The sequence below is a fragment of the Stenella coeruleoalba genome, assembly GCF_951394435.1.
Source record: "Stenella coeruleoalba genome assembly, chromosome: 2".
NCBI classification, from domain to species: Eukaryota; Metazoa; Chordata; class Mammalia; order Artiodactyla; family Delphinidae; genus Stenella; species Stenella coeruleoalba.
The window spans coordinates 12,612,589-13,189,304 of NC_137147.1; the positions used below are offsets into that span (position 1 = coordinate 12,612,589).

Below are 576,716 nucleotides of genomic sequence, written 5' to 3' on the forward strand. Positions count from 1 at the left end.
ACCGGATCCTCAGGTCCAGTCAGGTGCTTCATATCTGCCACATCTGGAGGGTTTCTAAGCTTTGTAGGTTCAATATGGGATACCAGAAAGTAGAGTGAGAAAACTGTCTACATGCTGCTCCCCCTCACAGAATTTCCTTCCCAGTTGTGAACTCAAGGTGTGTGTGTGTGTGCCTTCCCAACATCCTTCTTGAGAACAGTGGCAACACATCCACTTCAGCCATGGATGGCTGCCTTCTGAGAGTATGAACTTCACACTCTGTGACTCTGTTGGTCTCTGCAGCTACAGAGAGTCCCTTAAAGTTCCTGGATCTATACCACACATGAAGGTTCTGACAGGGTCAAAAACAGAATCAAGATGTTGGTAATGTCATTTTGGATTTTTTGAAAGAAGTTCTTTCTTCTCTGAGTATACATCTGAGTGTTTTGATAGAGCCCATTAAAAGGGAGTGTGAGGTGGTGAGCCTCTGGAGTTTCCCAATTCTCACAAATCCAAAGGTGAGGAGATCCCAGCTCACGGTGCACGGATAACGGGGTCATTAAGTCCTGAGGGCTAACACCGAGCAAGGCCCTCCGCCTGCCACTTTGCTCCAGACCCCCACGCTAAGGATAAGACCACGTAGCAAGGTGCCATGCCATGGACACAGGCCCACAAGATAATGGGGTGAGCAGGGACCCCCATTCTAGCACCAGGTACAAGCAAGCCTGGTGAAAGGCCGTTCCTAAGGGGAACAAACCTATTTTCAAGCTTTTTCCTCTATTACTCTTCCCAGCCTTAGCAGAAACCTGGCTTTCTCCTGGATACCTTCCCCTTCCCAGCCCTGTCATGGACAGGCCCACCCTCCCTACTTGTACATCTCTCAGGGCAGGAGGGAGCAGGGATGTTTCCCTCGATTCCAGCAGCTACCTACAGAGCCCTGTCCACTATCTCACTCCTCTTCAGCAGGTGCCTCCTTTGACTCCAAGCCATCCTCTAGTGTCGCTGCCGAATCAGTTAAGCCCCGCCCACCCATTTGATTTGGCACTTTCAGCTGATTTATAATTTTCCTTCCTACCTTCCTACCTTATCCAGCATCATCACTACTTTTGAAAAGTTGCCGTTGTTTCAAAACTCCAACTTGCTCTTACTTACCATCCTCTACTTTAATGCTTGTACATTAGATGCACACTGCAAAAGTGGTTCTACATTATAATCACCTGGGGAGTTACCAAAAAAAAAAAACAACCTGAAGTCGAGGCCCTGCCTCAGACCAATTAATTCATACTTTTCAGAGATGGAAATATTTATTTTTTACGTATCCCAGGTGATTCTAATGTGCAGCCAAGGTTGAGAAGTGGTTTCTACTCATCTATGTGAGCTCCAGCTTCTGGACTCCACCCTGTTCCCCCAGGCTAGCAGTTTATTGCTGGCTTCACTGCCCTCTCACCCTGCTTGGGCCCCAGGGTCACTGATTTCAACCAGGTTGTTGCCCAACTGCCAACCTCCAAACCTGAGGGGGAGTGTAAATTGTTAGAGAAAAGACATTTAACTCTCCTGATTCAGGCTTTCAGACACTACCTGCGCCCCCAGTGCTAGTCAGCAATCATCTAAGCTGGCTCACAATACACAATATTTATTTTCCACAGTGACTGTTCCAAACTGTTTCCACTATCCTCAGACCCCAAATCCACCTCATCCCAGCTCCTTTGTCCCTCAGCACAGAGCTTGAATCTCTGAAGTAAGCTCTTTGCCACATGTGTGCACAACTGTGTGGTTTTTAACTATCTACAAGTGGTATCAGCTCATAGGGCCTATTCCTGCTTTACTGAGATATACCCACAATTAGCTAGTCTTTTTATACCTACTCTTTAAGTGTAGGTTTCCTACTTTCTCTCATTCACTTTTCATTCATTCAACAAACATTTACTGAAAGCCCATTCTGGGCTAGAGCCAATGCTAGATGCCAGGGATACTGAGATGAGATAACCAACATACCCTCAAGTCTATAAGCTGGTCCATGCCTGCCACCAGCCCCTCTTCCCACTCTCCTGCCACAGTGAAGGACTTGGGGCCTCTTCCCATCAAAGGCAAACCTCACAGAGAGCTCAGGCTCCCAGCCCTGCCCACTTTTTCAGAGACTGTCTTCATTGGTTCTCCAACCTCTCCCCCATCACCATCCCATCACCATCCAAACAAGTTCCAGTACTCCTCATCTTAAAAAACAACTGAATAGAAAATTACCATTAGAATACCACAGTCATAACTATTGTAGGCAAGACCCACCAAATGATGCTAAAACCAGTGGGCGGAAGTTTAAAGAGAAACTGAATATTTGCAGAGTCTAAAAGTATCTCACACACCCTCCCAATATTTATTAATTACAGTGGGAAAATAATTTTAGAGAAACCTGGCAAACACCGCCTTAACCAAGTGTTCAAGGTTGACATCCCAAGTAATAAGCATATAAACTTCTTGTACCCGATACGATGAATTGACAGAGCATGTTACCTCTATGGTACTCTTGCCCCAAAATGTGTAACCTCAATTTAATCATAAACAAAACATCAGACGAACCCAAAGCAATGGGTATTCTACAAAAATACTTGACCAGTACTTTTCAAAAGAGTTAAGGTCATGAAAAGCAAGGAAAGACTAAGGAACTGCTACAAATTGGAGAAGACTGAAGAGCCACGGCCACTAAATGTAATGCAGGAAAATGGACTGGATTCTGGCACATAGAAATTGGAATCTCACATAACCTTCATGGGTCACGGTATACTCTTCTTTTCATTCTTTTTCAACCATTTAAAAATACAGAGACCATTTTTATGAAACAAGTGGCGAAATCTGTAGTCTGTCGTTTATTTAAGAATATTGTACTGATGCTAATTTCTCAGTTTTGATGATTGAACTTGGTATGTAACACATTAACCTCAGGAAAAGCTGGGTGGAGGGTGTGTGGAAACTCTATACTGTTTTTGCAACTTATCTGCAATTTAAAAATTATCTGAAAGTAAAAAGTAGAAAAAAAAAACCAACACCTCCCTGGATCCCTTCAGCTAAGGCATTTCTTTATTTTCATTCAGAGGCTAACTCCTTGAAAAACATGTTCATGTTCACTGTTTCTACTCCTTCACCTCTCATTTGCTCTACCAAAATTGCCTAGGAAATCGTCACCAGTGGCACTCAAGTTGGCAAATGTATGGGAACTTTCCCAGATTTCATCTCATGTGACCTCTCAGGGCATGTAACCCAGCTGACCACTCCCTCCTTCTTGAAACACTTTGGCTTCCAAGATACAAAACTCTCTGGGTTTTCCTCCTGCGCTTCCAGCTCCCCCTTCTCATTCCAGCATCTCAATGTTGAAATTCCTAGAGTGCAGTCCTGGGCTCCTCTTCTCTTCCTTCTGCACATTCTCTCCCCTGGTAATCTTATTCATAACTCCGGCCTCAAATACTGTATGTGCCGGTGGTTCCTAAATTTATATCTCTACCCTAGACCTCCCTGCAGAGTTCCAGACTCATATAACCACATAGCTACTTAATATTGGCATTGAATGTCTCAAAATTAAACTCTTGATATTCTCTCTATGTGCTCTTCCTTTAATTCAGCCCCTCATTACACAGTACCACCTTCCTCTTTCCTCCACACAGTTGTACCTGCTAGAAACTTTGGTGTTGTTCCAGACACCCCTTTTATCCTCGCCCATGACATCAATCCTTCATGAAGTCCAAAATATATATCTAGACACCATCCTTTTCTTTTCCATATCTACAATGCCTGCTATCATCTTTTGCCCAAACTGCTGTGATAACCTCCTAACTGGTCTCCCTGTATCCTTTCTTGCTCCCTCCAGCCCAGTCTCCAAACACTAAGTACAGTACCTTTTGAAAATAGTACCCCAATTCTATCATTCTCCCATCTCAATTCCTTCCATTGCTTCTGACTTCACACAGGAAAAACTCCCTAGTTACTAACAGGCTTATCACAAACTGCACGATTGGGTCTCTGTCTGCCTCCCTCACCTCATCTCTTGCTTACTGTGTTATGGCCCCATTTGCTTTCTCTCTCAGTCCCTAACATACAATAGGCTGTTTGCCTGTCTCAGGACTTTGCATCTGCATCTTCCTAGAATTTTCTCGCCCCAGCAATTCACTTGTGAAATTGTCAGGGGAGACTGGATTCTGCTTTGGTAGCAAACAACCCCAACATGTTTGTAGCTTATGCCTATAAAGATTTATTTATTGCTCACATCTCAGTCTGAAGGAGGTCAGGGTGGCTCTTCTTCAAGTGGAGATGCAGGGTTTCAGGGTGCATCTAAAATTGTGGCATGCCCACATTCAACATGTGGCCTTTGTAGGTGCTGTGGAAAGAGAAGAGAGCGTGAGTGATATGCGTGCGGCCAGGCCTGGAAATGGCACACATTGCATGTGCCCACACCCCGTTGGCCAGATCACAGTCACATGACCCTGGCCTAACTGCAAAGGAAAAAATAATGTACTTTTCCTGTGTGTCCAGGAAGAGGAAATGAGATTGGTGAGCGTCAGGCCAATCTCTGCCACATCCTGGTTAAAATCTACTCATGTTTAAAGAATTACCTTAAATAAGACTTCCTTATAAAGGCCCTCAAGCTCCTCTAACCTAAATTAGGCCCCCCTGATATATTCTATTGCAGCACCCTATAATTTTCCTTTACAACATGATCACAATGGAAAGTTTACATTCTTTTATGTGATTATTTAATACTGATTTCCATTTCAAGACTGTATGCTCTACAAGAGCAAGGATTGCATCTGTTTTGCTCCCCTGCGTCCTAGTATCCATCATAGTACTTGGTTCATAACTGGCATAAAAGTTGTTGAGTGAACAAATGAACATTGCACACAGTCATTTCCTGGCTCCAAACAGCACACTACTTGTGGAGGAGAAAGACAAGTAGGCAGTCATGGTTTAGTGGGATGAATATTCCAGGCAGGTAAGCCCAGGGAGCTGAAGCAGCCTGAAGCAGCTGCTGAGGCTTCTCTGCTTTCTTTTCCATGGCAGTCTAACCCAGGAGTCTGCAAACTATGGCCTGCAGGCCAAATCTGTTTTCCTGCCTGTTTTTTTAATGGCCCAAGAGCTAAGAATCATTTTTATACTTTTAAATGTTTGAAAAGAATTAAAAGAATGTATCATCACGCGAAACCTGTGTTAAATTTAATTACAATGTCCATAAATAAAGTTTTATTGGAACACAGCCGTATCGGTTAGTTTACTTATTGTTTAGGGCTACTTTCACACTACAATAGCAGAGGTGAATAGCTGTGAAAGAGACCACATGGCCTGCAAAGCCTAAAATAACTATTTACTATTTGGCTCTTTGAAAAACAGTTTGCTGACCTCCTGATCTAATCCCTGCTTGGTTTAAAAGTTCACTTCTATGTGAATTATATCCAAGTGTCCATCTTTAATCCCCTCCTTTTCCCATTCTCATGGGAAGCTCCCATAAGTTCTATCCTTGCAAAAGTATTCTTGCTGTGCCATCTTTCCCCTCTTCCCTTCAGTCCATCTTCTCACTATAACCGAAGCTAACTTCCAAGAGAACAGCTTTGATATCGTAGCTATTCTTTGAGGCTCCCCATCCTGTACTAAATAAAATCTGCACTGCTTAGCATTGTGGTCAGGTTCTTCATTATCTTATGGAATCTTACCTTTTTAGCTGTGTCTCTTATGTCATACTTCCATCCAGCCTTATCAATCACTTAACCTACCCTTGCCTTCTCCACTTCCAGGCCTAGCTCAGTTACTATCTCTGTATCTGCTGCTGGTATTTCTATCTCACCCATCCTTTTAAGCTGGTTATCTCAAATGCCTCCTTGCCCTAAAAGCCTTCCCCAGCTCCTCTACCGAGAATAATTATTGCCATCTGTACAGTTCTCTTAACAGTTTGTACGACTGTATTATTTCGAATTCTGCTTTACAGTTTCCTATGTATTTCACAGATCGTCTGTTTCTCGTGTTCTATTGAAAGTTGCTTAGGGGCAGGGATTGTATTCTATTTTATTAATCACTGTAGCCTTTTGGTGCCTAGGATGCGTCTTGTCCAAAATGGAAATGTTTATCCTTTGCAAAAGTCCTCATGGTGAGCCGGAATTTTTGAAACGTCTAAGAACTACCCGTACTTAAGCACGAACTCCACTTAACTTTGTTTAGGACTCACTAGGGCGAGTAACACCTTTTTAAGACACGCTGCCGTCCAGCTGGTCACACACCTGTGGATCGCTGCCAGGGACCATCAGGTACGTCTGCAAACACGTGCGTGAGAAGTGCTTTCTTCTAAGCTCCTCCTCTGTCCACGGTGACTGGCGGACCAAACGTTCCAATCAGCTCTCACCGCCTCTTTCGGCAATAGCCAATCACAGATCCCGAGCGCCTCCTGACTACTAGACACTGTTTACTAACAGATCGAAGCTGGGGAATGAGGGGTGTGACCGTTCTGGGAATGTCTGGGACGGGAACGTTCTGACTGCGCGTGCGCACCAGCGGAGACGGGCGGGGCAGAACTCCTGTCTCACCAATCGGAGCGGTCGCGCTCCTCCCTCTCCTGCCACTCCGCCAAGCAACAACAATTCGAGGAGAGGGGCGGGGCGGTTCGTGACGCGTCAGAGACGACTGTCCAATGGGAGCCGGCGCTGACAGATGCGCGCGCCCTCTGCCCAATAAGCGATGGCAGCTCGAATGGCTGTGGCTACCTTGCTGGCTGTGGGCGGAGCAGCTTGACGGAGGAGGCGGTGAAGCAGAGGGCGGTTTGGTTGCGCGGTACTAGCGGTGCCCGCCGAAGGGGGAGGAGGCGGAGGAGCTAGCCGTGCGGCCAGAGCGGGAAAGCTACTCGTCTCGGCGTCCGAGTTCTGGAGCCGCCGCACCTCGGCTCCTGGGGCTGCAGCGGGAGCTGTGAGGGCCCGGGCGTCCGCTGTCTCCCGGGTCCCCTCGGAGGACCCCGCGGGATCGGGAAAGGGAGAAGATGGAGGAGGAGGGCGGCAGCGGCGGTGGCGGCGCCACAGACACCAGCAGGGACGGCGGCGCCGGGGGAGAGCAGCTCCTCACTGTCAAGCACGAGCTGCGGACGGGTGAGCGACCCCGCCCTCTGCCGGCCGGACTGGGCGTGGGGGCGCGCCCTGAGGGCACGCAGGGGTCTGCTCGGGCTGGGGTCACGGGGCCGTGCCGAGGGCGCGGGGGGCGGGCCCTGGGCGGGGCCTCCCGGACGGGGCGGGAGCCCGGGGGTCCCGGGAGGTGGGGGCGCGCCCGAGGGGAGCTGGCGGAAAGTTTTCCCCAGCCCGGGAATGAGCGGCGGGCGCGGGGCGTTAGGGCCCGCGGAGCAGCCCACAGCTGTCTGTTGGCACTGACTCTGAGGATGTCTTCGCGCCCCCTTCCCGCACAGGTGCCACATCTGTCACTGCATCCTGTCTAGGGTGAAAGGTGCGCCTTCCTCAGTGTAGGGTGAACGACGCTTAGTTTTGGAGCATGACTCACTTCTCCGCTGCTCTGCTTCCGTAGAGGGGTCCCTAAGGTGCTGCGGTCCTGTGCAAGATGAAAGGGTGGCTTTCCCCCGGCCTTTTCAGCAGTCCAGTCTCTAGTGATATAAAGAGGGATCGCGGGCTCAGGGACTGAGTGCCTTTATTTGCAATCATCATGAAATACTATACTTGGCCTTAAATTTCTTTCAAAGGTCTCTTGAGAAGAAGGCTCAGTAAATTTGAAGCTGTAGGTAAAAGCGGCTAACTATACAGCTTAAGCGCTCACGTTCTGATGTTTGCGATCACTAGAGTCGTCCCAGGCTTTATACTTGTTACGTTATTCGTTATGGGTTGTTCATTTTGGAAAATGCTTATTCGGACTAATCAGTATAGGTTGGGTTTATATATGTGGAGCCCAGTCTCCTATTAGAGATCCTTTTGCACTTCTGAACAGATAATACATTTTAATGAATTGTTCATTATTACTATTAAATGTTCTTGTGTTTATTAAGGCTTTTGATTCAGCTTCTTTGGCATATTGGGATATTCTTTTATTGTGGAGACACAGAGCTTAAATAGCAGGTTTCAAGTGCGTGCCTTGAAACAACCACCTTGTTAACTGTTTGGAACAGATTGCAAAGTTAGATCTGTCACCTGTTCTTTTATTTTTTTGTTATTGCTGGTTAGCGTTACACTGAGTGCCAGTGTGGTGACTTAATTTAAGAGGGATGTCAAATGCATGCTTACTTATTTCAACATTTTTAAACATTGGCTTAAAATCTTTTTTTTTGGTCATTGTGAATTTGTTATATATCTTGAGCCAGTTACTCCATAATTTTTTGGAGTTCCTAATGTAACCTGTGTATGTTTGGCTGGTTTGATTTTTCTCTCTCAATTTAATAGACAACTGATGTTTTCAAAGGGTTATTCAATGATTTATTCAGTAAACATTTATTCAGTATTAATATCTGATTTTTGCCAGGCTCAGTGTCAGGTGTTTTCTGGTGTGGAAATTTTGAATTTCTTTTTCTTTTCTTACATAATGATTCACTGATTTATGTATGTAGACTCGTTCTGTACAGCAAAAGCTACTTGAAATCATATGCTCGTCAGCAGTTGACAGTGGTGCAGCAAGCAGATTTTTGCTAAATGACCAAGGAGCAACCTACTTTATTAGTAGTCAACCAACTGCTCAGTTTCTGGATTTTGCAAACAATACTAGTTTTTCAAAATTTTTTTACAATGCTAGTTTTGTAGAAAACAATGAGAACTGCTTTATTTCCCCTTCTCTACTCTGTGAATCATCAGCTTCAAGCTTGCATTTTAGAAATTTTTCTGATGGATGGTGAGATTATACTGAATTCATTAGTACTGTTAACTGTCAAAGGAAATGAACAGTCACTTTGATTTATTGCTGAACGCTGGAACAACTGACCGGATATAGTGGTCAAAAACACTGTTAAAATATAGCTTGAAAGATTCTCTCATCTTCAGCCAACTGGGCCCCTGTCAGCACATGATGCTATAATAGGCACCAAAGTAATTTGATCTGATGTGGTCCCTTGCTTCTCAAAATGTGGACAAGCATATAGTCATATCAAGTCAGCAGCTGGCGATTGCCCGTTTGTGCTCAACATTGTATTGTCTGCTGTAGGATGAGTGAAGAGGCAACAAGTTACATATAAGAACATGGAAAGTGTTCCAATAGTGTAGACCAAGTAGCATGGCATCCCTGGACATGAAATTGGAAGACCTGGTTCCAAATCCCAGCTCTGCCAGTTACTAGCTATGTAGACTTGGGCAAGTCAATTCAACTCTTTCACACTCACTTCTCTCATCTACCGAGTGTGAAAATTGAATGAGACTGTTGGTTTGGTTGGCACAGATTAGGCGCTCAGGAGATGTTGGTTGCATGCAAATCTGAAGATCACAAGAGTAAGGGATTGATTAGATCAGTTAAACATTTCTTGACACTTTCTGTTTTCTAGGCTAAATGGTACTGATGATACAAAAAAATGAGAAAATTTCTTGCCCTCTGATGGTAGGGGAGGAGGCCATGTAAACCAGTAATTAGGATATATTGTCATAATGTAATAATAGAAGGATATACAGAGTATAAAGTTAGCAAAGAAGAGGTTTAGGACTTCTAGGTTTCAAATCTAACTCTGTTGAACCACAGCAACAAAAAAGAGGGGGTACTATTGGAAGGGTTATCTTATTCATTTATTCAATAAGTATTTCATTACCTCTTATGTACTGAGTTCTGTTTTATATGCTGGGGTTACAAGACACGTGTGGTCTTCCCACTGAAAGGACTGAGTTGCATCAGGAATCCCTGGAACCAGAGACTGATGCTGTCTGTACTCTCTCCATCTTGAATCTTTGCTTCTTTGCTTGTCTCTATGTGATGGCTTCATTCCTCTCCACTGCTGTTCACCTTTTTCCACGTGGGAAGGAACATGGCTATTGACAGACCCCAAGTTTTATATCTTACAGCTCTCGGTACCAGAGAGACACTGCCTTTTTATCAGCTTCAGGTACAAAAATATTAGCGAAGGACTTTATTAGCCTGGCTTTGGTAAGGTGCCTACTTTTGGATTGTTCAACTAAGGCCAGGGAATAGGATCATGTTCTACTAACATGACAGCTACTATGGTGAACATATGGATGGGGGGGGGGAAACTAAACTCTTAGAAGAGGAAGGGTTGCTGGGAAGACATTTCCTTAGATATCTGTCATTAGGAGAGAGAGCCTAACACTGAGGAGAGGGTCAAGGAAGGGGTATTAGTTACCTATTGCTGTGCAACAAATTATGCCAAAACTTAGTGGCCTAAAGCAACATGATTTCTGTGGGTCAGGAATTCAGGAGTTGCTTAGCCTGATGGTTCTAACTCAGGGTCTCTCATGAGGTTTTAGTCACGATGTTGGCCACGACTGCATTCACCTGAAGACTTGTCTGGGGCAGGAGGTTCCCTTCCAAGACAGCTCACTCACATGTTGTTGGCAGGATGCTTCAGTTCCTTGCTATGTGGACCTCTCCATAGGGCTGCTTGAATGTCCTCATGACATGACAGCTGGCTCCCCCAGAACAAGTGATTGGATGGGGAAGCTGCAATGTCTTTTTTTGTTAAACAGCTTTTTTGAGATATAATTTACATACCATAAAATCCACTTGTTTTAAGTGTACAATTCAATAAATTTTATAGTTACACAACCATCACCACAATCTAATTTTAGAACTTTCCATCACCCTAAAAAGAAACGTCTTACCCATTTATATCGGTCACTCCACATTCCCACAACCCATCCCCAACCCTAGGCAACTGCTAATTCTACTTTCTGTGTATTTGCCTAGGGACATTTCTTATTATGGAACTTTATAATATGTGCTCTTTTATCACTGGCTTCTTTTACTAAACATAGTATTTTCAAGATTCATCCATTTGTAATGTGTGTAAGCACTTCATTTTTTAAATTGACAGGTAATATTTCATTGTGTGGTTGTACTGTATTTTATCCATTCATCATTTGATTGACATTTGGGTTGTTTCAACCTTTTGGTTGTTGTGAATAATGCTGCTATGTACATTTGTGTACAAGTTTCTGCATGGACCTATGTTTTCATTTGTCTTGGGTACATATTAAGAGTAAAATTATTGGATCACGTGGTAAGTCTATGTTTAACTTAAGTTTTCCAAAGTGACTTCACTGCTTTACAGTTCTAGTAGCAAGGGCTCCAGTTCCTCCATATCCTCGCCATCACTTGTTATTTTAGGTCTTTTTGCTTATAGCCATTCCTAGTGAGTATGAAGTGGTATCTCACTGTAGTTTTGATTTGTGTTTCCTAATGACTAATGATGTTGGGCATCTTTTCATGTACTCATGGGCCATTTGTATATGTTTGGAGAAATGTCTATACAGATCCTTTGCCCACTTTTTAATTGGTTAATTTGTCTTTTTTATTATTGAGATATGAGTTATGTATTGTAAATACAGATCCCTTAGATCTGTATTTAGATACATGGTTTACAAATATTTTCTCCCATAAAGTGGATTATCTTTTATTTTTTCCTCAGTGATAACCTTAGAAGCACTATAGTCTTTAATTTTGATGAAGTCCAATTTTTTTCTTTTCTTTCTCTTACTTTTGGTATTGTATCTAAGAAATCATTGACTAATTCAAGGTCACAAAGATTTTATATCTGTTTCCTTCTAAGGGTTGTATGATTTTAGCTGTTACATTTAGGTTTTTGCTTCATTTGTTGAAAGGCTATTCTTTTTCCATTTTGTTTTCTCAGCACTCTTGTCAAAAATCAATTGACTATAGATGTATGGATTTAGTTTTGGACTCTCAATTCAATTCCACTGATTTTTGTGTCTGTCCTTATGCCATCACCACACTGTTTTGACTACTGTAACTTTTTAGTAAGTTTTGATATTGGGAATTGTGAGTCTTCCAGCCTTGTTCTTCTTTTTCAAAATTGTTTTGGCTATTTTGGATCCCTTGAATTTCCACATGAATTTTAGAATTAGCTTGTCAACATTTCTGCAAAGAAGCCAACTATGATTCTGGTAGGGATTACATTAAATCTGTAGATCAGTTTTGGGAGTGTTGCCATCTTAACATATTAAATCTTGTGATTTATGAACATGGAATATTTTTCCATTAATTTAGATCTTCTTTCATTTCTTTCAACATTTTGTAGTTTTCAGACTATATGTTTATACTTCTTTTGTTAAATTTATTCCTAAATATTTTATTCTTTTTGCTGCTATTGTAAAATAATTATTTTCTTAGTTTAATTTTTGGATCATTCACTAAAAGTATATAGAGATATAACTTATTTTTGTATATTAATCTTGTATCCTGCAACCTTGCCTAACTAGTATATTAGTTCTAATGTTTTCTTATTGGATGTCTTACAAGATCACGTCATCTGCAAATAGAGATAGTTTTACTTCTTTCCAATGTGTATGCCTTTTATTTAGTTTTCTTGCTTAATTGTCTTGGCTAGAACCTTCAGCACAGTATTCAATAGAATTGGTGAAAGCACACATCCTTGTCTTATTCCTGATCTTAGCGGGGGAAAGCTTTAGTCTTTCACCATTAAGTATGAAGTTAGCTGTGGGTTTTTCGTAGATACCCTTTATTAGATTGAGGAAATTCTCTTCCTAATTTGTTTGGGTGTTTTTAATCATGAAAAGGCATCGGATTTTTATTTGCATTTAGGGAGATGATCACGTGGTTTTTTTGTTTGTTTTTATTGATGAGGTGTATTACATTAATTAATTTTGGAGTGTTAAGCCAAACTTGTATTCCTGGGATAAATCCCTCTTGGTAATGTGTATAATTCTTTTTATACACCATGCTGGATTCAGTTTGCTAGTGTTTTGTAGAGGATTTCTGTGTCTATATTCATAAGAGGTATTTGTCTCTAGTTTTGTTTTTCTGTGATGTCTCCGTCTGGTTTCCCCAAAATACGCTTGATTGATTTCTGCCTCCAATTAAAGATCGTACATATTTGATTGCTGTCATCCATACTTAGGGTCTTCTAAGTAAAGGCTAACAGAGGTTGAGGGTGGATTATATTTCTGGCTCTGCCCCAAACTTGCTGTGTGACTTGAGATAAATCATTTCGCCTTTCTGAGCCTAAGTTTACTGATCCATAAAGTAAAGGTGTTGGACTGAGTTATATCCAAAGTACTTACCAGCATTAAGTTGGTCTTCAATGGAACTTCTATGGAAATCTTGGTATAGACAAAAGTCAGAAGTGCTGATTTACTTTAAAAGATAATTCTGTTTTGCCAGAGGATTCATGATTGAATCCCATTGAAAAAGAATTCCCTGATACTCTTTGAATATGATTCCATTTATAATGATTTTATTTATACGTAACTTTTTAGGAACATAATGATTATCTACAAAAAGACACAGAAAAATTTCAGTGACAATCTTAGTTATCTGTGAGAACAATGCAGCTCTCCTTTTTATATTATACATGTATAAATATATTTTGTGTTTGTACTTTTCCCTTTTTTTCACACTTTCCTCACCTTGAGAAGAGTAGGCAGAACTTGTGCTCTATCTTTAGCTTTATAGGATACATTGGATGGTCAAAATATAAATAGGTTTTTGATAGTACCCTATCTTAATTCTGTAGAGCCTAGACTTATAAGAAAATCTCTTATTTCTACCATGAGTTTTAGAGATTAAGAAAATGATCTAGGACTTCCCTGGTGGCGCAGTGGTTAAAAATCTGCCTGCCCATGCAGGGGACACAGGTTCGAGCCCTGGTCTGGGAAGATCCCACATGCCGTGGAGCAACTAAGCCCGCGAGCCACAACTCCTGAGCCTGCACTCTTGAGCCTGTGAGCCACAACTACTGAGCCCACGTGACACAACTACTGAAGCCTGTGTGCCTAGAGCCCGTGCTCCGCAACAAGAGAAGCCCACGCGCAGCAAGAAAGATCCAACGCAGCCAAAAATAAATAAATTAATTAATTTAAAAAAGAAAAGAAAATGATATATTTGGGCAAAGTAGGTGGCATCTCAGCCCTTAAATCAAGGGGGATTCAAGTATATTTTGTGTTTGCAGTCTATAACGGGGGCGGGGGTTGCTGGTGGGAAGCTTCTCAGGTGACAAGTCGACTGTTGTATCAGACCCAACATTAACCTGTACTGCAAAGCAAGAAAAAAATCATGAAATCTCAGCTTCCTGGAGACATAAGTGATCTGATGGGCAGGATTGAATTCTTACCCTGAAAAAGAAGATAATGCTTGGTGAAAATTCCTCTAGGGAAAATCTAGCATAATAGCATCATGTGTTGACTGAAGCTTCACAATTAAATACACTGTTGAGAGATGTCAATCCCAAAATGCTGTGGGAGGGAGGGGTTGTCACAGTTTTCTCCTTTGAGCTCCTGTAATGATTTACAGATCTTGGTGCACCTCAGTGGTATGAGCACTCCTACATTCCTCTTGTTTTTCAGGGAAGATGAATAGGGTCTAAAATAGAATCTTGCCCTCATTTTGTTTGTCTCTAGCAGTGCCCCCATGGGTTCAGCTATATCGGTTCCTCCAAAAAGTCAAGGAAGTTCTCTGGACTTTATACCTTCCTAAAGTTGTGAGTGAGCTGGCTAGTTCACTTTTTTTTTTTTTTTTTTAGTACCCAGTAGGCACACTGCCCTGTGACTGCAGAGAGAATAGGGAGTTAAAGTTCCCGATTTTTGACACAGTACTTGGTATTGCAGTTTTATTTATTTCACACTCAAGTTTTTGTGGCAGTGTGCTTCTTTTTATATAACTAGTGCGTTCCTGACAAAACATTGTGTAAATAATATTTTTGTATATCAAATTATTTGGAATAAAGAAGGTGAACTTGGTACTTAAAAGAATCCTATGATTAACTCTTGAAATAAAAAAACTTTTGATTAAGTTTTCCATTTGTGGCTTTACTGTTATTATGTAAATTGGGCCTTACATTGTTATTTTTCTGACACATCATTACAATTTGTAAATTGCAGGTAGCTGCAAACAGGTAAATAGAGTCTTGTGTGGTAGGCTGAAAAATGCACCTCCTCTCCCCAAGATGTCCATGTCCTAACCTGTAAATGCTTCTGTACGTGGCAAAGAGACCTTGCAGATGTGATTAAGGATGGGGAGTTATCCAGGTGGGTCCAATGTAATCACAGGGTCCTTATGAGAGGGAGGTCGGCAGGTCAGAGAGAAGGTGTTGTGAGAATGGAAATAGAGGGAGAGAAGATGCAACAGTGGCATCAGAGATTGGACTGAAGCCGTTACTGGAAGGGGGCCATGAGCCAAGGCACGTGAGCAGGCTCTAGACGGTGAAGAAAAGATAGTCCCCTGGAGTGTCCAAAAGGAATGCAGCTCTACTGTCACTTGATTTTAGCTCCTTAAGACCTGGTTTGAGACTTATGATCTCTAGAACTATAATAAGACAGATTTATGTTGTTCATAAACCATGAAGTTTATGTAATTTTTTACAGCAGCAATAGGGAGCTAACACATCTTGCTTAAGATTGGATGAACCACGAGATAATTTTGCCTCAGGCTTGGGTAACTGAATAGGATAACAATATGAAGCAGTTAGTCATTTAGACAACTATTTAGTAGAAAATGGTAACAAATGTCATTCTTAGTAGAAGTAGAATGATGTCGTCTCTAGGGAATCCCCAAGAAGACATTCCTTTCTGATCTTAGTACCAAGTCTAGCTGAGCTGCTTTGACCAGCTCTTCTGTTTTTCATAGGAATGCTGTGAAGTGGATCCCTGGAGCAGACCTCTTTTATCAAGTTGGTGGCTAGAATGCTTCACATCTCAAGCCTACACCACATAAAATTGTGGTCTGGCATGCATCTTGAGCCTCTTCCTGGTGTCATTTTCTGTCCCTAATCTTTCTTCTTATTTTTCTTTCTTCTTTTCTTATGCTTTAGTTATTTTGCCTTAAGTCTTTTCTGGGCCAAGACAGGAATTAGGTAAATATATAATTAAATGCATTTATATACAAACACATAGATACAAACCATGAGTAAGATGGACAATATGGAAAGATATTTGACTTTCTACCCAGTATTTTGCTTCTTAAATAAAATCTTTGTTGTGATGTTCGTGCTATTTTTATATTTCTTCTAAAAAGAAAAAAAAGTGAGGTCTCTGATTAATTAATACCATTTTAGAGTTTTTTAAAAATACATAATGAGAAATCAATAAAATCAAGGCATACTTTTAAAAAGAAATTTTATTGGCAGGATGGTGGAAGTCATACACAGGGCTGTCTTTGTACCAGGCAGTTTTCTACATTAGTGGAATATCCCATCATTAATAGGAAAATTCAGTCAACTGAAGTACTCTGTCCTCAAACCACTTCGGTACTGGAGTGGAATTATATGTTTTTCCTAAAGGAAAAACTATTTAAAATACATAATAAGGATAATGTTGCACTTCATATCTAAATGAATGGTGTTGCATTAAGAGGGCATGAACACTTAGCAGTAGATTTGCATTAACCCTTTCCCATGAAGTTGCCCATTTTTCCTTTATACCACTGTCCTTTGTTTGTAAGGAAACATCATAATTAGGGCTAGAGTAGGACAAATCTAATGGGCACACACAAATCAAACTTGTAACTTTGACATAATTTTGTCATGTATAAGTTGGGCAAAGCAGCCACGGTTTTATTCATCCATTAAGGATTTGTTGACACTGTGTGCCTGGCACCATAGCAGATGCTGGGTTTTAGCAGGGAACAAATTAGACATGGCTTCTACCTTCATTGAACTATACCTAAGAGAAGGACCTTAAATACATAATCATGCAACTAACCATATGATTGCAATTGTGATAAACGGTGAAGAAGTACAGGTTCTGTGAGAGAGTCTAACAGGGTGGCCGGGCCTCAGGGGATGGGTGAGGGAAGTGGGAATGTTCAAGCTGAGGCCCTGGCTATCATGGGGTGAAGAGTAGGGGGGGAGCTTAAGCATTTCTGACAAAGGAAGTAACACAGATGGCCCTGAAGTGGGAAATGGCTTGGCACACTGGGGTTACTGGAAGAAAGGTCTCTGTGGCTTGAGCATCGTGTCCAAGCAGGAAAGTCACAGGAAACGGGGCTGAGAAGGTAGCCAGGGCTGTTCGTGCAGGGTTCTGTAGGTGATGATGAGGCATTCAGGCGTTATCCTGAGTGCAGTGTGAAGCTGTTGAAGGATTTTTCAGAGATTAGTTTTGTACTGTAAAAAATGACTCCCTTGCTGTGAGGAGGATGGAAGGAAAGATTGTCTGAAGGGAGACCAGTTAGGAGGCTATTGCTGAAGTTCAGATGGAATATACAAGTTTGGATTGGGTAACAATTAGAGATTAAGAATCATGAATATACTTGAGATATATTTAGGAGACAGAATCAGCAGAACTTGGTGTGGTAGTGATATGGGATTTTCGAGCTGGAACAAACATATGTTTGAAGGTACCATTTGTTCAAATGGTGTATTAATTTTCAGTGGCCGCATAACAGATCACCACAAACTTAGCGGCTTGTAATAGCACCCATTTATCAGCTCACAATTTGGTAAGTTAAAATTTTCCATGGCATGGCTGAAATTAATATGGTAGCCAGACACAGTGCTTGTCTGGAGGCTCTGGGTGAAAGTCCACTTCTAAGCTCATTGCTGTAGTTGCCAGATTTGTGTTCCTGTAGTCATTGGTCTGAGGTCTCAGTTTCCTTGATGGCTGTCGGCCAGGGGCCTTTGTCAGCTGGTAGAGGCCGTCTGCATTCCTTCTCATTTGGCCCCTCCATCTTCAGGCATCAAAGGTGTGTCACATGCTTCCCGTGCTTTGACTCTCTGACTTCCAGATCTTCTCTGGGCTTCATGTGATTAGATCAGACTACTTAGACAATCTTCCCATCGTGAGGTCAACTGAGTTGGGACCTTAATTACATCTGCAACAAAATCCCTTTATCCTAAGAGTGATATTTCATCATATTCAGTCACTGAAGGGAAGGAGGTCATGCAAAGGGTCATTGGGGTCATCTTAGAATTCTGCCTTAGAACTCACAGATGGTGAACCAGGGGAGTTGCATTTGGAGTGGGCGGAAAAGATAGGACCCAGTTGTATACAGGTCAAGTTTTGAGATACCTTTGACATATTCTAATGGACACATATGGTAATAGTAATCATGGTAATGAAACCTTGCTATGTGCTACAAAGGATCAATCAATAGGTGCTTTTATCAACTCGCTTAATCCACACAATCACTTATGAAGTAAGTACTGTTATTATTATTCTAATTTTACAGATGGGGGAAACTGTAAAGGTCACCAACTTGCACAGGATCACCCCGGAAGTAAGTAGAAGGACTAGTTTTGAAGCCCAAGTGGTCTGGCCCCCAGGCTCATCTAAACTATTGTGCTTTCATTCATCAGTGGGACATGGGTCTGGAGCTCAGAAAAGATGTCTGGGCTGCAGGTAGAAATTCTAGCATCACTGGCATTTAGATGACTTTAAAGCCCAGGTGTAGAGAGATCATCTTATGAGAAATTGTCAAATGGAAAAAGGAAGAGGACTCAGAACTGGGCCCTGAAAACTCCAAAATGTAGAGGACGGATCAGAAAGGAGTTGCTGAGAAAGAATACAGAGGAGGAACAGCCAGAAAAAAACCCAGAAGAAAACCTAGAAAAGTTGTGGTGTTGGGGAAGGCAAGGAGGAAAAAGTGCTTCAAAGGTTATGTGTCAGATTTGACTGAGCAGGTAATGACCTTATCAAGGGCAATTTTAGTGGAGATTTGGTGGGAGAGGCCAGATTGGAATGGGTTGAGGAGTGGATGCAAGTGAAAACTTTTGAGAGGCTTGGTTCCGACTTAACCAGAGGGGAATGTGTGGTTCAGGGGGAGGGTTACTTTTTGTTATTTTAAGATGAGTGATGCTAGAACACATTTAGTGTGAATCCATTACAGAGAAAGAAAGAGAGGGAGAAACAGAAAGAGATACTGAAAATACAAAACAAGAGGGGATAGCTGAGAGGATCAAGGTCCCTGAGAAGGGGGACATGGGGATCGGAGGGCGGCAATTGGCCTCTGCTAGGAGAAGGCCCATTGCTTCTATTATGATAAGGGAAGAGGGGGCGGATACAGGTGCATTTGTAGATTTGGTGGCAGGAAGATAACAGGAGTTTTGAGCACCTGGATTTTTTGTTTCTTCTTTGAATTGTGAAGAAAGGCAATTCTTTATTCAAGAAGAGAAAAATAGCTTCATTGTTTTAAAACAGTGTTATTCTGGCCTTTAAAATTTTTTTAGATAAAGAAAAACACAAAAAGTTGACACAGAATTCAATAATTAATTAATTAATTAATTAATTTTGGCTGCACCGGGTCTTAGTTGCGGCACGTGGGATCTTTGTTGCAGCATGCATGCAGGATCTAGTTCCCCGACCAGGGATTGAACCCCGGACCCCTGCACTGGGAGCACGGAGTCTTATCCACTGGACCACCAGGGAAGTCATGACACAGAATTCACGTACTATAAGATGAAATTTTATGGTAGAATGTTGTAGAACAACGTACAGAAAGAGGTTTTCAGGCATAGCCATTAAAATGCTTCCGTGCTTTCCACAGAGGTCATTCCCTGAACATGTTCTCTGGATCATGCCAAAACTCTTAGTAAGCATAATGTTCTTTTTCTTCTTTTTGAAGTGTTTTATATTTAGTTCAGTTCTTCTTCCTAGTTAAATTTATTTGGTACATGTATTGGAAAAAAAAGCCTGGTTGTTATTGCTTTATAAACATTTCTTATTGACTCAGTTTTCATATTGGCTCAATCATGTAATTGCAGAATCAATTGGATAAGTAAACACTGCTGTTTATACACCAAAAGTACAGTGAGTCTTAAGGGCAAGTGACCCCAGCAATAAGAGAAAAAGTGGGCAGCGTTGTTTTAAAGTACACAGATATTAAATATAACTTTGTTCTGCCTCCAGCAGAATGTTGTCCAGAGACATGGTTTGAGGCCCAACCACAAATCTAAACAGCTTCAGAATAGCTTACCACAGCGCAGTTAAAAGGAAACTAATGTGCTAGCCACTTAGCTTAGTTTCAAGGTCTCACGTAGTCCTCAGGATGGGGCTAACTGGACCCTGCAGACGGGTTAAAGATTTTAGATTTCAGAGTTGTATATGTGCTGTCAGTACAATGCTGGACACCCCCAAATGAGAGTTTATCTGGTAAAGTGTTTTATAAATTATTTCTCCCTGACAAAAAGGGAAAAAAGAACTGAAATAGCAGAGAAAGATTTTTTTCTCACTGCATACAATTGTCACCTTTTGACTGAAACTAAATTAGTCCAAGATGCTTATGTTTTTGCAGTGTTCAGTAAGAAAATGCAAGGTTTTACAAGAAAAGTTATTTTACAACTTCATTGGTTTGGTCCCAGTAAATTAGATGCTAACTACGTATTTCCTAGTTGGTATGTGAAGAACAAATCCAGGCATGTTAAATGAAGATGATTGAGTCATATTGTGCTCTCACACCTCTTTTTGAAATCTTCAGAGAACTCACTCTATTTTTTCCCCTCTTTCCCTGATCCTCAGGCTCCTCTTCCCACAAACACAGTTGAACCATCTTGTTAACAACAAAAAAAATCCTCCGTGGCTCTCTAGTTTTTGCTATCATTCCCTTTCCCACCAGATGTTGAGAGAGCAGTTTATACCAGCTGTTTCTGCTTCTTTATCTTCTGTTCACTCTGATGTGCTGTACCATCAGGCTTCCAACTCAATCTCCCCACCAAAAGTGTTCTCTCTAAAGTTACTAATGTCTCCCGGTTCTCATAATCTGGTGGAAATGTCTCTGCTTAATCTTACTGAACCCCTTTAGAGTGGTTGGCGCTTGAGCATGGGCTCTGCCCTTCCTTTACCCAGTGATACTGTGCTCTTCCTCCTGGCTCTGCTCTGTCGCTGACTGCCCCACCTCCCTCTTTCACTGGTCTCCATCCCTCTGCTTGTCTCTTACATACTGGTAGTCTGTTGTCAGCCCTCTTTTCCTCTAACTCTGCATATACTCTTCCTGGGAAATCAAATATCATGGCTTGGACTACCATCCAAGGCTCTATTTTCAGCTTAGGTCTCTTTCTTGAGTTCCTTATCAGTTACGCCCAACTGCCTACTGAATGTAAGACATCTGGGTAGCCTTCAGGAACCGCATACTCTCATGTTGAAGGGTACTTTTTCCTCCAACTTTGCAGGTTTTAATCCTGCCGGAACCCTAGCTACCATGACCAGCTTGCGGGATCTTGGTTCCCAGGCTGGAGGTCAGGCCCGAGCTCCTGTGGTGGGAGCTCTGAGTCCAAAACGCTAACAGAGAACCTCAGACCCCAGGGACTATTAATTGGAGTGAGGCCTCCCAGAGACCCTAATTTCAGCACCAAGACCTGGCTCTATCCAACTTCCTGCAAACACCAGTGCTGGACGCCTCAGGCAAAACAACCAGTAAGACAGGAATACAGCCCCACCCATCAAGAAAAAAAAAAAATGACAAAAAAATATGTTACAGACGAAGGAGCGAGGTAAAAACCTACAAGACCAAATAAATGAAGATGAAATAGGCAACCTACCTGAAAAAGAATTCAGAGTAATGATAGTAAAGATGATCCAAAATCTTGGAAACAGAATAGAGAAAATACAAGAAACATTTAACAAGGATCTAGGTGAACTAAAGAGCAAACAAACAGTTATGAACAACAGAATAACTGAAATTAAAAATACTCTAGAAGGAATCAATAGCAGAATCACTGAGGCAGAAGAATGGATAAGTGAGCTGGGAGGTAAAATGGTAGAAATAACTGCCAGGGAGCAGGATAAAGAAAAAAGAATGAAAAGAATTGAGGACAGTCTCAGAGACCTCTGGGACAACATTAAACGCACCAACATTCGAATTATAGGGGTCCCAGAAGAGAAAAAGAAAGGGTCTGAGGAAATATTTGAAGAGATTATAGTTGAAAACTTCCCTAACATGGAAAAGGAAATAGTCAGTCAAGTCCAGGAAGTGCAGAGAGTCCCATACAGGATAAACCCGAAGAGAAACATGCCGAGACACATACTAATAAAACTATCAAAAATTAAATACAAAGAGAAAAATATTAAAAGCATCAAGGGAAAAGCAACAAATAACATACAAGGGAATCCCCATAAGGATAACAGCTGATCTTTCAGCAGAAACTCTGCAAGCCAGAAGGGAGTGGCAGGATATATGTAAAGTGATGAAAGGGAAAAACCTACAACCAAGATTACTCTACCCAACAAGGATCTCATTCAGATTCTACAGAGAGATTAAAACCTTTACAGACAAGCAAAAGTTAAGAGAATTCAGCACCACCAAATGAGCTTTACAACAAATGCTAAAGGAACTTCTCTAGGCAGGAAACACAAGAGAAGGAAAAGACCTACAATAACAAATCCAAAACAATTAAGAAAATGGTAATAGGAACATACATATTGATAATTACCTTAAATGTAAATGGATTAAATGCTCCAACCAAAAGACATAGACTGGGGCTTCCCTGGTGGTGCAGTGGTTGAGAGTCCGCCTGCCGATGCAGGGGACGCGGGTTCGTGCCCTGGTCCGGGAGGATCCCACATACCGCGGAGCGGCTGGACCTGTGAGCCATGGCCGCTGAGCCTGCGCGTCCGGAGCCTGTGCTCCACAATGGGAGAGGCCCGCGTACCGCCAAAAAAAAAAAAACAAAACCCAAAGGACATAGACTGGCTGAATGGATACAAAAACAAGACCGGTATATATGCTGTCTACAAGAGACCCACTTCAGACCTAGGGACACATACAGACTGAAAGTGAGCGGATGGAAAAAGATATTCCATGGAAATGGAAATCAAAAGAAAGCTGGAGTAGCAATTCTCGTATCAGACGAAATAGACTTTAAAATAAAGACTATTAGAAGAGAGAAAGAAGGACACTACATAATGATCAAGGGATTGATCCAAGAAGAAGGTATAACAATTATAAATATATATGCACCCAACATAGGAGCACCTCAATGCATAAGGCAAATGTTAACAGCCATAAAAGGGGAAATCGACAGTAACACCATAATAGTAGGGGACTTTAACACCCCACTTTCACCAATGGACAGATCATCCAAAATGAATATAAATAAGGAAACACAAGCTTTAAATGATACATTAAACAAGATGGACTTAATTGATATTTATAGGACATTCCATCCAAAAACAACAGAACACGCTTTCTTCTCAAGTGCTTATGGAACATTCTCCAGGATAAACCATATCTTGGGTCACAAATCAAGCCTTGGTAAATTTAAGAAGATTGAAATCGTATCAACTATCTTTTCTGGCCACAACGCTATGAGACTAGATACCAATTACAGGGAAAAAAAAAAAAACTGTAAAAAATACAAACACATGGAGGCTAAACAGTACGCTACTAAATAACCAAGAGGTAAAAGAGGAAATCAAAAAATACTTAGAAACAAAAGACAATGAAAACACAATGACCCAAAACCTATGGGATGCAGCAAAAGCAGTTCTGAGAGGGAAGTTTATACAATACAATCCTACCTCAAGAAACAAGAAAAATCTCAAATAACCTAACCTTACACCTAAAGCAATTAGAGAAAGAAGAACAAAAACCCCAGAGTTAGCAGAAGGAAAGAAATCATAAAGATCAGATCAGAAGTAAATGAAAAAGAAATGAAGGAAACAATAGCAAAGATAAATAAAACTAAAAGCATGTTCTTTGAGAAGATAAACAAAATTGATAAACCATTATCCAGACTCATCAAGAAAAAAAGGGGAAGACTCAAATCAACAGAATGAGAAATGAAAAAGGAAAAGTAACAACTGACACTGCAGAAATACAAAGGATCATGAGAGATTACTACAAGCAGCTATTTGCCAATAAAATGGACAACCTGGAAGAAATGGACAAATTATTAGAAAAGCACAACCTTCTGAGACTGAACTAGGAAGAAATAGAAAATATAAATAGACCAATCACGAACACTGAAATTGAAAATGTGATTAAAAATCTTCCAACAAACAAAAGCCCAGGACCAGATGGCTTCACAGGCAAATTCTATCAAGCATTTAGAGAAGAGCTAACACCTATCCTCAAACTCTTCCAAAATATAGCAGAGGGAGGAACACTCCCAAACTCATTCCATGAGGCCACCATCACCATGATACCAAAACCAGACAAAGATGTCACACACACAAAAATAACTACATGCCAGTATCACTGATAAACATAGATGCAGAACTCCTTGACAACATACTAGCAAACAGAATCCAATAGCACATTAAAGGGATCGTACACCATGATCAAGTGGAGTTTATCCCAGGAATGCAAGGATTCTTCAACATATGCAAATCAATCAATGTGATACACCATATTAACAAATTGAAGGATAAAAACCATACGATAATCTCAATAGATGCAGAAAAAGCTTTTGACAAAATTCAACACCCATTTATGGTAAAAACTCTCCAGAAAGTGGGCATAGAGGGAACCTACCTCAACATAATAAAGGTCATATATGACAAACCCACAGCCAACATTGTTCTCAGTGGTGAAAAACTGAAACCATTCCCTCTAAGATCAGGAACAGGACAAGGTTGCCCACTCTCACCACTGTTACTCAACATAGTTTTGGAAGTTTTAGCCACAGCAATCAGAGAAGAAAAAGAAAGAAAAGGAATACAAATTGGGAAAGAAGAAGTAAAACTGTCACTGTTTGCAGATGACATGATAGTATACATAGAGAATCCTAAAGATGCTACCAGAAAACTACTAGAACTATTCAATGAATTTGGTAGAGTAGCAGGATGCAAAATTAATGTACAGAAATCTCTTGCATTCCTATACACTAATGATAAAAAATCTGAAAGAGAAATTAAGGAAACACTCCCATTCACCATTGCAACAAAAAGAATAAAATACCTAGGAATAAACCTACCTACAGAGACAGAAGACCTGTATACAGAAAACTATAAGACACTGATGAAAGAAATTAAAGACGATACAAACAGATGGAGAGATATACCATGTTCTTGGGTTGGAAGAATCAACATTGTGAAAATGACTATACTACCCAAAGCAACCTACAGATTCAATGCAATCCCTATCAAACTACCAATTGCATTTTTCACAGAACTGGAACAAAAAATTTCACAATTTGTGTGGAAACACAAAAGACCCCAAATAGCCAAAGCAATCTTGAGAAAGAAAAACGGAGCTGGAGGAATCAGGCTCCTGGACTTCAGACTATACTACAAAGCTATAGTAATCAAGACAGTATGATACTGGCACAAAAACAGAAATATAGATCAATGGAACAGGATAGAAAGCCCAGAGATAAACCCACGCACCTATGGTCACCTTATCTTTGATAAAGGAGGCAAGAGTATACAATGGATAAAAGACATCCACTTCAATAAGTGGTGCTGGGAAAACTGTACAGCTACATGTAAAAGAATGAAATTAGAACACTTCCTAATGCCATACACAAAAATAAACTCAAAATGGATTAAAGACCTAAATGTAAGGCCAGACACTATCACACTCTTAGAGGAAAGCATAGGCAGAACACTCTATGACATAAATCACAGCAAGATCCTTTTTGACCCACCTCCTAGAGAAATGGAAATAAAAACAAAAATAAACAAATGGGACCTAATGAAACTTCAAAGCTTTTGCACAGCAAAGGAAACCATAAACAAGACGAAAAGACAGCCCTCAGAATGGGAGAAAATATTTGCAAATGAAGCAACTGACAAAGGATTGATCTCCAAAATATACAAGCAGCTCATACAGCTGAATATTAAAAAAACAACGCAATCCAAAAATGGGCAGAAGACCTAAATAGACATTTCCCCAAAGAAGATATACAGACTGCCAACAAACACATGAAAGGATGCTCAACATCACTAATCATTAGAGAAATGCAAATCAAAACCACAATGAGGTATCCCCTCATACTGGTCAGAAAGGCCATCATCAAAAAATCTACAAATGATAAATGCTGGAGAGGGTGTGGAGAAGAGGGAACCCTCTTGCACTCTTGGTGGGAATGTAAATTGATAAAGCCACTATGGAGAACAGTATGGAGGTTCCTTAAAAAACTAAAAATAGGACTACCATACGACCCAGCAATCCCACTACTGGGCATATACCCTGAGAAAACCATAATTCAAAAAGAGTCATGTACCACAATGTTCATTGCAGCTCTATTTACAATAGCCAAGACATGGAAGCAACCTAAGTGTCAATTGACAGGTGAATGGATAAAGAAGATGTGGCACATATATACAATGGAATATTATTCAGCCATAAAAAGAAACGAAATTGAGTTATTTGTAGTGAGGTGGATGGAGCTAGAGTCTGTCATACAGAGTGAAGTAAGTCAGAAAGAGAAAAACAAATATCGTATGCTAACACATATATATGGAATCAAAAAAAAATGGTTCTGATGAGCCTAAGGGCAGGACAGGAATAAAGACGCAGACGTAGAGAATGGACTTGAGGGCACGTGGAGGGGGAAGTGTAAGCTGGGACAAAGTGAGAGTAGCATTGATGTATACACACTACCAAATGTAAAACAGATAGCTAGTGGGAAGCAGCCGCCTAGCACAGGGAGATCAGCCTGTGACCACCTAGAGGGCTGGGATAGGGAGGGTGGGAGGGAGATGCAAGAGGGAAGAGAGATGGGGGTATATGTATGCGTATGGCTGATTCACTTTGTTATACAGCAGAAACTAACACAACATTGTAAAGCAATTATACTCCAATAAAGATGTTAAAAAAAAAGTATATGGGAGGATTGTGTAGGTTATATGCAAATACTACACCGTTTTATTTAAGGGGCTTGAGCATCCTCAGATGATTTTGGTGGAGGAAAAGGCTCCTGGAACCAATTCCCCTGTGAACACCAAGGGACGACTCTAAATGTTTCTCTGTATTGATCCTAAAGTGGAGAATTCTGAGAGTCATCCCGTAAGTTCCTCAAAAGGTCCACATTAGATTGAGTTGATAATGCATCCTTGTATTGGCTTTTTCTTTTTCTCTCTTTCACTCTCCTGAGTTCTTCCTCACTCCTTCTCACTGGGATTACCTTCCAAATAAACCGCTCGCACGTGAGTCCCGGCTAAGAACTACTAGAACTGCAGTATCTAAAGTGGCTCTAGAAAGCATACCTTGGACGGGACATTGGAGTGGATCACCTACGGGTGAGACTGCAACAAAGACACATTGCTGGCAGTAGTGGGGGGTGAGAACCTCGGCATGTGTGACAGAACAGTTACTAAGACCCCCACTGCAGGGCATGGGGATTGGGACTAGCCCCGCATGGAAGGTTAGTTTTGGGTTATGCCATGGCTCTGGGACTTGAGTGGTATGGTAATTGGAAAGACTGAAGTTGACTGACCTATTTCACCTTTGGAAACCTTGAAAACAAGAAAATGGCAGACTTAGATCAGCTAGTCATCAATGCAGGGCACGCTGGGAAAAGAGGGCCTCTGTGGCAGCATTTGAGAAGCGCCTCATCGCCTGCAGCCATAGGACAGATGATGCTAAAAAAGGAGGCCCAGGATTTTGTCCTAAGGGCGGTAGAGCTCTATACCTTCTTTGGGTTTGTCTATACTGTGTCAGTTGAGCTACACTGGAATTCCATTTCCCTGAACTCCCTTCTGGGCTCTGGACATTTTGTGGGAGATTTAAAGGCGGAAGCGAAGCAGCAGCCGTATTTCTTTTACATATGAAGGTTGGTACTAGACTCCCACACATTGTTGTTGATCCGCTGTGTCATACTGTTGGTGTAGAGCTTTAGCTAGGCCTCAGCTCTGGCCAGGCTTGCAGCTCCTTTAGCTCCTGTTGGATCACCTCCATCAGCTTCTTAGAATCCTGGGCCAGCGTGCGGAGCTTTTCGGCAGTTACCTGCATCATCAGAGTTGGAGGCACATAGGTAGTGAGAGACAGACATGGGTTCTTATTTGGTTTCATGGGTTCCAGATTGTCTTTGGGATTCCAGTTTCTCTTTGCTCCGTTCCACCTCTTATCCATCTTTCGTTTCCAACTGTCTGCCCTGATGTCTTCAGGCTCGGCTCTAGACGCAGAAGCAACAGTCTTACATAGACTGTTTACCTCCGATACCTGTGTGAGGTCAAACCGCTATATGTTACTCATTCTGTATGGTTCATAGTGGTTCTGCCTCCCCTATACACTCTTGATAGGTATTCAGGGCGAAAGTCAGTGCCCCAATGAGTAGGACCCTAAGATCTTATATGGGACCATCCGGGTGGATAAGCCTGAGAACCTTGAACCCCTGAATTTCCCTGAATCCTCTGGACAGGCAGAGTCAATGCCTTGTTAGAAGAGAACAGCCTTCTCTTGTTTGGAGACCATGCAAAGATCCCACTGAGGTGGATGCCTCTCGAGATGATGCACGTTCTCCTTAGAATATGTCCCATCCCTTACCTCTGTTGCCTCCAGAACAATAACTAGACGCAATCTCAGCATAATCTAATCAGGGAGAAGATACTCAGGCAAATAATTCCAGGTCCTGGCTAATATCTACTGATAGGAACAGGAGGAGCATGCAGGGGGCTTGGGGCGGGGTGGATCTTGAAGGTATTGGACCAGGAGTGGCAGAATAATAAGACTGGACAGGGGAGAATTTATTAATATAGGACCACTATTCATAACTCAGGATTTAATACCCTGGTAACCTCCTCCTTATATACTGCTGGGATGGTTTCTTGAAGCTTGGACATGAATATGACCTACAGTACAGTAAATATGCAAGAACTGCGTTGGCAGAGTATTTAGGTGAAGTCTCAAGAGGATATTAGAGTGGATTTATCATGTGAGACTGGAGAACACACTTTCAGACCATGTTCCTTAGGAGGGTCCAAAGAAAACATCTCATTCTCTAAGGTAATACAGAATGCACTGTTGAAGGGAGACTGGCTGAGGCTGATAGGAGATGCTTTCATGGAACTGGGCTCCCCAGTATCCACAGAAATGATGGGGTTGTGGAATAACAGAGGCCACATCGTGTTCCTTACCATCAGGGGCAAGGTGGATGTCATTACCGTCATGGGCCAGAGTGGCATTCAAGGTGCCCTGACCCACCGAGCTCTGGGGTGATGGCTAATAGGTCATGGGGCCAGAAAGATGGACCACCAACCAGGATGTTACTTGTCTTGTATGATTTAGACCTTAATCTCTGATGGATCTTAGCCTTCAGTTGCCTTGCCTTTGTTGGACTGTCGTTGCTGCAGATGCCTCTTGAGCATTGTTCACTAGGTCAGAAGTAACAAGAAAAATCCTAGTAAAGCCCTTGAGTTCAAGATAAGTTCCTCACTGTCACTATTAAGTAGTAGCAACATTAGTTCATCCTTTAAGACTCAATGACCAATTGGGAGATTGGGGTTGACATATATACACTAATATGTATAAAATACATAACTGGGCTTCCCTGGTGGCGCAGTGGTTGAGAGTCCGCCTGCCGATGCAGGGGACACGGGTTCGTGCCCCGGTCCGGGAAGATCCCACATGCCGCGGAGCAGCTGGGCCCGTGAGCCATGGCTGCTGAGCCTGCACGTCCGGAGCCTGTGCTCCGCAACGGGAGAGGCCACAACAGTTAGAGGCCCGTGTACTGCAAAAAATTAAATATATAAATAAAAAATAAAATACATAACTAATAAGAACCTGCTGTATCAAAAAATAAAATACAATAACAAAGTAAAACAAAAAAAGACTTAATGACAGATTTATTTATTTTCCAGCTTTATTGAGATATAACTGACATATAACATTGTGTAAGTTTAAGGTGTACAGTGCTGATTTGATACATGTATATTCAATGACTGATTTACATTTAATGGAAGCAGGAGGGGATCTGAGCTGCACTCTATAAGTTGCCTCTGAAGCACCACCTCACATCATCTTCATACTCTTCCATGCAGGCCTTGACTCACTTTGCCCGACAGTGTCTTACCTCAAGTGTACTCACTTTTCCTCAAGTATACATCTTTTCCTTTCTGCTCCAGGGCTTCTCCAAGGTCCACCCAGCAGGAGATACAGATAGGAGGGCACAGAGGCTTGTTCAGCCTGGAAGTGCCTGGAAGTTAATGCTCCCCCTAGGGCAGCCCTTAACCAGAGGGGGCAGGAGCCAGTGGAGAAATGCTTTTCCCTGTCTTTGCACAGACAGATCTAAGAGCTTTCCAATCATTCCTCAGAGAGTCTTGGCAAGATTGAGCTCCAGTTGCCCAGAGCAGTGAGCATCTCAATAAGCTACACTTGTATTGACTCCAGCTCCTTTCCAGTTTCAGCCTCCTTGGTCCTTCTCTTTCCAAAGAATTTACCTATTTACAGGTCCTTTTCTGATTCTCTGCTTTTGGGAGGAACTCAGGCTCAGACAGGTACAGTTGTTGTTGTTGTGTGTGTATGTGTCTGTCCATCCATCCATCCATCTGCCTACCTACTGTTCATGCATCCATCCACCCACCCACCCACCGAATCACAGATTACAAACAAGGGGCTTAGAGTGGTAAAAATAATTGCTCACCACAGCTTTAGTAAATGGTAGAACTTGAGTTCTAAACTGAGTTCATCTGAATCCAACACAGGTTCTCTTCTTCCTTGATTATACTGCCTCTCCACCTTTGAAGGTGAAATCAATAGGCCTTAGGTAGCTTGTCTGTCAAAGTCCTCAGTGAGCTGGCCCTACCTGCCAGCCCATAGGGGTTGTTGAGAGTTCTGTAGTCTACAAGTTGTGCCATGAATGTGCCCATCCCTTTGTCAATAAGTTCCTGTCCTTTTCCTGGGATTCATTGTTGGGGGATGCACCCCTCACAGTCTATTTGAAAAATGTCTGTGTACTTTCGTTTCTGTTTCTTTTCTGAGTTCAGTCAACTCTTGTTTCCTTTCTTCCTTTTTTGGTTGTTGTTTGTTTGCTCACTTCTGTTCTTAGTTTTCGTATTTCTGCTTCAGGACTGTTTTTGTTTTGCTTTGCTTTTTTTCCATGTTTCAAATGCTTGTGTGAAGATTTTTAATTCAGTTAGGAGTGTTGTGTTACTGTTTTCTTCAGCTTTGTGGCTTTTCTTTTGGAAGGGGACGGGTTTATCAGCTGAAATGCTTTTATTAGCATTTTCTGTTTTTTTTTAACAGTAGTTTTCTGTGTCTGTGGCCTGCTTTTTGCTTTCTTGCATCTGTTCATTCCCTTCTTAGAGAATTCCATGGCACCCTCCTCTGTGCTTTTTGGATGGTGTTAAGGGAGTGGGTGGGATAGCTCTTGTTTCTCTTTTGTTTCTGTGGGATCCTTAATTTCCCCCCTCTTGTCCCCTTTCCCTTCACTGCCCTGTTTCCAAGGGTGCCTCCCCGTCTCTGTCTGGTTTGCACTCAGAAGCTGTGCTTCCCTGGTTTCTGTCGATCCCACTGACTCTCAAGCCTCTTTCCTAGCCAGCACTTTAAAGTACTGAGTCCCGACCTGCGTGGAGTATTTTGGCTTTTGCTGTTGGACCCTCTCTGGGGATGACTTTTGTCTTTTTTTGTCTAAGCCCTGGGTGCCCCTCTATTCTTTTTCAGTGGCTCTTATGTGTCCCTCCCTGTCTCTAAACCTGCAGACTTGCTGTGGGGTTGGTGGGAACTCTATCGAATTTGGTTTGTTTTTCAATTACAGGTCTTTTAAAGGTTGTCCCCTGGTGCTGCTGAAGGCATGGGTCATATGTGGTTTTAAATCCTCTTTGTTGGTTTTATGGTGTTGTGTTTTTTGTTTGTTTGTGTGTCTTTTTTTGTTTGTTTTTGAGGGTGAATGAGATTTGAAATCCGACAGCTATCATTATCCCCCCAGCCCAGAAGTTTCTCTGTACTTTTAAAGACTCAGCTCAAACTTTACCATCTTCTTTTCTCTGAAGTCTTCCCTGATAGTTTTCCAGTTTCCGTGCTCAGATATTTGCTACTTCCTTGTGTTCCTAACTCCTTTTACCTCTCTTTAATTACATGTGTTATATTGCATTGTAGTTATATACTTGTGTGTCTCCCCATCAAATTGTGACTGTCTCCAGCAAACCACACATTTCTTTTTTGTGATACATAGTGGTACCCACTAATTGGATTAATTTACTTAGAATGGAAACACAGTCAGTAGGTGAATGTCACCTCTGTCCACTATGAATAATGTGCATACTTTTGGATCATATTGATCTTCAGTTTTAAAAGAAGATAAGTAAGTAGAAAATTTGAATAATGATCAGGTTTATATTATAATAATACTAAAGTTTAAGGTAATAAGGTTACCACTTTCTCCCACAGAGCTTATAATGTTGATTAATTTTTGAAAATTGAAATGTCTTTCATAAATACTTTTTCTAATATTGCTGAATAGTTAAAAGTCTGGAATCTGAAATGATTCATGGTTTCTTTTTTTAAAAAGAGTATCTGTGAAAAGATTCTGCAAAATTTTTTTTAATGGATCATTTTAATTCTCTACCTTTTTGATATACAAGATGTATTTTATGCGCCGTGTGGCTTAAATTCCACATACCTATGGAAAAGACAAATTTGATTCTTAAATGTACAGTACTGAATTCACCTGATTGATTTTGGGAACAGGAGTGTCAAAATCCATCTTCTGCTCAGTTATTGCTACTTTTTAGCACCCTGCAAATATCTGGCTTGTGCTTTGTTTTGTATCTGGTTTTGAAATAAAGAATTTGACAGTATGGGTGTATATCCTTAAGGAAACTGGGTAGGTGAAAATGAAGACCCCTTACCTGATAATTATTAAGTATTCTATTGATAACAATTTGTTCTTTTTTCTTGCCTAACTTTTCAGAACATAAACATTTTTAAAGTGAGGGCTGTTTCTTCTCAGACCAAGGGATCCATTTAACCCATTTGTTATTTATAATAACTGCATTTGGTATTGTGGGCCATGATTATTAGATGCAAAAATCAAATAAGATTTTAAAGATTAAATAAGAGATCTGTAGGACTTCAGTGTAGATTTAAAAAAAAAAAGATTTCATCCAGAATTCCCTGTAGGCAGCAGGCATTAGTCAACATAGTACTGCATCAGTTCACTAATGTACAGGTCAGAAGGGAAACTTGTCTCTATAAATGAATTTGTTCAGAAAATAGATTTGTTAGTTTTTTATATTCTGAAACTAAAAAGGAAAAAGACAAAGGGAACGGGATGGATAGTCATCTGATATTTGTGTGCCATAAGGAATAGGCGTTCTTTTCAATAATTTTTTTTAAATTTTATTTTTATTTTATTAATTAATTTATTTTTTTTGCTGTGTTGCGTCTTCGTTTCTGTGCGAGGGCTTTCTCTAGTTGTGGCAAGCGGGGGCCACTCTTCATCGTGGTGCGCAGGCCTCTCACTGTCGTGGCCTCTCTTGTTGCGGAGCACAGGCTCCAGATGCGCAGGCTTAGTAGTTGTGGCTCACGGGCCTAGTTGCTCCGTGGCATGTGGGATCCTCCCAGACCAGGGCTTGAACCCGTGTCCCCTGCATTAGCAGGCAGATTCTCAACCACTGTGCCACCAGGGAAGCCCCTTCAATAATGTTTTAATTGAAAGATCGTTTTCTTTAGTTCTACTGTGTGATTTTTTTTTACCTGTACTAGTCTATATTTTGACTATATATTTGCTCTTTTCAAAAGAAATGCGAAGCAAGCCACATGGATCTAGAACTGTGGAGTAATTTCTTTGGAAACATTTTAGTTTCAGGTGGACATTGCGAGAAGACATTTGACCCTGCTATTTTTAGCAATGTCCCCTGTAAGCCATTCAAAAGATTGTGAACAAACCACTCTGATCTTTTGAGGCAGGACCTGAGACTGCCTGTACTTTTACTCAATTATGATTACTATTAGTAGTAGTATAATTCAGGTGGTGCTTTACCTGTGCATTCTCATTAAATCATCAACTACCCTGTACAGGAGTGCTGTTACTGTCTTTGTGTCACAGACGAAGAGGAGACTAAGGTTAAAGGTTTTGCTCTAGTTCACACACCTTGCAAGTGGCAAAACTGGGTGTGAACCTAGATATTTGCACTGCAGAAACTGTGCCCTGCCTAATCCTTTTTTCACGACTGATTTTTCACCCTGCCTGAGAAGAACATACCTTGATTTATTCATTTATGTATTTCACATCGGGGGTGGTGTTAAGGACAAGGGGTGGTGAGGAGCGAGGGTGGCGAGCCAAGGAAGAAAAGCGAATGTTTTTGGGTTTTTTTTAGGAATTGTCAGTTACTTTAGTTTTTTGTTTTTAAAGAGGTCATTTTTAAAAGCATGGATCTTTTCTGATATGTGCAGAGAACAGACATCCATTAACCTACCAACTACTGCTATCTAATCTTAACATTTTGTGATGTTGGGTTCATATCTGTTTTCCAAGAAATTGTTACTAATTCAGTTGAAGCCTCATGTATCCTTCTTGATGTCATCTCCCCTTTGTCTTTCTTTCCAAAAGTAACCATTACCCTGAATGTAGTTTTTGCATCGCAATTATGTTTTTATACTTTTACGACATAAGTATATGTACATAAATTACAGTACATAATAATACTTTGCATGTCTTTCTCTTTACATAAATGACATCACATGATATACACATCTTTAATGTATATCCTTATTATTCGTATTATATTATCCAGATAATTAGATCCTTATTATCCGTATTACATATATTCTTCATTGCTACCATTACAAGTGAGAGTTGTTTGTATGGACATCTGTAACTTTTATTAATTTATTTTGATTGCTCTATGGTATTCCACTGAATGATTATATCATACTTTCTTTATTCATTGTCCTGTTAATGGGCATTTAGGGTTTTAATTTTTTACTGTCTTGTTTACTGTGGCATTGTTTATGTGTCCACATGCATATGTGCAAGAGTTTCTCCATAGCAGCGGTCCCCAACCTTTTTGGCACCAGGGACTGGTTTCGTGGAAGACAGTTTTTGCACGGTCGGGGGCGGGGATGGTTCAGGCGGCGATGCGAGCAACGGGCAGTGATGGGGAACGGCAGATGAAGCTTCGCTCGCTTGCCCGCCGCTCACCTCCTGCTGCGCCGCCCGGTTCCTAACAGGACGCGGACTGGTACCAGTCCACGGCCCAAGGGTTGGGGGACCCCTGCTCTATAGTGTATACCTAGGAATAGAATCACTGAGTTGTGGGTATGCACAGCTTTAATTTTATTCAGTATCGTCAAGCTGCTTTCCAAGTTGATTGTGCCAGTTCATATTCCCACTGACAGGACACGAGGGTTCATTTTACGTTGTCAACTCTTGGTTTTAAATTTTTAAACTGATTTGATGGGGTAAAGTAATCTTTTTGGATTATCATTTCCCTGAATGCTGATAGGTTTAATAGAATTCTTGAAAAAAATAAATAAAAATGAGGCAAAACCAAAAAAAATTAGATTTCTTGACCATTTACTTTCCCTCTTTTGTGAAATTGTCCTATCATTTGCCCCCTTACTTAAAATTATTATTTTTTTAAATTGGATTGTTTTTCTCTGTTTAAAGGAGTGCTTTATGCTGCATTTCTTGTGATTACATACCCTGTGTCCCTAACTTCTTAAACAGAATATTTTGGTTATAATTTAACCTTTTTTAAAATGACCGTGAACAACATTTATTGTGCTGTGTTTTGACAGCAATGCTGAAGGTATGTGAGATTATTGGTGTTCTCATACTCAATGCCTTAGACTGCTGTGCCTTTTATAGTTACTGTTTACTTTTATAGTACTTTCTTTTTCTTCCCATGTTTCTTTTCTTCTCTTGTTTCCCTTCTTGATGCTTTCAACGCATTTCATTGCTTTTCTGCTGTCTGATTTTAGTTAAAATTATCTGGTTGAGGCTCTGAGAATTATGTTGTCTTTCGGGAAGTGAAGGTGCTGTGATGAGCTACTTTCCTCAAATCTGAGAGGGCTCTCTGAGGTCTGTTCCAGCTGGGGGCTTGTATTTAAACTCTGGGTGGCTGTATTTCCTGAACAGTGGCCTCCAGATTAGTGTGAGCATTGCTGTACCCTATCAGAAGTGATGATAAGCTTTGGAGACCAGCATGTATTATTGTAAGTCAACATGAAAATTATCTTTTAGAATTCCAAATTAGAACTTTCCAAAGTAAATTTTCTTCTCTTTTGGGTTTCTGAGTGTTGTTAGAGCAGAATTGAAATCTTTCTAATGTTTCTGTGTTGGGTTGGGCCTCTACTGTGCTTAACATTGCTTGTTGAGTTTTTATCTTCCCGTTGGCTGATCTGAAATGTTTTTATTCCCCTATTGCTTTGGATTTCTCATTGGCATTAACGTTCTCTGGGGACAGGGATTCTGTCTTTTCTTCACATTTGCATCTAATCACCCAGAATAGTTTCTGGAACATGACAGATACTCCGATATTTGAGAACATGTACAGTGGAGTGAATTCCACCTTCCTTATTTTTTGTAACAAAACTGGACTTAGTTGACTTAAAAGATTTATATTTGTTTCAGTCACTTTCTATCTCAAATTATCTGCATCATTTTCTGTCTTTTCTGTTTTTTTTTTACTGTGGTTAAGGATGAGTCTGGTCCAAAGTGTATTCTATGTAGTTAAAAAAATTATTTAAACTATGGAATACACTAAAAAAATATATAAAATATATGTAAAGTACCATGAATAATGCAACAGTTGTCCAAGAATCTATCACCTAGTTTATGAAAAAGAATATTCCTTTTGAAGTACCTTAGAGACCATTCCCCAATTCCACCCTTCCTTTTAGGAGGGGTAATCATTATCTTGATTTTTGTGTTAATCATTCTCTTGCTTTCTGTAGTTTTATCATATATGTAGATCTCTAAACAATGTAAACATAAAATCCTGCTGTATGCATTCTCTGCAACTTGAGTGTGTTCACCTGGCCTTTTGTTCTTGAATTGATCTGTTATTGCATGTAGGTATATTTCATTCATTTTTATGGCTTTAAACTATTGCATGTATAAAGAATACAATTATTCATTCTACTGTCAATGAACACTTGAGTTGATTTCTTTTTCCTATTAAAAGCATTATCGCTATGAGCATTTTTTTGTTACATTTTTCCTGGTACATAGGTATAAGAGTTTCTTTAAGCTATATACCTGGAAGTCAAATACTATAATACTGATTTTTTTCAAAATTGTTGTATTAATTTATACTCTTATCAGCAATGTATAGGTAATCTATTTGTTCTTCATTCTGCCCAGCAGTTTTTGTCAGACTTAAAAAAAAAATCTTTGGCAGTATGGGAAGTGTGAATCTTACTGTGGTCTATTGTGATTTTAAATTTACATTTCCCTCATTACTAATGAGGTTGAACATTTTTCATAAGTTTATTGGCTTTTTAGATTTCTTTTTCTATGAAGTGCTTGTTTGTGTCTTTTGCCTGATTTTCTGTTGGGTAGTTTACCTTTCTTTACTTTTATGTAGGAGTTCTTTATGAATATGAATTCTGGACAGTAATCCTTTGCCAGGTATATATATATTTATATATACACAAATATATATAATTTAGATATACATAAATATATATAACAAATACAATACAGTCTCCAAGGTGACAAACCTGGTAAATTATGTGGTTGTGATTTGAAACTAGGTCTTTGAGCTCAGAAGCACTTGCTTTCCTTGAAAATTCTCTGTACCTTCCCTGCACATTTGCTGTGCTATGTCTTTTTTTTCTTATCTTTTCTTTTTTTTTTTTAAAATTGAAGTATAGTTGATTTACAATACTGTGTTAGTTTCAGGTATACAGCATAGTGATTCAGTAATTTTTGCAGATTATATTCCATTATAGGTTACTACAAGGTGCTGGGTATAATTCCCTGTGCTCTAAGGTATATCCTTGTTGCTTATCTATTTTATACATAGTAGTTTTTACCTGTTAATCCCATGCCCACCCTTAATTTGTCCTTTCTCCCTTACCTCTCTCCTTAGGTAACCACAAGTTTGTTTTCTATATCTGTGAGTCTGTTTCTGGGTTGTTAGTTTTTTTTGTGGTATTTCTTTAATATGGAATGTACATTTTTGTTAAAACTCCCTCAGTTCTGCGGGGCCCATAGAAGTCAGGAGAAGCCTTCCCTCATGTTTCAGCTGGGTGTGATCTCTCCTTCCTCTGACTTCTCCACATTTTGGCAGTAGTGCATTTTATTTGGTATTATAGTTGTTTATTGGTAATGTTTACTCTATTAGATAGTAAGCTTTCGGGGAGCTGTTTTCTTCATCTTTGTTCCCCAGTGCCTATCATGATAATGATTGGCATGAGAAAACTGGTTCCCAGGGCCTATTATAATAACTGGTAAGAGAAGACCCAACTACAGTGGTTTAAATAAATCGGATTTAAATTTTAAAAAACCCTACATAACAAGGGGTCTGGAGTCAGGTAGCCCATGCCAAGAATCCAGGCTCTTTGTGTCTTTCTGCTCTGCTGACCTCAGTATGTGACTTATGTCCTCAGTGTTGACTACTGATGTTGACTATCCACATTCAGATAGGAATATGGGGCAAGAGGAAAACACTTTCAGTTTGTGAGGTGTTTTCTTCCTATGTAGGATTTGAAATCCTCTTCTTTTTTGTATGTTTTGGTTTTGGCCATACGGCGGCATGTGGCCATCCTTCTGCAAGGGAGGCTGTGAAATTGAATATTTATTCCCAACCTCTCAAGACAAGGAAGATGGTGGTTGAGAGTGGTGGTATGCGGACCAGCATATAGTATCTGCCACAGAGAGGACTCCACGAGTATTCTGTATTTTAAAATTTTTATCAAAAATAATCCATGTAGATACTTAGTCAAATAGCACTATAAAACGAAATCAGCAGCTGCTGACCCTTATCTGCCATTCCATTTCTGGATTCTGCTTTCTTCGGATACTGTCTACCAATTTAAAATGACATTTTACAGCTCTTGGGTCATCAATTTTAGACCTCCTTTATTTCTTTGCTCATCTATATATATATATATATATATTTTTTTTTTTTTTTTTTTTTTTTTTTTTTTTCTCCCGGTACGCGGGCCTCTCACTGCTGTGGCCTCTCCCGTTGTGGAGCACAGGCTCCGGACTTGCAGGCCCAGCGGACATGGCTCACAGGCCCAGCCGCTCTGCGGCACGTGGGATCCTCCCGGACCAGGGCACGAACCCGCGTCCCCTGCATCGGCAGGCGGACCCCCAACCACTGCGCCACCAGGGAAGCCCTTTGCTCATCTATTTTAATGAAGTTGTATTACAATTCTGGTTGAATCCATATTCAATCTTTAATGGCTATGTAAACATCCATAGCTGAGCCAAGTATATTATGTTTTTGTTTCCTTCCTTGTATAAATTTTTTGTTTTTCCTGGAGTTAAATTACCCCAGTCGCTCCATTTATTTACTTTTCTTTGAGTCTCTAAGTGTTCCTACTTGTTTTAGCAGCTCTGTTAATTACTTTCCTGTATGGTTTTCTGTAGTTGAGATAACCTATGAGTGCTACTTTTTTCCAGAAGACATTCCTTCTGGAACCCTCTGTCCTCTTCCATCTGGATTGTTTACTCTCAGCTACTCTGTAACTGTCTTCATGGGACTTTCCTTCAGCTATCATCTTGAGCATGATGTGCTTAGTCCATTTTTCTAGATCTTGTGGCTTTATCTTAAAGATTTTTTGGATCTTAAAGTGTCTTGATTATATTCTCATATGTGTGATAGGTTTCTTGTTCGCCTTATTGTTTGGGAGAATCTTTTTTTTTGGAAGACTAGGATATAGGAAGGTCTTTACCCTCTTGAAATTGGAAGTCAATAAATGATTTCTGTTCAGTGAATTACAGCAACAGTTAATGTATATTGTGCACTTACTATCTATGTGGCATCATTCCAAGTGATGTAGTACGTTCATTATCTTATTTAATCTGTACAATATCTGGTTTGGGTCAAACACTGCCTTTCCTAAGAATTTTTAATATTTTAACTCTTTGTATCCCCACAGCAAATCCTATAAGGCCGGTACTACTAATACCCTCACTTTACAGATGAAGGTACAGAGGTACAGAGAGAGGGGTTAGACAGCTTGTCTGAGAATGCACAGCTAGTAAATGGTGCCTGGATTCTAACCTACATAGTGAAATTCTAGGCCACTGCTGTTCTAGACAGCTCTATACAGTGCCTATATGTAATTAGAACTGGTTAGATATTTGTGGAATAAACATTTTAAAGTATACTCTGGGTTTTATTTTTTTAATTAAGATGGTATTTTTATAGATATACTTTTTGGCTTAGCTGTTGACTACTTCTATCCTTTTCCTTTGTGAAATCTTAATAGTTTTTATTCTCCCATTATTTTCAGAGTCAATTTCAATATCATAAATGAAGCTAGCTTAGTAAAGTGGAAAGCTACTTTTTAAAAGCTAGTATGCTTTCATCCACATTTTAATAGTTATAGAAAATGGAAGGCAATAATAAAGCAAATAATGGGAAAGCAAAACTGAATCTTTTATGTCATTTCCCATGAGGAACCTATGGGTGTTCAACTTTTTATTCTTGTAATATTCCTTTAAAATTCCCTTTTACAGACACACAACAAAGAGCAAACAAGTCTTTTTTGTGGTTAATCTTTCACTATGGATGTCCTTGAATTTTTTTTTTTTAATGGTTATACTTATCAGTGTACTATTGTTCAGATACTATAGCTACTTTAAAACTTGCCTTGTTAGGGCTTCCCTTGTGGCACAGTGGTTGAGGGTCCGCCGCAACGGGAGAGGCCACAACAGTGAGAGGCCCGCATACCACAAAAAAAAACAAAAACAAACTTGCCTTTTTACTTTGCAGGTGTATAGGCCAAATTAGAGAACGACGATAAATACAAATTAAATAAATACCTTACTTTGTGTTTACTACCCTTTTGGATATGCTGATGTATTAGTGCTAAGTAAGCAGATAATTAATAACATCTGAATATATATTTACATAAACATCTGAGTATATAAACGTAAGCCTATTTGTGCATATGTTCATTGTTCCCTTTATTAAAATCCATGCAAATTCTATTCATTAGGGTATTATGGATACAGTCATCTTCCATAATTGAAAGTTGGCAATAGCTTGCTTTGGCCACAGCTAACTTGTTTTCTGGGAACTCTAATTAAGGCATTTTAGTTTCCGTCACTTGGCCAACTAAAATATTACATATATTTGACAGGTCTTATTTGGATTTACTACATGTCATTTAAATTTCATTAGAACATGATTTCTTTGATTTTGATACAACCTAAATAGTTTTCACATGCTAAGAAGTACATTTCCTTATTTCAGTTAACGGAAATATTTAGGAATATTTCAGGTTTAAGATGAAGCTTCTATTATACAGATTTCTGGTTCTCCTGTGGCACAAGGTAGGTCCATTTGTGCTTGGGCAGAGTCATTTGGCTGGTTCTGGACAACGAAATTGGTTAGAGGTTACGTGTAAGACTTCAGGGCTGGTGCGTTGAATTGCCAGTGTGACACCCTTCAGAGATTTTATTCCCACTGCTTCATCATCTCTCAGTACTCTAGATGGCGGCTTCTCTGTGATCCTGGGTATCATAGTGAAGAAGACATGGAACAGAACCCTAGGTAACCCGTGATGGACATGTAGAGTAAGTGAGAAATAAGTGGTTGTTTTAAGCCACTGGGGTAATATGTTGCTGTAATATAATGTAGATGATTCTGAGCAATACTTACTGTAGGGAAAGCCTTGTATGAGGCCTCTCTGAAATTTTTAAGGCTATGAAGCTGCAAATAATCCACGATTTTTTCAGAGAAAAGGGGTAGTGGCATTTAGCTTTGCGTTAAGGATCAGGCAGAGCTGAGCTTGGAGGGTTTTAAACTTCTGTGACATCCTCTAAGACAGTGATCCCCAACCTTTTTAGCACCAGGGACCGGTTTCGTGGAAGACAGTTTTTCCGTGGATGGGCAGGGGGATGGTTCAGGTGGTCATGAGCGCGATGAAGAGCGGCCGATGAAGCTTCGCTCGCTGGCCCGCCGCTCACCTCCTGCTGTGCGGCCTCGTTCCGAACAGGCCACGGACCGCTACTGGTCCGTGGCCCAGGGTTTGGGGACCCCTGCTCTAAGAGACTCACAGACCTAGCTTGAAACTTTGTTTGCCTTGAGGATTTTTTGTTGTTTTTTTGAAACTCCAGAAATGATACTTTAACAATGAACGAGGATACATATTCCAGGTCTGGTAATGACAGTTGGGCTGATTCTAAATCTCCATATACCCTCCCCCACCCCGCCACCCCTCAGAAAACCCCGTATCGATGAGCTCAAATCAAACCACCTGTGACCCATAACTTCAGCTTTGCTGAGAGATGGAGAATACCATAATCTTCAGGTGACGTCTAAGTAGGGAAGGAGAAGAGCAGCAAGTTCCAGTGGAGCTCTTGTTGCAGCAATCCTATGGGGGCATAGAGTGGGAGCGGGTAGTCTTAAGAGACTCTTGAAAAAAGAAGAGAGAGGCACAGAACACTTAGACAAAACACAGGCCAAAGTCAGCCTCAAAAGAGAACGTGTCAACAGCATGTGCCAAAATACTGATTCCCATCTTGGGACTTGGTGGCTCCCAGCTTTGGCTAAGGGAAAGAAGGGCTTGAAAGTGGGCAGGATCAGAAGTGGCAGCGTTAAAGAAGCATCACTTCTACAGGAGAATAAATATGGAAGGGGTGGGCACCTTGGGAATGTGGCCAGTGAAGAGAAAAAAAGAAAAGGAGAAAATTACAGATCTTGCAGAAATAAAAGTTACCCACAGTCCCGCCCCATCATCCCTGAAACAAAGTGAACCTCACTAAACTGATAGGACCCTCTTATACTAGGAAGCTTGTATCCGAAATACTCAGGAACAGAAAAAAAATGTAATATAAAACTGCTGTAAAAAGAAAACAAAATACAAATCAAACATTCCAGGTGGTGCAAAGTCTCCCCTAAATTATGCAGAAGAAAAGCAGGAATGCAATACTTCTAACCAAATAAATATCTTTAGAAAAGCAGTAGGTGATGTTGAAAAAAACCTCTTGAATCAGAGATTCAAAAACTAAGAAAGAAATGGACAAAAAACGAAGAAGGAAATGCAGTGAGAGTTGATTGAATTCAGGGGGAAAAAATGAAGGAAAAGACAATCATATCAGAAATGAAGGCTAAATAACAAAGTCCTCAAGGAAGAATAGAGTCAAGTGAAAATTTAATAAGAGGCATTAAAGAAAACCAGGGAAACAAAATTTTTAAAGTTAGATACAGAAAGAAAAAGAGGCCAGAGAGAAAGTAGTTGAAGTGCAAGACAAAGTTGTAACATGTGTAACTGGATTTCTTAAAGAAGGAAAATAAACTATCAAAGGAATGTAATTCCAAAAATAAAAGAAGACTTGAGTCTACACATTGAAATGGGTAGTGGGAAAAATCAATAATGATATAATGATCAGCTCTGAGACATATCCCAGTGATACTATTAGACTTTAAAGATACATTCTCAGCGCTTCAGGCCAAAAGATGAAATAAATTGTACAATAGTAGGACAATTAGCTGACATCAGACTTCTCAAAAGCGACATCAAGGCAACACTGGAGCAACTTTTTAAAAAAAAAAAAACATAAGGAAAGAAAGTGCACATCAAGAATTATATTCGTCTTCAAGATTAAAGCTATAGAAAAGTTTTGAGGATTCAAGAACTCAGAGAATACCTTACACAAGTAGTCTTCCTGAGGAATATGATGGACAATGGGTTTCATCCAAACAGACTGGGGAAAAGCGCTGACGATGAACACTTAGTATTTAGTTAGAGAGCTGATACTGAAACAAAGTTGGGGGCCACAGATAGAGGAACATTTTGTAAGCCTTAAATTATATTGGTGATATAACTATTTGTAAGTTGTATTGCATAAGTAGGCTTAGACCATAGGTATGTGTACGTGTTTGTTCCCAATTTTAGATTTATTTTCAGTTTTACTTGAGGTCACAGCAAAAATCTAGTTCTTTGAGATGTAGAATGCAGGAGCAGAACTAAGAAACAACGCACACCATGTAAACATTTTCAAATCCAAGCATAAAAGGTGGTGGGAAGGAGGTATGGCACCTGACTCCTCAAATTGCTCAGCCTCTTTTTCTGCTTCAGCTGCTACCAGGTATCCTCTAGTTGCTGACATTCTGATGTTTCTTGGGTAGACACAGGGAGGTGAGCACACAGGTTGTTTGATGAGAGGTGGCTTAGTGAGAGCATGGCACATTATCTAGAGACATGGAGGTTATTGATGTACTTCACATTCCGTTGGTTCAACATTGTAATATTTGGGTTTCATCATTCATAGTTAGATCATTACTGTTGTACTTATCATATTCTTATTTTTCTGGGTGAGTTGACCATATGCTTTTTGGTTCATTTATGGTGACTTAAACCAGTAAATAAGAAATAAGATCAAATAATTTCACATACAAATAATTCTTTCATTAGGAAATTGTAAGCAAATGGTTATACACCAGCTGAATGAAGAATGCCTTATGATGTTTTGAAACACACATATAACATATGGGTATGACATAAGCCTTGTATACAGTGTAAGTCCATACACAGCATAAGTATTTGTATAGCAGATTTAATATATATAAAATGATATAAACATGCATTTCCTAGCTTTGTTCATGAAAGAGCCTAGAAGGCAAGATATTCCAGTAGCAGTGAACACACCTGGCACCCAGATCTTGGTTTCTAATATCATTTCCCATTAAAAGGAATCAAGGCTACTTAAGAGAAAGCAAGGAAGTGCTTAAAAAAGAAAGAAAAGAAAATGAAGGAGTCATGTCAGAAGGACGGAGAAGCCAGCTTGAAGCTGCTTTCACTGACCAAATATGGGTCAATTTGTGCATCAAAATAATTAAGGGCAAGAATGAATTTTAAGTCATTGGAAAAATAGCCATCTATGAATAGTCTGGTGATAGATAGGAAGAAGGGAGGATTCTTCTCAGTACAGTGCTGACTGATGAACATGGAAGGAGTGGAAAAGTTGGAAAATTATTATTTTGTAATCATTGTAGTAAAGACTGGTTCAGGCAAGACTCATCAATGCATGCTAAATTTAGGTGCAGGAGTTTGATGAGGAATAGGGTACTTTAATGGCCCTGATTAGTACCTATATAAAGGAGAAACTGGACAGCACCTTGACTAAGTGATCAAAAAAGAACGTCACCAGTGAGGAACAGACTGACATTGTATGCTTCTGGTTGTGTTACCCTGAGAAGCACACATAATTTGAGTAGTATTCTAGCTGGTCATGCATAACTTGAATCATGAGGAAATTTTAGTCAAACTGAAAATTCTATTTAAACAAACACATCTATTCTTCAAAGAAAGTCGGTTACAAAAGACAAAGGTTGAGGATGTCTTTGAGATTAAACAAGATTAAGGAGACATGATAAAATAAATGCAATATGTGATTCTATACTGGACTTGATATGCAAGAAAAAAAATGCTAATAAAGGATGTATTAGTCAGGGTTCTCCAAAAAAACAGAACCAATAGGATGTATATAAATATAGAAGGAGATTTAGCATAAGGAATTGGCTCATGTGATGTGGAGGCTAGCAAATCTAAAATCTACCGGGTAGGCCGACAGGCTTGAAACCCAGAAGAGCCAATGTTCCAACTCCAGTTGAAGGCAGTGTGCTGGAGAATTCTCTCTTCTTTGTGGGAGGCTGGTCTTTTGTTCTATTCAGGCTTTCAACTCATTGAATAAGGCCCACCCACATTATGGAGGACAATCTGCTTTACTCAAAGTCCATAGATTTAAGTGTTAATCAAAAACATCATCATAGAAACACCCAGAATAATGTTTGAATGATCAGATATCTGGGCACATATATGCATCTCCTTAAACCTTACTTAATCTCCAAATAAAGACAATAATAAGGTCATACTTCCAGCTAACATTTTACAACTATCTTGTGTACAATGGAAAACACAATAACCCTCTCCTCAGAGGAGGCTTCAAAGTCCTTGAGTGATGTTTACCCTTCTCCTTGGTATCCAGTAACTTAAATACTATGAAATAAATTTAATACATTATATGTTACATGATAAGGGGATAAGAGAGGGAAGAGAATAAAGATACTTGTTTTACACACACACACACACACACACACACACACATTACTAATAAGATAACAAGGGAGAAATTCTCATGACAATTACAGTCTTCATGGCTGTAGCTGGTCACATGGTCTCTTCACCACTGACCTTCAGGAATGTCCCAGAAAAGAGCTGTAGTGTTGTAACTATCTGTATTGGGCAGAACCATCTGTAAACCAGGCCTGAGTCTTGTCTTTTCTGTCTCCTGATCTTAGGGAACTGCCCATGAGGCCACAGATGCAGGCTGGGAGAGAGGAGGCGGTGTGGCAGGAGTGGGGACTGCAGGCATTTGGGCCACTTCTTCAGGGAACATATTTGTGCCTTCAGCGCCTGCTCAGTCCCAGTCTCATGTACGTCACTTCTGTTTGATGATGGAGTGTTGCTGTGCCTTCACATTTATGGAGGGCAAAGTACACCAACTTAAATATTAATCTTACCCCATAACACCATCATAGAAATACTCAGAATGGTGTTTGACCAAATATCTGGGCGCTCTGTGGTCCAGCCAAGTTGACACATAAAATTAGCCATCACAAAGTACATCAAACAACTGACAAATCAGAATAGGGACCATAGATTAAAGTATTTTATCAATAGTGAAGTTTCTGAATTTGATACCTATACTGAGGTTACTTAAGAGAATTTTTAGGAAAAACACACTGAAATACTAAGGTGTAAGGACGCATGATGTGTGCGAACTACTCTGAATTAAATCAGAAAAAAATAAGTAACGTGTGTGTGTATGAGTGTATGAATAAGACAGGAAACAAATGTGGCAGAATGTTAAAAATTGGTGATTATAAATATGAACATTGTCTATTTTTGAAGCTTTGGATTTTGAACTCATTTTAAAATAAAATAAAAAATTTAAATGTTCAGGAAGCATTATAAAAACAATTGTGTTTAAGAGGCACAAATGATCTGTACCTTTTTACATGGCAGCATAATTTTGCTCATACCCTTGTCATGATCGCTCAACTTGGCTTCAGGGGAATGGGTTACACACTTCACCTTTGAAATAAGAAAAGGAGGGGCCACAGGGGAGCATGTTGCTATAGAGTTCTAGTGCCTGTAAGTCCCTCTGGAGCACTCCTGGACCTCTTTCTTCTAAATCACAGAATTGGGGTTGGAGCACGGCTGTGTTGAAGAGAACACAGTTGAAACTGAAATAGAGGAGGGATGGGCCAAGACAGGATGAGCTAAGTTTCTTTGGTTTCCAGTGTGCATGGCATAAATTAGGTAGTTCATCATGAATTAAAATTAACATTTTTTAAAAGTGGGATTATTCTTGAAAAACGAACTCTGCAGAAGCCCTGTGAAAGTTTATAGCTGTAAGCACAGATTATTGCAAACCGATGTTTGATTCAAGGCTGCTACACTTAAGTGCTAATAGAAACCAAATTGGCACTATCAGCAGCATGTAGCCTGGAAACCAGAAAAAGGAAAGGGTGTTGATAAAGTACTTTCTCACAGTAGAATTAATTGTAGAGGTGACAATAGAATTGCAGTGGAAAAGTGAGGTTATGACTTAGGAGGAACAAAGTGCTGCTGTATTTTCTTACATCAAATTGAAATCTGATCCTTGGGAATATTACTTGTGACTATTAAAAACTATGTTATATCTTGCATGGAAGATATAATTTAAAATATATCAACAAATACCAAAATAATTTTGGTAGCACTTTGGAAGCTGGAATGTTTGCCTTGCTGTCATGGTTTAAGTTTTTGTCATTTACAAGATATCTAGTTTTTTGCTTGCCAGAATACTGAAGCATGTCTCGTATGGTAAATGAAGGTAGAGCGAAACTTAAGAATAAGGAAAGCCTGCTGAGTGTAAATAACGAGGTTCTATTTGTCTAATCTAGATTTAGGTTCGAGGCATGATTGTCTTTAAACTGTCAGACAGTCAGTGATTTATAAACTAACACTAAGGGAACTAGCTTTTGAAAACAAGTCTTCTAAAAATTTCTGTGCAGTCATTTTGATGTGCTATATTGTTCTCTAAATTATCTGTTACTTCACCTTATTGTGTGTGTTAAGTCACATGACATGGCCAGGCAATGAAATATTGAATTGACTGTTCTTTTAAAGCTGTATCTTGTAAAATGATTGTGAATTTTTTTAATAATCCGACTACAGTAAAATTTTTATTGTCCATTGGCCATCTTCAATTGGAAGCTCCACAGACATTTCACATACTTATTTTTTAATTCATAAAATGTATGTTAACCAAACTTATACATACACACACTCACAAAGCTGCATGTTAAGTAGTGATGTGCGGTTAAAGCACATGCTCTTCCAGCAAGGACAGAAAAACTTCTAACACTTAAGAATAATGCATTCATAAACAAATAGCCTATTTCTATACAATTTAAGAACAAGGTACTTAGATGATGTAGTATAAGATGTATCAAAAATGTGTGCATTTTGAAAAATGCCTTAGAAGCTTTATATTGCTGTTTAGAAATATGGGACTTTTCTAAAAAGTAAGCATTAACTTTGATAAGTAAATACATTTGTGCAAAACAATAACCAAAAAAGCATTAAGAAAATCCATGTTGAATCTGAAAGTTTCTTCTCTATAATATTCATGTTTAAACATATTTTCATGATTCTTACTTTATGACCCTAATGTTTTTAAATTGAGGTATAATTTACATACAATAAAATTTGCTCTTCTTGGTATACATTTCTGGGTTTTGACAACTGAATATGGATCATGTGCACCATTTTGAAAATTGATCATTTTTATTTATTTTATTTATTTATTTTTGGCTGTGTTGGGTCTTAGCTGCTGCGCACGGGCTTTCTCCAGCTGCAGTGAGCAGGGGCTGGCTACTCTGTTGCGGTGCGTGTGCCTCTCATTGCGGTGGCCTCTCCCCTTGCAGAGCACGGGCTCCAGGTGCGCGGGCCTCAGCAGTTGTGGCACAAGGGCTCAGTAGTTGTGACTCACGGGCTCCAGAGCACAGGCTCGGTAGTTGTGGCGCACGGGGCTCAGTTGCTCCACGGCATGTGGGATTCTCCTGGGACCAGGGATCGAACCCGTGTCCCCTGCATTGGCAGGCGGATTCCCAACCACTGCGCCACCAGGGAAGTCCTGAAAATTGATCTTAACTTACGTTTTACTCCGAGTGCTGTATGATCTCATGGTCGCTTAAGGATTATCAATTTGAATTTTAAAGATTGCACAATAGCTATTTTAGTAATTTCAGTGTTTTCACTTTGTGCTTAGTAGTATTGGTGAATAACATATTGAGGAATTTACTTTTTCCCCTCTTTCCCTAGTTCCAGTGCCTTAGTGTAGTCTTTATCGTTTCTGTCCTTGACTATTGCATCAACCTGTGTGTTGGTTTTGCCGCCTTCCATGTGATTCCTTTATAATTCATCTCACCCACTGCTGCTGCTGCTCTTTCTAAGGTACAGAACTGTATCTTAATCTTCTGCTTAAAATCTTTCATTGGCTCCCCATCGCCTTTATAACAAAATACATGCTTTTTAAACTTAGGGTCTTCCATGAATTGGTTCCTGCCTTGTGTCTTTTTTTTAAAAAATTTTTTGCGGTTCGCGGGCCTCTCACCGTTGTGGCCTCTCCCGTTGCGGAGCACAGGCTCCGGACACGCAGGCTCAGCGGCCATGGCTCACGGGCCCAGCCGCTCCGCGGCATGTGGGATCCTCCCGGACCGGGGCACGAACCCGCGTCCCATGCATCGGCAGGCGGACTCTCAACCACTGCGCCACCAGGGAAGCCCCCTTGTGTCTTAATGGGCCTTCTTTCTCCTTCCTTTGCCTGCATTTGCCCATCTGTTCTCTTTGCAGATTCCCAGATGTGCCATGTTCTCTGTCTTCTTGGTAAGCTTCTGTGTGCTGTCCATCAGTGTCCGACTTCCCCAAACCTTCAGTTGAGGGGAGATGCTCTCGCGTGCTCCTCTGGCACCCTTCCTACCTCTTACCGCTCTGCTAGTGCTGGCGCCCTGGGCTGCTTCACCGGCCTGAGTGCCTCCTCTGGACCCTGTGCTGCTTGACATCAGAGAGTATGTCTGCTTGCCAGGGCTTTTGCACAGTATTGTCTACAAGTAAGCATTCAGAATGTTTCTTCAGTTAGTGGACTATATATGTATCAATATATGTAGGGCATGATGACTACATAAAACCTACAAAATAAGTAAGGAGAAGAAAAATGTATTATCACTGCAGTGGGCACCAGAATTCCTGTATGGCGGTAACTGCCACGGAGGCATCGCCTTGTTGTCAGGCTGTGTTAGGGGTGTGAGTCCGAATATTAGCTGGGACTGAGAGGTCCAAAGTGGAGGAAGCTGGACTTCCCTGGTGGCGCAGTGGTTAAGAATCCACCTGCCAATGCAGGGGACACGGGTTCAAGCCTTGGTTCGGGAAGATCCCACATGCCGTTGAGCAACTAAGCCTGTGCACCGCAACTGCTGAGCCTGTGCTCGAGAGCCCTCGAGCCACAGCTACTGCGCCCGTGTGCCGCAACTACTGAAGCCCATGCACCTAGAGTCCATACTCTGCAACAAGAGAAGCCAGTGCAATTAGAAGCCTGCACACCACAACAAAGAGCAGCCCCTGCTCGCCGCAACTAGAGAGAGCCCACATGCAGCAACGAAGACCCAATGCAGCCAAAAATAAATAAATTAATTTAAAAAAACACCACCAACAACAACAAAACAAAGTGGAGGAAGTTGCTTGGCAGGAAACAAGGGGACAGATTTGTTGGTTTTGTTCCTAATGAGGAAGGAGAGAGAAAAGAGGAAAAAAGTCAGAAAAAGGATGTGAGGCCAGGTAATAGGTGAGATAAAGACCTCACCTGAGGATGGAGGATGGAGAAAGATTAAAGATGTTCCCACTTCCAGTTTCCTTTATAGTGTTGCCATGCTTGCTGCCCCTCTGCCTTTCTCCAGAAATCTTCACTCAAGTCTTTTGTGCTAAGGAATGCTTTTTGCATGTGTTTGGGTTTTGCCTTTGTCTTTTGTAGAACTCAAAGAAGGACCCAAGTCTTGTTTGGGTGGGTGCAGCACAGAACAGAGATGATCCTGAGTACCTCAGAGGGAGCTGAGGATTACCACTTAGGACTTGATGGAAACCATGGGAGAGGAGAGGCTTTCGACTTGCAAGGAGACAAGGAGAGGCCTTGTCTCTGCAGGATTTGAGTCCATCAGTCTGGATTCTAAGGAGCTGGCAAGACCCAGCTGATAACTAGGATACATCCACAACAGGAAAAGACTGGACATGAACACAAAATGAGAGTAGCTAGTATTAGGATGGTGGGGTTACAGTTGACCCCATCCCTGAGACTTTCTCTGTTACAGGTCATAATAAAAGAAAAGTTTTAAAAAGAGGAAAATGTCCACAATGTTGTGATGTGATCTTTTTCACACTGGCACTTGGAAATTAGAGGTTAATGTTGATTTCTTTACTATTGAAGGTGCTGGAAAGGGGAAGGTGAAACTAATTATTGAGGAATAGGGAATTTGGGCTGGGACTAAAACTCCTTACTTTACCAAAAACAGGAACTTTCTCATTAACTCATTAGGCCTTGTTTCTCTCTCTCTCTTTTTTTTAAATTGATGAGTTAACGTCTTAAAGGGGGAAAAGAATCGGTTAAGTACCTGAAAATTGGCAAGGTTTTGTGTAGACATTGTTTAAGTTTTAGCAGTTGATAGTATTCTGTAGATCATAGATTTATAATAAATTATGGCTTCATTATTTCAGTTTCAGCTGCAGCAGGCTATAAGATTCTCTACTTCCTATTGCATTCACAACTAAGTCTCACAATGTTGCTTTTTATAATTGTTCTTTTCTTCTGAAACGAAAAATAGTCAGAAAACCATTGACAGGGTCACGGTGTACCACTGCTGTGTCTTGTATGTATTGCTGTTAATTAAGTGTTCCTTGTTGGTGGCAAATAGGATTCAGTGTTGGATCATTATGCTATTTGTGTTTTCTCTTCATGCATATAGTTCTACTTATAATCACAAAAGACTGATGTAAACCCCAACGACACTTTACCAACTTACAGTGGGCAATGCAAATCAACAAGTACATGAAACATCTGTTTGCTTGATTAGTGCATTTTTCTTTTTGGGTAAGGGTATCAAGTGAAAATTGGGTTGCTTGGTAAGCAAGGAATTAGAAAAAAAAGGGAGTTGGCTGTGTATTCTAATAGCTAAAGACAGAAAGGCTCAGGAGCATGATACAGCTATCTCCAGGATAGGGGTGTTCCTACCTAGGGAACCTGGTGTGTGAAGCTGTTGATTAGGTTGTTCCCAGGAAAGTGCTAGAAACACACTGCCCAATTTGACATTCTGTTTTTTAGTTTTCATTTTGTCCAGTCTGTCTTTTGTTGTGCATTCTTTAAATATTTTAGTTCTTTTGATTAGGATATTTCAAATCCTTCTACCCTGCTTTACAGTGATTTTTCTTAGACCTCACTTCAGCCTCTGTTGTATATTTTAGCCAGGCTGATTTCTGAGGCATTTTACTCCTGTTTCAATGCACTGCTTCTCTGGCAGTCCCTTCAGAGACCATTTGTGTCCATTAGAAAGGCTATATATGATCTGTTTTTTCAACCTTAACACCTTGACCTACCCTTATCCTTCTCTCGGTCCTTTAATCCTTTTGTCCAAGATCCTATTATTTATCACTTTCTGAAGGATCTGCTCCCTTAGAAACCATCCCTCCGACCTCCACTGTTTCCAGCCTTTCCCTTATAACCTTTTTTTTTTTTTTTTTTTTTTTTTTTTTGCGGTATGCGGGCCTCTCACTGCTGTGGCCTCTCCCGCTGCGGAGCACAGGCTCCGGCCGCGCAGGCTCAGCGGCCATGGCTCACGGGCCCGGCCGCTCCGCGGCACGTGGGATCCTCCCGGACCGGGGCACAAACCCGCGTCCCCTGCATCGGCAGGCGGACTCCCAACCACTGCGCCACCAGGGAAGCCCTCCCTTATTCCCTTTGTTCATCTCACTCATCTGCCTTCTAAGTTGGAAAAAAGTTTCATATGATTCTTTCCCATTTCCTCTATTCCTTCCCTTTATATGCCCATTTCTTGAACAAAATCATCTGTACCCATTGCTTTTAAGGATATTATTTTGTTTCTCCATCCCCACCTTTGCACCCTGACCTCACTGCGTAGATTTGAGGCTCAGGTTTTGTGTATTCATACAACTACAATTCAGGAACAGCCAAATGGAAGGGATTCGTAGGGCGGGGTGTTTGGAGTGAGGGAGGTGGTGGGAACTGTGGAACTTTCTTCGCCTCTTAGGAAGCACCACCATCCCAGCACCTCTATGTGTGCGCCAGCCCAGAACCTCTCTGAACCCCAAGTCCTGTTGTTCAGGGGTTTTTATGGAGGTTTCTTTACGAGGCATGATAGATTGAATAATGGCCAATGGTGATTAACTCCATCTCCAACCCCTGTTCTCTCCCCAGAGGTGGGAGGAAGGAGGGCAAGAGGGTGGGGCTGAAAGTCTTTGGTTTGTAGCAACCAGCCCCCATCCTGAAGCTGTCTAGCAGCCCCCATCCTGAAGCTGTCTAGCAGCTCCCAGCCACCAGTCATCTCATTAGCTTACAAGAGACTCTTACCACTCTGGAGATTCCTAAGCTTTTAGGACTGAGACCAGATATATATATTTATCATTGTCTGCAGTGTGACTTCGTTGATGATCAATTTTTTATTGACATTCTGTCTTTCCTTGGATTCTATACATTGTTAGTTTTCTAACCATTTCTCTGGCTCTTTTTCTTCTTGCATCCTAACTGCTGGTCATCATCAAGACTTGCCCTTCTTTTTGTGGTCTCCTGAAGGGTTTTCTTCTGAAAGCTTTAGCCATTGCCCCCTTCTAATAACCTTGTGCATTGTAGGGGAGGAAAAAAAATACTTTTTTCTCTACCCTTCTACATTCTCAACCTGGATCCCTATGACAAAAGGCAGATTAATGAGAGAAAAGTATGTAAATTTATTTCATGTTAGTTTTGTGTTACATGGGAGGCTTCATAAGGAAATAAAGACCTGGAGTAATGGTTAAACCCGAGCTTTTTAATATTAGGTTTGATGAAGAATGGAGCGTCATGGGAAAAGGGTATGGGTAGTAAACTGGGGGAAACTTAGCAAGTCCTGTTTCTTCAGATTCCCCTCTGTGTCCCCTGTCTTCAAAAATAAGGATGCTCCTTTCCTCTGAATATAGGGAGGGCCCCTTGCACATGAGGGGTTTGTGACATGCTTCAGGGGAAGGTCAGAAAGTCCTTCTTGCATGTGCTGTTTCTCAAGTTACTTCAGCTTAAGATATTCAGTATGCCAAGGTACTGTCTTTTAGGGTAGCATGTCCTGATCCCCATCAGCCTGCTATCTCTGCAGAACTTTAGTTCCTTCTCTAGAATTGCCCACACTACAGCCCTTTGGGGATGTCATGCCATCGCTTCAAAATCAGTGTTGAAACCCCAAAACTTCCCCTTTCAACTTTCCCTTTTAACTTCCCCTTTCAACAAAATTCTGTTAGTAACACTACCATTCACCAGACTTTCATTTCTTTTTTTTTCTTTTTTTTTTTTTTTGCGGTACACGGGCCTCTCCCGTTGCGGAGCAGAGGCTCCGGACGCGCAGGCCCAGCGGCCATGGCTCACGGGCCTAGCCGCTCCGCGGCATGTGGGATCTTCCCGGACCGGGGCACGAACCTGTGTCCCCTACATCGGCAGGCGGACTCTCAACTACTGCGCCACCAGGGAAGCCCAGACTTTCACTTCTTGTACTTTAGATATGGGGTCAATGGGGGAAAATGGAACAGACGTTCAGTTAGTTTATCTTTGAAAGTGGGGACCCTGTCCTGTTTGCTTTTGCAGTCTCAGCATCCAAGTCAGGTGTTCAGTGACTGTTTCTTGAACTGAGTATTTCAGTGATTCTTAAGTTCATTATTTTCTCTTCCTTCTAGTTTCTACTTGGACCAGATCCTCATTAGCGCACATCTAGTTTATTGCAGTAACCTCCCCAGCTTTTAGTATTAGTCTTTCCTTGCTTCTGTCTGCATGGCACACTACTGCCAGGGTAATTTTCCTAAAACCTTACCTTCATCTTGTCAAGAGCCATTATTGCTTATGGATTCAATTAAAGCTAATTAGTCTGGCAGCCCAGGTTTGGAATCATCTCATTTCATGTACCTATTTTATGTAATATTTTTACTGTTTTCCCCACATTTTTCTTATAGCTAAAGAGAACAGTCCACTTATTCTCTGCTACCAAAATACTTATTCCTACTTTGCTCTTGCTCCACCTCTTCTTCTGGTCCAGAATTTCCCAGCCATTCTGTCATCTTTGCCAGTTTCAATCCTGTGCTTGTTAGCAAAAGACCTAACACTTAGTTCAGGTGTTAGTAGGCACTGGTAAATGTTTCTTAAATGAGTGAATGAGAACCAGTATTCTCAATGAGGTTGTCTGATAACTTCACATGATAGTGATATTCCCCTTAATGTCCACAGACTCCATAAGTTTTTCTATTAAATTACATTTTCACAGCTTATTGCAAATTTAATACGTAGTTAATTCATTGAATAAAATCTGGTATATGAGTGCCTTAGTCATATACCAAGAAACCTACTTGAAATGACTTCAGAAGCATTATTCTCTTTATTTCTACTTAAGAGCTTTTAAATTAAGCCTTTTCTTAGCTTTAACATAAGTGAATCATTGGATCTAATGAAATGATTTCAGCACATGCTCTGTGCAATTACATTTGTACAGCTTAGCAGAAACTATGGCAACAGAATAGAAAATGTGTTGTTACTGATTGTTTTCCTCCATAAGAGTGGGAAGTTCCAAGTTAAATATCTCACAACCTAAAAAAAAAAATTATAGATAATGTGTGTTACAAATTATGTTTGGTAATAGAATTGCCTAGAAAGTTGGGATAAGAAGCCATTTAGCAATCATATGTTTATGGCTAAGATCTTAGAAAAATATGCCGAGGATTAACAATAGTTATCTTTCAGTGGTGGGACTATGGGAGATTTTCAAGGTCTACTTTAGGCCTGTTTATATTGTCTGTCTTCTTAAACTGTGAACCTGGATTATTTTATGATAAAAAACAAACAGAAAAGCTATTTAAATTTGGGAGAAAAGACAATTATCTTTTTTGTCTAAATTTATTATTTTAAGAGTTATGTCAGTCATAGTTTCCCACAGTGCACATAACCATATTAATATTATAAGAGGAGCTGAAGGAATCCAGTTATAGTATAAAGAACCAAGTATTTTATATTTGTTGTATAATATAAGATTTTTCCTTTAAGAACTGTTAATCAGCTGTTTTCTAAAGGGAGTCATTTAAATATTGAAATTTATTAGAGTTTTGGCAAACATATTTTTTGAAATCCATTGACTTCTTATAAAGGGCTTAGTTAAATTCAGTCTTAAAAGTGATTTCCTAACTAGGGAGTATACATTATAAGATAATAACACTAATCCAGAAGGGAAGGATTTTCAATGGGATATTTCCTAATATATATTCTTTTAATTTGGGTATAGTTGTTTTACAGTGTTGTGTTAGTTTCTACTGTACAGCGAAGTGAATCGGCCATACGTATACATATATCCCCTCTTTTTTGGATTCCTTCCCATTTAGGTCACCACAGAGCACTAAGTAGAGTTCCCTGTGCTGTACAGCAGGTTCTCATTAGTTATCTATTTTATACATATCAGTGTATATATGTCAGTCCGAATCTCGCAATTCATCTCACCCTGCCTTTCCCCCCTTGGTGTCCATACGTTTGTTCTCTACATCTGTGTCTCTTTCTGCCTTGCAAACAGGTTCATCTCTACCATTTTTCTAGATTCCACATATATATGTTAATATAAAATATTTGTTTTTCTCTTTCTGTATGAGGAAAGGCAATGGACATGAGTACAGGCCTATTTCTTTTTCTTTTCTTTTTTTTTAATTAAAAAATTTATTTATTTATTTATTTTTGGCTGCATTTGGTCTTCGTTGCTGCGCGCGGGCTTTCTCTAGTTGCGGCGAGCGGGGGCTACTCTTTGTTGCAGTGCGTGGGCTTCTCATTGCGGTGGCTTCTTGTGTTGCAGAGCATGGGCTCTAGGCACGCAGGCTTCAGTAGCTGTGGTGCGTGGGCTCAGTAGTTGTGGCGCATGGGCTTAGCTGTTCCGCAGCATGTGGGATCTTCCCGAACCAGGGCTCAAACCCATGTCCCCTGCATTGACAGGCGGATTCTTAACCACTGTGCCACCAGGGAAGCCCCAGGCCTACTTCTGGTACAGTCTGGTCCCAGGCATCCAGGTAGCTCCAAACCATCTAATCAGCACATCATTTTGGACTTTACCAAGGCATGTGAATGACTCAGAAATACAGCTTTCTGTAAGTGGCTGATGTTTATTGCACTTCAGGGATGAAATAAAGTGTGTAAATATTTTAAGTCTTGTTCTAATAAATGTTAGTAGTGTTGCTGGGAAGTTTGAGCTCTTGCTCTTAGGTTAACAATTTAATTAAGAGAAATGTAGTTTATTTTTAGACTTTCATGTTCAAAGACTTCTAATTACAATGAAAGATAATAATAGAGAAATGAGAACCATTTCGACTCCTAGACTCACACGCTTGAATATATGTTTGTCATTGCTTGGATTCTGTATAACATCGTATTTACCATGTGCTTTTATGTGTCTTTTCATTAACACAATGAAAAAAATCTTTTAGGGCTTCCCTGGTGGTGCAGTGGTTGAGAGTCCGCCTGCTGATGCAGGGGACATGGGTTCGTGCCCCGGTCTGGGAAGATCCCACATGCCGCGGAGCGGCTAGGCCCGTGAGCCATGGCCGCTGGGCCTGCGTGTCCGGAACCTGTGCTCTGCAACGGGAGATGCCACAACAGTGAAAGGCCTGTGTACCGCAAAAAAAAAACAAAAAAAAACAAACAAAAAAAACCCTTTTAATTAACAAATACTCCCCCATGCCTAAATATGATAGAGCTTCCTAAAGATTTGCTTCAATATGTGTGATCACTTAACTTTGTCTAACAGATATTATGTAAAAGAAAGAATCATATGACTATTAAGTTCAAGATCCTTGAGATGGGCCTATGTCATATCACCTTTAAAATTTTATTTGCTCTTTGAAGTTAACTTCCTAGGGCAGTAGTTGAAGTGAAAAGCAGAAACTACTATTATAATGTTGACTGTAGGAAGACTTTTGCTTCTTGTAATGTCAGAATAAGACCCCCTACTGGAGAATTACTTTGCAGAAAACAACTATAAAAACTGAACTTAATAGAAAAAGCAATGTTTAAGGTACTTGAGAGTGAACAGAAGCAGATAGACTCTTATGGGGAGTACACAGTTGTAGGAGGGGAGGAAGGAATCATTGCCTTTTCACTAATTTTAGTTTCTGGGTAAGTACAGGCCATATTCTTTGGACTCTGGTAAAAAAAACAATAGTCTCTCTGGTCAGAGAAACTGGAAAACTAAAGTCATAGAACCTTGGCTGCTGAAGATAGTGAAGGAATTCCAGAAGGAGAAGAGCCTTAGAAGAAGGAGAGTCCTCAAATTTTGTGTACAAAATTTGTACATACATCTCTGACTGACTTCTGAACCATGTATGAGTACAACAGACTTAGAACTCAGCTAAATACGAAAGAAATCTGAACTGGCCTAGAGCTGCCTTCTAAGAAACAGATTTGTAATTCAAGTCAAGCCAGGCCAAGCCAAGATATTTGCCTGCTAAAACAAAAGAAACAACTCTTGTTGGAGAAAGAATAACAATGTAGAATTTTTACAATTAACATTTAAGGGTTAATGTTAAGGGTACAATCCAAAATTACCCTAAGTATGAAGAATCAAGAAAATGTAATATATCCCAGGAGGAAATAAAAACAACTGAATCCCAGCCTGAGATGAATGAGATATTGGCAATAGCAGACAAGAATTTTAAAGCAGCTCTTACAGTATCCTCAATGAAATAAAACGACATACTTTCAGTGAGTGAAAAAATAAAAAAATCTTATCAGATAAATAGAAACAGTGAAAAAGAACCACATGGAAGTTCTAGAAATGAAAAATACAATATTTGAAATTTAAAAATCCACTGGACGGATTAAAAGTTGAATAGAGATGCCAGAAGGAAAAGTAAGTGAACTTGAAGATGGAACAATGGAAATCAACTAATGTGAAGAACAGAGAGAAAGCATATTAGAAAAAAATGAATAGGGTATCAGGGACCTCTTCGGTAGTATCAAACAATCCAACATACATGCAATTGGAATCTAAGAAGGTGAGGAGAGAGAATGGGATAGAACAAATATTTGAAAAATTAAGGCAAAAATTCCCCAAATTTGATGAAAAACAGAAATTTACAGATATAAGATACTCAATGAATGCCAGGATGAATGAACCCAAAGAAGTCCACATCAAGACACATCATGGCTGGAAGCAACCTAAATGTCCATTGACAGAGGAATGGATAAAGAAGATGTGGTACATATATACAATGAAGTATTACTCCGCCATAAAAAAGAATGAAATAATGCCATTTGCAGTAACATGGACCTCTAGATAGTCATACTGAGTGAAGTAAGTCAGACAGAGGGACAAATATCATATGATATCACTTATATGTGGAACCTTAAAAAACGGTACAAATGAACTTATTTACAAAACACAAATAGAGTTACAGATGTAGAAAACAATCTTATGGTTATCGGGGGGAAGGGGGGAGGGATAAAAATGGAAGATTGGGATTGACATATACACACTACTATACATAAAATAGATAACTAATAAGGACCTACTGTATAGCACAGGGAACTCTACTCAGTACTTGGTAATGACCTATATGGGAAAGGAATCTAAAAAAGAGTGGATATGTGTATATGTGGAACTGATTCACTTTGAGGTACAGCAAAAAGTAACACAGCATCGTAAATCAACTATACTCCAATAAAAATTTTAAAAAGAAAAGAAAAAAAAAAAGACACATCATGGCAAAACCGTTGAAAGCCGAAGATAAAGAGCAATGTTGAAAGCAGTAAGAGAAAAATAACACATTTCAGACAGAAGAGCAATAATCCACGTAATGACTGACCTTATGTCATAAACCAAGAGGGTGGAAGGACATGTTTAAAGTGCTGAAAGAAAGGAGAAAAAAAAGCCTGGATATTTTCCTTTGATTCTATATCAAAGGAAAATATCCTTTAAGAGTGAAGATGATTCTGGAATTAGACAGTGGTGACGATAGCACAACCTTGTGAACATACTAAAAAATATTGAATTATATACTTTAAAAGGATGAATTTATGGTATGTTAATTATATCTCAATAAAAAAATTAGATAAAGGTAAAAGAATGACTCTTTAAGATAAAACTCAGAAAATTCATCACCCATAATACAGAAATGTCAAAGGATATTCTTCAAGGTTGAAGAAAAGTGATACCAGATAGAGTTTTGGATCCTTGGAAAAGAAAGACCATCAGAAATGATAAGTATCTGGAGAAGTGCAAAAGTCTGTCTCTCTCTTTCTTCTTTATTTCTTTATAAAATGTATCATATAAGCAAAACTCATAATATTGTCTGTGAAGTTTATAACATATGTAGAAGATGTTATAAATCCCATATAATGTGTGATGGCTGTACCGGGAAGGATGATTGCAAGGTTTCTATATTTTATGTGAAATGGTACTTTTTTTAACTGTAAGAGGACTGTGAATAGAGATGTATATTGTACTCCTTAGAGCGACAACTACACAAATAATGCAGAGAAGTAGAGCTAAATTATGAGTGTGAAAATTGAAATTAAATTCTTAAAAACATTCAAGTATTTTTTTCACAAGTCAGGAAAGTAGGAACATGGGACCAAACAACAGAAATGGTAGACCCAAATCCAACCATACCAATAATTATATTAGATTGTTAATAGGTTAAACTATTAATCTAGTAGTTTAGATGAAAATAATTGTTTATAATTAAACACTCTAGACAAAATCCTAGCAGGGTTTCTTGCATAGAAATTGAAAACCTAATTCTAAAATTTATAACAAAACACAAGACAATCTTGAAAAAGAAGATCAAGATGGGAGGATTTATATTACCTGATTTCAAGACTTATGATAACCAAGGCAGTGAGCTGCTGGCATGAGGCTACACATAGACCATTGGTACAGAAAAGAGAGTTCTGAAATAAACCCATACTTATATGGTCAATTGATTTTTGACAAATGAGCCAGCATAAATCAATGGTAAAAAAAATAGAGGGTTTCTTTCTTTTTTTTTTTTTGTTAAATGGTATTTGAACAACTAGATACCTGTATGAGAAAAAAAAGAACCTTGATCCTTACCTCACATTATACAAGAAAGTTAACTCAAATTGGATCATAGACTTAAATGTAAGAACTAAAACTACTAAATTTCTAGAAGAACATTTTTGCAAATATCTTTGTGACATTGGGTATCCAATGATTTCTTAGAATCCAAAAAGCATAGACTGTAAAAATAAATTAATGGACTTCATCAAAATTTTTAAAATTTGCTTTTAAAAAGACAAAATTAAGAAAATAAAAAGCCAAGCTATAGAATGGAGAATACATTTGCAAAACATATGTCTGCCAAAATACTTTTATTTAAAATATGTGAAGAACTCTTAAAACTCAGCAGTGAAGACACAAACAACGCTATAAAAAAATGGAGAAAAGATTTGAACAGACAATTCCCACACACACAAAAATACAAATGACTAATAGACCCATGAAAAGATGTTCAACATATCATCAAGAAAATGCAAATTAAAAGCACATTGAGAATGTAGAAAATTTGAAAGAATCAACAACAACAAAAACCCCTCCTGAAACTAATAAGAGATTACAGCTTTATTACAGTTTTAAGACACAAGATTGATAACCAAAAGTCAATCACTTCCCTACCTACCAGCAATGAACAAGTGGAACTTGAAATTAAAAACACAGTGCCATTTAAATTTGCACACCCCCCCCCCAAATGAAATACTTAGGTATAAATCTAACAAAATATGTACAAGATCTATATGAGGAAACTACAAAACTCTGTTGAAGGATACTAAAGAAGAACTAAATAAACGGAGAGATATTCCATGTTCATGGATAGAAAGACTCAATATTGTTGAGATGTCAGTTCTTCCCAACTCGGTCTACAGATTTGATCTACAGATTCAATGCAGTCCCAATCAAATCCAAGTATATTATTTTGTGAGGATCAATAAACTGATTCTAAAGTTTACATGGTTAGGCAGAAGACCCAGAATAGCCAACACAATATTAAAGGAGAAGAACCGTCAGGAGACTGACACTACCCACTACTTTTAGACTTACTATCAAGCTATAGTAATTAAGAAAGTGTGTTATTGAGGACAGAATAGACAGGAACAGGCTGGAGAGCCCAGAAATAGACCTATATAAATATAGTCAAGTGATTTTTGACGAAGAATATAGTGGAACAAAGATAGTCTTTTCAACAAATGATGCTGGAACAACTGGACATCTACATGCAAAATATTGAATCTAGGCACAGACCTTACATCCTTCACAAAAATTAACTCAAAGTATATTACAGACCTAAATAAAACATAAAACTATAGGTCCTAGAAGATAACATAGAGAAAGCCTAGATGACCTTGGGTATGGTGATAACTTTTTAGGTACACCACCAAAGGCATGATCCATGAAAGAAAGAATTGATAAGCTGGACTTTATCAAAATTACTAAAATTCAAAAATTCTGCTCTGCAAAAGACAATGTCAAGAGACTGAGAAGACAAGTCACGTACTGGAAGAAAATATTTACAAAAGACGTTGTCTGATAAGTGACTTGTCCAGAATATACAAAGACCTCTTAAAACTCAACAATAAGAAAATAAACAACTTGATTGAAAAAACTGGGCCAATAACTTTGGCAGACACCTCACCAACAAAAATACACAGATGGCAAATGAGCATATGAAAAGATATTCCACGTCATATGTTATCAAGGAAATGCCAATTAAAACAACAGTGGGATACCATTACACAACTATTAGAATGGCCAAAATTCAGAACACTGATAAAACCAAATGTTAGTGAGGATGTAGAGCAACTGGAACTCTCATTTACTGTTGGTGCAAACGCAGAGTTGATATAGCCACTTTGGAAGACGGTTTGGTAGTTACTTATAAAACTAAATGTACTCTTACAATATGACCCAGCAGTTGTGCTCTTTCATATTTACCCAAAGGAGTTGAAGACTCGTGTCCACACAAAAACCTGCGCAGAGGATTTTTAGGGCAGTAACTGCTCTGAATGATATAAATACTACAATGGTGGATTCATTTGTCCAAACCCATAGAATGTACAACACCAAGAGTGAACCCTAATGTAAGCTATGAACTTTGGGTAAAAAACCCTATTGCATCTGCTTGGGCCCCAACTGAGGTTAAGACAAGACAGAGTAAAGCAAAGGAGTACATTTTGTCAAGCTTGATCTTTGGTCCCTTACCCCAGAGTGAATCATTGACCTGGTGAGCTGCACTGGGCCACAGGGGCCCTTTGCCCTAAGCAGATACTACTCTCTAAGCTTGTTCACTGGAATCTAACCATTCTTAGTCAAGGAAAGGCCAGGAAAGATAAATTCTTGGAGAAACTCGAGGTGGATAAAGTGTGTTTTTATAAGCCTAGGGCTAAACTCTTTTCAAGCCCAGAATTCCTAGGACCTGGGGCTTAAGGTATGAGGGAGGGAAGACCCTCTCCCAAGCTCTACCTTAACTCACCAGCCACCTGGTAACAATCTTGATAGAAAAGCAATACAAAGAGTAAATAAACCCGTCCACAGCTAAGGCCAAGAGAGGAGATTCCAAAGAGTACATACCTTAAGAAAGCAGAGCTAACCTCCTCCTCCTGGGGAAACATTTACCACTGTGACGACTCCTTCCCCAAATACCGAAGGCATCAGTGCTGTTCATCTTGAGCTCTGCCAATTCCTTCTCCCCAGGATTGGAGGTTGGGGAAGCCTTGAGCTCCCTTTGCAGACAAAGTGTTAATTTATGTCAGAAACCAAATAACAGAGGTAGTAGATTATGAGCAGAAGCAGGCCTTCACAGATGATATGAACAATCTTTGTGAACGATCAGGCTTTCCAGGATGGTATGCTTTGTAGAACCAAGTGTAATTAATCTGTGGCCTCTTTTAATTTCCTCTGAGAATAATTCTATGGTTAGTGTAGAAAGGCTGAAGTGTCTGTGTATCAAAAGATAGTTCCTTATCTTCCTAGTCCAGCTGCAAGTATAGATATGGGAGAAATAGTATTTGGACAATGCTTTTGGAAAGCTGGGCCTATACACATCTCATAGTAAATAAAAGATGGCTCCTAACAGCGAGAAACAGGATTGATAATTTGTAACATTTGACTCTTTAATAATGTCTTAAACTGCAAAAATCTTGCACAGTAAAATAACAGAATTTAACATTCAATTAGAGCCAAATCATTATTTCAAAAGTGATGGTTTCCTGTGAGCCTCACTTTTACTATAGCCTGCTTGACATACTACAGGAGGATATGCTGTTGTGTGTTTACTTTAAGATACTACCTATGTTTCTGGTATTCGTTTTAGATTTATATTGAAGCCAGTGTGAGCTTGAGGCAGGGCCATGTACACTAATTTGTTCCCACTATGAAATTATGCATGAATAGTCAAACTCTTAGGAACTGAAAGTAGAATGGTGGTTCCCAGGAGCTTGGAAGAGAGGGAAAAGAGGAATGGTTCAATGGAGTTTGTTTTGCAAGGTGAAAAAATTCTAGAGATCTGTTGTAAACAAGGTACCTATAGTTAACACTACTGTATTGATGCTTAAAAATGGTTAAGATGGTAAATTTTGTGTTATGTGTTTTTAACCACAATTAAAAATATTTTTTAAAGTTATGTTTAGTTAAATCAGAAAGACACTGAAATTACTTATCCCTCTGAAACTTTTAACTTTAGAAGTTCTTAGTTGGGTCTAATTTTCATAAAATTGTAGTCCCAAAGCATTAATTTATTTACAAACACTAATAATATTATTGGAACACAGCAAACACTGTGTGAATTAAGCTCATACAATCCTCATCACAACCCAATGAGGTATTATTTTATTATGTGCCATTTTATTATGAACATTTTCAAATGTAATACAGAGAATTTGAAAGAGTTGTATGCTGACTATCCTTACACTCACTATCCAGATGCTGCAGTTAACATTTTGTTGTATTTTCTTTATCACATATCTGTCCATATCTATATGTGTCCATCAATCCATCTTTTTATTCAGTTGGCCAAAAAATGCCTTCAGTTTTTAAGCAAAAATAAAAGACACATTTTTCATTTTCACCAAGAACTTTATTGAACAACATATTCACCCTCTTGTTCCACTACCTTCTGCCATTTTTCAGGCAACTTCATAATTCCATCTTCCCAAAACGTTTTATCTTTTTGAGCAAGGAACTGTTCCAGATGCTTTTTACAGTCTTCCAGGGAATTGAAATTTTTCCCATTAAGAGAATTTTGTAAAGACCAAAATAAATGGAAATCCGAAGGTGCAATGTCTGGTGAATACTGTGGATGAATCAGAACCTCCCAGCCAAGCTGTAACAGTTTTTGCCTGATCATCAAAGAAACACGTGGTCTTGCATTATCCTGATGGAAGATTATGCATTTTCTGTTGACTAATTCTGGACGCTTTTTGTCGAGTGCCACTTTCAGTTGGTCTAATTGGGAGCAGTACTTGTTGGAATTAATCGTTTGGTTTTCCAGAAGGAGCCCATAATAGAGGACTCCCTTCCAATCCCATCATATACACAACATCACCTTCTTTGGATGAAGACCGGCCTTTGGTGTGGTTTGTGGTGGTTCATTTCACTTGCCCCACGATCTCTTCCGTTCCACATTATTATACAGTATCCACTTTTCATTGCCCATCACAATTGTTTTAAAAACGGAACGTTTTCATTACATTTAAGTAGAGAATCACATGCGGAAATACGGTCAAGAAGGTTTTTTTCACTTAACTTATGTGGAACCCAAACATCAAAGCGATGAATATAACCAGGCTGGTGCAAATGGTTTTCAGTGCTCAGTTTGGATATTTTGAGTGTGTTGGCTGTCTCCCACATGCTATAATGTTGACTGTTCTCAGTCAATGTCTCAATTTGATCCTTACCAATTTCAACTGGTCTACCCAACCGTGGAGCATCATCCAGCGAGAAATCTCCAGCACGAAACTTCACAAACAACTTTTGACACGTTTGACCATTCACAGCACCTTCTCCATACACTGCACAAATCTTTTTTGTGTGTTTCAGTTGCGTTTTTACCTTTCTTGAAATAATAAAGCATAATATGCTGAAAATGTTGCTTTTTTCTTCCATCTTCAGTATTAAAATGGCTACACAAAAATTCACCAATTTTAATGTCTTTTTTAAATGCACGCTGATATGACAGCTGTCACATTCAATCTAACAAAACTGTTTTGAATGAAGTTAAAGACAACTAAGTGCTACTAGAGCCATCTTGCGGAAAAAAACGAACAAACCTCTCGGCCAACCCAATAAAAATACATTTCAAAGTAAATTGTAGACACCAATATGCTTTGAGGGTAGGAATTTTTATTATCCCCATTTTACACTCCAGGGATATGAAACACAGAGAAATTAAGTAATTTGTTCAAGGTCACAGAGCTTTTAAATGGTAGAACTAGGATTTGGACCAAGCCTTTCTTAATCATGTCTTTCTTATCACAGAATGCTGGTTCATACCATATGAATAGGTTATTACCATAAAAAGTAATTCGTGGTCCAATAAATATGTCAAATATAAGTATCACAATCTTGAAGATCCACATGCATATTTTTATGGTGCAGGATCTGTGAGGTTCAGTGTTAAAGAAACTTGTTAAACCTTGTTTAAGCTATTTCCAAATTTATTCAACCAGAGCACTCTTTCCCCACCTTCCCCCCAAACATAACACCTATTAACACTTCATAGGATAGGATCAGAATTCATTGGAGTATGCTCTTGAAAATGCTCATTTATAAGGTATCCTAATTTTGTTTATTTACTACAGAATATGTCTTTGAAGAGTTTATATTTTTAAACATAGTCCTAGAATTTTAGAGCTGGCAGAGATCTTAGAATTCACTGAGACCAGTGCTTTCACCTCAAAGATGAGGGAACTGAGATGCAGGGTGGTCAGGTAATCAGTTCAGGCTACATCATGTTCAAGTGCTTGGTGACAGAAATGGGAGTGGAGTCCAGCCTAGAGCCTGGGAATGGCATTTATAATCAGTAAATATTTGTTTGAATAAATGAATGCATCTTCTAAATCTGTCCAGTTTTCTCTCTACTACATATCTATCTACATGTTAGAATTTGTGTTCATTTTCAGATTATCTGGTCAGTAGAGTCTTTATTTATTTATTTATTTATTTGAGTTATGCGGGCCTCTCACTGTTATGGCCTCAGCTGCTCCGCAACATGTGGGATCTTCCCGGACCGGGGCACGAACCCGTGTCCCTTGCATCGGCAGGCAGACTCTCAACCACTGTGCCACCAGGGAAGCCCCAAGAGTCTTTATTTTTAAAGACTTTAGACTTTTAGACTTTTAGAGAGTCTTTATTTTGATAAAGTAGAGCACTTTATTTTTATGTTAACCTTTGATACAAATGTTATATAGTTACTAAATTCTAAAAAAAGTTTTATTGTGGGACTTCCCTGGTGGCCCAGTGGGTAAGACTCTGCGCTGCCAATGCAGGGGGCTCGGGTTCCATCCCTGGTCAGGGAACGAGATCCTGCATGCATGCCGCAACTAAGAGTTTGCATGCCGCAACTAAGAAGTCTGCATACCACAACTAAGAGTCGACATGCTGCAACGAAGATCCCACGTGCTGCAACTAAGACCCGGTGCAGCCCCCCCAAAAAAAGTTTTTTTAAAAAACCCCACAAAAACAAATCAGTAATTTAAAAAATTTTTTTAAATAAAAAACATTTTATCATAATATGTAACATACAGAAAATTACACAGAACATAGCTGTACATTTTAACGAATAATTATAAAGTGAATCCTGGTTTAACCACCCAACTCAAGAAATAAAACACTGCTGGTACCTCAGAAGCCCTTGTGGGCCCCCTCCTATTGCTGATGCCCTTAATTATTTATTTTTTCTCTTTCTTTTTTAGCTAATTTAACAGGACATGCAGAGAAGGTGGGGATTGAAAATTTCGAGCTCCTAAAGGTCCTAGGAACTGGAGGTAAGTCTTAATTCTTTTTTTTTTTTTTTCCAGGAAAAAAAAGTACTTGATATCCTTATGACAAAGGATTGATATCCCCAATACAGAAATCAGTTAATCTTTAAAAAGCATAAGGAATCCAATAGGAGAACTAAGAATGTGAACAAAGCATTCATAGAAGAAATACAAAAGGCAAAATTTAAAGGAATTGGTAAAGAAATACAAAAAAGGAATTGGTAAGGATCAAGAAAAACCAATCTCTCTTACCCTGCTGTTGGGAATGTAAATTAATTCAGTTTTTACACAGGACACGATATTTTTAAAAAAACCACTAACATTTATGGAGAGCTTGTTACTTGCCAAGTACTCTGTGAAGTGCTTTATACTGATTGATTCAGTCAATCCTCGCTCAACTTTATTGATAGTCCATGCTCATCATTTTTAATAATGAAAAATTCAAGACTCTTTGGAAACCTAATGGCATGAATTTGGTTAAATGAACATGCATCTATATGTTCTGTTATCTGTACAATAGGATTGAAATGATCTGTATTTACTAACATTTTTGAAAGATCTCCATAACGTAATAAATTTGAGAAAAGACTATAGAAGAGAATGTACAATATACCATTTCATAGTATAAAAATTGTGTGAATAAATGTCTACATGTAAATATACAGAAAAATCTCTGATCTGTGCACCAAAATGATAACCGTGTGGCTGTCCCTGGGTGGTGAGCTGTTAGATGATCTTGATATTCTGCTTTATACTTCCTTGTGCCTTCTCAATTTTTGCTATCACTGTTCTCGCTGCTCTGAAGTCAGGAACTCATGGGCATATGACTTGTGCAGGTGCAGAGATCCCTGCACTAGAAGAGCCTCATGTTTGGTTTAATGCTCTGCTTTCACTGTTCTGAAATTCTAAATAATTCATGAACAAGGCACCCCACATTTTCATTTTGCATTGAGCCTGCCAATTATGTGGCTGGTCTTGTCAGCATATAAATTTGTCTAATCAGAATCCCAGAAAGAGCCAATAGAGTGGGGAGAAGTCCTATCCAAAGAGATAATAGCTGAGAATTTTCTAGGATTGATTAAGCATATAAATTTGCAGATCTAGGAAACAGAAAATCCCAAGCAGACAAGTATAAAGAAATTATTACCTAGATACATCAGAGAAACTGATGAACATCAGAGACAGAGAAATACCCTAAAAACAACCAGAGAGAAAAGGCATATTTATAGAGGAATAATGAGTAGATTAACAAATGATTTTTCAACAGCAAGCATGAATGCCATAGGAGAGTGGAAGAATATCTACAAAATGCCCAGAAAAAATAACTGTCAGTTTAGAATTGCAAACCCAGCCAAACTGTTTTCCAAAAGTGAGGGCAAAATAGACATTTTCAGACACACAAAAGCTAGTGTGTTTTCCACCAGTACATCCTCACTAAAAGAATTTCTAAAGGATATAATTTTAGGGAGAAGGAAAGTGATCTCAGGAGAGATTCTAGGATGAAAAAAGTGTTGGTGAATAAAGAAGATCTAAACAATATTGACTGTGTAAAACCATAGTCGAAATGTCTAATTTGTGGGGTTAAAAAAAGAAAATTGAAATATTGGACAAAAATAGCACATAATTTGGGCGTTGATAGGAATTTAGTGGTCTGAGGTAGTGTTCCTCAAATTTTAACATGCACGTGAATCTTGAAATGTGTAAAAGACCAAATTGATTGAAAAAAGAATAGAAAACCTGAATAGTCCTGTAATTCTTTTTTTAATTAATTAATTTTTTTTTGGCTGTGTTGGGTCTTTGTTGCTGCGTGCTACCTTTTCTCTGGTTGTGGCGAGCGGGGGTTACCCTTCATTGCGCTGTGTGGGCTTCTCATTGCAGTGGCTTCTCTTGTTGTGGAGCATGGACTCTAGGCACGCGGGCTTCAGTAGTTGCAGCACATGGGCTCAGTACTTGTGGCTCGCGGGCTCAGTAGTTGTGGCTCGCGGGCTCTTGAGCGCAGTCTCAGTAGTTGTGGCGCACAGGCTTAGTTGCTCCACGGCATGTGGGATCTTCCTGGGCTAGGGCTCAAACCCGTGTCCCCTGCACTAGCAGGGAGATTCTTAACCATTGTGCCACCAGGGAAGCCCAGTCCTATAATTCTTAAAGAAATTGGTCAGTAAGTAAAAATCTTCCTGCTAGGAAAACACTTGGTACAGTTTCAAAAATGAATTTTGCCAAACATTCAAGGCATAGATAATTCTAATCTTCCACAAATTCTTTCAGAGGACAGAAAAAGTGGAATTATTTCTTCCAACTCATTGTATAAGGCTAGTATAACCTTGATTCCAAAAACACACAGAGTATGAGGAAGAAAAATTACAGGTCAGTTAAAAATTCTTTTAATTAAAAAACATTTTAAATTTAATATCAGATTTATAAGACAAACCTTGTATGTGTTTTCTTTCAACATATATAACACTTTGTCTCATTATTTACCTCAACTTTTTCAGTGGCTCTATCATAGGCAGATCTTTAAGATAATTCTGCAAAGGTGAGAAAAGAGTTTACCAGTAATGCTTTACTTGCATTTTCATTTCATGCTTCTTCCTGTAACTGGTCTCTTGTTAGCCATGGATATTGCTTTTCCTTTTCGTCAGCTGACAGTTTCTTGCTCTTATGAGAAGATGGAATAACTAAGAAGTGTCATTGTAGGTGTTTCTGTATTTAAAATCACAGTTTTGATGACTAAATGGAGTAGGTGGAAACTTTTATTATGAATATAATAAAATCTCAATTTTTATTCAAAAATTTCAGTTTCATTACCTTTTTAAGCTAATTTTTTCCAGAACTACTTAGGATAATAGAAAAGCCTCATCAGATGTCTTTATGTGTCATGTCAGGCTTTCTTTGGAAGTGAAACTGAGAACTCTTCTGATGATTTAAGTTTTATGTATTTTGAACCAGAAAAAATGCTATTCATCCAATATCTTGAAGACTTTGTAGAATATTGGAAAATGAAAGATTTACTTTTTGATCTCATACTTAAATACATGTAATATTCATGAAAAAATCTCTCTTTTACTCAGAGTATTGATTTATATCTTTTCAGCTATCTTGTTTCTTTTGATCTATTGCTAATCTTGTTAATTAGTTTCCTGAGCTAGAAACTTGGAAATAATTTTTGATCCTTCTCTATTTTGACTTTTTTTCTTGTTTCTCACAAAATCCTATAATTTTTCTTTCAAAATGACCCTTGGCTTTACCTTTTCTGTTCTTAGTGCCATGGCTCATGTTACCTTATACATGGATTGTTGTTAAGGTTTTCAAAATTGGTCTTTTTGCAAGTTCTCTCTTCCATTTTATGCATTTTATACATATTCTGTTATAAATAATATGCAGCCTCATTAAAATTCAACATTATCATGCTATTCTCCTGTTTCAGAACTTATAGTGCTTTCTTCCTAGTTATTATTCAAGTCCAAATTCTTGCCTTACTTTCAGGCTTAGCTCTGTATTTTTTCTCCAGTTACCCCAATATTCCACCTACTTACTAGTCTGGTTGATTTTCTTTTACTCCCCTATAATAATGTGTACTTTCCCATCCTCTGAGGCCCTGCCTTATCTTGTTCCCCTACCTTAGTTCTCCTTCTCTTTTCCACCTATCCGAATCTTTCTGAATTGCTTCATTCTCTGAATTGTGGCACTGAAAGTCCTTGGTAGAGAAATGGCAGTGAGTGGTTCTCTGAATCTTCCTTCACATCTGCTATATTTTTCCTCTAGATTGTGAACTCTTAAGATCATCCTTATATATGTTTCCAACCCTATTTCCCTCCTCCCTCCCCATAGCCCATAACAGTATGAAGTATAATAATAGTCTAACAAGTATATAATTCATGCTTTTGTCTCTAGTGTTGTTCTTGAGGTTGATACTCCCAAATTCAGGAAGTATCTTTGGTTCATCTTTTAGAATTATTTTGTCATGATGAAATTTTGTTGCTTATGGGAGTAATGATTCTTTCTAATTTCTCTCCTTTTCTGCTGCCTTCCTTTTAACGATTTTGCTTTCTTTGAGACATCTGTCTAAGTAGAGAAGAAAGTCTTTAAATGTACCCATTGTGTGCATTACTCGTAATTCTGATGCTTAATGAAGTGGAACATGTATTCTCTTTGAATTTTCTTTATTCCTCATACTAGATCTGTACTTCAGAGATTTTTTGTCATTATGGCAAAAAAGATAAATTTTGTCCTGTAACTGTAAAGGGTGCAGCTGAGTTGATTTTTCTCTTCTAATTTTGGTGCATTCATAGTTGTGACGTACTTGGATATCAAGGATGACTTAGAAGACTCAGGTTTGAATCTTGACATCATCATTGCCTACTGGTGTTCCTTGGGTAAATCGCATGAACTGTGTGAGCCTAAGTGCCTATTAGCCTAAGTTAATAGTACCTATCTCACAATGTTGTGATAATATCAATGAGATAATCAATATGAATTGCCAATTGCTAAGTAACCATCAGTTGCGGTTATTTATTCAACAGGGAACTCCACTTTAAAGCTGCACCCTAAATTAGAAAAACAAAATTATTTAGGACTTATTAAGGATAGATTATTAGTTCTTTCTTTTCTTTTTTTTTTTTTTTTGCGGTACGCGGGCCTCTCACTGTTGTGGCCTCTCCTGTTGCGGAGCACAGGCTCCGGACGCGCAGGCTCAGCGGCCATGGCTCACGGGCCCAGCCGCTCTGCGGCATGTGGGATCTTCCCGGACCGGGGCGTGAACCCGCGTCCCCTGCATCAGCAGGCGGACTCTCAACCACTGCGCCACCAGGGAAACCCTATTAGTTCTTTCATGTAGTCACTTTGTTAGCATATCTGGGAGAAATTTCAACTAAAGTTATATTTCTAATAAAAATCTAACAAATATTTCATAAGTGATGTTAGTTGAAATTTTATTAGCATTTCTAAAAAGTGGATTTGTATATTACCTTCAAAATAACATGTCAAATGAAGACTGTGTTTCTTTCTTTGTTTTCTTCTCTTAACTACTCAAACATTTTAGGTTCTGAACAACCTTTTGTATGTTAGGTTAACAGTCTTATGCTAAAATATGCATAAAATGAGTAATAAAACATTTAGATTGCCTGACATATGGTAAATGCGATATAAATTTTACCTATTTATATATCTGAAAGGGAAAGAAGGCCACCTTCTAAAAGAGCTAGTATAATGCATTACCAATGTCTCAGATTAGCTTGATACATAAGTGATAGTCATTTCTTAACAAATATTTTATTGTAAAGCCTAAAATATGTCCAGCAATAAATAGGGACATGCAACTACCAAAAGATCTTCCGGGTTTCAGGCTGTTCCTTCCTAATCTGTTCTCCATACTACAACCAGAGTGATCTTTCTTAAGTATAAGTTTGATCATGTCACTTCTCTATTTAAAACCTTTCACTTCATTCCCATTGCTCTTGGGATTCATTCATTCACATGTTTTATTAAGAGGCAAGTACTGTTTGGGTGCTGAGGAAAGAGTGGTGAGCATTTTAAAAAAGGATATATTACATACAAACTTGAAAATTGAATAATATGGCCTTCATTTAATGTTTATTTCTGGGTTTATGAAATCTTCAAATGAGTGCTGGCAGAGTAGAGAGATTCAAAAGGCCTTGCCTCCCATAATGTCTATTGAGCAGCAACCATTTGTGTTTTCCTCAGTCCCTGGTGCCCTTGTAAGAAGGTTACTTTTTCTTTATCCTGTGGATTTTTATTTTTTTGTTTTTATTTTTGGCTGGGGATCGGGGGATGGTCATGTAATCAGCAGGAGATGCTGCAAGCTGTTCTGTGGAAATACTATCCAGTAGGAGAGATTATTATTGGGTTGTTTACCCCAGCCTAAGTGCCATCCTTGAAATGTTAACTCTGATAGGTCTTTGCTCCTTGGTCCCAGACTCTGTGAAAATCATCCCCAACAAGACAGCCTTTTAAAATATGTACGTATGTATTTTTTTACCGCAGACTTTTCAGAAACATATCTTATCTGTTAAATAAGACACGTTTCTTTTTCTGGGTAATTTGCCACTAGATGGTGCTAGGAATTGCACTAGGCAGCTTAAAGACACAGCTACTTTTTGGCCCTATGATCAAAGGGAAAAAAACTTTGGTTGAGGCATATAAAGACTGTTTTAAACAGTATTATGACTTAGTCATCGTTTGTCATTTGGTGTTTGCTTAGGTGTTTGGAAAGTATCCCTATTAAAATAGTACTTTTAAAAGCCTGTATTCACTAAATTGTCAAAATTGTCATTCAAAAAAGTTTATAATTTTGCATCTGTGTGTACCCACTATACCTTCTGCTTCAGTGTAAGCCTACAGTGTTTAAGGAAATCTTAGAGGTCAAATGTTTGTGATGTTTTATACCACAATCAAAAGGCGATTCCATTTGAACATGTTGGTTGACACTGTCTGCCTAGTATAAGTACAATTTGACTTATTCCTGATGCTGTTGTAGGTCACATTTGCTAGAAGCAGAGCCTGGGACAAGGATTTGGGCACGCTTGATTTATTGCAGGAATGCTCTCAGGAGAGAGTGAGGGGAGTAGCAAGGACAGAGGAAGAGCCTAAGCAGCACGTGGTCTAAGCTGGGGTTTTGGTTCAGCCTGAACCCTGGGAAGTTTTGGAGCAAGAGTGAGGAGGCACGCCTTTTGTACTCAAATAGCTTGTTGGTTGAGATATAAACAGAATGATTATGAATGTGCTTCTTGGTCCTTATTTCCTTGTTTTCCCGTATTTTCCTTTTAGTAAGGTCCTCTGGTAATCACATTCCATGGGTAGTCAATTCAAGTCTAGACCTCACAGTGGGACATGGTTCCTTTTGTGGCTTTTTCTTCTTTCCTGATGGACCGGAATCTCCGGTTTTCAAGTCATCTGGGACCAGGGATAAGAAATGCCATATGGATTACGTGGGTCATCCATGTGGAGATAGTCAGGAGTCGGCTGCGGCCACATACATACGTGCAGTTATTAGCTGGACTAATGCATGTACTGTCTTAGTGCTTTCTCCGAAATTAAAAAGTGCTGATCTAGAAGATATTATACAATTAGTCTGTAATTATTCAAGCTAATACAGTATGCATAAATGGAATCCATAGATAATCATTCCTGTAACTATTTTTTATTTTCAGCCTTCTCACATATTAAGTCCTTTTTTTAGATGCTAACACCATCCGTGAGAAAATGCACTGGTTTCGTGGTCCTAATTTCAGCTGCACAATGGTTTTTGACCATTCAAAGTAATTAAGAAAATGAGTCAAATGGCCCTGGTTAGTTTAAGAACTTAAACTGGATTACTTCTAGAATCCTGGCACTTTTATTAAGTCTCTTCCAGATCCTCGGTGTTATATATCTTCTAGAGAGGATATAACTGTTTATACCTAAAACAAATGGCCTACCTCAGTCTCTTTCATAAAAATTACCACCTATGATTTCATGTGCTTTTACTGTGTCTCTTGTTTGCCTTTAGCATCTGTGTATTTAATCAAGCATGTTTTGGGTTCACAGCTTTTCCTTGTATGTTAGAAGAATAGTCTGTTTTAATCAGTCTACCTTTCTTAATCTTAGACATTTTGTTTTTATGATGTTACAAATCTTGGCAATGGGCTAACTTTAAAAATGGTTGTATTAAATGGCTCAAATTCTGTTTTTATTTTACTTTATTTATTTATTAAAATTTTTTTTAACATCTTTATTGGAGTATAATTGCTTTACAATGTTGTGTTAGTTGCTGCTGTGTAGCAGAGTGAATCAGCTATATGTATACATATATCCCCATATCTCCTCCCTCTTGCGTCTCCCTCCCACCCTCCCTATCCTACCCCTCTAGGTGGACACAAAGCACCGAGCTGATCTCCCTGTGTTCTGTGGCTGCTTCCCACTAGCTATCTATTTTACATTTGGTATTGTATATATGTCCATAACACTCTCTCACTTTTTATTTTAAAATTATGTTGAAATACTTAGTTCTATAGTTATGTGGAGTTTTTTTTAGTATTTGGAATTTAGTGTGCAATTAAGATATCTATTCTATAAAAGAATTTAGGAATCAGTGCTTCTGTTTGATAAATATGTAAAATCAAGTGCATTTTACTTTCAACATTTAAAATTTGCCAACTTTCAAAAAGAGATTTAAGGGTGTTTTCAAAGATAGAAAAAAGGATAAGGAATCAAAAAAAAAGAGAGAAAACAAAAACAGATGAAAACAGAGCAAAAGCAAAGATAATAGGAAAGTGAAATAGATGTTATAGACATCTGGGCTGACATAGTCACTGCAATTGAGTCCTGAATTTAACCCTGAGTTTACTAGGAGGTGGGTATAAAGGGAAAGTTCTTTGGCCTACATAATTTGTATTTTTTTTAAAAAGGAAAGGCATATAAATTCATCTAGAGCAGTAGCTTTCAAGCTTTTTTGACTATTACCCATAGGACAAAATAGGTACATTTTTGTATTGCTTTTCAGTATGTGTATTTATGTATGTGTATAGACGCGCAGTCACATACACACACTTTTTTTCCACTAACATTTCTGTAGTGTCTGTTATCTGCCAGGCCCTCCTCTGGATCCTTACATTAATTTATTTAATCCCCAAACTGTATGATGTTAAGAACTATTACTGTCCCTAATGAGGAAATTGAGACACAGTTGTGTTTCCTGTTCTGCCCAGGGTTACAGTACAGTTACTAAATAGCGTATCTAGGGTTCAAAGCCAGGCAGTCAGGCACCAGAGTCTATGTTCTTAGCCATTGCTCTGTACTGCCGTCTTTTTTTCCTCTGTCATGTGCTTAGACTTGTTTACATTCACATATACCTACACATGTGTGTGTGTATAAAGGGGGGACAGAAGTTTCATGAAACACGTTTAGTATATTCAGTTCTTTTTTAGTATTTTAGTTTCCAAATGCTGGTTGGACCCACTAAATTGATATTATCATCCACTAATGGGTCACAGCCCACGGTTTGAAAAAAACTGGTCTAGAGAGACTTTTAACAAGTGCTGAAGTTATCAAATGGCTCCTTTATTGTGGTCAGTAAATAAGATCATGAGACTAGCATCTTTGATAAAGGATATGAAGATATTATTGAAAAAAACATAATTTTATTGTATATAGTCTCTTTAAAAAGTGGCACACAGAAGATTAAACCTCAATTCACTAAAGTGTGTGTCTGAATAGAACTTATCTACTACTTTGGTCCAAGTGAGGTGATTTCTGTCCATCTGTCTTAACACAGGGTAGATTTTAGAGAATTACTGGGATGGACAGTAATGTTTCTTTTCAGCTCTGAGGTCTAATTTATCAGATATTTCAGATGAGTCTTTAGAAGTACCAGATTATGGTCAGTCAGGTTTCACCATTGAACCCCTTGAGTGTTTGCTTTTTGTGTACTGTTTGTGCTGTGGTAATACTGAAATGAAGCTGCTCTTCTGAGAACCCTTTCAGTGATGGTGGTTTTCCTGGGGCTTGACATATACTGCCCTGGCATTACTTACCATGTATGTTTGGCTGGCCTATTAACAAGGGTACCAATTTCCAAGGGCAGGACAAGTGAAATGTAGAGTTCCAAGAGAGTATTTCTTGTTTGGTTCCATTTCTGACCCTGCTGACTTGGGCTGAATGAAGTTCTACAGGGAAAGATGGAGGGGAAGGCAGGTGAATTGATTGTCAGTGTTCATGTCACATGTGGAAAGGTAAAAATCTTTCCTCAAATTAAATTATCTATGAGAGAGGGATGTGGCCAGGCACTGTAATCAGTTCTTATGTAGTTGTGGCAGGTTACAAAGCAGTGGCCAGATACAGATGTCACCATGTTAAGATATTTTCCTTTTCTACAGTGGTGGCAGCTAAGTTTCCTGAGCTCACTTTCACCAGGGAGTGTTGTCAGGAATCATATTTAATACCCAAATTAAAGGTGATTACTTCATGAAAGCCCATTGTTCCTTCTCCAAAGGGAAAGAGTGGGTGAGCTATATAGCTCTGTACTGCAGATTTGCACTGTTAGTTTCTTTTCCTAAAGACCCACCTTCAACTTTAGATCAGAATTGTCAACTGAGAAGAGGGTATTTGGCTATATGCTACAGAGCTCTTTCTTTGTTTGCTATCTTGTTTATTTTTTTATGCGTTCAACATTATTTGAGTTTCTACAGTGTGCCAACTCTAGAATTTGCTAATGATACAAAGTGAGTAAAACTGGACATAGTCCCTGGTTTTGTGGAATTTACAGTCCTGTGGAAGCTACACAATGAGGCAATCACACAAGTAAATGAAAACTCATGTTTCTGACAATTTCTATGACAGGGTGTTATGAGAGTATAAAATTAGAGGAACTGTGCTAGTCTGAGAAGTCAGGAAAGGCTGTATGTCTGAAGGAGTGAGAAAATGAGATGGTGAGAGGTGGAGAGAGGTAGGTAGAAGCCAGATAATTTAGGTTATATTAAGGATTCTTTTTATCTTAAGAGTAATGGGAAATCAGGTATTTTGAGTGAGAAGGGTTATATTTTTATCAACAATTTAGATGACAACACAAAAGGTATGTTTACCAGATTGAGGATGAAAACAAGCTGAGAGGCAGAGCTAGTATGGTTGGTGGTCAAGTCACTCTTTAACAAGATTCTGATTTAACAAGTCAGACAGAGAAAGGGAAATATCGTATGATATTGCTTATATGCGGAATCTAAAAAGAAATGATACAGATGAACTTATTTACAAAACAGAAACAGACTCACAGACTTAGAAAACGAACTTATGGTTACCAGGGGAAGGGTTGGGGGAAGGGGTAGTTAGGGGGTTTGGGATTAAGATGTACACACTGCTATACTTAAAATGGATAACCAACAAGGACCTACTGTATAGCACAGAGAACTGTGCTCAATATTATGTAACAACCTAAATGGGAAAAGAATTTGAAAAAGAATAGCTACATGTATATGTATAACTGAATGACTTTGCTGTACACCTGAAACTATTGTTAATCAACTCTACCCCAATATCAAAGAAAAAGGTAAAGAAAAAAGATTCCCTTATTCTGGAAGGGTGAGAGAGGGATGAATTCCAGCACCACTGAATATGATCCTTTAGGTAGTGGAGTCTGTCACATATGACATGACTGGTACTTGTGGCTAATCAGAAAAAGTTGGTTAAACTGGAATATCATTTTAAAAGGATATATAAATATGTACTTTGGACATACTACTTTTCACTTAAAATATATAAATATATATTCACTTTGCGTGTAGGCACAAGACTCTGAGAGTAAGTTCTTAAATAACGGTTTGTTTTGCATAAACCGCACTTGTAATGCATCAACTAAAATTAAGTTTCCAATTCCTTAAAATGGAGTGAGAACCAGACACATTTGAAGTGATCTGGATACAGAATCCTTTTAGATTTTCACAATTTTTTCCCCTAGCCTTTTATAGTTGTTTTACCCACACCTAATTTTTCAACAGTTCTTTTTTCTTAAGCGTCTTGCCTTTATGTAGTTCTTTCAAAGCTTTTAACCTCATTTTTCTCTTTTCTTTCACATTTACATTTCAGTGGCTTATGTAATATATAGTTAAATTATATAAGAATAACGTATACAACAGGCACACACAAGTAAGGCAACGAGTATCAGTGACTGGTGTGAAGCAGACAGCCGAACGGCGTGGGGACAGCAGTCAGTGCACGTATGAACTGGTTATAGGCATCAGTGTGCAGTGCAGTGTTTTATAACCGGAAGGGGAGTACCAGTTAGTGTTGGGAGTGGTCTAAGTGGAAGTCACAAGAGAGTTTCTGCCATACTTTTTTTAAAGCAGTAGTTTGAGTACAGTAATTTATGCTACAAGGTTGGATTGAACACAAAGTGTGGCATGGCTGGTTAAGCAGAGTGTACAATGTATAGGGTTGTAAGCAGCATTAATACAAGTTTGAGTGACAGAAAACAGTGCTCGCAGTGGTGGAGCATTTGGGTCCCAATGGGAGCAGCGTGTCCTGGATAAGCACTCTACCGAAGGAATTAATCCAGAGGCCTTCTAGTTCTTAACCCTTTTCTCCAGAATAATGCATGTAAACATAGACAGATTTTCCTTGCTTTTAATTATATGGCATTGTAAATCGATTGCTTTTATAGACAGACTGTAAGAATACTTTTTGAACAAATTGATCTCATCATTTTCATGCCAAGATAAAGGCTACTTCCTAAAATTTTTTTTAATGAATTCAGACTTTACAAATAAAGTGAAAAAAATCAGTTTAATTATGCTCAAAATAAGTTTAAGCAAGAAGGCTGCTTTTTGTTTAGCTTGAAAAAGTAGTTGATATCGTGCAGTGGCTTATGATGTGGCAGCATGAATGTCATCTTGTTTTAAAACCATCAGTCCGTTTTAATTTTTCTGTTATGACAACACGTGCTTAAAAACCTGATTCATAATGATCATTGTGGCCAATGGAATAAGAGTCACACCTGTGGAAAAGCAAACTGAGACCTAGTCCAAGGGAACTAGACATTTCCCCTTGACACTGCGTTTAGTTCATTTTACATGATTTCCTTTATCATCAAACCATTGAGACCATTGGCAACATTGTGCTGTGTCAGGTAGACTAGGATTCTAAATCCACATTTCAGTTTAAACAGAAATGACCTTTGTAAGGTATCTGTAGTTTGCCCCCCAACCTATGGAATTCTTCCTCCAGCTTTGGAAAAGTTTACATGGTTGTCTGGATCCAGTCCTCTCTTTGAAACGGCTGCTATAACCTGCAGCTGTAAGAGCACACAGGTTATCGGTAACATCCAGAACAGTGTCTGTTGGGCCCTGAATTGAAAGATTTACCTCATTCATATGGTCGTAGGTGTCTGTCAAGTTAAGTCAGGAATTAATCCTTCTTGTCATTTATTTTTAGAGTTTACTTTCCCTCAATCTGTTAAGTAGAACTTCTACCTCAAGTCCCATCAAGCGCTGCTAGCCTTGTCCTCTGGGAAACCAGTGAACTCCACGCCCTCTTCTGCTCCCATTTCTTGACAGAGTATCTTGGAAAGGCCCTGGCTCTGGAGAAATTGATAAGGTCAGAGCAGTACACACAGCTTCTGTGAAGGTTGCTGGGAGTGCGTCTGAAGTCATTGCGTGTTGATGCTGCAATTAGAGTTATGCTGAAGCCTGAAGCTTGGTCGCTTTACCTAAGCAGCAAATCCCAGCTGTGTTGCTAAACATCCATTTTAGGGGCTCCATCTGAGCAGGAAGTACGACTGTTTACCTTTTTCGGCCAAAAGAGTTTCCACCATTAGTAGCTTTTGCAGTTTCCAAAAGGTGCTTTCAAAATAGGAATTCTTTAACAACATCAGCACACAGTGAACGAAAGCCAGGAGTTGGCTTCACAACAAGATAGTCATTCATCTCATTACAGACTAAAAGGAAATAATATTGCCACCAAGTTCAGTTGCAGTGGCCCCTCTTAAAATACTGGAAAACGTGTAGGCGGTTCTGGACTGGATGGCACTCCTCAACAGAAGGACTCCTTCACGTTCTCCCTCTGTACTAATCTGCAAACCAGCTCAATCAGAGAAGGTGGCTTCTTCAGGGTCTCTCCAGCACTGAATGTGTTTTCTTCCCCTTTTGCAATGTGATAAGCAGCCTTATGGGTGCTTCAAAAAACGCTGTTTGGAGGCAAACTCTGTTTCATTAAGCAGCCTACTTGTAAGTAAGATCCTGTTTATCTGAAATATCTGTTGCTTGGAACATTGTGAGGCACTCCTTGAAGTTTATTGTCGTAAGCATCTATTGGCATGTACCATGTGATAGAAGTACCATAGCTTTAATTAATCATGGAAATTATAAAAGTAAAATCAAAAGATTTGTGAGCTTCATCATACTTTTTCCCCCGACATTTTACTGATAGATAAAAATAATGGTAAAGGCAGGATATGTAGTCTTTAGCTCATATTATTGGAAAACTTCTGGATATCATCACATGGCAGGAGGATGACTGTTTATTATTTGACTGTACAGTGTATAACGTGGCATTAAGGATGATTTTATATTATTTGCCCACATACATTAGCGTCCTTTGCTACCTTACATTTATTTGGAGTGATATATGACGTTTTTAAGGTAATAGGAAAGAAATCAAAGAAAAAGTATTTACAAACTCACGGAACACATATAGGGCACCTCCTAGTGGTACAAAGTCTTAAAGTCATTTACTTTTAGATTGGTTTAGGGAATAATAACATTTTGCTTGGATGAGATGGCATAATAGTATTTTTAAATATTTTACAAATTATCTTAGAAAAGAAGAGTAATATTATTTTTTGTAAGTCCAGAAGGTATAGAAGGGATAATGGATGAATATTGTAGGAAGGCCTGTTCCCACTCAAGGTAAGGCGTATTTTTTGAATATTTAGATCACCCCATCAATAAAATGGGCGACTTTATGAAACCTCCTCTACTTGGAAGTAGTAGTACTGTGTCTTTTCCACCATTAGAACACGTAACCTGTATTGTGACTTCTTTTTAATGTCTGGTTCCTAATTTCTTTGCCTGTGAGGTCATTCACTTTAGGAAGGCAGCTAGCTGGAGTACTACTCAGAGTGTGGGCTCAGGAGTCAGGCCACATGGGCAAGTATGGCCTTGGGCAAGGGACCCAGTTCCTTTACGCTCCAGTTTCTTCACCTGTAAAGTGGAGGTCATCCTCACCTCCTCGTAGGGATGTGAGAAGAATCAAATGAAGTAATCCAACTCTGAAGTGCCTGACAGGTACTCAGCTGTTAGATGCTAACACCCTGCGGTCCATCTGCCACATTGGTCAGCACCTGGACTGAAAGACACACGTGAGCACTGGGAAGAAGCTCATAGCCATCTTTCCATGACGTTGTAGAAAGATTTTCTTTGTTGGAGAAGATAGATGGATAACATAATTTCTAAGGACCACAGCACTCTGGAGATAGGAATCTCAGAACAGGAATCTAGAGCAGGTGCCATGTGTGTAGGGAACACAAAAGCCCCGTACTTACAGAGGACTTGACTTTCTTCTGGGTTTTTATAGTGCCTTACTCCATGGAAGGTATAGTACTCTGCTTTAGAATATTCTCTAGCTTCATTTCACTGCTTTTGAATAGATTAACTTTTTTCATTTGTATACTTAGGTTAATTTGTTAGGTTCTAAAAGCTGTCATTTGCTTTTTTGGTTCACTTCTGCCTTACTAAACTCTCAATCTATAATTGTTTTATTTACACAAACCTTTTATGAACTTTTTACTGTATCCCAGAATGTGTTCAGCATGTTTACGGTGTTGGTTTTATTAAAATCCAGAACATCCAATTTCTAGTACCGAAGAAGAATCTCTCTTATTTAAAGAAAAAATTCATTTATGGTTAAGCGTGTGGTCCCTGGAATCACACTGCTTTCATCTGAATCAGCTCTGTCACTTTTTACCCAAGTCTTCTGGCCGCTTCCTTAAGTATTCTGAATCTGCTTCCTCATCTGCAGAATGGAATTACTGAAAGTACCAACTTCACTGGCTGTTCTGAGGAGTGAGTGAATCACTGTGTGGAGTATATTTAGCACGGAGACTGCATCGCCAAGTCCTTGAGGAATGTTGTTTCTCTCCCTCCTCAGGAGCACCACCGCCGTTCTTTGTCTGTTGTACATCTTGGGTCGGCACTCATTTACTTCCTGAAGTACTAAACCAAATAACAGCCAAGATACAAGAGCCCTTCCCTTAAAGCTCTCTTGGTCTAGTGGCTGGATTAGAATAGGATTTTGTGCTAAATACTGTCGAGGTGTGCGCAGGGTCTACGGAAGCACCAGACTGGGTCAGAACTCAGACCAACTCCAGAATGGTCTGATGAATGCACTTAACTTCAAAAGTGGGACTGGGCTCAACCATCCCAGGAGGTGTTTGCATTTTGAGAAGAGAAGAGCCTTTATACCTTGTAGGGATGAATTGGGGGCCTACCCCTTCCCTCTCAGGGTTTTTGCCTGCCTTCCCCTTCCTCCTTCATCCCACCTCTTCGTGCCCTCTTCCCACTTCCCTAGGGAAATAAACGCGGGTACCTGCTCTGGGCACAGTATCCATGTGGCCCCAATGCCTCACCTAGGGTAGTGGCACTCCACACAGGATTTGCCCAACTGAGCCCTCACTTAGGGAGAATGTGGCGAGGTTGACCCACTAACCTGTGAATTACTGCCCAGAGATGTAAAGGGGCTTCTGTTGGTACTGCTTGCAATTTAGGGTCTTTTAATGTCTTTCACATCTGAAGATCTCTTTTGTTTATATAATGTCAGCTTATGTTGCTTTAGACTTTTTTAATAAGTATAGAGGAGTACTTGAGGTACTTAATTTATATGTGTGTATGAGATTTTTTGTTTTTTGAGATTCTTAACTATTTTCATTTGTTTACAACAGCAGCAAAACCTAGTGGTTAATTGACCATAATAAGAGCTAGTTTCCTACAGCTAAAAATACTGAGGAGAGAATAACAGTAAAAGAGTGAAAGCATAACTTTGTCATCAGTGATTAGATATGTAAATATTGAGGCCTAGACCTAGAAATATGTCTGACATAAAATTGAAGAAATATAGCAAAGAACTATTGGAAACAGCACTAAGGATACGTTTTCATTCAAAGAGTGTTCCTTTGTGCAATGTAACTTTCAACTTGACTAAATTACCACTCTGCCTGTGTAGCCTTTTAACTCTTTTTCTCTTTTCTTTTCATTTTCAGCTTATGGAAAAGTGTTTCTAGTTCGTAAAATAAGTGGTCATGATGCTGGAAAGCTGTATGCCATGAAAGTTTTGAAAAAGGCAACAATAGTTCAAAAGGCCAAAACCACCGAGCACACAAGGACAGAACGACAGGTCCTAGAGCACATCAGGCAGTCGCCGTTTTTGGTGACATTGCACTACGCTTTCCAGACAGAAACCAAACTTCATCTCATTTTAGGTAAGTGTCAGTTCTCATCAGACTTTTGACATTTTACGAAAACTTGGGTCTTGTGCCGTAATGCACTCAAAAGGAAGCATACTTCAGACTTAGAAGAAATGAAATCTTTTGACTTTCATTCCTCTCTCAGTGGTGGCATTTCCTTGAACATCATGAATTGCTCTGGATTTGGGACCTCCCGTCCTGAAGGAATTTGTGTACTTCTCTTCCACACTCCTTTATTAATCTTAGAACACTTGAGTCATTTGGGTGGCTGCTTCCCTGGGTGGTGTCTTCCATTCAGATGTGCTGAGCTGAGTGGGAAAGTGGGCCACAATTCCTAGTAACGTACAAGTTTGGGCCAACAAGGGATATTTATGGAAATCAGTAATTAGGAAAAAGAAAAAAGAAAAGATTTCTATTCTTAGAGATGCTTTGTTTTTCTGGTGATAAACCTGCTTTTCATGGAGATACCCACTAATCAGTCAGCCCTTTGCTCACTCCCGTTTCTCCCCACAGACACTTTCTGAATCCTTTCCTTTCTCAGAGTTGGACCATTGTATATGGACTTTGGAAATGTCCTCTGTGCATATTTCCAGATTTCTTTGCAGAAAAGTTGTACCATTTTCTATTCCTACATGGCAGTACTTAGAGTATTATACTCTTCCATCATAGACTATTTCTTCTGTTATAGTTTTAGTCCCGTTCTTTTGAGAATTTGCACTTATGTATTATAATCCCCTGTTATTGATCTCTTCTGTGAATTAGATGAGGTAGAATTTCACACAGTGCTCTGTGAGCATTAGCTGTTTCTTGAGTGCCTTCAGTGTGCCAGCACCACACTAGGTGTTACCCACAGTATCACTGACCCCTACAACACTGCCAGAGTCCTCTCATTAGTGATGTTGAAGGTTCTGGAAGCTGCATTTCCTGCAGTCACGTATCTTGTATAAGCTTGAGAATAAAGATTGGAACTCAGATCTGACTCATTTCAAAGTCTGCCCAACAGTGCTCCTGTTTTCTTTGATTACTAGTGGTATTTGGCAACTTTATCGAATGCTCTCATTTTGAAAATTATACTTTTATTAGTGATGCCTAAAATTGCATTCACTTTTTGAGTCATGAAGTTACACTTTAGGCCTATCTTGCAGTGCTTACCGTCAACTAACCATCCCAAATCTTTCATACACAGGCCACAGTCTCTCCCGTCCTGTCAGAGTCTCCACTAATGTTATCATCTGCCTGTTGTTTCAGGCCTTCATTCTGCCCCCGTGTGTATCTGCTCAGCTGTTATTTACTGATTTTTAAATATAATTCCTTCTGTATTTTTACCCAGTAGGTTGTAGGGGACATAAGATCGTAGTAGCCAGAAGTAGTAAGAACCCAAACTCCTGGCCTCTGCATCACCACACCACAGCTTCTCTCTCTTCTCTCTTTTTTCTGTTTTCTGACCATAACTGGACTCAATCTTTTAAAAATTGTTTATTGTAATAGTATAGTTTATAAATAATATTGGGTTGGCCAAAAGGTTCAGTGAATACGTTGTTCATTAAAGTTCTTGGTGAAAATAAAAAATGTGTCTTTCATTTTTACTTAAAAACTGAAGGAACCTTTTGGCCAGCCTGATATTTTTAACTTAAAAGTAGATGAGTGAAATATGTTGGATCTGATTAAAAAACAAATAGTCCTTGATAATGTTGCTTTTTTTGTTGTTGGCTCTTCATTACTTTTGCTGTTTGTCAGTGACCCACAAATAAATAAATACAAACCAAGATAAGAAAACCCATCTCTTGTGCCAGCTCACGAGTAGAATGTAGACAGTGAACTCGTTCCATTGTTTGGCAGTGCGTTTAGAAAGCATGCCCTCTGCCTCCTCTCCATGTGGATATGTTTACTGTCATTCTCTTTGTTGCATGTCTGTAGTTGTCATTTGACTTTTTTTTGGGGGGGCCATACCGCGTGGCATGTGGAATCTTAGTTCCCCGACCAGGGATTGAACCTGTGCTCCCTGCGGTGGAAGCGTGGAGTCTTAACCACCACTGCACCGCCAGGGAAGTCCTTATTTGACTTTAAAGACAAAACTTTTGAGAAATCTTCAACAGGACATTACTATAAACTGTTTTTATCGTTCCATTATTTGTTTGCAGTGCTTAGAACTCACGCTAGGTCAGTTCTCCAAGTACTGTCTCAGTCTGCTAGGGCCGCCATAACAAAATATCACAGGCTGGGTGGCTTAAACAACAGAAATTTCTTTTTTCTCAGTTCTGGCACCTGGAAGTCTAAACTCAAGTGCCAGCAGGGTTGGTTTCCTCTGAGGGCCATAAGGAAAAGGTCTGTCCCAGGGCTCTCTCCTCTGCTTGCAGAGGGCCCCCCACTTGCTGCCTTTTCACATGGTCCTCCCTCTGTACATTCACACCCCTGGTGTCCCTTTTTGTGTTCAAATTTTCTCTTCTTGTAAGGACAGGAATCAGATTGGATTAGAGCCTACCCTAATGGCCTCATTTTAATAACTTAATTATCTCTTCAAAGGCCTTGATTCCAAATACAGTCACATTCTGAGGTGTTGGGGGTTAAGATTTCAATATATGAATTTGGGGGAGACAGTTTCAGCCCATAACTGTCTTTAAAGGCTTATTGATTAACTTACTTTATCTAGTTTTGGGGTACTGTTAGAGGTTAATAGCAAGAATTTACAAGTCAAGCTTTTCAGGGATCCAGCTGACCTTCTGCTCTGATGAATAAGTAAACACAATAGACCTTTTTAAAAACATATTTTTAACAACTGCCTTATTACTACAAAAGCATATATATGCATATAGAAGCTATAGGAAAACAAAAAAAGAAGAGAAAACATATATTTTCACTACCCAGAGTTTACCTCATTATACATATATTTCTCTGTTATTACCTAGTGTATCCTTCTAGATCTTTTTGTCTGTGTGTCTGCATGCATGTATGTTTCATCAAAGTGAAATTGTCCTGTACATAGGATTTGTAACCAGCTTTTTTTTCTTAAATTTTATTTCATTTATTTTTTTATACAGCAGGTCCTTATTAGTCATCAATTTTATACACATCAGTGTGTACATGTCAATCCCAATCGCCCAATTCATCACACCACCACCCGCACCCCCCGCCACTTCCCCCCTTGGTGTCCATACGTTTGTTCTCTACATCTGTGTCTCTATTTTTGCCCTGCAAACCAGTTCATCTGTGCCATTTTTGTAGGTTCCACATATATGTGTTAATATACGATATTTGTTTTTCTATTTCTGACTTACTTCACTCTGTATGACGGTCTCTAGATTCATCCACGTCTCTACAAATGACCCAATATCGTTCCTTTTTATGACTGAGTAATATTCCATTGTATATATGTACCACATCTTCTTTATCCATTTGTCTGTCGATGCACATTTAGGTTGCTTCCGTGACCTGGCTATTGTAAATAGCGCAGCAATGAACATTGGGGTGCCTGTGTCTTTCTGAATTATGGTTTTCTCTGGGTATATGCCCAGTAGTGGGATTGCTGGGTAGTATGGTAATTCTATTTTTTAGTTTTTTAAGGAACCTTCATACTTTTCTCCGCAGTGGCTGTTATCAATTTACATTCCCACCAACCGTGCAAGAGTGTTCCCTTTTCTCCACACCCTCTCCAGCATTTGTTGTTTGTAGATTTTCTGATGATGGCCATTCTAACTGGTGTGAGATAATACCTCATTGTAGTTTTGATTTGCATTTCTCTAATAATTAGTGATGTTGAGCAGCTTGTCATGTGCTTCTTGGCCATCTGTATGTCCTCTTTGGAGACATGTCTATTTAGGTCTTCTGCCCATTTTTTGATTGGGTTGTTTGTTTTTTTAATATTGAGCTGCATGAGCTGTTTATATATTTTAGAGATTAATCCTTTGTCCGTTGATTCATTTGCAAATATTTTTGCCATTCTGAGAGTTGTCTTTTCGTCTTATTTGTAGTTTCCTTTGCTTTGCAAAAGCTTTTAAGTTTCATTAGATCCCATTTGTTTATTTTTATTTCCGTTACTCTAGGAGATGGATCAAAAAAGATCTTGCTGTGATTTATGTCAAAGAGTGTTCTTCCTATGTTTTCCTCTAAGAGTTTTACAGTGTCTGGTCTTACATTTAGGTCTCTAATCCATTTTGAGTTTATTTTTATGTATGGTATTGAGGAGTGTTCTAATTTCATTCTTTTACATGTAGCTGTACAGTTTTCCCAGCACCACTTATTGAAGAGACTGTCTTTTCTCCATTGTATATCCTTGCCTCCTTTGTCATAGATTAGTTGACCATAGGTGTGTGAGTTTATCTCTGGGCTTTCTATCCTGTTCCATTGATCTATATTTCTGTTTTTGTGCCAGTACCATGTTGTCTTGATTACTGTAGCTTTGTAGTGTGGTCTGAAGTCAGGGAGTCTGATTCTTCCAGCTTTGTTGTTTTCCCTCAAGACGGCTTTGGCTATTCGGGGTCTTTTGTGTCTCCATACAAATTTTAAGATTTTTTGTTCTAGTTCTGTAAAAAGTGCCATTGATAATTTGATAGGGATTGCATTGAATCTGTAGATTGCTTTGGGTAGTATAGTCATTTTCACAGTATTGATTCTTCCAATCCAAGAACATGGTATATCTCTCCATCTGTTTGTATCGTCTTTAATTTCTTTTAACAGTGTCTTATAGTTTTCTGCCTACAGGTCTTTTGTCTCTCTAGGTAGGTTTATTCCTAGGTATTTTATTCTTTTTTGTTGCAGTGGTAAATGAGAGTGTTTCCTTAATTTCTCTTTCAGATTTTTCATCATTAGTGTATAGGAATGCAAGATATTTCTGTGCATTAATTTTGTATCCTGCAACTTTACCAAATTCATTGATTAGCTCTAGTAGTTTTCTGGTGGCATCTTTAGGATTCTCTATGTATAGTATCATGTCATCTGCAAACAGTGACAGTTTTACTTCTTCTTTTCCAATTTGTATTCCTTTCATTTCTTTTTCTTCTGTGATTGCCGTGGCTAGGACTTCCAAAACTATGTTGAATAATAGTGGCAAGAGTGAACATCCTTGTCTTGTTCCCGATGTTAGAGGAAATGCTTTCAGTTTTTCACCATTGAGAATGATGTTTGCTGTGCGTTTGTCATATATGGCCTTTATTATGCTGAGGTAGTTTCCCTCTATGCCCACTTTCTGGCGAGTTTTTATCATAAATGGGTGTTGAATTTTGTCAAAAGCTTTTTCTGCATCTAAAACCAGATGATCATATGGTTTTTATTTTTCAGTTTGTTAATATGGTGTATCACATTGATTGATTTGCATATATTGAAGAATCCTTGCATCCCTGGGATAAATCCCACTTGATCATAGTGTATAATCCTTTTAATGTGTTGTTGGCTTCTGTTTGCTAGGATTTTGTTGAGGATTTTTGCATCTATATTCATCAGTGATATTGGTCTGTAATTTTCTTTTTTTGTAGTATCTTTGTCTGGTTTTGGTATCAGGGTCATGGTGACCTCATAGAATGAGTATGGGAATGTTCCTACCTCTGCAATTTTTTGGAAGAGTTTGAAAAGGATGGGTGTTAGCTCTTCTCTGAATGTTTGATAGAATTCACCTGTGAAGCCATCTGGTCCTGGACTTTTGTTTGTTGGAAGATTTTTAATCACAGTTTCAATTTCATTACTTGTGATTGGTCTGTTCATATTTTCTATTTCTTCCTGGTTCAGTATTGGAAGGTTATACCTTTCTAAGAATTTGTCCGTTTCTTCCAGGTTGTCCATTTTATTGGCATAGAGTTGCTTGTAGTAGTCTTTTAGGATGCTTTGTATTTCTGCAGTGTCTGTTGTAACTTCTCCTTTTTCATTTCTAATTCTGTTGATTTGAGTCCTCTCCCTCTTTTTCTTGATGAGTCTGGCTAATGGTTTATCAGTTTTGTTTATCTTCTCAAAGAACCAGCTTTTAGGTTTATTGATCTTTGCTATTGTTTTCTTTGTTTCTATTTCATTTATTTCTGCTCTGATCTTTATGATTTCTCTCCTTCTGCTAACTTTGGGTTTTGTTTGCTCTTCTTTCTCTAGTTCGTTTAGGTGTAAGATTAGAGCATTTATTTGAGATTTTTCTTGTTTCTTGAGATAGGCTTGTATAGCTGTAAACTTCCCTCTTAGAACTGCTTTTACTGCATCCCATAGGTTTTGGATCGTCGTGTTTTCATTTTCATTTGTCTCTAAGTATTTTTTGGTTTCTTCTTTGATTTCTTCAGTGATCTCTTGGTTATTTAGTAACGTATTGTTTAGCCTCCATGTGTTTGTGTTTTTTACGTTTTTTTCCCTGTAACTGATTTCTAATCTCATAGCATTGTGGTCAGAAAAGATGCTTGATATGATTTCAATTTTCTTAAATTTACTGAGGCTTGATTTGTGACCCAAGATGTGACCTATCCTGGAGAATGTTCCGTGCGCACTTGAGAAGAAAGTGTAATCTGCTGTGTTTGGATGGAATGTCCTATAAATATTGATTAAATCTATCTGGTCTGTTGTGTCATTTAAAGCTTGTGTTTCCTTGTTAATATTCTGTCTGGATGATCTGTCCATCGGTGTAAGTGAGGTGTTAAGGTCCCCCACTATCATTGTGTTACTGTCGCTTTCCTCTTTTATAGCTGTTGGCAGTTGCCTTATGTATTGAGGTGCTCCTATGCTGGGTGCATATATATTTATAATTGTCATATCTTCTTCTTGGACTGATCCCTTGATCATTATGTAGTGTCCTTCCTTGTCTCTTGTAACGTTCTTTATTTTAAAGTCTATTTTATCTGATATGAGTATTACTACTGCAGCTTTCTTTTGATTTCCATTTGCATGGAATATCTTTTTCCATCCCCTCACTTTCAGTCTGAATGTGTTCCTAGGTCTGAAGTGGGTGTCTTGTAGACAGCATACATATGGGTCTTGTTTTTTTTATCCATTCAGCAAGCCTGTGTCTTTTGCTTGGAGCATTTAATCCATTCACGTTTAAGGTAATTATCGATATGCATGCTCCTATTACCATTTTCTTAATTGTTTTGGGTTTGTTTTTGTAGGTCCTTTTCTTCTCTTGTGTTTCCCACTTAGAGAAGTTCCTTTAGCACTTGTAGAGCTGGTTTGGTGGTGCTGAGTTCTCTTAGCTTTTGCTTGTCTGTAAAGGTTTTGATTTCTCCATCGAATCTGAATGAGATCCTTGCCAGGTAGAGTAATCTTGGTTGTAGATTCTTCCCTTTCATCACTTTAAGTATATCATGCCACTCCCTTCTGGCTTGTAGAGTTTCTGCTGAGAAATCAGCTATTAACCTTATGGGAGTTCCCTTATATGTTATTTGTCATTTTTCCTTTGCTGCTTTTAATAATTTTTCTTTGTCTTTAATTTTTGCCAATTTGATTACTGTGTGTCTTGGCGTGTTTCTCCTTGGGTTTATCCTGTATGGGACTCTCTGTGCTTCCTGGATGTGGGTGGCTATTTCCTTTCCCATGTTAGGGAATTTTTCGGCTATAATCTCTTCAAATATTTTCTTGGGTCCTTTCTCTCTCTCTTCTCCTTCTGGGACCCCTATAATGTGAATGTTGTTGCGTTTAATGTTGTCCCAGAGGTCTCTTAGGCTGTCTTCATTTCTTTTCATTCTTTTTTCTTTATCCTGTTCCGCAGCAGTGAATTCCACCATTCTGTCTTGCAGGTCACTTATCCGTTCTTCTGCCTCAGTTATTCTGCTATTCATTCCTTCTAGTGTATTTTTCATTTCAGTTATTGTGTTGTTCATCTCTGTTTGCTTGTTCTTTAATTCTTCTAGATCTTTGTTAAACATTTCTTGCATCTTCTCGATCTTTGCCTCCGTTCTTTTTCCGAGGTCCTGGATCATCTTCGCTATCATTATTCTGAATTCTTTTTCTGGAAGGTTGCCTATCTCCACTTCATGTAGTTATTTTTCTGGGGTTTTATCTTGTTCCTTCAAGTGGTACATAGCCCTCAGCCTTTTCATCTTGTCTGTCTTTCTGTGAATGTGGTTTTTGTTCCACAGGCTGCAGGATTGTAGTTCTTCTTAACAGCTTTTTTTTTCGTTTTCTTTCAGTCAATGATGTCCACCTTTCCTGGTTAATAAATTTTCATTTCATTTAATATTCAGTGATACACATTTACTGCTGCATAATGAACCACTCTAAAATTTCGTTGCTTAAACAATGATTTATTTTCTCATGATTCTCTGGGTTGGCTGGGCAGATCTCTCATGGTTTTATGGGTTGGCTGGCTTGCTCATGTGGCTGTAAGCTGGAGAGCTGGCTGGGCTTGAGGGCTAATGTGGTTTCATTCTTGTGTCTGAAAGTTGGTGCTGCTGTTGGTTGGGGCACCTCTTTTCTTCTTCACATGGCCTCTCATCCTCCCAGTGCAGTAGTAGATCAGCTTCTTCACATCATGGCAGTCTCAGGGCAGCTCATGAAGACAGCCAGGAAGGCAAACATAGAGGCCGCAAGGCCTTATGAGGCCAGGCTCTGGAACTTACATAGCTTCACTTCTTTCTTTCTTTTTTTTTTGAGGCATGCATATGACAAATTTTTTATTTCAAAGTCTCAAATTTTGACCAGCATAGCACCACTGACACAGGTGCCCTGATAGAACTTTATGATTTGGTCACTGGAAATGATTATGCCAAGGTATAATTAAGGCTAACCGATCAAAATCCAGGTACGCAATACCAGTTAAAATTCAGGTAGAAACTACCAATTGTAGGAACCCTGGGACTGGTTTTCCAGGGAACCACTGAATTATTTTTTAAGTCCACAGCATGTATAAGGACACTGGCCCACAGGCTTGCTTCTCACATGTAGAAACTGACTGACTAAGAGGTAGATGAGAGATTCCAGATTCCACTTAGCAGTGGAGAGGCAGGACTCCAGCTGCTGTGTCAGGGCCCCTAAAGAAGTCCACCTGAACTGGAGCTCAGGTAAGGGGGCAACTTCCTGGAACCTCCTCCTCAAGGTGGAAGGGGAGGAGGGCTGCCACTGCTCTCCTGGTACCACCGATTCCTCTTCCCCAGCCAGGCAGGGCCTCTCTCGTTCTCCACACTGACCCACCTGCCTCCCAGGGTTAATCTCACAAGTCACTTGTCCCCACAGAGGGGTGGATGTGGAGCCTCCTCACATCAAGTCAGAACATGACTGCTGGGCTTCCTTGGTGGCGCAGTGGTTGAGAGTCCGCCTGCCGATGCAGGGGACACAGGTTCGTGCCTCGGTCCGGGAAGATCCCACATGCCACGGAGCGGCTGGGCCCATGAGCCATGGCCGCTGAGCCTGCGTGTCCAGAGCCTGTGCTCCACAATGGGAGAGGCTGCAACAGTGAGAGGCCCGCATACCACAAAAAATAAAAATAAAAAAGTAACATGACTGCTAAAAATTCGCCACACACAGCTGAACTTCACAGTTGAGCCCATAGCCTCCAACCATCTCCCCCACATCTGCTGAAAGGAGAGGAATCGGAGGTTTCCCTTTTGGTTTTCCTCCCTGGAAATCAGTTCATAGGAGATGCTAAGCAATGAACATTATGAGTTTATCCACAGACAGATGTGTAACTGCACACACTAGACTAAGAGGAGAAAACACACACTGATTACCTTTCTAAACACAAGAACTGAAGGATTTGGCTCAATTATGCGCAATGACTTGTGTCTCTAAAAAAGCCGTATGAAAACTGAACTCATGTTCATGCATGAATTAAACCGACTTCATGAGCGCTATAGAGACACATTAACCTGTGCTGTTCCCCTGCAAGCTCGCGAGCCAGGGCTCAGCCTAACAGGTCCTGCCAAAAGCCCCTATGAGCCTTACTTCTAACACGAGACCAACCCAGATTTAGTGAGTAGGGAAATAGACTTCACTTCTTTTCACGTTTTTTTTTTAAGATTTTTTTTAATGAATTTATTTATTTTTGGCTGCGTTGGGTCTTTGTTGCTGCACACGGGCTTTCTCTAGTTGCAGTGAGCAGGGGCCCCTCTTCATTGCAGTGCACAGGCTTCTCATTGCAGTGGCTTCTCTTGTTGTGGAGCATGGGCTCTAGGCACGCGGGCTTCAGTAGTTGTGGTGCACAGCCTCAGTAGCTGTGGTGCGCAGGCTTCAGTAGTTATGGCATATGGGCTCTAGGTGTGCGGGCTTCAGTAGTTGTGGCGCACAGACTCAGTAGTCGTGCCTTGTGGGCTCTAGAGCGCAGGCTCAGGAGTTGTGGTGCATGGGCTTAGTTGCTCCGCGGCATGTGGGATCTTCCCAGACCAGGGCTCGAACCTGTGTCCCCTGCATTGGCAGGCGAATTCTTAACCACTGTGCCACCAGGGAAGCCCCTAAGATTTTCTTAATTGAAATATAATGGACATACAACATTATATTAGTTTCAGGTAAACAACGTAATGAATTGATACCTGTATATATTGCAGAATGATCCCCACAGTAAGTCTCTTAACATCCATCACACAGTTAACAGAACTTTTTTGGTTGTGATGAGAACTTTGAAGGTTTACTCTCTTAGGGCCTTTCACATATGCAATCCAGTAGTATTAACTGTAGTCGCCATGCTGTACATTACATCCCCATAACTTATTTATTTTAGAGATAGAAGTTTATACCTTTTGGCTCCCTGCACCCATTTTGCCTATCCCCTCCAATCCCTCACCTCTGTCAGCCACCAGTCTACTCTCTAGCTATGAGCTTGATTTGTTTGCTTCTTTGTTTTAGATTCCACATAAAGTGAGATCATATGGTATTTGTCTTTCTCTGTCTGACTGATCTCACTTAGCATAATGCCCTCCAGGTTCATCCATAGTGTCGTAAATGGCAAGATTTCATTCTTCTTTATGGCTGAATGATATTCCATTTTACATATATATAGAAATACACACGTGCACACACACAGCATTTTCTTTATTCAGTCATTCACTCATTAATGGATACTTAGGTTGTTTCCATATTTTGCCTATCATAAATAATGCTGCAGTGAACATGGGGATGCATATATTTTTTCAAGTTAGTATTTTTGTTTTCTTCAGATAAATACCCAGGAGTGGAATTTCTGGATTATATGGTTGCTGTATTTTTAATTTTTTGAGGAAGCTCCATACTGTTTTCCATAGGGGCTGCACCAGTTTACATTCCCACCAACAGTGCCAAGGGTTCTCTTTTCTCCACACCCTCGATAGACTTCACTTCTTTTTTTTTTTTTTTTTTTTTTGCGCGGTACGCGGGCCTCTCACTGCTGTGGCCTCTCCCGTTGCAGAGCACAGGCTCCGGACGTGCAGGCTCAGCGGCCATGGCTCACGGGCCCAGCCGCTCCGCGGCATGTGGGATCTTCCCAGACCGGGGCACAAACCCGTGTCCCTTGCATTGGCAGGTGGACTCTCAACCACTGCGCCACCAGGGAAACCCGACTTCACTTCTTAATGAGGCGACTGCAAAGAATTTGTGGCCATCTACCACACAAGTTCATGTTGACATTTCACTCATTGTCCCATAATATCCTTTACAGCTGATTTGTCCAAACCAGGAACACTCACTTGGTTGTTATGTCCTTGAAGTCTCTTAATCTGGAACATTCCCTTTTTTATATCCTTGGTTTATTGGTCTGAAAAAATATCTTGTAGTATCTTTAGGTTATTCCTCTGCTAAATTCCAGTATTTGGGAAATTAGAGCTAAAGTCTTTACAGATTGACATTAAATATCTTAGGTAAAACACACCATAGGTGATGTTGCATATTTCATATTGTATCATATCAAGAGGAACCTATTAACTGGTTGTTAGTAATGCTAAGGCAATTACAGAGATGACAGTCTGATACATTTATAATGGAGTTATGTTTTTTTCCTTAGAAGTGAAAATAATCTCTGTGATGTTTTGACACTTTATGGTTTTAACATTTAACACTTCATAATTCTTTTTTTTTAAAGCAACTGTTTCATCATGAGTTGCAAAATGGTGATTTTTCTAAATCTGTCATTTCTTCTATATTTATTAGTTGTCATTCTTCTGAAGAGTATGGTTTTCTCTCATCCACTGTAACGTTTTGGTTTCCCTGAGATGCAGTTTCTAATGGAAAGGCAAGATGCAGTCCCTTTAATTGTCAATATTCAAAGTTAGAATGGTGATTTTTCTAAATCTGTCATTTCTTCTATATTTATTAGTTGTCATTCTTCTGAAGAGTATGGTTTTCTCTCATCCACTGTAATGTTTTGGTTTCCCTGAGATGCAGTTTCTAATGGAAAGGCAAGACGCAGTCCCTTTAATTGTCAATATTCAAAGTTAGAAGTCAAATGGTGCTGTATTTCAGGGTCCCTGATAATCAGCTGTCTTCAGTCATAACCAGAAGTAGCCTGCTCTAGGTATTGATACTATTCTGACCTTTCTTTTTTTCACTTAACAGTGTATCCTAGCATTTACTCTGTATCAGTTCATAAAGATCTTCCCCATTCTTTTTTATCCCTGCATAGTATTACATTCTATTCCATAGCATACTTAACCAGTTCCCTAGGACTGGATCCTTGGGTTGTTTCCAGTCTTTTATTTTGATGATTCAGGGTACAACTTGTACATGTCGTTTCCCACTTGCATAGGGAAAAACTGTAGGCTTGATTCCTGGAAGGAGATTGCTCGATGTATATTTTGCCATCTGTAATTTTGCATATACTTTTTCATAGGGGTTGTACCATTTTACACTCCCACCAGCATTGTATTAGAGTATCTGTTTCTCCACAGAGCATATTCTCAAGCTTCTGAATATTTGCCTGTCTCATAGATGAGGTGGTGTCTCAGTGTAGAGTTAATCTGCATTTTTTAAGTGAGGTTGAACATCTTTTTCATATGTTTAAGGGGGTCATTTGTCTTTTTCTGAGAATTGTCTGTTTGTACCCTTTGCCCATTTTTTCTTCTCAATTTTCTAGGAGCTCTTTGAGAGATTAAACATTTGTGATATACATAGTAAATATTTCTATTTTCCATTTGTCCTGACTTTATGATGTTTTTACCATGTAAAATTTTTAAATTTTTGTATAGTAGAATTTATTTAAAAACTATCTTCATGGCTTATGGATTTTAAGTCATAGTTAGAAAGATCTCCTCAACTCCTGTGGTTATAAAGGAGTTCACCGATGTGTTTTTCAGTACTTGGATGGTTTTATTTTTTGCGTGGAGAACATCTACATGGATGTTTACTCCTCCCAACACCATGGAGTAAAAAGTCCAACTTTACACTGACTCGCGGTTCTGCTTTTTTCATATTTTAAATTCTCATATATGTTCAGGTCTGCTTACTGACTGACTGACAGACCTGTTTGGTTGGTTGAACCATATGCCATTACCATACTGTTTTAGTTTATCAAAGTTTTACAATATGTTTTAATACCTGGCCAGGCTAGACCCCTTTTATCTTTCATTTCTCTTATTTTTCAGAGCTTTTGGGGGCCCATCATGTTGGTTTATTTTCAACATGAACTTTAGAATCAAATTGCCTGGTTTTGGGGGGAGAAACTTGTTAGGGTGTTTTTAGTGCAATTGTTTTATATTTTTTAAAAAATGTAGGGAGAATTGACATTTTTATGATTTGGGTTTTTCCTGTTCAAGAACATGGTATGTCTTCTCATATGTTGAACTCTTCCTCTGAGACCTTCAGGAGTTTTTTTTATCATTTTCTTCCTACCCACATTTCTTAAGTTAATCTTAGATATTCAATCATCTGTTGATGTTAGTAGGGTCTTCTTTCCAACCATATCTTCTAGAGGAGAGCTGTTAATTTTTGTACGTTCATTTATCTCTTGCTGTCTTACTGCATTTTCCTACCTTCCCGTGAGTGCTTGTGTCCTGCCCTCTTCTTTCTCAGCCTGCTCACCGCGTGCTGTTTGGTGGGTGTGGGTTTTCTTAGGCTCTAAGTTTTGCTGAAGGAGTAGGTTGTGGAGGTTTACAGTCATTCTTGCTGTTCTTTAAGATGCTTCGGGAGCAGACTTGGAGATTCAGGTCTAGGCTGCCATGGCGCTGCTACCAGGATTCGTGGCTCACTGGGGATTTCTTCAGGCTGCTCCTTTGGTATAAACTGCTTCCTTAGCACAGGCTTCTCCACATGATAAGATCATTGTCGTGTTGGTATTACTTTGACAGATGCCTACCTTTGACATTTGCCAGATACGGAACGTAGCATTTCTCTCAGCACTGAGTACGGATGATTGTTTCCCACAGTATTCTTTGTTTAGGTGTAATTGCCTTCCACCCATTTGTGTTGTTTCTGCTATCCTCTAAATCAGGGGTCAGCGGCAGTGGACTAGATTTTGTCTCTGGACTGTAATTTGTTGACCCCTGAAGTAAATTCATCTGTTATAAGTCACATCTATGTTTTTTTCTTTTAATTCTACATTATTAATATCTTTTTAGGCTTTGTTTTAATTTATATCTAATGGCATCATATAGATTTGGTGGGTTTTCTCCTTTATATTGTTTTAGCCTTTCCAAATCTTATAACACGGAGACCATACCTCTTTTTATCACTTTTTCTGTACCTCTCTCTGCATGCTTACAACAAGAAATATAAAAATATTTTCATCTATTCTCTCTCTCGCTCTTAAAACTCGTATTCATTTCAACTGTCAGTGGGAAGGAATGCTACGTAGGAAATAATCTATAAAAAACAATTTTTCTTTTGGTGTTCTCTGATGTCTGTTAGTAGTAATTTTGTCAAAACACCAGCTGATCTTTGTGTAAACTGTTAGATTAATCAGAATTCACAAGACACTAAAGAAGCAAATCACAAAGGTATTTATAAAGGTGATGCCAAGGAGCATTCTCAATAATGAATGCCACCCCTGCCTTGTAGATAGTTCTGTCATCATGAATCATCCTTTCAACATGAGCTAAAAGGTATTTAAGACATTAAAGTTTCACTTTCGAGTATTAGTTTCATCTCAAAAATTGCAGAGGTGAGGATACTTGCTGAGATGGTAACAATTAGAATCGTTCATGATCCATTGCATTCTACAGTGTAGAGCAAAACAGACAGTGACCGAAGGAGCTTCCTCACTTCGAAGTAAATATGACTAATTCACAGCACTGGTAAATAGATATGTCTTTGTCAGAACTTTGTAATGATTCTGATGCCCTGGAATGCATTTGCAAGAGGTGCCATTCGAAGGTTGAGCTAAAACCAGAAAAAGTGAGATGACTCTGGCGTGACATTAAAAAGAAATTACGTTCAGGTATGTGTGGTCCATCACATTAAGACTGCACTTGAGACACCAGACAGGGAGCAATCAAGCACGATTTAGGTGGTCTGGAGGAGGAAGAGTAGGTGGAAGTGAGGACCAGAATATGTGGGATTGATGTACATGAAGTGTCTCCGAAGGAACGGAAAATTTTGTAGGAAAAAAAAAAATAAGACCAAGGAACAGGGCATGGTTGGGGATGGGTGGGTACTGAAAGATGGGGGAAATATGGGATAATGGCAGTTAGCTCTTTGGAAGCTGCCACTGTAAGAAGAAATATGAAGCAGAGAAATTCTAAAGAGAATTTGAGATCAAAAGGCTAGAGGACGAGAGGTCAGTCAGAACATTACTAGATAGAAGTAGGTGTTTGGAGAGTGAAAGCGGAACAGAGACTCTTTCTTTGAAAGTAGGAGATGTAGGTTTTAGCCCTTCTTTCTGTCAGTTAACTCGGCTACTTCCTCTCCTACCAGCAGATTTCTGTGAGATTGCATGAACAAGACATAGCCTAAAAAGCTGGCCAGATCCTTACATGGTTATCCTTTTGCATCCTCAGTGGAAAACAGAGCTATCAGGAAGTTTCTGTAGTTCTCAGTAATACTCTAAGGCTTATGGAACTCAGTATCTCCAGTGGATTTCAGTTTCTCCATCTGTTAATAGAAGCACGTAAACTACAAACAGTAGAGAGGTTTCTGGGTTCAACATTAAGTCAAGTCAAATGTGTAGAGGTCTTGAGCAGCTGAAACTGTCCTCTACCAACTAACAATGTATGTTTCTTCTCGACACAGTGAATTCTTTCCGTGTTCTTAATGCTCTAATAGCGTGGCTTCTTAACAGTGATGTTAATAGTGTGAATAGAAAAAATTGTTGCAAATACTTACAGGTGACTTTGAACACCTAATTTTTTTTTGTTTTGAAATGTAAATTAAATAATATGTACTTTAAAAGTAATAATTTTGATTGAAAGCAGATGCTGTTTGCCCTAATGTTAATCCCATGAGGTACATTTTTTCTAGTCTTCTTGAGATATAATTGACATGTAACATTATATTAGTTTAAGGTACCCAACATAATGATTTGATATATGTATATATTGTGAAATGATCACTGCAATAAGTTAACATCCTTCACCTCACATAGTTACATTTTTTTTCTTGTGATGAGAACTTTTAAGATCTACTCTCTTAGCAGCTTTCATAATACAGTATCATTAATGATAGCCCCATGAGATATTGTCAGAACTATATTAAAAGTTTTGTCTTAGGGAGTTTCTAGAATCCTGGAAATTTTGTGGTGATCTTCAGTTCAAGTTCTTAAAGTTAATTCACTGTTTAAAAAAATAAACTTACTAGTTCAAAGGCTACTTCTCTCTCCTCCAGTTTCTACCCATCTTCCTATACACACAGAGAGACAGACAGACAGACACACACACACACACACACACACACACACACACACACACACATATGCTATCCTATATCCAAGAAGAAATGTTATTGAGGGTGGGGCAACCTTACAACAACAAAACAAAATCTACTTGCTGTTGTTAAGTATCTGTGTCAATTAAGTGTCATTGAAATGAGACATAAATTACGTCCCTAATATGAAAAAAGTTTGACCTAAATTAATGTCATTCTAGTAAGATAGAGAAAAAGAACTTTTTTCAAAAGGAAACAATAAAGAATCTGGCATTTTAACAGTGCAATTTTAAATTATTTTCTAAAGGACATATTAATGTGTCAAAGTACTAGAATTATTGCACATTGGTAGAAGTCTTGAGCTTTCTAACTTGTTACTTCTCTAGACATAAACTTCAGCCAAACTTTTGGTGAAGCCTTTTTCCCACAGTCCATGGGCCTAATAATGAGCTACTTAGAAGCACAGGAGTCTTGCAGAACTTGAAAGGAGAGGAATAAATGATGGCTCATCTAAGAGATAATATATGGCTTCAGATTCTTCAAGTTCATTTTGTAAGTTTCTTGGAGGACTCTTGGGCTATTGGCCCTTTGATACAACAAGTGAACTGCATCAAGATATTGTCAGTTGTAGAACTCTTCATTCATGCTACAAATTCTTGCCTGTTTACTATGTGCCAGGTGCTTGGATAAGAGTAGCAAACAACCTAGACAAGATTCTTGTCCTCCGGGCCTTATAATCTAAAAGGGGAACAGACATTAAACAAATTAGTACACAATTAAGGAATAACCCTTGAAGTAAGTAGTTGGAAGGAAATGCAGAGGTTACTAGTGAAAAGACCTAAGTCTATTCTGGGTTATTAGGGAAGACCGTCCAGAGAAGTGACATTTGAAGTGTAACTTAAGAGGAAAAATAGAAGTTAGAGGAGCAACAGGGGGGGATACGGATGAACATTGCAGACACAAGGCTTCACCCAGCATCTGTGATAGCCTAAAGACAGGAAGGTAAATATGAATATAGTGTAGTAAAGGCGGCCACGCAGGGCCTTTAGATTTGAGAGTCAAATGAACTTGGATTTAAATTCCAGCTTCATCAATTAATAACTGTGTGATCTTGAGTAAGTCACTTGGTTACAAGCATGATCTACAAGTTACTAGTGTATCCATTAGCCTTTTCTGCATAATAAACGACCTCAAATTAAGTGGCTTTAACACAACCACTGGGGGAGACTCACTTTGGGCTGGACCCACAGGGATGATTCTTGTGCTGTGCTCTTCCTGAAATATTCTTTCTCTTGGTTTGCAAAGTGCAGCTGAAAAGTCAAGAAACATGAGGACTGCAAAGTATCCATTTACTTTAGTAACATGAGGTTGTTTTAAAACCTTAGACTATACTGGTGTTATGGGGGTGGAAGTGGAACAGCCCTGTGTTTAGGAGTGAATAGAGGCTGTGGTAGGCAGACTAACAGCCACCCAAGGATGCTGACATTCTCATCCTCAGGACTTGTGAGCATGTTGGGTTACATGACAAACAAATTAAGGGAATTAAAGTTGCAGATAGAATTAAAGTTGTTAGTCAGCTGGCCTTAAAATAGGGAGATCATCCTGGATTCCCTGGGGGGGCCCATAAAAGTGGAAGAGGAAGGCAGAAGAGGAGAGTCAGATGGAGATATGCCTACAGAAGAGGTTAGAGTGATGCAGTGTGGGAAGTGACTCAGCTGCCACTGCTGGCTTAGAAGATGCAGGAAGAGGCCATGAGCCAAGGAATGTGGGCAGCCTCTTGAAGCTGGAAAAGGCAGGAAACAGACTTTCCCCTAAAACTTCCAGAATAAGTGCAGCTCTGCTGACACCTTGATTTTGGCCCAGTGACACCCACACCAGACTTCTAATCTACAACATAAAATAATAAACTTGTCTTGTTTTAAGCCACCAAATCTGTAGTAATTTGTTACAGCAGCAATAGGAAGTGAACGGAGAGTAAGTAAGGAGAGTCAGATCAGACATGTAGAGCACTCTTTAAAGAACTTTTGCCGTGAAAGGAAGAAGAGAAGAGAAGATGGGACATACGGGATTTAGGGAGGATGGTCGTGTTTTAAAGTGGGAGAGATTTTGTGACTTTGAATTTTCACATTATTTGTGTGATTTCTGTGTTATTTTTATGCTTCTTAGAAACACAACATCAGAGTGCTTCATCTGGCACTCCAACTACTGTCACATAAAAATCTTTAAAAGCAATTTATTTGCATTTGAATAAAACCCAGATATCTCTGCAATTTTAACATATGAGGATTGCACTAAAATATCAGTTATTTAAGAAAATTTCTCTTTTGCTTAATACCGACTAAAACTAATTAGACCCTGTAGTACTGTAGAAATATATATTAAACATTTATAACCGTCGAAATTATGCTTACATTGAGAGAATAGGTAAGTCAGGACACCATAAGTTTGAATTTTATTTTAAAACCATTATAATTAAACATGTCATTATTTTTCAGTTCTATAAATTGTAACTGATGTCTGTAAATAATAACAGTAATCAATAATCAGTTTTAGATAAAGGCTTACTGTATGTTTGGCCCAAGTTTAACTCTGAATAGCTCATTTAATCACCATGACAATCTTATGTGTGAGTCGGAATTATTTATATTCCTATTTTATGGATATAGAGTATAAGCCATTCTACATATAAAGAAGATCATTTAGCAACTACAAATGAATTGAGATATAATCTTTTTCATATAGGAAGTTCCTTTTAGTTTAATCAAGGAACCAGTAGTCTATACAAGCCTCATATGAGGTATTCCATTGTATGGACTGTAAATAAGTCTCAGCATAATTTTAAGTTGATAAATGTTTTTTCGTAAGAGTCACATTGATGAAATGTGCCTCACAGCTCCTGAGAGCATATCATATTTATTCACTTGTTTATTTATAATTATTGTCACAAAGGTGTACTATTGATGGTCCCCTTCTCTTCTTCAGTTATGAACAGAATGAATCTTAAGACTTATTCCAAACGTTTCTAAGAGGGGAAGAGATCAGAATTTAAGAGATATGTTCATCAGGAAATGTGTTCTTGCTATGTTATTACCCGTTTCCTTTTCCTTTTCCCCTTCTTTTTTGCTGCCCATTGGTCTATCTGAATTGCAGTTTTTAGCTATTATAATATTTAACTATTTCTTTCTACTTTTACTGTTAATAAACTTGAGATGAAAAATCTCCTATATGGCTGCAGCAGCCAGTAGGCAGAGTATCGCATGTTTATTCAATTCATGCAACTGATATTAGTGGATACTTTGTATTTGCTAGTGTCAGACCCTGTACCTGGCGGAGAGAAAATTGCTCTGGGACTTTCATCTGCCTCATCGGTGCCAGATTTCAACTTTGTTTTCTGACAGCATACATTTCAATGAGCTTTTAGACTAAAAGGTAAAACATGTCATTAGAGAAGTATGAATCTATTTGTGGACTACACTCTCTATAAAGCTGAACTTTGTGTCTACTATTTTAGAAGCTTTGGAGGTTTTTTTAAAAAATGTCTTTAGGAATTTTAAAATTATTCTTCCCCTGCTTAAACCTCATTCTTTCCCTTATCTTCCTCTTCTAACCCCTTCCATTGTGCTCGGTGGATAACCCCGTGTGCACAAGCACCCTAAATCTTAACCGAGTGTGCCTTATTCATCTTAAGTAAAACCTCCTGTCCTTGGAGGATGGCACTTACCCAGCAGCCCTTTTACAGAGGGGCTGCTGGATAGGTCCCGTTGCTCCATCCTACTCTTGTGCTCAACAAAGTAATGGTAGTTAAACATCATTTAAAAGTCATTTCCCATCAGAGCTTCATTTGTGAAGGCACTTTTTTCCAACTCCCTAACCTCAATCCTGTACTTAACTGACTCCTGGGACACGTGCTTGCCTTTTCCAGTGACTTATTCAGGCCTAGCTTCCCTTTCGTCCAGTTTCCCTCCATCCCCTTCCACAATTTTAGCAGCTGTATTGATAACCATGCCAACACCATGTCAAGCCACCTTGACTTGTGATGTTTTAACCTTTACTTCACTGTAGCCATTCATAAGCCTAGCCACACATTGGGCCTTGTCACTAAAACCAGTCACACGTCTAAGACCTCTAATCAACTTTCTTCTTTGACCGTGATCTTCTCTTTTTCTCCTTTCTCACACTCCCTGGGCCTGTTCTTCAATCCTCATTGACCCTGCCTTCCCTCGAGTCTTTCCTGCCCCTTTCCCCGCACCATCTTTGGGTTCCACGTGCCTCTTTACTGGCCTGGCATCTGCCTGGTCTGGCACACGAGAACCACTTGCCCTGTTAACCTTCCTTCTCGCCTGACATGGCAGTTGCTTTGATTACTCTCTAAACTTTTTTTCCAGTACCAGCTTTCTAAGCTTTTCTCATATGTCTCCAAAATGTGTCAGCTGGGTCTGGTCTGAAATTCATGCTGATAGTCTCAACAGAATTTCACAGAGGTTAGCAGACATTTTACCCCTCTCTCCTGAGTGGCATGTGACTTTTGCTAACCTCTTACAACTTCTCAGCCCTGCAGCCTTATCAGCGTCGTCTTCCCTGTCTGAGGTGCCCACTTGTCCTACTGCCACTGAAAGTCTATCAAATCTCTCCGGCTGCTGCAAACTCTCAGATTTTCTCCCCCGCTTCTTTCTTCTGCATCTTCAAAATTTCTGTGTCCAATTTGAAATGCCTATCAAATTGGTAGAAATTAAAGATAATGATAATATCAAGAGTTGGTGAGAACTTTTTCTAAGGCATCCATTCACTGTTAGTGGGGAATATACATGACCTTTTGGAGGAAGGTACCTGTAAACATTGGCAGCAGTTAATAAAATTAATATGTACGTATGTTGTGACTTAGGGTCAGAGTCTAAACAGCCATGATATCCGATGCATATGTGATCATAAACCAGATCCTTGGCTGGGGGAGAGTAGCTACAAAAAGCATTAGTGGGGCAAATGACAAACTTTGAATAGAGAGTATAGATTAGATAATAGTATTTTTATCATAAAGTTTCTGATATTGATAATTGTACTGTGGTTGTATGAAAGGGCATTCGTTTTTTAGTATTTGCACACTGAAAGACATAGGAGCTTGATGTCTCCAACTTTTTCTCAGTTGGCTCAGGGGAATTACACAGAGAATACTAAGCCAATGAAGCAAAATATAAACAATTGGTGAATTTGCATACTGGTTATATGGGAATTACTTGTGCTGTTCTTGCGAATACTTTTTGTATGTTTGAAATTGTATCAAGATATTAAAAAAAAACCCATAGGTAAGGTATTATGATCTAGGAAAAGCTTTTTAAATAGGGCCCAGATACAATGGACAATTTTCACCAGCCTTCCTTGACTAAGGCTATAATTCCAAGTTTTATACCACTATCCCTTATCATGTAAGCCTATGGAACAAGATTAGAGTATAATTTTTCCAAAACAGTGTTATCCAAGTTTGTAGCTTTGTCTGAAGTCATTATAGTAAATAATGAGAAAGGTGTAAAGATGACATTTATTGTCCTGTATGTATTATTTCTCACAACTGAACATATGATGAGATTTGGACTGCAGGCAATTTGAGGTTCTACTCTCTGGCAAGAACCTAGAATGTAGCTCTTTGTGGTCAAATTCAGAGCCATCTGCTTTAACAGGAGGTGGGTTAAGATGAGAACTGCAGGGCAAGGCCAAGTACTTTTTTGGAGAAAACAGCCCTGGGCCCTCTCCTACAAGATATAAATTGACTTTCTTAAGTTCTCTGTCAGAAATATGTCAGCAATAATCTTAGGTTAGCACATTCTCAAAAAAGATGGAGACCCATTGTTTACTGTGGACATTAAAAAGAAATCTTAGTACAGCCCCCTAGGAATGTCTCCTGAGTACTGTGACATTCTGATGAGCCCTCCAAAACTTGATTAAGAAAAGCATGTAAAAAAGAGAAACTTTATGACCAAATATATAGAATTATTGGCTCTAAGCCTTTCAGATATTTGAAGGTCAGGATAGTTGATTTTAAGACAGTTTTTCTGACAGTAACTAGCAATACCAGTTGCCCAGTGGGGCTGCTCCTGATAAATGATAGTAAAAACCATACCAGGAGGGGAAAAAGGGCAACCTATATAGCATTTTAAAAAATCACTGTTTTAGAGTCAGACTGCCCATGTTCATAATCCTTATTCTCTCACTTAACAGATACGCAACTCTGGATAATTTTTTTAACCTCTCTGGGTTTCACTGTTTTCTAGAGATTACCTGTTTTCTCTGGGGATTATACTATTATTTTAATAGCACCAACTTCGTAGCATTGTTTATGAGGATCAAATTTGTTATCATATCCAAATAGAACAGGCACATAGAAAGTGCCCAATATCTCTAGTTGTTATTTCTTTGTCTAGTCTTAAAAGCAGTGAGCTGTGATGAAATACAGATTTTAAAGGAAGGCAGCCAAAACCCTGTTTTATTTTACATCGCTTAGTTCTTATCTGCCAGGAGCCCTTTCCCACTTACCGTGACTAACCTGGGTTACTAAGATGCTGCTTCTACACAAACGGCGGTAGCCAGGAGTGTAAACTGAGCCAACACCACTTAGTCCATTTTCGTTGTATGTCCACAGAGGCAAAAAGCCTCAGGAATATCAGTAAAAACTGGATATTCTCATGCTGTTTCTTATCATGAAGAGAATAAAAGCCGTTGGCACTGGCTTAAAAAAAAACCCTCACGCTTGCAGTTTGTTGAGAAAGAAATTGACAAAAACCTGAGAAATCTAATTTCTAGAATTCTAATGAATCCATAATTTTGACAGGAAAGTATTCAGGGTAGATGAGTTGGCATGGACCAAGGCCCACCAGGCAGAGTAGATCTTAAATAATTCTCGTAGTAGACAGTTTCCACTCACGTGCTTTATTCCATCTGAACTTTTAAATAAGTCTTTTTTATGGAGAAATGTAATTTATGCCCAGTGGGAAAGGGGTGGGATGGGGGGTAGGGGAAAGTGGATGTTCCATGAGTTATAAAACTGAGAAGACTCTTCCTCTCAGATGTTAGTAATGATCTGGGTTTTCACTGATGTCTTTGACCATATTCGTGCCACTGCTAACTCTATCCCGGAATCTGCCTGCATTCTTGATTCCAGTGTTCTCTTTCAAGAGAGTAAAAATTTTATATCAATAATTCAACTCAAATTGAATAATATCCCTGTAGTCTTTTCTAAATTTTGTTTTATTTGTTATGTCACTGCCTGGCTAAGTTGTTTTTAGTTTCAAGGCCAAGCCCTAACTGTCCCCTAACAGAGTTGCTAGCTCTCTGGATAAATACAGAGGTGTAAAGAGACCAGAAATGCAGTTCCAGCACATCCTCAGTAGGCAGAGATTTTGTTAACAATGAAAACTTCATGTTCCATTTCACTTTTTAAAGCTCTGAACCTCACTAGTCCAGCTCTAAATACAGTAAGCTCCAGGACAGCTATGCCAAGCAAGGCCGGAAGTCAGGGAGAAGCGATCTAAATGCTCAGGAGAAATGGTGCTGGGTGCGTACGCTGTGATGATGAAGTTAATGGTGCTGGCGAGCTGTAAGATGCTACTCTCAGATGTTTCCCATGTGCTGGCAGTCCGCATTCATTGGTTTGTTTGTAAATAAACTTCATAGGCACTTTTCCATTCAGATTTTTAATGCTGTCTTTTGAGTGATGTTCTGAAAACTTTTTTGGCTTGTAACTCCTTGGAAAATCTGATAAAAGCTGTGGACCCTCTCTTGTCAGTAGAATGCACACATGCTTACATATACTTGAGAAAATTGTGCATAATTTCAAGGAATTTATATGCAACCTCCTCTTAATGATCTAACTGGCCTTAAGAAATTTATCTTCCTTTTCCTAAAAGATTTCCAGAGGGCTCTTTTTTACCTTTTAACAGTCTTAGAATAATAATTCAAGATGGTGATGATGATGATGATAACTACCATTTATTGAGCTTTTACTATTTGTTAGACACTGTGCATTCCTCGTTTCCAAAGGTGAACTCTGGATCATCCCTTCCAGATTTGTCCTTCCTGCAGCCTTCCCCATCTCAGGTAACACCAATTCCATCTCTTCATGTGCTCAGGTAGGGCTGGGTCCTTACCACCACCAAGCTGTCACCTTTCTCCTAGGCTCCATCATCTCTCCTTGTTTACTGCAAGTGATCTCCCTACTTTCCCTCTTGAAAGTTAACACAGCAGCCAGAGTCATTGATCCTGTTAAAATGGAAGTCTTATCATACCACTGTTGTACTCAATCTTCCAGAGGCTTCTTATTTCATTCAGAGTAAAATCTGAAATCCTTACAACGGCCAGAAACCTCTGTGCTCTCCCGCTCCAGGGGCCACAAGAAAAAATAAAGAGAACCAAAAATGGTAAATAGGAAGGCTAATATGACAAACTCTAAATATGTACTTGCTCTCTTTTCTTTCAGCCTCTTTGAAAGACATAAATCTATATAAGGTAATAATTATAATGTGTTGTTGGATTTGTTAACATAGTTATACTATGTATAACAATAATAGCTCAAAAGGGAGGAAGAAAGAATAGAGCTATGTAGGAGAAATGTTTCTATATATCACTGGAATTAAGTTGGTATAAATCTGAAACTGTGATAATGTGTGTATGGTAAGCCATAGAGCAACCACTAAGAAAATAACTAAAAAAAGTGAAATTCATTAAAGAAATTAAAATGTTACACTAGAAAATATTTACTTAATGAAAAAGAAAGAAGTAAGGAGGAATAGAGGAACAAATAAAGATAGGAAATATGTAGAAAACAAAGAAGTAAAATAGCAAGACATAAGTCCAACTATATCAATAATAACATTAAATGTGAATGGATTAATCAGTACAATCAAAAGACAGAGATTGTCAGACGGGGGAAAGATTCAACTATATACTGTTTACAGGAGATACACTGTATATTCAAAGGTACAAACAGGTTAAAAAGAAAAAGGATAGGAAAAGATAAATCATGCAAACGGCAACCACAAGAAAGCAGGAGCGGCTATACTAATATCAGACAAAATATACTTAACAAAAACGTATACTAGAGATAAAAATGGATACTTCATGATGGTAAAAGATTCTATGTTTATGGATTGAAAGTCTTTATATTACTAAGATGGCAATACTCCCCAAATTGATCTATAGATTTAACAGACCTCTCTCAAAATCCCAGCTTATTTTTTATGGAAATTGACAAAGTCATCCTAAAATTGTATGGAAAACTCAAGGAACTTTAGAATAGCTAAAACAATTTTGAAAAGGAAGAATTAAGTTGGAAGACTCACACTTTTAAAACTTACTACAAAGCTACAATAATCAAGAAGTGTGGCACTGGAATAAAGATAGACATATAGATAATAGATTAGAATTGAGAGTCCAGAAATAAACCCTTACATTTACTGTCAATTGATTTTTTGACAAGGGTGCCAATGAGGAAAGAACAGTCTTTTTAACTAATGGTGCTGGAACAGCTGGATAACCATATGCAAAAGTAGGAAATCGGGCCCATAACTCAAAACATACACAAAACTTAACTCAAAATGGATCAAAGATGAAAAGTAAGAACTAAACCTATAAATTTCTTAGAAGAAAACATAGGGGTAAATTTTTGTGAACTTGGTTTTGGCAGTAATTTCTTAAATGTGACATCAAAAGCACAAGCAACTGGGCTTCCCTGGTGGCGCAGTGGTTAAGAATCTGCCTGCCAATGCAGGGGACACGGGTTCAAGCCCTGGTCTGGCAAGATCCCACATGCCGCGCGCAGCTAAGCCCGTGCGCCACAACTACTGAGCCTGTGCTCTAGAGCCCACGAGCCACAAGTACTGAAGCCTGCACACTTAGAGCCTGTGTTCCGCAACAAGAGAAGCCACCACAATGAGAAGCCCGTGCACCGCAATGAAGAGTAGCCCCCGCTCACCGCAACTAGAGAAAGCCTGCGCACAGACGAAGACCCAACTCAGCCAAAATATAAATAAATGAATAAATAAATAAATTTAAAAAAAAAAGCACAAGCAACTAAAGGAGAAACATAAATTGGGATTTCTGCGGGGGGAGTGTGTGAAAATATTTTAAAATTGAATGTGGTGATGGCTGCACAACTCTGAATATACTAAAAACCATTGAATTTTACACTTCAAATTGGTGAATTTCATGGTATGTGAATTATATTGTGAGGAAAAAACCAAAAGGGGCAAAAAAGAAAAAACCCTTAATAGACGTTTCACAAAAGAAGATACAGAAATGTCCAATAAGGCACAGAAAGATACTAAATACCATTATTATTCAGGAAAATGCAAATTAAAACCATAACGAGATACCACTACATACCAAACAAAACAACTAGAATTATAACAAGTGAGGGTTCTAGGTACTTATCTTACAGAGATTCCCACTAACCTCATATCCCTGCTATTGATAGAACTTACCCTGTAACACCACTCCAGGTATCGCAGCTCCTGCTGTTACAGTCCTTTGGCAGCCTATATATCTACCTTACCAATGTTGACAGCTTGGACCACTGGATAGAGTTGGCTGTTCAGCTTATAAAGTGTGCAACCCTGTACCTACAAATAAAGCATGTTTATTTTATGAATGTCAAGTCTGCACCTTGGGCTGTTGGTCTATTGTACAAGTAGGAAGCAGGTGACGATGTTGTTTTAGGTTTGTCTTCTTAGGTTTGTAGTTAATTTTTCTTAGTCTCCCCAGTAAATGCAAACAAAACACTTTCTATGTTTCAAGAAACAATAATCTATAGTAGTTCTGATTTCCATTTTATAGATAAAGAACTAACACTGAGAGAGACTTTATTTGCTCAAGACAGGACACAGTGGAGCCATTGTCTAGCTCAGGTTTATTGATTATAAAGCCCAGGTTCTTTGGATTATATCAAGTTGCCTCAAAGACAGGAGTACATTGGGTTATTTTTTTTTTTTACAACTCACTTGCCTTTGAGTTTCAGAGTGATTTTTTTTTTTAAAGATGAATAGATTGATCATGACTTTAAAAAGCTCAGAGTTTAGCAGAGAAAGGAAGTATGCAAATAGACATTTTCAGTGCAGCAATATAATTGCAGTGGTATAAGTTTTTAATAAACACAGGGGGTAACATAAAAGGAAGTGATCAACTCTGCTGGAGTGGTTATTGAAAATGAGATCATTAAGTAGGACATTCAAGGGTGTGTAGGAGTTTGTCAGTTGGTCAACTGACCTCTGAATGCCTATTTCTGTACCATGACTAACTATGGAAACCATATGCATAAACATCAGTATTAGATTTAAATAAGTGACTACTTAAAGGTAGAAAAAATTCACTGTTAGTTTGCAGGAATGCTGTGTTCCTTTACACCTTTTTAATAATTAGCTTTGTGTTAAGATATAATTAAAACCCTTGGCAAAATACGAAAGTCTTAAAAGGGCCGTGCTTTTTGCTGGCATGTGCTTTGCAAAATACTTTGCAAAACAACCAGCTTTTAGAGTTCTTTCATTCTGTTGCATCAGCTGTTTGGAATTTGAAAAACGGTCAAGATAAAAATTTGTGAGTTAATGAAGATTTTGCTTTGGTCTTTTATCAAATTGCGGTAAATTTGACAAATGAATATACTTGGGATACATGCTTTTCAGATTTTTTTTAGGAGAAAAGCTTTAATCTATAGCTGTGACTGTTTTCTAGGTGTACATTGTTTCTCACACACAAATGTTGTGTAAGATAGTAATGGTTAGTTTCTGATGAAACTATTATCAGTTTATCGATAAATGTCTTAGAGCCTATTATGAACACAGTTGTGGCTTATTCAGCTCCTAATTTATGTCTCACTGTAGCTTTTTTCTCTCTTATTTCATTATTCCTCTTGGGATAAAATGGGCAAATTGAAAGGCAAATGGGAATCATTTAGTTTCAGGTGTTTTGGTTCAGCCCTGTTGTGCTACTTCTACTTTCGAGTTCTGTGGAACCATATGAAGGCTACCTGCTGCCTAATAGACATTTTTAGAAGGGCTCTCCATAGAAAATTCTGGAAAATAGGGAATCTGCTTAAAAATAGTGACCGGCCACTACTACAAAGGAAAGGCTGGGAGTTTTGTTTTGTTGTTTTCATTTTTTAGTTATTATGGTGGTTGATGTTTTGGTACTTTACAGCAAGTTAAGAAGTGTATGGTCATGGCAGAGGTTTCTGATATGCTGGATTTGGGAAAATTATTTTAAAATATGCAGATTTCATGTAATAGTTTTAAGAGTAATACTCTATGCAAATTCATTTGATTGTGGTTTAGGGTAGTCATTAACTTATGGAACTGTATTTATATGAATTTAGTAATATATTCTATATGAAACTATATACTAAGAATTGTACAAAAATAATGTATTAAAATCAATGCCTTATGGTTAATCCAAAGTGGTTAAAAGGAAATATTTCCTTTAGTTTATGTATACAAGTCAAAGACAGAAAAAATATATTTCATTTTTAGATTATATAAATGGTGGAGAACTTTTTACTCATCTTTCTCAAAGAGAGCGTTTCACAGAGCATGAGGTGCAGATCTATGTTGGAGAGATCGTGCTTGCCCTCGAACATCTCCACAAGGTAAGAGATGCTTAACCTTTGGGATTTCCTTTTTGTAAAAATCTAGTAACTGAGGTAATGATGGAGCTAAAAGAGCTAATGCGTTTACATGTCACTGTCTTGGTGGAGATTGTGGAAGCACACTCATAGACCATTACCAATTTTTTCAATTTCATTGTTCCCTTTGTAAAAGTCTAATTTCCTTTTATAGTTTCTGGGTTGCAGATTAAAAAGGTAGAACCTGAGCATTTTTTTGGTTTTGTTCATGAAAAATTCTGATGCTTATTACAAAGTATCATTAGAATAAAGGATTTTCATTCTTAAAATAACCTTTAAGATGAACCCACAAGTCATAATATGTATTTCCTTAATTGTGACTTACTCCACTGCAAACTCTGCCTGTGCATCTTCGGAGTATGTTTCCCAATTAGCTTGGAATATTTGAAAGAAGCACTTACCTATGCTACCCAGCTATCCCCCTCTCCCACTCTCGCTTTCTTTTCCATTTGGTTCACCCCTAAGGTCCTCTCTTGCTCCCCCTCCCTCCCTCCTGCTCCGTTGCCTTCATGTGGCATGAACTCAGTTACTCAACTTTTTCAGTGGAATTCATATATGTATGTGATGCTGTTTGAACTCTATAAAATCGGTTTAAACTTTTAAAAAATATTACTTCAGATACTATTAATCTTGATCCAAGAAATTTTGACTAAAAATATTTTTTTAATGAGGAAGCATTACTGTAGAAGCAAACAGTCATTATGTAGACTAGGCTTGTGTGTATTTCCAAGAAATAGAAAGTACTAGAATAATTCTTATCAAAGTTGTGTGAGACCATAGGAGGATGACTCGAGTTGCTAAATTCAGATGATATAGGTACATCATAAAGCTGCTGTTTTTCTTCGTTATATATTCAGATGCTACACTAGATTACAGATTAAAAAAAGATGGAAGTGCTGATTATGGAGCATAAAAAAGAATGGAGAGAAATGAAGGAAAAAGGATGACATTTTCAAAGGGGCAGGGAGATGAGAATTGCAGGATGGTGGTAACGGGTGGGAGAGGCTGTGAGAAAAGATGATGAGAAGATATAAGAAGGAAGGCATCAAGAAATGGGTAGATCTAGCCCAGAACAGGAACACAACTGGGCAGGTAGAGGGAGACAGGGTTCAGAAGAGGAATTCTAAGGAGAGTGAATGAAGAAACGTCTAAGAACAGGAGGGAAGCAGAGAAGGCTCTGGGGCGCAGGGCTGCAGTGCCATGGAGTGAAAGGAAGGGGAGTGTAAGGTGGGAGCTGAACTGAAGTGATAGGAACAGGCATCTGTATTCCTTCTGATAGAATTGGTGGTGTGGGGATGAACTTTATGCCTATGGTTATTTTTGTGGGGTATAAAGTAGTTAGGACATTTTTATACACGAGCCAAATTGGGCCAGGGAATAGGCTGAAAAGCTTTGTTTTATGCTTAGGGGAATCAGATGTAATTTTTATAATATAAAAACGATGGTGGAAATCACCATAAACACCAGAGTAAACACAAACAAAATACAAAGCTCTGACAGGTAAGCTAGTAAATTCAGTTTTTGGTTAGTATGAAAACTGTTAATTCATGAAAACTGAAAATTCATGAACATTCATTATTATTAAAACAGGGTAATCAGAAACACAGAGGTAGAGAACATGATGAGAACAAGATATAAATGTAATTGATATAAAGGGAAATATATCGCAGATTAGATCTTAGCTAAATTTCTCTTAATCTGACTACCTAAAAAGATAAATACAAAGAGATATAACACAAAGCTAATAATGATAATCTTGATATAGCTACTAACACTGAGTTTCTCAGGAAGAGACAAAAACGGGGAGTTTACTTGGAAGTGATGAGGTAAAGCAGGTAGTAAATGACTTATTCCAAAAATCTTTTCCAAAGAGGTTGTTAAAAAAAAAGTCATACTGGTTGTTAGGTGCTTGTAAGGCTTCAAGTCAAATGTCTAACGGACTGTGCATTTACAATATATAATAATGTTTTAAAATATGAAAAAAAAACCCACTGAGGTTCTTGGAAGAAAATTGCCTAGTGTTTTTCCTTGTGTAATTTTTTGTTTCAATTTTAAGAAAGCATCAAGAATCTTATTTTTCATATACTTAGTGTTGAGGAAAGCAGTGTTTCTAAGTTTAAAAACATTTAATTCGGGCTGACATAACATGGAACGTGGAATTCATGCATATCAAGTACTTCTTATATAACTTGGGTAGATTCATTTATGTCATAGAGCTGAAGTGTTTTACTATAAAACTTACATACAAAACAAAATAGAAGGATATTTAAATATCTAATTGATTTACATTGCTTATTTAGAACTAAAGATCAACTAAAATTAACCTGTGATCTTCAGTCTTCATGTTTAGGAGTGTATTATTCAACAAGCCTTTATTAATTACCTGTTTGACATATGACACTGTGCTAGATACTAGGTAAATGCATAAAAAGTGAAAAAACAGAGTTTGGATATGGTTATATCAAGAAGAACAGGAAGTACCTAGAAAATATCAATTACTTTTATGTAAGTACGATGTAAATATAGATGCTATAGGAATAAAAACAAAGAAATGACCAGTGTGGGAAGTGGTTACTCAGGAAAGCCTTCTGAAGCCATTACAGGTGATGGACATGAATTGGCTAAGAAAGCACCTGAAGATCATCTGGAGTGAGGATGAAATCCATCAAGAACAGTGACCCAGGAAGAAGCAGTAGTCAAAGTAGACCCAACAGAAGCTAGTCCGACAGGAATGTACCCTCATTATATGGAGCATGAAGACATGGTTGCAGAGGGAACCCAGCAGATAAACCCTGAGATGGAGGAATTTAGATTTGCCCCGACCTGTGACTAAGAGCCGTCATAGCACCCTGAGCAGGAGAATGCCTTTTTTTGGTTTGTTTTTAAGGTAGATAAGAAAGACTTTTCTAATTCATTTTTTGGAAATTGTTATTTTAATATGCATATTTGTTTGTTTTTACAGTTGGGGATTATATACCGTGACATTAAGCTTGAGAATATTCTACTTGATTCTAATGGCCATGTGGTGCTGACAGATTTTGGTCTGAGTAAGGAGTTTGTGGCTGATGAAGTGAGTATTATATTTTAATTTGAAGTTAGTAAAACAGAATGTAAACAATGATGAAAAATGAGCTATAGAATGAGCGTTTAATGGGATAGTACTAAACAGATTATGGATTTTTGTACAAGTTTGCCCAGAGGAATATCTTGACATGGATAACTGTAAAGTTTTTAGTTTAAAATTACCATGGAACCATCCTGCTAGAATTCCAGTAATCCTTTTACGGATATAACAGAGTTCCCCAGTTAAAAACAAAACAAAATTATGCATTTAACTTTCTCCATAAAATATAACTGAAATTTTAAAATAACGCTTTGGGCCTTTTAGGAAAATCGTGGCTTAGATAATAGCCAGTAAAGAATTACAAAACAAAGCACATACAGTTTACATTATAATTACAAGGTAGGACATGTCATGATGGCTCTTTGAACTCACTTGACAAGAATAGCAAGGATCTACTAGACCTAATTTTTTAATAAACTTGCTGTTTTTTTGCCCATACAAACTAAAATGTAATAGCTAATGTACAGATTTTAAATATGAAGGACTTTGCGTTTTCAGCATTGATTAAAATTTGTTTATTGTTAAAGATTTATTTAATAACATTTAAAATTGTACATTTATTAGTTGTAATTAGATACTATTTATGTAGCAGTTGTAATAAAAAGTACATTTTTACACTGCTAGTTTTTCAAGACAACTAAGTAATTTGAATGCCAGTTCCTTTCTATCCAAGAAATTACTGTTATAGTATACAGAATCACAGTTAAATTTTTGTAATAAAGGACTTCTTTACCGTAATTTGGGTTCCAAATTAGGTGTATCTATTTCTGATTGTTGGCTTTTTAGAATATTGCCAAAGCAGTCCTAGGTGAGTTAGATAAGTACTAAAATTATGAAAACAAAGGATCCCAATTTTTTCTCATATCTGTATTCAATCACTTATCAATAAATATTTATTGACCACTTCTACTATGCTAGATATTGGATAATACAGTGACAAAAGGGAAACGGTCTCTGCCTTCATGAACCTGAGGGTTTAACAATATGTTGATTATCTTTGATAGAAAAATCATAGTTATGAAAAAGATGAGATGAATTTTTGAGGATTTTTCTTCAAAGTTTGATTTTTCAAACTTTGTTAAAAATTTTAGTGGCAACTTGAAAAATGTGACAGCTGAAATATGTTGATGGTTGTTTCCTCACTAAACCCTACTACAAGTATAAGTAAAGGCGTAAAATAGGCATATACTCAAAAGGGAGAGAGGAAAACAGCAACCAGATTCTGGAAGATGGACAGCAGAAATACTAGTTGTAACCGATGTAACACTCCTGAAAGAGCTGAATCCTAAGCCAGTAACATGAGAATCGCCAAAGCAGGCTAATTTGCACCGCTGACCCCCAGAAAGGCTCAGGAATTGGGGGCACCAGGCATCGCTCAAAGCAAGAGTGCAGGACACAAGAGGATTAGTTGGAAGTCTATATAAGAAACAGGTACCCCCCAGATCTCAGATATACACTATCCCCGTAGGAAACCTTGCCTTTCTGACCCTCATGGAAAGCTGACAAGGTTAAATAGACAGAACTGTGGATTCAGGGACAAGGGGCACGGTTGAGGGAGAGGACACCGTCAAAGCTAGGGGGTGGCGTGAAGATTGCCACACTACATTGTGGAACTGCCATGGCCTCTTGCTGCCCCTTCCTTCTGAGAACGGTGGCTTCCTAGACAAGACCTGGGAGGATTCCTCTCTGAGAACTGAGAAAGAAATCTACAGATGCTGTCGGCTAGTGGTTTTGCCAGTGAACTGGCCCAGCCAGATCTCCCTGCAGTGATGCCTGCGGCTTAGCAAGCCCAGCCTATGCCGGAGAAGCACATTTGTGATGATGTCACAATTTCTCTTGATATTTTGATTTCATTGTATTTCAATATCATTAGTTTGCTCTGTCCTACAATATATGTAAAAACGTTATTCTGAGAAGGGGTCTATCGGCTTCAACAGACAGTCAAAGGACCCTTGGCATGTAAAGATGGAGGACTCCCCCTGCATAGAGAGAGTTGGTGATCACTTTTTTCTCTCCCCGTGGAGCCGCACGTACATTTACTCATTCACTTCATCAGTATTTGTTGAGAGACTTCTATCTGCTGGACATTAGGCTAGGTTCTGGTGATACTACAATGAAAGAATCAGTTCGTGAATCCTGTATTTCTGGACATGTGTGGCTCATCATTTGGCAGTAGGCAGAAACAGACTTTGGCACTGAGGAAGAGCAAAATGTTTGAAACCAAAGCAAGAGGTAAACAAAAATCAAACGTGATCAGAATTGTTGGGTTTTAATACAGTAATACAAATTGGTCAGAACTGCTGGGTTACTGAATCAGCTGCGTCACTTCTCACAAGAGAGACTTGTGTTTTCTGCTGGTCAATTCAACAGCTATTCCTCAAGGGAATGAGGGGAATTCTTGTCGGATGCCACAGTTTTGGAGCAATTGGTTATTTAGGTGCAAAAATGAAACAATGGGATTCAATCTGAAGTGGAGAAGTAATTTATAGATTCCCTTATTCACAACGCAACCTAGCTGCATTTCATGTAATTATGTGTTATAGTCATGTGTTATTAAGCCTTACAGTTTCATCTGTCTTCTCCCCTCAGACTACCAGCTCATTCTTCCTCTTAGCTGAAGAGGACATACTGGCTTGCTAGGCTTCAGGTTTAACTCTTAGGGCTCAAGTAGGGACTCTCCTTTTCTGAGTCCCCTAAAACTTGATCTAATGGTCCTTTGCTCCCCCCTTATTCCACCTGGCATCCGCTTAGCAAGTGTCCCTGCCTAGACCTATTGCACCTCAAAAATATTCCCATCCAACAATTTCTGTTTTGATTAGCTAGCATTCTTTTTTGGTTTCCCATGTCAGCCTGACTTATATCATTTCTTGGAATGAGCTTCTTTTTTGTCTATTCCTACGCTACCTCCTTCGTTTTCAGCTTAAACTTCACTTTGAGGAGTTTCCTCCCTGGTTTCCAGTTTATATAGGGAGATTATACATCTCTACCTCTATCTGTAACTTACCCCTCTTCTTTTCTACCTCTTCTTCTTCTGCTTGGACGCTTTCTGTCACCATTTAAGCAAGCCTAGTCTCTCCCATCTTAAGTGTTTAAAAATGGAGAGATGAGTGGATGAATGGACTGACTGATGAACAGCAAACAATCTCAGAATCCCCTATTCCCTTCTAGTTGTTGTCCTATGTTCTCCTTTGTCAGTATTTGTCTGTGCAGTCTATTACCCACAGGTCACTCACCCCTTAATCTACTCCAGTGTGGCTTGCACCTCCTACCAACTGACTGAACCTGTTCTTGCCAAGGCCACTATTGACCTCCATTTTAGGTTTTTTAATTTTATTTATTTTTGGCTGTGTTGGGTCTTTGTTGCTGCACGCGGGCTCCCTCTAGTATGGCGAGCGGGGGCTACTCTTTGTTGTGGTGTGTGGGCTTCTCACCACGGTGGCCTCTCTTGTTGCGGAGCACAGGCTCTACGTGCGCCAGCTTCAGTAGCTGTGGCACGTGGGCTCAGTAGTTGTGATGCACAGCCTCAGTAGTTGTGGCGCACGGGCTTAGTTGCTCCGCGCGGGCTTAGTTGCTCCGTGGCATGTGGGATCCCCCCGGACCAGGGCTCGAACCCGTGTCGCCTGCATTGGCAGGGGCATTCCTAACCACTGCGCCACCAGGGAAGTCCCTATTTTAGGTATTTTTGAGCCCTCACCTTACTTGACTACCTAGTGGTGTTGAACTGGAAATTGCGTCTCACCCTGGCTTCCGTGACGCCGTGCTCCCCTGCCTTTCCTTCTCTCTCTCGCTGTCTTTTGCGGGCTCTTTCTCTTCTACCTGAGGGTTCCTCACAGTTCAGTCCTAGGTACTCTACTCTTTTTATGCTTGCACTCTCTCCCTGTACGCTGGTGATTCCCAAATATACTTGGCCAACCCTGACCGCTCCTCTGGGCTCCAGACCCAGACATGCCCCGAGTGTGTCTCCCCTTGACTCTCTCATACATCACACAAGCCCAGCATTTCCAAACCTGAATTAATATTCCCCCACCCAAATCTGCTTTTTCAGGTTATCACAGTTTTGTGTATTACAAATTCTGCTCTCATTTGATCTGAGAAATATTTCTATTTAATTTTCAGGAATTACTTTTTAGACATGTTTGAAGTTTCTACTCATGGTGTACTACTCATCTCTCTGTATATTTGTTAATAATTCAGCAAATGTTTATTGAGTACCTACTATGTGCCAGGTATTGTACTAGACCCTAGAAATATGGTGGTGAAAGAAACAAATTCCTTGCCCTCATGAGCCTAGATTTTAGAAGTATTCATCATTACCTCATATAATTATTTCTAGATTGTAATTTGCTAAACTAAATTGTATACTGGATAAAATTGATTTATTTTAGAAACCTTAACAATCTTTTATATGATAATGAGCACTATACAAATTTGATACTTTTACTGATATGTTCTTTTCTTAACCACATAATTTCACAAATCCCTTGTAATTCTGAGAATAAAAGAAGACATTTCTAAATATCTGCACACTGATATATGTTTTTCATAAGGTTTTTTGAGAATACAGTTCAGCAAACATTTGTTGAGTTCTTACTGTGAGTCAGTCTGCTAGGTATTGGATATATGGTTTTAACATTGAAGACTTTAAAGGCATTTTTCTAAAAAGGGCATCTGTTCTTGTTTATAAGAAAATAATGTCAAAGTGATACATTCATGTGTTATTAATTACCCTATACTTAACTATAGTATATGTATTCTGTGTTTTCATAATTTAACATTGAGCATTTGAAAAAATTCACAACAGGTTATTAACATGAATCCTCAGGTAGATAAATAAAAGTAGAAGAAAAATAACATCCCAACATTTAAAACAGAGGTAGCTAAGTTAATTATAACTCACTGACATGGTAGCTGTACTTAAAAGGAAAAGGCCTGTGCATTTTTCTTTCCAGAAAATAGAAAAATGCAATCTTTGCTCCGTTCAGATAATGTTATTCATTAATTAATTCTTTGAACATAGAAGAGGCATTTTAGTGTAGTGGAAAGAACACATATTGAAGTTAGAGGATCTTTTTCGGTTCTCCACTTCCTGGCTGTGTGACACTGGGCAAGTCACTTAGTCATTAACCCCTCTCAGTCTTGGTTTCTTCATCTGTAAAATAATATTTGTCATATCGAATTTATATAATTTTCATATGGATGCAATGAGTTAATGCTCATGAAAGTACTTTTTTAAAGTGTAAAGCACAATGTAAATATCAGTTTCCACTGGAAGAGGTACTATTCAGATTTCAGATGACTATGAGTAAAATTAAAACATACAAATGAGAATCTTAAGTTATTCTCCCATAATTTTCTTATTTGTAGGAAAGTTTTAAATTACATCTTTGTCTAATAAATGCCTAGTTTTTAAGGATTCTGCTGTTACAGTGTGCATGTCTCAAGATGCCTAGGTGAGGTTCAGGATCCATAAAGAGTGTGTTTGCATGAGGAGTCCGACAAGCCAACTGTCTAAGGCAGCTTTTTAGTTTCGTCCATCTCCCTTCCTGATGGATCCGTAGTGACTGACATCTATTCACGATTCTGTTCATTTGCATGTGCTCCTGAAGAGCCTGTTAAGTCTGTCAGTAAGTCCTATCAGTCATTTGCCAAAATCATGACTCTGGGATAATTCTAGTTATTTTAAGGTAAATATTGAGATGGAAGTGCTGGGAAAGTAGGAGACCTAGAAACCAGTCAGAGGGTTCTTCTGTGGCCCCTGTTTTTCCTCTACTCAAACAATATTACACAATATTCAGTTACTAATACCTACGCTTTAGCCATTTGTAAAGGTTTTGTCCACCAGATATCAGAGCAGATCCCCTGCCCTTGGACAGGAGGAGGGGGAGGGAGGCAGAGATGGCTTTGTCCTCAGGCGCCTCACAGATCCTTTTATAACTTTTCTTATGGGAGAAATTATTGGCTCAGGTAAGATTTATTCATATACTATTTCTTATCTTAAGGCAGGCTGAGTGCACAAGTTCAGTGGGCAGGTTTTATGTAAATTATGTCACAGGGCTAGTGGGGACAACTTTTGAATTGAGATTCTTTTCAGAGAAACTTCTACTGTAGATTCCATTTGTTCAAATTATGTTAAATATACTTTTAATTTACTTGAAAACAATATTTAGCCATCATATTCTATATTAATATAGGATATATTAATCTATAAACAATATATAAACCTATAAATAGATTATTTTAATCTATTTTCTAAGTGTCAGGGACTTTCAAACCCATAAGGGGAATTTAGCAAGAGACACCCTGGAATACTAACATTGCATAAATGTGATTAATAAATGTTTATACTTTCCAAATTTCTTTTTAAATGTTTTATATTATACAATATTTCAAATGTAATAAAAATACAGCAAATGATATAGCAGAATCTGTGCACCACTATTCACATATACAGTTATGGACAATTTGTGGTTTTTTTCCCATTCATTCAGCAAATATTGAGAGAACATCTACTGTGATCCAGGCACTGTTCTATCTAGGTGTTGGAATCCAGCAATTAACAAAATAGACAAAAATTTCCCCCCTAGGCAGATAATAACAAATAAACAAGTAAAATATGTATGGACTATGTTAGATAATGGTAATTGACACAAAGACAAGTACAGGAGGAAAGAGAGATAGGAAGTAGCAGGGTGAGAGCAGCTTGGACCTTTAAATCAGGTGATCAGGAAAGGCTTCACTAAGAAGGTGACAGTTGAGTCAAGACTTGGAGAGAGCATGAGCCATATCAATATCCAGGAAAGAGATTTCTAGGTCGAGGGATCAGCCAGTGTTGAGGCCCTCGGGTGGGAATATGCCTGGGCTGTTTGTGAACAAAAAGGAGGTAAGTGTGGGTGTGTAGAGTGAGTGAGGATAGAGTAGTGGGAAAGAAGGATGTGGAGGTGGTCATCTGGAGGAAGGACTGTGCAGATCGTGCAGGGCATGGGAGACCACTGTAAGGACTATGGGTCCTCCGTGTGAAACGGGAGCCACTGGAGAGCTTTACGTAGAAGATGACAAGGCCTGAGTTATCTAAAAAGATTCTGTTTGCCAAGCATGATGGTCCTGTAGTGGGACAAATCTGGAAACTTGGAGACCAGTTAGGAAGCTGTTGCATTAACCGCAACAAGAGATGGCATTGATTTAGACCATGGGGTAGCAGAGGAGGTTGGAAGACGTAGTCAGATTTTAGATATATTTTGACATTAGCGCTAATGAAATTTCCTGATGGCTTGAATATAGGGTGTGAGAGAACAAGAGGAATCAACAGTAGCTCCAAGGTTTGGGGCCAGAACAGCTGGAGGGATGAAGTTGCTGTCAACTAATATGCCGATGGGGAGGTTTTGGGTGGCTGGAGGAGTGCAGTTGAACCAGTTGAGTCTGAGATGTCTGTTAGACATACAGAGATGTTTAATAGGCAGTAGGATATATAAATGTGGAATTTGGGAGAGAAGTCTCATCTAGAGATAGGAATTTGGAATTTGCCAATATATAAGTAGTATTTAAAATCATGAAAATGAATGAGAATACCAACAGAGTTAAGTATAGATAGAAAAGAAAAAACGACAAAGGTATAAACTCTAGTTATTCCAACATTAAGAGAGTCAAGAGAGGAAGATAAACCAGCAAAGGAGACTGAGAAAAAGGGATGAGGAGGTTGGGAAGAAAACAGGCAAGTGTGTTGTCCCCGGAAGCTAAGTGAAGAAGTGTTTCAGGGATGAAAAATGATCAACTATATCAAATACTGTTGTTAGGTCAAGTAAGACACAGACTGAAAATTGAGCATTGGCTCAATTTAAACCTAAGAAGAGAGAGACTGGGGATAGATATATTGTCAGCCACAAATATAGAAAAAATGGTTTTCTTAAAACCACATTTAGCAGCACAGGTGCAGGCAAAGAGTGGATGGTGGATTGAATTTAATCTTGTTTTAGTATCCTTACTTTATATATTACATCCATAAACAATATATACTGTTAGCTTGTGTTTCTAAAATGTACATAAATGGCATATTATATTGCAGATTGTTTTTTATTTGACTTATTTTTAAAATTTATTCAAGCTGATAAATAGGAATCTGTTTCATTCATTTTTGCTGCTCTATAATATTCTTTTATATGAATTATCTAGTTTATTTATCCATTCTGCTTCTGAGGTACATTGGTTTCTTGTTTTCTCTATCACAGTGTTGCAATTTTTTTCTGATGTTATTGGTTTGTTGGAGTTCTTTAAATATTCCAGCTACCCATCCTTGATAATTATGCACTTTGTGAATTTCTTTTTTAGATCTTTTACTTGTCTTTAATGTGATTAATGGTGTTTTTGCCATTATCAGATTTGACATTTTAATATAATCAAATTTACCGCTCTTAAGATTTATATTCTTTGAATCTTTAAAAAAATTTTAAATTGTGGCAAAATACACATAATGTAAAAATTATCATCTTAATCATTTTTAAGTGTACAGTTCAGTAGTGTTAACTGTATTCACATTTTTTATGCAACAGATCTCTAGAACTTTTTCATCTTGCAAAACTAAACTCTGTACCCATTGAACAACAACACCCCATCTTCCCCTCCTCCTAGCCCCTGGCAACCACCATTCCTCTTTCTGTTTCTATGAGTTTGACTATTTTAGATACCTAATATACGTGGAATCATGCAGGATTTATCTTTTTGTGACTACTTACTTCAGTTAGGATAATGTCCTCAGTGTTTATCCATGTTGTGGCATGAGACAGGATTTCCATCTTTTTATAAGACTGAATAATATTTCATTGTATGTATGTACCACATTTTGTTTATCCATTCATCCACTGATGGACACTTGAGTTGCTTTTACTTATTGGCTGTTGTGAATAATGCTGCAGTGAACGTGAGTGTACAAGTATCTCTTTGAGGTCATTCTTTCAATTCTTTTGCATATATGCCCAGAAGTGGAATTGCTGGATCATGTGACAATTCTATTTTTAATTTTTTGAGGAACCTTCATACTGTTTTCCATAGAAGCTGCACCATTTTACATTCCCATTAACAGAGCACAAGTGTTCCAATTTCTCCACATCCTCACCTATACTTGTTATTTCTGCTTTTTTGATTGTGGCCCTCCTAATGAGCATGAAGTGATATCTCATAGTTTTAATTTGCATTTCTGTAATGACTAGTGATGTTGAGTCATCTTTTTATATGCTTATTAGCCATTTGTATACCATCTTTGGACGAATGTGTATTGAAGTCCTTTGCCTATTTTTTAATCAAATTTATTTGCTTTTTTGTTGTTGAGTTGTAGGAGTTCTTTATATATTCTGGATATTAACCCCCTATCAGATATATGGTTTGCAAACTTTTTCTCCCATTCTGTAGGTTGTCTTTTTACTTTGCTTGTTTCCTTTGATGCAAGGAAGTTTTAATTTTTTTTTTTTTTTTTTTTTTTTTTTGCGTTACGTGGGCTTCTCACTGTTGTGGCCTCTCCCGGAGCACAGGCTCTGGACGCGCAGGCTCAGTGGCCATGGCTCACGGGCCTAGCCGCTCCACGGCATGTGGGATCTTCCCAGACCGGGGCACGAACCCGTGTCCCCTGCATCGGCAGGTGGACTCTCAACCACTGCGTCACCAGGGAAGCCCGGAAGTTTTAAATTTTAATGTCGACCCATTTGTCTGTTTTTGCTTTTGTTGCTGTGCTTTTGGTGTCAGACCCAAGAAATCACTGCCAAATCCAGCGTCATGAAGCTTTCCCCCTATGTTTTCTTCTAGTAGTTTTATAGTTTTAGGTTTTACATTTAGATCTTCAGTTCACTTTGAGTTAATTTTTGTATTTGGGGTAAGGTAAGATCCAACTTTATTTTTGTGTGTGTATGAATATTCAGTTTTCTCAGCATCATTCGTTGAAGAGCCTGTCCTTTCCCCATTGGCACCCTTGTCAAAGATCATTTGACCATGTGCATAAAGATTTATTTCTGAGCTCTTTACTCTGTTCCATTGGTCTGTATGTTTGTCTTTATTTAAGTCAAAAATGTTCTGATTGCTGTAGTTTTGTAATACGTTTTGAAATCAGGAAGTGTGAGACCTCCAACTTTGTTCTTCTTTTTCAAGATTGTTTTGGCTATTAAGGGTCCTTTGAGATTCCATATGCATTTTAAGATTTTTTTTCTATTTGTACAAAAAGGTTATTGGGATTTTGATAGGGATTATGTTGACTCTCTAGATCACTTTGGGTAGTGTGGACGTTTTAACAATATTGTCTTCTAGTCCATGAGCATGGGGTGTCTTTCCATTTATTTGTGTCTTTTTAAATTTCTTTCATAATATTTTGTAATTTTTGGGGGGGGGGGGCGCGGGCCTCTCATTGTTGTGGCCTCTCCCATCGCGGAGCAACAGGCTCCAGATGCGCAGGCTCAGCGGCCATGGCTCACGGGCACAGCGGCTCTGCGGCATGTGGGATCTTCCTGGACCAGGGCACGAACCCGTGTCCCCTGCATCGGCAGGCAGACTCTCAACCACTGCTCCACCAGGGAAGCCCAATATTTTGTAATTTTAATTCTCCAAGTCTTTTGACCCCTTGGTCAAGTTAACTTCTAAGTATTTTATTATTTTTGATGCTTATTTTAAATGGGATTTTCCCCCCTTAATTTCCTTTTGGTATTGTTCATTGTTAGTGTATAGAAACATAACTAATTTTTTTTAATTAATTTTATTTATTTATTTTTGGCTGCGTTGGGTCTTCATTGCTGCGCACGGGCTTTCTCTAGTTGCGGTGAGCGGGGGCTACTCTTCGTTGCGGTACACGTGCTTCACATTGTGGTGGCTTCTCTTGTTGCAGAGCATGCGCTCTAGGCGTGCAGGCTTCAGTAGTTGTGGTGCACGGGCTTAGTTGCTCCACGGCATGTGGGATCTTCCGGGACCAGGGCTCGAACCCTTGTCCCCTGCATTGGCAGGCAGATTCTTAACCACTGCACCAGCAGGGAAGTTCCATAACTAATTTTTGCATGTTAATTTTGTATCTTGTAATATTGCTGGTTCTCTTATTAGTTCTAACGAGTTTTTTGTGTGTGAAATCTTTAGGGTTTTTTACATATAAGATCATATTATCTGCAAGCAGACATAATCTTACTTCTTCCTTTCCGATTCGGATGTCTTTTATTTCTTTTTCTTGCCTAACTGCTCTGGGTAAGACATTCAGCGCTATGTTGAATAGAAATGGTGAGAGGGCGCATCCTTACCTTGTTACTCATCTGAGAGGAAAGCTTTCAGTTTTTCACCATTGAGTATGATGTTTGCTGTGGGCTTTTCATACCTGGTTTTGTTATGTTGAGGTAGTTTCATTCTATTCCTAGCTTGTTGTTAAGTGCTTTCTTTTATCATGAAAAGGTATTGAATTTTGTCAAATGCTTTTTCTGTATCAGTTGAGATGATCATGTGGTTTTTGTCCTTCATTCTGTTAATGTGGTGTATTACATTGATTTTTTTGAATCTTGAACCGTTCTTTCATTCCAAGATCTCACTTGGTCATGGTGTATAATCCTTTTTATGTGCTGTTGAATTCAGTTTGCTAGCATTTTTTTTTGGAAGAAAAATTAAGTCTTATTTATGTTTAAAACCAAACCACTAGGAAAATATATCACAGTCTTGAAATAGCAAACAGACAGGCTATATTATCATTTCAAGTAATAAGTTGGTAAAAACACAACGAGGTCCTTGATAAAATGATAAGGTGCCAGAACTGGGGCGAGAACAACGCATGTCGCAAAAGTGGTATTTGGTAATGAAGGGCTGTCCCGTTTTTTTGCTCTAAAGGAGTTACAGCTTGCCCCTGAGTTGCTTTCTTTTTCTCCTCTGACCTTCGTGTTGCCAAGGGATCGTTTCAACAGAGCTCTGTTATTACAGGGGGCAAAGTAAGCAATACTGGGTTTAGGCTTTCATTCTATTTTGTTTTATGAAAACCAGATTTTTCCAAAGCCAGTACTTCATAACTCTCTTAATTAAGCAGCTAACATTCCCTTTCGCTGTTCATTCCTGAATACTAGCATATAGCACAGTCAAAATCCCCTTTCCCTTCAAGGGTGAGTGTCACTGCAAGATTGTCTTGTCTCTCTGCTGACTCTGCTGCCGACAGCCTCAGGGCTCATCATGGCTGCCAGTTAGAGGGAAGGTTCGGTTCCCCTACCAGTGTGATAGCGCTTCTTACATTTTGCAGCATCTCCAGGCTGAAAGATGTAATGTGTGAGAATTTTAAGAAATGCGCATCCACATCTTGATGGCCAGAAAGAACCCTTTCAAAGTTTTTATCCAAACTACCTCTCCCAACTCTACATCTTTAAAGTAACTTCATGCCCTTGTATATAAAACAAAACTGGGCTTCCCTGGTGGCACAGTGGTTGAGAGTTCGCCTGCCGATGCAGGGGACACGGGTTTGTGCCCCGGTCTGGGAAGATCCCACATGCCACGGAGCGGCTGGGCCCGTGAGCCATGGCCGCTGAGCCTGCGCGTCCGGAGCCTGTGCTCCGCAACAGGAGAGGCCACAGCAGTGAGAGGCCCACGTACCGCAAAAAAACAAAAACAACAAAAAACAAAACCAAGCAAAACAAATCCCCAGAAGCCCCCTTTCCCCTTCTAAATTAGTGACCTCCTGGATTTTGTTTTATTTCCAGTTTATGGAAAATGTTGTAGCAATCCTTCTGGCAAACAGGAGTCTGGCAACAAATAGAAACACCTCTCCTCACACTCCACCAGATCATAAGCAGGTCAGATGAACCTGCCAGCCTGTTGGTATCTGTGTACTAAGAGAATGTGGTACCTTGGAGGGCTCTGGTTTGCTACAAGGGAGACTCCCTGTTGCCAGGATAAGCCCTGGCCACATGAAATTCAGGCTCACAAAAACTCTCCTGTGCTATCTCTGACCCAAATTTTAGCACCAGGTTTTTTCAGTTTCTAGGATTCAAACACAAAGGAACCAGTGTCCAGAGGCAAGTGACATAGGCCTTAAACTTGCTGCCATCCTTAATTTCCTCATTCATAAACTTTCCTTAGAAAACCCAAATCCCCATTCCTCTTTTAAATAGATTCCTTCCTTCAGCCCCAATGGCCAATAGCAGACATCTGTTTCTCAGTGGATGAGAGAGACTCCTTCATCTTCTTGGTCATGGTTGGGATGAGGTTCATGTGGTCATCCACACACGTGGTCACGCAACTCTCCAGCTGCCGCTTCACCTGAAGCTCTTTACTCCCTGCATCTATTGAATCTTTGGCTTTGTTGTTGCAATGGATGGTGCACCCGGCCAGGTGGTCCTGGAACTTCTCCAACTCACTGGTCACCAGGGCCTGGGCTTGAGCCAGAGGTGCATGGCAGTGCTCAATGCACTGGTGCACTTGCTGCATGGACACCTGGCTGTCCTCACAACAGCCGGCGCTGCACCGGAACATAAGGCCCTGAATCTTCCAGATGTTCTCTCTCCAGACTCTTCACCTTAGAGTCCACCGCCTCCTACACCCAGAGCTGCTACAGCTCCACCATGGCCACCCCATGCTGCTCCCCACGGTGCCGGCGCCCACATGGACTCCCGCGCAGGAGCCCACTCCCAGTTTGCTAGCATTTTGCTGAGGACTTTTACATCAGTTTTCATCAAGAATATTGGGCTGTATTTTCTTTTCTTGTAGTATCTTTCCCTGGCTTTGGTATCAGGGTAATGTTGGTCTCATAAAATTAGTTTGGAAGTGTTCTCTTCAGTTTTTTAGGGAAAGTTTGAGGAGGAATGGTCCTACTACTTCTTTAAATGTTTTTTAAGAATGTCCAGTAAGCCATTTATCTGGTCCTGGCCTTTTCTTTGTTGGGAGATTTCTGATTACTAATTCAGTGTCCTTACTGATGAAGAGTCTGTTCAAATTTTCTATTCATGATTCAGTCCTGGTAGATTGTATGTTTCTAGGAATTTATCCATTCGAAATTATTCAATTTGTTGGTATATAATTTAGTTTCTTGTCAGGTCTTCTCTTTAATTTCTGATTTTAGTTGAATCTTCTCTCTCTTTTTCTTAATCTAGCCAAGAGTTTGTCAGTTTTGTTTATCTTTTCAAAAATCTAAGTTTTGCTAATTTTTTTCTGTTGTTCTGTTTTCTGTTTCATTTATTTCTGCTTCAATCTTTATCATTTCTTTCCTTCTGCTAACTTTTGGTTTAGTTTATTCTTCTTTTTCTAGTTCCTTGAGGTGTAAAGTTAAGTTGTTGATTTCTTTGAATCTTTTAAAATGAAATCCATTCCTGTCTCAATGAACTAAGATATTCTCTTTTGTTTTCTTTTTGAAATTAGCATATTGAAATCTTTAATTTATTAGGAATTAATTTATATGTATGTGTGAGGTGGGGATCTTATTTTTTTCTCTTTTTATATAGATAACCCAGTTGACTGAACTATTCATTGAATAGTCAGTTAATCCCTTCCCTACCGATGTGAAAAGCAACTTTGTCATATGCCAAATTCCTATGCATGCTTGTGAGTCTACTTCTAGGCTCTTCATTCAATTCCTTTTGTCGCCTTGCCTCTCCCTGAGTCAAAATTGAAAAATCTGAAGGGCCATAGCCTTACGGTATGTCTTTAATCTGGAAAGGTGAGATGTTTCCCCTCTTCACTTTTTTTTTTGCCGTACGCGGGCCTCTCAGTGTTGTGGCCTCTCCCGTTGCGGAGCACAGGCTCCGGATGCACAGGCTCAGCGGCCATGGCTCACGGGCCCAGCCACTCCATGGCATGCGGGATCCTCCCGGACCGGGGCACGAACCCGTGTCCCCTGCATCGGCAGGCGGACTCTCAACCACTGCGCCACCAGGGAAGCCCTCCCCTCTTCACTCTTATCCTGTCATTCTCTCCTTATTTCCCCTGACCTTCCTCCTGCCTCTTCACTGTCTTTGCTATTCTTGGTCTTTTGTTCCTCATTGTGTATTGAATTTATAAATTAATTTGGAGAAAACTGTGATCTTTGGATATTGAATCTAACAACACAAATTTGCATAAATATTCATATTTTCCCATTTATTTCCTTGTCTTTTATGTCTTTCAATAATATTATCTAATTTTTGTAATGATTTATACATATATTATTAGATTTATTTCTATTAACTTATTTTGTTCCTATTGACAAAAATTAGAATATCTGTTTTTCTTGGCAAAGCATAGGAATGTTGTTGATCTTGTACATAGCAATATTGGTGAATTCATATTAGTTCCACTAATTTGCAGGTTCACTTGGATTTTTTATGTAGATGACTATATTAAAAGAAAAATCAGAACTAGTATTTGTAAGTAATGATGGCTTTGTATCTTTTTGATTCTCATACTTTTTATTTTGTGTGTATTTGGGGATGTGTGGTTTGGTTTGGTTTTGTTGCTCTGTCTACTAAGTTTTATATGTATATATCCTTGCTTTTTACTTTAAGGCCATGTGTTTTAGGTTTTAGCCATTTAGTATGGTATCTGCTCTAGGTTTTTGATAGATAAATTATATTCTTAGTATATTGATATGAGGAAATTCTTATGGTTTTTTCTTTAATCACCTAGTGGTGTGTGTTACATTAATAGGTTTTTTCTTTTTCAATGTTAAGCCATCTTTCAATTCTTGGAATAAACTTTACTTTCTGTGACATATATTTTTAATATATTGCTGGATTTTGTTTGGTAATATTTTATTTAAGATTTTATTGTCTAAGTTGACCTGTAATTTTCCTTTCTAATATTGTATTTGTCTGATTTTGGCATCATGATTATACTAACATCATGAAAGTAATTTGGAATAGTTTATATAAGATAGTTCCTCTGAAGGTTTCCTCTGAATGCACTTCTAGCTATCAGCGTGTATTTTTTTCTTTTTTTTCCCTTCTAGGTGCATATGAGTGGCTTTTCAAATACTGATTTAATTTTTAAAAAATATTTATAGTTATATGCAGGTTTTGAATTTTTTCTTGAGTCAGTGTTGGTAAGTTATGTTTTTATAGAAAATGTTATGTTTTTGTTTTTAAATTCTTTGGCATCATATTATTCATAGAAGTGCTTTAGTTTTTAATCTGTATTGTAACTGTAGTAATGTTTCCTTTTAAATGACTAATATTGCTGATTTGTAACTTTCCTCCTCTTTTCTTGCTCAATTTGCTAGAGATTCTCCATTTTATTAGTCTTTTTCCAGAAACAGCTTTTACCAAGCCTCTCAATTTTTCTATTTCTTTGATGATCTTCCTTTATTACTTCATTCCTTTTACTTTCTGTTAGTTTCTTTTGTATTCTTTTATTAAACTTTTGAGTTGGACATCCAGCTCACTAATATTTAATCATTCTTTTTTTAATAAAACTGAATTTCTAAGAACAGCTTTAGATGTATCTCGCAAGTTATAATATATAACATTTTTACTGTTATTTATTGTGGTTTTTTACCTTGGGCCATGAATTATTTAAAAATGGGTTCTTAAGTTTTCATGTATATAGGATTTTTGAGCTACCTTTTTGTAAATGTTTAGTTTTATTGGTTTCTGTTTGGACAAGAAAACATATATGGTTTTATTTCTGTGGTTTTTGAGATTTGCTTTGTGACCTGTTATTTGGTTAACTTTTGTAAATGTGCCATGAATACTTGAAAAGACTGTATAGTCATTCTCTAACTGTTAGATATCAAGTTTTATATATTTTCGTGAACATCATGCATATCTTCCATAGCTTCACCAATTATTTTCCTGCTTGATCAGTCAGTTATAAAAGAGGTATGTTAAAGTGCCCACTATGATTGCGGATTTGTCCGTTTCTTCTTGGAAATCTCACCATTTTTGCTTTAGGTGGTTTAAGATTCTTCAAAAATATTTGATTGTGTTAGTCTTGGAATAGTGTTATTTTCTAGTGAAATGTTCCTTTTATTATTATGTAGTGACCCTGCTTAATTTTAATAATTTTTTTTGCCTTAAAGTTCATTTTCCTGCTATTAATAAAGATATTCCAGCTTTCTGTTGGTTAATGCTGGTCTGATATATCTTTTTCTATCTCTTTACTTTCAATATTTCTTTGTTATTATGTTTTAGGTGTGCCTTTTGTAAATAACATATAACTGGATTTTGTTTTTGATCCAGAGAGTTTCTATCTTTTAACTGGTGAGTTAAATCTGTATATTATGACTGCTGATATAGTTTTATTTATTTCTCATATCTTGCTGTGTGTTTCTCTTTATCATAATTTCTCTTTGCTTTTTTCCCCTTCTTTCCTCTCTTCTATTTAAATGATTAAGATTTCTTTATTTCATTTTTCCAGTTGTCTAGAAGTTATATATATTCTATATCTGTTCTTTGAGTGGTTATTACCCTGAAATTTTTAACTTATGCAGGCATACCTTGGAGTTATTGTGGGTTCAGTTTCAGACCGCCACAGTAAAGCAAGTCACATGAACTTTTTGGTTTCCCAGTGCATATAAAGGTTATGTCTATGCTAAACTGCAGTCTATTAAGTATGCTATAAATAGCATTATGTCTTAAAAAAAGTGCATACCTTAATTTAAAAATACTTTATTGCTAAAAATGCTAACCACCACCTGAGCCTTTAGTGAATCATAATCTTTTAGCTGGTGGAGGATCCTGCCTCCATGTTGGTGGCTGCTGACTGATCAGGGTGGTGGTTGCTGAAGGTTGGGCTCATTGTGGCCATTTCTTAAAATAAGACAACAATGAAGTTTGTCGCATCAGTTGACTCTTCATTTTACAAATGATTTCTCTGTAGCATGCAATGCTGTCTGGTAGCATTTTACCCAGAATAGAACTTTCAAAACTGGAAACCTCTTAAATCCTGACACTGCTTGATAAACTAAATTTATGTAACATTCTAAATCCTTTATTGTCATTTCAACAATATTCACAGCATCTTCACCAAGAGTAGATTTCATCTCAAGAAACCACTTTCTTTGCTCATCCCTAAGAAGCAGCTCGCCATCTGTTAAAATATTATCATAAAATTGCAGCAATTCAGTCACATCTTCAGGCTCCACTTCTAATTCTAATTCTTTTGCTTTTTCTACCATATCTGCAGATACTTCCTCCACTGAAGTCTTGAACCCCTCAAAGTCCCCCCAGGAGAGTTGGAATCAACTTTTTTCAAACTCCCGTTAATGTTGGTATTTTAACCACTTCCCATGAATCACAGATGTTCTCAATGGCACCTAGAATGGTGAATCCTTTCCAGAAAAGTTTCAGTTTACTTTGCCCAGATCCATCAAAGGAATCACTTGTCTATGGCACCTATAGCCTTAAATGTATTTCTTAAATAATAAGGCTTGAAAGTTGAAATTACTCCTTGATCCATGGGCTGCAGAATGTATTAGCAGGCATGAAAATGACATTAAACTCATTGTATATCTCCATCAGAGCTGTTGGATGACAAGGTGCGTGGTCAATGAGCAGTAATATTTTGAAAGGAATCTTATTTTCTGAGCAATAGATCTTAAAACAGTAGGCTTAAAATATTCTATAAACCATGTTATAAACAGATGTGCTGTCATCTAGGCTTTGTTGTTTCATTTAAAGAGCACAGGCAGAGTAGATTTAGCATAATACTTAATGGTCCTAGGATTTTCAGAATGGTAAATGAGCACTGGCTTCAACTTAAAGTCACCAAATGCATTAGCCCCTAACAAGAGAGTCAGCCTATCCTTTGAAGCTTTGATGCCAGGCACTGACTTCTCCTCTCCAGCTAGAAAAGTCCTAGGTGGCATCTTCTTCCAGTAGAAGGCTGTTTTGTCTACATTGCAAATCTGTTGTTTAGTGTAGCCACCTTCATTCATTACCTTAGCTAGATCTTCTGGATACCTTGCTGCAACTTTTATGTCAGCACCTGCTGCTTCACCTTGCACTTTTATGTTACGCAGACAGCTTCTTTTCCTTAAACCTCCTGAGCCAACCTTTGCTAGCTTCACCGTTGCAGCTTCCTCGTCTCTCTCAGGACTTCATAGACTTGAAGAGAGTTGGGGCCTTGCTCTGGATTAGGCTTTGACTTGAGAGAATGTTGTAGCTGGTTTGATCTATCCAGACTACTAAAACTTTCTCCATATCAGCAATAAGGCTATCTCGCTTTCTTATCGTTCATGTGTTCACTGGAGCAGCACTTTTAATTTCCTTCAAGAACTTTTCCTTTGCATTCACAGTTTGGCTAACTGTTTGGTGCAAGAGACCTACCTTTTGGCCTTCTTGGCTTTTGACAAGCCTTTCTCTCTAAGCTTAGTCATTTTTAGTTTTTGATTTAAAGTGAGAGCTGTGTGACTCTTCCTTTCACTTGAACACATAAGGGTCATTGTAGGGTTATTAATTGGCCTAATTTCTATATTGTTGTGTCTCAGGGAATAGGGGAGCCCGAGGAAAGGGAGAGATGGGGGAACAGCCAGTTGGTCTCAGATCACATACAACATTTATCGATTTAAGTTTGCTGTCTTATATGGGCCCAGTTCATGGCACCCCAAAACAATTACAATAGTAACATCAAAGATTACTGATCACAGGTTAGCACAACAAATATAATAATAATGAAAAAGTTGGAAATATTGCGAGAATTACCAAACTATAACACAGAGACAAGAAGTGAGCAAATGCTATTGGAAAAAATGGTGCCAATAGACTTGCTCGTCACAGGGTTGCCACAATCTTCAATTTGTAAAAAGCACAGTATCTGTGAAACACAGATAAACACACAATAAAGCAAAGCACAGTAAAACGAAGTATGCCTGTACCCCGACTTAACAGAGTCTAAAATTAACAATTATGTCTATGATTGTCATGACCACTACAAGAACATTAGAATGTTTTAGCTTCAGTTATCCATCTCGTTTTATATGTTATTGTTACTTATTATTTTAGTCCCATCTTGTGTTATATTTCCCAGATTGATTATGTGTAATTATTATTTTCATTTTATAAATTCAAAACTTGTTTAGATTTTCTCACATGTTTACCTGTTTTCTCTGCTCACTACTGCTTTTTACATCTTACTCTTTTCTTGTGAGTTCAGTTTATTTCTGAAGTGCATCCTTTAGATGTCTTTTTAAACAAGGATCAATGAATAGTAAACTCTATCTTTGTCTTAAAATGCCTTTATGTTGCCTTGCATATTCAGTGATAATTTAGTGATATTAGTGATAATATGAACATACCTAGGAATGGACTAGGTTTTTGTCTTTGGTATCTTTTTATTGTAAAATAAAACACAAAAACAAAATGAAAGTATGGCTTAGTGAGTTATTACTATAAAGCAAACACTCTTATAACCACCACTCAAGTTAAAAAATAGAAATTTGCTACCCATGGGTATATTTTTATTTAGTCTGCTTGGGACTCTCGCAACATTCAGGATAATTATCTCAAATATGTCTTATACTTCACAGATTCTCTTTAGTTGTGTCTAATCTGTTTAGTCTGCCTATTTTTATTGTATTTTTTCATTTATACAGTTCTATTGTATTCTTTTTCATATCTTTCTAGTTTTTTCTATGCTGCTATATTGTTTTATGGATATTTTCCTTTCTTTATGTCTTTCATCTTTTACAACATACTAGGCCTTTTCTAGATTGCTCTTCTAGTATTTCAAGTAATTCTTCTGTTTTATTTGCACAGTATAGTTCACTAATTTGTAATTTTGAGACTCCAGTGCTTTATCTGTGTGAATCCTGAGGCAGCTAAGTAGTGGGAATTCCTCTGGTTCTGTCATATGTTCCAGAGTGTCACCATGTTGGACCAGATTTTCTCACTTTCCCATACTATGGAGGAAAGAGTAAATTTAGGTCCCAAATCTACAAGAGCCACAAGCCTAGGGATTTGATTCCACAAGAGGAACATTTATTTGTTTGTTTTTAAATCTAGGGCTCAGACAGAAACAAACCTGGGCTACTGGGTGAATTTATTTTTTCTAGACTTTGCTTTCACTGAGGGTTCAGCTTCCTTAGATTCCAAGGTTTACACAAGAGTAGTAATTCCAGTCCACCTCTTTAGAGCCGAGGGCCTCATCTTTTGTCCTTATAAAAGTATTGAAATTCAAGCTTCTGGATTGCTAGGATCTGAAACAACTTCCCTTCCTTTCCTTTGTGCTTCCGCGGCCCAGGTCCTATGGGTACCTCTGGTTTTCAGCATCCTCTTTGTGGCTGCCACCTAGGGATTCTCCTTTCTGTCTTGGGAGCATAGACTTGGATGATTAGCAATGCAATATTTCTTCTTAAAAATCTAACATTTGGATATTTGTTGTGAGATTTGTCAAAATTGAGATGGGAAAAAATACAGAATGGGGGAATAAAAATTTCTTTGGTAATTTTACATTTAACTCACAAATTTATCTATATATCATAAGCAGATAAGATCAAGATAAAACATTGGCAAATAAAAGCTAGGCATGAATTAATCTCGTGTTTATTGAGAAATGCCTGAGGGTTTGGCAGTTGAGTTCCTATTTGGATTCTTCCTTAGAAGGAAACCAGTTTTTTGTCCAGTGTTACCTGTTCTTTCTCTCTAAGGCACAGTGAAGCCTCCTTGATCAGCTGATACTTAAAACACAAGAATACTCCGTATTATGTGCCAGGATGGTGCACACACTGCTTTTACTATTTTCACATTCAATTAAATTCTCCTTCACAATCTTTTAACACTGTAGTGTTTAATAAGTAATGTAGCTTATAAAATAGTATGGACTTAACTGCAAAATTGGCTGATTGCCTGTCTCCTTGAGAAAAATATTAATTTTTAATAAACAATAATCATAATAGAGTTTAGCTATGCTAGCCTAGCCTTTTTATATCATAGTTCATAACCTATTACCTTGAAATCTTTTTTGTCCCCACCAGAGACCTTCCCCTATCATACTTCATCAGTTTGTCTTCTGGGTACAATTATTTGAAAGGCATTCTGCATACATTCTAGATCAGTGGTCCCCAACCCCCGGGCCCCTGACGGGTACCTGTCCGCTGCCTGTTAGGAATTGGGCCACACGGCAGGAGGTGAGTGGCGAGTGAGCAAAACTTCATCTGCCACTCCCCATTGCTTGCATTGCTGCCTGAGCCATCCCCCCATTCCCCCCCTTCCCCTGGTCCATGGAAAAATTGTCTTCCGTGAAATCGGTCCCTGGTGCCAAAAAGGTTGGGGACCGCTGCTCTAGATAACATGAATCTTCCTAGGCTGATAAACACAAATTCAAAAGTTAAAATTGGGGCTATTTTTTACAATAGAAGATATAAACTCTTAGGAAATTGAGACTGACACACTAAAAGTTAGAATTCGGAGGGAGTAACACTTCCATTTGGGGCAGAGGAAGAGGAAGCAGATACAGAATTGCAAGAGGCTAAAATGGCAGTGTTTTAAAATAACAGAGAGACTTAAGAAATACTTTGTCTTTGTTTACTATTATTTCTCAGGGATTGGAACTTCCCAACACTTAAGCTTAATTTTGCTGATTCTTGGAATTTTTATAAATTAAATAATTATCTCAATTATTTATTAATGTAGACACTACCTATGTCCCTCCCTCCTCCCCCCCAAAAAACAGAGAAGCTAAAGTGAATTTTAAAAAAGCTCAGAAATCACACGGAGAAGGTAGAAGAAATATCTTTGAGGACTTAATGTGGTTCTGAGCTTCCTGTATGTCAAGACAATGGAGAACTGAACTACATTGTTGCATAATTCTCATTGTCAGATAAAGAAAAAAAAGAGACAGGGAAAGTGGTGGTGACTATCAGATCTTTCCCACAGTAATCAATAAGATCCATATGTTTCTTACTGGTTTTACACTAAACTTATGAATATCTAGTATTTTGAAGAAGAGAGTGTGGATTTTCATGACTTTCAAGTTGTAAAATTTAAGCATTGTCACATACTTAAAAGAAAATATGCATTATTCCAAAGTGGCTTGTAACACAGATATGCCTATAAATAGAAATGAAAATTTGTATGTACTAAAAAGTCTAGTTTTCTAAATAAATAAAAATCTAGAGAAGCAATAAATCAAAACTTGTGATCTTTTTACTCATAAACCATTTTGGAGAATTATTTTTATTTTCTTTCAATATATCTAAACTTGATTTAGGATATGTTTTAAAGGTATCTTTTAAGATGAGATCAAATGACACAGACATAGAAAAGAAACTTATGGTTACCAAAGGGGAAAGGGGGAGGAGGGATAAATTTGGAAGTTGGGGTTAACAGATACATACTACTGTACGTAAAATAGATAAACTACAAGGACCTACTATATAGCACAGGGATCTGTATTCAATATCTTGTAATAACCATTATAATGGAAAAGAACCTAAAAAAGAATATATATATGTATATATGTATAACCAAATCACTTTGCTGTATACCTGAAACATTGTGAATCAACTATACTTCAATAAATTAATTAATTTTAACTAGAACAGTTGACTGGAATTCACAAAGAAAGATGAGATCAAATGATAAATACTATGACTTAGCAATTTTTCTGTGTTTCTTTATGTCAGCTATATAATGATTTTTGCTTAATATCCTATAAAGGGCTATTGCATAATAAATAGTGTATTAACTACAAACACTACATATTTAGTTATATGAAGCTTGGGAATTTTTTTTTTTAGCTTTTCAAACTATGACCAGGCTTTACTTCATACACATTCTTTTTTCTTTGTTTTGTTTTGTTTTTGATATATATATATACTTTTTTTTTAATTGGAGTATAATTGCTTTACAATTTGTGTTAGTTTCTGCTGTAGAACAAAGTGAATCAGCTATATGTATACATACATCCCCTCCCTCTGGAGCCTCCCTCCCACTCCCCCTATCCCACTAAAAAGTAATTTTGGAGTATTTCTTTTTTAATAATTCAGTGAAGAAATGAATGCTTCCTAAGCATTCACGTATTTTTTTCAATCTAAACATGTCTAACAAAATGTTTAAAATTATTCATTACTTTTTATATGCAAATTTATATGAAATCAATTTTATTTAGCCTTAATCGTTCCAGTAGTTTGATACAAAATTAGCATTTGGTACTGAAGTGATGAAGCAGAGAGATAATGACATTTGATATATGGTTTATCATAGCTGTTCAATGAGATTATTCTGCCAGATAACAAGAAAGAAAATTTTCTACAGATCTAAGCATAACTGGATTATTTCTTTTACTTTCTAGGGGAACAGTAATCTTTCAATATATATATAGTATATAAAAAGAAAGAAGTGAGTCATAAACCATATTAATTTTATTTTTCTTTATATAAAATTATATGTTTATATAAAATTATTGAGCTGTATATATCATAAATAAGTAGTTTTAATACATTTGTTATCACAGGGTTTAAATAAATTCATTACATTCATTATCTGTGGGCTGAACTTTCAGCCAATAAAACTAGGGACTTCTACCACTTCTGTAACATTGCTAGGGTAGTGTCCTTTATGTTTAAAGCTGGTAAATAAGAATGCTTATTTTTCTTGAAACCTTGCTGGTAGAAGAAGAATCAAGTGTAAATTGAAAAGCTTCCTCTAAAATAGTTTTGTAAAATATTTTAATGGCACCAAAGTGCCTTTAAAATTTTAGATATAGCCATATGAATGTACATTGTTAAAGAAGAATTATTTTTCCCCTGTTTAATATATCTGCATAACAATTCATATATTTTTTTCTCCTTATTACATTGAGATATGACACAGTTGGTCATTTTTTTAATTACGTAATTTTTTAAGATTAATTTTAAGGCTGATATATTAAATTAGCCCTTTTTAATGTTCTACAAAAGAGAAACAACTGTCTTTAAGAGGCAGTATTTTTTTTAAAAGACAGTTCTGCTCATCATCACTTAAACCCACCATCGGCAGTGCCAAACTTAAACATGATGGTAAGATTGGAAAAATTCTTTTCATCCGTTTTCATCTTTGGGTTCCCTGTTTCCCTTCTTAGCATTTGATCTTCCTTTCTCCTTCAGGTTTCCCAATGTTTTCCCAATCTTGCCGATCTGGAAATAAAGTCATTCATACTACTAGGACTATTGGCACTTACAAGAACAGTTAAAGAAATCAGTGATTGAAATATATACACACACAGAAAAAAAGAAGAGCGAATGAGTGGATTCATTAATGGATGGATGGATGGTCGGACGGACGGACGGATGGATGATAGTAGAGTTTCAGGGCTTAAAAAGTTTACCCGTTTACCTCATACTGTATAGGTGTGTATATATAGGTCTGCCTGGTGAGAAGAAGGTCTGTCAAGTAGCTTCTGCCACTACTTTGCTACTGTGGTGTATCTCACCAGTGCCGTGTAGTATTAACTCTCTCTTCTTGTCACTTGTCATACGAGCTTAAAATCGAATCCCTTTTTCTTTGTTTGATTGTTTGTTTAAGGCTGAAAGAGCATATTCCTTTTGTGGAACTATTGAATACATGGCACCAGATATTGTCAGAGGGGGAGATTCAGGACATGACAAGGTATGTTCTATTTTTGACACTTCCTGATATATTGCTATAAAATGTATATTAAGAATCCTAGTTTAGCACTTGTGTTTGTTTTTGTTTAATTTGTGGACAAAGACTTCTAGACAGGTGCACAAATAAATCCTCTTTTGCAACCCAGAGCTCATTGTTCAGTATGAGTTTTGATACAGATAAGAAGGAACATGATACCTAAGAGAGTCAAGTGATGGGGGTGTATTGATAAACATAAAGATTGCTTCCAGGACTATAGAACTGATAATTTCCCTCATATTTTAAATTATCAGCTGTATTGATTTAGTACTCTAATTTTAACGTTGACATGAAACAAAGATGGCTTCTTTTTTTAGGCTTTTATCTTGAACAGAGTGTCTGGATAATTTTAAAAGGTATTGGCATATCCCAATGATCTGTACTGTTCTAGGGTGTGATGGCTTAGGAGTGAATATGATTTGAACCTAATACATTTTTAGAGGGTGTCAAATTCAGAACCAGGCAGATCCATCTCCTGACCCTAAACATGGTCCTAAAGTAAATCGCTTGAGGAAATTGGATCCCAAAGATTACAGGTGGGGAATTTTGAAGTGTGTCCATATTTCATTGGAGATCAAAGAAGCCTAACTAAAAGAATTGTGGGCTGACTCACATGATAACTTCTTTTTGAAAGGGCTGTTTTATCTTGAAGATTATGAGTTTGGAGGAACTAAGGTGATTGGCAGTGGAAAGAATCAGAACATGTGAAATTCCTTAAAAATTTATTGACTTAAATAACTTTGTCTGTGTTACACATAATAAAAAAAAATCCTTTACAAAAAAAAAGAAAAACAGAATCTTAGTTAATAACCTAGGCCCTCTTTTTGGTGTTATCTTCATTTTTTTAACCTTTCCTTTGCTTTGTATACACGAACATATTATGATATCTAGTGTTTTGGAGGAAAAAAGATAATGGAAAGGTCAGGACATTCTAGATTTCCCTTTTTTCAGGTTTTGTTGATGAGGATAATATTTTGTTTTATAGAATAATACTCTTGTTAAAGGAAATCTCAAAATCGACTAATTCTTCAAATAATAATTTTTATTTTATTTCCGTTAAAAGTATCACGTCTTGGGCTTCCCTGGTGGCGCAATGGTTGAGAGTCCGCCTGCCGATGCAGGGGACACGGGTTCGTTCCCGGGTCTGGGAAGATCCCACATGCCGCGGAGCGGCTAGGCCCGTGAGCCATGGCCGCTGAGCCTGCGCGTCCGGAGCCTGTGCTCCGCAACGGGAGAGGCCACAACACTGAGAGGCCCGCGTACCGCAAAAAAAAAAAAAAAAAAAAAAAAAGTATCATGTCTTGAGCAAAGCATCCGTTGTAACCCTGTTTAAAACAGAAATCACCCTTTGTCTGTTGTATGTGACCTGGCCTTTTAGGACACACCTGGGCCACAGTACAATGCAGAGGTGTCATGAATGCAAAAACAGTGCACATTGTCCCCATTGGAGTCATGCTGAATGACTATGGACAGTGCTTATTGGCATTATTGATTTTTGCTAGAGAAACATATGGAAACTATTTCACCTTCAGTCAATAATTTGCTTTGTAAGAGATCCTTAAAAAGGGAGTCTCTCATATTTTCTTATTCTTAATTTTTGCTTTTAACTTTGTAGTGATATTGGAAACTTTGTTGATTACCTCTTCAACAGAAAAAAACCATTGTGACAATCCTTGGAGAAAGAAAACAGTTCTGCATTCAAGATAGTCTAAGTTTGTTTTCCTAAGCCTTCTAAAAAACTCAGTCTTTTCCCTCCTCACTTCCCTTTGTATGTGCAAAATGAAGACTGTAGATGAGGCTTTCTAAGTAGTTATAAAATCGAGGTCACATATTTTTTCTTCTTGTATTAAAGGGTACAGATTTGTTCAGTTCTTTCTTAACACTTTTGCTTTATTAATAACGTTCTCCAAATAAGGAATTCTGACTATTTTTTGCTCCTCATCTCCCCATCTTCCTCATCCCCTTTCAAAATCTCACACATACAGTAGGAATATCTTTTTTTTTTTTTTGGCTGCGTCGGGTCTTAGTTGTGGCATGCGGGATATTCGTTGAGGCACGTGGGATCATTTGTTGCGGCGCGGGCTCTTCATTGTGGCGCACGGGCTTCTCTCTAGTTGTGGCGTGTGGGGGTTTTTTTTCCTCTCTCTAGTTGTGGTGCAGGCTCCAGAGTGCATGGGCTCTGTAGTTTGCAGCACGCGAGCTCAGTAGTTGTGGCACATGGGCTTAGTTGCCCTGTGGCATGTGGGATCTTAGTTCCCTGACCAGGGATTGAACCCACATCCCCCTGCATTGGAAGGCGGACTCTTCACCACTGGACCACCAGGAAAGTCCCCAGTAGGAATATCTTAACAGTGGAGAATCGGTGGTCTCCTTGCTAATGACTAATCATGCATTTATGAGCCCTTAGGAGTTCTTCAAGTTTGTGTGGTATTGGTTTCAGTCCATGACTAGGAATCTGATTATAGATCTGTATTAATTTACAAGCATGGTTCAAATCCAACGTTCTAAGGGTCCTGACTCAGCTGGCAGTAAAGCTGCTTGTATAAATAAAAGAATTGAATTACTGATTTAGTTTCTATGTTATTGTTATGTATTTTCTTTAAAATAACTCTAGGCTCACAAACTACATCATCTCTCTGAAATCTTGGCTCTGAAATTTGGAAGCAGAGAGTTTAAAATTTTAGCACCAGTTAATTTCTCATTGCTGTAAGCTCATATATCCAACAATTATTGAAATCTTGATTTGCCTAATTGTAAAGGAACTAATTTTCAATATATCAAGATTCTTTAAATTCTGTATAATTTGCTACGCTCTCAGTTCAGGTAACTGCTTTTATAAATTGTTTTCCAACGTAGATCACATTTTATTTTATATTATTTTCAGTCTTTCCATACCTCCCAGAAAGTGAAGACTGCTAGATTTATGTGATTGGTTGCATAAGAGGAATTGATATAGGTGGTTATGAAAAAATAACATCTTTTGATGGGATTTTTTTCATTTTTGTTCTTTGGCTTTAAGAAATTTCATATTTATTGGAGCTGAATAGTTAATAAAAATGCTGATTGGTACATTTTTCCCCCTATCCTAAGTCCAAAGATTTTACTTACTTAAAATTTTTTAAATGTATTTAAAATTTAAAAATTTTTTGGGGGTAGGGAGGGATGGGTTGGGAGTTTGGGGTTAGCAGATGCAAATTGCTATATATAGAATGGATAAACAACAAGGTCCTACTGTATAGCACAGGGAACTATATTTAATATCCTGTGATAAACCAAATGGAAAAGAATATTAAAAAATTTATATATATATATATATATATCTGAATCACTTTGCTGTATAGCAGAAATTAACATAACATTGTAAGTCAACCATACTTTAATTAAAAAAATTTTTTTTTTAATTAGCCTAAGTAAAACCATTACTAGTTTAGGAAATAATTGAAACACTTATAGCAATAGAAACACTTGATTGACTTCTCTATGTTTAAATTCTGAGGATACCTGAATATTTGTCCTCTCAATGTCTTTTTTGCATGTGCTAATTTAATACTCCTTGCACAGGAAGCTGTGCACAAAATCTTTTTGTCAAAATATTGTCAAATATATAGATTTATTTTGTTCATTTTTCTTTTTATATAAAATACAATTAATATTCTAGAAAATGAAATTACTGTTGTCTTATAGGCAGTTGACTGGTGGAGTTTAGGTGTTCTAATGTATGAATTACTAACTGGAGCATCTCCTTTCACTGTTGATGGAGAGAAGAATTCCCAAGCTGAGATATCTAGGTAAGACCTAACAAAATAAAATAAGTGTATTGTTTTCTCAAAGGAACTGATCAAACTTCTGCAATTGGGCTGATAGAAAAAATACTTTTTTTTAATGGGGTAGACAAAAACGATGTGTAAGTGGTACATTTCCAATTATATTCCTGTAAGATATAGATATATAACCTTTATATTTCTTTATATTTTATATGCCCAATTAGATCTTAATTTTCGTAGATAGTGTCGTAATTTTTGTGTGCTCCAAAGTACTTAGCATATCGTCTTAACCTAATGTTTATTTGATGGATACTTTTTTCCCACTGTATACATAATGGAATTTCTTTGTGACTTTAACATAAAGAAACAGTAGTGATATTTTTCAAATCATGGATATAGGCTCAATAGAAACAAATACCATAAAGTCACCCTCTTGTAGGTTATCATAGCACCGTTTTGTTCCTTTCCTTCATAGCAGTTATCACAATTGCAGTGTTACATTTTTGTTTGTAATTATTTGATTAACGTCTGTCTGTCCCACTAGACTGTGAGCTCTGTGAGAGCCAGGGGCCCGTCTGGCTTTGATCCTCAGCACTGTACGCTTAGATGCCGGCACAGTGCTTACCGTGCAGAATTCAGTGAATGTTCTTGGAATGAAATGAGTTAATGAACAAATAAACAAAGTGTGATAAAACATTGTACTAATTACTAGTTATGTTTTTGTCCTGTTTTTACTTGAATTTTATAACTTTGAGAACAGATTTGACATTAAAAATTAAAAATTGAGACTTCCACTTCTTACCAAGATGGAATAACAGGGACCGGATTTACTTTCCTGCCTGAAACAATTTTTTAAGTGGGCAAAATATATGAAACCACAGTGTGGAAGACATTGAACATCTAGCAATGAAGCACAGTGAACCCTGAGAGACGGGAAATAAATGAGGTGAGCCCTATGATTGCCCAGCTTACTGCCTTGAGAGAGTATCCAGGCTGCAGTACAGGGAGGGGAAACACAAGTGGAGCTGAGATGGAAATGACCCAGGAAAGCCGGGGAAGCTGGAGTTTGCAGGGCAGAGTGTTGGAGAGGAGAAAGCTGCAGAGAGAGAGTGAAGTTCAGAGCTTTGCCGAAGGTACCCCTCAAATACTATTCAGTTAAGTAGTGATAAGCGCCATGTGTGATGGAACTACTCAGTATAGCTAAGATGTTATTTCTCTCCAAATTGATCTATAGATTCAGCACAATTAGAATCCCAGCAGGCTTTTTTTTTTTTTAGTAGAAATTGACACCCTGGGTCTAAATGCCTAGGATCTGGGTCTAAATGCATAGGATAGGCAAATCACCTTTGAAACAGCAGACCAACGGGGATTTGAAGACTCACAAGCTGCAACAATTAAGACACTGTGGTGTTTGTATCAAAATACACAACTCATCAGTGAAATAGAATAGAGAGTGCAGAAATAGAACCACACAGGTATAGGTAGCTGATTTTTTTTTTTTTTTTTTTTACAAAGGTGCAGAGTCAGTTTGGTGGAGGAAAGATAGTTTTTCAACAAATGATTCTGGAACCATTGGCTATCATATGGAAAAAAATGAACTTCAATAAACACTTCACTCTATAGAAAAATTTTAAATGGATCATAGACCTAAAATGTAAATCTTAAAATTATAAAATTTCTGGAAGAAAACATGAAGGAAAATCTTTGTGCCCTTGCGTTAGGCAAACATTTCTTAGATAAGACACAAAAAGTGCAATCTGTAAAAAGCAAACTGATAAATTGAACTTCATCCAAATTAGATACTTCTGCTCTTCGAAAGAAACTGTTCAGAGAATGGAAAGACAAGGCGCGGACTGGGGTAAAATTACAAATTATGTCTGATAAAAGACTGGTATCCAGAATATATAAAGAACACTCAAAACTCAAGGAAAAAAAAACTCTCCATTTTTTAAAAGGGGCAAAAGATTTGAACAGACAGTTCACCAAAGAAGATCTGTGGGTGGCAAATGAGCACATAAAAAGATGATCGACAACATCATTAGTCTTTAGGGAAATGCAAACCAAACAATGATGAGATAGCACTATATACTCCCTGGAATGGCTAAAAATAAAGTGACTGACTATATTAGGGTTCTCCAGGGAAACAGAACCAATAGGATATATACACACACATATATAAAAGGAGATCTAGTATAAGGAATCAGCTTACACAACTATGACAGCTAAGAAGTCCCACAATTGGAAGCCGTGGTGCAATTCCAGTCCAAGTCCGAAGGCCTCCGAACCAGAGCTGCCCCTGGTGCAAATCCCAGTCCAAGGGGAGAGGACCAGTGTCCCAGGTTGAGCAGGCAGGCAGTAAGGGACTGAACCCTCCCTTCCTCTGCTTCTCTTTCTATTCAGGCCCCCAAGGGATTGGCTGGTGCCCACCCACATTGGGGAGGGGATTCAAATGCTAATCTCATCCAGAAACACCCTCACAGACACACCCAGAAATAATGGTTAACCTCAGCCTGTGTCCCAGTCATGTGACACTTGAAGTTAACCATTACAAGTCCCGCCCCTGTCACCTTGGCAGCCATTTGCATCTCCTTAAACTGTACTTGATCTCCAGATAAAGACAATAACGTGGTCATTCCACCCAACATGATACAGCTATCCCAACAACCCACTAACCCTTCCCCAGAAGAGGACATAAGGTCCTTGAGTGGTGTAGCAATATCCGCTCTTCTCCTTGAAATCCCATAACTTAAAGACTATGGTATAAGTTTAAAATACTTAACTACCATGGTTGATACAAAGTCAACACATCTTATCTAATATGATGAAGGAATAAGGGAGGAAAGGAAACAAATATATAATTTATACACACACTTATTCATAGCGAAGTAAGGAGGAAATACACATGGCAGTCACAGTCCTCGTTTCTATAACTGGTTACGGGGTCATAGCTGGTCTTTGTAACTGCCTTCTTCCACTACCCACTTTGTATTCCCTTTGCCTTCAACAAGTACCTCAGCTCGTGGGGTGATCCAAACCTTCATTCACAAAGAATGTGGGCCATTAATAGTCCTGACTAGATTGCATTGTAGTTTTCAACTGACCTTCGTCACAGGTTCTAGTCATGCTCATAGACCCTCTAGGGCATCTCCTGTACTCCAGACAGTCTTCCTTACTTCCACTGTGGAATAGTAGTCCAACTTCCCTTGACAGTAAGGATCATTCTCCCCAGCCAGTGTCTCAACTCCTTTTGCCTGTTGATTCAGAGGCCTGAGCAACCCAAAGTGGCTGGGTGGCAATCTTAATTTCCAGTTCAGTGGAATCACTGTTTCGTGTCTTGGAGGAAGCATCATTCCCCCTGGAACTAAGACCTTTAGGCTAGCAGAGCATAAAGTCATGCAAACAGAAAGCAAAAATTTTGCTAGTGGGTCACGACGGGTAGTAGTAAGTGGTGCCACTCCCATGTCTACCCCTTGATTTCTGGACCTGTGAATCCTGGCTATGGGAGAAACAGCACCATATATTGGATGTTGATTCAGAGCGTTTCAGCCTTCTGGAGAAACTTGCCGCCCTAGCTTGTGCTGTAACTGAGTCTTCGAAAGATCATTCCACCATGATATCAAGCCAGCTTCAGAATGGTGGGGAACATGGTAAGACCAGTGAATTCCATGAGCATGGTCCGTTGCTGCACTTCTTTTGCTGTGACGTGAGTTCCTTCATCAGAAACAGTGGTGCTGTGTGGAATACCATGACAGTGCTTAAGGAAGTTTGGCAGTTTGGGCAGAAATATTGCATGTAGGAAAAGCGATCCGTATCCATAGTAAGTGTCTTTTCCAATTAGAGTGAAACTCTGTCCCTTCTGTCATGTAAACAATCCATTGTAATCAACCTGCCACCATAGCTGGCTGATCACCCTGGGGATTGGTGCCGTAGTGGGCACTCAGTATTGGTCTCCACTGCTGGCAGACTGGGCACTTGGTGGTGGCTGAAGCCAGGTCAACCTTGGTGAGTAGAAACCCATGTTGCTGAGTCCATGCGTAAGCTCCATCCCTGCCCCCATGGCCACCTTGCTCATGAGCCCACTGGGTGATGACGGGTGAATGGAGAGAGGCAGATTGGTATCCACAAAACAGATCAGCCTATCCATTTGACTGTTAAAATCCTCCTCTGTTCAGGTCACCCTTTGGTGAGCGTTCACATAGGACACAAATGTCTTCACATTTTTGCCCATTCAGAGGGGTCTGTCCACATACCTCGTCCCCAAATATCTTTGTCAACCAGATTTCCTTGTCAGCAGCTTTCCCATCATGTTCCTTCCAAATCCCTGACCATCCAGCCAAACCATTGGCCACAGCCCATTAATTAGTATAACATTGCTTGGTCCAAGCAAAGTGAACAACTAGGTGCACTGCTCAGAGCTCTGCCCACCGGGAAGATCTGCTTGCACCTTTGCATATCATGCAAAACCGTCTGTAAACCAAGCCTGAGCCTCCTCTTCCTCTATCAGCTAAGGTAGGGGACTCCCCATGAGGCCGTAGATGCCGGCTGGGAGACAGAAGGCAGTGTGGCAGGAGCGGGGACATGGGCACTTAGGCCACTTCTTCACGTACGTATTTGTGCCTTCAGCGCCTGCTCAGCCCAGTCCTGTGTATGTCACTTCCATTTGATGATGGAGCATTGCTGTGCACTGCCAACTCTACGGCCTGATGGATCAGATAAATGGGCATCTCAGGTTGCGTGTAACTTGGGGGCCCATAGTTAAATGTTCAGTCTTTGCTAAGGCCAAGTAGCAGATGAAAAGCTTTCTCAAAAGGGGGGTCGTTATCCTCAGAAGATGGCAGGGTTTTGCTCCAAGATCTTAAGGGCCTGTGCTTCAGTTCGCCTCTAGGAGCTGCCAGTCTCCAAACAGCATCCCTGTCTGCCACTTCCAGCGCCTCTGATCTGCTGGATCAGATGAACCCAGTGGCGGAGCAGCTTGCACAGCAGCCTGGACCTGGTGCAGAACCTTCTCTTGTTCTGGACCCCACTCAACAGCAGCTTTTCGGGTCACTTGGTAAATGGGTCGGAGTAACACACCCAAATGAGGAATATGTTGCCTCTCAAATCCAGAGGCCCACTGGGCATTGTGCCTCGGTAGGAGGCACCAGCTGCAACAACTTCTCCTTCACCTTGGAAGAGATATCTTGATATGCCCTATACCACTGGACTCCTAGGAATCCACTAGAGGCCCCTGAGTTTTAGTCAGATTTATTTCCCACCCTCTGACACACAAATGTCTTACCAATAAGTCTAGAGTAGTTGCTACTTCTTGCTCGCCAGGTCCAATCAGCATAAAGTCATCAATGTAATGGACCAGCATGATTATCTATGAAGAAGAAAGGCGATCAAGAACTTTGTGAACTGAACAATGACACAGGGCTGGAGAACAGATAACCCCTGAGGTAGGACTGTGAGGGTACACTGCTGGCCTTGCTAGCTGAAAGGAACTCTTTTTGGTGGGCCTTATGGACAGGGCTGGAGAAAAAGGGCTGCATTCCAGGTACCAGAGCTTCTATTAACTTGCTTAAGCAATGAAACCACAACTGGTACGGCAGCTGTAATTGGAGTCACCCCCTGGTTAAATTTACAATCATGCACTGTCATTCTTCAAGAGCCGTCCATCTTCTGCACAGGCTAGTTAGGCGAGTTCAATGGGGATGTGGTGGGAATCACCAATCCTGCATCTTTCAAGTCCTTGCTGGTGGCACTAATTTCGGCAATCCCCCAGGAAGTCAGTCTTGCTTTTTGATTTACTATTTTCCTAGGTAGAGGCAGTTCTAATGGCTTCCACTTGGCCTTTCCCACCAGAATTGCCCACACTCCACAGGTCAGGGAACCAATGTGGGGGTTCTGCCAGCTGCCAGGTATCTCTGTTCCAATTATGCATTCTTGACCTGGGACAGTAACCACAGGATGGGGTCAGGGACCCACTGAATCCACTGTGAGATGGACCTGAGCTAAAACTCCATTAATTACTGGACCTCTGTAAGCCCCTACTCTGGCTCATGGGCCACAGTAATGTTTTGGGTCTCCTGGAATTAGTGTCAATTCAGAACCAGTGACCAGTAGTGTCTGAAAGGTCTGATGATTTCCTTTCCCCAATGTACAGTTACTCTGGTAAAAGGCCGTGGGTCCCTCTGGGGAAGGCTGGGAGGAAGGTTAACAGTACAAATTCTCAGGGTCCTTCCTCAAGGTGACCCACCATCCCCTTTATTCAAGAGGTTGTGGGTATATAAACTGGCTCAAGTGTGGGAATTGATTGAGGGACAGTTGATTGGGGGGAGGGCAGGAAAGATGACAAAGGGACACAGTGGAACTTTGGAGGGCATTGGGTATGTCCATTATCTTGATTGTGGGGATGGTTTCACAGGTGTATATATATATGTCAGAATTTATCAAGTTGTACACTTTATATGGTGAGTTTATTGTATAATACATCAATTTTACTTCAATAAAACTGCTAAATTTTTTTTAGAATGTACCTTTTACAGGACATATTAGGAAGTAAATAATTTCCCACTATTACAGCTTATTTAATTTTGAAGCTAAGTGATCAGAAATATTTCTTGTTAAAATCAAATTTAAATCATGCCTATTATTAAAATTCTAAACATGACTTTGCTTATTCTAAATGTGCTTTTTGACAGTTTGAAAATGCCTCAGAATTGTAGGAAACCTTGCCCATAGTCTTTTGAGAATTCGGGTCCCCTTGCAGGGTCACACCTGTCATGGTGACAAATGAAAGGGCAGACTTAACCTGACAACATTAAATAGTGGCTCCTCTGACTAATTCCCTCTTTCTGATTCCACATACACAAGCAATCTTCTTTTTACAGTTTTCCATTCCACCACAGGTCTGCCTGTAGAGAGACAGTATATTGCTGATCATAACGGCAGGAAAATTCTGAACCAAAAGATGTTCAAATTTAAATTGCTTTGATTGCCTTTAGATAAATGAGTTGGCATTCTGGTTTTAGCAAGAGAAAGAGAGCCTGAATCAGATTGTCTAAAATCTTAAAACTAGAGCAGATTTCTCAAGAATTTAAATAGGATTCTTTCCCTTTGATCAATTAATTATTCACTTTGTCATGTTGTTAATAATTTTGCTTAAAGCTTGGTGTTAACCTATGATTCCATGGTTTTTTTGTTTTGTTTTGTTTTCTTGAAATTTACTAACAGTGTAATAGCTGAATTATCCCACATTACTTTTGCCTTTCAAGATAATCATTCTGATTGTCTTTCCTGGTGTAAAATCTTTTACAGTCTGTTCTTTATAAAATATGCACCATTCAGAAAAATGTATCATTACCTTGTCCCCAAATGTCTTAAATAACCAGGACTTTTTCTGATCATTGAATTCTTCCATTCCTTAATTATCGTGATCTCCCCTGAACTCTGCATACTTTCTATAGAGTTTATTTGAGATGCATCAGAATAATATATTATCCAAGTTATCTGTTTGCCTGTTGTTGTCTACAGGTAGCCTAAAATCAGGAAAAATACGTTTTCTCTGCTTATCAAATTTTAAAATATGGTAAGAATTTAGGATGAGAGGAGAACTTTCTCCATGGTGCAAGAATCCCTTTATCAGTGTCCCTGACGGTCCTCTCCTTTCTGTCTGAGTGCCATCAGTAAACAGATAACACTGTTGTGTAAGGTATTTTCAAGGAAGCCCCTTCCATCAGAATTTCTCCTCCCGTAAAACAAGCTGAAATTAGTTTCCTCTAACCTCTGCACGTCAGTTCTGGTCAGGAACTAAAGAACAGAGTAGTTCTGTGGTTTCTTCCAGACATTGCTTTAGGTGTCTGAAGATAGTTTTATCTAGGGTAAACCTTTCTAGTTCTCTTAACTGTTCATGTGAAATGATTTCTAGATTCGTCATTCCTCGGTACCATTCTGAACAAACATCAAATTGTGAACATTATAGATTTGAATGATAGCTCTTTAGCTTTTCTGTGAGTCTGTTTCTTATTTTTATTTCACGTATGTAGCATGTGCTTTTCGTACACATATGTTTCCCACTAGCTTTTACTGCCTCTGTGTAGAGCTTCCTCTTTCAGGGTATGTGTTACTGCCACACAGGAAGGTGTCCCCTCAGCCACTGGTATTGCTAGCAGTTTTTCTGCCTTCCCTTCAAGAAGGAAGCTTTTTCTTGCCTGGGGCTGTGTAAACCAGGATAATTAGATTTACCCTCACCTGGGCATCAGGACGTAGAGGTTCTGATTGCAGCTCCTCCATCATCTCGGCAGGGTTGTTTCTGTCTCACTTTCTCTGCCTTGGAAATTTACAAAGTACTTGCCAAGAGATGTTTATTTGGTATTTCATTATCCATCAATAAAGTCTACTTTACTATTGTGTTTCATAGTGCCATCCTAAACATAATGTTATATAAATTCAGGTCTAAGTGTTATAAAAATAATGGTTTAAACAGAGCTGTAGGTGTTGTTTAGGTAGGGGGTTGGCAAACTATGGCCTGCAGGCCAAATCCATTCTGCTGCCTGTTATTGTGTAGCCTGTGAGCTAAGAATGGTTTTTACGTTCTTAAGTGGTTGAAAAACTCAAAAGGTGACCAATATTTTGTGACGTGTGAAAATTAGATGAAATTTAAATTTCGGTGTCCATCAGTTATGTTTTATTAGAACACAGAGTACTCATCCATTTACCTATCACGTCTGGCTGCTTTCATGCTGCAGCAACAACACTGAATAGTTGCCCCAAAGACCATATAGCTTCCAAAGCCTGAAGAATGTATTGTCTGGCCTTGTATTAGTTACCCATTATCCATTGCTCAGTAACAAATGAGCTCAAAACTTAGTGGCCTAAGACAACATACATTTATTATCTCAGCGTTTCTGTAGATCAGGAATCTGGGCACAGCTTAGCTAAGTCCTCCACTTCAAGGTCACTCACAGGCTGCAGTCAAGGTGTTGGCTGGGCTTTCAGTATCTCAAGGATCAACCGGGAAAGGATTTGCTTCGAAGCGCATGTGGTTGTTGGCAGGATTCAGTTCCTCTGGGTTGTTGGACTGAGAGCCTCAGTTCCTTGCTGGCTGTTGGCTGAAGACCACCCTCACTTCCTTGCTGTGTGGGCCTTTCCAACATGGCAACTTCTTCATCGAAGCATGCAAGCTGGGAAGGCAATAGAGAGAGTCTGCTAGGAAGATGGAATGTTTTGTAACCTAATCATGAAAGTGGCATTCTCTCATCTTTGCTGAATAATATTGGTTATAAGAAAGTCACTAGGTCCGGGCAACACGAGGCTGTGAATACAAGGAGACAGTGATCATTGGGCAGCTTAGAAATCTGCCTACCATGGCCCTTTTACAAAAAAGTTTGCTGACCCCTGGTTTAGGTAAGAATTTATTTGTCCTCGCAACGAGTGTTTCTCTTTAAGTAATTATTTTAAAACATTGATTTTGTGTGATGTGCTAATTTAGTCTTCTAAGTGCAAAATCAAAAAACAGTAATTCTGTTGTATTTTTGTTTTATCCATGTTAATTATTCAGTAACATATTGAATTAGCCCATTTGTATCATTTTACATTTTCTGTTTATTGATGTCTTGCTTTCAGAGTTATGTATAGAATAACAACAAGTATCATTATTTCTTATGCTAAGAAGAGATCAAATTTATTTCTTTCCTTGGCTTTCTTATTCTTCTTATGTCTTTATGATGAAATATTTTTGTCAGCATATTTTATAAAGCCTTCTTAATTCCCCATAGGCAATTTGTTTTTTTCTTTTCTTCTCTCTAGGTATTTTTGTATCCAATAGCAGTATCTATATTTCCCAGGTGTTTTTTGACTCGTTACCCCAAATCTATTAATGTGTTTGTCACAAGAGCTATTCCTCTACCTGTTATTTAACAGGATACAATTACAGCAGCTTCAGACCGGAGTCCAGTGATGGGAGAGGAGCAGGGCGAAAATGACCCATCCCTTGGCACCATAATCCTCAGCTTTCCATCTTCCCTCTTATCCTCCTTTTCACTCCTGCTTCCCTTGCATAACACGTGGGGGGGAGGGCCAAATGGTACTGAATTACTAATTTGCCTCTGAAGCACTCCCTGGGTGGGGAGAGGGTTTGGAGCCCTTCATAAAACATAGGGCTGATCATTCCCGCCGTGGAGAGGGCCCCTCAGAGACGCCATCAGAGTGGTTGCCATTTCCTGAGCTTCCCCTCCACCTCCTGCTTCACTGCCACCTCTGATTACCGCCCCAGCCGGTTCTCCACTGCTCCCATCCACCTGGAGGCTCAAAGGTCAGCCTCGCAGCTACTGGAAAAGGCCGTGGAAAGAAGAGTTAGCCTCTGCATTCACAAATCCGCCATCTCTTTTGGTCTGCGGCGTGATCTGCTGTTCCTTACATGCCGTGGTTCTCCAGGGCCTCCCGGGAGGGCGCCCCATCCTTCAGGATGAGCATCTTGGCTCCATACTCTGGCTCTTGTTCTCTGCCTGGGCTCCTTTCCATTCAGCAATCTCTTTGAAATTCCGTGTGTTCCACTCTGCTCTTGACCCCCGACACGGCCTTAGTTTGTTGTCACATGCAGCCACTTGGTCCGCAGGAAGCCCCAAGGCCCTCTCCTATCTCTGTCATCTTGCCCTGTTAGGAAGGGCACTCTAACACAGATAATGGAGTGGGTGGAGAAGTACCAGCTTGGAGAGCATCGTCTGGGCCACAGAAAAGAGTGTAGTAAGGAGGAGGGCCTGGGAAGAGGTCTGCCGGTAAAGCCCTGGTGAGTGAAATGGGATCCCAGCTTTAGCCTAAGCCGGGCCCACCTCTGAGATTAAGACGCGTTCAGGCACGTCTGATAAACCAGTCTAGTAGACCCATCAGTAATCTAACTGTGCGGGCGTCGAAGGGAGAGGAGCCCAGGTAGACCAGCTGAGTTCACAGAGGCCTTAGCCATTGAGCGGGGAAGGACGATTCTAGGTTTCATCTGTCACTTTTAGGGAGGAGATGCTATAAGTTGAAAAGAAAAGGAATTTAGCCCAAATCTTTACAAGATCACGCACACATCTTTGGTTCCTCTAACCTCATGAGAAACAGGTATTTTCTCCCTTCGACTTCTCAGGTGGGTGGCTTCTCAGGCAGTGGGGGTCGGAGGCCTTGTTAGAGACCTGGGGGAAAGACGAAACAAGATGCTGTAGGAGAGCGTGAAGAGGAGTGTTCATAGCTCACAGAAGACATGCCCTGGGGACTCCCAGGAATTACTGGATGAGACTTCGAGTGGAGTCGCACGCTCTGCAAAAGCCAGTAGGGGTACCAGCCAAAGAATCTCATCTCATTATTCTTAATCACCCAGTGGATGTGGCCTCAGGAAGCACAGGTTAGGTGGATCTGGATCAGGAAAGAGCTCAGTGTCATGCAGAGGGAAGTGACCGCATGGGACCTTCCTCCCTGGGCAGCCAGTCTCGTGGCTCAGAGAAGGGGCGCTCCTGTGGAGTAGGCAGGCTAAGGGCCCCGCTGTGTGCCAACCTCTGTGCCCAAAGTCACCCACATCATGGCCTTGAATCCTTACAACCCTGAAAATGAGGTAGCAGCATGTGCTGTCCTATAGACAAGGAAGCTAAGCTTCAGTTACCTAAAGATTCAGAGCTACAGGGAGGTGGGACTGGAGTCAAGTGCAGAGTGACTGGAAAGTTGCTTCATGCTCTTTCCTGGGTAACACTTGGTTCCGTGTGGCTGTTTGCTGGTGAGGCAGATGCTTATTTCAGGTAAAGGATTGGGAAGGACTGGTCCAGAGACAACAGAGGGATTGATTTCATTAATCACTTGAGTATTTGTTGAGTGATTTTTTTTTTTTTTTTTTGTGGTACACGGGCCTCTCACTGCTGTGGCCTCTCCTGTTTGCGAGCACAGGCTCCGGACGCGCAGGCTTAGCGGCCATGGCTCACGGGCCCAGCCACTCCGCGGCATGTGGGATCTTCCCAGGCCGGGGCACGAACCCGCGTCCTCTGCATCGGCAGGCGGACTCTCAACCACTGCGCCACCAGGGAAGCCCTGTTGAGTGATTTTTAACTCCTAGGAGGAAGAGAAATAGAAGCACATAGTTCTTGCCCTAAGAAAACTTACATACTGTTTGGGAAGATATGGAATAAATAGATGACAATTCATCATAAGAGAGAGTGTTGACAAATGTTTGAGTGGTAAGATGAATGCTGTGGAAGTACAGAGGCGGCACAGTCCCTTGGGTTTGGGAGCGTCAGGGACGCCCTCCTGATGGAGAGATAGCATGGGCTGGGCTGAGAGCGCCAATGAGGTTTGCAAAGGCAGAGGGTAGAAGGAAATGCCTTTCAGACGGTGGGGAAACACGCACAGGGGCCTGCAGACTCCCTGGAGTCCTCGCCAGTCTAGGTAGTGCTCTTAGCAGGTCCGTAATCTTGTAAATGAAGTTCATTTTATCATGCCTATTCTTAAAGGTAATGTTCACTATAGTTTAAAGCGTGCATAGGAGGAAAACAGCAGTAATAACACCCAGAGATGAACACTGCTACTATTTCCTGTTCGTCTTCTTCACCTGAATAATGTGCTCATACTAGAAATTAACTTTATATTTTGCAGTTTTTGTGTAAACTTATAAGCATTCTCTAATTACAAACTCTTCATAAACATACTTTTGTAATGGCTGTATAGTATACCATTGAGTAGATAACACCATGATGTGCTTTACTGTCCCCCTTGTGTTGCACAAAAATTAAGAGTCAGTAGTTCAGTGAAAAATCTTTCTAACTCAGGCAGGCACGTATGTGATTCTGTGATTTGGGGACCACTGGGGAACCAGGAAGTGAGAGTCCACAACGAAATGGGGAAGATTGTGAACTTATAAATGGAGGACAGAGAGAGATAATCAACTCCTCTTTTGCTATCTGCAAAAAAGTGAAAAAGTTATCTGCAGGCATCTGTGGAAACTGAGGAGGAAAGCTCCTCATATAGTAAATGGAGAACAATTAGACATGTATTGATTTAGTAAATATTTGTTGAGGACTTGCTCTAGGCGAAAGCAGTGTTCTAGGCCCCAGGGAATAAAGCAGTGAACAAGACTGCTTTTTTAAAAAAAAAAAAAAAAAAAAAAATCCCTACTCCCATTGAGCTTACATTTTAGTTGGGAGAGATAAATAATAGACAAATAAATATATAGTAGTCTATAAATTCCGTGAAGAAAAATAAAGGAAAAGGTTAAAGAGTGGGGGTAACAGCAATTTTGTAGGATGTAGGTGATGTGGAGGGATGAGGTGAGCATAAACCACTGTCCTAAAGGTCACTGATAACTTTTTATTGGGACAGTTCTTTGTTGTTATGTTTTAGTGAACATACAAAACACATGTGCCAAGTTTCATAGGTTCACTCTTTCCGCCACATTTTATTATGAAACGTTGCACATATTTGTTACGGTGGACACCTATGTACTCACTGCCATGATTCTACCATGAATATTTCACCATCCTTGCTTATTTCGTATCTACCTACCTCTCTCTCCATCATAGGTTTAATTTTAATCTTGATGTCCTCACCCTTTACTCCATAAATTCTTTTTTTTTTGCGGTACGCGGGCCTCTCACTGTTGTGGCCTCTCCCGTTGCGGAGCATAGGCTCCGGACGCGCAGGCTCAGCGGCCATGGCTCACGGGCCTACCCACTCCGCGGCATGTGGGATCTTCCCGGACCGGGGCATGAACCCGTGTCTCCTGCATCGGCAGGCAGACTCTCAACCACTGTGCCACCAGGGAAGCCCTCCATAAATTCTTAAGCTAATCAGTTGTGCATTTCTTTTACCACAGGGGTTTTCAGAAACTTCCATCCATGAATAGGAAGAAATTTTATATTCATTTATATATTACTATAGATTTTAATTTTATTTCATTTTGCATTTTACATGTAATTCCTCAATCCATTCAGAGTTTATTTGGGCTTACAGTATAAGGCAAGGGTCTTGCCTTGTTTGTTTCTTTCCCACATAGCTGGTTTACCCAACACATTTGTCAAACAATGCGGTCTTTCCTATGTTGGCTGGTCACTTTTTAAAAACAATGTAAGTTTTTGTATATGCCTGGTTATTTTTCAAGTTGTCTCTTCTATTCACTTGATATGGCTGTTAATTTATTTTACTACCACTTCACTTTCACAGTTTTGTTTTATAATACATTTTACTGTGTAGTTAGGCAAATTCTCCCCAGTTATTTTCTTTTTCAAAATTTTCTTAGCTGTGTTATCATTAATTCTTGCAAATAAATATTAATATTATCCAGGTTCTAAAGTATCTGGTTGAAATTTTAATTCATATGTATATTTCTTGGTTTTTTTTTTTTGAAAGGAATCTTTCCTCATCTGTAAGACAGGGATAATAATAGCCTTTTGATAGGAATTTTGTATGGATCGAATGATAATATACACTGAAGTGTTCAACGTGATATGTTAATTCAGAGCTTGTTCTGATTTTACAGAGAGCTCTAAGATTCATTTGGAAGCAAGAAAAAATAGCTCTGGGTTATTACCAGTTCAGAAATCAAGCACATTGGAAGAGGTAAAGTGGCAGCCAACACCCAAGAAATGTCTCCCAGCCCTTGTTGCGAGATGCCCTGGTATTGTTACAAGTGGGCATCCCACAGAAATCCTCCACCTGCACCCGCATTTCTCAGCGCCCACTCTGCACAGCCACGGTGGGCTGGCCCTCAGACTGACATTCATACTCACAGGGCACAACAGGCTGGAATCTGGCACCAGTTTTACTTAGCTTTCTGGAAGGATACAGGTCAGGAAGCATAGTGTATCGGCATAACAACTTCAAACATCTCATCAGAGGTCTTTCCAACCACCTAGGCCTGACTTCCCAGACCAGAAGGGACACGCTCAGCCATTAGTGATGGGACCTAGTGGGCGGGCATGGACCACCCAGCAGAGGAAACTCAGCGCAGGAACTCTGTCTTCTAACTCCCACGAACACAGCTTCCAAGCCCCCACAAGGACACCCTCGGGAATAAGAGAGAACACACAGAGGCTCGTGAATATGTTTTAAATAGTCCTGGACAAGACAACCCCCAGGACCTACGTGCCTGTTCACACCTGTCTGGCCAGGGGCAGTTCACTTCTCAGGGGTAACTTCAGAATGACTGAACACCTGACGCCTCACATCCACCTTGACCCGGTGCATTTCAAGGAAATAGTATAAGAAGAAGGTAAATCCGGGATCATCTTCCCGTGGAGGAAAGGGTTGAGCCTACTGTCTCCTTACCACCCCATCCCCAGTTCCTGGTCCTCTTCCTGGGCTTCAGAGCCTCTCCACATCGCTAAGGAAACCCTGTCTCACTCTGCTTATATGACAACAGCAGTGGTCCTTCCGTGAGTCTCCAGCAAGGCTCCTGCTGTCACTCCTCTACGTCGGGTGGGTGTTCAGCGTGCTCTGTGCGGGTCTGCTCCCGCTGCTTCTGGCCCTATTCTCACTCAGGAAAGGGGAGGGTCATCGCTGTTTGTTCTGCATGTTCCCTCATCAGCACTGTTTTCAGCAGGAATTCCTGTAGATTTCTACTCAGTTTCTTCCCGATCTGATCCCTGCCTCACCCGAATCTAAACCTCTCATTCCCTTGCATGTGGACCTGACGCACACCCCGGTGGCACACCGATGCTGTTGTCTGTGTGTCCAGACTACTGCCCTTAAGTGTGCACAGGGTCTCCTGTGCCTCCTTGCAGTCTGGGCATTTCAGTGGGGCCGTGCCTCTCTTCAGGTGCTCATGGCTCTCTGGCTGGCCCTCTTTCTCCACGAACCCGCCACGGTCAACAAGACTGACCATTCCTTCCCCCAGTGCCTGACGGAGCAGACTGCCAGTAAACGTCGCTGACTTAGGTGTAAGAGTAACAGTACAGAGTCGGCACCCTCAGATGAAGTCAGCCAAAGTGCTTCTTTTACACATGGTTCAGCAGCAGTGAATCTAGAGCCTGGTCCTTTTACACAGGAAGCTCTTGCTTGCAGAAAGGACATTAAAGATGGAGAAACGGAACAGGCTGTGCTTGCTTTTCCCTGAGAAACAGGGCGCCCGCAGCTTATGTCGGGAGAGGATTATTCTCTAATGTCGCAACCCTGACGGGCAGTGAGTCATGGGAAAACACTAAAGAATCGAAAGAAAAGAGGTTCTGCTTTTTTTTTGGGGGGGGGGGCTTGTTCTTTCAGCATTTTCTTAGGTTTCCAGGATGGAGTGCTAGAAGTAGAATTCGCTTTGAAATGAACACTTGCTGGAATGTTCAGTCAGAAGTTACCATCCCACCATCATTTCCCTGATGCTCAGTGCTTCTTGCTACAGGCTGTCTGTTTTCTTTGTGGTTGCCTTAAATAGGGGAGCAGGACAGTGAGTAGTTCATATTTATCAAGCATTTGCTATGTTTCAGGGGCAGTGCCAAGCACCGTACATCACGTCTTCACTCATTTAAGAGGCATAGTACCCATTTTAGGCAGGTACTGCGGTTGAGAAAGCGGTTGAGGAAACTGTGGTACAAAGGCATTAATTAACTCTTTTAAGGTCACACAGCCAATAAGCAGCAGAGCCAGTGCTTGAACTTGATCCCCAAAGGCTCCAGATTCCTGTTCTTACTGCACTGTACTATTTCTCATTAACTTATTATCTATTTTTTGTTCCACAACAGTTATTACTATTTTCATGAACAACAGGGGATCTTTTTGCAAACCAAATAATTGAGAAACTGTTTATCTCCATGTGTACTATGTTAAGCTTCTTAATTTCCATCAGCCCCTTCCATTATTTCTTTCTTAAGAGAGGCAAAGGTACATTTGGATTGGATCGGTTTCATCTGTGACCTTAGAATAATTCAAGATATTTCATCAAGAAACCTGATTATCTTAATTTTTTTACTTTCTGTAATAAATAGTAGCGTTTACTCCATCTTTGAACACCACTTGCCTTCTAAGGCTTTCCAGTCTGTTTTAGCATCGCAGATAAATAAGCAGATGCTTTCATCCCATGAAGAGCCCCCAGCTCTGGTGTCAGGAGTTGAGCCACGTCCAATGGGTTCTGACTCTCCCTTTCTGGGGCTTCCTTCCCTCTCCATTCCCGCTGGTGCCTTATGTTCACTGGCACACAGGGCAAGAGAAGCTAGGCAGGCAGAGTTGGGATTTCTTTTGTCCTTCCAAATCTGAGTGCTGAATTCTCTTCTCTGAGATTATTAAAGTTGTTTCCATTGTAAAAGGTTTACTCATAGAGTCTAGTCCATAGATAGGAGATCTAATCCAACCCCAAGCCTTTTTATTCTAATTAAATATTTGGGATGTTAGTTCCCCATGAGGATTGACTTATACTGGAAAATGATCAATGCTTTTCGTTTCTGCTTAAGTTTGAGAAATTTGATTTCATGGTATCTCATATTTTTATCTCCGTTTTTCACATATAGTTCAATTTCAGAGTGTGTTGCACCATACTTGTTTTCTGTGAAGAATACGGTCACTATCACTTCATCCTATGGTGGTTTTAACAGCAAGTTTTATCTGCCTACAGGAGAATATTAAAAAGCGAGCCTCCGTATCCCCAAGAAATGAGTGCTGTAGCCAAAGACCTAATTCAGCGTCTGTTGATGAAAGATCCCAAGAAAAGACTGGGATGTGGTCCACGTGATGCAGATGAAATCAAAGACCATCTCTTCTTTCAGGTGAAACATACTGAACAGATGGTCTTATATGCCCTGCTGTTTTCAGAGTACCTGGCGTTCTTGGTGGAATGAGTGAACTTGGGCTGTTTCCGAGTCATTTTCTCCCAATTTTTAAATGACAGGGACCCTTGAAGAAGAATCAGAATTCTACTTGTAGGAACTTAAATGGTCTTTTTCTCCCTATATGAAGGGAGAGAGGGGAGGATTATAATAACATTTGATTTTCTACATACTTATTGGTTAGAGTTTCTGAGTATTGATTTCCATTTGTGATCTCAAGATTTAGGCATATAGACTAAGGAGACTTTTATTATATTTTTTTACTTCTCAGTTCACGAGCTATTACTGCCACTGTGTTATACTTTTTAGATAGTGATTCCATCTCTTCTTTTCCCAGAAGAAATCTTAGAAAATTCAAAATCAGCCTCTTTCTCAGTTACGTATTATAATATATAGGGAATTATTCATTTACTTTCTTTGTACTTGAAACAGCGCTTTATTCCGCAAAAGCCTAATAAGACCATTCTGCAGAGCACCAACATGCCTGCTCAACCTAGTATGCTCAGTGCTGTCCACAAAATGACCACAATTTTAGATAACTCGAAAAAAAAGTTAAATAGACTGAGTTGACTAGTTATTTCAATCTAAATGGTCAACCTGGGATACCATGACCTTGATTTCTAAAACTCTGAGCTTATGACTTTTAAATAATTTCATCGTATCAACAAGCATGACCTAAATATTTATGCTCAAAAGGGACCATCAAGGTTTTATTTTTACTTTGCAGACTGAGCTTTTACATTATTATCACCAAAATTAATGAAACTATCAAACCAAAACAAAGAAAAAAACTCTGCTACAGAGCAAGCTTTCATGTTGTTATTTATTGTGTTTTCAATATAGAAAAACAAATAGTAATTGAGAATAAGAATTCTCTCTCTGTACTTATATACTCAAGAAAGGGCACATTTATTTCAGTCTCTTGGTGTAACCATTTAAAAAATCATTACTGTACATCTTACAGAAGTTCAGTAACAGAGTGAGAAGTACCTGTAGAATAAAATTAATTTCTCAGCATGTGCATTTCATAGATTAATATGGCTTGGAAAGGTTAACATTTGAACAAACTATTTCATATATCTTGTTCAGGAGTTCGGCTCAAAAATTAACAATAAGGTAAAATTCAAGAACATACTCAAGCAAAATACCTCAAATCATATTTTCCTAGGATCTTTTTCTCCACGGTTCCCTGTACTTGTGAATATTGCAAAATAGCTTTCATGTTAGAGAAATTTCTCTTTTCTATAGCTTAGAATAGTAATTTTAGGTTATTTAATTGCCTTGACTTTTTAAATCACAGGGACACTTCAGGAAAGACCAAAATTCTACTTGTAAAGACCCAAATGGGGTGGAGGTGGAGAGGATTGTAAGAGCGTTCAATTTTCTCCATACTAAACGTTCTCCTGCTAACAGTATATTTCTTTAAATTACTCCTTTACTCTAGAAGTTTCTCTTAATGTATGTACAAGAGCCAAGCACAAATCATACGCTTGTAATCATATGCTTGTAATGTAATCATACACTAGGAAAGAACACGAACTAGAAAGTCAGGAGACTGACCCTCCCAAAGGTTTAAGTGAAAAGGTTGGTTCTGATTTCCGGGCTTCCATTTCCGTCTGGATCAAATAAAGAGGATGAACTAAATGATCTCTAAAACCCATTTTAGCTGAAAACTTTGAAGGTCTAATTCAATGATTTTACCTCCATTGCGTCCACAAGAGGGCATAATAAAAACATTTTATGTTAGTTGATTATACTTACTGGATGTCATCAACCAAGAAGTACAAGTTTCACATTTCACCATCTCTGAAATCAGTGTGCAGCTTACAGTGGACAGCATTTTACTATTCTAAGTGGTAATGCTTTTTCTTTCTTAATGGTACATAAAATAAGTGTGTATCTTACTATCCAGGATGACATCTTAGATTATAAGAGAAATATATTAATAGGGTATCTGTGGGATTCAATTCAGTAAGTATAACCTGAGGTTGTTTCTCGTGGCAGAAGGAGAATAAGAAAACGGAACAGAGGGTTGAATTTGAATAATAGAAGACATGGCAGTTTATCAGACAGTGACTGACATGGGTAGAAAGGGGGCCTGGATCATCCCATGGGGTAGAGAAGAGGCAGTGTTGAATAGCTTAATCACAGTTGAATGAGAAAAGAATGGTTACGTCAGTTCATACTATCACAGTATCATTTAGACTTATAGACATAAACCAATGCATGAATTAAAGTGAGTTTGTTTATTTTCTAATTTGTCCAGATGGCCAGGAGGAAAAGCAAGTACAGAAGGAAAGCTAGTTAACACTGCCTCTAAAAATTAGGGATGTTCCTTTAGAGTTAATATTCATATCCATTTTAAAGCCCTTTATTATAGTTTAGTTTAGGTTTGGTTTGGTTTTGGTTTGGCTTAACGCCTGTCTCAGGGGACTCATGACAAAATAATTTTTGTTATCCCTAGGGTGAACTAGGGTGTCCTGGTGCCCCCCAGTGGCCAGGACGAGATTCCACAGTGGTGGAGAACAGACTCATCTCAGTCACAGCTTTAGTGAGCTATAAGCTGTGGTCAAAAAATGTGCTCCTGCTTGTAAAAAAATATTTTTTTAAATCATTAGTTTGAAATATGTGCTTCTCGCGCTTCCCTGGTGGCGCAGTGATTAAGAATCCGCCCTCCAGTGCAGGGCACACGGGTTCAAGCCCTCGTCCGGGAAGATCCTACATGCCGCAGAGCAACTAAGCCCGTGCGCCACAACTACTGAGCCTGCACTCTAGAGCCTGCGAGCTACAACTACGGAAGCCCGCGAGCCACAACTAATGAGCCTGCGTGCCACAACTACTGAAGCCCGCATGCCTAGAGCCTGTGTTCCGCAACAAGGGAAGCCACCACAGTGAGAAGCCCATGCACCACAACAAAGAGTAGTCCCCTCTCGCTGCAACTAGAGAAAGCCCGTGCACAGCAACAAAGACCCAATGCAGCCAAAAATAAATAAGATAAATATTAAAAAATATATGTGCTTCTCTTTGTTGTTTAATTAAAATCATTATCTTTGTTATTTTTCAAAAATATATTTCAACTTTGTTGATTTCTACTTTGTACCAATTTTCTTTCTCTGTTTTAGAAAATAAATTGGGATGATTTAGCTGCCAAAAAAGTGCCCGCACCCTTTAAGCCAGTCATCCGAGATGAATTAGATGTGAGTAACTTTGCAGAAGAGTTCACAGAAATGGACCCCACCTACTCTCCCGCAGCACTGCCCCAGAGCTCCGAGAGGCTGTTTCAGGTAATCTCCAAGAGCCCACACATGTTTGTTGGCCATGTATGCTTTGAAAGAAAAGATTAATTTTCCCATGTGAAAGCTTTTTGGCATCTTGAAAAACAGGACTGTATAATCTCTTCAAAATTATTAAATACAGAGATATTGCAAATAAATATGTGTTGAATTTACACCTGAAATTTTACTTCTGTTCAAGCTCTTTTATAGAGAATATAATGCTACTTTACTTCTAATCATACAAAATATTCCTTAATTCATAAGCAGTGTTATCTGATTCTTTATCTTCAGTGACTAATCAGAACTGTTTCTCAACTCGTAAAAAAGATTTAGAAAGGATTTTACACTTAGGAAAGGATCTTTTCTCAGACTTAAGATAAAATATTCTATTAAATGGCATCATAGCTTCACCTCTTTGGCTCCCGTTAGTATCCCAGTAGTATGGTTTAATTTGGCTGTCCAGACACTGTCTCTGGACATAGGTGACACTGGTGGCTAGCACTTGGCTGGGACAAAGCAGATGTTGAAAAAAATGTTCCTCGAATTAGTGAATGTTCTAGCTTAAACAGATTAATCATCCATCATTATACAGATGGTCCCCAATTTACGATGGTTCAGCTTAGGATTTTTTGACTTTATGGTGGTGCAAAAGTGATACGCATTCCACGGAAACCATACTTAGAATTTTGATCTTTCCTGGGATGGTGATGTGCAGTACGATCCTCTCACGATGCTGGGCAGCGGCAGTGAGCCCCGGCTCCCAGTCGGCCACTCGATCACGAGGATAAATAGCCGATACACTTACAACCAATCGGAACCCAAACAACCATTGTTTTTCACTTTCAGTACAGTAGTCAGTAAATGACATGAGGTATCCAACACTTTATTATTAAATAGGCTTTGTGTTAGATGATTTTACTCATCTGTAGGCTAATGTAAGTGTTCTGAGTTTAAGGTAGGCCAGGGTAAGCTGTGACATCTGGTAGGTTAGGTGTGTTAAATGCATTTTCAACTTAGGGTATTTTCAATTTATGGTGGGTCTGTCAGGACTTAACCCCATTGTAAGTCAAGGAAGATCTGTACCACTTTTGGTTCAGCACGTCATTCTGCCGTTTGATTTGACTCCTTTTCTAAAACTCAGTTTTGAATTTAACCTAAGGAAATATAATGAGTCAAATAATTGCTGAATTAGAAACTGACTGGAATGAAACTTGCTATTTATCTAGTTTGAAAACCAGTAGCATTTGGACCACTTTTAGTTCCTTAACTGTACCTTTTTTGAGAAGTTAGTTGTGTTCGTTTATAAGCAAACTTTTATCAGCAATGCAAAAGAATTATATCTATGAGTCAGAGACTGGGGATGGGATAGGAAGGAAGTATTTTTCTGCCTTTAATTTTGAATTGGTTTAGTTCTACCAGAAGATGGCGTGATGTCCTTCTGAAAAGCATTATTCTATTGATTTGAAATAACCTTGCATTTTAGATTCATCTTAACAAATATTTGAGCTTTTTTTTTTTTTTTTTTTTGGCCTCACCATGTGGCTTGTGGGATCTTAGTTCCCCAATGCGGGATCGAACCCACGCCCTCAGTGGTGAAAGCACGGAATCAAAGAAGAAAAAAATGATTACAATCCAGTCTGTGCTAAACTGGAAAATTGCAAATCCTTATTTTTTTACCTTTCTTTTTTTTTAGGGCTATTCCTTTGTTGCTCCTTCTATTCTCTTCAAGCGTAATGCAGCCGTCATAGACCCTCTTCAGTTTCACATGGGAGTCGATCGTCCCGGAGTGACAAATGTGGCAAGGAGTGCAATGATGAAGGTGTAGCCATGTGGTTAATTAAATGACATATTCATGGTTTAAATACCAACACTAATTGACTTTCTCAAGTCAAGTAAATTTAATAGACTTTCCATTTGACTAAAACGTAATTTTAAAAAATGAATAAATGGAAATAGTAAGATTTGCCCTAGAGAATTGTTAACATCCATTTGAATGAGCTCGTTTCTTACGATAGAAAGTAATATATTTTAAATAAGTGACATATATGATAGAAATGAGCTAATGATGAATTTTTAGAGATTGTAAGTGTATTCCACTCCTATTAACATTAATAATGTTCTGTTACTCAACAATTTTATCTATCCCTGTGTATTACTAATATTTTCTTAAGTGAAATGATGTTGGTTTCTTGTCAGGACTCTCCATTCTATCAACACTATGACCTAGATCTGAAGGACAAACCATTGGGAGAAGGAAGTTTTTCCATCTGTCGAAAGTGCATAAACAAAAAAAGTAACCAAGCGTTTGCGGTCAAAATAATCAGCAAAAGGTATCACATTTCCAGCAGTCTCTCTTATGTATTTGTCCTAGTCAATGGCTTCTATAAATTACTATTTTTATTTAAAAGGAAAATAATGGTATATTATAAGGTTTTCAACCAAGGTTTTAGCCATTCAGCTCATCAGTTGATCCATTATACTTCTAGCTCTGAGAAAGTAATCCATTTTAGACATAAATCATAGTATGATATGCTTTTCAGGTTATTATGAGAAGACTTTCTTGTGGCGGTGTTGTTTAATCAGACTCGCTTAGTGAGTTCAGCAGCTTTTGCCATTCCTGTTAGTTGTATATTTGAAATATTTTGTTCTGCAATTATTTAGTGACCTAGGGGTAGTTTGAGAGCCAGCTAGTTGTTTTGGTAACTGATTATTACCTCCATGATTGTATATTCTTATTACCAAATTTTCAGGCAAGTAGACATCCATTTCTTCATGTGATTAGCTCTTTCCTGACTCAGAAATGATCATTTTTCTCAAGAATAATGCTTTACTTGTTCTGGTGGGTGTATGACTCACTACTTTCAGGGAAGCCTCATTCTGATACTTTGACACTTACCTTCTGAATATACTGTAAATAAAAACAAAATTAGGATTGGGGCAATGCTTCCAAAAACTTGGTGAAGAGGGATGTAGAGACTAACTGTTTCATCTTGCAGGTTGGAAGCCAATACTCAGAAAGAAATAACAGCTCTGAAACTCTGTGAAGGACACCCCAATATCGTGAAATTACATGAAGTTTTTCACGATCAGGTAGTCCACTTTTTTTTCTGTGGATACTAATTCATATTACAGGGTTCTACTTTTCATCAGTTGTGTTGGTGCTGGGTCAAAGTCAGGGATATGGGACATGACCGAGCCACGTGAGAGGGTGAGAAGCCACTCCACGCATGCTTTCACCCATCCCCAAATCAATGCTTCCTCTCACTTCTGCTTCTCTCACTCAGTCGTGGTCGTGTAGGACCTGGAAGGAGGACGGGGGGCTAAAGCCCAGCTCACTGTGCTTACTGCACGTTCAGCTACCACCCCGCATAGCTTCGTCTCCGCGTACCTCTCAGTACTCAGTCATTTTCAGCCGTCAACTTAACCCTTTAACTTCAAGAGTAGAACTTAGCCTAAAGCCTCATTAATGCAAACTGAAAGAGCAAATAGGAAGCAGAGGGCAAAGATACTCTCTTTCCATCTTCTTATTCCAGGTGACAGATTCTGCTCAGGCCACAGGCCAGGTCATGCTCCCCGCCTTCTACCCCCGGTCCCACTTTCCAGCAGTCCCCTCACACAGGGTTATGTAACGTTAGAGATAGGAGGAACACTGTTTTGTCAGGTCCATGTCTCCTTCCCTGCAGAAATCTCTCCATTACAGTCATCTCTCCTCCTGGGACTGAGCGGGATGGCACAGTCTGACGCAAGACAGCGTGCTGCGTTCTGGATGTGGTTGGCCCTCACTTTACCAGAGAAGAAACTGAGGTTCAGAAAGATCATGAGTGTTTTCCCACAGGAAAAAAAAAGTGGGGGGAGGGGTGCATCACGAGACTCGTCCAACCAAGGTCACATAGCACATCAGTGAAAGTCTAGTAGGAAGACTTGGTCTCCGGTTCTGGGCTCTCTCCAGTGTGGTACCCTGACATCCACGTCCTAGGAGAGCGGTGGCCCAGTTCTCTACCACATTGAACCTTCCCAGAGTGCCGTGGCCAAGCATGACACACGGTGGGGAAACCAGGCGGCAGCAGCAGGAGCGTCATAACTATAATAACTGCTGCTGTTTATTTTCACATACGTTACGTGGTACAGGTATGGTAGCACTCATTCTACATGTATCATCAAACTCCCGGAAATTAAGTAACCGGGTCTCCCAGTTTATAAGTGGTACTGCTGGAATCTGAACCCATGCAGTCCAACCTCAGAACGAGCACTTAATTAATTACTTTGTTCTACTGCCTTAGAGGAGGCAGACACAAAGCCTGGTTTTCACATCAGGTGAGTGAGCACCCAAAAATGACATCATCTACTTGCATCCTTGGTGCTTATAGTCAGGAAAGGAAGCTCTTTGAAGCAAGGACTCGGGGGGAACTGTTCTCCCTGCTCCTCTGCTGCCTCCACCTCACCGGGCCACTCAACTACAGTGCAGGTAGAGTCCCCTGCCCACTGAGGGTGCTTACAAGGAGCCTAGGTAGTCTCCTGTTGAAGGCGATCCACACATCCATCAAGGGCTTGGTGGATGACCTTGGACACACCCCTCGGTTTTGCAGCTGTGCCCCTAGCTACTTCCCCCGAAAGACTTTCCATCTCTGACCGTCAGGCCACTGTCAGATCTCAGGACCTACATCCCTAATATTTTACTTATGTGACAAATTAACTTTATTATTTGCTATTTTTATATTCAAGAGTTACTAGAATAGAAACCATCTCATGATGTAATCCTATGTATACCAGTATAAATATATTATCATTCTAATATACAGTTGTTGATAGTTTGCGTTGTTTTTTCCATGATGGTGACACAGTTGCCTAGATCATGCCCGAATCCACCATAGTCCTCTTTTCAACTGATGGGTGAAATTGATTGAGGGTGTGTCTCCAGCCTTTGACTGTACAGCAGTGTAGTTTGTGTACCATGATTTGTGCTTTACTACTCTATTAGTTTCCTATTGCTGCTGTTACAAATTACCACAAACCTAAAACAATACGGAGGTATTATCTTACGGTCTGGAGGTCAGATAATCAAAATCAGCCTCACTGCTGTAAAGTCACGGTGTCAGCAGGGCTGGTTCCTTCTGGAGGTTCTAAGGGACAGCTTATTTACTTCTCTTTTTTAGCTCTGGAGACTGCCCACATTCTTGACTTGTGACCCTTCCATGTTTCGTTCCAGTCTTTTGTTTCCATAGTCCCATCTCATACTGTTGACTCTGGTGGATAATTAAGACAGCCTTCCCATCTCAAGAGCCTTAATCACTTCTGAAAAACCCCTTTACCATATAAGGTAACATCCATAGGTTCTGGGGATTAGGATATGGACATCTTTGGAGGGCCATTATTCAAGCTACTATATGTACATTTTTTCACTGTTACCTGCATTTCATTGGTAAGGGTGCTAAAGTTCATAGAGGTAAAGTAACACCCCCAAGGTCATAAGTAAGTAGCAGAACTGGCATTCAGATGCAGGTTTGACTCTAAAACCTATCTCTTAAACCACTATAGGTCTTGCCCCTCATTTTTTTAAAGCTTGCTGGCATATACTTGTAGCAGACCTTTAGATTTGATCTTAATTTGTCTGATGTAGAAACTCAAATTAGCATGGTCTCTAATAGCCTGGGAGCAATTCTCTTGATAAAAGCGTTATTCACCTTCTAGAATTTGCCCACTATGTGCAGGATAATGTCTTTATAATCATCTTTTTAATGAAGCAATTTTCCTGGACTTTGCTAATTCAAAGGGAAGCATACTTTGTTTCGTTTGTTGAGTGACATTGGTGCTATAAGGCATAGCACTTGAATCTGAATATTGATTTGTATCTTTTTTAAACCATTTGTGTTCGTTGGGGAGCTGATGTAATTCCCTTGCTTTTCAATAGCTCCTACATTATTTTCTTTATGGGAATGTATGCAAAACATAGTAAATACATGACTTTTAATACTATTTAATTAAGATAATGCCTTGGGATCAAAAGCAATTATTTAAAAAAAAAAAAAAAAAAGCCCAAAGTGAGTTATGGGTATTTGGCATGGGAATTAACAGGAACACTGAAACTAATCTGTTGAGCCCTAACAGAAGATTTAAAGTGACATCATCCAACCGTGCCTTTTTTAAAAGGTAAATTTGCCATTAAATGTGTGTGTCAGGCCTCCTGGGGGTAGTTGCCCATATTCCATCAGTAATCTATGGTATTTAAAGCAGCCAATTTCACATTATTATCTGTACTAGGTTACACTTTAAGAAGAAAGATATGTACACTTGATAGAGAGGGTTGGAATGGAATTCAAATGAAAGAATTAGTCAAGGAAAGGATATACAAAAATTTCACTGCAGTACTTGAAATTTTCCATTACCAAAATAGAACTCTAAAAAAGTCACATTATCCTTCAACTCTTTCCCCTAAAATATAAGGGTCGCTGTTGACTATTTTAACAAGGGACTATTTAAATTTATTGGTAATAGTTCATAGTCAGGAAATGTTTTATACGTTGATAAGCTTCTACTCCTCTTCGTTAAGGCCCTCCACATTATTCTTCTTTCTTTTCTAGCTTCACACATTTCTAGTGATGGAACTTCTGAACGGGGGAGAGCTATTTGAACGCATTAAGAGAAAGAAACACTTCAGTGAGACAGAAGCCAGCTACATCATGCGGAAGCTTGTTTCAGCTGTAAGCCACATGCATGATGTTGGAGTGGTACACAGAGATTTGAAACCCGAGGTATAAAATTACATGTTTTCTCATATAATGCAATCTAGCATCATTATTAAATATCCCCCAGATATGTGTGGGCTTTTTTTGGGGGGGGGGTTGTTTTGATTTTTTATTTTCAGGGCTTTCTGCTAAATAGATACTTGCAAATATCACGTTTCTTGCATTTTTTTCCTTTTCTATTTCAGTCTAAAATAAATTTGTCTTTTCGTTCGGTCTTTTTTTTTTTTTTTTTTGCCGGCTGATCATCTTGAGGTTATATTTGTAAGTGTGAGAGCCTTTTATGGAAGAAATACTTTATGCAACAATTGTGGACTAAAAATAGCAATGGAAATTTTGTAGCAGAAAATAATGCCCCTGCTATATGTATACCATTTTAGAGGGATTTTAACAGTGTATTTTGAAAGCTTATCTTTTACTTTTGTAATCAAATTGATTAGCTCATGAATAGCAATGTATGTTGTTGTGTTCTAAATTTTTAAATATAAAGCATTGTCTTTGTTTAATGAGTTATGCCATCCTTACATGTGCTTTTCTTTGCTCATGTACTATAATATTTATAGAACTGTGTAGCAATGTAGAAGTAGCAGCTTTTTATATATTTTTTCTTTCAAAAGGTTAAGAAAGAAGGTTCTAACTCTAGAATGATCCCTTTTTAGTATCAAAAATATGAAAATTCCTCCCTTTTAGAAAATCATTGAAAGAATAATGAAAATTTAAAAACAAAACCCAATAATTTATAAAAGAATAACAATGAATCATCCTCTATCCTATGCGAAATTCTATATATTTACTATCTAAAATAGAATTTCAATTTTAACTACCGTGTGATTATAATGCCTTAAGTATATTTAAAATAATAATTTGGTGTTTATTTTTGTATTAGATTACAAAAGAATCTTTCTCAAAAAGCACGATTTTTGCCTTTTATTTAAGTACCTTGGATTATTGGTAGGAAGAGGATGTTTTAAAAATGGAATTCTGTGCCTTCGGATATAATTGACTGAGTCCCAAAATATTTAAGCTTCTATGTACTTTCTGTTACTGTTATTCATATTACTCGTAATTAATCAAAAGTGAATTGTGTTTTATGAACTTGCAACTATGATAGCTACCCCTCTGCTTCCTTCATCACAATTCTCGCTCTCCCACACAACGCCCACTAAAAATATGGCACTCTGTACATTGGAGATTTGCTGTCTATTTTTAAATGTGAAAGCATACCACTTAACTGTTTTTTTTTGATAGACAAGGAACAAGCATGTAATTTTTTTAATTGAAAAGATCTGTTCCATGACTGTCTAGAATTCATTTTCACATGTTTTATTCTTTGATAACTGGCCATCTGTCACCTTATGAGTCTCAAATGATGCAACTGTCCTCTCCAGCGGAATTGAAATTTGCCTTCCTATTTTACTGAGTAAAAAGATACTCACATAGCTTAATTCTTATCTGCCATAAAGCTTTTCTTTCAAATAATCATTTGAAAAGAAGAATTGTCTGATTATTAAAGACATTCTACTACCGTTATAGTCCTAAATCAACATATATTTTGGAGACATGAAAATGTGCCTTTGTACTAACACTTTCATAATAAAATAGCTTTCACTTTGACTTTTAAGTGGCAGAGTATATTATTTTCAAGCTAAAAGTTTAATCCCTTTCGCATTGATGTAGCATTTTAAGATCTGACTATATATCTTTCAGTAGATATTTATGTGGTATTCATATTCTGCATAGGCAAGATAATTTCTAGGTGAGAATCAAATAAATTTAGAAGCTGGCTGACATTCTTAGTAAGCTGCTTTGTATTTTTCAAACTGGTCCCCATATTCTTGAAAGATTGAGAAATTTTATCAAATTAGTTTCTGGCAGAACTTGAGACAAGGATAAATGTGGTTTGAATGACTAATTCCTGCCACTTCTGACCATGCACACCCAACTACATTTTGAGAATTGGGAGAGGAGTGAAGAGGGGTGTGCCATGTCTCCTCCATTTCAAGATCTAAGAACAAGGAAGTCCTTAGCTGGTCTTAGTATAGAAGACACTAAAGTCATTTCCAAAGTCTTGTAGGCTCTGGGAGGACAGGCCAGGTGTGCTTCATCCACTGCTCTGTATGTAGCACAGTGCCTTGTGCTGTGGAAGAGTTCAGGGGTCATTTGCTGAGACTTCTCCCAAGTACCCGGTCCATGAACCCCAGCTATGACTTCAGTTGTGGTGAAGCCTTACATTGAATTATATTCACATTTTAATTCCATCACAAATTCAGGATTAGGCATTTTGTATAATAGAAAATTTAAGAAAACTTTTCAGTTAATTTTTTTGCTTCTTTCCTACCACTTCATTCATTTCTAACTTTTGAATGGGGGCCTAGAAGATTTTTCTTCTTTGTATCAGTGAAGCATTCTATGATGTATATTATTTCACTTCAAATAATATTAAAAAGCAAATGGTGTTCCAGAACTGGGGAATAATTTAATGGTCAAAAACGCATAACAGATTTTGTTAGGATGTCTAAAGACAATATAATCAGATTCAATCACTGTGCATACTAGCTTGATGTACTAATAAAAATGTACATAAAAATTTGCCCATCAGTACAGTTAGATTTTTTTAAACAAGTGGTAAATACAAAAGTAATCAGTAAAACCTTAGTGATTGACACGGCTTGGCAAATGATTCAAAATAACAATGTTTTCTGAATAATAGAGGGGTAATAGCCATAAGCATCAAAAATGTTCAAGTATTAACTGTTTTGGAAAAAATATTTCTGAAACATATGTCTCCACCATGTATTCTTTAATAGGCTTTACTAGATATGATGTCTAACTGTCTTATTTATGACTTCATTCAATGTACAAATATTTACCAAAGCATCTACTACATGAGAGAGTCATGAATAAGGTAGACGCACAGTTGCTGGCCTCATGGAATTATGGTCTCATGTGGGTGAAGACATTGAACTAATATTGCAGAGCTGATAAGTGCCAGGAAAGAAAAGTAAATGCTAGAAGAAAATATAATAATCTCCATCTTCTGTTTGGTGGCATCTCTAAATGAGGATTAGATGCCTGAGAGCCAGGTTGGAAGGGAGGTTGGTGGAGGAGGTCGAAGACAGACACAAGCAGAAGGGAAAGCATAGACAGAGAAGAGGCATGGTCCCATTGAAAATGTTCCACATGACCTTGTACAAATTGATGTGATACAGAAAAGTATAAAGCAGAGAGTGACAGTACGCTGACATCCAGGTCCCAGACCCACCCTGTCAGACCTTTCTGTATCTGAATCCAGTGTAAATAGATAGACAGGTAATATTGCATAAATGCATCACCAAGTCCCATTACATTTTAATGAGAAGGTAATGAAGTGTTTGTATCTTGCAGAATTTATTGTTCACTGATGAAAATGACAATTTGGAAATTAAAGTAATTGATTTTGGGTTTGCACGCTTAAAGCCACCCGATAATCAGCCTCTGAAGACGCCGTGCTTCACTCTTCACTACGCCGCCCCAGAGCTCTTGAATCACAACGGCTACGATGAGTCCTGTGACCTCTGGAGCCTGGGTGTCATTTTGGTGAGTTCATATGTCAGGCCGTTAAACCCAGTCAGTTCTCTGATGTCCTCTGTATATCTCTCTCTTTGCTGTTTTTCTTAAATTTGTGAGAAAATTGGCAAATTGGTTTCTTTTCTTTTCAGTAAAAGGCCTGACTGAAGACTATTTCCCTTTCTTAAAATTTACATTGGAGAAAATGTAGGAATTTTTATTTTGGTTTATTCTGGAATATTTAAGGCAACTGTGTTTAATGTGAATTACAGTTACGTATATATGTATTTTTAAAGAAGCAGTAGTATATTTTCATAAGATATGCATGTTAGATATAATGTGAAAATAGCTAAGTGACTCATTAATAGAAAAAATATTTTAAAATATATTCTCTGAGATTTTCAGGCTAAAATGTAATTAAGGAATATCACTTAGGATAAATTAACAAATTAATAGAAAAAATTAAAAATATTTATAGTAACTTATAGTAATCGTGGTGAGCATGCTTTTCACAAACTCTCTTTGGATGCCGGGATCAGAAACAGAACATTAAGCTAGAAGAATCTCGGCATGTTTTTTTCTCAAAATAGCTTTACTTTTTCTGCATATAATCTGTAATGCATAATCATAGGGAGAAGTTTTCAGACAACAGAGAAAGATATAAGGAACAAAGTGAGATCACTCGTAATCTCATCATACAGAGATAATATTGTGTAAGCTCTTACTCTCCTCCCATCCCTACCCCCTATTATGTATGCTTTATATCTTTCTACAGATTTCTCTATATATTTGTATATATATTCAGGGTTTTTTTTAACAAATGAGATTATGTTATATATGTAGTTTGAGATCTCATTATTTCCTTAGAATAGATTCCTAGGAGAAGGATATATAGATCTTTATTTTGACATATATGCCTGTATTTCCTTCTAGAAGGTTTATCAGATCATGTTCTCATCAACTGTATGTGAATACATTGGCTACTATCAATTTCAATTTTAAATTATTTCCTACTGTTATAATTTGCATGCATTTTCTTGATGAGTATTCAGTTTGAGAATCTTTTCGTGTATTTGAACATTTTTATTTTCTCTATTATGAATTGCTGTTTATGAGCTTTGCCAACTTTCCTATGGGGAAATTTTTCTTATGGAAACTTAAAGGTCTATTAAGGATTTTAATTCTTTGTCTGCCATTAATATTGGAAATGTTTTTTCTGGTTTTTCATGTCTTTGAAAACTTTGTAGTAATATGGGGTTTTAATTTTGTTTTTTGAGAGGCTTAAATAGAGAAGTTTTTTTATTTTTATGTTGTAAGATATGTTAGTCTTTTCCTTTGTGGTATCTGGCTTTGATGTCAGATTGTCACTCCACCCCAACCCAAGATTATAAAAATATTCTCTTAAATTTTCCTTTAGAATTATGTTTTATTTTTATACTTATGCACTCCATCTGGGATTTATTTTGGTGTCAGTTTGTTTTCCCCCAATGGAAGCCAGTTGTCCTTGCAGGATGGTTCTTTTATTTTTAAGCTTTATATGGTTTTTATTTCAGCAGTTTTAAGTCATTATTTATAATTTTCAAACTGAAATTACATATTTATGAATATGATTTTTAAATTAAAATAAAAAACTAATTTCTGTAGATTTGAGAGTTTTGTTTGACTTAAACTGATTTCAGTAGCACTCTCCTAAAAAATTCGTCTAAATAAAAAAGAGCCTTTCTTTTTTAGCAATAATATGTTTACCCCTTGTAAAACAGCCCTTACTTAAATACAGGCCAAATATAATTACCATGCTTTTTAAGGTTTGAAAAGACCATCTTAGACATGCAGACAGGTATTCTAGAGCCTCCAAATGCCGTGTCTGTGGAAATAACTTTGTATAATGGCATGGGGAGAAGCCAGGCTTCTCTCTAGATCTAATTGTCAAGTTTTAAACAGGAACAGGGGACAAAGAACAGATTAAATGATACCACAAGAGTACAATCACAACGGCCAGACTGCGGGAAGTTCTGCAGGACAAACGACCGAGTTTCTCCAGCAAATAAATTATGAGAAGAAAATAGCCTGGGAACGTATAGATTAAAAGACACTTAAGAAACAGTGTTTGCATCTTACTTGAATTCTGATTCAAACAAATTCTAATTTCAAATCTATTTATTAAATTCAAACTGTAAATCTAAGTCATACAGATATATTTATACAATGTATATAACACAACTGGAGAAATTTGAATATTGACTGGATATTGGATGATACAAAGGAATTACTGCTAATTGTTTTAGTTGTAATAATAGGTTGTGGTTGTGGTTTTTAAAAATCCTTGCCTTTTAGAGACACGAAATACAGATGAAAAGCATAGTTAGCATCTGCATTAAACTGTCCAAAAAAAAAATAAGAAGAATGCTTTGCAAACTTTTCCATATAAATGAGTGCATATCGCCAGAGGATCTAGATACAAAGCCTGAGCTATCCCATAGTAAGCACAAAATTTTCTGGGGGGGTCGTCTGGTTTGCCTTAGAAATCTATGGCCCTTTTACATGTTGCATCTAATACACATGAATATGGATACTTTAATATGAAAATAATTTATGTTACCCCCACTGGGTAAAACAAATACTTCAGGAAGATGCATCACATCATACCATGCAGCTTTGATTACAACTCAGTCTACGTCATGTATGTGCAGTTCACTGGAAATTCACAGGACTTTAATTAAAATAGAGTTTACACAGTGTCTTAAGTCTGCTCGGGGCCACCATAATGAAACACTGCAGACTGGGTGACTTAAACAACAGAAATTTATTTCACAGTTCTGGAGGCTGGGAGGTCCAATATCAAGGTGCCAGAAGGTTGGTATCTGGTGAGGGCTTTCGCCTTTGGTTGCAAACAGCCATCTGTTCACTGCGTCCTCACATGGCCTCTCTTCAGTGCATGCGCTTAGAGAGAGAGAGCGAGAGCCAGCTCCCTGGTGTCTCTTTTTGTAAGGACACTAATACTATTGGATGAGGACTGCACCCTCATGACCTCATTACCTTTACTTCCATAAAGTTTCTACCTGCAAATACACTCACATTGGGGGTTGGCTCTTTGGCATATGAATGTTAAGGCACACAATGATTCAGAGCTTAACAGACAGTATTTAGAAAACGTAGGATAGGATTATATACTATCCCATAGGAATATATAGCATACCCACAGGATGGAATATAATGACATTTAAAACATATTTCTTCCAAGAGATTTATTCAGGATTTCTTATTTTTTCAATTTCTTCCCCAAATTTTATTGTGAAAATTTCAAGCCTAGAGAAAATTTGGGAGAATAACACTGTGAACATTTAAACATGTTGCCACATTTACTTTTCCTTTCTCCCTAATTCCCTCTTGTGTGTGTATACATACATATATATACACACATATATAGAAAGAGATGTATATCTTTATGTATATAGATACTTTCTTATCACACCATTTGCAAACAGTTTGCAGATACAGAATTATTCTTAACAGAAGTTGATTCCTGGATAATCAACTAAACTGTAAGATCTTGGAGTTGAGAGGAGCCCTAAAGTTTGTTTAATTCTAACTCTTCCAGAAAAGGGATCTTTTCTACAAAGTCCCTGTCACCAGTCTCCTTTAAAGATTTCCAAAGACAGAGAATTAGTTTTTCCACGCAAAAGCCTGTTGAATTATTACACATGAGAGCGAGAAAACTGTAATATGAAGGATATTTTCTTGTACTTAGCCACAAATGTATCTGTTAGGAAGTGGGGTAAGATAAGAAGCCGAGCAGATTTTGGAAAACTACTTGGCAGTATCTACCAAGCATACACAGACCAAATGACCCAGCAGTTCCAATCTCAAGGATACAGTCCACAGAAACGTGTATTTTTATGTACCGAAAGACACGTACAAGAAGATATATAGCAGCATGTTTCAAAATGCCCCAAACTGGAAACAGGTCAAAATCTTCATCAACAATAGAAAGATATTTTAGTCTGGATTCCCCAGAAAGCAGAACCTGACGTTAAAGCTTATGTTTTGTCATGTACCTAAGGACCATAATCCCAGGGAGGCAGGGAAAGAGGGAGAGCAGAGGGTGCACCACTGAGTTGCCACCTACTGTTACCAAGTGGAGCTGATCCCTTGAGTTCGTGGAACCAAGACCTCTCACTGAGCAGACCCTAAGGCTGCAGGAACAGGAAACGTGAATTCTACAAGTGGGTCGTGTGCCCATAGAATCTAGATATGGGGGACCCAGCACCAGTGGATCAGCCATTGGTTCAGCACAGTCCTAAAGGACAGCACCCCAACCCCACAGGGTATTGTCCTGAGCTGGTGTCTTCACTGAGCTTTTCATGTTCTAACAGGCCAGCTGCACCCAAGTGAAAGAATGCCAACCCACCTGACAAGTAGGCCCAATTTCCTTTCTTCCTTCATCAGTTGATCATCGGGAGCCCCCCTCAGTGAGGCCATAGGTGTGAGTTAAGGAAGAAGCATTGGTGCAACAGAGAGAGGTGATGGGCACCTATGCATGTAATTTGCCGTGTCTTCTGGACCTCCTCGGGTGATTCTGAGTATGCCGTGTCCATAGTACAGCGACTGCTGCTGCAGCTTTACGAATCAGTGCATCTGCTGATCCCAGTACACAGTTTTGTTCGAGCTTCAAAGAGCCATTTCAGCTGACTACTCGTACTGGCTCCAGGTGTCCCTGCCAGGATGTTGAATCCTGAGTCTCAGACAAGTGTTTCCATGGCAATAATTTCTTCTCCGTCAGCCAGGTCTTATGTTCCACACACCCACTCCAGCTCAGCGTCTTCAGGATCCATTCTCATGTGTGTCCCCTGATCCCTGCTGGGCCATTTTAGCCAGGCCTGCAATTCCTTTGGCATGTACACACGCCCCTGTCAACATTAATACCATCTTTTGAGATGGTTAGAGTATCCCTTTTTTATTCTTCTTATCTGAATACAGTTATCAAAATGGCTTTAAATCTTGATATCATACTAAGCCATTCCTTTTTATATACAAGTCTGAAATGTGTTGGCTGTTTCAGTGATTGAAGCCATGTAATCTTTTAAACGCAGTAATGCTAAGTGTAATATCTAGGAAATTACGCTAAGTTGGTCATGAAATTACCAGAGTGGCTTTGATGGTGATCTTGGCAGACATTCTGTTTTGCTCCTTTTTTTTTCTTGATAGTATACAATGTTGTCAGGGCAAGTTCCATTCCAATCTCATGACAAAAGCTTGACGTGCACCAGTGCGGTGGAAATCATGAAGAAAATTAAAAAGGGAGATTTCTCCTTTGAAGGAGAAGCCTGGAAGAATGTATCCCAAGAGGCTAAAGATTTGATCCAAGGTAAGAATCTAATGGAAAATTTCATATTTTATATGATGTGTAGTGACTGAAGTGGAATCATACCCATGACATATATTTGTTTGTGAATTACTCAAGGAGTCCCTGTGTGTTCTAAAAGGTTTCAGGCTACTCTATTCAGCCTTATTTTCTTCTCAGAACACTCTCCCTCACTAATCTTATCCACATTCACTACGTGCACTAGCACTTGGATCCACCAGCATCTCAGTCTCACACCTTCAGAATGAACCTCTTCCTGTTTACTCTCCTTTCCCCCAAGCATGTGCCTCCTCCTTTCCCCCTCCTTTTACATGGCCACGAAGCCAGATCACCAGGACAGGACCCAGCATCACCCTAGATGCCCGCAACCTCCCTCGCCTTCCGCAGCCAGGCACCCGGTCCTGCGGGCGCAGCATCCCTCCCAGCCACCCCTCCTCCCCATTCACATGGCTGTCACCTTAGTTCTTGTCATCGTCTGTCTCCTAAAATCCACAACATGCTTTCAGCTTGTCTCACTTCCTTTCACTTTACGTGTCAGCCATCGGCACAGTGACCTTCCTAATAGCCAAATGCAGTCATGCCTCTTTTCTGTTAAAAATCCTTCAGACAGTCCCCGTGAGCTTCAGGTCAAACTCCATAGTGCAGCCTTCACAATTCAAAGCCCTTCACAGCCTGGCCCTGCCTGCCTCTGCTTCCTGTCACCTTCGCTCCACCATCCTCGAACACTTGAATTCCTCAAATGTGCTGAGCGCTCGGATTCTGCTCCCCTTTACACGTGCTATTCCTAATCCCTGAAGAAGGGCACCCTTCTTCATCAAACCCACTACGGCTCATCCCCCAGGACTCGTCTCCTGGGAGCCTTCCAGGATGCCCGCACTCCCTAGGCTGAGTCTTTCCCCTGGGCCTGCCGTGCGTGTGGCTCGTGCTACAGCACTTGTCCTGTAATGTGATGAGACCTGGGTTTTGTCTGTGTGCCTCCCCGCAGCTCTTCTCTGAGTGTCCATCTCCATACCTCCACATTCCCTGTACATGAATGAAGTAAATCTCGGTACTCTTTGTGTTGCGGGAGTTTGCCTGGTCACTAGTGGGAGTCCTTGTTTTAGGTGGTTATCTTCTCCTGATTGGAAAGCCAGCTAGCCTACAGCCTCCAGATATAGGCTACTGTGGGCTTTATTATTAGCATCCGGTATTCACTAGGGGATTTAAATGTACATGAAAATGTACGTAATTATCTTTGTAGGAGGTTGACGCCTTTCAGAAACCATCATGTCTTGTGAACATAATTGAGATCTATGTCTGAGGTTGACTTTAAACTATGTTTGAAATGACAAATCATAAAATAAAAATATCTTATTTATTCCCACAGGACTTCTCACAGTCGATCCAAATAAAAGACTTAAAATGTCTGGCTTGAGATACAATGAATGGCTTCAAGATGGCAGTCAGCTATCCTCAAACCCTCTGATGACTCCAGACATTCTAGGGTCTTCAGGAGCTGCTGTGCACACCTGTGTGAAAGCAACCTTCCATGTAAGGCTCTGGGCTCTGCACTTGTAGGGCGGTTTGGAAAGGGATCAGATAGATGTTCTTACTCTATAATCTATTGCTAAGAGACACCCTCTTAGCAATACAATTTTTAAAACGGATTCTTTTAATTTTAGATATGCTTTTATAAATCCCTTCATGATATAAACACATTTATAAACAGACGTGCATGGGGACCAGAGTCACTGCTAACCCACAAAATATTTGACATTTAGAATGAGTTTGCAAGATGAGGCAGTAGTCTGATATTTGAATAGTTGAAATTTTTGACTTGGTAAGGAAAACAATATGCATACTATTAGAACTTTAAAAAAAATTTTTTTTTTATTGAAGTATAGTTGATTTACAATGTTGTGTTAATTTCTTCTGTACAGCAAAGCTATTCAGTTATACATATATATACACTTTCGTTTTCATATTCTTTTCAATTATGGTTTATCACAGGATATTGAATCTAGTTCCCTGTGCTATACAGTAGGACCTTGTTGTTTATCCATTCTATATATAACAGTTTGCATCTGTTAATCCCAAACTCCCCATACATCCCTCCCCCACCCCTTTTCCCCCTTGGCAACCACAAGTCTATATTAGAACACTTTTTCTCTCAAATAAGCTAAATGACTGTCTGTAAAAGCTATAAATAGGCATTAGGAACTAAGGCACATGTGAAGGTCCATTCATTCGAAAATCATTTTGTGCATAATATGTTCTAGAGACTGTGAGGGATAAGAAGTAAATTAATTGGTATTAAGTAAAGGCTGTATACTTGAAAGGCTGAGACTGCGTAGCAATAACTGTAGATTCTGCACATTCGTGCCAAGCAGATGCAAATACATTAAGGATAAGGAGCCAATGAGTTAGAGAGAAATTAAATTACTTCTGAAAGGATTATCTTGAGAAAGGAGACAGGATAGCATTTCCTCTTCAGCTGCAGAAATGGATTAAAATATTAATAAACTGGGATCTGGTGAGGTGTGAAGAGATGAACTGCAAGCATTTGAGGCAGGTGATCCAAATCTTCTCAGTGACATATGATGTAAGGTTGTCACTCAGCAATGCCTAAGCTTGAATCTAAGAAAAGTAAAGACAGGCTGCTGTGAGGAGGAAGCCAGGCTGAGGTTTATAGAGCTAATCTTCTCTGCATATATTGTGTCCAAGATGTACCCAGATTGCATTGACGTGGGAGTGGAGATCAGGGGCTCTGTGTTGGGACTTTGTGGTTGGAATTTTAAATCTCAGACACAGAACTAGTCAAAGTGGTGGAGAGAGGTGAGTTAGATTGCTGACATTCTTCAAGAATTTCCAGTCCGTCGGTGGTTTTTTAATTGAGAGGTAGCCCTTCCCTCTTCAAAAGATTTATTAGGATTGTGACTCCTGGACGCCCTAACAGGTGGATTTAAACAGAGTCCTCAGAAACCCTTTCCCATGAGCTTCTGTACCCTGCCCGGAGTTTTGGATACAGTGGTGTTAAGGACCATGTTCCCAGAACAACTTGAAGCTGTGGTTGCCAAGCTTGCCAAACGCAAGTTCTCTATAAGTCATGACGTCCAGGAAGACTTCAGTCCTTTTACCTTCACGGGGGTTCCCCTTGTTTTCTCCCCTAGGCCTTTAACAAATACAAGAGAGAGGGGTTTTGCCTTCAGAATGTTGATAAGGCCCCTTTGGCGAAGAGAAGGAAAATGAAGAAGACCAGCACCAGTACCGAGACGCGCAGCAGCTCCAGTGAAAGCTCTCACTCTTCTTCCTCCCATTCTCATGGCAAAAGGACACCCACAAAGACATTGCAGCCCAGCAATCCTGCCGACAGCAATAACCCAGAGACCCTCTTCCAGTTCTCAGACTGAGCAGCATAGGAACGGTAGGCGCATAACGGGTGATCCATTGTCCCTTCTGCTCCCTCATCGTGCGCCTGCGGCCAGGTTCTGTGCTTTGAAAAACGTGTCCCATTGGTCTCCTTGGAGTCTGCCTCGCAGGGAATTTTTTCAGGAAAACCCAATTGGTTATCCTCATCCAAAAGCACTGGACAGAGAATGTTACTGTGAATAGACCACATGTCATACTGTTTAGTGACCTAGCATGGTGCCAACAGGACTGTTTTTGAAAGAGCAAAGATGTCTGTCAATTTAATTAGGGACTGGTGAGATTTGAGCTGCTGACAAAGTAAGTCACAGGTTCTTCAGATGTCTGCCAACAAGAGTTCCTCGTACTGTGATGATACCTTTTGCTTCGCCTTGTGGGCATCGTGGGTTTTTAAGAGACTTGCACCCTTTGAACAGTGATTTATCAGCAAAAAAGGTCTGTTTTGAAAAAGAGTCTGTAATGAATTTTATGTGTGGCATATACTTATTTCTTCAGAGAGGATTTTAACTTATTGTTTTTATTTTATGGTTACCTATGACGATAACCTGCTATTATTAATCTTTTTCTAAAAAGTAAAAAAAAAAAAAGATATAAGAACTTCAGGTCCCACGCTCTATATTGGGGACCCATCTGAGATGCATGCTAAGCTATGTATGTTTTTAATTTTGCACTGCTCTTTCCTGGCAATTTGTTTTAATGGTTATTGCAAAATATTAAGGTACATGTCTCTGTTTTAAGTAATGTTGCACTTTATAAAAGAATATGAATAAAGCAAGCTATTTCATAAAGTGCACTCTTTAAAGCATATGTACTGTATTTTTGCCTCCCCCCCCCCCCATTATCTACTTTAAATTTGCCCTCACATCCCCCTTCCACTTTGGATGCAACAAGTAGAAGGGGCCTTGTATAACGTAATCATTAGCCCCAGAGGCACTGATGTGAGGAACACCTAAAGGGAAATCTATTAAACACTGTGCTTATTTGTACACTGTGCTGTGCTGCGGTGAGGCTTTTCCTCCTGTAGTCAGATATTATGTACATAATACTTTAGAATTATAACTATGACTTGTTTTGAAATTTTTCTGTTAAATTGAAATCCAGAAAGCATATTTTATAAACTTATGCAGAGCACTTTTATTGCTCAAAAGTTCTGAATTCATGCCGAAAACAAGTGCTGTGTGCTGAAGACATTTCACTGAATGATTGCTGCATTTTAAAATATGATTAATTCATCCGCTATGCAAAAAAGAAGTGATAGGATTTGTGTGTTGTATTTTGTTTTAAAACCATCACACGAAATGTCAGGACTGAGAAAAGCGATTTTTTGCGATGTTTACAGGAATCATGCTTAAAAAGGCCCAACATGTTTATTTTGTAGTTTTTGTTAATGATAACCTCTTGAGCATTAGTTTGGAATTAGGCATGATATTTATTTATTCCTTTCTTGAGATAATAGCAGCATTAATTTCAACCAGTTATGAATACTAAAAATCTTGCACTCTATGTGATAGTATATTTATTACTGAACCAATGTATATATTAACAGCCCAGGCAACAAAAACGGCAAATATTAAACTATTTTCAAAATGTATTATCCTGTTCACATTTTTGTCCACAATGATTATCGGAAAGAACTTTTTATACTTTTCAGTGGCCCAAATGGCTACCTAATTCTCACTGAGTCAATGAAAATTTTGTACTCCTAGCTTGTGGTCGTTCTTAGTAATGATGGGAAATCTTCGGTGCATTATTACCAAACTCTGTAGCTAATTCACAGAATGTGACCCCATCAGGCACAGGGTTACAATAATCAGAAAATGTCCATTTATATCTATAGTAAGGTTGACTATGTCTAGAAATGTGTTAGTTAGCTCTTCAAGACATTTTTAAAACTGTGCATTCTAGTAGAAGATACTAGTAAAGTATAAACCAAAGGGACTTTGTTGCTAAGGGGAAATGATCCAGAAGAATGGTTGGTATACCCTAATGATTGAGGGTGTAATTGATGCATTGTGAATATTGGAAATCAGTGGGTTTCACTTTCATTTATTTTCATTGCCTCTTCTTCTGGAGGACTTGACAGAAAATGAAATGGTAAAACGGCAGGCAGAGTGAAAGGAAGGAAAGAGAAGCTAATTTATCAACTGGTGAGCCTCCTTGAATGATTTCTAGAATGGGCTTTTGAGAAGAGCTCAGAAAACACTCAGAGGAGTGCCCACTTAGAGGATATCTTCATCCTCACTCTACTTATAAGTACCAGAAAGATGCTGAGTTTGCAGCAGTTATGGTAGATGCAGGCTGTTAGTGTCAGTGAATTGCACTTTAAAATTCACAAAGCTTTCGTTTAGTCACATCAAAAATGAACTAAAAAATAATCCATATGAAAATGTTAAATGAAAGGACTCTTTTCTGGTATTAGGAGAAAAATAGAAGTAGATTTAAGAGCAACAAATACACTAAATTCTCTTTGTAACAGTTTTGGAGATAGAGCCAAATCATCCCTTCCCTTCTTCCTTTATTGATTATAGTGGATGTAATTTTCATATCATCATAAATCCTGACTCATATATTTTGTAACTATATATAGCTAATCGGGAGGCAAGAATAAGAAAAGGAAAGTAATAGAGGAAAGACATTTTAAAAGACCAGTTTCTTCTAATTACCGTGTCAGATCCTATGGTTGAATGAATTAAATTAGCTGTTTTGAAATTCATTAATTCTTCCAAACCTCTATAAAACAGAAAACCACTGAACCACTGGAACAGAAAATCAAGTCTTCTGAGTTAATTTCAATATTCTGGTCCGTCTTGGAATTACGGATTCAGTTACCCTTGAAAAACTGCCTTTTATTTATTTATTTTTATTTATTTATTTATTTTATTTATTTATTTTTTATTTATTTTATTTACTTTTTTATATTACTGCTGATTTCTTAAATAACTATGCTGATATGCTGATAAATAACTGATGTGCTGATAAATAACTATTACTGATAAATAAATAACAAATGGCTTTATAAAAGATAAGTTATTTTAAAGAAACCTACTAGGATAGCTGTGACTATTTTTTTCAATAAGGGAATTCCTTTTGTATCTCAATTTTTGGAGTATGTTCTCAAATACTTTATAAAAGTATACAATTGAAAGTCTACTTATTCACCTTGCCCACATTTCAAGCACCTGTTATTGTCATATTTATTAAGAACAGGGTACCTCAAAATGGTGAAAATTTCTAAGTTATTGGCCCTATATGTGTGTTAGACCACATTATTACTTAGGGTGTTCTCCCAATGATCAATAACATGATCTGGGTGATTGTATGATCGCATTTCTGATATTTTTAAGATCTAAGTAAATAAGTTAAATACTGATACGCTACTTACACCATAGCAATATAATTATAGATGAATTATTGAAATATAATGAAATATCTTTCAATTGTATGACTTTTGGACCCTCAAATGTCTTACACCATAACACCCCAATTTCTGGCCTTTAATTAATTTATTTACCCCACACAAGAGTTCCCCTTTATTTGATACCTTTATCTGGCACTAAAATGAATGTAGCAGGCTCTAATAAAATTCAGAATTTAAATTCAAGTTATTATAAAACTCAAGGAATGGAAAAGTAATCATAAGATAACAGATGCATCAAATAAATAGTTTAAGTATAAACCATCCAAAGAAAATAGCTGCTACAGCTGCATAAAGGTTTTATTTGCTGTCTTGTTAAGTAACTCCAAATTGTGGTATTCCTTAGAATGTTTCCCTTAAGGGTAATTACTTAAATGTTGTTTATATGGGGCAAAAGTATATTTTCAAGGAGGCAACACTTTTCATCTTAAAAACATTTGGTTAGTCTCATTTCAGTCCTCATCTTCAGCATTTCTTACCTTTGAGATTTCAAGATATTTCTTCTGAGCCCTTTTCTTTGTATGCCCAGCTCCCTGTTATGTAATTAGGTAATTGATGCTTCCCTTCCCTAAGGCAGTTGTCCACTTTTTAGTTCATGAATTTGTGAACTAAGCAGGTGCCAGTATTTTATATTTACCTACTAAAAAGGAGTAAGACGTTAAAGTGGCTCCCAAATATATCTGTCTTGGCTTCTTCATATTAGTGCAAAATAGGTACTGCTCATTGCCAACCATCTCTTTTCCATTATTCCTTTGAGCACATGGTAAAAAGCTTGATATTTTGTATTTAGAAGGAGACTTGAATTAACAGACAGGATTCTTGGTAGTTATCCTTCAGGCTTAATTTTCCTGGTGTATTTCTGCTGGAATAGGTGGAAGGACATTTTGTAATATTTTTCTACTTAGAATACTGCTTAGGTTGTCCTAAGGAGTTGAATACTTCAGATCGGTCAAGTAGTATTCAATATAGCAACGTTTCTCCAGAGCACAGGAAACTGGGATAATACTTAACGTGATGTGGTTTCCATTTAATCTTCTCCACTGCATAACATTTTTAATTTGTACAGTTATGTAAAATTTGTCTCTTCGCTAAAAAAAAAAAAATCCATTTTAATTCTTGTTCCTTCCCATAGGGAGCAGTTTTGATCTTTTAATTTATGTTTTGAAGTCCTCCTATGTTGAAAAAGAAGAATAAAACAGAAAGAACAACCCCCCAAAATGTCATGACTTAGAAAAGGAAATTTAAGTTGTATGAGCAGAATACTACAGGTTTATTTCCTGGCATTTCTGCTTGTAGATAGATTGGAAAATCACTGTTTCTCTTGTCTTATTTGTTCTAAAATTCAGTAAGGTTGAGGAACTTGACATTCTTAACTGCAGTTTTATTTTTAACTTTGTGAGAGGCTGGTCGAGTAAATGTGCACTGTTGTGTTGGAATGGATGTGCGGTGATAATCCTCATGAAAGACCTGTTGCCGTAGTAGACATTTGATTCTTCATAACAGTTTATTTTCGGTTACTGTAATGCTCTCCTATTTGCTCAAGTCATAAATACTGGTAAAAGGAGAGATTAAATGTACAATAATTCTCTTTCTTTTGATGGATAAGAAGGAGAATGTAAAGGTGCTACATCACATATAAATTTAATACTTCAGTACTAAAATTTTGAAAACTACCCCTAAAACTTTACTGCATGAATTTTTACAAAGAAGAGGAAACCACATATACACATACTTGGAAGAATTTTGAAAAGACTGGCATTTTAATTTACAGCTTGTACACTTCTGTCTAAAATGGTAATGTATCCTTGGGTGTGGAACCGAAAACTTGTTGAAAATCATCTAAGCTGCAGTAATCTATGTAACTATGTAAATTCTTCCACGGCTTTGCATAAAGATAAGACTTTGTCTTCCTAGAAAGTAAATGGAAGATAAAAAGATGAAAAACATAGTTTTTCCTCTGTTCTATGTGGACAGTTAAGAGTAAAAGTACTGTCATGCCACAACTCAAAGGAAAGCCATTCCTATCCACTGCCGTCTGTGTTGTCTTCATTCACTGCAGCACTTGTACTTTTCTTGTTTTTTTGTTTTCCAGTTGTATGACCACACACATTAATGGATCCCTACACTGGTGTTTCACTCACTACTTCTTAATACGTATCGACTAACATTTATAGGTTGTAATTAAGAGCAGAGAAATAAAGACTCGATTGGGACAGAGAAAGATAAATTTGGGGATGAAAGTTATTTAGGAATAAGAAAATATGATGCTATGTGAGAAAGTGAGCAACCTTACCACTCTGAGATACAAACATTTGGTATGAACGTGGAGAGGGCTACTTTACAAAAATGCTATTTCAATGGCCTATAGATAAATAGCTTTTAATTTGTCTATTGTGTGGATAAATGAACTTATTCAACGTTATACACAAGCTTTGCAATGTAAGGTGGTGATTTTCTTCTAGGAGGCCCATTTGATAACATTTTCCTCTCTGTTCCCCTACCTCCTCCCAAACTTTTCCTACTGCCTTCCACCCAGACCCCTGACATTCTATGGCCAAAGAGACCAGTCAAAATGGAGGACTAACACTACATAAGTAGTGATCATGGTTTTAACATTTTTAATGCAGTATGACGTATAAAGTGTAGAGATCTTAAGTGACAGCTCAATGAATTTTTACATATATATGCACCCATATAACCATCACCTAGATCAAGATAAGGCTCCCAGTCCATACTCAGACGTAGCCACTGTTCTGACTTATGTCACCATAGAATAGTTTTGCCTGTTCTTGACCTTCCTGTAAATGGAATTATACAGTCTGTAGTCTTCGTGTCTGGTTTTATTTGATCATCATAATGTCTGTGAAATTCACGTATGTTGTTGCATGTAGCAATAACAATAGTTTGCTCTTTTTTATTACTCTGTAGTATTCCATCAAATAAGTATAGTATAATTGATCCATTCTACCGTTGGTGGACATGTGGGTTGCGTATAATTTTTGGCTTTTATGTCTATAGATGCCATGAACATTCCTGTACATATCTTTTAGTGCACACATGCGCTCATTTCTCTTGGGTTTATACATAAGAATAAAACTACTAAATCATAGGATGGATGTATATTTAGCTGTAGAAGATATTGCCAAATAGTTTTCAATAGTGGTTGTACTAATTTAAACTCCCACCAAGTGTATGAGAGTTCCAGTTGCTCTATGTCCTCAGCAGTACTTGGTACCATCAGCCTTATTAGTTTTAGCCATTCTGGCAAGTGTGTATTTCTTTGTGTTTTTATCCATTATGCTAAGTGTGTATTTTGTTGTGGTTTTAATATGCATCTCTCTGAGAAGTAATGATATGTGGAATACCTTTTTATATCTTTATTAGCCATTTGGAAATTTTCACTTGTTAAGTGCCTGTTCAAGTCACTTGTTCATATTTATTGGGTTATCTGTTTTTTTCCTATTGATTTGCTGGGGTTCTTTATATTTTAATGATATGAGTTTTCGGTCTGATGTATTATTATAAACATCTTCTCTTTGGTTTGCTTTTCCACTTTCCAAATGGTGACCTTTGATGACCAGAAAGCACTAATTTTTATGAAGTCCAATATACCCATCTTTTCTTTTATTGTTAATGATTTTTGGGACCGGTTTAATAAATCTTTGCCCCAGTATTATCAAGATATTCTTAAATTCTTCTAAAAGCCTTGTTTTACCATTCACATTAGGCATACAATCTATCTAGCACTGATATTTGTATATGGTGTGAGACAGCAGCCAAAGTTCATTTATTTCTGTAAGAGGATCCACTTGACCCAGCCCCATGTATTGAAAAGCTTAGTGCATTGCAGTTGGAACTTTTACAAAGTCTTCATACCTGATAATGAAAGACTACTAACTTTGATCGTCTTCCAGATAGTCTTGGCTCTTCTTGACCCTTTGCATTTTCATACACATTTTAGAAACAGCGTGTCAGTTTCCTTGGGGGTGGGTGCAGATATCCATTAGGGTTTAACTGGTATTGCATTGAAAATATAGATCAATTTCAGGAGAACTTATATCTCCTCAATTTTGGGTTTTGCAATCCATAGATGTGGTATATCCCTCTACTTACTTAGTCCTCTTGAATTTGTTTCAGCAATGTTTTAAGATTTACATGTAGTGGTTAAATCTATTTCTGGATTTTTGATGTTTGTATTTTATTAGCTAATTCTTTTTTGTTAGTAGATGGAAATATAATTGATTTTTTATATTGCCTTTGCATCTAGCAACCTTACTAAATTCACTTCAATTATTATAATTCTGTAGATTCTTTTGTCTCTTCATTTATATATACAACCATATCTTCTGTAAATAATGATAGTTTCATTTCTCCCTTCCCAGTTTTTCTTTTCTTACCTTATTGCGTTTACTAGAACTTCTAGCAAAATGTTGAATAGAAGTGGTAACAATGGACCTCTTTGACTTGTTCCTGAGCTCAGAATAAGAATTCAGTATTTCACCATTCAATATGATGTTTGATATAAATTTTAAAATAGATACCATTTACCCAAAATTTTTTACTCCCAGCTTTCTGAGAGTTTTTATTAAATAGTATTTCTATTAAGATGACCATGTGACTTTTCTCCTTTATCCTCTTATAGTGATAAATTACATTAATTGATTTTCAAATGTTGCATTCCTGGTCATGGTGTATTATTTGGTCATGGTATATTATTCATTTCATATATCATTGGATTCAGTGTGCTAATATTTTGCCTAAGATTTTTGAGTTGTCTTTTATTTGGGGTATCTAGTCCTTTTACAGTTAATGTGATTTCTGATTCCTGGTTTTAGATCTACCATCTCAGTTTGTTTTTTATTTGTCCCATTTCCTCTTTGTTCCTCTATTTCTCTTGTTCTGTTTTCTTTTTTAAATAAACCAAGTACTCTCTGTTACCCCTTTTTTCTCTAGTATTTTAGTTTGTTGGAGATTTTTTAAAAATTCATTTAGCAGTCGCCTTAGACTTTTACTTCTATCTGGGATTATTTTCCTTCTGCCTGGAGAACTCTCTTTAGGATTTATTTTAGTGCCAAGTCTGCTATCAATGAATTATCTTAGTTTTTGTTTTTTGAAACTTTCTTTTGCCTTTATTTCCTTTTGTACCTCATATATTGAGATAAAATTCACGTAACATACTATTCACCCATTAAAAGGGTACATACAGCTCAATGTTGCCTTTATTTTTGAAGGATATTTTTGTAGAATCTATTGATGTTCTTCCTCAATACTGAAAATTCTTAACCAATCATTCTTCAAATAATTATTTCCAATCCATTCTCTGTTTCCTCTTTTCTAGGAATCTTCCAAACCTTTACACCATGTTCCATATATATCTTACAGTCTTTTCTGTGTTTTCCATCTTTGTTTCTCCCTCTGCTTCAATCTGTGTAATATTCACTGACCTGCCTTCCAATTCAGTTATCCTGGATCTAATGAATATTAATTTTAATTTCACATATTGTATTTTGGGATCTAAAATATGCATTGACTCTCTTATGGACTCTAGGTCTCTGCTGGAATTCTTAATCTTTTCCTCTATATTCTTGAACTTCTTAATCAAAGTAATTTTAAACTTCTTGTCTGATAAATCCAGTGTCTGAATTACTACCTATTGGTTGTTTCTATTGTCCATGTATATTTCCTCTTGTTTTTCAGTCATTTGGTTCTGTTTTTTAGGATGCCTAGTAAGTTTACCTGAATACTGTACGTTGCATATATAAAAATTGCGGAGGCCCTGAATGATATCTTCCTCCTAAAATGGTTCTGTTTTCTTCCAGCAAGTAGGTAGAGTACAGGCAGATCACCATAAGCCCACTGAGGGTTGATTTTAGATTTTGTTAGGGCTGGTTTCAGTTTTTCCCTTATTCCTGGCACATGGACTCTCTGGGTTCTCAGTTGAAAAGCTGGGGTGTTTATTGGGGCCACTTCACCTTGGTGGCCTTGAACTCCAGCCTCTCTCTCCTCAGCACCAAGTTTTGCTCACCTCCTTAGCCTCCCAGTTGCTGCTGTTTGCTGGGTTTCTGAAGGTCTCACCTTGTGCACATGGTTTAGGATTGGCAAACACTTCAAGAGGAAGCATTTCAGGCTCACTTTCCTAAGCTTTTTCCTAAGCTTTTGTCCCTCATGTCCTAGCTACTTTGGTAGCCCAAACTCCAACCTTTGTTTCTTTTTTTTAAAATTATTTTTATTTGTTTATTTTTGGCTGCATTGGGTCTTTGTTGCTGCGTGCAGGCTTTCTCTAGTTGTGGCGAGCAGGGGCTACTCTTCGTTGCGGTGCGTGGGCTTCTCATTGTGGTGGCTTCTCTTGTTGTGGAGCACGGGCTCTAGGCATGCAGGCTTCAATGGCTGTGGCACATGGGCTTAGTACTTGTGGCTTGCGGGCTCTAGAGCACAGGCTCAGTAGTTGTGGCGCACTGGCTTAGTTGCTCCGCGGCATGTGGAATCTTCCCAGACCAGGGCTCGAGTCTGTGTTCCCTGCATTGGCAGGCGGATTCTTAACCACTGCGCCACCAGGGAAGCCCCAACCTTTGTTTCTTCAACCAACTGGGATTGCTGCTTTATGCTAGGCTTTATTTCCTTGTGTAAATTTTCAGTGCCTCCAGAGAAGGCAGAATGAATGTGGAGCTCACCCCAGTGTGCTTTCCTTCTTTCAGGGACTACAGCTCCTTAGGTTCTGCCTACATCGGTTTGCTCCCTGATGTCCATAAGCAGACGTTATGTATTTTATATAGCTTTCATTGTTGTTTTCACTGGGAGAGTTAGTTCCAATCACAAGCTACTCTACTATGGCCAAAGCAGAAATCTGGTAGTCGTCATTTTTAATCATCATTGTTATTTCCCCACAGTACCTCCTGGCAGTGAGAACTTGGTTGTTACAGGTTCACATGGGAGGTTGTCACAGGTTCACATTTATAAATTTGTTCCTTCATGCACTAAACATTTTTTGAGCTCCTGCTTCAAGCCAGGTACTATTCTAGACACAGGTAAGATAACAGTAAGTCAGATAAGATCTCTGCCTCTTGTTTTAAAGAAAGGCCACTAAATGGTTTCTGTCTGTGCTTGTACTAATTAAAGACTTTTCTTATGTGTGGGTGGGAGAAAGACTGAGACTAAGACTTTTGGGATGACAACACCTTCCTATTTTATACAAATATTTTTAGCCTTTTATAAAGTTCTGCAGAGATTAATAACCCAGTTCACAGTTCACACACAATACACCAATATGTTTTCCACCTTTGGAAAGCTAAGACATTATGCTTAATTCCCTATCTATGAGTTTCTACATCATACAAACAAGATAAACATATGAAAACTCACTTTGAAGCACAATTATATGACAATTTGAGTTGAAGCTCCAGGAACTAACTTATGGAGAACAAATTTAACTCTGAGATTAAATCTCTCCATGAGTGTCAACAAGAGTCTGATAAAGAATCAGCCTACTGTGGCTTCTCACTTTAACTTCAGTTTTCACATGCTACAGAGCACTTATTAAATGCTTTGAGATACTAAAAAATGGCTTGGTGTTCTCAGTCTTCCAGAACAGCTTAAATGTCACTGAGAAAAATATAACCTGGGTACATGTCACTGTTAAGATATTATGGTCAAATCAAAAATTTTACTCCTCTGTTCTTTGGTATTCTTTCCCACTTCAGCAACTCCATCCAATGATTATTTTCTATTCCAAAGACATATTCCAGAGATGATAATTTGTATTTCCCATTACAGTCCATTTTCATGTGATCAAAAGGCAGTCAAAGAACTAGAACATCATCATACGTAGGAGGTCTGTAGAAACTAAAGTGCACTCAGAGGACAGATCAAGAATCTTCAGCACCTGCGGTTTAGTGTACTTGGAATTACGGCCCTTTTGGAGTGGTCTAAGAACAGGCAGTTAAAAGTGGAAGAAGCCAGGCACAAAAGGCCACATATTGTATAATTCCATTTACATGAAATGTTCAAAACAGGCATATCCATACAAATAGAAAGCAGATTAGTGGTTTCCAGGGGATGGTGGGAGGGGGAAATGGGGAAGTGACTACTTAATGTGTATGGGCGATGAGGTTTGGGGATGATGAAATGTACTGGAATTAGACAGTGGTAATGGTTGCACACCATTGTAAATATACTAAAAACCACTGAATTGTACACTTAAAATGGTGAATTTTATGTTATGTGAATGTTGTCCTAAATTTTTAAAATTATTTTGGCCACACCATGCAGCATGTGGGATCTTAGTTCCCTGACCAGGGATTGAACTCGTGTCACCTGCAGTGGAAGCGAGGAGTCTTAACCACGGGACTGCCAGGGAAGTCCCAAAGTTACCTTAATTTTTTTAAAAAATCACACATATAAAAGAACTACCAACTAGAGAGCAAATAGCAGAAATTGAGTTCTTGGGGACAAAGTGAATGTTTTTCTTGCAGATAACATCAAAGACCCAGCCTAACAGAGAGAGAGCACCTCCTTTGAACCATATTTTTTCCAGCGTAGGTTAATGTTTGGATAGCTATTAAATGTGCTCTTTGTTTTAATGGTGATTATATCCAGCTTCTCATTACTGTACTTTTATCTCTGCTCTGAGGGTTAATCCCTCGCTTTTGGCCTTGTTGTCATAATGGGACCACAAGCCTCTTGTTTCATGTATGTTTTTCTTTGGTGAATGCTTCTCTCAAATCTCTCTAATCCTGCCTATGTTAACTTTCTCTCAGAAGCAGATTCATTTGTGCAGTGAAGTATTTTATTTACTCATGAAGTCATTTGGAGCAGTTATCTTTTTCTCAAACATCGTACCATTGAAATACCAGAAAATTGTGCTACTCATGACTTTGCCATTTCACTAAAAGTACAGTTGACCCTTGAACAACACTGATTTGAACTGTTCGGGTCCACTTATACATGGATTTTTTTCAATAGTAAATGCTACAGTACTACACGATTCCCCAGTTGCTTAAATCAGCAGATACGGAGGACCCTCATATAAGGAGGGCCAGCCACAAGTTATATACAGATTTTTGACCACATGGAGGGTCGTCACCCCTAACCCCCATGTTGTTCAAAGGGTCTACTGTGATCAGAGGTTATATTGTCTCTCTTAATTCCACTGTATACATTTAAAATAATTTTATCCTCAATAATTTATTTATACTCAGCGAATGCAAAGGTTTTATCAACATGAGAGTGAAGTTATAAACCTTTTTTATTCACCGATTGAGACATCACATGAAACTTTTCTTTTGTCCTAGCAAAGATGCACTATTTTGAAGAAAATTAATTAGACTTTAAAAGTGTCAAAATGCTTTTATAGAAAATGCAAATAAAGTTGTTTCAAATCACAAGTTGTTTTACATAAAATCTTTATGGGAAGAATATATATTTCAGCACAATAAAATCAGTACTTTTTATAAATTTTGAATGGTAAATGTTTTAAAGGTATTTTTTAATAGTAACTATTAAAATTTCTTTTCTTAAAATATTTAGAATAAATCACACATAAAATGTATGAAGTAGTATAAGTATTTTGTTGTAGCATTAGTCTCATTGTATATATGTTTTAAAATAAGAATGGGCTGGGAAGATAAAGATTAGTTTGTAATAAGTACACTATTATTTTACTGAGTGATTCTATCTTTTAGATATTTGAGTAAAGTCTACTGACAAAATAATCCTTTTATTTTTTTTAATTTCAGTGTCCTTGCTTTTGAGCCTAGTGTTGGCTTTCTAATGTCAGAATAAATCCTACTAACTGAAAAATTCAGAAAAGTTTTTCTAATGATAAATACATTCAGTAAAAAACTCGAGTCTTTAAAAATTCTAATTAGGGTTTAAATTGATTCATTTGAGCCATATGTATGCTATGAAAGCTAAAAAGATAACTATTTGTGACTATTGTCCTTAATGTATAATCTTCATTATTTAGACTTTTTATTTTTAAGTTAGTTTCTACAGTGGTTTCATGTTAAGTTTTTCAAACATTAGCAGATTATGGTGGTTATAGTAAAGGGTTTTGTTTTAAATCTGGTAGCATATTTAGGAATCATTAAATTATAAATTACAATCTCAAATCTTCATACTTGCATTATAATTACTTAAAATCAGTCTGCATTAATAGCCTAAATAGATACCTTAGTTTGGAGGAAAAAACACTATTCTATTTTCTAGTTACTTAACAATTCACTTAATTGTTACTAGTTACTTAATAGTTCAGTGAAATGTACCTCTGTGTGTGTGTGTGTATCTGTGTATACACACACACACATATATTTGGGGCTTGTAACACCTAATTAATAAGATCCATTCCTTAAATTCACTATCTACCCTGCTGTGATCCCCACCTATACTGAAGTACTCTCTGGTAGAATGATCAGTCAACTATAGGGTATGAAATATCTGTATTTGTTTCTTTCTAAATGAAATATATGGATACAAACAGTTCAAACTAGTAATACCAGATTGGTTTCCTAAGAACTAATAAAGCTATAAGAGGTGGTAACATTCCAGAGTTCCGTGATTATTTTAAGGTAGCTTTAAAGATGGTTAGATTTTGATTTCATACAAAGACTTCAGAGTCCTAAACTTGGTTATTTAGAACATCCAGAGATAGTAGGTATTTGTTTTTTGAAGATTAAGGAATGCATTTTGTTTATTTCGTTGATTTTATCTAGACTTTATAAATGTGATTTTTTTTTTTCCAAGCTACTTCATAGTTGGTGCCTTCACAGGAAATTTTAGTTTGATTAGTCAACTCTCTCTGCTGGGTTTTGGGTATTTGAATTTTTTTGTTTGGTTGGTTTTGGGGGTTTTTTGTGGGAGAGGTGATAACCTAAGAAGTTTCTGCAGCAGAAATATCATGAAACCATATATGTCCCTTACAAAGTTGTGGCATTTAGAGGAGTTTTTCAAAGCCTGTGTTGGAATGTAGGCAAATTAGGCTAAGCATCATAATGAATTCAGCTTACGTACAGAATGACAAGCACATTTAGCAGTTTTTGCTAATATTCTGGGCTTCTTTTCATCGTGACTGTTTTGCAGACTTAATAATGTTCCTTCCTGATAAGAGGCCGACTGGAATTTATTTTTGTTTAAAGAAATATTTTTAATATGGAGAAAATAAAAGCTGCACATATGCCTCTCATATGGCAAACTCTAAATTAGCATTACTCTATCACAGCATTAGATACCAACCATACTAACGGCATGCAGATATACTGTTTTTCATTAAACTTAGCACTTTACATTGAAAGTTTTCAAATCAGATCTTATTTGGGCAGATTTCACATGACTGGACTAATACATAAATATTTACTCCTTTGAAGGTATTTAGACATTGGAAATAAATGGCTTGCTTATGAGCCGTAGATTTGAGGAGCCATTTGAAATGAAATTTCCATTTCTTAACCTTTTTGTAGATGGACTGGTTGGGCATAATGCTATGTTTCTATATTCTAGGACTGTTAACAAATAATACTATTTATTTCTTAATATCGACCAACATATTATTAAATTAGCTCTTTTTGCTCAAAAGAGCTCTGAGATGACTGGGAACACTATGTGCTGAAGTTGGATGCAAAGTTGACTATTGTACTGTGAACCTCTTGGGAGAACCGAAGGCTCAGGAAGCTGTGAGTAATGAAGCATAAAGCCCGTCATTCGTATGTAGCTTAGTCAGTGCCCCAGCTTTGCTTCTCAGTGTTCAGTTTTTAATAATTATAAAAAGCTCACTTTATTCCTTCTCTCTTCCCTGAACGCTTGGCTTTAATTGAAGAGTAAAATGTATTATGTATGCCTCTCCATGAGTATTGCTGATGCTTTTGCAAAAAGGAGGTGGGAAGGCAATTTAGTACTGGATTTCCAGACTGGCCAGACACTCAGCATCTCTGTGCCTCTGTTTCTTCATCTGTAAAATGAAAATAATTATACCTGTCCTCCCCCCACCTCAGCAGCATACTGAAAGATCAATTAAAGTAGAGGGAAAAAATCTCTAAGATGCATTGATCCAAAAGATGGACAGAACATAGATGTAGCTGTTATTTAATAATGACAGCTTTGCTATATAGCAATTTCATTGTATCTTTGCCTAGTACTCTATAGTGAATATCAACTAGCATTTTGAAGTAGAAACTGATAATAGGGAGTTTTTTAATTATAGATTTTTAATACTTAAGGTCATCAAATAATATTGGTAAAAATTTATAGTGTATGTTATAGATCTGAGTGTGGGTTAAAAACATATCACTACACTCAGCTAATTTGTAGAATGTCTTGCTATTTGAGTTGACTTGGTTATTTCAGAGGGCTGCAGGGTTAATCAGGTCAAACTGTAGTCATAGTTCTTTTTTAGCATACCCCAGAATCTTAGCGTTTAGGAGCCTTGGAGCTCACCCAGGGCAATTTCCTGCCGGAAACCAGGTTCCTTCCTGGTGATGTCACTGACAGGCGCTTATGCAGCCTCTTCCTGAAAACTTTTTGGGGAAGGAGGAGTGTGCTGCTACCTCACTGCTTTGATATGTACCTTTTGTTCAAGAATTTCCTAAAACTTGGAACTAGTCATGTGTTACATTAGAAGATGCAAGCATTTAAAATTTTGTATTGAACACCATCCTTATTTAAAGGGCCTAGGCTTGTATTATTTTCTGGGGTTTGTTTTATGTTTTCAAGATGGTTTTCCCCATTGATTGGGTTGTTTTCTCCATTTTCTTAATAATTTGACAATATTTTCTTTCCTTTTTATTTGTATCTTCTTCCACTTAGCATTTATGGTAGCAAGGAGGGGAAGGATGTCTATTTTTTCAGTGGGCTGAAATCATAGCTTCTGTTTTTGTCTTACCATGGCTACTGGATTGATGACCATCTCTTATTTAAAGGTCCTTCAAAACTAGAAGCCACTCCTTTCAGGGCAATGCCTGAGAAGTGATGTCAGGAACGCTGGGGAAGGGGAAGCTGAGAGGACCCCAGAGTAGAGTGTCCAAATGTCCCGAAACTGTCCTGAAACTGTATTTCCTTCTAAGGAGCATGCTTCCAAGAGACAGGAGAGACACGGCAGAGACATGGCATTCTAGTGTAGTGCCAGCTGCCAGGTTAAGACAGCCTTGAAACAATGTGTCCATTTTGCTTTAGCAGGTCGGGTTTAGGGACGTATGTAGCTTTGATATTTAAATCCACCCTTTGTTCCATCTTTGGGAAATGAGAGTACCTTGGTTTTGCTAACTGGCCCAGATGTGCATCAACAAAGTAAATCACTTTAATTGCATCTTTTCATTTGGTTTTCACTTCTCTGTTTCTCTCTCTCTCCCTCAGTCTCTCTCCCCCATGGCATTCCTTCTGCTTTCTCCCACCTTTTTAAAGGAAGCTGTGCTTGTTCTTGCTGGAATCCAGGTCACCATGTCACCTTAGACTCTAAACCCTGTAGCAGGGATTATCTGTGGGTAGCCACCAAATTAACTATTTTAGACAGTTTTAAACAGCTATTTGCTGTCCAGTCACATCAGCTGTCTAGCAGTCCAAGGTGGCCTTTCAGGCAGAAGAATCACCAACCAGAGTGGATACGTTTCTAAAATAAAAGACCTGTAGTTAGTGATCCCCTGTGAAAAGCTTCTCTTTTCAGACATACGGGTGCATGTTCCTCTCTGGCCAAAAGTTTGTTTCCAATCTCAAAAGGGCTGTTTCTGAAGGTGTCTTTGCAACCCTTTTGTTGCTGGCTCTGTTAGTTGCCTGATAAGCAGTAGCTAATTCATCATTCCCTAAATACCAGAGGAGCAGCTGTTATATTCAGACTCCCAGGCAGCCTATGCAGGTCCCCTCAGCTAGGATCAAGTACTCATTTGTCATCAAAGGAGGGAACTATTCTATTTGCAGACATTTGATTGTATTTTTCTTCTGTCGATCTTTGTCATGTTCTGCCTGCCTTAATGAGGTTCTTTACCTTCATATCTGTCGCTCTCTCACCTTACTCCCAATTTTCCAATATGGAAAATTCCTTTTTATTTGAGAAAGAAGCAAAAAATCCTTTTAAGTGAAGTCTGTAGATAGAATTTGCTTTGCAAATAGATGATTTCTTCTTCTTTCGGTTGTAAACCTCAATTTGGATGGCGATTAGAACGGGTTTTTTAACTCTTTGAAAAAGCCCTTCTGGGGCAAACAGCTGACAGAGTCACTGAACTGGCATGCAATTACAATTTTATTTGCATGACTTTTTTTCTAAGTCGCTCTAGAAGAATGTTAAGACATTTTGACAGTGCAAAAGATAAAATTATTCTCACATCAAGGATCAATTTTACTTTATATCTGCCTTTATGCCATCTTCCATTGTTTTTATTAGTATTAATCTAGTATTAATTCTCCCCAAAGGGAGTGGCTTGATGCCTCCCACATTAAGTAGGTAGAAGCTTTTCTTTAGTTGCTTTCCTGAATCCCATATTTATAATACTTTAGGGTAGGATTTTTTTTTTTTTTGAAATTGATTAAGTTTAGTTGTGCTAGAATCTTCAAGTATTAATTTATAATGAACTTTTCCTCTTCTGGGATTATTAGAAGAGCTAAATGTTACATGTTTCTTTTGTTGCTATAAATATACATAGTCATTTGAAAGTTATTTGAATGCTTTCTTACAGTGATAATTGGTATTGCCATTGATTAAAGGTAAAATTTATGGAGTTAAAAATTTGTATACGATATACTATTTATTGAGAATTTTCAGAATCCCATAGCTGCTTGTCTTTAAAATTTATAAGAGGAATGTGTTTTTTTCCCTTCCTGGTCTCAAATTTAGTTTTCCCTTTGTTCAGGAAGGTTTGAATGAGTTGTATCACTGGAAAACACACATGTATCAAAAGGTAGATATATTGTAGAAACATGATGTTTTCTTGCCTTGGAAATCTGACCAGACAGTTTTTATGTATGGGTTTTATTTTTAACAAAGCAGTAAGGGCTTACTTTCTACCAGCTGCTGGTGTGTAAAGATGTATTTGTTCAAGCTTTAAGAAAAAAATTAACCTGTCAGTGTACAAACACCTGATATCTGATTTGGATTTGGGGGGAGGTGGTTTGGGGCAGAGAGAGCTGTTTATAGCATGTTGTTTTTTGGAATTAAGTAAGATTATTAAAGTAACACAACAGTAGATATCAGTAATTTTATGTCTTAGAGGAATGACTCAAATTAACTTGCTTGTGCTAAAATTGCATGTAGGTAACTGCAGTTTTCTGTTGTTCTCTTAGCTGCACTTGTCTGCTCTGCTCTGCACTGCCTTGAAAGTAGAGGAAGCTTCCCTTGCACCGAGTTCTCTAAAGGTCTGGTGCTCTAGCTGCCCATTCATTGCTCTTCTCGAAAGAACCCCTGTCAGAACCTGAAACTGGCCCCTGATAGGTCATAAGGGAGGGGATGCCTGGGGCTTCTTTACCACAGCTCCTGGCAGCTGGTTCCCCATCTCCCTGGCCACCTCCCACCCAATCTTCTGTGACTCTCTCCCCTGCTCCCTTGGGCACTGATCCCTCACTTTTATCCCCTGAAACTCACCCACCTTCTACCCCTCAAGGCCAACTTTTCTCAGTCTTCCAAAGAAATAGTTCCTTAACTGGATTATTTTTGGAGACAGCAGCAGTTGATGGAATGAGCAGAGGCTTAGAGGCTGTGTCAGCTAGCATAACAAATAACCCCAAAACCCAGTGGCATCAAGCAACCACCATTGATTATTATTTCCCAGTTCCTGTGGGTCAGGAATTCAGGAGCAGCTTAGCTGCATGGTTCTGACTCAGACCAGAGTTTCTCATGCAGTCAGGATGAAGATGGTGGCTGGGTTGCCATCATTTGAACCCTTGACTGGGGCTGGCTGATCTCTCCCAGGGTGGTTCACCCAGGCTCTCAAAAGGGTTGCTTGAGTGTCCTTACAACATGACAACTGGCTTCTCCTAAGCTAAGTACCTATGAGAAAGCAAGGAGGGAGCGACAGTTCCTTTGCTGTCCTAGTCTCAGATGTCACAGACGTTACATTCTCTAGAAGCCAGCAACCAAGTACAGCCACTCTTAAGGGGATGAGAGTTAGGCTCCTCTTTTGAAGGGAGGAGTATTAAAGAATCTGTGGACATATTTTAAAATCGCCACACATGTAAATCCTTATTCCCCCATTTTACTGTGTGGTATTGGATGAGTTACACTCCCAAGCCTTAGTTTCTTCATCTCTAAAATGAGTAGAACACTATCTCCTCAAAGGGAAGTCATATGGATTCAGACCAAGCCTGAGACCCAGTAGGTGTTCAATGAATGGTAGTTATTGTTATCTGGGCTTGGGAAGAAGACCAAGGTTGGACTCTGCTGACTGCCCAGGTGAAGATGGACCCCCAGCATGATGGTGTTTGGGAAAGACACTCGCCAGACAGTCCCACAGTACGGGGGGCTTCTCCCAGCTCGGTCAGTGAAGGAGCCAAGCTGGCTTAGTGTAAAAGTGCCAGTTTCTGAGCTGGAAGCCACCACTTTGTTTTTCTCCTACTTCTCACCCTGCAACAGACAGAACAATGGCTGTGTCCTAATCTCAGAATATGGTGCCTTATGCCACAAAAGGACACTTCCTGGTCTTTATGAATTTTGTTTTATTTTTTAATACAGCAGGTTCTTATTAGTTATCTGTTTTATACATGTTAGTGTATATATCTCAATTCCAATCTCCCAATTCATCTCACCCCCCCACCACTTTCCCCCCTTGGTGTCCATACGTGTGTTCTCTACATGTGTCTCTATTTCTGTCTTGCAAACCGATTCATCTGTACCATTTTTCTAGATTCCACATATATGCGTTAATATACGATATTTGTTTTTTTTCTTTCTGACTTACTTCACTCTGTATGACAGACTCTAGATCCATCCACGTCTCTACAAATGACCCAATTTTGTACCTTTTTATGGCTGAGTAATATTCCATTGTATATATGTACCACAACTTCTTTATCCATTCATCTGTCGATGGGCACTTAGGTTGCTTCCATGACCTGGCTATTGTAAATAGTGCTGCAATGAACATTGGGGTGCATGTGTCTTTTTGAGTTATGGATTTCTCTGGGTATATGCCCAGTAGTGGGATTGCTGGGTCATATGGTAATTCAATTTTTAGTTTTTTAAGGAACCTCCATACTGTTCTCCATAGTGGCTGTATCAATTTACATTCCCACCAACAGTGCAAGAGGGTTCCCTTCTCTCCACACCCTCTCCAGCATTTGTTGTTTGTAGATTTTCTGATGATGGCCATTCTGACCAGTGTGAGGTGATAACCTCATTGTAGTTTTGAGTTGCATTTCTCTAATAATTAGTGATGTTGAGCAGCTTTTCATGTGCCTCTTGGCCATCTGTATGTCTTCTTTGGAGAAATGTCCATTTAGGTCTTCTGCCCATTTTTGATTGGGTTGTTTTTTTTTTAATATTGACCTGCATGAGCTGTTTATATATTTTGGAGATTAATCCTTTGTCCGTTGATTCATTTGCAAATATTTTCTCCCATTCTGAGGGTTGTCTTTTCATCTTATTTATAGTTTCCTTTGATGTGCAAAAGGTTTTAAGTTTCATTAGGTCCCATTTGTTTATTTTTATCTCCATTACTCTAGGAGGTGGATCAAAAAAGATCTTGCTGTGATTTATGTCAAAGAGTGTTCTTCCTATGTTTTCCTCTAAGAGTTTTATAGCATCCAGTCTTACGTTTAGGTCTTTAATCCATTTGGAGTTTATTTTTGTGTATGATGTTAGGGAGTGTTCTAATTTCATTCTTTTACATGTAGCTGTCCAGTTTTTCCAGAAAAGAGACTGTCTTTTCTCCATTGTATATCCTTGCCTCCTTTGTCATAGATTAGTTGACCATAGGTGTGTGGGTTTATCTCTGGGCTTTCTATCCTGTTCCATTGATCTGTATTTCTGTTTTTGTGCCAGTACCATACTGTCTTGATTACTGTAGCTTTGTAGTATAGTCTGAAGTCCAGGAGACTGATTCCTCCAGCTCCATTTTTTTTCTCAATATTGCTTTGGCTATTCAGGGTCTTTTGTGTCTCCATACAAATTTTACGATTTTTTGTTCTAGTTCTGTAAAAAATACCGTTGGTAATTTGGTAGGGATTGCACCAAATCTGCAGATTGCTTCGGGTAGTATAGTCATTTTCACAATGTTGATTCTTTCAATCCAAGAACATGGTATATCTCTCCATCTGTTTGTGTCATCTTTGATTTCTTCCATCAGTGTCTTAGAGTTTTCTGAGTACAGGTCTTTTACCTCCTTAGGTAGGTTTATTCCTAGGTATTTTATTCTTTTTGTTGCAGTGGTGAATGGGATTGTTTCCTTAATTTCTCTTTCTGATCTTTCATTGTTAGTGTATAGGAAAGCAAGAGATTTCTGTGCATTAATTTTGTATCCTGAAACTTTACCAGATTCATTGATTAGCTCTAGTAGTTTTCTGGTGGCATCTTTAGTATTCTCTATGTATAGTATCATGTCATCTGCATACAGTGACAGTTTTACTTCTTCTTTTCCAATTTGTATTCCTTTTATTTCTTTTTATTCTCTGATTGCATGGCTAGGACTTCCAACACTATGTTGAGTAATAGTGGCAAGAGTGGACATCCTTGTCTTGTTCCTGATCTTAGAGGAAATGCTTTCAGTTTTTCACTATTGAGAATGATGTTTGCTGTGGGTTTGTCATACATGGCCTTTATTATGTTGAGGTAGGTTCCCTCTTTGCCCATTTTCTGGAGAGTTTTTATCATAAATGGGTGTTGAATTGAAAAGCTTTTTCTGCATCTATTGAGTTGATCATATGGTTTTTATTATTCAATTTGTTAATATGGTGTATCACACTGATTGATTTGCGTATATTCAAGAATCCTTGCGTCCCTGGGATAAGTCCCACTTGATCATGGTATATGATCCTTTTAATGTATTGTTGGATTCTGTTTGCTAGTATTTTGTTGAGGATTTCTGCATCTATATTCATCAGTGATACTGGTCTGTAATTTTCTCTTTTAGTAGTATCTTTGTCTGGTTTTGGTATCAGGGTGATGGTGGCCTCATAGAATGAGTTTGGGAGTGCTCCTTCCTCTGCAATTTTTTGGAAGAGTTTGAGAAGGATGGGTGTTAGCTCTTCTCTAAATGTTTGATAGAATTCACCTGTGAAGCCATCTGATCCTGGACTTTTGTTTGTTGGGAGACTTTTTTTTTTTTTGTGGTACGCAGGCCTCTCACTGTTGTGGCCTCTCCCGTTGTGGAGCACAGGCTCTGGACGCGCAGGGTCAGTGGCCATGGCTCATGGGCCCAGCCGCTCCGTGGCATGTGGGATCTTCCCATACCAGGGCACGAACCCGTGTCCCCTGCATCAGCAGGTGGACTGTCAACCACTGCGCCACCAGGGAAGCCCTGTTGGGAGATTTTTAATCACAGTTTCAACTTCATTACTTGTGATTGGTCTATTCATAGTTTCTATTTCTTCCTGGTTCAGTCTTGGAAGTTTATACCTTTCTAAGAATTTGTCCATTTCTTCCAGGTTGTGCATTTTATTGGCATAGAGTTTCTTATAGTAGTCTCTTATGATGCTTTGTATTTCTGCAGTGTCTGTTGTAACTTCTCCTTCTTCATTTCTGATTTTATTGATTTGAGTCTTCTCCCTCTTTTTCTTGATGAGCCTGGCTAAAGGTTTATCACTTTTGTTTATGTTCTCAAAGAACCAGCTTTTAGTTTTATTGATCTTTGCTACTGTTTTCTTTGTTTCCATTTCATTTCATTTCATCTGCTCTGATCTTTATGATTTCTTTCCTTCTACTAACTTTGGGTTTTGTTTGTTCTTCTTTTTCTAGTTCTTCTAGGTGTAAGTTTAGATTGTTTATTTGAGATTTTTCTTGCCTCTTGAGGTAGGATTGTATTGCTATAAACTTCCTTCTTAGAACTGCTTTTGCTGCATCCCATAGGTTTTGGATCATAGTGTATTTGTTGTCATTTGTCTCTAAGTATTTTTCTATTTCCTCTTTGATTTCTTCAGTGATCTCTTGGTTAGTTAGTAACGTATTGTTTGACCTCAATGTGTTCGTGTTTTTTATGTTTTTTTCCCTGTAATTTACTTCTAATTTCATAGCGTTGTGGTCAGAAAAGATGCTTGTTATGATTTCAATATTCTTAAATTTACTGAGGCTTGATTTGTGACCCAAGATGTGATCTATTCTGGAGAATATTCCGTTTGCCCTTGAGAAGAAAGTGTAAATCTGCTGTTTTTGGATGGAATGTCCTATAAATATCAATTAAATCTATCTGGTCTATTGTGTCATTTAAAGTTTGTGTTTCCTTATTTATTTTCATTCTGGGTGATCTGTCCATTGGTGTAACTGAGGTGTTAAAGTCCCCCACTATTATTGTGTTACTGCCGATTTCCTCTTTTAGAGCTGTTAGCAGTTGCCTTATGTATTGAGGTGCTCCTATGCTGGGTGCATATATATTTATAATTGTTATATCTTCTTCTTGGATTGATCCCTTGATCATTATGTAGTGTCCTTCCTTGTCTCTTGTAACATTATTTATTTTAAAGTCTATTTTTTCTGATATGAATATTGCTACTCCAGCTTTCTTTGGATTTCCATTTGCATGGAATATCTTTTTCCATCCCCTCACTTTCAGTCTGTATATGTCCCTAGGTCTGAAGTGGGTGTCTTGTAGACAGCATATATATGGGTCTTGTTTTTGTATCCATTCAGCAAGCCTGTGTCTTTTGGTTGGAGCATTTAATCCATTCACATTTAAGGTAATTATCAATATGTATCTTCCTATTATCATTTTCTTAATTGTGTTGTGTTTGTTTTCATAGGTCCTTTTCTTCTCTTGTGTTTCCTGCTTAGAGAAGTTCCTTTAGCATTTGTTGTAGAGCTGGTTTGGTGGTGGTGCTGAATTCTCTTAGCTTTTGCTTATCTGTAAAGCTTTTGATTTCTCCATCGAATCTGAATGAGATCCTTGCCAGGTAGAGTAATCTTGGTTGTAGGTTCTTCCTTTTCATCACTTTAAATATATCTTGCCACTCCCTTCTGGCTTGTAGAGTTTCTGCTGAGAAATCAGCTGTTAACCGTATGGGAGTTCCCTTGTATATTATTTGTTGTTTTTCCCTTGTTGCTTTTAATAATTTTTCTTTGTCTTTAATTTTTGTCAATTTGATTATTATGTGTCTTGGCATGTTTCTCCTTGGGTTTATCATGCCTAGGACTCTGCACTTCCTGGACTTGGGTGGCTGTTTCCTTTCCCGTGTTAGGGAAGTTTTCGACTATAATCTCTTCAAATATTTTCTCAGGTCCTTTCTCTCTCTCTTCTCCTTCTGGGACCCCTATAATGCGAATGTTGGTGTGTTTAATGTTGTCCCAGAGGTCTCTTAGGCTGTCTTCATTTCTTTTCATTCTCTTTTGTTTATTCTGTTCCACAGCAGTGAACTCCACCATTCTGTCTTCCAGGTCACTTATCCATTCTTCTGCTTCAGTTATTCTGCTATTGATTCTTTCTAGTGTATTTCTCATTCAGTTACTGTATTGTTCATCTCTGTTTGTTCTTTAATTCTTCTAGGTCTTTGTTAAACATTTCTTGCATCTCCTCGATCTTTGCCTCCATTCTTTTTCCGAGGTCCTGGATCATCTTCACTATCATTATTCTGAATTCTTTTTCTGGAAGGTTGCCTATCTCTGCTTCATTTAGTTGTTTTTCTGGGGTTTTATCTTGTTCCTTCATCTGGTACATAGTTCTCTGCCTTTTCATTTTGTCTATCTTTCTGTGAATGTGGTTTTTGTTCCACAGCCTGTAGGATTGTAGTTCTTCTTGCTTCTGCTGTCTGCCCTCTGTTGGATGAGGCTATCTAAGAGGCTTGTGCAAGCCTCCTGATGGAAGGGACTGGTGGTGGGTAGAGCTGGGTGTTGCTCTGGTGAGCAGAGCTCAGTAAAACTTTCATCTGCTTGTCTGCTGTTGGGTGGGGCTAACCTCCCCACTGTTGGTTATTTGGCCTGAGGCGACCCAGCACTGGCGGCTACAGGCTTTTTGGTGGGGCTAATGGCGGACTCTTGGAGGGCTCACGCCAAGGAGTACTCCCCAGAACTTCTGCTTCCAGTGTCCTTGTCCCCACGATGAGCCACAGCTACCCCCCGCCTCTGCAGGAGATCCTCCAACACTAGCAGGTAGGTCTGGTTCAGTCTCCTATGGGGGTCACTGCTCCTTCCCCCTGGGTCCTGATGCACACACAACTTTGTGTGTGCCCTCCAAGAGTTCAGTCTCTGTTTCCCCCAGTCCTGTCAAAGTCCTGCAATCAAATCCCGCTGGCCTTCAAAGTCTGATTCTCTGGGAATTCCCCCTCCCGTTGCCGGACCCCCAGGTTGGGAAGCCTGACATGGGACTCAGAACCTTCACTCCAGTGTGTGGATTTCTGTGGTATAATTGTTCTCCAGTTTGTGAGTCACCCACCCAGCGGTTATGAGATTTGATTTTATTGTGATTGCACCCCTCCTACCATCTCTTAGAGGCTTCTCCTTTGTCTTTGGATCTGGGGTATCTTTTTTGGTGAGTCCCAGTGTCTTCCTGTCGATGATTGTTCAGCAGTTAGTTGTGATTCCAGTGCTCTCGCAAGAGGGAGTGAGCACATGTCCTTCTAGTCCTCCATCTTGAACCAATCTCAACTTCTTTGTCTTGAGATGGAGATTAACCTGGATTATCAGGTGGGCCCGATGTAACACAAGGTTCCTTATAAGAGATGCAGGAGGTCAGAGAGCAGAGAAGATGCTACACTGCAGGCTTTGAAGATGGAGAAAGGGCCCACAAGCCTAAGGTTATAGGTGGTATCTAGAATGGCAAGGAAATGGATTCTCCCAAGAGCCTCCGAGAAGTGCTGACCCTGCTGACACTTTGACTTAGACCAGTGAGACTGATTTTGGACTTTGGACCTCCAGCTCAGCATGATGGAAACTCCACTCCAGAATGGTGAAGTCAAGAACACAGGGCTCCCTCTCCCCCAGCTCCGGGACGGAGGGCTGTCTTCCCAGGAGAGGCAAGATGTCAGCATTTCTAAACCTGCCCCAGCTTCCTGTTGCCAAGGCCAAATTCTGGGGGGACATGCAGATGGGAGCTGGGGCCTCATTCCTCTGCCTGGCCCACACTTGTGGGATGGGGCTCCACCCCTGGCATGGTTCATCGAGAGCACTGGGGCCTGATTGCCTTGCCCGATTCCTGCGGCAGAGTTCCATGCTGAGAGAGCCTAGGAGACCTGAGGCTACTGCCCACCCACAGCCCCACCAAACACTCAGCTCGAAAGCAGGGGCATCACTTAGAGGGAAGTACACATAGAAACTAGATTCGTGGTTGCCTAGGACCAGGGGGTTTAGGGGTATAAGGGAGTGAAAGCTAAAGGGTACTGGGTTTCTTTATGAGGCAATGACAATGTTCTGTAACTGGCTATGGTGATGGGTGTCCATATCTGTGAATATACTGAAAACCTCTGAATTGTATGCCTTCAATGGGTGAATTGTATAGTGTGTGAATTATATCTCGATAAATCTGTTTTTGAAAAGAACCAATAAAAATTACACTTGTGTTGTTTTAAGCCACTACGCCCATGATAGCTATTACAGCAACAGTAGGAAACATACACCCCATGCCCACTTCTCGCCACCATGGGTTTGGCCATGACCCAACTGCTTGGCCTCCCTGCTGAGCACACACTCTCCCAGCACTTGCTTTCTTCCTCCTTGGTGGTGCATAGCATCTGGGTGGGGTGGGGATGTATTTTTTACTTACCTTGGGTGAGACAAGCTTTACTTTACACCAATGAACACAACACATAGGAGACTTCTTTTAAAAACCAGAGACAAAACAGTGCAGAGCTCCCAGAAACGAGCAAAGCTCCTCCCCCTTCCCACCAACCTCCAGGAGTGGCCCTGCTTGGGATCAGTGCCCCTGAGGGCTTTTCTCAAGACATTTTGCTCTTGAGCTCAACAAGCTAAAACCAAAATTGCCAGTGAAATAAATGTGTCCTCAACTTAGAAGCTTGGGTCCTTATTAGGCCCAAGAGTAAAGCTTCATTTGTTGGTGGTTGCCTTTTGGGTTCCCTGCAGCTGGGCTGTGTCCAGTACAGTGTTTGTTTATGTTTTGCATCAAGTTGAAAACTGCAGGACATTTTTTTCTAAGCCTTTGTTTTAAACTGGATGCTTAAAAAATAAAAAAGAGCAATAGAAATTTAATTTGCTGAGAAGGAAGGCTGTTCGTCAGTGTTCCCGACTCTGTGGCACAGCTCTTTCTGTACTTAATCCTTTTTTATTTCTTGGAAATAAATTATAGCCCATCCTCCTGCCCTGGATCCCTTGTTCTCTATTCCTATCCCTTCTCCTCCCTTTCTCTGGGCCCTGAAACCTCCTGACCAAATGGAAGAAGTTTCCCTTCGCCACAAAGAATTACCAGAGAGCAGAGAGCGGTGGAGTCTTCCACGGCAGGAGGGGTAATATAAACAGGTTTCTATTATACGGGATAATGTAAACAGGATTGCGTGGTGAGGGCTGTTTTTAGCACACTTCCCTCTGATCAATTCTCAAAGCCAGCCACACTCTCAAAACTGGACTTGTGCTTGGCATTCTGTGGGGTTTTTTTTTTTCCTTTAACTCTGGTCAGCTCTGCTGTGTGTGCCGTGTGCTCAGTCTGAGGAAGACATGATTCTGAAATCTCAGAGCAAGTCCCCGGGATTAATAGCTAACCTAGGCATGTGTTTGACTATTTATAAGACAAAGAAGAAGTAATCCCCAGGTGATGCCAAAGGCAGGACTAAGCCTCCAGGCAGAGGTGTGGGGTGAAGGGGATAACCTTGGGCCACCCGATGACCCAGATGGTGGCTCTGGCTTGCTGCTGCCCGTCTGCAGGCTTACTTTCCAGAAGGTTCAGCTGCAAATGATGCTGCGCCACATGCATGGACTGAGTCAAGACTCTCATGTTTGTAAGATAATAATATATGCAAAGCATCCGTGGATGTTTCTAGTAAATATTCTAGTTTATTCTATCAGACTTTCATAGTCGCAGGTGATACAGCTAGCGAAAGCAGTCGTCAGTTCTTCCAGACCGTACCTTGTGGTAGTTGGAGGCTGCAGCTGGTGCTGAAGTGGAACTCACAGGAAACCCGATGAAGGCCACGCTGGGTCCCTCCACCGAACAATGTGGTGTGACCACGAGTGGCTAAAAGACAACCAAATAAATGGATAGACCAGCCTGGCAAGAAAACAGAGTCAGCCTGCAGTGGAAGGTCTGGGGAAGACCTATGCCTCAAAATCCTACCTTCTCAGCAAGTTTGGTACAACTCTTCGGTACTGCCTGTGTTTCCACCACTGGAGGATCCAACCCATCTGGGCCTTAGTTTCCTCACCTGCAAAATAGGTATACCGTTATTGTTATCCTTTCATCACAGAAGACTGGGACATGCTCTGCAGTAATTTTTTATGCTGCAATATCTATATAAAATGTCTGATACATTTGGGGTGCTCAAAAATTTTAGTAGTTATTGATTAATCACAAATATTGAGGGAGGGTCTAAGGTCAGTAATATACCACGCAGCTTGAAGAGGGCACCTACAGTAGGAAGAGCCAGCACGACCTGAAGAAGTTGGGCATGGTGGCCCTGCAGGAGGTCTGGGCACAGGGGAAGGCCGTGGGCCTGGGCATTACTTCATAATTTGGGCCTGACAACACCCCTCAACTTGACAGTGTGGCTATCATTAGGATGAGAAGGGGGCTCAGTGGGCTGAAGTCAAAATTCCAACTCCACACACTGGCCTGCCCACGTTGACCTTGCAGCTGGGGACGCATTTTGGATGCAGAAAGATGCAGTGATAGGGATAATAATTGTTAGCAATCTCCTAGGCCCGTAGCGACTCTGCAGTGTCTTACCAGATCAGACACAGAAGCTATGTTTCACTGTGGCCCAGTGAATTGCTGTTGACCCCAAGCATAGGAGCAAGTTGCAAAGCTCTACTTTCGTGTTTGGGGCTCTTTAAGCAGGAGGCTGCGGTTGTATTTCTGATGTTTTCTTTCTTGAGCTTAGTGGCAGCACACAGGTGTTAACACCTATAGCATTTCCTAGGCCTTTCTGCATATCAGAAATACTTCCTAAGGACTTCTTTTTTTTTTTCTTCTGTACGCGGGCCTCTCACTGTTGTGGCCTCTCCCGTTGCGGAGCACAGGCTCTGGACGCGCAGGCTCAGCGGCCATGGCTCATGGGCCCAGCCGCTCCGCGGCATGTAGGATCTTCCCGGACCGGGGCACGAACCCGTGTCCCCTGCATCGGCAGGCGGACTCTCAACCACTGCACCACCAGGGAAGCCCTCCTAAGGACTTCTTAAAGGAAAATGTAGGCCTAGTCCTACCAGCGAAGCACAGTCCATTTTTTTTTGGCTCTAATGACAGGCTGTAAATTTTATTCAAAGGGGCCTTTGCTTTTCCAAAGACACATCTGTACTGCAGAGTTGCCTGCATCTTATTTGCTTTTTTTTGTTTGTTTTTAATTTTCATTGGAGTATAATTTGTTTAAAGTGTTGTATTCGTTTCTGCCGTACAGCAAAGTGAATCAGTTATATGTATACATATATCCACTCTTTTTTAGATTCTTTTCCCATGTAGGTCATTACAGAGTACTGAGAAGAGTTCCTTGTGCTATACAGTAGGTCCTTATTAGTTATCTATCTGATATACAGTAGTGTGTATATGTCAATCCCAATCTCCCAATTTATCCCTCCCAGCAGTCCGTTCTTTTTTTTTTTTTTTAAAGTTTTTTTTTTTTTTTTTAAACTTGTTGACAGTTTGCTTTATTTATTTATTTATGGCTGTGTTGGGTCTTCGTTTCCGTGCGAGGGCTTTCTCTAGTTGTGGCAAGCGGGGGTCACTCTTCATCGCGATGCACGGGCCTCTCACTGTCGCGGCCTCTCTTGTTGCGGAGCACAGGCTCCAGACGCGCAGGCTCAGTAATTGTGGCTCACGGGCCCAGTTGCCCCGCGGCATGTGGGATCTTCCCAGACCAGGGCTCGAACCCGTGTCCCCTGCATTGGCAGGCGGACTCTCAACCACTGCGCCACCAGGGAAGCCCCCAGCAGTCCGTTCTTGATGACAAAACCCAGCAGAGACGAACAGAGCTGCAGAAGACGGAGTGCCACGAGCAGCGGACTGGCACGCCAGTACCTTGTTAGAACTAGTTTCTAAACGTTCCCTGAACAGCTGGTAAGGGAGACAGTCCGCCCTGAGCACAATGGATGGTGAGCGGAGGCCACCCAGGGATTAAAATCTTAACCCAGATGATCCCGAGGGTGAGTGAGTGTACAGTACAAAGTGCAGTTCAAGGAGCTGTGTGCGCTCACTCACGCAAGCCATCAGGCCTTTGGGGTTCGTGGACCTGCAGAACGAGTGACCTGTGGAACTGAATCCATCAGCGAGTCCCACCGTGCGGGGCATCCTATACTAACGTGTAGGGGGTGGGGTGAAAAGCAGGGCGAGGGAGCAAAGGGATTCAGCAGTATTCTGAATACTCAGCAGCTGCTTAATAACTACTCATGGACTTGAATTCAATAAAATCAAGAAGAAAAATGGAAATGCAGATCCTTGCAAAGTGCCTTCTGGCAGTTCAAAACATTTTTGTACTCTGAGGGCAAGTGGCAAGGATTAAGCATATCCAACTGGCTTTGTGCTCCTAAGGCCACTTGATCCTGGAAGCTCCTTTTCACTCCCCGCACCTTCACCTCCTGCCCCGGGTCGGGCGATTATCTGTGGTGGTGCAGAATAATGGAATAATTTTGCCATTTACTGTCAAGACACTGCATCCAACAATGAGGGTTTTATTCTGAGATAAAGTTTGAAAAAAGGCTCAATAGATGCCAGATATTAATTTCCATCCTTGAGAAAGAAAGGAATGCAAACTGCAGCAAAGTTGTGTTGATTCATCAGTCTATTGACGCTCGAGCCCACGGTCTTTCCCTTCCCAGCTTGAAAGAATATGACTCATTGTCTCAGTCAAAGGTTGCATCCGTTCTCCCGACCGTTAGCGCACCTTACTTTTGGAGAAGTGACTGTGTAGCCACTGTAATTAGGGGCCATACATTCTCCCTGAGGAATCTTCATCGGGGCGACCCAGCCCTCACGGGAGCAAGCTGAGCTGCGCATCACGGGCCACGTGTGAAAGAACAAGCTTTCCTCCTTTCTCTCAAGACCACTATTTGGACTTACAAACACCGTCTGCTTCTTATGTGTTAAATAGCTAAAGATCAGACTCAGACTATCGTCAGCAGCATGAACGAATAACTCGCGAACTCCTGAGTCATCACACAGTTTTATAGTTTTCTTTCCAAAGGCACTTTGAAAAAAGACTTCAAACAAACGAACAATAACCTATTCCCTGATGACTGTCCTTTGATACGTGAATGTTTCCTGAGGTTTTAGGCTGGGCTCTGAGCTGCCCTGTGATGTCACGGAGACGGACAGCCCCCTCTGAAGCTTAGGGCCTACTCCTCTGCATGCGTGTGAAACCCTCCCGGTGAAAGCTACTGGATGACCTGGGAGGCCCAGGGCCTCAATGCAGTTGAGTTTCTGGACTCTGTACAATTGCCTGCTGACCAGGATGGGGTGTCCAGACACTCCTACTCTGAGATACTTTGGGGTTAAGAAATATTTACAAGAAAAGTGAAGCTCAGAAAGATTAATTGACTTACCCATAGTCTGGTAGAAAGACCCTCAGAGATAGCTCCACCCTGGAAATCATGTTTCTTTGTTTTGTTTGTTTGTTCAGAAATTTTCCTAAGAGAGAGAGAGAGAAAGACAGACAGACATCATTCCCAGCCTTGTATGCTGATACCCCAAATGAATAGGCCACAGAGGAGGGGCGTGGGTGATTTAGAACCCAGCTTCTTGACAAAGGGACGGGTCCCAGAGCTGACTTTGTCTGTTAAACAGCATCCTTCTGCCCTTGCGGCTGGATCACGCTGACTGGAGTGCTCTACCCTTGTCAGAAGGTGGCTCTGTAGCTTTCCTGAGATTTCGGAGAGGTGGAAAGAAGGCCTGAGAGAAAATGGTACTTCTGCCTCCCAGGCACAAGTGAGGGGCCAGCCAGCCCAGAAATGCCCCCGTGTGCTCTGGTGTCTTGGGTCTCCAGCCAGACCAGGGTGTCTCTGGGAGCTGAGGAAACTCCCTGAAGCTCAGGGTGAAGAGTAGGCTTAAATGTTACCCCTCTTAAGTGAATGAGAGAAGCCTGATCTTTGGTTTCTACACCAGGGACACCGATCTGCTTGTGGAGGGGGCGGCCAGCCTCCCCAGAGGTTCTCCTGGGTGGTGTCAGCTCCTGGGTGAGGGCCTGGGCTCCAGTGGGGTCCACGGTCAGAGATATTAGAGGAGGATGTCCCCTCAACGACCATCTGAAAATTCCAACCTGATTATGTCACGTTCCCAGTGAAACTCCTCTGTGTCTCCCAACTGCTCCCTGGAAGAAGCCCCAGAGCCCCGTGGGGTGCTGGTCCCCTCTCCATCACACAGCAGACCAGGCCCTGGCCCCCTGCGCTGCCTGCCTTCCTGCTCTCCCCCTAGCACTCCCCAACCCCTTCCTGGCAGACTTTCACTGCCCTTCATCTGCCCACTGCTTCTCCCCGCCCTCAGCCCAGGGCCTTCAGGTCACTGGCCGCCTTCACGGAGCCTTCCCGGACGCCTCGCTAGGTTGAAGAGCTCCTAATATAACTAGCAGTTATGAGTAAATGACCACATACCCATCGAATGAATGTCAGCTCCCCACTGCATGTCACCAGCATCCAGCTTTGTCCCAGGGGCCACACTCAGGAAGCTGGAAGGAACTGTCTGTCTGCGGCAGCGAGGCAGGTGCAGCATAGAGGGACAGAGGTAGGAGCCCTGGGCTCAGGTCTTACCTCCGGCACTTCCTTCCAGACTGCAGACGTGTCCTTTTGATGCCCTGACCTGGTCTCCTTCTCTGTGCTGTCTGACCCTCTGCTCTCTGAGGACTTCCCTCCGGCCCTGACATTCTCAATGGCCATGAATTCATTCAGGCCTGGTCTCAGAAAATCATGATGTCAAGAAGTTTCTCCTGGGCGCCCTCCCACCCCTCCCTGGGCTGGCAGGGCCTCTGCTCTGCTCTCCATCCCTTGCTTCTCTCACAGCCCTCCTGAGGCACCTCACTTTGCTGGGAACATTTCACTGCCAGCTGCAAGGGAAAGCAAGATAAGAAACTAATTTGAACTAGGAGATTGGAGCTTCATATATTATCTTCAGACACACGGGCATGTTAAAAGGCACCTGCCCAAGGCGAGAATCTCTAAGGACGGTTGGGGAGGAAGGGTAAGGCCTTTGGGTAGAAGCCTTTTTTGATACCCTTCAAAGAGCAGCTGGGGTTATTGTTTGCCTGAATGACTTGCAAAAACATTTGTGAACTCACATGTAGAAGCCAGCCTATGATTGGTTTGTTAACGTGGTGATGGTTCCTGAGGCCTGGCTGGGAGTATCTGCTGATCAGGCCTGGGGTGGAAAGAAGTCCTGAGAAAGTGCATCCAGATTGGGGCCCAGGAATTACAGCGATCATGCAAAAGATGATCCTGCCAGGAGCTGAGCCTTGATCCCCAAGGGCTTCTAGAGAAAAAGCAAAGCACTTCTCTGACTTCAGGAGCTCAGTAAATCCAGCTCTCTGGCCTCTTTCGAACAACAGCAACTCTGCAGAGACAAGGGACGAGGTGAAGTAGACAGGATGAGACTTCACATTCTTAAGATGTCTATACTCACCAAACTAATGTACAGATTCAACACAATCCCTATCAAAATCCCAGCTGCCAGTTTTTGCAGAAAGGGACAGACTGATCCGAATTTTAATGTGAAAATGCAAAAGACCCTCAATGATTGAAACAATCTTGTAAAAGAACAATGTTAAAAACTCACATTTCCCAACTTCAAAAGTTACTATAAAGCTACAGTAACCAAGAAGGTGTGATACTGACGTAGGAATAGGCACAGAGATCTATAGAATAAACATCAGAGTTCAGAGATAAACCCTTTTTTTTGATAAGGGTGCTAATATCATTCAAAGAAGGAAAGAATAGTCTTTTTAATAAATGGGGCTGTCACAACTGGATATCACATGCAAAAGAATGAATTTGGACCCCTACATCACCCCATATACAAAAATTAATTCAAAATGGATCACAGACCTAATCGTAAGGGCTAAAACTACAAAATTCTTAGAAGAAAACATGGATGCAAATCTTTATGACCTTTGATTAGGCAATGGTGTCTTAAGCACAATACCAAAAGCAGAGGTAACAGAAGGAAAAATTAGATAAATTCAATTTCATTGAAATTAAAAACATTTGCACTTCAAAGGATACTACAAAGAAAGTGAAAAGACAACCCACAGAATAGGAGAAAATATTTGCAAATCATATATCTGCTAAGAGAATTGTATTTAGAATATATAAAGAATAATCTCAACTCAATTATTAAAAGGAAAAATAACCAATTTTAAAATGGGCAAAGGATCTGAATTCTCTGAAGAAGATAAACAGATGGTCAATAAGCACATGAAAAGTTGCTCAACACCCTTAGCCACTTCACATACACTAGGATGGCTAAAATTAAAAAGACAGATAATAACAAGTGTTGGCAAGGATGCAGAGAAATTAGAACCCTCATACATTGTTAGTGAGAATGTAAAATGGTTCAGCTGTTTTGGAAAAGAGTTTGACAATTCCTCAAAAGGTTAAGTATAGAGTTACCATATGAGCCAGCAATTCCACTCCTACGTACATACCTAAGCAAAACGAAAATTATGTCCACGCAAAAATGTGCACACAAACGAACACAGCAGCATCGTTCACAATAGCTAAGAAGTGGGAACACAACTGATGAGTGGATGAATAAAATGTGGTCTCCACACAATGGAACATTATTCAACCATAAGACTGAATGAAGTACTGATACATGCTACACTGTGGAGGAACCCTGACAACATTATGCTAAGTCAAAGAAGCCGGTTATAAAAGACCATATATTGTATGTTTCCATTTATATGAAATGGCCAGAATAAAATCTATAGAGACAGAAAATGGATTAGTATTTTCCAGGGCTGGCAGGGGGAGGGGCTGGGAGTGACTGCTAATGGGTCCAAGGTTTGTTTTTGGGGTGACATGTTCTAAAATTGATTGCTGTGGTTGTTGCATAACTGTCAATATATACTGAACTGTGATAAACTGAGACTCTGTGCTATGTGATTTATATCTTAAACTTTTTTAAAAAGATCACACATTCCAACACACTACACAGACATTATAGGGGAGTAGGTGCCCTCAGCATGACAATTCCATTCAATGACTCTTCCTTTATTCAAAAACTACAGCATGCCAGCCATGTGCCAGATGATGGGGGAGGGGGATGTTGAAGTGACCAAGACACAGTCCTGGCCTTTCTGGGACTCACAACCTGTTCAGAGAAGCAAATACATACCCAAATGCCTCTAACAGGAGAGGGATTGTGGATACCTGTTATAGTAAAAACACAAAGTGTAAGAAAAACTGACAAAGGAGTGAGTTGGAAATCCTAACTGCTCCTTCCTCTTGGGGAAGGAGATGAGCCTGGTGAAGAGGGAGGTGTAGTTCATCAGGGGTTTCCCTTCTCCTTCCTTTGGGGGCTCTCCAAAGACATCCACATTGCATGGGTGGGAGAACTGATGAGTGCCTGTGGAGCCGTGGGCAGCTGGGTGTCCGGGGGATGTGTGGAGGACTAAGGCATGGCCTGTAGTGCCAGGGACTCCACAGCCCACCAGGCAGGGACGCAGTGAGAAGTGGGTGCACTGAGCAGACGACCTGCAGAAGGGAGCAGGTGACAGATGCTGGTTTGAGTGCTCAGGATGGTAAGTGCTGCAGGGGTAACTTGTCCTGCTTCCACTCTTTCCGGATTGTTCTCCGTAAGCCCCCTGTGTGGGCAGATGCCTCCTGGGCTCGTTCACATGGACCTGCACACAGGGCTGTGTGGAAGTTGATGGTTTAAACTGGGGTTAGGGATAAGATGACAGACCCACAGCCCGGTCCCTGAGAGCAGGGGAGAGAGGCCTGTCTGTGGGGTGCCAGATTCTGCCCCCGCCTTCTGGAGGCCTTTCCCTCCTCTTCCTCCTCTATGTACTTAAGCCATTCCCATTGCTTGCTCAGACTCTGCTTCCAAGAAAGGACCTGATCTCTGGGCCCCCAGTATGCATCAGCGCCTCCCCATGTTGGATGAAGTCTCACTAGAGGGGCCCCTCAGCCGCACAGGGGTGGCATCCCCCAGAGGCTTGGGCTTGGGAGCCCATTCTAATGCACTCAGAGCTGCAAGGGCCCATTCCACTGGAATTTGTTGCTCCCATCAAAGGCATAAATATTAACAGCTGTGCTGGAGCAGGGGGGTGTTATTTTAATCTATATCTTTCCTTGTAAAAAGAAAACCCACCCCTGAAGCAAAAGCAGTTCAAAGAGGGAAGTTCATAGCAATACAGGCTTTCCTCAAGAAACAATAAAAATCTCAAATTAACAACCTAACCTATCACCTAAAAGAATTAGAAAAAGAAGAACAAACAAAACCTAAAGTCAGCAAAAGGAAAGAAATAATAAAGATCAGAGAAGAAATAAATAAAATGGAGATTAAAAAAATAGAAAAGATCAATCCAAGAGCTGTTTTTTTTGTTTTGTTTTTTAAATATAAACAAAATCAACAAACCTCTAGCCAGGCTCATCAAGAAGAAAAGAGAGAGGATCCAAATAAACAAAATAAGAAATGAAAGAGGGGAAATGACAACTGATACCAGAGAAATACAAAAAGTCATAAAGAGAATACTATGAACTGTTATATGCCAACAAATTGGACAACCTGGAAGAAATGGACAAGTTTCCAGAAACATACAGTCTGCCAAGACTGAGTCAAGAAGAAATAAATAATTTGAACAGACTGATCACTACAAGTGAAGTATAATCTGTAATTTTAAAAAACTCCCTGCAAACAAAAGTCCAGGACCAGATGGCTTCACTGGGGAATCCTACAAAACATACTACAAAGAACTTATACCTATCCTTGTCAAACCATTCCAAATTTATTCTATGAGGCCACCATCACCCTGATACCAAAACCAGACAAAGACACCACAAAAAAAGAAAATTACAGGCCAATATATTTGATGAATATCGGAGCAAAAATCCTTGACAAAATATTAGCAACCCGAATCATACACCATGATCAAGGTAGATTTATTCCAGGGTCCCAAGGATGGTTCAACATACACAAATCAATCAATGATTGATACACCCCATTAACAAAAGGAAAGAGAAAAACCACAATGATCAATCATCTCAATAGATGCATAAAAAACATTTGACAAAATCCAACATCCATTCATGATAAAAATTCTCACCAAAGTGAGTACAGAGGGAACACATCTCAACATTTACAACAAACCCACAGCCAGCATAATATTCAACAGTGAAAAGCTGAAAGCCTGTCCACTAAATTCAGGAACAAGACAAGGATGCCCACTCTTACCGCTTCTATTCAACATAGTATTGGAAGTCTTAGCCACAGCAATCAGACAAGAAAAAGAAATAAAAGGTATCCAAACTGGAAGGGAAGAGGTAAAACTGTCACTGTTTGCAGATGACATGATACTCTATATAGAAAACCCTAAAGTCTACACACAAAAGCTATTAGAACTAATACATGAATTTAGCAAGGTAGCAGGGTGCAAGATTATTATGCAGAAATCTGTTGTGTTTCTTTACACTAATAATGAAATATCAGAAAGAGAAAGTTAAGAAAAAAAACCATTTAAAATTACATCAAAAAAATAAACACCTAGGAATAAACTTAACCAAGGAGGTAAAAGATCTCTATGCTGAAAACTAGAAAACATTGATACAGGAAAATGAAGATGATTCAAAGAAATGGAAAGATATCCTGTGCTTTTGGATTGGAAGAATTAATAGTATTAAAATGGCCATACTACCCAAAGCAATCTATAGATTTAATGCAATCCCTATCAAATTACCAGTGGCATTTTTTACAGAACTAGAACAAAAAAAATCTTAAAATTTGTATGGAGACACAAAAGACCCCAAATAGCCAAAGCCAGCTTGAGGGAAAACAAGGAGCTAGAGGAATCAGACTCCCCGACTTCAGACTACACTACAAAGCTACAGTAATCAAGACAATATGGTACTGGCACAAAAACAGAAATATAAATCAATGGAACAGGATAGAAAGCCCAGAAATAAATCCATGCACCTATGGTCAATTAACAACAAAGAAGGCAAGAATATACAATGGAGAAAAGACAATCCCTTCTAGTGGTGTTGAAAAAGCTGGACAGCTAAATGTAAATTAATGAAATTAGAACATTCCCTCACAACATATACAAAAATGAACACAAAATGGTTTAAAGACCTAAATGTAAGACATGACACCATAAAACTCCTAGAAGAGAATATGGGTGAACATTCTGAGACATAAATTGTAGAAATATTTTCTTAGAGCAGTCAAAGCAAAAGAAATAAGAGGAAAAATAAACAAATGGGACCTAATCAAACTTACAAGCTTTTGCACAGCAGAGGAAACCATCAACAAAACAAAAAACAACCTACAGAATGGGAGAAAATATTTGCAAACGATGAAACCGACAAGGAATTAATTTCCAAAATATACAAACAGTTTATATAGCTCAATACTGAAAAAAACCAAACAACCCAATCAAAAAATGGGCAGAAACCTAAATAGACATTTCTCCAAAGAAGCCATACCAATGGCCAGTAAGCACATTAAAATATGCTCAACATCACTAAGTATTAGAGAAATGCAAATCAAAACCACAATGAGGTATCACCTCACTGGTCAGAATGGCCATCATCAAAAAGTCTACAAATAATAAATGCTGGAAGGGGTATGGAGAAAAGGGAACCCTCCTACACTGTTGGTGGGAATGTAATGTGCCGCCAGTTGGAAAACAGTATGGAAGTTCCTTAAAAAACTAAAAAGAGAGCTACCATATGATCCGGCAATCCCACTCCTGGGTATATATCTGAAAAAACTGAAAACTCTAATTCAGAAAGATACATGCTCCCCAATATTCAGGGCAACACTATTTACAATAGCCAAGTCATGGAAGTAACCTGTGTCCATCAACAGATGAATGGATAAAGAAGATGTGGTATTTATATACAATGGAATACTACTCAGCCATAAAAAAGAACAAAATAATGCCATTTTTAGCAACATGGATGCCACTAGAGATTATCATACTAAGTGAAGTAGTCTGAAAGAGAAAGACAAATACCATATGATATAACTTATATGTGGAATCTAAAATACGACACAAATGAACCTATCTGTGAAACAGAAACAGAATCAGGGACATAGATAATAGACTGATGGTTGCCAAGGGCGAGAGGGGTGGGAGAGGGTTGTATTGGGGATTTGGGATTCACAGATGCAAACTGGTATATGTAGAAGGGATAAACAACAAGGCCCTACTGTATAGCACTGGGAACTATATTCAATATCCATGAAAAAGAATGTATGTATATGTATAACTGAGTCACTTTGCTGTACAGCAGTAATTAACACAACAGTGTAATTCCATTATACTTCAATAAAAAATAAAGTTAAAAACAAATAAGTTAGTACAATCAAAAAAAAAAGAGATCTTGTAAGTATATACAATGCAATATTACTCAGCCATAAGAAAGAATGAAATCTTGCCATTTGCAGCAACATGGATGGACCCATAGAATATTATGCTGACTGAAATAAACAAACAAAGAAATAGAAATACTATATGGTATCACTTATATGTGGAATCCAAAAAGTAATACAAATGAATCTATATACAAAACAGAGAGAGACGCACAGACACAGAAAACAAACTTATGGTTACCAAAGGGGAGCAGGGGGGAGAGACAAATTAGGAGTATGGGGTTAACAGATACAAACTGCTATACATAAAATAGATAAGCAACAAGGATTCACTGTGTAGCACAGGGAATTATATCTAATATCTTGTAATAACCCATAATGGAATATAATCTGCAAAAAAGCAAACACTGGAATCACTATGCTGTACACCTGAAACTAACACAATATTGTAAATCAGATACACAGAAAGAAAGGAAGGAGGGAAGGAAGGAAGGAAGGAAGGGGGGAAGGAAGGAAGGAAGGAAGAAGGGGAGAGAGAGAGGGAGGGAGGGACAGAGGGACGGAGGAAGGAAATCCACCCCTAGTTAAATAACACTTTAGGTGAAGGATTTAACTTTTGGCGTTGGAAGCGGGGGAGCACCCTGAGGCTCCCCAGTCAAACCCGAGAAGCTGCCTATGCAGAGGCTCAGGAAGTCTAACCTTTCCCTCCTAACCCAACCTCCTCTTCCACAAAGGAAAAGCCCAGCATTCTTGAATGAAAAGCTCAGAGAGCATCAAAGGGGAAGAAGCCAGACTTGCAGGAAAACCCTCCAGCCCGTTCATGATTCCTGTGACCCTCTGTAACCCCTGTGAGGAGCTGGAGGATGCTCTGACCTGCAATGTGACTCACTTCCCTCCGTACAACGTGTGACTCGGTCTGAAGGACAGTGTGCTGCAGCACCTCTCCCTGCTCGAATGCCATTTTCTTCTACCTGGGCACCTGCCCCCTCGTCTAGCCCTGCCAGTGTCTGGCCCTCCTTTGGGAAGCCTCATCCATCAGTCCTGTTCACCGTTAAAAGCCACAGAAACCAACTCTGGCTGATTTAGGTAGAAACGGAATTAATCTCGGGTGGTTCACAATCTCTGGGAGCCGCTGCTGGGTGTGGGCACCCAGGTGCACCTGGACCAACTCTACCCACAGCTGCTCTAGCAACCTCAGCTGAATCCGGAAGCAGCTGCCCCTGGACTCTGAGTGGTGTCTGCCTGGCAGAGCTGTTACCCAGCTTCACTGTAGCCACCAGGGAGTCTGGCACGGTGAGCACCTGGCACCTTCAGCCTCTCCAGTGGGAGGAGCGTTCCGCCTCATCAGGCGGGGAATTCCCCCAATACAGGACAGGCCATAAAGACCCCAGGTGGCCGTAAGGCATGAAAATGGTTGTTCTGCCTCTCAGGAGTAAGGGCAGCTAGTAATTCTATTCTTTTCTCCCCCTGCCTTCCCTGACCAGCACGATCTCTGAGTTTGGTAAAAGTCACTCAGGCAAAGTATTGATGAGAACTTTTTTCATATGATGAGAACTTTTAAGATTTACTCTCTTAGTGAAGTAAGTCAGAAAGAGAAAAACAAATACCGTATGCTAACACATATATATGGAATCTAAAAAAAAAAAAAAATGGTTCTGAAGAACCTAGGTGCAGGACAGGAATAAAGACGCAGACGTAGAGAATGGACTTGAGGATACGGGGAAGGGGAAGGGGAAGCTGGGACGAAGTGAGAGAGTGGCATGGACATATATACACTACCAAATGTAAAATAGATAGCTAGTGGGAAGCAGCCACATAGCACAGGGAGATCAGCTCGGTGCTTTGTGACCACCTAGAGGGGTGGGATGGGGAGGGTGGGAGGGAGACACAAGAGGGAGGAGATATGGGGACGTATGTATACGTATAGCTGATTCACTTTGTTATAAAGCAGAAACTAACACAACATTGTAAAGCAATTATACTCCAATAAAGATGTTAAAAAAAAGATTTACTCTCTTAGCTACTTTCAAATATACAAACAATATTAACTACAGTCACCATGCCATACATTACATCCCATAGCTGATTTATTTTATAACTGGGAATTTATACCTTTTGACCCCCTTTCCCATTTCTCCCAACCCCACCCCTGGCCTCTGGCAACCACCGATCTGTTCTCTGTATCTGAGTTTGTTTTATTTTGTTTTAGATTCCACATATGAAATCATACGGTATTTGTCTTTCACTGTCTGACTTATCTCATTAGCACAATGCCCTCAAGGTGCATCCATGCTGTCACAAATGGCAGGATTTCATTCTTTTTATGGCTGAGTAATATTTTTATATATATATTATAATATAGAACACACACATATATCTTGCATTTTCTTATTTTCTTTTCATCTGTGTGTGGACACAGGATTTCCATGTCTTGGTTATTATTGTAAATAATGCTGCAATGAACAAGGGGTGCACCTATCTTTTAGAATTAGTGTTTGCATTTTCTTCAGATAAATACCCAGACGTGGAATTACTAGATCATATCATTTTACATCTTAAAAAAGAAATCTGGGGGCTTCCTTGGTGGCACAGTGGTTGAGAGTCCGCCTGCCGATGCAGGGGACACGGGTTCGTGCCCCGGTCCGGGAAGATCCCACATGCCGCGGAGCGGCTGGGCCCGTGAGCCATGGCCGCTGAGCCTGCGCGTCCGGAGCCTGTGCTCCACAACGGGAGAGGCCACAACAGTGAGAGGCCCACGTACTGCAAAAAAAAAAAAAAGAAAGAAAGAAAGAAATCTGGGTGGGGTGAGGACCAGTGTAACATCTGTCATGCTCCTTCAGCAACAGACGTTCAAACCATCCATTGCCACTATAGTTCATCAGAAAATAAAATAACTTCCTAGAATAGACAGTGCTGTCAGCATCTTTCTGCTGACCATAGACTATTCTGGGCAGTATTTTGAAAATGAAACTGACTTATTAAAAGCTTGCAAGAGGAGGCGAAAAGGCCTGAGGTTGACCTGACTGCTTTGCTGTGAGAGCCCAGGGCTGTGACCCAAGGTCATGAGGGTGAGTCCCCTGGGGATGCAGCAGTGGCCTGCAAGCTTAGTGCTCACGTAACCGTGGGCAGGTCACTTGGGTCTCAGTTTCCTTGTCTGTAAAACAAAGCTGAATCCCTCAAGAGTCCCTGGGTGGCAAATCTCAGGAATCCACATGGGTCAGTCAGGAGGGGTGTTTGTTATCAGAGAATACAAGCTGAGGAATCACCTGCTACCTGAGGGCTGGAAGGCAGCAGGGCCTCGGGTAGGTCGGGAAAGTGATCTTTCCTTCAGCTAACGGAGTCCTGTGAGCCAGAGCCAGTGGCCTAAGTCTGAGAAGTAGGCAGAGGCTGGTAGTGCAGGGCCTGGAGGGCATCTAGGAATGGATTCTCTTTCCACCTCCCCATCTCTGGACCTATGTGTCTGCTTCACTCCTCTTCTTCCTTCTGAAGACCAGTTTCCTCTGCTCCCCAGGCCATATGGCAGAACAAGTCTGCCCTTGGGTACCATGTTCACCCTTAGGGTCTAGTCACTCACAGAAACCATCTCAATCAGTTCTAGGAAAGCACTGTCACAGGTGCATCTCTGGTCCAATTACTTGTAGGCAAAACCATGGCAGCTGCTAGGAGCCCTGGTGAGGAGCCTGGAGTTCCATGGCAACCAAAATTACCTACCCCAGAAGGACTGGACTACAGGCCCCCAGACAGGCCTAAGAGTCTGGGAGTGCAGGAGTGAATGGACTGCAGGGTAACTCTTCAGATTGTGCAGAAGCAGTCTCAAGGGTCATGAGGATTTGATTTAAAGCCATTCTCAAACTTTTTTTTTTTTTTTTTTTTTGCGGTACGCGGGCCTCTCACTGTTGTGGCCTCTCCCGTTGTGGAGCACAGGCTCCGGACGCACAGGCTCAGCGGCCATGGCTCACGGGCCTAGCCGCTCCGCGGCATGTGGGACCCTCCCGGACCGGGGCACGAACCCGTGTCCCCTGCATCGGCAGGCGGACTCTCAACCACTGCGCCACCAGGGAAGCCCCATTCTCAAACTTGAAGGTGCATCAGAACCACCTGGAGGACTTGTTAAAACACATAGGGCTAGACCTCAGAGTTTCTGATTCAGTAGGTCTGGAGGGGCACAGTCTGAGAATTTGCATTTGTAACAAGCTCTGATGATGCTCAAATGCTTGGTTCCCAAAGTGGGGTCCACATTCCTGGCCCTGCCAGTTTCTTCAATCTGCAGGTTCCAGGGTCAGAAGGACTGGAAACAGGGGGTGGCGCCCGGTGTGTGCAACCTACATTCTGGATCCCCCTGTACACCACGGTTTGAGAATCACGGTTTTAAAATGTTTCAAAACGTCAGAAATGTCTTTGTTCCCAACCCTGAGTGTCACTGCGGAAATAAAAGGTGACCAGCCAAGGGATGTTTGTTCAGTATCATTAAACGGTTAAAGCGGTTAATTAATCAGTGTGTTTGGATTAAAACAAAATAAACTTTCCACTTTCACCAAAGAAACGCGAGTTACCTCAGGATGAGTAAATCCAGCCTTTGGGGTGGGTAAGAGGTCTTTTTTCTGGGCATTTTCATTTCTCCCTTCAAGAAGAGACGCACTCATCGCGTGGTTCTCCCCTTAGGGTAAGTAAAAGCTGGGCAGAAGTTTGCAGACTCGCCCTGCAATTCCTGGATCTCGGGCGCCCAGCTGCCACTGGCCAACCCGCCTTGCAGTCTGCGCCGGCGCCTCGGGGATCCGCCAATGAAGCGCTGAGGAACTCCATGACTTCATCGGATTACTCTCTCATTGGCTGCTGCCGCCGCGCCGGACCCTCCCCTTCCATTAGAGCTCGGGAAAACTGCGCGGGCCCCGCCCCTAAATAGAAGGCAGGTTGAGTTCTCAACCTCGTCTTCGAGTCTTGCGGACTTCTCTTCAAACAACGGATACCTCAGAAGGAAAATTCTGCTTTCTGACAAAGACTTGAGTGTGCCTCTCAGCCAGACAAAGTACTGGTTTTCTGCGCTGACCTTTGACTGCTGCATCGCTGAGGTTTAGCTGGTGTCTTCAACCTTTCTTAGGTACCTGGCAGATCGCACGCATTTCCCACTTACTTTAATCGTGTATTTGAATGAGTTTTGTCCCGCATCTCAGTGGATGAGTTTCTCAAGCCCCAATTTACTGTGGAATGCTAGTGATCATCTGTCCCACATTTTACCTGGGAAGTAAATTAGGTGGCTCCCACAAGGTCACACAGCTGGTTGGTGAACAGAGATGAAAATCAGATCCAGGGCTCCAACTGCAACCTCAGTGTTGCACACCTCCACCCCCCCACACCCCACCCGCCGTCTGATGCCTGAGAGCTCAGAGCAGCATTGCAGTCCAGGAAGCTCTGCCTGTAGGAGAGCCCACAGACTAATAAGGGATAATCCAGGTTTCCTCACATTCTAGCAACTGCCTAACTCCCAGTTTGACAGGATAGAGTCATGGACTACAATCTCCCAGAGCAGTGCTCTCATTTTACAAATGAAGAAATTGATGGGTACTTGAGCACAAACCAGTTGTGGGTAGAGGCCGGACTTGACCTCCTGCTCTTCTTGTCCAGCGATGAGCCCCAAATGCTGGAAAGAATGGAAAGCCCACGAGTCCCCAGGGAAAGTTTTGTGCAGTGAGCATGGTTTCAGTACTGCAAGCACTAATCTGGGAGTAAGGAAGCAATCCGAAGTGTTTGTATGCTTCTCTGGCTGGCCAGCAGTTCAGGTGAGCCTTCATCCCCAACCTTTCTTACCAACAGCTTCTTTGCTACAGGAAAGGAGACCAAGCTGCGGATTTTTTCTCCTCTGACGTAGCGGGTGATCTGGTGCTTGAAGAGTCCGAATGCTATGACCCTCTCTTGAGTCAAGGATTTTTGAAAACTCAGGACCACTCTGTTAGATGGGGAGACTTGGCAAGCAGACTAGACCTGAAATCCTTTTGCAAGGCTTGGCTCAGAGTTTACCTCCTCCAAGACTTCCTGGAATCCCCACCAACAAAGGTGGACCAAGGGCTCCTTCAGCCCCCAATGCTCATCTGAGTCCAACTGCAGTGCCATTGTTCACTTCTTTGTCCCCTTTCCAACTAGACCATGAGTTCCTGAGGGATGGCATCACACTTTATACAATTTTGTATTCTCAGGGCCTAACGTGGTCTGACACATAGTAGATGCTCAATAAATGTTTGTTGAATTGAACTGTGGAAACCTTGCACGCTAGTTGCCTTGTGCAGGGGAAGATCACTCGCAGCTCCTAACAGATGCAGATTTTGTGTTTATGAGGCTCCTTCACACAAAATGAGACTTCTCACTCTTTTTATTAGTAAAGTGTTTGAAATGAAAACTTCACAACTGTTTGCTAATATTGGGTTGGCCAAAAAGTGCCTTCAGTTTTTAAGTAAAAATAAAAGACACACTTTTCATTCTCACCAAGAACTTTATTGGACAACATATTCACCCTTTTGTTCCACTACGTTCTGTCATTTTCCAGGCAACTTCATAATTCCATCTTCCCAAAACTTTTTATCGTTTTGAGCAAAGAACTGTTCTAGATGCCTTTTACAGTCTTCCAGGGAATTGAAAGTTTTTCCATTAAGAGAATTTTGTAAAGACTGAAATAAATGGAAATCCGAACATGCAATGTCTGGTGAATACTGTGGATGAATCAGAACTTCCCGGCCAAGCTGTGACAGTTTTTGCCTGATCATCAAAGAAACATGCGGTCTTGCGTTATCCTGATGGAAGATTATGCGTTTTCTGTTGACTAATTCTGGACTCTTTTTGTCGAGTGCTGCTTTCAGTTGGTCTAATTGGGAGCAGTACTTGTTGGAATTAATCGTTCGGTTTTCCGGAAGGAGCTCATAATAGACGACTCCCTTCTAATCCCACCATATCCCACCTTCTTTGGATGAAGACCAGCCTTTGGTGTGGTTGGTGGTGGTTCATTTCACTTGCCCCACGATCTCTTCCGTTCCACATTATTGTACAGTATCCACTTTTCATTGCCTGTCACAATTTGTTTTACAAACAGCACGTTTTCATTACATTTAAGTAGAGAATCACATGCGGAAATACGGTCAAGAAGGTTTTTTCACTTAACTTATATGGAACCCAAACATCAAAGCGATTCACATAACCAAGCTGGTGCGAATGATTTTCAGCACTTGATTTGGGTATTTTTTTGAGTATGTCAGCCATCTCCCGCATGGTATAACGTTGATTGTTCTCAATTAATATCTGGATTGGATTGCTGTCAACTTCAACTGGTCTACCTGACCATGGAGCATCATCCAGCAGAAAGTCTCCAGCACGAAACTTCACGAACCACTTTTGACACGTTTGATCAGTCACTGAACCTTCTCCATACACTGCACAAATCCTTTTTTGTGTTTCAGTTGCATTTTAACCTTTCTTGAAATAATAAAGCATAATATACCGAAAATGTTGCTTTTTTCGTCCATCTTCAACATTAAAATGGCTATACAAAAATTCACCAATTTTGATTCTTTTTTTTAAATGCACGCTGATAGGACAGCTGTCACGTACAATCTAACAAAACTGTTTCGAATGAAGTTAAAGACAGCTAAGTGCTACTAGAGCCATCTTATGGGAAAAACCGAATCTTTTGGCCAACCCAGTACAACCCCATAAAAACAAACAGATCCCTTGTGCTCACCTAATTCCTGATTGCCCTTTAAAACTCCAGAAGTGTGAGTCAATTGCATTATTCAAATCAGAACCCTCCATGTGTTTTCTTCTGTGCCTGGTCTGCTAGGAAGCTCAAAAATCATCCTATTCACACTGTTAGGAACAGTCTCCTCTCTGGTGACAGGTATAATGTTCTCCCCTATAGCTGTGTAGTTTCTGATCTTTACTTTGCTGTTCATTTAGACATATAAGCCCACTCTTTGCCTTTCTGGGAGAAGGTAGGACAGGTGATATATAGGGTAACAGGAAAGTATCCCCAGATCTCCAAGTGTGAAAAAAACACTCACAAAGATAAGTGATTTCTATCATACTGACTAAACCGAAAACTAACTTGATTTTTGTTATGGTGTCCAAAGCCTAGGCAAGGTTATCATGAATGGAGAGGAAAAGTGAAAAGTCTCAGAGCTATTCCAGCTTCATCCTGGGCAGGAGGACGCAGATCTGAGACACATGGATATTCTCAGCCCCAGAGAGGTGGTTCAGAAATGGAACCAAGAAGGCTCACAGAGCTTTTCCAGGGCTTGAGTAATGACCTTCTTGAGACTTTCCTCTTTCTGGTTCCAAGTCCACACTCACCAAGCAACCTCCAAGCAAGCATTTCAGCTTTGCAAGCATCCTGACACCAGGAACTAGGTCTCTGGGTATGGGGCACTGGGGGACGGCTTCCATCATAAATGGAATTGGCATGGAGCATAAGCGAGGGCCGCTGGTGGACTTCACTGTGGGAGCAGGTGGAGCACCCTGGAGCACCCACGTGTTTCCGGACTTGCAAAGCTGAAGGCCACGCAGGAACGTGGTTTCCGCACTCAGGTCATGCCGTGCTGGTTCCCTCCTTGAGCAGCCAGCCAGCCAGCCAGCCTCCTACACCTGGCTGTCCCTCTCAAATGGTAACAGATGGTTAACTGGAAACACCAGCTCGGTGCCTGCAGTGGGGTTGCTCAGCAAGGATCCCACTGGTTTGTTCCTACAGTGGGAACCATGGGTCCAGGCAGCAGCAGGTGACCCCGGGAAGAAAGTCAGGGGACCCCGGGGTATTTGAAGGGGGAGAGGGGCACAGAGCCATCTTGAGTCATCCTCAGAAACCCTGCTCAAAACAGTGGCAGCAATGCAGCTTTATAAACCGCAGCCTTGTTCATAAAAGCACACCTGGGCACTGAAGTGTGATAAACCTGGGGGGTGGATAATATACTCCATGCCATGGAGCATTACACGCTATAGAAAAGGAAGGAACCACAGCTACGCATAACAAGGACAAATCGTGGGGCGTAATGAGCAACAAAGCAAATTACAGGACAGGACGCCACTTTAGAAAGCACGAAGCTAAAGAGCCTCATACGGTTACATGTGACACTCATATTACTAGGGGTGGCAGGAAATGTGTGGTGCTAAAACTACTTAAAAAACAAAATAAGGATGTAATCAACACAAAAATCAAACTTGTGGTTAACTCTGATATGGTCAGTTGGGTCCCTGGTGTTCACTTTATTATTTTATTATATAGGTGCCTCTGGATTATCTGTTTTTGTAGGTGTCAAAAACATAATTAAAGACATCCAAAGGCACTGCAGCTATCATGACTCAAGCACGAGCACTGTGGCTTGTCCCCCAGTTCGTCACACGCGCTGCTGTAGAGCCCGCCCACAGGGCTCACCGAGCACGCGTGGCTCACACCCCCCGGGCTCTGGGGAGTCTCCCCGCTCAGGCAGCCAGATGACAGGCCTGCTGCCTGGCATGGTAAGGTCAAAGGTTAGCAGCGGTTATTCTGTTAGCACACTGAGGCCCCTTGACATCTCCTCTCTCCGGATTTCCATCTCCCCCTAAAACCTGACCCATATGCTTCCGCAAGCTGATTTGCACTCGACTGCGGGCCTGTCTGCCTGGAGTACAACTCCAGCCCCACCACTTTCCTTCTACTCGTTCAGCCATTCAACAAATATTTACTATGCACCTACGACGTGCCAGGCACCACTCAGTGCTGGGGATGCAGCAGTGAACGAGACCACACAAAAATCCCTGCCCTTGTGGAGCTGACATTCTAGTGAGGGAGGCAAACACTAAATTAATAAATATGAATCAGGTGGTGACAAGCAGAAGCCTAGAGCTGAGTAAGGGGACAGGGAGTGGAGGGAAGGGCAGGGAGTGGGTTTGGATAGGGTGGTCGGGAAGGTGTCTTTAAGGAGGTGGCCTTGGGTCAGGGACCTAAATGAAGGGAGGGGACCACGTGGGTATGTGGGAAGGGTCTTCCAGGCTGAGGGAGGCACAAGGGTAAAGGCCCGGCCCCTGCTCACTCGAGTCTCTTTCTTTCCCTGGGGCTCCCCCGCCCCTCCCCAGCCTGTCTTCTTTCTCAAGCCCTCTCCCCTCTGCTTACCTCTTGCCCTACCTGCCTTACCTCTTGCCCACCTCTTGTAGTTGTGGGTGTGTTTTTTTTTTCTTTTAATTGAAGTATAGTTTGTTTGCCTTATTCTAGTTGTCCAGGGGGCCCAGGCTTTTGGCGGAAGAGGACGGGGACGTTTCCAGACCACCGAGGCATCCCATTTGCATTGACCTTTGCTCCGAACATTTAGCCCGTCTCCATGGCTCCTGGCAAGACAGCTCTCCTGCAGGAATTATCCTGGAGTCAGACTTCCTGAGCCATCTTCCACTTAGCTCCTTTCCTGCCAGCCATTGCCAGGCCTCAAGGCTGGATTCGGCCTACAGGCTGTGATTTTTCACATCCTTGTCAAACCTGTAACAGCAATGCCTGGAAAAAAGATGTCGGTTTAATTACTATTATTAGCACCAACGACTTCCTACTACTGAGGTTCCCTGAGTGCCGCCTGCAGGTAAACTCACCTGGAAAACCATTTGGGGACGTTCTCCCCCTGTGATCACCTGTATATCTCCAGGGTTGCTGTGGCAGCTGCCAGAGCAGCCCGGGCAATGGATGAAGATCAGAAAACATCGCAGATGTGGGAATGAGCCCAGAGACCAAGGAGCCCAACTGTCAGGCTGACAATGTTTATCAGCTTCTGCTCCCAACCCCCATATCCCAGCAAGCTCAGCGCTCAGGCAGATGGTCAGAAGGGTACGCTGGTGGGTGTCAGTCACTTCCAGGACGGCCTGCTGTGAAGGTGGAAGCCTCAAATGTAGTCACTTATTATTGTTGTGTTAAATCCTGAAGGAATACATTTGCAGGCTGATTCTCGACCTTGGAGATCTCCAGCCTCGTCCATTCATTCATTCATTCACTCTTTCATTCAAGCTCCTACACAGTGCCAGACCCTACACTGGGTGCAAGGGGTACAGAGACACGGAATGTCAGGGCACGTTTATTGCACTCTTATGGTCTATCAACACCCTTCTAAGTGCCTTACCTGTATTTCCTCATTTAATTCACAATCAATTCTACAGGGTAGGTATTATAGCTGAGGAACTGTCGGCGGGGAAGGCAGGAACTATTAATGCCACTGCCCAGGCAGCACATGCTGAGTCAAGGGTCAAGGTCTGCTCTGCCCTCATGAAGACACAGGCCTTGTCTCTGGAACTTATCAGCTGGCGGGGGAGCACAGAGATGGACACCAATAATATACCTTACAGTGTGGCAACTGAGGCAGTATAAACATCAGTCATTAGATGATAGAGTTTGTTATAAGAAGCCCTATCACAGAGGGAAAGAGCAACTATTGTGGGATCACACAGGATCTGTCAGATGTTGAGCACGGCTTCTTGGTGACCCTTGGCTTGGGTCTCAAAGAATGCACAGGAATTTCCCTCCTGGACCAGAGGGGAGAGAACTTCCTGTGCAAGCATCTGGAGAAACAGACTTCCATGCTAAGAGGAGAATATGAGCGTTCAGGGTGGAGGATGGTGGTGGAAATACCTCCTGTGGAGACTCCTTCTACTTCTCTTCCTATTTCTTCTTGGTGAAACTAAAGAATCCAAGCCCCCAAAGGGACCTCTGTTGCAACTTTGACATTGTATTTCCCCTCGAGCTGTCCACAGCATCTGAGGCTCATCAGGCCAACCTTCATCACCTCATAGGTCCTTGCAGGTGCCTGAGGTTATGCCGGTCACATCAGAAGGCATCTCCGGATCTTCCTTCCTCACATCTCTGGATATCTGAGTTTCAGCTTCACCCTTGGTTGACTGGGGTCCATGTCTTTTCTTCCCAAGAACAGCCCCGGGGCTGCTGAGGGGATGAGAGACGAAACTGCAGGTAAGAACTCCTGGAAAGCTAGAGTAAGGCACCCCTAGAAGGGATGATGTTGACTATGACTTGGCGCTTCCTCATACCTGACATTGCAGACTGTCAGCTCCATCCTCAAATGCGGTATCCAGAATCCAACCCTCTCACCACTGCCACAGCTATCACCCTGGTCCATCCACCACCATCTCCCTCCTGAACTACTGGCAGTATTCTCAGCCCTGCAGCCACAGTGGTATTCCTAAAATGTAGGTCACGTCATGACGTTCATTAAAAGTCCTGCATGGATGCCCCATTTCACCAGAGGAAAAGCCAAAGTCCCCATAATGGTCCGCAGGCCCAACATGAACTCAGCTCTGACTCCCACCTCTGAACTCTCCTGCTTCGACCCCCTCCCTTACTCTACCCCAGCCACTTGGGTCTCTTTCCTGTTCCCCCAGCTTATTAAATATGCTCCAGGGCCTTTGTACTTGGTTGCAGTACCCTCTGCCCAGAGATGTTCTCTCTCACCTTCTTCAAGTCTTTGTCCAATGTCACTTCAAGGAGGCCATCTCTTACCACCCTGTCAGTTCTTTACTCTCCTCATTGGACCCTGCTCTGTTTCTTCAGCTAACCATTTTTACCTTCTGATTTACTACTTTATTTTGCTTATTTATTCCCCTGCCTGGAATGTAACCAAGGCAGGTATTTTGTTAGTTTCCTGCTGTATTCCCAGCACCTGCAACAGGACCGAGCCATAGTAGGTGATGACTACATAGTCATCGGATAACTGAAAGAAGGCACAGTTGGGACGCCTGCCCTCAGCTCTGTCTGCAAGGCCAAGACAAGGAAACCCCCCTGCGGACTCTGCATCCTCCTCAGAGGGCAAGGTAGCCGACATCTGAGCTGGCAGTCCTTGCCCGGTTCAATCCAACTCGCCTCAACAGACATTGATGGAGCCCTGGGCAGGTGCTGAGCCTGCCTGAGGGATGAGTCTCCACCCACCTCGAACTGGGTGGGGCGAAGGCTGCCTGGGGCAGAGGGGGCCTGCTAAGGGGCACAGGCCAAGCCAGGCCCAGAGGGATCTCCCAGAAACCTGAGATGGCAGGGCAAGCTCAGGCAGGCCTCCCCGTCACACCCACCTCATACCCCAGGCCCACTAGTCCGGCCTGGCCCGTGACCGTCCCCAGGGTCACTGCCCTTTCTAGGCCCTATTCCTGAGGGTCTGTGGGGCTCCCAGTCTCTGCCTCCCTCCCTCCCTTCCTCCCGGGTCTCCCTCCTCCACGCCCCCATTCTGCCAGACCCCTACCACCACAGCCCCTGCTTTTCCTCACCTCTCTCTTCCACGCCTTCCCCCTCGAATCTGGACCCCAGCCCCAGCCCCCCTCCAGGTCCCGTTTCCGGGCCTCCTTCCCCGACCCGGCCTCCGCCGCACCTCGCCCCTCCTCGCGCCTCCCCCTTCCCCCGGACCCCGGCCCCCGCGGCCCCGGCCCCGGCCCCGACCCGGGCCCGCGCTGCGGCTCCGGCCCTGGCCGGTAGGGGCCGCTCCTCGCGGCGCCCGGGGCCCCGCCGCGCCAGCCGCCGCCGCCCGCCTCCCCGCCCCTTCCCCAGCCGGCGCTCCCGTTACGCCGCGGAGCCGGGAGCCGGAGCCCGAGCCCGCGGCGGCAGCGGGAGGCGGAGACGGGGGCGCCCGGGCGGCGGCGGCGGCGGCGGCGGCGGGGCCTGCGGGGCCTGCGGGGGGGCTGGCCGGGCCCGGCCAGGCCGCGATGGCGACCAAGAAGGCGGGCTCGCGGCTGGAGACGGAGATCGAGCGCTGCCGCTCCGAGTGCCAGTGGGAGCGGATCCCCGAGCTCGTCAAGCAGCTGTCGGCCAAGCTCATCGCCAACGGTACGCGCCGGGCGCTCCGGCCTGGGCTGCTGGAGGCGCCGCGGCCTCCGCCGATCACCGGGCCGGGCCCCCGAGGCGCGGCGGGGCGCGGGCAGGGGCGCGGCCGGGTCACGAGGGCGCTGCGCCCGGAGATGTGCGCGGCGGGGCCAGGGCCTCGGGAACCCGGGGTCCGCGGAGCGGCGCGGTGGGGGCCTCCGGCGGCCGAGGGCTTGTGCCGGGCGTCCCAGAGTTCCGGCGTGCAGGGCGGGCTTCTGCGGAGTCAGGGGGTGGGTGTCTCGGAGTTGGCTGCTGTACTGGGGTCCCAGGGGGTCAGGGGCCGGCCTAGGGGCTCTGAGAAGTTGGAGGTGATGGGGGGAGGGTGCGTCCTCAAGACTCGGGTGTGGATGTATGGGGATCCAGGGTGTGTGTGTGGTGTACTCGGAGTCATGATGTATTTACGGGGGTCCTGCGAATGGGGGTGGTGAGCAGAGACACCTGGGAAATATGCTCTGTAAACAGATGGCGTTCAAGGGGCTCCAGGTGGAAGCCCAGGCTTGGGGTGTGTGTGGGGTGGTGGTGGAAATCAGGTTGAGATGTGTCCCGGGATCCAGAGGGTAGGATGTCGAAGCTGTGGATCTAGGGAGGTCGGGTTTGGGAATATGGGGGAAATAGAGTCAGGGGAGTCAGGAGGGAGAATATTGTGGAGCGAGGTGGCAATGTGGTTGAAGAATGTTGGGAAATGGAGTTGGGTGTGTGAGGGGCTTGGGGCCTAGAGGAAGAGGGGGTCAGAGAGATCCAAGGAGTAGGAACCTGGTGCCTGGAGTTAGTCTGTGACCCGGTTGACTCAACTGGTTCTCATACCCAGTGGAATCAAAATTGCATCCAAAATGCCATTTCAGAGCATAGCTCCACGTGTCCTTATTTGTTTTGGAAGCAAGTATCCTTAATATTTGCTTGTCTTTTAGTGCCCGCCAAAACCGCAGGCACCAATGCACTGGCGAGAGGGCAGAGGTTTTGTCACATTTCATCTCAGGCTTCCTGAGGCTGGGTGAGCACAGGTTGGCTGAACAAATGAATGAATGAAAGAATGAATAAATGACACTGTTCTGAGAAAGGACCGCCACACTGTTTTCAACCTTCTCGCCTCAAACTACCCAGAAATGGAGAGGGATGTCGTGTGTCCTCTTCAGGAATGGTTTATATTTGTGCCTTTTATAGTATCAGAGCCTCAAAATAAGAACTTGGTTTTGTGCACTCTCAACTGTGGTACCTTGCTTTGGGCCGGTATTTCCTGGGCAGATGCAGGTGCCATGATCATAGCAGGGGCATGGAGGAAGCACAGACCTACCTGGGCTCAGCATGTGGAACGTGTTGACTCTTCTCAGTTACGCGAGCATTTGAGGAAAAGGTGTTCAGTCCCCTGGGCCCCAGTGGCAGCCTGACCTTGCTGTCCCTGTAAGGGTCACGAGCTTGGCCTCTTGCTTCTCTTCCCCGTACCTGCAAAGTTTTCTTGTTTCTTCAGAGCTCGACAATCCTGGGTCTACTTTGCCACTTCCCGGCTGTGTGGGCATATAATACCTTCAGGGCGTATTATACCTTCAGGGCATATAATACCTTCATTGATCTTAGGATTAAATAAGTTCATTTGTGAGCCCCCTGGTTTTTCCCTTCAGAACCCACTTGTTTCCTGCTTTATTTACTCATTCAACCAGTATTTGCATGCCCACGTGTGTCGGGCATCAACAGTGGTGAATAGCACTGACCAAGCTTCTACTGTCATGTGCTTACCTCCTCTGAGGAGACAGATGGTAAGCAAATATGGACATAGTAAACAAGGTAGCTTCAGATAGTGAGAAGTGATTTGAAGAAAACAGACAAGATGTGACTGAGAATGATGGGTAGGAGAGGTGGGGTAACTCAAACTATGATGGTCTCTGGAATGAGAGGGTAGATGGGCTTTCAGTGGCATGAGCCGATCTTACCTTCACGGCCCCTCTAGGCTTGGCTCCCTTTCCAAGGCTTGGTCCCTAGAATCTAAGCCACAGTCATTAATGGGGCTTGCGGGGGGAGCAGGTTGTACGGGGCACAGTGGTCCATGGGTCTATGTGCAAGTTTGGTTTGGGGAAACTCATGAGAGAGAGACTTTTGCCCCAGAACCCACATGGTAAACAGCAGCCGTTGATGGCCAAAGGTCACACAGACTAGAAAAGGTCAAAGAGATTGCTCAGGAAGATAAAAAAAAAAAAGAAAAAGGATGAAACAAAACAGAATTATTGTGGCTTTCCTTTGGGGTTCAGAGAAGTGCTTGTAGGAGGGTCTTTCCCTTTCTTTGGCTGATGGGGGCTCCCCTGACTGGCAGTGGGACGTCCTCCTGGCTTTGGGGGCACCAGACCCACCTGGGTGCGCTAGACCTCAAGTTTTGGGCAGATTTGGCAAAATCCCTAAGCTAAAACATTTGCTGTTTAGAATAAGGACAGCGAGTTAATGTCATGTTTATCATACTAAGACAGTTACCTTGAAGGCAACCACAGGCAGAAAAGGGCACAGTCTTTGGAACCAGCCAGACCAGTGCCTGAGTCCTGGACCTGCCACTTCCTAACGCTGTGACCTTGGTCAAATTACTTAACCACTCGGGGCCTCAGTAGTTTCATCCTAGAATGAGGATTAAAAGACTTACCGTGTAGGGGTTGTTATGAGATTCAAAGGAGTCTAAAGACTCCCAGGGCTAGCCACAGAGCCTGACGCCTTAGTAGGCAGGCCCTTCATTCATTCACTTATTCATTCATTCCACAAAAACTGAGTACTTGCCAATGTGCTAGTCACTGTTTTAGGCACAGGGGATCTACCAGTGATCACATCAGACAAACATCCCTGCCCTTATGACACCCACATTCTAGTAGGGAAGGGGCAGGGAGACAGATAAAATCATGAAGTAAAATGTACAGGATGTCAGATGGTGGTAAGTGGTATGAGAAGAATAAAGAGGGGAAGAAGGAAAAGTGCTTTGGGGTGGGGTGGGGGTGGGGCTTGTTTAAATGGGTGGTCGGGGAAGGCCTCTGATGGGAAGGCAGCATCTGAGATAAGAGCTAAGTTGGTGGAGTGTGTTCCAGGGAGGGGACTTCCAGGGCAGAAGCCTGGTGAGGGCAGAGGGGTGGCAGGGCCAGATGGCATGGGGCCTCATGGGTCATGGTTAAGGCTTTGGGTTTTCTCTGAGTGATGTGGGAGCCCCGGGAAGGTTCTGAGCAGAGGAGTCACTGGTTCTTGCGCTCCCGCCTGCAGCGAGCCTCTCCGCTCAGCACGTCAGCGTCTGTGCTTGGGCATGGCAGCCCCTCCCCATGGAGGCCGGTAAATAGCGGACACTTTCAGAGCCTGCTGCTCCAGCCTGACTCCTTTGAGATAAATTGGTTTAGCTAGTTTTGCCAAGAGGTGTATAAGGAAGAAAAGGGCCAATGCCAAGCTGGAAACAGAGCCCAGAAGTTCCTTTTCTGCCTCACACCCCACTGCAGTCACTGTTTTTAATCACTCCATCTCAAGGAACCGAAATGTGTGGCAGCTAAATGCCAGGCCCTGATGAGTTCCAGCAAGAGAGCGGGGATGGGAATACATACAAGCTAAGGGGGATGGGAGAGTCCACTCAAGCCCAGGCTCTTGCTACCTCAAGTGTGGTCAGGGGTCCAGCAGCATGGGCATCGTCTGGGAGCACGTGAGGAGCGCACACTCTCGGGCCCCACCCCAGACCTGCAGGGGATTGGTGGGCACAGGGAAGTGGGAGGGGCCCTGGCCTGGAGATGGCGTGGCCGCCCGAGAGGTCAGGGGTAAACATGGAGAACCGCACATCGGCTTCTTGTCGGCTCACAGGTCAGCCCTGGCCGTGGGAGGGCAGTCCCAGCTGGCTTCTCTCCCCAGAAGGTCACCCTCTAGCCTCCTGGTGGTTAGGTTCACTGCTGTGTGAGAAAGTGCAGTGATCTGGCCCCTGGGCTTCAATTCGGACTCTGGCTGGCTGGGTGACCTTGAGCCAGTTTCTTAACATCTCTGAGCCTGCGTTTCCTCATCAGTAATATAGGGTTAATAATACCTAACCCATCAGGATGGCTGTGAGGATGAAATGAGTTGGTATATGTTAAACTTGGTATACGCAAAATACTGGTGTTCACTCCTTCCTGCTGACCCAGCACGACCCTGGGCAAAGCAGGCCAGGTCCTGGCTATCACCTGGTTGGGAAGAAGTGTGGGAGACCTCGGGATGACACACGTGAGCTGGGCCTGGTCAAGACTTCCGCATATTTCAGTAACAGAACAGGCCTTTTGGAGCCTGCACCCGCCCCGAAAGACAGCCGCTCGCTCTGAGGCAGTGTCGGCCTCTCCCCACTTCCCCAGGCTGGTCAGCTTCACAGACGGGCTCAGTCACTGAGCTCACTTAGAGCAATTAGGCCCTGATCATAGTGTCTCGTGAAGGGACCATCGCCCCTCTGGTTAGGTGTGATTTGGGGTTACTTTACTTACCTCTTGGTGAGGGGTAGGTAGGGAAGTGGTGCCTGAAACAAAGAATATTTAGGGGGAACAGTTTGGTTATAAAATGTACTTAGACCTTTGAGTGAGAGTGAGGTTCTCGCCTTTGCCAATAGCTGATATTCCTGTGGTTTGAAGGAGGGCACGGGTGGCATTGTGGCTTCCCCTTTCGGAGGAGGGCCGGGCTCGCTCAGGCCCCTGGAGGTTTCCCAGAGAGGCAGAGAGGTAATGGTGGCTGGGGGCCCCCTCTGCCCGCCCGAGGGGCTTCTTAGGAAACAAGGCTGAGGTGTATCTGAGAGCCTGCAGCGGGGTGAGAAGGTGGCCCTGACGTGTAGGAATGGCTTCTTTGGACACTCCTGGGGTACGGCAGACTCTCGGGAAGCCCCCAGACACAGGGGAAGGAAACTTAGGAGACTCTCCCTCCTGGCTTTCCCAGGCCAGTGTCCTGCTGTCCTCTGAAGGACATGCCTTTGTGGCAGACCACACGTCCTGATTTTTGGATCCAGAAGATTCACTTATTCTTCCACAACGCACATGGGTGGCTCTGAGCTGGGCATTGGGGCTCACGTGGTCGCTGTGGTCAGGGCAAAAACACTGTGACCTTGTGGCTCCACACAGTGGGACTGGGGCTGCTCAGCTCCTCCTGCACGCCCCCCCCGCCCCCCCCCCCCACCTCCAGGGCACAGGAATTTCAGGCTCCGAGTGGAGAGGAAGGAGGATACCCGACATCCATCCGCTTGGCCAGCCAGCCTTTCCAGCCTGACCTCCATCCCCTTGGTGCGCGGGGCCCCTCCGTTGGCTGGTTTGGCCTCCTGGACCTTCTCGCTCCCCTTGCTTTTCATCTCTCACCTGTGCGCAAGCTGTTGGGCTCCAGAGCCCTCTCTGCAGGTCAGAAGCCTAGCCATCTGTCAAGGTCTGGTTCAGGTTCCTCCTAGCTGTCCTTCCCTCACAGAAAAGGCTGTTGGCCTCTGAGAAGACAACCACAGAGAGTTAGAACCAGATGGGCCCTGAGCGATCACACTGGATAACAGTTTTCACACTGTCCTGTCGAGAAAGCACCCTGGTGACCAGGTGGGCAGGCCTCACTCACTGGAGCAGGTACATTTTCCCTTAAAGTTTCCTTTGAAGGAAGGGCTAATGTGCTTAAAAAAACACATTTGAAACCCACTGATCTAGTCCAACCTCCCCATCTTATAGATGAGAAAACAGGCCCAGAGAGAGAGGTGTCTTCCTTAAAGCCACCAGCCGGCGATGGCAGAGGTGAGCAGAGTGGGTCAGAGGTCTGGACCCTGGGTCAGAGTGTTGCTCTGCCTTGTGAAACCCCATGTGTAAAGTGGGGACACACGTCCAAAATTCCTTTTCTGAAACCCTTGGGGCCAGATGTGTTTCAGGATGCAGAATTTTTCAGAGTGCAGTGTATATACTGGACATTATGTGACACTCCCCGTGGGGTTAGTGGCAGTGCTTCATGAGAAAACAAGCAGTATTTCTGCATCAAAACATATCAACAGTCATTGCAAAAGGGATAAATAGACTCCACATAACCTTACATTGGTTCAGTTTACCTGCCCAGTAAGTTAACAACAAAACCCAGCTTTTGGTTTGTAGAGAGGTCTGGATTTTGGAAATTATGGACAAGGGATCGTGAACCTGTAATGACAGTGCTAAACTGGTAAGGTGGCTGGAAGGACCACATGACAACAGAACAAAACAAACAAGCCAAAGAGCACCTGAAAGTGCTTTTAGCCTGGGGCCTGCACAGAGTAAGCCCGTATCAGAGATAGCATGGGTTGTCTCGTGGTGGGTGCTAGCGTCTCCCACCTCCCCGCTCAGGGCCGCTTCCCCTCCCCACACAGTCTGCTGGGCATGTGCCTGGTCTTCCCACTGTGGTGGCCCTTCTGAAGGGCAGAGGGTGTGCTCCTGCTTTAGTGGGCCACCAGCCTCCTAGCCCACACTGGGTGTGCTGTGTCGAAGTGGCCCGCAGACTTTCACCAGGGGAGGCTCCTGGAGGCGCACGGGCTTCAGTAGTTGCAGCTCACGGGCTCTAGAGCACAGGCTCAGTAGTTGTGGCACATGGGCTTAGTTGCTCCGTGGCATGTGGGATCTTCCCGGATCAGGGCTCGAACCCGTGTCCTCTGCACTGGCAGGTGGATTCTTAACCACTGTGCCATCAGGGAAGCCCCCTGGTGTATTGTTTAGATTCCACATATAAATGATATCATGCAGTATTTGTCTTTCTCTGTCTGACTTATTTCACTTAGCGTAATGCCCTCCAAGTCCATCCATGTTGCTGCAAATAGGAAGAGGTCTTCTGAGACGCCTCAAAACCTTCCCCGTCAGCCACCAAGATGAGACTGAGCAGAGTTTGGCGCGCGGGTGGGATGAGAGCCGCGTAAACTAGAAAGGGCAGCCGCAGCCACAGGAAACCTGGTGTTGTGGCCTCAGCCCCTGCTACCCTACAGGCTTGTCTGTCCCTGTTCATCGAGCACAGCGCGTGGTGGAGGTGCCAGCACCAGGCAGAACAGATGCTTTTTGGTCCTTTCACGGGCCTGCCGGACACGGAGTCAGAATCCCCAGGTATTTTCCCTCTGAGTGACCTTGTGCACATCACTTGAACCACTGAAACCTTAGTTTTCCCGACTTCATGGGTGTTAAAACAGTGCCAGTACGGAGGGAGGATGAACAAGCGTTTCTTGAGCTTCAGCTGTGTGCTGGATTCTGCGCGTGAACTTGCACGTGGATCCCGGTTAATCATCCCAACAGCCACGTGGGGAGTGGGGTCGGGGCTGTGATTCCCATTCAGGGCACGAGTAGACCGAGGCTTGGAGATGTTCATAGAGTAGGACTCTAGCCCAACTACGACTCTAGTTCCATTATTCTACACTAATGTTTTTCTGAACTTTTCAGATCAAAGAATCACCGAGCTGGCTTATTAGAACCCAGTTCTTAGGACCCCACACCTGGTGATTCTGATGCAGCCCGTTTGGGTTGGGGCCTAGGCTTCTGCACTCTTTATAAGCTCCCAGGTTTTGCCAGTTATGCAGGTCCATGGACACGCTCTGAGCTGCACTGAATTAAGGGAGCTCAGACATCATGGATTGCCAGACCTCTCCTCTAGGGTGGCGATTCTCGGTCCAAGATGCGGACTGGAAATCTGTATTTCAAAATTCAGCCTCCGGTGATTTGTGTCATCAGGCACGTCTGAAAGCCCCTGCCCTCAGCCACCATTCTTAGCATTTAAGGAGCACCTCCTGTGGAGCGGGGCGGGGGACGCTGCACCAGAAGACGTAGAGCGAGCCGGTCACCAGCCACAGGAAGCTTCCCACTCAGGGCAGTCCCTCAGCCTCTGGGCAGCTGACTCACCTGGGGCTGCTTAGTAACTCGGAGTCGCAGGCTGGGTCCGAGCTTCTGCTTCGGGAAGTCTTGGTGGCGTCGGGTTCAGGGAACAGGGTTGTTAACCAGCACCCGGGGGATTGTGGCGCAGGGAGTTCCCGGACCACACTGAGACGTGATTGTCCAAGTGGTGGGACAGTGTCACCTGCGGCCTGAGGAGAACAGTGACAGCATCACTGAAGGCTACAGGGTGCAGCTGGGTTACTGGGGCTGAGGGTGGTGGGTGAGGCCTGGCAGAGCGTGGCTTTAGGCGGCCTCTCCTGGTCTTAGCACCGAGAGTCCTGTGTCCCAGAGCCCCCTCAGTCCTAGGCAGTGGGACAGTAGTTCACCCTCTTAGGCGGATGGAGTTATTTTAGCAAAGAGGAAAGGAACCTAGTACAGGAGAAAGCGGTGGATTTTGCCCTGTTAGATCCGGGTTCAAATCCTGGGTCCGACACTTACTGCTCCTCCGGCCTTAGGTGAATTACTTAGCTTCTCTGAGCCTCAATCTTTATCTCAAAGGTTACTTTGAGGAACAAATAAGATAATGCAGTTTCTAGCACAAGCATTATCTCAAGCAGCCTCACTGCATCAGGAGTATTGTGTGTGGAAGGAGGGTAGAAAGTTCCAGATACTCAGTCCTTTACAGGGTGTGGACGAAGTGGGCAGGACAACACTAATAGCAATGATAGCAAAGATGCTTAGTGGCGGTGGGGTTCTTGTTGTGCTGAGAAGCTGACAACAACCCGTGTTTGCTGGGTCACAGAACTAGTAAGCGCTTCAGCCCAGGTCTGACAGATGCCTCAGGCCTTCTCTTCCAGCCACCCTTTCAGCACCCAGTAAGCCTGGGGTAGGACGTAGGGGCGCTGCCATGGGTAATGGGGACACGAAGATGAATGAGACCACGGGGCTGGCCACCCCAGGAGGGCACGGCCTTTTGTTCTCTTGTTCATTGCTCTATCCCAAGCACCCATCACATGGCTGGCACACAGTAGGTGCTCAACTAATTCTTCAACGAACACCTTGGCCTGTGCTCTGGAGGAGTTAACTTGGATTCATTTACTCATCAGACACCTACGGAACACCTCCTGGGTGCCAGCCCTGTCCTGAGGGCCCGGAACACGAAGATCGCCGAGTCCAGTACATGGAGACTTGGCAGACTGGGCTCGGGGCTGGGGGTGGTGGAGGGACTGGGCTGTGGCGGCCCCCGGGGAGGGAGTGTCCACCCGCGCGTGGTTGCACAGCTGAGTCTCTTGGTGTCGTCCTAGCGCGACCGGCCTGGGCCCGCCTGGGGCTGATGGATCGCTGTTCGGGCTGGCTGCCTGTGGCCTTCTCTCCCTGTTTCTTGGGCAACTGCAGGGTGGACACTTGCTGGGAGGCCCATCCCAGGGAGGGGTTCCGGTCCCCTCGCTGCCCCCTTATCCCTCTTTCCTCCTCACGATCAGGCTGGCTCAGCACCGTTGCAGCACGGCCGGGCTCCATTGAGGAACTGCCCCCTCTGGCTCTTGTAGGTTCTGAAGCAGCGTTCTCTCAAGTTAGCCAGCCTTGGAGGGGTGTCCACTTGGTGAGATGATACCCCTGAGGGGTGGGTGGTGCCCAGCCCAGGGACCTACAGTCAATGCCACCCTCCCTTCCCTGGTCCACCAGGCACCAGGCCAAGGCAGTCAGCTCCCCACTGAGTCTTGGGCCTGGAGGCCTGGGAAAGTGGGTCTCCCTGGCCCGTTGTAGCCGCCGCACACCCTGTGGCAGCCTCCCCGCCCTGCCCCAGCACACACGCCGGTGGTGTCCAGTCACCCTTCTGCCTGGAGTCTCACTTGGAGAAATTCCTCAGGCCCCTCAAACCTCACTTGCTTCTCACACCCTCCTGAGTGTCCCTGCTGGTCTTTGCACACCACCGCACAGGGCTTGGTGGTACCCGCCTCCCTACAGACCCTACCCCTTGGAGGCAAGGACTGGACTGGGGCTTTGGGTCTTCAGGAGGAACTTGCTGAGTCCGTGTGGGTGTACGTTTAACGAGCCTGTGTGGGGCTGGCTTCCTGAGAGAGCCATTTCCAAGCGTTCTGGGCTGGCCTGATAACAGCCCCCCTGCCCTCTAGACTCACTTCCTGCCCTGCGGAGCTCTGGGGACAGGTCAGGCCAACTCCAAGCTCATGACTTTCAAGTTACCTCGTCTCTTCTTAGACGAGGTTTCTCTAGGGGAAGTGTGTGCGTGTGCGTGCGTGTGCGTGTGCGTGTGCGTGTGTGTGTCCAGCATACTCGTCTACTCTGGCAGCGCGGAGGAAGCGTAGTCTTCTGTTCCCGCATGTTCCTCTCCCGTCCTGTCCCTCAGCTTCTGCGTTGTGTGTGGATATGAGCAGGCATTGGCATGAGGCCTGGACCCTGGCCATCCCAGAATGTCGTTTCTGCCAGCTTCTTCTGAGCTCCTTACCCTTTGCCTCATGCCATCTTTGCCTGTCAGTAAGAGTTCCACAGTAGCCGGGCCCTCCGAGCTGGGTCACAATTTAAACAAAGCTAGTGGAAGGGGAGCAGTGGGGCCTGAGGTAGACACGGGGAGGTCTGGTCTCGGTGAGCGTCGTGCCCCGACTGTGTGCCAGGCACCCCGGCGGAGGGAGCTGTGTCTCCAGAGACTAAGGTACTTGGTTGGGCCGTGTCTGTGGAGGGGAGACATGCTTATTGATTGACTCGTTCCAGAAATGTGTATGGGACGCCTGCTGTGTGCTGAGCATTGGCGGTGGAGTGTGAATGTGAGAGCGATAGGAGGGAGGGCAGAGCTAAGGTGGTAAGTTACAAGGATCTTGGCTTTCACTTTGGGTGAGGGGGGAGCCATTGTAGGGTTTGAGGGGAGGGGTGACCTGACCCGACTTAGATTTGAAACAGGGGTAGGGCATGTAATCCATGTTTTCTAGTCAAGGTGTGTGCCCTTCTCTTCCCCATCCTCCACCGTGACAGTGTCCCTACCCTGGTTCGGCCCAGCTCTACCTACCCGTGGGTCTGGCTGAGGAACGCCCTCACCTTGCTGACCACGTGCCCCTGGTGAACAGTGACCTCACCAAGGCACTGCCCCTCCTCCAGTAGGTCTGCGTTCCCCCTTTCCAAAATGTCTGTCGCACGCGTTCTTTTCTCTTCTTAGACCCTGTACGTCCTCTGAATGCCTTGCTGTCACCCCTCGCTCATGACCTTGCCTCATTCTTTGTTGAGGAAATAGAAACAATCAGGAGACCAGCTCGTTTCCTCCCCCCGAGTTGACCCGCTTTCCTCCTGGCCTGCTTGGGGGCCTCAGTTCCTTCCAAAGGCCTGCAGCCCTGAATCCCTTCCGTCCTCGCCTTCCCAGATTGGCCTCTGCAGTCCACTCTCTGCCTCCCTGGATCAGTTCTCTGTCTCTCTGTCTGGCTCTCCTGGACCATGCCCTGTAGGATGCACACATGCCCTAGACTTCCTACTGGAACCATCCTTAGCCTGCATCGCTGTCTAATTACTGCCTTATCTCTCTGTTCCCTTTTGGCAAAGGCTCTTTGGAGAATTGTCATCTCCTCTGCTCACCCTGGCTGGGCTTGTATCCCCTGGGCTTCCCCGAGACTTCTCATGTTAAGGTCTCCCGCTCCCCTCCACCCCAATGTTGCCTCCATGTTGCCAAACGTAATGATTATATTTATGCTCTTATCTTCCTGGATATTCCAGCTGCTTTGAACCCACTTGACCACTTCCTCTTTCTGGAAACTTCTAACCTCAGTCTCTCTTTCCTGGTCCTTCTCACTCAGTCTCCCGCAGCTTTGATGTGGACCCTCGCCCACTGACATGATTTCTCTACTTGGATATCAAGTGTCATTTAACTTGGTTAACACAGAACTCTTGGGTATTTTCTTCCTCACCTCAGTACATGGCAAAGTGGTACCGCTGTCCGCTCCACTGTGCAATCTAAAATCTAGAATTTACCTTTAATCCTCTCCTCTCCTCAACCCTTGTGCATTAGTTTCCTGCTGCTGCTATAGCAAATTACTGCAAATTTACTGGCTTAAATCAATACAGATTTGTTTTCTTTCGGTTCTGGAGGTCAGAAATAGGAAATGGGTCTCATTGGGCTAAAATCAAGTGTCGACGGAACTGCATTCCTTCCGGAGGCTGTAGGGAGGAGACTGTGTCCTTGCCTTGTCCAGCCTCTACAGGCTGCCTGCACTCCTTGGCTTGCGGCCCCACCTCCATCTTTAAAGCCGGTGGTTCAGTGTCCTCCAGTCTCTCTCACTCTGCTTCCATCATCACGCCTTCTTCTCTGACTCTGACCCTCCTGCCTCTCTCTTCTAGGGACCCAATGTGCCCACCCAGATAATCCAGGAGAATCCTCCCATTTCAACATCCTTAACTTAATCACGTCTGCGAAGTCCCTTCTGCCAGACAAGGTGGCATATCCACAGGTTCCAGAAGTTAGGACATAGACATCTTGATGGGGCGAGGGGTGGCTACTATTCTGCCATACCTCCAGTCCATTCCATTAGTTAGTCTGGTTTATGTTCTCTCCAAACTATGTCTCAGTCAAACGATTTCTCCCTCTCTGTGCTATTTCTCACCACTTACCCTCTTGTCCAAGTGTCTGTCACCTCTCGCCCGACTACTACAGCAACCTAACTGGCTCTGCCTTTGCCTCTGCCATGCTCCAACCCCAAGTTCATTCTCCACACAGCAGACAGAGGGATCTTTCCAAAACCTACATCAGATCATTGCACACCCCCATTTACCCGCAACCCCCAACCAAAGACTTGCGATTGCACTTAGAGTGAATGCCAGACTCCTCACTGCAGTCTATGAGAAAGTTCATGATCGCCTCTCTGCCTATCCCCATCTTGACCTGTTCCCTCTTTTCCAGCTACGCTGGCCTTCTTGCTGTTGCTAGAACACACCAGCTGTGTCCCCACCTAGGGCCCGTACGTGAGCTCAGAGGATGCTGTTCCCTCAGCCATCATCATTCAAGTGTCAGACGCCTCTCCGTGGAGACTCTTGCTCTGGTCTGACCACCCAGTTTCAAGTAGCCATACACTTGCTCACTGTCACGCCACCCTGCTTTAGCTCTCTGCACATCTCTTACCACTGTGTGGCCTTTCTCCGGTTTGTCTCTGTCTCCTCTGTCCCGAAACGTAAGCTCCCTGGGGGCAGAGGCCTCTCCTGTCTCATTCGCTGCCGCACGTCCTGGCGCGGGCTGGCCGGTGCCTGCACGTGCAGAGCCCTGGGAGGTACTGTTAGACCTGCGCGGTCTCCTAGGAGTTTCGGCTCGCCCAGGAAACAACAAGAGTCGGAAGTCGATGCAAAACGCAAGAGGTTTATTGAAGGCCGGTGCACCGGGGTTCCTTGGTCCTCACGCAGGAGGTCGAAGAAGGAACCCTTTTGGGCGCGAATATGTCAGTTTTATAGGTTCCCACTTCCCCGTATGTAAATTATAGATTTGGTTGTGTTCTCCTGCTGATTGGTCCCGGCTTAGGTTCGGACCAGAGAGGGAACTTGTCCCCAGCTGCCTGATTGGTCTTTGACAGACACCTTTTTTACATTTTGTTATCTCCCTCCTTCTCCCCAGCTGCCTGATTGGTCTTTGACAGACACCTTTTTTACATTTTGTTATCTCCCTCCTTCTCGGAAGGGGGCCGGACATCCTGGAAATTCACCCATTGTCTAAGAAGCCCCTATTGTCTGGAGAGTTCTTAATCATTAGCTGGAACAATGTCCCTCGAGTCCCACAGTACATGGTTAGCTCAGACGGAGGGAGCGGAGGAAGCTTCTCCCGGTGGACCCTGAAATGCATCTCAGACGATGCCTCGAACTTTGGCAGGAGAAGGGAGGCAGGCACGGCATGTCCAGGCACCCTCTGGTGAGACACGGCCTTGGAAGGATGCTGAGGGCCTGGAGAGTGTGTGTGAGAGGCTGGCGGCCCAGGGAGAGCGGGTGCTCGTTTCTCAGTAGTAACTGCAGACTTAAAACATCTTCACATGGTTCTGAGATGGTGGAGTACGTCGTGGGAAGCCCTCTGTGGGTGCCCAGACCAGCTGCTCTAGATTCAGAGTACACTGTAACACGGGCCATCTTTTTTCCTTTTAAATTAGCCAGTTAATACTTTCTAGGTAACGAATGTACGCGGTTATTAAGACCTAATAATGCAAAGGAGTATATAGTGAAAGTAGCTGCCTCCTTACATCATCTCCGTGTCCTCCTGCGCCCTTCCACTGAAGCGACCATTCCTGGGTGCCCTTTCAGAAACACTCTGTGTACCTGTACCTTTATAAGAAAGTATATTGTTGGTTTTTGGCTTTTACACACAGGAGTGACATACTGCACTCCCTATTTTGTATCTGTCTTTGAGTTGTTATCTATTACTCTGTAACAAACCATCGGAACACTTAGTGCCTAAAACAACCACATTTTATTGTTTTTCATGATTCTGGGCTTCTCAGAGCTTGCTCCTGCCTCGGTGGCCAGCCGTGGGTCAGCTCAGGGATGCTGCTGCCCTTGGCGGGGCGCTCTTACCTGGCTAGGTCTCATCTGAGACAGCTCAGCTCTGTTGCACGTGACCTTGCAGCCTCCTAGGTCCAGGCCAGCCAAGCATGTTCTCATGGTGGTTGCAGAGAAGCAAGAGGGAAGTGGAAGTGAATAAGCCCTTTTCTGAGCTTCTGTGTGCATCAGATTTGCTCGGGTCATATCAGTTGAAGCAAGTCATGTGGCCAAGCCCAGGGTCAATGGGAAAGGCCACGAAGCATGTGGATTCAGGGAGGCGCAGCCAGGCTACCACGGAGCTGTGTTTAGATCTGTCCCCTTTGTTTAATGGACACAGTCTGTCCCATTGCCTGGGGTACACCGTCATTCGTTTAACAGGCCCCCTGTCGTAGTTCCTATCCTTTGCCATGACCAGTAGGGCTGCATGTAGTAAACTAAACATCCCTATACGTACGTCTTTGAGCTCAAGAGTGCATGTATCTATGGGAGAATTTGCTAAAACTGGAATTTCTGGGTCGGATGGTACAGGTACGTACATTGTTTTGTAGGTGTTGCTGAGTTGCCCTCTGTAGACATTCCTATCGATTTATACTTCTCCCAACGCTATCTGATGGTCTCTGTTTTCTTGTCAACACTCTTTGGGAGGCAGGAGGGTCCCAAGTGCTGCAAACATTAAGGTACCTGTGATTTACAAGAAGCCAGAGAGACGAGGGGATGAAATTCAGAGTTCCTACGGAGACTGGGAAATGGAGAGCCTGACTGTCTTTGCTGGATAACAAAGGGGACAAACCAGTTCCTCCTTCAATAGGGGTTTGTTGTTTCCTCTTGGATTGGAGCCCCAGCAGGAATGGTTTGAATAGACCTAATGCTTCTCTATTGACATGTAAACTGAGTAGTTGAGATTTTTTATACTGATATCAAGTACTCCCTGAACAGAGTAGAAACCGAAGTTTTTTCTTCCCCATCTGATCACGTCTCTGGGTGTCAGCTGTTTATCCCACAAGGGAGAAGGCTGTGAGGAAGGGGCAGTCACTTCAAGTGGCAAAGGGCACAGTTCCTCCTTCCCTGGGGGAAGGGGGGTTCCGGGGCCACCTGGGCACAGAGCCGAGCCGGCCGCGAGGCTCATGGGACTGTCTGTGGACATGAACCCGGGACCAGAGTCCCCTGCCTGGGGGCTAATTCCCCACACTCTTCCTGGTGAGGGCCCTGGGGAGTGGTCTCTGGCTTCAGGCTTCCTCTCTGTTTGTCACTGGGAAGCTGGTTTCTGCCACCTCAAACCCCCAAAAATACCCGTGGGAAAGTTGAATCCAGCCCCTGGGCCCCTGAGTCCCCCCTCACTTTGGTCACCTGAGAATCCCAGCAGGTGGAGCAGGAGAGGGACTTGGAAACTGCCTGTCCCGGCTTGGCCAGGGTTGGGAAGGAAGCTGGGCTCCTTCTCTTGGAGCTGACGTCCACATGGTTTGTGCCTGACCTGCTGGGGAGACGGGGCAGGAGCCGTCTGGGTTTGAATCCCAGCTCCAGGACAGTATCCCAGCGCCTCACAGTAGCGAAAGGTGAGGAAACTAAGGCTCAGAGAGGTTAAGTAACTTGTCCAGTGCCACACAGCTAGGAAACAGAGGAGCAGGGATTCAAGCCCACGGCTGCCTGAGGCCAAAGCTGTTTCTCACATAGTACTACTGGGCTTCCCCATCCTGGGAAGGACACCCCGGCCCCACTTGGCAGTCCTGATGCTCTCCCCTGTGCTTGGGGGCATGAATAGGCAAGTGGAGGAAGAGATACTCAGATTTAAGTCTTTCGGGAGCAGGATTCTGTGTTGCGACTGGGAAGCTCTCAAGGCGATCGTAGGGTGCACCTTGTTTGCTACCCGTTCTCTGGGGTCACTTTCCTCTCTTGCCTGATGTCCAATGTCTGGAAAACTGCTTTTCTTTTTTTTCATATATTCTGTCTTGTTTTTGTGTTTATTTTAGATGGGAGGGTAAATTTGGTCTGTCTTGGCTGGAAGTGAAAGTATATTTTTAACATTTTGATCCTCTTTTATATTTAATTCTTTAATACAGTGGGAATTCATTTCCTTGTGTGCCCCGAGGTGCCTTATTTCCTTATGCCCCATGGTCCTGGCATGTAGCGGGACACACGGTTGGGCCATGACAGCGGGGTGGGGGACGTCTGTTTCTTTTGTCGATAGTGGATTCTGTTTGGGGAGCTGTGTGGTCCTTGGCCAGCGCCCGTGGAGCCCCATCCATCACTAGCCTTGCAGCTTCTGCATAATTTCTCTGGCATGAGCTGCTTGATCTTTTAAAACAATTAATTAATTTTTGGCTGCATTGGGTCTTAGTTGCTGCGCACAGGCTTTCTCTAGTTGCGGCGAGCGGGGGCTACTCTTGGTTGTGGTGCACGGGCTTCTCATTGCAGTGGCTTCCCTTTGTTGCGGAGCACGGGGTCTAGGTGCACGGTCTTCAGTAGTTGTGGCACTTGGGCTCAGTAGTTGCAGCTCACGGGCTCTAGAGCGCAGGCTCAGTAGTTGTGGCGCACGGGCTTAGTTGCTTCACAGCACGTGGGATCTTCCTGGACCAGGGCTCGAACCCGTGTCCCCTGCATTGGCAGGTGGATTCTTAACCGCCGTGCCACCCGGGAAGCCCCAAGCTGCTTGATATTTTTAAGATTTCTGTCCTCCTTGTTGGGAGAGTGAGTGGCAGGGAAGTCACCTTTTTTGAAGGGAGGCCAAGAAAACATAATTTGCTTGGGAGATTAATTAGAGCCTGGAAATTTTAAAAATTTCAAAAATGATTCTGTAGCCACCATGCTAAATTTCAAATTAGATCGTAAGCTCTTTACTCAGAATGTGCACCTCCTTTTAGAACTGAGGAGCTGATCCTTGCCTATCTGACAGGAAACTACCCCGACTACCTCCTCTCCCTCTCCACGCCCTTCATGGTTCAGCTCTTGGAGTTTCCCCAAGCAGCTGGTCTGTGTCATGCCTTTGCATATTCTGTTCCTTCTGCCTGGAATGCCCTTCCCCACATTTTCCTCTTTGAAAGCATATACCTGTCACACTCTTGCTGAAGGTTTTGTCTCCTGCTTCTCCTCCTCCCAGCCAGAGCTACACGCATCTCTGTTAGAGCCCGCACCATGTTAAATGGTCTTGAAGGACCAGAATCTCCATGAGAAAAGGGGCGCTGTCTCCTAATTCTGAGGAGAGCCTCTTCCTCTAGGCTGAACCTCTGCCAGGGCCCACCCCGCTGCTCTGCGAGCACTGGGCTCTCTTCACGTCTTGAATGAAGACTCTGGTGCGTGGACTTCCCTGGTGGTGCAGTGGTTAAGAATCCGCCTGCCAGAGCAGGGGACATGGGTTCGAGGCCTGGTCCGGGAAGATCCCACATGCCGCGGAGCAGCTAAGCCCGTGTGCCACAACTACTGAGCCTGGGCTTTAGAGCCCGCGTGCCACAACTACTGAAGCCCGCACGCCTAGAGCCCATGCTCTGCAACAAGAGAAGCCACCGCAATGAGAAGCCCACGCACCACAACAAAGAGTAGCCCCCGCTCGCCACAACTAGAGAAAGCCCTGGCACAGCAACGAAGACGCAATGCAGCCAAAAATAAATAAATAAAATAAATAAATTTTAAAAAACCAACAAAACAAACAACAAGAAAAAGACCCTGATGTGTTGCCCCAGTGTTAGGAGATCGGTGAACACAAAGGGATGTGAATCCCACACAGCACTAGGGAGTGGTTTGTACACTCCTCTTCAACTATGCAGCCCCTTGTTTACATAAACATCTTTGCAAGCCTAGGAAGTAAAAAGCAATGAAAGAGGAGAGGTGAAGAGTCTAGGGGTTCCACCAAAGCCCTCAGTTGGGTTCTGCAGAGTTCTGTTTAGAAAGCAGTGAACTTGGGGATGGGCATTGGTAAGTTTTCTCAGACAGTGTTTCTCAACTGAAAGCCTGTTTTGTGTTTGGGAGATCTAGTTAGGATACGATTTTGGCCACTGTAACACAGGTCAGAATAACAGCGACTTAAGCAGAACAAGGTAAAAGTTAGTGTTTCTCTCTCATGTACTAATTGACCATAGCAGCGCCCAGGGCTTGTGGCAGCTCCTGGGTGTTAGAGAACAAGGGTCCTTGTGTCTTGCTGCTCGCCATCCTCAGTAGATGGCTTCCACCTCGTGGTCCGGGACAGGCTGCCAGTATCTATCAGCACAGCCACATCCTGGCTGGTAGGGTGGGATGAAGAGGGGCTGGATGACAGGCTCATCCCCGCTCAGGCCCTGGCCCAGATGCTGCGTGTATCCCATCAGCTGTAACTGAGTCACACGCAGCATCTAGCTCCCAGGGGCGCTGGGAAGCGATGCGCACTGATGAAACCTCGGCATTCTAATGCTAAAGGAAGAAGGGGAGAATGAATATTAGGGGGCGACTGGCAGATTCTGCCACAGGCAGGGACAGGCCTACCCTGGAAGGCGCAGCCCAAATGCCTCTGCCTGTCATCGAGTTAATTCACCGTTTATTGTCACTCTTTGCCAGATGTTGTGCCCGGCCCTGGGACTCAAAAATAAATGACACTCAGGGGCTTCCCTGGTGGCGCAGTGGTTGAGAGTCTGCCTGCCGGTGCAGGGGACACAGGTTCGTGCCCCGGTCCGGGAAGATCCCACATGCCGCGGAGCGGCTGGGCCTGTGAGCCGCGGCCGCTGAGCCTGCGCGTCCGGAGCCTGTGCTGCGCAACGGGAGAGGCCACAATAGTGAGAGGCCTGCGTATCGCAAAAAAAAAAAAAAAAAAAATGACACTCAGGTTCTTCCTTTAAGCCTCTCCTTATAGTCTAGAAGGGATTGGGGTGCTCAAGGTTGCTGGGACAGCTGGGGGTGGCTTGGGATGGGGCATGTCGGGGAGGAGATCCACAGCGCTTAGAGATCAGTAACGGCCAACAGTGTTCTCAGCATCCCAGAGCCTTGCAAAGGCTTGGAGGAGTGAACCAGGCTGGCACCTGTGGAGAACTTGGCCAGGACCTGTGTTCCATGCTAAGGGATTTGGGCGTCACCCCGTGGTGATGGGGCTGGGTAGGGGGGTGGGGGAGGGTGAACCGGTGAGTCTCTGAGTTCTTTTTTTTTTTTTTTGCGATATGCGGGCCTCTCACTGTTGTGGCCTTTCCCGTTGCGGAGCACAGACTCCGGAAGCGCAGGCTCAGCGGCCATGGCTCACGGGCCCAGCCACTCCGTGGCATGTGGGATCTTCCCGGACCGGGGCACGAACCCGTATCCCCTGCATCGGCAGGCGGACTCTCAACCACTGCGCCACCAGGGAAGCCCCAGTCTCTGAGTTCTGACCCCAGCTGGTCTTCTCACTCACCGCACCCTGTTCTCCAGCCGCTTTGTTCAATGCAAAGGAAACTTGCCTTTGCACCTTTCCAATGCTGTGCTGTTCCCTCAGCCTAGTTTACCCTTCCCTCTCTTGTTTGCCAGTCCAGATCCTACTCAACCTTTAAGGCCCAGCTGAGTGGTGTGGTCACACTCCAAGGTCACAGCATAGTCCCTACTAAGAACTCATTAGCTCTATTCTGCAGTCTTGCTATGGTCACAGTATTGCTCCCATTTTATAAACGGGGGAATTGATGCTTCAGTATGCCCCTGGTCCCACAGCTAGAGAGATGCAGCAGGTAGCAGAGGTCCTGATCTATTGTCCTCTCTGCTCGCTGGCCTGGCGATGCTGCCCCGGGCAGCCATTTCCAGATGCAGGGGCAGGAGATCAGCAGCAGGGAGGTGAGCTGGAGGGGCGGGGAATGACGCGGAATAATTCAGAATAATGCGGAGTAGTGTGGAATGATGGGGAGAGAGGAATCCTCAGCTCATGTGTCCAGAGAGCCTTTCTTAGAATTACCCCCCAAAATGCTGAGGTTAAATCCTAGGGCCAAAGTCACAGAGCAACAAACTGAGATTTAAATCTAGGACTCTGAATCCCATTTTACTTTATTTTATTTTTTGGAAGCTTAAAGTATACAGAAAAGAAATTCAAAGTATACTGATAGTCTTACCACTCAGAAATAACCACTATTTTTTTTTTGCGGTACGCGGGCCTCTCACTGTTGTGGCCTCTCCCGTTGCGGAGCACAGGCTCCGGAGGCGCAGGCTCAGCGGCCATGGCTCACGGGCCCAGCTGCTCCGTGACATGTGGGATCCTCCCGGACCGGGGCACGAACCCGTGTCACCAGGGAAGCCCGGAAATAACCACTATTAATATCCTGATATATATATATATTTTTTTTTTAAAAAAAAGTTTATTTCCAATTTTTATAGAAGAGTTCATCTTTTCTAAAAGTAATATTAAATGATTCTGCTCAATATAAATAATTCAAACTTTAAAGATGAGAGCTTAAAAATCATCCCAAATATTATCCTTCAGAAATGCCTATCGTTTCCTCCAGTGGTAATCATTCTAGATGTCTCTGTAGGGATATAGACAGATTTAAATAGACACTTTTATAAATAGTGATCATATTCCTGTTTAGTAGAGTAGCCACTAGCCACACGTACCTACTGACCCCTTGAATTGTGGTAGGTTTGAATCAAGATGTGCTCTAAGTGTAAAGTACACAATGGATTTAGAAAAATTAATATGAAAAAGAATGTAAAATATCTCAATAACTTAAAAAATACTGATTACTGGTTAAACTGATAATATTTGGATATATTGAGTTAAACAGAATATATTAGTAAAATTAACTTCACCTGTCTCTTGTTTCTTTTTTAATGTAGCTACTACAAATTTTAAAGTAACATGTGGCTTGCATATATTTCTGTTGGATGGCAGGGTACTATTACAAAATAAGGTGTTAGTAAGTATTCATGGAGGGAAGAAACTGAATCCGAAGGAATTGTTGAGCTCCAAATAACTGCTTCACCATGTGACAATCATTTCCTAAAGAGTCCAATAAAGCTTTTTTTAAAAAAATATTTATTTATTTGGCTGCACCGGGTCTTAGTTGCGACATGTGGGATCTTTTAGTTGCGGCACGTGGACTCTTAGTTGCGGCATACAGGATCTAGTTCTCTAGTGACTAGGGATTGAACCTGGGCCCCCTGCATTGGGATCGTGGAGTCTTAGCCACTGGACCACCAGGGAAGTCCCCAATAAAGCTTTAAGAAGATTGGAGTCATGTTTGGTTTTTTTGTTTAAACATATATTACAGTGTTTTGAAAGATGAGGGCATGGCCCCTGAAGTTCCTCCCAGTTTTTGACGTATTATTGTTTTTGCATCATATTAATTTATAACAGTCATGTTCTGTTTTGTAATTCTCATAGGCCTGCAGGCCTCTGCCTACATGTCCTTCATCCCTGAGCCCTGGATTTCTTTTTTAGCTGGATTTCATTCTCAGGAAGGACTCATGCTTCTGGGAGGAAGCTGCTGTTTGGGCTGGCCTGTCCATGTGGGCTTTGCTCCGTATCCCCGGGCTCTGTGCCGACATGGCCTTACGGCCCTCGGTGTTGATGCGGCCGTGGAACAAGCCTGACGTCCTCTGCATCTTGTAGGCAATTGCTTTCTCTTCTTGGACAGCAGAAGAATTCTTGTGTTCAGTAGCCTAACTCAGCTCTGTTTTTGCGTTGCTTGGTTCCTCCCAGGACCCTCGGTCTCATCTCTAAAAGATTATTTTCGGCTCCACATTGCACAGAGGCACTGCTGAGAACTATAGAGTCAGCAGCTTTGGGTCACTGACCAGAGCACTTGGAAAGGCTCTTGTTACAGCTCTCGGCCTTTGGTAGACCTACTTCCCAAAATCTCAGTGGGTCCTCTGTGATATTTTCTTTTTAGTTAATTTTAGATTACACAAATAATGGGCAAACCTTTTCTCCTTTCTAGGGCCAGGACATTACAGATAAAGCTAAAGTCTAATTGGCCGCTAACCCCCATTGAGGTTCTCCTTCCTGTACCCCAGTGGTAACTACTGCCACGGGTTTGAGGCATATCCTTCCAGACCTTTAAAAATTGCTTTTATATTTTCATACAATTATGTTCTGTCCCTTCACAGAAAAAATAGACTGTGTTCAGGCTGGTGTATGAATTGTTCTGGGTTTACTCAGAACAATCTGTATGTGTGGATTCCAAAGAGCTGCTCTTAGAGTGAGGTTTTTATTCTAATTAACAAGCCAACAGAGACATTAACAAAGAAGTATAAGCAATGCGCTCTTAGGAGCAGAACCTTCGTACAAACGTTCCCAGATACCATGTCTGTAGAGCTTTGACTTCTAGGCAGGAACAGACTGCATGCATTCAGGTCATTTTGACACAAACTTGTTTTAAGAATCTGAGTACACAAGACTTTCTACCAGCTCATGTCCGTGTATAAAGCCGTAGACCACAAAAGAGCTAGAAGATTTCACTGCATTGTCTCTGAAAAATACAGAGTATTGGGTTTTGTGTGTTTTATAGCGATCATGCTGAATAAATCATAAGACAACTTTGTGTCTTCTACTGAACTTGAGCTCTGTCCACATCAACGAGTATCCATCTTTCTAGTTCAATAAATATGGGACAGAGGAATGAATGCTTGGGCTGCCACCCTTTTGCTTTCATACTCTGGAACATTCTTAACTAATTAAGAGAATTCACCGTAAGACGGTCCTGAGGTCCTTGGGGAGTTCCCAGCACACAGACCATTCCTCACCCCCATTTAGCTTCTCACTGTGTTCTTTGTAGATGACATGGCGGAACTCCTCCTTGGGGAATCAAAGCTGGAGCAGTACCTGAAGGAACACCCCCTGCGGCAGGGGGCCAGTCCCCGAGGCCCCAGGCCCCAGATGACTGAGGTCCGCAAGCATCTGACCGCTGCCCTGGACCGAGGGAACCTCAAGGTACCGTGGGCCTCGGGATGAGGGCTTAGAGGGATGTGCTGGCTCTACCCCCTCTGGGCAGCGTGTGCTCGGGAAGGACGCCCAGGGACAAACTGGGCGACGAGCGGAGCACATCTGTGGCTTGTCTTCTGAGGAGCAGGCCGACTCCCTGTGCAATTGATGTGGGGCTTCCAGACCGATGGCTTCTCTCTGATGAGAGTCTCTAATGACACATTATCCTGAGAAATGGCACTAATCTTCCCCAGGTGCTTGGAATAAAGCTGTTATCTGTGGCCCAGGACTCAATCTGACACCTTGTCCCACTGAGAAGAGAGAAGTGAATCAGGAGTGTCGCTTAAACCACATGATATCCTGCCTGAAATGTGCAGCTTGTGAATGTCCCAGGCAGCTCTGGCCCGGAGCGGGGTGCACATTGGCGCCGGCAGGCCTGGTACCTTGGTGTGGGAGGGAACCGGGGCAGGAACTTCCCTCTGCCTGAGCAATGACCCTAATCCTCATGGCACAGGAAACCCTAAGCGCTGCCCTTCTCCTCATCTGCCCTGTTTCCTGGTCTCCGTATTCAGCTTTCCCTCTCCATTTCACATCTTTCCTTCACTGAATCTTTTTCACCTTGCCTTCCCTCCCCCCTGCCCCCTTCCCCACCCTGTTACCTCACTTACTAGTTTCTGGACACTTCCCTGCCTGAAGTCTGGCTCTTAACTGGTTTCCTGAAGTCAGTCTTGTTCAGATAGCTGACTGCATCCCAGCACTCCTGCCAGCTTCTTCAGGGTCCCTTTAAAATCTCGGATGTATTCTCTGTTGGGGAAGGGCAGTCTTCAGTGAACTTTTAAAGCTCTTCCTTTCTTCCTTCCTTCCTTCTTTCACTTTTCTTCAGAGTTAGGGACAGTTGTCTCCATGTCAGTTGTTCTTAACGAAGATGGTCCTGGTGACATTGGTGGGTCCTAATCAGTGGGAAAGGGTGGGGGGACCTCATAGTGACAGCTGGTCAGACTCAAGTGTCCTTCCAGGAGGTATAAGGCTGAGACTCTGTGTTGGGGGGAGAGGTTGAAGATCACTGCTCCAGGCCTGGCACCTTGGCTAGTTTCTATCCCACTTTGAGTCCCCCCACTATGAATTAACCTTTAATTTTACCACATGTTCATAGTTTTTGCTCTCCATCCTCCACAACCCAGTGCGGTAGTAAGAACATTGAATTTCAACTTAGAATTCTGAGTTTGCTTTCCAGTTGTGGATTTGTAAGCTGTGTGATCGTGGGAAGTTACTTAAGCTCTCTGAGCTTCACATTTCTTATCTGTAAGTGTACTTAGCTCAAGGCCATTCTGAGTCTCAGGTGTAGAAGTTCTTTCACAACTGGATAGCGCGAGATACATGTCAGTTTTTGCTATTTTATTGGTTCTACCTAGAGAAGTTTTCTCCTGCTGCCATTTTTGAGCTCCTCTGCCTTATAAAGAGTGTTCCAAAGTCATATTTGGAACATATCTTGCCTGGGCGGGTTGACCCACTCACGCTGGCTGATGTGAAATTTCCTCTCCTCTTGACCTTAAGTTCGGGTGTCTCCTAGCTGGGAGCTAGGGAAAGCCCTGTGAAGACACAGGTGCCCACAAAACACAAGTGAACTGAGGCTGGAGAGACCAGAGCGAGGTAGCCGTGTGGTGGCAAAAAGAGCCCGGACGAGGAGTCAGGAGGCCTGGCTTCTGATTCAACTCAAGAAAGTTGCGCTTGTCACAGGCAAGGTAACATGGCACTGGGCTGGAGCTGCTCCCCTCTCCCCCTCGGCCCAGGGGCCTCTGCCAAGCTGTTTCCTCCTCTGCACAAGGCCATAGATTGGACTTGCCCAGCAAGGCTCTCCATACTGTGCATACTCTTGGAATTTTCTTCAAGCTCCTGCATATTTTCCATCTGGCCCTTCAAGTTTACCTTTTTTTTTTTTAATTAAAAATTTTTTCGGGTTTAATTTTTAAAACTTTCTTCTTGTGGTAAAATATAAATATCATAAAATTTGCCATTTTAACCATCTTTTAGGTTCAGTGGTTTTAAGTGCATTCGTATTCAGATCCCCACCATCTATCCCCAGAAACTTTTCATCATCCCAAACTGAAGCTCTGTGCCCAGCAAACACTAACTCCCTCCCCCTCCCCCTTTAGTTTGCTTTTCAGCCTATGGGTCTCAGTTCTGGGGAAAGAGGGAGGACACAGGAATCTCCTAGGAAGCCTTTTCAATATACCCAAGCCTGCCCTGTCCCCTTCCCTGGTGGAGAACCCCTGTGGTGGATGCTTTCTTTTCACAGCTCTTTTTCTCTTTTCTTAAGTCTGCTCTGATTTCTTTCTCTGTTTCCAAATACAATTCTGACGTCTTGCATTGGTGCCACTCCCTTGGGCCACTCTTAAAACCCTTTTGCTCCCTTCATTCTCTTGCCTGTTCTATGTCCTCTGTAGCGCTACCCCTGCTCCCTTTCAGGGACTGCCTGGAAGCCGACCACCTTGGCTGAAACAGCGGCTTCGCCACGCTCTGGCTGGTTACCTGCATATCGCCCACTCCGTCTCAGCCATAGATTACAGGATAGTGCAGCTTCATGGTGTGCTTCTGTAAGCTGAAAAATCCGGCTTTGTATACCTGGGGTTCCACTGAGAAGGCCTAGAAGAGGGTGATAAATGTTTCCTTATGTAGATGGCTGGGTTGCCTCTTCTTTCCCCAGTGATGAGTGGGGCTTGAGGATGGGCTGAGGATGAGGTTGGTGGGTGTGGACTGGGGAAGCCAGCCTCTCCTGATGGAGAGGAAGACGAGCCCATCAGAGTTAGAACTTGCAGCCTCTGGGAAGGGACCTGGGTCAGTAACCATAACAAGCTGGAACAGCTCAGCGAGAAAAGTTTGTCCCCGGAAAGAAAGCAAGTCCTGAATTTTGCACCAATTTAGAAAGCCTCTCTCCTTGGGATTTGGGTTACAGTCTGTGTTATACCCCCAGTGCCGTGGGCAGGACCCACCAGGATGTCCGTGGAGCCTCCTTTTCGGAGACAGGTGCTCGTGTGTTTTGTTCATAACGCACGCCTTCCATTCTTGACCCAAACCTGAGGCCTGAGGGGAGCCTGTTTTACAGCAGATTTTTTTTTTTTTTTTTTTTTTTTGCGGTACGCGGGCCTCTCACCGCCGTGGCCTCTCCCGTTGCGGAGCACAGGCTCCGGACGCGCAGGCTCAGCGGCCATGGCTCACGGGCCCAGCCGCTCCGCGGCATGTGGGATCCTCCCGAACCCGCGTCCCCTGCATCGGCAGGCGGCCTCTCAACCACTGCGCCACCAGGGAAGCCCCACAGCAGATTTATTGAAGTGTAATTCACATGCCATATAATTCCTCCATTGAAAGTGTACAATCCAGGAGCTGTGCAACCATTACGTCAATTTTAGAACATTTTCATCACCCCAGAAGTAAACCCGTAGGTGTTAGCAGTCATCTCTCATGCCCCCATCGTGCAGCCCTAGGCAACACCAGTCTGCTTTCTGCCTCAGCAGGCTCGACCGTTCGGGCCAATATATGTCGCCTGTGTGACGGGCTTTTTCACTCAGCGTCATGTTCTTGAGGTTCACCCATGTGGTCCCAGGGGTCAGTTTTTCGTTCCTGATGATGGCTCAGTAATATTCCGGGGGACGGCGAGACCACATTTTGCCTCCCCCCTCATCAGCTGCTGGCCACATGGGCTGTTTCCGCTCTGGGGCCCCTGCGAGCAGTACCAACAAGAAGGCTCCCACGCCCGTCTTTCTGTGCAGAGCCGCGGGGCTCCATGGGAGCATCACACATCATATCGTAGGAAAATGTTTTTTTCTCTCCTTTTCCTTCTAGTCAGAATTCCTACAAGAGTCCAATCTGATCATGGCCAAGTTGGATTATGTTGAAGGAGACTATGAAGCCGCTCTCAACATTTATGCCCGGGTGGGCCTGGAAGACTGGCCGCTGACGGGCGTCCCCCCTTACAGGTTACGGATGGCCGCGGACGCCTACGCCACCAAAGGTGAGGCCCACGCCTGCTCTCCTGGGGGCCATGCCCTGGGTCGCGCTGTCTGGAGCTGCAGGGCCTCCCTGGATCCTGCGGTTTGACCCCTGTGCCCTTGGCTGGGCTTAACCCTGGCAGCTCCTGGCGAGGCCCCTGGGGTTGCCCCACCACAGGCACTGGATCATTTTAAGTCCAGCGACACGGCGTTTCCTTAGAGCTGCAGCTCCTCAGTTGTCCCTGAAGGAACAACATTGCAGTAAAGTTTCCTGATGATTAATGTGAAGCTTAAGCAGGGACCGTTCTTGGTAATTGAGATGCCGCACAGCGTATATACAGGGATCCTTATCACATGGCCAGTCGGCCATGTGGCTGATCTCATTTTTATTCATCAGTGCCACCTCTGGGTTAATTAAGGCTCAGTGGTCACTGTAACAGCCCGTCATGCAGTGTTTACCTGGGGGCCTAGGGGCTCAGGGGATAGACGGGGGAAATGTTGCCCTGGTTGCCACAGAGGAGTTTGTAATCTAATGTGAGGGAGTGCAATCCCACGGGAAAAAAAAAATGACAGAAAGCCAGGGCACACACATTATTTGACCTTTCCAAGTCTCCACTTCCTCATCTATGAAATGAGTATAATCACATCCACTTCACAGAGTTATGAGGATTAAGTCACATAATGTATGTAAAGCACTTACTAAATGATATTTTTAAACGTCAGCCCCAAACAAAACAGCAAATGGAAAAAGCCAGGCCCGGTAACAGCTTTTCAGAGGCAGGAGAGGTCACTGTAGGCCAGCAGGGCCAGGAAGGCTTCCTGGAGGAGGAGGGACACTTTGAAGTAGATTTATAAAGGCCTCAGTAAGAAGGAGACCCTCTGAAAGCAGCTCCTCTCCTTCCTGCCACCTACCATGCAAACCATGCAAACCATGCAATGTGGCTGACTGTGGCCACACAGAGGCTCGGGCCCTGGGTGGGTTGACCCTCTAGAACAGCACTGAGCCGGCCACTTGTCTGCAGCCGGCTGTCTGTCTTGGTTATCCTATGCAATGTTGAACAAAGACCCAGCCAAGGCACACTTAAAGAGCCTTGTGACAGGGGTGACAGATTCACCCAGTTCCCTGGGGAGCCTTGCTCAAGCACTTTTAGGTTCCTCTAATTAATCTTCTCAGTGTCCCTGTGGGCTGGGAAAGGATGCTGTCACTCTGACAGGGCACTCTGGTGGTTTACTGGGCACAGTCCTTTGAGGCTGTCTCAGGGGTTCTGAGGGCCTAGACCTGGGCGTGCATCTGTCTGAGGTCTGTGCCACACAGCTGCTCTCTTTTCTCGCTGGTGTTCACCCAGCACCTCACATGCCTTAGGCTTATGGGAGCTGTGTGTGTGTGCACGTGTGTGTGTGTGTGTGTGTGTGAGAGAGAGAGAGAGATTTGGGGCCAGGAACGATATTGTGCAACAAGAGCAAGGCTTCATCTGGCAGTTTCCAGTCACCTGATTGACCTGGGGCCTCCTGGCTTGTAGCCAGGAGTTGGTTTGTCCTTTGGGGGTGGAGCATGGCTCTAAGACCTGGTTAGCACCAAGAGCTCAGGTCTTGATTTGAGACGGCCTGGTGGGCAGACTGTCTGCAGGTGGCACCACCAGCTTAGTCTCACACCTGCCATGCAAAGTGGGCAAGGGGGACAGGAGGCTTGGTCCCCAAGTCTGGCCCTGGGTGGTGTGTGATTAGCAGTGGGCCCCAGCCACGGGGCTGAGGCATTTGGCTGTTGGGACATGCTGGCTGGCTCATGGGAGAAGGGAACAGCTGTCCCCTCACTTCACCAGAGTAAGACTGGGCTGGAGCAAAGCCCAGGTGCACCTTGGATGGGCATGCACCAGCCCACGCCCCTCCCCTGTGCCACCTGTATGCTGCTGTCAGCCGGGGAATTGACCTGCACACTTTCACAGGTCACCTCAACTTTTCCATGGTCCCCTGAGGTCTGACTCGACCCAGTCTCTCAGCCAGAGTCAATGTCCATGAACTCCCACATCTGCTCTTGCAGCCGTGGCCGGGAGCAGATCCCCCTGGCCAGGTAATATAGCCTCGGCTTGTTGGGAATCAGAAGCCAACAGGATTCAGTTATGAGAACCTCCTATGGGCCAACACCACGTTAGGGTTTTACTGTCTTTTTAATCCTCCAAACCCCTAATTTACAGACCAAGGAAATGAGACCGGGTGAGGTTGCTAAGAATGATACGGTGCCTGCTGTGTGCCAGGCACTGTGGCCCTTATTTGGGTATCTCAGCCAAGCTTCACCATCACCCTGTGAGGTAGACACTATTATTTTTTCCATTTTACAGATGAGAAAACCGAGGCACAGGGATGTTAGATATGCTGCCCGGGGGCCTACAGCTGGGAAGTGGTAGAGCCAGGACTCAGCCTCAGTGGCTGGTTCCAGAGCCCATGCTCTCCTACTGAGTGACAGGAGGGGGACTTAGTCTGAAGAGTGTTCAGCTCCAAAGCCCACGTTCTTAATTACTCTGCTCTGTTGGCACGTGGATGGGAATGCGCTCAGGCCAGGTAAGGTTTCCGCAGGTAGAAAACATTCAGGTCACTAGAGAACACCCTAGATTTGTGTCCACACTCCTCCTCTCAGCCCCACCTCTCACGTTCCTCTCCCTTAACTCCTTGCCCAGGTCCCTTGCTGTAAGTTCTGGCCCTTAAGCTCGCATGTCCTGTCTTCCCTGACACCCTCCAGGGCTCACCCATTCAGAGGCCATCACATTTGATAGTATCACAGCCCAGTAGGTTAGAACTACTCAAACATCATATTAGAACTAGTTGTACTGCGATCAGACACTCCTGCCAGTCTGTGAGTTCCACTCAGGGAGGAAATGTTTTGTTCGTTTGCCATCCTCAGAAACTAGCACGGTGTCTGGTACCTAATTGGTGCTCAATTATTGATTGAAATTTGTAGAAGTTCCCTTGCTCAGATTTCTACCAAGGTGCCCATCGTGTAATTCAGGTGATTCTGGGTGCCTTTGCTTCTAGCTGTCATGGTCAGGTGCATTTTCTTTGCCCAGGGGTAACATACTGGGCATATTTCGATAATTCAGACTTACTCGCTGCCAGTTACGGGGTATACCTGTAAGAGCATGTTGACATCACACCATGACAGAGGCTGGCATGGATCCCTTCCCCAAAGGTTATACATTTCAGTTCATTGCCATTATCAGAGAGCCTCTCAATGGATCTCAACTCCCCCCCCCCGCCCATCCCCCCAGCACCTTCCTCCTATCCCTTAAAACTAAGTAGAGAAACAGAGAATGGGAATAGAAGCCATGGAGAAACTCTTTAGCTTCTGGTAGAACTGGGTTAATCAAGTGAGTAGAAATCTTTATTCTGGGCACAGATTGAGATATCACGTGAAATCTCCAGGACACCGAATGGCCACAGATGTTCTTTTCCCAAAGGGGGAGGCTTGGGAACAGTGAACACATGGTCACTGTCTATTTTGGGACTTCGATCTGCTGGACATCGGCTAACTTGCTGCAGCTAGGACAGTGGGAGCTGTAAGTGGCTTGCCTTCCTAGAGATGGCCTTTATAAATAGCCTTGGCATGTACCCTGTTGTAATAGAGGGACCACAGATGCATGGGTTCCAACTGAGGGAAGGCCTGTGACAGTCCTGCGATGGCCCACCTGGTCACGGTGGGTAGGCAGCTGTGTTCTGCGAGGTTGCTGTTCCTCCCCCGTCTGCTAGGGCGCAGTCCTCATCTGTGTGATGGATGACTGAAGCTGGGTGGCTGGCATGTTGCAGCTCGTGGAAAGGGGAAAGGAGAGAGATGTCTAGGGTGAGCAGAAGTAACACATATCAGCTGTGCTGACAGTGCACCGGTGAGAAGTCACTATAGGGCCATGCCACCAGGCACTTGGGAAAAAGAGGAGACTGGGGGGGGGTATGTAAGCCTCTCGTTAGACATGTCCATCAGAGCTTGGTCTCGGACCCAGATGGGACCTGTTGGAGGATGCAGGTGAATGAAAGGGAATGCGTAGGATCTGAGGCTTGGGATTGGTGCCCACGAGGAGGGAAATTACGAGCCTGGAAACAGCAGCGTGGTATTAAACTTCCTTTCCAGATTGCATGGTACCAAAGCAGAGAAGGACTGACTCCAAAATATAAACAGGGCCTTCACAACCATCTCTCATACAGACGTCTTATTTTCCAGCAGGGGAGACTGTGCCAGAGAAGGTAAGGGACTTGCCCAATGACACAGAATGAACTGGAGGCAGGGCCCCGACACGGAGGTGTTTCTTGGTAGGAAACGTTCCTGTCAAGCTGCATGACATCTGCCCAGGTGGAGAAGGCGGTATAGTGTTGGGAGCTTTGTGGGGCCTCCTCCACTTTCTTTATTCCTCCTTTGTTCCTGGGTTTGAAATTGCTCCTCTGACACACTGACTCAGAGCTTGGGGTGTTGGAGCCAGACTTCCAAGTTTGATCTGTAGCTTTGTCACTTACTAGCTGTAGGATCTCGTGCAAATTACTTTCACCTCACTGGGGCTCCCTTTCTTCATCCATAAAATGGAGATAATAATAGTATCTACACTGTAGCATTGTTGTAGGGAAGGAGTGAGCACATGTAAAGCGCTTAGCACGGTGCCTGGCAGATAACAAAGGTTAGCTATTTTTATTCTTATGTATCCCTGGAGCTTGAACCCAAATGGATAGATCTCTTCAGAAGCCCCAGGTAACAGCCAGCTATGGGGAGAGGGGAGAGTTGCCCTAGTGTATCTGCCTTGTGTAGCAGAGGGCTTGGCTCAGGCTGTGGGAGTGCAAGCAGAGATTGGAGGCTGAGAGAGGAAAGGCTGTTGCTGCTGGAGGCTGGGGGGCACCCAGTGGTCAGGGGCAGGTGGAGTGGGTACCGTAACATCCTGCACTTCGTCAGCCCTGCCCCGGGCTGGCCCGGAAGGTTAGAGGGTCTTTAGAGCTGGAGCCACATTCATGGTTTTATCACAAAAGGACATTCACGTTGGGATGGATCAGTTGATGCAAGTAGTGTTCCTTTAAGAGGCAAAAACAATTCACACAATTCCCAGACAGTTGTCTTCATAAGGAACATGCTAAATACATTGGCCGATAAGAGAGGAGACAGCGGAGGAGGAGAAACTGTCTCTGCTGGGCTCCAGGGAGGAGGGCTCGTCTCTGCTGACCGCACTTCACTTCCTGGCCAGAGGCCTCCCCTTCCCTAGAGTCTGCAGATCTTGTGGGCCTCTCGCTTCGCAGAAGGGCGGGTGTGATGAGAACAGCAGTGGGGATGTGGTAACGGAATCATATAATGGCCTCCCCTTGGGTATGTTACTTCCTTCCTCGGGTGAGACTGGCCCCAGAGCCCTCTTCGGTCTGCCCACTGTGTGCTCTGAGCATCGGGTCTTGGGGCGTGGTGTCAAGAAGGAACTAAGATGCCCACCTCTCCGTGGGCAGCGCCGAGGGGCGAGGGAGCTCTCAGGGGCTTTCAGAAGTGCTGCCTGTTCCCTTAAGCTTGTAAGCACTAGTCTTCAAACACAGAACCCATCTCCAGAAAGGTGTGGATCTCAGCCTTGCCCTCCCCAGCTTGAAAACCAGTGTCTTCTCACACCCACGGACCTCAGCTTGCGGTAATCAGTCGTTAGGCCAGAGGACAGAGACTTAGAACATTCACTGACAAAACGTTTTGGGAAGAGGCCCCTGGGGATTGCTCGCTGTCTTCCACGGGCCCCCTGCCAGTGCAAAATTCAGACAAATCAGCACAAGGGACACGGTTCATTGTTGAGGGGCTTTTATTAGGTGTTGCTCACGGGCTTCTCCACCACACTTTGCTCAGTCCTGGGCCGCTGGGTGGTATCAAAAAAGACCTGAAATAAATTGAGTTGGAAATTGTTCAGGCTGTGGGTAGTTATGACTTGAGTACTGTCGTGCTCCCAAGAAGGCTGTCGCATGTTGTGGCCACGGAGGAAACAAATATCTTGACCCAGGGTTCCCTGCCCCCCACCCGTGAAATATAAGAGACGGGAGAAGAAGGGAGTATCTGCTCTTCCTCCTTGGGGGCTAATGGTAACAGCCCTCTGTGTCAAGGTGAGGCCAGACTCCCGACGAGGTGACTCGAGGAACGAGGTTCCTAGAAGGTGGTGCACCTTTCTGCCTCATTTTTCCTCCTGGAATATTGTCTGTTTGGAGCAGCCCAGATTCCCCTGGGAAAGTGGAGGCATGTTTGTTGGGGGCTTTCGCCTGGGGGCCATGGTGGGGGCTCCGTCCTCAGGGATGTTCGTTTGCCGCCCCCAGGGGAACCTGCATGTGGTGGGTTGGGTCCAGGCTGGCCATGCTCCACCAGCGCCAGAGGCATCTGTGGGGTAGGCAGTGCCGGTCCCCTCGCACACTAGGGCCCCTGCCCTCTCCAGGCCGTGGGTTGACGTCTTCCGGACCAGCTGGCGCCTATGCTCAGCTGACAGCTGCAGGCTCAGGCATGGTGACCAGGGCTCGCCCCTTGAGCCAGCTCACGTAGACACTGGGTGGCAGAGAGGCTCTCAGGTCGCTTGTGTGCTCGGTGGGGGAGAGTGCCGTGAGAGAGACACAACAGCTGCTGGGACATGGTGGGGGGGGGAGGGGCTGGACCGGTGGCAGGGTGTCCGTGTCACCTGCTCTGCCCAGCCCGAGCCCACTGCTGTGCAGATGTAGTGAACGGGTATGCTGTGCTCACCGAGAGGATGGAGGCAGAAGTGCCGATCCAAGTCAGCGACTCAGACTCCATCCCCCAAGGCCAGAGCCCCTGCCTTGAGCGCATGCATAGGGTAAACCCACGCTGAAGACGCATTTTGAAGTTCTGCTGAGATCTGTGGGTTAGGGCCTTTCAGTTGTAGGTGAAAGAAAACCCAACTCAATCTGACTTCGGGGGCAGCCGGATTCAGGGCTCAAAGGCGTGGACGCTTTCTCTCCTTTTCCCAGCACATCTTCCCCTGTGTTGCTTCCCATCTCAAACTCCAGACTCTGATTCTCTTAGGCGTAAGTCGTAGGGATCTCAGCCAGATTTTCACTGGGTCTTGTTGACCCTGCCTGGGTCACATTCCCATCCTCAATGTAGTTACGGTGGCCAGCGACATGCCCTGTAACTGGCCCAGGACCTGCACGAAGGCTGTGACGAAGAGGGTGGGCCCTTCAGGGGAATGAGAGGGAGGGCAAATGTCCATGACAGGTGACACAGCAGTGGCTCCTCTGAGTAGGAGCCTTCTTGTCAAAGAAGCTGGGGCTCTTTCTGCCTTTTCTCCTTGGAGGCGATCCCTGCAGGGGAAAAGGAAAAGGGACAATTGAGGAGGAGCCAGGTGACTGCTCTGTGACAGAGTCACTGTGGACTGGAGATGGCCTTGGGACCAGACCGCATCAGGCAGTCTCCAAGGATGGAGGAGCCAACCTTGCCTGCGTGGAGGGCTCTCGGGGGAAGAAGGACTTGACTGTTCTGGCCTCGGGGATAGGACCAGGCCAGGCAGTGGAAACGGCACGCAGTCCAGCAGTATTCCCATATCTGGAGATCTTTCTAACACACACAGCCACCTCAAGGTTCGGCTGCCCTGAGAGGTTGGGGTTCCTGTTGGATTAGCATTTGTTGAGCGCTCCCAGGAGCCAGGCATGACGCTTTCAGATCTACCTGCATGATTGCACTTTGCCCCGAGAACAGTCCTGGGCCATAAGGATTATCATTCCCTGCGGAGGGGTTGAAAGCCTGAATTTCAGAGGGGAGGTGGGAGTCAAATCAAGGCCTGTGGACTCCAGAATCCATATTATTTCTGCTTTCTTGAGCTGCCTTTCAGTTGGAGTAGGGATGTCACTGATGGAATTCTGGTGTCAGATAAGCTGCTAACCTTTGATGCTCTTCTGTGATTCTTAAGTAAGTAAATCTAAGTCTCACTTTTCTTATCTACACAATGGAGATAATGATACAAGAATACTGAGAAGAATGAAGAAGACAAAATGGGAAAATGCTTTTAAATATATAAATCTGAGGTCAGCAAAAGGGAGTTTGTGTAGTCTTGACCTCAGGTGTCCCGAGATTGGGAGCAGCAGTGGCTGTGACGGTCTCAACCCTCCCCATGGCCCCGCCTATCATGCTCCTTTGCTTGGGCAGCTGGTGGTGCTTCCAGCTGTCCTGGGTTGCCCTCTTGCCTCTTCCCCCATAATTTCCCTTTATTATTCTTCTTAATACAGACAAGATACATGTGCATTGTATAAAAATAAGAAATACAGACCAGTCAAAAGAACATAAAAATATCCATCACCCTGTTTACCCAAAGCCAACCTCTGTTAACATCTTAGTGTGTTTCCTTTTAGATCTTCTCTATACTTATCATGCGTGTGGCTTTTTTTTTAATAAAATGAGATTATATCATATATACTGCTTTGTGACCTGCTGTCACTTCCTGCAACAACAGATAAATTTCTGCAACATTTTAGCAGCTGTGCAGCATTTCATTGCATGGATAAGCTATAATATATTTAACTAAAAAGCCTCTATTTTGGGCCATGTATGTTGTTTTCAGCTTTTCTCTGTTACATATAAGGCTGTGATGAATGCCCTCTCAGCCTGGTCTTTGTGCTTGTTCTTAATGATTTCCCTAGGAGAGGTTTCCAGAGGTGGAGTTTCTGGGTCAGAAAAGAAGTATTTCCAGACTGCTGCAGAACGGCTGTGCCTGTGTGCTTTCCTATCTGCGCTATGTGGGACCAGCCGCCTCTCATTCTGACCTTTGATCTGAAAGTGAACATTTTTTTTTCTTTTTTAAATTTTTTAAAAAATTTATTTATTTTTACATTTATTTTATTTTTGGCTGTGTTGGGTCTTTATTGCTGCGCGCGGGCTTTCTCTAGTTGCAGCGAGCGGGGGCTACTCTTCGTTGCGGTGCGCGGGCTTCTCACTGTGGTGGCTTCTCCTGTTGCAGAGCACGGGCTCTAGGCACGCAGGCTTCAGTAGTTGTGGCACGTGGGCTCAGTAGTTCTGGCTCGCGGGCTCTAGAGCACAGGCTCAGTAGTTGTGGCGCACGGGCTTAGTTGCTCCGCGGCATGTGGGATCTTCCCGGACCCGTGTCCCCTGCATTGGCAGGCCTATTCTTAACCACTGCGCCACCAGTGAAGCCCCTAAACATTTATTCTTCACTTGTATGTTGAGTATAGGCTATTTGGAAAATGAAGAACAATATAAAGCAAAAAATAAAACCAGCCACCCTACTGCCACTTGAGTTAGTTAACAAATTTTACAGGTGTGTTTTTGGAACCAGGGTTCGAACCAGCCTGGGCTTGCACAGTGGTGTGCCTTATGGGTATGTTCGAACGAATCGCCTATGGAACATCTGTGTTGTTTCAGGTTCTCCTATTACAAATATGCTCTCTAGCTTTTAAAAAAAAACTTTACTGAGATATAATTTACATCCCATTAAATACAACCTTTTAAGTGTACAATTCAGTAGTTCAGAAGTTGTGCGACCATCACCACAGTCAATTTTAGAACATTTTCGTAACCCCAGAAAGAAATCTGTACTCATTAACACTCACTTCCTGTTATTTGATTAATGCCCACCCCCCAGCTCTAGCCAGTCACTAATCTACCTTTTGTCTAGAGATTTGCCTATTCTAGACATTTGAGGTAAATGGAATGTCCTAACATGTGACGTTTTGTGTCTGGCTTCTTTCACTTGGCATGTTTCCAGGGTTCTCACATGTTGCAGCATGTATCTTTCCTTTTTATGGCTGAATAATATTCCATTGTATGAAGGTACCACATTTTGCACATTTTGTTAATCCACGCATCAGCTGATGGACGTGAGGTTGTTCCTGCTTTCTGGCTATTATCAATAATGCTGCCATGAACATTTGTGTACCAGATTTGGGGTGGATGTATGTGTTCATTTCTCTTGGGTACATACTTAGGAGTGAAATTACTGGGTCACGTGATACCTCTGTGTTTAACTTTTCGGGGAACTGCAAACTGTTTGCCAAAGCGGCTGTATTATTCTGAAAGATTCCAGTTTCTCCACATCCTTGTCAACGCTTTTCTGTTCTTTTGATCACAGTCATCCTAGTGTGTGTGTGATATGGTATCTCACTGTGGTTTTTAACTTGTTTCCCTAATGACTAATGATGTTGAACAATTTTTCATGTGCTTTTTGGCCATTTGTGTATCTTTTTTGGAAAAATGTCTATTCAGATCTTGTGCCCATTTTAAAATCGGGTAGTTTGTCTTTTTATTATTGAGTTATAATTGTTCATTTTATATTCTAGATGCAAGTCCCTTTACAGCTATATGGTTTTGAAATATATTCTCCCATTCTATGGGTTGTCTTTTTACTTTCTTGATGGTGTCCTTTGAAATGTAAAAGTTTTAAATTTGGATTAATTTTAGTTTATCTACTTTTTTCTCTTTTGTGCTTTTGGTGTTGTATCTAAGAAACTGTTGCCTCATCATGGTCACAGATCTTTTTTTAACATTTAAAAAGAGTTTTGTAGTTTGAACTCTTACATTTAGGTCTATGATCTACTTTGAGTTAATTTTTGTATATTGTGTGAGGTAGTGGTCCAACTTCATTCTTTTATCTGTGGCTATCCGGTTTTCCAGCACCATTTGTTGAAAGACTATTTCTTCCCCATTGAATTGTTTTGATGTCTTTGTTGAATTTAATTGAATATAAATGTAAAGGTTTATTTCTGGACTCTCAATTCTATTACATTGGTCTGTATATCTATCCTTATGCCAGTACTACTTTACTACTGTAGCTTTGTAGTAAGTTTTAAGATTGGGGAGTGTGAGTCCTCCAACTTTGTTCTTTCCAAGATTGTTTTGGCTTTTCTGGGTCCCTTACATTTCCATATAAATTTTAGGATCAAATAGTCAATTAGTACCAAAAAAAAAAAAAGCCTGCTGGGAATTTGATAAGGATTATGTTGAATCTGTAGATTAATTTGGGGAATATTGCCATCTTAACAATATTAAGTCTTCCAATCCACGAACATGGGATGCCTTCTTTAATTTCTTTCAGAAATGTTTTCTAGTTTTTGGTGTACAAGGGTTACATTCCTTTTGTTAAATTTATTGCTAAGTTTTATTCTTTTGGATGCTATCATAAGTGGAATTGTTTTCTTAATTTAATTTTCAGAATGTTCATTGCTAGTGTATAGAAAACACAACTGACTTTTGTATATTGATCTTTTATCCTGTAACCTTGCTGTGCTCATTTATAAGTTCTAATAATTTTTTATGGATTCTTTAGGGTTTTCTATATATATCACGTCATCTGTAAATAGGATAGTTTTACTTCTTCCTTTCCAAGCTGAATGCCTTTCATTTCTTTTTGTTGCCAAACTGCGTTAGCCAGAGCCTCCAGTACAATGTTGCATAGAAGTGACCAGGGCAGAGATCTTTGTCTTCGGGGCAAAGCTTTCAGCCTTTCACCACTATATTAGCTGTGGGTTTTTCATAAATGGCCTCTATCAGGGTGAAGAAGTATTTCTAGTTTGTTGAGTGTTTTTGATCCTAAAAGGGTGTCAGATTTTGTCAAATGCTTTTTCTGTTGAAATAATTGTGTAATCTTTGTGCCTATTCTTCTATTAGGATGTATTGTATTGACTGATTTTCATATGTTAAGCCAACTTTGCGTTCCTGGAACAAATCCCACTTGGTCACGGTATAGAATCCTTTTTAATGTGTTGCTGGAGTTGCTACACTAATATTTTGTTGAGGATTTTTACGTCTGTGTTCATAATGGTGCAGTTTTCTTGGGATGTCTTTGTCTGGTTTTGGTATCAAGATAATACTGGTGTCATAGAGTGAGTTGTGAAGTGTTACCTCCTCTTCTACTTTTTGGAAGAGTTTGTGAAGGATTGGTGTTAATTCTTCTTTAAACATTTGGTAGAATTCACCAGTAAGCCATCTGAGCCTGGGCTCTTCTTCATAGGAAGTTTTTGGATTACTAATTCAATCTCTTGATACTCTATTGTTTTAATAGATTTTAAAGCCATTACTTGTTCTCCACTTGCTTCTACATGGCATCTTTTCACTGGAGCCCTGAGCCTCAGATCATGGCAAACCATCGTGCTCAGAAAGGAATGGTCTTTAGCCAGTTGCCATTTTCAGGGTGGATGACTGAGGAATGGTCTCTATTTTCTTCCACAACAATACCTTGAATAGCAGCTCACCCCATGTTACAGAGTAAACTCAAGTACACGTTGTCGTCAAGGGAAACAGCACTTCCTATATTCGCACTTGATTGACACAATCAGCTTGGTGGATGAGTCCTGTTTTTTCCTGCTAGAAAACTGTCAGCCACTGCCAGGTTTTAAGCAGGAGGAATGACTTAATTAAGTTCATGAGCAAGAAGCATCTTTCTGGCACAGAGTGGAGAATAGATTAGAAGGAATTAGAGATTATGGGGAAGGAGACTGGTTGGGGAGGTGAGCTGGCTTTGGGGTCTACACTTCAGGGGGCCTGACTTCTGCAGGCTGTTTCCGAGCGCCTGGGCTCCGCCAACAGAAAACACTGGCAGGAAATTAGAGAGCAAGAGGAGGGAGGGGCCAGGGTATTTTTTTTTCTCTCTCTCTGCCTTAGGCAGCACCTTTGACAGCGGCTGCCTCTCTCCCGTGGTTCCAGCTGTAGTCAGACAGACCCTCCCTCTGTGGCTTCGGCTCCCACCAGGGGGCTTCTGCTGGGTTCCGTCTCCCAAGCAACAGCCCCAGCGCGTCAGCTCTTGTAACTGCACCTCCTCGCTGTATCCTTTCCAGCCCCGGGGTGTTCATGGCCTTCCGCTCTTGCAGAATCCTGGGATGCCATACCATCCTGTTTGGCTTCTCATATGTTTCATCCCTTATGTAGCCGGTCCCATACACTGACTCTCCTTTATTGGAAAGAACTAGAGTGATTCCTTTGTCCTAGCTGGATCCTGACAGATAACTGCAAAAGCCTGGATCGCAGTAGGCAGTGGAGATGGTATGTGTGTTGATGTGGTTGAGGAAGGCACCGAGATGACTGTGAGATTTTTAGCTTAGCTCACTGGGCAGGCAATGCTGTTGCTGAACCAGGTAAGGGTTGCAGGGGGAGGAGCCAATTTCCCTAGGAGGGTGGGGCGAAGACACTGCGTTGAAGTTGAGCAGGATGAGACCGCTGCAACCACAAGGGGGTGCTGTCCAGGGAACCATTCTAATTCTGGGGCTGCTGCTCAGCACAAGGGTCTCTAGGCTCTTGGTTCGTTGGTCAAGATTCGGGAATTGACTGTGTGTAGATTTGGTTACAACCCAGGAGCGGCTGCATCTCGCTCAGGGGACCACAGGGAGTGGGGAAGGCAAGAGGCCCAGCACATAACAGGGGAGCTCTACCTGTAGGCGGAGCGCCTGCCAGGGCTCTGGGCCCACAAAGGGAGGAGGGATGCAGGTGACAGAGGGCTTACGGGACCCAGAACATGTGAGCATTTGCACATTTGTGGCAATTTTATATTCTTAAGTAGGTCGAAGTTAAAATGTAGTGAAGGCGGTAAGCAGTCTGAGGTTTTGTTTTTTTTTTTTTTTTTTTTTACGGTACGCGGGCCTCATTGTTGTGGCCTCTCCCGTTGTGGAGCACAGGCTCCGGATGCGCAGGCTCACGGGCCCAGCCGCTCCACGGCATGTGGGATCTTCCCGGACCGGGGCACGAACCCGTGTCCCCTGCATCAGCAGGCGGACTCCCAACCACTGCGCCGCCAGGGAAGCCCAGTCTGAGGTTTTAATGTACCACAGGCAAATCCACACTGAGGTCGTCAGGAGCAGACGCCCGCGCCCCCATTGTTACCTTCTCCCCTGTTGTTGAAGCTCGGGTTCCTGATGAGTTCTGCTGACCATAAAAAGTCTAGGGACGGGCGTGCATTCTCCCCATCCTGGAGGCTCTGTCCTGGTCTGGCGGGGCTGGGCCCACACCCTGCTCCGTCCTGCCCACACTCTGCTCCAGGCCACCTGCCGGCTGCCTGCCCGCTTGCCTCAGCCCGGCGGGCCTATTCCCTCCTCCGCCTGTCTTCTCCCTCCAGCTGCGAGTCTCTCATTTCTCCTGTGAGGAGTCTACCCTCGGGGACACCTCAGGGACAACCTCTCCAGCTCCATCGTCCACTTCAACTTCTCCTTCCTCTGATTCTACCTGTATTTATAGTTAGTACCATCCAGTTGGGCATTCTGTTTTTAATTATTTCGCACCTGTCACTTGCCTCTCTCGGACTAGACTGTATGATTGATTAATTCATTAAATCAGCAGATATGTGAGTGCCTGCTCCGGGGGGGCGGGCTCTGAGGCTGTACCGCATCTAAGCTGCTGGATCCGGCTGCGGATCCCGGCATTGGCACCTGGGACAGTGCCTGCCACACAGGGGTACTTGTGATGGGATGGCTCTTTAAACATTCTCCCCTGGCATCCAGGGCCACACTATCGAAGATAAACTCTACCCGAGTAACACAAGCTGCTTAAGCAAAAGTGCAGGGTTTTTAGTGTATTCTGAAATGCTCTCCATTTTAGATGAAAATAGATTTTGGTTTGGGCCCGATATAAAACAAACAATCTTGTCTCTAGTTCTTCTTCTACCCACACTCACCTTCAGGTAGATCATCCCAATTTGTGGACTGTCTTTCAGGCTGTTTGGCTCTGACGAGCCCATCTCTCATGGCTCAGTTCTTTGAAATCCAGGGGCTCTTTGGGCCTCCTTAATGCAGTTTTCTCCCCTGCATTGTGTGCTAGTGGCTGTATTTTTCCCTCTTTGGACTTGGGGCCTTTTTTCTAGATCCCTGAGGCCTAGACCCATACAACGCGGGCCAGGTTATAAAAGGGGAGTAGTCCAGGCTCCCATTTAATACTTTAAAACCAGGACTTCTGAGTCCTAGCACAGTGCTTGTCCTGCCACCACCCATCACTTGGCTTCCATCATTTCCAAACCATGTCTGGTGTTCATTTTCTTCCCCCAAATGTTCCTGATGCTTTGGGAATGAAAAAAGCATCCTTATTTGGAAAGCTCAGAGCTCTCTGGGGGCGGGAGCAGAGCACAGACTGTTCTGGGGAGAGGGAGGGTGTCAGAGCCGCTCTGCACTCTCCCCCAGTCACCTTGGGACTGGTGCAGCAGAGCAGGAAGCTGTGCTGGGCCCCGGCTGGGCCTCCCTGCCCAGTCCCTTGACCCGTGAGGCAGAGACCTGTGTCTGCCCTGCAGGGACACACCGCAGCCTCGCAAGACAGGGAGAGGAACTCAGGTTTATTAAGCTCCTACTATGGGCCAGGTTCTGGAATAATAGTAATAAATTATTAATAGTAATTACAGCATTAAAAAGAAAAACCTTCCAAACACTCTTTAAGCACTCGCCCCCTAACGCCCTTAATCCTCACACAGGTACCATCCCCAGTTAAGAGGAGGAGTAAAGGGTGGACCCTCTGTTTCAGACCCCCGTTCATTTTCTCCTTTGCTGTCAGATGCTTGCTTTGTGGACTGGGGCCGGTGTATCATTTGTGCAGGCGCTCCCGGGTGCAGAGGTTGCCGATGCCGCACCGAGAGAGGCTGAGTCTACCCTGGTGTGCTGTGAGGTGCCTTGGTTTGCGTTGAGTGGCTCCCAGAGCTGGTTGGACCTTGCAGGAGGTCTTGGAAAAAACATCCTTCTCCCTGAACAGCGTCGATAACACTGGGGCTTCTTACTTAAACAGTAGGATTCTTTGGTACCCTGGCCACGTTCAAAAACCGGAATTCCACACTAGGCCTCTGAGCGGGTCACATGCCAAAAGTTCCGTCGTGGGCCACACCACAGTGGGGTGGGGAGGACCCTCCAAGCGCAGGGCACCCATCGAGGTCTTCCCGCAGTGCCGGCCGCCGCCGCCAGGGGGCGCGGGAGCCGCGTCCTCGCCGAGGAGTTCGAGCATGCGCGGAGCCGACCCAGCAGCCTTGGCCCTGAAATTTGGATCCTTCTAAGATTCTGCTCGAGGTCAGGGAGCCGGGAAGAAGTGTGAACTTGCCAGCCGTCTTTATTAACCTTGGATCAGTGAGCCTCCTAAGGGACTCCTGGGTCATTTCTCGAAAGCTGTGCCTTGGGTAGGCAATTATACACAGGCCTCGCCCGTTCTTACTAGACCGGGAGCCGAACCTCTGCAGCTCCCTGCAGTGACCGCGTTTACAGAGACTTCCACAGGGTCTGACCCCGTTCAGTACGTTAAAGTCAGTGCATGGATGACTTGAAAAGAGAAAGGAATTACAAGTATGAATTCTGGTAGTGGAGGGTTAGCAGGAGTTGATATACCTCCTTTTTTTTCATGGACTGAAAAGTCCCTGGTCATAAGGACTGTAGGGAGAATCCAAAGAGAATTTTCCTAGAGTATTTCTTGGTAGATTGATATCAGGTCTTAAAGTGACAGAACCTAATCCTGACCTTTATGAATTGGATATTTGCTAATGACCATGACCTCCTAGGTATCCTGGAGCTGAACGACAGACTAGTAACATGCAGGATGCTTCCTCCCTGGCAGGAAAATTCTACAGTCTGTTGGAGGCTGGGTCCCAGCTTCTGTAGACCTGCCCCGGTAGTGAGCTCATTGCAGCAGCGCTCAGGGTTGTCTTCGCCAATACCCACTATGTGACCTGGGGCAAATCATGAACCCCCTCTGAGCCTGCATTCCCTCATCTCCATGGTAAGGAGAGGAGAGGAGATAGGGGGATCCAGTTTTTTCCCTTTAGAAGCTGCTTTTTATTCTTTTTGAAGTCTTGAGATCGCTTCAGGCTCAGTGAAAGGAAGTACTTTGATAGACAGCTATCCAGGAGAGGAGGGTATGGGGTGGCAGAGGTGGGGCCCGGGGGGTCCTTGCCGAGTGCTTTTGCCCATGTGCAAAACCCAGAAAATGTGGGAGTACGGGTGTGAGAAGGCGAGGAGCTGTGATGCCGTGGCCTGCTGGGGATCTGCTGTGTGAGCCTTCCGGAGCTGTTTATCTCGGGCGCGGCACTCTCTTAGGCCTCTTCCCATCTAGATTTAACGGTTCTGCGGATGGTGGGAAGCTAGATGCTGCGTTGCATGTAGCCACTCATCTCAGGTTGCTAGTCAGAGCCTCCTGTTTATATTTAGATAGTGTAAGGAGAGTAAGAACCCTTTTATTGCTGCTGACCCATATTCATATTTAACGTTGGTCGTGTTGATAGACTCTTCATTGGTTCTTTTTTGGGAAACAAGCAGAGACAGAGCCCAAAGAAAGTTTGGGGCCTTAGGTGAAGGTCCCCTGAGGTGCTTGTACTTAGTTCTTCTGTGATACCACGTCTGTCTCAGTCACTGTACTCTTCACACTGTTTTGGAAATGTCTTTCTCCTCCATTCCACTAGAGGTAGGCCTTCTCAAGGGAGAAGACCAGGTCCTGCTCCGTGAAGCCCAGCCGTGGTGCTTAGTGAGAATTTGTGGAATGGAGAAAGGGAAGGCACGTCTGTTCACTGGCCACTCTCATTCCTTGCTGTAGTCAGGGCTACACTTGGTACCGTAGGGATCCCCTAAGGGTGATGAGTCCACTCTTCTTAGGAAAGAAACTAGAACCAAGACCAAAGTTTACATGGTATCATGTATGAGCAAGGCTGAGGGTCTGTGCTAAAATGTTAACTATGCTCGATTCTGAGGGGTGGGGACATAGATGATTGTTACTGTCTTCTCGATGCTTTTCTGTATTTTATAGATACTCCTCAGAAAATTGAGCACGATTGCAGTTCCCCCCAGGAAAGGTGCTTGTTGATAATAGTAGTTGTTATTTATCAAGTACTTACTTTACGTGTAGCCAGGCACTGGACTAAACCTCATAATACTCGCTTAGAGCAAGTGCTGTTATTTTCATTTGCTTAATGAGGGAACAGAGGCCCCGAGATATCGAGGAAGTTGCTCAAAGTCACAGAGCTAGAAAATGGAGGAGAAGGGTTTGAATCCAAGTCTGTCTACTCCTGTATTTTCATGTATTTTCCATGTCCATGTATTTTCACTTCTTAATATCTTACCCAGCAGATTGGTAGTAGTAATAGGTGTCATTTTTAGCACAAAGATTACAAATAATATAACAGAACATAGGATTACCACCTGACCTACCAATTCTATTCCAGGTATATATCCAAGAGAATTGAAAGCATTTGTCCGTACAGAAACCAGTGCATGAATATTCATAGCAGCATGATTCAAAATACCCAAAAGGTGTAAACAACCCAAATGTTCATCAGCTGATGACTGGATAAGTAAAAAGTGTTATACCCATACCATGGAGTATTATGCAGCCATAAAAAAGAATGGAGTATTTGGAACTAGATAGAGATGGAGGTTGTACAACATTGTGAATGTAGTAAATGTTGCTGAATTGTTCACTTTAAAATGGTTAATTTTATGTTATGTGAATTTCCCCTCAATTTAAAAAAAAGGGATGAAGCACTGATATATGCTACGATAGTATGTACCTTGAAAATATGCTGAGACAAAGAAGTCAGGCACAAAAGGTCGCATATTGTAGGATTCCATTTATGTGAAATATCCGGAATTGGCAAATCCAAAGAGACAGAAAGTGGGTTAGTGGTTTCCAGGGTCAGGGAGGAGGGGGGATGGGGGGCAAGGGCTAATGGGTAAGGTATTTCTTTTTGGGGTGATGAAAATGTCCCAGAATTAGCTAGTGGTGATGGTTCCACAACCGTGTGAATATACTAAAACCACTGAATTGTACACTTTAAACAGGTGAATTTTATGGTATACGAATAATATGTCAATAAAGCTGATATTTAAAAAATATATAAAAAGAATATAGCAAAAGAATAAATGCTTCCTCCTGGAGACCTTCCAGCCTACTGTTCTGTAACGAGAATAGTGATATAGAGAATAATCCTGATAGTGGCTGGGTTTTGCGTGCTTACTGTGTGCCAGGCACTGTTTTAAGCACATAACATTTTACATATGAAGTCAGCTGTGGATTAGGAAGCAGGGAGTCTGGCTCCAAAGCCCACACTCGTAGCCACTATGCAGTACCGCTTTACCCGTTTAAGACAGATAACTCCGAGATGTGAGAGGCTGAGAGCAAGAATTCAGACGGCAGAGGGTCTGCCACTTACTAGTTGTGTAATCTCGGGTGATTTACTTAACAGCTCAGAGCTCCAGTTCCCTCATCTCTGAAATGAGGATGATAGTGAATTCTCCCTCATTCCTGTGAAGGTTAGAAAAATTATTTTAAACTCTCAGGTGTCTGGCATGTAGCTAGCACTTGTTGCATGTTGTTATTACTAGTATATGGTTACTAAGTAGAGACTTTAAGAACATTAATTCAAATTATAAACTCTTATTTAGTGAGCATTTCAGGTTGAATTAGCATCTCATTTGCTCACAGAATTATAGAGCTGGCAGGGACACTGAAAGATCGTCTGCTGTAGCAGGTGAATGTCTGATTCAAGGCCTGGCATCTCCTTTTATAAGCAGTGTGTGTGTGTGTGTGTGTGTGTGTGTGTGTGTGTGTGTTTGCACGCGCGTGCGTGCATGTGCATGCATGTATGTATACGTGCGCACTTCCTAAGAAGAATATGCTGACTCTGGAAAGAAGACAGCAATTTCTGAAAGCATCCAGAAGGGGCCAACTGTGCCTCCCAGCCCAGAGACCACTAAAAGCAGAGAAGCTCTGGATTGATGGGGTCTTCACAGGAGGTCTAGGCCACCCACCCCCCGCACTGGGTGGTTTCCGTTAGCATCCCCTCTCTACACCCTGTGTCGGGGCTTGTCTTGCACTGAGTTGAGTACATCTGACACCTCTGGGAGCCCGGCTGTTCTAGAGGTGAGAACACAGGACTAGCAATCTGGGGCTGCCTGTACCAGGACTTTGCTTTGAGACTCTTGACTCTCTTTTCCCCAGTTACTTTTCAGCCTTGGAAACTGAGATCCCTGGAAACTGTCTTACTGCCTTTGAAGTCCTTGCCACAGAGACATGGTATTGTAATGAGGTTTTTCTGGTACTTCCAGTTATAAACTGCCCTGTGGGTCATGTTACAGCAAGGCATCAGAGTGTACCTGGCCTGGGCCTGGCTTCAGAGATGCAGTTAAGATAAATGACGAAACAATGCCTAATGTTTTAGTACATAGTTCCTATAATTATATTTTATTGTGTTGCCTTTTATTGTGTTGCTTAACTTCAATGAGAAATTAATTCCCTGTTCATTTTAAGGCGACTTAAAAAAATCCAAATATTTGCTTTGGCTTGTAGTCCTGCACAGTCATCCAGCTCAAGATGGTGTCCCAGTAGTTCAACCCTCATGGCTCAGATGAGGAGAAGAGGCCGGTGATCCCGGGACTTGCCTAGGGTGATGCAGCTCCTGGTGGGAGGGGAAACCACTGCCCTAAGCTCTGGACTCCGATTTCTATGCCTTTACCATTTGAAACTCATTTTTATGGTCACTGCTCTTATCAGATACCGAATATGCTGTCAGCAGCTCCCTGAGACAGGATATTATGAGCAGAGTTTTGTAGTTGGATAGACCAGGGGTCGAAACTTGGCTTTACCCTTTACTAGCTGTGGGACCCTAAGTTCAATCTTATCTATAAGGTTCTGTTAACACCTTCCTCGCCAGGGTGGCTGTGGGGATTTTAAGTGGTGCATGTCAAACCCCAGGCACAGTGCTGCGTGCTGAGTAGGGCCTTGACAAACGAACCTTTACTATTACGGAAACTGTGCAGCCTTACGCGCCCAGATCAGGCTCCTAGCTGAGGAATCTCAAGTTTAGACAATCCTGAAAGAATGTGGGGATTTTAACCCCTCAGTGATCGCTGGATTTATTTATTATCTTTTTGGCAGTGAGACGTGTAGCTCTCCACTTGCTCAGCCAAACCTCCAGCCCTTGAGGAAAGAAAATGGAGCTCCCTTTCAGAGGTGACGAAACCTTGGTGTGGAAGGAAACAAGGGACGGAGAGTCCGGGTTGCCATATTATGTTGCATCTGTAAGATGCGCCTCAACAGAGTGATTCGGGGGCTGAACGCATTTGAACTTTTAAGTGTCCAGGGTCCTCAGCTGCCCCTCATTGACTGGTGTCCCCTCCCAACCGTGATGTTCCACTGGTCCCTGACGACTGCACAGCACCTTTGCTTCCAGCAGTCCACCCTGCCTCAGACTCTTAGACCATCCATCACCTGGGGCAGGATACACTTGTCCCAGCTCAGGGGCTCCCTTGTAATCTCAGTTCTGGCCCTTGTGCAGACCTCCTGTTTCTTTTCCCACAAGTTTGGGAGGAGGGTAGTACCCATTAAACAGGCCCGAACAGGCTAATGCACATGGAAGAGCTTCGAAGCAGTCAAGTATGATCTAAATGACTTTATTATCATTAGTTTAGTTAAAAGATGTTGCCCTTCATAGAAAGGACCTTTCAGAATCAGAAGTGAGTCCATCTGTGGGAATTTCCCATGGGAAGGGAGATACATTTTGGGTCCAGTGGCTACTCAGCATTCTTTAAATCACAGCATGTAGTCAGCCACTTTTTCCACCCATGCTTTAAAGTTGGCCTTGATGATTGGTCATGGAGCACTTAGCGTCTACTCTTTTGTACACGGCTTTGATTTTGGAGATACAGATCTTATGGAGATGTTTATTAGGCATCGCTCCCACACCAGCTATTTTTCAAGTCTGATTTTTATTTTTGTCATGCATTTCTCTGGAAAAAAAGTAACCAAAAACATTACTGATGATAGCTTTCCAAACTGACAAGGCATTATCTGACATTTTAATGGGGGCCAATTTGGACTGTGACCTCAGAACTCTGCTTCTCAGATAGTGTCGATCCGATCCCAGACACTTGAAAATTGACAGTCTAGTCCAGAGGTCCTGTAAGCAGCTTTCGACAGAGAACTGCATGTTCTGGAACTGAGCTGCATAGCCACAAATTCACTGTGGTAAATTAAATCAAGACTCCGCTGTTGCTCTGAGATGTGCGTGGTGGCACATGGAATGAACGTCACAGCATTTGGGAGAAGGAAAGGAACAGTATTTACCCTTAAGGGCGTCCTACCCGAGAATGGACTCCTTGCCAAAGACCCATTTGCCAGCCAAGAGCTTAGGTGTCCACATAGCTACCTAATCAGAACGGGAATCCACAGAAAACACCAGTCTCTCCTCATGGTGGAGGATTAAGTTGTGTAGCTGCTTTGAATATTCTTACCAACTATGCGTGGCCATGGATTGCAGCCCTAGATAAGTGGATTTCAGCTATTTCAGAATGTACAGTACAGATGATAGTCAAACTGTGTTGAACTGGATTTGCCTTTTCTTTGACTCAGTGGGCTTGTCAGGTCCCTGAGGGCCTTGGTCATCTTCATGAGCATTAGGGGTCAGAGTCCAGCCTGCAGTAGTATCAAGTGCCAAAGACTAGACCCATTTTTTCCTGGCCCTTTGACATACTCTGGAGAATTTGTTTTCTTTATATTAAGTCCCTGATACCGACTTGCACAGTATTTGGCTGCTTCTCATACAAGCAGAAGGCAGATTATGAAACAATTTATCTCTTTTTGTTGTTTTCTGGAGATTTTAATTTTGTACAAATGAGCACTTAAAGCACATTTAGGAAGCCCCAATCAAGTGCTTGCTTTTGAGTAGTTCCAGAGCTGTTCTACCAAATGGTGAATTTGTTCAGTTTATCTTGTATGCTCCTTCAGAGAAAATTTTAAGAGGTTGAAACAGAGTTCACACTGGAGAGAGGGTGCTTAATAATTTTTTTTTTGCAACCATATAAACAACTTTGGCTCTAAAGGAAAGGGAGTGAATATTGAGCACTTAGGACTGGGGGGACATTAAAACAGTTATTATATCTATTCTTCATGTTCAAAAAGTTTAGTAGAGACATGGAAGTTAAAAATAGAACTGAATCTAATTTCTAGAGATGAAAACTACAATGTCTAAGATGAAAAATACACTGAATGTGATTAATGGCAGATTAGACATTGAAGAAAAGATTAGTGAACTTGAAGACGTAGCAATAGACACCATCTAGAATGAAACAGAGTGAAAACTTTTTTAAAAAGTGCAAAGAATATAAGTGAGTTGTGGGATAACTTCAAGTGGCCTAATATGTGTGTAATTGGAGTCCCCTAAGGAAGGGGAAGGGTAAAAAAAAAATTCTGAAGAAATAATGGCTGAATGTTTTTCAGATATTATGAAAACTATAAATCCTCAGATCCAGAAAGTTCAGTGAGGCCCAAGCACAAGAAACATGAAGAAAACTAAACCAAAGCACTTCATAACCCAAACTGCTCATGACCAGTAATAAAGAGAAAATCTTTAAAATAGCCAAAGGAAAGACCCATTACATGCAGACGAATAAACATAAGGTGACAGCAGATTTGTTGTAAAAAAACATGCAAGTGAGAATACACAGAGGAACATCTTTAGTTCTAGGAGGGTGGAGGGCATGGGCGGGGGAAGCAACCTGTCAAGTGGATGAAAATGAAAATGTTCTCAAACATGAAGGTGGAATAAAGCCTTTTTCAGACAGACAGTAACTGAAAGACCTCATCATCAGCTGAACTACACTATAATAAATATTAAAGGAATCCCTTTAGGTAGAAGGAAATATGAATCTGCACAAAGGAACAAAGCGCACTGGAAATCGTAACTATATTAGAGCCTATATCAGTTTTTCCTCCTTACTAAAATGTCTTTAAAACATAATCCACCATTTCAATAAAAATAATCATCATGTAGCATTGGATTTATAATCTATGTAAAAGTATAATGTATATAATAAGAAGATATGGACTGGAAAGAGAGAAATGGAAGTATGTAATAGTAAAGGTGTTATGCTGTATGTGAATTAGTATAATATCATTTGACGTAGACTGTGATAAGTTAAACCTTCAAGCAACCACTGACAGCAATCCTTGGAGACTTCCATACCCTGTTTCAATAAATGATAGAACAAGTCAACAGATGATCAGTAAGGATACAGAAACGTTGCAACAACACAATCTACTAATTTTACCTAGTTGGCATTTATATGTCACTCCACCCAACAACAGAATACACATTCTTTTCAAGATTCTTACCAAGATTGACCATATTCCGGGCCAGAAACAAATTTTGACAAAATTAGAAGGGTTCAAATATGTTCTCTGACTTCTGTCAGAGATCCCCAAGACCACCCTCAGGTCAGTGATTCACTAGAAAGACTCACAGAACTCAGAAAAGCTATCATACTCATGGTTACAGTTTATTACAACAAAAAGCTACAGATTAAAATTAGTAAAGGCACATAAGGCAGAGTCCAGAAGGGACCACAAGATTTAAGTCATCTTCTCACAGTGGGGTGATATGGACAGCACTTAGTTCTCCCAGCAACGATGTGGGACAGCACTAATGGTGTACTGCCAGCCAGGGAAACTCGCTCAGGCCATCATGTCCACGGTTTGTATTGGGGGTCAGTCAAGAAGGCATAGAACTTAATTATTTGGTCTCTAGTCTCCCTAGAGGTCAAAGTGGTATAGTGTGGCCTAAGACCTACACTGTAAATCACATTCTAAGTATAACTAAATGGCGTGGCCTGAGGCCCCAGATGTACAAAGACACTCTTATCCGGTAGGATATTCCAAGGGCTTAGAGCTTTTCTCCCAGCTGATCAAAGGCCAGTCCTTTCTCTGGAATGTGCAGAGTTTGAACATCTCAAGCCTGTTTAGTCTTTACTGCATAGACCATAATGGAATTAATTTAGAAATCAATAACAGAAAGATCTTTGGACAATCCATGAGTGTTTGGAAACTAAATAACACAATTTTAAAGACGAAATCAAAAGTTAAATTAGAAAGTATTGTGAACTGAATAAAAATAAAAACGTAACATATCAAAATTTGTATGATACTGCTAAAACTACTTGGTGAGAAATTTATCACACAAAGTGCATATATTAGAAAAGGAAAAAGGTCTCAGATGTATACTTTGGCTTCCACCCTAAGAAACTGGAAAAGGAAGAAAAAATTAAGTCCAGTGTATGCAGAGGAAAGGAAATAATAAAGATCAGAACAGAAATAAATGAAGTAGAAAACCGGAAAATAATAGAGAAAAATCAGTGAAACCAAAGTCAATGAAATCAAAAATCTCAATGAGAATTTCAACTGTTCAACTGATAAACTGTTAGACTGTTCAGGATGAAAATAGAGGACACAAACTGCCGACATCAGGAATGAGAGAGATGTCACCATTAGAGATTCTACAGATACTAAAAGGATCAGGGAGCATTATAAACAACACTATACCAATACATTTGACAACTCAGAAGAAATGGACAAACTACTTAAAAGATGTAAACTACCAAAGCTCACTTAAGAACAAAGAGATTATCTGAACAACCGTATATCAAAGAAATGGAATTTATAGTTAAAAAGCTTCCACACAGAAAACTCCAGGTCCAGATGGCTTTACTGGTAAATTCTACCAAACATTTAAGAACAAAATAGTAATTCTACACGAACTCTTCCAGGAAACTGAAGGGAGGAGAATACTTCTCAAGTCATTTTATGAGGTTAAGACTTACCCTAATCCCAAAACCAGACAGAGACATTACAAGGAATCTGTAGACAAATATTCCTCAGGAACATAGATGAAAAAATTCCAAGCAGAAATTTAACAAATCAAATCTAAAAATATAAAAAAAGGCTAATACATCATGGTCAATAGGGTTTATCTCAGGAAAGGAAGTTTGGTTTAATATTTGAAAATCAGTCGATTTAATTCACCAGATTAAATAAAAGAGAACAACCCATAGACACAGAAAAAGGATTTGAGGAAATCCAACATCCATTTTTGATATAAACTCTTAGCAAAATTGGTGTAGAAGGGATCTTCCTCAACCTAATAAAGGGCATCTATGAAAATCTGATAGTTAACATCAAACTTCATGTGAAAGACTAAGTGCTTTCTCCCTTAGGTCAGTAATAAGATAAGGATGTCTGCTCTTACCATTTCTATTCAGTGTTGTACTGGAGGTTCTTGACAGTGCAATAAGGCAATAAGGCAATAAATAGAAATAAAGGCATCCAGATTGGAGAGGGGGAAGTAAAACTGTCTTTGTTTGCAAACAACATGATTGTGTAGAACTAATAAGTGAATTTAGCAAGGGTACAGAATATAAGATCACTATTCAAAAATCTATTGTATTTCTATATGTTAGCAATGAACAAAAGGAAATGAAAATTAAAACAATACCACTTACAACAGCATAATAAATATGAAATACTTAAATCTGACAAAAGGTTTGCAAGGCATGCACACTGAAAGCTACAAACCATTGCTCAGAGATGTAAAGAAGACCTACATAAATGAAGAGACATACTCTGTGCATAGGTCAGAAAACTCAATACTGATTTTAATAGACATTTCACCAAAGAAGATGTATGGATAACAAATAAGCACATGAAAAGTCAGTATCATTAGTCATTATGGAAATGCAAATCAAAACCACAATGAGATACCACTTCACACCTACTTAGATGGCTATAACAAAACAGTCAGACAAGAGCAAGTATTGACAGGAATGTGGAGAAACTGGAATCCTCATAAGTTGCTGGTGGGAATGTAAAATGGTATAGCCACTTTGGAAAACAAGTGTTTTTTAAACAGTTAAAAGTGAATTTGTTATCTGACCCAACAATTCCACTTCTAGGTATTTACCCAAGAGAATTAAAAATATATGTTCACACAAGAAAATTATACCTGAATGTTCATAGCAGCATTATTCATAATAGCCAAAAAGGAAGCAACCCAAATGCCCATTACTGGCAAATGGACAGATAAAATGCACTATATCCATACAGCAGTAGAAAGAAATGGAGTATTGCTGTAACTTGGAGGAACATTGAAAACATTATGCTAAGTGAAAGAAGTTAGACACAAAAGAGCAGATATTATATGATTCTGTTTTTATGAAGTGTCCAGAAAAGGTAAATCTACAGAGACAGAAAGCAGATTGACAGTTGCCTGAGGCTGGGGCTGAGAATAGAGATTGATTTGGGCAGTCAATCATGTGATCATTTGGGGATGATGGAAATGTTCTTAAACTGGATTGTGTTGATGGTTGTACAACTCTATGAGTTTATTTAAAAAATGTTGAATTTTACTTAAAATGAGTGAATTTTATAGCATGTAAATTATCTCTCAGTAGAGCTATTTTTAAAAAATGATATACTGTATACTGGTAATCCAGACACATAATATTGGTGAAAGAATAGACCAAAAAAATCAGTGGAACAGAATAGAGAGCCCAGAAATAGACCTACTCGACTATAATCAACTGATTTTTGACAAAGGAGCAAAGGCAGTTCAATGGGGAAAGGTAGTCTCTTCAACAAATAGTGCTGGAACAAACGAACATACACATGCCACATATATATATATGTGTGTGTATATATATATATATATATATATATATATATACACACACATATATATATATAGACAAAAACCTTATACCTTTCACAAATATCAACTCAAAATGGATTGTAGACCTAAATGTAAAATGCCAAACTATAAAACTTCTGGAAGATACCATAGGAGAAAACCTAGGTGACCTTGGATTTAGCAGTGGCGTTTTAGAGACCACACCAAAAGCACAATCCTTGAAATAAAAAATTGATAGGTTGGACTTTATTAAAACTAACAACTTCTGTTCTGTGAAAGACACTGTTAAGAGAATGAAAAGTCACAGACTGCGAGAAAATATTTACAGAATAGATATCTGATAAAGGACACGTATCCAAAATATACAAAGAACTCAAAAGTCAACAGTAAGAAAACAAACAACTGAATCGAAAAAAGGGCAAAAGATCTGACCAGACGTTTCACCAAAGAAGGTATACAGGTGGCAAATAAGCGTAAGAAAAGATCAATATCATATGCCATTAGGGAACTGCAAGTTAAAACAACAGTGAGACACCCCTATACATACTAGAATGACTAAAATTCAAAAAACTGATAACACCAAGTGTTGACAAGGATGCTGAATAGTAGGAACTCTCATTCATTGCTGGCGGGAATGCAAAATAGTACAGCCACTTTGGAAGACAGTTTAGTAGTTCCTTATAAAGCTAAAAATAAGATCTGATAGAAAAACCCAAACAAAATTTTTGGCCAACCCAATAATATTTATTCTTACAAAGCTATCTGTAAATTAAATATATTTATTTAGCTATTTCTTGCAAACACATTCTCACCATACAATCCACCAGTTCCCCTTCTTGGTATTTACCCAATTGAGTTGAAGTCTATGTCCACACAAAAACCTGCACGTGAATGTTTATAGTAGCTTTCTTCATAATTGCCAAAACTTGTAAGCAACCGTGGTGCCTTTAAATAATGAATAAATGGAATGTTATTTAACGACAAAAGGAAGTTAGCTATCTGCCTACAAAAAGACATGAAGGGAGCTTAAAAGCATATTTCTACGTGAACGAAGCCAATCTGAAAAGGCTACCTACTGGATGATTGCAATTATATGATATTCTGGACAAAGCAAAACTGTAGAGACAGTAAAAAGATTAGTGGTTGCCACGGGTTCAGGAGGAGGGCTAGAGGGATAGAGCACAATTTTAGGGCAGTGAGTCAATTCTGTACGATGCTGTGATGGTGGATACATGACACCATGCATTTGTTAAAACTCATGGAACTTCACAACCCTAAGAGTGAACCCTAATGTAAACGATGGACTTTAGTTAATAAAAAGTAAGAGTCAATAAAAACAAAAGAAATCATGATGAAACATTAAAAAAGCGCAACCTCAATATAGCTGTTAAACAGTAACAAAATCTTTGGCCGATCCGCACCTTCTGTGACAACGTGGTCACCTCTGAGCTCCCCGGCACACTGTCCTCAGCTGTGGGCTCCCTGTGGATGGAAGTGGTTTCTCCTTCCCATGCAGTACGACCACCTCCTATCACCTTCTACAGCCTGGAGGGACTGTCACAGTTTGATAAGAGCACCTTGGAGGAGGCCCTTCTCAGAGTGATGCATGGGAGGCTCTGGGTCACTTGCTGGCCTTTGGTGTGTTTGGTCCCCTCTGCGGTGGTGTCTGCTCTGAAAGCCAGCAGCTCACTTGACAGGTGTTGCTTGGGAGGCCCCAGACCTGGGTTCTCATTCCTGCTGTGCTGTTAACTGCCTGTCAGGTTTTGGGCAAGTCGCTTACTTTACCATGATGGCTCTCAGCTTCTTCGTCTATAAAATGAGTGGCTTTCCCAGGGACCTCTCTGGCCCCTTCCAGCTGCAGAGCCGGACTGTGTCCGCATTGAAGCTTCTCGCACCCTCGTGCGTGGAGTGAACGTGTGCAGTGTGTGTTTCCCGGTACCCCAGGGCACTTGACACAGCAGAAACCCTCCCCGCGGGGCTCCCTCTCTGCCTCCAATTGCAGGCGGGGACCTGGAGCCCGACGTGCCCCAGCCTGGTTGCCCAGAGCAGGGGCTGAGGTTGGTGCTCGGTTTACACAACAGCTGCTCCTCTCAGCATTGTTGTTTCTCAGTCTTTCATGCTTTCATATCCCGTCCCAGCCCTGAACTCTCTCTTGGCAAAGAGTAACCCCTCCATCTCCCAAGATGTGCCCACACAGCAATGTTCTGGGTGTTTTCTTGGCCTGGAACTGAGAGGTGGCTTGGGGTGTTGTCATCACTACAGAACTCTAGGGCTGAGAGTTGGAAGATTTTCCTGGTAACTGAGGCTCCTGAGAGCATTTAGAAATGTTTTGTGTTCAATCGGTTAAGTGTACATCATGGGACAGAAGATACTCTGTACCTAGTATTGTGCTGTGAGCCTACCTGTACTTACTTTAAAAAATTCTTTAAGGACCTTGAGACATACTTGAATGAGAAGCTCTGTTAGATCTGAATGGAATCATGGTGAAGTACCCGATCAAATTCTCAACCTGGATATCAAAGTCAAATGGTGCTTTCTGTATATATAGGGGCCTCCTTCATCTGAAACTTATGGATATTCTTTTTGGTACTCCATTTTGCTGTTCCCTTTTGTCCTTAAAGAGAGAGGGCAGAGTATCTGCTTCTCTAATATTATCTGGCCCTCTAGCGCAATATTAAAAAATTAAGCCCCATGGGGCTTCCCTGGTGGCGCAGTGGTTGAGAGTCTGCCTGCCGATGCAGGGGACACGGGTTCGTGCCCCGGTCCGGGAAGATCCCACGTGCCGCGGAGCGGCTGGGCCCGCTGAGCCATGGCCGCTGAGCCTGTGCGTCTGGAGCCTGTGCTCCTCAGCGGGGAGAGGCCCCAGCAGTGAGAGGCCCGCGTACCGCAAAAAAAAAAAAAAAAAAAAATTAAGCCCCATGAAAAACAACTTACCCAGTTTTTGTATGTTGATTTTTTTTTTAGGACTTTGTTTAGAGAAGTTGCCTATTTCTTCTTCTACCAGTAATCTCCTTGTGGATCGGGAACAGGACGTCATCACGTGTTATGAGAAGGCAGGGGACATTGCACTCCTGTACCTCCAAGAGATAGAAAGGGTAAGTGAGGACCATGTGTTCGTTCAGTTGATAAGTTTTTAAAATTTCAAATCAGATCTCACAGAACTGTGGTCAGCCTCTGGAAGCCTTCAGCTTGTCTGTCTCTGGGTGCAAAGCTTTGCTTCTGTTCTTTAATGCTATGGAGAATATGGTGGTAAATGCGGCACCTTGTGAAAATAGATGCGTCAGTGTTTGGGAACCATTTTAACATCCTCTGAGCAGAAATGACACTATGCATCTGTTTATACCCTCAGTGCCCCGAAGCTGGCTACTCATTCCTGTTCTCATAGGCAAAACAGGTTGAGCTTCCTTTGTACTTGTGTGGATTCTGTACCAACACAGGGTACATCTGGAGTTTGGGAGGCTTTACCTCAATGGTCATGCCAAAGGGCTGCTGGGGACTCTCAACCAACCTGCTTGGAGCAGGCTGTGTTCCTTGAGACCATCTGGGATGGTTTTCTCCCAGCAGTCAGTGGTTTGCCTCTGCTGTGGGGAATGAAACCAGAAGCTGATCAGAGGGCCATCTGAGGAGAGAACGAGTGAGCAAGGCACCCTGAGCTCACGCCCTCAGACAGAGGACGTTGAAGGCTGGATGAGGCTGGGGAGCTTGGGCAATTTGTCTGTTCAGAAGGATCGCTGTCTTTGGCTCTGCTCTTCACTAAGTTACCTCCTTCACTTCTCAGCGTTAATGTTCCTATCTGTAAAAGGAGCATGATAATGGTTCCTACTTCATGAAGTTCTTGTAGGCATTGTAAAAGGTCCTTTAAATAAAGGCATTTAGCCCAGATTCAGAAATGAATTGGATTCTTGGTAATTGACACTTATTTTTCCTAAAAACAATAGCCCCTAGTCAAGTCCGCCCCTTGCAGAGCTTCCTGGTGTTCTAACCAAGGCTCGGTCCTGATATTTCCCCTTTCGGACCCAGAGGTGCATCCTGTGAGATTGTTTAAAATGAGTAGAAGTTCTGTGAGACTTTTTGAAAATGGTCAGAATCTTGTTTCCCATCAACTTATGGGTTCTCTGTTTCCTTAAGGATTAGAATAGAGAGGGACTACCAAAGTCTTGATAGTTTTTGTTATTTTATAAGTGTACAGACTGGAAGTAGTTTCTTTCATAGAAATCTTTTTGTAGTGTGTTGATGTGGGTGGCAAGGATCAGAATTACCTTTCAAGAGCAGGGAGAGTAGGGTGAGAGCCACAGAGAAGAGGGGGAGAGGATGATGGGAGTGGTGTCTGGCCTGGCCCATACCAGAATGGTTTATACATCATGGTTCGCGATATCCAGGAATTCAGGAATATATTTGGCTGTCTTGCCAAAATGTTGTTCTATGAGAAAGGAATTATTTGTTATTCAGAACTGATGGTACGATCTTTAGAGAAATGATCATGCAGCTTGATTTTAAAATCTGCATGATTTTCTTTGTCTACCTCCCTGATGGCCAGTGCTGGGCAGCTGAGAAGTCTGCTTATGCCAGCTAAGCTGTTCTTGTGGACCCCACAGTCCTTGCCACTTAGAGGACCTTATTTTGCATTTTACTCTCTGTTGTCACGCTGGGGCTGCCTTCTCCTGGCTGGGAGAAAGGAGGTTCATCTGTTATGTGTGTCTTTAATGATGTGGGAATTGGCAGATCTAGATGTACTTCCTGTTGTGTTCCTTTATAACCACCTATTCACCACTGGGTTCTTTAGCCAGACCAGAAAGGAGACTCTCATAATCGTAGGACTTAAAATAAATATTTTTCGTGGTTTTGAGGAAACAGTGATCATAGGATGTTAGATTTTGAGAAAAAAATGGAGGCCCAGAAAGGGAGACCCCCAAGGACACACAGGAAGTTAGGGCCAAAGCTAGGATTAGAACTCAGCTCTTCTGACACCTAGTTCAGCATCACTTACTTCATTATCCCAGGCCGCTGCCAATAAATATGGAACCCCGTAGTTTCTTACACCCTTATATGTAGAAAGTGCTCAATAAGTATTTGACCAAGCAAGCCATAGCTCTTAGTAGTGTGGGGAAGCAGCCTCACTCAGTGTATGGTTCAATTTCAGGGTATATATTAGATGACTTTCACATTTCTGGCTCTGATTTTCCAGTCTGAGTTTTCCTTCATGGGAAACCACTTTGGGTCTCCCCAGATCCAGGAAGCTGGGGTATTAGAAATGAGAGAGATTGAATGAATGAAACATCTGTTTTGACTGTAGTAGATGCTCAATAAATTATCTGTGACTAATTAGAAGTCTAGGGGAAAAATGACCTTCCTTAAGTGACCACTGGGCTTGGTGGAAGTTCAGGGGTTTTTATGAGGCAAGACAATTGTGCAGAGGAAGATACCTGTTTGGCCTTTTTTTTCTTCCTTTAACTTAAGTGACTTTTAAGAATTATGCTAAATTGAAAACAAATGTTAGGAAAATAAAATCTGAAGGAAGCAAAAGACTGGGGCAAGCTTAGGTAAATAGTGCTTTGCTTTTCTGGGTAGGTAGCCCTTTAAGTAGAAAACCCCACACACTGTTCCTGTGTTTGTTCTGCTGGGCAAAGACAGTCTTTCAGTGGTTTTTCCCCTCATTTCCCAGCCATTCTAAAGCGAAGAAACTTCTGTTTGCCGGGACCTTTTGGCATTTTATTTATGTGTTGCCTCTTAATGTCATTCACTAGCAAGGATAAAATTTGAGGAGAACTTTTGAGCACAGTTTGGAGTATTGTGGAAAATGTTTTTTCATAATCTGGAACCATCGATTTGTTTCTGCTGCAGCCGCATTCCTCTTCTAGTTTCTCTAAGAGTGGGTATGTTTAGCAACGTTAGTGTTGTTTATTTCCTGAAGGGCGGGGGCTCTTCAGAAAGGGGGCTGACCTTGGCTTCCCCTCCAGGCGGCTAAGTTAAGTTGGGAGAGGCAGCAGGGCCCAGGGGTTAAGTGACGCCGGCGTTGGGATCCTGGCCTTGCCACCTCTTAGCTGTGGAACATCAGGCAAGTTACTCAACCTCTCTGTGCCTCCGAACCTCAGCTGTAAAATAGCAATAATAATTGCTGTAAGGCTGATGTGAGCATAAATTGGGTCAACTCATGTTGTTCCCAGTACATGTTTAGCACACATTAAATGTTCGTTTTATTGTCATTATCTGTTCCTGTGTCACCTGGCGGTGGAATCTTTCCTCACCTTCGAAGATTTCAGATATTTAGATGAAAATACGGAGTATTTTAGACATGCTGTTTTATTAAAAGTGTTAAATAATTTTAAAGAGATATTTATGGAGTAATTTTTTCAGGAGAATTTGGTTTTCCATTTCTTGCCTGGAAGCTAATGGAACACCATCTTGCCTAGAGTCCCCATATCATATCCGGGTTCTGAATCTCTGTTCACCCCGGCTGTTTGACCTTGGTCCAATCGTTTATATCTGTGTGCTTCAGCTTTCCATTTTCATGGCGGGATTAATACTGCCTGACTTGTCTGGGGAAGAAAACCAGTGAGCCACCAGTGTTCTCCACCCAGTATGATAGGAGCTTTCCATGTACTGTTCTCCCTCCTTGTTCCAAACAGGGAGGCAGGGCCAAAGGAAATTTGAATACCTGAAAGCCGTGTGCATTGAATATTTGTTTAGTGTTGTCCTTGTTACATTAGGGTCACAGAGACATCTGCTAATAATTTTCTCTGATAGTTTGTTCTCTGAAGGGGAATGAGAAATACCTCCAAAATTATGCATATAGAATAATTTAATCAAGCAAACCAAATTAGAATAGATGGACATGACATAGGTTGACCTTGATTAGTTTATCTTTGGATGGTGGCATTACACCAACAGTAAATAAAGTTATCTGCCCCACAAGAAGCTTCTAAAGGTGCAATGATAGGAATAAAGATGACTTCACCCTCGAATATCATAATATGAGCCCTGCTTTTGGCAAATGAAATCATCCTGTCTCTGTCCTTTGCATGCATCAGCCAGCCAGCTGGGTATGGCTTTCTTGAGCAGAAGCCACGCCAGGGTGGAACCTTACCTTCTGCTGACAGTTCATTTCTTTACACCCTATTTTAGAAAAGAAGTTAATGCTAAATTATGGGACACCCATAGTTTTTTTTATGGGCTGTTTCAGCGTTGAAGTGTTGAGAAATAGCTGGTGCCCAAATGTTGCAGGGCCCAGCCTAGACTTCATCTGTTCATCAGGAGCCGTTCACTGGTCATCGTGGTCAGTCCTTGAGTGGATTCTGTCCTCCCCACAGGAAGAACTTGCAGTGACACAGCTGAGACGTTGGATTCACAACTGGATTAGATTAAGGTTACTGTGTGTCTTGAACTCAAACAAGATGTCCTAAGAAAAGTACTCAGGGCTACTGACACGGAAGGCAGGGTGTGACTCTGGAGGTCCATGTGGCTGTGCTTGAGGGTCTAAAACATGAGACCATGAAAAAAAGATGGATTCTCCCTTCTCTTCTCCTTCCCAATCCCTGCCTTTTCACTTAAGCTGAAGCAGCAGGTTATAGGTCATGGCTTAATGTAGTGCATCTGAATAAACTACTTCCTTAAAGAAATGTCAAGAAACTGACTGGCCAGTATGTTGCTCCGACTTTGAGGCTGCCATCTGACTGGCTGGGAGAGGAGGCTACAGCACACTTAAAGCTGAGTTAGAAAAGCCTGGAAACCAGAAAAGAACAGTAGCTTATTTTTACTTTTGTATGTTCTTGGTCAGTCTTTGCCCTCATAATTTTATAGCATTACAGGGGCCTATATCTGTCTTTTTTCACTCAAGATTACATCAAAACTTCAAAGTGTTGTCATGGTTATGTAATATTTTACCAAGTGGATGGCCTCTATGGTATAATTCACTTATAGTTGGGTATAGCCTGTTTTTGTACTGCTCTGGTGCCAGCTTCCTTCAGGTAGCTTTTCCCTTGTTTTGCTTTGTTTCCTAAGGGCAAATTCCCAGAAGTCGGGACATTTTTAACATTCTCGTTACTATATATTGTATCCAATTGCTTCCTACAAGTCATACTAACATCTTATACCTTTGGCCATACAGGAGAGTAGTGGTTGCTTCGCAATCTTGACGGGGTTGCATTTGTTTCTAAGTTACTTTGCTGATTTGCTAGGTGAAAACAGTACTTTGCCATTTTGGCCTGCATTTCTTTGACTATCAGTCAGGTTGAAATTTTTTCCATCTATTTGCTTACTAGCTATATTTCTTTTCTTTTTTTAAAATCACAGCATTATTGAGATATAATTCACATACCATAGAATTTACCCATTTAAAGTATTCAATTCAGTGGTTTTTAATATAGTCACAGAGTTGTGCAACCATCACCCATACTTAATTTCAAAACATTTTCATCACCCCCAAAAGAAACCCTGTACGCATTAGCAGTCACTCCCTATTTACGTCCAATTTCTCCAGTCTCTATAGATGTGTATATTCTAGACACTTCCTGTAAATCAGACCATACAACATGTGGTCTTTTATGACTGGCTTCTTTGGCTCAGCGTAATGTTCTCATGTTGCAGCACGCATCGGTACTTCATTTCTTTTTATTGCCAAATAATATGCCATTGTATGGCGATACTGCATTATGTTTATCCATTCATTATTTTATCGTTTATTATTTGGGTTGTTTCTACTTTGGGCTATTATAATAATGCTGCTATAACTTTTTGTATATAAGATTTCATGTGGACAAATGTTTTCATTTTTCTTGAGTATATTCCTGGGAGTGGAATTGCTGGGTCATATGATAACTTTATGTTTAACCTTGTTATATTTCCTTTTTGTTTGTTTATACTTTCTCTCTGGTTTTAAGATGTCGTATTATTCTTATAATTTGAATAAAGCTTTTATACCATAAATATGTTAACCCATTATTATGTTTGCTCTGAATGATTTCCCACTCAGTACTTTTCCATTTCTAAATTGTTCATACATTTTAAACCTATTATATATATTAGTTGAATCTGATTATCTTTTTATTACACTTATTTCATTGTTTTAAAGCTGAAGTACTGAGATAAATCTTCTCTAGGATATAAAAAGTTTTCAACCATTTTCCATTTAAAAAAAAAAAACTTTTAATTTTCAAATCTTGCTGGAGAGATTTATTTTGGTGTATGATATTAGATATGACTCTAATGTTTTCCTCAAACTTCAGTACCACTTTAAGATGATCTTATCTTTCTTTTTTCATATTTTCTGTTATGCATTTTAAGTCATTTAATAAAATTTTAGACACAACAGTCATTTCTGAACTTTCCTGTTTTGTTCTGCTAATCTTATATTGCACCAGTGTGACACTGTTTAATAAGTGCTTCTTTATGATATATTTTAACATCTGAAGGGATTAGTAACTACTTATTTTTCAGAATACCCTTTGTCCCTTTCTGTTGGTATTTCTAGATGCATTTTAGAATAATTGGGATTTGGTCAAATTTTTATTAACGCTATACATTGGTTTGGAGAATTATATTTAGTCTTTACTCACCTGTGACCATGATACCTCTTTCCATTTTGCAAGATTTTTGTTTTACAGACTTCAGTAGATGGATTGTATTCGCAGATCTTTTCTATTTGTATTGCTTCGCGTATAGGATCATTTTTTTCATTGTATTTTCACATATAGCAATGCTTTGGTTTTTAAAATTCAATTACAAAAATATTTAATGAGCGCCTTCTTTGTTCTGCACACTGTGCTTGACACCAGGGGCACTAGAAGAAATAAGCCACAGAGCATGTCCTCAGGAAACTTACTGTTTTCTGAGGACACAGGTCCATAAACAGCACGTGGGCTGCTTTGGTGGGGAACGCTCAGAGAATTCTGCAAGCCCAGAGAAGGGTCTTGGACCCGTGCGGAAGTTCAGGGATGGCTCCTGGAAGAGATGACACCTGAGCTGAACCTTGAAGGCTGACAAGGATAGGAATACAGGGTTATCAGCCACGATACTGAACTCCTCCATAAAAATAGAGTTGTTTCTTTTCATTTTTCTAAGGCTATGAACATATGGCAGAGGAATGATTTTTGTCATTATTCTTTCTTCCTTTCTAGTGTTTTCCACTTTATCTCTCTTTCCTGCCCTATCTCCAGACTTTTCTAAAACAATGTTATTATAAAGGTGGTGGAAAGTATCCTTATTTTGTTCCTACTTGAAGGTGATACTTTAATATATCTCCAGTAAGGGTTATAGTGTTTACATGCTCATTGAGTTTCTCATTTGCAGTTCATAACAATTATGTAGGTATATATTATTATCCCCATTAATCAGATGAAAACAGTGAAGATCTGAGAGATCAAAGGAGTTGTCCTAAGTCCACAAGTGGTGAGGAATGTCAGAACCAGACCTTGAACCTGGGCTTTTTGACCTAAAATCTTTGGCCCCAGCCCACTTTCTGTCATGCTTCCTCAGGTGTTGGGTGTGTGCTTTTGCCCAAGCAGGCTGTACTTGTTAAGGATACTTGTTGGCAGTCCTCTCACAGGGAAGTGTTTATCCACAGAAAAAGTGGTGGCTTCAACACTGCCAAACAATGCTCCTGCCCAGGCCCATGTGTTAGAGGCTCTTTGTGAGGAAGGGATTAAATCCAAGATACTTAGACTTCAGGGCAAACTCTGAGTTAAGCTATTCCCTCTCTCATCCACCTTGCATTTTTCCCATCCTGACTCATCCTGGCAGCCCTGACCTTGTCTTTTGGACTTTGTTCTGCAAGCAAATGCAGACTAATAGGACAAAGGGAGAGGAGTCAGACTGCAGAGTCAGGTAGACCTGAGTTTCAACACCAGCCTTAACACTCGTTAGCCATGTGATTTGGGCAGCTTGCTCAGTGGAGCAAAGTCTCAGTTTCGCCTTCAGTAAAGAGAGGGTAATAGTGTGCGTCTCAGTGGGTTTTTGTGGGAGAATAAATGAGATAGTCTATGTACCTACATAGTGCCTAATGCAGAATAGGTTATTTTCTTATTGCTTTTTTCCTTGCATTTCTTATTGGCCCTGCAAATTTATTCATTCATTCATTTACTATGTGTTTTATTCATTTACTACATTTACTATGTATATTGAATGCTTACCCTGTCCCAGACACTGCAGTAGACACTGGATATATTAGTAAATGGAATAGACATGGCCCCTGACTTTGCAGAAGGTGCAGCACCATGGAGGGAGACAGCCAATAATCAAGTAAAAAATACATTAATAGGGCTTCCCTGGTGGCGCAGTGGTTGGGAGTCCGCCTGCCGATGCAGGGCACACGGGTTCGTGCCCCGGTCCGGGAGGATCCCACGTGCCACGGAGCGGCTGGGCCCGTGGGCCATGGCCGCTGAGCCTGCGCATCCGGAGCCTGTGCTCCATAACGGGAGAGGCCACAGCAGTGAGAGGCCCGCGTACCACACACACACACACACAAAATTAATAAATGCATTGAAGGAATAGAATAGGATGCTGTGGGAGGGAATAATAGAGGCAGGCCTGCTTTATGTTAGTGCTCAGGGAAGGCCCTTCTGAGAAATGACAATCAAGCTGATATATGAGAGGTGAGAAAGAGCATAAGAGTAACACGATCCAGACTGTGTTTTAAAAAATTATTCAGGTTGCTTGTGGAAGGTGGAAAGGAAGTTAAGGTGCAAGAGAGGACATGGAGACTGTATTTAGGAGGCTGCTGTAGAAATCTAACAGGAAGTGATGGTAGCTTTGATGAAAGGTGTGGTTGTGGAAATGGATATATACAGACATTTGAGAAATAATTAGGAGGAAAATAGTAATAGATTAGATGTGAGAGAGTGTCAAGGTCTCAAGGCTCAATCCCCAGTGTCTGATTTGGGCAGCTGGCTGGATGACGTTACAGTCGCCCCTCGGTATCTGTAGGGGATTAGTTCCAGGACCCCCTGTGAATACCAAACTCTGCAGATGCTCAAGTCCCTTATGTAATATGGCGTAGTGCAGTCGGCTCTCCGTATCTGCAGGTGTGGAACCCGTGGATACAGGACCAGCTGTATTTATAAGATGGAGTGATAAATAGAGGCTTCAGTTTTGGGCTGAATCTGGACTCCTAGGAGTGTAATCATGCTCAAAGTTTCTCTGGGGTAGAAGTTATATGGCTTTTGTCCCAGGAAGGCATTCCAGGAGCTAGGAGGGAGATGCCCAGAAAGGGGCCCTTGAAGATGAGCCCCATCCCTGAGGTTCTGGTATAGAGACCCTTCTTAAGACTGAGGCTGGACCAGGAGAACCAAGAATTTCTCCCTTCCACCACCAGCCACATAACAAACACAGCACCAAGTACTACGCAACAGCAGACTACTACTGGGAAAGAGGCATGAATGTGGAGAGAGAACTCCTCTGTAGTGCAAGCATACAGAGACTGCTAAAAACTGAGGGTGGGATAGAAACACTGAGGAAAACCCTCTGGAATCCCAAGTCCCACAGTTAGCAGCCCAATGCTGGAGGAGTTTGAAGCCCGTGGTGCATTGGAGGTAACTATAGAAACAATAAAACCCAGCTCCAGCTCAACTACTGACTAGGTTGACTCAATCCCCAACACTTAGGGCCTGATAAGAGAAAAGGGGTACACATTTTCAAGTGTAAATATTATTTAACTCAGTTTATTTCTGTATACACAATTGTCAACAATAAATAAAAAATTAAGGGCTTCCCTGGTGGCACAGTGGTTGAGAGTCTGCCTGCCGATGCAGGGGACGCGGGTTCGTGCCCCAGTCCAGGAGGATCCCACATGCCACGGAGCGGCTGGGCTCGTGGGCCATGGCCACTGGGCCTGCGTGTCCGGAGCCTGTGCTCCGTAATGGGAGAGGTCACAACAGTGAGAGGCCTGCGTACCGCAAAAAAACAAAACAAAACAAAAAAAACTATAAGATACATATATATACACACACAAACTGGAATAAACAAATCACTGTGACGAGCAATAAACAAAACCAAACCCAGAAATGACCCAGGTATTGGAACTATCTGATAGGAACTTTAAAATACCCATGAGTTATATGTTAAAGGATATCATGGAAAAGATATACAACATGCAGGAACAGATGGGAATTTCAACAAGGAGAAGGAAACTATAAAAAAAGCATAATTAAAATGCTAGAAATAACAAAACATGATATAAGAGATGAGGAACTTCTTTGATAGCTTTTAGAAGACTGGAAAGAGCTAAGAAAAAACTTTCATATGAAGATAGGTTAATAGAGATTATTCAAAGAAACACAAAAAGAAAATTAAAAAGAGTGGGAAAAAAACAGAACAGAGCATCCAAGAGCTGTGGGAAAATATCATATATGTATTTGGTGCCCCAAGAGGATAAGAGAGAGAAACTGGAACAGAAGAACTATTTGAAGAGAAAATGGTTGGGCTTCCCTGGTGGCACAATGGTTGAGAGTCTATCTGCTGATGCAGGGGACACAGGTTTGTGCCCTGGTCTGGGAAGATCCCACATGCCGCGGAGCGGCTGGGCCCGTGAGCCATGGCCACTGAGCCTGTGCATCCAGAGCCTGTGCTCCACAACGGGAGAGGCCACAACAGTGAGAGGCCCGCCTACCGCAAAAAAAAAAAAAAGAAGACTTTCTTATGTTTAATTTCTTTAAAAGATAATCGACTGCCTAAACCAAAAATATGAACAATGTATTATGGGATTTATAATATAGAAGTAAAATGTGTGACAACAATAGCAAAAAAGATAGTGGAGGAAATAGAAGTATATTGTTATCAGGTGTTTATACTATATATGAATTGGCGTAATATTACTTAGAGATGTTATAAAGATCTATATTATAAACCCTAGGGCAGCCACTAAAAAATAAGAAAGAGACATAATTAACCAGTTGATAGTGGAAATGAAATGGAATCATCAATCCAAAAAAAAACAAAAGAAGAAAGTGAGAAAAAGGAACAAAGAACATATGGGACAATAAAACAAAAACTAGCAAGATGATTCCAACCATGTTAATAATTATATTAAATGTAAATTGTCTAAGCACCCCAATTTAAAGGCAGAGATTTTCTATCTATAAGAAAATGATTTAAATATTAAAACATAGGTAGATAAAAGGTAAAATTACACACTATGCAAACAATAATCAAAACAAAGCTAGACTGACTGTATTATATCATAAAGTAGAATTAGAAACAAGGGATATTATAGGAGATAAAGGGAGATGTAATAAAAGGAGTCAATTCATCAAGACATAATCCTAAAAGTGTGTATACGTAATAATAGCGATTCAAGATATAGAAAACAAAATGTATAGAAGAGTTTATAACATTAAATGTGTATAGTAGAAAAGAAGAAAAATTTCAAATCAATGATCTACATTTCCAACTCAAGGAACTAGAAAAAGATGAACAAATTAAAGCCAAAATAAGCGGAAGGAAGGGAATAAGAACGATTAGAACAGAAATCAGTGAAATAGAAAACAGATAAACAGTAGAGAAAACTAGTGAAACCAAAACTGGAGTCTTAGAAAAGATCAATAAAATTTGTGTAAACTATTAATAAGCTGAACAAGAATTAAAGAGAGAAGACACAAATTATCAATACCCAGAAAAAAGGAGGCACTTCTATAGATCTATAGACATTGAAAGGCTGTAAGGGAAAATTATGACCAACTTTATGCAAATAAACTTGATCATTTATAGAAAATAGACAAATTCCCTGAAAGACACAAAGTACCAAAGCTCACTCAAGAAAGAATAGATAACTCAAGTGTACCTATATGAATTAAAGAAATTGACTTTATCATTAAAAATCGTCCCATAAAGAAAACTACAGGTCAAGTTGGCTTCCTTGGTGAATTCAATGAAGAGAGATTCAGTTTAAGGGAGAAATGAGGCCAGTACTATAGAAGCTTTCAGAAAGTAGAAGAGGAGTAAAACACTCCCTAACTAATTCTATGAGACCAGTATCTCTTTTTTTTTTGTATTAATTGATTAATTAATTAATTAATTTTTGGCTGTGTTGGGTCTTCATTGCTGCACGTGGGCTTTCTCTAGTCGCGGTGAGTGGGGGCTACTCTTTGTTGCGGTGTGCGGGCTTCTCATTGCGGTAGCTTCTCTTGCTGTGGAGCACGGGCTCTAGGCACGTGGGCTCCAGTAGTTGCGGCACTTGGGCTCTAGAGCACAGGATCAGTAGTTGTGGTGCACGGGCTTAGTTGCTCTGTGGCATGTGGGATTTTCCCAGACCAGGACTCGAACCCGTGTCCCCTGCATTGGCAGGAGGATTCTTAACCACTGCGCCACCAGGGAAGTCCCAGAGACCAGTATCTCTTATGAATACAGATGCAGATATCCTCAACAAAATACCAGCAAACTGAATCTAACAGCATAGAGAAGGAATTATATACCAGCAAGCGAGATTCTTTTCAGAAATGCAAGGTTGATTTAACGTATGGAAATCAATGAATGTAATACAACATATAAATAGAATAAAAGACAAAAACCACATGATAATGATAATCTCAGTAGATGCAGAGAACTCATTTGGCAAAGTCAACAATCCCCATGATAACAAAATCACACAACAAACTAGGAATAGAAGTAAAGAAAAATTAAAAAAAAAAAGAAATTAATATCCTCAACCTGATAGAAGGCATCCATGAAAACCCATGTCTAACAACATATCTAATGGTGAAAGAGTGGATGCTTTCCTTCCAAGATCAGATTAGGCAGGAAAAAGAAATAAAAGGCATCCAGATTGAAAAGGGAGGGACTTCCCTGGTGGCACAGTGGTTAAGAATCCGCCTGCCAGTGCAGGGGACGTGAGTTTGAACCCTGGTCCGGGAAGATCCCACATGCTGTGGAGCAACTAAGCCCGTGCGCCACAACTACTGAGCCCACGTGCCACAACTACTGAAGCCCTCTGAGCCTGCACGCTTAGAGCCCGTGCTCCACAGCAAGAGAAGCCACCACAATGAGAAGCACACTCACCACAGTGAAGAGTAGCCCCCGCTCGCCGCAACTAGAGAAAGCCAGCGTGCAGCAAGAGAGACCCAACAGAGCCAAAAAATAAAATATTTTTAAAAAAAGAAATAAAACTATATTTACAGATGACATGATCTTGTATATAGAAAATTCTAAGGAATTCACACAAAAAATACTATAAATAATAAATGATTTCAGCAAGGTTGTAGGATACAAGGTCAATATACAAAAATCACTTTTATTTGTATACACTAGCAATGAGCAATCTGAAAATGAAATTAAAATTGTAATTCCACTTCTAATAGCATCAAAAAGATTAAAATGCATTGGGATAATAAAAAGCTCAAACCGTATACTCTGAAAACTACAAATCACTGTTGAAAGAAATGAAAGAAAACCTACATAAATGGAAAGGCGTCCAACACTCATGGAACAAAAGACTTAATTTGTTAAGATGACAATACTCCCCAAATTGATCTACAAATTCAACCCAATCCCCATTAAAATCCTAGCTGCCTTTTTTGCAGAAATTGATAAGCTGATTCACAAATTAATATGGAAATGCAAGGGACCAGAAGAGCCAAAACAATCTTGAAAAAGAACAAAGTTGAGGGACTCACACTTCCCAATCTTTTAACTTTCTATTGTACAAAGCTACAGTAATCAAGACAGTGCACACAATTAGTATTCCTGAAAAAGAAAATGGAAAAAACCAGACTAGATAAGAAAATGCAGTTATATAATCAAAGAGAAATTCTTCAACAAAGTAAGGCTTTATTCAGCACTTGCTACACACTGTGCTAAGTGTTCTATCCATTTATTATTCCATTTAGTTCATAGGACTTCACTAAGTGAAAAATTCTATTACCATCTCCATTTTACCAATGAGAAAACTTTAGAGACTGTGACTTGCCCATAGTAGTGGAGCTGGGCTTTGAACCCAGAATGGCAGCCCGAGTCCAGTGCCTTACTTGATACTGCAGATCTGAATTTTTAGATTGAGAGTTCATACTGTGTTCCAAGAATAGCTGACATAGAATGATGAACGGCAAGACAACACCTGGTAGATCTTCTAGACTTCAGGGAGAAAAGGACTGCTCTTTGCAGATTGTCTGCAGGGAGACCAGTAAGGCTGGCTTCCGAGTTGTCCACAGCAACTGTCGGTGCTGGAAGACTGGAGTATCGTCTGCCACGTTCTGAGGGAGAGAAAGTGGGAAATCTGAGAATGTCATACCTGAATGTCTCAGGTTTAGAGGAACAGAGACAAGAGACAGACATTCTTACACCTGTAAGAATTCAGGGCCTGTAGCATCCACGAGCCCTTTTTGGCAGTATTCCACCAAGCAAGCATCAATTTAAAATAAAGAATTAAAGAAACAATGAATGCATTTGATTGATTGATTGAGGTATAGTTGATGTACAGTATTATATGTTTTAGAGGTACAGCATAGTGATTCACAATTTATAAAGGTTATATCCCATTTATAGTTATTATAAAATATTGGCTGTATTCCCTGTGTTGTACTAAATATCCTTGTAGCATATTTATTTTATACATACTAGTTTGTACCTCTTAATCCTCTACCCCTATCTTGCCCCTCAAATGCATTTTGATATAGAACTGATGAGAAACAATTATGGAGTAGAACATAATTGTTAGGTACCTTGGCAATAAAAAACAGTACTATAACAAAAGTAAGAGGCTGAGGAGAAGGCAAAGGAGAAGGTAGTATGAATATGTCAGTTTCCTCATTTTTGTTCTGGGTCAGCAGATACTGTATAGTGTTGAAATGTGTAGATAAAAGAATGACCTACTTTCTGTCCTTTCTCTGGCTCTTTCTTTGTCTCCCTGTCTCTGTCTTTCTGTCTATATACACATACATATAACACACATGCATACATGTAATAAATATAACATATTTTTAACGTTAGAGAGACATAAATGTATGAACTATGTGTAAAAAAACCACATTTTTCTGAGGTTGAGTGATTACTTTGGTCACACTTTAGTTTCTCCCGTTAAATTTAAAATTAAAACCAGTATGTATAACAATCTCAATGTTTGTAAAATGATTATTATCTTTCTCTCCTCTTGATACATACGTACATGGAGATAGCTGGGTTATCGTTCAATCAATGTTCACTGGCTATTTCTATGTGGTAGAATTTTGAGATGATTTTTAATTTTCTTTTTGTACTGTACTACATTGTTTTCACTTTAAAATAACCATGGCATTTAAAAAAATTTAAAACTATTATCAAAAGCAAATGGAGGATAATTTTTTAAAGTTTCAGCATTGAACCCCCAAGTGGAAATGTCAAGGAAGTAGTTGGATATATGAGTCTGGGAAAGTCTGGACTAGAGATTATAAATTTGGGATTCGGCAGCATGTAGCTGATTTTTGAGGAGTGGATGAGATCATCTTGAGAGACACTTCACAGAGAAGGACAAGGGCCCAGAACCGCACTCTGTGCATCTCCAGCACTTCGAGGATGGGTGAGGGTGAAGCCAAAAATGACAGTTCTCAGAGGCAGGAGGAACACCTACCTACCTCTTAGCACTTGCAGAGCCAAGGGCTAAGTCAAGAAGGAGCCAGGCAGTTTTGATAAGGTGCTGGGATGTAGTTCAAAGGCAAGGGTTGCCCACCTGGCTTTCGTTCCACAATGTATTGTTCATTGTGTGTCTTCTACTTTTTTTTCCCTCCCTAAAGCTCATAAGGTAGAGAGCCAGCAATTCCTTCAGCTCCATTTGGAGAATAATTTCAAGGCCTCTAAAATATTTGGGGTCTGGCTAACAGCTGGATCTTTGGAGAGCTGCTGACTCAGCAGATGTTGGCAGCATGTTTGGAGAGCACTCCTGTGGTTTTAAAATGGGCCACAGTAGCTTCTGGTTGATAAGTGCTTTATTTGACTTGTGAGTTTAAGGAGAGCAGCCTCTGTAACCATAGCTAAGTGTTTACACTTCACTGTATCCCCCTCAACTTGCAAGCCTTTCTCTTGACTAGTTGGCAGTCTTTCTGGCGGGGCTAAACACGTCAACCTTTAAAACCTCGTTATCTGCTGACAAGAGGTCAAGTTTGGGGAGAGGGCGAGTCGAGGTGGTTTTTCTCAACTCTCCCCTTGAGAATAGGTGGCTGCTGCCCAGTCCACAGGCCTCAGCTCTGTAGCCTGGTGAATTTGCCCTCTCTGGTTAATTCCAGAGCCAGTGCCAATCATGGCACCTTCCAGCTCTTTCTGAAGCTCATCAAACTCTGGAGGGCTGAAGCCACGGGCCACGCATCAGTGACCTCAGCCATTGGTGGATGATGACTGTTTCTGTCCATTGCTGGACTGGCTTCTGTGTCACTCAGCCTCTCTGTCAACATCCTGGCCTTCGGCAGAGCCACTCCACCTCTAATGCTTCTCCTGGCACCGTGCGCTCATCAGCACCCTTCACTCCTCTGTCCTCAGTGCCAGGAGGGCCACACGTGGCCCGGGGTTAGCAGTTGTTCCCTGTCTCACAGAAGTCATTCTCTCTGCTTTTCTTATCGCTACACTTCTACATCAGTGCCTTGCACTGATGTTTGCATACAGAAGTTATTTTTTCAAGTCCTGCAGTGCATTTAGAGACAGGGTTTGAAGGAGGCAGGCTTGCATGTGGATCTGATTAGTTTTCCGATTTTCTCCCCTTCTAGGTAATACTTTCTAATATTCAAAACAGAAGTCCTAAGCCTGGCTCTGCTCCCCACGATCAAGAACTAGGTTTTTTCCTAGAAACAGGACTACAGAGAGCCCATGTCCTCTATTTCAAAAATGGGTAAGCCTTCTTCTTTTTCTAAATCAAATTCCTAAAGAAGGAAAGTAGAAAGCCTTATAATGCTGTCTTCAGTTTAGTTTTTATCGTAAAGCAATTTTAAATATAAATATAAATTTTTTTTCAAAAAAAGAATGAGCATAGGCTCTTTTGTCTCTTCTCCACCTGGGTCCTCACTTTCCCATGAGATTTGAAGGTGGGGGGAGGGAGGAGGCCCCCCCCATGAGTACGAGTCACAGTGTGGAGCACCGGGACCAGGAGGGACTGGGGCCCATGCTCTGTGCTCCCTTGCCTCCCTGGGATGGTACTGCACAGGCCTCCCTGCTTTGTTGCGGGGAAAATGAATGGATCGGAAACCCTGGCCCACAGGATCCCCTGCCTTTGAATGGCTGATCCGTTTGGAGAACTGGATTTGCCGAATTTCAGACGGTTTTTATGAAAGCGAGCATGGCTGTAATGCCACGCAGTTACATTTTCCCCTTGAGCTGCCCTTGAAAAGAGTTTTAAAAAGGCTTAAGAGCCTGCACGTAAGGGATAGCTCTCTCATGCATTTGATGCTTGTTTTCCTTTTCGTGTTGCTCTTATGAGAAATGCAATGATACGCTTCCAAATCTCTTCAGCTGTCCCTTGTTTTGACATTTTGCTGCAGGATAGATGTGCATGGAGACCAACAGTAGGTATCTGGTTCCCCCGTAGCTCCTCCTAGGCTGTGCGTGGGAGGCCCCTTCCTCAGGAATAGTCCAATAGCGCTTTAAGCTGCAGATTGGATAACTGAACAGGGGAGTTGCTCCCTCTTCATTTTCAAGAGCTTCAAACCTTGGGGCGTAGCTCATGGAAGTGGGATTTCACCTGCCCAGAGCCACGTGCTTCTGTTTCCCATTTGTTGGGGGAGTAAATGCTTATTTTCCAAATCCTATTAAACTGTTTGTGGAGAAGGCCTGCTTTGCTCCAAAGGTTCAGATTGGCAGGGCCCACAAAAGGCTGCAATAAACACCCCAAAGTTTGGAATGGCTTGGTAGCTTTGGCATAGATGCTTTTGAGTTTGATCTCATCTGTCACTGATTGAGATCATCTGAGTGATGGTGCATGTCCTCTAGACTGAGTTTTGAGTTCTAGTTTCTTTGCTGTTATAAATAGAGAGAGAAGGGAGGGAACGTAGAATATTTTTTCTGTTTATTCTCCCTCTTCACAATAAATAGTGTCATCACAGAGGAAACTCCAACCCTGGCTTTCCCTCCCTCTAACCTGTGAGTGTGTGTGATTGATATGCAAGTCCAGAGGCCAGAATGAATTTCCCTGGGGCTTTCAGGAGTCCCAAACCAATACCTTCTATTGAAAATGTTTTGTGTGAGATTGATAAGGACCGGCCGGATGACTTATTTTCCTATTTGAAGCTTATTCGTCGAGGAGGAAGAAGCGGGGCTATGGGGCTCTGTCCTCTTGCCCCGAACCTCTGGATGCCCACCAGAACCCAACTAAAAAATAATGATGAGAGGTTTGCACTAGGTGATGGATTACATGCTGGGAATTGCTTACTGGCTCATGTCTCATTTTATCTTACCCAAGTTCAAGAAGGTTCCCATTGACATAGTCAGAGTTAAGGGACTGCTTAATTTTGAAGCCCCTCTTCGTTTCTTCTTGTCCTCTTGGTCTTCTCCCTGGGCTCTAAAGACCAGTGATGCATTGAGCCGGCCGCCCTGGAGGGCTCTTGTCAGCTGCAGTGTTCTAAAGCGGTAACAAGAGGTTACGTGGGTAGGTGGAGGTGAGGGCCAGTTTTGAGACCACGAAACACGGACGAAAGGAGAGAGACCAGTGGGAGGTTTTGGACATGCCAAGCGCTGTCAGGGCTGCTGACTTACACGGTGGGTCACTCGGGGCCCAAGAGCCACACCCGGGGGGCATTCATCAGTGGACGCGTACCGCCAGTGTCTCTGCGGAGCAAGTGGGGGCAAATGGAGGCGGGAGCCATCCCTAAACACCAGCGGCTTCCCATCTTCCAATGTGTTTGCTCTGCTCCTTCGTCGTCTCGCTCCCTTTTTGTGTTTCTACAACTTAGAAATATATATATCTGGGATTGACAGGATTTGACTGATTTTCAGGGTTAGGAAAATGCATCTTAGATGAGTTTGGCAATAAGAGTTACTAATTGGTAAAGCGTATCTTTTTCTTTAGAAATACACTTAAATATGTTCAGCCTTTTAGTTGCCAAGCCCGTGAACTTGGGTCTCTTTCAGAAAGAACCTGACGCCAGGACCAGCTCCTGGGCCGCTCTGATCCCTTAGATCCCTCTTCTGTTTACCAAGTACTTTTATTTCATCGTTGATCCTCATGGCGTTATATCTTCCACACCCACCACCGCCCTTGGGGTTGGCGGTGTAAACAGCATCGCCTCTATTACACGCACGGTGACCTGGCTGCCGGGCTTCTGACCTCAGTCCTTTCAGTGCTGCCCCCACTGCAGGGGAAATGCTGTGTGCAGGGCCTTGGCTCAACCTTCAAACCGTGGCCTTGTCCACCATCCAGCCTCACTTGTGAGGGAGCGCTTGACCCCGGGATGAGACATTGCCGGGGGATGGTCCCCAGCCTCCACGAATTGGTGTTTTCTCATCACACTTTTCCTCATGTCTCATCTACAGCCTGTCACAAATCATACGTTTCTTCTTCTCTCCTCCTCCCCCTGCCCCTCTCCCCGCTCCTTTCCTCCCCCTCTCTTTCCTGCCTCACCCCCTTCCCCTCCCTCTCCTTGTTGCCCCCTCACTCCCCCTTCTCCCCTGTCCCCTGGGAGGGAGAGAGCACCTGTCATCATCCCAGCCCCAGTGTCCTTGGGCGTGGTCTGGCTTGGCACACACCCACGTCGATTTCACGGGGGTTTCTCTCATCCCTCTGGGTGGCAGCAGCAGGCCTGCTGTGGATGAGAAAACCGTCCTGCTGAGGCTGTGCAGAGGGTGGAGGCAGAGCGCGTTAGCCGCAGAGGGCCAGGGCTACTGCCTCTGAGCTTTTCGAATTTCCTCACCCACGGTAGGCACTCGGATGAGGGGAAGCAAGGGCGCTGGAGCCAGAGGACCGGATAAGGGACCAGCCCTTCTCCTCGCTGGGTGTCTGTTTCTTTATCTGTAAAATAGTGCCAGAACCAGAGAGCTGCGTGTGGCGCAAATAAGAGAACGCATGTGGAAGCATCTGGTGCAGCGTCAGGCAAACAGGCAGGGGGAAACTGTAACTTCCAGTGATGACGATGCCCGGCTGGCTTTCCAGCTGGAAGTGGGACCACAGGAAGGTCGGGCTCCAGCTGAAGTGGACGTTCTCGAAGCAGGCGTCACTCACTTCACTGCAGAGCCTCACACAGCAGAGTTTTCAAGGAAGGGCCCTCGTTTATGACTGCTGGTGTGAGCCAGCTCTGCTCGAGATGCGTAACAATTAGCTTGGGTAACCCCTAATCACCGAGGGCCACCCCAGTGTTTCAGAGAAAGGAGGCGGGGCCGCCTGGTGTGAGGCACTAGCACTGGGTGTTCTGGGCAGTGTGCAGAGAAACAGCCTCAGCCTGGGGCTCCCCTCAGCCTTCTGAGAAGTGTTGCCTCTCCTTGAGTCCCTGAGGCCACAATGCCAGAGAAGCTTGGGTTTGGGGGGCCATTTATTTACTCCACGTTATTTTAGGAATATTGAACTATATCTTATAAACAAAGGGTAGCCAAGGACATTTCAAGGAGCTTTGCTTCTTGCTCCAGCATGTCAGGTGTACTGGGTAAGCCAAATGGATTGTAGTGTGTGTTTCCCCTGGTTCTGAATTGGTTTTAATTCAAGGAGGGTGGGGATAAATTCAAGCAAGAAGGCAAATGAGCGTCAGTGTCTGGGAAGTGTACCCGCTGGGTCATCCTCTTTCCTAGGGTGCATCACGGAGTTCTGTGTGGGAGATCCTCGGAGAAGGTAGGAAGTCAGGCAATATGGTCAGACTCTGGGCTGCCCCCCACGTGCCTGCAGCCAGGCCAGGGAATAAAGTGGGATGGAGGGCTTTTTGGAGTTGTGTTATTACAGTCAGTCAGCACTATGCATTTGTTGGCTTTAAATAGACCTCTAATTAGCACTATGCATTGACTTTTCAAAGTTTTTAAACTTCCCCAGTCATCTTGTTGACCTTTGCAACTGTTCAGCCCTGCTCAGTGTAGCTTGGAATTAGAAGGCAGGAAGAAGGGCCATGAGGCCTGCGGCGTCCCATGGGCTGCCGAGGTTCCTGGGTTTATGGCCTCAGAGAAACAGTAGCAGCAGACGGGCTCCCACAGGCCCTGTTGGGGGCGGGAGGGAGGGGGAGGGAGAGGGCTTGGCTCGATGCACTGGCCTCCCCAGGCACTGGAGCGACTTGGCCTTGTCCTCTGCATTCTTGCCTTCAGTACGTCTTCCTTCTGGCGGTGATAGAAGTGGTTGTTTTTTCAACTGCCCCCTGCTTTTTACATTAGGAGTCAAATGCAGGGAACATGAGAAAATTCAGACACATTTCCAGTAAGCGTTTCGTATGTCTTAACTTTTGGTACATGACATTTCTCGAGAGATTCAGAGAGTAAAAAGAAATGAGCCTGCACTGTGGGAGATAGTAGGAGAAAAGAAAAAGGGTAAGATGTGAAAATAAGTAAATTATAGGCGACAGTATGGTTGTTTAAAAGAGTAAACAATGCAAGAACACCTAATAATCACTGTAACTGAGCTGAGGTTTCCAGGCCCATTCATTCATTCAGTAAAGTACTTATTCATCCATTTAGTGAGGACTAATTGCATAGTAGCCAGGCCCTGTCCTAGCACTGGGGCTCTAATGCGGAAAAGAACGACAAAGCCCCTGACCTCCTAGAACTTCATCTCAGGGAACTAACTAAAAGAAGCAGTCTCAGGATAGTCTGTACATGTGTGACAGGGGAAGTCCAGGTTGCCAGAAAGCCAAATAAGGAGGCTGCCTGTTGAGACGGCGGAAGATTTGGGAAGGGGAGTAAAGCTTTGGAGAAGCGGGATTGAAATGATGTAGGTGCACAGATTGGGGAGAGTCAGGGGTGCTTTCCAACTAGTTGGTAGAAACCTGGGGTTAGAACTGTACTCAGTATTGTATATATTCTGCAGGTTATGAGGAGACCACTCTGGTTGGAGCAGAGGTTTATACAGTAATGTATGTGTTTCTATATAAACCTCCCAGCACAGGACCTGGCATGCAGTAGATTGGGTCAGTTATCCAACATAGTTCTGCTATGTGCCGGTACTGTGCTTGGTACTGAATTGGGGAATATAAGACACATAGTCCGGGTTCTCGGGGAGGATACAGCCTAGTGAGGGAGAAGATAATAAACAAGTAAACCAATGTTTATACTTACAAATCGTAATAAATGCTAGGAAACGAATGGGTGCAGCAAATAACAGAGGGCACCTGCTTAGGTAGGGTGGTCAGGCCAGGCCTCCTGAGGAAGTGACATGAGACCAAGACTTGAAGGATGAGAAGGAAGTAAGCGTGCCACAAGCAGGAGAAAGAGTGCTGCAAGCAGAGGGCCCGCCACGTGTAAGGTCTTGACCCAGGGAAGTTTGATGTGTTTAGGAACCTGAAAAGAGCCCAGTGTGGCTGCAGCAGAGTTGGAAGGGGGAGAGTCACAGACTCTCCTGGTTTGGCTTACCCTGAAAAGGCAGATGTACTGTGGTGGCGTACAATGGGAGAGTAGCGATTGTCCAAAGAAAAATCCCCAAGTCACCAAAACAAAGGCGAGGTGACAGTGGTGGGCAAGGCATTAGATGCTCACCTCAAAGATGACAGTGGGGCTTCCCTGGTGGCGCAGTGGTTGAGAGTCCGCCTGCCGATGAAGAGGACGCGGGTTCGTGCCCTCGTCCGGGAGGATCCCACGTGCCGCGGAGCGGCTGGGCCCGTGAGCCATGGCCGCTGAGCCTGCACATCCGGAGCCTGTACTCCGCAACGGGAGAGGCCACAACAGTGAGAGGCCGGCGTACCGCAAAAAAAAAAAAAGATGACAGTGGTCGTAGGGACCAAGACAAGTGGATGGATTGGAGATGTATGGTAGAACTGCTGTTCGTTGATGTGTGATCCCAACTGGTGTGGGGACTAGGTGATGAATTGGATTTGCGGGGGAGCGGGAAGGGGAACAGAGGAATCAGGAATGACTCCCCAGTTGCAGTCGGAGCAACTGGTTAGATGGAGTGGGGACAAGGGGAGGACCAGATTCGGAAAAGGGGAAATCAGAGATTTGCCTTTGGATGTGTATCATTTGAGAGCCTGTGAGATTTCCAAGTGGCAGTGTCGACTAGGAGGATAGATGAGCACAGGGGAGGTTGAACCTTGAGTTATAAGTTGGGAGTCTCAGCATGTTGATTATATTTAAAGCCCTGGACTGGATGGGCTGAGAGGGACAGACCGTAAAGAGAGAAGCAAAGCCCAGGACCCAACAGGAAACCTGCAAGAGTTGGAGTTGGGCCAAGGAGGAGGAGCCCATAGGGGAGCTGCCCGAGGTAAGAGGGACCACGAGGGTGTGTCCTCGTAGAAGCCTAAGGTGCCTGAAGAGGAGGAAGGGCTCACCTGATGATGCTGAGGTGTTAATAAGGGTAAATACCAAAGCACTGGATTCGATAATATGGAAAGCCTTTGTGACCTTGAAAGGACTTTTGGTGGATGGTCAGAGCACAAGCTAGACTGGGGAAAGAGCGGCACGAATGAAGTGGTGGCGTCAGATGTGGGTCACTTTAAATAAATGTTATTTCCGTTCCCATTTCCTTTTCCAAGTTAGGGTTCTCGCTGGAAGGATGGATGGTGGAGAGATGGTGGAAGACTGAAAACCAGGCTAAGATGCAGGGAATTTATTCTTCAGGTGTGGAGAAGGATGGGGTATCAGGAAGGGCCAAGGCTAGGGTAGTTCATTTGGCAGGAGTCTAGTGCCAGCAGAATCATGCCCACCATATCAGTCGGACTTGGTTCATTTTACTTGGTTTTCAGCCATAGGCTACGTTCTGATCTCAGCAAGAACCATGTATGTATTGGACTGAGAGAAAGATGGGGTGATGGAGGGAGTCGGGGGGGGAGTCCATGTAAGTGGGCTACTTCCTTTATTCACAACAGTTTCAGGAGGGAAGTTTACGGACCAGTGTGAGTCCTGCAGCCTGGTCAGCCAGGACCACCTCGGTGATGCCACTTGTCATTCAAGCAGTCCTGGGTCTGGAAGACTTTGGGTCAACCTAGCGAACTGTGCTAAGCACTTCCCATGAGTCATTTCAGTAATAAGGAAAATTTTCATAATAGTTGAGCTGAAGGTCGGGTATAGAATCTGAAAATCCTGGAGTCCAAATGGTTAGAGCATGTTTTTAAAAATCACTGCCCTTTGTAGCTGAGGACTCTGAGATCCAGAGAAATCACATTCAATGATCATTTAATAAGTATTTATCAAGAACCTCAAGAGGTTATTTACTAGTGCCAAACGCTGTTCTAAGTGAACAGGTCAGACCCAGTCACTGCCTTGATGGGGTTTACATTTTGCTCAGGGAGACCGTCAGTACACAAGGCAGTGCTGGGGTGTGCTCAGAGCAGGAGCCCGAAGAAATGGCTCCTCTGTTTATAACACACCCGACAGGCATCTGGGTTCATTGTGACAAGGGACACAAAACTTGTAGCCTTCCTATGAACAAATACCCTACACATGTCCTCCTGCACCTCCAGGTGGCCGCTCAGCGGGACCAGTGGGACAGGGCTCCATGCTGGAAGAAAAGCCACAGTGTTTAGCGGGGGAGTTTGCCGCCTAGAGCCTGTGGAGGACCATGAGTGGTCTATAGACTTAAAGGCTTTGACCCTCTCTTTTCAAGGAAAAAAAAAGATCCCATTTATATGCTATTCTAGAAAAGACCAAACAGTGGAGACAATAAAAAGATCAATGGTTGCCAGGAGTTTGGGAGAGAGGGGAGATGAATACACAGCACATAGAAGTTTTTTAGCGCAGTGAAAATACTTTGTGTGCCATTATAATGATGGATAGGTGTCATTATACTTTTGTCCAAACCCATGGAATGTGCAACACTATTCACTTCCTTAGAGTGAACCCTAAGGTGAACTGTGGACTTCGGGAAATTTCTGTACCTTCCTGTCAATTTTGTTGTAAACCTAAAACTGCTAAAAAAAAAAAAAAAGAAAGAAAAGAAAGAAAAAGAAGAGAATTAAACAAGGCAGTGAGACTTATTCAGGGTCACACAGCTAGTTGGTGGCCTGTGCCTCCCCCTGCTGACACCCAGCCCAGTTTTCTCAGCGCTCGCACAGAATGACCCCGCCCAGTTAGTGTTCTCTTCTTGAAGATGGAGCTCTGGGCAGCAGAGCCGCAAGGAATACATTAGGCTGAGAAAATAAGGACTTTTAAAGCCAGTCTAGTTGTAATCGTTTATGGAATAAAAAGCGTCAGCCAAGTCTCCTCTGTTTTGTTTCAGTGTAGACTAGGTCTGGCTCATCCCTTAATGCCATCAAAACTTTAGTATGAAAACAAAGGAGTCTTTGTCAGTTTTAATTATGAAATTCCAGGACCACTTTCCGTGATACATTTCAGGGAATGAATTATGGGGGACGGGTAGTTGCTTTCTGCACTGCATAAGCGTGAGCACCCACGGCGTGTTCGAGGCCTGCACCATCAAAGCGTTATCCGCGTTCAGCAAGGTGGGTGCATCCATGTTAGCCTGTCCTGTCTTCAGCAGAAGAACGGGGTAGGTCATCTGAGGCTTCCAGAGTACAAGGCGGGGTAGGGTGGGAGCACGGGGCGTGGGGAGGGGACCGGTGAACTAACTAGCAGTTACTCGCATCTCACAAAGGCCCCTCTCCGGACGGTTTCTCCCAGCTGTAGGCTGCCTCCTTCAGCCTCCATTCAGAGTTGGAATTCCCTGAAAGATGAACTGGTACCGGAGATTATTCCAGTTCTTCACCTTGGGTTTGTCCGGGATAGTGATTTTCTATTTTAATGGAGGCAGGAGGGAAGGGGGAGGTTCTTTGTTTATTCATTCACTTATTTGTTCATCCAGCAAACATTTATGTGCTAGGAGCTGGGGTTGAGACAGCAAACGATCCCAGTGGATTCTCTAGTCCAACGGGAAGATAAATAACTACAAGTAGGCTTACACCTTAGGAAAGGAGAAGAAGGCGATACTACCTCTTTAAATGCAGCCTTTCACTTTGCACGTTTTCCCCAAAAGAGATGGTTATATAACAGTTGTGGCTAAAAAATCAAAATTAACTTTATTTTTTTGATATTTCCCAATAATTCTTGATACGACCGGAGATTGACCCTGGAATTTTCTTTCATGGAGGGCAATATTTGCAGGCCGACTCTTGGGTCATGCTCTGGACAGGAGTATCCTCAGTGAGCATACACAGCAGGAACATAACAGTGCGGTGTGAGGACTACTGCCCAACTCTGTTTAGTTTCAGACGATTTGTTCCAACATTCACTTGTTCTGCCAGTGTTTATTCAGCTGCTGCTCCTGCCAGATGTTCTCCAGGTGCTGGGGGTGAAATGGTGAGCAGCCAGACGTGCTTCTTGCCTTCAGAGAGAAACCAGGTCCTTATATTCCTGGGTGTATAACTACACCCCGAGATGGGGCTCAGGCGGCAAGGTACCCATTTTTGTGAGAGGCCATTTGAAAATGAAGTTGACCTGGAGCTGGTGGTTAGGGGAGGTTTCCCGAGCAAGTGACTGAGCAGAGCCTGAAGATGAATCAGTGAAGAGGAGCTAATTCACAAAGGCAAGGTGGACTGGGAAGGGCGCTCGTGTTGGTTAGACCTGAAAGGATCTGAATGGGCATCAGAGGCATCTGGTCCAACCAACCCATGCTTTTTCTCTGCTCTGTTTTTCTCAGTATTTAACGGGCATCAAATGTACTACGAACAGTGCTTACCAGGGATCTTCTTAGGTTCAGTTAAGCATTCCGACCCACAAGACTTTCAGTGGCCACACTTGGCCATCTGTGGAGACAGATCTGGAGCAGAACCGTAAGTTGCCAACCAGGCAGTGTCAAGGGTTTCTCTCCTGTGAGCTGTGCTCTTGGCAGTCATCTGGCCACCCAGGAGCTGTCCTCTTTGCCCCTCCCTCATCCTGTGACAGCTCACATGCTAGAGAGTGAGCTTCACGTGGAGTAGGGATGGGGTCTGCCCCGGCTTAACATCTCCCTGAGGGATATGCTCAGTTGTAAGTCATCACATTCAAGGAAGCCCGAAGCGGCGTTGTCCCCGTCAGATATTTATAGTTCCTTCCAGTCCAGATGCAAGATATCAGTCAGAGGTCATTCTTAATATAAGCAATGTTGCCTCGTAACATAATTGACATTCTAGCTTTATTAGGTTTCCAGGGAAACAGAACTAGAAAGTTAACCTAAGGTCAGATTCTCAAGCAGGAGAGGAAAGGAATTTGCTAACCCTTTGCCCACATTGTGTTTTTTTTCCCTTATCTAATCTGTTTATTGTCTGTCTCCCATCACTGGCATATAAGTTCCAGGAATTTGTATCTGTTTGGTTTGGGGAGGGATCTGTACCTTGAGAGTATCTGGTATACAGGTGTACGTGAATGAATGAGTGAGTGAGTGAATGAACTTATGTTCGTCCGAGATGGCTGTGGCTCACAGATGCCTGACAGTTGTGTGTTTTCTTTAAAATTAGTTCACGCAGCATGTATGTACTGAGAGCTAAGCGTGCAAGCACTGTGCTAGGTGCCGGGATGTAAGGAAGAAAAAGACAGCCTAGACGGGCCTCGTGGAAGTGACCGCTCCTGTTGCTGTTTAGGGGGAGCTGTGCTCTGACCGTCCAGCTCTTCCCACAGATGATGTCCTTCTGTTGGAAGAGGGTGAAGGGGGCCAGGTATCAAGTGGTTTCCTTGACCTCAGTAAGAGATAATACGTTTTCTGGGAAGGTCATAGGGACTTCTGCTGTCTGCCTTATCTCTGAGACTGTTTCCAATAACGGTGGCTTTATTATAAGACACCCCCCTAGCAGGCCTGATAGACTCTTTCTTTTCTGAGAAGCTCCTAGCTTGGTGGAAAATTGGTGCTTGTAGCCCTCCTTACTTAAGCCTGGCGTGTACACATCTAGATGGGATTCTAGCGTTCCCACAGCAGGAAAGAGAATTATCATTTTCCACGGTTTAGTGTTGAGAACATTTGCTCCCAGAGCCTCCCAGACGCGCATTTTTTTTCAAGTATGTAGCTCTTTGAGTTGAAACCTCACAGGCTGAAGTTGGACACAGAAGCCCGAGAGCCTGTTTAAGCATGGCCTTTGTACGCAGCCCCTCAAGGGCAGGCCATTGAAATGACACGTGTGTGTCGGGAAGGAGGAATTCACGTCCCGTCTGGTCAAGGAGGAAGCCAGAGTTTACCCTCTCTGAGCCTGTCAGACTGTGGAGCGCTTTCTCGGTAATTTAGTGACGTCTGTGCCACAGAGCCGGTCCAGATGTATCTGCCCGGGAAGCGGGGTGGATGGGCAGGAGGGTGTTGGGAAGGCACGCAGCATTCCTGTTCTTGGCCAGAGCAAATCTCATCAACCTGTTCTTTCCCTTCCCTGGTTTAGGTGTCAAATGTGTTAATATTTTATATGAGGGCAGGGTGCAGGGGGTGGAGGCCCCAGCTCTTTTCAAGGGATATTTCCTACCTATTTCTTTTTAAGTCATCATTTTTCTCTCCATACTTTTTTTTTTTTTTTTTGCAGAGGTATTTTTAGTCAGCTCTTAGAGAGAGTTGCAGAGAGGTTGAGTTAAAGCCCAGAAAATGACTGAGACATCTTTGGAAAATTTATGACTTTTCTTAGGAAATGCTAGAACCTTCTATTGAAAGTGAGGGGGCCATAAATTTTCTTACAAACACCTGCCTTTATATTTTTATAGCAATGTCCGCCATAGATCTGTACACCAATAAGGATATCTGCAATATGATTGTATGTTCTCATAGCAAAATCCTGCATTAAATTGTAAGATTTTTAAAAATTAATGAATTGCTTTTTTCAATTGACATTTGATTTTTCCACCTTCCTCTCTATTTGAGGTTTGAATTTTTACTTTTTATTCACAGGTGACTTTGGTGGTGATTCTCTAGGCCCGGCACAGACATACTGTACCTTTTTGTTCAGTTAGCTCTTCCTTCTGTATCTTCTCTTTGCTGGCAGGTGCTTGGTTGATGGTTATGGGAGCTGGTTCTCCTTTGACTCTCCCTGGCAAATTAGCATCAGAAGCAGCAATCTCTGCATGTTGGAAACAAGCAGTTAAAATACCAGGAAGAATCTGATGTTGTGTTTCTTCTGAAGAATACTCAGAAAAACTCATTAGCCAGACTTGGTAAAACCTCTGAATTACAGATTTTTTTAAAGATGCAATTACACTGCTTTCAAGTACGTTTTGAGCTAGTTAAAAAAAAGAAGATATTGCCATCTCAACTCCATGTATGTTTATTGAGAGCCTGCTGGGCACCAGTCACTAGGATAAGCTCTGGGATATGAGATGAATAAAAAATGTTCTCTGAGCTCATGGGGAAGACAACAAATAATTATAACACCTGGTGAAAAGCACTATAAAGAAAAGATGGGCTGCTGGGGAGAAGGAGAGGGAGGGGAGGAAGGAGGAACAAGCACTTGCCTGGGTGCGTTCGTCAAGTTCATTAGAAGAACTGACATTTGAACTTGGTCTCTGAGGGAGGGGTGAGATTTCCCCATCTCAGGGAGGCCTGGGGGGGGGGCAGGGATGGCAGTCCTGGTTGAATGCTAGAGCTACCAGGCCAGACACACTTTATGCACTCTTGGCAGGCAGCATTGTCTAGTGGTTAAAAGCCATTGGCTCTGGATCCACCTGCCTGGGTTTGAATCCTCCGCCTTACAAGCGCGGTGACCTTGGCAAGTTACTTAACCTCTCTGTGTTTCACTTTCCTCATTTGTAAACTGGGGATAATAATAGTACCTGCTTCATAGTGTTGTTAGGCAGATTAAGTGCGTTAGTAATTATTGTGTGTTTGGACAGTGTCTGGCACACGGTAAGTTTGATAAATAAATTAATAAAACCCTGCAGAGTGAAGGGTTTGTCAGCTCCCTAGAAGAAAAGGTAAGAATCAGCAGCTGAGAAGTCTGGGAAGATGATAACAACAGTGGCAGTATAGTTTTGGGATCTTCTCATATCCTGTCATTAAAAAAGACACAGTAACCGGACAGCAAAACCAAAAACCCGTGCACAACATTTACAGTGAAACTAGATGACAAGGTGTACTCACGAACACCAAAGTACAAGCTAATGGCGACAGACTACCAACAGGTAGAGACAAGCATGTTATTTGCATCTGTGTGGGAGAAAGCAGAAGGAAGCAATGGGGGATCCCAGGGGCCTGAGGACAGGAGACCTGAAAATAGCCCTCAAGACTCCTGGAAAGCTTGTCTGGCCAATTTGAGATTAGCTGCTGAAAATGAGAGGGTTTTGCCAAGTAAGGTCTAAGGGACTGGAGCAGTCTGGCCCCTGTGAAGACTTGAAACCGACCCACTAGGGCTTTTTGCTGGGACTGGACCCCACAATGAGGAGAATGCTGAAAGTGGAATGAAAACTGACCAAGTGACACAAGAGACAAAAGAACGATCAGGTAGAGATAAAAGTGAAGGACGGGGAGGTAGCCAGGAACTATCATAAAGCAAGATGCTACTATTATTTTTTAGCGGCTTTATTCAGGTATAATTTATATATCAAAAATTCACCTGTTGTAAATATTACAGTTCAATTGTTTTAAATAAACTTACGGAAGCATTGCAGTCATTGGCACAATTCAGCGTTAGAACATTCCATCACCCTAAAAGTTCTTCATGCCTATTTGTAGTCAGTCCCCACTCCTACCCCCAGCTCCAGACAACCACTTATCTGCTCTATAGATTCGCCTTTTCCAGAAATGTCACATAAATGGGATCATAGAATATGTCGTCCTTTGTGTCTTGCTTCTTTCTCTTAGGATAATGTGTTTGAGGTTTACCCACGTTGTTGAATATATCAGTAATCACTCCTTTGTATTGCTAAATAGTTTTTCCATTCTTTGTCCGTTTACCAGTTGATGAACATTTGGATCATTTCCACTCTGGGGCTATTATGAATAATGCTGCTATGATCACTCATGGACAAATCTCTCTGTAGACATATGTTTTCATTTTCCTTAGATAGATTCATCAGAGTGGAATTGATGGGTCATAAGTTTATGTTTAACTTTTAAGAAACTGCTAAGCTGTTTTCCTGAGTGACTGTACCATTTTACCTTCCTAGCAGCAGTGTATGAGAGCTCCAGCTTCTTTCCATTCTCTTCAACATTTAGTGTTGGCAGTTTTGAAATTAAAGCCAGTCTGGTGGGTTTGTAGTGGTATCTCGTGATTTTAATTTGCATTTCCCTAATGATTAATGATGTTCAGCTGTTTTGCATGTGCCTATTAGCTATTATATCTTCTTTGGTGAAACATCTTCAAATCTTTTGCCCTGTTTTCAATTGGATTGTCTTCTTATTATCAAGTTGTAAGAGTTCCTTATATATTCTGGGTACAGGTCCTTTATCAGATATATAATTTGCAGATATTTTCTGCCAGTCTGTGGCAGGTATTCATTTTTTTTAATTATGTCATTCAGAGAGGAAAAGTTAATTTTGATGAAGTCCAACTTAACCAATTTTTCTTTTTATGGATCGTCCTTTTGGTGTCATAGCTAAGAAATTTTGGCCCAATCTAAGACCACAAAGTTTTTCTCCTGTGTTTTATTACAGAAGTTTTAACTTTTACACGTAGGCCTCTAATCTATTTTGAGTTAATATTTGTGTATGGTGTGATGTAAGAGTCTAAGTTAATTTTTTTTTTTTTTGCATTTAGATATCCAGTTGTCTAAGCACCATTTGTTGAAAAGTCAACTCTTTTCCCATTAAATTGCCTTGACACTTTAGCAAAATAATTAATTAATTGAACATAAATATAAAGGTTTATTTCTGGGGTCTCTATTTTGTGTCGTTGATTTATATGTCTATTCTTAAGCCAATAGCACACTGTCTTGAATATGTAGCTGTATTGCAAGTTTTGAAATTAGGTAGTGTAAGTCCTCTAATTTTGTTCTTTTTCAAAATTATTTTGGCTATTCTCAGTCTTTGATATTTCCATATGAATTTTAGACTCAGCTTGTCAATTTCTACAAAAAAAAAAAATGCCTGCCAGGATTTGAATAAGGCTGGCAGTGAATCTCTAGATCAATTTAGGGAGAATTGCCACATTAACAATAGTGAATCTTCCAATCCCTTGTCTCTTCTTTTATGTAGATCCTCTTTAATTTCTCTCAAAATCTTTTTGCAGTTTTTATTACACAGGTTTTGAATTTTTTGTTAAATTTGTTCCTAAGTAGTTTATTCATTTTATGTTATTGTGAATGAAATTGTTTTTAAAATTTTCTTTTTAGATTATTCTTTGCTTATATATATATATATATATATATATATATATATACATATATATACTATTGATTTTTATATATAGATGCTGTATCTTGCAACTTTGCTGAACTTGTTAACTAGTTCTTATAATTTTTAATAGATCGATTACTTAGGATTTTTACATATGGGATCATGTCATCTGTGAATAAAAACAGTTTTACTTCCTCCTTTCCAAACCGTATGTCTTTTATTTCTACCGTCACCTTATTGCACTGCCCCGAACCTTCAATACAATGTTGAATAGAAGTGGTGAGAGCAGACCTCTTTATCTTACTCCTGCCCGATCTTAGGGAGAAAGCATGCAGTCTTTCACCATTAAGTAAGATGTTAGCTGTAGGTTTTTCATAGATACGTCTTTGTCTCTAGTAATATTTCTTCACTTAAAGTCTGCCTTATCTGATATTAATATAGCCACTCCAGCCATCTTGTGGTTACTGTTTACATAGTGTATCTTTTTCATCCTTTTGCTTTCAACCTATTTGTATCTTTGAATTAAAACACCGGATAGTTGGAGCTTGCTTTTTTTATCCAGTATAAAAAAAATTGCCTTTTGATTGGAATATTTAACTCATTCACATGTAATGTAACTACTGACATGATTAGATCTACATCTGCCATTTTGCTCTTTGTTTTCTGTATGTCTCATGTCTTTTTTATTCTTTGTTCCTCCCTATGGCCCTCTTTTGTGTTAAACAAATACCTTTCAGCATTACATTTTAATTCCTCTGTTGATTTTTTACCTGTATTTTTTGAAAATTTCTATGGTGGTTCCTCTATGAATTATAAAACATATCTTAAATTATCAATCCATTTCAGTAAAATATGCAGGTTGGCTCTAATATAGCTTTATTTCCTCCCTCCTTTTGCTACTAATGTCTCTATATGTTATAAACACAACAGTGCAATATAATAATTATTTCCTCATACAATCCTATTTTTAATATAAATGAAAAGAAGAAAAGATTTTAAAATATATTTAAACTATATTTAACCACATATTTATATTTCTAGTACTCTTACTAATTTACTCCTGTGGTTTCAAATTACCTTCTGTTGTCATTTCCTTGTAGTCTGAAGGACTTCCTTTAAAATTTTGTATTGGGCATGTCTGATAGATATGAATTCTCCCACTTTTTGTTTATCTGGGAATGTCTTTATTTTGCCATCATTTTTGAGTGACAATTTTACGCCATGTAGAATTCTTGGTGATTTTTTTTTTTCTCTCATCACTTCGAGTATATCTTCCCCTATGTTTGATGAGAAGTCACTATTAATCTTAACTGTTGTTCCCCTCTATGTGATTAATTATTTTTCTGTTGTTACTTTCAAGATTTGTTTTTCCGCAGTTTTATCATTATGTGTCTCTGTTTTTCTTCAGCCTTTTTTTTTTCTCTGTTCTTTGGATTGGATGATTTTTATTCATTTATCTTAAGTTCAGTGATTTTTTAGCTATTTCAAAGCTGCTGTTGAGCCCATTTAGGGAACTTTTAATTTTAGTTATACTTTTTAACTCTAAAATCCCCACTTGGTTAATTTTTATAGTTTCTATTTCTCTGTTGAGATTCCCTATTTGCTGACTTGCTATTTTCTTTTAATCTTTAAACGTAGTTTCTATTAATTCTTTGATCATACTTATAATAGGTACTTTGAAGTCTTTGCTAAATCCAACACATAGTAGGCTCACTCAGAGTGAGTTTATATTGACTACTCTTTTTTTTTTAAAGTATAGGTCATGCTTCCCTATTTCTTTGATTGTCTCATAACAGATATAGTACAACCATAAACTAAAAAATGAAAGGAGAATGCTGATAGCATATGCAGAAAATAAGATTTTTAGCTTTTCAGTAATTATAATGATGGTGATATGATTTGATATTGTGAAATGTTTTTGTGTAACAAAATAGAGCAGCTTAATAGTCATGGAATGTTCTACTTCTCTTATCCCCCATGTCCTTGAGAACCAGGATTCTTGGTGTGGGAGAAAGGCAAAATAGATTTAAGATAGAAGGAATCAAGGAAAAACTCTGTAGTCCTGAATTTGTTTTTTTCTAATTTAATTTTTTTAAAGTATAGTTGATTTACAATGTTGTGCCCGTCTCTGCTGTATAGCAAAGTGACTCAGTTATATGCATATAGACATTCTTTTTTTTTTTTTGCGGTACGCGGGCCTCTCACTGTTGTGGCCTGTCCCGCTGCGGAGCACAGGCTCCAGACGCGCAGGCTCAGCGGCCATGGCTCACGGGCGCAGCCGCTCTGCGGCATGTGGTATCTTCCCGGACCGCGGCACGAACCCGTGTCCCCTGCATCGGCAGGTGGACTCTCAATCACTGTGCCACCAGGGAAGCCCCAACATTCTTTTTTTTTAAATATTCTTCTCCATTATGGTTTATCACAGGATATTGAATATAGTTCCTTATGCTGTACTGAAGGACCTTGTTGTTTATCCATCCTATGTATAATAGTTTACATCTGCTAATCCCACACTCCCAGTCCTGTCCTCCCCTACCCCTCTCCCCCATGGCAACCACAAGTCTGTTCTCTGTGTCTGTGAGTCTGTTTCTGTTTTGTAGACAGGTTAATTTGTGCCTTATTTTATTTATTTTATTATTGGAGTATAATTACTTTATAATTGTGCCATATTTTAGATTCCACATATAACTGATATCATATGGTATATCTTTTTTTGACCTACTTCACTTAGTATCATAATCTCTAGTTGCATCCATGTTACTGCAAATGGCATTATTGCATTCTTTTTTATAGCTGAGTAGTATTCCATTGTATATATATGTACCACATCCTCCTTATCCATTTGTCTATCGATGGACATTTAGGTATTTTCCATGACTTGGCTATTGTGAAATAGTGCTGCTATGAACATAGGGGTGCATGTATCTTTTTGAATTATAGGTTTGTCCCGGTATATGCTCAGGAGTGGGATTGCTGGATCATATGGTAATTCTATTTTTAGTTTTCTGAGGAACCTCCACCTGTTCTCCATAGTGACTGTACCAACTTATAGTCCCACCAACAGTGTAGGAGGGTTCCCTTTTCTCCATACCCTTTCCAGCATTTGTTATTTGTAGTGTAGTCTTCAATTTGAATGACTGAATTGGAAATATCAGTATGAAATCATTAGGTATCTGTGTGTGTGTGTGTCTGTATGTGTATTTGTGTGTGCGTGTGTGTAGATATACACATATATGTTTGTGTGTGTGTGTGAGAGAGAGAGAGAGAGAGGGAGAGAGAGAGAGAGAGGAGGTCCTTTAAATAAGTCCTTCAGAGAGACAAGGAGAGGAGAGGAGGTTTGGCTCAGTGGCTGACCCAGTAGCAATGACCGTCCCTAGTGCCTAGGTTGTGATCTTGAAGTATCATTTTCCAATTTAAAAAACCTCATTCAGTTCTGGGGTAGGAAATAAATAAGACAAGCCTGTAAAATCTCTACATATCAGATAGCAAGAGAACTATCAAAGATTTCTAGGGCTATGTTTTCTAACATGGAATTCAGGCCATATATGGGACAATTTAAATTTCAAGAAGGATAAAAATTGCAATAGTCTCATCAAATATGTTTAAATTCATGAGTTCTAATTCAGTATCTAACAAAGTAGACAGAAAGAAAGAATCAAATGTTTTTCCTCCATTTACTGTATGAACTGGAAAACCAAATATTAGATGAAGGGAAACACCTCCCTATAAAATTATTCCAGCTAGTAAGTGAAAATGCAGTGAGAGAATTAGAATGTCACCATTTTGTAACTCCCAGTGAATTAACGTATCTAACCATCAAGCATCAAGGGCAGCTAACAGCAGAAAAAGAGCGACAGCTGGACCCAATGTGCCTCCTGATGGAAGAACACACGACTGGCAAAGTCTTGCAAAGGGATTGAACCTGAATGGGTGAAGCCTCAAAATCCAGCTCCCAAATGCAAGAAATACAGAGAAAGGAGGACTATATCCAACTGCATGACTCTGTGGTTTTCCTGTCGAACTGCATGACTGTGTGGTTTTCCAGCCAATGGGAATCTCTACAGGTCAAGCAGTTCAGATTCTTTAACTGATTAATTGTAAGGAAAAGAAAGAGGTAGAAAGGGAACCTGTAGATTAACCGAGATTTTAAAGACTCATCAAGTAAGAAAAAAAAAAATGGGCAAGTGCAGGGATGTATACTTGAGTGATTGAGCTGTAAGGAGTGGAATGAGGCCATGACTAGGAAAGTCAGGGGGGCAGTTACTGTGGTTGGATGGAGAGGCCTGTTAACTGGGATGGGGTGAGTGACAACGATTCTTTTTTTAAACTTGGGTGATAGTTACAAGTGTTTTTGCCTTGTAATAATTTCTCAAGCGATATATTTGTTTTATGTGGCTTTCTGTGTCTATTTTTTATATAACAAAAAGTTAAAAAAAATAGTTGGGGTGGATAGAAGGACACCGAGCAGGGGCAGGGGAAGGATCCCTGCACTGGGGATCCCGGTCCTGGCTCCGCTGCCCGCTCAGCGCTGTTGGGCAGGCCTCTCCCATTCCATCTCTGGGACTCAGTTTCCCTCTCTGTCAGTTGAGGGTAACGAGTCCTGTCTGCTCACTAGGTTGGTGGGAGAACCATCTGGAACAATGGGCTGGGGGTGGCGTGGGACCAGCTCATGTCACTTCAGAAGAAGTCGATGATGGCGAACATTTACTGAGCAGTGACTGTGGCCTCATGTGATCCTGACAGCAGCCCTGTGACTAGCAGGTGTGTAGCTGGTCTTACCCTGGAAGACCCCGTCTCTGTCCTGAAGCAGCTGAAAGTCTCTTTTTCTTTAAAAATATTTATTTTAGGGCTTCCCTGGTGGCACAGTGGTTGAGAGTCCTCCGGCCGATGCAGGGGACACGGGTTCATGCCCTGGTCCGGGAGGATCCCACATGCCGCGGAGCGGCTGGGCCCGTGAGCCATGGCCGCTGAGCCTGCGCGTCCGGAGCCTGTGCTCCGCAATGGGAGAGGCCCCAACAGTGAGAGGCCCGCATACCACAAAAAAAAAAAAAAAAAAAAAATTATTTTATTTGTTTATTTGGCTGCGCTGTTGTCTTAGTTGCAGCTCGTGGGCTCCTTAGTTGAGGCTCGCCAGCTCCTCAGTTGCAGCATGCTAACTCCTAGATGCGGCATGCATGTGGGATCCATGCACGGGTTCCCTGACCAGGGATCGAACCCAGGCCCCTATGCATTGGGAACGTGGAGTCCCAACCACTGCGCCACCAGGGAAGTTCCCAGCAGCCGAAAGTCTTAGGGAGGCTTTCTTGATGAGAGAGAGGACTCATTTGTAATTATCTTGTCAGGGGTCTATTAGTAAATGTCCGCTCTTCTGGATGGCTTAGAAGGGCTTGAAAATAGCTTATTCTGCTGAGCAAATTCAATATTCTCCCCACATATCATGTTTGCCCTGCTCATGTGCTTAACAAAGCCTCTTTTCTATAGATGGTGCAAAGGTACAGTTGAGCTCACCATCTGAGTGATTGGATGTGAATTCTGACTGGGAAGGGCCACTCTGTGAGGCATATGATGAAAGCATCTGATGTAGAAGCTTGTCCTAACGAATTGTGGACAGACCCGTTTTTATATTACCATCATTTTGTCAATGTTAGTCTCCTTGTCCATCCTGGTCCAGTTCAGAGTTCTCTTTCTGCCGTGAAGGTTAGCCCACGCGGCAGAAATGCTCTGCTGTCCCTTAGTTGTCTGCCGCCACTGGCAGGGGCCATGAATCACAGCCCTTCTTTAGAGCCAAGTGTGTCCCGGTAGGAATTTGGCCTGGCCCTCGCTGTTCCCAGCCTTCCTTGCTTCTCTTCTGCCCTGTCGTGCTTTTGCTTTTGTGTCATGGGAGTTAGTCACAGTTTCCAGACTGTTTGCAGGCTTCTGCATGACAGGGATCATCAACTTTTCTGGGCACTGGAGTCAGACTGGGCCTGGGTTCAAATACCAGCTCTTCTGTCTGTGGGCTGTGTGATGATCACGGGCACGTTACATAATTTCTCTGAGCCTTTGTTTCTTCGTGTCTAAAACTACAGAAGATGCTAAATACCTGTCAGTTGAGAAAAAAATTTTGACCATAGTATACGATGGAAACCAGTCCTGATGTTGCAGTATCTTCTGCTAAACCAGAGGTACACAAACGTACCAGTGTCTGTCTTTGGCTTTTATCCGGTAACAGTTTATGTGTGGAACAGAGGACCAGGTGGTGGGTGGTGCGAGGGTTAGGGGAGGGTGGGGAATGGGAGGATTACATGATTTTGAGCGCTGGGCCAGCGACTTTACAGGCGTCATCTTATCCAGGCCTCAGGAGCAGGTATTAGTCCCATTTTATAGATGGGGAGGCAGGTACAGCAAGGTGAAGCCTGTTTCCCGGGCTCTTACCCCTCCCGTGGAGGCCCAGCGCCTGGTACTGTTTCCCTTCGCCTTGTTTCCAGATGTCTCACATTCCAGTCTCTGTTCCTCGTCCCATGATCACTCTCAACCTTTGCCCTCTCCTTCTTTTCTATCCCCAACTTACTAATCTTTCCCAGCCTGACTCACAAGAACCTGTGAGGATTCCAGGCGGCACCATGCTGCCTCAAACTGGGCAACACTGCTTTGTTTTCCCCGAGAAAATTCCCGGAGGCTTTTATGTGCCTGCTTCATGGCCAAGGTCCTCCTTTCCCCTCCAAGGGTGCCTGGTCTGGTTTTGAATGGGACCCTCGGGCTGACCTGGCCTGAGCGCTGCCTCCAGAGTTGCTGCCATTCCCCGTCCCCACTCAGCTCTCCTCACCCCTGTCTCTTGCCTGCTTGGCTCCTGCAGGCGTTTGGACCCGTGACTCCTGGACATTTAAAGTCCTATATATATATATTTTTTTTTTAATTTTATTATTTTATTTTTGGCTGCGTTGGGTCTTCGTTGCTGAGTGCAGGCTTTCTCCAGTTGTGGCGATTGGGGACTACTGTTCATCGCGGTGCGCAGGCTTCTCATTGCGGTGGCTTCTCTTGTTGTGGAGCACGGGCTCTAGGCACACGGGCTCAGTAGCTGTGGCTCTCGGGCTCTAGAGCGCAGGCTCAGTAGTTGCGGAGCACGGGCTTAGCTGCTCCGCGGCATGTGGGATCTTCCTGGCTTGAACCCGTGTCCCCTGCATTGGCAGGCGGATTCTTAAGCACTGCGCCACCAGGGAAGTCCCTAAAGTCCTATATATGTTATTTTTAAACTGAGTCCCTTGGATTTTTTCTCACTTGTCATAGCTTTTGAAATATTGTCCCCAGAGGTTGTTCTGGAAATGCAGTTCTGTTTCCCGCTATTGGAATGGAAGTGAACACTGTCCTCTTATCCTTGTATTGAACCTTCAGCTTAAGTACTGTGGTCCATCTGGAAGGACTGCCCCCCCACCTTGATGTCCTCTCTGCCTTTCCCCCTCTCCACAGCCCAAGTGGCTGGATGAACAGGATGGTCAGAAGTCCTTCTAACTATGTGACCCTGCTGCTTAGAATTCATGAATGTTTGAAGCCATATTGTTAGCAGACCATTTCTACCTCCTAGATTGTTTTCCTTCTGCTTTATTACTGACATTTTCAATGAGTATTAGATTGGCCTGGTGCGTATCAGGGTTCCACGTAATAAGCTATGTCCCTTCTTGGAAGCAGGCCGTGGAGCCCTGGCCTCTCTTGCACTCCTCGTGCTACATGTGTGTGTGTCTCCCACCTCGGGCTGGTCTCGAGCAAACACTTCCCTCTGTGGAAGTGAACGATGTTGGTGCTGAGCTTTTCCCTTGTCAGCTTTGGATCAGGCTCTCCTAGAACTTTAGTGGCTAGACCTCCTGGACCACTACTTTGAGCCACTAAACTACCTCTGGTGGCTCAGCCACCCAAGCTCCCATTTTTGAGTTTGGACTGGCCGCTGTTGATTGATTCAGAGCAAACCTGTATTAGCTGAGCCAGAACAAGAAGGACTCAACTGCTAACAGCCTTGGTTCCTCTGCCTCATCTGTGTTGTTGGGCTCTGACCCTTGCCCGGTGGCCTTTGGCGGAGACTCTCTGCTCCTCCCCACGGGCACCAGCACTCCTAAGCGATGTCGCCATCCTTTCCTGCGAGAGTGACCACAGGGCCCCAGGAAAGAGCTTTTCACTCTTCCACCTGACATCAGTCGTGTCTTTGTCATTGTGAGCATGGTAGGCTTTCAGTAAATAGCAGAGTGAATGAATGAATCAAACTGCGGAGTATCTTTTTTTTTTTCTTCAAAATTAAATGACTCCAAAGAAGTAAAACAGACTTTCATGTCTGTGCATTGACTGGAAGGTAGATTCCAGAATTCCAGAACCGTTTTGACCAATGGCAGAGTTTTGAGGATGATGGTGATAATCGTGGCGAGTGCTTAAAAAGCACTTACTCCGTGTATGAACTCATTTAATTCCTACAGCCAGTCCATGAGGTGGGTACATGTGTTCTCACCATTTTACAGATGAGGAAACCGAGGCAAGCACTTGCCCAAGGTCAACAACTAGTTAAGTGGAAGAGCTTGGGTCTGAGCCCAGACTGACTCCAGAGTCCGCGTTCTATTTTGCCTCGGTTTGAGGACGTAGATTAGATGCGTACATGGATTTCCAGGTGGGTGCCCTGAAGAGCGAGCCTCACGTGTTAGACGCGCTCTGGTTCGTTTGTTAAAAGTGCTGTCAGATCGAGGAGTCCAGCTCTGCGTCAGGTACTGTGAGGCCTCTCGGATCACGTTGAGCCTCGTTACGATCCAGGTCTGTGGGAGGAAGCGCGTTTGTTGGCGAGCCCAGCATTGCGTCCCCGGGGTCCTCTCCTCATGCGCAGTGGACACTCGCTGTGTATTGTTTGAATGAGGATTGATATCCTTTGACTCATTTCCAAAGGTTGAAAGGAAGGAGGATGGGAGAGGAGCAGGCCTTTCCGTATCCCGTGTTTCCCCAGAGCCTCGGGGTCGGGATGAGGGGAGAGAATGGGTAGGAGGGTGCGTAGTCCTTCCATCTGAGCCCCTACGGCAGTTTGTCCGGCTGTCATACATCACAGGCAGGACAGTTTGTCTGGCTGTCACATGTCACAGGCGTGAGCAGGCCGGGCCCCGCAGGGCTCCCTGTGCCTCGTCCACCTGTGTCTCTGCTGCCGGGACCCAGCTGCTCCCTGTGCTGTGGCTGCCTGGCCAGCTGACTAGGATGCCTGGTCTGCTCTGCTTTTGTCACGAGGAAGCCCTCGTTGCCAGGGTGGTCCAAAAAATGTTGTTAAGCCTAGTATGACTCTCATTAGGTTTGAAATGAGACTTACGGAAGCTTCGCCCGCTTGTTCAGGTCCCGGCGTGCACGGTTGTCACACCCTCCATTGCTATATCTAGGTTGCAGCTGGCTCGCTCCAGTGATCAGAGAGAGTCCTTTGCTAATGAGGCCAAGGTTGTGGGTTTGATCCCTGGCCCTTGACTACAGCAAGCCATCTGTCTTCACAAATGCATGTCACTGGATCTGAGGCAAAGAGTGTGCACAGAGGGAGAAGCTGGAATCCATTCTGGGAAAAACAGCTCCCTGACAGCCGGCCAGAAGTGGCCTTCCGTACTGTGAAGGATGTCTTTTTCTTCTCCCACTTTCCGGATCTGGAGTTCTGGTTTCGATTCCAGACTCTTTCCACATAGATGGTACTAAGGGTTGTATAAATGAAGGGGAAGCAATTCCCAAGCCTGAGAACGAAGAGAAATTGACCTAGGGATACATGGTATCCCTTTGTGTTTTTCTAGGGTTGTAAGTGCTGACAGTGTCCAGACACTGACAGGGTGGATCTCCTGGTGTGAGAAGGATCTCTTCAGTTGTCCTCTTTGTGATCACAAACATGCTTTTCAGCCAGGAGATGGGGAAGGGGATTTCAGAATGTAAGATTGCCCTCACCCCACAAAAAGCTTGCTGAGGGTCACTGGGTACCTGGTTGGCTCTGTGAGGCAGTTGGGACAAGAAGAGGTGAGTACAAGAGGGCCTGTGCTCTCAAGATGACTGCAGACGTAAATACAAAGGAAAAGCACAGGTTTAGTGCTGTCTACACTCAAAATAGGTACAAACTTGGACTTCCCTGGTGGCGCAGTGGTTGCGAATCCACCTGCCAGTGCAGAGGACACAGGTTTGAGCCCTGGTCCGGGAAGATGCCACATGCCGCAGAGCAACTAAGCCCGTGCGCCACAACTACTGAGCCCGCGCTCTAGCTGCAAGCCACGACTACTGAGCCAGTGTGCCACAACTACTGAGCCAGCGTGCCACAACTGCTGAGCCCACGTGCCACAGCTACTGAAGCCCGTGCACCTAGAGCCCATGCTCCATAACAAGAGAAGCCACCGCACCGCAACGAAGAGTAGCCCCCTCCTGCCCCAACTAGAGAAAGCCCATGTGCAGCAACGAAGACCCAACGCAGCCAAAAATTTAAAAAAAAAAAAAAAAAAATGTACAAACTTGTTGGCAACACCAGGAGGCATTGTCGTGTCTTCCTGGGGAAGCTCACAAAAGGTTCTCAAAGGTGGCCTTTGACCTGGGTCTTGAAGGATGACTTAGGACTCTTTAAAGAGAGAGAGGAGCATGTGGAAAGGCACCTGGGCAGCAAGGTTTCCCTGAACTGTCTGAAAGGTTTTTTCAAAAGTCTCGAAATCCTCATTATCCACACAACCCTCTAGAAGCTGGCAGGCTGGGCATGCCTGGGTACGTTGCTTGCTACAGGCGTGTCCCTGCTCTCCCAGGCACCCATGCTACAAACACGACTGAGGATGTATGAGACGTGTTCTGTTTAAAGGGAACTTGCTGTGCTGCCTGCCAGTCCATGTGCGGTGAGAACGAAGGGGGTAAGAAACAGGTAGAAAATGCATCCCCTCGGCGTCGTGGTTCACTCAGCTCACGGTAGTTCTGAATTTCATTCATTCAACACATATTTATTGAGCACTTTCTGGATGCCAACTCTGTTTGAGGGGCTTGGGATATGGCAGTGAGCAAAACAAAGATCTTGGTCCTCAAGGCGCTTATGTTCTTATGGGGGATGTGAAGCCATCCAAGCTTCCTGGTGCTGTCCCGTGTTCACCAGTGTATCCTCAGGGATGAGACTGGAACCCGATATGTAACAGTGCTCAGTAATTATTGAAATAACCTACTGCTTAAGAGATTCAGAAGCGCCAGTTGGTATGAAAGAACATGGAAAAAGCCGAACGATTTCTTAGCTCTAAGAGATCTACTGTGTTGACTTGTTCTAAAATTGATCTTTAGTTATAAAGTTCTCCACCACAGAGAAGGAGAAAAAATACTGAACCTACGCTGGCAGTGGTACCTTTCCCTTGTTACCCAGGAATTTGACATCCAGTATTTTATTCACATCAGAACGTTGAGTTTGCGATGACAATGACAGTTGAGGTTGAATTTGAGTGCATTGGTGGCCTGGGCCAAACTCTGAGGTTAGAAGAGAATATGGAAGGACAGGTTAAGGGAAGAATTGTATTTTTCCACCCTGCTCCCAAGAAGTGAACATAAAAAATATAAAAATAAAATATATTGAGCTTGCGGTTGAAATAGCTGCCCGTCTCCAGGTGAATGGTTCTCCGGTCTCCCAGTTTCTCCCAGCCTCGGTTTTCCATTTGGATTTGGATTTGGGAACTCTGGCTTCCTTCCCATGTACGTTTCCCCCTTGGTTCGATTGTAGGTTTGTACGTCAGAATGTACATTTCAGAGACCAGCCTTCAGAAGTGCTGCTTTCAAGGCCCAAAGGGTCAACAGGGAGGCCGAACGCTGGCCAGTCAGTGCCCTCCCCGGGTGTCCTCAGGAAGTCATGCTTCTGCAGTGACCTGAGGACCAGCACACGAGACCTGGAAGGAGGTGGCTCAGGGGGAGGAGGATGAAACCTGATGGAAAAGGGAGGAGAGAAGAAAAAAAGGAAGTATGTCAAGGGGGGGATTAGAATGTGTGCCCGTGAACCGTGGGTGGGCTTTCCTTTGCCTGGGTTTGCACGAGAGCAAGGCTGAGGACGCTGGCCTGGGCTCTCCCTGCTGGGCTGGGGACTGTCGGTGATGTTGGCAGGTTTCGCCTGCCTGTCGGGCTGAACAACCAGCTGGTGCTCGAGGGACTTGTAGGCCCTTTCTCCGTGGTAAGAGCTTAGCAGTTGGGAACCGTTCCCCGTGGAGGGAAGCGCACCCAGCTCAGGAAGCGAGGTGCAGGAGGTGAACCCCAAGCTCTGACAGCTTGCCAGTGCCTGCTGCTTGAATGCTGGCCAGAACCTTCCTTTTAAGAATAGTTTACCATGATGCATTTTGACCTCATTGCACTCTCTAAGTCAAAGGTGTTGAAATGGAACAAATGACCTCATGTCGAGGGTCTGTGGAAACCCTCAAAACCGGGGCAACTCCTTGTCTCTCTTCTGTTCATTTTGGAGTGGAGTTTTTAAGCAGCGGTTCATTCCACGTAGTTCATGGGTCTCCACATTTTAAGAATAAACTAAGAGTTTAGAGACATGAAAACAATCATGTGGCTTTTGTTTATTTCCCTCAAGTTGGGGTATTTCATAGCCTTTAGAATGTAATTCTTGCAAGTTAATTCCTTTTTTTGTTCCTTTCTATCATGATTATCCATCTAGCTTAAAAATTTTTTTTCTGCTGTCATGGCAACAGTGGAAGTGATTGCTTGAATAAAATTATGTGACTAAAAACATGTATGGATGGTATAAGAGTTGCTGAGAATTGGATGTCTTTGCGCTTAGGATATTTATTTCCTTTTCTGATATTTAAGCTGGGTGATCTCTCCCCTCCAGTCCCCCTCCCTCCTGCCCCGTGGGTGGACAGGCAGCCTCATGGTTGTCCTGACGGTGCCGTTCGACCAGCACAGCCGGAGGCCTTCTGAGACATTCTGCGGTTACTGCAGATCTGCTGTTGACAAGCAGGATTCCTCCCAGCTTCAGGAAGAACTTGGTTCTGAATCCTAAGCTCTTCCCAGAAGTAAACTGGAAGCAGCTTGAGAAAAACTTGAATTTGCCTCAAAGGCAGTGTCAGTGCGTCAGGAATACGCCCTCAGCTGCTACCGGTTTGGCCTCCTGTGCGGCGTCCTCTCGGTCACGGGGACTTCCTGCAGTCGCCACCAGAGGGCCTCGGTCCTGCACGGGAGAAACCACACCTCGGCCTCAGGGGGGAATTGAATTTCTCTACCCGTCAGTTCTCATTTAGGGCAGCTGAGGCCTCACCCTTGGACACCAGGCTGCTTCACCTGGGCCAGCAGATTTTCTTTCCAGTTTTGAACCAGTTCCTAGGAAAATCTCGTTAGCTGGGAGCACTGGAGCGCATCCGACTTGTATTATGTATATATATTAATTTTCATATTAATGATGTAAAACACAGACCTTTCTCGTATGCATATTTTGTTCTTTCTTCTAGAGCTGCACTTCAGCTTGAGGGCTCACATTTCTTTTGTCAGGAAGGTGAGAGGTTGGGTCGAAAGGTCCCAGCTCTCCCTCTCACTGGGTGTGGAGGGCTGAGCAAGCCGTTTCTCTTCTGTGTCCCAGTGGACCAGGTTGTGTCAGATCACTTATAGCTAGACACTTCTGTGCTTGCGTAACTGGATAGGTATCTCACTCTGCAAAGAGGGCCTGGGAGGCATTCCAAATGGCCAGTTCCCATCTGACAGCCTTCCCTGACTTATAACGTATAGATTTGATACTGCCTACTGAAGGCTTAATTTCCACCCTGCCAAAACAGCCCTTTAAACCTGGGTCTCCAACTATATTGTCCCAGTCCCACCTTATTTCACACAGTTCAAAACGCCATTCTTTTCTGGAATAAAATGAGACTGCTCTGCCCTGCCCATCCCCTTTTTCAGCTGTAGCTGTTTTCTCCCCACCATGTTACTTAACAGAACCGAGCTTCAGTCCAAAGCAAGTGTACTCTGGTGCCTGTGAACACAGATCCCATAAAAGCAGATGAAGGGGAAAGCAGCAGCGTAGACTGCATGTCCCAGGGCCTGTTACCTAATTTTTATTCACGTCTCCTTTAGTGCTGCCTGGACTGCCAAGCGCAAGCCTCTCTTTTCATGCCACCGTAAAGCTTCTGATCTGGTATCATCTGATATGTGTGGGTGAGAGGAATATGGGAGTATTGACGTATCTGTGCCAATAAACCATTACCTTCAAGTTCTGGGGCTGTTCTTGTGAATCAGCGTCCTGGGATGTCACGTTAGGTATAAGACACGAATTGATAGCCCTTGTGAGTGCTCGTAGCATACAGAACCCACCTTCAGTTTGATTTAATCCCTTTGTGTGATTCAAAATGTCATCCAAGAAGAGAGCTGAATACCTAGAGCATCTGCCACAGACTGCAGAGGCTGGCTGACAGGTCCGCACCGGCTGACCCGCTCTGTGGCTTTTTTGGAAAGCTGAGATGTGTTCTAACGAGCAGGTTATAAATATCACGGGGTTCTGTCGTAGGAGGTGGCGGTGCTCGATGTAAAGGGACCTGCTGGGAAACGCTCCCAGCTGAATGGGTCAGGCACGGCCTTCAGAGGGGGCAGACAGCAAGTGGGGTCTGGGCACGTGGACCGGGATTTACTAACGAATTACTGTCCCTTCACGAAACGTGTCACCCTGCACATCTCTGTGAGGTGTGTGGGCACCAAAATGAGGTATGCTGGCCCCAGTCAGGTGGCGCCGGCCTCCAGCCAGCGCTCACTAACCGTGGGAGGGGCTGTGACCCTCTGCCTCGCTGGGGGCAGGAGGGGCCGATGGGTTTACTGGGCAGTGACGTGTGTTCTCGAAGACACGGAGTGGTTGCTTGGTGGAGCCCCTCATTTTTCATACCTTTTCTCTTTGTCTTGCCTGTAAAGGTTGCAGGTCACAAGAAGCCTTTCCCACGTTGCACACAGTGCCTTGTTGATACTCCTGTACCCCTTTGCCACCCACCTTGCGGTGAAAAGATAGAGTTTTCAGCACCACTCAGCAGAGCAGGAAAACTCCTCAGCCACTGTGAGGTAGAAGATAGACTCTGGAAAGATATCTTGCCTTTTGTTTTTTGCCTCGGATCCGATCTTCCGACATTTATTTTCCCGAGAAAATTGAATTGTGGAAGTTCAAAAGACCACTGATCCTAGGTCAAACTTTTCAGAGTTGAACAAAGAGGGACAGGCATGTGCAGAACGATTGCTTACAGTCTCGCCAACAGCTTTTATGTAGGCAAAATGAATTGAAGTGTGTGTATAAAATATCTAACATTAATACACGCCAGACGGAAACCCTGTCCCATTCTGTGTGCGCACAGGAACTTGACGAGAGGGGTCGGGAGATTTAGAGAGATCCTCAGAGCAGTGGAAACGAGGACAACCCAGAACCTGCGAATGGTAAGTGTAACTAATGACTTGGCTGAGGCCCGAGGCACTTCAAGTGCCTCTCTCTCTTTCATACGTGTATTATAAATAATACATTATATATCATAACATACTATGTAATATAGATATTATACATTATAAATTATATCTCAGTGAAGCATATATATATATACACATATATATATGTATATATATATATACATCATACGTTCACCCAAACTCGTTAGATTTTAGTAGCCACAGAATTGTTCAGCCATCGCTAATATTGAATTTCAGAGCATTCTCATCACTCCCCCAAAATCTCCATGCCCATCACTAGTCAATCCCCATTCTTCCCTTTCCCCAGCTTCCGACAGCCACTAATTTACTTCCTGTTTCTATGGTTTGCCTATTCTGGACATTTCATATAAGTGGCATTATACAGTATGTGGTCTTTTTTGTGACGGGCTTCCTTTACTTAGCATAACGTTTTCAAGGTTCATTCACGTTATACCATGTATCCGTCTTTCGTTCCTTTTCGTCGCACCATGATATTCCATCGTATGCATAGACCACATTTTTGTTTGTTCAGTCATCAGTCAGTAGACATTTTTTGTTTCCATTTTTCAGCTTTTATGAATAATGCTGCTACAAACATTCTTATGCAAGTTTTTATGTGTATATATGTGTTCATTTTTCTTGAGTAGATACCTAGGAGTGGAATTGCTGGGTCACATGGTAACTCTACATTTAGCATTTGGAGGAATTGCCAAACTATTTGTCAGATCGGCTGCAGCATTTTACATTCTCACCAGAAATGATGAGGGTTCCGGTTTTTCCATATCCTCAACAACACATGTTTCTTATCTTCTTCTTTAGTTCTGGCCATCCTAGTGGGTGTGAAGTGCTGTCTCATTGTGGTTTTGATTTACACTCCCTGATGGCTAATGATGTTGAGCATCTTTTCAGTTGCTTCTTGGGAATGCTCTCTCTTGAAACAAAAAATGCATCCTGTATAGCAGTTAGAAGGCATACCCTCCTGATGCCAGTGCGGTGAAGGGTTAGTTGTAGGCTGCTGATTCATACCAAAACCCAGACAGAGCAAAGCAGATTAGATCCTGAGGAGAACCTAGCTGTTGGACTCACTATATGGACCATAAAACCCAGAAATAGAAAAGCTAGTTAAATAAACTGGTTGATCAGCAGCTTGGCTCTCCTGTTGACTTGAGTTCTCTCTCTTTCCTTTTAAACCTTTCACCTTCCTGTCTGGGAGGCTCATTAATTATACCTCCACAGTTTACCCTTCAGAGCCAGAGTCATCGAGTGTTTGGGTGAGGCTTGGTGCTCGTGGAAGCTAAGAAGCGCCCCAGGCCCCAGCCGATGTGGCAGCCCCACTAAGACCGCAGTGTCCTTGGTCTCGTCATCCATGCTGTTGTCCTCCCATTGTCATGAGTCCTTTAAATGCTGTGGGACAGTGCTCAGTTGGGCAAGGCTAGAGATTCCTGTCCTGGGAAATGAGGCTGTATCTTCATGCTAAGGATGTGGACATACAACTCACTGGCCCAGATGGCTAAGCCATAGGCTTTCCTAGAATTATGGGAGGTGAGACAAGACGGGCGACTTCACGCACACCCCGCACCAAGAACTCACGTGGTCTTCGATATCTACCTATGTATTATATGATTTACGGGTGCCCTCAGAAGTTCAAACAAAACATTTTGATCTTCACAGTCCTTTAAGGGAAAAAACCCTGCAAAAATATGGATAGGGCTTCCCTGGTGGCGCAGTGGTTGAGAGTCTGCCTGCCGATGCAGGGGACGCGGGTTCGTGCCCCGGTCCGGGAAGATCCCACATGCCACGGAGCGGCTGGGCCCGTGAGCCATGGCCGCTGAGCCTGCGCGTCCGGAGCCTGTGCTCCACGATGGGAGAGGCCGCGACAGTGAGAGGCCCGCGTACCGCAAAAAAAAAAAAATATGGATAAAATTTATTGCTATCTATCTTTTCTCTCAAACTGACCTACTCCCAACATTCCATAAAACTTCTGAACTGGTCAGCATGAATAGCTTCTTCTAAGATTTGGAAGCACAATGAAAGTAACTGGTTATATTGGCCAGTGTTCTTATAATTGTTTTAAAAGCACATTTAAAATGCCAATCTTTTGGGCTTCCCTGGTGACTCAGGGGCTAAGAATCTGCCTGCCGATGCAGAAGCACGGGTTCAAGCCCTGGTCCGGGAAGATCCCACATGCCGCGGAGCATCTAAGCCCGTGCACCACAACTACCAAGCCCGCACTCCAGAGCCCGCGAGCCACAACTACTGAAGCCCGCATGCCTAGAGCCTGTGCACTGCAACAAGAGAAGCCACCGCAATGGGAAGCCCACGCACCGCGACAAAGAGTAGCCCCCGCGCGCTACAACTAGAGAAAGCCTGCGCAAAGCAACGAAGACCCAACGGAGCCATAAATAAATAAATAAATAAATAAATAAATAAATAAATAAAATTTTAAAAATGCCAATCTTTCAAAATTGCTTATAGACTCTCAAAAAATATATATTTTGTTAAGGAGATAAGGGGTGTTTCCTCGTTAGAAGGTTGAGTGCATGCACTGCACTGTGAGAATCTGCTTGCTGCTTACTCCAATATTTATCAAAATTAGAGAATATCTTCCATTATTGTCTAAGGTTTATGATTTTCAAACCAATGTGTTTTAACTTATAAAAATCCTGTGAGGTAGGATTCTGACTAGAGATGTTAGGAAGGAAGACAGTTTTCTTCTTCTTTTTTCTTTTTTTTTCCTTTTTTCTGAGAAGCCCCGTGAAGAGGCTTCTAAAGAAAGCCTGTGTAGCTAAAGCTGCCCCTGGGCACGTTCAACTGTTACTGACTGGTTAGTGTTAATGTAAGCGGGGGAGTCACTCCCCACTCAATGTCACACTTGAGTTGCAAGTACACCTTTGGTCTTGGTGGATGGTTCTCAAGTGACCTAAGTTAAACCGTTTCTAATCCCTTGAGTGCTTAACGAAAGGTGTGCATCAGAACCATCTGAGGAACTTTGAGCAAATACACATCCCTGTATCTGACCTCAGGAATGCCAACTGAGTCCGTCTGCGGCAGGGCCTGAAAATCCGTATTTTCCAGTTTCCACAAGTGAGTCTTTGCCCACTCTAGTTGAGAAGCATTTCCTGGGAAGTCTACACTGGTGCTTGGTTTCCGGTGGACATCAGGACACTTCTCCAGCTATTGCCACTCATAAGACAGTGTTTCTCTCAGCCTTAATTGCTGTATGATTCTTTTTAGATTAGCTGATAATTACAAATTTATGATATCCTTATGAGATGAAAAAGTTGCTTTGTAAACTCTGGTGTGAGACCATAGCAGAGAAGGATTTAAAAGTACATTCACAGCAGCCCCATTTCTAGATAAGTACTCCAAATAATTGAAAGCAGGTGTTCAAATCAAAACTTGTATATGAATGTTCATAGCAGCATTATTGACAATAGCCAAAAGACGGAAACAATCCAAATGTCTACCAACTGATGATTGAATAAGCAAAATGTGGTCTAGCCATACAATGGAATATCATTCAGCTATAAAAAGGAATGAAGTACTGATTCATGCTAACACATGGATGAACCTTGAAAACATTATGCTAAGTAAGAGAAGCCAGACACAAAAAGACCACATATTATATGATTCCATTTATGTGAAAGGTCCAGAAGAGGCAAACCTATAGTGACAGAAAGCAGGTTAGCTGTTCCCAGGGGGTGGAAGGAGGGAGAATGGAGAGTGACTTCTTAGAGGGTATGGGGTTTCCTTTTAGGGTAAAGAATGTTCTGGAACTAGAGTGGTCATGGTTGTACAACATGGTGAATGTGCTAAGTGCCATTGGACTGTACACTTTAAAATGGTTAACGTGGTGAATTTTATGTTATGTGAATTTTATCACAATTTAAAATCACATACAAAAAAGTGCATTTAATGACCCAGTTTGTACAAAGAAGTTCAAGTCTTCTTCCAGACCAGCTTCTCTCCTTTCCTTCCTTTAATTAAATGTATTTGAAATGTATCTGGTAGCTACCAACAATTTTTAGACATTTAAACCGCAAGCTAAATATAACCAGAGTATAAAACATAAAAGGTATCATACATATTGGTGATCTTGCTGATAATTTCTCATATTTAATCTCCTTTTCTGAACTTCATTTGAGATTTCAGTGAACACAGCCAACATCCTTCCTAATCGGTAATGCATGACGAGGTGATGCCTTTAAAATGTGCAATCACATAACCTCATTTTAAAAATCTCTCCGGAAGGTTAATACGTTGAGGGAAAATGAGATCTAGCGTGAGCTATCCAGCAGTGGACAAGCAAACTGTTTTGAGGGCAGAGACTTTTACAACCTTAGAATCCCTCCATGGCAGATACATCCAGAAAGTGAAGTTCTTTGTTCATTTTTCTCCTTTAACGTTTTTTTCTCAGCTATAGTGAGTGGAGGTTATTTTTGCTAGTTGGCGCTTCCAGCAGAAGTCATTAGCTTATATGACTGCAGTGAGATCAAAATGAGGCTGTAATGGAAGGTTTAAGAAAACAGTTCAGGAACTGTTTAGGTCCTAAAAATCGTGCTCTTATGAGATCTTTACAGATGGCTCAGTTGGGGATGATAGGAGTGCATTTAATTTCACATTTTTGTAGACATTTAAAGCTAGTGGGTCTTACTTGGGAATAATGAAGAAAATTTGCCTTTACCCAGTGGCTATCAGAAACCACTAAGCTAGTGATTTGGTTGCATTTAAGATTCCTTGTGGTGTTTTAAGAGATTTCACATGGATGAAAGCCTAGCAAAGTTCTGTTCTGGAAAATATTTATTTAAAAAGGCTCATTGTCAGGGAAGATCAGCATTCTTTGTCTGCATCTTCCAAAGAATGCTAAAACCTTGTGGAAAAATCTGCTGGTTGAAGTTGTCTTTGGCCACCTCTGGCTGATTGTGAGGTGGCCTGGACCACCCTGAGATGCAGTGCTTCTATCTTCGGAGGGATTTTTTTTTTTTTTTTACTTCTCTTCTTTGTCACTGGAAGATTATGAGGTAAGTTAACTGATATGCATCAGTTAACAAAGTACTTCTTAGTAGCTGCCACATCTCCCTCCCCCATACATCGTACGTGATGCTGTTCTAGGCAGTGGAGCTATAGAGTTTGGAAAAACATAGTAATCTGCACCTAACTTAGAAGAACAAGATCTGGATATTTCTGGGTTTTCACAGTAAGAAAGGAGATCCCTACCCAGCTTTAAAAAAACGGTCTTCTGGATCAGTAGCCACCGTCACTTCGCCAGTTCTCCACTTTGCTCAAGGCCAGTGAGAACCTTTGGGCTGAAGGGCCAGGATGCAGTAAGAACGGGGCCTCAGGTACTGAGTCGCAGAGTGGGGCTGTGAGGGACTTGCCCTTGGCACTCCGAAGAAGGAAGACATTCTAAAAATCTGCACCGAACATCATCTTATCATCAACGAAGAGATTTTTTTCAGGGATTACATCATGTAGGTTGAGTACTGGCTTTCTGCCAAGGTCGGGCTTTGGCAGGCCTCGGTTGGGAGGTGATGAAAATATTTGCAGTTCACCTATTATTTATAAGAGCTTTTGGAAAAGCGCTTAACTAAAAGTTTCAGTTGTTTCCGGTATAAAACATGTTTAGTGTTCCAGAGTATAACAGAGGCAGGGCAGCATTTGAAGGGCATAAACTTATTTTTTTTTTAATCTTTCAAATATCTTAGTGTATCATTTTTTCTTTTCTTTTTTTGTCATCAACTGATATAATTTTCATCATAGGAGTAGACATTTTTAATTATGAGTCTTGGAACAGTGATGACAAAGTGATGACTAACACGTATTTATTAAATGAGCGAATGAATGAATGAATGATACAAAATAGATTCATGGCTGTGCCTTTGCTCCTTTGTGTCCCCAGACAATAGCCAGGCAGCTGGCGGAGATCTTGCTGCGGGGTATGTGTGAGCAGAGCTACTGGAACCCTCTGGAGAACCCACCATGCCAGTCACCTCTGGACGATCCTCTCCGGAAAGGAGCAAACACAAAAACCTACACCCTCACGCGGAAAGCCCGTGTCTACTCAGGAGAGAAGTATGGGAGTTGGTGTCCTCATCTGTAGGTTAGGGGATGGGAGGGAAACTTCAGGAAAATGTAAGGATTGAATAGAAGTTCAAGGGTAGATTTTCTACCAGTTTAATAAAGATAGCTCTTTACTCTTCATAGTTTCAGCAAATATCCATGCATGCGTGGGGACGTTTTGAGTAGGAAAATGCTCTCATCTAGTGCTTGGCTGCCATTCTCAGCCTTCACTGTTGGTCTTTGGGATTTTCATTTCGTTTATTATAAGAACCGCAGAACCATACAGCAGTCAGTGACAAAGCTATTAGTAAGCCAGAGTTGACTTTTCTTTACTTTTCCTCAGCAATTCCTGATCCTTTTGTTTAAAAGCTTGTTTTAAACTGAATTAGCTGTAAGAAGAAGGCGAATTTGATAATTTACATGTGATTGGAAGGTGATGTCTCTTTAGAATGTTTTAATTGGTTTAAGTTTTGGATTGGGAACTTGATCACCTTTGAGGAAAATGGGCTAGGGAAACACTCCGGTCTCAGCCTGGGATTTCCCCAGGTCCGGGAAGGAGGAGGTGGGAGGGAGAGAGACCACAAGAAGGCGGGAAACGGGAACAGGGGTTGACTCATTCCTCCCCTCAAAGCTTTCCTTCCCGTCTTTGTTCCTACAAGGACAAGGCATGATGGCTTTTCAGAACCTCTCCATGAAGCAAAGGGGAACGTGTAAGAATAAATACGGAAACCTTCTTTAGTCATTACAAATTGGAAAAATGGCTGAAAGACCGCAGGCTGCTGCTTCTGAGGCCCCAGAAAGCACTGACAGACATGGGGTGATTAGATAGTTATTATGTGTGTGACTTCTGAACGCAATGCCGCATTTTACAAGGGGCAGCATTTCTCAGGGTAACTGCCTCTTAATCCTCTTAAATTGACCCTGGCATTTGTCTCCCTCCTCATCTTGTTCAATTTGCATTTCTTATATGGATTCAGACTACTGAGCATTTTCTTAACTTTTCCCTGCGTTTACTCCTTAGTACTTATCTGGATTCATAGAACATCTGTTCTAGCAATTCTCAAACTCTCACTTTTAAAATGCTGACCCCTCATTATGAACTGTTTAGCAGCAGGATTGGGGTTCTTTTTTAGGTGATATTTAAATCTTAAAAATAGACCCTAGATTTTTCTTCTGCTTCAGATGCTTCTTAGTAGCCAAAGTGCCGGTATATTGAAGAATCTAATTCTTGTTCCCTCCCCCAATCAAGTTTGACACATGGATGAAGCCCTGTGTCTCTCTGGGTGCGATTCCAGTGTGGCCTCACCCCTTGAAGGCAGAGAAGCTCACAGTGCTGGCCACTTCTCCCTTATTTCCTAAACCACTCAGCCTCTGTCACTCTTTTAACATCCGTTTCCCCATCTGTACAAGGAGAATCATGGAGGCAAAATGCAGATCTAGTTAAATGAAGTTATTAGTTAAAGGGAAGATTCCCATGTGACAGGTTACTGAGACACAAGTTTCATTTCACACAAATACACACATTTTTTTAAACTGTTTCACTGAGATATAATTCACATACTATATAATTCATTCATTTAAAGTGTACAATTCACATTAGTATAGCTTTTAATATAGTCACATAGCCCATCACTACAGTCAAATTTAGAATACTTTCACTACCCCCAAAATAAACCTAGCACCCCTTAGCTGTCACCCGCCATCCCCCAAACACTTGTATTTTCACATGAATTTTAGGATCATTTTGTCTATTTCTGCAAAAAAAAAAAAAAAAAAAGGCAACTGGAATTTTGTAGGAATTGCATTTAATCTGTAGCTCAATTGGAGGAGTATTGCCATCTTGACAATATTAAGTCTTCTGATCCATGAACATGGGATATCTTTCCATTTATTTAGGTTTTCTTTAACTTTTTTCAGCAACAATTTGTAGTTTTCAGGGTATAAGGTTTGCACTTTTTTTTTTTTTTTTTCGTGGTACACGGGCCTCTCACTGTTGTGGCCTCTCCCATTGCGGAGCACAGGCTCCGCACGCACAGGCTCAGCGGCCATGGCTCATGGGCCCAGCCGCTCCGCGGCATGTGGGATCTTCCCGGACTGGGGCACGAACCCGTGTCCCCTGCATCGGCAGGCGGACTCTCAACCACTGTGCCACCAGGGAAGCCCTGCACTTCTTTTGTTAAACTTATTCTTAAGGGTGTTTTGGTGTGTGTGCTATTCTTTTTGATACTATCACAAATGGAATTGTTATTATTAATTTCATTTGGGGGCTGTTCATTGCAAGTATATAGAAGTAAAATTGGTTTTCTATATTGATCTTGTATACTGAAGTCTTGCTGAGCTTGTTTATTAGTTCTAATAGTTTTTTTTAGATTCTTTAGGATTTTCTATATACAAGATCATGTCATCTGCAAATATAGTTTTACTTCTTCCTAACATAGATGGCTTTTATTTCATTTTCTTTCCTAATTGCCCTGGGTAGAACCTCCAGTACAATGTTGAATGGAAGTGGCAAGAGAGGACAACTTTGTTTTATTCCTGATCTTAGGAAGGGGAAAACATCCAGTCTTTCACTATTAAGTATGATGTTAGCTGTGGGTTTTCATAGATGCCCGTTATCAGGTTGAGGAAAGTCCCTTCTATTACTAGTTTGTTGAGTATATTTTTTTGTGAAAAGGTTTTGAATTTGTCAAATGCTTTTTCTGTATCTACTGAGATGATCATCTGGCTTTTGTCCTTTATTCTATTGATGTGATGTATTACATTAATTGATTTTCAGATATGAAGCCAACCTTGCATTCCTAGGTGAATCCCACTAGGTATATAATCCTTATTTATTACTGAGTTTGATTTACTAGTATTTTGTTGAGGATTTTTGCATCAATAGTCATAAAATAATTGATCTATAGTTTTCTTTTCTCATGATGTCTTTGTCTAATTTTGGTATGAGGATAATACTAGCCTCGTAGAATGAGTGGGAAATATTCCTTCCTCTTCTATTTTTGGAAAGAGTTTATGGAGAATTATTATTAATTCTTCTTTAAATATTTGGTAGAATTCACCAGTGAAGCCATCTGGTCGTGGGCTTTTCTTTGTGGGAATGTTTTTGATTACTAATCCACTCCCTTTACTTGTTACAGAGCTATTAAGATTTTCTATTTCTTCAGTTTTGGTAGTTTGTGTCTTTCTAGAAATTTGTCCATTTCATCTAAGTTACCTAATTTGCTGAGTACAGTTGTTCATAGTATTCACGTACACACACACACACACACACACACACACACACACACACACACACATATAATTTCTATAAGATTGGTAGTCATGTACCCTCTTCCATTTCTCATTTCTCCTTTTAGTAATTTGAGTCTTCTCTTTCTTTTCTGGGTCAGTCTACCTAAAAAGTTTGTCAAGTCTTATTGATCTTTTTGAAGAATTAACTTTCAGTTTTGTTGATTTTTCTCTATTGTGTTTCTATTTCTCTAGTTAGTTAATCTCTGTGCCAATCTTTCTTCCTTCAGTTATCACCATCAGCTTTTAGCTTTCTAGTTTTGCATGTTCATACCCTTACTTCTGATTTATTAGTAAAGAGAGAAAAATCTGCTTGGGGCTTCCTTATTAACAAGACAGGACTCTCCAATCAAGCAATTTTGTGGCAAAAAGATGTTATCACCAGTTCAGTTATGTGAGTTGGGAGGTAAAAAGGGGGAATCCATAGATGATGTTTAAATCTCATTTTGGCCGGTGGTCCCTCCTCTCTCCCCTCTTATGAGGAACATGAGCACAAAGCAAACTTGATGTGCCATAGATCCTTCCAGCTCCAGCAAACCACACGGACCATTCAGGACCATTGGTCATGATGGACCATTACTGAAAAATAACCTCTGCCAGAAAACTCCCCTCCCTGTCACTGCAACCTGGATGTGAAGTGGGTACAGGATGCTCATCCTCTCTCCGTCTTAAATGTTGAAAGGAAATCAAATGCTGATAATCCAAGATAAAAAAAGAGAGGAAGAATCACATGCCATAGGCCTCCTTACTTCCTTTCTTCTAGATCTTTCTATGAAGAATTTTATTGACTTTTGTTTACTTATTTTTTAAGTAAGCTTTTTACTGGCACATAATATACATTGCGAAAAATACACGAACCAAAAGTAGAAAACTTGACGAATTTTCACTAAGTGAACACATGCAAGTAATTTAGCATCCTGGTCAAGAACTAGACATGGCCAGAACCCTAGAAGGGCTCTCTGTACCCTCCCCCAGTTACTGCTCCCTGCCCAAGGGTAACCCTATCCTGACTTCTATCACTGTAATTAGCCTGGCCCATTTTTGAAATTTACATGAATGGAATCATATATTAAGTACTTTTACATTTAACTTCTTTTGTCTAACATTATATTGGAGAGATTCATCCATATTTTTGCATGTAGTAGTAGTTTGTTTTTGTTGTTGAATAATATTCCATTTTATTAATATACTCCCATATGTTGATCCATTCTACTCTTGATGGACATTTGCGTTGTTTCTCATTTGGAGCTAATAGGAATAGTGCTGCTATGAATATTCTTATACATGTTTCTTAGTCCACATATGTGTGCATGTCACTCAAGTATGTTTTTACTTCCATTGTATTCCTCCTTGTAAAAAGCACTTGAGGTGGCTTAGATAATTAAATGCATATTAGACTAGATAATTAGCATTAAGTAAAGGAGGAAGCTAGAAACCACTATGATGCCAGGAAGCGGATGATGATTTATTGAAAACTAGGAGTGCCACACATTGTGCTAAACTCCTCGGTAGGCCTAAGAGGAGAAAGTAATGATCATGGCGTGCTAAATACAGGTCTGAACCTCCTGGTAGCCAGCGCAGAGGCTTTTGGGAAGGACGAGGATGCTGTTCAAAGTTTAAAGATAGGGGACATTGAAGGGTCCTAACAACTACCTGATGGCAGAACTGAAGCTGTGAACGGCCATCCCTTCAATCAACTTCCTCCAGGTCTAAGGCCCCAGGCTTCTGGCTCCACAAGGCTGAGGCCTGGGCACCCCAGGATCTCCCCTTGAGGCTCTTGGGCCCCAAGAGGATAATATCACAAAAGGAGGGCCCCAACAATTTTGACTGTCCACCCTGAGCTCCACACTTCCCTGGGCAGGGAAGAGGGAAAGAATGACCAGAAATAGATCTAGAGAATTCATAATTATGGAGAAGGGGGCATTCCAGTGGGTAGCTTTTTAGGCATGTCTCTTAAAACTATCCTTTCCCCCTCCCCCGCCCCCCACTTCTTCCTGCCAGCCCTGAGAACTTTGCAGCACCCCTGAGTACCCATCTTTCCTGCCTTGAAAAGAAGGGTAGAGGAAGTAGAATTAGAATCAGTTAATGTGCTACTTGTTAGCAGCTCTAGTAAAAATAACACAACCTCACATTTAAGTAGACTAGATGGCTCAAGTGGAATTTGGGGATTATCTCTGGACCGAATTTGCTGGTGTTAAGTTATGATTAGAATGGGCTCCCTCTCTTTTCAATTAGTCTGGACAATGCAGAACTGGGTAGCTGTGAAAAAAATGATTAATGGTTCTGCTTTATTTGTAAGGTCCCAACTGCATGTAAGCACGAGCCAGGATATCAGGAAATGATTGCTGGGTGGGGATACACACAGACACACACACAGACACACACACAGACACACACACACGAGCGTTCTTAATTCAAAGCCTGTTGGCTCTATTTCTGAATTTAAGGGGAAAGAAATGTTCCATCTTCCAAAAACCCAAATCACCTCAAGTTACCTCTTTAAGGAGGTCACTGCACATTCCAGAATCCTGCTTCTCACTCACAGCCCAGCCCTTTTATAAATTTTAGCCCTGCAGGAGCAATAGGAACCATCCCACAGGTGGTTTCCTTACCTCCAGGGATGACTGAATTGTAAAAAGAGTATCAGTCACTGGACTTTTCTGTCTTACTCGTCATGGCCCTTTGACACAATACAAAAGTTGCCAGCACTTCAAAGAGAACAAATATTTGCAATCATTTGGAAAACATTTTTTTGGCCATTTTGGGGGGGAAATCATCCCTTCTCTTAAGTTAAATGATTGTAATATTACCCCTGGGAAGATGTAAATTTAGTCTTTATTTAGTCATCTCCAAAACATCCCCAAGTTTTTTTAACCAAGTTCATTTTTACTGCACTCTTCTACCATTCCACGAAAAAGAGTTGATGGGACTTCCCTGGCAGTCCAGTGGTTAAAACTCTGCGCTTCCACCGCAGGGGGTGCGGGCTTGATCCCTGGTGGGGGAACTAAGATCCCACATGCCCGCCTGGCATGGCCGAAAAACAAACAAACAAAAAAGCAAGAACCGAGAAAAAAAAAAACAGAGTTGAGTTTGGCCCAACCAGTGATAAGACTTACAATTCTATTCAAAGGATGCTAGAACTTTAGAATGGGGGAAAATGCTGGAGGGTTTTTTTTTTCCGGCTGTGCCCCGCGGCTTGTGGGATCGTAGTTCCCTAACCAGGGATTGAACCCCCAGCCCCCGGACGATGAGAGCGCAGAGTCCTAACCACTGGACCACCAGAGAATTCCCTGGAGGTCTTTTAAAACGCTCAGAGCACAAAAAATAGGATATAGGGAATGGAGACCAGAGTTGCGTTTGGTTTTCGTTGTTCTTTAATCCTGAGCAACACTGAGCTTAAAAGCTTTTTATTTTAATCCAAGATGGTAGCCAAATCCCATAAAGTTGATGCATAAGACAGCTCCTGCGTGCCACCCCGTAGTACACGTGTGTTTGAGTAAGATAGCTCACTAAGTTCTTACGGTATTCTAGAAATCATTCAAACTCTAAAATTACTTCCTATCTCCTGTATCATCTAAATGACAATATACAATACGCCAGCTAGCAAGTAAGAGGTAAGAAGAGTACCATGTAGCGAAATGTCTTCAGTTTATACCTCGTAATGGGTTTAGGAGGAAGCTTGTGTTCTTTAGATAACGTCAGTTTGTAGTGATCAAACTTTCCACCTCTGTCATAGGCACAAACGTTCTTTGGGCTTTTAACTTGGTTTCTACAGCGTTACCCGGCTGCCTGCTATTAAAATGCGTAGTTAAAATGTATACATTCCATAGATTACCATAGAAATAAACAGATTAATCCAGGGGCCCAGATTATACAGTATTTTTCGTGGGTTCTACACTATATAGAAATCTAGAAGCTGTTAGCCGTTCAGTTCTGCTTAGTCATGTATTTTGTGTTATTTTGAAATTGCCATATATCAACGTCAATTTTCTTTATACAGCATTTTTTGTCCTCAAGAAAATACTGAAGAAGCCCTGTTGTTATTGCTGATTAGTGAGTCAATGGTGAGTAGAATGTGTTTTTACGTTTTTCTTTCCCCTATTCCTATGGTCCCTGTTTTGATATGGTGACTCCATCAGGATAATGATTCTTTCTCTTTGGAGACGAGTACTTTCCGAAGGGAATACCTGGTGGGAAAAAAGTATAGTGGTTTAAAAAAAAAGGGACGTTTCTAATTCTTGGACTGGCCAGATATGTCCCTGGGTCAGCCTGGAGCATGGAGCTTCTCTTCCCTTAGTTCATTCATTTATCCACCAAGTACTGATTGAACACTAACACAGTTGTATATGGGTAACTATAGCTAAAATGACCACCAGAGGAACCTTGAAAGGGGAAAGAAGCCCCCAAAAGGTAACCTTTATGAGCCTTCTCCATTTGCCTTGGTGGGAGGGAGAATTTGGGGGTGAAACACTTGTATACTTGAACCTCTGGTTTCCATAGCAGCAGCCTGATGAAACTGCCTCGTCCTCCTGCCCAGGTCCTCTCCCCAAGCCCCCACCTGTTTCCCAGGCACTGCAGAGCCCAGGCCCAGAGAGCCCACTCCTGTTACCTGGCTCTGCTGTTGTGAGGGAGTTTTTGCCAGACCATCAAATTCCTTTGAAATGTTTTCTTAGTGTCTGGCCAGGATATCAAATATAGGTCTACGATTTCATCGCTCATCCTTTACTGGGTTTCTACTCTGCATATCGCTAGACATGACAGCCCGGCTTGAAACATTCTGGAGTAATCTGTGTTATAGTAGTTAATACCTTGGCAAGTAAATGGTGTCTGCTGAGCACCTGAGCAGAACAGCAAGCCCCTGGAACTTGGAGGGACCTAGAGGTCCTCACATCCACCTAGTTATTTAGATGAGGGACCGGAGGCCTAGAGCAGGCAGAATGGAGGCATCATGCAGTGGTCTGCTGCTCCTTGTAGCAGAGCATCCTGCCTTCTTCCATAACTCCCACCCCACCAGGCAGGCAGGAGGAGAAAAGAGGAAAAGGCGTCGTAACTAAAGCAAGAGAAGGTGTTCCCTTCTTCCCCAAGCAGACAGTTTAAATGGAGGCGTGAAATACACTCAGGGAGAAAGACTTAGAAACGGAGCACAAGAGGAATGTCTGCGTGCTGAGTGAAAGAGGGGCAAAAGAGGCTGGGATTAGGCAGGCAGCGTAGCTTTCTTGCCTTAAGTTAAAGCTTTGGGTTCTCTTGTTCTGTGAAATGGCCCCGAGATGTTTATAAGAGCGAGACTGCTTGAGTCACCGCTTCTTTTTATTTGGAAGCTCTTTGACATCATTGGCCCTACTTCCTCTGAAGGAAACAGGTTGCCCCTGTGGCTTATCTTTCCTTGACTGTCAGCTGGTGACTTAGGACGGTGTCATTTACATCCTCTACTCTACCTTGGCACAGATGTGGAGGCACATATGTGCACAGGCTGGCGCCCAGTGGCCTCCAGTAACTGGTGTTCAGATGGGCAGGTCTCACCGTCATCAGTTCTGTGGGGGGGGAGGGGGGCTGCCCACACAGGCCTCATTGCTGGACTCTTCACAACCTGGCACTTAGCTTCCTTTGGGCAGACTTGGTTAGTAACGGTGTAAAAATTCTGAAAGCGTGGTGAGCATACCCTTTCGATTTCTTGGACAATTCTGATTGAAAGGATTGAGTTCTATTGTCAGATCATGTGTTCCAGATTGGAATTTGGGAAACATGGCCACATCTCTAGAATGCTTGCTCTAAGTGTTGTTGTCTTGGGAGTGATGTCCCCAACTCTCCTGCTCCCTCCTTGAAGTGGTAGAAACTAGTAATACTCAAAGTTCGGATCCCCTGGAGACAGTCAAATCTGACTCTGTCGTATTTAATTTCCAGGAAGTCTCTTCAGAGGATGGTGAAATCCAATGACAGTAAATATGAAGGGCTAGGTTGCCAACCAAAATGATTATGTTCTCCCTGTAAATCGTTCCATAGTTACGTAGGTAGAAGTCTAAATTAAGTTGCCTTTGGAAGTCTTTTTTCACGTCCCTTGACTCCTTGATTTTTTTCAGTTTTTAGACCGAAAATAGATGTGCTCAATTTCAGAACCAAAATGAGAATTGCCGGGCTTTTTTGGTGTCTGAGAAAATTGTATTCTTTACTGGTCCTAATTTTAACTTAGAAGCATAAATTTGTCCATAGTCCCTCCACCTACAAGAACTCATTTGGAATTGGACTGCATTCTTACCTCAAGTCAAATTAGTTTCCCCAGGAGAAAGGGGTTATCAGAGCCATATTAGTACAACTACCACTGAGACAATGTTCTGGGACATTTATTATTTGTGGACCTGTTTGAGGTTCTATATTGTACCTTTTTAATCAAAAAGCACTGAGAGACTTTTTCTTTTAAAAAGAAAAAAAAAAGACGCATTTGGGCATAACCTGAAAATCTCTCTTAAATGGTGTTTTGTCTTACTCCCTTCTCGCCCAGGCATTGATCTCAATATGGAACATTTAGAGGAAATAAATAAAATGAGACCACTTACAGCAGGCCGTATTTTCCCCAGAGCTTCTTTTTTTGGGTCGAAAGGCACTCCTAACAAGAAAAACTTAGAATGAAATCTTCAAGAGCAGGCTTGTTTCCATGAGAGATGACTCACTTTGTAGGAAGCGGCCTGTCTTATATATTCTTATTTGTCTTTGACATTTAAGAGTGAGGAGTTTTAAAACAAGTAAGTACTGACAGGAGGCTACAAGTCAGTGCCTTGGACTCACACGAAAGAAAGCATTCACCTCGTTAGTGAGCAGGAGATTGTGTGCGTGGCCTTTCCAAGTGTCAGGCAGGAAGGTAGACGTCAGCCCGCCTGGACCGGTGACCCTCGTCCTGCACGTGCCACTTCCGTGGGGAGAACGGAGGGGCCCTTTCTGTGCTCCTAGGGATGGACTTCTGTTCCTTAGCAAGGAAAAGAAGACAGGAAAAATCTAACTTTATTGATACTGAACTCCCTATTAGGGCGAAAAGGAAAATGAGCTATGTTGAGAGTCTCCAGTACCTGTGATATGTCTGGAGGAATTGGGGGAGAAATTTCAAAAGTAATGAAAATAAGTCACTGTGAAGAGCGGTTGATTTCTAGATAGATGAGATAAATAAGCTTGAACGCACCTGCTGTGTTTCTGTGCTAAGCAGTGGGGAAGTGAAATAGGCATGCCCTGGTGTTCTCCTGGGTCCTCTGTGCTAACGTCTTTTAAAACAAAAATCCGTTCGCTTCTTGCTGTCTCTTGTACATCTGTTTTGTGCTTCCCTAAACAAAGTTGAATTAGTTTCTGTAGTCTGTTCCAGTGAAGATGTCATATAGGGATTTGAACGTGACTTGGGTGAGAGAGGAAAAGTACGCTATATCTCTGTTGGACTGATGGAACGTGATGACACCAGTTGGTGATGGGAAGTGTGGGGCTGGGAATTTTCTCCCGCTCTGTAATGTACAGCAGAAGCAGGATCTACAAGTGAGGCGCAGCAGGGCTTCACTTGGTGGTTGATTCTGCTGCCCCAGAGCGCAGCTGTGTCTGCAGCATGGCTGTCTGTGAACCCGAGCCCAGGAGGAACCACCCTGCTTTTCATCGACTCCTAAAGCTTCCTCCAGACGCCTGCTGACAGGGACAAGTGCCCGCCAGGCCTTCAGTGTTTGGATAATACCATGTTACCATGTGCTGTGGTGCTCTGGGGATTTTGAATAAATGACCCCTGTCTCATTTGTGTCCTTGTCTCCAGACCCGCGGCAAGCTCCCAGGGGCAGGAGAGCCTGGATGGCTTCTCTGCGCACGGTGACAGCTGTGTGCACGGGCTAGCTCACCGTCTGCTTCTCTCTTCTGTGTTGTTTCCAGGCCAACCGGGACGCAGTGCTGAGCAGGATACCTGAGCACAAGAGCGACCGCCTCATCAGTTTACAGAGTGCATCTGTGGTCTATGATTTACTGACCATCGCTCTTGGAAGAAGAGGCCAGTATGAGATGCTGTCAGAGGTACAGCCCTTGAGTCTGGTTGACTTCCAGCAGTGGGTAGTGCTGGCAGTGCCAGCGCTGTGAAGAGCTGTGGGACCTGGTCTTGTCCCCACCCCCCGTCTCTGGCAGCCATGTGACCTTGGACCCATCCCTTAACTTTGGTTTCCATCTCTGCAAAATGCGAATTGGGCTAAACGATTAGGTGGTGGAATTCATTGGTGGTCATCTACCAAGGGTCCATAAACCCACTGGGGCGAGTTCACGTATGAGAGAAGGCAAGCGTTTCTCAAGCAGTTTCTCTTTCAGTGTAATTTCCACCATAACCCCAATCTCCCATCTGTGATATTAATTTCCTTGTAAAACAGGTCTCATTTTATGTAAAGTATCAATGCATAGCTCCTGGTGAGCTGGCATCTTCCGGCACAGTGTGCGTTGGGTGAGCTGGTGCAGGCTTCACGGGAAGTAAACGCTGTCGTCACGTAGAGTCTTTTACTCGTTCAGAAGAGACCCCAGTTGCTTACAGATCTTGCACCAGGCATTGCCATCTCATTCCCTCAGCTGCTAAGAAACACTTAGGATGGAAGCCTGACGGGTTTTCCAGTTTCAGAAGAAGCTGGTTAATCCGAGGCTGCGGTTATGCGTTATTGAGTCCCTGCCCAGAATACCAGATCCACCCTGGTAGGGGCTAAATCAGTAACAAGATCATTTTATCTTCTCTTTAGTGAAGTAAAAAGAAAGAAGGGAAGAAAGACAACTCCTTTTGTTAAAACGAACTTTTCCATGTTATTTATCTTTCTTTTTCTAAATTTACACACATTGCAACAGCCTCCGGGCACGAGGACAGGGAATGAAATACAGTAACAGATTGGCTGAAATCAGATAAGCACCCAGCTCACCCTGTAGCCTGCCTGCCGGTGCATCGCCGCATTAGGCAGGAGCCTTGGAGAACAGATGAGCCTGCGTGGCTTGGATCTTTTTTTAGTCTTTGGTTTGGTGACTATACAGGGCAATGGTTACTCAGTCTTCAAAAAAAAAAACAAAAAGCCCTCGCCATCTGGCTTAGATAAGGCAATGAGTCCAGATGTTCCTGTCATACACGGTATACCCCCTGGGACACTGCCCAGGCTTGGGATCGGCCCGGATTCTTTACCACCCCAGGGCTTTGGCTTCCTGGGACCCCCTCCTTCTGGCCAGCTTAGTTCCTGTCCGCCGCTTCCACCAAAGAGCCCATCTGTAGTGCCACCCAGCTCACAGCTGAGTTCTCTTAAGGTGAACTCCCCTCCACCCCCGACAAACCACTAAAAGTTTCTCAGAGGCCAGGGTTGAGCGTGGTTGGCACGTCTGCTTTCCTCCCATCATGTAGCAACAGAACCTGTCCCCAGCTTGAAATTCCCCTGTGTCCGCAGCAGGTGTGAGGAGCCTGAGGCTGACAGGCTGGACGGCCCCTGCCCACAGGCTTCTCGTCGTGCCACAAGTGACTCCAGGGGCACGGCTGTCATCCTAGCGGCATTCCTCTGCGAGCCCGCAGCTCCCTGGCATGGGCCTCTGCCCGGCACGGAATCCTGGGACCTTGTCTTCAGCCAGATGACTTTCACCTTGACATCACATGTAGCTTCATCTCGTGGTGATGACCTGACGCCCAAGTCACTGGGTAGTCCGGTTGGTTGCCGGAGCCTTTGCAATTCAGAATATGCTCTAGTCACATTGTCAACAGTGGAAACAGCGTCAGGGATTGCCTTGCAAGTGCTGGAGCAGAACGGTGGAAGAAAGGGAAATTTATCACTGTGTATCCCTCGGAGCCTTTTGAATTTCGTGCCGTATCTGTGTTTTATCTATTAAACATATAAATCGATGGATCAAATATATATATAATAGAGGACATTCATTTCTTTAACACATATAAATGCAGCCCCTGGTTCTGTGCCAGGGGCTGTGATTCAGGCCGGGGATGCAGCCGTGGGCGAGGCGGGGTCCCTGTCCGTGAGCGGCTCCCAGCCCAGAGGAAGGCCGCCAAGCAGCAGGCAGTCGCCATCTGGGCTGGCCGCTGCCGGGGGGTCTCCACACAGGGTCTCATCCAGTAATGACGGATCTGAATCCTTGGCCTTAGCTTTTCTTGCTACTTCTACTTAGTTTTGCAGATGGAGCTTCCCCCAGTGCACATGTGGCGGCCACGGTGAAGCAGATCTGAGTAGAGCTGTTTTAGGAGGAAGGCGCAGGTGCACAGCGTCTCGAGGGCTGGCCCTGGTTTGGGAGAGCTCGCCTCCTGGAGGAGGGTCTCGGTCTGCCCTTGGCTGAGCGCCGACCTCTCTCCCTTGGTCTCAGGCCATGACTTAAAGTGTCCCGCTTCCCTCATTTGCTGGGGTTTCCTCCCTCCCTCCCTCCCTTCCTTCCTCCCTCCCTCCCTCCCTCCCTTCCTCCCTCCCTCCCTCCCTCCCTTCCTCCCTCCCTCCCTCCCTCCCTTCCTCCCTTCCTCCCTCCCTCCCTCCCTCCCTCCCTCCCTCCCTCCCTCCCTCCCTCCCTTCCTTCCTCCCTCCCTCCCTCCCTCCCTCCCTTCCTCCCTCCCTCCCTCCCTCCCTTCCTCCCTCCCTCCCTCCCTTCCTCCCTCCCTCCCTTCCCTCCTTCCCCCTTTTTTCCCCCCAATTTTATTGTATGTTTCCTTCCTTCCTTCCTCCCCACCCTTCCTTTCTTTCTTCTCATCTGCTCTTCCATTTCCTGAGGACTTTAGGTTAAAAGGCTAACTGGATTTTTTTTAATTGCGGTAAATTTACATGACATACACTCAACCACTTTAAAAGGTACAATTCAGTGGCATTTAGTACATTCATGCTGTTGTACAACCATCACCTCTAATTTCAAAACACTTTCATCACCCTGGGAGGACACCCCGGCCCCACTGAGCAGCTGCTCCCACTCCTCCCCGCCCCCAGGCCCTGGCAGCTACTACTCTGCTTTCTGACTCCCTAGATTTACCTAGTTTGAGTATTTCACGTAAATGCAATCATCCATCATGTGACCTTTTGTGTCTGGCTTCTTTCACCTGGTGTAATGCTTTCAGGGTCATCCACATGGTAGCACGTATCCGTCCTTCATTCCTTTTCACGGCTGAGTAGCATCCCATCGTATGGATAGACCACGATTTGTTTCTCCATTTATCAGTTGGTGGACATTTGGCCGTGGCGACAGTGCTGCTGCGGAGTAACTGGCTTTTAAACTTCCTACATTATTTCTCTGGGCCCCACGGATGTTGGGATTATCATTATCATTCACGTGGCGGTTGTTTATATCCTGTCTTCATCTGCTGCATCGTCACCACAGTGATCTTTCTCAAACACCCTTCTGTTGAGAAACATTTCACGGCTATCCCCCTTGCGCCTTCTTTTTCTCCCTCTTTTTATTTTGTTTTGCTTTCTTTTTCCTCCTGTAATGAAAACAACTTCATTGTCTTTCTGCCCCATGCTACAGCCCTTGAAGAATCAAACATTACATACAAACATGACAAAGAAAAAAGTCACTGAGAATCCCACTCTCCTGAAAGAGTTGACTACCCACTGACATTTTAGAGATCACTTTGTCCTGTATCTCTTTATGAACAAGTGCATGTACATCTATGTAAGTTTCAAGGAATGGGACAGTATCATAGACGTTTTATTGTGGATATTCCCCATCATTCTCCTCCCCTCCATTGACATCCCCACCCCGGCCCTGCCTCCTCAACCCCCAAACCCGGGTCAGACATCTCATGTGTCCTGAGCACAGGCCCTAGAGTCAGAGAGCTTCGGTTTGAGTTCTGGTTCTGCCGCTTACTAGTTGTGTGATCCGGGCAAATCATTAACCTCTTATGCCTCAGTCTTTCCTTCTGTAAAATAGGCATAATAATCACACCTATGTCAGATCATTCTGAGGGTTATTCGCTAATTCATGTAAAGCGCTCAGAACAGAGCCCTACACGTAGAGCTCATTAAACAGCAGCCGCGTGCTGCTGTGCTGTTTCTACCGCTGGGTGCCCAGGAGTTGCCAGGCATGGGGGAAGCAACTAAGTATACAAAAACAGTATCTTGTCTTCCAGAAACTTCCAGTCTATATAAGGAAATCAGAAAACAACACATGGAAAGGTAACCAGTTAGAGAAGGCTAGATAGTGCAAGGCACGTTAATTGCAGGTGAAGGGACTAGGCCGGGTGCAGCAGAGCTGGCAGGTTGGGGGTGCCAGGGAGAATGACAAACAGCTGATGTATGAATTGGCTCTTCGGGGCCTGACAGGAATTAAGTCTAAGAGCAGAGGGACACCCTCATTATCAAGGTCACGGAGGTGCAGGGACATGAGGCCTTGCTCTCATGGAGGGAGAAGAGGCGAGGACTGGGTGAAAGCAAGGAGCCAGGTTGCCAGGCCCTGACGTGTCTGGCACACCACCCTTCAGCTGCTCTGTGAGCAGATTCTCTTTGCCTCTGTGCCGCTGCAGGAACCTTCCTTTCTTCTGGGTAGAATCTTTCATGAACAGAAGAGTTCACCTCCACCAGGCTGCTGTGAGAGGAGAGGTCTTGCCTCCTTCCCACCCTGTCCTCATCATACCTTCCTCCCTTCTCTTGTCCCCAAACAGCGTCAACACTTCTGCATCAGGACGTGGCTAGCGCGGGTCCAGGCACTCCCGCACCAGCAGGGACAGGGTGGGGGGCCCCCAGTCCATCTTCTCATACTCACGACACCTTTGTGTGTGTCGTAAGCATTGTGCAGACTCCGCCCTTTAAGAATGGTGCTTATGTGGGGAGCAGAGCCACTTTGCAGAAAGACTCTCCTCTGTGTCTCCGTGGTTCAAGATGGAAGGCTCCCCTCGCATCTCAAGATGGGCTGCTTTCTTGTGTGCCCACACGGTGCCTTTCTTTCTCTCGGGGCGCTGTTCAGCCGGATCCTGGGCAAGGAGCGCTGTGTGCAAAGGGAATTCAAACCAAAGGAGCATCATATCCTCATCCTAACGGGTTTAAATATAAGCGCAATGGTTACCGTATCTCCAGTGCTAGGAGTTTTCATGTTTTTAAAGACTGATGTGAAGCCCTGCTGAAAGGTTTGTGTAGGAAGGAACACTTCTTTTTCTCCCCCTTTTTAAACAGTAGCGCTAGTTGGCATGACAACCTGCGCTATTAAAAGTAAAGCAACAAGCGCCGCTTTCTCTGTTTTTTAGAATGAACGCAAGCTGCTAAGGAATTGTTTCTTGAATTTGACTATTAATGGCTCCATTTTGACAGAATGTTTTGGGGTCCTTTCTGAAGGGTGTGTGTATCCCCTCTACACAGACATGGCAGCTTTAAAGACAGAAAAGGTTTTTTTATCTTTCCTGTTGAATTCGTATTCATTTGTTTATGGTAAATCTCAACAACTTTATAGTTCTGTGGGTAGGACTGTCTGGCTCGTGCTTGTACCAAAGGGGCATCTACACGTCCGTACCCCAAACACTTATTTAATCAGGGAGCCTTGTAGAAAACACTTGAACATCTAACTACATCTGCTTAACCGGCCTATCATTTGTTAGTTTACACTAACATTTGGTATTTCATGCAGCCCCACTCACTCTGCAGAAACCCAGCCTTGACCTACATGCCAGGGTCCCTAGAAGGCATCAGGGTGGCCTGATGCAAACGGAACCGCAGACTTCTGAGAAATCGAGGCAGAGCGTTTGGTTCGTGATAGGTGCACAATAAACACTTGCTGAATAAACCCGTGCTTCAAAACCAATGTACATCCTCATCCTGCTTTCCTTTGGTTTGGGGGTAAACTGTCCCTGGATGTACAATGAGTGTATCTTCCCCAGGTAGGCCCAAAGGTTAAAGGTCCTTTACTTGGGAAATAGCAGAGGAAGAGGTGGGCCCTGCTTGGGGCAGAGCACTGACTGGTGCAGATCCCAGCTCTGGTCCAGCTTTGGGGGTCAGCCCAGTAGGGATCAACTACATCATGTTTGAACGACAGGCCTGCCCTGAAGAATCTCAGCCACTGATGTGGCCACAGGTGTCTATATTCCCACCATTATGGGTATGTTTTTTGAAATAAGCATCATTGTTCTCTTCTTATGGCCCTCAAGGGAAAAAATTTTTCAACTTAAAAAATGCCATATTAACCATTTTAAAATATATAATTCAGTGGCATCAATTGGATCCACAGTGTTGTGTAACCAGTATGTCTGTTTCCATACTTTTCCATCACCCCGAACAGAAGCTCTGTACCTATTAAGCAATACTCCCCATTCCCGCAACCCCCATAACCTGGTAACCTCTAAGCTACTTTTTGTGTCTGTGAATTTGCCTATTCTGGGTACATTATACAAATGGAATCACGCAGTACTAGTTTTTTGGTTCTGGCTGATTTCACTTAGCCTAGTGTTTCCAAGCTTCAGCTGTGTTGTAATAATATATCTGATAGCGTGTATCAGAACTCCATTCCTTTTCAGAGCTGAGTAATATTCCATCGTGTGTATATGCCACATGTTGTTTATTCATTCGTCTGTTGATGGACGTGTGGATTGTTTTCACCTTTTGGCTATTGTGAATAATGCAGTGATGGACACGTATCTGAGTTCCTGTTTTCAGTTCTTTTGGGTATATGTCCAAGAGTAAAATTGCCAGGTCACATGGTAATTCTATGTTTAACTTTCTGAAGAACTACCAAACTGTTTTTCACGGCAGCTGCACCATTTTATGTTCCAAGCAGCAAGGCACGAGTGTTCCAGTTTCTCCACATTCTCACCCACGCTTTTATTTTTTGTTTTTGTTTTTTTGCTGTTGTTGTTGTATTATAGTCATTCCAGTAGGCGTGAAGTGGTGTCTCATTGTGAGTTTGCCTGCTGACTAATGATGTTGAACATCTTTTCACGTGCATATTCATCATCTGCGTTATCTTGTTTGGACTAATGTCTGTTCAAGACCTTTGCCCATTTTTTTAAAAATTATTTTTTTATTTATCTATTTTTGGCTGCTTTGGGTCTTCGTTGCTGTGTGCGGGCTTTCTGTAGTTGCGTCGAGCGGGGGCTGCTCTTCGTTGCGGTGTGCAGGCTTCTCATTGCGGTGGCTTCTCCTGTTGCGGAGCACGGGCTCTAGGCGCCTGGGCTTCAGTAGTTGTGGCCCATGGGCTCTAGAGCGCAGGCTCAGTAGTTGTGGCGCCTGGGCTTAGTTGTTCCGCGGCACGTGGGATCTTCCCGGACCAGGGATCGAACCCATGTCCCCTGCGTTGGCAGGAGGATTCTTAACCACTGGACCACCAGGGAAGTCCCCTTTGCCCATTTTTATATTGGGCTGTTTGTCTTTTTGTTGTTGAGTTATAGGAGTTCTTTATTTAATGTGGATAAGAACCTTAACAGATACATGATTTGCAAATACTTTTTCCCATTCTGTAGGTTGTCTTTTCACTTTCTTGACAATGTCCTTTGATGCGCACAAGTTCTTAATTCTGATGAAGTCTAGTGTACTGATTTTTTTCTTTTGTTGCTCATGCTTTTGGTGTCATATCTAAGAATCCGTTGCCAAATCCAAGGTCATGAAGATTTGTCTGGGGCCCCCCTTACAGGACAACCAGAAGAATGGATCCTAACATTCGACCTATATTCAAGCGTTCGTTGAACACCTACTTTGTGTAAGACACACCTCTGGGGAGCACCCGGGACACCTTACCTCCCTCCCTACTTCTTGTGTGTGTCAAGGGGCCACCATGGTTGAAGTCCCTGGTGCCCAGAGCCAGGGGAGAAGGACTGAAAACAAAGACCAAAAGGTGAGGGCAGTTGGGGAGAGAGGAGGGAGAGGAATGAAATGCCCATTTCCTGAGTTTAGGGATTCATTTTGTAAGAATAACAAAGGGCTACATCAGCAAAAGAGCAGATGGAGCGGTATTTGAGTAGAAACCTGGCAACCCTTTACTCACTGTGCAAACTTGATCCAGTTGCTTCACATCCTCGAAGGGAGAGCGTGCCGGAGGGTGGCGTCCAGCAGTAAAGTCTGTGACCTTTGAAAAACAACCCACTCTCTACTCCCCCCACCATGGCCAGAGGCAGCGGTGGCCTCTAATTTAAGCATCTGCTGAAGTAATAAAGGTTTGACACTCCTCTGCTTGAAGCCATATCGCTGCTTTAGAGCAAAAAGAGAAACGGGAAGCGGGGGCACGGACGTGGGGTTTGCTCCGTTTTATTTCCAGTTTAAGGGGAGAAAACTTGAGCAAGCCTTGATGGGTGTTGTCTATGTTTTCTCAAAACTGGGTAGGAGGACTTTTATTTGTAGCTGAGAGTCCCATCAGCCTGACTTTTAGAAGCTTTTCCTGGCCCCAGACTCCTTGTAGAGTAGATCTCTCGAACTCCACTTTAATTTGTACTTTTATATGCAGTTAATTTAGAAATAAGGGCTCTGACCTGAGCATCATGAGACCTGGCTTCTAATTCCAGGGCTGCCACTGTGTGACCCTGGGCTGGTCCTATCTCCTCTCTCTAGGTCTTAGTTTCCATGTCCTTAGTAAAGTAAGAATGGGACGAGATAATCTCGAAGGTCAACACGCTCTCTGATTATATCAATCTGTGGGTCTAAGATAATGGTCCAGAATGTCTAAATTGCTTAGATAGTTTTTCATTGCTTAGTTTTTCACCGCTAAAGTAAGGAAATGAAATATTATTCATATACCATGTTAAATTTTTAAAAATTGTTACACACCTGCCAGGAATTACATTTATTAATTGATTCATTAAGTATATACGATGTAGAAAAGAAAAGCTTCCTAATCAATTGAAGGATCTAGGTTATGAGAACTTGTAGGATATGGCCAACCTGTCCACAAAGGTGAATAATGGAGACAGTTCTCTATGTTATTTGTTCTATTTTAATAGTGATGAATTTTAGACATCCCCTCCAGGCTAAATTTGAGGGGTATCTGATTATTTTATTCCTGCCCCCTCCCCCATGGGTTTTGGAATCTCACCGTTGAATTCCAAATATAGACGTTGGCTTTTCCTTGCTTGTGGTATTGCACAGCTGTCACTGCCATGCACCCAGTTCGTGTAATTGGGCTTTGCATACTAGGAAGGTAATTGCTAAATCCTTTTCTTCTGCCAGAAGAACTTCTCATCCCTGGAGCCCCCTCAGAGACGGCTCGTTTATGAAAAGCCAAATTAGGAGACTGGAAGGGATGAGCTCTTGCTACCAAAAGGAAATAACATTTTTGGAAGTGACATTTTGATGACCACTCAAATGATTAGGATGCCAATTAGAGTCTAATTATTGTTCTACCAAATATTCTTGGTATTGAATGAATGTTATCTGGGATTTAGAGAGAGGTGGCAGTAAGTCTGATTGCAGCAGATGGACCTGTCTTTCCTGGTAGAGAGAATACTGTTGCCAGATCCCTCCTCTTTCCTTGTAAGGGAGATGATTTGGAGACATCACCTGCCGCTTTGTGTGGGCGACTAAGGGATCTGCAGATCTGCATTGGAGTCCACGTCCCTCTCCCCAGGCCCACACTGCCGTCTCTCCGCTGGACCTTGGAAGTGGAAAAGGGCCAGCTCTCATCTCCCCCTTTCCACTTAGGGGCTCCCTTCCTCTCTCCCCCTGCCCTCCACTGGCACCCCAGCCCCGTTCCCAGGGCTCCTCGCCGCAGATCTAGCCCTGCAGCAGCATCCACTACTTCTTTGTTTCGTGAAAGCGACATCAGCAGTAGCATGTTTATTGCATTCGCTCTGTGCCAGACACTCTTCTAAGCATTTTACACGTATGACTTCCTTTAACCCAATAGCAACCCTCTGGCTGGTGAGCGAGGCGTTTGGATTAAGCTTAGGCAGTCTGGCCTTAGAGCCGCTGCCATCAGCACGTGCTGCTCTCCTCTCCAGCCACCAGCCAGGCTGGGTCTGGGGGACCGAAGCCGCCTCTTATATGCACCCCACTCCCGTCTGTCTCCATCCTGCAACACCTACATCTTCTTCCATTTTCATTAGTACCTCTTTTAGACTGGAACCGTTATTGAAATGTGAATTATCTCACTTTATAGCATATATTCTGCTCCCAGGCTCCTTACTTCATTAAAACTGGAATTTTTAAATTTATGGACAAGATGTTATGCTGTCTGTGATCTGCATCAAAATAATATGTTGGGGAGAAATGGGTAGGGATACAAATGAAACAGGTTGAGAACTGAGTTGGTAGTTGAAATAGGGCGAAGGGTACACGGGGATTTATTATGCTATTTCCCCTATCTTTGTGTTTGAAATTTTTCAACAATAAAAATTTTTTATCACCAAACTTCTTATTTGTATCAAAGGCAGTTAACTCACAGAGAACAGGAATAGTAATAATAAAAATTTTTAAGAAGGAAAATAAACTGGAAATTTTTACTCTGTCACATACATATGTGTTTAAGGTGCTTAAAAGGGATAGCCAAACAGAACTGGGGTGAGCAAAGCCCTAGTCTAAGGGGCAGAGGCTGTGGATAGCAGGTGCTCCAGTGACGCCCCAAGTTCCCTTTGGTCTTAGATGCATTCTTTGGAAGAGCGCTTCCTTTGTGATTGAGGTATGTCGACCTGAGTGCTTAGAGATTTATATAATCTCCGTGTTTACAGGGACATAGGGGAGGACGCGTTACAGAGCCGAGCAGTACGCTTGGCATCAGGATTTCAGGAGCATCTGGAGCTGTCTGGGCACTTTTTCAGAGCCAGCTGCCGTCATTGTATAGAGGATGCCAAGAGCCCACAGGAAGACAGAGCCATCGGCTCTGAGGCCAGAGCGCCAATACTTTTGAATTGGGGTGAAGGGTTAATTTGTAATTGTTGGTTTGCGTTTCCTAACTCTCTCTATGACACCCCGATGGCTTATAATGGGACGTGGGTAGTTACAGTTATGAGAATGGGGTCCGAGCTGGGAGGGGCTGTGAAAGATCTGCAGTGTAGAGGAAACCGTGGCCTGGGTACATCTTTGTCAAATCGTGCGCCTTTGAGATGGGCCACCGTGATGCTGGTGGGCATCTCTGGGATCTGTGAAGTTTCCTGAAAATTCAGCAAGCTGGAAAGGCCTCAGTCCTCAGAGCTCCAGGGATCCCCAAGAGGACACAGGAGCGAGGGCCCCTCAGCAGTACAAAATATTGTTGAATCTCGGGAGTATTTCAGGGAACGTGTGGCATTTTTAGGAGGCTTTTATTTAGCTATACTCTGCTTTATGCGGTAGGGATGGGCCCAATCAGTTGAGTGGCTTGTCTGTAATTAACGTCTCAGAGGCAGTGGAGAGCTATGGATAAGCGCTCCAGCTCTGGAACCAGACCACCTGTGTGCAGATCCTGGCTCTGCCACAGCTCTCTGAGACCCTGCATGGTCACATGGCAGCGTTGTGCTCCATTTCCCTCCTCTGTAAATGTAACAGTACCTGCTTGGACCTTGTTGGGTCATTAGGACCAGCGAACGAGGCAGTTCCTGTAAAGCAATTAGAAGAGCACTTGGCTGCAGTGTTAGCAAAGAGCTTGTTGTCTCAGCGAGTCTGGGCTGTTGTAACAAAATACCACAGACTGCGTGGCTTGTACGCAACAAACGTTTATTTCTCACAATTCTGGAGGCTGGGAAGTCCAAGGTCATGAGTGGCAGATTTGATGTCTGTTGAAGGCCTGCTTTCTGGTTGCAGACTGCCCGCTGTTCGCCCAGTGGAAGGGGCAAGGAATCTCTCTGTGGCTCCGCCCTCATGACCCAATCAACCCCAAAGGCCCCGCCTCCTAACACGGTCACATTGGGGATTAGGTTTCAACATAAGAATTTTGGGGGGGGACACAGACTTTTAGTCCATACCACTTATTAAGGAAATAATAAACATGTATTCTAACAGTTTGGTTCCATAAAGTTGTACATTATTTTCAAGGGTCTCAGATTGAATCCTTTTCTAAAATGAGGAAACATTTTGTAAAGTAAATAATTATTTCTGATATTATGTATTATACGTTTGAATTTTCATATATTAAATTTGGGTAAAATGATAGATGTCATGTTACATTTCCTCTCTTAATATAAGCATGTTAATTTTAGGTAATAGCTAACCTTTTTTTAGCACCTACTAGCCTGTATCTGAAGTACTGTTCCTGTTGCTTGTTACGTATTAACTAATTTAATCTTCCTGGTAACTCGCTACATTAATTACTGTTATATTTCTCACGTTACGGTGAGGAATCTGGGTATAGAGAAGTTAATTGGCTTGCCCAAATTCACACACTTAACCTGTGGTGATTCTTTATTTCTAGCTGCTGTACATGTCATGAATTCCCTATTCTGGAAAGTTCTCAGGCAGAAGTAGTACAACTACTTGTTGGGGGCTGGGTGGTAGGGGGTGCTATCAGAGGGGCCTGAAGCATTTGATCGGGTGCACCTTCAGAACCTTGGTTGTAGGTAACAGACGTGACTTGTCAATTCAGGCAGAAAAGTCATGCATCTACCAATGCATACCGTTTAGCACACAGGATCCACAGAAGGCTAAAGAACAGGGGTGAGCAGAAATTGAGGAGGCAAAGCCCCCTGCCCCAGTCTGGGAGGATACTGTTAACTCTGGAGGGCCTCCACCAACCCGGCTGCTACCGCGGCCCCCAGGCCTGGCCACGGAAAACAACTTCCAACGGCCCGTCCCCCTGCCCAGACCTCTGGATGCAGCTCGCTGGCAGGAGCATCTCACTGGCCAGGCTCAGGTCACGTGACACACTCCAGTTGCTTCCCTCCTTCGTTCACCCTTAGGTTTGGCACCTGGAAAGCAGAGTCTGTTCCCCTTTTATCTAGGGTGTCCTTACCCCAACCCCTGCCTGAAAATAAACAGGAGAGTTTTGAGGTGATAGGCAGCCAAAATGACAAATGTCCCTTCCGTTAAGAGACTTCGACTAGATGCTTCCCAAGTTCCCTGGTAGCCCCACGATTCTGAGTCTACTCTTCATGAGGGCTGGTATTCCCCTGGAGCACCTGGAGTGGAGCTCTATACCGATTAGGCTTCCGTGAATGTTTCTCACTGAAGATAATGAGTATGTTGGCCTTTGTCACAAAAGAAAATAAGGATGCACACTTATTTATAAGCTCTAGCTTTTTGATTCAGAGCAGAGTGTTTGAGCTGTGAGCTTTTGTTTATCAGGAAAGAAGTTGATGTTTATCGTTCTTCTTCACAAAAGGAGGCAGAAAAGCACTTAAACCTTTAAATGTCTCCGTGTACACATTTGAGTGCTTAGTGGTTATATTGCAATGAATTCGTTGAGTGGAGCTGTAGAACAAACCTCATTTTGATCATTATCTACCTACTTCTCTCCACATACTGACTCCTTTGCCTACTTCCACCAATGTGATCATCATTCTGGTTTCCTTCTTCATCATCCCTCATCCCCCTTCCCTAAGTCAGTTTCCAAGCACTGGCTTTTCACCGCTTGGCGTTCTCTCCTTAATACCTGTCCTGCCCCACGTGCTCCCAGCCCGTGCCGCCCCACACCTGGGTTAGGTCTTCCCGCACCACCCCGTCTCACCCACTTGATCTTCTCAGCGAGGTGCTTTCCTCTTTTTACACCCACTGTGCTTCTTAAAGGCACAGTAATGCTTTCTTGTTGCTCATCTGTGTAGCAGAGCAGGTAAGAGGGCTCTGGCGACAGATTCAGATCCCAGCTCTGCTATTCAGTGTTTTTATTAGTGAGAGGTGTATCCAGAAGTAATGAACAAAACCACCATATAGTGAGTGCCTTAACCAAATATGAGTATTTTTTCCCTATGGCAGGAAGTCTGAGGAGAGGCAGCTGCAGCATCTCATGATATCAGAGGCCCGGCGCCTTCTCTCTTTCTGCTCAGTCATTCTAGAGGGTAGCATTTGTCCTCATGCTTCTCACTTCCTGGCCGCCCCACCTCCAGTATTGAGTCTGTGTCCCGGGCGGAAGAAGGACCAGGGCTGAGGGCAAAGTGTATGCCAACTGCAGGTGCCCTCCCCTTAACTTCTGCCAACATCCTGCTCTAGGACGGAGTCACATGTCCACCCCCGAGTTTTTGACGAAGTGTGTCTCCAGTGGGATCAGAATAAGGGACCAAGTGTCCGTTTTACATCCTACACCATCATTAGCATGGGCTTATTAACTGCTTATACTTCGCTTCTTAATATATTTTTTAGGGCAGGTTTTCACAGTAAACCAACCAGCACAGTATTTACTGTGACTTTCTCTGTGAATACCATTTAAAATCCTGGAATTCTTTCCTCTCCTCTCACCCCTTCACTTTACCTGTATCATGACCTTCTCTGTGGCTGCTTTGTCTCTCAGCCCCAGCCCCCTGCCCCCCCCTCCTTGGGCATCCATGAATCCTAAGCATCCCACCTGTCCTTCTCCTCCGCTCCCGGGCTGCAGGGAGCGTCGCTGGAGAAGAGGGGCCACGTGGTGCCGTAGGTGCCACCGCATGTCCACATCAGTCTTTGAGGTGACCCTGATGGGAGCTGTCTGCCCTCTCAGGGTGAAGGTTTTGTTGCTGTTTAAGGCTTTTCTGTTCATTTAAAAACCTCCTCGGGAGAAGGCCTCACGTGAGAGGCCCATTGTTCCAGGGGCCTGGCTTTCTAACCCATCTCTGCACTTTCTTCTCTGCCTGCTAGTTCCCCTCAGGTTGCCTCCCCAGTCTCTCTTTCTCTCTGTCTCTTTCTCTGTCATTCTCTCTAATAAACACACACACACACACACACACACACACACACACACCCCTGCATACACAGACCTTCCGTGCCATGGGTTTGCGCCGGAGACTCTGGGGGCCCCCTTCACTCCCTCCATCTCACCAGCCACCCGCTCCTTCCTTGGGTGGCCCTTCCTTGCTGATTCTAATTCAGACACATTTCTTGCTTCTGTCCTTGTTTCTGAAGTCCCTGGACCATTCTATCCACCTTATTCCTGGCCTTCATCCACCCTGGTCATACACCCCCCTGGTCATACACCCCCCTCATCCCATGATCTCCCTTAGGTTCTGACATGGTCGTGTCACTCTATGCAGAAACCAGAGGCTCCTCATGGATTGGGTGACCTGCATTTGTAGATCTCCCGCCTCAGGCGGGCACTGAGGAGACATTGAAGACAGGATCTCTGCCCTGGATAGTTTCTCAGAGTGGGACTGGGCTGGGCTGGGCTGGGCTGGGCTGGACTGGGTTGGGCTGGGCTGGGGCGGGTGAAGACATCACATTAACACAGGTATGAACTCTGGGAGCACAGAGGAGGGAGAACCAAAGCTGGGGAGGGGGAGGGAGATGGAACAACTCAGACAAGGAGCCACCACGTCAGACTCTCAGTGACGCGGCCCCAGCCGCGCCTGCCTTCTGGCCGCCCGTGCCCTCAGCTGGGTTTATACTGGACCACTTGTCATTGGCACGTCGAAGCATCCTCTTTCGTGCCTCCACGTCCTTGTTTGTCCCCCCTCTTCCCGGAGCACCGTTTCTGAATCCTAGCTGTGTTTTCTCCCTTCTCATCCAACAGAACTGGCTCAAGTACCAGTCTGCCAGGACGCCGTTCCCGATGCCCGTGACCGCTTTCCCACAGTACTTTCTGTTTCCTCCGCTTGGGACACTTGTCAGTTGGGACCTTGTATTTGAGTAGTTTGTGTACCTGCCTCTTTGCCTGTATTAGATGAAAAGCTCCTTGGGATCAAGGGTTGTGTTGTAGTCAGCTGTGGATTGCCCCCGGCTTCTGGCCCAGGGGGCTGCCTCGGGGGGCGCCTCGGGAGGGTTCGGAGGAGCAGGGTGCTTTAAGCATTCCAGGGAAGCCGATGTGGTAGGACTGCTCTTAGTGCGCACAGACGCACACTCACATCTGCCCAGCTGCGCCACCGGCAATTCTTACCTGTCTGCATTTGTTCTTCTTTCCAATCCAGTGCTTAGAAAGAGCCATGAAGTTTGCCTTTGAGGAGTTCCACCTCTGGTACCAGTTTGCTCTGTCACTCATGGCTGCTGGAAAAGTGAGTCTCCCTTTCTGACATGCAGTCCTCTGTGTTGATGGTTAACTTGAATTTCATGGGATGATGTGATGCCTGGTAGATGTCTACACCAGCTACTTGAAACTGTCCTGTGGTCATTTATAAATGAGTGATCGAATTTAATTATTTGGGGGCCAACATGGACACATCATTGAGAAGAAAATTTTGAAATTCTTGCCTTTTTCTAGTGTTTGTAACTTTATTTATCTGAAGCTGTAAGGTCAGTTCTTCACACTGACCCCTTTCACTCATTTGAGAGTGTAAACTATTCCTGGCAGGGGAAATCTGCTAATTATCTGTAGCAAGATGTGATCTGAGACCGTGTACGGTATTGGTTGAAAGCAAGGGCTGTGGAGAGAGAGGCCTGGTGCGGACCTCGAAGCCGTGTGACCCATGGCAGGTCACTTAGTGTCTCAGCTTCCTCTTCCGTCTCATGGAGAAATGGTACCGACTTCATAGAATTGTCATCAGGTAGTGAGATGATACCCACAAGGTGTTTAGCATAGGACCCCCAAAACGAACACACTCAATAAAGATAATAGCCACTGTTATTCTTGTTAATTTGGGCCCTTTAGTGAATTGTAAAGTCTGAGACACAAGATTATTGGGGCGAAGTGGAGTGGTATGCTTTCCATTCTGAATGGTATGCTTTAAATTAGACAGTTTCTTTTTTATAATAATGTAAACCTCCACTGTCTTTATTTTTTTCTTACTTTTACAATGGCTACACAAGTAGGGAATAAAACTAGGGGGATTCGGGGCAGCGTTTTCACTTGTTTTAACCACAGTTTACTCCCCGGTCCCCCAAAAGTTCCAAGCTCAGGTTATCTCCATCCCCAGGCCCTTGCTTCATTGGGTGAAAGTTGGAAAACCTCATTAAGAGTGTATCCTAACCAGAAACCCCACTGGGAAGGCTTTAGTATTTGGTTCTGTCAAAAATTTTGAGTTTCACAGAAATGATCTCCTTTTGCCAAGTCTGCTCGCGCGGTGAAGGTGCTGAAAGAGTGCATCCGCCTGAAGCCGGACGACGCCACCATCCCACTTCTGGCCGCAAAGCTGTGCATGGGCTCCCTTCACTGGGTGAGTGGGGCTGGGGCCCTCCGCGTGTGCGGGGGCTGCCACCCTTTTGATTCCTAGGCAGAGAGGAAATAGTAGCAGTGCATCAGCTACACAAAAGCAAGGCTGTTCAGAGCCCCGGGCTTCTGGCCCAGGCTACAGCCCTCCTCAGGCCTCAACCCCACCCCAAGGACTCCGGGGAATCAGTACAACTCCAGGTTTTTCTTTTTCATGGGAATGTGCTTCAAAAGTAGAAATGGTAAGATGGAATTGGAATTCCTACTCAGACGCATCCTGTATGTAAGTCATATGGGACTGAAAAAGTCTATGTCGCTCAGTGATTCCCTCTTAGGAGAACCTGAGCTTTTCTGTAAAGCCAAGAGTCAACCTCTACTTTAGCTCATGTGTAAACCCAGCTTCCTTCATTCCTCTTCCTGCACAGAGGCTTTCCGCTTCCAGTGTTCTTGTTCAGCTTTGAATCTGGGAAGAGCCTGATTTGTAACAATTGTAGTACCTCAAAAACGTACTGTTTGAGCAGAAACTAGAAAACTCAATTGATCGCCACATACAATGGAGTTTTAATGTCTTTCTCTAACTTCATGTCAAGGTTAGTGATAAGAAGAAGTTGCCCAAAAGACTGAGGCACGTGACTAAGGTTTCCTACCATGACGGTCCTTGCTGCTCTTTTTTTTCCATTTATTCTCACCCAGCAGGGCGAAAGTAAACATTGTGAAGAAAGTGTCCTACTTTGGTCAAATTTTTCTTGGGAAAGTGTGGAAGAAAAAACACATTTTGAAATGTGGCTCTCACCTGAAACACAGCCGTGAAGGTGTTGTGTGGTCCGTGCAGGTTTTAACACTTTGGTGTGGCAAGTGAGGGGACATGCAGGCAGGCCCCGAGAGTGGCTGGAGCAGTGGACCGAACCTTTCGGTTTTGAAAATGCCAGCTTCCAGCTGTGACTCTGCCACACTCCTTCCAGCGATGGCGCCATTCATCACCATAACACCTAACATAAACCTGGCTCTCTTTTACAAGATGAGAATAACAAATCTTTTCTGTATATTTTTTACATTTTTATCATTAAAATTTCCAAACACCGCAAAAGTAAGGAGTATAATCAGCTATCGTCCATGTACTATCTCCCAGCTTCAGTAACATCGGCACTTACCATACCCCGAAGGAGCAAACCTTATTATTTTTGCCTCTAGTGAGCTGTGCAAAAGGTCTTATTGTGGGTGTAGTTTACAGGTGCACATTCTTCCCTTTGGAATCTGCCAGTGCGAGGTCTGTGTGCGGTGTACTGTAAAATAAATAGATGGAATTTTGAAATTTCTAACAGCTTGTGGGAAAGGGAATCCAAGCCTAAAAGATTCTTTATGTCATGCAAAAAAGGAAAGACCCAAGCACAAAATATTTCAAGAACTTTATTCTTTACAAATTATACATACATGTATACATAGCTTCTGAATACCTAGCACAATCTAATCACAGAGCCAATCAGTGAAAAACAGAGACGACAAAGAGCCCCACCAAGTATGCAAGTGACCTTGGAAAAGAGGGCAAAAAAGCGATAAGGAAAGGTTGAAAGCAAAAAGGCAAGGTGGGAATCCTGAGGACTGTTGAGAAGCTGAAATACAGAAAACAGAATCACCAGAGTGGAACTGGAAGATCTGGGAGTTATTTTCACAGTGACTCATCAGAAATCGCTTAGGACAGCAGATGCTTACGGGAACTCATGTTAGAAATTCTGCAGGATGTTGGTGTTGTTTTTAACTTACCTGGTTTTTCAGTTGGAAGAGGCTGAGAAGTTTGCCAAAACCGTCGTTGATGCGGGAGAGAAAACGGCAGAGTTCAAGGCCAAAGGCTACTTGGCCCTGGGGCTTACGTACAGTCTGCAGGCCACTGACGGTGAGCGAAGTCCCCGCCCACGGGAGCTGGGGAGCCACCAAGTCTGCACTGCAGGACCGGCCCATCCCCTGTCTCAGGAGGGCGCATGGCTGGTTCCTCGTTTGCCGTCCTGTGGGGACCTGCCACCGCTGTCCTCTTTGCTTGGACCGGTCGGAGAATGGGAGGGAAGAAATGCAGGCCCTGTGCCCCGGCTCCCAGGCCCTCTTCACAGGTGCACTGTGCTGGTGGTGCCCAGCTGGCAGCTGTAGGGATCTGTCCTGAGGAGTGAGGTGAGCAGGGCCCTGAGAGAGAATTCACCCCACCCGGCCTTCACCTGACTCTGCCCCAGCGCTTGGCCTGAGCTCTCCCCATGTGGAGGGATGCTGGGTCTTAGGCTAGGAATGTAGAAGCATTCAGGGCCCACCTCCTCCAGAAAGCATCCCTTGATTTATCAGTACCTGCCCCTTCTCCATTTGCACTTTTTTTTTTTTTAAAACAACTCTTTTTTATTTATTTATGTTTTGGCCGCTCCGCGCAGCATGTGGGATCTTAGTTCCCCAGCCAGGGATCGAGCCCATGCCCCCTGCAGTGGGAGCGCGGTGTCTTAACCACTGGACCGCCAGGGAAGTCCCCATTTGCACATTTTAATTCACGGATACGTACATGTGTAGTATAGTGGCTCGTAGCACATGCAGTGACATTACACGTTTGGGATGTATTTACTGTTTTGGTGGATGGGCTTCCGGCTAAAAAAAAAAAATCTTGATTATGTTTTCTATACTTAATGAGTTTTCAATTATATGTTTGCAGAAAGGGTAAATTGGTAAATTGTTTTTCTGAACTTTCTATTATTCCTTTTACATTTTGTTGTTAAATGTAACACAAATACCAAAAAAAATCTCAAAAATGATTGTCCAACTCAGTGAATTAGTATAAGGGAAAGTATTCTTATAAGCAGCACCCTGCTTAGGAGATAGAACCTAGCCAGCTACCTGGGAGCCCTTTACGTGCCCCTCCCAATCACAAGCCCCCTTAAGAGAAGACACTACCCTGACTTTTGTGGTATTCATTTTCTTTTGCTTTCTTTGTAATTTTGCTATAGTTTATTTTACATGTTACCCCAAATCTTTCTTTCCTCTGCCCTAAAATATCAAAGACCCTGGAGAAGTTTTGCATATCAACTGATTTTCAGTCATAGATTTTTTTGCTAATTTTTCATATACACTGACAATACCCAGAACATTTTTTTAACTATAGTAGGCTTTCAGTGAAGGGTAAATTTCATAGCATATGTTTATCCATATAACTTCTTAGTTGAGACTCTACACCTAATTTTGGGAGAGTCACGTGACCCTGCTGGGTCTCATCTGTATCCAGGGTTCCCTTGGGACAGCTCTCTGGGTGCCTCTAGCTCATTGACTGTTGTTCTAAGTTAGTCATGGCTTACAGCTACATCCAGCTCTGGGCAGCCTTCCACCATCCTCAGCGCGATGTCAGGATGGGATCTGCCATGTTGGATTTGTTAGATAAGGACCATCTCCAGGTGCAGCCATCAACAGGTTCCTCTAGGAGTTTTTCTGTTGTCCCCGTAAAAAGTACCTTTTTAGTTTCTACAAGGCTCTAAGGTGGCATTTCTCACATGCTGTCTACAGGGGAAGTGTTGAGCTGACTTTCCAGTATCAGTGTTGGGTTTGCCCTGTCTGTCCCTGGTGTTCACATCAAGGCATTAAAGGTCCTAGCCATTGCCTCCGTGAATTAAACTGGCCTTCCATGGCATCAGGCTAGTGTCCTTGGTTTTCGGTGCCAGAAGGAACTCTGAAGGCCGTCAAATCCACCCACTGGGGCTTGAATCTCTTCTCTTCCATTCTGGCAGAGCCATTCTTCACCCGTGAATTACATGCCTGCCCTTGAGAATGTTTTCCTCTCTGGAGTTCCCAGCTGGTCTTTTGAAGACAGGCTGCTATCATGGGGGTACCAAGAGTGACCAGCCAACTCTCACTCTCGCCTTGGCATGGTTCCACAGTTATGCCCAACAAGTGCAAGGGCCTCAGGCTGACACGGCCTTCGTTTCCCATCCTCGACAGTGCCTGGGACAGGACTGGGCACATAAGCTCCCAGAATTTGTTGCTCTTAATCCAGTCAAATGTTTAGTTTTTGTGATGAGTTTTCTATTTGTCAGAAACTCCCTGATCTCCCATGCCACTGACTAATCGAACCCTTTTCTTAGCTTCTTTGCGAGGGATGCAGGAGGTCCTACAGAGAAAGGCGCTTCTTGCATTTCAGAGGTGAGTGGGAGTTCATCTTTTCACTCGGCTGTACATAATGACACCAAAGTATGATAAGTATAAAAAGAAGAGATATTTATAAAGATTATGTAAACAGTATTTTACCCCTGGGAGTCTTTCCTCTCGAGTACCGAACAGACAGTATAAAACTTGCTGCATCACTTGTTGCCATGTAAATCTGCATTCTTGATATGTTTATTCATTCCTAATAAAGCGATTTCAGCTCTAAGAGAGGTACTTTTTTATGTCTAGGGAGATGATTCCTTTTATTAAAGATATTTTTTATCATCTAGAAAAAGCATCATTCTTTGCAACCTTTTTTTTTTAACGTGTCAATCTGCAGATTTTTATATTACGAAATGAAAAGGCCAGATTTTAGGGCAGTCTCTGAAATACTTATACGACAGTCAGGCCAGCAGGTCCCAGGTCTCTCCATCCCCTCCATGCTCCATAATACCTTATGCTTATCTCCATCACTGTACCTTTCATGAAATTAGGAGAAGGCCTTATAATTAGAGACCGCTTGCATGTCACAGTGGCCTTTCACACCCCTTACTTGATCCTCACCCCACACCAATAAGGTAGATGGAACAAGTCGTGTGTTCACTGCAGGTGAGGGACCGAGATGCAGGGATAAAGAGCCAGGATCCTGTAGCTATTGAGGTCAGGAAGGTCAAGGTCTCTGACGCTGACTGGCTTCTCTGGTACCTACTACACCACACTTCCCTCATTTTATTCTTACTGCAGGCATAATAAATCACTAACATGAATCACTGTCTGAAAGTATAGCCCCATGATGTCCAATCTAGAATTGGTATTGATCCTGTCAGCTTAAATATACCTGAGTTACTTGATTTCTTGGAATTATATTAGAAACTTAGTTACTTAACCAAAAGTTTTACGAGGACCTCTCAATACCTAATAACCGTTGTTAGATTTCTTTCCTTAGAACTAGGGCTGCCTGTAGGTTTGTCACAGTGTACATGCTCCTTTTTTATCACGAAATCATTAGCACTTGGTTTCAGTTAGTCTGAAACACTTTCATCTCTTTTCTTTCCATTTCCTAGCAGGCGTGCCCATAGCTCCTTCACGCTGCCAGTCCCAGACTGGTTAATGACAGAAGGTATCAACTGACAGCAGCAAACAGACCTCCTATCTCTGTGCTAAGTTTTTGTTGATATCCTTCAGCACGGAGTGTGGAAAGCATTTCCATTTCAAATGATTTGGAGTTTTAAATTTTCCAGTCCTAGTTTGTAAAACCCACACATGGATGCCTAAGAAAGTGGTCATTACATCTGTTTCACTGTTTCACTTTCCTTAAATCAGCTCATCTTACTGGCTCTCTAAAAACAGCCATGGTGGTGGTCTGCCTTGAGCCGCAGAATTCATAACTTCATGTTATATAACAGCTGTTCCATTGGCCTGAATTTCTTTTTGTTCCTCTTTTGCTTAGTTTCTAATTCAAAGGGATTTTTAAAATATTAGTTCATATGGGAATAAAGTGGAATAAAATCCTACTAACCTACGTGATTCTATTGGGGAAGGCTAACCTAAATTTGTATTTATGTGTATTTAAGGGTATTTTTCAAAGTAATAAAAATATTTGGTTTCAAGTACGCATGAACTAGGACTATCCTAGTGTACTGTACAGAAGTCTATAAGGGAAAGATTTTAAGTAAATAAGAAGGATCTGTATTACTTCTTACATGTAAATGAGTATTTAAAAATCACTTGGATGAGAAATATTTTCTTACTATATATTTTAAATCTTCTCCCCACAATTCTGTTAATACTATTGTTTAGCAAATTTTGTTTAAAAAGAAAACGGTGTATCTCAAAAAGTGGTGAGGTTGCAGATATAGCGTGTGAAAATTAACTCAATTATGACTGGAGTCAGAATTCAAAAAGGTTTGCTCTCTCCTGGATTCAGAGAGGTGATTTTTGAAGACATCCCAGTTGCATGATTGCTTCTTAATGTTGAGACCCTCAGCTGTTCATACACTCATAAGCTGAGCCCAAGAGGCTGAACCAATTCATATGTCCTGTACAAAATTATAGTGAAGAAAGACTGTTGTTTGCAAAGCTTTCTAAGATGCTGTATTGATCTCAGTGGTGGCTCCTGGGGGCTCTCACATCCTACGGAGAAAAGCCAGGCTGGAAACAGTCGAGCGCATGTCTCAGTGACTTGCCCCCCAGCGTGCAGGAATCCGGGCTGCGTGGTGTCACTGGTGTTTATCCCTTGCGAGAAGGGACACAATTGCGAGAAGGGACACAATCTCACAATCTCACTTTTATTTTCCTCTCCCACTCCTAGCTTGAATTTAAGTTTGAATGTGGTATGTTTTGTGGGTATGGAGTGACCAGCCAGCCCGGTTTGTTGGGAACTGAGCAGTTTCCCAGAATATGGGACTTTCAGTGCAAACACCAGGAAAATACAGGACAAACCAGGACAAGTGGGTCATCCTATGTGTGTAAGTAATGGGAGGTCCCTGAGTAATAGATTTAACCAGGTTTGCACTTTTCTTTCTTAACATAATGATACACTAATCCCATGTCTACTGTAATCAGGATTGAAGGGGACTTCAAGGAGAATTGGCTAAATAAGGCAGCAGGGTGATACGGTGGAGAGACCAGGCCTCGGAATTTCACTTCTGGCTTTACCTCTTTTGCTTGATGTTCTCGAACAAGATGCTTAATAGTAGATGCTTCATAAATTGTAGTTATTATTGTTACAAGGGGTACATGTCTTAATGGACCAGGGTCAAAATTGATCAGCTGTCTCTGTATTCTTGGTTCAGCTCCAGAGGATGTTGGAGCCAGAGTTTAGGAGAATGATGGGGTGGACCTCAGGACGATCTAAGTTTTAGCCAGGTGATCTGGGAGGCCCATCGCATGCACTCCAGTAGCAGTCTGGCATACCCTTCTCAGGGCACTGCTCGTACTGCACTGTAATGATCATTTAGGTCTCCCCCTCTGTGGTGTTGGGGGGAGCTCCTCAAGGAAAGGCACTTGTATTATTCATCTCCAAGCTCCCTAAAAGTTAACACAGGGCCTGGCATCACAGTAGGTACTGCATAATGTGGATGGATGGGTGAGTGGATGGATGGATGGGTGGGTGGGTGGATGGATGGATGGATGGATGGATGGATGGATGGATGTTTGGATGGATGCATAGATGGATGGGTGGGTGGGTGGATGGATGGATGGATGGAGAGATGAAGGGGTAGATAGATGGATGGGTGGATGGGTGGATAGATGGGTGCCCTCAGTGGGCCAGTGTCTTGCAATTCTTTCTTTTCCTATGGAATAAAAATGGAATTAATGAGTATGGAGGTGCTTTGACAAGGGAAGCACTTTGTGAGCACCCCTGTAGTGACATTTTTTAGGTCTCTGATTTTCTCTTAGCAGCCTCACCAGGTGCTCACAGCATGGGAATGGGATTCATAGCGCTGCTCTAAATTCACGTACAGAGTCCAGCAAGCTTGCAGTTTTCAAGATCACTAATGTCCTTCCTCTCACCTGCATTGCTTGATGATTTCTGTCAAGCACATTTTCTGTGGGCATACAAACTTGGTGTTGTCACAGGAAGCCTAGCTGCCGAAGTTGTCCCGCGCAACTGGAGCACGTTTTCAGGACTCTACCTGAGATGAACATCTTGCACTTTTTCTAGTTTTTTTGAGCATCTCCATGTTTCCTTTTTTCTTTCATAGGCTAAAGTGGCCAGTTTAATGTATTAGCCAAATTATTGAAATAAGGTTTTTTTTAAAATGTGTGTGCTTAAGTTGTGCCTCATTAGAAATTTGGCTGTTGGATATTCATTATTAGCCAAGTTGACGATTCTTCCGACGTTGTCCTAATGTACCCCAGTGATGCCAAGATTTCTAGCACTTCTGTTTGTTTCTTAGTGCTGTGGCTAACAGTTAATAATCATTTGAAGAGGCTAAGGTAGGGCCTTTGGTCAGAACTATTCTTATCCACACCCTGAGTTCACCAGACCATTGTCAGCTTTTCACTTGGTTGGTGTTGGGTAGAAACAACCGTGATTTGATTTAACTTCATTTGTAAAAACTCTAGACTGTGCTGAGAAAATTACAGCTCTGTGGAATTCTTTTTGAGGGTTGTAGAAAGCTGGTTTAATTGTGAAAGAAGATGAGATAAAATAAATAATGCTAAATTCAAAGTCTCTTCATAATCCATTTTGTATTCATTTTCCCTGAATAATTGGGAGAGACAGAAACCATGACATTCCAATCTCACTTTTTATGAACACCAAAGAAAAATATTCTTTGATGTATAAATTCATGGAAAAACCAATGCCTGTCAAGTAATAAAAACTGGGGCATGCTGAGTAGGCCTCTGCTAGAAATAAGACATCTCAAAGGGCAACACAGGCAAATCCTCCGCCTCAGCCTCTTAGACTAAAGTGAGAAGAGTCCTAAGGCAGTGTCTGGAGGCAAACTTACTAGTGAAGATTCCCCAGGGATGAGAGTTTTGCTCTTAAGGTTAAAAAAAGGACAGAGAACATCCCCCACCCCCTAGTTCCCCCCAGTTGCTTGTGGTAAGATACAGTTGACTTCCACATAAAAGCAAGAATGACATGTCTGCCATCCAGTAGGAGGTCAGCATAGCCTCTTCCCATTGGTGTCAAAAGCCAGTTGATAGACTAAGTCTGGTGTCTGGCCACAAAGTCTTACATGTCTTGGTTGCATGTAATTAGTTAAACTGCATGGAACTTAGTAGAAGCTTCAAAAGACTGAATGAATATCCTCCATTTCTCTCTATAGTTCATCAAAAAACCAAAACCTCATTTTACAAGCAAAGCCGGGCCTTTGATTTTCATATGGTTTCTCTGAAATCCAGAAATTTGGATAAAGTAGTGTTAAGACCAAGCGAAAACTTAACCAAAGCAGCTGTCGCCTTGCCAAGTATGCTCACAGCCTCACCGTGTCCCAGCGTGACACGTGGAGCTCTCCTGCTCAGCCCAAGGGAGGCGTCTGCTGGGGAGGTCAGACCTCGGGGCCTGTGGCTTCTTCAGCCCCGGGCTCCTTCTCAAAGTCAAGCCCATTGGCTGTCATTTCAGATGCTAAACAAAATAGAGACATGCTCCTGTGTCATTCCCATGTACAGTGGCAAGAGGAAACATGCATGCCATTTGTTCGTGGACAGAGGAGAAGAGTTTAAATGAAACATTAAATAGTTAAATTAAATATGGGGCCTTGGGAAAATAATGAACAAGAACCTACTGTATAGCACAGGGAACTCTACTCGATACTCCGTGATGACCTATATGAGAAAAGAATGTAAAAAAGAGTAGACATATGTATAACTGATTCACTTTTCTGTACAGCAGAAACTAACACATTGTAAATCAACTATACTCCGATAAAAATTAATTTAAAAAAATATGGGGCCTTGGTATAAATAAAAATACAAATGGGAGTACTTGTTTGACATGGAAAGTACAAATGGCCTCTCTCATGTACTAATAGCTGCAAATGCTTTTTCAGGGCCCACAGCCTGTCACCTACGGATCACCAAGCAGCTTTCTACCTGGCTCTGCAGCTTGCCATCTCCAGACAGGTCAGTTCTCCAATGTTCCCACACTTGGTGCCTGTTCCGTCTTGATACAGTTTGAGGGAGTAGCTGACCTGCTTTCCTTCACCTGAGGCTGACCTGGAGCCAGGGACTCTCCTCAGAGGCCGCTGCCTCCTCACAGCGAAGACCCTGGTGTTTCGGTCAATTGGAGCACCAGCTGTGAAGACACAAGGCAGGCAGGCTCTGCTTTTGGAGATTAAATCTGCAAATCTGGAGGGCCCCACCTGGGGTCACATGGCAACAGGGGATGCAGCACATGATGTAGACCCTGACGGAGGAGTCCTCAGACAGCCTTTGTCCCTTGCTAACAGAGCCCAGTGGTGAGCTGCATGGTGGGGATTTAGTCACTGGTGAGGCCTGGTCGTCATAAGGGTATCAGTGATTGACAGGAAGATGCCAGCGAGTGTAGACAAAAGAGACCAGTTCCTTTCAAATATGTAGAAGATATGAACAATTACACACAGTGTCTCCTCGAAATAGGAGACTCGACAGTATTCTCCTTGCTGGAGGTGCAAGCTTTGTTGGCCTTCATCTTCCCAGCGGTAGCTTCCAGAAGCTGCCTTTGCCATTCTCATACCCTCCCGTTCCCTCCCAGCTGTTCAGGAGACTCCGGCCCCATGTCTGCCTGCCCACCACGTGCAAGACACTGGTGGTAACCCCAGCACAATCCTAAGTGCTGACTGGAGGGTGAATCGAAGGTCAGTTTCCCAGACATGCCATTCCCCTGGCAGGCCTGGGCTGTCCACAGGTATCTGACTTCCCGGAGGCCAGGGAATGCTGCCAAGAAGTGGCTCCCCTTGGCGACCTGGGGACCAAGGAAACCAAGAGAGCTCACCTGGCACGGTGTGGCTCACAGCTGGCCTGACCACAAGCTGCTGCAGAGACAGCTGTGGGCGGATGACCGACCGTCCAGTCTCTCTCCTCCTCCAGGAGCTCCGCTCGCCTCCTCCTTGAAGCCCCCTTCCCATAGCAGCCCGTTCCTCTGCTTCCTCTTGCCCAGCTCTCTTGTTCAGTATCTTTCTCACTAGACCTTAGGTTCCCTGAGGGCAGGAACCCACATCTGTCATCATTGCTTTGCGCTGGCAGCGGGGACACTGCCTGGCACGTGGTAGGCCCTCACTAATACTCATTGAATGAAGGAACCAGCTTCGAATTCCTTCAAGTCCGCCCAGCCCTTAAGGACCTCACTTTGCACCCTGTATCAGTTTTTTCCTGATTACACTAGTCATCCCTAAAAACGGATATCATGAGTGTACCTGCCTTTTGACCCTCCCAGAATACCAGTGCTGTTTACACAGCAGCCTGTGCCCCTGGGGAGGGGCGCAGTAGATGGAGCCTTCTGGGTTCACTTCGTGAAGTGACGTGTAGGGCCGGATGATCTCTTCCTGCTGTGATAGCTGGGATTCTACGGCTCAAAACAGAAAGCTTCTGTAACCCGCATTTTTAACTTACATGCATCAAAAATGGTATTTCGGAGAGGAAAACGAATAGATTTGGTAAAGACAGAAGTCACGGTTTCCTACTAAAGAGTGAGGTTACTGAGGGTTTGGGAAGAAGCAGGAGAGCTGCGAAGAGGTCCAGCCAGGGCCCGGAGTTGGAGGGGAGACAGAAAGGAGTCCCTGGGGTGACCGTGTAAGAATGCTTCAGTCTTGAGCCTGTTTTGAAATCCAGCTTCAGGTTCTAATTCTCCCTAGGTACTGTTAAACCTGCACAGAATCTCGGGTGTTCAGATACCCATTATGTATGCATTTTATCCACCCTTGTGCTTGGGTGATTTTGAAGAAAGTCTTGAAGAGCTGTTGGATTTTGAAGGTTAAGGTTGTATCTGGTCCTACTTAAATTTGGACACACCTGCTGTGTATGTGGCATTGCAGTTTGTTTCTTGGGTGGAGTTCCTTTGGATTGTAGTTTGGAAAGGTGTGGGGTTGGTTAATTTGTTTGCATAGTTCCTTGATGTCTAACGGAGATGCAGGACAAAGGGACTTGAAAAGAATCACAGGTGTCTGATCCTTTGGAAAGCTCTGTTTAATGTTCTGAAACTTATCAAGCAGTTTAATTTCAGTACTACTTAAAAAATCAGAACAGTTCAGCTAAGTCAGTTTCATTCCAATAAAAACTGCTGGGAATTTGTTATGTGTCTCCATTTAGAGTGAAATTATCTTGGGCATAATCAAAAGTAAATCAGTTTTGTGGAAAAAGAGACAGATTATTTAGGGAGAAGTAAACGATTTGGTATTGGCAGTTATACTGAGAAACAGAGTCTCTTGTATCACTTCATTAGTCATACTGTTGCTTGAAGGGGGCCTCTGTTTTCGTGTTTGTGGTTAATATCCTGGGGCTGCCGTGAAGATGGCTTAAAATCTGAGTGTGGCACATGGTGAAACAACTCCTGATATATACAGAGAATCAGATACTGAAATGGTGGCTCTGTGTGTGTGTGTGTGTGTGTGTGTGTGTGTGTGTGTGTGTGTGTGTGTGTGTTTAAAAATTCTTTCTGGTTTTGTTTTAAACCAGATACCAGAGGCTCTGGGGTATGTCCGCCAAGCTCTTCAACTTCAAGGCGATGATGCCAACTCCCTGCACCTCCTTGCCCTCCTGTTGTCAGCACAAAAGCATTACCATGATGCTCTGAATATCATTGACATGGCCCTGAGTGAATATCCAGAAAATTTTATGTAAGTGATACTGGACTTGCTTTTCCTTACACAGAAGGTATTGAATTTACTTCTCCCAATCTATCTAAGTCCTTCATGCACTTCCTGGTGGTAAATAGTACAGAATCCCCTTTACTCTTGTTTTTTCATGATATTTAGAAACAAACATAGTCTTCAGGTCAACCTGAGTTGAAATACTTTATCCATTCTTTCCCATTGTGTACCTTTGAGACATACAAGATGATTTTAAATGCATTGTGGATGAACGTTTTTATTTTAATAGCTATGCATTTTAAAATGTACATTAGAGAAAATACAGCTGCCTATCAAAGTGTGATTTCATAGAAATTATTGCTCAGAGGGAGACTAAGAATTTTTAAATGAGTTGTTTTAAAGTGAATTTAAAGGGAAATATTAATATACATGGATATGGCAAAAGCTATGTTGAACAAACTCCGATGACTGAAATTTGGGAAACATTGCTTTGTAGCTTGTTTGTCCCACGTTCCATAAAGGACTCCATTACTTCCAGGTGATCACTATATTTTAGGCAACTTTGATCTGGATACCTGACCTCTTTGTGTCTTAGGTTTATCCTCTAGGAAATGGAATTCCTTAAATCAATCAGCAGTGTTTGTTCGTAACCTAATTGTCATTACACACTGCCATGTGCTGGAATTGTCTGCGTCTTCACCTCTTCCCTCTGAATCCCTGAATCCAGGCCTGTTGATTAGGCTTTGTTGAGAAGGACATTGTCTTTTGGGCTACTCATTTTATCCTCAGTGGAGTAGCTTAGTAACCAGTACACAGTGGCCAGAAACAGTAAACAGTCCCGCAGGCTGGCAGGTTCTCATTGTCTAAGTGGCAGGGTCAGCAGTGGGCGGGGGCGGCCTGGGGCAGGGGGAGAAGGGAAGGCAGGCTCTCTCCACTTCCAGAAATAATGCAAATTTTAAGTGGACCCGCCTTGGCTTTATTTCTCTGCCTCATCACCTCACTGTGGTTTTAATCAGTGCGTTTCAGCAAACTCCGCTCAGAAAATGGGTTCACACGTTTCCATTACAAACATTTCTTTGTCTTCAAGTGAAAAGGGCACTTCTCTTCTCCCCATCGAGAAAATTCTCATTATAATCCAGGAAACCTCTGACTAGAGATTTCTCTTGTAGGTTCAGCTATTTATGCAGAGTGAATTAAAGAGCTTTGCCACTTGCTCACGGAGTACATCTCAAAATGCACACGGAGTGCATTTCTGGATTTTATCCAAAGCTGGTTAGCCCGTGGAACCGTCAAGTGGTTAAAGCACTTTCAAAAATACTCGGCCCTTTAGCCCTCAGTAGAGTAGAGCCTGATGCAACTGAATTCAGTTTCTCTCATCAATACTCTTATAAAGTGGCTGCCCCTGCCTCCCAAGCCCAGCACCTTCATTGGATGTTTGTTAGATGTTAGACTCCAGCGTGTGGCCCTTGCGTAGACAGCCTGGGGTGTCATCTGAGAGGAGAGGAGGCTTATTAAACTAACAGCCACACTGCACGGTAAGCAGTAAACAGTGGTGGCTAATATGGTAATGCCTCCAAGTGACAGCAGCTGACAGCCTTTTCAAGTAGTAGAAGTAAGGAACAGCAGTAGAGGTATTTGAGGAATGCGAGCCTGTTATTTTAATGTTAAGCTGTAAGCTCAAAAAAGCAAAGCATATGGCAGCAGGGCTGAGAGCCTCTGATGACTTGCTTGCTTTTTAAATATTTGTATTTCTTCCTTTGTGATGGGAAACTTCTTCCTCCCAAGAATACTTTATTAAAAGTTGGGGCCAGATATAGTCAGTGGATCCCATGGTTTCTTCCCAACCTGGCTGAAACATTTCAACACCAACCTAAATGAGATTACGTGGGCACCTGTCCCAACTGCCATGTAGCATTATCCGTATGTTTGTGACAAGCTTGTCTCCAGAGAGCTGCAGACTTTCGGAAGCCTGGGATGTCCTCGTGTCTCTCGTGTCCCAGCAGCCACAATACCACAGACTGAGTATGTAGTGGATGTTCCCTCGGCCCCTTCCCTCTGCTAGGGTCAGGCCTGTCCGACTGTTGAACCAAGAAGTGATTTCACTAGCCTCTTAGCCTGATGCAGAGAATTACAGAGCTTTTTGGTCTCCATTAAACGTATTCAAGATACTTAGCCACCATCTTTTATCACTTCATGGTGACAGTAAGGACGGGTAACCCTGGAGAAACCAGGGGCTCCCCCAGGGGCAGTGAGCTGTCCTGGTCAGTGCATTGAAGGCATTCATACGTGGTGATCACTCAGTAATTGCGAGGCATTCATATTAATAGTATTACTACTGATACAGTGTCTTCAAATGTAATATTTTAGAATCCTTTAAAATGATTAAATATTGAGTAGAAGCAAAAGACTATTTATTAAATCTATTCAAAATAATAATACAACTAACCTATGTATACCCACTTCTTAACTTAAGAAAAAGAACATTAATGTTGCCTGTGAATTTCCTGTGCACTCCTGCTGTCCTCTTCCCTGACCTCTCCCTGCACGGGTTAACCACCATCCTGAATTCTAAAAAAATTTTTAATGATCTCCTTACACCACTCGCTTTCATTGCTTAACATTGTGTTTCTGAGGGTCATCCTTCTTGCATACAACAGCAATTTATTCATTTATACTGACAAATAGTACTTTATTGTATAAATATACCAAGATTTCTTTTTCTAGTTTACCGTAAGCGGATATGTGGGTTGTTTTCAGTTTTCAGCTGTTACACGAACGATGCTGCTGTAACTATCCTTGCACAGTCCTCCTGGTGCCCATGTGCAAGTATTTCGTCAGGTAGACACCTAGGAGCGGAACTGTTGAGTCATAGGATGCGTGTATCTTCAGTTTTACCAAATAATTCCAAACTGTTCTCCATAGCGGTTGTGTCCGTTTACATCTCCAGCAGCAGTGCCCACGGGCCCACGCAACTCCAGACACCAACACTTGGTGCCCTCAGACTTGTTGGCTGCTGGTTAATGGTATTACACTGTGAGTTTAAGTTGCATGTCCTCATTATTAATGAGGTTGAACACCTTTTTCATGTGTTTATTGGTCATTTAGCTTTTCTCTTTTATGAGGCACATATAGAAGTCTTTCTTCTTTTCTAATCTGGTTGTCCATTTCATACTAATTTGTAAGATTTCTTTATGTTATGATTAAAAATGCTTTTGTTGGTTATATGCATTGTAAAAAGCTTCTCCCAATCTGTGTCTTGTCTTTCCTTTCTCTTAATAATATCTTTTGATGAACAGAAGTTCTTAATTTTAAAGTATAGTTGAATGTATCAATCATATCCATGGGTAGTACTTCTCTGTCTAGTTTAAGAGACCTTTCCTAAGTTATCTTCTCAAGCTCTCTCATGTTATCTTTCATCCTTGAGGCTAGGAGTCCATCTGGAATTGACTGTTTTATGTATGTGAGGTGTAAGGGATCCAGGGTAATTTTTTCCCATGTGGATACCCAATTGTCCAGCCACATGTATTGAAAAGATTCCTTTTGCAGTTTCTCCCCAGGGCCACTTTTGTCTTAAACCAAACGTCCATCTGTGTGAGGAGTTGTCTGTGAGCTTTCCACTTGGTTCCATGGGTTCAGGGTGCCCACCTCTGTGTGATTGCCTCTCTATCGTCATCCTTTTTTTTTGTTTGTTTTGGTTTTGGGTTTTTTTGCGGTACGCCGGCCTCTCACTGTTGTGGCCTCTCCCATTGCGGAGCGCAGGCTCCGGACACGCAGGCTCTGTGGCCATGGCTCACGGGCCCAGCCGCTCCGCGGCATGTGGGATCTTCCCGGACCGGGGCACGAACCCGCATCCCCTGCATCGGCAGGCGGACTCTCAACCACTGCGCCACCAGGGAAGCCCCTCTATCGTCATTCTTACAACTTTATTATACATGAGGTCAGTCCACCCCTGTAACTTGCTCCTCAGGGATATCCTGGCTGCCCTCAGGCCTTTGAGCCTCCATATAAATTTTCAAATTGGTTTTTTCACGTTCCACCGAAAAAAATCTGTTGAGATTTTGATTGGAATTACATTTAATCTAATAGCTTAGTTTGGGGAAAATTAGATATCTCTAATTATTTAGGCCTTTAGAAAATACTTTTTAAATGAAGCTTTATAATTTTCTTTATAAAGATTTTGTTGATGTTTACTAGGTTTATTCCTAGTTACCTGAAAAAAATTCCATGCTTTTCTATTTAAACCTCTATTAAGAGTTTAGGGAAATTTCCTTCTTCCAAGAAGGCTTGCTAAGAGTTTTTTTTTTTCATCATGAATTGATATTGAATTTTATCAAATGTTTTTTCAGTATTTATTGAGATGATTATATGATTTTACTCCTTTAATCTGTGAATGTTATATTAATTGATATTTTTAAATGTTAAATTAACCTTGCATTCTTGGAATAAGCCCAACATCATCATGATCTATTCGTTTTTTAATGGATTCAGTTTACTAGTTTTTTTAAAGAACATTTACATTTATGTTCATGTGTGAACTAGCTTGTAATTTTCCTTTCTCATTATATCCTTGTCAGGTTTTGGCATCAAGGTTAGGCCGGCCTCATAAAATGAGTTGGACTAGCTCTTTTTTGTGTGTTTTGGAATCTTTGTGTAAGATGTGAATTATCTGTTCCTAGAATAATAAGTTTGGGTAGAATTTGCCTGTAAAACCATCTGGGACTGGTCTTTTTTTCCATGGAAGGACTTCTGATGCTTTTTAAAAATGATTATAGTATATTCAGGTTTTTCTACTTCTTATTTTATTAAGCTATGTTTGATATACTATATATATTTTAAGAATTTGCCCATTTAATCTAAGTTCTAAATTTTATTGCCATAGAGTAGTTTATAATGTTTTTAAATTATTTATTGTCATACAGCATCTGTGGTTAGGTCTTTTTCTTTCCTCATTGCTGTTTAATGTGCCTTTTTTTTTTTTCTTGAACAGTCTTGCCAGAAAACTGTCTGAAACATTGATCTTTTCAAAGAACCTTTAGTTTTTTTTATCATCTCAACCTTATATTTACTTTCTCTTTTATGAATTTCTGTCCTTATTTCTATTATTTCTTTTCTCCTATTTTCTTAGAGTTTGTTCTGTTTTGTTTTAGTTGGTTTTCCTTCTTAATTTTTTAAGTTGGATGTTTAGTTCTTTAGTATTGTGCCTTTCTTATTTTCTGACATAAGCATTTAAGATAAAATATTCCGCTATGTACTCCTTTAACTATAAACCACAAGTTTCAATATGTGAAATATTTGTTATTGTTTCATTCTAAATATTTTTAAATTTCCATTATTATTTTTTGATGAATTAATTATTTTAGAACTGTATTTTATAATTTAAAAATATATGGGGTTTTTTTAACTTATCTTTTGTCAATGGGTTTTTAACTTCATTGAACTGTGTTCGGAGACTATAATCAATATAAGTTTGAAATTTGTTGAGACTTGTTTTATGGCCCAGCATGTGGTCACTACTTATAAATATTTCATGTGTGCTTAAAAAGAATGTTTCCTGCATTTGGGGGTAATTTTTTGTATATTTTATTACGTTGAGCTATCAACTGTGCTTTTCAGATCTTTTTTTTCTTATTGATTTTTTTTTTCTACTTAATCTATCAGTTTTTGAGCAGAGGTATATTGAAACTACCTCTGATTGGTAGATTGTCCTGTTTTACCACATAGTTGAAGCAATTTTTTTTTCTTCTTTTTTTTTTGCGGTACGCAGGCCTCTCTTAAAATGCACCTTTTAAAAGCTGTGCTATTAGGTGCATTTAAATTTAGAATTGCTATGTCTTCCTAGTAAATTCAACCTTTTATCAATATGTAAGTAGTTGCATAATTCATTTTGCCTGAAAGTCTATTTTGTATGATGGACACATACCTGCACACACAAATGTATATGTGTACATATACATGTATACACACATACTGTGTGTGTGTGTGTGTGTGCTTAGAATATCTTTTTCCATTCTTTGAACTTCTTATATTCTTATATTTTACATGCACTCTTGTATTCATTAAATATAGCTGTTTTGTTTTTTTGTTCCAGATAGGCTGACAGTCTATCTGGAACATTTAGTTCATTTCCATTTATTATAAATAGTGACATATTTGTATTAGTGTCTCCCACTTCATTTGTGTTTTCTATTTGTCCTGCTCTTTTTTCATATCTTATCCTCTCCTTTCCTACCTTCTTTTAAATAATTATGTTTTTATTACATATTTTTCCTTTACTAATTTGTAAGAGAAACGTTCTATTTTGGTTGTTTTAGAAATTTTAGTGAGGGTCTGTTGTTGGCAAACTTTCTCAACCTGTGTCTAAAATTGTATTTGGCCTTTCTCTCAAAAGAGATTTTCAAACTAGATCTATGATTCCAAGCTCACATTTCCTCACAGCACAGTGATCTTGCTCCTTTTGTCGTTGTTGAGAAGTCAACCGTTGGTTTAATTTTAGTTCATTTTAATGTCATCTGCCTTTTCTCTCTGGCTGCTTTCATTGCCATTCTTGCTGATGCTTGGCATTTTCACTGTGATACAGCTAAGAGTAGGTCCTGCTGGGGACTTTTTAAAACTGTGGATTGGTCTTGTTTGTATTGTTTATCATTTCTAGAAAATTCTCAGCCATCATTTCTTCCAGTATGTCTTCTCCTATAGCTGGCATATCACTGGATCTTGCTTTTGTTGTTTAGTCTGATAAGTCCTGCCTTTTGTGTCAAGTGTTTGGTCCATTCACATTTAATATAATTAATGATGGTTGAATGTACGTCTGCCATTTCTGTATATATCTTGTCTCTTTTGTTCCTCTAATACTGCCTTTTTCTTCTGTTGAAAACTTGTTTTTTTAAACCCTTTAACTATTAAATGCCTAAAGAAAAGGATGAAAAATTAGTATTTGCTGATTATGTATTAAATGTCTCTAACACACTGTAAGTTTTTTCCAAAATAAAATTTAACAAAGTACACATTTTTATATTGAACAGTGTTCACAGATTCTGATAGATTCGCTTTCTCTTGTACTTGGTATAAGAGCCTCAATCGTTCTTCTTTTAAAATAGAGCTTTGCAAAAATTTCCTAATTGATTACTGTATTTTACTTAGTAATTTTCCTCACTGGCCCAAGAATGTAGAAGTAGATGCCAGGTGATGTTGGGAACAATTGTTTCTCCTAAAGACAGTGTGGTGGCCAGGGCTTGGTCAGGCCCTCACAGACTTCGTGTTTCTGCCACGGGATTATTCATTTTAGATAAAATATCGCAATGAGAACTGACAGTTTGTTACTTTTGTCTCTGGAAAATATACCAGATAGTATCATGCCAATGGTGGCACATTTGAGAACTTTAGTATAACTGAGATATTTTATTCTAATTTCAGCAAGCCTTCCAATGGCTGCTAAGGGCAGCCACACCAGGGTGTAGTTTCTTGCCCTGAGACAAATTGTGGTTTTACAACTTTCCTAATTACAGATTTTTAGTTGATTTGAACTTTACTCTTTCCTACTTAAGTAAAACACATACAGACACTTATTCTCCGGCTCTCAGAGAGGTCATCAAATCAACAACACACTTAAGAAACCATCAAATGTTACTGCAAAGCACAAAAAGTAAATTTTGAAACCTCTCAAAGATAAAAATACAAGTGGGATCATTATGGTGTTTTCTGATCCACGACTTTGATATATCAGATATTGAAACAAATCCTCAAGCCACCAGATTGGAAAACAATCTCTTCTTCTGTATGTGGTCTTCTATTTTCGTACCCGTGGAAACAGATTTTTTCAGACAATCGTGCTGCTTTTTACGTCAACAGGAACTAACTGTATGGAAAGAAATGAACATATATAACGTTCATGCATTCATTCATCCATTTGTTCACTCATTTAGCAATAATAACCACTAGCATTTATGCACTGCTTTGTGACAGGCAACTCCTATCCGCACTTCACATATTTTAAACTAATTTAATCATCATGAGACCATCAAAGGTTGGTAGTATTATCATCCCCGTTTTACAGATAAGGAAACTAAGGCATAGGGAGGTTTAGTGATTTGTCTAGTTGTGTACCTAGTAAGTGGCAGAGTCATGCTTTGAACCCAGGCAGCCTGGCCTTGGCCTCTGTGCTCTGTGCCTTCGAAGCATTGCGTTCTTCCCACATTCCAGTTGCCATGTGAGGTGCTGGGCATGCCGCCATGGACGAGAGAGAGGTAATTTATGCCCTCTTCAGGCTAACAATCCAGATGAACAGGATTTTTATCCTACACCCTCCGTTAATCTCTTCAATAAACCAGAAAGATTGATGGGGATCATTCTTTTCTTGAGTGGAGTATATATACCTGGTTTAAAAAAAACATTACTTGGCAAGTAAGATTGTACCTTTTTCTCAGTCTGTCTCACTTAACACACATAGTCTCAGAGAAACTCAGTTTAAGTTGAAATATCATATTGAGTAATGTTTTGATGTAGTGATTACTGAGAGGCCAGGTGTTATGGACTATTTTTATGTCTGAGCTGAGTGATGGAGTAATGAACATGCCTATTAAATTTGCATTTGATAGAAAGTTGGAACTCAAGAAAAGAGGCTGTTCATCTAATTAAACTAGAGAAATGATTCACTGGAAACCTGAAGGATGTCTGGGAGGGATGAGTGCAAGGTAACCAACCCAGGGATGCCTGTTCCTCAGATACAGGCTGGGGAGGGGATCCTTGGGCAAAGGAGAGCGGGTGACAGCCTAAACGACACCACAGACCAAAGTGGAGTGGATTCAGTGGTGCAGCAGCTTATTTAAAATCAACTTTCCACAACAACAACAGCAAAAGGACTTGAATAAAAAGTGGACAAAGGGGCTTCCCTGGTGGCGCAGTGGTTGAGAGCCCGCCTGCTGAGACAGGGGACATGGGTTCGTGCCCCGGTCCGGGAAGATCCCACATGCCGCAGAGCAGCTGGGCCCGTGAGCCATGGCCGCTGAGCCTGCGCTTCCGGAGCCTGTGCTCCGCAATGGGAGAGGCCACAACAGTGAGAGGCCCGCGTACCGCAAAAAAAAAAAAAAAAAAAAAAAAAAGTGGACAAAGGACTTAGATAGACATTTCTACAAAGTAGATATTCAAATGGCCAGTAAGCACATGAAAATATTCTTAGCATCACCAATCATTAGGGAAATGCAAATCAAAACCACAATGAGATACCATTAGGATGACTATTATTTAAAAAAAAAAAACAAACCAAAAAAAAACAGATACTAACAGGTGCTGGAGAGGATGTGGCGAAGCCGGAACCCTTGTGCTCTGCTGGTGGGAATGTATAATGGTGCAGCTGCTTTGGAAAATAGCGTGGCCATTCCTCAAAAAAATAAAAATAGATTACTATATGATCCAGCAATTCCACTTCTGGGTAAATACTCAATAGAATTGAAGGAAGGAATTCAAACAGAGGTTGTACACTCATGTTCATAATAGCAGTATTCATAATATCCAAAAGGTAGAAATCACCTAAGTGTCCATGGATGGATGAACGGATAAGCAAAATCTGGCCCATACATAAAACAGAATGTTATTCAGCTTTCAAAAAAGAAGGAAATTCGGAAAAAAAGAAAAAAAAGAAAGAAAGAAGGAAATTCTGACATGCTGCAACACAGATGAACCTTGAGGATGTTATGCTAGAGAAACAAGCCATCCACAAAAGGACAAATACTGTATGATTACTCTTAGATGAGGTTCCCAGAGTAGTCAAAATCATAGAGACAAAGTAGAGTGCTTAGTGGATACAGGGTTCCAGTTCTGCACGCCTGTCTCCCTGTCCTCCTGGGAAGAGAGCTTGTCTGAAGGCCTGGCTGCTGGGAGAAGCCAGGCCAGGGCAGTCACCCCAGAGCCAGCCATCCCCGATGGTGGCATGCAGAAGGTTTATTTATTTCAGTGCTCTCATTTACAATGTCTCAAGTTCTCCTAGATATCTCGTCCCACCATTCAAAGTGTGGAGTATCGTCTTCAGAATTCATGCGGGGTGTTTCCTGGAGATCTCTGGATCCCCAGCCCCTAACCCAGAGCTTAGCTTGCTGCAAACATTACTACTCGTGTGTACACTGACGACCCTGCTGAGCAGCCTAGAGGCCTTAGTTCACAGCGAAGCATGTTTACCTGTGTTTCGTCTAGTGTCTGTTTCCGCTTTCACTCTGCTGAGTTCCGCTACATGATAAAATGATGATGTCTGCTGATTTCAGGGCTCACATACCGCTCCTGCTAGGTACCCAGCCACCTGTGAGAAAACCTCCAATAGTACAAGTCCAGCTGAATGCCAGTTCATTTGTAGTGGTCTTTGCATTTTCAGTTAATGACAAACAAAACCAAAACACCTGAGAGCTACAGGAGAGCAAGAAAAGAATCTTCAAACTTATCTCCTAAGCATTCCTGTGGGATCCTGAGTTGAGAACAGCTGGTGGGGAATGCACCCTGCAGACGGTCAGACCTGCTCTGCTTTAAACATCCCTCCAGTTAAGGGTGAGAGAGCCCGCTTTCTGCCAAGTGTGTACCAAACCTCATGGTGTGCTACGTGAGGACACAGAGAAGGTAAAGAGAGAACGTGGATAAGACAGGGCAGGATTCATGAGAGCAGGTTCTGTGCAAGGACCCATGGCTCCATTCGGCCTGTGATCCCAGCGGGATGCCTGATCCACCTCTGGTCCCACGGAGCTGGCCAGCTTCGTAGCACCCCGCTGCTCTCTTCCTTTCTGGCGCCCTTCTTGACTTTGGGTGGAGGCTGCCATTTCTAAATTACAGAGCTTCATGGCTCCCTTAGAGTCTGTGTCTCATCGGGCTGAGCCCTCTTCCTTCTAGGTCTAGGTGATTGTAGGATCCCCACTCTTTGGCATCTGCCTTTATCCCTGAAAAGGGCCCCCAGTGCATCTTTTCTTCTTGAGCTCCCATCCTCAGACGTGGGAATGTGGGGAGATCCAGGCCGTGGCAGCCGAGTCAGAAATAAATCCCGCAGAGACGGCTTTTGGGGAGCGGCCTGTCAGTAGATCTGCTCTTGGTTCGCCCCCTCACAATTTTAGAGATGACCAATGGCTTTGTGGTTCAGACAGAATAGATTATTTCTTTTTAGAGCCGGGATAGTTCAATGGAGAACTTTTTTTCAAATGTTTCCTGTTAACACGTTTGTATAGCAGAGGGCTCACCGGGCCCAAGGCACTTGCTCACCGAATCGCTCACCAGAGCTGGGGGCAGCTTCTCGGCCGCCTGCTGCCCTGCACGCCGTCGGCCCCTGGTTCCACCCGGTCCGACCGTGCTCAGGAAACCATCCCGACTGCTGCTTCGTGGATAGCACTTAATGAAAGGGCTCCCTTCATGAAACTGTCACGCTCAGGCATGGGAGGAGGTCTCCCAAGTCTGGGCAGCGTGAATCCACACATGTTCTCAGGTCAGCCTGTCTTGGTCGTTTCCGGCTTAGGTGCCGGTTCCAGGACGCTAATCGGAGTTGAGATTAATAGCTGAAGTGGGAGCGAAAAATGAGCCAAACTGGGGTTTCTTGGGGTGATTTATTTCAGCTAAATATGTCAGTTGTTTGTTTGTTCTAAAAATATCGTGAGGAGGATGGGGGAGTATTCCAGATTGTTGACACTTTGACTGAAATGAGAAGCAGAGTGTAACTGATACGGGATCGTGCAGGAGTCCCTGCGGGTCACGAGGAGGAGGCGGGATCAGGCTACCGAGAAGCGGCCGCAGGACCGTCCCCAGCGCCGTCACTCCAAGCAGCCTCCCAGGCCAGGATGAGGGGCTGCTAAGTCCTGCAGAGCGAGGTATCTGACCCTGATGCTTCCTTTTGCTGAACAAGCGTGGTGTCGATGTTCCAGGAACCAGCAGATCTGGGAGCCTGAGCTGGGGTCAGGCTCACGGCGACTGGGAGCCGTGCTGAATGTCCCCCCCCCCCCCCCCAGACCTGCCAGCACCCTGTGCGGCATCTCCTTCCACGGCAAGCAGAGGCCCTGAAAGTGGTCAGATTTCAAGAACTTCCTCAGTGGTAAAAACTCCCAGACAGAAGTTTACCCATGAGCCGCCTGTGCCGGTCTCTCGACAGGGCTTCGTTCCCGGAGAAGATGCTCTCATAGCAGGAGCCGTGCCCTCCAAACCCTCCCTTGGTGGTCCTGTTAGCAAAGCCAGCAGGAGTCAGCACGCACTTGGGGGTTTTGTAGAGGAAACGAGGCACTCAGATTTGATCCCTTTAAGACTTGTAGACGAAGGGTTTCTGTCTGGCAGCCTGTGAGCAGACATCTCTTAGAATTCCAGGAGGTCAACGCACATTTCAAAGATGTCTGGATTTAATTATCTTCAGGCTGGGCAGGCATGACTCCAAACACTCCCTGAGATCCTGAGCTCACCTCCTGTTTACTTGCTTGGTTCTGGAAGATGTTTGAGTTTTCCAGCCCTGAAGAGGACCCCCAAAGGCAGTGGGTGATTATCCAGTGCTTTGCAGACTCGGGACGTGCCCTTTATGTGGGCGAAAATGCGAATGGTGCCCCTGGCTTAGTACGCTGCCCCTCACCGGAGATGCTCGGGAAGGACCTGGACAGGGTTGTAGCACATCCACCAGGAAGCCACCCAGAGACTCTCTCCAGATGGAAAGGAAGGTTCAAGACCACAGGTGGGGGTAGCCTTCATTTGTGAGCTTAATGTAGGTGGTTGACGAGAATTGCCACTGAATTTAAGAATAAAATACCCTCAAAATCCTTATTGGAATGAAATAAACACAGGTAGAATTGCCTAAGTGTAGGGACTATGGGAACTCTTTTCCTTGGATGTCTTTTTTAAAAAAACTCAGACCCTTTGAAGGCTAAGATGGAGAGTTACGAAGTAGAGTGGTGCTTTTTGAACTTAAGTTTGCACAAATCACCTAGGACTCTTGTTACATGAAGGTTCTGATCCACCGGGTCTCGAGTGGTGTGTACTTTCTGCATTTCTCACATGCTCCCAGGGGATGCAGAGGCTGTTGCCCCAGCCACGCTCTTGAGCAGTAAAGCATTATAGGACCTCTCAAGGCCTTTTCCAGGGTTGGGTTAATTGGAAAAATCTATATTTTTTCTAATGAGTCGATGAACAGCACATCAGTACAGCAGTTAGGTGAACCAGATGATCAAAGAAATTGTGTATTTCCCGTGTAATAGTTGGGTAGACAGAGCGTTCATTCAGGTGACATTTACTGAACAACCACCATTAGTGAGACCCCCCCAAGCAGTGTTTGATATCTAATCTAATATCGTACCCCCCCATCCCTTCCAGCTGTCGTCAGAGGGTCCTCAGGGGGCTGGAGGCCTCAGCTCTGGGGCCTGCGCAGCTGCAACCCCACCATCATGGGCTCTCCTGGTGGTGACTGGGCCTGTGGAGCTGCGTCAGGCCAGGCAGCTCGCAGGCCAGTCGTGGCCTTGATCTCCAGTGACAGTGACTCAGCCCCGGGTCAGAGGCTGCTTTTTGCAGAGAACACCACCTCCTGGGATCGGGCTGCCTTGGAAACCCGGCCAGGAGAGCAAGGGCTCCAAGACCAGCAGGACATGAGAAATGCTGGTAACGAGGAACTGAGATGGATTTCCTGCACGAAAGCCACATTGAAACCTGAAAGCAGCCCCTCGTCCCCCCCTGAGGGGTGGGTTAGAGGTGTTTCGAACATCCTCTCCGTGACCGGCTGCCGCTCAGTCCTGTCTGACTTTGTTCCCAGCTGACTCATCTGGGTTCAGATTTCCACCGCCCCTGCTCATCACCACGTGCTTGGGGCGCATCTCTTTCAATTTCTCTCACCATCTGATCTGTGGCTGCCAAGCCATCTTCTCAATTTAAAATTTCATTTCATCATACCTACCTCCTCCCCACCCCTGCCTGATGCACTGTCACTTCTACCTGGTGACAGAGTGGTGACACTTCCCTTCAGGTGTTTGGCAGCCCGCCCCACTCCAGCTCTCAGGTCAGGCTCCTGGGAAGTGAGAGATGTGGGAGGTATCCAAGTCCCCCGTGGCCACTGCCCCACGTGGGCAAATACCACATGCGTTTCCTGCACAGCTGTTTTGCATCCCAGCCTACATTCAGCAGATAAACAAAGACAGGTCCCTGGCATGCTGAGCCCAAGAGCACACAAGCACAGATCAGCACAAAATACCAAACGTTCAAGGTTCCCGTGATGTTCTTTCTGAATCAGTTGCCTTGAATACAGCATTTACGGAGCTGCTAATTAGTGAGGGGTTTTGTTTATTAATATGCGTGTTTCCTCCTTGATGGACTTAATGAGCGCATTGTTTATACTGCCAAATAAGATTGGAGGGAATTATTACTTTAGAATTTCTCTAAACTTTCCTAATTTATTTTCATGGACAGTTCTTCAGCAGAAAGCTTAGTGAGGAGTATTAGATTTCAGAATTTAGTGATATCTACCCTTTTAGCTTCTTCTCGGGCCCCAGCCTTATATCCCAGACTCCAGACACCATTCCTTGAGTGCACGGGACGCTCCTGCCATTGTCGAGATGGTCCATCTGCCTGCCTGGAAGGCCCTGCCCCAGGACCCCTCCCACCCTAACTGAAAGTCCTACTTCTCAGCTGTCTTGCATGACCCCCCCAGGCCGACCCTGTCTCCTTCCTTTTGTGCTGTCCATATGTCTGTTTGTGTTCATCACATATGTGTATGTAACACTAGACTGTGAGGTTTGGTGGGGAAAGATACCATGTCTTATTCCCCTTTGTGGCCTCAAGGGCGTAATAGGCATTTTTTTAATGATTGACAAAAGGACGAACAAATTCAAGTTCATTATCAGGCACACTGACATGTAGGTAGTCAGCTGTACAAATTATGGGGTGAGTGAACAGATTACAAAAAATATTTTATACAGATGAGGAAGGAGCTAGATGCTGCCTGGGGGGCAGGGGGTGAGTCATAGGAGATGTCAGACGGTGGGACTTGAACAGGTAGAGTTGGTTGGGGGGCTCTGGGGAGGGGACTTCTAGGCAGGCGGAGGGAGCACGGTGAGCGCAGGCAGGAAGATGGGAGGGCACGTGGAAAAAGCTCGAGGAATCCTGTTGAGTCTGTGTCTCATGGGGGTGGGGCCCGGGGTGAAGCTAAACCAGAGAGATGTGCCAGAGGGGAAGCCTAGTGCTTGGGGGCAGTTTCCAGGGAGTGAGGAGTCTTCCCGGGGATGAGGATTAGACATTAAACCTGGCCCTGGTACATCCTCCAGGGTGCCCAGTGAAAAGTCACCAGGCCACATGGCCCCGGAGCTTCACCAGGGGCCTGTATCTTCTTTCTAAGCTCTACACTAAGCCAGACAGTTATTTCAAGAGTTACCTTGGCATTCTCAAAAAATTCCAAAAATGGGGTAAAGTATTGTTTCTGTTAGTTTTAATGAAAAGTAAAGCCTTGATTAACTGCATCCTTCAAGTGTCTAGAATTTTATATGTGCCTGACTTCTGAGTGAAAGAGGCAAGTGATCAATTTTTTTTTTAGTGCGATCATTTTTTAAAGAACCATGTATGATGTATCCTAGGAACAACACCCCAGGAGCCCAAACTCCACTTTTCCTGCAGCCCTACCCAGATTTCAGGGCCTTAATCTGTCCCTAAGCCAGAAATCCTGCCTAATATTCGTGGCAAGTCTTTCCTGCTGACTGGACTGTAACTCCTCTGAGGTCAAGGGACTGTATTTTATGCCACTTTTATTCCACACAGTATCGAACACAGATCTTTGCACATTTTAGGGTTTGAAATATTTAACACTGGATTAGAAAACGCTACATATCTTCATTAGTGTGGCCAGAACATTTCAAGTCATTCTCCTCTGTTTCTCGTTTGGCTGTTTGGAGTCAGATGGGTTTGGGTTTACATTTCTGTTCTAACAGCGACTGGCAGCGTGAACTGGGGCAGATTCCTTAGCTCTCAGCCTAACTTGGAGGGTTGTTGTAGAGATCACTGATGACGTATTTACAGCGTCTGACAGCTGCTGCTGTTATTGTTATTATTTCTCCCATCTTGAAAGCAGAAGCCTCCTGGCTTATAGCTTATTATTCCACAGTTGAGAGCTCTTGTATTTTCTGGAACTGCATTTCCATTTGGGAGTTTTAGCTCCTATTACTTAAGGCTGGCTTCAGTGGTTGGGAGTTGGGGAGGCTCTTTGACCTGAATCTCCAAAGATGAGTAGAGGCTTAAAAAGCAGAAGCGGACAGAAAAGGCATTCCAGGCAGAAGGAACAGCATGTGCAAAGACCCAGGGGCACGAAGGAGAGTGACATGCGGAGGAAGTTGATCGTGGCTAGAATAGGGGATGTACCCGGCGGGCAGAGGGCAGACAGACGCTAAGCATGTGGGCAGGAGCCAGATCATAAAAGGCACTGCACGTGATGCTAGATTTGGACTACCAGGAACATTGTTAGATTGGTATTTTAGCGAGGTTCTATTCTTCATTAATATCCTGTAAGTATTCAATGAGTCTCTGGGCAAAATTCGTTTTAATTAGATTAATGGACTTTGAGCCAGGTACAGGGAAGAGGAATAGACCATTTTCCCAGCATGTGATGCCTTACTATACTTAAGAGGAACATCTCACTTAATTTGTGGTGGGTCCTGGGTGATGTGGCCGGCAAATGATCTCAGCCCGGCCATCCCTGTGCCCTCTCTATCAGGTTGACAGTTCCACAGATTGAAATGCTGGTTGGTCCCAGGTTTTTTGCCTCAGGGTTTCCTCAGTAGATGGACTCTACAGTATCTTTGGACGTCAAACGCAGCACATGAACGCTTATCTTCACATCTCTGCCAGTGTAACATGCACCCAGCCAGATGTTTTCGAACCATCTTGAAACGTGTGAGCAGGGCTCGGCAAACACGTTGACAAGTCCCTTGTCCTGTTTTCGGCATTGTTCTCTGCCTTATAAACCAGCCAAGGTCTGGGGAATGGCGAGAAGGAGCAGAGTCTCTGAGGCCTCCAATCTCCTGCTTCTCTTTTGCACGCAAGAACATGTCGGAGCTAAAGGCTCCTGGAACTGTCTGCCCATCGCGCTGGGCACATCCGACAGTGGCCGAGAGGCTTTGCTTTCTCTCCCCAGCCTGTGCTCTCAGCTCCTCTTCTCCGTCAGCCTCTCCTTCACACTGCCCCTCTTGCTTCACTTCCAAGTACCTTTTCCATCATTTGGGCTCAGCAATTCTACTATTGTTCTTCCTGTCTGGTTCTCTGAAATCCAGCCCACACCTTTCAACTCCATATCCTGAGTCAAGTGTTTGAAAGCTGTTATTTCATGTTAATTAGCAGTTCTTTTTCCAGCCAAGAAGCCTTGCACAGAACTGTTCCCCCAAGCTGTGGCTTAGAGACGAGCTCTGGTGTTTTGTACTTTGGTACGGTTAGAGGAATCGTGGGTAATTGCTCTTAGAGCCGCAGCGCTGCCTGCCAGGCCAGGACACCTTCCCCACGACTCCGTGGCCCTCCGTGGGCTGGCAAGCTCCGAACCTGACTCAGCCAGAGGACTCGGTGCGCCTCCAGAGAACACCATGGTCTCGGTGGGGTCTCCCCTGGCCAAAATTGCTTGGCACCCAGACCTCATCCACGAGGGTCTCTGGCCTCCAAGTAGGTCTCCACCAAACGCTGGCAGGTGACCGTTCGGCAGCTCCTCCTTCCTTTGTAACACATGTTCCAGTTGACCCATGTTGACTGGACCCGTGTCATGTGGGAGATTCTGGTGGAGAAGTACTCCCACCACCTTCTGGACTCATGAAGACATCAGCAAGAGTTGGCTTCCGGCTCCTTAAAAACCCCTCAAGACAGCCTGAGTGGCTGCCATCCCTTGCAGGCAGTCCTGGAAAGGCCTCAGGGAATTTCCACTTCTTGAGGTGTTTTTGAGCAGAAGCCAAGCCCTGTTCTCACATCTGGCCTCACTCTTTACGCCCACCTGCTGGTAGATCAGGGCCTCCATCCGTCTCCTTACCTGGCCTGTTATTCCATCGTCCTAGGCTTCTGCAGACCCAGGCTTGAGAAGGCTGCAGCCCTGACCCCTCTGGGAGCCACCAGCGCCCCCTTGGGCATCCTGTGTTCCATTTGGAGGGAGTGGTTGGTGCTAACCCATCCTGAGCTTGGGTGGCGACTGTTAGGACCGCCCTCCTTCCACCTCTCCCGGGGCAGGGGGTGGACTTTCCTCCTCCGAAGCGCCTGCCCTCAGATGAGTAGTGAGGCAATTCTCCTATGTGTCTAACTTAAGTCACCGGGAACATACTTCTTTACCTTCTGTGGTTTATAGAGAAAATAGTCAGTGAGCAAGTGCTGATTTAAAGCCCACTGACCTCAGAGCACAGTTCTAAGCACTGTGGAAGTGAGGCCAGAGGTTCTTTTATAGAAGGGAGATAAAACCCCCTACTGAGAGGGGTCCTTACACAGATAACACTGATATTGTTTTGTAAAAGTGCCAAGTACGGGCACATAGAAGACCTTTAAAAAGCAGGAGTTCCTCCCTGTCTTTGTCTTCTTTTTATTAACAACAAACACCAGCTGATATGATACACACAGTGTAAAGATAAAGGTGTGAAAGTGGTACCCATGGAAGACTTATTTGATGAGGTGGAGTTTTAGCTGAATTTAGGAAGAATTAAGGAGTGATGTGGATTAGTAGAGATTAAGATTGAGAGCATGGGCTTCCCTGGTGGCGCAGTGGTTGAGAGTCCGCCTGCCGATGCGGGGGACGCGGGTTCATGCCCCGGTCCGGGAAGATCCCACATGCCGCGGAGCGGCTGGGCCCGTGAGCCATGGCCGCTGAGCCTGCGCGTCCGGAGGCTGTGCTCCGCAACGGAAGAGGCCACAACAGTGAGAGGCCTGCGTACCGCCAAAAAAAAAAAAAAAAAAAGATTGAGAGCATGGCATATATTCTTAGAGTTATGATAAAAACATAGTCTTTGGCCAGTGAATTACATTGGTAGGAGTAAAGGGCCCAGTGGGATCCGTGGCACTGAATGGGATGGTGACATAGGAGTGGGCCAGTGGGCAGAGTGTCTTAAAGCAGTGGTCCCCAGCCTTTTTGGCACCAGGGGCCAGTTTCACAGAAGACAATTTTTTCTTCGGACCGGTGGGGGGCCGTGGGAGGCAGGGCAGGTGGTTCAGGCTGTAATGCGAGCGATGGGGGGCGGCGGATGAAGCTTTGCTCACTCGCTGCTCACCTCCTGCTGTGCGGCCCAGTTCCTAACAGGCCGCAGACTAGTACCCCTGTCTTAAAGGACTCAATAAGGAATTTTGACTTATTATTGCAGTCAGTAAGGAATCATTGTAGTTTCTTGAGCTGGGAATGAAAATGATTTTTGGAGATCTTTATTATATGACTTCTTAGAGCCGGGCAGGTGAGTGGACAGCAAGACCTTCAGGACGGTACCTGGGCTCATGCTGGGGCTTTCACAGGGACAGTAGTGATGAGCCCAGGGACCAAGGGAGCTGATGTCTAGAGGGACATAAGTAGACTTAGGGGTCGGGGCAGCTCTGAGGGGCCACGAAAGGGAGAAGGGGCTAAGCTTAGTGCCCTGAAGGTCTGGGCGGAACGCGAAGCCATCGGTGGTAAAAAAAAAGAAAATTGGGAAGAGGTAGTGGGTGACTATGGGTGACTTGGTGAAGTCCTAGCCCCTACAGAGCAGGGCTGGAAAAGATCAAAGAGGAGAGGGCCTTAGCCCGAGGCCCCCTTTTTATGTGCCCTCGGTTCAGGCTTTCATCTCCTTCCCATGATGAGGATCATTGTGGAAGGTTATTTGTAGATATTTATGTAGATAATTACATCGCCTGTGTAATTTTGTAAATAAATCAAGATTCGCTTTTGATGCATTTTTGAAGTTTTGCAAATAAATTGGCTTTGTTCTAAAAAGCACGGTCTTAATAAAATCCCTGTGTTCTGAATGAAATTAGCCACTCCAGATACGTTTAACCTGACCACACATGGTGGCATTGTGCCGGCATTGGCGTTGGGGGTGAGACTTATGCAAAGGCAGATACTGAGCCGGGAGTTCTGGAATCCTCAGCCCTCCTGCCACTGCTTCCCTCGGATCCAGCCTTTGGACGCCCCCTTCTAGAATGAGTACAGAGCTTCTGGCTACTTTGTTTTGTTCTGGTGGGGACTCTGGCTTGAGCTGTGTTCTTTTCTCCCTTTATCTCCCCACCACAGACTACTGTTTTCCAAAGTGAAGCTGGAGTCGCTGTGCCGGGGCCCGGATGAGGCGCTCCTCACCTGTAAGCACATGCTGCAGACTTGGAAATCCTGCTACAATCTTACCAATCCCAGGTAAGAGGCCAGCGGCGGCACCTGTTGTGCGTGGTTTTGGCATGGCCCCTGCCTCTCAGTCCATCCCCGATAGGCATTTAGCAGGACAAATTCTCCACCCCTGTGCACCCCTAGGCCCCCGGGAGCCACAGGTAAGAGCAGTGGAGCCTCACACATTACATTTTTAAGCAGATTTTCTCTTAGCGTCTGATGAAATCTCCAAATCGTGGATTTCTTATGCTTTCGTTGCCACGGTGGCCCTCTAGGCTCACTTCCAATTGGTCTCCGTCTGATTTCCCTCAGCCAGCCATTTGTGTAATTCCCTTTGACAAGTCTTTATCTTTCTGGTGATTTATGGATAGACTAGTCAATTATATATTCCAGATGGGGTTCTCACAGTAATATTTTAAAAAGACCTGCATAGACAACAGGCCACATGCTACTAAGGAGAGTAGAAATTGCTTTTGACATGATAAAGTGTAATTTTCAAAAAGTTAAAATCATGACTCAAACAAATATAAAAGATTAGCACATATGGAAGATTTTACTTACCTCATTAACTAATGAGGGAAGCAGTAAAATGTTGAGACCCATTCAAAGAAGAATTTGAAAAATAGATTTGCTGAAATGAATTTGCAAATAAATATAAAAACAATAATATTCTCTAGAACAATGAAATACATTGTTTGGGGTTATCTTTTCTACGGAGTGGACATTGATTGTATCTCGACCAGACAAAATTCATAGGTTTTCTACTGGCCAACTCTGCCCCATAGAGATGTGAAAGGGCCCAGCCAGTAGGAGTCAGTCAAAGGCGTCCACCCTGCAGAGGCAGATAATCTAGGGAAGGTCCACTAGTCAACTCCCAGCATGTCCCCGAAAAGCACCATCTTCAAGTCTTGAGCAGTGTTTCCCGGCATGTGTCTAGATTACGAAGTGTGCCCTGACCTGTGAAGGAAGTGATTTAATGAAAAGGGACCTCACGATTCAGGTGAATTCAAACAACTGCTCAAACACTCAGAATATTTTTCAAGTTCGCAGCAAGATGTATGGACAGCCCACATTCTGCTCTTAAGAGTCAGGAGCCTAAGAATGTATAAGTCAAATTGTAAATGTGTTCAAGGGTGTGGCCCACCCAATCCAGCCCAGCAGGAGGCGGGCAGGCAGGCTGGTGAGTCGCTGCGGGGTGGGAGGAAAGGTGGGGTGGGGTTAGGGAAGCAGCAGGGTGCTGGTGGGGTTCCGTGTGAGATCTTGTTCGACAAGTTTCTGCCGTTAAAAAAATATATATATTCAAAATCAGGGCCCTGTTGAGGTGATGGGTCCTGATGAGCTGACATGAGCCAGAGTTGAGACCACAAGCCCCGTGGGCGGTGTGGCTAGAAGATGGGGGAGCCTGGCCGGGAACCCCCCCTTGCAGAGCCCGAGCCACAAGAATTACACGAGAGCCCCCTTCCTAACCGTAGCCTGTGGCACGTTACCAGGCCCATGGGGCCCATCTTCCTCTTGGTGAAAAGCTAATCGTGAAACTGGCCTCTTCCCTTTTGTGGGTATGTTCTGGAGATAAAGATCATTTTAATTTTTTAAAAAAATTCTACTTTTCTAAGTCTGTAGGCAGAAATAGGAAATGTCCATATTTATGTCCCAAAGTCCCCACTCCCAGCCTACCAGACGCAGCAGGATTTGAGGGAGGGTCTTTGCCGCGAGCCCAGCTACAGGCGATACTCCCCGAACTGGCTGCTTCCTAGTGGAGCACATCCCTTTGTCTGTACCCCCTTTAGAAGTGAGAAAATAAATCCATCAGCTTTCCCGTTGCCAGTTTTCTCTCAGTTCTCCACACCTCTCCCACCTCCCCACATTTCTTCCCACTTAGCAACCAAGAGTATTGCATGTGAGGAGAAGAAAAAATAGCAGAATTGGAAAGCTTTTTAAAAACACTTAACCAAATGCCTGGGCTGTGTCCGTACTTGCTCAGCTCCCTGAAGGATCCTTCAGGGCCAGGCACGGGGGGACCTTGGCTCCGGGCGCAGAGTCTGGCTGGGGGTGGGGGTGGGGGTGGGTGGAGGACGCATCAGCTCTACGGAACTGCTCCCTCCAGCTACTCCCAAAGCCTCGAGGGGGGGTGCTGGCAGTCCAGCAGCCCCTTATTAAGGAGTTTCCTGTTTGTTTTTTTAACTATTTTCTCTGGGATATAAATAAATGTTTCTCCTGTAGCCCTCACCAGTGTGCAGACTTAGACATCCTCCCCAGTACGGTCGGGGAGGGCGTGACCCTGGCAGTAGAATAAAGCAGAAGAGGGGAGGGTAGTGTCTTGATGGGGACAGCACACCCCGCAGTTCTCCAGATAAGGGCGGCTCTGGGCCCAGCAGCCTCAAGTCGGGACACGCGGGGCTTTAGAAGAGGATAGAAACGCATGCACAAGTGGGTGAGAAGCATCCCTGCTTCATAAAAGACGTGAAAACTGAGCAGAAAGCATGCTGGCAGGGGCCGGTTGGTTTCCAGCTGGAGAAGGTCCTCACTGACTTCCGGGCTCAGGCGCCCGTGTTTCTAAGTGTGCTCAGTTGTGAGGGACCTGTGCTCACCCTCCCAGGGCGTCCCACTGCTCGCCACCCCCAAGAGCCCCACCCAGGGGCTGGCACAGGCCTCCAGAGCAGTGGGACAAGGGGGCGCAGAAGAAGACACGGGCAGTAACAGGGCCAAACGGAGACAAGACCTGGCTTCCTGTCCTCTGCGACCCGTCCCTCCTCTTCACTCTTGCTTGAAGGAGCACCACCCTCTGGGCCGGTCGCTGAACGGAGCCTGAGGCCAAAGAGCGGTCCCTGCAGGCTGAGAACGCTTCTCCTGCCGTGAGCAAAGGGTGGGTGGCGTTGTCCTGAGTGTACGTTTGGCAAGGTGTTGGTCACTTCAGAAGCCTGGGTTGAGGCCTGCAGCTTTGCGTGCCTTTAGGACAGAAATCCGCCTCACGTTTCGTCTTCTCTCCTGCTGAAGTGCACAGCTCCCTCAGCTCTTGTGCGCGTTGACTTGGCCACTTAAGACAGTGTGACCTCTGGCCAGAGCCTCGCCAGACGGTCCAGCGCTTCAGCAAGGGATGCTGTACCTTCTCTGTGCAGCACCGTGCTAAGCTGTTTATACATACGTCCTCCTCAACCCCTGCCTCAGCCTTGCAAGAAAGCTACTGTTCTTTCCACTTCATAGAAAATAAAAGTGAAGCTACACTTCACTTTTATTAAAGAACGTGCCCTAGTTTTCTCAATTAAACAACTAGTAGAGCTATTATTCAAACCCAGGTCTGCCGAACATCAAAGCTCTCTCTCCATCACCCATGCTGCCTCTCTGAATTGACAACCAGCTTTTTTTCCTTTATTTTTATTTTTTATTATTAACTACTTCTTCCCCCTCTTGTCACTGCCACTTAGACCATCTCCATCATGTAGCCATATGATCGGAAGAAAAGTTTTTCTTCCCAAGTCCCATTTCAATCACATTAACGAATAGCATATAAACATTTTTTAAAAAGAATTTATTTGCTCTAACCTCAGTTGGAAATTGGAAACCCCTTTTTTTTTTGCGGTATGCGGGGCCTCTCACTCTTGTGGCCTCTCCCATTGCAGAGCACAGGCTCCGGACGCGCAGGCTCAGCGGCCATGTCTCACGGGCCCAGCCGCTCCGCAGCATGTGGGATCCTCCCGGACCGGGGCACGAACCCGCGTCCCCTGCATCGGCAGGCAGACCCTCAACCACTGCGCCACCAGGGAAGCCCCGGAAACCCCATTTCACGCTAGTAGTCATCCATATTTCGGTGGAGCTTTTCTTTTTACAAAGTGTGCTCTCATTCATCTTCAAAATAGCCCCATAAAATGGGCAAATGTCGTGTTACATCAGACCCATTTTACTGATGAGAAAATTGAGTTTGGGAATGTTGAGAACTTGCCTTGATTCATGTAATCCAGGCTTAAGTTGCCTGGGAAATGTTCTGGTTTCCTATCCAAGGCCCCTCTATTACATCAGTATTTACTGTGTGCCAGGCACTGTCTCAGAGCTGAGAAAGGACAAGGCTGTGACAAGGACCCCAGGGTTCTGGCTCCCAGTCCACCATCAGCTTGCCTCTTGTGTTTAATCTCTGTGTAGCTGTGTTAGAGGATTTCCAAGAGAAGCTTCCAGTTTCTAGGATAACTTAACCATCAGTACAGTCTACTCTGGATTTTCAGTCCTTCTTTAAGGGAATAGAAATTACCTGGATGTGTACATCTACATATGTGGGTCTCTTCAGCTTATGTGCGGTGGATTTGGGGCTCCGTCCAGTTTCCTTTCCCTAAACCCTCTACTAACACCACTGACCAGTAATGTTTTTCCTTTCCTTCCTATCATCCTCCTTTGGAGGTGGTCCTGGCACCTAAGGGCCAGACAGAGAAGAGGTGAGGTGACTGAGCTGTAGGGGGAGGTGGTCCACGGAGTGCCCAAGTAGATGTGTCCCAGAGGGAGAGAGGAAGGCTTGCCTGAGACACGCTGGCCAGAATGAGAGAGCGAGGCCAGGCCTCCCTCTGCCCCTCCTTCCATATCCTGTGGATCATGGCAAAGACAAATCCTGCACCATATAAACAAAGAACTAAAACCTGCTTACAGCATCCACCAAAATTCTCAGTCAGTCGCAACAGTCAGAGTGGAAATGAAGGCATCTCCATTGTGAACAGTTATTTGTTGATATATAAGCAACAGATACTATGGAGATAAACAGATACTATGGAGATAAACTAAGGAATGTAACCAAATATTGTTTCTCAGCTGGTGGAAGGGAAATAGGTCCTGTGTCCCTATCATTGGCTGAGGTTCATAAGTTAAGATCTTCGTTTTAGTTGGGGTTTATAACATCTGGAGTAGGAGGTCCTTAACTCAGCTTCTCCACACCTACCGTTGCACCAGACAGCTGGGAGTAAGTTGTCTCCCGAAGTCAGCCAGCCTTGTTAACCCCTGATGCGTATTTGGAGGCATGGTGTTTATAAGGACACCTGGCATGTGTCCAGAAGTTATAATTCTTCCGAATGTTCTGTCTCCATGACCTCAGTTCAGCCTGACACACTTCTGTGTGGGAAGAAGAGGCCACCTCACCTGACAGGGAAGTCACTGAGGCACAGAGAAAGGGGCCTTGCTCAAAGTGACCTACCATTAGTGACAGATGTGGGATAAGAACCCAGACTCCTGGTTGGGTTCCAGGACCCAGCATGACATGCAGCAGCCAACCCTGTGCTCTGATACTTGGTGAAATGAGAAGCCTGGAGGATTGTGGCTGAACCAGACATCTCCCATCCACTTACTGTGATTTGGTCCACTGAAAACCCAGGCAGATCCTTCCTTGGCAATTCTAAGACCTCATTGTGCGTCCTGGAATCCCCAAGGTGATGAAAAACTTCACTATATTTTGAGATAAGATCTTCCAAAAAACTCCTAAGTGGGGAGCCATTGCAACATTCAGATAATTAACTCTTTGTAATATTTTTGTAGTATTTTTTGTAATATTTATATTAAAAATACATGCATGAATAGATCAGTGCTAGAAATATTCAGTTGCTAATGTGATTAATGCAAATTTGCATGTACTTTTATGCTGTCTTCTGCTCAGAGACATTTATTGTTTCTCAGTCATGGAAATAATTAATAGAACAGATTCCAAAAAGCATGTATCCAGTGATGTCATAAGTATAGGCTGACAAACCAGTCTGTACTGAAGCAAGTTTCCTTCTGTTTCCTGTGGATTTCTCTAACTACATCACTGGACGTGGAAATTGCAGCCTGCAAACCATATTAAGTTTCATAGCAAATCTTGTTTGTACCACTTTTAGCAACAGCTGCATAGAGGAAGGAAATTGTGTCCCTTTACTGTGGAATTTGAACTTCTTAACGAAGAAAATCATTTGTAGAGCCCCCAGGTGGGGGAAAAAAAAATGGATTCAAAGAAAAGCATTAAAGGCTCAAACCTCAAGAGACAGATATACATCTTTTGATAGAATACCATGATAGAGGAAAAAAGAATGCAATTGTTTAATTGTTTTTACTTACAAGTTTCTTAGAATTAAAAAAAAAAAAAAAAGTCTTTCTGAGCTGAGCGCCCTTAACGGTGTTCCATTCCCGTTAGTCCCGATGTGGTCTCCCACGTGACTCGCCCAAGGAGTGGGGCTGATCCCGTTACTATACGCAGGAGCAGCCTGGAGAGGGGGCTTCAGTGCCGGAAGCTAACGAGAACCACCGGCCTGGACGCGACTGTGTTCTCTCCAAGGCCCAGCCTTCCCAGCTCGGGAACAGCGGAAGGGGGCCGTAGCTGCCACTCTGCCAGCACCCAGCTCAGTGTAGGGCCTCACACCTCCTCTCTCTTGTCTATTAAATAGAGGTATCAACCACGCCATTTATCTTAAAGGCTTGTTCTTAGGACACAAACGAGGCCGTGGCTGTGTCACCCTTTGAAAAGGCAGGGCCAGTGGTTCTTGAATTTGGTTATGCATGAGAACCATCTGGGGAGCTTTGAAAACCAGAAATTCTGATTTATTGGGTCTGGGGCAGGACCCAGGCATCCGTGGCTTTTCGAGATGCCCCGGGTGATTCTTCTGTGCAGCCAGGGCTTAGACGCACTGGTGCAGAGCGTTGGTTCCTAAAGACAGCTCGAGGATGATGTGTTCGTGGGCTTGAGCCCGACACTTAGCAGCACAGAATGCTCATCAGCTTCCCCCACACGGTGGATGGAGAACGTGGCTCGAAGTTCCCATTTTTGTGTCTTACCATGACACAAAAGAGACGAAAATTAGCTCGGGTCTCCGGGTGCGGTTTAAACCGTGTTTGTGATACGGATCCTGAAAGGAATCCCAGACCAGGCCGGGCGGGGAAGCAGGATGCCCGGTGATGAGTGGAAAGGTGCTGAAGAAGCTCCAAAAATGCGCAGAAGGTTTTGCTGCGTTTCAGGAGTCGGGATTGGTTGACTCTGTTGCCTTCCCCTGCCCGCCCTTCAAATGACTGACATTTGTAGCTGTGTTTTGCAGTGATTCTGGACGTGGGAGCAGCCTCTTAGATAGAACCATTGCTGACAGACGACAGCTTAATACAATTACTTTGCCAGACTTCAGCGATCCCGAGACAGGTGAGAATAAAAAGCCAGAGGGGCCGAAAGGGTGTCAACCGGAAGGGACGTGGGGCCTGGCCCCAAGCCGCGCGGGACGAAGACCACCAGGGCCTGGGGCGGGAAGAAGTCCTCACCCAAATAGGCTACACTGTCGCCTGAGGTGCGTTTTCTCCGGTGTCTTTTTTCAAGTGTTTGTTCACAGTGGGGGAAGTAATATTACTTGCCCAACGCAGCTCTTTGAAATCTATTTTTCCCCTTGCTCTTGGAGCCGAAAATTCGAAACTAAAATTAGACTGTTCCCATCCCCATCAAGCTTCCCCTCTGCTTTTCTGTTTCTTTCTCTTTCTTTAGATTTCAGACCTTGCTAAAATCAAGCTTTCGGTTTCTAATCAGTTGCACATATGAACTCACACAACCCCACAGGAAACCCTGCAGGGAGAGGCAGGTGGGTTCAGAGCTTCTGAATCTACTGACCCCACGAGGAAGCTTGTAGCACTTACTGCCTCGGAGCAGATATTTACACCTCAGTTATCATTTGCGTTTCCACAGTTGCCTAAGTACAGAGGGGTAAAGAGACCTCTGTAATCTCCAAACAAGTAACTTTAGTAGTAATACTGACTTTTCAGTGGCAATTCGGAGGACTCGACAGACCCACAAAATGTAAAGAAATCCACGGCGCTTTGAGCCTCAGGGATAGTTCCAGAGCATCATTTGGAAGCTGGTTTTGGTGCTTCTCCCGCCACCCCAGAGGGCCCTGGGTCAGGCTGAAACGCTGTCTGGGTACGCCTGGTCTTCTGTGGGTTGATTTCATGAAAGGAGCCTCCGGGTCTTTCTCCTGCACTGTGCCAGGTCCCGGCTCCTGACCAAGCCCCTCCAAAGAGTCAGAGAGCAGCCCCGAGGCGTGCACAGCCGTCCTTGGAAAATCTCTCCCCAGGTGGCAATGGGAGCCGGGTGTGGTACTCACCCAAGCCCGTCCTCACAGCTGCCTGCCTTCCTGTGCTAGTCTCCCTTTTACCAAATTTAAAGTCGGCTGAAGAAGCCTGATCCCAGGGCCTTGGGGCTCCTAGGTCAAAAGAGTGTTGGGCATCGGAAGCAGCATGAATTATAAATTAGTGCAGTTTAACAGGGCTTGCAGCCACTGCTCAAAATGCAGGCCAGCTAGGCCACAGAGAAACTCGCCCCTGGAGTAGCCTGGCCCCTGGGTGGAGGGGCAGTCATTGGTGGGCTTAGACGGCGCACCAGGCAGACTCTGACCTGGGATGGTACAGCAGAGTTCTGCTTGTGGTCCAGACCTGCTAGAGGGACGTGTGTAGCCCCCCTCGCCGCAGGAGAGGGAAGGTCAGGCTGTCAGGACTTAGCCACTGAGAGGTGAGGCTCGGACCCCGGGGAGAGAAGAGAGGGAGGTAACAGTCACTACAGCTGGTTCACAGCTGCTGTGGCTGCCCAGGGCCAGCTTCCCCTTCTCCCCCACCCACAGGACCCTGCGAGGACACTCATACTAAATTCAGACCCCCTTCCCCACCAGCTGATCGGGACCTTAATCTCCCCTGAGGTCTGAGACTTTCATCCACATCACATTAAAAACAGACAGTGGGAGAAAATGAGGGAGGCCCTTGGGATTCATTCTCCCCTTTGCCCCTTGGGACCTCTTCCCCGGAGCCTCCAGGAGGCTCCCACTTCAGGTTAAACATCAGGTGCTGTAGCTTCCAGCCGAGGTGTGTCTCCGTGGCAGAGTCGGGGGTCGCTGCCACTTGTCCGTAGTGGACACTGCTCTCCCTCAGGCGCTGGCCAGTGACCAGTTTATTGTGTTGGTGTGGTTGTATGTCCACACGACGCCCTCCAAGACTCCTCTCACTGGCCCTGCCCCCACAGCCCCAAATCGTTGCTTTTCACACCACCACCACCAGTTACTTACCCAGGAGGCCAGGAATCAGAGAAACGGAAGGCCATGTTAGCAGGCCTTATCAGTTGCAGACTGATTATAAATGGTGGTAAAACATTCTGAAGTGATCATTTAAATCAGAGAGACTTAAAAATTATGAAGACTCACCTATAAATGGAAAAGATGCCTCCATCTTGATTAATAAAGCCCAGTTTTAGATAGTTCAGCCCATTGGTGGTCGCAGGAAGGCAGCGGTTCTTATTAGTGCATCAGTGGGGACTGCCTGTCTCGTGAGCGACCCACAGATTTGGTCCAAACTTGATTCCGAAGGTTCCATAGAGGTGTTTTGCTTCCATCCCTGCCCTTCCATCTTGCCTTTCCCTAAAGACAACCATTTTTTATTAGCTTTTTGTTTACCCTCCCATACAAATAAGATTATATCTTATTTCCCGTGTCCCTTGACTTGAAAATAGCGTACCATATACGTGCTGCACAGCCCCGGTGACGTGTCCCTTTACACATGCCCTGAGGATTCCTCTGCACCCGGTTGGGAGCACGTCCTCAGGCTTCTGCAGTGCTTCTCTGCTTTTCGAAATGCATCCGACAAGAGCACAGCCGGCAAAGACGTGTGGCCAAAGCCGAGGTGACCCGCCACGGTTGTGATGCTGCGAATTCTGAGTCACCCAGTGTGCAGCAGGCGCCTCTGGGAAGCCACAGGCCCTCTTGGGTTGTTGTTTTTGTCTTCCAGAACTAAAATTTATTTCCTTTTTTAAAAAAATTTTCTACTGTGGAAAAATTTCAAGTATACCAAAATAGAAATACTCGTATAATGAATCCCCATGTACCTACCACCAGCCTTCAACAATTCCTATTCTTTTTTCCTGTATCTCTGCTGTCCCACACTTAGTTTTTGTAGACTATTTTGAGGCAGATCTCAGACATCGTATTTTGCCTGTTAAAATTTCAGTGTATATGTCAAACAGATGAGAGCTCGGTTATAAAAATATAACCGAGATCCCATTATTATACATCTGGGTCATTATGAAGTACAGGCTCAGTGTTCTTGATTTTGGAAAGTGAATAATTAACTGGGGTATGGTTTTCCACCTCTGAAATTGTCCATATGCAGATCTGTGTAATAACATAAGGGGAACCCATGTCTAAAAGCTTTGGACTATAGCTGAGTCCACTGTGGCTAAAGAGTGGACGTTGGTTTTATTAAATGGATGTGGCAGACTGAAAAAAAAAACCCTTAAAGAATATGCTTTCCCTTCTAATATCACCTCTGGGTCCCCTTTCCCCCACCTCTGTCATCCAATAGGTCCTAGCCATCAGGAGAGAGGAATCAAATGGAGGGACAGTCATTTAACTTTGAAGCTTTGAATCATTGTCTTTTCTTCGGAATAAGTTAGTTCCTTAAATAGAGGAGGAAAAAGAATTCTTTTCCTTCCTTTTGCCTTCAAAACAGGAAATGGAGTAAGGAGATTTATCTTTGATCATTGGTAGATGTTACCAGACACCGATCCGTAGTAAGGATTCTTTCGCCTTGAAAGTTTGATCCATTTTGTCTGGGAAAAATTTGAATTTGGCACTGCAGTGGTTCTCCCTACTGCTGTGTATCTCTCCAGCTGAAGGCATGGAAGTGACAGGAATAGCTTCCTTTTCAAAGTGCCCGGCCAGTGGACCCAACCGTAGACCAGCTTAGCAAGCTTAGACTCCATTGTCGCGATTCAGGGACCTGACCCATTGTTGCACCTCAGTTACCTGCACCTAGAAAGACCTTAGTTTTCAAGTAAACTTTATATAAGTGCTTCTCATAAAAAACAAATCGAGGAAAAGTCAAGTTCTAATCCTTTCCAACTGAAAAGCAGATAGTTTCTTTTCCTCCAGAATGTCCTGGGTATTCTAGGTTAAAGAGGTATTATTTTCAATGGATCATACTGCTGAATCCGTGCCCAGGTAAATCTGAGATGTTTTTATGCCGTGGTGTTGTTGCAGAACAATTAAATAACCAGTGGAAAAAACAGCAAATTTGTTTTCTTCGAAAAGCACTTGTATTCTCTTGTCAAGTAGAGGAATGATTGTGTATTACATGACCTCATTTTCTTTGCAGCTTATGTGAGTATATTAAAAGCCAGTTTATTTTTTTTCTTTGTGTTTCTAAAGTTTTTTTGCCTTTATCCTTTTTTTTTTCTCTCTCTTTCATGTTTTTAGTGTCAGATTCCTCCTCCTCCTCTTCTCTTTCAAGAACCGAATCTCCTCTCCACCTGTTTGTATCTTCTCATCTTCATTCTCATCCCAAACCCGATACCTTTGTGTGGCCCCCGGCAGCTCATTCAGTCAGTGACCCAGGTCCCCGCCAGGAACCCTCTCTGTGTAAACATGGTTTATGGTTTTTTCCTTTCTTGTTAGATCTGCTTCATTTGCCTGATGTTTTATTTTCTGATAATCTTCCTAACTGCTAAGCTGGATCGGAAACTCCATCAAATTTACCTGAGAGAAAATCTTGCTAGTTTGAAAATCCAAAAAACTGTGCGGGCAGAAGGAGACGTTGGTGCCCAAGTTCCAACCTCCCTTTTAAAAAGTAAAGGAAATCTGTTTAGAGCAGAATCAATAGAAGCTTCTCTGGAGCATCGCTTCCAGTTCTTGGGGACTTCTGTGCTTTCTGCTTTCCTGGAGTGGATATAAATTCATACAGATCTCATTTTTTAAAAAGACAAATTAGAACATTTTGCAAATAATAATTTACTCCTAATCATTTCTGGTTTTCAGTTTAGAAATTAATTCACCAAGTATATAATAATCAAGGTAGTATTCTAAAGATATCAGTCCTATGCCTTTTAAGTATGTGGTTCTCAAACCTTACTGTGCGTTAAAATCACCCAGAGAGCTTTGAACACTGCAGATTCTCTGGGCCCTACCCCCAGAGTTTATGATTCAGGAGGCCTGAGGTGGGGCCCAAGAATCTGGATTTATAAAATACCTTCTTAGGATCCCGATGCCAGTGGGCTGTGTACTACATTTTGAAAAACAATGCTATAAATTGTTTTCTGTTTGCAAGGAAGGAAAACGTAGGGCTTGTGTCATGAAACTATGCAGGGAAATTGAACAGTATTTTAATCTAATCTTGATTTTAAATAATAGGGAAATTTGAAAGTCTGTTTTAGGGCGTTTAGGGACTTGTCAATGGAAAAAAAAAAAAAAGATCCCTGTATTGAAATGATACACTTGTTGATAAAGCCCTTAAATGGCACCTAAATATGGATATCACCAGGAGAGCCACCCTTGTTCTTCCACTCATTTATTTAATGTTCACTTTACCCGCAACACGGCCAGAAAATTTAATCTCTGTGTCCATGATTTATAAGGGCTCATCTTTGTTCCAAACACTCAGTTATATGCTAAACAAAAGCTCATAAGGGGAGCTGCTGCCAGAAAGAACTACTTTCCCTAATGCGCTTATCTTTCTGATGGTAACCTGCTGTGTTACACACACACACACACACACACACACACACACACAGACACACACACACACACACACACACACACACACACACACACACAGAGTCTGGCAGAAAGGAGACTATGATCTAAAATAAATAATTCAAACCAAGAAACACTCTGACTTTACTTATCTGCATATTAAGTGTTCTGAACTCAGCCTCAACGGCAATCCCAGTTTTATGAAATGGAATATGAAGATAAAATTTACAAACTGCTTATGTCGTTTTTAATCCACTTCTTAAAATAGATATTTTCCCTTTAATATGATGCCTACAGGCAATTGCCAACTTTTTTTTTTTTTCTGCTTTGGTTTTTCCAGAAAAAATTGTTTATTACACTGACTTTTGCCCAGTTTTCTGGGGTCTTAAAATGGGATCTTACTGTTCTAGAATAATGTTAGATGTTCCCACTGCCCCATCCTTTCTCGTTTGCACAATGAACCCACCTACCTCCACACCCTGCCAGTAGTTATCTTGTTGCATCCCAAGGAGCCCTGTGTCCCTTTAAACCTCTGAAGATTGAAGTCCAGACTCTTCTGGTGGGGCACCTTATATCAGATTAATTAGCAAATTGTTAGGGCGATGAGCACCCACTGGGCTTTCTGCTGAACGTAATATGTACCAAGCAGTGCTCAGTTGTTTATTCTCTGTGAAGCTCTGAGTCATCTTCCATCCTTAGGGAGTGCATAGCCAGTAACCAGGTGTTTTAAGTAAGACTGTTCCCCTCCCCCCACCCCATAAATCCAACATTTAGTTAGAGAAGGGAAAACAACATACATTGCTAGTAAATGTAGAATTTCTTGATTAAAATTATAATGAATTTGAATCCCAACTCTTTCCCTTAGGACAGATAGCCAAGACCTGAAGTTTTATGAATTTCTCCCTCCAGTCCTTTACTTCACAGGATTGAAAGCTAGCCCAGCCCTACAAACGGTTGGAATCATGATTAGGGTTAACGTGTGGAAAGATCTGAAAACTGCTCGTTTGATTATTTTTCCCTTCCCTTTGGAATTTCCTGCCCTGGAAACAAAACACATTACATGAATTGGTCAGCTTTCATGTGCTGAGTGAACATTTAAACGTGGAGGGGAATGCCCAGTTGGCCTTTCTTTGCTTTAAAAAAAAAGAAAAAATCATTGTTAGTGGAAAAACATATGTCACTGTTGAATTGAAATCTGATTCCAGACAGCCAGACTTACGGTTGGAAGGTTATTAGAACTCCATTTGCTTTTTTAGCCTTAATTTTGATTTTTCAAATGTTTGTTTCTTGGTTTTAATTTTTGGTTTGATTTGTTGTTCCAAGGCAACTCTCCAGAAGTATACTTTCATGGTTTTCCCTCCCTTTTTTCAGTTAGTAAGTAGTTTACCGATCTATCTGTTAACTTTTCTGAGGGTCTCCAGAATCACGCTGACCCCACCATGCAGTGTGTGTTGTGGCCGTTGATCAGGAATGTTGAGATGGCTTGGACCTGAAGCTTGCTCACCCCTCCCGCTGGGGACCAGCCCTCCCAGGCCCTCTCATGCTTTCTGCAGCTCGGGTGTAAACACTGAGGAGGCAGCACTTGTCTGGGAAGGACTACAGAAGAAGGCATTGCAGGAAGAATGCCCAAGTAGGGGCGTGCAGTGGCTTGGTCAGCAACCCCACGGGGGCTGATCAAAAGTGTGAGACGTCCAGCCTCCCCAGTGTGGCTCATCTGTAAATCTGAGGTAGAGGGAACTAGTTGAATCTTAAAATTCCTTTCCAGTTCAACCACTATTGCTCATAGAAAACAATTCTAATAATTCGTTTTCCTAAAATAAGCTAATCAGACATCATAAAACTTAAACTACTTCTACCAGAATTTAAAGCAGACTAAGCAATTCCCTTCAAATATGTTAAAGGGAGGCTTGACACATTTATACAAGGGACTTAACTACTTCCATAAAAACAGCTCCAAGTCTCTCGAGGGTCAGGAAACCTGGGTTCGGGGGCCAGTTCTGCAGAGGAATCCAGGCAACTCATTTAACCTTCCTGGCCTCAGCATCCTCATCTGTAAAGGTCTTAGTCGACTAATTATTCTGTTCACACACACCTTTGGGGTTTGCCGGTAGCTGATCCTGATTTCAAGCCTCGGCCAGGTGCCTTGCTCCCCAAGTTGCAGCCTGGACTCTGTGGCCTCCAGAGGGCAGTGACCGGCCAGGTGGGGAGAGCCGGACTGGAACGCAGCCGCCGGGACCCCCCCCCACCCCGCCCCGCTGCCCTCACTCCTGAAACCTGAGGATCCCAGGCGCCCCCAGCAGCGAGCGCCCCAGCAGTCATCCTTCTGGAGAGAAGTGTGGGTTGAGGTTTTATTCTTCTCTCCAAGAACGTGCTGACTGGGTGCTCAGCTTCATTTTTCATATCACCGATTCTGGTGACACCGCGGCTCTCTTTAGGAACCAGGACAAGAGAATAGACATTAACGAGAAAACACACCTCTCAAACGAACTCAGGTGAGAAATAAAGCCAAGGTAGTCGTTTTGTCTCCTTCCACCGTGGCTGGCGTTGTATTGACTTCGCATTTTTCTAACATTCAGAAACATCTGTCATGATCAGGAAGTGACTAGTCAGGTGGTGAATTTCACCCTCTGCTACTGCTTAATAGAATAAAGTCATCTTTGTCACCTATATGTGACCAAAAAATCACTCTAGTGATGACCCCACTGCTTTCGAGGAGTGGCAGTTTAAAACATTCAGTCCTAATGATTCAAGTATAAACCTTTTCTTGCCATTTTAATTAAATTAAAATTAATTCTCCTTAAGTAGTTCTGGGGTGTCTTTCTTTAAACAAGGTCGGTTGGAATTTTAGGAGATGGACAAGTCAATAATAAATGGCACTCGGGGAGAAGTTGAGTGTGTGACCAGCAATTAGACTACGGCCTGAGCCAGGGAGGCTTCTCGCATCAGCTGCATCAGAGACAAAAGCCCTTCCCAGGCGGAAGGACACTTCATTCCAGAGACACGGCCTCATGGCTGTGCACGGGGGAGGGTTTGAGGAGGTGGGTAGCCTCTGCCCTGTGCAGTCCTCCGGAAGGTGCTGTCTCCCGGCTCACCCTCACGGCGGGCCCCTCCCTGCATGTGCGCCGCTTAGCTCCGCCAGCCCCCAGCAGCAGCACGCAGGCCAGCCCCGCATGCCCGCTGGTGACCACATACCCCTGCCTTCGGGGGATCCTTCCCTAAAGCTTTCCCTGGAAAGGACGTTCCCCTTTCAAGAGAAGGCGCATCCCGTCAGGTTTCAGCTGTGCTTGATGTTCTGTTAAAGTCATTTGGAAATTGTGATCTCGTCTTGGGACCGTGGGTTGGCTGTCCAGATTTCCTTGGCTATCTTAACCTCCTTTTTCACTCAGTGAACAAAGGAAAGTATCTACTAGAATGACCCCCAGAGCTATTTATCAGCGGGACCCACAACCAAGAGGCCCCATAGTCGGTGGGAGTTGGATAGACCCAGCAGTGGCCCCTAAATCCGCCCCAGCCCCGTGGCCCCATCACGTGGGTGGACATGCTGTGCAGAGGGCAGGGGGCAGCCCTCGAGGGATCAGAATGTGGAAGGGGGATCTCTGACAGCGTGCTGTGAAGAGCCCACCACCCCCAGATCAGCCTCCTTGAGAGGCAGGACCGCCTCCAGCAAAGATAGGAATTGTCCTCGCCCGGGGTTGGCAGGGTGGGGAGTGGAGGAAAATGGCTCATGTTTTTAAGGTACAGAGAAAAATATGCCTAATTTGAGTGCTGAAGTGAGAGCAGACGCTCGCATCTCTCCTCCCGCCTCAGAAAAGAAGAGACAGTCAGCACTGTCTCCTCGGGTCCAAGGACGTTCGGGTTCTTAGAGCACAGGGGCCAGGTGTGAGGTCACTGGGCTGCCAGCAGTCCGCAGTGTTGCACTGATTTATGCGCAAGCCCTATCTTGAGAAACAGGCATCCTTTTCCTGTTAAAAACGAAGAGTTTTAAGCAAAGCTCTGGGGCAGAATGCTTAGTCACTCAGATCGTTGTTCAGTTTGCAGGGTCTTTAAGGGGGGGAGGGGCGCCTTCTTTTCTTTAATTCTTTCATTGTTTGGGGGGCACAGCTTCTAAGAACCGGAAGCTGAATAAACTCTACTGACAGATACGATGGAATCACTTCAGGACTGAGGGAAAATAAGTACAGAGATTTATTAGCGGTGGGTAGTTTCTGCACACTTGGTTTCTTTTCAGAAAAACGTGGGGAGGGCAAGTATCTGCTGCGGCGGCATCAGGCAGAAAGAATGTGGGTGACAAGCAGAGAGATGGAACTTGGGGCGCGGCCACGTGCTCTACGTTGTCTCACGTTCATGCATAGGAGGCATCCGAGTTAACTCTCCAGGGCCGGGAAGCAAAGAGCAGCCTGAATCCTGAGCAAACACCTGTGAGATGTGCCTCCTGATGTCTCTTTGGTAGAGGATTCTTTTCGCACATCAAGTAACATAGCTGTCTGTTGTTCCTGAACCGTGTTGCTCACCAAGTCAGCAGGCAGCAGGGCTGCATCTGAGACCTGTTCATCTTCTACATGCTGTGAAGATATGAGGGGACAGGGAAGGTGGACATCCTTCAGACCATAGCAGCTTACATAATGCGACCAGAACAGCCAAAAGGGTAGCTAGAATATAAATACATGCCGTGCACTCAGTGACCCTGCTTGTGAAAATACAGGTGATGGAACATAACTAGGCCACATAATTTATTGAGCCCTTTGCTTCACAGAATTATTGGCTCTGAGATCCCTTTGAATGATGAGCCTTAGATATTGAAATAGGGTCCACGTGTGATTGCCACATTTGAGGTCTGTGTGAAATTGACCGCGGGTGTAGCGTGCTTTGGAAAAGGATTTTTGGGAAGGCTTCAACTGCAACAGCAAGTTGACCTGGCTGTGCCCGGCATCCTACTTGTGGCAGGGTTTCTCCACAGGCTTCAGCAAATGATAGGAATGTGGAGCAGACATCCTCCAAGCTGAGCTTGGACTCAGCTTCCTGAGGTCAGGGGCCTGGGTTCCTGGCCCCTCAGCCCATGGGGAGATGACTCTCCACTGCAGCTCCTGGGGCCTCTCTTTCGCTGCCCCTGTCCCCCACCCCACCCAGACAGTGGTCCGGGGGGGAGGGGGGACTCAGATAAAGACCCCAGATGTAGGGATCACAACAGTTCTTCAAGTGGCATTTTGCCTATGTATCAGGTGTCCGAGATAACATTTCCTCTTGGGCCTCTAGCTGGGAGGAAATTCAGGTCTCCTCAGCTCCGGGGCATCTTATGCCCCCTGGACCACTGGGGCAGTCAGGTTACAGAACCTAGGCCAGATGTTAGGGCGTGCTCTCACCTGCCTGTGTCAGCTGTCGGTTCAGTTGGTTTTGCAATAGCTTTTCAGAGCCACTGTGCCCTGTGACTGAGGGACCTGGTGGCTGCTCTGCTCTCAGGGTTACGACAGGGATAAGCGCTTCTCAAATTAACGTGATAAATAAGAGGTGTACAGTGGCCAGACACATCTGCTGGCTTACCTGTCGAACCTGATTATGTGGAAGCTTGTTTCTCCAGAGTCTTGGATTTCAAATTAGAAATATGTCTTCTCTTCCTCCCTCTAATTCCTTTCTCAAGCCTCAATTTGCCCATTTCCCTTAGGGGAATAATCCTCTTAACCCCCATGCACGCTGTAGGAGGACATTTGCTTTGGTGAGAAAGGGGTTGCTGTAAAGATAGGCGGGTTAGAACTAGCATTTCTAGGTGTTACCAACAGAAATCAAAATCTGTTTTGCCACTTACCATTTTCAATCCTATGAAACAGTTAAGTTACAGGTTGTTTTGATTATTTGTAATCAGATATACATCCATTCTGATTCATAATGATGTTTATCCCTTTTTTCCTCCAAATTCTAACCCAGTGGAAGAATTTGATATACTGTGCTATTGCTAGAAAGAGTAGACATTAACTATTAAATCATTTTACCATTATCATAAGCCACCTACCATTATTAATGAGTACTGAATGCCCTAATATCCATCCCCAGTTCAGAACCTGAAGGGTCTCTGCCCCTGTGAGGTGTGTGTGAAAAGGGATCGACTAGGAAGGAAACAGTTATTTCTGACGGACCTCAGTTACCCTCCCTATTTAAGCGGGTTAGTTATGTTAGATCTGGGAAGCCCCTAGGTGAGTACAGTGTTAACCCAGCTGTGCACCACTGTGCTTCTTAGTCCGGGTTGTTGGAAGTGAGCACAGCCATGCTGAGAAGCCCCTTGAGACAGGGAAGGTTCTGGCCTCTGAGCCATTAGGGAAGGACAGTAGGGCACCCAGACGTGCTTCCCCAAAGAGGGGCCACTCTTCTAAATTTCACACAGTGATGTGTGTATTGACAGTACTCATTCCTCCATTCGTTGATTCATCATTCACTCATTCTGCAAGCATTTACCCAGTACATTGCGTGGGCCTGGCATTGTTAGCCCCTGAAAATACCTCAATGGAGGGCATGTTCCTGTCTTCCAGAACCACCCGGTCTCGGAGGAAAGACAGTTACATCAACTTTTTACATAAAACAGTGTGGTCTGTACAGTGATAACCATACCCACAGGGGGAGATGGGGCACTGAGGACCCGAGGCCTAACTTTTTACACGAGGGTGGTAGGGAGAAGAAACAAGGCTCACGGCAGCCTTCCCGGTGGAGGTGGCATCAGGGCTGGATTCAGAGGCTAGATTCGGAGTTAGGATAGTGTTTGAGTCCTGGTTTTGCCACCTGCTGGCTGTATGACTTTGGGTAAGATACTCACTAAAATCTCAATTTTGTCATCTAAACAATGCAGGTAACAGTGTTACCTGCCTCAAAGAATTGTTTAAAGGTTAAGTGAGATAATATATGTAAAGTGCAAATCAGAGTGCCTGAAACAGGCCACGTTCACTGAAGCCGCTAATCACCACTGCTGGCATCATCATCATCATCATTGCCAGACCTTATTCACAGCGAAACATTGATTGTAATAATAACTTAAAATCTGTTATTTTACAGATGATTATGTGAAGCATTAATTGATTTAGTTGTATATAGATACCACAAAGAGAAAGGACTTTGACATTAGTTCTGACGAGTGCATTTGTGAACCAAACAGTTAATCCAAAAAAACAGAATTAGCACCTCCAAAAGTCACAAGTCCTTGTAGCAAAGGAGCCTGAGAACCTGGTAGAAAATGTGTGGGAGTTTTCTAGAGTGGTAGTTTATTATTGTTCTTCTTGAAAAATGAATTAATAACTAAATATTTTGAGCATTTCTCAGTTTCGACTTCTCATGGGTCAATATCAATAGATATAACCCGTGTAAACAAGATCTCTTGAGGGGTCTCAATAAATTTGCAGACTCCTAAGGGATTCTGAGACCGAGAGGTTTCTGAGAACCTCCGTCCAAAAGGACAAGATCTTCCCAGTACTCTTTCCCCAGACTGTTGGGCTGCAGGGAAGCAGGACAGCTCAGGCTGGCTGGCCTGTGTAGAGGACGCCTGCAGGCTTTTCTTGACCACATGTCAGTTAATAACACCTGCTTCCTCTCTCCCCAGGTCAGGGGCCTCAGCCTTAGCTGCACATTGGAACCACCTGGGCTATTAACAAACAGATGCCTGGTCCCACCCCTAGGGTCCATGATTCGGTCAGTCTGGGCTGTAGCTACGGCATATGATTTTTTTAAATCCCTAAGTGATTTTGATGCGAAGTCAAAGTTGAGAACCACTGTTGAAGGTAGTCAGTGAGGAGGTGAGTCGGCTTGATAATGTCAGAATGTAGCAACAACAACCTTACTTATTTACTAATAGTTGCTATTGAAAGTCTCAGGGAAAAGACATCAAATCATTGTTATCAAAGTTAAAGCATTGATTTTTCCATAAAAAGGTTCAAAACAAAACAAGACCAAAAAAATCAACAGCAGTTTAATCATTTTGCTGTTTGGGGTTTTTTTAGGTAGTCCCACACACTTTGTCTAAGCAAGGTCAGTTCTTAGCTGAACTTCATCAGTTCTCCTGGATCATAATGATATCGATCAGTGCCTCTGAACTGGGCCTCGAGATCCTCCTTGCACGGCAGCGCTCACTGGAGGACTCACTGGTCCTTCTCCAGAGGCCCTCCTCATGCTTTTCCCCGTGGGCGCTGTGTGTGGATTATCCACAGACGCTGGATTCCCAGTCTGCTTCCCATCCACCTCCTGCATTTTGCCTCCACCAACCCCACCCCACTGAAGGATTTGAGTGTATTTAGAAAAATCCATGTTTCCTTTGTGTTGGAATATGGATGGCCAGTCTATTGCCGCAGGTAGTCTTAAAAATGAATACATGAATTTTTATTTAAAAAAAATTTTTTTTCAGATCAGTTAATTTCCAGATTTTGTCTTCGTGAAATACAATCGTATAGTCTGAAAATAATAACTTTGTGCTTTCCTCTTTTCAAATCTTTCACGTCTTATTCACTGTTTAGAACTTTTAGAAGCTTTCTTCCTTAAATATTCATGAAAATAGAAGGCATTCTTATGTCATTTGTGACTTCAATGAGACAATCTCTGATGTTTAACTGCAAGAAGTTGCTGGCCCTTTGTGCCTTACTGAGAATATACTTTCCCATTTCTAGATTAATATTTTTCTATCATAAAAAGGACCAACTTGGTGCATCTCAAAGCCCCAACAGAAATTATTTTTATGCTCACAGTCTCATTTTACCCAGAGTGAAATTTATTTGAGTAGTCAGCATTTATCTCTGTATATCATCACCATTTTCAACCTCACGATAAGTCGATAGTTACCACTGAAGGCGCTGGAACGTTTATCTCCGTATTACGCTTTACGATGCGTTATAAGTTAAGAATGTTGCCAGTGAATATAAATATCACCGGTTTTAAATTTGAAATAACCAAGACTCCCGCTCTTAGCTCTGAAACCATTCCTCCAAGAGCGGATGTTGGAAAGAAGTGGGGAAAGAGCCCCTGTTTGGGGAGGTGGCCTCCGATCGCCAGGACCTCCCGAGGGTCAGCGTGGAGAGGAGTGTGTCATTTGACTCATCGGACTTCTGAATAGAAGCCCTTTGGCCGGTGAATGTGCTCAGCCTGCCGCCTCCCCCAGTTCTCAGGACAGTAGCTTCTACAGAGGAGTGAGGCGGGTGCAGCTCCTGAGCTCCGGGCCCCTTTGCCGTAACCTGTCCTCGGCGAGTCTAGTATTAGCCTTAGTGATAGACACCTGCTTAGACAGCAGGCAAATTGTGCTTTGTCTACAGTTTTTAAGGCATGTCCTAGAATACGTTTCCAGATCCCTCAAAGGCCAGGGAATGAAACGGGCGGTTGCTGGGTTTGTCTTGAGAATGGCCTCCATCTATGCCAAATCCTGCCCCAGGAGGCAAGTGTGGTTCCTCCCCCTGCCCCCCAGGTAGTTTCTAGGTTCAGGCCCAGGCGGGGGTGCTTTGTCACCTCCCTTCGTAGTACTTCACGTCTGCGAAGTTTCAGCAGCGTGTCACGGCCTCGTGGCTAGCTGTGCCTCTCCTGCCCCGACACTCAGCCTGCGCTCGACTCAGCTCCCGGACGGAGCATCTGCACAGCGTGTGCTCTGTCCTGACTAAAAGACGAACTAAAGCAACGGACAGAAACTAAGGTGCCAGGCCATAGTGACTGTATGGACAGTAAGGACCGTAAACCTCAGAAACATTGTGAGGGAGGGGTGTGTGTACGTCTTGAACCCGTGCCTGTGTGTGAGGGGGACGGCTGGCTGTGTGGGTCGGTGGCTGGCTCTGGGTCTGTCCTTCCACCTCTGATGCCGTCTTCCCGAAACCCTCCCGCAGGCTCTGTCCACGCCACGTCGGTAGCAGCCTCCAGAGTGGAGCAGGCACTGTCGGAAGTGGCGTCGTCTCTGCAGAGCAGTGCCCCCAAGCAGGGCCCGCTACACCCCTGGATGACGCTGGCGCAGATCTGGCTCCACGCAGGTACCGCTCCGCCCCTCAACCCCGCGCCCACCTGCCGCTCTGCCAGAGGGGAGCTTGCGGCCTGGGCCGCAGGGTTTATGCTGTCGCAGGGGCCAGAGATCTACACCCCAGACTTTCTTTGAGGGGGACAGCAGAGCGTGGTGTCCCGGAACCGACGGAGGTCTGGCAGTCCTGCAGCCTTGGAGTGGAGCCTCAGCTCTGCTACTTACCAACAGCTGCATGGGCTGGAGGGGACAGCCTCCCCTCTCAGCCTCGGTTTCCTCATCCGTACGGTGGGTCAATAGCACCGTCTCCTAGGGTTGGTGAGCACAGTGCCCGGCACACCCTGGTGGTGAAGTCTAAGAGACCCTGGGAGAGGGGCCAGGTGTCCTGATGACACAGATGTCTTTATCTAAGCCGAGGGGGCGGGGGGAACAGTGTTTGGATGTCCGAGCTGCCACTTCTGACGGCGCTCCTGGTAATCCTCAGAGAGCGAGGCAGGTACCAGCAGCTGCCGGACTGGAAACTAGCCCAGAAGGCAGGTGTGACTGCCCCTCCCCCAGTTTCACACGGCTGCTTCTGCATAGCTAGGGAATCGCCACATTATTGTGCAGCCTGCAGACATTTAGCAATGGGAATCCCACCATACAGAGCAAATGGCGGCTCTTGATGTGCTTACATAGGAAAGATAACTCCTGTTTCTCAAGTTTTACCCCTTGATCTGCAAGGCCTTCCCAGGCTCAACTCTCAGGGTGCACGGCAAAAGCCCAGGTTTGGCTGCAGAAGTGCTTATTACCCACCACTGGCCATCTGTTTACCCCTTTTTTGCCAAGGCTAATTGTATGATGTCCAACCTTGTTTGGAACCTTCGTGTAAGAAACACAATTGGATTTACCTAGGTTTGGCATGTCCCAGAGCCGAGCTCAGTCAGCCGCTCCCGTGTTGGCATCTTTAATTGAGCCAAAACAACCACTGTAAATTAACAAATTATGTTCTTCTAAGCAGAAATACAAAAGAGGGATGATTCACGAACGTGCTGATTGTTCTTCCTGTGCAGATGCTGGCCAGCGTTCAGCCCCTTGCTGGGTTCTAGACAGGCTGACTCAAGGGCCCGGGAACAGCAGTCATGCCTTCCTCTGTGGCTCTCTTGAAGAAAAGCTGGTCCCCAGTCTAGGACCTGGTGCCTGTCCTACTCAGTCATCCTCGAGAGCAGTGACGGCAAAGAACAAAAAGAGAAGGGGTTCACTTTAGTGTCCAGGCCAGGTGAGACTGGCCGAACCTGCAGGGCTAGTAGAGGGGCAGAGTTGTCCTTCAAAATGGGCATGAAGTTGAGTTTTTAAAGGGTCAATGTCTACGAAACAACAAGGGCAGAAGGTGATCCTTCTAGGCTGGAAGCAGCTCCCTTGACCTCCCAGGCATTCTCTTGCTTGTGGCTCGGAAAACCTAATGACCTTGGTGAGGGTCACTGAGTCCCAGGACCGCTTTGCCCAGTGGCTTGCTGCCCCTCCCTCAGTTATCCAGGCTTTGCTCCTCGACGTGACCCACCATGACTCAGGAGGAAATTTTGTAGCTGCTTATTAGAACATTGAAGAACCCGGAAGCTAAGATTCCTTTTGGAGTTATCCTTGAAGTTTTATCAATCGTGTGACATCCCTTTCTCATTGCCATAGCCTATAGGACAGAATAAAGCTCTCATTGCTATTAATGCGTGTGGCATTTAACATTCTACGAGTTGGTGGAATTGGATTCTGGAAATGGAATATCATACTTGCCTTAAACTCCAGGCAGAATATAAGTCCCGCTTATATAGTATGAATGAATGAAGCAAATTATAATCTTTATAAGATTGGTGCTACATTGACTCTTCCAAAGCACTGACTTTGAGTCAAGATTAGAATGGTATCGTATATTCAATATGGTCTTTGAAGAGGTAAACTCAGAAGGAATTCATAAAAGAAGCTTCCACTGAACTGTAAGGTTTTACCATAGGTGGTTTGAGCTTTCCTGCTCTGGGTGGCAAACTAAAAGTGACTCACATTTTTTGACAACTTATGGAAACCAGGTAACATCTGCGTCCATCATCAGCTCTAACAATACCGCCAGATTCTGTAAATGCCGCAAGCTTTGGAAGAAACTAGATCAAGGCCTCACACCCAAGGCCATGGTGTTTCTGTGGCGTTTGTGGGTCTCTTCTCTCCTGGTTGTTTTTGCTGGTGATCTGAGTGTAGTGGGAGCTTGTGGTGGAGGCCCGTGCTGGAGGTGGCCCCAGATTTGAGGCTGGCAGGTAAGGCCACTCTGAGACGACCTCAGATTTCCAGCCTATTATATGAGCAGGTCCCTGAGCCACTTGTGTGTCATCTGAGTGACAAAGAGATCATGACTGGGACACCGGAGCCTCTGGCTGCTCTGTGAGGACATCAGCCACAGGCCCAGTGGGGAGCACAGACCCAGGAAGTCCAGGGATGCTTGACCATCCAGGGTCCCTCCCGTCCTGTGTGGTGGGACCCATGCCCTGGGCGCCCCTTCCCGCTGTACCTCTTCCTCCTTCCTGGACACTTCTGACCCCAGGGCCTCAGGCTCCTCACAGGGTACCTGGTGGCCAACTGGCATGGGTTGTACATGTTTTGTTGCTTGGTGTTTTTGGACCCATGTGACAATTTTATTTAAATTATTTTTGAAAAAATAATACACGCACATGATACACAGTTCAAAAGGCACAAGAGATGTGAAATGAGAGGCTTCCTGCCCCCCCGAGTGTCAGTCACACTCCCCCACGGCAACCACCGTTAGTGTGTGCACCCCCGCCGGGGTGTAACACTCGCTGCAGACCATTGCCCGTCGGCACGTCAGAGAGCAAATCCACTGTATGATTTTACCGTAATTTAACCAGTAGCCCGCTGACGAACATTTAGATTAGTTCTAGTATTTTGCTGCTACAGACGATGCGTCAATGAGTAGCCGTCTATAGATTGTTCCGTCCCTGTGAGGTAAACTCCTAAAAGTGGAATTGACGGATCACAGGATGCGTACTCTTTAATTTTGGTAACTTTTGTCACATTGCCTTCCACAGAATTGTGCCAGTTTGCATTCCAGTCAACAAGGTGAGAATGCCCATGTTCTCACATTCTTGATAACACAGCAAATCATCAGACCTCAAGATCTTTGCCGATCTGATAGATGAAAATGGTATTTCAGTTGTCTGCTCACGGCTTCTGCCCATTTATCTTCTTAGATACCGAGCTTTTCTTTTTGAGTTGTAAGCACTTATTATGTGTCAAAGAAATTGGCCTTGTGCCATATGTGCTCTAAGTATTTCCCCCCATTTTAATTTTGTTTGTGTTTTGGGGTTTTGTTGGGGGTTTTTTGCCAAATTTTTTTTTTTTTTTTACATTTACCAATCTTTTGGGTATCAAAAGATTGGGTATCAGCTCTGGGTATCACATGCTATTTAGAAAGAAACTACCCATTTTTATGGTCTCTTTTCCTGGAAGTTCCAAGTATCTTCTAGTGCCATTTGTATAAACACCATCTTACAAAGAAGGTCCAAAGCGTTCTTTTCCTCTGTTATGCAGAAGGGAAACCCAGGCCAAATAGAAACCAGCTCCTCTGTGGTCTCACTGGGCAGGAGTCAGGTGAGCTGAATTAGAGCCTTTGATGTTTGTTGCGCCTTGAGACATATCTCCCTGGGAGTCATACATCGTTTTCTTTAGAATGCACACCTTATCACTGGCCTTTGGAAATGCATACATTCACAGTCATTCAGAGTTGAACCAGGGCCTTTCCCAAGCCAAGCAGCTTCTTGGTGTCCATCCTTCAATTTCCACTTCTGGGATGGCAGCTAAAAATGACTGTGCAGTAGGTGGATAATTTCTGCTTGTTACTTACTAATAATTATAGCTTTCACTTTGGCATCTCTCACCGTCGAAAGCAACGGCTATTCTTAGATGTGCAAGATCAGATTTTCTGATTTCTGCTGGGAATGTAAAGCTGTGATACTCTCACAAATTCCTTGGCCCTGGCCGGCCTGTCCCGTTTGCCCTTCCCCCTGCTAGGTTCCTCCCAGCCACCGGGAGGCTGCATCGGCAGGGTTGAAGGGTAATCCTGTGGCGCGGCCACCATGACAAGGTGAAGACAGCTCCCAGACAGGTGGCGTGAGGGTGACTGCACAGGGAGTGCTTGCAGGAGGGAACATGTGGTACCCAGGGGTCAAGCCTGACCTGACACGGTGCCAGTCTCCGTGGGTCAGCCCCGCCAGACCTGCCCCTTCTGCTGCCCTGGGAGGTTTTGATTCACGGTCTACGACCTGCAGGTAGCTGACCTTTACCAAGCACCGTGCATGTGTCAGACCTTATCCTGGGACTTTATGTGTCTTAACTTGTTTAGTCCTTGTGATAGCCATATAAGGTATAAATACCCTTTAATCACCCCATTTTACAGATGGAAAAACCAAGACACAGCTCTCACGTCACCTGCCTAAGGTTACATGACTAGTAAGTGGAGAAACCAGAATCCAGACCCAGCCAGTGTGGGCCCAGAGCCCCAGCCCCCGCCCAGGGAGGGCGCTCAGCTATGGAGCACGCAACTGTGAGCACCTGTTTACGTGCGTCATCAGGGCGAGGCTCTGGAGCTCAGTGGTCAGCAGACGGACACGGGCTCTGCCTTCATGGAGTTTACAGATATGAAACATAACAACTGCAGAAGCACTTAATTCCACGGTGCCGAGTACCCCAGAGCAGCAGTGTAGGCTCTGGGAGAACTGGGAACCGAGGTCCTCCCCAGCCAGGACCGGAGGAGGCCTGAGCACGTGGCAGGCGTAGGACACACGTGGACAGGCCTGTGGGCCACGTGAGCCCTGAGGTTAGAGAAATGGCAGGGCCGCAGGGCATGCAGCCTAGAGAGGAAGAACCACGTGGCCGAGGCGAGGCCAGACGAGCCAGCGCCCCGGTGACCAGGTCAGGATCTCTTCCTAAAAGCACTGAAAAGCTGTTGAAGGACGGCAAGCGGGGGCGTGAAAGGATCAGAGGGAGGTTGCTACAAGATCACCCTGGAGGAATGTGGGGCACGGAACGGGAGACAGTGCCGTGGGGAGGCAAGGTCAGGAACTTCGGTCTGTGTGACCGCGGGGAACGGCCAGTCTGAGGGTGGAGAGAGGGGGATACCTGAGTTGCATTTTCGAGGCAGAACTGATAGGACTTGTTGATGGGTTAGATGTAGGGGTGAAGGAAAAGGAAGACTCCTGTGTTGGGAGCTGGAGCCAGCGGGTAACTGGTAATTCCTCTTCCTGCCACGGGCAGCCTGGGTGGTGGGAACCGATGGGTGGGGATATGGGGGGGCAAGAGCAACCAGAGCCCTCCTTGAACTTGGGAGCGTCGGGTGCCTGAGGACCCACAGTGAAGGTGTCAGGCAGGTGGCTGGATACTCAAGTCTACGCTTGAGGTTTGGGCTAGAGACATCAAGTTGCGAGTGGGGATTTAAAGCCAAGGGATGTGGTGAGAATGTCGATGGAGAAGGGAAAGGGCCAGGCCCCAGACCTGAGCCCTCAACATTCAAAATTTGGGGAGGAGAGGAAAAGCCAAAGCAGCAGAAAGGAAGTGGTCAGCAAGGCGGGAGGGAACCGGGAGACGTGGCGTCCTGGCAGCCAAGGGGGGTTACGAAGGTGCCTGCGCGGTACCATCAAGGGCTTGGGTTCTGGACTCAGACTAGTTGAAATCCTGGTCCCACCACCCTAGTGCCCTCCTCTGCAAAATGACGACAGTTTGACAGTCACACAGAAAATGCATGAGCGTGTCCAACAGGTGGGGGTCAGACACTCCGTAACTGTTAAAATAATGATTTCTTGATCAGCATTGTATCTTCATTTCTTTTTAAAGGTTATAGTCCATTTATAGTTATTATAAAATGTTCCCCACGTTGTATAATATATCCTTGCAGCTCATTTTATACCTAATAGTTCATACCTCTTAGTCCCCTACCCCTCCCTTGCCCCTGCCCCCTTCCCTCTCCCCATTGTGAAATAATGATTTTTAAGTGCGTGTGGCAGGTAGGAAATGCTGTGGAGGGCTTGAATAAGGTGGAGACAAAGACATTTGTCTCCCGGCAGACACGCGCGCCCAGCCCTGGCGCTGCCCTGCCCTCCGCGGCGGAGGCTGTCCCAGGACCAGCTAAGGGTGTTTCCCAAGTCTCCTCTCTCTAGGGCAGCAGGGTTTGGGGAAAGGGAAATGGTTTCGGGGGGTCGGCGAGCCTGCAGGCCTAACTCCCTGCTGCCTGCAAGGCCGAGAGGAGCTGATGGCCCACGCGCCTTTTTCTGCATCCCTCTCTGCCAGACCTCTGGTGGAATGGAGGATCTGATGGCTCGCACACAGGTACAGCCCTCGGGCCGCCTCTCACATACACGGCTCCTTTGTGTGAGTTTCACAGGGATGTCCCCTCTGGGTAGGCTAAGCCCCAGGGAGCAGGTGTGCCTTAGCTGAAGGCACCTTGGTGAGAAGAGCTTCCTCGCTTTCCAGGGGCAGATGCAGCCCTACTCCAGGCTCACAGCTGGCCAGCGGGGTCCAGGCTGGTCAGCCCCACTCCGCCCAGCGCCTCTGCACGGCGCACGACCCAAACAGCCCTGAGCCCAAGGCAGGCAATGGGAGCCGGTTCTCAGCCTTGCAGCCGACGTGAAGCAGGTGCTTGACAAGTGTCAGAAGAGTGAGTGAACGAGTGAGGAAACTGGGCCCCGTGCGGGGCTGTGGGTGCGTCCCGCTCCAGGTCCCCCTATCGGGAGCCCCCTTCACCACTGAGGAGGAAAGAGGCCCCGGACCTTGGCACTATAGCTCAGCCCTTTTCAGATCCCATCTTTAGCTTGGTTTGGCCAACGATTTCAGAAAGCCCTCTGCGCGAGGCACAACGCACAGGGGGGCGGACTTGATCCCGGCCCTCCAGGGACGTGACCTCTACAGGATAACACAAGTCACGGGAGCACGGGGCAGCCTGGGGTGAGGGACTTCCCAGAGCACGCAGGGCAGTGGAGGGGTGACGCACCCAGGCCTGTCTGGGGAAGTCGTGTGCAGGGTGGGGTTTGGGGGGACGTCATGTGCAGGGCGAGGTTTGCGGGAACCCAGGGTGAGGAGTGATGGGTCTGCAACAGTACAGGGAAGGCACTTTGGGCAGAAGAAACAGCACAGCCAAGGTGTGGAGGTGAGACCGTGAATGGAGCACGGAGGGAGTGAAAAGGTAGCAGGGTCCTAGTTTAGAACGGGAAGCAAAAACATCTGGGTTACATTCACCTGCAGTTGGGAACCATTGAGGGTTTGCAAGCGGGGGTGGGGTGGAGGGGTATTTCCAGCATTTTTCATAGTAACCTGGTAGCAAGGAGAAAGCAAGAGAGTCCAGAGAGGACAGCCAGAGCTTAGTCTGAGCTTCAGAAAGGGGTAGAAAGTGTCCGTGACCCTGCGTGGCACCTTACCTTTCATTAGAGGCTGTCAGCTGCCAGCGACCAGGACAGACTCTGTCCCTGTGACCTCTTCAGAGAGTGACCCTTCAGAGCCCGCCCCGCAGCGGGGGCTCTGACACTGCGCTGAACTGTGTTCTTGTTAGGAGCCGATCAGCTTTAAGTTCCCAGAGCCAGCTTCCTGCTCTGTTGCTGTTCCTTCGGTACAAGCTCTTATATCTCTTAATGAGCTCAAAAGGCCCTTTGTGGGGTTTTTTGTGTGTTTTTTGTTTTCACTTGAATTTAGCCCTTGGTGAAGGGGTCGGGGAGCATCACTTGCTGTGACTTCTCTGGCCTTTGACTCCTCATCGACCTGGGCCACAGAGACGGTTGCCTTCCCCTGACCCGCAAGCAGTGTCCATTAGTCTACAGTCTTTCCTTAAGCACCTACTAAGTGCTAGACCTGTGCTAAGGGGTGCAGAGGTGACGTGGCTGGAAGTTGCTCATAGTTTTAGTGGGAAAAGACAATACCGATCACATTTTTTGGAGGCTTTAGGGAAATAGTACACCTCTGTTTACGTCCTGAGTTCTGAGCCAGTTAAGAAAGAGACAGGGAGTGAGATGGAGATCACACTCCCAGCTTTGTGCCCAGGGAGGCTGAATCGGAGGATGCATCGTGACTCCTGGCCTCAGCTGGGCTCCCAGTGCATCACAGCTGATCGAATTCACCCGTCCCGAATTGCTGGCCTCGCTGTCGCAGGGGCAGAGCCCAGCATCATGCCCGCAGGAGCAAGCCGAGAATGCGGGCATTCAAGGCTCCAGGCTTCCACCCTCTTGGTTGAGACGCGGGCCAGCCTCAGGCCCCACCTGGCAGGTGAACAGGGCCAGAGAAGTTGATGGCCTTGCCCAAGGTCACACACAAGGCCCGGGCGCAGGGATCGAACCCTCCATGTTCCCCTGACACTGGCTGACCAACGGGGTACCCTAGAGTCCTGGTAGCAAGGAGAAGGAGGGCTTGAATAAGGCGGAGACAGTGCTGCCTCAGAGACCCGGAGAGGGGGCCAAACCAAGAGGGGAGGCCAGCTGTCCACTCTTAAGATCTCTTTGGAGGAAAGAGGCTCCACTGGGGAGAAATGGTTTGAAAATCACCCCAGCCCGTTGCGCCTGTGTCCTTCTGTTTGATCTTAAAACGGAGGGGTCAGGGAGCAGCGCAGGCCGTGCACTCGCCTGCCCCTCTGCCTCGGGAACGCAGATCTCAGCAGTGACGTGAGCCTGCCCCTACAACTTGGACAGCACGGCAAAGAAGTCCTCGGGGGTCTGGATCCTCTCTCCCACCTTCTCAATCATGACTCAGCTCAGCCCCCGTCGTCTGTTTCCTCATCACGAGGAGGGAGGAGAGGCACCAGACCTGTAGCCGAAGACACGGAACCAAGAAGACACTCGGTCCCGTGTTTGTTTTCACGGGGACCCCCACAGAACAGGGTGTCATCTACATTGTTGTGTTGGTGTTCAAGGCTCCCCCCCCCCACCCCCGCTGCAACATACACCTTGATTCTTGTTATAAAACCTCTGGGGACTTCCCTGGTGGTCCAGTGGCTGGGAGTCTGCCTTCCAATGCAGGGGATGCGGGTTCGATCCCTGGTCGGGGAACTGGGATTTCACATGCTGTGAGGCAACTAGGCCCGCACGCCGCAACTAGAGAGGAGCCCGCGCGCCGCAATGAAGAGCCTGCGTGCCGCAACTAAGCCCCGAAGCAGCCAAAAAACAAATAAATGAAAATAAAATAAAATAAAATTTAAAAATCAAAAGCAAAACAAAGCTCTGGAATCATTTCGTCCCCGCTCTCCCAAGTTGGCCTTTATTCCGGAGCGATCTAGATGGGAGGGGCCTGTGGCGTCTCACCCACCCACAGGCAGCCCTGGGACCTTGGAAATGAACACGAACTCACCCCCAAAGGGAAGCAAGTCAGGAGGCAGCATACAGTGGGAGGAACATTCTGTATTGCTGCCCCCGCAGCCGCCAGGCTCCGGAACCTGAAACTGCCAGATACACCCCGGACTCTTCTGGCGGGAGCTTGGAGAGAGTCGTGTTACTGGAAGACAGCGGGCAGCCCTGCGTGTCTATCTCCCAGGAGGGCAGGTTTTGCAGAGGCCCAGGCGGAAGGACAGACGCGTGTGGTCTCTGTTCCTACAGAGGCCCCGTGTGTAGTAGGTGCTCAGTAAGTACCTCAAGAGAGGAGTCTCGGAGGACGTGAGGCAGGCGCAGTGCCGGCCCGGCCACACTTAGAGCTCAGTTGTATGTGAGTGTCCGAGTTTCCAGGTCTGAGAGGCTGGGCCTCTCCCCGCAGGTCCCCGGGCCAGCCCATCACCTCTGCTCCCTGTTGAGGGGGACTGATGGCCAGAAGCACAGATGGGGTGCAGGGTGGGTCTGTACCTCCCCCGGGCTTGCTCATGGCCTGAGGAGTCAGTCACTGGTGTGACTATGGTCACCAGGGAAGTGAGGTGCTTAGGAGAGGGCCGTGCAGTGGCATCGACACTGACCACACCCTGCCCACCCAGAATTTCCAGTCTCCGCGCCTGAAGCTGGAGGTGGGGAGGTAGAAGGGTGGATGTCAGCAGAACGTGCTGTCCGGGGGCGTAGCCAGGACCCCTCACAAAATGTCTCTAGGGACACAGCCATCAGAGGGATACCCAGGCTGGGCTCCCCTTCCAGCTGGGGCGGTGGGACGGGGTCAGAGGTAGCTTCCGGGGGTGGTGGCCGTTGAGCTGGGCTTTAAAGGGGGTACAGGGGTGACACCATCAGGGCAGAGGCAAGAGAATAAACAAAAGCCCAGGGAAACAGCGGCGGCTTAACACGGCAGAGCCCGGGGGTGTAGGAAGCAATAGGAACACAGGTTAGTAGGGGTGGTAGAGACAGTCACCACGGGCTCCGGATGCCAGGCAAAGGGGTCTGGATGTTATCTGGGGGCAGGGGAGACACTGTTCTCTGTAGAGAGCTGAGAGCACAGCCGCAAAGCCACGCCTGCCTGTACCTTGCCCTGGGACCTCGGACAAATTGCTCAGCCTGTCTGTGCCGCAGTTTCCTCGTCTGTATAACGGGGATAGAATAATAGTACCTAGTGGATCACTGTGCAGACAAAAGCAGAAATGAGAGCACTTCTTTGCACAAAGCCCATGTTTGAGGATAATTAGCTACTGGTATCATTACTGTTACCGTTCATTCGTTCGCAACCATTTCTTGCGCTCTGACTGCCAGGCGCTCATCCGGTCGCTGGGGACTCAGCAGTGAATAGTGTGAAGGTGGTGGCTTATGTCCTAGAGGGGCCCCCCAGACAGTGAGTGAGACAGACAGGGTGAGCCTGGTATTGGCCGGAAGAGAAAGCAGGGAAAGGAACTGGGTCGTGCTGGGTCAGGACGGGGTAGGGGGAGCAGCAGTTTTAGGTGGGATGGTCAGCAGAAGCCTCTCAGAGGCCGTTCCGGGGAAGACTGAAGGGGGTGAGGGGTGCCCAGGAACGGAAGGAGCGCTTTGCAGCGGGGTGGTGACCCCACCGGAGCTCTGCCTGGGGAGGCTGGTCTGTCAGTGGCTGCGCGGGACAGAGGGGCTGGAGGAGAGACGGGAGGGGCGTGAGGGAAAAAGTCAACGTTTTCTGTTTCTTTGTATTGTGTTCTTCTATCATTCCTATTCTCGTGTGCCTTCCGTTATACACAATGTGTGCATATACACGTAACTTGGAGATATGGGCACAAAACCTCCTTCTCTGCCAGGAGTGGAGGCCAGCAGTCAGGGCAGGAGCAGGCGAGGAAGGGGCTGCCCGGGGGTAGGAGGAGGGGTCCGTGGGCCCGGAGCACAGCGGCCACCTGAGCGGGGCTCTGGGTGGTGGTCTTGACAGGTGTGGCTGAGGAGGGAGAGTCTTCCCACATCCAGCCAACGCAGGCCCTACATTGGAGAGGCGGTGGGGCCGTGACCTCAGGGCCCTAAGGAAATGAGGAATCTGAGCGGACCTGGGGATGGCTGGGGGCACGGGACGTGCATGATGGAAGCCAGGGCTGCAGAGCAATTAGGGACCCTCCACGGAGGCGTGGGAGACTTGAGACCTGAGATCGGAGGAGAGCTCATTTTCCTGCTTTTTGGAAAGCGATGGCTCGTCAGTGTTATACAGTTACTAGTCCCCCCGGTGCAGTGGCTTTCCCTGGTCGGTCCAGGGCAGGGTCTGATGGAGCAGTGATTTTATGTCGTGCCCATAGCAGCACCGCCTGCTGGCCTTGTCACACTTCCTGGCATCAGGGGAACCAGCCCGAGAGCAGAGCCGTTGCCCTGTGAGGGGCTGTGCCGCTCTGGTTTGCCTGTCCCTGGGTTCATCCAGCCCTTCTTCTGTGGCTGCCAGAGCTGAGGGCAGGTGTCCCTGGTGCGCCCTGAGGATGCGTGACCTCCGAATGGGGGGGGCAGGGCCCAGGCAGGCCTCACTCCCGTCTCATCGGTGGTGACAAGTGTCCCCTCCAAGGCCGCACGGCCTTGACTCGAGTGCCTGTGAACAGTGGGCGGGAAGGACCGTCAGCCCGCGGCTGTTTCCACGTGGGGTTGGGGGCTAGGCTGGCTGGCTCTGGGCCTGCGTATTCCAGGTGGGCCCCTGCCAGACTCCCGTGGTGGAGGGGAGGCGATGTCCCAGGGCCTCTGAAGGGCAGTGGCCCAGGACAGCATCTGCCTGTGCTCTCCTCCTCACAGCTGATGTCTACATCGGCATTGGGAAGCCGGCAGAAGCCACAGCCTGTACCCAAGAAGCTGCCAACCTCTTCCCGATGTCCCACAACGTCCTGTACATGCGAGGCCAGGTTGCCGAGCTCCGAGGAAACATCGAGGAGGCCCGGCGGTGGTACGAAGAGGCCTTATCCATAAGCCCCACCCACGTGAAAAGCATGCAGCGGCTGGTGAGTCTGAGCACTGGCGGGGCCTCCAGCCCTGGACCAGGGGTCCCCCGGGAAGCAGCACATAGTTCTTGACCCTCAAACCCTGTTCCTGTTCCAAAGGCCAGATGCACCTGGGCTGCCAGGCTGTCAAGGTGCATCAAGCCAGCGAGCGCCGTTTGGTTGTAGTTTACGCAAATGGAGCTCGTAGGAATCGGCAGCGCACAGCCTCAGCGACCCTGCCTGGGGGTCCTGATCAGTGTGAGAGGAGAGTTTTGAGTCAACGGTCTCCGGCCAGCAGTCCAAGCCACCTTGTGGCTCTGGGTTTAATAAAGACATATTTGTGGCCCTGGGCACTGTCATTGTCATCTTGGTCTCCGAGCTGCTTATAGCAGCCACCTTGGGGGTGTCCGCACCTTGGGGAGCCTTCAGTACAGAAGTCAGAGCACTTTACCTCCTGGGGGGCTCTCTTACCTTGAGGGAGCTGAGACCCCAGCCTGTCTCCGAGGCCACTGGCTAGTGGGAGCGTCCTGTCAGAGGACGGGGGCAGCCCTACTGTGCCCAGAGGACCCAGGTAAGTCACCACAGCGTCCACACTGCATACGGGTGTGGTGGCTCTGAAGCCGCACATGCCCCTCCTCTGGGTGCCCGGCCAGGAGCCCGGGGCTGCCCCACTGCTCCCCTCCCTTCCTTGCGGGGGAGTTGGCCACCTGACCACTTCGGTTTCAGTTGGGCGGGGTCAATTAGACCACTCACACGTGGGGCACAGCGTCTGCCCAGGAGCCGCCCGTCTGCTGTCCCCTTCCTGCGAGAGTCTGGATGGAGACTTGGAGATGAACCGGGTCCAGGGAGCGGGTGAAAAGCTGCTTTCTCTGGGCCTGTCGGCCAGACTTAGCTTCTGAATTTGTATTTCATTCTCAGCGGTAGGACATCTCTGATTTCATGAGCCACAGGAAGGGAAAAGCCCGTAATGCAGCCGAGGTGACCTTCAGGTGGGCAGCCCTCGGGAGCCCAGCGTGTATGATCAGGGGGGTGTGACGTGGAGGAACGGGCATCGGACAAGGTGTCCAGGGACAGAATTCTGGCCCTGCCGTGTCACTCGCTCGCTCTCTGACTTTGGGGAAAGCCCATAAGCTCTCCGCACTCGGTTTCCTTGCTGTAAAATGAAAATATTCAACTAGATAGGCTCTGAGTTTCTGTCCAGTGCTAAGAGGATACGGTTTTGTAACCAATAAGTAAAATGTTCTCCAGAGGGTCCCAAAGGCTTTGTTCTCTCACCATTGCTCACAGTAACATCACAAAATGTAGATGGAGCTGAGCAGTAACTAGTGGTTTTCAGCAGAAGAGGGCCCAGGTGCCCAGCATTAGGAACCATGGGAAACGTATGCTTCTGAGCCAGATCTGGGTTCAAACTCAGCCCTGTCCCTGCCCCCGGGACACCTTGGGCTAGTCACTTAACCTCTAAGAGCCTCGGTGTTTCTGTGCATTGAGCTGTTCCTTACCCAGTTCATTTGTGAGAACAACATGAAATGGTTTACATAACGAGTCCAGCAGAGCTCCTGGCACCTAGTAGGTGCTCATTAAATAGAAAACTGAAGACAATCATTTTCAGTTTTAAAAATAAATCAGACCTTGTAATAATTACAATCATTTAATTTTCAACTTCCCTTTATGAGCATTTTGTAGTTCAATACAGCTTTATAAATAATTTTACGTATTATCCAAACATTAGTTTGTTTGGTTAAAAATATTCCATGGCTTTTCATTTTTGTCTCACTATTGTAAGAGGAATCTGTAAAGAGCTTTTGAGATCTCCCTGCTTTTGCTGAAGTATCACAGAAGAGGTATAATCAACACTGAGTACCCAGCCTTTTTATTAAAAAGAGGCAGCGTGTTTCTACCCTGGGGCCTATGAATTATTCAGAGAAGTATTTCTTGTTCGTCCCCAAGGGGAACACATGAGACAAAAGATCAAATAGGAAAATCGCACCGGGAAAGTTTTCTGTTTCACCTTTGGAGCTTGTCAAGACACCTGAGCTCCCTGCCAAATGCCAGACGCTTTCCTTTCTGAAAGGAGCAGCAGTGGGCCCAGCGGAGGAGAGCCGGTGAGCGAGGGCCGGGTGATGGAGGGGCCTTGCCTGTTGGATCCAGGGCAACGACCGAGCCTTCTCTGGCCTGGAGACATTAGCTGCCTTGGAGGTTTCAACAGGAGAAAATTGCGATAATAATAAACTCTTAAACTTCTCCACGCATCCTGATACATTCAAAAACTATCTAGACTGGAGGCAGATTGAGTCCGACAGGCCTACAAATTTGAGGAGTTCAGATTCTCGTGGTCCGAAACTGCCCAGTGACTGTGCTTGTTGTGGGTCCCAAAGGGTGGCTCGGCCAGTTCCTTCTTGGTGGCCTCATAAATGATGCCCGCTGGCCTGCGTCCTCCCAGCCACAGGCACAGCTGGCGGGAGCCCCGCGGCAGCCAAGGTCAGCTTCCCCTCCCACCGGTACTGCCGACTCTCCTGGTGCCCACGGAGGGGCAGCCCCTGGAACCCAGGCCCCCAGCCCTGAAACATCACAGCCCTGTCTTTCCTGCCTCCCACCCCAGCGGCACAGGAAAGCTCTGTTTCTTTGGCTCACCCTCTTGGTGCATAAAGAGGCATAATCTTAGCCCCAGACACAGACGAAGCACGGGAAGGGAAACCTCTTATTGAGTCACAGAAGGTCCTGCCTCTACCCTCGTGGCAGCCAGACTGCTTTGCAAGCCCCTAAGTGAAGACGAATTGTCAGCAGGGAGATCAGAGGCCGCCTTTTTCCCAGGTGACGTCCAAGGGAAGAGTCGGGGGCTCTAGACTTACGGGGCAGAGGAGGCGGAAACAGATGTGAGCGTTGGCACCTGCCTGGCTCTCAGGAGTGGGGTGCGCAAGTGACAGGGTGGGCCGAGGAGGCCTGGCCGCAAGGCCACGGCGAGGGTCAGAGGTCAGACTAGAAGGAGTTTGAAGGACCTGAGCGCAGCAGCGAGCACCATCCCAAAGAACCAGCCAAGGGGCTTCCAAGGGAAGGAACCGACTGCGGGCAGATTGCAGGTCATGGAAAAAGCCCAGAGGATGGAAAGTGCGTCTGCGTCAGCCCTGGTGCTCAGAGAGGAAGGAGAGGGGCCAAGGGGCAGTCGGAGGGAGCCAATTTGAAGGAAGGAAGCCACGTTGTGTGTCACAGGTGGAGACCAGGGGCTGACGGTGGCCACGGAGAACAGTCGGGGCGCGAGCTTGTTCCCTGAGGAACGATTGTTTGCTACCTTCTAGGGCGGGTTAGTGGGAGGATGTGCCACCGCCCAGCCCAGCTCGCAGGAGAGGCACGATTTCAGAGAAATGCAAACACATTAATATTGTTAAAAAGCAATAACGACTTGGAGGCAGATGGTATTCATTAAAGTATTAAATGTATTAAAGTTAATACAAGGTCCGACTTGACAACAGAAATGTAAATTAAACCCCAGTGAAAACTGACAGTTTTCTAATAGTTTCAGCCTTCACAGATGTGTTTAAATTCACATACAGGGCAAAGAAAGAAGAGAAATAATGTGTTTAATATTAATAATGAGTTAGCACAAGACAAGAGAGCTGAGTGTGGGCAGATAGTAAGGGAGCGGTGAGCTGACGGGATAAGGAATTACAAAGTGATGTTGTTGACAAGGGGAGGGAATCATAGAGTGATCAGACTTCTTTCCAGAAAATCTAAAGGCATATGTTCATATCTTTTTTGCATAAGTATATAACTTTACATACATTTGCATGCCGTGGTAAAAAGCCTTTCACTCCCAGGACCTGAGATAAATTAATGAAACATAGAGCAACTGTTTCCACACCAGTAACCCTGTGCTCAGGAGGAGGGGGTAGAGGAGGGAAAGGGGGCTCACGGCGGACTAAGGGCAGAGGAACGGCCTCTGGGTGATACCACCCAGGCCAAGGACAGGCACGGACTCAGGGTAGACAGGGACACGATGACCAGGATAGGGACAGGCTCTGCAAACAGGGCCACCCGCTTGCCCTCTGATAACGTCGCCCTAGGCTCCCGAGGGCTGTGTGTGAGATGGGAGGGTAAGAAAGGAACAGAGGGGCTTCCCTGGTGGTGCAGTGGTTGAGAGTCCGCCTGCCGATTCAGGGGACACGGGTTCGTGCCCCGATCCGGGAAGATCCCACATGCCGCGGAGTGGCTAGGCCCGTGAGCCATGGCCGCTGAGCTTGCGCGTCCGGAGCCTGTGCTCCGCAACGGGAGAGGCCACAATAGTGAGAGGCCCGCGTACCGCAAAAAAAAAAAAAAAAAGAAAGGAACAGAGAGAGCCTTCAAGAGGGAGATGAACGTGGAAGGAAGCCAGAAAGGCTGTGTGCGGGGAGATGATGTTGGTGAGACTAGAGGGGAAAATACTGCTGAGAAAGTAACTTATCCTGGAGCACATCACCAATGAACTCGACAGGTCGAAAAGAGGTGTGAAACAGAAGCAGATGGTGGGGGTCGCCCAGGGCATGCTGGAGGCCGGGGCCGCAGGAGAGGGAGACAGGCGTGCTCTGCTCGGGCGGTTTTGGGGAGGGTGTGAGCTGGAGAGGGGCTGGGCCCAAAGGGCCCTGCTTGTGCCCCACCCCTGCCCTGCAGGGAAGGAAGAGGACTGACTTGTCCCCAAGGGATGGGCCTCCAGCTACGGCAAGATGAGGGTCTCTCAGAGCTAATGCCGAAGCGGGGAGAAACCAGAGGGGAAGCACCAGGGACCACGGCCTTGAATGTCGAAGGTCCCACGACAAGGCTGGACACCCGGACAGGGACAGAGGCCATCCATCCTTCAAAGGAGGGTAGCTAGGAGACCGGGGGCGGGTGGTGTGAATTTCACCCGCTCTGCCACAGGAAGTAGTGAGAAAGGCCTACTGGTGGAGCACCCCAAAGAAAGGGGAGGACGATGGGGAAGAGGGACCATCGGAGGCCAGGGGTCAGGCCCCAGAGGTCCTCCCAGGAGTGGGGCGGAGGCCTCCCTGCCTCAGCCTGAGGGCCCCGTGATGGTGGGTTGTATGAATAGCTTGGCAAGGACCCCCAGGGAGGCTGCAGGGGGTTCCTGCTCAGTGGAAAGACACTTTGGGGGCTCTTGTAGGTGGCCAGTTGAATAATAGAATAGACTTTTTGTTTGGGGCATGAAGGGTCCAAAAGTGCTGGCTGACCTCTGTGGATGAGGCGTGAAACACGCCTCACCCCACACCTCAGTTCAATCCAGACAGCTCCAGGCTAAAGATTTCAGCACAGGTGTCTTCGAGGGTCTCCTCCGTGATCTTACATTTTCAGAAACATCAGAAATCTGTAGTGACATCAAGTGTGAGAACTTCAGAACAGGTGCTGCAGTTCTGTTCCGGGAGCACGTTAGTAGCAAAGGCTGGCAGAGAACGGCCGCGCTGTCGGAAATGTGCATCCTGTTATGAAATACCCGGAGGCACGCCACGTCGGCGGGAGGTCTGGAAGGAGGACCTGAAATGCGCGGTGCGGGGGACAAGTCTTCTGGATGGTTACTTCATTTTAAGTTGTGTTCGCAGCTCTAAAGTTTGAGCCGGAAGCATCCGAACAAGGCTAATGACATTGCTCGGAGACGGCGGCAGCTCTTCTGAAGTTCAAAGAGGGACCTGAAGTCGGAGCTTTCTTTAAACTGTCCTCAAGCTTACACGCGCGTCTACTGTGCGAAAATACTTCATCCCATTGCGCGTGACGAGCCAGAAGGGTGGCAGGCAGGGCAGGTCTGAATCAAGGGAAAGAGGTGACTCCGGCTTGCCTGACGCAGCTTGCACTGCTAAATTATGAAACTGTGGTGTTTTTCTCTCTCTCCCTCTTTTAAAGTGTTTCATGAGACTTGGAGGAAATAGCTTGCGTCTATTTTATGATTTAGAAGCACGTTTTCCAGTTGATGCCCCTATTGGAGGAGAGATGCAGCATGGAGTCGTGAAATTTTCAGGGTGATTCCAGAGGCGGCAACTGTCTGTGTATCTGTCTAGCTTATCCATCAGTTTAGTAAGGGGTACCCAGGGCCCAGGGCCCAGACAGGGCAGGGCTCCGCATCTTTCCCTTGGAGAAGCCAGTCTTAAAGAAGGGAACTTTGATCCTTCCTGTTACTCTGGATAAGACCCAGGTACAATTAAGGTAATGAAGCCGAATGGAGATACCCTTCCCCTTGCAAATGCTGATCTTGAGAAACGGATCTCTTTCATCGAAAGTATCGATTTCTCTCTGTACATAGAAAGAATGATTGGCAGGGAACAAAACACTACCATCGTCTAGTGAGAAGCCTTCTCATCTATTAATTGTATTTCATTTACTTCCAGGATTTTTAAAATGCTTTTAAACATAAGGAGAACAATTATTTTCTTTAAAGGAAGACTACTGAAATATTTAGATGTCCACCTTTCCTACTCATCTGTGTGCTGTTGACAATACTCTTTGAAAAGTGTACAGGCCTTAACTTCTGTACTGTCTTTACTGACAGTATTTGGGACTCAAACTAACAGAGGAGAGGAAACAGCAGGGCCTTCTACCAGATGCTTAGCCCCTGTTCCTCACTCCGGCTTCCCTCCCGTCCCTTAATGGTACACACTGCCTCTGAGCAACATTGACAGCTTCAGGCCCTTCCAAGAATTTTTCTTTTTTTAATAGATTTATTTATTTATTTTTGGCTGCGTTGGGTCTTCGTTGCTGCGCGCGGGCTCTCTCTAGTTGCAGTGAGCCGGGGCTGCTCTTCGTTGCGGTGCACGGGCTTCTTATTGCGGCGGCTTCTCTTGTTGTGGAGCACGGGCTCTAGGTGTGCGGGCTTCAGTAGTTGTGGCACGCAGGCTCGGTTGTTGTGGCTCTCAGTCTCTAGAGCGCAGGCTCAGTAGTTGTGGCGCACGGGCTTAGTTGCTCCTCGGCATGTGAGATCTTCTCCGACCAGGGCTCGAACCCATGTCCCCTGCATTGGCAGGCAGATTCTTAACCACTGTGCCACCAGGGAAGTCCCCCCAAAATTATTAATAATTGGCACGAATATAACCTTAACCTCAAAAGAGAAATGTAAAACCTCATTCGCCGTATCTGATGTTTATTCTTGCCGTATGAAATATGAAATAGAGAATTTCATTTTTACTGATGGGGACGCTGCCCTTGGTGACCTGCCCTAGGTCATATTTCAAGTTAGGAGCAGAGGCAGGACAAGAAGGTAGAGTCACTTAAGAGTCTCCAGCTTGAACGATAGGACAGCACAGAGGTTGAGAGCATGGCACTGGAGCCAACCCACCTGCGTCCCAGCTTTGTCACTTACCAACTGTGTGGCCTGAGATACGTCCCTTAATCCTTCTGTACTTCCATTTTCTCAGCTATAAAATGGGGGTAATAATGGTGATCCCCTGGCGGTGTGATTTTGCGGGTTAAGTGAGTCACACAGGCTGCCTAGCCCTCCATAAGCACTAGCTATGAGCGTTGCTACCAGTCTCCATAATTGAGGTCCCACCTGCCCGTGGTGGAAGCCTCTCTGCCTCGATTTGACAGGGAGTTCCTTTCTGAAGGAACTGACCATGGGTGTGGCTTTCCTCCTGAACCAAATTTCAGCAGTTGGAGGAGCTGAAATAAGAATATATCATGGGGCTTCCCTGGTGGCGCAGTGGTTGAGAGTCCGCCTGCTGATGCAGGGGTTCGTGCCCCGGTCCGGGAAGATCCCACATGTCGCGGAGCGGCTGGGCCCGTGAGCCATGGCCACTGAGCCTGCGCGTCTGGAGCCTGTGCTCCGCAACGGGAGAGGCCACAACAGTGAGAGGCCCGCGTACCGCAAAAAAAGAAAAAAAAAAAAAGAATATATCGTGGCACGTGCTTGGCCGAGAGCATGGTATTACACTTTCCTTTTTAAGTATTACTTTCTGACTGTTTCTGTTGAGCCTGTAGCCCTAGTTATCCAGGCTGAAAGGAGTCAGGGAACGGTGGAGGCCCCAGCTGGCCTGACTTGTTGTCAGGTAGAGGCGGAAAGCATCTCTTCTGACTGGGTTCAGGGGGAGGCCCAGCTGGGCCAGACCAGGGCTGCTGTGGAAGATGGGTGCCCCCATGGCCAGGGTGGGGTGGGCCCTCGGCCTGTGGGCAGGGGCGGTCAGGTACCAGGCATCAGCCTGGGCGGCCGGAAGGGCAGAGCCTGGCGTGGAGCCCGGCTCAGGAGTCACTGCCTCTGAGAAGCGTTTCTTGGCCCCCTACCTACCTACCCTGACAGAGGGGCCCTCAGCCCCTTGACCTCCCTCCCTGGAAGCACCGGTTGAACCAACGCGGACTTGTTTGCTCATGGGTCTGTCTGCTCCTTGGGGGAAGGCGCCCTGCCTGAGGCAGCCCAGTGACTGCGTAGACCAGGGGTGGCCGGCCGGCGTGGGGCGGGTGGGCTGGGGAGGAGGGAGGGGGAGAACAACTACAGGCGACGGTGAACTTGACAGATGTCATTACTCCCCGTTTATGAGTGAAGCCCCCCAAAGCCTGGGTGCTAATTCCCTTGCACAGACCGAGCAGCTCTCGTGGGAACATGCTGGCTCCGCCGGGCAGGTTTACTTGCTCTTTGTGGCTCCGCCTCTGCACAAAGTCCCATCGACCACGAGGACAGGAAATGACACTGAGGTGGGACTGGAGACCGTGGAGGCCCGGACAGGGCTAATTAATGCACCTCCCGGGGCAGCGGGATCTCAGAGAGGACTTGCTGGGCTGCCAGGCAGGGCTCCCGTCAGGTGTGTCAGCTTAGTGGTTACCTGTGGACCTGCTCCAGGGGCTGAACATGACAGAAGGCTGGAGGGGCAGCCCTCTGTTCAGGGGCCCCGGGAGGGGCGCGGTGACGACCCCTCTCAAGTTCAGACACTCTGTCCTGTTGTCCCCAAGCACATTCTTCTGTGTCAGACCCTGAACCCCATTTGGGGAGCATGGTGGTCACCATCCTTAGACCACAGACGGCCGTGGGACGTACTGGAGTCCACAGGGGCGAGGCCCGGGCCGAGGGCGGGCAGGCGCCCCCGTGCAGCTGTCTGCCGGGCCTGCGAGGCTCTCTCAGTCCCGTCGGGGAGGGTCACCTCTAAGAAACGGACTCACCTGACCACACCCACGAGAGACCTAGTTCCAGACCAGAGATCAAAATGGTAATGTAAAAAGAATCCACCATTCCTTGGTCGAAGCCCCTGTGCTCTGTTTCCCCGCTCCCCAGAGGAGCTCACCTGCCAAGCTAGATGCCAGGCGCCAAGGCCTGACTCAGACTCAAGTGCTGGGGAGGCTGCAATGGCCACCCCGGGCGGCCGGGGGCACCGAGGCAGACGTGTTGGCGTGGCAGCCGCCGAGGGGTTGGAGTTGCGTGGACCCCGGCAGCACCCCTCCTCCGCCACGCAGAGCTTCTTCCTGGGCCAGAGCGCTCCCACCTGTTGCCTCCCCTGTAGGCCAGAGCCTCCCTGCTAATGTCCTGTGGCTACAGGTGAGCCAGGAAAGGGCTAGCCTCAGCCCCGTGTGCCACGCAAGTATCATTCAACATCATCTCCCGTCTGAAAACAACGGACGTCCAAACCCCACTCCCTCAGGCCAGGTGAATTCTCTTGTAGTGGACTTCCTGTTGGTCACCCCCAAGCCATCTCTCCCCAAGGACGATCTTTTGTCCCTTGGTTGTGACTCGGGACACACCCTCAGCCCTTCCTCCTGGTTCCCTCCATAGATTGTGAGCCTGGCGTCCCGTTCAGGACGAGACCACCTTCTGCTCTTGGTCCCAGACTGAGGGAGCCTCTTCTTTTGCCCCTGACCCCCACCCCAAACCCAGATGAAAGCAGCTTCCTTATTTCCACAGCACCAAGATACCTTCTCTGCTCTCACATCTTGCTTGGGTTGGGGAGGGGTGTCTTCCGAGGAAGGGAGGGAGAGGCCACATTGCCCTAACTGGCTTTGCAGAGCACCTGCACCCGTCTTTGGGAGGGAGGTGACAGCAGTGGCAGAAACAGTCAAAGAGCGAGTCTGCCGAAGCGGATCAGGGGAGCGAACCCAGCAGAGAGGACCTTTGAGTGGGGACGGGTGTGGCGGGTATTGGGAATGACTTGAGGGAAGAAGCAGGTAATTGAAAGGTTTTACGACACAAGCTATGTCTTCACATCATTTTGAAACTGTGTGCTTCTGGCTTGTTGGGAACGTGTGTCCTTGTTGGAGCAAAAGGAGTGTCGCCTGGGAATCCGGAACGTGTGCTGTACGTCCGCATGACTCCTGTGTGACTTGGGGCCCTTGTTCCCGCCACCCCCCGCCCCCGCCAGAAACCCTCCCACCCCAAACAGCATCAGTCGGTGCAGGGATGTTCTCTGCAGACATTTTCTGCTTGATGATTGGGTCCATCCTCCCACTGCAGCATTTTCTGGGTGCTGGCCAGGGAGCCGTGGCATCGGGCCACCCCTGCGTTCCCTGAGGACTGAAATCACAGACCCAGAAGCAACACAGACCCAGGGCAGGCTCTGAAATGCAAGCCGTGTCACTAGGCTTTCCTTTGCTGCAGCTTAAGGGAAAAAATGAATTCTGTGTTTATTCCTCTTTTGTTTTGGAGTCTTAGATGACTAATTACAGGCAGAGTGGTTCAGTGTCTCATTAGTAATGATGATCTAAAATTATTTAAAATCTGACATACTCTACCCAAACCATTTATTCTTAGAAATTCTGCCCCATTATTCCAGGACGATTTGACGGTTCGCTTCCACTGCTTTCCTGCCTTTCCACAGTTATTGCTCCCTAGCTTGGATTAGGAATTTGATCCAGATTTTTTCACTTACCAGGGCCCTTCTGTGTTCTCAGATCCCGGTCCCTAATCCCCTCTCCTTATTTCAGGCCTCCCGGGATTTTAGCCCTGCTGCTTAACTTGGATTCCTCAGCTCCCTCCGCCCCCGCACAGCCTGCCTCTGAACTCAGCCAGAGGGCGTAGCTGCCACCATTTTCTCATGGTGGCATTTGGAGCCACTCGGGCTGGCAGCCTCCGACCCGTCTCGTGCCTGAATTGCTTCCCCATCATTTGGGGCTGGTCCCAGAGACGCCCCTGCTGGTGTTTCTGGGCTCTCTCTGGGCCATGTCTCTCTCATGTGTTGTCCGGACCTTCTGACAGTCTGAGCTTAAAACTCTTCAGCCCAGAGGTCTAGGGAGGACCTCCTGTGAGAAGTCTCCCCCAGGCACTGCTTCTGGTTTTCCTTCACCGATATCAAGGATGAGGGCCTAGGGTGGACAGGTGGCAGATGAAAGCCTTTGGACCTGATGCTCCCCAGACAGTTGAAAGCAGTCCGGGATTTAGAACAACAATGGAATTCCCTAATCTAAGCGTCCCCTTTCACAATTGGGGAAGCTGAGACAGACAGGGGAAGGGACTTGCCAAGGGCACAGCACTGAGTGGCAGACCCACCAGGAATCCTGATTCCATCACTTTTGAAGGTTTCATGCCCACTTTCCTTATCTGTAAAACGGGATAACAGCACTTGCCTTCTTGGGTTGGGGGGTGGGGTGAAAGGCATCAGCTCTCTGGACCCCTCCAGGGTGACCCTGGCCCCAGAGAACTCTGCCCCTTGCTCTGGTGGGAGGAGTGGAATTTCTCACCATCTTCTGGGGATTGGAGGGCTTGACTCTGTGACTTGACAGTCAAGCAGCAACTGCTGAGCCTGTCTCCCTTCTCTTTTGCTCTCAACTGCAGTGAAGTCTCTGTCTTTCCTCTTGCCTCTCACCTTGCCCAGAGGGGTCTCTCCCTGCTGTGTAGCATCCCCGCTCACAGCTGCCCGGACCCTGGATATGCCTGAATCGACAGCTTCAGCACTGATTTAGGAGCCCAGGCACATGCAGAAAAGTTTCTGGGTTAGCCTTTGGTGTCCCTCCTGTTACCAAGGGGGTGGGGTGGTGGTGAAGGATTGCTTTAGGAGGAAGGAATGCCAAATGCACCAATGACGAAATACCAAGAATCACCAGGTTTCAGGCTCTGGAAAGGTCATTACTTGGATCCAGATGTGCAGAAGCCTCCTCTGGGGCCTGTCATCGCAGACCCCTTGCTCTTAGAAACCTGCTGACCAAGGAGGGGTACAAGGTGTGCAGGGGCTCCACGCTGGGGTATTTGGTGAGAAGGCTGCCCGGGGTCCGGAGGTGACCTTACCCCAATGTGCCTCCAAGGAAGGCCTCAGCTGCCTCCTGGGAAGAGAAGAGAACTGCGGTCTGAGAGACCCCCCACTAGCTCTCAGATCTGGGCCTCGGTGTCCAGAAAGCCCAAGACTCCAAGAGTTTGGGAACGCCCTTTGCGAGCTCCTCAGCTCGACGGCTCCTCCGCCAAGGTTCCCGGGACTCCAAGCACTTCGCCCCGTGGTTACTTTGCCCCTTCACTTCCCGCCAGGTCCACTGACTGTGCCGCGGTCCCTCTCGTCCCTCCTCCAGGCTGCGTGCTCCCTCCACCTTCCTCATCTGCTTGGTGTTTACATAACACCTGTCTCTTAAAATGCCTTCGCAGGTGTTGTTTCTTTTCAAGCCTCTCAGAACATCAGCTAGTCGCCCAGAAGGCGTGTAAAGCCGCAAAGGACTCAGTATTTGAGCCCCTGCTCCGTGTCAGGGGCTGTTCTAGCTTTACCTAGACTCCGATGGTGTCTGACAGTCAAGGCGGCCTTGGTTCTCGAGAAAAATGTGAACTGTCCCCTCTTGATGTCTCCTGGAGACCTGATTCTCCGGCCAGCTGGCAGCCTCCCGGGTTGGGGGGGCGGGGTTGGGAGGGGGATAACCCAAGCTGATAACAGCAGTGATTGTTTCTCCAAGGAATCCTGGACACACACACACTCAGCCTGGGATCTGGCCTTGCCGAGAGGTCAGTCTTGATTAGATCCGAAATTGAAATGCTGGCTGATGTCCTTCCAAATGAAGCAGAAACTGCTGGCCCAGCCCCACGGGGGAAGCTGTGGGGTACGATGCTGTGTCTTTCTTCATAAACAAAGGCGTGAAGCAGGCCTGTTGTGGAAAACGGCCCCTCCCCTGTAGGGACCCGGGTCCCCGCAGGTTCTCTCTGATCCTCCACGTCCGGGCAGCGGGCATCCGGGCAGATGCAGGAGGCTAGAATCAAAGTGCCAACAAGCGATCCCCGTGGGGACCTTGCAGAACAAGCGAGAAGCAAAATCTGCTTCTTCCTAAGGACAAACATGCATTTTTCCAGGCCTTTCAAAGCCGGGCAGGTCAACGGAGTTATACCTGGCTCTCTAATTAGGACTCCCACAAGCTGTTAGGTTCTGTACCTGCTGCCTGGTGTCTTACACAAAGGGGACGAATCTGCTCCTGCCTCTGGAATGATTAAAGCTGCAATCCCATCCTCCTTGCTGCCAGCAGCCCCTCCAGTCACCCCCGACCACCGTGCACCCACCCACGAGTATGACAGGACGCAGCCCGGTGTACAAGGAAGTTGGCTTTAGGGAAATCCAGGCTTAGGAGGCCATGTTGCCCAACGATCCTTTGGAGACTGAACGGGAGAAGACAAAGGCCAGATGTCGGAGGCGTTATGAGGGCGTTTCAACGATGCCTTAAGCTTCCCCGAGTCAAGTTGCTTGATGACAGAAGAAAACGGGCCTCTTTTCTCCCCTTCTGTCCTCGATCCTGGAGAAAACAGTATTTTTGTGCTGACCCCGCCCAGCCATCAAGGTAACACGTGCTTTGGCCGACGGGGTGCACGCGTTTCAGGGCACCAGCATCGCCTGCCTTTCTTGCCCCTCTCTGCTCTCGTTGGGGGCGAGGAGCTCAGGGCTCCTGCCAATTAGAGGACGCAGACGGTGCCTGCGGGGCCGGTGGGCCGCTCTGTTCCCGGCTTCCCAGCTCCGCCTACAGTGACGTCCGGTGAACTCAGCCGCGGAGGGAGTATTTATACCACGGAAAGTGGCAAATGCTACGCATCCGGGTTTTTTCTTTCGGAGCAACTTTACCGGCACACGGCTGGACTCCGATCCAGATGGTTTAGTGGTGGGGAGGGAGGCAGAGGAGAAGGGGGAGCAGTGGACATCGGCAAAGAAGAGCACAGGTGTCCCTGAGTCAGGACTTGCGGGCGCAGGGTGCTTGGGGCACAGATGCAGTGGAGCTCACCTCACCACTCTCCACAGAGACAACAGCTGAGAGGAGGCAACGGGGAGAAAGACTGAGACTCAGGACTGCCCGGGCAGGTGGCCGGGAGGGAGAGGTCGTTAGACTGAGACTCAGAACTGCCCGGGCAGGTGGCCGGGAGGGAGAGGTCGTTGGGAGATCTCACATCTTGGAGCCAAGAAGACCCACGTTTGATTTCTAGCTCTACCAACCATGGGCGATTCCTATGACCTTGGACAGTTTGGCCTCTGTCATGCAGAAATGAGAATTCCTTTTTTTTTTTTTTAACATCTTTATTGGAGTATAATTGCTTTACAATGGTGCGTTCGTTTCTGCTGTGTAACAAAGTGAATCGGCCATACCTACACATACATCCCCATATCCCCTCCCTCTGGCGTCTCCCTCCCACGCTCCCCATCCCACCCCTCCAGGTGGTCACAAAGCACGGAGCTGATCTCCCTGTGATCTTCCGCTGCTTCCCACTAGCTGTCTATCCTTATAGGTGTTGTGAGGGCACCTGCCCAGCATGTAAGAGCTGCCTAGCAGGTGTTAGGTTTCTGCACCTTCCCTTTTCCCAAGGACGCATGGCTGTGAGAATTGAGGGTGAGGTGAAGAGGTCCCCAGGGCCCATGCAAGGTGGACGTTAGGTCCTTTGGGAGAAGGCCAGGGCTCACTTCTCAGCAAAGTACCCCAGTCGGAGAGCAGGGGGTGCCCGAGAGGGTTACCAGGAAGCTGAGACCAGACCCGCTCAGCTCCTGGGGCAGCGGAGCCCGGGGCAGGTCCCCACTGGCTGCGAGCGGCCACCTCTGTGGACCCAGTGAGTGTTACCTTCCCTAAGTCCACACACGTGAGAGTCGCAGGAGCTTAACCACAGGAGCGATATTTGCAGTGGCTGTAATTTCCTTCTCCTATTGCCTGTCTCCACCCAGGTGATTGGTCAACCCCTCAGGGATCCGCTGGGGAGCTCCCTGCACAGGCACGTGGCCTGGAGAAGCCTTCATGGCCCTGGGCACCGAGGCCCAGCCCTGAGGGCCTCTGTTCAGGGGAGCCACCACGTCACTGCACCCTTCCCATGGGGGCTGATGGGGGAGTTTTGAGGAAACGGCCCTAATCTTGATGCTGTTTACTCTGTGTTGAAGTGGTCAGTGGCAAGAGCTCGGCTCTGTGGGAACAGAGAGTGCGGGCCAGGTTGTTCCATTTCCCCGGCAGCCACGTGGTTCCCGGTGGCAGCTGCTCCCCGCATGTCCCAGGACGAGGCCTGAGGGCCCTGGGGAGAACGTTTATAACAAAAGCCCAGGCGAGGAAGTCCCCGTGTCCGAGCAAACCGCCTGTCTTTCTTTTCCTCACTGCAGCATAGCTTCCCCGGGCTCTGTCCTCCAGGCTGGCCCAGCCTGGCCCAGGGGTCCCGGAGCCCACACCTACCTTCCTGCCCGCACTCCGTGGGGTGAGTCCTCATGTTATTTGTGGAAAACGTTTTTTCCAAGGTTTATCAATTCCTGTCCTCCCGTCATCAGAAACTGTCTTATCATTTCTGTTTGTTCCTGTGTAAAAATGGAAAAATTGTTCATGCCAAACCCTGGCGGGGATGGGGGAGGCGCTCGCCCAAATGACCGCATCCTCCTTGGCGGAGAGTAAATCACCGCGCTCACGTCCCGGTGGGGCAGGTGGGAGCATTGTCCCGCTCCAGCGGGCAGGCCTCGGGTGGGCAGCCCCTGGCCGGACCTGCTGGAAGCCCGGTCGCGGGAGCACTTGGCCTTGAGGCGTCCTGGTGGCCGTCGTGTAGCTGACGTTCTCCATGATATCCCCAAGGAGCCTGCAGGGCTGGGGCCTGGAAGCCCTCCCCTCCGCTCCCCTGCTCCGGGTGCCATGGAGGGTGCCAACCCTTCTTAGTGTGGGCACTGCCTAGACTGGAGTGGGTGACTGAGCAGGGAGATGACGCCCACACACAGCCATCTATTGAGTGCCTGTAGTATACTGAGCACGTGCCAGGGACCAGAACTGCCTTTCAGTCAAGCAGCATTTACTGAGTGCCCACGGGGTTCCAGGGCACTCAGGTCCCCAGCGTCCCCAGGGTCCCCCACAGAATCAGAGCAGAGCCTGCTCTCCTCTCTTCTGCCTGGGCTACTGCGCCGCAGTAGGGAATGTGCCTCTGGGGCCACTCTCCTGTTTGTGTCCAGTTTTGCTGCTGGAGGGCAGCCCTGCTCTGGGCCTCTCCTCCCCCGGGAAGCCCTCCCAGCCGCGCCGGCCGCTGCCCCTCGCCCCTTCCTTTCACACTGTGGTCGGTTACCCTGCAGACAGCAGGAAAGAGGCTGCCCTGTAGTGTTTTCTGCTTGTTCCTCCAATTAAACTTTAAGCCCTGAAAGAATAGATAGGCATCAGGTGTGTAGTGGGTGCTCCAAAAATACTTGGTGGGTGGGAAACTCTCCCAAACCCTAGTATTTTCATCTGGAGATCATCTACTCCACCCCTTCATTTTCTAGGTTGGGAAGGAGGCTAGAGAGAAGGTTTTGCCTAAGTTGGACAGCTGGCGGTGGACCACGGAGCTGGCCTGAGAGGGCATGCCCTCCACCAGGGTGCCGGCCCAGGGAAGGCCAGGACTTCTTGCTGGAAATAACAGGGCCGGCTTTTGCTTTCATTGTTTGGTGGTAAATGTTCAGACTCACGTACAGTGACACGCCAGTCAAAGGTGTGACCCTCCCCCACCCCATCCCCCCATCCGAGGACAGGTTGGGACAGAGGCCTGATGAGGGTCGTTGGGAAGGGATCTCAGCCTGGGACCTCAGGAGTGAGGCTGGAGTTTCTAGGACCCTCCCACCCTCGGCTTCTCCCAGGAAGCTCGTCAGCTCAGCAATGAGGTGGTGGCCTGGGAATCGTCTTTCTGACCGTGGAGAACCTCCACTCCCCACTCCAGGGCTCAGGGGTCATGTCTCCCTCCCCATTCCCACCAGCTTCTGGAAGAGCCAGGTGACTGCCTGGGCTGCTGTTCTCACCTGTGGAAGCCCTGGGACCCCCACGGGGAGGCTGGGCCCAAAGCAGGACCCGGTTTACTCTCTGGCCGGGCTGCACAGGCCTCGTGAGGAACGCCATCTTCCCAAACACACCCGGAGTAGCAACAGCCTCCCCTGAGGGTGGGAGGCTGGGCCTCGGCCTCCGGGGTGATTAGCACCAAACTTTCCACTGCGTGGGTAACTCAGACCGTGGGGAAATGCTGACTTCCAGGCCACCCCTTGCTCTTGTTCCTGCCTGACTTGCTGTTGGGGAAGGTGGACATCCCCCTTGTTTATTATTTATAAATAAGTCAACCAGGGAGACGTTTAACTAAGTCAGCCAGGAGTCTCTTGCCCATTACCAATGGAAAAGTATGGGCGCGGGGAGCCGTGTTAGCACCCACAGAAAACACTGGCTGGGGCGTGGCAGGTCCCACAGCCCTGGGGCCAAGCTGTGGCTTTCTCTCCCCTCAGAGCTGGCAGCTGACGTTCCCGTTCACGCTGAGACTCTGAGCTAATAATTGCAACAACGAAGCACGTGATTCAAATGGCAGAGTGAGGGAGGCGGGGCTAAGTGAGGGAGGCGGGGCTAGAGATTTACCTGGAATGTTACCAAGAGCTGTCCCAGGCTTCAGAGTGACGACGATGCCCAGGATCTCCACATCTTTTGGGGACACCAAAGCTCCCCCCTTCGCCCCTCGCCAGGGCCCCCGCCCAGCCTGAGGTGCAGAAGTAACCCCGAGACTCCTTCTCACGGGTGTCCCTTGATGCTGCGTGGGGCTGGCTTGAGCTGACATTTCTTCAGTTAGGTCAGTGTGCCACGCAGAGCTCTGGAGATGCTCACGCTGGCGTTTCTGAGCGCGAGCTCGTTGAATTTACGAGTGCCTCGCCTCAGGCTGCGGCCAGTGTGGAGCTCACCTGCCCGGGCACGGGACTCCCTGTCACCCTTCCGGCCTGGTCTCCGAGGGTCCTGCCTGCTGCCGTGTGGGACACCCAGGCCTCGGGACACAGATAAAAGTAATTCCACCCCCAGGGCTAGGCGTCGGGGCAGCACTTGGGGTAAGGAGAGAGAGCAGCTCCCAGCCTGCCTTTGCGCTGGTTTTCAGGGAGGAAGGAAGCCGACGCCTCCTTAGTCCTTCCAGCGCTCGAGTCAGAGAGATGCTCAGACATACTGATGTTGAGGTGATGTCATCCTTCTGTTACTGAGGTCAGCGCTCCCTTTTTTTTTCCTGACTAGCAAAATCACCACACCATGAACTCTGAAGGGCAAGTGAAGGGGCGCTGGGTTCTAGACAGCCGGGTTGCAGTCGGGGCCAGGGGAGACTGCCAAGGGCACAGGACGCCCCATCTGTAATCTGGAGTCTGAGCTCATCTTCCAGCAGAGATTACAGGTGGGGGTGGTTATAAGATAGCACAGCCAGTGGGAGGGACACTGCTGAGGTTACGTCGCAGGGAAGGGAGCCGGGCTGCCCCCGTCCCAGACTGAACGGGCGTGCCGTGTGAGTAGCGTGCCGGGTAGGGTGGGCGCTCTTCACGTCACACAGATGAGGGCAACGCTGTCAGCCCCTCTCAGGCCAGGCGCTCTGGTGGTCCCCTGGGTCTGGAGAGCCCATGGTCTGGAAGCCACAACGTGCAGGAAGGGCCTGCGCTGCCCAGGCAGGCTGACAGAGCTGGACGGGGATGTCATGTCCCCAGAACTTCTCCCCCAAGGAGGATTGCTCCCTGGACAAACCAGCCACGAGCTGTAGGGTCAGAGCCAGTGAACCCAGAGAAGGCTCTTGGCATGCGTCTAAGCTCCCTGTATGCCCGGCGCCCTCCCTAGAGATCCTGGTAACCTGACGTGCGGCAAAGAGCCCTGAGCTGGTCCTTGGGAAACCTGGGTGCTGGGACCCAACTCCCAGGGCCATTTCCTCATTTCTCTGTCACCTCTAAGGCCCCTCCCCGGTGTGGCTCCCCCGGATAGGAGCCTGCCTACCCCAGACCATTCAGGGAGAGCCACTGTCCTCCAGGAAGAGCTAGACACGCAGGGCCAGGTACCAGTTTACGGGAAGCTTTTAGAGGTGGAGGCATCGGATCCAATTTGGGGTGACAGTGCTTCACCGCTGTGTGGCCATGAGTGGTCACCCCAACTATGAGCTTCTCATTCGTTTTTTATAAAGGGGGGAGCGTCATGTTTTCTCTCCTGGAATGTTCCCCCTTATCCTCCTTCCAGCAGCCTGGCTCTGTTCTCGATGTGTCCGCACGTGAATGACAGTCCTGCCCTGCTCAGGGGGCTCTCAGTCTGGGGCAGGACCCCCGGCAAACCAACCCCTCCAGGCCAGAGAGAGCAGGGAATGTGGCCAGGGTGTCGGCCTGTGCTCTGAGCGCCCTGCGCGCCACACAGCTCCCAACACCGCGGTGCTGGATCATCGCAGTACTCAAAAGAAGTTTGCGGAAGGGAGAGAAGAGCTAAAAACAGCCTTGGTTGTAGCAAAGTGAGCGAGCCCCGTCCTGGGAACCCGGGAACTGGGATGCTGTTCCTCAGCTCACTCTGTGACCCTGACAGCGTGCGTGCCCACCCATGGCCCCCTTTCCCGCCTTTGGAGGCGCTCACGTGCCCTTCTGCACACGCCTGAGCGCCCTCCCGACGCCCTGCTGCAGATGCGACAGGCTGTGGGCCTTCGGTGCTTGGAAGCTGCTGGCAGGCCAGCTGTGGCTCCTCCCTGAGGGACTGTTCCCTAGAAGCCACCACGATCTGTGGATATTTCAGCACTGACGCCGAGCTACCCAGTTTCAAAGAAATTAGGCCAGAGGAAATTTGGGGCCAAGGGCCCTGAGTCTGTGTGACAGCCACTGGGGGCTGGACGGGCCCTCTGGCTCGGGCAAGACTTGCCCCCTCGCTCACCGCTGGTGTTTACTGCCTGACGGCCCATTGCTCTGCTAATCGTAGAATGAGCTCCTTCAGAATATTCCACACCATCCTGGAAGAAAGCAGCTTCGAAAGATTCTGCCAGTCAGACGCTTAAACATAAAGGAAGAGCCCCACTCGCGGTTTTCTGGGGCTTAACGGCTCCTTCTGAGCCCACAGTGAGGTCTCCTTTGGGCGCCGCCCTCAGCACTAGAGTCCAGTGAGATGGGGGCAGGAGGGTGGGAGGTCTGAGTTTACCATTCCTCTAAAGCCCTGAAGTGTGTGTGTGTGTGTGTGTGTGTGTGTGAGAGAGCGAGAGAGAGAGAGAGAGAGAGAGAGAGAGAGAGAGAGAGAGGGAGAGAGAGAGAGGGAGAGAGAGAGAATTCTGGAAGCTTTCTTCAGAGCCTGAAAGGCTATAGGGCAGAAAGGGAGGGGAGGGAACTTTTCTGCATGACTCCAGAGGACTCAGCAAACATCAAAGAGTAGGAATTGGATATAAAGCCTAATTAGGGCTGCACATTTTTAACCGACAGCTCAGACCGCCCACCAACGGTGTGGGCGGCCTGGAGAAGTAGTGAGCTCCCCGTCACTGGAGGGTGCAAGCAAGAGTGGGAGGCTGCCTGTCGGGGACTGCAGCAGGGATTTCTGTCATAGAGCAGAGGCCCAACCCCCCCCACACACCCTGCGCCAACCCCAAGGATTTCTGCTTCCATAGCTGGTTGGCAGCTGGCTTCGAAAAACAAGAGGTTTTTGAAAAATTGAGCTTTGTTTCCTTCTGAGTTGAGTTCAATGCTAGAAAGGCCTGGTCCCCAGAAGGTACATTTCTTCAAATAAAACATTTGACCTGGAAAGGGGCCCCCACGAGAGCATAGCCTCCTGCAGCCGCCAGGCGTCCTGGTGAGCAAAGGTGTGGGCAGCCTCTCGGCCCCGTCTGCTCATCCTCTGCGGGAGGGAGGGGAAGGGCCGGGGGTCTTTCCCTCCTCCCTCTGGAATACTCAGCACCATTTCACAGCACACACTGCTGAGGGAATGGCTCCCAGGGTGTCTGCTTAGTGCCCAGACCGCTGGTTCCTCGGGCCGAGGCTCCTCTCCGGGTGCTGCACCCCCATGCCTGTCTGAGGACATGGGGGCATTTGGCCTGGTTGACTTGAAGTGGGGTGGGGGACGGAGCCACCTCGTGATTTGGTTCTGACACCGGAGCAGGGAGGCTGGGGGGATGTGGAGGACGGAGGCCACAGGGGTGCCAGGAGGTTTTCTCGTAACGCTTGTCTCCAGCCCCAGAATACGTGGAAAAAGTCTGGCTACCGTGGAGTCCTGGTCCCCACTCTCCCCCCCCCCGCCCCCAGCTTCTCAATCCCACCAACCCCGGTCAGGAACCATCCTCAAGGTCACTGTCCAGAACTGGCCCTTCCCCGGGAGCCGCTCAGCCAGCACTGCCCCTCCTCTTCATGAGGACGTCAGCGGCCCTTTGTTGCTCTGAAGGTCAGATGGCCTCATGAACGCTCTGTCCCCACCTGAGGACCGGGGCGGCTAGGTGGGACTCTGAGACCCCCAGGTGACGGTTGCAGCAGCCGTGCACATGCCCTGCTGTGTCCTGGCTCAGATGAGTACGTGGTTCTCAAGAATGGCTAGCTTTGGCCTTTGGGGAAACTGGATCAAATTGAGTAAAGTGGCAAAGAACCAGCCCCTCCCCAAAACTTGAGATCTGTTGATAGGAAAACTGAGTCCCTTCTCCAGGGCATCCTCGACTCACTCTTGACGGCCTGTGGAAGGCTCTGGAGCTCCAGCGGGCAAGGGGCTGTAGGAGGTAGGATTGCAGACGCCCTCGGCATCAGCCAGGATCCCTAGGATGGGGCTCCTTGGGGACTCCTGGCCGGGTTAGGCGGGGCTTCCGTGGCTGCCATAGTTGCCAAGGTACACACACTCGGGCCCCTGGCAAGCCAGTGCGATTTCTAAGCACTCAAAGCAAACAGCAATGAAACACAAAACAGAGCCCAGTGTAAACCAGGCCTCACCCAGAGCTGCTGGAATCCAGGTGAAGAAGCTGCAACCCCGCCCCATCCGAGTATGAGTTCAGTTCCTCTTCAAGGCGTTGTTGGAAAGCAGGGCGGGGCTCAGGGCTGCCCCCTCGCTGCACCCACAAAATGCTCGTGCTCAGAACCAACAGTGCCTTTGATGCTTGCAGAGAAGAGCGGGCCTCCCTAGGCTTGGCATTCAGAGCTGCTCCGAGGAAAGCCTTTCTAAGTCGGTTGTCTCCTTGTGGTCTTCTGATTTGAAAGAAAAATAGTTTTGAGAACACCACCGCTACCACCCTGCTTCTCTCTGATGGATTGCATCTTCAGGAAGAAAATGCAAACACCTGAAGAGAAGGGACGGCAGCGCGCTGGGTTTTCTCACCCAATGTGATGTTTCAGCCGGTGCTGACTCCCAGACCAGCCGACCTATGGCCTCTGGGAAAGGGTGGGAGCTCGTGTGGGGTCCCTGTTCCCTCTTGGGGGCCTGATAGGCTTCCAGAAAGCCCTGACTCTGCCGTGCGCATACAGCTGTGTTGAGGGTGGTGTTAACGCACTGGGCTCCGAAACTAAAACTCTGGGTGCTTGCCACCAGGCCTCTCCTGGCACCTTCAGGGGTCGAGCCCACTCTGCCTCCAGGGGCCGTGGCCTTGAGCAAGCCTCTTTTCCTCTCTCGCCCTCTGTTCCCTCATCTGTAAGAGTGTAGGACCAGAAAGTCTGTAGGTGGGTTCTGGGGTTTTCTTGGGGAGCGGTGTCAGATCTGTGGTGAGTGAGCAAACAGCCTGAGGGCAGGCCATGGCAGCCCCTGGGCTCCAGCGGGAGCCGGGCACCTTCTCCCACGGAGCTGCTCCCCTCCCTCGCTCAGCCACCATGCTGATGTACCCGGAAGGCAGAGAAGGCTCTGGGTGAGCGGGGTCTGACTTGGGAGTGTGGACAAGGGTGACCTGAGGCCAGAACTTTGAGGGGCTCATTAGTCAGAAGCACTAGAAGAGGCCATGCCCACTTCTCCCCTCCCCACCATCACACAGCATCCACACCGTCCCCTTTTCCATCCTTCCATCCATTCAACAGACATTCACCTAGAACCTCAGCTGTGCCAGGCCCGCTCTCGGTGCCGCAAAAGCAAAGGCAAATCAGACGGTCCCTGCGCTTACAGAGCACCAGCCCAGAGGGCATCAGGGCTGGCAGTGACGAAGCAGCTAACCGTGGGCGTCCTGGAAGCCCTCCCTGCCCCATTCACCAAAGGTTTATCATACTGAGTACTTTACAAACTCTGTCTCATTTAGGCCTCGCTGCTCTCCTGTATTTTAGTATTTGTCCCCATTATACAGACAGAAGACCTGAGACCCAGAAGTTGTTCAAGTCAGTGGTGGAGCTAGGATTCAAACCAGTTCGGGGGAGCCTAGAGCCCGTGCTCCTGACCTACCCTCTGCCGTCTCTGAGCAATCCACACCTTTCCCCGGCTGCTGGTGGGTCCCTCTAACTCCAGAGCCACCAGCGGTGACGAGGGCCTGCACAGCCTGTGTCTTGACCCCCTGACACACCTCCCCCAGCCAGCACAGCCGCAGCTCAGACTGCAGCCAGCTCAGCAGCTCTGTCATTGTCCCCGAGAGTAACAAGCTGGGGAGACAGGCTTTCCTTTAGCTGCCATCACAATCCCGGGGTCCTGACGACGGGAATTCCACCAGGAGGAGGCTTAACTATCCTTGTCCAAAGCTCGGAGGTGCTGGCTTGCCTTGAACGGTCCCAGCAGCTCAGGTGCAGGCCAGGCCCTGGGAAAGGCTGCAGATCTGGTCATTAGCCCCCATCCAGGATGGGGCCCCTGGCTCACGGGTGCCAGGGAAATCCTTCCCCCTCTGCAAGGCATGCTGTGGTGGGGATCTTGCGGCGATGTTATCTCCCTGTACCTGTGCGCCTAGGGGGACAAGCAGGGGTCTGAGACGCCCTTGAACCCAGCGAAGGGCTGACTTGGCACTTGGGCAGAGCACCACAGGGATGTCTAAAATCTCCAAGGAGCTTTTTGTCCTGCAGCCCGGCTCTTGGTCTCCCGGGGCCGTGGACAGAGGTCTCCGCAGAGCCAGGGCTGCAGCAGTGGAGCCTGCACAGGGCTTCTGCACGGGCGCCCTCAGCGTGGGGCAAGGTGTTTAGTCCTTGAGCAGCTATTTTCACACACGCGTGAAAGACATGAATGAGGAAGATGCTAATTGGCTTCAAACTAGCCAAGTCCGTTTTGTCTCATTTGAAACAACAAGTTTAATTTAATCCCTTATTTGCAACTTGGTGCATCGCCAAGATCTTATTTGTACAAAACACCTGATTATAATAATTACAAGCTTGGGGAGCTGCCTCCATTTGTGTCTGGAGAAAGGGACTAATGAGCTACCTCCTCAGCGGTTCCCGTCTTCTCAGAAGGCCAGCCCCAGACAGCTCCCCACCTCCAGAGTCTCCAGAAACAGCAGGGCTGGCAAAGGTGGAGGCCTGTTTGCACATCCTCTCCAAGAGGAAGGGAGCGGGCCCGGTGTCAGGAGCACGGGTGGCAGCGTTCACGTCTCAGCTCCGCCACTTACGCCCTGCCTTAGGCAGGAGCCAACATTACCTGCTGAGGCCCCGAGGCGTAGACGTGAGTGAGGGCCTGGGCGCGCCGGCCGAGGCGTAGCCCAGCGCCTGGCACATAGCTCGGTCGTGTTAGGATGGTCACGAGGCCCCAGCTTTGAAAGCAGGCCTGCTTCTTGCCCACATCAGTGTCCCCAGCACGTGGCTGGGGGCTGGGCAATCGCTCAGTGAGTTTTTGTGATTTTGATATGGGGGGTACTTACTAAGGTAATGAAATATGTCAGTCGTCGAAATCTCTGTCTCCTGCCAGCCTGAGGGCTGGAGCTGGGAGCCGTGTGCCTCTGGGTAGCCCTGCCTAAGGTAGGCAGTGTAGCCTGGGCTTTGGGGGCAATGGGGATCTTCAGCACTTCAAGCAGATGGACTAGAGCCCCAGCAGCAGGGGGCCAGGCCGGGACCGACTAAGGTTGGAGAGGTGGGCGGGGGCTGGGGGCTATGTCCTGCAGAAATACCTGGGCTGACAAATCAGCCTGGATGAACCCAGAGGTCTGTACCGGGAGAAAGCTGGACCCAGCTGGTGGTGAGACCCAGCTGGTGATGAGATCAGTGGCCTCTGATCTTTGCAGAAGAGAGGAAGCAGGGGGCCTGAAGGATGAAAAAGACAGCAGGGTCCTAATGCATAAGCGCACATCAAAGCCAGGGGAGGCCTCTCACAACGTAGAGGGGCTCGGGACGTGTGTCAGTCCTGACAGCCAGGCCCGTCCAGGTCCCATCCCACCTCTGGCCAACCTGCCGGCAGCGCTGGCCCAGTACAGTGACTCAGACCCCAGCTGGAGCTTGTTCTGGTTGGACTCCTCGTGTGACTGATTTCTGAGCTGCTCTTGCCTCACTGGGGCACTGGGGAGAGGCCGATTTTTCATTCCCTGGCCAAGCCTGAGCTGGCAGCCCCTAGCAAGTCTGATGTCTCCCCGAGCTGCTCCAGCTTTAGGAATTAGTTCCACTAGACAGATTGCTCAGGAAGCGTCAAGGTCATCTGGAAATGGTAGCCTGTTCGTACATTCGGAATATAAGTCCAGGAATGGGCTGGAAATTTCCAAGCCCACGAGAACACTAGAGAATCACAAAGGCCCTTAGCTGCCCAGCACTGAGGGCGACGGGTCAGATTAGCCCAGTGGCTGGTTCCTGCAGGCATTTTGGGGGGTACACTTGCCGCTGCCATGTACCCTAGGGCCCCCAAGATAGGGTAGATTCAGCAGCCTGCCACTTTCTAAACAAAATTCCCAGCAAAAGGACTGGGGTTCTCGTCCCCACTCCAGCAGAGTAGGGGCAGGTCATTGCTGCTGAGAGCAGTGACCTCCGGGCCTTGCTGGACCAAGGCCCTGGTCCTCCTGGGTCTCCACATCTCATTGGTCTGCCTTCTGGCTAACGGCAGCCCCAGTCCTTTGGCGGCTGCAGCCACCCCAAGCCTCAAGGTCACAGCCGGCCTGTGGGCCACCAAAGGGAGGCAAGGAGCCTTCCGGTCCTTGAGTGAATATACAGGATGCTCCCAAACAGCAGAAAAATAGGAGAAAAGCTGTGCCCTGGAGAGGAGCCACCTCCCCATTGTAACCGTGGGAAGGAGCGACAGAGCCGGCCGTCAGTGGTCAGAGAAAGTGGAAGGGAGAGACAGCATGGCAGGTGCCCGTTTACTGTTGCTCAGATGTAACTGGGTTAGTGCCTGAGGGGCACCGGCCTTGTCTCTTAAAGTGACAGAGGCAGCAGCGAGCGGATGAGAAGCCAAGGTGGGGAGAACGGGGCTTTGGCCTCAGGAAGACCTGGGCTGGCCTGCAAGCTCCATACTCGTGTGCCCTGTGACCTTGGGCAAGACACTTGGACTTTCTGAACCTGTCTCCTTATATCTAAAGTGGAGGAAATAGGAGACGAGCCAAAGCCAAGTTCAAGCGTCCGGCATAGTGCCCGACGGGGAGACAGAACTCCGGGTACAGAAAGGAAACAGCACGAGGTTGCTTCTACCGCAGCAGAGCCAGTGGGACCTAAGTTATATTCTCCACCTGCACCAATTAACCAAGCATGCCTCTTTGTGGCTTACCAGGTGGTTTGTCCCCATCACCATTTGCCAAACACGCAATCTGTGCCTCCCTGCCTGGTAGAGCCGCCCAGAAAACGTGTGTGTTCAATAATTTGATGCATTGAGAAAGTCTTGCCTTGAAGGAACGCGACGGGACTCCCTCTGTAACCTTTAAATGCCTGTGTTTGCTGCCATTACCCAGACCCTCCTCCCTCCTCTCATTTCTCTGTTGGCTAAATCAGAATGTTCTAGCAGGAGCTGGGGCTGATAACCTCCCCTGGAAGAAAGGAGGCATAGCCCTCACGTCCTGGGAAAGTGGCCTCCCGTTCTTTCCACCTGACCTTTGAGGTTGGGAAGTGCAGGTGTCAAGCTGTCAGGTTTTCTCTAACGGAGGGCGGAGGGCCGGAGTAGGGGGGGCGCCACCTGGGAGAGGAATGCGGTTACTCCCCACCCCACCGTGCACTCCACACCTGAATGGCCTTCAGGGAGGCCCGAAGAGTTGGGAGACGCAGGTTCTGGCCCGGCTCTGCAGTAAGCAGCTTGTGCCAGGGCAAGAGACCCAGAGCCTCAAGGCACCCTGGCATACTCACCTGCAAATTGGGGGTAGGAGGACCCAGTGCGTGAGCGTATTTTCCGCCGCAGAGTAGGTGCTTCTCAACTGTGGGCTCTTTCTCCGCAGCAATAAAAGCAGGCCTCGCACGCAGGTGCTTCTGTGTCCTGGCCACGCCTGTGTGAAATTGCTCTGGAGTCCCCAGGTGAACTAAGCACTTGGAGCAGGGCCTGGTGTGCTCTAAACACTGTTAGCACTCGCTGCCGCTCTTACTATTACTATTCATCCTGCCAGGAAGCCCGGGTCCACACTGAACGTCCGCCCTTGTTCCCTTGTCCCCTCCTGGGTGGGTAGGGAGTCGGTGCTCTGGGGAGGGAGCCATGAGGAGAAAACCCTGTGGACGCGGGAAGTGCTTCCCTGCGGTGGCCTCATGTGCAAACAGGGGGCTTTCACGGTAGTCCCAGCAAACCTGACCCTGACCAGCCTAGGAAGGCAGCCGAAACCCAGCAGTGCTCACTGCAGAACGGGAAGGCCTTGCAGTCTGAGGAGAGCAAATTCCAGAAACCAGTAAAATCCTAATTGCGAGCACTGGCTTCTGCCACCTCTTTTGTTCCGAAGCTTGGAACACCCTCCTGCCTGGCCCTGGCCACCCCCCCGGAGCCCCCAGCTCTGGCAGATCCAGTCCAGGACCTACTCGTACCCAGGGACTCCAGGGTGGACATTGTTACAGCGTATCTAGATGTTAATAAGAAAGGACACGTATGCAGTTTGCCTCTTAGAGAGGCTGGACCTGACCTTAAAGTCTGCAGCCTCTGTTGGCCTGAGGCCTCCTCTACCTCCTCACTCAGGGAGCCTCCCCGGGCTGGCTCCCCTCCCAGAGATGAGGCGTCACACCCTGTGCTGGGGCCGTGGGTCTCCCAGGCCCCGCTGACCGCAAGCTCCTCCAGGGTTGGCCTCACGGCTCCCGTGCCAGCGGCTCATAGGTGCAGGCGACTCTGGGAAGTCAGGCTGCTTTTCTGGCTCTCAGACACCACCCCCAGGGCCACAAGCCCGGGGCAAGGTCAGCCAGACAGCCCTCAGGTGCTGGACACCGCCTGCTGAGGGCTCCTCCTACCCCGTCTAAGAGCGCATCTTGGAGGCCAGAGCCCTTTGGAGTGGGCCCACCTGGCCCAGGCTGCACGTCATGCCCCTGCACTGCCTGGGTCTGCCCCTTGCCCGCCGGTGAAGTACAGCTTTGAGGAAACCAGGGAGGACTCACCCCTGCCACACGTGAGGCACAGAAAGAAAGTACAGGGCCGAGATTTGAAGGACCGGTGAGTCAGGCCACATTCTTGGGCAGGAAGACAAAACACTGTAAGGATGTTAGGCTTCTCCACACTCTTAGAGCTTTCATGCAAGTACAATTCAACTCCCAAAGGGAAGACGCAAAGTGATTTTTAAAATTCATCTGGACTAGTACAGGGCAAGATTGTCAATAAATACACTGAAAGCGAAGAGCGATGAGGAAAGGCTCTAATCCCACCTGTTCAATCCTAATGTGGAATAAGGAAATCCAAACAGCACGGTGCTTATGTGAAAGGTAGGTGGTGTAGCTCATCGGAAAATTTAAGAAGCTCCCCCCCCCACCCCCCGCATCTCTTGCAGTAATTCACTGTGTGACAAAGGCAGTGCCTCACAGGAATGAGGGGAAGCGGGGAGTAGCTAGTTTGTGTCCAGCTACGTAGAGGAGACCCACTGAGGTTTCCTATTTGCCGGGGAAGGTGGACAACTACGGGGGCGGGGGAGTCAGATCACAACAAATGGAATCCAAGGCATGTCAGTTCTTTGAAAGGATAACTGCCTAAGCTTTGAAGTGACAATCAATCAGTAAATAACCAAAGATCAACAAATTCAACTTAAAAAACTAAAAACTTCTGTTCACAGAAGAAAAAAAACCCTCAAAAGTCAAAAACAGACTTTAGACCATTACGGTAACAGATGCATGTCTTCTAATGGGCATGGGAAATATTGAATATTTAACCTCAATTGTTATGAAAGAAATGCAGGTTTTGACAAGGAGGGGACAATCTGCACTTACAAAATTAGTAAAAATAAAGAGTAATGGTAGCGGGGGTGGGGCGGGGGACGGACCACTGCAACTCTGTAGATGGCTAAAAACGTGACGCCACCCTTTGGGGATATCATTTGCAAAATATTTGGAGAACCCTAAAGAGTCTTATCCTCTGACCCAGTAATGCCACTTTGGGGAAATTTGTCCTAAAGGAAGACTCTCCAAATGGTTGTCCAGCTGGTTCCACTGAGCCTGTACAGGGCCTCTGGGGAGCCCCCCCCTTGTCCTACCCTCAGCAGTTCCTTTTTGTCTGTTTATACCCATAATGTGTGAGCGTGAGCAGTAAGATTCCATTTAGCCAAAGATTTACGGGGCTATAAAAAACGCTTTGAGGGCTTCCCTGGTGGCGCAGTGGTTGAGAGTCCGCCTGCCGATGCAGGGGACGCGGGTTCGTGCCCCGGTCCGGGAAGATCCCACATGCCGCAGAGCGGCTGGGCCTGTGAGCTATGGCCGCTGAGGCTGCGCGTCTGGAGCCTGTGCTCCGCAACGGGAGTGGCCACAACAGTGAGAGGCCCGCGTACCGTTAAAAAAAAAAAAAAAAAAAAAAAAAGGCTGAACATCAGTAACTTCATACAGTTCATGGTTCGAGCGATTCTTTTGACTCTTAGCCCCAAGTGCAGGAAGAACTTGAACTTACGTTGTGCCCAGCCCAATGGAGATGCATGCCTCCCTCCAAGGAACGTGCCAAAACTCAAGGACAGATAGGAGTGCAGAGTGGTAGTCTCTCTGACTGTCTGTCTGTCTCTGCAGGCCCTGATCCTCCATCAGCTGGGCCGCTACAGTCTGGCCGAGAAAATCCTCCGGGACGCGGTGCAGGTGAACTCCACGGCCCACGAGGTCTGGAACGGACTGGGTGAGGTCCTGCAAGCTCAGGGCAACGACGCGGCGGCCACTGAGTGCTTCCTGACGGCCTTGGAGCTGGAGGCCAGCAGCCCCGCGGTGCCCTTCACCATCATCCCCCGCGTGCTCTGAGCAGCGCCCCGGCCTCACTGCTGCCCAGGCCAAGGGGGCCCCGCCTGGGCGCTGAGGGTCGAGTGTGCGCACGAAGGCCCTGGATGAATGTGCGATTGACCACAGTGGACTAAACAAACCAACCCCTGATCGTCGCTCTCTACGTGCATTTCTGTTGTCGTTTTCGCCAGCCCAATGATAGTTTCTGAACCTACTGACGTTGTTCAAAATGGATCATGTGCCATATTTTGTTAGCTGACATCTAAGTTTTAAGTAAAATGATCATGGAATTAATCTGCAAATGTAGAAGAATATATTCAAAGTTAAAATTCAGTGGCAGAACAGATTATTTTTATCAGAGCTCTAAAGAAAACTGTTCTCTCCCCACCATCACCACTCCTGCCCTACCCTTGGCCCAGAAACCAAATGTGAATTTTCTGTTTTCCGCCTCAGTACTCGTCCAAGCCAGGACACCAGCCGACAATTTCTTAGTTTTGTTGTCAGTAATTGTACCATGTGATAAATTACTGCCCTCACATAGAACAAAGCCTGAGTCCAAGAATATTTATATTTTACCAATATAGGCCTGTTACAAGAGAAGGAAATATGAGTTATTTAAGTTTAACTTTTTTATGTGAATTCAGAGTTTATTTATCGATGGAAATATGTACAAAGAAGCTTCAAATGGAATATTTACCGACATTCCTTATACATGACAGACACTTGGCTAAATGGAAAGATGAAGTTAATAATAAAATGATTTTTAAATGGACCCATGGCTTGTGTTGTTCGTGAAAGCCCACAGACCCGAGAGAGGTTAAGGCTCAGTTCCTGGGGTGGGGAGCTTTCGGCGCCTGGGGGCCACCCTGGACAGGTCCGCCCTTGGAACTAGGAGGTCCAGCCCTGATTTTAGTGTGGGAATTCACCTTTCCCAGCTCTCCCCATGTTGCCTGGGATTGGAGCATGTGACTGAGGCCTGGCCAGTTAACATCTAGCATTCACTTCTACGGAGGATGGGGAATGAGCATGTGACCTGAAATGGTCCAGTGAGAGTGGGAGCTGCAAGGAAAGAGTCTCACTCTCCTGAGGGACCTAAACCTGAGAGGTGAGGCTGGAACTGCAGTAGCCGTCCTGCCACCGTGAGGAGAGGGCATGTAGAGGTTTGGGGGCCAGATGTGAAGTCAGAGACTCAGCCCAACAGAGTGAAGAGTAAAGATGAAGAACCAGAGAAGACTTGAGCAGGCCTCTCTAATCCCCCAGAGCTGCGCGGCTGAGCAGCTGTGGGGTGACCCCACCCTGCCAGGACCCAGGGAAGTGTGGAGAGCCTGAGCTCTGATCGTAGGCACGCTAAGTCTCAATCCCCCTCCCCCTAAGCTAGTCACAACCTCCATGACTCACTAGGCAGGCAGGTGAGGGGTCAGCTGATGTCTGGAGAGAGACTGAAGGCAGGAGCTCACTGTAGGCAGAGCAGGTAGGCATCCCAACTTTAGCACTGGCCCTGCCAGGCAGCACCTGGAGCTGCGGGTGGTCATAAGTCATGGAATTTGCAACGTGAGACACTGGCAGGAAAGGACAGGTGCTCAGAGGGGCAGCAGCCTACCCTGGCTGGAGGGTCAGGGCCAGCCTGCCATCCTGTGCAGCACTGCGGGAAGAGACCCTTTCAGGTCAGGACCGGGAAGGCAGGAGGCCAGGGCCACCCAAGGATAATAGTCTAGGTATCATACCAGCCACTCTCTCCCAGGCTGGCTGTGTGTCAGGGCCTTGCCTTGGAGAGTCCTGCGCACGTCAGCCTGTGCAGGGGCGCTAGTGACGGCTGCTGTCTGCCTGTCCACCCTCTGTCCCCTCCGTAGTGTCCCATCTCCCTTGGGAGAACCCAGTCTCCACCCGTATGGCTCAAGGAAGAACACATGGGCCCGACCTTTTCGTCCAGAACTTTACAGCCCCCAAGCTTAGTGACTGGTTCAGGTTTAGACATGTGGCCCAAACTTGGCCAATGGGAGGCCCCTCTAGCACCTGTGTTATGGAAATATTAGAAAAAACCTCTTTCTGCTGGGTTTGACATCCTGATAGGATGCCAGCCTGGGGATGCGGGTGGCCATTTGGCACCATGTGGGATGGCCTGCCTGAGAATGATGCCAACTCAGGAAAAGAGTGAGGAGGTAGGGAGACTGGGTCCTAGGGTCATGGCTGGAACACGAAAGCTCCAGCTCCCCACCGAGTTGGAAGGGAATGGGAGGGCGGGTGGGCCAGGGAGGGGAGGACGAAGAAGTGAGGGGAGAGGGGATGCCCTTCTTTAAAGGGAGCCAGCCCTCCCCACCACCAGCAGCGGGGAAGGGTCTTGGGGACAGGGCCAGGTTGGGGCCTGGGCCAGGTCCCAGGTTCACTCTCAGGACCAGGGAGGGCTGTGAGCTCAGGATCTCCCCAGGTGGGAACCAAGGCCTCCTTCCCCTGGACCCCTTACCTGTTCATGGCCCAAGAGAGGGCCTGTGCGTGTCCCTGTCTGTGACAGCATGGAACAGCCCCCAGAGTCCTCCGGACGGTCACTCCGAGCTCCTCTGTGGTCACATGACCATCCTTGGATGCCCCATCCCATCTGCCCCCCGGAAGTCCTGCCCTTAGCCAGGCACCCATCTCACACACTCTGGAGATCTTCGCCCTCCACCCTGTCTGCTCTGGGCACGTCGGGCAGCCTCTCACTCCCACCTCAGCCATGGCCCCAGCCCAGCGGCCCCTCCTCAGCTCCCCCGGCATCGCCGGCGCGGGGTAAGATGGCAGGCTCGGCTGAAGGCTTGGGGGCAGCAGAGGGGTTCTGAGGCAGAGCCAGCCACTCCGTGCCCTGCCGTGTCCCTCTTCCACGCCCTCCCAGCCTCTCCCACAGGGAGCCTAAGGCGGCACAGTGCCTCCTCCTTCACCTCCGCCTAACTCCTTCCTGCCCTCTCCCCCTCCCCCCACCCCCCCACCTCTCATGTCCAACTGGGGGCACCAAGTGAGTTGTAGAATTGGCGCTAGCCCGCTCAGGCCTCCTCTGGTTCCTCTCCCTCCCGCCTGCTCTGGAAGCATCCACACAGGGGACCACAAGCTCCTGAGGCCGTGCTCAAGTCCCGTCCGGGGGCAGACGGGCAGTGGGCAGACCGTGCCAGGCTGTGAGGACCCCAGCCCCCTTCCCCCCAACACACACACACAAGCGGATGGCTGGTCCCCAGGAGACTGACCCTCAGAACTGCCACCAGCCTTCCTCCCACTCGAGGTCAGCTCATTTCCTGCTGCCTCCTCCCACTCCACGGCCAGATGGGACCAGGAAAAGGACATCCTGCAAATGTCTCAGGCAGGCAGGGGCTCCTCCAGAAGGTCTTTGGGGGCCAGGCCGAGACCCCCACCCCCACCCCGCCCCGCCAAGGCCATACCCTGGGGGACCCATTCCAGCTCTGTGCCTGCCGGGGGGTGACCCTGAGTCACTGTCCCTCTCTGGGGACAGGCCCCCCTGCCAGCCTGCCCTCCCAGCTGAGACATGAGTCAGCAGGCAGCTGTAGCGGGTGTGCGGTGCCAGGAAGGGGCCACCCCGTGGGGCCACCGCGAGGGGCCTGGGAGCCAGGCTGCCGCTGGACGACTCCTGGATGCTCAGGCCCAGAGCGACGCTGGCTACGGGGGGTGGCAGGCAGGTCGTGGGGTGCCTTCTGCCCGTCCGCCTGGAGCAGCAGCTCCAGCTGGGCCACCCAGAGCCTCCAGGGCCCTCCCTGCCTCCCCCGTCTTCTACTGGTTGACCCCTGGCCCCCTGAGGACAATAGGCTTTCCTGGTGACCACTGGGCTGTGGGTCACACAGATCTGGCTGGAATCCCAGCTCTGCCCAGTCACGTCACCGCCAGTGGAGAAGGACCTCCAGCTCCTGTCTCAACGTAGGGGTGACATTTCCCCTCACACCGCCGTTGGGCCTGTTAATACAGCCTCGATGAAGCACGGGGCCTGGGCCCCGGGTGCGCTGCAGGGACGCCCCTCTTTCTCCCCTGCCTGGAGTGAGGCGAGTCCCTGGGGAGACAGGCCGCTCCCTCCTCCCTCTTCCCACACAGAACTATTTGCAACCACATGGCGATTCCCACCGCGCTTCATTCCCTCTCTGCTTGGAGGAGGAGATGAGACGCCTGGGCCGGGGGCCTCCTGCCCACAGCGCCAGGACAGCAGGGGTGCAGCTGGTGGCCTCCCTCACCTTTGCCTCCTCGGCCCCCGGGTCCAGGAGAGGGGGAGAGCCAGCCCTGCCCACACGCGCCATGAAGCTCACGTCTGCAGCTGCCTGAAGCAGGGCCTGTGTCCAAGGGCTCGGGCCGTGGGGTCGGCCAGCCAGGCTTTGAATCTGGGCCTGGATGCTCATTCTCTGAGGAACCTTGTGGTGGGGGGGACGGGGGAGCCGTCACTCGTCCTGAGTCTCAGCTTCCTCATCTGTCAAATGGGCAGACCAAGATCACTGCAAAGATTCAGAGTGTGTGTAACATAAGCACAGCGCTCGACAGGCACATGTGCTCCGTTGATGGTACCCGTGTTAACGTGACTTTCACCACCACTGTGCTTATCGTTACTCTCCAGTGAGAGCCAAGCCTGGCTCTCCCATGCAGCACCCCAAGGCCATGGTGGGAAGGAGGGGATTCCAGCCTGAGCTTCAGCCCCAGCCCCCAGCCCCACTGCCCCTCAGCAGCACCCGGGAAGGTACACCTGCCGGGAAGGCGGACCGCCCCCCCCGGATCCCCCTTTGTTAGCTACCAGGTTCTGAGCACCTCCTGTGGCCTTAGGTGGTCACAGTCTAGGTGGGGACTGGGCAGACAGACAGCAAACAGAGCAGTAAATAAATAATTACTGGATAAATGGCAGTGCTGGGAGCAAGTTTTAAGTAATGGGTGGATGGCTACTTTAGATGGGGTGGCCAGGGGACACTTCTGTGAGGCAGTGACACTGAGTGACGGGAAGGCCCCCCACCATGGAGAGAGGTAGGAGTCTGGGGTTCTCTGCCTAAAAAAGGATCATGTACAGACTTCCTGAGGGAAAACCATGGCCAAGAAGCCTGTGGTTCTGCCACTTTTTACTCTAGATGCCTGGGCCCGGCAGTGTGCAAAAGGGGGCCTATCGTCTAATTGTCAGCAAGGAACTGACAATCTGACCATGTGAAGATGAAAAGCGTTCTCTAAACTGAAACGATGTGGCCCACTTGAAATCCTCTCAAGGGTTGGTCAAAGGTTACTAAATTAGTTTTTACAAATATTTTCATTTAGCCAATCGTGGTCTTAAAAACAATAATATTCATTAAGCAATCAGATGGAACTCAAAAACCACATGACTTTTCAGCACAGTATTTTGAATCTTCAGGCTTTCAACTTCCTGAAGAATTTTTACAAACTTCATTTTCTCGTATTTAACATCTCGAACCTGGGCAGCTCCTGTCTGCCCTGGCAGGTGCACGTGGCTCTCTGTGGAAATGAAGTTGCTTCACCCATAACTCTGCCTTTTTAAAAATAACAAGCAGCTTTCTGTGTGTGCGTGTGTGTGTGTGTGTGTGTGATTATAAAATACATGCTCACTGTGTTAGTTTCCTATTGCTGCCGTAGTCAATGGCCACTTAGTGGCTTAACACACATTTATTCTCTTAGAATTTTGAAGTCAGAGGTCTGCAATGGGTCTTAAGGGGCAAAAGTCAAAGTGTTGGCAGGGATGTGTTCCTTCTGGAGGCTTGAGGGGAGGATCCGTTCCTTGCTGTTTCCAGCTTCTAGAGGCTGCCCACATCCCTTGGTTTGCGGCACCTTCCTCCATCCTCAAAGCCAGCAGTGAATCGCGCTGACCTTTGATCTTCCTCATCATAGCACCTGCTGCAACCCTGACTTCCACCACCCTCTTTCCCAGGTTAGGACCTTATGATTACTTTGGGCCCAAGTGCATAATCCAGGATCACCTCCCCATCTCAGTATCCTTAACATAATCACTTCTGCAAAGTTCCTTTTGCTCTGCAAGGTGAAAAATTCACAGGCGTGGACATCTTATGGGTGGCGGGCGCATTTTTCTGCTGACCACTCCCACCACACACAGTTTCAGGAATACAAAGGTAAAGGTCATTAAATTCTACCATCTAGTGTTAACTTTCTCATCATTCTGGCCTATTGTCTTCCAGCAATTTCCTATGAGTATATATATTTTTGAATGATAACTGCATTTTATTTTTTTAATTTTCATTTTATATTGGAGTATAGTTGCTTTACAATGTTGTGTTAGTTTCAGGTGTACAGCAAAGTGATTCAGTTATAGATATATATACATCTATTCTTTTTCAGATCCTTTTCCCATATAGGTTATTACAGAGTTTCGAGTAGAGTTCCCTGTGCTGTACAGCAGGTCCTTGTTGGTTATCTATTTTATATATAGTAGTGTGTATATGTTAATCCCAACCTCCTAATTTATCCCTCCTCCCCACATCTTTCCCCTTTGGTAACCATAAGTCTGTTTCTGTTTTGTAAATAAGTTCATTTGTAGAGTGTATATTTTTAATAAAGTAAAATCATACTCTATGTAACACTTTATACACCATTTCACTTAATCTTCCCCTTGTCATTAAACTCCATGAACAATTAAAGACAGCCTAACCTTCCATCACATGGATGCCCTGTCAAACATTTAACCCTTATTATTATTATCTAACCCTGGCCCTTATTATCAGCCATTTAAGGGGTCTTACCCTGTCACACCACATACAATGGAATAATTAATGCTAGCTCACATTGATTGAGCACTTACCGTGCACCAAGTACTGTTCTAAAAGATCTACGTACAACTAAAAGATGCATGAATTCATCTAACCCTGATGACAGCTCTGTGAGCTGGATGATATTACTACAGATACTGGTACAGCTGCGGGATGAAGCTTTCTTCAGAAGATGAAGAAACTTGCCCACGGTTGGGTGATTCCGTGGTAGCTTCAAACCCAGGTCACCAGACTCCAGAATCCACACTCTTAGCCCCTCACATACACATTTTCTCCAGCATCTCTGATTATCTATCTTAGGGTAGACTTCTAGGAGGAATGTTAGTTTGTGCAGGAACCACACTACACGCTTTCTGTGGATTGTCTCACTTAACCCTCACGGTTCTATGAGGTGGTCTATAAACTGAACAGAGCCCACGTGGGTGGCTCGAGTTGCTGGATGCTGTCTGACCGCTCTGTGTGGAGACCAATCGCTAGCAGCACGGAGGGCTATCGGCTCCTCCCTTGCCAAGCTCACCTTGCCAGCTGGTGCCCCAATGCATGTGAGGCATAGACAGAGGGTACCATCAGGAAGCAGGTGCCAAAGCAGATACCCGGTCTGGGCCGGGTGGGGCTCCCATTCTCTGGCATCTCAGGCACTGAGAAGCTCTCCCATGAAAAGTCCGCTAGGGCAGATGCAACAGGATTCTGACGGCAGGATTCAGCTTCCCTTCTGGTCTGATCAGGCAACAAAATCCTCAAAGGCATCTGGACACAGAATTAGATGGAGGTTTGGTCCTAGGTGCTCCAGGAAGGGTAGAGGTTACTGGGCGCATTAGAGGTACCCATACAATATTGCTAACCAATCCACCCTGATTGTGGATTGACGCACACTTTAACACCACTAATTTCATCAAAAAAAAAAAAAAAAAAAAAGCATTTCTCAAATCTACCCTCATTTTATAGATGGGAAAACGGAGACTCAGGGTGATAAAGTGACTCATGGGAGAGCATAAGCTGTATTCCATCCAGGATCCATCTGATTCCATGGTCCATCCGTGGCCTCCCTGTGGGAACCAGGGCGAAAACCATTAACACTTTTAATGCCCTTGATACGTATGAACAAATCACCCTACCAGTTTATACTCACACCGTAGGCTGTGACTGTGTCTGCTCACTATGGGGACCCTGACCACTCGGCAGGCTGTGCGTAGCCAGCTGAAACCCCGAATCCAGCCTTTCTGTTGTGTGGCCAGCTTGGGGGGCATTCCAGGCTCACATCAGGGTAGTGTGGGGTGGTCTGCCCTTTGGCATCACCCATTCTTGCTTCCCTGGTTTGTGCAGGTACCTGGGAGGCACAGGTGTCCTGCATGGCTGTCTGCGTTGTCCTCAGAGAAACCTTATCACAAACAGAAGTCCTTATCATTCAATCATCATATGCCCAACTCATCTACCAATAGATGTCTACTCTGGGCCAGGACATCCTTCCAGACCTCTGCCCTATCCAGTGCCCCAAGACCACTTCTGATTGTAGTGTGATCATAAGTGAGTCACCTCCCTCTCTGGGCCTCGGTTTCCTCGTCTGTTAAAAGGGTAGGAAAGAGTATGAATGAATGATCCCTGATCCTGTGTAACTTTAAACATTGCCGAGTTTAGGGATCATTGGACCCTCTCCCTGTGGGACAGTGGAAGGGCTGGGGATTAAGGGAAGTATCAGTGTGAAGCGCCTGACATAGAAGATGCTCAAAGCAAAGTGAGGCTTGAGAAGCTTAAACACTCACGTGTGGGCTGGAATTAGCAGCTCCTTTCTGAGGAGTAGAGTTTGGAAAGAGGAAAACTAATAACACTACAGTGGAGAAACCTGGCAGGAGAAACCTAGAGATCAGGTCGACATCACCAGTGGTTAGTCGTGTGGACGGCATGTACCCTGATAGGATGGGATGAGAAGGCTCTTCACCCCTGTGGGCTTCTTCCCCAAAACCCAGTCATGAGAAAACACCAGAAAAACTCAAATTGAGGAACTTTCTACAAAATACCTGACAATACTCCTCAAAACTGTCAAGGAAATTCTAAAAAACTGACCCGAGCTGGAGAAGCCTATGGAGACATGACAATATCATGTGATGTGGGGATCCGGGCACAGGGAAGGGACATGGGTGTGATGGATTGGTGACATCTAAATAAAGTTTAATAGCAATATACCAATGCTGGTTTCTTAGCTGCGACACATATACCAGATAACAGAAGGGAGTAATATTAGTAGAAACTGGGTGAGGGGATATCTGCGTATCTATGTTATCTTTGCAACTTTTCAGCAAATCTAAAACTATCCCCAAATTAAAAGTTTATTTAAGAAGGAAGTGCGATTTGGGCCAACAAGCACAAGAAAAGACAGTCAACATCATTAGTCATGAGGGAAATGCAAATCAAAACCACAGTGAGATACCACTTCACACCCACTAGGGTGTCTATGATCAAAAAGACAGACAATAACAAGTGTTGGCACGAATGTGGAGATACTGGAGGCCTTGGGTATTGCTGGTGGGAATGTAACATGGTGCAGCCACCTGGGAAAACGGCCTGTCGGTTTCTTAAAAAGTTAAACATCGAGTTACCCAGGAATTCCTCTCCTGTGTATTCACCCTAAAGGAAATATCTGTCCACACAAAGACTTGCTTTATTCATAATAGCCAAAAACTGGAAACAGCTCAAATAGCCATCAACAGATGATTGGAGAAACAAATTGTGGTCCGTTCACATAATGGGATAGTCCTGGCAATAAAATAGATAACTAATGAGAATCACTGTATAGCACAGGGAACTCTACTCAGCGCTCTGTGGTGACCTAAGTGGGAAGGAAATCCAAAAAAAGAGGGGATATATGTATATGCAGAGCTGATTCACTTTACTATACAGCAGAAACTAACACAACATTGTAAAGCAACTATACTCCAATTAAAAAAAAAAAAAGGAATGGACTATTGATACACACAACAACATGGATGGATTTCAACGCAATGATGATGAGTTCAAGGAGCCAGTCGAAAAAAGAGAGCAAACTGTATGATTCCATTTACAGAAAATTCTAGAAAATGAAAACAAATCAGTTACAGAAAGCAGACTCGTGGTTCCCGGGAGCAGGAGGGAACTGAGGAGGGTGGAGGGGGTCAGGTGGGTGGGGTTACAAAGAGGATAAGGCAAGTTTGGGGGATTATGGGTCTGTTCACTGCCTGCACTGTGGTGCTGGCTTCATGAGTTTAAACCTAGGTCATACCAAATTGTACTCTTTACATATGTACAGTTTATCATTTGTCAATTATACCCCAATAAAGCTGGTTTTTTAAAACAAAAATAGAGTCACAGATGTAGAAAACAAACTTATGGTTACCGGGGAGGAAAGCCGTGGTGTGGGGGGGAGGGGGGATAAATTGGGAGATTGGGATTGACATATACACACTGCTCCATATAAAATAGATACAGCACAGGGAACTCTTCTCAATACCCTGTAATGGCCTATACAAGGAAAGAATCTACAAAAGAGTGGATATATGTATATGTATAACTGATTCACTTTGCTGTACCAGCTATACTCCAGTAAAGTTTATTTTGTAAAAGCTGTTTTTTTTAAGTGAAGACTGAAAATGGGGACAAAGGCCACATGGCTTAAGTCTTCCCACCTGTAATTTGGGGTGATCGTGTGTGCCCCAGACCCCCTGAAAGCCCAGGATGAAGAGGGGCCGAGGTGAGCCCTGCCTTGGCCCAAGGGCCCGAGCACCTAACTCCAGGCTGGGCAGCTGCAGGGCCCTGGTGGTATGAGGACCCTCCCGAAGGAGGGGGAGTCCACTTACCCTCTCTGTTTTTTGTTCCTGAAGAAATGCCACATGTACTTTGGGAATTTTTCAACACAATTGTCTAAAAATAGCCTGGGCCACCACAGCCCGATTCCTTTTTAGGAAGGGTTTCAGCAGCCCAGCCTGTCCTGGCTACCGGCTCAGGAAGTGGAGGCTCGGCCGGGCAGGGCCCGGGGCAGAGGCCGCGGTCTGGGGCCACGGGGATCCTTCCCTCGCTCAGGCCAGGCCCACCTCCTCTCTCCCACTTCTGGGAGCACAGGGCACAGCCAGGCAGCTACCTCCTCATCATCGCTGCTCCCTATGCCAGACCCACGGCCCCAGTGCACCTCCACCCCCTGCTACAGTGCCCTGCGTGGCTTCTCCGTGCCTCGGTTTTCCCATCTGGGAAGCGGAGTGCACTGCTACCTTGTCCTGCTCACTCTAGGGCTGGGCTGTGCTCGCGGGGCTGAGAGTATGGACGGCTCTTGGAAACAGTGCACATCTGCCCTTTTCTGTGGTGGAGTGGACAGGGCAGGCTTCAGAAGGCTGGGCTCCGGCCAAGGGTGCAGCCAGACCAGGCACTGAGCCCTAGCACCCCCCATTTCCTGGGGGCGCAGGCCTGTGCTCCCCCCAGGCTGTGAGGGTTATGGATATGATGTATGAAGACCCTGGCTGGGCTGTGGTGCCCAGGCCTGCTGGCTTCATTCCATGATGAATAACCCTCACACCAAACCAAGGAGACTGCTACTCATATTACACCTTATTACGGATGGAGTTGTGCCCCCCCAAATGCACACGTTGAAGTCCTAAGCCCCAGTACCTCAGAATGCAGCTGTATTTAGAGACAAGGGCTTTAAAGGAATGGAAAACTTATATGAGGTCATATGGGTGGACACTGATCCAATAAGACTGGGGGAGATTGGGAGACAAGAAGAGGAGATTAGGACTCAGGCACACACAGAGGGATGACCATGTGAGGACCCGGGGAGAAGGCGGCCGTCTACAAGCCAAGGAGAGAGGCCTCGGAGGAAACCACCTCTGCCGACACCGTGATCTTGGACTGCCAGCTCCAGACCTGTAAGAAAACAAATGTCTGTTGTTTAAGCCCCCGGTCTGTGGTACTTTGTCGTGGCAGCCTGCGCAGACTAGTAGATGCCCCATCACACGTGAAAAGGCCGAGGCTTTGAAAAGGTTAAGAAACGTATGCGGGGTCACATAGCTGGTGAGCAGCTGGGGGCAGGATTTGAAGCCTGGGCCGTCTGTCCCCCAAGCTCTTTCCACTGAGTTCTCTGGAAGGAAGGGTGGTTCTCTCTGTCCCTGAGCAAGCACGGGCAGTGAAGGGTTTGGCCATTGGTGAGGCCACGGGTAATGGGCCTACCAAGCTGCCTCTCCCCAGCCACAGCCCCAGGAGCCCCTCCGGTGGTGAAGGGCAGAAGGGACAGTGCGATGCATGCAGGAGACTCAGCTTCCCCAACCTGCGTGCAGCTGCTCAGCTGACCAGGGTGGAGTCGAGCCTATAGCTCCCAGTGCCCTTTCCCCTGCCACCTCCTTCTGGTCCTCAGTCCTGTGGGGTCCAGGCTCTGCCCCTGCCCAGGGACCCCATCAGGACGGGGCCTCCTGCACAGCTGTTCATAACTTGCCTCAGAAGGACGGATGGCAGGTGAGCCAGGAGCTCTGCTCAACAACACCAGGCACACAGTCCAAGGACAGAGAAAAGTGTATTGTACAATTCGGGCCCTGCACCTGAAGCCAGAAGGAGTGACAGAGGGGACCGGGAAAGAGTCCGGGCTTGGATCCGGCAGGTCTAGGGGAAACGCCACCGCCCTGCTATGCTGTGGGCAAAATACATAATGACCCTCAGTTTCCTCATCTATAAAATGGGGGGATGTTTCCTGGACAGTTGGAAGGATTAACCAAGGCACACTTTCTTTTTCCCTTCCCCTTCCTTCTCCTCCCCTTTCCTCCCTCCCCTTCTGTTACAGAATTGAGGGCTACATGCTCACAGGCTATGGTACACACAGAGACACACACCAAGGCACACACACCCTGCTACACACTCCTGCCCGCGCACTAGGCATGCAGCAGGCACACACACACACCCGTACAGCACTTAGGGATGAGCGGGCTGGGCTGTGACTCCCCAGCACCCAGCTTCCCGCCTCCGCTAGGGCTGCTGTTGCCCTGGCAACCAACTCGGGCTCAGGGTCTGGAGCCAAAGGACTAGCTCCCCCCATTATCCAGTGTGGAGAGGGGCATCTCTCTTTGAGACCCAGTTACACCTGGATTTACAGAGAGGTCGGGAGGGCAGAGGGTGGTGTGGAGCCCGCCTGTGGCTGCAAGAAGAGATAGGATTGGGCTGGGGATGGAGGAGGCCTTCCCTGCCCTAGCGCCCCTCCACGAACGTGAAGCTCCCTTGGGGGACAGGTGATTGAGGCAGACTCTCAGAGAAGAAGCTCCAGAGACCAGGAAAGGCCTGTGGCTGGGAGAGAGAGGAAGCCATGGCAAGAGCCTGGGCAATCTCTCTGGTCACTTCCATGCCCAGCCGGGACCAGGCACCTGGAGGAAGCCGTACCAACCGCAGCCCCTGTGTCCTTCAGCCAATGGCTCCTCCTTCCACTACCCCGGCTGGGTTTCCTTGGGAGGGGTTTCCCCTACGCTCTGCTCTTCTGTTCCTTTCAAGGGTCCTAACTGGCCCCTGCATCCTCACGGATATCCCCGCCTGTCCTTCCTCTCGAGCAGAGGGCCTCCGGATTAACAGAGGTTCATCGTTTGCGCTTAGGCTGCACTAACCACTGTTTTAAGTGCTTGACCTCGGCCCCTTCCATTTCTTCCGTGGGGTCTCAGCCAGCGCGCCCTGTTGCTGTGACTGCCTAGTCTGCGTGCATCTCAATGCAGTGCCTCATCCGCTAGGGGCCTACTGTGCACCAGGTACCCTGCAGAAGGCGCCCTTGCACCCTTCCCACCTGGCCCACGGGGCCCACGACATAGAGGATTATGTCAGCTTCCCTCAGCCCCCATCAGAGGCCACGGCCACAGACACTGGAGTCAGACGCCCTGGGTTTGAGTCCTAACCCCGCCGTGTGTCAGCTGTGTGACCTTGGGTCTGTCCCTTGCCATCCCAACTAACTCATCTGTAAATGGGAGGGTAATAAATGTGCCTAATTTATCAGTTTGTTGTAAAAATAACTATGATCATGTACTGAAAGCTCAGAGCGCTAGGCCCCAAGTGCAGTAAGCACCCAATAAGCATCGGCTATTTAGTTCTGGGGATGTCCTTGGAGGTCCAGTGTTTAAGACTCCGCCCTTCCACTGCATGGGGCATGGGTTCAATCCCTGGCCGGGGAACTAAGATCCCACATGCCACATGGCACGGTCAAAAAAAAAGCATCAGCTATTTAGTCCAGCAGGATGCAGGAAGAACCAGGAGATGTGTATTCTAGCCCCCGTCCCCTGAGAATGCCCGCTTTAGGCCTGTTTCTCCAGCTGAGAAAGAGGCTCTTGAGGGCCGCTCTCTTTACTGCTGTGATGTCTTCTATGGGCCAGGTTGTGATGTCAGGCAGGTCATCGCTCCCAGACCTCAGTTGGTCACCTGTCCTGTGAGAGGCTCAGGCCGGTGCTGTCCCCCCTCAAACACGCTTGTGAGCTGTGGGAAAGAGCAGAGCCCTCAGGCGGCCCTCCTCACTGGGGCCTGCTCTATGCCAGGTGCGAGGTGGCTGTCCCCAAGGGGCTGGCCTCTTGCTCAAGGCCTCATCAGGAATGAAGCTGGGCTCCCCAGCTGGGTTGCAAGGCCCCGGCTATAAGCACCCTCTTCTGCCTCACTCTGTGCCCGCCCCCCTGCCCCGCCCCCAGAAGCTCTCCCGCAGTTCCTGGGAGAGGGTCAGTGGCCTCGGTGCGTGACAGTGGTTGGCTTCGTCCTGTCAGAAGAGCAATTTTTTCCCCTCCTTGGCTGTACTTTCTTTTAATGACTTTTTGGCTCAGGGCCCAAGGTGGATCAAAGCCTCCCTGGGGGAAGGACAGCAGGGCAGTGTGTTTGTTGTGAGAAAATCGTGGAACTGAGGCCTGTGGCCCGGGGGCTGGAGGTGTTGGGTGGGCCCAGGAGGTGGGAATGCCCTGAGCTCTAGGTGGGAGGGAAGAATCTCCTTCTACCAGAGATGCAGAAAAGGAGGCGAGGACAGGCAGCAAGGGGAAGGGGAAAGGCGCCCTTCAGGGTAAGGTGAGAACAAGAGGGTTTCCCAGTCACGTTGTCGTGACTGGGCAACGTCTGGGCCAGAGCTTAAGGTCCTAGTGGACCCCTGTCTTCAGGGCAACCTGAAAGATCTGCTCCAACAAGGAGGAGGGTAAGCTTCTCTGTAAGCTTCTGACATCCTTCACCTGGCCTCTCTTTCACACAAGGGCCCCACCCCTGCCCCCCAGGCTGGCTCAGCTGGAGAAGCCTGGGAAACACCCCTTGTTTTGGGGGTCTTGGCATCAAAGGAGAGGGTAGCTCTTCTCAGGAGCAGCTGCATGCATCAAAGCCGGCCCTGAAAGGTGCCAGAGGGGAAAATGTCAGGGGCCTAGAAAACACACCTGCTGGTGGCAGCCTGGAGCAGCCCAGCAGGGTGAGGCCAGGGCAGGTGGTAAACAGGAGGGAGGCGGCTCATCCCCTGGGAGCTGTTACCGATGCTGCTGTTGATGTTGTTTTGGAGAAGGGAGCAGGAGGTCCCAGCGCCCCGGGAGCTAGAGGGAATCGGCACACGGAGCACCCTGCCGGAGCCTGGGAGTCTGCGAGAGCATATGTGACTGCGCTGTGTGACGGTGTGCACACACCCCTGCACACGCACCTGCACACGCACCCCTATACATACTCCCCTGCACAGACACACCCCTGAATACACACATATACACACACCCTGCACACACACGCCTGCAACACACCCCTGCGTACACACGCTATACACACAACCCTGCACACATACCCCTGCACACACATGCCTGCAACACACCCCTGCGTACACACCCTGTACACACACCCTGCACACATACCCCTGCACACACACGCCTGCAACACACCCCTGCGTACACACCCTGTACACACACCCTGCACTCACACCACATGCAATCCTCCAATGCCCAAAGCACTGTGTGAGGCCACATGGTAGAGCAGAAAATCTGGTTCAAGTCCCAGCTTCCCCACTCTCAGCTCATGACTTTGCCACGTCACTTAGCCTCTCTGAGCCTCGGCCTCCCCACCTGCCAAGTGGAGCCAGAACTCTTGCCCTAACTGCGTCATCTTGACACCTGGCATGTTAATTGCCAGTTTAGTTAGTCGTCATCATCCTCTGAGTTTAATTAAGGAAACTGAGTCTCCCGAGGTTAGGTTAGGGGCATGCCCCAGGGCCGGGCCGAGTCACAAGACCTGGACGTGAATTGCATCCCGACTCTAGAGGTCACGTGTACATATACTTCACACGTCCATCGTCCATCCGCACGTACCCATGTGAGTAAGCAACCGCGTACACACGCAGCACATGCACCACATGCCATGGTGATAATGGCCACCATGCTAGGCGCTCCACATACGCTCACAATGAGCAAGTCACACCTCACTGCCGCCCTGATGTGTTTGGCTGCAGGTATCAGAATCCAGCTAAACCACAAGTGCATTAATTCCTTATTTAAGAAGAATCCTGGGGCTTCCCTGGTGGCGCAGTGGTTAAGAATCCACCTGCCAATGCAGGAGACACGGGTTTGACCCCTGGTCTGGGAATTTCCCACATGCCACAGAGCAACTAAGCCCGTGCGCCACAACTACTGAGCCTGCGCGCCTAGAGCCCATGCTCCTCAACAAGAGAAGCCACTGCAGTGAGAAGCCTGCACACTGCAAGGAGGAGTAGCCCCTGCTCCCTACAGCTAGAGAAAGCCCATGCGCAGCAACAAAGACCCAATGCAGCCAAAAATAAATAAAAATAAAATTTTTAAAAAACAGAGTACATGTCACAGAGTAACCATCACCACAATCAATTTAAAAATAAATAAAAATAAAAAGAATCCTGGGCATAGGGGGCTTCAGGGTGATTTGGCGGTTTGGTGAGGTCATCAAGAACCCAGGGTCTTTCCATATCTCTGCCCACCATCCTCAGTGTTAACCTGGTGCCACATGGTTGCAGGATGGCTGCTGCAGCTCTAGACATCAGGCCTGCGTTCCATCACGAGAAAAGAGGAAAGGTGGCCTAAGAGAACTCTCCTTTGATACCTGTCCCTTTTATGAAGGAGCAAAAGCTCTCCCAGATGTCTCCCCAACTCCCCCTCCACCCAACAGACTTTTCCTTATATTTCATTGCCTGGGACTGAATCAGTGGCCACCTAGAGCTGCAAGGGAGCCTGGAAAGAGAGAATCTGGAAAAAGGGCACAGGACCGTCAATGGGGCAAGATTCATCCCGTGGGCCTGGACACTGCTGTTTTGAACAAAACTGGGATCTGGATGGCCAGGAAGAGGAGAGGGAGGGCCTGTTAAAATGTCTGCCGCTTGTGCGCATGTGACCATGAGCTCCATCCTCCAGGGGGCAATGTGATGATAGAGGACACAGGAGGTACAGGGGTTTGAACTCCCTGGGGAGGGGAGGAAGGGACCCCAAATCCCAGTGCAGCTGTGCCTCCAAAGATAGCAAGCCCAGCCAGAAAGAGGCCTGCTGAAGACAGCCAGCTGGAAGCAGGGGGGCCACTTACCGGGCTGTGCGCACCCCAGGCACCAGAATCTTGATCATAGTATCCTGTGTCCCCCAAACCCAGACGTCTAGAGCTGCAGTGCTCAGCCTTTATTTCTTCGTACCGTGACACACCCGACGGCATTCCCGCGGGGTCCCACCCCCACCAGCCCTCACCAAAACATCTGCCTGCCTGTATGCGATGGTGTTGCGGGGTAGCCTGGAATCCCCTTTAACTGTGAACAAATAGGAAGTCATTTAGAAGCTCAGATGCTTTAGTGTGGCCCCTCTCCTTGGACCCCGTTACCCCAGGGACCAGTCAGTGCTGAGAAACCCTGAGATGGCATGCAGCAAATAAAGATGATTTATCAAGGGCTGGCTGGCTGTCAGGCACCTTCTGAAATAAAAGTTCACATGTCTGCCCTGCAGTTAACAAAGCCTAAGGATGGGGAGCCTGACAGTGGGGCTTGGTGTGATCAGGGTCCAGTCTTTCCTCTCTGAGGACCGGTGACAGTCCTCTTCTTGGAGACGTGGCCCTGTTCTGATGGTATCCGAACGCCTCATCTTTGGGGTTTTGCTGACTCCTGCTGTGCCCCATGAGCTCTCGTCCAGGACATGGGGTCTGGGAAGGGGCCCTTCCTGAGGCAAGGCCCTTTTCACCGTGTGCACAAGATTTGGGGTCCCTGAACCTGCGAATGCCCTGAACCCGAGATCTGGCAGCTCCAGCCCGGCAGCTGTCAAGAGTTTCCTTCCTTCAATGCCCTCTGTGCCCTGCTGGCCACTTGCCTACCTAGAATGGCTTTTCACTTTATGTTTGGCCCTGCAGCAGGAGCTGCCTTTGTCCGAAGCACTGGCAGGGCAAGGTGACGGAATCCCTTCCGCATCAGAGTCTGAGAAGGAAGCAACCTCTCACCTGTGCAGATCACGGCCCCAGGATGTTTGCTGCAGGAGCGACCCTGCCGCCCACCTGGCGCCCTTCACCTCGCAGCACCCCTGCCCAGGACCCCTCCTGGCCATCCAAGCCCTGCACATCTTACAGGAGCATCACCTACAGCGCCCTTCCTGGCGGCAGTTCTGAGAATTTAACTCCCCATAAATACTTTAGCGCTTTAAGGATGTGGTGCTGCATCCGGTGGCAGGTCCTCCTGAGAGGTACCGGGGAAGGATGTGTGTGAAGGATGCGTGTGCAGAAACCCAGCAGCGGGAGTTGCCCCGCTGGCCGCTGGCCGCTGTGTCCCCAGCGCTGGCTTCCCTGTGTGCGGGGGTGGGGTAGAGGGCAGTGTCTGCAAATGTTACTAAAGCTTGTTTCACTCCAAGGATTTGGTTCTTTTCATCCTGGTGGCTTGGAGACCAGAGCTAGGGGAGGTGGGAGGACACAGTGGGGCTTTCAGTATCCCGGGCTGGGCAGGCAGGGGGCAAGGCTGCTCCGGCTCTCTCTGCAGGCGGGGGAGGGGAGGGGTCCGGGTGAGGCAGCGCTGGAGCTCCCCGTTTGGCTGGATAGCTTCTGTGCACCGGGCCTGAGCTGGGGCTCAGAGACCCTGCCCAGGAGGAGCGTTCGGTCCTGGAGAGGGACTGGCGGCCATGTAGGTCACCGTGGGGCCCTGGTTCCCACTTGAGGGTGACTGTGCCTCCCAGGGGTCATTTCACAACGTCTGGAGACACTTGGGGCTGTTACACCTGTCAGGGGCACCACTGGCATCTAGTGGGTGGAGGTCGAGGATGCTGCTAAACACCGTACAATGGACAGGGTAGGTCCCCACAGAGAATTATCTGAGCCCCCAGATGCCAATAGCGCATCTCAAGACATCCAGGGGCGTGGCTGGAGCGCAGAGAAGGAAGCACGGCATCTCCTGTAATTGTACAAGGCTGCCAGGCAAAAGCCCTGTGGTTACTAACCAGGCTGCCTTGGGGTGGCTCTGGACTTGGGTGGGAGAGCCTGCCGACCACAGGAGGATCCAGCCCTTTCCCCAGGCTCACCATGTCCCAGCAGGTGCATGGGGCCCAGCTCTCACTGTGAGTCACGGGATGGCCCAGGCCCTACTGGACTGGGAGAGACACAGTCACGGCTGCAGCCCCAGCAGGCCTCAAGTAGGCACGACGTGCTTACGTGTGAGCATCCGGCTTCCGCGGGCCCGTCCCCTCCTTTCCAAGGCTTTCCTGCCGGGAGCAGTGAGGCCCGGATGTGAGCAACCCAAAAGGGACAGAGTCACTGGGTCAGGGCCTGCGCCTTGTCCCAACACTCCAAATAAAATCCACACCCTGGGCTTCCCTGGTGGTGCAGTGGTTGAGAGTCCGCCTGCCGATGCAGGGGACATGGGTTCGTGCCCCGGTCCGGGAAGATCCCACATGCCGCGGAGCAGCTGGGCCCGTGAGCCATGGCCGCTGAGCCTGCATGTCTGGAGCCTGTTGCTCCGCAACAGGAGAGACCACAACAGTGAGAGGCCCGTGTACCGCAAAAAAACCCCAACAAACCACACCCTGCACCTGGCCCTCTAGTCCCTGTGATCTGACGTCAACCTACTCTTCTAGCTGCCCCCCTCCACCCCATCCTTCGCACCCCCGGACTCCTCCAGGCTCTGACCTTGCAGGGTCCCTCCTGCACGGGCCACCGGCCCTCCCTGCCTCTGTGCTGCCCTCCGTGGAGCCTTCCTGGCCCCCCCACCATCAGGATGGTCCACATCTTTCCCGATTTGAGTCACTCCATGCCCTGGTTCATTTCCAGACGCTGAGAGGGAGGCCTGGATGGTTCCATTCAGCACATACTGCATGTGAACTTGAAACAACAGGAAATAGCTTTAGGAAGATTTTTTAAAAACAACTTTATACATGTTTGTTTGTGTTTTAGTTTAAATAATACAGAAAAATGTAAACAAGAAAATAAAAGCTACCTGAAGAGAAAACCACTGCTAGCGTTCTGGTGAGTATCCTCACACACAGTACAAAACCTATAAAGCTATGTTTACAATTTCCCATAAATGGGATCTCTTTGAATTCCCTGTCACATGACCTGCTTTTGCACCCCCAGTGTGACGGGTGGAACTTTCCATATCAATACAGATATCTCCACCCTATCTGATCTAATGGTTGGGCGATATTCCATGGGATAGATGGATTATAATCTAATTATTCTGCTCCCTATTAATGGTCATTCAGATTCTTTCCAATTTTTCGTTTTTACAAACAATGCTCTGATGCATATCCTTTTAATTGCTCTTTGCCCACTTGTCTGATTATTTCCTTAGACCTGGAACTGGTGGGCAATTTAAAACTGGAATACATGTTTCCAAATTGGCTTTTAGAAAGACTGTACCGATTTATATTTTGAATAATAATATTAATAATTAATAACTACCATATATTAAGCACTTTTTCCTTGCCTGGCACTGCTGTAAGCACGTTATACCGAAAAATTCATTTAATCCTTCCCTCAAACCTGCAAGGTGTGTACTTTCATTACCCATTTTACAGATGAGGAAAGTGAGGAACAGAGAAGTTTATGTCGGTGGTCAGGGGTTAGTAAGTGGCAGAGCGCTAGTTTATGGAGGCTCCCCTTTCCCCACATTTCCTTTTTTTTTAAATTTATTTATTTATTCATTCATTTATTTTTGGCCGTGTTGGGTCTTCGTTGCTGCGCGCAGGCTTTCTCTAGTTGGGGCGAACAGGGGCTACTCTCCGTTGTGGTGTGCAGGCTTCTCATTGCGGTGGCTTCTCTTGTTGCGGAGCACGGGCTCTAGGCGCGTGGGCTTCAGTAGTTGTGGCTCGTGGGCTCAGTAGTTGTGGCTCGCAGACTCTAGAGCTCAGGCTCAGTAGTTGTGATGCACGGGCTTAGTTGCTCTGCAGCGTGTGGGATCTTCCCAGACCAGGGCTCGAACCCGTGTCCCCTGCATTGGCGGGCAGATTCTTAACTACTGCGCCACCAGGGAAGTCCCCTCCCCACACTTCTGACAATACTAGGAGAAATATTTCCAATCTTTTGATAATCTAATAGGAGGAAAAGAAGAAAATCTCATTGTTGCTTTTATTTTCATTTCTGTTTCTGGTGAGGTTGTTTTTTCCCCAAGTGTTCATCAGCCATTCTTTTATGAACTACTTTCCCGTGTTTTTGCCTCATTTTTCAGCCTAGGCATATTCATCTTCGTATTGATTTGTTGTAGCGCTTCACACACTACACGAGTCAGCCGTTTGTCATGATCTGCCTTACCCCCTGTTTAGACACTGAGGGCCAGTGGGGAGAGGGGATTTCCCCCAGGGCCTGGTACAGAGCAGGCTTCCAGAAGAGGGGCTCCTCATGTTCAAAAGGGGGCCTGGGAGCCTCCGGCTCTTACCGGGGGCACAACCCATTTACCATCGACTCTCAGCCTGAAATGACAGCTCCCTCTGCTCTGTCTGCCCAGGGGTAGGGTTTATAGAACGAACGTCCTCAGACATTCATCTCATTTGATGCCCAGGCGGCCACGCGAGGCAGATGGTGTGCAGCCCCTTGTTACCAATGAGGAAACGGAGGCCCAAACCTGCTTCATAACGTGCTAAAGGTTTCACGGCCAAGAGTGACATCGATCCCCCCACCCCCCTGCGCTTCCTTGGTCCAAGGCTCGCCCTGCTGCATCTCTGACTGACAAGCGTGATAGAAAGAATCGGGTGGAGTTTCCTGCCTGTAGAGGACGGGACCCTCAAGGGCCTGGCTACCCGACACCCAGCCCTCGCACAGCTGGTCCTGTACCCACCCCTGTCACCTGCCTGGTGGCCCGGCCCTGCCTCTCCCAGCGCTCCCCAGCTGGGGCTGAGCCAGGGAAGGAGCAGAGGGCTGGGCGGCTGCACAAAGACCCCTTTGTGCCCGTTGCTAGGGCCTGGCTGTATTTACTCAGCCTCGGTAAACAGGAGGTACCTGGAGGCCCGCTCTGCTATGACAACTCAAAGAGCCTGTCTTTCCTTCCTGAGGCTGCTCGAGCCCCAGGTGGCTCGGGGGGGATTCCCCAGAGTGAGGGGCTTCCCCGGGACTGAGCTGGGTTGTCCTCGCCATGCACGGGCAGGGCTGGAGGGCATCAGAGACGTCACTCAGCTCAGCCCCTCGAGAGTCTGATGGCCCAAGGACACAGAGGAGGGGCTGGTGAGACGGGCCGGGCACCGAGGTCCTGTGCTCTGCACGGAGCTGATTTGGGGGGCGTCCACCTGCCCCTCACATGCTGGTCATCAGCACTTGGCGCAGTCCCAAAGCCTCGTCATCTTCCCGCCATCCCTGCAGGATGGGGGTGGGGAAGGCTGCCCACTCGCCCTGCAGTCCCGGGGCCAGGCCCTCGGAGATGGAGACAACGCAAAGCACGCTCATTACCAAACCAAGACATGTCAAGATAGGGTTATAAGAATCACAGTGTTATTTCTAAAGCTTGCAGTTAATAAAATGCTACTGTTAACACCCCACCTCACCTGCAGGGCAACACCATAGTGATAGTGACAAGCTAGTTATAGGACTTATTTTCCATATACACACGCTCAGGGGCGGGGGGTGGCACGCGTGGGAGGGGCATCCAGGGATGGGACCCTCCCTGGTGGCTATAAAATAAACTTCCTTTCACCCTGCAGACATCTCAGTCATGCCCAAGGCTGTCACCTCTTTCAGAGAGAGTGTCAAAGGGCTACTTTGAGGCCTTTGGTGCGTGACAGGCCTCCTGTGACAGGCCCAGCCCAAGGTGGCCAATGGCCAAGGCGCCTGTGTGACCTTCAGCCCGTGCCACCCGCCTCAGCTCCCTTGATGCAGGGGAAGGGCAAGCTGTGCTCTGGGCTCCGTCTCTCCTCACCCCGAGGACCCAGTTCCCCAGGAGGGCTGGGGTGGGAGCCTTGGGGGCTTGAAGCTGATTTGAGGGGGATACCCACAACTCCTGGGCAGGTGCCTAATGGCCTTCCACCAGGCCCGGGGCTCCTCCTGGCCCGAGCCCTGCCCGCCCCTCCTGCCCACACCCTGTGCTTCACAAAGGTCCCGTGTACCTTGGCTGCCAGGACGTTCACGCAGGGAATTCTTTGGGGAACAGAGTGGATTTCCTCATAGATGGGGGCGGGCCTTGTTGAGGAGGCCTCCTGACCTCAGGGTCACCCTACCTTGGCAAGCCAGCCCACAGCTCAGGGCCAGGCCCTGGGGCTGCTGCAAACCTGGCCCAGTGCTGTACAGAGCCAGCCCAGGCTCTTGGCCTGGCAGAGGAAGGTCAAGGGCACAGGTCCCCACTTGGGGTTGGCACACTCTGGGGCCTCCCCCTAGTGCAGCCAGCCATGGAGTCTAAGGGTTCCTTCCTGGCCCTGCTCTTATCTCTTTCCGTCCCAGCAGCTTGTTCCAGCAGAATCATATCAGCAAGAACTTCTGAGCCAGCCTTGGCCAGACGGTGGACGGAAAGGAGAGGGTATGGGGCCCCTGTACCCAGCCCTGGTCCCCGCAGAAATGGCCATTATTGTCCCCACTTACGGATGAAGAAACCGAAGCTCAGGAGGCCCCACGTGGCATGTGGAGGAGCTTACAGGATAATATTGTGTCTGGAGATGGGCTTAGAACCATTCTGTGCCCTGTTCTCAGCTGCTGCCTCTCAGAAGGAAGCAGAGAGCCCTGCTCTGACATCCATTAGCCATGTGACGTCCAGCAAGTTACTCAACCTCTCTGGGCCTCGGGTTAATGAGTAGTACCCATCTTCCAGAGTTGATGTAGTAAATGAATTCACATTTTTTGAACACGGAGAATAGTGCCTGGTATATCATAATCATTACTTAAATCAAATACAGCATTTATCAAACATTACATTTACCAAATAAAACAAATACATTGTAATGGGATGATGACAATGAGAATGACAAAGATTACAGGATGAAACTGATGGGGAAAGCGAAAGAGATCAGGCCTGTGGGTTCTAGAGATTTCTTCAGCTGAGGTGCCTCCAGGGCCCCTGGATTCTGGGAAAGGAAGAGTCAGTCACCCTCTGAGTCAGCACCACCTACAGTGGGCTGGGCTGCGCTGCTCCCTGGGTTACTGTCTAGGAATTCTCCGAAGGCCAGGTGAGCTGAGAGCGTCTTCCTTGGCCTGCCCCTGCCCACCTCTGCCTGTCTCTGCCTGCTGACTCACCCCAAGGTGTTGCTTGGGACATTTTTCCCTGGGTTCTCAGCCCCAGCTGGAGCCGTGAGCTCACAAATCAGTCCATATTCACTCCTCTGACTCAGGCTGGTTTCTCTGCATGTGGCCCTGTGCTGGGCACGGGGCCCCTAACAGAGGACATGGTGGAGGGTCCCAGCCCTCCAGGTGCCCACACGTGAAGGGCAAGCAGACCTGTACACACATCATCACCATGGGACTTCTGTCCGGGGGGAAGGGGCCATTGGACCCAGAGAAGGCGGAGACCAACTTCAAAGTGACCTCAGAGAAGTATCTTGGTTCAGCCCCAGAGCCAGGCAGGCATGTCTGACGCCTCAGGACTAGTACTATTGTGCCCATTTCAGAAACGACAAAACTGAGGCTCAGAGAGGTAAAGGAAATCACCCAAGTTCACACAGCTAGTAAGGAGCAGAGATGTGTCCCCCAAACCCTCTGGGGGGTCCATGTTGCTTCTAGCAGCCAAGGCTTGAGCCATTTGACCCCGACTCAAAGGCCAGTTTTCAACACTCCTCCTGTCCTGGACCCTTTTTCTATTCATTTGGGGTAAACCAGAAGAAAGAGAGGCTCTGCCAGGACAGAGAGCAAGGGCTTATTCGGATCTGCAAGCCCCAGAAGGGGCTGACGAGCGGCCCTGGGGTGGCTCCCTGAGCGCTGAGGACGAGGACGAAGCCTCAGGCGGGCGGGGACAGGGGGTGGCACTCACCACAGTGAGCGACAGGTGGTCAGTTAATGAGAAGGACTGGGCCTGGGGCCACAGAATGTGAGGTAGGGGTGGAGGCAGGGGCAGTCGGAGCCGACTGTATAGCACAGGGGACTATACTTAATATTTTGTAATAACCTATAATGGAAAAGAATCTGGAAAAGAAGATATATATATATATATATATATATATATATATATATCTATCTATATCTATATCTATATCTGAATCACTTCGCTATACACTCAAAACCTTGTAAATCAACCATGCTTCAATTTTTAGAAAAACGACATTTTGTTACTATAGCCTGCATTCCTGGAGGTTGACTGGCTGTCACCTGGAGCCTCTGATGCAGTTATGGTGTCTGGGGCTGGAGTCATTTTGAAGACTTCCTCACACGTGTGTCTGCTGGTTGAGGCCGGTTATCAGCTGGGACCTCAGCCAGGGCTGTCAGCTGGAGCCTCTGCTCATGGCCTTTATGTGACTTGGGCTTCCTTACACCATGGCGTCTGGGTTCCAAGGGCAAACATCCCAATAGAACTGGACAGAGCTTTGTCACCTTTCCTGACCCAGTCTCAGAAGTCACCCGGTCTCAGAATATCATTCCCAGCATAGTCACAGGCCTGCCAAACTTCAAGGGGATGGAGCGCTGGCCCCACTACTCAAAGCAGGGAGTGTCAGCCTCGTGCTGTAAGAAAAGCAAGTTGCACAGGGAGATCAGCTCAGTGCTTTGTGACCACCTAGAGGGGTGGGATAGGGAGGGTGGGAGCGAGACGCAAGAGGGAGGAGATATGGGGATATATGTATGCATATAGCTGATTCACTTTGTTATACAGCAGAAACTAACACGCCATTGTAAAGCAATTATACTCCAATAAAGATGTTAAAAAAAAAAAAAAGCAAGTTGGGGGTGAAGTGTGGTGGTGGCCATCTTTGGAAAACTACAATCTGCCATCTTTAGTAACTATTGTGCACCTACCACGAGCCAGGCATAGTACAACCACTGGAGACACAGCAGTGACCCGGAGACCAAAGTCCCTGCCCCGTAGAGCTGACATTCTAGCTGGGGGAGACAGCCCGTCAGCCAAATGAACAGGTAAACTAAATGGCATATTAAGTAGAGGTAAATGCTAGAGAGGAAAAGCTATACTGCAGGGTGGAGGGCTAGGTGCGCTGGGAGGCAGGTGACTTCTGAGAGCTGGCCGTGGGGAGGTCTAGGGACAAGATTCTAGGAGGCAGATCAGCTAAGGCAGAGACACTGTGGTGGGAGTGTGTCCAGGGGCTCAGGGATCAGCCCAGAGGTCAGCAGGACTGGAGTCAAGAGAGGGAGGGGGATGGGAGGCGGCAGGACCGGGACATGCGAGGTCGTCCATCTTTGTGCCTACTTTGGTTTTTGCTTTGTGCCAAGCACAAAGGGCACGGAGAGTTTTGAGCAGAAGCAGAGGAACTTACACTCTAAGAACAGGGGTGTAAAGAGCACCCAGCCCCCTCCCCCCATGCCCCAGCCTCCACTTGCCCACCTCCAATGACGAGGAGCTCACCCCTCCGTTGTTTATGGGTGTCTTGGGTTGCTTATGTCTTGTCATGAATGAAAATAAACCCCCTGTAACTCCACCCCCCCATTACAGCCTGCCTCTGGGACCACTGAGTCCCTCCCCAATCCCACAATGTTTTAAAGGGGGGGTTGTCTAAGTCTCCAAGTCTTCTCCACACAGAGCCCCAACAAGTTCTTTCCCTAATCCTCCTGAATGTTTGTCATACCGGCCATTTATGTCTGTCCTTTTTCTAAAGAGGGACTGGCCAAATACAACCCATGGGTCAAATCAGGCCCTCAGCCTGTTTTTGTAAATAAAGTTTTATTGGAACACATTTGTTTGCTATTGTCTACAGCTGCTTTGTTCGGAGTTGCGTTGCTGCCTTGGAGACTGTGTGACCCACAAAGTTTACAATATTTACTCTCTGGCCCTTTACAAGAAAGTTTTCTGACCCCTGTCCTAAATGCGTGTGCCTTAAGTTTCTCTCTTGGCGAGACGTTGAAAATGACTGTAAGGGGCAACGGTAGAGGCAAGGAAGCCCAGGAAGAGGCTGGACTCTTAAAGACGTGCAGTAATTAAATCCCAAATTACAGTATTATCGCAATTTTGCTACATATATCTACACTTCAAACATTAATTTGCATATATTTTAAAACTAGACTTTATATATCTAGTTCTTTGTAGAGGCTTCCAGTACTTGTCTCTGGTTGAGTAAATACAGATCTCTATGTGTTTTCATGAATAATCAGCATGACAGAGCCTCGAAACTTACCTTGAGGCCCTGCGTTCACCTGGAAGACCAGTGGTTGGGAACAGAGCAGGGTGGTATCCTGGGGTGCAATTAAAAACCACAGATTCTTAACTCTGAAAAGAAACAACATTTAAAACTGCAGAGGGCGGGAGGCCTGAGTCTGAGGCTGGCTGGCAGGGGTCGGCCAACCACGTCCGCACCAAAGAAAGCGAGATGGCCCACACCCCATGGCCAGGCCAGCCTCCTTAGGAAACTTGGACTCTCCCCCAACTTTCCAAAGCAGACTTTTTTCAGTCACTATGGTCATGAAGCATGAAAAGAAAGCCCTGAATTGTTTTCCAGGAAGAAAGGGAGAAAAAGAAAATAAAATGTTGCCATTTCAAAAATACATGCTTTGTCCTCAGGCTGCCTTAAAGAAAACGAACAGGCAGCAGGACTTACAAAGTTAGACAGAGATGCTGAAAAAGTGAAGTTCTCACCCTGCCTTAAGGGTACCTTCCAGAATCTGTGCCCCCTCGGTAACTGAATCTTGTGACCTCTCTTGACCCTCTTGCCCCGGGTTCTGGGTCTACAGCTGTGTAGTAGAAACCCTAAGTCCCGCCCCGCAAGGGGGCTGCTAGAAGTCTCCACGAGCGGTAAAGGAGGGAGAGCCAGAGGAGGTGACCACCAGGTGCCCCAGAGTGGGGCTACGTGTGGAAGGAAACTGGAAAGAGGGGCCGATGGCACCCCAGGCACGGCTCTCCTGGGTCATTGCCGGCCTCACTGGGATGCAGGGAGGCAGGACAGTGTGTGGGTACCACAAGTGGCCAAGCATCTTCTGGAAGCTTCATTAATAAAGTCCGTGGATGAAGAGCTAAGAATGAGAGGAGTCAGTGCTACGGAGGGGACAGGCCTGGGGGCACAGGTAGAGGTTCAGTCTTTGGACCTTGACCACAGAAGGCAGGTGGGACAGTGCACAGGGGCCAGATTCCTCCACGGCCAGGCCCTGTTCTGGGATCCATGAGGGGCAACCTGACCTCCCGGCTCACCTCCCCCGAGGGTTCCCAGGCACCCAGACCGCTCTCTAATGCTGCACAAACCTTTTCTGTGTCGTGGCCCTGGCAGGGTGCCTGGAAGCTGGCACTGGCCCAGATTCCCTTCCTCGTGCTCAGGAATGTGCCCAGGGTTACGCTGGGTGTGGAAAGGCAGCTGCCGCGCTCAGGTCTCCCCGGCCTCAACCCTGGGTGAGGTCATTTCTTTTTCGCATCTGTTCCATGAAAAAAACTCTCCCCAAGTTGGTGGACAGGCAGGCACTGCCCAGAATGAGCCTCCGGGGAGAAGGGCAGGTCAAAGAACAGCGTGCAGAGCTCTGGAGGGAGTTAGAAGAGCTGAGTTCAAGGTAGGCAGCTGAGTCCAGGAGCCGGCTATGACCTAGGCAGGCTGCTTAACCCTCTGAGCTCCGTTTCCTCTGATACGCCCTTGAGTCTACTGAACTAAATGATCTCTAGAATTCTAGTTTTTCTTAGTAACCACAAATTGACGATGAGTTTATTGCCTAAGGTGAAAACGTGCAGTATAAATGTGCCAGGTCAGGCAGCTGGGGCCAGCTACAGGGACTACCTGGGAACCCCTACTGCCTTGTGAGAAAGCCGACCAGCTCCAGCGGCACAAAAACTCACATCTATCCACGAATCACATCTGAGCATTCATGCCTTCACTCAACCATCCTTCCAGTCTTCCTCCTATCTTCCCTCCATCTTTTCATCCTTCCATTCATCCATTCAACCAACCATTCATCCATTCCATCCAACTATTCTTTTATTCATTCCTCTTTTCTCTCTTCCTTCCTTCCTTCTATCTTTCCATCTTTTCTTCTTGTCTTTCTCTCTATCCAGCCACCCATCTATCCATCCATTTATTCACCCATCCTTTATCATTACATCCTGCCATTCAATATCTATCCTTCTTTCCTTCCATCGAGCTGTCCCTCCTTCCTTCCATCCTTGTTCCTTCAACATATCCATCCATCCATCTTTCCTTTTTCCTTACTTCCATCCATTCATCTATCCAATCATTCTTTCTTTCATTTTTCCATTTGTCTTCCCATCCTTGCTATCTAACAATACCTCCACTATTTACATATTTATGAACACCTACTTGAGCTGGATACTGCTTATATTTAAATATTCACATTTGTATTCATGTTCAACCTAAATAAACCATGAGCCTATTATAGAAATACGTCCTAAGGGAGAGAGACATCCAATACTTAAGGTACAACATGAGAAATGTAATATAATAGATGTATTCACAAAAGTTGTACAACTCTGGGCGGTCAGGATGGGTTTCCCTGGACATTGAGGGATGTGAGGGACGATTGCTTATCATGCGGACAAGGGAGACCTTTGCACATTCCAGGCCAAAAGAATGGAATGAGCAAAGGCACAGAGGTGTGGAGAGAGCAAGGCGGTTCCTGAATCATAAGGGGAGTGTCGTACAGTAAGAGGAGAGGGGCGTGGAGAGGCAGGAGTTCTGGAAAGATAAGCAGAGGTCCGGCTTCCAAGGGCCATGCCGGGCCTGCTGAGGAATTTGGACTCTGTCCTGGAGGAGAAGGACCCATCTGGCTGCAGTGGGGAGGATGGGGTGGTGTGTGTGGTGGGGAGGTGTGACTGGAGAGGGGCCAGCTGGGAGGTGGCTCTGGAAGGTAGGAGGGGAAAGGGTGTGGCCCAGCTAAGGTGATGAAGTTCAAATGGAGACAGTGGGCGGAGTTGAGATTATTAAGTAGGTAGAGGGAGCAGGTGATGGACAGGAGATGAGGGTGATGATTCTGAGGGGACTCCTAGGCGGTGGTCAGGGGCGACGATGTTGAGCAGAAGCTGGGGTCGGGGGGCAGGCAATGAAGGGGTTCAGTTATAAGGAGTCTGAGGCCTGGAAGCATCCTGAAGGAGGGGTCCAGTTTCCAGTGTGTGCACAGATCTGGAGACGCGGCCAAGTTGAACTTTGCAGCCTATTATCTGGTTTCCACTACTGCCATCAGACCAAAGCTGGGCATTCATTCATACATTCATTTACTTACTTGACAAATGCTCTCTAAGCACCATCTACCTGACGCACTGTATGTCCTGGATACATAGCGAACAGACCATCAAAGTCCCTGGCTTCCTGGGGGCTGCATTCTGGTGATGGGAACCCCCACTGGACAGTTTGTAGGTCTAAGAGGTAAGCAATCTGCCCAAGGATACACCATCAGCTAGTGGCCAGGCCGGAGCAGAGGCCGAGGCTCAGAGGTGACGCTGGCCAGGGGCATGGAACTGAATGGGATGAGCTGATTCAGGCAGCCCAGCTCTGCAGGAAGCCTGAGGAAGTTCTGGGGCTGTCCCAGCTGCTGGGTGACTCAGCAAATGACTTTTCTGCTGCAGCCCAGGACCCAGAGTCGAAGCAAGAGGGGTCTGTGGGGACCTAACGGAACGGCCAGGTGTCTGGGGTCAGACCTTCCTCTGCCCCTGGGGAGACTGCTGGGTTTCCTCTCCCTCTTCCTGCTGGAAACTGCCTCTCTCTCCCCTCAGCCCTGCCTGTCTCCTCTGCTTCCTGCTGCAGCCCTGAGTTCCCACCACACCTTCACTTGGGTCCCTCGGTAACTGCCTCTCTCCTGAGCCAGACCCTGGGCTGAGTTTGCCCTGAACCAGCTCTAGGGTCTAAGAAATGTCATTTGGCCACTCAGAGTCACCTTCATTTCATTCTTTGTAAAATGGGGTCTCCTGAGCTCACGCGCTGGAGCAAGCCTTGTGAACCGTGGCAGACCAGGGGTGGCTGGACGGAGTGGAGGCAGAGACCAGTACCACGTCAGGCTCCATCTGTGATGACAGAGGCTCACATTTCTTGAGCGCTCGCCATGTCTAGACTCTTTCCAGGCACTATCCCATTTTGTTGTCACAAAAGTCTACAAGGTAGGTTCTCTTACTATCCCCTTGTCTGCAGTAGAAACAGAAGCACAGAAGGGTTAAGTCGTCTAAGGTCACACAGCTAGTAAGCAAAGGGTCTGAATTTGAATATCTGGATCTAGTCTGTGAACTTTCTTTACACAGTCCTATGTTCTCTCTCACAGCTCTGTGCTGGGCACGGCCAGTAAGGGGCAGGACCACACTAGCCATGGGGGAGGGTGCGTGGCCGTGGCAGGAGCTGGGCTGCTGAGTATGGAGAAGAGACGTCCTGAGGACAGGGAACCCCTTCCTCCCTCCCTTCATCTGGTTAACTCCTACCCACCCCTCAGGACTTCACTCAAGGCTCCTGACCACTGCCTTTCTGGATGCTTCTGGAGCACAGGTGATTCTTCTGTCACAGGTGATTATCTCATTGTGTCTAGCACCTGCTCTTCACCAGGCACAGGGATAAGCATTCAACACATTCTCTCACCCAACCCTCACAGCCCCTCTGTCAGTCCTGGGCTTGGCTGGGCAGGGATCTAGGTGGCAGGGGCAGAGCCCGCTGGAGCCAGCTCAAGAGAAAGGGAACATCTGTGGGGAAGCTCCAGGCATCTTGGGGAAACCCAGTCTCATAAAGGATTGCAGCCAGACCCTGGGAAGGTGTCAGGAACCCATATATCTCCTCTACATGTCACTCTCTTACACCGGAGGCAGCGACCCAGTGTCTCTCATCTGCGTTTCTTTCTGCGGTCCTTAGAGCCCTGGTACAGAAGTCTGCTCAGTGCAGGAAGAACTTCTCTCAGTCAGGACTGTTCAGACAGACAGGGGCCGCCTCAGCAGCCAGTGAGCACCCATCCCTGGGGACGTGCAAGCAGTGATGGGAGATGCGTGAGGGAACGCGCCAGCTCTGATGGGCGCTTGGGCTCAGGCAGCCATTCGAGCCACTCTGGGCTGTGAAATCCAGCTCATATTTCAAATGCCTCCTCAGTGTCTCCACCGAGATGTTCAATGAACATCTCGAAAAGAACACAGCTGAAACTGAGCTCTCGTTCTGTCCCCTCCTGCCCCCTCCACAGCTTCCTCAACTCAGTGGACAGCAACTCCATCTTTCCACGTGCTCAGGTCAAAATTTCAGAGTCATCCTTGAGTCCTCTCTCTCTGTCTTCCATCCCACATTTGATCCTTCGGCAAATCCTGTTGGTTCTACCTTCAGACTCTATCCAGAATCTGACCTGTTTCCTCCACTGCTCTGGCTACCAGCCTGGTGAAGCCTCCCCACGATCTGGTCCCCTGCTGCCCCCTCCCCTACTCCCTGACTGGTCCTTGCCATCCCTCCAATACACTGGGCACAGTCCCCTTCTCGCAGCTTCTGCAGTGGCTGTTTCCTTGGTCTGGACTTCTTCCCCTCTGTGTTTGCATGGCCACGGCCCTCACCCTCTTCAAGTCTTTGCTCAGGGGTGACTTCCACAGTGAGACCCACTCTTTCCTCCATATTTAAAATTGCAACTGCCCCTCCCCCACCCAGCCCATCCTGGGTGCCCCCAATCCCTCTTAACCTACCGGGTTTCTTCCTTTCTTTGCACAGCACTTACCACTTTGAATATACTATATAATTTTCAGTTATTTGATTATCTACAATCTGTATTCATCCACTAGAGTATAAGCTCCCTGGGGGCATTGGCTTTACTTTTTCCGATATCTTCTAAACACCTAGAACAGTGGCTGATCCAACATAGATGCTCAATCAATAAATATGATGATGGAGAGATGGGACTGCAAGTAAGTCAGGATCCAGGAGCCTGGGGATACCCCTAGCAGCTGGTCAGGGAGCATGGGGCCCCCAGTACCTTCCTGGGGATCTAGGCAGACTCAGCCAGCTTCTCTTGCCACCTATCCTCCCTCCCCCTCCCTTACACTCATGCAGAGTGGGTTATACCCTGGAGGGGGACTGGTTCTTAACTGTGTCCATGGAGGGCTCGGGCATGCTAAAAATCACAGATACAGAGAATAAGCTAGTGGTTACCCGTGGAGAGAGGGAAGGAGGAAGGAACAAGATAAGGGTAGGGGATTAAGAGTTACAAACTATTATGTATAAAATAAATAAGCTACAAGGATATAGTATACAGCATAGGGAATGTAGCCAATATTTCATAGTAACTTTAAATGGGGTGTAATCTACAAGGACACGGAATCACTATATTGTACACCTGAAACTAATATAATATTGTAAATCAGTTACACTTCAATAAAAATAAATAAATAAATAATAAAGAGGTGACTTTAGAATGCTAAAAAGAAAAAAAACCTCCTAAATTATACCAAAATATTCAGTTCACTTGGGTTTGTTTGTTGTTTTTTTAATCGGGGAGGGAGGGTTGTTTTTCCCACAGCATATATCACCTTCTGACATGCTATATGATTTACTTATTTATCATGCTATGTTTTTAAATTTATTCTTTATTATTTAGCAGATTCTCAAAGGGATTTCTGACTCTAAACAGTTTGAGAACCACTTGTCTCAATCATCCTGCTGTTTCCTTTGTGGCCAGCAGGGCTCCTGGGCTCCCATGCCTAGGGGTTGCTCACCAGGCTCCTCTTGGGTCTGGTGACTGCAGCCATCACCCAGCTGGAGAGGTGACAGTTGGTACCCTGGACTTCAGTCAGGTCCCCAGACTCTCCTACCTCTTTTTCTAACCCGGTGGTTCCCAAACCGCCACAGACCCGCCCTTCTCCTCAGGTCTTAGCCCAAGTGGTGCACCTTCGAATTAGCAAGGTCAAAATGGTGGGGAAGTCCCTACGGTGCTCTCCGTGGTCCTGAACTACCTCTCTGGTCTCTGCTCAGAGTGAGGTTGTTTCTTTGGGAAATAGAGGGGGGGGAAGGGGAATTGTGTGGCCCCAGAGGACCTCTCCCCCTCCAGTTTATACTTATCTTTCCTAGAACTCTAATCCTACTTCTTTTGCTTGTATTAAACCTTCTTATCTTTGAGGTCTTGGCTGAGTTGTCACCTCCTCAGGAAGGCTTCTCAGGTTCTGCAGAACTAAAGGTGGTGGTCTCCTCTATGTTCTGTACCTCCCACATCCCAGTGTGTGGGGAATCACCTACCTGACCCCATGAGTTAATGATAAGCTTGTCTGTCTACCACACTGCTGTGCCCCCAACACAAAGTGATGACAATAAATTTTGGTTGAACAAACAAATGAATTAATGAAATGAATGAGAGGTGGATGGTCTAAGGAAGGAATGCCCTCATGGTTTGTTCCTACCCTTTGATTTCACCAGGACTACTATGCCAGGCTCTCTGTAGTAGGAATGTGGAAGAGAAACAAGAGATTGACATGGTTCTTCCTCTGTGGAACACATGACCTGGTGAAGGAATGAACAGTGGCCACATTTTATAGATGGGAAGCCTGAAGCTTAGAGAAGTGATGCAATTCTTCTGTAATCACTTAGCTCAGGAGTGACAGAGGTGGCTCTTGAGCCCCTACGCCTTGGCTCTGGATCTGGTACCCATCCCCTGCCTATGCCATCACTCCCCCCTCTAGACTGCAGTTCACACCGCTGGGTAATGAAGACACTGGGCTACATCTATCTCTAAGGGAATTTTCCAAATCCTAGCTTCCATGGAAAATTAGGACTCATGGGCTTAGTCTCTAGTCTTTGGGTAACAGCTTCCAGGGTCACTAAGATCCCATGAGGAAAGCCCTTTGCTTCTAATAAGTTGTTTTGTTGTCCAAGTCATATTATCAGAAACAGGGTGGGAGACCCCTTCTTGGCAAGAGCTGGGTTCTCGGCAGCAACCGCAAGAGTCTTTCATAAACCCCAAACGCCTGGACACTCCAGACTCACAGGAAATGCGGGTAGGCGTGATATGGCCCATCCTGGCCTCCGTCTGGCCAGTAGCCACAGCTCCCAAGACAACCCACATCCTACCCACTGGTGGTTTGTGGGACTTGGGAGAAATCCCATTGTCGCCAACCTGCGGACTGTCACCTGCAGGGTTCTAAGGTGTGGGGACCATGAGTCCTGAGCTAGCGTCAGTTTTCACTTCTTGGAACTGTCCCATGTATCCCCCATACAGCCACACAAGTCCCGTGTCTCTGCCTCTGGAGCAGTCAAACCTGGGGTGTAAAGGATTTTGATGATCAAAAATGAGCTGTGAAAAAAAGAAAAATGAGCTGTGTGAGCATAGCCACTCAATAAAGATGTTTTGCTCAAGGGACAACGTTTTGAAAATATGGGATCCATAGAAGAAACATCACACAGAAGAAGCTGAGTAGGTGAGAAGGAGGAGAAGCCAGGACCTACCAACACCTGAAGGAAATAGTTGGTCTCCTTCTGGGAACCAAGGCTCAGTCTGGGGGGAAGGGAAGGGGTGGAGGAAGGAGCTGAGACTGGGCAGTGGGACCCTGTCAGGAAAGGCCAGATGGGAGCTGCTAAAGGCTGGCTTTATGACCTCACTTTGGCTAAAAGTAGGCCTGACTGGAGGAAAGCAAACTCAGCACCCCAGCAAACCCCACTGACAACTGTGACATGGGAAGGGGACCGTGGTGCCCTCCCCAGAGTCCCATTGTTTTCCTGTGTCCCCCTGGCTCTCCGCAGCTGTCCAGTTCTCTGGGACTGGCCTGCCCTGCCTTGTAGCCAATGCTGTGATGTCCTCGGGTACCCCATGCCTGCAGAATTCACAGCTGAGCCCAGAAGAGAGAATACAGGGGTGTCAGGTGCCCTGTGTCACCCACGTCACCTCCCAGGCCCAATGTCCCACCTATAAAGTGGGACAGGCTAGATGTTCCCTGAGGGCGCTTGGTGCCAGTCATGCCAGGGCTCCCATCCTAGATTCTGTGGGGGAAGGGCTGGTCTCCATGGAGAGGGAGCGGCCGTGCTGGCCCTGAATCTGGCAGCAGTCGTAGCTGGCCGCCCACGCACAGGCAGGCAGGAGGCAGGGTGCTGCAGTCTCGTTGCCAAGCACAGAGAACTTTCCACTGGGTCCAGGTTTCCGTCACCATGGCAACTGCTGGGGGGTGGAAGCAGAATTCCTCAGAATTCCGGGGAGAGCATATGGGGGAGGGAAGAACAAGAAAGTGAGCCCTGAGCAGGTCCTGGGCGAGGGTAGGGCCAGTACCCAAGCGGACCCCACATTTCCTCTGCCATTTTCATTCCCTTCTCCCTCTTCTGATGTTTCTATGTTCTTTTCTCCTTTCTCTAGGTCCTCCTTCCCGCTCCCTTCCCTGAGCCCTTGCCCTTAGGAACAGTAGTTGGTGCTTATCGAGCACATACTACGCACCAGGCACTGTTCCAAGTGTTTTACACATGTGAATTCATTTAACCCTCTCACCACTATGTGGTAGGTACTACCATCATCCCCATTTCACAGATGGGCAAGTGGAGGCCCAGGGAGGTTGGGTGACTTGCCCAGTAACTGGCAGACTCAGGAGTTGGGCTGGATGCCAGTGACTGCACTCTCAGCCACTGTGGTGTCTGGATGGTCTCCATTGTCTAAGAAACACCAGGGGCTGCTAATGAAATGAAGGGGCAGGGGGACACAGAGGGGCACAGGCAGCACATGTCCATGCTCTGAAGACCCTGTCCCCACTTCCCCTCCCACTGCCTGCACCCCACACCGACCTTCCTGGTTGAAGCCAGGGTGGAGGGCAATGCCAACTGCCCACACCTGCCGGGCACCACCGTTGGCTGAGTTTCCTGGCCTTGGCTGACCAGCGCTCGCTCTCTCAGGCCCAGAGGAGGCTCCTGTCCTAGAGATGGCATTGGGAGGTTCAGGGAGCCAGAGACCTGGATGCCATTCCCAGCACCCCCTCATTTCTCCTGGGGGACCCTGGGGATTGAGAACCTGACCCAGGGTTCAGGTCTGCCTATGCCCATCATACTCCTACAAGAGGCTTAGAATTCCAGGGGGTTCACTGCACTCCCCAGAACCTTTCAGATGATGGTGAGGGGTTGGTGGGAGATCATGTATAAAGATATTGTGGGAGCAGCAAAGATAGCAACTCAGCCAGGCCAGTCGCTGGGCATGACCTCCATGCTGAGCCACTTGGCCTTGTTTTCTCCTGGTTTCCGTATCCTTGTGCCTGATGCTCCTCTACTCACTACCTTGGGTGGGATTTTTGTCTTCAGATCCCTCTAAGGCTTGTCCCACTCTCTCCAACTCTCTGGATCAAATTTCCAAGGCGTCCAGCCTGGACATCTTAATTGCTGGCACCCTGATGGCACAGAACTCCCCCTCCAGACCATCCCATGGGCTGCTGGCCAGGCCACTGATTGGCTGCTCTGAGTCTGGTGCTTTCTCCTGGTCCAGTCAGCTGCGGCCAGGGAGGCGGGGGTCCCATGTTACTGAAGATCGTTGCTAAGATAATGGATGCATTTCTTCACTGTTTAAGCCATTTGGAATTGCGGGTTCTTTTACCTGAGCAGACACCTCACTCACCTGGACTTGGGTCTCATACCCTTGGTGCTGAGTCACTTGCTTCTATGCTTCTATGTAGTCAGGTGAGTTGTGGTTTCTGTTACTAGTAACCAAAACCTCATGGCCGGCCTGCCATTCCATAGGTTTACTGCAAAACTGAATGTCAGACCTGGTCAAGCTCGGTCGTGACCTTACGGAACTGAGGTGAGGGGATCCAGAATGTTGTCTCAAGAAACCTGGAGGTCCCACTTCTACTAGCAAGCCTCCTTCCAGCGGTCAGCCAAAAGCAATGAGTGGGGTTTATGCTTCCATCTGCTGGCCCCACGACACCTATGCTGAGAAGGACCAGAGAAATTAACTCATCCAACTCCTTCCCACCATTTCGGTCATGTGGGGAGCTCTGAATGCTCAGTCCTGGGCCAGGCCCCCCATTGTAGGAGGCAGCTTTCTATCACCCATAAGGGAAGGGGGTTGCATCCGCTCGCCATCCTCCACAGGGCTCACTGCAAGTCTCCTATCAAGCCAGCCCTACAAATGTCTCCCCGACTCCTGGAGCTTCATGATCAAAGGGACTGTGGCTCCACCTCCAATGTGTTATTCTTGCCTCACTATGTGGGCAGGATGTACCAGCTCAGCACTGAGCACTGGGAAGGATGGGAAGACAGGGCCGTCACGAGAGGTAGAAAACCTTTTCACTCCAGAGCAGGACTGGGGATTAATGAGCACCCAGCCCAATTCCCCCATCCCCCAGCCTCTGCTTGCACACCTCCGATGATACAGAATCATCTCTTTGTTGGTTTATGGTGTCCTTATTGGCATGAATGTAATTAAGCCTCTTTGTGACTTCCCCCCATTATGGTTTGCCTTCTGAGACCACTGAGTGGGCACGCCTAACTCTCCACAGTGAATTCCACTCCTTCTTTGACCAATCCACATATGCCCCAACCTCCAGGACCCTCACCACTCCAGTCACTTATGTCTGCCTCTTTCTAAAGCAGGGATTGCAAACTACAGCCGAAGGGCCAAATCTGGCCCACCACCTGTTTTGTAAATAAAGTTTTATTAGGACACAGACACACTGACTCATTTATTATTGTCTATGGCTGCTTTTGTGCTACAAAGGCCAAGTTGAATAGTCAAGACAGACACTGTATGGTCCACAAAGCTTAAAACATTTACTACCTGTCCCTTTACAGAAGAAGTTTTCTGACCCCTGTTCCAAAGCATCAGTGGTCCCCTAAATGGTACAAGAGATCCCAGGTATGGCCTGACCTTCAGGATGGGCACTCCCTTGGTGTCCCCTCCTAGGATCCTCTGTGTGACTGCTTGGTGCGGCATCAGATGCTGTGGATTTCAGCAGCCATGACCCGGCATTGGCTCCATGAGAACCTGTGGTCAACAGAAATGCCCAGGGCACTTTTGCACAGCCTGTCGCTAAGGCCTACTGCCAAAACAAGTGCCCCGGCCCTTGAGTTTTGCAGGACCTGCATTCATCTTGGTTCATTCTCCTTTGCTGTCTTTGTCCCAACTTCTTGCTTAATAAAGACTATTTTGAACCATGAGTCCCTCATCCATCTATAAACCAGCCCACCCAGCTTTGTGTTTTCCATAGACAGACTGTCCCTGACTCACAATGGTTTAACTTACAATTTTTTGACGTTACGATGGTGCAAAAGCAGTATGTATTCCGTGGAAACCATACTTTAAATTTTGAATTTTGATCTTTCCCTGGCTGGTGATATATGGTACAATCCTCTCTCGTGTTGCTGGGCAGTAGGCAGTGAGCACAGCTCCCAGTCAGCCAGCAATCACGAGGGTAAACAACGGTTATACACTTACAACCATTCTGTACCCAGACAACCGTTCTGTTTTTCACTTTCAGTATAGTCTTCAGTAAATGACATGAGATATTCAACACTTCATTATAAAAGTCTTTGTTTTAGATGATTTTGCCAAGTTGTAGGTTAATATAAGTGTTCCGAGCACTTTAAGATAGGCTAGGCTAAGCTATGATGTTCGTTAGGTTAGGTGTGTTAAGTGCATTTTCAGCTCACAGTGATTTCAACTTTACCATGGGGATGTAATCCCACTGTAAGTGGAGAAAGATCTGTATTTTCCCAGCTTCCTTTCTGTGTGTTCATCCAAATTGTTGATTTTAAAAGAGCCCTGTAGCATGTCACTAGAGACCTCCTTTCCCAGTTGTTATTGATCTACTTCTCAGTGCTCCTTAGGTATCATTAATCAACCTGCTGTGACCAGTCTCCACCTACAACCTGCAAGCTTCCATTTTACTATATTATTAGTAAGGATGACTGGGAGCATTTTGTCAAATATCTGACTGGGTTTCTATTCTCAAGTATTACCACCCACCTTTTAGAAAACAGACTTGTAGAATTGTAGAATAGAAGAGACTTTGGAAATCACCTAACTCATACTCTTTTCTCACAGATGGTGAAGCCAAGGCCCAGAAAAGTGACTGGTCCAAGATGACAGAGTGAATTGGTGGTAGAACCAGGAGTAGGGTGCTCTTTTCATGACACCCTGATGATTCAGACTGTGTATGGATTAGAGCAGGCTAACTGCTGTAACAAATAGGCCCAAACATGTAACAGATCACCACAACAGAAGTTCTTTTTGCTCACACTAGTCCTGGCTGAGTATTCAGGGTGGTTAGTCAGCTGTCCTCCTCACTGTCCTTCAGAGACCCAGGATCCTTCCATCTCGTGGCTCGGCCATCCTGCAGGGCATAGTTCACTGCCATCATCTGAAAGATGGAGACAGAGCCCTGGCCCAGTCAGGATAATCCTACTTTGACTTTGCTGAAATCCCAAATGACTTTTTTCTGGCTTTCACTGCTCCCTTCATGCTGCCCTGAAGCTGTTCCTCCAAACTTCAGCCTTCTCTTGGCCCCTTGTGTCACATGCTCAGCCCCTCTGCCCATCCCGGAAGGGTTGGGTCTGGAGTCACGGCCGGCCAGGTGGGCAGGGCTTCAGTCCAAGTCACCAAGCAGAGGGAGGCTGGAATAATTGAACAGCTGGTGTGCGTCCAATAATCATGCATTCTGCAAGGCGGGGGGGGGGGAAGTGGGGCGCTTCCCCCCATCCTGTGGCAGGAGAGAACAGGAAGCGGCAGCTGGCAAGTTCACAGTTGGAGTCTGCCCACACAGAATCACAAATCCTTCTCTCTGAATTTAAATGTGCCTGGTGCCATGGTGAAAGAAGCAGTTTCTACCCTGAGGATATTCAATTAGGCTGAGAGGTCTACCAACCAGGCCCGCTAAGAGGTGGCCTTCTGTGTCACCACTGCTGTTGTGGCTGGATAAGATTGGGAACACCCGGCCCCAATTCCTTTTTTTTTTTTTTTTGGCTGTGTTGAGTCTTCGTTGCTGCACGTGGGCTTTCTCTAGTTGCGGCGAGCGGGGGTTATTCTTTGTTGTGGTGCGCGGGCTCTAGAGCACAGGCTCAGTAGTTGTGGCGCATGGGCTTATTTGCTCTGCAGCATGTGGGATCCTCTCAGACCAGGGCTCAAACCCGTGTCCCCTGCATTGGCAGGTGGATTCTTAACCACTGGGCCGCCAGGGAAGTTCCCCGGCCCCAACTGTTAATATTCTACATTCACCAGGCCCTTTCCCTCTAGTAGTTTTCTGGGAATCTGTATTTGTAAAGCCTGGGATCTGACTCCTAGTGCTGCAGGAGGGGGGACACTTTCCAGGGTCCGAGAGTGGGCTCCAAAATGAATTGTCCAAGGAGACACATGTGCTGACAAGGCAAGAGACTTTATTGGGAACAGGCGCCCTGGTGGAGAGCAGCAGGGTAAGGCAACCGAGGAGAATTGCTTTGCCACGTGGCTCGCAGTCTTGGGTTTTATGGTGATGGGATTAGTTTCCAGGTTGTCTCTGGCCAATCACTCTGACTCAGGGTCCTTCCTGGTGGCGTGCACATCACTCAGGCAAGATGGATTCCTGCGAGAAGGATTCTGGGAGATTGTTAGGGACATATAGACCGGTGTCTCCTCCCTCTTCTTGGCCTTTCCCGAATTCTTCCGGTTGGTTGTAGCTTATTAGTTCCACGTTCCTTACCAGGACCTCCTGTTGTAAGATAACTCATGCAAGTGGCTACTATCATGCCTGAGCAGGGAGGGTGGTTTCCGTCCGTGGTTCCCCTAACACTAGCATTCAAGGCCATTCCCTTCAGACACATCCCATTCTCATCTGTCCTTACCGTCTCCTCGAGCCATGCTCTTTCCTGAGGCATTGTGGCATCAGAGGTCTTTAAAGTCATTCAATTCTTGCTTCTGCCATTTACCAGCAGTATAGGCAATCTCCCTGCGACCCAGTTTCCTTACCTGCAAAATAGAACTAACAGTGAGTAATTAGCAGGGATATCGTATGGATTGAGTGAAATGAAGGTATGTAAAAGAGCATAGTACAGTGCTCCATAAATACCCATCTTCTCTGTGACTTTCCCCTCTCTCACTGGATTCCCATAGCTTCCTCTTCCTCTCTGCCTAGCCAGCTGCCACTTATGCCTCAAGCTCCACCGTCCATATCTTCCAATGACTATCGGAGGTAGACCTTCTCTGACCAGCCCATTCCTCAGTCACCTCTTTGCTGTAGTCCTCATTGATAGGGAGTAGTTATAAATCTGTTACCGGGATAACATGCAGGGCTCCGTGTGGTCAGTCTTTGCATAGAGTTGCACTCAAAGACAGTCAAGCAACCAAAAGTAATTTTAAAAGACATTTCAGTCTTTATTCTTGATGCTTGAAAAACAAATTCATCATCCACAGCAGACTTCTCAGAAGCGCCTTTGCAGCCTGAAGGTCCTCATACAGCCTGAAGGTCCTCATACAGCCTGAAGCTGCAGCTCTCAAAAGCCCATCCCAGCCCCAGCCCCTACAGATTTACTTGCATTCTCTCCCCTCCGGTTCTTTATGATGTACTTTGCAGGGTGGGGGAGGGGAACACAAACACTCACAAGTAAGCAATTCATTAATTGCTTACTTTTTGCCCCATTTGTTTCCTCACTCTCTCTCTCCATATATATGCCCCATTTGTTTCCTCACTCTCTCTCTCCATATATATTACCATATATTACAGTGTTAATATATATTATACATTTTATATATTTTTATATATATAAAAAACTTTTTTCTGAAATCATTTGCAAGTAAGTCAAAGATTTCATGCCCCTTTATTCCCAAATACTTCAAGTGTGAATTTCCTAAGAAAAAGGACATTCTCTTATATAACAACAGTACAGTTATAAAAATCAGGAAATTAACCATACCAGGAAAATAGTATTATCCGTTGTACAGCCCATATTAGAATTTCATCAATTGTCTCAGTAATGTTCTTTATAGTCCTTTTATTTTCCCAAGCTAAGACCCAACCCAGGGTCTAGAATTGCTTTTAGTTGTCCTATTTCTTTAGGAGAAAATATTTTATGTATTGTGGTTTTTTTTTTTTTCTGAATCCCTACCCCTACCCAGCAGTGCTTAGCACAAAGCTATGAACTTAATAGCAACTCAGTAATCACTTTGAATTGAATTAAGAACAACAGGTTTAATAGTAATAATTTCAGCTTCACACCCTATGGCAAACACTGTTGGTTATGTACAGTCATTCCCCCTCTCTTCCCCCGGGTTGATGGATGTCATGGTGGTTGGATGGAAAGATGGGGAGATAAGTGAGTGGAGAGATGCATGGTGGATAGGATGGTGGGTAAATGGATGGATAAGGACTAGTTGGATAGACTGATAGGTGGATGGATGGGTGATAGATGGGTCATGCATGGAATGAGGTATATGGGTGGGTAAATGGCGCAGTTGGTGGATCTGTGAATGGATGATGGATGGTTGGAGGGATAACTGGTTAAATGGGGGGAATTGGTGGTGGATGTTGTTTGTACCCAATATTCACAATGATGTACTGGATGAAGTACTTGGTTGGGAGTCAGAAGTCCGTGGTTCAGACTCCAGCTTGCCTCCTACTAGCTGGGACTCTTGGAGAGCTCATTCCCCACTCAAGATCTCAGCAGCATCCTCTATAAAACGAGGTTGCTGGACTAGTTGGCTTTTTTGATCCCTTCCAGTTTGGACCAACTCCTGTCTCAGAAACATTAAGTGATTTTTCCAAGGTCATGATGGGGCCCAGATGTGGATCTGGTCAATCTGGCTCTAAAGTGCATTCTTTTTAACTGTTCTGCTTCACTGCCACTATTGGAACATCAGAAGAAAGGCTGGAAGTCCAGTCAGGGGTTCCTTGTTCCCCAGTCCCAAGCCCCTAATCCCCTGTACCACCAAGCACCATCTGGGCTTGTTCCACATTTTTCTGCCTCATCCAGAGCCGAAGGGATGACGCACGTGGCATTTTCTAGGGGCCCCTCCCGACTCACTTTCCTCCCAGCTCAGCTTCTCCATTGCCCACCCGTCCCCATCCCTGCACCCTTTGTCACACCCTCACCCCACACTCGGCAGCTTGCAAGACTTCCTTCCTCCTCCGAGTGCCAAGTGCCACGGGAACTGGAGAGAGGTGCTACAGCTCTGAGACCTGGCTCCTCTCCAGCCACGTGTGAAGGGAAGTATCAGCACCTACCCACACGGACAGGAATTGGGCTCCGCTCCCACAGACACCAGGGATGCGCAATTCTCAAGGTGCTTTCAGATGAGTATCACTTGCCTCCTGGATCCTAACACAGGAGGCCCAGCAGGTGCTGAAGTAGACTGCAAGCAGGGTCACCAAAAATAAATGAGGAAAAATAAAACATTTTAGAAAGATGTTGATATGTAATGTTGTAAAAGCACTGTCAAAATAATAATCATCAAAAAAATCAGAACTCATTTGGACGACGGTATTTCCAGTATTGTTTTAATTTTGTATGACTTCTGCAGTGGTGGCGATCCCCAGAATCTCTTCCAAATATAGTGGCCCTGCCTATGGGGAGTTTGGAGCAGTGAGACTGGCTGGGGCTGAGCTGGGCAAGACAGGGAGAGCTGAGGCCTGGGCCCATAATTCTGATATTTGCTGACATGAATGCCACTTGGGACCCCAGAGAAGCCATAGGGAGGCCTCCCCCAGCCTCAGGTCCCTGTCGCTCAGCTCCCCTAGGCCCACATTCAGGTCAGAAGTTATCTCCCCCACCCCCAGGTACAGCTCTCTGAGCTGGAGGGGTGAGTCCGGGGCTGGGGGTGGGGGAAGGGGTAACATGTCCAAGGCCGCACAGCCAATTCCAGACAGAACCAAGGCTTGAACCTTATGTGGTAGGAAATGAAGGGCCCGTGCGATCCACATCATTGGTACCAGTGCAAAAACAAGAGCCTTTACTGAGAGCTGTCCCTGGCAGTGACGCAATGTTGTAACTAGGCCAACAGTTCGCTTTGAGACTTAACTTTGGACGAGCAGGTGAGTGTGTTATTTCCACACCCTTTTGCAGCCATCAGCTAGCCTTCCATCTTTATTAGAACGTGGATTTGATGCGTCTTCATACTACACACATTCTTCATTCAACCCGCCAACCCTTGCTGAACACCAGCTGTGGGCCAGGTGACTAGAGAAGGTAAGTAAACAAAGAATCCACAATCCAGTTTGTGATTCAGGCAGGGCTTGTGCTAAGTGACCTGCGAGCACAGAGACAGAATGACGTTAATTTTGCCTGAGGAGGGTGGAGAAAGTCTCACCAGGGAGCTGGCATTGTGAGATGGGTTGTAAGGGATGGGAAGAAGTCATGTTTATTGAGCATGGTATTACTTAGGGTAATTCTAGTTGCTGTAACAAGCAAACCTTGAAAAGGGCAATGGGTCAAACATGGTAGAGGTTTACTATGTATTCAAGTAAAGTCTGAAACTATGTTTCTGATTAACGAGTGACTCTCCTCCACATGGCAATGCAGGGGCCCAGCCTCCTTCCACATTGCAGCTCCACCATCTGCACCTTGCTTGTCTGCATGAAACTAGCAGAAGGGGAAAAGCATGGACAATTACCTGTGGGAAGTTTTTTATGGCCCTTACCTGTAAGTATCACACATTATTCTGATCATATTCCATTGGCTAGCACACAGGCACCTGGCCACACCTAACTGCAAGGAAAAATGGAAATGCTTTTTAAGAATATGCTCAGGAAGAAAGGATGGGTTTGGTGAGCTATAACAGACACGTGTTAATTGTACTGTCTGTTTCATCCGTTACTCTTATCAGCAATACTGTGAAGTAAGGCACTATTATCATTTCCATTTTACAGATGAGAAAGCTGAGGCTTGAAAAGATTCTACAATTGGCCCAAAGTCACAGAACTGGTAAGTGGCTGAGCTGTGATTCAATACCAGGTTGGTCTCTGTGAGTCTGAGGTCTATTCACTTACCCAATCCCATCAAGATTCATAGATTCCCAGGAAAGAGAAAGAACAGAAAGCAAACATGAGGGTGAATGGAGAAGAATAAAAAACCAATGGAGGGTGAGAAAAAGGAAGCAAAGGGGAGGTATATTTTGAAGGTGATAACACCAGCCAGTGTGGAGGAAGAAGAGAGGAAAGAGACACAAAGTGAAGTTAATGAGAATCTTTGCAGTTCATGCTGTCACCCATGCTTAAGCCATGGTTACCATGGAAAGGTTTAAAAACAGGCCCCACCAATCTCACCTATGACCACAGATAGAAAAATCTTAAATAAAATACTAGCAAACAAAAACCAACAGCACATTTTAAAACAGCACATTGTGACTATTTAACATGCATTGGAGATATTCACCAATGCAATTAGATAAGAGAAAGGAAGTAGAGGTATAAGAACCAGAAAGGAAGAGGTAAAAACTATCTCTATTTGCAGATGATATGACTATATATATTTGGAAAAGCCAAAAGAATATGGAAAAACTGCTATAAATGTTGAGAATTTAGCAAAATAGTAAGATAAAATTAACATGCAGAAACCAAGTCTTCATAAATATAAAAAATTATGTTAGAAATTATAAAAAAACAGCAGAGCAGACTCCATTTATAATAGCAAAACTTAAAAAAAAATTAGACATAAACTTAACAAGGAATGTGTAAAATCTATAGGAAGAAAAAGTTTTAAGTTCCTGAAATGCAGATATGTACACTTGAGTAAATTGATGTATATACCATGTTCTCAGGTAGAAAAATTCAACGTTGTAAAAATGCCAATTCTCCATAAGTTAATTTATAAATTTACTGAGATCTCTCACTCCCAAAATACCGTCTATTTTTCCCTGGAGCATCAGAAGTTGATTACAAAATTCATAAGGAAAAAAGCTAGTAAGAGTAGCCAAAAAAAAGAAAAAAAAACTAAAAAAGAAGAGTAATAAGGGATCCTAGCATTAAAAGATATTAAATATATTTTAAAGCCTCTATAATTATAACAGTATAGTATTGGTGCACACACTGATCAAAATCCAGAAATAAACACAAGTGTATATGGAAATTTAGTATATGATAAAGGTAGCATTTCAAGTCAATGGTGGCAAAGAAGAACATTTTATTTTATTTTTAAAATTTATTTTATTTTAATTTATTTGTTTATTTATTTATTTATTTTGGCCATACCACATGGCATGCAGGATCTTAGTTCCCCAACCAGGGATCAAACATGTGCCCCCTGCAGTGGAAGCACACAGTCTTAACCACTGGACCACCAGGGAAGTCCCAGAAGAACATTTAATTTAATTTAATTTAATTAATTTATTTTTTAAAATTTATTTATTTGTTTATTTATTTTTGGCTGCATTGGGTCTTCATTGCTGTGTGCAGGCTTTCTCTAGTTGTGGCAAGCAGGGGCTATCCTTCGTTGTGGTGTGCGGGCTTCTCATTGTAGTGACCACTCTTGTTGTAGAGCACGGGCTCTAAGCATGCGGGCTTCAGTAGTAACAGCACACAGGCTCAGTAGTTGTGGCTCACGGGCTCTAGAGCTTAGGCTCAGTAGTTGTGGTGCACAGGCCAAGTTGCTCCGTGACATGTGGGATCTTCTCGGACCCAGGCTCAAACCCGTGTCCCCTGCATCGGCAGGCGGATTCTTAACCACTGCGCCACCAGGGAAGCCCAGAAGAACATTTTAATAAGTTGTGTTGAGACAACTGGGTAGCCATATAGAAAAGGATAAAATCAGATCCAGCCTTCACATTGCATGCCAGGATAAATTCCATATGAACCAGAAATCTAATTGTAGAAACTAAATAAAATTCTATAAAGAGAATATATGTGAATTCCTTTATAACCTGGGGTTGGAAAAACATTTTTTAAACTATGACTAAAAATCCAGAAGCAATAAGGGGAAAAAATAGTAAAGTTACTATATAAAAAAGTTTTCATTTTTTTTATATAAAAAAATAAGCACAGTGAAAAAATGATAAACTGGGGAAATATTTTTAAGCTTACATCACAAAGAGTTAGTACCCCTAACAACAGCTCAGTAGAAAAATGGATGAAAGATATGAATAGACAGTTCCCAGGGGAAAAAAAAGCATGTAGCCACTAAACTTATAAAAATAGAAAATGCAAATTAAAACCAAACCAAGATACCACTTCTTACCTAACATACTGGCAAACTCCAAAAATTTAACAACATACACTATTGGAGAAGCCTTAGGAAAACAGGCACTCTCACATAATTCTGGTAGAAAAAAAAAAAAAGCACTCCCTATCAAGAATTTGGCAATATCTAGCAAAATTACATAGGCCTTACCTTTTGACCCTGCAATCCCATTTCTAGGAATCTATCCCAAAAGTACACTGAAAGAAATACAAAATGATGTAGGTAAAAGTCATTCATTGAAGCATTATTTGTAACAGTCAAAAACTGGAAAAAAAACAAATATTGATCAATATGTAATTGGTTGAATAGCCTATGTACATCCATACAATGGATTACTATGCAGCTGTATAAAAGAATGAGGACAATGTCTACGTAATGTTATGCAGAAATTTCCAAGACATATTGTTAAGAGAGGGTGCAGAACAGAGTGCATAGTTTGTCCTTTTTTTGTGTAGAACAGGGAGAAATACATATAAACACAAACACACACACGTGTGTGTGTGTGTGTTTTATTTATATTTTTAAGAAGAAACAATTGAAGTAATCCCCCAAGCTAATAAAAACAATAGAAGTGAACATAGCTAGAAGTAGACTTATCTGAATGTACCATGTTTTATAGTTTTGACTTGGGATCAAGTAAATAAAAATGAAAAAAACATCAAAGAATCTCAAAATTTTTTCAAAAATTCACAGGCCAACTTGAAAGTTTGCTATAGCACTATCAAAAGACCTGGCTATAACCCAGCTCCACCATTAACTCTCTGTGTGACCTTTAACCTCTCCAAGATTCAGGTGCCTCCCCTTTTAAACCTCTCTGCTTCAAATGCTGATACGGGAGATACAAATGCAGCTGGGCCCACTAATCCCATGATCACTCCAGCAGTGATCACCATCCTTGTTCCTCTGTAAATGTTGACCCAACAAGTGACAGGTAGGCAGGGACTGTTCACAAGAATTGCAAGTCCTTCAGAGCACTTGTTTACTTGATCTCTTAAAATCAAGCTTAGAATTTCTACTGTGTTTAATACTAAACACAGATCACCTATTTTGAACTTAATGCCACCCATAAAAGTGTTTTTGAGAACTGTTAGTGTTTCTGAGCTTGTATTTAGTTAATCAAATAATTTTCTGTGGCTATTTTTAAGTGTTTATTTGGTTAGTCAAAGGTTTGATCTGTGTAAAATTGGCCGTATCATGTGTAAGAACTCTGGAAAACCATAGAAAAAATGGTAATAACCATTAAAGGAGCAAGAAACAGATTGTAATGAGAGGCGATATATGCACCCAGGGGGTGCTAAAGCTGGTTCATCTGAGTTCAGACAATATTAGAATTTTTGTTCAGATCTTCATGTAAAAATTAGGAAAGAAATGATACTTTACTAATGTTTAATTTACAAACTGACCTCTAGGTTGTCCCAAATCAGGTGGCCACAGTGTGGTGAAGTTAACCGCAGACCCTCTTCCATAAGTGTTTCAGTGCGTGGGTTTCAGGTTTGCCCAAGGCAACTGAGTTTGCAAACTACTTTTCATTAAATCAGCTCTCAAGAAGTGGACATATGGCTTTAAAAGACTCCCAAGAATCTGTGGGCTGAAGATAATACAAATCACGTAAGCACAGGAGAAAAACAAGCAAATGACAAAGCTGACCCTCCTCTCTTCCAAGGACAGCCTTTACTTTCAGCTGCTTTGAGATAAAACCAGTGACAAATCTGACAAACAATTACCCCTAGCCCCCAATTTTTAATTCTCAAGAAGACTATTTGAAAAGAGAGTTATTTCCATCATAGTAAGTGATGGCCCTTGCACGAAGTCTATATTGGGTCTTGAGATATTGATTCCTGATAGCGGTGCCTGACATAACTTATAGGCACTTAAATATACGTATATTGGAGGGATGCACGCTCAGAAATTTTTGCTGGTGGCATCCATGATCAGAAAGTTTAGAAGCTCCTTTATGTTGATCAAGGCAGGCATACAGCATCAGAGAAAGAGAAGAATGATTGGAAGTGAAAAGACCAGGAGAGGAGCTCAGCTAAGGGTTAGGGCACAGAATCTGCAGCCAGGCCGCCTGGGTTTAAATCCCAGCTCCTCACTTACCCACAAGTTGACTTAACCTCTCTGTGCTTCAGGTTTCTGTGAAATGTAGATGATGACTGTACCCACTTCATAGGGCTGCTACGAGGATTCAATGAGTTAATAACACCTCAAACAAGGCATGGCTCATTGTAAACACTCCCTATGAGTTTGCTATGTAAGTTACGAGATCCCATAGGTTTTCATCAAGTGGAAATACTAATTGTGAATAAACAATATACCGTATTATAAACTAGCATAAGAAGTATGTGTCACAAACGTGAGCTATTAGGAACAGGAGTCAAAGAAAACGGCAGATGAATGGCAGATGCCAGGCTGGTGACAGCTACTGGAATGATAATCCTTGGGCTCTCCCCTCCCATGGGATACACATGACATCATCTACACAGGATCTGGGGGTGACAGAGATGAAAAGAAATCAGATGCTGCTGGAGCTCCCAGCCTGATGGTGGCGGCAATGATGCCAACATGACGACCCAATGAGACAGAGGCTGGGACCAGGGTGGGTCTGGCTGGGATAAGCTTTTCCTTGGTCAGTCTGATTCCGTCTGACCTGGCTAACTCTCCTGCTGACCCCGTGTCCGTCTCCTCTCCCCGACCTGGAGCTCAGGGCGTCAGTCCCCATAGCAACCAGGTTCCCTGAGGGAGAGTTCTGACCTCAGCCAGTGGGCTCACCAAATGGGGCACCCATTCCGTGAGAGCCCACCTGAGGGAAGATGCAGGCTCTCGGTCCCCAGGAGCAAGGGTCACAGAGAACAACGGCATCGCAGCACATGGGCTTTCACCTGCCTCCCAGTGTGAGGATCTACTATTTATCCAAGCAGTGTGGGCTTCCAGAAGCCCAGAGGGCTGGGTGCCTATTCCATCCATCAAAATAGTAACTAAGTAATTAGTAAATAATGGAATGGAATTGATTTTGTAAAAGGCAAGCAGTTAGGTGCCTCGTGGGCTGGGACAATGAAATTCAAGGACTGGAGAGGGGACCTGAAGAGGACTGAAATCCTAAGAGGCTGGGCAGGGCAGGGAAGGAGGTTGTCAGGGAAAGAGACAGGGGCCCCAGGCTGCTTTGCCTTCCTCCGGTCCAGAGCCCTGTGGGCGCTATACGTTGACCCTCTATCCAGCCAATCATGCCCTCCAGCTGGGGCCAGATTCGAGGAGCTGCTCGTGAGTGTAGATCTTGCAGAAGGGGCTGGGGTTCTGTGGGGGGGGCCAGGGCAGTGGCACCCTTGTATTCCCAGTGCCCAACCTGGACCTTGGCTCAGAGCAGGGGGCCATCAAATATTTGGTGAAATGAATATGCATTGGCTCAGAAACCAGAGGGGCCATATGGCGAAGGGGTCAGTCACTCAGGCCCTGCAGCCAGAGTGCCTGGGCTCTGTTACTTCCTACCACATGACCTTGGGTATGTTATTTAATCTCTCTGTGCCCCTGTTTCCTCATTTATGAAAAGGACGAGGGGATTAAATGAGTTATTAGAAGTCTAGAATATTGCCCAGTACCTGGTAAACACTAGCTGTTACGATTCGCAGGACCACGGACCGTGGTGCCACAACACGCAGGCCAGGACCTTCATCACCCACCCACGTGCCACGTATCACCATGTCCCCCCCATGTGTCCTCCCTGACAGCTCTCAGGTATGCCCCACCTCCCTGACCTCACTACCTCCCCTCATTCCTCACCCCTCCTTTCTGACCTGCAGGCCTCCAGGCCTCCTCCTCTCTTCTCAGTGGCATCGAATGCCAGGCCAGCCACGGGAGAGATCATCTAAGTCCTTTCTACTCAGCTTGGACGAGCAGCACTGGCATCACTGGGGAGCTCGGGAGAAATGCAGACCCTCTGACCCCACCTCAGACCTACTGGATCCGCGCTGGCCCTTCAACACGATCCCAGGGGATCTGCATGCACATTAAAGCCAGAGAAGCGCTGGAGTGGTCCTCAGCCCTGCTGCATATTAGAATCACCAGGGAGCATCGAATTAGAATTGCTGGGGGTAACGCTTAGCCATCAGTAATTTTTACAAGGTTCCTGGGGTTAAGAACCACTGACTAGACAAATGCCCTCCATTCATTCACAGAGAGGCTGACTAGGGTCAAATCTAGCCAGGGAAGAGCGGGCCATAGGACACAGGCTCCCTTCCTCCTGGCTCGACAGTGTGAGAGCTCAGCTCCTGTTCTGGGCCCCATGGAAATGATGGTGGAGGAGATACTGTCTTGACCCTGAGTAGCTCCTGGTCTGGGGAGGGAGACACTCAAGTAAAGAACCAACAAGGTAGTGTGGGAAGGGCTGGAGTCTCCGTGCAAACTTGAGAAGCACAGAAGAGGGAGTGAAGGACCCACCTGGGGGAGCCCCAAGGGGAGGTATGGGGTGGGCGGTCTCTGAGCCTCGTCCTGAAGAACTGGGAATTTGACAAATGCAAGAAGGAAAGATCATTCCAGAAAGAAGGCACAGTATTGCAAAGGTGTGAGTTCACAATTGGGCTCCTTGGTGAGTGGGGACTGGTGAGAAGCTCAGAGGGATGGAAGCCTAGTGTTTGGAGAACACAGCTTGGTGAGAGATGAGGATGGAGATATTGTCAAACTGCATAGACCTAGACTGCCATGGAGGGGAGTCTGGACTTTATCCTGAGGGTAACAGACAGACACTGGTAGGAAGGTGCAAGGACAGAGCCACACTTGACTTTCAAGATCACTGGTGGCAGAGGGGACAGTGGATGGGAGGGGACAAGCTGGGGGAGAGGGGAGCACAAGAGATATGGAGAAAGTGTAACCTGGACCTGTGGCAGAGGATGGAGACGAGGAGCCAGATGCAGGCTGTAAGTCAGAGGAGAAGTCAAGGAGGGATGTGTGGGATGGAGACAAGCCAAGCTCCAAGGTCCAGAGCAAGGATCTCAGTGTGAATCCCAGTTAACTGCCTCCTTTCTGTGCCTTAGCTTCCTTACCCGTAAATGGGACTAACAGCAGGACCTCCACCCAGTTTTGGTGTGAGGATTAAATGCATCAATACTGGTGGAACTCATAGAATGTTGCTTGGTACATTGTAAACGCTTGACAAGTGTGTTACGGCATTGATGACCAGCAGAATATCAGACAATCATGCTTCTCTTTCTTAGTCTAAATGGCACTGGGAAGCACTTTACTACTTGGGGATTATATGTCCCTGCCATCTCGATCTTGAGATGAGGCCACGTGACTGAGTTCTGGCCAACAGAATGTGGGGGACATCATGTATGCCACATCCCCACCTGGCTCAGAAAACCTTGGGCTGCCATACTCTCTCTTCCTCTTCCTGCCAGTGGGATATCCAGGCTCAGAATGACCTTGGGGGTGGGGCTCGAAATGATAAAAGACCAAAGACCATCGCTTCCTCCCCTCCGTGATGCTAACTCGAATCCATTCATCTGTCATTTATCTGGCATCACGGAAGAATCAGTTGTTCCCCAGAAGTTAACTGTCCCGTCAAGAAAGTAAAACATACCAGAAGAACTAAGCTGGAGTCCCCTCTCTGATTTTAATTGAGTGACCTTGAGTGAGCCCCTTGACCTTTCTGAACCTTATCAAGAAAGTGGGGATAAACTCATTTACAGGACTGTCAAGAAAATTAGACCAAAGGGTATGTGTAAATGTTGTTTGTAAATTTATATAAGAATGATTGATTTTCTTTAAGATGCGATCATCTGGTGTGCCTCATTTAAATAATGGATCTAAGAGATAATTAAACATTTGGATGGCCCAGAATCATCATTATGGACATTGATTATTGCCCTAAATATAACTGGACGATTCCCTCTGGGCTTGTAGAGATTTGGGGGGCTGCTTGCCCCTTCCCTGAATAGGCCCATATTGCTGTATATAACTAGCTGTTGCTTATCTTAAGGCTACAGTAAAAAAACGGAAACCATATATATATATATATTTCTTTTTTTTTTTTAACTTTGGGTCTATGAGACAGATCAACATTCAGCCATGGTTGAGAAGATCCAGCCTCAGGAAACTTGCAGGGTCACCCTGCAGGTCAAACCCTGTTTTGCCTCTGGGTTCCCAGTACTCTTATACTCCTTCAAAACCCAGCTCAAGGTTGACCCTTGAACCCAACCACCCTCATGTTCCCAGGGCTCCTTTTGCATTCCTCCAGCAGAGCGCTTAGCACATCATGGTCCACATTTTTAAAATCTTATCCAACTGCTTGCAGGTAGGAGCTGGATCATCTTCCTCTAACCTGGACTCAGCACAGTGCCTGGTACCTAGTAGGCACTCCGGAAATTTTGTTAAATGAATAACTCATAAGTCCAGTAATTTTGGATAGTGATGGGAACTATATCATCTCCCACTGAAAAATCATTTCTCTTTATTTTTGAGTCATACTTAGAGTCTGAACTATTCCCTTTGTTTCAATTACATTAGCTAATTAGTTCAATGCTTAAGATTTTTCTTGGTTATTTTCCACGATAGATATCATTTGTTTCCATAAATAATTTAGGTGCACATTGTGTATCCCACTTAGAAGGCAGTAAGCACCTCCAGATACTTCTGAATGGGCTGGAACTGCGAAGAAAGGGAAAGCATCCACCCTGAGGGGCTTCTTAACTAGACAGGTGCTGAAAAGGAAGGACACCTCCAGTGCCAGGTTGTAGTTTCCACAGATGGCTGCAATCGAATCTCCCATCTCATGTGTTTCTGCAATATGACCTTGACTCTTCTCCCGGTGAGAAGGGGCATCTATGTGTGCTCCCCCCGAATCTGGACAGACTCATGATTTCTTTGACTGATAGAGATGGCTTGTTACACTGAAGGGGCAACTGAAATGCCACCTGGCACTGCACAGCCAAGATTCCTCACTTCCGATGGTCATCTGGTCCCTCACTCACCCCTAAACCCACAGATGCTCCACCGCCTCAAATTCAAGAATATTTCTGAATCTACCTCTCACAGGCTTCTGTAATCTGATTCATTTGGCCTCTTTGATGTTACTTCCAGTGATATCTTCCAGCCCCTCTTATAACCTACACACACACATACACACACACACACACACACACACACACACACACACTAAAGAGAACATTCTTTCTTCAAAGGAGACATTCAGGTGGCCAATAAGCACATAAAAAGATGATCAGCACCACTCATCATTAGGGAAATGTAAATCAAAACTGCAATGAGATACCACCCCATACACAATGGAATATTACTCAGACATAAAAAAGAATGAAATCTTGCCATTTGAGACAACATGGATGGATCTAGAGGGTATCATGCTAAATGAAATGTCAGAGAAAGACAAATACTGTATTATTTTACTTACATGTGGGATCTAAAAAAACAGAACAAATGGACAAACAGACAGAAACAGAGTCATAAATATAGAGAACAAACAGGTGGTTACCAGAGAAGAGGGGGTGGGGTAAACAAGAGAGTTTACTTCTCTCACACAAAAAAGTAAAGAGATAGGGAGTCCAGGGACATCATGGTTGTTCCACAGTCATCAGAAACCCAGGCTCCTGTCATGTTCTATCATCCTCAGTACACTTCTTCTATCTGCAAGATGGATTCACACTCCAAAGTGGATGCTAGAGCTCCAACCATCACATCAGCATTCCACACCAGCAGAAGCAAGAAATGGGGACAAAGGGACTCTCCTCCCAGCTGAATCAGATCCTTTTGAGCAGCCTTTCTAGAAGTCCTACATAACACCTGTGTTTTCACTTCTTTGAACTTAGTCACATGGCCATGTCTAGCAGCAAGGAAGACTGGGAAATGTAGTCCCAGCTTTGTTACTAAGGAAAAAAGGGACAATGAATAGTGAGGGGCAGTTAGTAGTTTCTCAGTACAAGATTTTCCTGTGAAACCAGTCCACTAGGATATCTTATATCACATATCACCAAAACCACACAGTTTATCTTTACTGTTAAACACTCAGGGTTTTATGTAATAATAATAATAGTGGTAGTTACCATTCATTGAGCCTTACAATGTGCCAGACACTAAGTGGTTGATCTGCCTTATTTTATTTAATCCTCACAAAATCCCTATATGCAGGTATTAACTATCATTAACCCCAATTTGCAGGTAAGGAAACTGAGACCCAAATGGAGGTTAAATACTACATGCCTAGGGCCACAAAGCTATCAAGAGTTGGGATTTGATTCACGAGCTTGTCACGACGAGAAACCGTGTCATCTAAAGCACCCAGCACAGTGGTTCACAAAGAGAAGACATTATTTAAAACAAACAAATAAAACCTTGTTGGTTGCATGAGTAATTAACTCAGCATCGAGATAAAAACAGGAACTGGACAAGGGACGTAGTAGAGTGACCTGGGCCTTCTCCAGGTACAGGAAACCACAAGTCTGAGAAACGGGCAGGAGTTCAACACTGTGGCTTCAAAAGTTGGGAGATTTGCAGAGACCATGGGATGAAGCAGCGCTGGAGTTCAGGGCCTGACTCTGCCCCCTCTTTGGGGTCTTCTGGCCAATGTTCCGCAGGGAAAATTTATGCTCCAGAAGTGATCCAGTGTGCCTTCTTCCGCAAGCAAGAAGAATTTTCGTTTGATGTGTCTACTGCTTGTTTGGATTCCTTTAATTTTTTATTGTTACTTAGAAAGCAGTTAAAATGTCAATGAAGCCATCTTCCGTAGCTCAAACATACCCAGTCAAGTCACTAAGCATTTGCTGTCAGTGATCAGTAAATTATATTGTTACTGTTATTAGTAGTTCAACAGAGATCATTCATGCAGGTTACAGAAGCCTCTGAGAGTTGTTTTCAGCTTTTTTCATAACAGTGCTACAGAGTTTAGTACCAGCCTGGGATACCACTTTCCCAGGGCACAGCCTCTTGGAAAAGCAGGATTGGACCTCTCCTTTTGCTCTAAAAAAACGTTTATTATGAAAAATTTCAAACATATAACAAAGGATTAGTTTGTACCATACAAAATTGCCATCTGAAGGTCCAAAATGGTTAAATAGCAACAATTCAACATGACTTAAATTAATAGTATAATGACCCCCATGTTCCTATCACCCAGTTACAGCAACCATCAGCTCAAGGTCAATCGTGTTTCATCTAAACCTCTCCACCCTCCTCTCCACCACGGATTATTTTAAAGCACATTCCAGACCTCTTATTAGTTTATTCACAAATATTTCTGTATGCATTCCTGAACAACTAGGACTCTTTCCAATCTCCAAATCATTTTAACATCCCTAAAAATTAAAATTATTCAATGATATCAGTAGACATCCAGTCAGTGTTCAAATTTCCCCAACTGCCTCATGAATGTCTTAGGTTTTTTTTTTTTTTTTTGCAGTACGCGGGCCTCTCACTGTTGTGGCCTCTCCCGTTGCGGAGCACAGGCTCCAGACGCGCAGGCTCAGCGGCCGTGGCTCACGGGCCCAGCCGCTCCGCGGCATGTTGGATCTTCCCGGACCGGGGCACGAACCCGCGTCCCCTGCATCGGCAGGCGGACTCTCAACCACTGTGCCACCAGGGAAGCCCAGAATGTCTTAGTTTTTACTGTCATTGTTGTTTTTTAGTTTATTAGTAAGAATCAGGATCCGAACAATGTCCATATATTATAATTGGTTGGTATTTCTCTTGAGCTTCTGTTCCCCTTCTGTTTTGTTTGAGGTTTTTGTTGTTGCTGTTCTTGCCGTTGTTCCTTTTCCTTACAGTCTCTTGTTGATGAAACCTGTAGTGTTTTTCCTATAGATAAGATCTCGCTGCATCTCTGTAACTGGGAGTTACCTCTAGAGGCTTGATCAGATTCAGGTTTGATTTTGGGGGGCAGGAATACTGCATAGATAGTGTTGTGTTCTTCCATCGGAAGGAACATAATTTCCAGCTATCATTTTATGATATTAGCTGTCATTGAGGGTCACTGCCTAGATTCGCTGTATTCTAAATGGCTGTAAATTGACCTTGGTGACAGGCAGGTGGCAATATTCAGTTAAAGGACTCCCCTTGTTCCTCCCTCCCCCCCCCCACCCCCACTGTGTTTTTTGAGAGGCCTGATCTGGGCCAGGATGGGGCTGGATGCTACACTTGTTGCTTCTTTCTCTCCTCTTTTCCCCAACCCACCCCCCATTTCTGTGGGAAACACACATTAACGGAAGGCTAGGGAATTCGAACAAGCCTTGAGTTTGGGTCTAGCCCTGCGGATGTCAGCCTTGGAGGTTGCTAGGATACGCGTAGCAATGAAGACCCAACACAGCCAAAAAATTTTTTAAAAAAGCATTCAGACACCTGCACCCTCTCCCTGGTCCTGCACCCCCAAAACTGCACCTTGGCTCAAAAACCATAGGGCACAGGCCAGATGAGCTCAGGTGGAGGGCACAGGTAGGGCCCCACAGGTTTCCCGGGTGTGAGATTATCCATCTCCGCCCTTTCCTGGTACAGGTTAGCGGATGTCAGGCCTAAACAGTCAGGACAGTTTTCTCAGGATCACTCAGAGAATCTGTGTAGAGTTCAAACAAGAGCCAAGACAGATGGGGAGACAGAGGAGGCAGCCATGCTGGCATCAAATGCCACAGGTGACATGCCAGGAGCCAGTCTGCTGTGATTTATGTGCCACCATCCCTGGGGTGGCACAAGAGCTAAAATCCTTTCTGACAGCTCAGGACCGAACTCCTCAAATCCCAGCAACAGCTTTTCCCCAGCAACACCCAAGCTCACTGACAACAGTTCAGCGGAATAGCCCTGCCCTGAGAAGCCAGTCCAGGGAAGGCTCCTGCCAAGGACTGCCTGTCAGGCAGGGGAGCTTAAACCAGGCACAGCCGTGAGGGTTGGTCCTTCATTCCCATGGCTTTGGGATTACGGGCTCTGGAGCCAGCCTGCCTCGGCGCGATGCCTGGCTTTCCCACTCACCAGTCTCATGACCTTGGGCAATCATTGTCCTTACCCAGCCTCAATGTCAGTGGGGAGTTAATGTTTATAATATGAATAAAATGATATATAAAGCTTAGCACAATGTCTGCCTTTTAGGAAAACACTCAGTTAACGCTAACCATTATTATACATGTCCACGTCCTGCCGGCTCTGGGGATGAAAAGGAGAGTGGGTCAGACGAGATCCTTGTCCCCCCAGGGCTCCTGGCCCCGCGGGGAGGACCTTCAAGCGGGTGGATGTGGTGTGGAGGAACTGGGTCAGAGCCTGGTCCTGGGGAATTCTGTAGAATGGTGGCAGTGGGCGAGGATGTTAAAGCAGAAACTCTCTCCTCTTGCACATGAGGAAGCTGACGCCTGGCGACACAGCGCCTCACCCCTTATCAGTGGCAGAGCCTGGACCTCCGGCTCGTCGGGCCCTTCTGCAAACCCAGCACTAGACCTTTGGGAGCCTGGGGCACAGAGATGCCCATTGTCAAGCGTGGGGGTAAGCGCCGGGAAGGCTGTGTCCCCAACCAATGGGAGCCCACAGTGATGATGTAATGCTTGGCCTCCAACGTCATTGGCTGCTCTTCCTGCCACTCCAAAACCCACTCCAGGGCAGTGCTTTTCGCGGCTGGGGGTTTTCCGCAGAAGGAACAAGGGTCTGGGGAGGGGGTGGGGCGCGAGTTGGGGGAGCTAAGGACTGAGCCAGGAGCCCGGGTCCCTCCCTGAGCAGACCCGGGGACTGGCAGCTGCCGGCTGCTGCCTTTACCAAGCTCTAAGCTCATGGGGGAGCGCGGGGAGAGGGTTCCAAACACCCCCTACTCCGTCACCCCCTGGGGCAGCGCAAGTGTCTTCGAGTCTGCGGGCGCGCAAATCCTAGGAGAGTCAGGAAGGAAGAGGCACTAGCCCGGCCCTCCGGGGAAACAGCCTGGTGCCCGGAGGGAGGAGGCTGAGCTGAGAATGTGAGGTGTGAGATTCGGATGCCTACGACTTGCTCTAGACAAGTGATGAATTACAGGTTTGAGTCCAAAATGTGGCATGGGCAGCCAGGAGCTGCCCAGGACTTGCCTTCGCCTCAGAAATCCCTGTGCTTTTTTTAAAAGACCATTCAAATGGCCCGAGGGAGAGAGAGCAGGGGGAGTTGGGGATGGAAACCAAAGCAGCTTTTACTTCTCGAAGGAGGGGGTGAGACACCTGTGGGCCCCTCCATCCTATCTCTGCCCCAGGAATCCCAACTACATGCACTGGCACACAAGGGCCCTATCCCTCCCCCAACCCTATGAGGTAATCCCTGTCGTGATCCCCATTTTACAGATGAGAAAACTGAGGGATGGAAAGGTGCAGTGGCAGAAAGCCAGGACCTGACTCTGGACTGCCTGACACCAAGGCTGGTGCTCTATGGTTCACACAGGTCCCCAGCCAGAGGGACCAACCTGGGCATGGGGAGTCCTGGGATAGAGGGACTGCTTGGGTGGGGGGAAGGGTGGGGAAGGGAGAGGCTGCCTTGCAAAAAACACACTTCCAGCTGGAGCCACAGAGTCAGGACACACGGAGCGTTTCCTTGCTCTCCTCAGAAACAGGGCAGAGGCCTAGGACTACCCATGCCCCCACCAAAGTGCACATTCGGGGCAGAGGCAGTAGGTCCCTCCCTTCCAGCCCCTCCCATGGGGGCTGGCCCTCTAGCCTAGGCCTGAACTAGCCCACTTCCCACCTACTTCCTACCTGTGCTTTTGCCAAAGGTGTGCAGGTGACCTGGGCCTCTGTCTCTGTCACACAGAGCGCCCTCACAGGGCCAGAGACGTGGGTTCCAGTCCCAGAATGACCTTGGCCTCTTAACAGCTATGGAACTTAGGCATGGTCTTGGAGCCTCTCTGGGCCTCCCTCAAGGTCTTGGGGGTCACACCCACACAGCAGGTTCAAAGGACTCCTGGCATGCAGTAAGCCCCCCCCCCCCACACACACACACAGGTAGCCTCCTTCCCTTCTCAGATGCAGATCTTCAGGGGGTAACACAAAAACTGCAGGCTGGGGATCTGGACAGGATCTCAGAGCTCCCTTAGACTCCTCACCCCCCACTTGATAAATGAAGATACTGAGCCCTCTTGAGGCAGTGCAAGGACTGAGGATGGCTCTCCAGACTCCCAGCTCAGGCTCTTCCCACACCCACAGGTCTCCTTCCCCACCACCCGATGCCCACAACCTCCACTGCCCTCACCCCCATCACTGTGCCCTTGCTGTGAACCTAGCTGACTAGGGACTCTTTAACAAAAAGGAAAGGGGCAGGACAGGCTGGAAGGCCCCCCTTTCTTCTCTGAGGGGCAGGCTGGGACTCCTGCCCCCAGGCCTTCTGAGCAGCCCCCAGACAGAAGTGGGGATTGGTGGGGGAGAGACCAGGTACAGGAAAAGGACAAGGAGAATGACTGATGACTGTAGTTACAGGGAGGGGCACTCGGGGGTCCTGAGCTGGCATGAGGGGCTGACCATCCATCCACCCAGCCCGGACGCCAGATTGTTCTGTGTGGCTCTGCTCCCCTCCCCCTCAGAGAGGGGCAGAAGAAGGGGTGAAGGGGGAGCTTGGCTCTGGCAGCAAGGGGAGATTATGGGGAGGCAAGGCAGTGCTGGGCAGTGTGGTGGGACCATTGGCATGGGGTTCCAGTCTGAGCCCTGCTGTGAACTTGCTGTGTGACCAAGGACAAGCTGTTTGCCTTCTCTGTCTCAGGCTCCCTATTCCATAATAAGAGGTTAGACTAGAGGGTTTCAGGGGCACATTTCAGCTCCAGCACCAGCAGAGGAGGGGGGCATATCTAAGACCCCCTCGACCTTACTTGTCCTAACTCTACCCCCCTGCGTCATCAGCATCTCCTGTAAAGCTTCCTCCCCTCTAACAACTAGAACAGTAGACATGACCAACCCCATGTGGCCATTGATGCAATGAATGCTCAGAAGGTGTGTTAGTTCACTCAGGCTGTGTAAGAGAATGCCACAGACCAGGTGACTTATAGACGAGAGACATTTATTTCTCACAGTCCTAGAGGCTGGAAGTCTGAGATCAGGGTGCCAGCATGGTTGGGTTCTGGTGAGGGCCCTCTTCTGGGTTGCAGACAGCCAAGTTCTCATTGTATTCCTATGTGGCAGAGATGGGGAGAGAGCTCTGTGGGCCTCTTTTAAAAGGGCACTAATCCCATTCATGAGGGCTCCACCCTCATGACCTAATCACTTCCCAAAGGCATCCACCTCCTAACACCATCACATTGGGGGTTAGGATTCCAGTGCATGAATTTGAAGGGGACACAAACATTCAGTCCATAATAGAGGGCACAAGGGAGGTGCAAAAGTCACCAGTGAGCAGGATCTGCCAGGAAGCAGTCTTGTGATAGGTGTTCCAAAGGCCTGGCCACTGGCAAATATCAATAGGAAAAAACAGGCTGAGGAAACATCCCATCAGGCTGGCCTATTTGTCTGTGAACCTGGCAGGCATTCAACTGGTCAGCTCATCAGATAGCAGTCAGGCTGGTGGCCAGTCAGCCAGGCAATCAGATACTCACTTGATCCATCATTCAACAGCTGGCCAGGTCAGCTGCCCTGGAGGTTCCAGGGCCCCTGGCTGGAGAATACTTTGGGGCTACCTCCAGCCCTCCCTTTGAAACAGAAATTCTGGACTGCTCACCATCCCCAGGTACCCCACACTCTCCCACCTCCAAGCCTTGTCTTCCCATTCCCTGTATTGAACACTGTATCAGTTCTCTATTTCACAGTAATGCTGTGTAACAAACCACAAAACCCATGCTTACGAGTATGCATTTGTTTAGCCTCTGAGTCTGGGGGTCAGCGAGGCAATTCTTTTGTCTTAACTGTCTCACTCATGTGTCAGCGGGCAGAAGAGCTGTGGGCTGGGCTCTCTCACATGCCAGGGCCTCAGCTGGGACAACTGGGTGACTTGCCTCTGCTTCATGAGGTGTCTCATCTCCCAAGAGGCTAGCCCAGGCTATTCCCATGGAGGAGGCTGGAGTCCAAGAGAGTGGGTGGCAGCATGCGAGTCCTCTTATGGCTTGGGCTCAGGACTGGCACACTTCTGCTGCATTCTATCAGCCAAAGCAAGTACCAAGGGCATCCCAGATCGGAGGTGGGAAGGAGCTGCAAGATCTCACGGCAAAGAGCGTGGGCCAGTCCCTGGGGCCATCAGTGCAATCGGCAGCAAACACCATTGCTCTTCCCTCTACCTGTTAGCCTGTTTCCTGTTCCTCAAGACCTTTCTCAGTCTAGTTCTTTGAAGTTTTGCCTGAATGTGCCTCTACACAGCCACTGCAGTTTAAATGAAGTGCTGGCTTCTCTCTGCCCTCCTAGTATTTTTTTGGTGGTTGTCTTAAAGCCCCCAAGGCCGTGGGTTGACTTTCCCAGCTGCCTCCACGGTTAGGCGTGAGCTCCAGAGCCCATGAGCTGCATCAGAGCCAGGAATGACAGCAGGTGGGGCTGCGAGCTGGGAGGCCAGCCTGGTGCAGAAGTCCCCTACCTCCACCCACTGAGAGTCCTAAGCAGCTCACCCTCCTCAGAGCAGGACACTGTATGAGACACCCACCCCTCCCAATTAGTACCCGTCTGTCCGTGGGCAAATCAGCTAATTTCTCTGAGCCTCTGTAACCCCTACTCCGGGGTAGCTAGAAGGGAGGGTGGCTGACAGCGGAGGTCAGCCTCAGGGCCCACAGCAGGCGTGATGCATGGCAGCTTCCAGTCTTCTTCCCTTGGTCGTCACAAACCCAGACTCCCTCTTTTTCCCAGCATAATGCAGAGCCATGCAACAATTTCCCGGGCAGGCCGAGCCCGCTCCACACTGTTCTCCTGCTGGGCTCCCCTCAGGTTTGGTGCCCCTGGGCATTTGAACATACAGCCTAGCTCACGGGGAATCGCATACGCACGCTTCTCCCTCCAGTCCGCCACATCGCCCCTTGCCTTGGCCGCGTGTTATCTCCTCTCTGCTCCCCTCCCCGCCCCTTTACTTCTACCCAGCTGATGCTTCTGCAGAAATGCCCAACCAGGCCATCACGGCCTTCCCAGGAGGATGCCTCCAGAACCCAGAGGCAGCGGGAGGCTCCCAGAAGGTGGCCTCGCACGGCACCTTCATGTGCGCTCGCTGTCATGCTGTCCTCCCAGAGCCTGGCCAGCACCGGGCACTCAGCGAGGGCTTGCGGGTGGCATTGTGACTTGAAAAGGAGGGTCTCAGGCTGGCCCAGATGATGCTCTGCTGCCCACCCTCTCCCTGGGTTCCTATTTTTGCTCCTCTTTCTCCTATTTCTGAGACAGCTCTGTGTCCCGATCTCTCTTCCCACAGTATGTGTGGGACGCCTCAAACGCTGAGCCTGTGAAATTCCTACAGAATTGATCATTGCGGGGCAGTGAGCTCGGGCTGAAGAGTGCAGTTGCTGGATTTGGACGGCGTGGATTCCCACCACTTGGGTCTCAGTGATGGTATCTGGGATTCGCTGTCACCCACCTAACTGCCAGGGGTTTCCAAAGGAACCTGAGTGCTGAGTGAGTGGTAGGGGCTCCGGCTGGCATTCCAGGGTACGCTCCCAGAAGGCAGGAAAAGGCGTCACTTGGTCTTAAGCGTTATAATCATGACCTACGCTGATACAGCAGTTCCCTGTGCCAGGCACCACCTCAGTGCTATGCATCAGTGACCCATCACTTGATCCTCACAAGAGGACAAGGATTCTAGGTGCCATCATGACCATCGCCCCATTTTACAGATGAGGACACTGAAGCAAAGAGAGGAGAAGTCTAAGTGTGACAGGGTATCCTGGATTAGGTCCCAGAACAGAGAAAGGACATTGGTGGAAAAACTGGAGATACCTGAATAAAGTCTGGAGTTCAGTTAACAGTAATGTACCAGTGTTCCTTTCTTTCTTGGGATGAATGTAAGATGCTAACATCAGGGGCAGCTGGGTGAAGAGTATGTGGGAACTCTCTTTGCAAGTCTTTTGTAAATCTAAAATTCTCTTGACATAAAAAGTTTAAAAATAAAAGAGGTTGGGCTTCCCTGGTGGCGCAGTGGTTGAGAGTCCGCCTGCCGATGCAGGGGACACGGGTTCATGCCCCGGTTCGGGAAGATCCCACGTGCCGTGGAGCGGCTGGGCCCGTGAGCCATGGCTGCTGAGCCTGCGCGTCCGGAGCCTGTGCTCCACAACGGGAGAGGCTGTAACAGTGAGAGGTCCGCGTACCGCAAATAAATAAATAAAAATAAAAGAGGTTAAGTGACTTGCCTGAGGTCACATGGCTACTAGGTGGCAGAGGGGAGAATTAGGTCCCAGACCATCTGGCTGCAAAGACCATGCTTGTGGCCCCCATACTCCAACTCAGAGGGCCACTGTCACTTGCCCTCCCCAGCACACATGACCACTATCATCATGTCAGAGGGTGCACAAGCCCATGCTTGGAGCCTTGGCAGGAAGTTCCAGGGGTGCGTCCCTCCCCAGGGCAGTGTGGGAAGTGTGCACACCTGGATCTGTGTTCAGTCTCAGCCCTGCCCCCATCCTAGCCCCAGGAACTTGGGTGAGTGTTTCCTTCCCTTAGATCTCTTCTTCAGTTATCCCCATCTTCTGATGCCTAATCCAAGCCCCATCTTCTCCCTGGTGTCGTTCCTTCTCCTTGGGTGTCTTCTTTATGTCTGGAGCAAAGTGGGTTCCAGACTGGATAACCCAGTCCTTCCCCAACCAGCCAGCTATGTTCCTTGATGCTCTTGACATTGTTCACATGTCAGAAATGAGCTCTGCCCATCAGAGGCACCAGCACCTGCCAGACAGGGCTCCTCCCCAGAAAATGGAGTCCCAGCTGCAAAGTTCTGATAACTCCACCTCTTCCCTCTGTTCCCTGATTTAAGGGTGATGACAGCTGTGGCTTCTACCTCTGTGTTATGCTCATATCCCCCGTTTCACTTCTTCAATTCTCCAGCACCTGTTCAAATAATTTCTTACATTAAAGTCTGTTGGGAAAACAAAACCAACAAATGCTGTGTGATCCATAGGGCAGCCTGGAGAATGCAGGCCTGAAACCAACCCCATTCACTACAGTGCCTGTGCCTGACTAGATGGCATAGCTTTTGGAGTTAGACTAGCTTGAGGTTGAATCCAAACTGTACTACTTACTATCTGTGTGACCTCAGCCTGTTTTCTTAACCTCTCTGAGCCCCGGGGTGGGGGGGGGGGGGTTTGGGGTTTTTTTAATCTATAAAATGGAAATAATCATAACCAACCCTCAGGGCTGTTGTAAGAATTCAGCGAGATGATGCATCTAGCCCTTCTCACAGGACCTGGAAATAAGAGTTCAGTAAGTGATAGCTTTTGTTATTGTTATCATGATTAGTATTGGAGAAGTCTTACAAGGGAAGGGGTTCATTTGGTCTTCATGTGTGGCCAGCAGCCTCCCGTGGAGAAAAACTCCACTTTGTTGCTATATCAGATATCTACTGCTGCATAAAAATATCGCTGCAAATCTCTGAAGCTCGAAACAGCAATCGTATTATTTTTCATGTCTCTGTGGATTGACTGGAGTTGGCTGGATGGTCCTGTGGGTCTTGAGTGAACTCACACATAAGTCTGCAGTTGCCCAGCTTGGGAGAGGCTCTGCCACATGTGTCTTTCATCCTCCTCCGTGGATCACTAGGCTGGCCTGAGCACAGCCTTCTGATGGTGATGTCAGAGGCACAAGGGGACGAACCCCATCAGGTAAGCATTTGTCAGGACTCTGCTTGTGTCAGCTCTGCTAATATCCCATTGGCCAAAGCAAGTCATATAGGAGCCCAGAGTCAAGGGGTAGGGAAGTGCTTCCTCCCCACAGTAAGAGGGCACTGCCAATTTACATGGCAAATGATGTGGATACAGCAGGGGTGAAGAATTGGGTCCATTAAGGCAATCAACCTATTGCACCCTACACTCAACCTCAATTACTCAGATCCTTCCCACATGCAAAAATCAATCATTCCCATTGCAAGACTGAGAAACAGCCAGTGGCATCAAGCTCAAAATCTACTTTCTCATGATCTACATCAGTCCAGATACAGCTCCTTTTGATCCAAGACCTCTGGGCAAGTTATCCATCTCCCATACCTCCAACATATAATGGTAAGCTAGGGACAGGACATCTGCAATAAACATTCCTATTCAAACAGGGGAAGAAGGAGGTCCATACCAGTCACTGGTCCATAGCAATTCTGAAATCCTGCTGGGAAAACGTTTCCAGCTACCACAACCTTGGGGATAGGTAACATTCCTTGATTAGCTCCAAGATCTGCATTCTTTTTTTAATATATATATAAATTATAATTGGCAGTTTATTCACCAGTGGAGTATATTGCATAGCAAACTACCTCACATCTTTCAGGAAGAAAAACTACTAAATTTGGAAAGTAAAGACATCACCCACTGAATCTGGACACAATTAAAATGTGCTTTAAATATTTCTTTGGGGGAGGGGACACAACACTTCTACTCAGTTAAGAGAAACACTTGTACAGTCCAGGTCCCTTATTTTCTTTACACCCATCATGCCATGAGTTCATAGGGAATGGGCTCCAACAGTTCAGGCTCCTTTCCATTGGTTCTCACAAAGTGTGCTTCTCTGGGTGGAGCAGGCTGGTGCTTCAGTTGAACCCAAGTACCTTTCTTTTTGGCTTCCTTCTTTTTCTGATCATTTTCCTTCACACATTTCAGGAAGCTATCTCGGGTCTTAGAGTGCTCAAAAGCTCAATATGCACATTAATTCTCTTGGCAAGAATCTTGCCCTTAACTTGCTTGTTTACAACAGTGCCAACACCATGCTGCCTAACACTGTAGACGCTTCCAGTTTTGCCATGGTAACATTTGTGGGGCATTCCTTTTTGAATAGTGCCCATTCCCTTGATACATACAATATCACCTTTCTTGTAGAGTCACATGTATGTGGCCAAAGGAACAACTCCATGTTTTCTAAAAGGCCTAGAGAACATGTAGCAGGTGTCCCTCCTCCTTCCCTTTGCATTGGTCATTTTGACAAATTACTGGAAGATGGCGGTTCCGGCCGAAAGGCTCCAAGATCTGCATTCTAAGAAAGGTTCTCTCCCCATTGTTCTCTATGGCTCTTGCTCCAGCCTCTGAGATGTCCTTCCTTTTCTATCACCATCACTGGCTACTTCTGAAGGCATTATAAAATATAGGCTTTAAGCAATCTTTTGAAACTACTTCCTACCCAGAGGTCTTTTTATATTTTGAACAATTTCCATCTCTTTTAATTCAGGCTACGAGTCGTTTTGTCAATATAACTCTGCCTAAAAACTTTGTGGGTTCCCTTTGTCTTTGATTCCATTCTACAGCATGTGCCAGAAGCCACAGCAACAGAACAGATTCTAACTTCTCTATCATGCTTCTAATACTACTTGCAAACTAGGCAGTTATTTTATGAGCTTGTCTCTTTTTTGTAGTACCTTATCAAACACAGTCATAAAAGCCAACTGATGCTTTCAATACTCTGCTGAGAAATCTCTTTGCCCAAGTCCAAGAGTTTATTAGATACACTTTTTATCTCCCAAGTTACTAACAGTTTTCCTAAAGGATTCAGCATTACATAATGTGGATTGCCATTTTTCCAGCTTCCAAGAGCAATTTCCTTACTTTTTTTTCAGCCTTCCCTAATAGTTTACTCATTCCCACCACCCAGTCCCAAAAACAACGTTACATATGATTTATGTTCACTTCTGCATACCAGTTTATGTAGCAGTTAATTATTGATACATAACAAAATATCCCAAATTTCAGTCATTTAAGATAACAATCATGAATGATTTTTTCACATGTCTGTGAGTCAGCTGGGGGGTGGCTGACCCAGGCTGAACTTGACTGGCTCTGCTGGTCTTGGCTGGGCCAATTTATGAGTCTGCAGCTCGTGGATCTAGGCTAGGCTCAGCTGGGGATGGCTGTGCTCCATGTGTCTCTCATCCTCCACCTGAGGCCAGTGGGTTCACCTGGGTATGTCCATCTGAAGGTGATCGTAGTAGCACGAGGAAGCAAAATCAGTCCTGCAAGCCCTTATCAAGTGTCTGCTTGAGCCATATCTGCTGTCATCCCATTGGCCAAAGCACATATTCGAGCCCAGAGTAAAGAGATAGGGAAGTACCTCCCACCCACAATAAGGAGGGTACTGCAAAGCCACATGACAAAGGGCATGGACACAGGGAGAGGTGTAGAACAGGGCCATTAATGCCACTGTGGTCAAAGGCAAACACTCGCTCACTTCCAGTCCTTTGCATCTGGGTTTTCCTCTTCTTGGAATGTTGTCCGTATAATTGTTCTACAAGGTAATGTCCTCCTTTATCAGATGAGAGGGGTGAGGATCAGATCGGAGAAGTCCCTTCCTCAGGATCACACCGCTAGTAAGTACAGAGCTCACATTTGAATGCAGGCCTGTTTGGGCGCCTACTAAATGTATATGGAATGAAAGGTAAGTCATTTCTGCAGTGGTTATACCCATAGGGTTCTTGAACTGTAGAACCTAATTCTGGCTAACAAGCAGGGGAAAATGCTATTTATTGGAAGGAAACTGGACAGCTCAGTGGTGAAAGAAACGCTGAAGAAACAAAGGCAGGTCCAGAGAACTCAGTCAGAAAGGAGCTTTTGGGGGCCATCACTGTGAGGATGACTCAAGATGTCTTTGTCACTCAGGCAAAGAGTCCTGTGCCTAGAGAACCTGATTGACCCAGCTTGGGCATTGGGTCCGCCCTGTGGGTAGGGCATGGTGGCTGACAGCCAGCCCCTCCCTTCCCCCCACCTCACGGAATGGAGGAGGGGAGCTTCTTAAAGGAGATGCTGAGTGAATTTCCCCCAGAAAGGAGAAGGGAGGGATAACCTGGGTGCAGTGATTGGGCGCATGGACTTGGGAGCCAGGCTGTCTGGGTTTGCCATCCTGGCTTTCCCACTGACTAGTTGTACTTAACCAGTACAGGCAGGGTATTAACCTTCCTATGCCTCAGTTTCCTCATCGGTAAAATGCTGTTGTGCAGTAATGTATCAACCTCACTAGATTGCTGTGAAGGGTAGTGAATGTTGGTTGGTGGTATCGCTGTGTACGGGGACTGGGAGAGACAGAGTGCAGAGCACAGGATCAATCCACTCCCCGGAGAAACGGCACAGGCTGCCAAGGTGGCCCGTGACGGGCTGTGTCCCTCCTGGCCTGGAGCGACTCCAAGAGCTGCCAGCCATGTTACTCCTAGGCTCTCTGTTTCTGGATGGAGGAGCTCCAAGAACTCAGAGCATGCAGGTGCTGAGTCATCACTGGAGGTTCCCGTAGAGATGGGACAAACTCACGTTCATGTTTGTTGGCAGCGCGGTGGGGCCTCCTGGGTGTCGAGCCCATATGACCAGAGCATATGGTTTCCTGAGCTGGTACCAGATGTGAAGGCAGAAAAGGTTAAGTGGCTGGAGCCCCAGACTTGGCCTTGAGAGATCCCGTTTGAATCTCAGTTCCACCATCACTCACTATGAACTTGGGCAAGTTGCTCATCTGTCCAGGGAGTGGGTAGCAGGGGTTCCCCGATGCTGTCACTCAGAGCTTCCCCCCAGAGCTGGGGCCAACGTCTCTCCCCTCTGACTCTCAGGACCAGTTTGTTTCTAACGACCTGGTGACTCTTAAATGCCACCCCCTGTGGCTCAGGCACCCAAGCAAGTCAGGCCAATGAAAGCCTTAGATTCCCCACTCTATCTAGGCGGACCCCACTTTATGACAACCCAGTGTTACCCCACAGAGAAAGGATGAGAGAGGCCCAGCTTCAGTCCCCACCACTGGCGTTACTGGTTGTGAGTACAAGTTGGCACCATGCTGGCGTAGCAGGTGGGGAGGTCAGAGGAGGTGAGGACCCCCCCATCCAGCATTAGCTGCATGAGCGAGGCAGGGCAGGATTCGTTCAGAGAGACCCAGAACACAGTGGAGCTTCAAGGGACCGCTGGCTCACGGCTGGTCTGCACAAACCACGGGCAGGATGTGCCCCCAGCCCGCCTGTTCTCTTATAATCGCATGATGTCAAGGAAGGAAATCGGGTCAGCCCGGCAGCCTCATCTTTTACGAAGCTGCTTGCTTCTCGTAAGGTTTGTTCTGTTGCGTTGCGTGACCCCAGACTTCACAATAAAGTTAGCAGACAAGACCATCAGCCCTTGTGATGGTGGACCGGGAGGGACGATGGATGTCGCCCGGTCCCATCCCCTCATTTTTTTAAGATTTAAAAAAAATCAAGTCAGATACCAAGGTTCAAATCCCAGCTCCACCACTAGTTTACTCAAGCATGTTATTTACCCTCACAGTGCCTCATTTTCCTCGTCTGTCAAAAGGGAACCGTCACGTTCCCTTTTATGATAAAGTAATGATGCCAGTAAAAAGTGTAGGGTCCTTGTAAGTCTCAAATGAATTAACACGGGAGCGTGCGTGCAACAGGACCGGGCACATCCTGAGTGCTCCCAGACTCCTGGACAAGTGCTCATGCCTCTGCCCAAGGCTGGGGGCTTCCTGGAGATAGTTCTGTGCTTTCCTGGAAGGGATCAAGGGCCTCAGTCATGAGCACCTCGAAGGAGCCGCCCCAGGCCAGGGTCTGTGCAAGGGCCCTGTCTTCACCTGACACTCCCTCCCGGAGCACTGTGACCCCTGTATTGTGTTTCTAAGCTGTCCTGCCCCCATTTCCATGCCCGAATACCCACAGCCCAATTTCTTCAGATATTCATTTCTCCTCCTTCACCATCTCCCCTCTCCAGCCAAGAATCCCCCCTTCCCCAAAGTCTCATCCCAGCTGCAAATATCTTCCAAAAACCCAGGAGCCTCTCTGCAGTCTAGGATATAACTGACTCACCAGGAGCCCCACTTAAGACAATATGAGGAAACATTTTATGCCACTGCTGGAAACTGAGGGCATTTCTCAAGACTTTAGTGGCCTCTGGCATGACCCTGAAGGGTCAAGCAAAGGCAGGGGTAACATGAAAGAACTGCCCAGGCAGGGGCTGGGAAATGCAGTCCTGTGGGCATCTGGGTGCTGTAAAATGCCTCAATTTTATGTCATGTTTGTGTCGGCCTCAGGAGCCAAAGCCTATGAGGAGAAAATGCAAGGCTTTCTTGAAGAAGAAATTCAGAAAAATCTATGTTTCCATTAGCTCAGATTGCTCACTGTTGCCCGCTGGTACTTAGGGGTTTATTTTGATAAATTGTCCTAACTCATATATTAAGAAGTGGAGCAGAGAAAGACAAATATCATATGATATCACTTATATGTAGAATCTTTTTTTAAAAAGCTACAAATGAACTTGTTTACAAAACAGAAAGAGACTCGCAGACACAGAAACAAATTTATGGTTACCAAAGTGGAAAAGGGCGGGGAGGGATAAATTAGGAGTTTGGGATTAACAGATACACACTACTGAGTATAAAACAGATAAACAAGGATTTACTGTGTAGCACAGAGAACTATATTCAATATCCTGTAATAACCTATAATGGAAAAGAATCTGTAAAAGAATATATATATAGAGAGAGAATATATTGAATATATTACAGGATATTGAATATATATATATAAATAACTGAATCACTTTGTTCTACACCTGAAACTAACACAACATTGTAAATCAACTATGCTTCAATAGAGAAAAAAAAAGTGAAACAGGAACAAGCCAGAGAAGAGCAGGTCACAGAGGCTCCTTCTCTAGGGCCCGTGACCTCGGCTCAGCCATAAGGGCCTCTCTTCTGTTCTCGGATTACCTACTCTGCCCTATTGCTGGAAACGGACGTTAGCAACCCCAGCGGATTGATCTGGGTAACGGAGTAACCAGGTGGTGTGGCTTCATGCCCAGCTTTGCCAGGACTAGTTATGTGACCTTTGATGTGTCACTTAACTTCTCCGAGGCTCCCTTTTTTCATCTGGAAAAATGGGCCAGTGTTACAATCATGATTTTGAGTAAAAGAAGCTGACACAGATAACATGTCCTGTATGAATCCATTTATATACGGTTCAAAAACAGGCAGGGCTAAACTTTATCATTGAGGAATGTATACACGGTGGCAAAACTAAAACAAAAGAGAAACAAAAAGAAATGATTTTCATAAAAGCAAAGCTATGAGTGCCTGTAGTATATGGGAGGGGATGTGAGTGGGAAAGATCACTTAGTGTTGCTGGCATCATTCTGTCATTCATTCTGTCTTGATCTGGGTTGTTCACTAGATGGGTGTTTGCTTTAGAATTTATTACAATTAGAATTACCCATGACACTTTGCATTTGCTTATGTCTTTTTCTGTATGTCTGCTAGGATGATAATGAAGAAGAAGAAATGGACAATGTCTTTAAAGAGGCTCATAAACTGTAAAGCTCTGTGTACATATTAGGGCTCATGAATAACCCCCTCTTCCTGCCTGCCCCTTTTCTCTAGGTTCATAATCCAGAATGTTCAAGCTCCATTCTAGTCTGGGCTCCCAGATCCCATTTTACAGAAGGGTAAACTGAGGCCCAAGGATGCAAAGGCATTACCTCCTCTTCCTTCTCTCCTTTTACCCTCGCAGGGTTTCCAGCCCTGAGACCTGGAACCTGAAGCTCCTGAACGCTGGTGAACCTGAACGCTCACCTACAACCTGAAGCTCCTGAACGCTGGTGAACCTGAACGCTCACCTACAACCTGAAGCTCCTGAACGCTGGTGAACCTGAACGCTCACCTACAACCTGAAGCTCCCTTTTCGCCTTGAGCTGCTGGAGTGTTGTGTGTGAATCCAGCATCATTGGAATTAAGAGACAACGGAGCATTTCCTCTCCTTCAGAACCTGTTCCAACACCCTCCCTCTCAGGCTGAAAAAAACCAGTTGCAATTTCCTCCCGCCCACGACTCCCACATCACATGCACTCAGCCATGGGAGTAGTAGAGGACTTTATTATTTTTTAAAGAACCCATACACACAGTCCCAGGTTCTCATAAACCCTTCTGGGCATCCTTCTGCAAACCAATCCAAAAGAATAAAAACTGGGCTGAGGAGAGTGCCAGGCCTGTTGCAGGTGCATCTAAGATTCCAGCACCGTCTTTACGAGCTTGTAAGAGGCTCCCTGTCTCCCCATCACCTCAGCAGATGTGGCCCTTATTTCCCTTTGAATACATTGCCTTCAGCTTAGAGCAGCTGAGAACTTTACAAGCAGTCCTGCTCCCAAGGCCAGTAATTTGCCAGAAATTAGCAGTGACTAAGACACACCAGCCTCCCTTTGTTCTAGGCAGTGGGGACCAGCTTGTCCCACAGTTTTCATTTTCAGCACTGTTTGGAGAGCCGTGGACACAGCCACCCAGAGGCCTCAGGCCTGGGGTGGGGGGCTTTCTTTTTCTGTGTCCTCCTCCCCTCGACCACACTGGTGAGGGAGATGTTGTTGACTTTCCATGACATTTGTTCATCTTCCTTGTTTCTCCCGCATTTACCTCTCACTCATCTTCCAGAACAAGACAGAAAGAGAGTGGGCGGACTGAAGGCCATTTTTACTGCTTTGTCAGAAACTGGAAGTTTTTCCAAAGACTGGTGAGATCCTCCAAACCCCTGACTTTTAAGAGCTGGAGGAAAGGCCACTCCAATTTGTGGATTTGTAACCTGTCCACTGCCAGGCCCAGCCCAGGCGTGAGGCCAGAGCAACAGGGCCACCACCCCAGTGAAACGAACTGCATTTAGTGGAGGTCCACAATGGGGCCCTGCTCTGCATTTTATAGGCTGGGAAACTTTGTGCAGGTAGTTTCGCCTCCCTATGCCTCAGTTTATGCATCTGTAGAATAGGTATGACAATGCAGACTAGGCATGTCCCACAGGGTTTATGGAGAGGCAATACCAGCTACATGATTTGCAGGACCCAGTGCAAAATCAAAATGCAGGGTCCTCTTTCCCTGCGTGAAGCCAAGGACCCTTATTTGATGGCCCATCCCAGGAACTCACCCGAGACCTGGGACCTGACCGTCCTCTTGTGCCCCATTTTCCTGCAACAAAAGATATTAATAAATCTACTTCTTACCTTAAAAAAAAGCAGGGTCCCTTGTTCAAAAAGTATGAAACATTTCAAGATGGCAACAGCAGAGCATTAAACTTAGTGTGGGGTCCTGTGCAAGTGCCCAGGTGGCCTGCACGTGAAGCTGGCCCTCTGAGGAAGCGTTTATTCATTCAATCAGCAAATAGTGGGGATTTTGTGCCAGGTACAAGTCATATGAGCTGACAAATGTCAAGGGCTCAGCAGATCTGGTACACAGTGGGTACTCAATAAACAGTGCCTTTTATTTCCATGTAAACCTCATGATATAATACAGCATGTATTATCATCTCCATTTCACAGTAAGAAAACTGAGACTGCAAGAAATTTATCCAAGGTCCATAGCTGGTAGGTAAGAGAGCTAAGAGTTGAACCCAAGACCCAGGTCCTTTCTAGTTCCACAGGCCACTCCAGCAGGCAGCCCAGCCCCTGATGCAGGAGAACCTCCCAGAATCACAGGCCCTTCTTAACCCGGCTAAGAGCCAAATGCCCAGGGACCCTTTGAGTGATTACTTGGAAGCCTGTGGGTCATCAGTATGAGAAGAAGCATCCACGGGGCCCCAGAAAGGCTCTTGAGTACCAACTTGAATGTCTCAATTGTCTTTAGAGGCACAAAGGCAATCTACACTGCATGCCAGACCTGGCTACAAAACTGACTTTGGGGGCTTCCCTGGTGGTGCAGTGGTTGAGAGTCCACCTGCCGATGCAGGGGACATGGGTTCGTGCCCCGGTCCGGGAAGATCCCACATGCCGCGGAGCGGGTAGGCCTGTGAGCCATGGCCGCTGAGCCTGCGCGTATGGAGCCTGTGCTCCGCAAAGGGAGAGGCCACAACAGTGAGAGGCCCACGTACCGCAAAAAAACAAAAACAAAGAAAAACTGACTTTTGAGTTTTGAAAATGAACCGTCTGCCCTGAGAACATAAATGTGGTCATTCTATCAATAAGGCAAGTAAATTTCCTCCAATTCAAAATGTAGTAGAGAGTACACTGGGAGATGGAGAGATTTGAATAAGAAAAATCACCTACTATGAGCTTGGCACATAATAGGAGCTCAGTGTGGGCTAGTTCAATCTGAAATTGAATTGGTCACTAAAGTGGACCAAGACCAGCCTTTCAGTTCCCAGAGCCGGGATCTGTGTTGGGCTGGTTTTGCCTTGAATCAGGCACCCCACCTTCCCAGACCAGGCTGCCACATACAGGAGTGTAGGTTGTGCACTGCACAATGGGACCGGTGCTCCCCAGAGTTGTGCAGCGTACATCCTTCGTGGAGCCCAGATGAGGCAAACCTGCTTCCCTAAACCAGTGAAAGATGTCCAAAATGGATAGCAATGGACTAGTGCCTCCGCCCTCCCTCATAGCCGACCCAGCAGACCAGCTTCAGCTCCCTCAATAAAATCTCACCCCAGCCCTTCAAAGCTGACAGTGAGGGGAGAGTCTGCATGCGGGGAGGGTGCCTAGTCCGTATAGTTCCAGTTGTGGAGGGCCTTTGCAGTATAAATCCTGCCAGTTGTTTCTTGTCTGTTTGTTTTTTCTTTTGTGTAATGCAAGTGCCTGACTTAAGCTTTGATTGCCCAGGCAGCCACTTCAAAGAGGCATCCACTTCAATGATGGGGATCTTGAATAAACACATTGCCAGCCAAAGGACTAGGTAAAGACCCAGCCCACCTCCTCCCACTGAGGCGCCTTTGTTTTAGAGACCTTGGTTGATTTCAATAACTGACCATTTGGGCCAGTTGTTTTTTCTCTTCCCATGCTTTAAATTCTCACTCTTGTGGGGTTTTTTCCCCCTTGATAATTAAACTTTATTTTTTTAAATTAATTTGTTTCTTTGGCTGTGCCTCATGGCACGCGAGATCTCAGTTCCCCAACCAAGGATCGAACCCTTGCCCCCTACAGTGGAAGCGCAGAGTCTTAACCACTGGACCACCAGAGAAGTCCCTCAAATTAATTTTTGTTGGAGTTTAGTTGATTTACAATGTTATATAAGTTTCTGCTGTACAGCAAAGTGAATCAGTTATACATATATATATATCCACTCTTTTTTAGATTCTTTTCCCATATAGGTCATTACAGAATATTGAGTAGAGTTCCCTGTGCTATACAGTAGGTTCTTATTAGTTACCTGGTTTACATATAGCAATGTGTATATGTCAATCCCAATCTCCCAATTTATCCCTTCCCCCCGCCTTTCCCCCTTGGTAACCTTAAGTTTGTTTTCTACATCCGTGAATCTATTTCTCTGTTGTAATTATGTTCCCTTGTACCATTTTTTTAGATCCCACATATAAGCAATATCATATGATATTTGTCTTTCTCTGCTCACTCTTATGTTTTAAATTCACCAATAAAGATTGAGTCCTTGAAACCCTAGGCCTCCACCGTTGACCCCGATAAAAGCAAAGCCCAGGCCCATTCTCCCTCTACCCCACCCCTGCCCCGCAAGGCCTTGCTGTGTGGCCCCAGGTGTGTCATGTAACTTCCAGGTCCTGTAAGTAATAAACCTTTATTTTTTACAGAGTCTCCTGGTGGGTATTGCCGAACGATGCCTTACAATCATAATAAGAACCACAAGGGCCAATCCAACCACAGCATAGCTTATTGACAGGCTGAGCTGGGCACAAAACAGCCTCCCCACCTTCCTTAGGGTGTTCTCACGAAGCACCATGCTGCCACCAGGCAGCTCTGGGAGTGGACTACTGCCCCCCTTTGCAGTCTTTGCAGTCTGATCCAAGATCAGACTGAAGCCCTGAATCAAGACTTTAGTAGAGGGACTTCCCTGGAGATCCAGTGGTTAAGATTCTGCGCTTCCACTGCAAGGGGCACGGTTCGATCCCTGGTAGGGGAACTAAGATCCTGCATGCCACGTGACACAGCCAAAAAATAATAATAAATAGATAAAAGATACTAAATTCTCAAGTTAATCTTTTAAGAGAAAAAAGAAAAGAAAAGAAACCCTAGGAGGACACAGGAAAATAAGTAGTCGCCTACAGCTCTCTCCTGGCGCAAGGAACATGCCCACCAGCTGCTCCCCTTCCCTCCTGCCTTGAGAGCCTTCCAAACACAGGAAGAGAAGCCTCCAAGAGGCAATCCAACTTTGCTTCATGGAGGAATTTCCTCACTTCAGCCCCGGGACCCAGAGGAGGAAAACAGTCACAATTCTAAGCAGCCTGCAGCCTGCCCCTCTCGTTCTCCCCGCCAGTATTTCCTGGAAGCTTCCATCTCCACAGGCCTCATGCTCAGAGCATTGAGGTTTAGGGTCAAGAGACCTGGATTCAAGTCTTGGCTCTGCTCTGAATCACTTGTGAGACCTCTGGTGAGTCACTTCACTTACTACTCTGGCCCTCAGTTTCCCCATCCATAAAATGGGGACAATATTGGTTTCCTTCCCAGAGCTGAGGGGAAGATTCTGTAAATGCTGAGGGGAAATTACTTTCTGTCTCAGTGTTAATAATACCTGTCCAGTGTGGGTATTTTAGCTCTCTCTAGAGCTGGATGGTGTCCCAGAGCAGGCAGTCGGGGCTCAAAAGGCCACCATTGATTGCCAGCACCTTGTTAAAGCTTCCCATGGAGAAACCAGCCACAAATGGCTCCTCTCCTGTTCCCGTGGAGAGAGGAGAGGAGAATCATGGGAACTGCCCTTTTCTTGAAAGCCTCTTCCCACGTGGTCATTGGTCTATGGGTCCTGGTGGTGCAATTAGCAAGGGGGTAGCCACTGTGAATTCAGAGCCACCAGCTCTGTTCCTGTTAATTAAAAAAAAAAGAAGGGAAGAACATCAGAGAGATGGAGAGAAAGAGGAAACAGTGAGCCAGAGAGGGAGAGAGACAGAGAATAGTCCATAGAGAAAGACTGGGGCATCCAGGGAGACACACAAAGACTAAGAGAGACACAGAGAGACACTGGCACACAAAGAAGGTGGGGACAAAGGGAGGACAGAAGAGTTGTAGGGACTGTGTCTAAAAAATGAATATTACTAAGAAAAACAAAAATCAAAACTTGCTTCACTGCAGGCCTAATGCCTTCCACCTCGGCATCCCAGGCAGGATCACGGGAGGTATATGACAAGTAATTTGCATGGGGAAAAGGTGCTCATTAATAGCAATATAACTTAAGAGGTTCAAGGTTGCCCTTGCTCACTTGCTTTAGCGGCACCAGGAGTGCTGGGGTGCAGCAGGAAGGTCACTCCCAGCTCCAGCCTGGGGATGCCAGCCCTCGTGATCCAGCAGAAGCCAGCTGGGAGCTGCTTCCCGCATGGAATCCCGCTGTCTCTGAATGCAGCCCACACACTGCCGGGACCTTTGCGGTCATCAGTAAAGTGCAGTATCCTTCTTCCTTGGTCTGATCTCTGCAACCAGCCTTGGGCTCCAAATGATGCACTTGGAGACTGATTTCACGCGGTTTGAAGGGCGCCAGGCAAGGATCCTCAGAGGCATTTAGAAGCCCCCTCTAGGGGAGGAGGAACCCCCATTGGGCAGGATTTCATCCCTTGCACCACCCAGCCATCTTGCCTCCATCAGAGCAACCTAGCTTTTCTGTGTTTTGTTCATTGGGCTTCTCCGGAAGGTTTAGTTAGCAAAAAGGTTTCTCTGGTTAGACAGCGAAGAAAAAAAAAAAAAAAAACAAGATTAAAACTGACTGGACCGGCAGACATTGGGTGATTTTGAGCTTTGATGTCTATGATTCTGAGGTTTGAATTGAACTGAGCAAAGTGAGTAATTGTGAAAACAGAATAAAAATTTCTGGGAAGGGATGGAGTTAGAATTATTGCATCTGAAGGGAAAGACTTTAAGTAAATACATGCTTATTTGCACATTAAGTAAAATGGTTACTTTCATCAAGTGCCTTCTACGTTCCAGTAACATTTATGTTACTCAGTGTGATCCTCACGACAAACTTGTGAGGCAGGGCTTCTTATGCCCATTTTATAGATAAGGAAACTGAGGCTCAGAGATGTTCAGAACTTGCCCAAGATGACAGAGCCATGAAGGGCATCTCTGCTAAGAGGAGAGGCTCCTGAGCAGGAGAAAGCAGCACAGGAAGCCTCTAAGGGGCTCAGTTTTCTCCTTTGTAAAATGGAGGATTGATGGAGGTAAGGCAAGTGCCTGGCTCATAATAGTTGCTCAATAAATGGTAGCTATTGATGGGGTTGTGATCCTTCCATTTGAAAAGCTAACCCCCCCCACAGAACACGGCCACCCCCCACACACACACACATACACACACGCCCCGTGTGCTGGTGCTAAGATCCCACTCTACAGCCAGTTTCCAGGAGAAAGAGTCACAGTCAACAGAGTCTCTAATCAAACAAATATCACAGTATGAAACTGCTTGCACTGCTTTTTTTTTTTGGTTGCACTAGGTCTTAGCTGCGGCTTGCAGGCTCCTTAGCTGTGGCATGCATGTGGGATCTAGTTCCCTGACCAGGGATCGAACCCAGGCCCCCTGCAATGGGAGCACAGAGTCCTATCCACTGCACCACCAGGGAAGTTCCCGTGCTTGCAGTGCTTTTAACACAATTTCTTTTTTTTTAGTAAATAAATAAATATTTATTTATTTATTATTGGCTGAGTTAGGTCTTTATTGCTGTGAGCGGGGGCTACTCTTCGTTGCAGTGCGCAGGCTTCTCATTGTGGTGGCTTCTCTTGTTGCGGAGCACAGGCTCTAGGCACGTGGGCTTCAGTAGTTGTGGCTCACAGGCTCTAGAACGCAGCCTCAGTAGTTGTGGTGCACGGGCTTAGCTGCTCCGTGACATGCGGGATCCTCCCGGACCAGGGATAGAACCGTGTCCCCTGCATTGGCAGGCAGGTTCCCAACCACTGCGCCACCAGGGAAGCCCTTAACACAATTTCTAAAAGAACACGTCCACTCCTCCCCTACCCCTCTATACTCCCTTCCCCACCCCCTTGCAGATGACAAGAGCAAAGAGAAAGGAAGACACTTTCCTTCCAAAGCAGGGGTCCAAGGCTACACACATCTCTGAAATGGAAGCCACTGTAGAGATCACCCAACCACATCCTCCAGCCCATTTTACAGGTGAGGAGACTGAGGCCCAAAGAGAGCAAGGGGTGGGCCCAAGGTCATACCACATGTCTGTGGAAGCTGGGTGCAGAACCACAGAAACTTACTTTCAAGCTTTTATAACTCCAAAAGCAGGGCTCTCCTAAGCACCTGTGGGGGTCATGTTCACCTTCATGCCATTTGGTGCAGGTTGTAATCTCACCACCCCCTAGCTTGCTAACAGCCTTTAGCTCAACTCTGCCTGCGGAGAAGAACAAGGCAGATTTTCCTGCCAAAACAGCCAGTCTGCCTTTTGCTGCCTCACCACAGAATTCAAACTTGGACAATAATAATACTGGTCCAGTCACATGGACAGGCATGCACAAGTGTATGCAGGCAAGCATCCTTCTTTGCCAGATTGTGAGCGTCCTGAGGACAGAAACTGGGTCTTTCCGGTCATATGATCTGGGGAAGGTTGCTTTCACTCTCAAAGGCTTAATTTCCTCATTTTCTTCATAGAAATGTGGGAGAATTCAATAAGATATATATAAAGAGCTGAGCATGATACCTGGAACCTAGTAAATGTTTAATAAATGTTAATTATTATTTTACTGATTTTTGTTATTATCTGTATCCCCATAACTTAACATATCACAGTGGTTGGCAAAAACATAGATAGTAAATGCTCAGTAAATCTGTAGGAAATAAACATGCCAGGATGTCATTTATTAATCACCTACTATCTACAGAATTTCTACTGAGTACTTGTATCAGTCAGCAATGACCATGAAACACTGTGTAACAGATCGCCTCAAAACTCAGAGAATTACAACAGCCGTCATTTATTCCCTCTCGGGGATCTGTGGATCAATAGGGGCAACTCTGACCCCTCACATGTTCATTCTGGGCCCCAGGATAAAAGGGCAGCGGCAACTAGGGGAAACTTTCCTCGTGAAGATAACAAAAGCACAGAAGGACAAGTAGAAATACGCGCGGTCTCTTATTGCCTAGGCTGAGAACTGGCACACTGCCATTTCTGTCCACCTGCCAGAGGTCAAAGCGAGTCACAGGGTCAGCCTCAAAATTAGTGGGACAAGGAAATCTATGAGGCTACGGCTAGGGTGTGGGTGTGTTATATGAGCACAGGGGAGTGAAGAACTGCAACCAATAATCCCATCTGCCGTGGTGCTCACCCATCATGTGAATCCTGCCCTTGCAGGTGACTGAGGGCAGGTCACTCTACTGCTGTTTGCCTCCAGTCCATCCCCAGGAATCACTAGAAAGAGGCATCCCCACCAGGATCTTGGGGGACAAAAAATCCCAGACAGAAAGTGAAATGTATCTTGAAGCATTTTTCAAGTAGAAAATGTGAAGCATAAATAAACAGACAGTAATTCCTCTCATTCTGCCCTCTGCAGTTAAGGTTGTTCGTACAAACCCTTCTTAACATTGTTTAATTTCAAGGAGCTGAAAATCAAGATGACAATGTGTTGTTTACAAGCAAATTCCAGGGTCTGGAATTAAGAAGAAAGCATGGTTCAAGCCCGTGGATTATTTTTCCCGTCAGGATCGAGCCTCCATCTTAACCTAACAGCACCCCTCCTTTCAGAAGTGCTCCCCTTTTGCTTCTCCAGGCCAGCGGGCCCATCTGATGGGAGTGGGGAGAGTCCAGAGGACAGGAGTCCATCTACCCTGACTGATGGGGAGGCAGAAGCATCTGGAGCTCCAGGTGTCCCCGCGGCTTGTCTCTGTGGGACACCCTCCACCCTTGGAGCTTGGTCCTCAGGCCTTCCTGGGGGACACTGGACAGTGCTGGAAAGAAGGGCAGAGGAAGCAGAACTGTCGGGGCCGGAGATGGGGAAGGAAGTCTGTATTTGCTCCCTTGTAGCAGCAAAGACTGTTTACCTCCAAGTCTGTGTTTTTCAAGGAAGCAGAGACCAGCAGAGGAAAAACGCCCTTGTGAAAACATTTCCATGAATTTATTTTGTTCATCTGGAGGGACATGACCCCTCAGCGAGGCCTCTGGGATTTGACATGGTCAGGATGAGGCTGGCCAGCCCCTGGCTGCTCAGAATCCACTGCCACCTGGGACCCAGCCTGCTGGGTCCAGGATGGAAGACACTGGCTCAGCTGTGAAGGTACAGGTGCCACCCTGGGCTCCGCAGGACCAAGGAGAGATGCACACACACCCCAGGGGACCCCTCAGTAAAATTCAGTTCTGTCTCTCATCTGAGGAATGAACGAGGGAATCAGAAGACCTGGGTTTGAGGTGCCAAGTCTGCTAGTGCAGGAACGTGTGACCTTGGACAAGTCATTGAACTGTTCTGAGCCTCAAGGTTTGGTTCTTAAAATGGGTTAAAATCTCCTACCTCACAGACCTATTGTAAGGACCAAATGTGAAAATGAGTATGATAGGATCCATTTTCTTGGCTGCCTGAACAGGGCAGAGCTGGGGCCTGGGGACAGGTGTCCATCCCTAAACACAAGTCCCTTGCTGGAATAGAAATAGGTTCTAGGAACCTACTGAATCAAGCCAAGGGATGATACTTGGAGTTCATGAACCACCTGGGAAGCCAGGTGTATTTCATCAGGGCCAGATGAGAGACCTGGGCAATCAGGAAAACACACAAGAGGAGGCTTCCAAGGAAGTCTTCCTGGAAGAGGGAGAAGGACCTTGGAGAGTAAGTAGTACTTAGCAATTAGTCCTAATCTCATATGCCTACCTGTCTAAATACTACTTAGATAGTAGCAAGTGCTGAATACTCAGTACTCAGATAAATAGAACGGGCATTCCTGGTAGGGACAGTGCTGTAAGCAACACCCTGGAGGGTGGGTTGCTCGCAGCATGTTTGGAAAAAGGCCAACTGGATCAGTGGGCTGAGTGGAGGAATCATGCAGAGCAATTAGTGGAGATGCAGATAAAAGGGGAGAGAAGTAGATGGCGACAAGCCTTGAATGCCAGGCCCAGGGGTCGAGATCTGCACCAACTAAAATGTTTTCAGGAGGAAATGATGGGAATGTATCTGCTCAAACAACTGAAGCATTTGGGGGCCGGGAGATGGGGTTCAGGCGAAGCTTAATCCAGGGTGATGTTATCTCAGCATTGCTTTCTCAGTGTTGGCTCCTTTCTCTAGGCAGGTTTACCCCTTCATGTTCTCAGGGTGGCCCCCAGCACACTCACGCTGCCAAGTTCAAGCCCAGAGGGGAGACGGACATCTCTCTCGCAGAACTCCAAGTCAGCATCTAATGACATGTGACTTGCTTATCCTTTAACACGTCCCTGTGGCCAGGCAGGCCTCTCCCCTGGGACTGGGGGTGGAGTCAGTCCTGCAAAAACCACATGCCTGAGACTCGAGGATGGGTGGGTCCTGTGGACATTCAGGGAACCATTCCCAGAAGGACAGGGCAGCAAGCGTGCCCCACAGACTCATCCTGCCAGCAGTGAGGCGCTACACCGGGGCAGTTCTCTGGGGCCAGTGTGACACTCTGGGAGGCGAGACCTGTCCTCACAGGAGTGGACCTGGCATTTCGGCAGTGGCTCCATGGCCTCCACATAAGGGAGCTCAGTCCCCACTCACCCACACCAGGCCCACGCAGTACTGGGGATGCCTTGTTCCCAGTCTTCAGTTCTCAGGCCCTGCAGAGAGCGGGGGGATGGGACAGGGTGGGACTGGAGTGATGGCCAAGCCCAAGAGATGGGGTTCTGGAGGGAGCAGTGGTCCCCGGCCCTCCCTCAGGCACTAGGGCCCAGCTGACTTCCTCAGCCCCACTATCCCACCTGCATATCTTCTCTCCCTTTTAATCCAGTGAAAAGCTTTTACCTTGTTTCCATCTGCAGTGGAGCAGGAGGATTTAGGTCTTTTGCATTTCCAATGTTTATTTGTGTTTTAATTTAAACCCCTAGAACTAATTCTGGGAACCCCATCGCCATGTGGTCCCCCTGAGATTCTGAATCCTTTTCTCGTCCTCCCCTCCACCTCCACCCCATCTCATCAGAATAATGTGGTACAATGGGATTTGTATATGAGTGTGGGTTTTTAAGAGGGGGGGAGAAAAAAGAGGATTTTTGAGATATTAAACTGTTGTTTTAGTCTTTTAAATTTTGGGTGGTTTCCATGGTAACTGGTGAGTTTGCTTCTTTGTTCTCTCCAATTTTTTAGAGAAGCCAAGTCAGCTCTCAGTATCTTCTCAAGTAGGTTTGGGTCGAAGCCCCAGAGTCCCAGTGTGGGAGCAGGGCAGGCTGCAGCCCCAGGGGTAAGAAGCTGCCCCCCTGAGATTCCATCACTGATTAGTAGGAAGGCCAGAGTCAGAACAAGGCCCTGTGTTGACCCCACTGCCCTTCCCGCATCTCCCCAAGGCTCTGGACTGTTCTATCAAGGTCCAAGTAGTCCAGGTGCATGCTGGAAGCCCAGGCCAATTCCCCATGGGCAGCAGGAGGTGTGAGGGCGGAGCAGGAATGAGGGATGAGCCATTCTGGGGTGCCCGTCTGCAGGCTCAGACACCCCCCCACTGCCTGGGCTTGAGGAGGGCCATTTTGGGTTCTTCCGTCCTGGGAGCCAAGCTCCCTCCTCTGGGAGTCATCCTAACCACGTCTGTGGGCTCAGCTGGTTCTCTAATCTCAGCCCCCAGGGCCTCCAGCTGAGTCTGGGCGACCGCTGTGCTCAGAAGTCTTGCTGCCCAGTGGAGTCTGCTCTGGGGTGAGCCTCAGAGCCCCAGTTACTATCATGTCTGCTTTAGGCCTTTTCCCCCTCATCTTCTAGAACCATGCTTGTCAACTGTTGGTCCTGACCCACAGGGTCCCGACAAGTGTCCTGGAGGGACACAGAGGGCACCCTGAAACAAGAGAATTGGGGCTGTTTACAGGGTGTGGACAGGGAGAAGGACACCAGCATGGGATATGGAAGCATCCAGGCTAGACACGGCACCAGCCCTACTCCTGCCGAACAAGGGGCAGGGGCAGTCCCCAGAGAGCGCCGGAGCTGCAGGGAGGGCTGCCCCACAGGAGCTGGGACCCTCACACACACACACACACACACACACACACACACACGCAGCAGCTGGGACACAGCCACTGCTGACTCATGGCCTGGCAACGACTAGCCCCTCTGCCCTCCAGTCTGCCTAAGTGCTTCCCTTTGGCCAGCTCCAACCAGAAACCAGTGGGTAAGGGGGCCCACTGATGCCATGGAGACAGGCCAGCCCCACTCCAGGACACTGGGCAGGGCAGAGAAGGGCAGAGATGAGTCTGGGGGTACACGGAGAACAAACAGCCCGACAGGCTCCCTGGCTCCCCACTGCCCACCTGAGTCACGCAAGCTCCACCCAGCCCCGCAACCTGGGCTCTCAGCCATTCCCTGAAGACCTCCCCATGCCCATCTGTTCAGAATCAGGACCCTCCCGGGGCGGGTGTCGTTGAGGCCTTGCTGCCACCCAGCCCATCTTTTTTTTTTTTTTTTTTTGCGGTACACAGGCCTCTCACTGTTGTGGCCTCTCCCACTGCGGAGCACAGGCTCCAGACGCGCAGGCTCAGCAGCCATGGCTCACGGGCCCAGCCGCTCCGCGGCATGTGGGATCCTCCCAGACAGGGGCACAAACCCGTGTCCCCTGCATTGGCAGGCGGACTCTCAACCACTGCGCCACCAGGGAAGCCCCCCAGCCCATCTTGAGCAAGCGCTCTCCGGCCCACCTTGGCCCCTACAGTCACAGGCGGGACTGGGTGCTTCGTGGGTGCTGTCCAGGAAGGCAGGCCGAGGGGTTCCAGAGCCCTCCCCACCCCCCTGAGGGAGCCCCTTCCCTGCCTGCTCGCAGCCACCCTGCAGGCCACCCTCCACAGTTCCTCCCCTTCCCTGTCCCTCTGATTCTAAGCAGATCCCTGTCCCTCTCAGTCCCCTTCAGGGAACAGTCACCAGACACTTGCTCTGAGCCTAGCCCTGTGCTGGGCTCTGCAAGGGAGAGACCACGGGACCAGCCGTGACCTCCAAGGAGCTCTTAGCCAGTGTGTTGCGGTGGGCGTGGGCTGGGTGTGGGGAAGGGTGAATTTAACTGGGTTAATGAAGGCCACACACTCCCAGGAGAGGACACTCATTGAAGTGCATCAGCCTGTCTGTCAGCTGGCCAATCAGGTGGACCCACTTGACACCTGAACCTGGGAGAGCAGGACATGGATGGGTTAAGTCCTGACCAGAGCTGACAGAAGGCAGGCCTTCAGAACGGTCACGGGCGGAGCTTGGACAGAAAACTGAGCCAGTTAGGACATTTTGCTCGTGGGGTCCTGCCTGGGAGAGAATCGGAACACCAAGTGGGGGAATGTCCCCTTCTACTTGTAAAGGTAGAAGGTGTCAGCTGGGCCTTGGGAGGCCTGGACGTTGCCCTAGTCTCACCACCCTCTCCATGGGTGACTTGGGTTGGTTCTCCTCCAACATTTGGGACCTAATTCTTTACCTGGTAAGTGGAGAGCTTGGCCCGGTTATCCCAGAGTGACTTCCCAGCTCCAAAAGGTAGGAAACCCAGGCTCAGCCCATCCTGTAGGCCTCTTCCCAAGAAGGACTTTGGAGAAACCCTGTGTGGTATGGGTTTTTCTCCCTGCAAACGTGATTGGCAGGAGGGAAGGACAGGGTGGAACCGTGGCCAGCTGCCTTGACACCCGGACCAGGAGGCCCGCAGGCCTGTCCAGGGCAGGTGAGAGCTCAGGATGTGCGTGATTCTTTCCCTGAAGCTTCTCAGGCCGGAGCCGAGGGTGGTATCAGCAGGCTGGCCGTGTGCCGCCTGAGTCAGCCCACCCCTGGCCTCATTCGAGGAAAACTGATTGCAGGAGGTCAGAAAGTCTGGTGTCGGGCGCGGGGTGGCAGGGGGCAGTGCCCTTGTATGTGCTGATGGATGAGCAAATGTTCACAGGTAGGCAAGGTCGACGTTCACCTGATGTGTACCTGATAAATACCATCATGGCCTTCGGTCTTCAAATATTCTAAAATATCCTTACCTGCTGGTAAACAGCCACTGCCCCAAACACCCAAGTGCTCCTTTATCGCCCCAGCCCCTCCCTGGAACCCTGGCACAGATGAGCCTTCAACTGAAGGGTTAACCCCTGACCTGCTCCAGTGAAGGAAAGAGAGCGTTCTAGTTGGTGGAGGTAACAAGGGCCCTATCTGTTGTTCAGTGTCTTGATGGCTAACCTGGATGTGTGTACGCAGCTGTGTGAAGGTTTGTATCTGGACGCCCATGTGGGTTGGTTTCGCAAAGAGCCTGTCCCTCACCTTTCCACAACAGTTTGATTAAAAGGTGCCCCCTCTCATTATTTCAGAGGAAGGAATCTGAAGTTTGGAAGCAGGAGAACCAAGTTCCCAGCCCAGCTCAACTCAGGGGCCCAGGGGGAAAGTATTCTCTCAATAGCTCAGAGAAGCTGACAACATGTCTTAACCACTGGACTAGAAATTATAGGAGCCAGGATTTGGACCGAAGCAGTCTGGGTCACATGAGGCCCAGAGACTTACTGCTCCACCTGGGTCTGGAAACCAGCAGTATTAGCTGCCCATCTGCTAAGCTTCTCAGCTCACAAAACCTTCTGGCAACCACAGGAGCCTCCCAACATACCTATGAGGGGGCAGCACAAGTGTGGCCGGCTCCATTGGCAGGTGAGGTCCAGGGAGCCCGTGTGGCAGAGCCAGGACTCAAAGGTGGATGTCCTGAGGCCAACAGCTGGGCTCTTAGCACTGCCCCCAAAGACAGCAGCATGGACACAGGGCCCCCAGAGCACATCTGTGTATTCTTCTCACTTGTGATATCAGCATCACACACACTGGGGTACCATTTTCTTAGGTCACCCACTAAGATACATGCATCACTGACCAGAACAAGGGGAGACCAAAAGACAGGAGTCACTCAAATGCCCATTGCGGATGAATGAATGAACAAATTGGGGTCTATCCATACAGTGGAATCTTATTTTATTCAGCCATAAAAAGGAACAAAGCATTGATACATGCTGCGGTATACATGAATCCTGAAAATACTCTGCTAAGTGAAAGAAGCCAGACACGATAGGTCACATAGCGCATGATTCTATTTATAGGAACTATACAGAATTGATAAATTCGTAGAGACAGAACACAGATTGGTGGTTGCCGGGGCCTGGGAGGAGGTCTGGGGTTTCCTTTGGGGTGATGAAAATGTTTTGGAACTAGACAGAGGTGGTGTTTGCACAATGGTGAATGTACTAAATGCCACTGAATTGTACACTTTAAAATGGTTAATTTTATGTTATATGAGCTTTGTTACCATTAAAAAAGAAAAAAACAAGGGAGAAGTCAGGCAGTTACGGTGTGATATGTAAATTTTTTTAAACCCAGCTATAATGTATTTGGGCTTCCCTGGTGGCGCAGTGGTTAAGAGTCCGTCTGCCGATGCAGGGGACACGGGTTCGTGCCCCAGTCCGGGAAGATCCCACATGCCGCGGAGCGGCTGGGCCCATGAGCCATGGCCACTGAGCCTGCGCGTCCGGAGCCTGTGCTCCGCAACGGGAGAGCCCACAACAGTGAGAGGCCCACGTACCGAAAAAATAAATAAATAAATAATAAAAATTAAAAAAAATAATAAAACCCAGCTATAATGTATTAAACTCAACTTCATGCTGGGCCCTACACGAACACAGCAAAGAGCCACCTGGATCCGAGTCCCTGCCTTGGCTCCTTGGCCAGGACTACAGTCCCCCAGGGCTGGACCCTGCTGTGGGCTTACTGACCCCCTCATCTCCTCCCATCCGCTGCCGTGACAGGACCCCTTGTTGAGAAGGCCCACCTGCGTGTTTGGCGTTTCCTGTGTAACCTTCTACTGCTTCAGTGGCATATCTTTCTCCAATTCAACAAATATTTATTTACTGAGGACCTCCAACACCGAGGCCTGGAGCTGGAGGCTGGGGACACGTTGGTGAACAAGACCAACCTGGTCCCTGCCCCGTGGGCTTTGTCTCTCACAGGAGACAGACAATGAACAAGGAAGGGAAGCAAATTACGCTGGTGGGAAGCAAACAAACAGGGATGCTGTGGTAGAGACTAATGGGCGGATGTCTTGTAGAGGATGGTCAGGGAAGGATTCTTGAGGAGAAAACATCCAAGCTGAGACCCAAAGACTGAGAAGGAGTCAGCCATCCCAGAGTGGCGGAACAAGCATGGTGACCAGACGGAACCGCCTAAGCCAACAGGGATGCCGTGAAATATAAGACACGCTTTTCTTCTTCGATGGAGACAGAAACCAATAAGAGAGAGAGGCCTTGGGGAAGCCATGCTGGACTATAGAAAGAACGTCAGAAACGGAATTTCAAACTCTGGACTCAACACTGACTCCTTCCTGGCCTCGAGTCGCTCGCTGAATCTCTAATTTTCACAGCGCTACCTTATTTGCTGCCCTAAATTCTGTCTCCCTCTTGCTGTACGTGGGCAGGTGCATTCTGGAACCTAAGCATAAGATGTTACACACATGTCTGTTAAATTCGTGTGGGACCATCATTTCAACCTCAACTTTCCTGATTCTGTCATACGGGGTGTCGTTATGGTTTCATCAGAGCCAAGCATAGGAACATAGATCAGGACAGAGCTCAGTGGCAATCCACTGGAGACCTCCTGTCCCATGGGAGTGGATCCCTAACACATTTTTGGAGTATGAGTCATCCCTCCATGCCAGGCCAAGTGGATTCAGATGTAAGTAAGAAAGTCTTTGCCCTCAAGAAACTCACCATTTAATGGGATGGGTTGTATGTGAGGGGACCCATGAGCAAGTTGGTTTTGCTGGAGCATAAAGTGGCAGGAAGGCAGCTGGAGAGGTGGGTGAGGCACCTCATGGAAGGCCTTGGAGAGTGTGTTAGTGAGACTGGACTTTCCCCTCGACAATGGGAAAGGAACCCTCAACTTCAGCATTTTAAGCAGGCAGATTATTGTGTCACCTGTTTGACGGATGAATTTGAGGGGACCAAGCCAGAGGCAGACAGTCCAGTTAGAAGGCAGTAGCAGTCAACCAAGAGATAAGAGGTGGACGGTGGGAATTCCCTGGCAGTCCAGTGGTTAGGGCTCTGCACTTTCACCGCAGGGTCCCAGGTTCAATTACGCTGCATGGTGCAGCCTAAAAAAAAAAAAAAAAAAGAGGTGGATGGTAACAGGATAAGGCTCAGGAGGGAAGCAGGTCAGGGTGCAGGGCGTTTAAAAGGTAGAATTGTCTGGACCACCTTCAATCACAGTTATCTGAAGGAGCAAATAAGATAATGTAGGGAAGAAACACAGCATTTAGGAAATGCTCACTGGCAAAATAAGGAAAAGGATGAAGCAGAATTGAAGGGTGTTTAAGAGCATGGCCTCTAGGGCCAGTTTTCCTGGGCTCAAATCTTGGCTCTCAGCTTCCTGGCTGTGGGACCCCAGGCAAGTACTGGACCTTTTCTATGCCACAGGTTCCCTCCTGGAAAACGGAGCTGGGAGAGTAACTATCTCACAGGAGGATACATGAGTGACTATGGGGTCACGGGCTGAAACCAACACTTGGCACAGACTAAGTGCTACTTAAGTATTGGTTAAAATAATACAATTGATACTGCATGAGGGGGAAGAAAGGAATTATGAGTGACTCCCACATTTCTAGTTTGGGTAATGAGTGGACAGCAATGCCACCGGAGGGGAAAATTTTCATCCTCTCTGTGTAGTGTTCCCATCCTTCTGAGAACTCCCCCATCTCTGAGGTTCCTGTGGAAGCAGCCCTGACTTTAGAGTAGCCCAACTTCCTAGTGGTGGTTGATCGGTCCAGAGGTGAACACCTGATCCAATCTAAGCCAATCACAGTTGAGGGCAGACAGAATAATAGCCCCCAAAGAGGCCCACATCCAATTCCTGGAACCTGTGAATATGTTTCCTTACATGGAAAAAGAGACTTTGCAAATGTGATTAAGAATCTTGAGGTGGAAAGAATATCCTGGATTGTCCAGATGGGCCCAATATAATCACAAGGGTCTTTATAAGAGGGAGGCAGGAGGGTCACAGTCAGAGGAGATGTGACAATAGAAGCAGGGGTCATAGAGAAAGAGATTTAAGATGCTACATTTGAAGATTCAGGAAGGGTCCATGAGCCAGGGAATGCAGGTGACCTATAGAAGCTAGAAAAGGCATGGAAACAGATTCTCTCCTAGGGCTTCCAGAAGGAACCTGTCCTGCTGACACCTTGATTTTAGGCCAGTGAAAGTGATTTCAAACTTCTGACCTCCAGGACTGTAAGATAAGTGTGTGCTGTTTTGAGCCAGCGGTCCCCAACCTTTTTGGCACCAGGAACCGATTTCATGGAAGACAATTTTTCCAGGCCAGTCGGGGGTGGGGGGCTGGGGGGGAGGGGTCAGGGATGGTTCAGGCGGCAATGCGAGTGATGGGGAGCGATGGGGAGCGGCAGATGAAGCTTCACTCGCTGGCCAGCCACTCACCTCCTGCTGTGTGGCCTGGTTCCTGACAGGCCGTGAACCGTTACCAGTCTGCAGCCCAGGCTTTGGAGACCCCCGTTTTAAGCCGCTAAGGCTACGATACTTGTTACGGCAGCAATAAGAAATTAATGCATAGTTGTTTCCCCAGAGTCTACCTCCTGGCACAGATGAATAGTCCAAGATTGGGTGCCTTAGGCAAACTGTAGCAGAATTCTTCCTCAAAAATGTTGGAGCTGGGACTGAAACAGATTGTCTCTACCTGGCTAAAAGTGTAGGGTATAAATCTCAGGAGTGGTACCAGCCACATTGCCTACAGTAGAGAAAGCCAGTCTTCGAGGAAGATAGGGAAGGAAGACAATGCACAAGCAAGAGGACCAGAGGCTCGACGGAGGAGGGGGAGTCCCCAGTTCCAAAAAGCCTGAAGCTCGGGGCATCTGCCTTTCCACTGGCTAGGTTGTTCAGCCTTTCCTTCCCCTCGTACGACTCTCTCTCCTTCCATGTGAAATAATCATTGGGTTATTGGATTACAACCAACATGTTCATAGATGCATTTTATTTAATACACTGCTGGATTGAGTTTAATAATTATATTTGTATATTTTTACATCTATGTACATAGACCAGCCTGTCATTTTCCTTCCTTCTTGTATTCTTATCTGGTGTGGATAATCAGTTTTAACATACTCTCTCTTTATTTTCTGGAAGAACTTGTCAAGAATGGGTAAAGAGTTGCAGTGTAATCTTTCTGTTTTGTTTTCTTTCTCTGGAATAATTTTTTTCTGTTTTTGGTGGTGGCTTTGTTATCTGTTACTTCAGAACAAATGAACCCAAATATTAGTGGCTTAAAACAACTACCATTTTATTTTATCTCCTGATTTTGTGGGTGAGGAATTCAGGCAGGGTTCAGATGGGTGATTCTTCTGCTCCATCTGAGGTCAACTGAGATTACTCAGTGGTATTCAGCTGGCAAATGACCTGGTCTGGAAGATCCAAGATAGCCTCACCTACTGGGCACCTCAGTGGGGACAGCTGGCAGGAAGGCTTGGCTCAGCTGACTGTCTGCTGAAGCATCTACATGTGGCCTCTCCAGCATGGAGATCTCAGGGCTTCCAGAATGTTCCAAGGGCAGAATTGGAAAAAGCATGGGCCCAGAAACTAGTATATCCTTTCTAGTGTATTCCACTGGTCAAAGTAGTCACAGTGTCCTCTTAGACTCAAGGGTATGAGACCAAGGCCTCATCACTCATGGGGAGGAATGGGGCACAGTTAGACAGTCATCCAGCACAGGTAGATATATTTTTAACTACTGATTAGATTCCTTTAATGGTTAGTTTGTTTTAAATTTTCTACTTCTTCTTGAGTCAGTTCTCTAGGAAATTATCCCTTTTACCTAAGTTTTCATATTTATTGGCATCAAAGTTTTTACAGTACAGTTTTTAAAAAATCTCTGGGTTATTTGTGGTTACGTCTCCCACTTTATTCCTAACATTTTTTTTTTTTTTGGCCGCACTCCACGGCTTGTGGGATCTTAGTTCCCCGACTATGGGTCAAACCCGGGCCCTCAGCAGTCAAAGCGTGGAGTTCTAACCACTGGACCACCAGAGAATTCCCTCCTAACATTTTATTCATTAGCACTGCCTGAGATTTGTCTAAACTTTTTAAACCAGAAATGGAATGAACTTTTATTATAAAAACTATAATATAGTTTATATATTTTTATTATAAAACTATAATAATTAAAAAATTATTATTATAAAAAATTATTATTATTATTATAGTTTTATTATTATAAAACTATAATAATTAAACATTATATTAATGGTGAAATAATAGGGAAAAAAATCAATGAAACAGAAAACATCATCTGCAATATAAGCAACTTCCAGGATGACATTATCTTTCTGTAATATTTTCTTCACTTGCTTGACTTTTAAAAACAATTGTAAAACATGCATAACAAAATTTATAATTTTTACCATTTTTAAGTGTACGATTCATCAGCATTAAGTATATTCACATTGCTGTGCAACCATCACTACCATCCATCTCTAGAACGTTTTTATCTTGCAAAACTGAAATTTTACCCATTAAACAATGATTGTCCCCTCCATTGCATCCACCCATTCTACCTTCTGTCTCTGTGAATTTGACTACTCTAGGGACCTCATGTAAGTGGAATCATACAGTATTTGTTCTTACAAAAGAACAGATTGTTGTCATCCATGTTGTAGCATATGTCAGCATTTCCTTTCTTTTTTAAAGACTGAATAATATTTTGTTTTATATATATATATATATATATATACACCACCTTTTTTTTTGATCCATTCACCCACTGATGGGCACTTGGGTTCCTTCCACCTTTTAGCTATTGTAAATAAAGCTGCTATGAACATGGGTGTACAAATATCTGTTTTAGTCCCTGCTTTCAATTCTTTTGGGTATATACTCAGAAGTGGAATTGATATATCATGTGGTAATTATATGTTTAATTTTTTGACAAGCTACCATACTGTGTCTAATCATCTTTTCAAAGAGCCAACTTTTTGTCTTTGTTGATCTTCTTTTTTGTACCTTTGTTTCGTATTTCATTAATTTCTGTGGGTATCTTTGATACTTCTGCTCTCTTTGGGCTTATTTTATTCTTTTTCTAACTCAAGTTGGATGTTTACCTTATTTATTTTTAGTCTTTCTTCTTTTCCATTATAAGCATTTTCATGCTATTAATTTCGAAGCTGTATCCCACAGTTTTGGAATGTAGAATTTTGTTCTCATTCAGTCCTAAACATTTTCTAGATGTGCATATTATTTCTTTTTAGAAATGCTATTAGAAGTGGACTTTAATTTTCAAACTAAATGGGTATATTAAAAGTTGTAATTTTTAAATTGTTTTCTATCCATTGCATTGTTATTAGGCAACTTGGTCAATATGAAAGATTTTTTTTAATGTTTGTTGCAGTTTACTTTATGATCTAATATATAGTCAATCTTAATTCTCTACTTAAACTTATTTATTAATTTCTTATGTTATCATTACTAATTTGTTATGTATTTGTAATTATATTATCCTATAACTATAATCAATATAATATTTAATGATTTATTATTATTAATGTTAATATCTGTAATATGAAATCTCTAACTGCTGGATGCCATGTTCTACGTACATACATGAAATCAACTTGTTCATTGTGTAGTTCAAATGTACTATTGTCTACTTGATTTCTTAATAACTGGGGTAACTATGTCAAAATCTCTATGATGATGGATTTGTTACTCTTGTCAATTCTTGCTTTATACTTTCTTATGCTATGTCTGCATCAGTTCTTATTTATTCAAGTTGTTATATATTGTTCATTGGCACGCTACTTGGCGGTTGTATCTCATGTTTCTATGAATAGCCTGCAAAAGCTCCTCAAAAGGTTGATACTGAGCCTTCCAGTATTTTGAAGTCCTCTAATTCTGAGCTCTGAACATTGTAGGCATTGAACCTGAGAACAAATCATCAGAATACAGCACTCTCACTTTTTCCTCTAATGAGTTGGCGCTCCCAGTAAGAAACAGCAAAAGAACTATGCTCTGAATTCCTTCCTGGCCATAGGTGGCAGCCTGAATGGGAAGGCCGGGCAGTTATTTGCAGAGCTGAGTTAAAGGATTTGCTCTGTTTGAACAGCTGCTTTCAGACCCTGAGTTCCCCTCCGGAACCCTCCAAAAAGGATGAGCTCACTAGGGTTTAGCCAACCATTGGGTCATCACCCACTTCTGGGGTTTAGGGAAGTGTCTCCAACCTTGAGTTGGAATCAGGTCGTGGGAGCCCCGGGGTGTTGTGTGACATCTTCCAGTTGAAGATCAAGACTTTGGCGAAGAAGAGAAGAGGTGAGATGTGACCAGGTGGCTTCATTTCTCATGGTGTTAGACAAATCTGGGCTAGGTCCAGCCGTACTAGAGAGAAGGGCTCCTGGCTGGGGGCAGTGAGCATTTCTCAAGGAGTAGTCAGAATTCTGATAGGACCACAGGGGACCCAGAAGAGGAGGAACAGGAAGAGGCAGGCCTCTGCCAGGCTATGGAAGGGAATGGGATGTTCACAAAGAGTGAAGAGGGAGCCGAACCACTGACCTTTCACCTTTGTAAAAGTGAAAGCAGAACTTAAAAACATGACATTTGAAATACTATCTGAATATGTAAATTACACATTCACTCCCATAGTTGCTGACACACAGGCAGGACATAAATAATTCTTATGTGGGACAGTGCCACCATTTTTTTAACCCAAGTTCCGGCATCGTCGATGGAGACGTGAGATGGGAGAGCCGGCAGTTCCTCGGGCTCCCGTCAGCTTTCCCGTGGATTCCAGAGCACGAGTGAACTCCTCTCACTCCCTGGCAGAGGGCTGAGGGCAGTGGGAGAGAAGCAGCAGCTTCTCAGCTTCTCAGCAGCTATAAAAAAACTTGAAGTCTGATTTCCTTCTAAGGCATCATGAGTCACTGGACGCTCCGGCCCTCAGTGCTCTGGGAAGTTCAGCTCAAATCGGAAATGTGTGCATGTGTTTTTCTTCCTGAACCAAAACTGCTGAAAAACTAGATGACGTCACTTGGACTGAATCTCCTGCAGGCAGTGAATGGTAGCTTCCTATTTCTGTGCTGCCAGGAGGATGGAAGTCACTTCATGATGTTTCTTTGACCCCCGTTCCAGTATTACATCACAGTGTTAAGAGCAAGCTTACCCTCCACTCCACCCCCAACAGGGAGCTGCTGAGACTTTTAAAATGCCATTTGTCATCTCCAAGTGTACAGCATACCTACACTCTTTTGCCTCCCACCCTTTAGGCTGCAATTTCAATTTAAACACCAAGTGACGCCAAGCTGGGTTGGTCACAATACTAGAAAGCCACAGGTAGAATGTACCTCGTCCAATAATCTGATTTTAACTGAGGTGTAGAGAGGTAAAGAACCTGTCTATGGCTACAGAAGGACAGAAGCAAAACTAGGAGCCGGGCCTAAAGTCTCAGCAGAGGGCTCTGTCCCCACGGTGGTGTCTCCATCCTTGTAGACGAGGGGCTGGCTGTGTCTCAAGCCCTCTGGCCAAAGCAGGGGCTTACCCTGTGATCATTCTCGTTCTTCTCAGCCCTCTCGTGCTTCTGTGCAGTGGGAAGAAAGGAAATGGGCAAGGCAGCCTGGGGAAGATCCTTCTGGAAACACAGGTGGCAGCCAGGAGATGGCCTTTCCTGCTAGAGAACCTTGTCTAGAAACCAGGGTCTGGGATGGCACTGATTAAGGGCAAGGTTTCAACTCCAAGGTTCTGCATAGAAGCTGTAGCCTCCACTGCCCTGCTCTGGACATGGGCAGAGGCATGTGCTTATGTAATGTTAAATTCCCATCTAGTATCTAAATTCCCATCTAATGTTTAAAGTGTATTTCTTCACACAATTCCTAAAGAGACTTGGATTAACCTTGAAGTTAAAGAGGAATGAATCTTTTTACGGTGTGAATTTTCCACATAAGGCAAACACAGATACATTAATATGCCAAGAGATTGTGTTAAAACGTCAGCTATTGACACCTAAACTTTAAAACCAGGGTAAGGCCGTAGTGGGATGTGTCTGTGGTGTTTCTGGTCCCTCCCCTACCACGCTAGGGCCCAGGTGGAATCACAGCTGAGGGCAGGTGTAGCTTGTTCATTGAGCAAAAGGAATGGAAAGCATTGCGAGCTAAAAACCTACAGAGTTCGCAGTTAGAGATGAAAGGCTGCAGAAATGTTTATTGAATACAGTGCCAGGTTTATAAATAGAACTTATTTACAATTTCCATAGTTGGTCCCCCATCAGAGAGGTGGTTAAATCTCCAAACAGTTCATCTCACGATTTACAGAAACGTTCGAGTACATCTCCTTCGCAAATCGCCACGGTGAAGGGTGACTTCGGTAACAAAAGAAC

At 44.7% G+C, this 576,716-nt stretch overlaps 4 protein-coding genes and 1 pseudogene across 10 annotated transcripts in view; 2 read left to right on the plus strand and 3 right to left on the minus strand.

Moving 5' to 3' along the window:
- Positions 1-6,704: 6,704 nt before the first annotated feature.
- Positions 6,705-188,719, plus strand: RPS6KA5 (ribosomal protein S6 kinase A5). Of its 4 annotated transcripts, XM_079915030.1 has the most exons (17): positions 6,705-7,085; positions 68,351-68,422; positions 85,149-85,367; positions 114,506-114,621; positions 117,620-117,727; positions 143,173-143,256; positions 146,977-147,080; positions 164,590-164,740; positions 167,923-168,084; positions 169,769-169,894; positions 170,272-170,405; positions 171,072-171,165; positions 174,654-174,824; positions 178,200-178,391; positions 183,567-183,726; positions 185,090-185,253; positions 186,873-188,719. In XM_079915030.1, exons 1-17 carry the CDS (start codon positions 6,980-6,982, stop codon positions 187,110-187,112), a joined length of 2,403 nt encoding a protein of 800 aa, XP_079771156.1. In that variant the 5' UTR covers positions 6,705-6,979; the 3' UTR covers positions 187,113-188,719. The 4 variants fall into 4 exon arrangements, with proteins under 4 accessions (XP_079771156.1, XP_079771157.1, XP_079771158.1 ...); XM_079915031.1 differs by lacking the exon at positions 68,351-68,422; XM_079915032.1 differs by lacking the exons at positions 6,705-7,085; positions 68,351-68,422; positions 85,149-85,367; positions 146,977-147,080 and having other exon boundaries at positions 114,591-114,621.
- LOC307181835 (protein FAM136A-like) lies at positions 130,886-131,251 on the minus strand (the record flags this gene model as incomplete). The annotated part of the gene is made up of 1 exon (XM_079912744.1): positions 130,886-131,251. The coding sequence occupies exon 1, from the start codon at positions 131,234-131,236 to the stop codon at positions 130,886-130,888; it is 351 nt and encodes a 116-aa protein (XP_079768870.1). The 5' UTR covers positions 131,237-131,251.
- Positions 188,720-240,639: 51,920 nt separating the features above from the next.
- Positions 240,640-478,924, plus strand: TTC7B (tetratricopeptide repeat domain 7B). Of its 3 annotated transcripts, XM_079912560.1 has the most exons (22): positions 240,640-241,069; positions 264,084-264,238; positions 268,070-268,238; positions 298,560-298,690; positions 315,245-315,366; positions 346,071-346,149; positions 352,076-352,248; positions 359,525-359,588; positions 363,412-363,549; positions 379,367-379,450; positions 380,444-380,548; positions 382,315-382,432; positions 384,639-384,696; positions 390,204-390,276; positions 392,806-392,966; positions 413,113-413,229; positions 420,231-420,328; positions 424,407-424,568; positions 427,002-427,052; positions 435,509-435,649; positions 447,762-447,964; positions 477,952-478,924. In XM_079912560.1, the coding sequence occupies exons 1-22, from the start codon at positions 240,949-240,951 to the stop codon at positions 478,171-478,173; spliced, it is 2,745 nt and encodes a 914-aa protein (XP_079768686.1). In that variant the 5' UTR covers positions 240,640-240,948; the 3' UTR covers positions 478,174-478,924. The 3 variants fall into 3 exon arrangements, with proteins under 3 accessions (XP_079768686.1, XP_079768684.1, XP_079768685.1); XM_079912558.1 differs by lacking the exons at positions 424,407-424,568; positions 427,002-427,052; XM_079912559.1 differs by lacking the exons at positions 424,407-424,568; positions 427,002-427,052; positions 477,952-478,924 and adding an exon at positions 448,064-448,278.
- A 66,919-nt stretch (positions 478,925-545,843) lies between these two features.
- LOC307182702 (large ribosomal subunit protein eL21-like) lies at positions 545,844-546,325 on the minus strand (annotated as a pseudogene). The gene has a single exon. The product of its transcript is annotated as a large ribosomal subunit protein eL21-like (transcript).
- Positions 546,326-576,521: 30,196 nt separating this feature from the next.
- The window catches only part of CALM1 (calmodulin 1), an 11,262-nt gene continuing 11,067 nt past the window's right edge, over positions 576,522-576,716 (minus strand). Inside the window, exon 6 of the mRNA XM_079915034.1 lies at positions 576,522-576,716. This exon is cut by the window's right edge and continues 3,433 nt beyond it. The gene's annotated coding sequence lies outside the window, so the exon portion shown is untranslated.

Coding starts and splice junctions, on each gene's coding strand:
- TTC7B (XM_079912560.1), top strand. CDS start 240,949: ATGGCGACCAAGAAGGCGGGCTCGCGGCTGGAGACGGAGATCGAGCGC. Junction 352,249..359,524: donor CGTGTCTACTCAGGAGAGAA/GTATGGGAGTTG, acceptor TTCTTTATACAG/CATTTTTTGTCCTCAAGAAA. Junction 380,549..382,314: donor GCATGGGCTCCCTTCACTGG/GTGAGTGGGGCT, acceptor CTGGTTTTTCAG/TTGGAAGAGGCTGAGAAGTT.
- RPS6KA5 (XM_079915030.1), top strand. CDS start 6,980: ATGGAGGAGGAGGGCGGCAGCGGCGGTGGCGGCGCCACAGACACCAGC. Junction 85,368..114,505: donor CAAACTTCATCTCATTTTAG/GTAAGTGTCAGT, acceptor TTTCATTTTTAG/ATTATATAAATGGTGGAGAA. Junction 183,727..185,089: donor GGCTAAAGATTTGATCCAAG/GTAAGAATCTAA, acceptor TTATTCCCACAG/GACTTCTCACAGTCGATCCA.